The sequence below is a fragment of the Prinia subflava genome, chromosome 4 (genome assembly GCF_021018805.1).
Source record: "Prinia subflava isolate CZ2003 ecotype Zambia chromosome 4, Cam_Psub_1.2, whole genome shotgun sequence".
Taxonomy (NCBI): Eukaryota; Metazoa; Chordata; class Aves; order Passeriformes; family Cisticolidae; genus Prinia; species Prinia subflava.
In genome coordinates this window covers 49,311,582-49,771,103 of record NC_086250.1, presented here as the reverse complement: position 1 = coordinate 49,771,103, position 459,522 = coordinate 49,311,582, and the positions used below count along the sequence as shown (strand labels likewise).

Sequence of the window (459,522 nt, the reverse complement as noted above, 5' to 3'; positions counted from 1 at the left end):
GCTTGGTCTTTCTTGATCTTTCTTGGTCTGGTCTTTCAGTACAAATTTGTTCTTAATATTTTCTCCACTTAAAAAGGTGTTTGTAATCCCACAGTGAAACATTTGTAACCAGTTTTGATCTGCTTACCAAACCAGCTATGTTGGGAAAAAAGGAAGTTGGTGTAAGTGAATTCAAACTAGTTATGTTTTTGCAGGTTTCAGTAAACATCTGTAAAATGTTGAATATTTTTTAAATGCTGAATGCTTTAAACAGCTTTCAGCTGTTTAAAATGCTGAATATTTTGGAAGGAACATTTTTCTTTCAAAACAAAACAAAAAGAGTCTAAAAAAAAATGTAAACCTGAATGGGTATGTAAAACTTTTGGTCTCTGAGTTTCAGAAATGTTGTGTGGAATCTTAACCTTTGGTATTCCTCTAGAGACTAGTAAGGAGAAGATAAAAACTTGGGTACTGTTCCAATGTTACTGCTGTTTTCTGCTTTTTTTAGAGAATAGCATGGGGTGATAATGTTTCCTTGTTACTGCAATTGTTTTATCCCCTTTTGTCCTTCAGTGCCAGGACATCCTACAGAGTGATGAGGCCAGAGGCAAAAACAACATAAGTTGGGGTGGCTTTTTTCTGTTGTTTTTTTTTCTGATCCCAAACTGGTGCATTTCAAGATCCTTTATTCACTTTCATATTGCTGCAGTGCCTCTTTCAGATTCTCTGACAAGGTGTCACAATATGGTAGTGATAGGGCAGGAAGCAAAGAAAAAGATTCTTTCAACATCTGGCCCTTGAGCTACACTGTCAGAATTCTTACCCCCACCAGCATCTCCTAAGGGAGCCTTCAGATGAAAACTCCCTGCTGAGAGGTCTCCTTCTGCAAGTCATCAAATTATAGTCATTATCCCAGAACAGTAACAATACAGTGATTTGCACATCCATGAGGGGATTGGAGGAGCATGCCTGAAGAGCTTTGCATGTATTAAGCAGGTAAACTGCACAGCCCTGCAGCTGTTGTTCTCCTCCTACAGTAGTGCAAATTGAGGTGCAGAGGACTGAGTGAGTTGGACCTCGGCCCAAATCCTTCGGGATACCTGCTTGCTTAAAGATGCAGCAAGGTTCCTACTTGCAATGGCATTGGATACCTAACTTGTCTTCATAGGGGTGACTATTCATGTGATGGCCTTTTCTGAATCTTAAGGCTGGTACGTAAAATTAGGGCCTTGGGTGATCCTTTGGAGATCTGAAGGAAGTTCAATATTTTTAAAAATTTTCCTGTCTAAGATAGGTGGTGGCTTGTGTGACCTGTGTCTCTCTTCTGTGCTTTGGGATTTGCCGTGCTCTTTAAAATTTATTTGTGCAGTACCTGGCCTTTCATAAGGCATTACCCTTAATTATTCCTGCTAGCCAATTACAAGTAATAAAGAGCAGTTTGGGGTATGTGTGTTCTTAAACCGAGAAAGTGTGAGCTTTTTTTTCCTATTATATTCTCCACTGACCTCAGCATGTGTGTGGGTTATTTTCTTTTATTTCATCCAAGTCCCTTGTTGAGGACAAGACTTAAAATGTGCAGTTTATTCTTCTTTCTTTTGTTGTCTTTGAACCCTTGCAGGTGTTTCCCAAAGCTATCACTTTGTGTGAGTAGGCGATCATTTGCATTTGCCTTCTCTATTTCACTGGTTCTGCAAAAGCTACAGGTTGTCTTTCTCAAATAAAACTCCTGTGTTACTACAAATGTAGTAATACCCAGTGTAAAGTATTACAAATGTTGCTTTGGATCTTTATGTACAGAGACTACAGTTCTGATACCTGTTAGTAGACAGCAAGGCTGCAAAGCCTTGAAGGTCTAATAGGTATCAAAACTGCAGATTTCTGCTTTTAAAGATGTGTGCTGTCATTTCTTTGTTCTGGAGGCAGGGGGGAAGTGTGTATTTGAAAATTTAAATTTCCCTATTCCAGAAGTAGAAATTTTCATGTAATGGGGATGTATTGAGATATGAACGAGATACAACAAGAGAGTATTACTGACATAAAATGAGTTATGTGATCTCAACCATTTTAATGTGTGATAAATTACTTCTAGTTTTTATCCTGATCCAAATGGTGTAGTTTCATATAATATAGAGCCATAGTTCCTGGGAGTGGGACTTACAGAGGTATGTCTGGAGAAGGATTTTCAGGTTTTTTGAGATATGCTACTGGCTATAATATATATAGGAACATGTGTTCTACTTAAGAGTTTCATGGGTTTTTCTTAAAAAAAATCAGATTAAACTTCCATGCCTTCAGCTTTCCTGAAAACAGTCTTTACTTGAATGTAGAAATACAGGTTTAACTACATTATTTCATTATTGTATTGAAAAACCTCAGCTTGATTTCAGAAAGCATACAGAAAATGGAACTTTCAGTGCTCTGGCTAACTCCACTGTCATCTGTATTGCACATGGCATGATTTCTTAACCTTATGAGAAACTGTGCACATAATACTTGTTCAGAACACGTACAAGATTTCTAGTTTCCGTCTGTTCTTGCAGCAAGGAGGCCAGCAGCCTCTCCAGGCTGCATCAGGAACCAGCACTCCCTTTCATGAGACAGTCCTCCACAAACTTCTTCAACGTGAGTGAGTCCTTTCCATAGCTGCACTTCTTCATGAACTACTCCAGTGTGGGTTGTCCCCACCGCAATGGGGTGCAGTCCTTTAGGAATACACTGCTGTGTTGTGGGTCCCCTGTAGGGTGCAAGTCCTGCTATGACCCTGCTCTAGCATGGGCTTCCCACAGGGTCATAGCCTCCTTCAGCCCAGCATGGGCTTCTCCATGAACTGCAGATGGATCTCTGCTCCAGCATGGACCTCGTCACCTGCGGGAGGGCAGCCTGACTCACTATGGTCTGCTTGGGAATCTCTGCCCTGGCAGCTGGAACACCTTCTCCCCCTTGTCCTTCACTGGCCTGGGTATCCCCACAGCTGTTCCTCTCACATTGTCTAACGCTCTTTGGCACAATTGCTGCTGCAGAGGGATTTTTCCACATTATCCAGCAGTGATCCCGTAGGTGCAACTACTGTTGTTTGGGCTCGACCTTAGCCAATGGCAGGTTTGTCTTGGAGCTGGCTGACATTGTCTGTGTCAGACATGTGGGAAGCTTCTGGACCTTCTCACAGAAACTGACCCAGTGGCCCCCCTGCAACCTAAACCTGGCCATGCAAAACCAGTGTGGTCCCCCAGGTTCCTTTCCAAACCTGCCTGTTTTGTCATTCTCTGTAATGAGTGTTGGTTGTCAGTAGAAATAATGGATCCAAGGTGAACTTCTGTAGGGCCGGAAGGAAGTGGAGGGGTTGGAGAAAAAAATCTGAATCGCAATAAAGCTGGAATGCAGGTGAGGTAAATGACTTAGGGAGCAGAAAAGGATATCATTGATAAGCCACTCATGCAGTAGCTGCAGGTAAAGGAGCACCTGTTAGTACAGAAGGGTGTGAGAAATTCTAAGTCAGCTTTTTACTGCAAGCCTGAGAAAACTGGTAGCAGGGAGGATTGTAGCCTCTCTTCGCATGGGTCTGAAAATACTGCTGGAATTTGCTGTGCTCTCACTGGTGTTTCTCTGCCCTGGTAATTGATCCAAAGTGTATTGGAAATGTAAGAAATAAATTGGCCAGAAGCTAAAAATTGGAATGTTTTTACACTGATTACATTTTATCAAATAGATGCTGAATGCTCATCTGTTGCCTTTAAGACCTGCAGGAGTTGTAAGAGGAGCTGTAGTTGCCTCTGGGCAAGTAGTACTGTTGGTAGAAGCTTTCATGTGTCCCAAGCTTCAATTATTCTTACTCGGAAGTCTTTGCAGTCAAAAGATTCTGACATTGCAGCTGTGGGTGGGTGTTTGGTGTTCATTTCTGCGGATTGTTTGGGGTGTTTCAAGTTAAGCTGGTAAATGGGTGAATGTTGTTACCACCTCAAGCTTCACATAATTCTATACTTTGCATTTTCTTTCTGAAACGGTGCTTACATCTAGTTCTATGTCTGTAATCTTGCTAAGTTGTACCGAGGAACAGGAGAATGGCTGTAATACGCAGCCTGAAGAACAGCTCTTAACAGGTGCTCCCAAGCTTGCCCTTCCACGATTTTCACCTGGAGTTGACAACTGCAGGCTTCTTTTAGTAACAAGAGCTGTGTAGTCCCTAACTCACTTAGCAGCCTTGGGCATTTGTCTTATTTTCAGCCAACGAATGCTGTCTGGGAAGTGGGGCATCTGCTTGGTAATGAGGGTTCGTTGTTTGGAATATATGTTACCCTGTATTTGCTTTGCAGAGGTGATACGAAGTGAAAAAGTTGCAAAATCTCTTATTCTTGAGTTTGCTTGCAGCCGCGGCCGCATCGCCCCTCTCTCGGGCGGGGCCGACAGTCGCCTCTGGGGCCGGGGAGCGGTGCGGCGGCTGCAGCTTCCCCCATCCCGGGATTCAGGCGCGATGGGGCGTGTGCCCGTCCCCCTGCCGGAGCCCATGGGCCGGGGCTGCGCGGAGGCGCGCCGGTGCCCGCGGAGAAGCCAGCCCGGCATTGCGGGGCCCGGGTCGAGGGGAGGCGGCCGGGCAGTGTCCACCCCATACCGGGACTGCTCTGCTTCTCTTCTCCTCTGTCACAGTTCCGTGCTCGGTATTCGGGGATGCGCGTACCGAGCCGTGAATTGCCGTCGTGCCAAACTCCAAGAGGTGCCAAGTGCTGCCGGGCTGTACCAGACTGCCGGGGCTGCCGCCGGCTCCGCAGCGGGTCGTGTAGCATCTGCTGGCGGGTGTGAACTCACTGAGTGCTTGTAGGGTTGTTGGAAAGCAACTGGCTCCTCGGGATTCCTTGCCTAATCAGAGGTGTTACCTCCTCCTCTTCCCCCAGTGTCTCTTGACATCATTTCATCCATCAGAGTTTCAGAGGAAAAAAAACACCAACCAAAGCAGAACCCACCCAGTCTGAGAGCAGCCCACACCAGCCCCTCAGTTTTGCCGTGACTGCAGGGAAGAGCTGGATCGGGGCAAAGATGAAGGATGGGAGCGGGGCTGAACTCCATGTCCTGAGGGATTTGGTGCGGGGCGAGCCGAGAGGAATCCAGAGCGACGCACCAGCCGGCATCCCCCGCATCCCGGCAGAGGATCAGTAAGCCCCGCGGTCGCGCGTGGGGACGCGAAGGTGCTCGGCCCACGGGAAAGAAGTAGCCCTCAAGGTGCGTTTGCCCTTGCCTGTCCTTGTTGCTCCATGGGATTTCTTCTGCCCTCTGCAACTGACCTGATGTGGACCGAAGCGTTTCTAACATGAACTTTCTCCCTGGGATCTGGTGGTCTCTTCCCTTGGTCTTGGTCTGGGCGACCCCACCAGTCACCTCCTCATGGTGGTAAGCTGTGCAATTCCAGAAATTTTTATTTGCTCTTGGGGAAGGTGGGGTCGGATTAACTGTGAATTAGGGAAGGTGGAGGAAGCCAATCCCTCTTAGTCTCGCAGAAGCGGAGCTCGCTGCTGCCAGCTGCTCCGGTCCAGAAAGACCTTAGAGCGAGCGGATTTAGACGGCCCCGGCACCTCCTTCCACACCCCGTCCCCGCTCTCCGACCCCCTCCTCCTCCGCTGCGGGGCTACCCGCGGCTCTCGGCAGCGGTGCGGGGGACCCGGCCCGGCCGGCGCTGCCTGGGGCCGCGGAGGGAGCGGGAGGAGGGCTGGGAGAAGGGAGGGGAATACGCCCGAGGGGCGCGGGCGAAGCGCTGCTGCTGGCAGCCGCCCCTCCGCGCCCCCGAGGCGCTGAAAATTGGCTACAGCGACGCTACTTTTTTATTATTAATTTATTTTTTCCTTCCTCGCCCTCCCCTGCCCCTCCCTCCTTCCCAGTTTCTCCTCGCTGAACTGCAAACTGCCAGGGCAGAGGGTTGAGAGCCCGGCGAGAAGCGCAGGGCCCGGCGTGGGGCGTCTCAGACAGCTGGCTGCAAAACGCCTTAGAATGGAAACAAACCTGCTCCTCAAACTGGGGACCCCAACCCAGCCCAGCCTGGAAAGTCTTGGTGCAGGAGAGGAGTTAAACCCCTTCTTGTAATCCTGGAGAACACATTTAACCTTGACTCTGGCTGATGCGCGATCAAAGCCCGATTTATCAGACCAAACATGTTTAAATAAAATTACTATCTCTGTCCTTAGTCATATAAACTTAGTCATATAAAGTTATTTATTGCGATGGCATTTTGTCATGGTGTCTTCTAAATGCCACTTAACTATAAATTTTTTTGTAAGTCACGGCTTTAACGATTTTATGATCGTATAAAATAACGAAAATCCAAGAAAAGGACAATTTCTTCTGTTTGATCCCTTCAAAAGACACCTATAGAAGTTTGGATTTTATGAAAGGTACCTTTCGAAACGTTTCACGACTAATAGAGACCATCTGGATACAGATGATGTAATTTAATTTTTTCAATTTTTTTTTGGTTTTTTTTTTTTAAGTACTGCACGGAGCTGCAATAGTGGGGCTTGGGGTTCTCCTCAGTGCATCACGTTATTAAAAAAACACAGGGTCGATGACTAATTGTAAAGGATTTCCACCAAAAAGGCAGATGTAGCTGCAGCTCGGGACCCGCCAGAGGAAGGCTCCGGCCGCTGAGGACCCTCCTTCCCTGGCAGAGGTGCGCGGGGCTCGGCGCGGGCCCCCGGTGCTGCCCTGCCCTGCCCTGCCCTGCCCTTCCCTCCCGCAGGTACATGGGCGCCGTGGGCTCGTCGCGGGTGATGTGCGACAACGTGCCGGGCCTGGTGAGCCGGCAGCGGCAGCTGTGCCGGCGGCACCCCGAGGCCATGCTCTCCATCGGCCGCGGCGTGGCCGCCTGGACGGCCGAGTGCCAGCACCAGTTCCGCCGGCACCGCTGGGACTGCAACGCCCTGGAGCGGGGGCAGCGCCTCCTCGGCCGCGTCCTGCTGCGCAGTGAGTGCCGCGGGCCGCGCCCGCCTCGGGGAGGGGCTGCCGGGCTGGGGCGGGGCCTGCAGCCTGCGAGCCCGCGGGGGAAAGGGTTTGGGGAGTCGGCGTGAGGGTACGAGTGTTCCTCGTAAGGGTAACAGGGGCTCTTTTAGGGCTGGCACCCCCTGGGCAGTGTGCGGGAACCGTGAGAAGCGGTGGCCATCCTCCTGTATCCTTGGTCTTAGCAAGGGTGAAGCTTGGTTTTACATTTCAGGAGGAAAGGAAGAGGACATGCAAAGTTATTTTAGGGTCTCACGGACAGCAGAACAGCATATATGATAACGTGAAGGTCTGTATTGCTCGAAAACCTGTATCAAATCAGGGAGACAATGTGGGGTTTTGACATATTAGGGGCTGGCTCTGCAGTTCCCGACTTGACTTTTTTTTTGTGCATAGTGGATATCAAACCCACCTATTACGGCCTACAGGGAAGTTAAGGCATCAGAATGTGGCAGCAGGACAGAAGACTTTCCATCACAGCCGAGCCTCAGGATACCAATATTTGGGATGGGGCCTGCTGAAAGGGGCAGCTCAGTGCAAACAGGAGCCCGGTGTGTTGGGATGGCAGAGGACAATCCCTCCTGCAGGCTGATTCCCGCTGGAGCATTTAGCCGGGAAAGAGCAGCAGCAGGTGCGGTCCCTCCAGGGCTGCGCTCTCTGCGGGCTGAGGGGTCTGTGCCCATGCTGGGCAGCACTTCCCTTCAGGCATGCGACATTTCAGGCTCCGGGGGAGAGAGGTAGGGCACACACCTCTGATGGAGCTGAGCCAGGCTTGTGCGAGGAACTGAGGACTACATTGTGCTTTGCATCCTGAGGGAGGATGGCTAAGCAGGGTGGTGTTGTCATCTAAAGGTCGGAGTAAGGCATCTGATGAGTCTTCAAATCTCAAATGTGGCTCTTTTGACTCAAAGAAGTGTCAGGCATTTGTTACTGTGTCAGAATGTACTTACCCGAGGGATAACCATGCTGAGACTCCAGTAACTGCAGCTCTTTTCACCAAGTGCCTCACCCTGCACACATGGCCTGCCCTGGTGTGCAGCCAGTGCAGCTGAACCTCCCTGGCACTTGTGTCCCTGGAGCGTCCCCAGCACCATTCTAAGCTGTGAGCAGCGTGGCACCTGCAAGGAGGGGAGTAGGAAAATTCCCTGAGACCATTGCCCCACTGGTGGGGGTGGAGAGGAGGATGGCAGACACTGGGCAAGCTGACCCAAGCAGGGGGCTTTTCATTCCATGCTAGGTTCTGCTGCTGGTAAGACATTGGTTCCTGTAACCAGCTTCATGTTCCCTTAGCAATTATTTGTGAGTAACCAGTAACGTCACCCATAGGCTCATTTTCAGTGAGGTTTGTCTGATATTCAGGAAAACATGTCTGGCAGAACATGGCCTAAAAATGATGAGGCAATTTAATAAAAAAAAGTAAAAATGCAGTTTTTCCAAAAGTGAAGTTTTCACTGTTGGCTCATGTGAGAGAATGACAGCATCAGGCCTCTGAGCTCTGAGCCTGGTTAGGCTGTGATTGCAAAGGAAATGTAGCTTGATGGTGCTCTAATAAAATTGATTGGTTAAGTAAACTCAAAAAACCTTTTCTATTCCAACAATATTGAGTGTTTATTTTTAATTAACACTTCACAATTTTTTGCTATTTCTGAATAAGTTTTGTCAGAAATAAGTCTTCAAAAGAGTGTGGTTTGTAACAAGCCATGGTACCTTCTGCCTGATTTTGAGGGCAGTGTAGGGAGGGCATGGTTTGCCCAGTCCTTTTGTAAGCTTTTAGCTGCCATTTGCAAAAAGCTTTCACGGCATGTGAAAGCAAGTTCAGGGCCCATTTGTTAGTTAAACATATTGGTGCTACTGCAATTGAAATAATGAATAATAAGTTCTGTGGTGTAATTCTGCCTCTACCAAAAAATCACAGTTAGCATTTGTCTTTGGGGTCCTCTTTTACTGTGCTAACATTATTTAAGGCTTACAAGCCCTGCAAAGAGGTGTCTCTCACTGCAAGTTTCTTAGAGATTGCACAAAAATCTACTTGTCATCCTTCCTATGCTAAAAACTTTAAAAGTAGGAAAATATTCCATTACCACAAATAGATCTGAGGCACTGTAATGTAGCTCTGTATTGTAAACTACTACATCTTAAAAGAAAAGCAATTATTACATCAAAATATGTACCTCATAGGCAAAATATGCCTATGAGGAGGCATAGTCTAGTAACTCAGATAATCTTTGGTAAAGTACCTTGATTAGGAGATGGGAAAGCTGCCAGAGCAGCTGGCATGCAGAAGTCACAGCTGCCAGACCAAATCCTGCCTCAAGCATGACACAAGCTGAGCCATTGATTTAATGGAACTTATTTGTGAGAATTATGGTTACAGGATACATTCTAGGCAGAAAACCTAATATTAACTTATTTTTCAGAAAATAACTCCCAAGTTTTCTCCCTAGCATATTTTAAGGACAAAAGTCCATTCCAAGAGCTCCAGGAGAGGAAAATCTAGTTTCAAGAGTTACTTGCGGTGTTTTGCAATGTATGTGCTGTTTTAGTGTCCCTATTTAATAATTTCTTAAACTTATCTCTCAAATAGCACTTCATATATTCTTCTAAATTCATGAAACATGATAGGAATACCAGCTGTTCTATTCACATATCTGTACAAAGCAACTGATCCATGGAAGTATATTAATCAATATCAGAAGCAAATGTTTAATGTTTTCCAACTCTTAACACTATATTGATGAGCTTTTACCAGGGAGGGGTCCAAGTTTAAGCCATGACTAATTCTGGCTCCAGGGAATGTGTATTTGTGTGATTTCAGCCTAGTTTATCTCTAGCTCTGTAAAGAAGTTCAGGCTACCTGTCTGGATATAGGACAACCACTCAAAGTAGCTACCCCAATGATATTTAAAGCAACTTTTTTTGTTTCAGGTAGTCGAGAATCTGCTTTTGTACATGCCATCTCCTCTGCTGGAGTTGTTTTTGCCATCACCAGGGCATGTAGCCAAGGGGAGCTGAAATCCTGCTCCTGTGATCCTAAGAAGAAAGGCTCTGCCAAGGACAGCAAGGGCCATTTTGACTGGGGTGGCTGCAGTGACAACATTGACTATGGCATTAAATTTGCCAGGGCCTTTGTGGATGCCAAAGAACGGAAAGGAAAAGATGCCAGGGCACTGATGAACCTCCACAACAACAGAGCTGGAAGGAAGGTGGGTGTCCATCCAATAGATGCCCAGAGATGTTCTTGGACAACTCTCTTGTGTCCAGGGCAGTTAATGCTGGGCCCTTGCTGTCTGGTCTCAGCAGTTATGAAGAAATATGGGAAGGGCAGGAGCCTGAGCTGCTGTCTCTGTCTCCCTTGGAGGTTCAGTGTGACAGAGATCTACAAACACGTGAATTTAAGTGCCTGACAGTATTCCTGCTGGAGTCACTTCAGTCACTCCTTGTGTGGGAAGTCAAGCAGGAGTCTAAGCTGCAGGATCAGTTCGGATGGAGGTTTTGTTTTTAGCCTGATTCTTATATAAGCAGGAGTTTTATTGTTGGTTAATACAGAATACAAATTCCTAAGAGAGGCTGAAAATTACACTGAAGAACAGGCTTGACAAAGACCAAATTCAAAATCACTCTTGAGAAAAAAACCCATTCTGTCCATTTCTGTGTGTATATGGTAAACTTAATCACAAAGTGAGCAGAGATAAAAGGTAATTACTTCACATTTTAAGACAATAAATTCAAAATACATGTCCCTCCAAAAGGCAACGGCCTTGGAGCATGACCTGCAACCCCTTTTCTAAACATTGTATGAAAATACCATTCCTGAATTTCAGCTAGAAGTGTCTTTACTTTCACATCGTAGGTGAGTAGAAGGAGTAGTTGCCAGGTGTATCGCCCACCTCTGGTGAAGGGCTGAGGAATATCTGCACTAACATTTTGTGGTGATAGCTATAAAAATTAAGAATAGTGCATGAAACTGGAATGTGCTGGTTCATTATTTAAGACGTTAAAAATTTGCTGCTCCCATGACATCTGAGATAATACAGAAAAAGAAATTTTACTGTGCTAGATCGAACACTTCTGGAACTATTTCTAGAGACTTTTTGTGTCTGGTTTTCCTTAATGTGTATTTAGTAGGAATTAAGTTGTTTGTATTCTCATCTTTTTTTGTACAGCAAGTAGATGATTTTCCTGAATTTTTTTTTTCTTCAGCATCTTTCCTTCAGTTTATTGCCAGCAGGTGTAATGGATATGTAATGTGCGCAGACGAGGCTGGTCAGGTCAGTGATAGGCCCATGCAGGACTATGGTCGTGTTTTTGTTACTGTCCAAAAGGGGCTGAAGTCTACAACACAGATTTTTTTTTTTTTAGGAGCGAATAAGTTCCATGATGGGAAGTATTTTCTGTAGTGTTTGAGCATCTCACTACTTTTAAGTTTTAAAAACCACCTCTGCCAAATACTAAGGTAGTACTGGTAAGGTAGATTTTTAGAAAAAGATGAAGAAATTTTAATAATTATATTCAATTAAAAATAATAAATATGTTCTCATGTGCTCTAGGACCTGCTTTATGGACAGAGACACTCTTTTGTGTTCACAGTGCAGTAGTACAGGTTTAGCTTTAGTGATCTCACAACCCCAGCTGCCCACAAGCCTGGCATTTTGACCTGGGTAAGACCATCTGTGCCCTTGGTTTCTTCTTGCCCCGGAAGAGGTGTTGATAGATTTCTTTTAAACTAGACTATTGCAACTGTGTTAATTAAAAAATAAATAGAACAAATATTTATAAGATTCCCATATGAGTCATAGAACATAATATGCTGTATATCAGTATAGGAACATCACTGACAAAAGAAGGCTTGCTTTCCACTATATATTTGCACTATGTGCTTCTTCCACTATTCCAGGAAGTTGTTTTAAACATACAAGTTGTTAAATTGATTTCTGTTCAATTAAAACCATGCATCTGCTTAAATCCTAGATTTGTGATATGTCAATGAAGTAGGGTTGTGGGAATGCCAGTGACTTCTTTGAAGTAGTGATATCATTTACAAGTTGGAAAGAAACGTTAAAGTCCTTTGGTGTTATAATAAATTCTCACTTTATAATGAAGTTCTTGAGTGAAAAAGGCTGCCCCACTATGCATCATTCTCACTTCTAATCATGGAGCTTTCCTCTCTTACCTTCTTCCCATGAAGACAGTCCTCTTGTACAAACTCTAAAAGGTTCATATTTCATAAACCCTTAAGGCATAATATTTATAGATCAAATATCCATATTTACATAATTAGGAATGAATTATTTACTGTCTATGAACCCATCTGTTGTTCTCCAGCATCATAAAGATAGCCTAAATATCTGAGATTAAGCTGAAATGGCTTTAATGCTATCCAGATGTTAAATTAATGATAAGGGTGATCTCTCCAATGCAAACTAATGAAGGTCTTATTCTAAAATGTTTTTCAAAAGCTGTATAAACATTTAAAGTATACTGTATTTTAAAATTCTGCACAGATCTGATGCCTAGCACAGGTACAATGCTTTATGTATCTTTTAAAAATCATCTAAATATGAAATGCCTATGAGTTTCTGGGCAATATTTGAAACACCGTACAGGGTAAAGGGTGATTTCATGAAGATGAGCTGCAGAGGGTCAGCACGGCGATCCTGCAGCTGGGACAATGGGGAGAGGGGGCGCCTTTGCCTCCCAAGGGGCTGGGTGAGTCTGGCTGTTTCTGGTGGTTTCCTCCTGCCCAGTGGGTGTCCTGGCACTGCAGACCACACGGATCCAGGGGTGCCTGGCAGGAGCAGGACGGTGAGCCCACCAGCCGGGGACTGTGTGTACGGTGAGTGGAGCAGCCAGGGCACACCAACCACAGGGGGATGACTTGATGCTACCAGTGGGTGTCACTACAGACCGTCATTTGGAGACCCATCGCAGGCCTGGCACTACAGGATGGATGGAAAAGGGTTGAGAAGTAATTAATTACACTTTGTTTTACCTGGGTACACTTATATTTACCTGTGCTTTTCTAAACAGGCCGTGAAGAGGTTTTTGAAACAGGAGTGCAAATGTCATGGTGTGAGTGGATCATGCACTCTAAGGACCTGCTGGCTGGCCATGGCAGACTTTAGAAAAACAGGAGATTATCTGTGGAAGAAATACAATGGAGCAATTCAGGTGGTCATGAATCAAGATGGCACGGGTTTCACTGTGGCTAATAAGAAATTTAAGAAGCCAACTAAGAATGACCTGGTATACTTTGAGAGCTCTCCAGACTACTGTATCAGAGACAGGGATGTAGGTAAGCCTCTATCATTATATGTGAATGCTTTTATTTATGACATTTTTACTTCAAAGGTCAAAAAACATAATTTAAATGAGAATGTGTGTGTATATATATATATATATATATATATATATATATATATATGTGTGTATATATATATATATATATATCTCTCAATATAAATCCATGCATGTAACCAGCAGGAAAAGGAGAGGTGTTTTGGAAGGACTCAGTACAAGACCAATAGTTCCTTGATGTCTCTAGGTGTACGACAGGCAGTTGTTCTAATATAATTCAGCCATTTCTGCCAGATGCTATGGAGCCCTGGAGATGCTGTAAGGCAAAGCTGTTTTCAGCACAGGTTTGAGTTGTGCTCTGGAGGCAGGCCCATAGTGGGCACAGCCACGGTTGCTCTTGTGCCACACAGTTCACTCCAGGGCTGCCCCAAGTCCTGTGATGTCCCTGTGATGTCACCTCCTGCTGTTACATTGCTTCCTCTCCACGTTGTTATGCCACCCCTGCAGTGCCCTCTTCTATCTGCACTCTCCCACAGCTCACTGTGACTGCAGCCCGGGTGCACACACGCCTGTCCCCATCTAGTGTGGGAGGCACAGCTTGTGACAGTGCAGCCTGCTTGCACCAGTCGAGGCAGCTGTGGGTAACGTGGGGTGGGGCAGCTGGGGGACGTGCAGGGGGATGGAAGAGCAGAGGTTGGTGGCCTCAGCACACTGTGGCTGAGGGACACAGCTGTTCATTCCTCTGTTCGAGGCACTGCTGGCTCTGTCCATGACAACCGTCACATTCTCTGAAGAGTTGTGCCAGCCCCCGTGGGAAGAGATAAAGTATTGGTGCTGCTATGAACACTGCATTTTCCTGCTTCAGAGATTCAATAGAGACACACTTAGCAGTGTTACAGAATTCAAGGCATTGCCAAGCACCAGGAATCCTGCTAATGGCTCTTGACCCATGTATAGTATTTCCTGATGTGGCAATTAAAAACTGGCAACTAGAAAACCAGAAATCTGGAAAAGAGAGGCAGACTGAGTAACGTATGAGAGAAGTTGTGGAACTAATTAATAGGTTGTATAACAGACCAGATTGCACCCCATATGACAAATCTGTAAGCATCTGGAGAGCAATGCAGCTCAACTCCTTTTGGCACTGCTGCATGTTTACAATCCAAGTTTGCTTGGAATAAACATTGCAAAACAGCTGTACTTAAATAAGAACAGTATGTGAATTCCTGGTCATGTACTGTTGACTTCAATGAACCCAGAATTTCATCCAGTACAATTACATTGTACAGTGTTTCTAGTTAGTTGAGTTGTCGACATAATTTTAAATGTTTTTTATTATTTTGGCAGGTGATGTTTATTACCTGCACGAGCACATACCATTCCTAGAATAGTGGCTGATACTGTAAAGTCTAATCCAAGTGAATAAATGGGCATATTGTAGCATCATGAAGAGATTCTCTGCAGACTAGCATTATTTCAAAACATGAATCTCTTGATGTTGCCTCATTCATTGCAAAAAACCCCATTAATTCTTTTCCCCTGGAAGAATAACTTGTACACTACTCAATTCTGTGTTAAAATGCTGTTTAATAATCTCTTTCTACTAAGCCTAATCTCATCTGTCGGTCTTGCTGTTGTGGAGGAGAGTGGGCTTTTTTTACCACAGTGTGTTATGTGCATTTGCCAGACACTGACAAGCCTGGCCAGGGGTGGCAAAGTCTGACATGTTCTTTGGCTCAGATCAATATATGGCTGCAGCTGAGGTGGTGTTTCTTTGCTGCCCAGAATTCAGAGAATGTGGCTGTTTGGAAGAGCATATTTTTAGAGAACTGCAGTAAACCTTTGATGGGATGTGGGATGCTCTGCTGCTTGCATGGAGCAAAGAAAGAACCACACAAACAAAACATGGTCTGGCTTTGAGGGAGATGATTTTGGCAGCTGCACAACATTTTTTTTCATTTTTTGGTTTGAGCATTGCAGAGTGTGAGCCCTGCTAAATGACTGCAAGTGAAATGAGCTTATGGAAGTCTGAATTTGGAAATAGGTGGGGAGCATTTCAGTGTCAGCTGAATCTAATACCACAATGTATGTCCTTGAATATAGTTCTGCCTTTCATTCTCCAGGGAATTCAAGTGATTTAGTGCTTCAGGAAGAATAAAAATTATCTGGAGATTGGTTAGTGTTGGAGCTGAATGAAAGATTCACAGAGCAAACCTTATGAAGCATCATGGCTTGACCAGGAGACAATTTCACAAACTGTAAAATGTCCAAGCCAGTGTCCCCCATGGCTTGATTGTGTTAACACATAGGAACCAGTGAGTTAAAAGGGCTCAAGGATTCTGCCATCAGCAGCCTTCCCAGGAAAAATGTAAATACGTCCTCTTCCCCCACTGGAGCTTCCACCCTGGGTCTGGCATTCTGTCTGAGAGGACAGCTGGACATACTTACATGAAACACCCCAAAATGTGGTTTGTTTGTTTGGGTTTTTTTTTCTCTAGAAAGGAAAAGAGGAGTAATTGATTTCAGGAGGGGTATAATATGGGAAATCACTAATAGTTACTCAATAGCAAGATAATGTAATTACCTGACCACCTTTTTTCTTGCCTTAAGATTTCATAAAGGACCAAATGAAGATTTTTCAGAAGTGTTCAGAATTTATTTAACCCTGCACACATAACTCTGCTGAAATAATTTTTGCTCACAATTTCATACTCAAAATTTGATAGAAACAGAGACAGAACATCCCAGAGACCTTTTAAAAATCATCCTAGGTAAAGTGCTGTTTTTATCAACACACAGCCATCTCCTCAGTGTTGGCCTGGAAAGTTCCAGCCCCTCCAGACAAAGTTGCCTCCAATGTGTGCTGCTTGTTCTCTCCAGCCCTTCTGTACTGGCTGTTGTCCATAAGATCCAGTAGCTTCAGAGCTACTTTTCTGTGAACATTTCCTTTAATTATTTTTTCTCCAAGAACACTTGTGAGGAAACTATTGTTGAGGATTTCACTGGTTTTGCACTTTTTTTTTTCTTTTGTTTGTGTATGTGTGAAAATCTAGTATTAGATGTTATTGCTTGACACCAGATTTTAATCAATAGAAGAAGAAGGAAAAAGCTCTCATTATATACTAATAAGTACATTTTAGGTCTTTAAGAATGGAAAGAAAAATTTTTCAACATAACATATGTTGACTTCAAAAAGCAAACTGAGCAAATCGAGAAGAAAGGACTTGATGTACAGGCTGTGAAGTTGGTAGTACGAAAATCTGTGGATGTTTTGGCAGGTAAAGTGTGTGTGGGCATGGCAGTTCCAACATTTGAAATGAAAACAAAGAGGTTGTACGAAGAACTTTTTACAAGTTGGAACCTACTCGTTCCTTGTAAGTGCTGAGGAGGTGCATTGCAGGGAGCAGGCAGAGAGCTCTGCCTTACTTTGTTCAGTATCTTCTGCTGCTTTCAACGCTTGGGCCTGCCAAGGAGCACAGTAACTTGTCTGGCTCCTCACTGCTGGTTATTGTTCCATTTCTTTCTCACTAGAGAAGCTGCATAGATTCTGAAGATGCTGTTTAAACTTTAAAAAAAGGTTGGTTTTGCTCAAAACTAACCTTTTATATGAGCTTGTTTTCACTTTTGTCACACTCTGTGGATAATTAAGTCCCCTATCCTAGCTGTGTAGTAAATGTTGATGTTTTGTGGTCAGCATCAGATGATACCAGTTTCTGACTGTCTGTTAGTGGCTGAAATAATCTTGTTTTTGAAGCTGGTGTCAGAACTCCTGTTGAAAGCAGTGGGTGCATCCTGCTTAGGTTGTCCTTTAGTGCTGTGTGATTTCCCCTTACATCTGGAAATAAGAACATTTGACTTGGAAACTAACTTGTGCCTCAGCTGAGGAATGGGGTCAGACCTTTCTGGGCAGCTCCTGATGGATGTGGAGGAGCACAGGGTTTTCCTTCACCCCCAGGAGCCAAATGACACGGCCCCACTTTGCTCCCGGTTGGGAGTTGTGCTGAGGTGGAGGGCAGCTTTGCTTTTCCTCCACTCGTGTGAATTCCTGATACAGAATGTTAATCACGTCGGTCACAAGCTTGGCCTTTGTACTGTTTTTTGGTCTGAACAGAGAGAGCAGGATAAGTGTCTTTAAAAGTTCTTCAGAGAATCAATTAGGTTGGAAAAGACCTTTGAGATGATCAAATCCAACCTTTGACTGAACAGCACCATGTCAGCTAGATCATGCGCTGAGTTCCAAACCAAGTCTTGCCTTGAACATCTCCGGGACCACTGACTCCATCCCCTCCCTGGGAAATCCATTCCAATGTCTAATAACCCTTTCTGTGACTTTGGTTGTATTTTGCACAGTCTGGGATGTGGTGCATATTGCTGTGGGCTGACACAAACAGCAGAACTTACATTCAGGTATCCCAGCTGTTTGCTCAGCATCGTGGATGGAGGACAGTGTGATGGCTGGGATGCAGGATCTGGCTTTCTCTCTGCCACAGGCTTCCTGTGGGACCACAGCTGCATCATGTAGTTCTGCATCCCCCTGACTCCTCAGCCTTGCCAAGACTGGGGGCACTGGGGGCCACTGGAAGTCTCTCTTCCCCCATCATGGAGTAATTCTTGAAGAAAAGATCTGGGAAAGGCCTCTTGGCATCACTGCTGTGCCCATTATGCCAGTTGCCTTGGTGCAGCTGGCTCTGCAGGGAGAGCTGCACAGCTGAGGCCTTGCTGGCAGCAGTGTGTGCCCATGTGGGTCACTGCTGGGGTACTTCTCCTCCCCAAGCCTTCAGGGGATCCAGGTGCTGGCCCTGGCTGTAGGGACAGTAGGCCAGGAGCAGGAGTTACTGCTGGTCTCCTGGTGCAGGGTGTGCCTGATGCACCACATCACTGAGATGCTCCCCCAAATATCAGAGGCTTACTTTAAAGTGCTGTTCAGCCATCTCCCCAAAGGATGTTATGCAGAGCAGCAGCATGAACGTGCTCAGACCCCAAGGAGGTTTGGGATTTATCAGGCTGCAGGTTTCCGCCTCCATTCAGTGTTTTCTCTTCCCTCTGCCAGTTCTCTCTGCCTGGCTGGTGCAGCAGCACCTTTGCAGCTCAGGAGCCCTGAGCCAGGGCCACAGGCACGTGTGCTGAGCTGGGGGCCACGGGCACCAGCGCCCTCCTGCTCTGCCTGCAGCAGAATGAACCGGCCATTCCACAGTGAAGATCTCCAGGTGTATACCTCTACCCAATGAATATTTAAATACTTAAATAAATACAGGAATCTAGGCCACGGGAGGGAAGCTGAGATGTGTTCTAGGGGCTGAAGCACTTCTCCAGGACAGCAGTTGAAGACTGTCCTAAATTTGATGCTAAAAGAAGAAAATTTGCACCCCTGAGTGTGGCTGAGAGGCTGGATCATGTGTTGGTCCATGAAAAAAACACAGTTTGAGAAGGTGGCTTTGGTACAGTTCCTGAACCCCTCATTACATTAGTGGATGGGGTCAGCCCCCATATAATATGAAGTCTTCCTGATGCTGGGGAGGCAGCAAGGGATGGAGAGACAGTCAACACTTGTATGTTATATACTGCTTTGAGACAGCAGCATCAGTGCATACAACCATAAATTCATCATAGGGGAAAAAAAAAGAAAACTGGAATTTATTCAGCTTAAATTATTAATAATTACATTTTAACTGCAGTTTACATTTTTTATTAATTAAGATTGGTTTGCTATCCTAGCTCGCACAAATTTTAATTAATGTTTGCATGTATTTGTTTTCCTTAAGAAGGTAAATTATTCATGTTCAGTGTGCACCTGCAAATACACATTGTAAAATATTTCCAGTTAATTTACTGACCACAGCTGTTACTTAGGGAACATCACCTTGCCCAAGAAGAGAATGGAGTTGTAATCAGGTCTATGGAAAATGTCAGAAGAATGTTAATTTTTTGGATATATTTGCATTTGATTCATAATAGCAGTACATAGGAAATCAGGTGAGGCAATTAATTTTTTTATGAAGTTTTCAGATTGGTGGTAATAACCTGTCAGCAGCAGTGGTATTGATCCTAAAATGCACCCTAAAACCAGTTTGTGTTAGATGAACAGTGGCTCCTATGTGGTACAGTCACTGTTCAGACTAAGACATGCCTTACAGAGCCATTTTGTGCCACGTGGCACAGGCATTTCAGCCACTCCTCCTGAGTGTTTCAAGAACATGACAAGGTGTGATATGGTTCCTCTTCCTCTTTCTGTCCACAGCATGCTATAATTTAGTTTCTTCTAATCTCATCATGAAAGGGCAGAAGAACTCTTGGTGTTACCCCACAGAGATGAGAGACACACAGAGCAGCAGCTCTTCAGCTGCCACCTGAACTGGTGGAATGGGCCTGTGGGTGGACACAGCAGCGATGCCAAATGCCTGAGGTGCTTCTGCACTCACTTCTGCAAGACTTTAATCACCAGCAGCGCAGTTACTTTACCCATTTTGTCCCCTGCACACCCAGAGCTCCTCAGCGAAGCCCATGCAATCCTGAGCACCATGAAGATGCTCCACCTGGGCATCCCATTTCAGACAGTCCTGGGGGACTGCATGCAGGGAGCAGGACTGCCTTGGGAAGGGTGTCTGCCCTCTCAAGGGGAAGAAAGTGCCAGGGAATGATGAAGAAAAACATGATGATATTAACAGAATCAGGCAGACCCTTGAAGTATTCTGTCCATTTTATTCCTCCTCATCTCCAGGCCTGATTCCTAGGGAAAATATGGGAGCAGTTTTACCTTTATAGGTATTTCTCTGGCTCGATATTGAATCCTGCGTGGGTGATGTGATGTTAAAGGATCAAATACATTGCAAATTTTGTCTCCTATACCTATTTTCATATGCTTTGCTGTCTTTCCTTAAAATCTGCCGCCTGACCTTTGCTGTGTTCCCTTTGCAGGGTCCCTTGGGACAGCTGGCCGGGTGTGCAACCAGACGTCCCGTGGCATGGACAGCTGTGAAGTGATGTGCTGTGGGAGAGGCTACGACACCTCCCGCGTCAGCAGGATGACAAAATGCGAGTGCAAGTTCCACTGGTGCTGCGCTGTGCGCTGCCAGGACTGCCTGGAGGTAGTGGACATCCACACGTGCAAGGCGCCAAAGAGCGCTGCCTGGATCTCCCGGACATGACCCGCACGCCACGGATGCTGAGGAGCACAGCCTTTGCCCTTCCTGGCCCGTGCAGGGAATGCATCAGAGGACTGTTTTACTTTTATGCCTGTTCTGCCTTTGTTGTTCATTGCACAGGAGCTGCTGAAAAATTGATACAAACCCTGCAGCATTTACTTTGCATTTCTGCATGATAGTGTTGCTGCAGAGTTGTCTCCGCGTAAACTGATGCAGCTCTGGAAGGATATACTTATGCCAAGACTCTTCCAACACCATGTATCTCCTCCAGAATCCTTGTGGCAATTCATTCCTGCCATCAGGAACACAAGGAGATACAAAATATGGCACTTTTACAAGATCACCACCACCAACCCCAGGGGCTGGGCTTGCTCAAGCATCTTCTGAAGGATCTTGGGCAGGTCACAGTTGAGCCCTGGACACCAAATGGCTCAGGAGTTTGAGCACTGGTTGATTTCCCCATGAAAGAAAATTTGTGGCCAGATTGGTGAAGAACTTTAGTGGAAGGGTGTTCATCCCTGGTGGACTGGAGTTTCCAGTAAGGTGGCCACCTGAGGCCACCCTGGCCACCATTAGCACACTGTGGTTTCCTGTGGGGCAGGAATTGGCCCGTGGCCTAAACCAAAGGAAATTGCAGGAAATTTCAGCGACAACACTTTGATGAACTATTAGAGTCAAAGCAAATATCTTAGTTATATGTTTGTGAAAACTTGCCTTAAAAGCTTTTAAAAAGTAATATTAACTGCTGAGGATTTTTTTCCTGACCTGATGAAGGATTGAAGAGAATGGTTTTTCACCCTAGTGGAAGCTGGGTACAGGACACTCAACTACCTAAGGATAAGGTTTTCTCATAGTGGAAAAATGTTTATGAACAATGATGGGTAAGAAAATACCATGCCTCAGCAATGATGTGGATTCTAAAGAAGTTATCAGCTTTGATGTTCTTTTAAAGTTAATAAATCTATTAAATGTGCTCAAAATTATACTTCCCATTCAGATGGGGACATACAGATTAGATATTTTCTGCATATTTTCTGCAAAAGCACGTGCCTGTGATTCAGTGTGTATTGGCTTGTGACAGAGGCAGTTAAGGTTGTGCCAGGTCCGTATGCTGGGCTGGGATCAGCACAAAACTACAAGCTGCTGTAAAGATGTGCAGGCTTGTGAGGCCCAGAAATTGCAGCCTTGGGGGAGAGGAACTGGGTGAGAGAGGGATCAGCTGCCTCTCCTCAGGGCAGAGATCAGCAACAGGAACCAAGAGAAGAATGGGTTCTGTGCCAGTAAGTATAATAAGGCTCTGAAAAAGCACCCATGAAGAGTAGAGACAGGCAAGGTAATGAAAAAATAACGCAAGAAAAAGAGGCTGAATGAGTGATAAAACACATTGTAGAGGAAGGTAAAATTTCCATATGAAAATGAAATAGACTGGAAGAAACCTAGCAGGTACAAACGGTGCAGGAAAAAGTAATATCGAAGTAGCTGACCAAGGCAATAAAGTGAATACTCTGGGTGTATTTTGGTTTTGGAACTTTCTTAGAAGACTGTTTAAAAAGAAGGGGGACTGGCATTAAGTGGTGTTGAGGGAGTCATTTACATCTGCAAGGCTTTCAAAAAATTTTGTATCATTAATATGGGTAATTCATCTCCAGAAGGCACAGCTGGTGTTAAAAGATTAGGAGGCTCCAGAAAGTTCTTTATTTGGACAATAAGATAATGTTTCAGTTACTGTATATGAAATGATCATGGCCAGAGGTAACAATAATCCCAATCCTGTCTATAAACCAACTGCTGGTGGGACCAGCCCTGCCCACATGTCTATGCAAGTGCAGTGTGTGTATAACGTGTATGTAAGTACCCATGGGCAGCTCAAGGGTTATACTGCTGGCCTCTTCCTTGCTGCCAATTCTGGCTCTGGGCTGGATAAGGAAAATTTCATACTTAATTGTATTTAAAGGTGAGCTCCAAGGAGAATTTTTATTGGGATTTCACTGTGAAATTAAATCCACATGTAGTTCATAGCCCCAGCAATATCATACTTTAAGCCTTAAAGAATTTAAAAGCAGTATAATAAATTTTAACCTTTTAGAGCTATTTTTTTTTTTAAGATTTAAGGAGTCTGAGTAGTCTAAAAGATTACTGATTTAATACAGCAGAAAATATTTCAATGTTCTGGAAAAAAGAAAAAAGGCTCATTCTTACAAGAGAACTTGTTCTAGGTAGTTGAATGAAGGGTAATGAAATTAGATCTCTTCTTAAATCTGTTACTTGTTTAATATTTCAGAAAATCAACTCACCTGAATTCCACAGTCCCAGATAAAGTGTTTTGGAGTCACTGTATTAAAAGCATATTAACTTTTATTCCCCAACCTGGTCCTCCTCCACTAAGGCACACCGTCCTGTTCCAAACCCTCCTCTGGGTCAGAGGCCTGTGGTTCCTGAAGGCTGGTCTGACCAGTAAGAGGGGGACACTGAGTCCCTTCTCAGTGTCCTTTGTCACCCTGGCCAGCAGCAAGCCCACCCAGGAGTGCACAGCTGGCGGATGTTCCCATTTCAGGCATGTGCCAGATCAATAAGCTGTGCTGGTCAAAACCACTTCACCAGAGGAAACCCAGAATATTTCACAGCCTAACAACTGGGTAAGTGCTGAGCTGGCTGCTTACTTGGTACTTTTTTCTGTATTTATGTTTTTGGGTTTTTTTTTTTAAGAGCTCAAGGTAGACTTACAGTTTTAAGATTTCTGCTGCCTCTTCCACAAAGAAATGCACTCCCAGAAACGTTTGCTATTTCTTAGTGGCAAAAGACACTCAGAGACATCAATGCTGCTAGGAAAGGCCCCTCTGTGATCTTCAGCAAATCCAACAAAGAATATGAGGGGAAAAAAAAGAGGAAACAAAAAAAGAAGAAACAGAAATAGGCATGGTAAATGAAATAATACTGCAGTTTTGTTCAATGGAATAAATTCACTAATGTATTTAGTCATGAAGAGGAAACAGCTGTCTCTAGGTAGACATTTTAGTGTCAGAATGATGTTAGCTGAGGCTAAAGGTTATAGGCTTATTTTTTAAAATACACAGTCCAATTTTCTTGAGGGAGTTCCCTTTAATTTGCTGCATGAACTCAGGCTCTAGCAGTGCCCTGAAACGCCGTTAGCCTGCCAAGCTTTTTGGGATTGCTTCCTCCTCAGTATTTTCAGCAAACTTTACCCTAAAAATTGTGTTGCACTGTTATAGGTGAAATCTCGTAAAAAATAGTTTAATTATTTTTACCACATGGAAAATGAGGAATGACTTAGGAATGGCGGTATATATTAGGGCATGTGGGCATTGAAGCTTGAGAGATTGCTGCTTTTTCTTTTCCTGGAAAAGTATCTAAAACCAATCTGTGCATCCCATCCTGGCCTCCCACCCCTGTGTTAACTTGGTTGCAGATGTGAATTAGAAATAAAATGCTGCATTTTTGGTACTGTGCTGCACAGCGGCTTAAGGGCAGCCAGCCTGACTGTCCGAACCACAGCTGCTGGTCACTGCCTGCAGGTGACATGTCCAGCTTCTTGTGGGGCTCAGTGTATGGTGGGAAGGCAAACAGGAATGTTTGGGGACTAGTGAAGAGCTGGATCAGGGGAGGGTGAAGAGCTGGATCAGGGGAGGGTGCTTTTGCTGAGAAGAACCAGCTCTTACTCCAGCGTGGCAGCACGAAGCGTACCAAGGCTCGCTCTTCCCCACGGCGTCTGCCCCGCGCTCTTTGGAAATGCTTCATGGAGGGCAGAAGTGGTTTTGTGGTCACATGTCACAGCCTGCAGGTTTCATCTGCCACTTCAAATGATAGAAATGAACTTATGTTATCAGAAAGACACAGGCAGCTCATGGGCTGTAACCACAAACGTGATTTTGGGTTGTTTCTTTTGTGTAACAGCTCATTTACCTGGGGAAATGGATGCAACTTCATGAAGAAAGAACCGTGTATGAATCAATACACTGACAGCTCCCTCTGCGGTGGGAGCTGCGCGGGAGCCCCGCTGGAGCTGGGTGGAGCCAGAGCTACCTTTTACAATCTGCTGTAACTAGAGCCACTGAGGTTTGCAGGGCCACCAAAGGGTGACAGCTACACCGGGTGTGAAGGGATGTGCGTGGTGTGTGCAAGAGGTGCCGCTTCCTTTGGATGTATAGCTTCTCTTCTGCAGGTTTCTTCAACATGGCAAAACTCCTCATCATTTTCCTCCTTTCTGCTCGGGTAAGGACTTCCATGCTCTGAAAAAAGAGTCTGTGTGTTCAGCATACACACCAAATGGTGAAACCCCTTGGTGTAGCACTCGGCTCTCCGAGTGCAGATCCTGCCAGGGAGCAGCTGCACATCCATCCAGCGGGAGGAAGGGACAGAAGGGGGCCAGCTTGACTTGACACTCCTGGGGGGGTGGTCCTCTCCTTTTTTGTTCTATGCAGGTTATAGTGTAAGGGATAATGTGCATATAAATTCATTAAGTTGTCTTTAAAGAAAAAAAAAAAAAACCAACCCAGGAACTGCTAACATTTGGAGTTAAAAAGCTTCCTCCACCCCTAAATCTGAAGATGAGTTATTGTCTGAACAAGATTTCCACAAGGCTCATCTCTGCACTAAGCCAGAGGCTTTCCATCATTATAATCATGGGCTGTGTTTGCTTTTTGATCTAAGCCATTCTGAACTTCACAGGAAACATGTCAGAGGCAGCAAAGCCTAAGGCAATAAACTCTGCCCAATGAAAAAGAAAATCCTTTTGTCTGATTCACCTAGTCTTCCAGATGCCTAGAATTATAACTAAAGAGAGATTTTCTAGATAAAAAAATCCATGGCCCATTAGGGAGAAAGATACTAGAAATAGTAGAAATAAAATTGCATAAAGGTATTTCTGAATTTGTAAATATTCTCCATAGTTCAAGGAAGGGATGTGATTCTTCCAGGAGTTAAGCATTCCTTTTTATCAGAGTATTACAGATAGTAATTCCCACACAGGTAATAATATCTTCAAACAGGCCAAACTACTACCTCAGCTGCTGACAAACATGGAGATTTGTATATAGCTAGAAATACACTGATGTGCAAATGCAAGTGCATTTGCATTTAGGACTGTGAATCACAGCAATTTATACTTTTGAAATGCAGGGTATAGGTGGCTGGGAGTAAGTGATACAAAGCAGCACAGGACAAGAGCTGACTATGCCTGATCCTTCTGATTTTCAGCAGCCGTAAATAATTCTGTTTGTTTCAGTTTGTAAATAATTCAGTGCTGTTTTGAGGCAAACAGATCAATATGGTTATCCCTAGTTTTTCAGCTGGAGATACATAGCAGCACCTGCTGTGAGGGTGTTTGCTGTGGCTGCCGTAGCAATTCAGATGAAAACAGGAGAACTCAAAGGTCCATTTCATACTTCCACATGCTGATCCACTAGCAATCCATTACCTCTAATCTTGTGCCACATCCTACATTAACTGCAAGCCAGACTAATTTCAACATTACAGTGAATTGTTTTGCAGGAGTAATAGAGATGATAAATCCTTATGGAAACCATCAACCATTAAGCCTCACCAGGTCTAACTCTTGTCTGTGGGGCTCTCTTGTCTTCTAAACCTTGGGGCCTCCCCAGGTCTCACTCTTACAGCTGATTTCTCCAGGCATGGGGCTGCCTTTTTTCAATCTCACAGCACAGCAGTGTTTACATGGTACTTTTGCACACTTGAACATACATCTGTCTTCTACTAGACTAAAATGTCTGTGATCAAGCAAACAAAAAAAAATGTCATGCATCTTCTATTGTTAAGCAACCTTGTTTCCTTTTAATACCGGTTCTAGTACTGGGAGTTCTGTCTCTGCTCACTCATGTCCTCACTGGGAAGCAAACTTCCTGCTAGTGCTCACAGTCCCTTGAACTGCTCAGCGTTTTAAGAGCAACAGCAAAGTGGAATTAGTAAAGTGGCATTTTTGATTCTCTGCATCAAGGTTATCCTTCCTTATCTGGAAGGTGAGCTAGAAAAAATATCCTTGAGGCAGCTGTGAGGATGCACTTTTAATTCTTGACAGAGAGGACTACTTGCTTCAACTTGCAGATCAGAATCTTCATTTTAGAGCTGGCCTTGGAAGTTTCCATCGATAGTGACTAAGTCATAAATGAATACTTAGTCTAAACAGTCACAGCACAAGGATAAGATTTCCTGAGGTGAGCACTAATAGTGAAACACCAACCTCTCTATTAATTGTGCATGAACTAACACCCATTTTGCTAATGAGCCTTCAGAAGGTATTGTAACACCAGGGGTATGAAGAAAATCTGTCCAGTATGTGGGCTTCTTGAAAATTTAACTGAGGACACGGTGACCTCTGTGCAGAGAAGGGAATCAGAAGCCCAGTGTGCCATCCAAAGTGCCTGGAGAGGAGCTTTAACTGTCTGGAAGCCTCATCTGGACTGCAGAAGTGAGGGCCTCACCCTAACTGAACGCCACAAGAAAAGGTAGTGACAGAGTTGCTTAATTGTACCATTACCAGTATGTGTCATTACCTGAATGTGTAGCTACACCCCAGCTGTGGTGAAACAGATACCACATGTTTAAAAATAAAATGTAGAATCTGTGTTCTGAAAAAGTCAAAAGACAGCAATGCTACAATACACAAAAGTTTATTTTTTTCTTTTTTGAAGGCAAAATATAATAGAACCTAACATCAATGTATTTTGTACAACAAAACAGTTTTTATATGAGAACAGACAATCCATGAAGAGTTTTTAAGTCTTATAACTGCTTCCCTTTTTTATCATGCTTTCTTGTGGTCAACAAAAAGTTGGCACAGAAGATGTCATGGCAGTCAGGCAGCAGGCATGCTCCCTCAGATCCTTGTCAGCTGGTGCCACAGGCTGGAGGGCAGGATACTTTCTACTTTTTCCATCACAAAATTTAAAGGGGCAAAGAGGGTGCTGAGAAACTGCAAAGAAATCAGATACACATTCAGATCAAAATCCAGGAGACAATAAATCTCACAAGAAACCTGTCCAATAGATTAGATATTCTTGCTGTGTTGCTCTGTAAAATCCTCCAGCATGATAAAAATGACATAATTCACACATAAAGACTTTCAAATCCTTGGACCTAACATATGCAGAGATTTCTGGATTTTGCAGTAAAGCAAGCAAGAGCCCCATTTTTACAAAGATCAAAGTGATGGACTACAGAAGTTTTCACTTCTCACATCCTAAATTGCAGCTCAACCCAAAACCTACTGAAGACAAAGAGAGGCTCTGTCCTAACAGGGGCCTGTCAGACCACCCCACAGAGACAAAAAGCGTGTCTTGAGATTCAGGTTTAAAATGGCTCAGGGTTATCTATAGATCTGTTCTATACACTGAGGCATCACTAACATAATTTATCCCAACATACTCTGCATCACTGACTAAAATTTATCTCAGCATCCTCTCTATTACAGAACAGAACATTCAAAGAGGCTTCAATATGTTAGTGTTCAGACAGGTATATGAAAAAAATCAAGAGGAGATCAGAAAAACCACTGGCAGCTACATGTCCCAGAACTCAGGTATTCAAAGCACTCCTGAAATACATTTTGAAATACATATTAATTTTACTTAATTATTAATACATTTGAGAAATACATATTAAGTGTGATTTACACTGCCTGCAATTCAGCTCTACACATTACATACACCTATGCTGGGGCCCTACATGTGTATGAGAGAGTGCAGCACTTATGATGCTTATGCATTTTAAAGGCAACAGTAAGCACTCTAATCCTTTATTTCCCTCTTGGATGTGTTTGTATACAATGCAGACACTACATCATGGACAACTTGGGCATCACAGGAAAACCAGGTAACACCACCACAGGTAATGTCATTTTGTCATAAGCACAGGTCAAAGGAAAAACTAACTGAAGCAGAGCAGATATTTCAGTTCTGGCGCTGAAGGTCAAGCTGTGTAACATGAGCCACAGCTGAATCAATGAAACACCGACTTACCCAATCTTAGAGACTGCTCTTTCTGTGTCAAGTGGCTTAGCCCAAGGAGAAACAGTCCCTCTGGTTAAGCTCTGAAGTGCTTAAATAAATATGTTCCTTTAATTCTGGAAAATGCAAAAGGCTCTTCAGGGGCTATCTTCTGCTATTTGAGCAGCACTTGATTTATGTGGTAAGCTTGTACCATCACATCTACTGGAATAAAACTCAGCTTTATAACCAGTGCAATTTATATACTTGTTAAATCAATGAAATAAGAATTATGTGCCTGACAGTGACTTTTATTGCAATTCATAGGAATTTTATTGCTCAGGTAGTTGACTGTATTCTATAAAAACTCAGCAAATTATCTGCAGCTTAAAACAAGCCAAGTTTTTCTCCACCTGGAACATCAATTGGTCTACAAAGTACATTTAAACTCATGGATATCAAAACCTGACTTCCATGAAGTCCAACCAAAACCTTTGCTGATAACAGGAAGCTGAGGATGCTGCTACTCTCTTGTGTGAGGTGATGTACACAGTGTCTGTGCTGGGGCTGTCTGGCCCTTGGAATGCTCCTGGTGCTCCTCTCCTCGGAAGCAGATGCCTATCCACCTCCTTGGCAGCACCCAAGAGAGCTTAGTCAGCATGATGCACACTGAGGTTTCTTCTCAGGGTTTGGTTCTGGGATTTTTTTAACTGCTTTGCGTTTCCTTTTGACTCTGTCTTCTTCCACAGTGATAAAAAAAAACCAAAACAGCACCAGCAGTAGAATAAGAATTCAGGGAGGCAGAAGGGGTGATAGGAGACCTGTTTTCTATTATTATTTTGTGTTTGAAAAGAGAACCATCCACCTGGCTATTTCAAAGCTGACAGAAAACAGCTTTCTGGTAGCACCTTCTGAACAGCACCATTTGATTCAAATATCTATGTAGAAGTCTCTTTTCAAGCTTTTGCACAGTGTTGGTGTTTTCATGGAGAAATTGACTATTCAGTGCTCGGTCCTGGTACTCGGATCCATGTGTTCCCTGCCTCAGCAGCTGTGGAGGTCCAAGCAGATGAAATACCTCCCAGGGCAAACTCACCTGCTGAACTGAGATCATCCACACACAGGAAATACTGAGACACATCATGTGAGTGATCTCAGGAAATCTCAGGATTCAAAGGAATGGAAACAGAAAATTTAGTCTTTCTGAAGTTTGTCTCATTTTAAAAATTTGACTAGGCAGTACACTTTTAGATATGTCTGTTGACTCGAGTTACATAGTGACCTCTGTGTTAATACATCTCTCAATTTTATTTAAGATATACTGTTATTGTTACAAAAGACCCTGCACTTACATATTTTTAATTATTTCCCAAGTATTGTTAAATTTCTGCATGCTAAAGAAAGAAATTTGATACTAGCAACAGTGGCCTGGCAATCTTATCCAAGCCATGCAATCAGAAATTTGTTCCGCCTATATTTATTTCTTAATTGACTTCCATAAGCCTTTTGTTAGAAAAACCAGCAAAAACTAAAAGCACAAGCTGTTGAAAATGCTTCTTCCTAGCCAAGAGAAAATGCTAAGATCCACTGTTAATTTAAGGCTACTTAGAGTCTGACAAAATATCAAGGTAGAACTGGATTGTTTCAATTTTATTATGGAAGAGTCAAATTTACTTCCAGGTACAACATAATGTGCATGCATGCACATTTTCACCATGTAATATGGCACCATCACAATGACTACCAAGCAGACAGGAATATGTGATTCCCTGAACATAGCCACAGAAACAGCACATTCACCTTTGAGCTACTTAGGGAACGAATTACTTATGAAATGATTTTCTCTAAAACTGAAAGGGAAGAATCAGGGCCCAGCCTCTTCTCTTCTGTCCTGATACAGCTACATTTCAGAGATGTCTGCCATGATTTTCTTCAGTCTCGTGCACCTGGGACACGATTCCCAGAGAAGACAACAAAAAGGCATTCTGAATTGAAGCCTTTCTATGAGCTACTAAATCCATCTCATGGATTCTCAAATTCTGTCCTTCCCGTGAAAAAACCCCTCAGTTGCTGCATGGTTTATGAAGCCCAAGATATACCTGAACCAAGCCATAATACATGTTAACCGACACAGTAACTTCCTCCATAAAGGATTGAAGATCTTGAGTAATTTTGCCATTGTTATGTACAAAATGTAGCTCATGCTTCAGTTCTATTTGTCTGTGCTTATTAACTAGAAGCTTTACTTGCTCTGATATGCAGAACTGAATAACCCCATACAGAGCCTTGGGTTATCTATCTTAGTATGAACACCAGTGGCAGCTGCACTTACACATCAGGGAAATAGATCCTTCTGGTCTGATTCTACTCTGCAAGCTCCAAACCACAGACAAACAATTACCAACATGCCACCAGTGCAACTTCCATTATTTCTCTGCAATCCAGTCAGCAACCAAAGCCAGGTGATTTAAGCCCACAAAAACAGTCTACCAATTTTCTCCAATTCCAGCAGGTCACTGCCTGTGGCAGGAGAACTAAGTACAAAATCTCATTATGCTGCCAGCATCTAGTCTTTGTTCAGGATACAAGGCTGATAAACACAGGATAAGGCTAACAGGGACAGATTTGGGATCTGCAACTGTGACAGCATCAGAAAACTGAAGATTTGATTGAAAGAGCCAAACAAGGGTCATACATTTCAGTAACTTCAGTAACTAAGGAACAGGAAAAAACCCAACCACTGAATACAAGAAAAGCTTTACAGAGAAGTTTATGATCATATGCCCAAGTTAAACACTTACTGTCTACCTAACACCTATGTACACACTCAAGAAACAAGAATGAGTAATAATATTTCAGGTACGTTTCAGCACCCTTTGCTGAGAGAAGAGGAATCTTCTGCTACAACTGATCTTATTTTCTGTCTTCTAGAGCTAATGAAAGAAAATTCTTGTTGCATGAACTGTTGCTGTACCAGACCTCTATCACAGGCCTGGGTTAACAAAGACCAAGGCCTGGGTTAAAAAAGACCCAGCTCCCCTGCAAAAGGAGACTCTTGCCCTTTGCAAAAGGGTTTGAAAGAGTACTGACAGCCTGGAATTTGCCAAAACCTTTCATTCTGGCCTTCTCCAACCCATTCCCTGTATCCCCAGATCAAAAGTACCAAAGACATGAAAAACAAAGCCAGGAGGCCAGTTTGGAAACATGAGACCTAGAACAAAAATATTTCAGAAAATATACTATAATGGAAGATATTCAGTATTTACTGGAAAAGGAATTATTTACTATCCTAGAGTTTTTCTGTTAGTGGATTTTTCCTCGTCTAGCATGCTGGAGCAGTGATGTCCTTGGTTTTGCAAAGAAAAAAGTTTAGTTTAGAATAATTCATGGCTCTTCCCCCTCGTTCTCCAAAATTTATTAATCCTTGGTGGATTAAAAAAGCAGAATTAGGAGAAACTTCTCTGGATGTAGTTCAGAAAAGTTATGAGGGAAATATTGAGACTACTTCCACCTTGGCAGTTCAGGGAAAAAACACAGAAATTTGTCCTGTGAAATACACTATTTCTGCTCATACTAAGTGTTTCTATTGCATCAGAAATCACAGCAGCCATTATGACCCTACACAAAAATAGAGGGGTTCTGCAAACTGTTATTAGTTTATTTTAGTGGATGATATATGAAAATGCAGATATTCACTTCTTCCACCAAGCCCTTTTTTGACAAAATCACAAGACATCAAACCTAACAAGAGAGCCATATAAACCAGAGAAGACAAACAGTTGTGCAGATTGCTCAGAGATGGACTGGTGCTTCTGAACATGCAGATATTTAATACCTGGCAGTATTTAGCTCAGCTTTTCCTGCACTGCTGTCTTTATTTAGCAGAAGGGAGCAGCAGCAGAGAATACTCACAGCTTTTGCGAAGACCCCCATGAGCTCTGGGAACTGATGTGTCAGGAGGGCGAGCATGGCTGTGAAAGAACAGAGTCCAGCAGTGAAGAGGATGAAGAAGGGAAGCTCTTTCTTGGGGTAAACTGAAACCTCATGAAATGCTGCAGAAAAAGATACAAGAAGGGGAAGGCATTATACATTGAAAAAAAATCGAAACACCAACCAAAACCAAACCAACATTCTTACATAGTTTAAATAACCAGAGACACACAGAGATGCTTTTGAAGGATGCAGAGGATGGAAGGTCTGATACACCTAAGGACATTACTGTTGTGTCCATTGTCTCTGCCAAATAATTCTCTCTGAAGATTTTATTTCTGGTTTACTCTGGCATTACTTTTGCCTACCTTGTGTCAGCAATAACTATAATGCAGGTCTGCAACAGCTAATCCTAGAAAACAGACTTAGATATAAAACATCTCTTTTTTTAATGTCCATCATTAACCAACCCCATGGCTGCATGTCTGCTAATGCTGATACTCAGAGAGTGCAGAAATGTGCCCGGGAGCAGCAGTGAGCCCAACCATATGGAAGCATTGCTGCAGACCAGTTTAAGCAGGCTGTAAAACTACAACCTTTGTAAATTCTGAGTGTTTTATCTGCAGAGCAAGAAAAATCATCCTAAAAGCAGGACATAAAAGCATGTATTTTCAAACTTGGAAATTAAACGAACAGTGAATTTTTAAGATGTTTGTTGAGATATGCTGATAGGAATACAGAAATTTCCTTGAATCTGGTATAAAAAATCCTTCACTGGACTTTGGAAAAAGCAGCACTGGGATGACTAAAAGGGTTAGAAGAGGATAATGAATATTTTACCAGAAGAACATAGCCCTTAAATTTTTATGGTAGCTCAGATTCAAGGTGAAAATAATTCTGAGTTGGCAAAAGGTCAGGTGGACTCTTAACCTGTCTGTTTCACTCCTTCAGTCTATCCTTTAGAGCTACAGTCAAGCTAAATGTAAACTTTGAAACATTTTTTTCTCATATAGGACCAACCTCAAGGCTTCCCATATACTCAAATCCCATGGCTATTCATATATAGGAAACACTACTCTTCCATTTTGCCTACTTTCTTTGCTTCAGTGATCAGCTCTCATCTCTTTGTACTTGCAGACAACATAAACACAGGGTAATCCAGCAGCACGGCAGGATAACACTCATGACTGCATTCATCCAGAGTGCAGTGGTTCTCAAAAACAAAAGCAGGAATTCGTAAGAGGTTAAATTAAAATATTAAAACCTAAAAATACCTATGACTCTTAAGTCTGCTAGTTTGATCAGTTAAAAAAACAAAAATAGGGATAGATTTCAACTTCTCTTTGATTTAAAATAAATGTAGAGATCAGTAATACCAAAACATGGACTTTGTAAGTCCAGGATCTCTTGCACTTTTCTTGCACTGCCTTTTCACACAGACTCAAACCTTCTGCTTCAGTCTTTTATCCAGTCAGGGCAAAAGTTTTGTGATTGATATTTTTAATTTGGAGAGCCTATCAGATTGCTGTGTCCTGATATAATTCCACTGACTCTCCCATAAAACAGGCACAGTTAAAGGGTGTGGACAGGTATGTGAAACGCCTCTAACCCACCTGTGTCTGTCACGGTATGCTAAACCCTTCCCTCCTCTAAGCCAGGAGATTTTGCAGTGAAAGGGATTTCCCAGAAGTGCCAGAGCAGAACACACTGCCTGCACAGGCTGTTAAAAAGAGTCCCACTGTTAGCTTGTAACATTTGACAAGAACGATTCGTTTTGCATCTAAAAAGAGAATGCTGAGCTATTCTGCATGGCTTTGTCATTCCTAAATCTCCTGACACTCCACCCTCCCCAGCTCAGCATCCCTCTGAGTAAAGCAAGCAGAGCGCTCTGAGAGGTGTTGTTATAATTAGGATGATTATAATGGGGTGGGGAGATACTGCCAGTTGCCAAGGATTTCTGCGTAATATCAGCAAGAATGTGCTGTGAAGGAGAGACTTGCAATGAGTGGATTTTCGCTGTATTATTCTCACCTAATGTTTACTCATGTAGGCTTATAAAAAGAGCAACACTTTTCCAGCGCAAACCAGAGAGGTTCTGAATGAAATACTACAAAGGGTGCAAGTTCCCTCAAAACCAGCCTTCCCAGCGAAGCAGGCTTCATTTTACTTGTTCCAGAACCATTTTTTCTTTATTCTTTCATTGAGAGAAAGGTGAGAGAAGAATCTTCTTCCTTGGATCAACTTATTTTCCTCCTCTGCTCTGACCCTGCAAACCTGTGTGTGTTCCACTTGTGCTCACACAAAGTCCCACAGAGAGAACACATGTGGGAATGAAGTGTAACTGCACGATTGGCTGCTTTGGCTCTCCCCCTGCATTCTTGTGCCTCACTGCATGCACTGCAATGAGTCTCACTAGCTTGGACTGTAACACTTCTTGAGGGCTGGCTCTCTCTGTATCCGTATCTGGGAACACTGCTGGCACTTCCCTAACACACGCCATAAACCACACAAAACTGAGGGAGGTGACTTCACATCCATCTCTTCATAACACTACACACGCTGTAACATGAAGAAAACCCTTCCTGCTGTTCAAGACTGCTTTCCTGAAGATGTAAGCACAGCCTGTCATGAGTACTAGCTGCAGCAATGATCCAGCTGTCTTCAAGCAGGTTGGATCCTGCCTCGGAATTTCAGTAGCTAGTGTGTCTACCAAAGATTAACAAAGCTGTGACACTGTGCTTTTGGCTTGATGGGATGTTAACCCAGATGAAAGATCAGTGTCTGGCAAGAGAAAACAGCAAGATCCAACTGCTTTGGATCTCTTTGGTAACCTCCCTCCCTGTCCATAAGCTGTCAAAAACAATAAGTACAGCTAATTGTTATGAACTGTGCTGAGGAGCTGCCTCTTGAACCATCACAGCAGCTCCAGAGGCTCACTGTCAATCTGGTTACTCTAATCCAGTGTACTCAATTTAAAAGGCATCAAAGGAGACCGGTGCTGCAAGACTCAGGTAAACAATTCTTCAGTGTCAACCATAAGAAAAACATTGAACATACATGGTAGCAGTTCTCTATCTGCAGTTTCTGTACAAATAGGGTAAGGGTAGAAAAGATGTCCTTTTTCCAGTGGATAGGGGATCATTCTGAAAGCTGAAAAGAAAACACAGTGTGTAAGTTACTGTAAATGTGGCAGTCATACTTAAAAATACTTGCAATTCTGAAAAACAAACATAGACAAAACATTTATATTTGATTGCAAACAGCATATAAATTGCTTAATGAAATGCCAAAATAAAAATTTACATCGAGCTTTTAGTCACAGAAACTATGTTTATTTTTATTTTTGAGACAATGTTCATGAATGTCAGGTGAGACCACATTACAAGCACATACAAAAATGTTTGCATAATCAAAGCCCATTATACTTCCAATTCCATAGCCAAATTTACATGATTTATCACAGGCTTTTAGGCTGCAGAATTTTTAAATTTCAGGGCAAAGAAGTGTATCTGATAAAACAGGTATAGCCTACAAAAATGACCAGCCAAACCTGTAAATTCAGACCAATACTCACAGTCTCTGTGCATCAAGAATAATAGAAGTTTTTCTTGGAAAAAATACACTACTCTTTTTTCTATCACACTCCATCAAGCCAGGTAACACTGATGATACGACCTCTGAGGACCAGTTTTCCAACACAGTCATGTTTTCATTTTCTATTTGGCAACCAAAGATTAATACTAAATTATTAAACTCAGGTTCCTCTCATGCATTCTTTCTAAATGCAGCAGTTCAAGTCAGGTTTCCAATACAAATCTTCAGGTCATGGATTAAATAATACTTAATCTTATGAATTTTTAAAATTGGAAATAGTAACAGAGAGGGAGGGAAATGGATTACTAAATCCTGATGATGCTGATGTCATAGGCCATCTGAGTGTGGTTTATGGAAATGTCAGAACACTTGACTGAAATACAGCTTTGCAATCAAGACATCCTTTTCCATTATCCTATATATTATTTTCACTGTTATAATGTCATCAACATGTTATTCTCACTACTCCTATGAACATCAGTCACTGAAGCAATATTTTCCCCAACAGATGTCCCAGAAGCGCTGTACACTTGAGTTGTTAGGTACAGCCCACTGCCACACAGTAACACTCCATTATCTCTCACTCACAAGGCAACTGAAGAATTTGTTTAAATACACACTGCCCCAATATTTTCAGCTGTGCACATTGTATTTGAGATTATGTTAGTTGTATATTTTGTGAAATTATATTATTGTATTTTTTCTTGATTGCTGCATATAAAGCAATAATAAAGAAGGCAAGAGATCCTGAGAGACTGTAAACCAACCTGGGCTGTAACGCTCTTCCAGCATTAACCACCCCTCTCCATAGCAACCCAAAAAGCCAAGTACAAGCACAATAATGCAAACTGTGTATGATCTTAACCCACAACAAACTTGAGTGTCTGTACAAAAACATATGTGGAATGATGTTCAATGCTCATTCCTTCTAAACGCAAGTTTTTCCTTCCAATTTGACTTTATTTTGAAACAGACAATCAAGCCTCCTCTGCCTTACCCTAAGTCACAGTAATATTAAGATTTTAATCAAAATAAAATGGGAGGTAAAGATGTTGTTTCTACAAAGCAAGTGAGAAATGTCTGGATAGATTTTGCTCAGTTTAAGCAGTCATGGTTATCCACGAGACCATGGGATATTTACAGCAAAACAGCTTTATCAGCCATGGAAGAAGTGCTCTGGTTCACCTGGATCAGTCTGTGTCTATGTAGGTGCTTCTCTGCCTTACTCCTGCGGTTCTACCCGATCCCATTTTACATTCATTGACTCAGGCAGCACACAGGCAGTTTGCCACTCACCCATGTACTTGCTGCAAGAGCTACTGAAGCATTTGGGAATCCCTAGGTTTCTCTTCTTCATTCAAACAGTAGGAATTTTGACACAAGTTTAGAAACCAATAGTGACAAACCATCACCCCAGACACTTTTGAAACTTGGCTACACTTTGAAACTACAGACCTTTTGTACAGAGAACCTGGCCCAAATACAATGGTGGCCCTTGGGCTTTTATGGTTGCACTACGAATAAAATACCTACAAACACATAGAAAGAAAGGGAGGGCAACTGACCATGTATTATATGTAGACTGTTGGTTAAAACTAGTATGTAATTACATTTAATTTCTCTGTCATGTCTTCACTGGTTTTCACTTAGTTATGCAGAAATGCCAAGATATGGATGAAATGTAACGATTATTGGACTCGACGTTAAAACCCTTGGTTGTCTTCATGTGTGAGCAAAATTTGAACAAAAATTTTGAGGACTCATGCACTGTTCATATTTTTCTGAAATCACTGTACAAAATGAATTATGGATTTTTCTGCAGAAGTTATGCAATGATACTCATTTACATCTTTACAGGCTGTTATACAGCTATTAGAAAATGAATTACATGTTCAGATTGCTGAATGTGGAGATAACAAGAAGGGGAATGTAGTCAGATGAGAATTCCCTATGTTGCCCTCAGGCACAGATGACTCATTTCCTGTGTGGCAGGAGGGCTGCAGGGCAGCCAGACTCCTGTGCCAAAACCAGGTCCTGGTACAAAGCCCTGTAGGGGTTCCCAGCCTGACAAAGCAAAAAAACATCTGTTCAGGATTCCCTGCAAAATACTGCTTTTACTGATGGAATAATGAACCCTGGGCTAAAGGACTTCTGCAATGATCCAGAAGAGAAGGAACATGGCGTAAAAGCACATCACTGAAAATAAGCCATGGGGAAAGAACCTATGACAGAGAAAATAACAGATTGGGAGAAATAACAGGAGAAGAACTAGCAGATAGGACAGAGAGCCACGTAGCAGAGCAAACCCCAGGCAGCACGGGTATGGATTACTGAGCAAGGTGTTCTAGACACCTAGAAATAAAACCAGTGCATCTTCAGGGAGCCTACACTGCAAATTAGGCAAGTTCAGGTAATTTCATACCGTAACTGAGATTGTAAATCACTTTTACACTGGAGGTATTAAGTACATTTCTATAGGAAACTATAGTTCTATACAGTTCTTCTATAGGAACTACCATGGTAACAAAATATCTTTTCTATCAAAGCTAAATGAGGACAATAAATGGTGAAACACACAGAAAAAAGTTGCTATAATAACATACAGAAAGGATGAATAAGAGCAGAATAAAGCAGAGCAGAAACAGGGAACTAGATTACATAAAGGAAAAAACTGCATCAGAAAAAAGGCCAACAAAGGTTGATTACAAGTTGTACTTTTAAACTCCGAAACCTGGTAAAAAATACATCTCAAGGATAAGATAAGATATATTAGAAGGCTAGTATATGATCTTTGGAAGTCATATACTCCAATCTCCCACTCAAAGCAAGATCATTTCCAAGTTAGGCTGGTTTGCTCAGAACTATGTCAAGCTGAGCTCTGAGTATCTCTGGGGCTGGAGATCCCACAGATTCCTCTCACTGTGAAAAAATGTTTCTTAGGTCTGGATTAAATTTATCTTGTTGGAATTTGTGTGTATTGCTTCTTGTGTTTTTGGTGGGCCATTCTGTGAAGACTGTGACTCTCTGTTCCATATCATCTCTCTGTTGGGTGGTGGAAGACAGCAACTGGATCATCTCTTCACCCACAATACAACTTCTCCAAGTTGAACAAAAGCAGCTTCCTCAGCATTTTATCCTATATCACATATTCCAGTCCCCTATGCATCCCAGTAATCCGTCACTGCATTCACTCCAGTTTGCCAGTTTAAAAAAAGTCATAAAATACAGTAATGCTTTATATTGCACATTAATATATCCCTGTCTATAAGGCACACACATAATCTCCAAATATCAAAGCATTCAGGGAATCACAAAATGGTGTGAGTTGGAAGAGACCTTTAAAGATAATCTGGTTCCAACTCCACTGCCATGAACAGGGACACCTTTCACAAGACCGAATTGCTTGAAGCGCCATCTAACCTGGTCTTGAACATTTGAAGGGATGGCACATCCACAACTTCTCTGGGCAACCTGTTCCAGTGCCTCACCACCCTTATTGCAAAATATTTTTTGTTTATGTCCAATCTGAACATACTGTCAGTTTGAAACTATTCATTTAAATAATGACAAACGAATCTCTATAACCCTGGAATGAAATAAGTTAAATTATTCTCTCCTTATCCAGAAACAAGACAATATGTCTCAAAGAAGCTGGGAAGTTTTGCTCAGTATTACACAGCAAACACAATACAAGACTTCAAACCCCTTTTACTCATTAGATGAAGTTTGTGTTTTCAGTTCAAATTTCAACTATTTCAATGCTGGGGAGGATGTAACTGGTGTCCAAAATTCTCACATACTATACTTGACAAAAACTACTACTTTTTTCATGACATTCAATAAAAATATTTGATTAGCTTCTTGGTAAGAAAGAGGATTACTTACTGCCTTCCCATGTACAGTGTAAGAGGTTCAATGCCCCCTCTACTCTTTTCCAGTGTTGAAGATGAAAGAAAGCATATGCTATTGCTTCACTGTCCCCTCTCTTCAGAATATGTTCAGGGGGCAGAATTAGGCTTTTCATTTCTAGTAGATACTGAAATAAAAAAGCAGAGCACAATTATTGCAGAGGTAATACAAAACACAGAAAGCTGACTGCAATTCTATAATGCACACTGAAAGGTCTATTTCCCTAAAGTACTTTTTCTCATAGGGCTTCATCAAATGTGTAACATCACCAACTGCACTCGAAGACATCTACTGAATTATTCCCAAAGACCAAGACATGCTGTCAGATGGTTCTGCTCTACAGCAGTAGTATGGGGACTACAGAGAAATTCAAAATGAAACATCTCTCTTATTGAAGGACATAAAAAAGGGCTCAAGGCAGAAAATGGAATTTAATTACAAGAGCTTTTTAATTAAAAATGTTTATAATAAAATGAAGATGACTTTAGGCATTTTGTGCACAAAGTCTTTCCACCAGGAAACATACAGCACTCATAGTTTGCACACAGGTTGCTGCATTGCCCCTCATTGGTTGTGAGGTCTATGAATATGCAAGCGTGGCAGCCACCTAAGTAGCTAAGAACAAGTTACAAAGTAAAAATGTTACAAAATGTAACAGGTGCCTGATTTCCCAGGGTGGGGGTAAAAGTACAAGACCTTTAAGCTTGCTACTTGAAATAGCTGTTGAAGATGTTCTTGAAGTTAAAAGTACCACTGACTAAACCCACAAGCAATTTTCACAGAAAATCTGCCCATAACTGGCTCCCCGCCACCCAGCAGAAGCAGATGAAACACACAGAGGGTTCACGACATAGGAAAAGATAGAGGTGTCAGATTCAAGCAGGTGATTTTTCCTCCCTCCTCAATCCATGAACTAGAGTAAGAGTTAACCAGACAGATAACACCAGTTCAGCAGACATCACTGGTGTTACTACATTCCAGTTAGTGGAGGGGAAAGAAACAGCAGAGGGTGAAGATATACTCCTTGTTGGCATCCTTTCCAGGAAAAGCAGTAAGAGGCAGAAAACAAGCTGCTGAATCAGCTGGTGTTTGTCAGTGCTCCTGAGGAAGGTGACATCTCCCAGCTGTGTGCTGGCTGCTCTTCCACAGCACAGGGCAGCTGTCGCTCTCTTCCAGGATGCCCAAGATCCAACGCTCTCCCCACCAGACTGTTCAAGTTAACACTAAAGGCAGCGAGTCAGGCCCCAGGACAAGGCAGGGAAAGGAAAGGTATGGCTGATCACTGGCAATGAAGCAGGGAGTGTGCGGCCCCTCCATTTTCTGTGCTACAGCCTGGTCTGGAAGGAGGAGAACTGCAGGACCCAGGGACTGAGCACTTCCCAGTGCAGGCACCCATGAGGAGGCAACCTGGCACAGGAGGGAAAGGGAGGCATGGGTGGTGTCAGCCTTGCTCAACCCCTGGTAAATGCTGACTTTGAGAACAGGATGTGCTGGTGCAGAACAGAAGGCAAAAGAAAGGAATGAGGACTAAAAGTCAGCCTAGGGGAAAGGAAAAGGGCAGAGGGAAATAGCACCAATAGCATGATTTCGTGGAGGATGTCCTAGAGCGTGTCACCCCTTTGTCTAAAGGAGCTGTCAAACAGGTAAAAGATTCAGAGAGCTCATGATCAAAACACAGAACTGTCAATCCTGTGGAATAAATAAATACCTCAAAGAGAAATCATGTGTTTCTGATGTGGATAACTATTTAAGGAAGAGAAACTGAATTAGCAGTGGGAGTAGTTGAGTGTGATACCTGGATTTTCCTGAAAAATCTGAGAGAGCTGCAGATCAGGTGGGTTAATGGAAGAAGTTGCAATTTAGTAGGCAGTCCAGGGGATTAAGGGTGATAGAGAGAACAGAATAGAGTTGACAAGAGGGAGGGAGCTGCCAGGCTTACATAGATACAGCAAACATTCACTGCCCTAATGAATGCCTCACCCTTTTAAAAACACATGTTATATCTGTTGAGCAGAATGGAATACAGCTGAAGAGCTGCAGGTTTCTACCTGTTTTATTAATTTAGAACATTAACTCCTAGTTCTGTATTTTCTGCAAAACTCTGCAAAACTGCAAAACTAAATGAAACATGTTGATTCTTATGTATTGCTTGTTATCAGCAATTAAAAAGAAATCAAGTGGAAATACCAGATGGAAGGAGATATATCTATATATATATATATATATATCTTGACAGTTGCAATCAAGCTTAGTCCTCACTCAGTTGACTTTTCATCTGCTTTTTTCTCAGTTTCAGAAAGAAATTATTTTTAGAACTGCCCCAGATCAAAAATGTGAAACCCTCCTCGCTCGTTACTGTATCACAGCTACCTTCCCAAACAAAAAGTCCATAACCTGGTTTAATGATACTCAGTAAGACCCCCACACAAAGTTGATAGGTGGCTCAAGACTCATTAGTGACTCATGAATGTTTTTACTTTACGCATAAATGTCAGTCACACCTCTTGGGCATACAAACTGTCAATTAATTTATTTTGGAGGTATTTCCAGCAGGAACACTGACTGTACACAGCCCCAGAGAGACCCTGTCTGGAACACTCTGTACAGTTCTCATCAGGCACTTCCCAAAACAAAAAAGACCAAATCTCTCAAGTACACAAAGAAATGGTTTTGAGAGACGGCACGTGAAGGCCTCCATGTACTTCAGTTCTCTGAACATTAGTAAAGGGTACCAAAAGCTGCCTAGCTATAAGAAGAGCTTGATTATTGTGGAAGGAGAGATACAGCTGTCCATGAAAATTGGGATGGTCCTAATGTCCTAGAATATCACATCCATTGGTGCACTGCTGTATTTTCAAGGGGAGTTCAAGAGCCCAGAGGGCATCTGGGTTCCTGCAGGTTTTGCTGGCAGGGCCCCCTTTTTGGTAACTGCAGGCTGCTGGTCCCAGATCTTTCAGAGGCAGGACTGAGCCCCAGCCATCTGCTGGGTTTCTAGCAGGTTGTCTGTGAAACCAACACAGTCCCCCTGAAACATTTTATATTGGACAAGCAGACAAATCAAATATACTGAGTAATAAAAAATATTAAAATCTTTCTTTAAAAGCCATCCAATGAGCTGCAGTCCTCTTGCTGCCCATGCAATGTGGGAACTACAGTCCTGATGGACTACTGCATGCAACAAACATCTCTAGCTCTTGGAAAAAATCAGCCAAAGACATCTGATTGTAGTTTACAAGAGGCTTCTATTGCACTTCATCAAAGGTACTATACTAGACAGGTGCAGTCTTCTTTTGAGCCACCACAGACTTCAGGGTGGGAATCTGACTATTCTGATCTCAAAACTTCCAAAGGCCTTATTCCAGAACACAGCCCTTGCTGCCACAGGACTAACAGGGACACAAAGTCCAGTCATACTACTAAAATTCATACTAGTAACTTACATCTCTTAACAGACTCCCTATGACCTCTAACTCCTGATGCATTGGCATCCACCCAGATTGAAGCACAACCTTCACGATTTAAGTAATACAATTCAATACCTTATCAATCCTTTGAACACACAGGGAAGAGGGGAGCCCTTGGTCATCCTGACAGAACTCTGAACCCAAGCATGGTTCCAATTCAGAGAGAGAATCAAACAACAGGCTAAATAAGAAATTTAGCTAAGAGCTAGGCATTCATGGAGGAAATCTAGATGGTAAGATTAACATATCTCCAACTGCATTTGTTTTTCAGAAAGAAATGAAGAAGTTTACTTAGAACAAGAAATAAAATGCCATCACCATCTGAGCTTATCATGTTCCTTTACAAAATGAACCAGCTCAGAAACAAACAGCCTAGAAAATTTCAGCCAGAATGATCTCTTCACTCTTGTGGCCAGTGACAGGACTTGCTGAACACTGGAACAGGCTCTCCAAGGAAGTGGTCACAGCACCAAGACTGACAGAATGAGCTTTTGGACAATGCTCTTGGGCACATGGTGTGACTCCTGGGGACAGTGCTGTGCAGGGCCACGAGTTGGACTTGATGATCCTTGTGGGTCCCTTCCAACCCTGGGATTTTCTTTGATTTGATGATTCTATGACCCTCAGTGAAGTTAGAAGCAAATACTGGAGTTGCACAATGATTTCTGCCATCATGAGATAGCTCAATTAGCTCAATAACCCCACTGCATGCATTGTTCTGGCTTGGATTATTTTTGGGGGTTGCCTTTTTTTTTTTTCTTTTTCTGATCTCTCTCTTCTCTCCCTCTAATCTAACCTTTTTTTGTCAAAGACCTATCTTTAGAGTTACAAGTGTAACAGTAGTTTTCATGTACTTCTACAGAAGGCTTCTGGGCCAGTTACACAACACTGTGATAGTCAGAGCTCAGTACAGCCATTCTGTGCACATACAGGAATGTGTTTTAATGGGCATTTCGAGAATGACAATGGACCTTGTATACATGAAGTGCAACAGGGTGGAATTTATACCTCTCTCGCTTGAACTGATCGAGTATACATTATCTATTTCACAATATTGACAGCTCTCTGGCTCCTAATGCTCTCCTGCTGGGAGTGCTTTTAGCGTTCCACATTACTTCAGTGACCTTCCATAAAATAAATCAACCTAACTCAGGCAGGTTTCCTTCTTTTCCTCAGCTGTGCAATTTGACTCTGAAATTACAGCTCAGGTTGCAAACAGGCAACAGTCATTCTTGCACCTGTGACAGCATCCTTCCAGGCCAGAATGTGAGAATTTAACATTGTTTGAACAGGAACTCCCCTCCTCCCAGTGGGATGAACAGCATAAGCTTCAGAAAGTTCCAAAATACTGGTTTCTACATGCCCAGTGAAGCCACATTTAGGTCACCTTTCAAATTCTCATTGAATGGATGGTAATTAAGAAGTTTGGATTTTCTGCTGGAAATACAACAACAAATAACTGTCTCACTGAAGAGTTAAAAACTTTCTCAAACATATCTCAAATAGTTTCTCTGTCATATCATGGGGTGTGTGGAACAGATTAATTTCCCATATGGCCTATGAATTTGTTTGCATTATTTGTTTCTATTAGCAACTACAACTTACTAGAAACCACACAAGCATACAGACAGACAGTTCTTACAAAGAAAATCAAAATAAATAAGAGAAAAATGACAAGGGATGCAAGAGAGAACAGATGAATCTTTAAAAGTGTTTAAGTCAATGGTTTGTTACTCTCACATCCTTTTAAGAGACTGTTTATAGACAAATTGGCATTTCTTAAAGTAGTATCAATATTTAAGTTGTCTGATTGAAATGTAGCATACTTCAAAGGCTCTCTTCAGCTTCTGGCTTACATACAAACCCATAGACTGCGTGCAGGACATACTTCTGACTCACTTTTAACAATCAGATATATGGACCACGATGTTTTCTCTGTAATGAATACCCCTAGCCTCATACATCACAGAAAGGACAGGGCTACTTTTCAGGAGGAGTTTGAATGAAAGGGAAGAGCTCTGCAAATCAGTTCAGGAAGGGTGTTCCACAACTGAGAAATGTCCAAGAGACAGCTGTGGTAGCTTATAAGCCTTAGCTTTTTATAGTCCTGTTACACACAAGCAGGGAAACCCCAAACACATATAAATAATATTGATGAAATCATGTGTCTGTGTATACATATACCTTTTTCCCCAGTCACTCCACAAATTATGTGCTCTTCATGATATAGTATGTACATACAAATCCTCTGGAATTACAGCTTCAGTGGCAATACAACTCTCTCTAACTCTTAAATTTTTGTGTAGTATGTTAAATGATTTGTCGCATTTGCAGTTTATTTCCTCCTCACTCTGAACAAAAGACTCATTAATGTTTAAATCCTAGAGAAGCTCTGAACACGTATTAGTTTTATGGCCCTGTTAGATTTCTTGTGATGCTGCTTGCTAAAACTTATCCCCATTTCAGTAAAAACAAATAGGATATGACTTCAATTACAATTGAGTGGAAACTGAGGTGTAATATCCACATAGTGCATAAAATTATAACCAAAAATGAACTTTCACACCTTAATATCCTTTAGCAACAGGAATGAGCGTGAAATCAGCACTGCTGTATATTAATCTGTATTACGCTATTCTGTTTTAATGTTAAAATATGAACTAAACCTCTGGAGTCTGCTCCTATTACTACCTGGTAATTTATGTTTCACAAAGGTTTTCAATTTCAGAGTGTCAGACTTTGAAAAATAGAGGGAATCAATTAACAACATGAACTTAAGGAGGAAGAGGACTGGAATTCCCTTAAATCAAAAGTAGAGAAAATAATATAGACTCTGCATTTCACACATAGGCATATTTGTGAGAGAGGAAATTCAGAATCTTATTGAACAGCCACCTAACTAGAAGCTGCCTAGAAAGAAGGAGGTCATAAAGGATGAATGGAAGTTCTGATCTACGAGAAAAGCAGGATCTTGGAGGTCTGGAAGTGCAGAGGTTATGAAGCAAATGCCACAACTTACAGTAAAGTGGATTTTGAAAAGGAGGTCATACCAAAGAACATCAAGGTCTTAAGGAGAAACAGAAACAGAAAAAGCAAAAAGGTAGTAATTGTAGACTTGCCCTCAGTTTCATGGCAGTGCAGAGCCTGGAGCCACCAGCAGGACATTAGGAGCACGCACAGAAGTGGAGACCTGTGCACCAACTATCTCTGTCCCTGAACAGGGAATAAACCAGTCCCAGAAACAGCCAGACTACACAAACTGACCTAAAGCAAAAAGCTCCCCATTCAGAGTAACTGAGGAGAGACATAAATGCAAAGCCACTCATTTAAAGAGGATGGAACACTGTGTGTTAATATGGGAATGTTAGTATGCAAAGTGTTACAAGAGATTGTGATGATAGCATTTATCAACAGCATGGAGATAAGTGAGGAAAATGGAACAGGCTCCCAAAGATTGCTCATGACAGGCTAAATTGGTATTTTCTGTTGGCAAGAACTCTAACTGGGCTTCAGTAAAACATTTAGAAAGGTTCATCCAGAACAGGACTGTGCTAGAGAGTTAAACTGGCAACTGGGCAGAAGAGAAATACCAATGGTTGTGTTGTTGCAAGAACCACTGGGATGGAAGAAAGTAAACAGAGAAGGTCTGGAATCAAGCTATTTAATATTTTCCATTTATAGAATGGCACAAAAATAGAAGCTTACCTAATATTACAAAAGGACTCATTCTCACCTAAACTTTGTAGTCTAAAAATGAGGCTTTTCCTGGAAAAGAGTTGCTCCTTTAATAGTCAGTATAGAAACATGGAGGAGGAAAAGTCTGTCTAAAGATGTCGAAGACAGTTCATGCTTTTCACTGCCTGTAGAGGAAATCTAGATGATTTTATTAAGCAAACAGCCTAACTTTCAGACAGCTACACTGTACTATTTAGTGGTTGGCATAACAGACAAAGCTCACAGAGAAAACATTTAATTCCGGCAATGCATGAGAATCAACTTTCTTCAATCCATGTGTATACAGGGAAGAGGGTTTGGGTTTATCTTGACCAGACTTGGTGTTCAACTGTGCCAAATCAATAGGCTCCCTACATTAACACATCTCAGTTTTCTGCTGCTTACACTGAAAGGGCAGTACTAGCCCAAAGGTTTGTAGAGTGAAGTTCAGAGGTCAAAAAGGTCTAATTGCCAAAAAAATCCACCTTTAGCTTCAGCAACCTCTCAGCAACATTCTTACTGCCGAGATACAAACCCCAGAGAGCAGAGAGCAACTCTTCATCTCTGAGCTTTGCATTCTCAGAACTTAATGACAAGTCGCTATGTAAGAAATTACTAATGCAACTTATATGAAACACACCACGAACTCCAAAGATAGGTTCTTTTGTACAGCCTGCCAAAAACATTTTCTTACATATAATCATCAAAACAAATAAAATATGCTACCTTGATCTAGATCTTTAATGACTATTTTTCAAATAATAATCTATGCATGATCTGCCTGCAGCACAGCCTTTGGTGAAATCCACATCAGCTAAAATCTCAAGTTGCACCAAGCTGAATATGACATCACAAATGGAAAAACTGTGCATACTATCAGCTTTTTTCCCTTTCCATGGTTTGCTCTCTTTTCCACAACATCACTCATTATTCTAACAGAAAAATCAGGAGTTATATCCTCAGCAGTGTTAGAGCTACAACATTTTCTCAATACTCACTTTTGGCACATGTGGATTAAATTCTACTGCTCTGTGAATAGCTTCTACTGCATTCATCTCTGCAGTACTCAGCCCTCGCCTTGAGGCAGCCTCTGGAGAAAATCTACAAAAGCAAGGAAACAAACACATTAGGTCAGAAATGCTAGTAAGAAAAAGTCAGAAAAGAAATCTAGAACATGGGCCCATGTAACCAAACTGAGTAATTTTCCTGTGCTCTCCAAACTTCCATAGCAAGTGGAAACTCTGAGTGATCTATTACATCAAGGCCAGTAAAAATCCTAGCAGAAGCGGAAAGCATGTTTGTATCTAATCATGGCAAGAAAGTCAGTTCAAACAGTCCCTTCTCTGTCACTAATCTAAATTTGCTCTAGGTACCTTGCTAGAGACATATGCAAGGCTGCAATTGCAGAAAAAAAAAAAGAAAATAAAAGAAAAAGTAACAAACCAAAAAAACCCTAAAAACCAATGCCAAATTATTGTTGGAGGGTTTCTATTAAAAACAGGTTTGGGGAAGTTTTGAGAAGGTTCCCAACCCAATGCCCCTGGGTCAGGCTGAGATGGAAGCACGATGCAGCAGCAGTAGCAGGTGGTCTACTGGCTGCAGCACCATTGAGGGTAGCATGCCCAAACTGTGGGCAAATCATCTGCCCCAATGAATAAAAAACCAGACCATGCAATCTCTTTCTCACCTCACACCCCACGGCTAACTCCAGAGCTGTACTTGGCAGGCAGACACCACAGGGAAAGCTGTGACAACCTTAGCCCTGCCCTCCCAAGCTGGAGTCGCTGTGTAGGGAGGAAAGATGTTGCAGTAGGTACTGGCGATCTACAGGATAAAAAGAATGAAAGAAAATTACTTAGATCTTGATGTGTACATACACTTTAAAAACAAAAACTGTCAGGATGTCAGTCAAGAAAATGGCTTTCCACTCCACTTGCTTTTCAATTTTAGGGGGCATTCGACCCTCAGGTGCACAGACACAACTCTGCCTGAGATTTGTGTGAAGGCATCTGAAAGCAGAATGGGGATTTTTGAGCTCCATCTCACAAGGAGCTGAGCATCCTTTCAGAGTGGGCCAGTGCTCTCAAGTCCACAGGCATTAAATAGATGTGCTCAGCACCTTGGAAGGTTAAGACCCAAGAGAAAAACATAAAAGGAATGAACAGATATTTGTGTCTCTAAAAACGTGAATGTCATCTACCTCTCAGAATCCCTGACATAATAATGCTAAATCCACCTGCCGCTATTTAATTAGATGAGCAGTCTGCTGACAGCACTTGTAAAATGACATCATTACCAGTGCATCCACATTTAATTATTACCTTTTTGTGGTCAGGTTCACACAAAGTTGAAAAGGTTCAGCCACACAACCCTTTTCAGTTGCATCTTCACTATACTATCCAGGAAGCCAAAGCTCAACCAGACAGTATATATAAAACTCAAACAAGAAATGAATTTGTGCTATTTCTCTTCTTTTCCTCTTTCTTAGCATCTCAAGTGCAATGTTTCATCACTACAAATCTTTTAGATAGAAAGTAATTTTATCAATTTACTGCAGGTCTTAATTTTCCTGCTAAATCAGCAGACTGTTAGGGTGTGGGCTCAGCTAAGAAAAATCTTACATTAAATCAGAAATTTTGCTGGACAGTGGTTCTTAAGCACTTACTTGTCAGAGACAGCTCTGGCTTTGAGCAATGCAGCTGTGTAACATATTGTTGCTGATTTTGGTAAACTTATATCTGTTGAAAAGAAAGGAAAAAAGTAAACATTTGAAAACTTAAAAACATGGAGAAAGAAAAGTGATTGTCACTTAAGAGTAACTGTGACACACAAAACAATTAGTACGTGAACTCAGAATACTTTCTCACCTTGGGACTTTTGCTGCCATGTCACATGGATTTTTAGATTTCCACCTGATATACAGGCTTTAAAATGTGTGTTAAGGACCTCTGGAACTGCTGTTTAAACAGCGACTGGTTTCCTTAGAGAACTCGTTCAAAGAGTGGCATGATAGAGACAAAATTAATTCATTACTCCATACATAAATGTATAGATAACTTGGAATACCTGAATTTTCCATAGTTCACAAAATATCTAAGTAATAGCTGAGGGCTATCTTACTCACTCTTCATGTTTTCACAGAGAAGCAGTTGTCTAATATGAGTATGTGGCAGTTAAGACAGCTGTTCAAGTAATAATGAATTTGACTTGCAAGCAACCAACCAGTAGATTGATTGAAGTTAAAAGATCAACAGTAAAATAAGGTGTTTTGCCTCTTAGGAAAGTATTGCACCAAACACACATTCACCAGACACTCTCTGGCCATTTTACCCTGTTCCAGAGACACACAGGAACAATAAACCTGACTTAACCCATTAGTTAATTTATACGTGTTTTCTACCAGCAAATTGGCAATATGCATTCAAAAGGTAGACGGACATGCTTCTTAACTGACTTAACTGATAGATTTGTTCTCACTGTTACACAGAATTGACTTCCACACTTTTATTCTCTTGGTGTGACCCATGGAGATGTCCTGTGCAGGGCTAGGAGTTGGACTTGATGATCCTTGTGGGTACCTTCCAACTCGTTTATTTTGTGATTCTGTAATCTACCCAGCAGTCACATATTGAGACTGAAATATTCCAGCATTAAAAATTTAAAATTACAGATATGTGGAAAAAACCCAAGTCACAACAGACCAAACCCACTAAAGGCTGAATTCTGCAAACCCTTCTGTACATGCTGATAACTTCCCACAGCAAACAGAAAACACAGCACAGCAAATACAAGGCACTGAAGTAGGTCCACTGCAGCAGTGAGGAGCAGCTAATTCGACTGTTGCTCTAAGAAACTATCTGTCCCTTGATTTGTCATTAAACTTGATTAGAAAGACAAAATTACCATGATAACTTGGTTACTTTAGGATTAACAGACACTTGTTATTCACTGAACTTGTGTGCCTTGCAAGATAGGGCTCCAGAAGGGAGTTAAATAGGACAAGCAAGTCATACCTCAGCAGTCACCATCCTTCACTTATTAATAACCAAGCAACCAGGCACAATGTTATTCTGTGAGACAGAAAAGATTGCCAGAATGACTGAAGCACTTTGAAAAGGCTACCTTTTAAATCCTATTATCTTTTCATGCACTTGCACTTCGAGATGTACATATCCCACTGGAGGCTTCCCTACAATATATTGCAACTATAATTTGTATGTTGTATTTTGAGTATGTAATTGTAGTGACTAAAGTAATTAAAATCAACAGGATGCAGAGCAGTTTGGATGACAGATATGTTAATTACTCCACTAACAGAAGATAGCTACAGACACAGGCATGAGCAGATCTTCAGTGACAGGAAGAGAAAATATTTCTGAACACATCCAATAACTCCCTTTATACCAAGTTTTCCTTAACATCAGGAGTTAAAAGTTATTTCCAGTAAACATTTTAAATATATTAAAACAAAACACTATCTTCTAGAAGACAGTAAGTGTTCCTGAGCTGGAAACATCTGTGCATATAGATTGCAAGACAATTCACAATGAACAGCTGGCATTTGCAAGGAAGAGAAACGTGGAAGAGAAAGAAAGATGAGCTAAGGCTCACCTTAGTGAGATACAATATGTGAATCCTTTCTGCAGAAGAAAAGGGATTTCTCAAAGACTGTTCAAATCTGATCACCCATGGTCAAGAACAACAAAAGCAAACAGAAGGATTATTTTGTTATCAAATCAAATGAAATAAATACTGAGAGAAGATCCAGCTGTTTCCTATGCAGACCCACATGGAACACCAGAAAAAAAGAAGAGTTGCTTAGGTAAAAGACAACATTGGCACAACAATAAAAGTTCAGAATCAAATTTAGGCTGCAGATTAAAAGAAAGTTTCCGTGAAATGAACAACTGAGGGAGATTTCAAGGTAGAACAGTGGGGCAAAAACCCCAACCAATTCTAGGATGGAGCTTGCCCAGCTCACAGAGGGGCAGTATCATGCAGGGAATGCAACACCAGGGGCCCTGATTCAGCCAGGAGGTCTCTTCCAGTACTATGCTCCTAGAGAGCAAGCAGCACTTGTTTGAGGATAATACTTATAGACCCCTAGCAATAGAAGAACTGGATACAAATGTCCATGCTTATCACAGAATCACGGAGTGGTTGGAGTTGGAACTGAGCTCTGGACATCATCCAGTCCAACTGAGACAGCCCTTACAGGTCCATGCCTGCTTGCTTTCAAAAGCATTTTTCTTTTTGTTTGCTACATATTAGACCATAAGTATCTGGTCTTGCTATATGCTGGTCTATGACTACAATACTTTAAAATCCTCATATAATTTTGGCTTCAACTCCAAAACTGCACCCTCATATTTGAGAGAGAGGCATAAACAATTATATCTGGTAACAACTTGAGTTTAGCAAGGGAATTGTGTCCAAACTAGTCCTAGGAGATATGTACTCTGTCAGGAACCAAAGCAAAGTTTTAATAAATGACTGTGTCCAGCTCTGTGAGCCATCTGGCAAAATATCTTCGCATACACTGCTTCCCACCCTCCTGTGATTACTTCTGGAGCTCCCACAATGTGGTGAAAAATACGACTGTTATTCTGATGTCAAATCCATCAGGACATTTTTGCCTAATATAAAATAATGTGTCAATCTAGCAAAGGCTCTCCTTCTTATTGCTTGTATTGTTAAATAGAATACAAAAATCTAGATTTAAAGCATAAGCATTTTCTTTCAGTAAGCCCCCATCCTGTACAGGGAGAGCTGGGAAAGTGATTTGCTTCTTAAGCAGTTGCTTATGAGATTGAATTGATGGAAAGATGTAGAGTGTGCCATATATCATCTAAAATGGTCATGGGATGTACTGTTCTTATCAATAGCAACTAAGCCCAAAAATGATGAATCTGGATATGGAATGATGCAACATTCCATACCAAGTCAGCAGAAGGCTCTAAACATGGAGAGATAGGCAAGTTGCAATTGTGTTAGTCATTAATAAATGCAAAAATGTAAGTCACTGATTACAAATGATTCCCTGTTTTGCACAGGTGGTAGGAAGAATTGCTTATAGATTGAAAGCACTCTAGCAAATAAATATGTAGAGGCTGGATCAGTGATTGACAGAAGAGAGATACAGTCATCTATAAAGACACAAACATTAAGAAAGAAAGTGAATTATGCTGATACAAATGGTTAAAAAAACAAGAGTAGTATGATGGAAATCATTAAAGAAAAGTACAAGCTGAGCATCAGGGGAAAAACACTATCAGAAAGATTTCATATCCCATTAGAACAATGATCACATTTTCCAAAAAAACGTAGTAGAAAACATGCTGGAGGGAGCCTAACTATGAACTTGGTGCTTACAAAAACCAGTTCTGATTTTCTGTACTTTTGGTATTCTTTCTCAGTAGTGGGAAACACTCCAGTCAAACATGTTAGCTAGCCACTATGTTAGAATGGGAAAACCATTTCAGCACATACAAGAAGTCTTTCTTTTGCCATGACCCCAACTAAAATTTATGCTATTCAGATATGGAAAGACTTACAACTGCTGATTTTAAACATTTCGTATGCCACTCTTGCTGTGCTGTATCAGTGACCAAGTAAGTGTCAGCCACTTTAACCTGACCGAGTTCAATCCTTAATGCCTGTAGAGGGGAAGGAATAATTTCTGCTAAAGAAAGTTAAAGGGAACAAGACTAGTACAATTACTTTAGACTTCTTGTGCTTTTGCACAAATAGGAAAAACAAAAAATTGCTACAGAATCATAGGTTAAAAAACCAGAAACCAGATGGTATGAACAGATACAGAATTGATGCTGAAACCTAGCTGAAGTGACAAGTGATTTTGATATGGAGGAAAGAAATCAGTTCTTGCAAGCAGAAGCTGGAAAGTTGTGACAGGAACAAAAACTATTCTCTCAGATATTACTGTTCCACAGACTGGAGGTCTTGATTTGCATCTCTTGGAGAACTAGATTAGGGTTTGGTATAACCATAATTAAAAGTAACTTTCTCTTACGGTATCTCTTTCAAAGAAGCAAAGGGTTATTAAATACTGTGTATGAGGGAATGGCTGCTTTCCTACTGCCACCTGCTACATCTTTAACTTTGAAGAAAACTCTTCATTGCATTTAGAACATCTACCCAGTTAGCTCCACCAGGTAGAATATCTCCAAAATGTCAAATATAAACATGGCAAGTAATGAAACTATCTACAACACCCCTGGAGACCATAGCTAATGTAACTGAAGGCTGCATGCAATTGCTTCATCAATTTGCAAATCTCTACAAAAGAACTGCCTTCAATATAAATAGAATTTACATGCATAATCTGTAAGGACAACAAGAAATTGGACAGAAGGGGGCAGAGAAAAAAGAGCAGCCCTGAACAGGCTACATTTTAGAAAAGTCACTTCTCTGTGTTCACTGCTTGGATTTCACTAAGTTAGAAGTATTCCAAGAAAAAGAAGTCTCTGCTTCTAAAGTGTTTCTTCAAAGGCCTGCATTTTGATTTAACACTAGTAGGATTCTGCTTCAGTAAGCTGATACCAAATAAAAAAGTGCTAAAGCATAGAGCAGAATGAGATCTTTTGTATTCAAAGCCCATTTCGTTTCTGTGCATCCTGTGCTCTAAAATATTGTCTCAAGTGAACTCTGCATTTGGGACTCTGGCAGGGTAGCATGGTCTTTCTCCTTCTCTGCAAAGGGGTATGTGAGAGAAAAATCTGTGTAAGGTGTTCATCCTGCAAACCAGAAGGTTTATAGTCTCACAGGAAAACACTGTACTATTAAAAAATGAAAGCAAGGACAGATTTAGAGAGGAATCATTGCAACACTAAGATTAAATACAGAGGCATCCATTCTTTCTAAACCTGATTTTAAATTGCCAGAAAAGTCTGAGTTTTCACACAGTGCCCAGGTTATCACTTAATATCTATCAAAGCAACTGGCTGCCCAGGGAAATTAATAAATCAGTTGCTCTAAGCATCACTACAAGCAGACCAACTCCCCCAGCCATAACTATTTCTGCTGTAAATAACATGGATATGTGTTAGATCAGAGCCAAAAATATTTTCAGAATGCAACAGTATTTAGGTCATCCTCACTCTATTGACAGACACTGAACTCTGAAACCATAATGATGTAGCTCAGCAACAGTGCATGCTGTTCCACTAATGAGACCCTTTTTCCATGAATAATGAGTATGGACATCAGCTCTGTTGCCAGGTACATAATATAAACACAATTTAACACATGGCTTTTGGTAAAGCAGTGCATCTGCTTGCAGAGGCTGAGGTTTCACATGATGTGGTCCAACATTTCAGCCCAGGGTGGGGGCAGACTGCTCAAGGAAATAATTTGTTCATATGTTATCAAAATACAATAAATCAGGTTTGGCCTTAGTCAAAAAAAAAGTGGAGTGGGACCAACAGAAACTGCAGATAGGAAAGCATAAATGAGTTCAGTGTTTTATATTCCAATAAATCTTACAACACATGAAGCTGATGAGTTCTAAAATGAGCTGAGACTCCCTGAGACAGGCCTTCTGAGACTCATGAGCTGTAAGGGTTGTACTGGTTAAGCCTGTGTTTGCTGAGTCCTTTTGCAAACCTAGTGCATACACACACCATACCAAAGTGTGAGTTGAAACTGCCTGTGTTCAATCAGCCAAGGTAAGAGCTTTATTTTTAAAAGTCTTATTTGTTCTGACTCTATCAGATGTTTTTGAGAAAATGAAACACACTTTCAAGTTTTATCAACTTCCATGACATAAAGTGCTGCTATGGTATTGTTTAAAATCAGGGATCAGTGCTTTTAGTGTGCCAAAGTAGAGCTCGCACTGGAGTTTAGTCTTGAGATTTGAGAATACAGGCTTAATATCCTGTTCTGTCACAGTTCTGCTATTTCCCAGGACTATTACCTCATAACTACATTGCAGACTAGAAGGTGCCAACATACTGTCATGCCCAGGGAATAAAAATCAGCATTTCTACTTGCTTTTTACATGGCAAAATAAAGAGCATAGGAATCTCTTCCAGTGTCACAGGAATTACTGAAATACAAGCAGCTACTGGAGACACTCTGATGTTTTCACTTTAACTGCCAATTTCTTCAATCAGACTAAGTAAACCAAAATCTCTACCAGAGTCATTACTGCTACTGAATGGCAGTACTTAAGGGCCTGGGTGACATTTTGATCTTTGCCTAGAATGAATTGATTCCAAAAAGAGCTGAAAACATTCTGAACTGGACTGGTAGGAGTGATTATCATTAAAGTTCCTTGTAATCAGCTCCTTATTTATTTTTTTTTTAATAGCCTCACCTCTGCCACAGTCTACTGCAGAAATCTGAAATCTGGCAGGATGATCATGTTAGTACCCAGCCAACGGTCTATTATGAGCCTCATTTAAATTTGTCTTAACTTCCTAAGTTACAAGATGTTAGAAGAAAGCAGTTAGCACACATTCAGTGGGAACTTTTGCATATTTTTTGGCTATACCATCCAAAGATTCATTGCTCAACAAGTACAGGTGTCAGTGCTCCAGTGAACATGCACCATCCCTTTGCCAAGGTTCTATGTGATGATTTGGGCCCAAGTGCTGGGGCTGATAGGCAGAAGCCTCTGTCTGCAGGAGCTCTTACTGTTCTGCCTTTGGCACCCAGGCAATGCAACAGAGAATGACAAATGAAGAGGAGGCAGAAGGCACAGAGAAAAGGGTAGGTGGAAAAGACTTTAAGACAGAAGTTGTAAAGTGGAAGGCAATGTATATTGACCATTGCTGTTCTGATTTGGATAGGGAGTTAGGAAAGGCAGAAGAATGGAACTGAGAATGAGCTGTTACTTGGCTTATTCAAGGAGCCTCTGGTAGGAAGTGGGAGCAATTAAAAGCTAAAACTGAGCATGCAGATGAGAAGACAATTTAGTAAGCAAACGAGACAGAAGAGCAGCTAATTCCTTAAAAGAATCCATGAGAAAGAGAAACGAGCACTGTGGATATAGGCTCCAATGTCCATATTGGTAGGCATTTATACAACAGCAGCTCAAATAATGTCCATCTATCTTTTCCAAAACTGTGGATGTTTCAAGCCTTAAAATGTTTGTTCAACGAATATCAGAGATAATAAAAGCTAGCAGTTGAAAATATCTTAAAGGCTACAAGATCAACCTGGCAAAAGAGTTAAGAAACATCAAAATTAAAGCTACATAGTTTTCACCTAAGTCAGCTATTTGATCCATGCAGGTTATGATCTCATTTCTAGTTGTATCCTTATGTCATATTCCTTCCATAAACTGCCATAACCCAGTGCACAGAATGACACTTTTCTGAGGATGAATGAGGACTGTGTAGTAACACAATAGGAAATTGAGAGCTGCAGGTTCCCTGATTCACTGTTGTAGTTTAGATTTATCCACAATTCATTTGATGCAGAACTTGGAAAGTGGCTACTGAGTAAGCCAAGGACTGCACTAAGAGGAAGAATAGTGGCACTGTGCAGGCTGATAAATGGTGCTCTAGAGAAATGGATTGTATTCCTGTTTTTGTCACCCAGTTTTTACCCAATACAAGGAAAACTCAGTTAATTTGAACTAAACAAAGTAAGCCAGTTGGTGCTTCTGCCTCTGCATCTCTGAAACCCTGGTTTCTTCAAGTGTAAAGAGCCAGAGCTCCAGCAGCTGTGATTTGAACATGAAAAGCTGCAATACTGCATAAACCAATGTTTACTGAAAAACAACAAGAATAAAAATTGAAACGTCCACCTAGTCTTCTGAGCTTTCCAAGGTTTCCCTGTAAGACATGAAGTCTGCTACTCACTAGACTGCTATCAAATTAAATCAGTGTTTTCTTCTACGCTACTAAGTCAACATTCCCAGGTAATTCCATGGGGGAACTGACAATCTTTTCTTTAAAAAAGGTTTGAATAGCATGCAGTAAAAATTCTGCAGAACCTAAACAGTCATTCCTTTAACATCAACAGAAAACAAAGAAAGCACAAGGAGAGCTGCTAGTGAGTGCCATCACCCTGTACAATGATTTCAGCATGGGTTGGCAGAAAAAATTAACAGTATTTAATCTTTGGATAAAGGATTGTGTAAGGGCATGCCTATCAATTTAATTACAGTGTTTCCCAAATTTTAGGAGTTTGACTTAAATATATTTCTTTTGTGTGTGTCACCCAGAGAAAGTACAAATACATTTTTGAACTTACCATCATACTTTGCTAAGACTGCCTGGACATCTGCATACGCTTGCAGTTCCAACAAAGCCTCCAGCAGGTTTTCATGGATATTGAACATGCTGAGCAGGGGAAACTCCTTCATCAACTACAACCAATAACATATAAAAGGGTTAGATTATTAAAATGGAGAAGAGTTTGTTGTTCAAAGTGCACTGAAATAGACAACACCAAGTGAAAACTCCTCAGCTCCCCTTGCTCTTAGTTCTTTCCCAGAGTTCACTATTATCTCAGAAATTTCTGAGCCCATAATGGATACTAGGTCAGGTTCTTGTCAAGACATGCTTGTATGGATTGTAATCAGTCAAATCCAATAACCCAGCTATCTGAATATATAACTCTCCTTCAAGGAACAGGCTTTTTCAAAGTAGTTCTTGTTCTGGGAAAGAATCTTCACCAGTGTAGCTCCAGTGTATCAGTAGTACATAATCCAGCACCTCCCTGATATATTAGTGGAAAAACCAGAAAATACATTGAAAAAACACAATATAAAATGAGAGAAGCTTACATATATGCAGCTGCATTACTGATACTCAATTGCACCTCTTTTTTTTAAGTCACACATGTAAGAAGCGTTTTTACTGCAGAATTGATTAAACAATATTTTTTATTGTCAGAGTGATTCTCTAAAGAACTGAAGTGTTAAAAGATCTTTGGTTCCTTGTGTTCCCTTCATGGTTGTTTAACTGCTCTTGTGATGTAGATTCAGCACAAAAAGGTCCCTGACAGTGAAGAACTGGGGTAGCTGATATTACCACTGCTTCTCAGGAACTTGCAGGGAAATACTAAAATTTACAACCTCTCTGATAGGGTTTATGAGAACAGAAATACTGTAACATGCCAAGTAAAGAATATGATTCAAGGTCAGCCTTGCTCTACTTGAAAATAATAAGCCAGATCTGAAAACTCTGACACTTAATACACCTACCTTTCAAGATGTAAACAGCAAAACTGATGGGAACCAGCAAATCTTAATCTCACAAACAGGTAAGATAAAAGTAAAAAGGATTTAAACAAGAGGGATGGATTTTCACCAAGAACTTCAAAAAATTAGAGACAGGTAATGCACTGGGACTTCTTCACTCTATTAAGAAAGAGACCTTAACAGGTAAACAGCGAAGAAAAGCAGAGAATTTCTTTCTTTTGGAATGGTCTGGTAAAAGCTAACGCAAGAACTATTCTGAGCTTAAGAATCTAAATTTGTCTGTCTGGAATAGCATTGACTTTGCTGCAGTTTGAGGATTCTCAGAAGATGAAAGCAAGAACATCAGTGTTTTGTTTAACTGATTATATAAATTTCTGGTGAGAGTCAGGATCATTGAGAGAGCAGCTGAAAGAGGTCACTGAACTTTTCATGTTAATGCATGGGGAAAGCCATAAGCTCCCAGTTTCATTGGTAGGAGCTGAACCTGTGAAAAAGCAAAACAAAACTGCAGAAAGTTTGCTTTTCTCCTCCATTAAAAAAAAAAAAAAAAAAAGTCCACAGATTCTGAGATCTTGATGCTCATGTAGGTTAAGTGGAAAGGTTTGAGAATAAAACAAAAAATTTAAGTCATTGTTTGTGAAGAGAAGTAAGCGCAGGTGAAAATTCACATACTTGGATTCCTTACTTAAAGATCCATCATTAAGTCTACCTCTCTTCATTCTTGTTCTTACTCACTATTGGATTTTTAAGAGAGGAAGCTACTATTTGGCAGGAAAGAGCATGACAGAATTTGGCTCTACATAAATGTGATTTAAAGTTCAGAATGAACATCTTGCAAAGAAACCCCTCTAAGGGATTAAGAAAGATTATCCCTGCTCATTGAGAATGAATAACGGCTGGCAAAATAACATTCCCTCCATCAGTGAAGAAAAGGGAAGAGCTGCAGCTAGTTACAGATGTACTCTGGCCAGTACAAGCTCTTGCTCTGGTTCTCCACCTCTCACTGACATCACTCACTGATTATTTTTTTTGCTGTTTAAATTAGGTTCTGTCAGAGTGATAAAGCCTGTCTCAGACAGCAGAGGAATAAAGGTCACTGTCTGGACTGCCAGGCCTCCAAACTGAAAAGTGTTAATAAAGGTTTCATCTGGGAAAGGTCGAGCGTTAAGAAGTCCAACCCAGTAATATTGAACTCAGTTAATACTGTAGCCTCAAAAATAAAACACCTCAAGTGACCACTCAGCTATTTGAACACTGACTGTGCATAATTGACAGCATGTTTGCTATTAAAAAAAAAAAAAAAAAGAAGACGAACTCATTTCTCTGTCATATCTGGATGTAGAGTTTCTAGTTCTCACTGCAAATAATTTCCAGTCACAGCAAAAATTTGTTTACTGAGAAACATGCCAGAAAGTAAAGCCACTTGGATGGAAGAATATTATGACAGGTCATCTTTCAGGTCTCATAGTGAAAACAAACACTGGGGAAGAAAAAAACTGCCCCATAGGTCTGGTGACTGGTCAGGGCAGGCCACATACTGGGTCATGCTGAGGAGCAATGGGGAGCAGACCGAGCTTGCTCCCCTCCCTAGCAGATGGAGGGGGAGCTGGCTCATGCTCCACACAGAGATGTAAAGATGGGCACATTATTCCCCAACACAAGATGAAAAACACACCCTGGAGTTCCCCAGATCTGTACATCATTAGCTCTAATCTGGCCTCCAGTTTAAGAGGCACAGACATCCTTTTGCACCCAAAGATTTGTTCTCTGCAAAGCTACAGACCAGTATTTGCCAAATCATTTGGTTTATAAATTTTAATTATTTTTACTTGTTTACTGTAACCTGAGAAATACTTTTAAATGGCAAGCACTGCAGTGGAAGACAAGATGAAGGCTCTGCTATCATCTTTCTCCACACCTTCAGACCTCAAGAGACAGCCATCAAATTCAGCACTCAAGATTTCCTGAGCCAGAGAGTCACTACAGCATTTCACATATACACTGCTTAGACTAAAAATGCCATTGTAAAATTCCTGTTAGTTGGTTTCTTGGCTGCTATTAAAGAGAAGTGTTCCATTGAGCTAAACTCATTTTCACACTGTGTGAAAACAAACACCACATGACTATAAATGTATTCCCCCCTTACAACATGAGGATATTCAAATAGCTGTTGGACATATCATGCTAAATCTATGTTCACACAGATTTTACCCTGAACTTGTATTGGTCAAAATACTCCCTAGCTATCAAAGTCAGACCTGGAGCTGGGTTAGTACATATTCTGTTCCAACCCCTCTGCACGTCTGGGGGAAAATAAGTACAGGTGTAGAAAGTGGAGCTGCTTTTCTTTGAAAGAGTCATCAGGTATACTGCAAATATACAGAAAAGGTAGCTTTTGCAGATAATGCAGTTTTAATTTTTTAGATAAATAATACTTTGGGAATAGAAATTTGCAGAAAAACTCTGGAAGTAAGTCTGACACAATCCAACCATATCTGGACACCAGTCCCAGAAGCACTCTACTCCCAGACTCACTTCAATTCAAATTACAGGGTGTAGGTTCACTGATTTTGTGACTGATATGAAAAAATAATGATTGGAAAAAATGCTTAATGGTACAAAGAAATCCACATCTGATTTGTTGGATGAGGAACAAGTTTTATCTCCCAAAGGACATTTATTGAAGGAGATTCCCTAACTGACAGTTATTGGCATTTTCATTTAGATCTAATTTTTTAAACATTTTCAAGGAATGTAGCTTTTATGTCTGCATCCATTATTCTCCCTGTGACAAAGTGAACATCATGAATCAATTAACCAAGAAACATTATTTGTGTAGAAACCCACTATGACCTGCACTTTATGTCTACAACTAGACCCCAGGACTGAAGGGAATACAAAGGTGGACAAATGAATAATGTTTTATATATAACCTGCTGTTGACACATTTATTCTCCATTTGCATTATTGTTGTATGCATGGTCATAAATGTTATGGGCAGGGCATGCAATCGTTCATGGCTGCTTGTACTCCTATCTTCTCCACAAACAGTAACATTTGTCAGATCAATGTATTCAACTGAATGTGTTCATAAAAAGGAAGTGTGAATTTATCTCAAAATAAAGACACAACAAGAAAACAAGGGAAATTAAATGCAAACAATGAAACTGTCACAATCTTAATTCCTAATGCATATATGTTCCTGCAGTGGGTATCTGAAATGGAAAACTCTGTCTCCTAAAAAAAGAATGACTGAGGCTGCCACCTTTCAGGTGCAAGCGTCCACCAAAACTGAAGGACCGAGCACACAGTATGGATAGCACCAGCATTTTCACAAGGGCTTTGCATAAACTGCTTTATGGTATATGACCCATAATCTGTTAACTGAACAAGGTAGGGAAGATAAAACTCCAAGCCATTTCTGAGTAGAAAACCAGAAGTCTCCATTCCTGTGAACTTCACTGTCTGCAGATGACCTTTCAGATTCTCAGCTCTGACTGAAGCTCACCCTGGGCTTGAGGCTTTCGCAATGTCACTCCATGTTGACCTTCTGATGTCTAATTAGATACACTAACTCCTAAGTTGTTCTCACCTGGCAAGGACAGAAGGGCAGAAACACTGTCAGCAGACTAAAGTAAGCACACAAAAAGGCTCTCCTAACAAAGTCAGATGCTTAAAAATTAGTCTAACTCCTGGTCCTAAAAGTGCAACTCATTTCACCATTGTCTCATTCTGAGTGGGATTCATGTGATGTAAACACATCATAGGTCTTGGAATTGGAGAATTATCTAAAATACCCTGGACCTAACTGAATTAAAGTTCTGCTTAATTATAGCAAAAGTAGGATTCTGCCAATCCTTCAAGTTCTTTCATTCCTTCAAGTGCTGCATTCCATCTGGTAAATAATCACTGTTTTGTTTGGGAGCAGCTCTACAGTTACACTTTTACAGCTCAGAGAGGATAGCAGCTAAGAAACCAAATCCATCAGATCCTGTTCTTTTGAAGCTTGAAAATGATTAGCAGTAGGATCCTTCTATTTTCCTCATATGCGGAATTCAGGAAAATTGCAGCTTTAGAGTGTTAGAAAAGAGACCCAGATCCAGTTTACACTAACTCTGGGATGGCATGGGTTTATAATTTCCCAACATTCCATTTTAAATTTGAATTTTGACCAAGTGCTGCCTAACAGTCAAAGATAATATGACTTCTCTTCAGTGTAGAATTAACAATGAGTAAATGAAGTGAAAAATATCTTCCTGAATATGCAAACTCTAAGGAAATATATTAGAACATGCAACCTTTTCGTTCTCTCTTAACTGGAGGATTAAAGTCTTTGGAGTATGACAAGTTCTTTAAGGAATACAATTATGAAAATGCTGTTATTTTGACTATGCTGTAAAAATGCATGTATTTCAGGAATAAAGGGAATTTTAAAGACAGATGTGGCATGAACCTTGAAGAGCACAAGTTGTTCCAAATTATATACTTACTACTAAACAATCACGTTATATAAAACTAGTAACAGTGCTGAAATATAATAATGTTTGTTACATCAAATATTAGTAACTTTAGAGAGCATGAAAATAAAGTCATTACTCCTAGTCCTGCTCAAAAAGAATTACTTTATTTGCATCACAGATCATAGAATGTTTTGGGTTAGAAAGGACCTTGCAGATCATCTAGTTCCAACCCCCCTGCTGAGGGCAGGGATACCTTCTACTATAAACAACCTGCTTATGAAAATTCAAAATAAATATATTTAATTCTCCCTGAAAGTAAAAGTGGTAATAAGAGATGGCAAAAGCAGGAGACAGAAGCAGAATTAATCCTTGAAAGAACATACCAAATTACTTTTTCAGAAACTGATGTATTTTTAGAAGTGGATTTTTAAGTGAAATAAAGTGAGGAAATTATCTAGGAGCTCAAAAATGAGCCAGGAGATTCCAGAGAGACTGAAGACCATAATTAAAGTATTAGACAAGTCTCTGAATATGGAGTGATGCAAGATGGTGGACAAAAAGGAGTCCAGTTACTAGGGCTCCCACCAAGACTATGTGACTGACTAAAACTCTACCTTAACAAAGTGACAATGCTGGAAAGCTGTAATTTATATGAGAAATATAATTGTCAGTTTAGGTAGTAGTCACTAAATTTCTAGCTTTCGAGAGTTCTGGGCAGAATCACACTCACGACTGGAAGTGAGTGGTCTGAGTCATAGAAGATAAAGGAAGGGATAAACATCATCAGGGGAATCACAGAAGTCTGCCTTTAAGAGCCCACTGAAATGAGGGATATTCCAACTCACTCTACTCACTTACCATACCATGTGAATCTGTGACCAAACAAACTGTCATTGAATATGCAGAGATATGAAAATGTCAAAATCAGCATTTATTACTTGCCATTACTGCAGTGCTTGTGTCTCAGAAAAAGAATTAACTGAAGATATCACTTTGTGGTGGAGACTAGCAAATGTCACCATTCACAAGAGTAGCAAATTATATGTAGAAGTATAGTAGTAAAGCATAGTAAAATCTATGACATAACACTTGGTCTCACTGAACTAAGTAATTTCCCTTCAAATTTTAAAAAATGGTACTTTAAACAACTGCTACAGATGTTAATAAAACTAGAATCCCACTCAAGGCAGAGCAGCCTGCCTAACCTGGCGTGTGTAACATAAGCCAAAGAGTCTGACTCACTAATCCTTGCCTCAAGCACAGAAGCATTTGGGAGAGACAGACAGTAGCTGTCCATGCAAGTAGCTGCAGAAATTGTGCTGTTAAGCTGCTAGGGATCACAACATCTTTATTAGGAATAAGTACTCTCTTTGTTTCACACAACTTCATAATTTGAGGTGCAGAACACTATTCTGGCTATGTATTTGTCTCACTCAAGAAGTAGTCAGCAACGCACACAAGAACACAGAATTCAACAGAATATTGAATAGAAACCCTTATTCAAAGCTAACAAAAGAAGTTGCCAAGAAAGTATGCTAGATTTGCAGAACTATCATACCAGCAACTGATCAGAAGATAAAAATCCAACTTACCTATATCATTAAAATTGATTTAGTGTGGTTGAGTACCCTCTCAAACCCTGAAGGTGACATAACCTCCTAAACTATATCAGATGCTTAGGACAGCCTAACTGTTTACAGAACTTTTCATGCAGCCAGTGGATAAGCATGCAGCACTCTTGACAATGTAAGGTCTTAGGTGAACTCTGTGGCATAAAATACACATTTAGTGACTACCTGTAAGCACCAAGAGGAACACACAAATACATTCAACTGAAATATCCTCAGCAAGGTTCTCAGACTTAAATATATAGAAGCAGACTTCCAGGTCCTTAATCATAATCTGAAGAGTAATTTCTCAGCAGATACAACTGATACTAGAAAATATACTTTTCTGACCCTGAAAAAGTGTTTTTCTTTCTATCCTCAAGATTTAAGGAAGACGTGGAGACCTTCTTCTCTCCCTAAACCTCACGCAATTCTGAAAGAAGTTGCTGAGCATAGAGTTGCAATTCCACTGTGTCTCAGAAATATATACTTAATAAGTTCTTATTAAGAACACAAAGCAATCTTCAAGGGAGTGCATGCCCATGGGGCAGGAGATAAATACACTCTAAAATGAATTTCTTTCATCTTCTCTCTGAAAGAGGAAGCAATTAAGAACTTCCACTAGCACACCTCTTGCCTGCCACCCTTCTCTTTCTTAAACATACATCTCCCTTCAGTTAAAGCTTGTTCCACCGAATGTTCTCCAGAACAATCCCAAGAAGCTCAAATTTATTTGAAAATTCATTTTCTTGCACATACATTTTCATCTGGATACTCCAGTGACCCAGTTAATAAAAATGACTGTGTTGGCCTGCTTCTGAATTCAGTGATGCAGTCACTGATTCAGCTGCCCACAAAACAGAGGGAAGTGCCTTTGCTTACCCTCCACATCCTCTCTGTTTTCAATCAATGAAAAACACAAAATGCAAACCTAGCACATTCCTGTTTCCTTCCATTGTAATGGTGAGGGAATCTGAAAAGAGCAGATGGAAAGCAGGTGGCACAAAAAGCTACCCTTGCTCATCACCACTACTGGCTTGCAACATTGTCTGTAAGGAAGATCAGGGATGAAGGGACTCCTGATGAAGATGAAGGGATACCAAAGATTACTCACAGACACCATCATGGCCTTTCGCCTCTGCACATACTAAATTCTCCAAAATCATTTAGAACAAACTACTTAAAATCCTCCTAACATAATCAGTACAACAAATAAAACAACAAGCACTGTAGACTTTCTCCTCAGGGACAGTAAAACAATCCAGTTCCCTCACACACCATATCATGCTCTGTATAAACAATAATAAAACTGGAATAATTCTGTTGACTATGTTGGAGTTATTCCAAAAGTACACTAATCAAAATGAGATCACAAGTTAACTCAATATATACAAATAGTGACAGCTGCTGGTTTCTATAGCAAAATATAGTAAATAATTATCAGCAGAAATACAAGCAAAAGCAACACCTATGTATGACTCCATTACATGCTTCCATGGAAACTCCAGGTTTGCACTTCTCATTAATTCAACTCAACTGAAAGAATTACATTCAAGCAGCAAAGCCAGCAAATAAATACTGTCTCAAAATCAATCACAGAAGCAAATGAAATTCCTACCCAGTTTTTTAAAATTAAAGCACTTTTGATTTTAAACAGTTTTTAAAATCAGTTTTTAAAAAACACCTTGATTTTAAATACCTTCAATATAATATTAAGAAATATAATTTTCCTATCAGCAGTGTATATAACCATAAAATCAAACTGTTATTTAAGTCACCAACAGCTCATTTTCCTTCCATTAAGGTGCTTTAAGTAGAATCTCAGTCTTTTCTTACACAAAATTCAAGCAAGACAATCTGATCCATCAGTAATGTCCTCAAGATGGCCTCATACATGCAATAAATTAAACACTCTCAATATTTTATTTTTTAGAAGTGGCAAAGACTCACTACATCCCAATCATACTTCCCAGATGGTGTCATGAACCTCTTAACACTTCATTTCCATCATGTTCCATGTCTTGAGAAACCTGTTTTCAATCTTTCAAACACAAACACGGCCTCCGCCCTCTGTTCCCTGATGTTAGATTCAGCAGCCCCTAGCCAACATATTCTTCGTAATAATTTATTCTTCAAATAAATTCATCTCCTGCCTCATCAGTCACAAAGAAACCTTCAATGACAGATTCATGTTCTTCAAACCTCTCCATAAGTGTACTATTTATGCCTTCTATGAAGAAATGGAGGATATGCATTCATCAGAAATAAGTAGCTCCAAGCCAGTCTAAGAGAAGCAGCTGCAAAGCTGACTTGACCCTAATCTTGCTCCCAGTGTACTGGAGCTGTGACCTGGAGTTACTGCTGCTTTAATATTTCATCTAGAGACTCACTAATTCTCAGCACTGCTTGCTTAAAATGAAGAGCTCTGGAGGCATCTAAATTCAGTTCTGAGGATTTGGCTCAGTGTCTGTATGTGGAAAAACACAGAATGCATTGATCTGAGTTGAAACTCTCTAAGATGAAATTCTGTCTTTATACCTCCTTTGTCTTGCATCCAGTCCTTTCAATTTAACAAAACATTCCTCGTGAAGAATGTTTTCTGTTCTTTAAGTGTCTAATAACTGATGACTTTGGGTCTCCCTGTTATTGCTGCCTCTCGAGATCCATGTTGTACTTAATTTCAACAATTTTCTGGTTTGCTTATAAATTTCAGACAATTTTATCTCTAGCGAAAAAATAAGTCATTCACTAATCAAAGCTCTGTTTCTCACTTTGCTTAAGAAATCTAGGACTAGACAGACCACCCAAGTCCCCAAACCAAGTGTTCTGCATACACAACTATCCATACACATTGACATCAGCAGAAGAATGCTTCACAGAGTATCAGTTCCCCATAGTCCTATCTACAAATCACAAAACACATTCAGCAGCCCATAGTAAGCTCCAGAATTTGCCATAATTACGATGTGTGATATTTGAATGGGAAATTCAAAATTTTATCTTTCTTGTGTAATAATGCCAGAACTTAGAATTCCAGGATCTGTCCCAAAAACATTTCAGTATTTGTCCCACAGTGCTTGTGTAACAAAATTCATGAAGAATCAGCGGAGCTGGCTGGACTGAAAACAATGTTTCTGAAATCAACATTCTCCCAGTTGACCAGAAGACTGCTAAACCAGGTCCTTCCTCCTCATCCCTCTTTCTCACACTCCTAGCTGTACAATGGCTGTTTTTTTGACAAGCTCTTTTTCAACACCTCTGTCTGGGAGTCTAGTGATTCTGGAGATTGAGAGCTGTGTGACTGAAGAGCCTCAGCAAAAGTCAGAAAACAAAGTTACTCACCATTTGCCATCTGTATATATTTAGGATGAGAACCTGCATTACTATGCTGAAATCTGCTCAGTGTTTTCAAAAAATACTCGTAACTGGTCCAGTTCTAGGAGAAGATGGATTAGAGTCCTGGATTCCAAGCTGGCAAACACACTTGCCCTACTGCCCCTCATGCAAGTGCCTCAGCTCCAGAGAGTCACTTTCCTTTTTACATAAAAATTCCCACTGACATGTAACAAGAATTTCCCTTTTCACTAGGCAAGTTCCTGGACCATTCATCTGAGCTGCCTAAAGCGCTCTCTACAGGTGCTTCATTACTGTCTGGGATTTCATTTCGTGCATTTAAAATTTAACACCTTAATTTGCAGAACTGTGTATCTTTCTGGATTCTTCTCTTCCGTTTTTTTTGTGGGAGCTAGAATATGAAGTGTAAGAAACAAAGCAAACTGGGAGGTAGTTTTACCATCATCTGCCCAGAGCTGTAGGGCTCCATTTCGCCTTCTGTCACAGACATGCTACCTCAGGTGATATAAGTCACCTCATGCAGATTAAGAACTGTGTTCCTAATGTGCATCCTGGGAATATCACTGAAAGAAATGCTGGGCATTCACTGTTCCATCCAAACTTGAGCATTTTACATATTTGAAACATGTACATTGCCTAATGTGAACAGCTGCCCCTTCTGCCTCTCCAAAATAGCTACTGTTCAGTATTTCAAGTCTGTAGGTTTGTGGCTTACTGACTTGTAGCTACTATTGGTAGCTCCCCTGCCTACAAAGACAAAATACAGTCAGCCCCCACCTCAGAGGGGGCACAGTTAATTACAGATTCACTACGTGGGGTTTCACTTTTCAGTGACAGGTTTTACATGATTAAATAATACTGTCCTCAGAGCTGCATAGCGTGACACAAACAATGCACAGAGCCAAACTGCAGCTCTGAAGGAGAAAACAACACTTAAGACTTGCTTATGAAGTTAGCAGCATTCACCACATGGCTTAGAAAAAAATAATTACTAACTTCATGATCAAATAATTAAAGACTGCACTTCACTGCACATGTACCAGGACGGGAAATTCAGTTTACATGGGTAACCATCCCTTTGGTATTAGATGTTGCTTTCATAACCTTATAAATAAAGGATCACTTAAGTTAGAGTTTATGTACATTACACATACAAAAGAACTACAGCAGTACTGAATGAAACAGGAATGGCTGCTAACTTGCAAGAAAATGTATCATTTCTGTACTACTATTATGTAAATATCACATGTGAAAGAAATCCAAACTCACATCTCTCATCATTTTCACTGCTTCCCTGGTCCTTCCCAGCTTCCTCGCACACATTGCCAGTCTTCTTTTAATATATACTAACACGTTGGTGTCCCTTCCTGTATAAGAGGAAAAAGAAACAGCATTAAGATAAAACAAAGGTTCATTTAGTATTCCAACACAAAAAGAAACACAGTTTACTTTCAATTTTTTTCTTAATCACTACCATCAAGCCTTTCACAAGAATTTTAATAAAATGTTAACAAATTCTAAAGATTTAGATGTGGCATAATAGCACTGAAATCAGTGGAAATAATCCAGATATACAGTGGTATAAATAAGTACTCTTGGGTTGGCCTTGTGCTGGTGAAATATAAGCAGATCTGAAAGTACAGTTATGTACATGCTGGTCAGCAAGAAGTATTAGAGCAAGTCTCCATCCTCCGAACAATCTTTTTCTTAATGATTAGAAGAAAAGATACTCTGAACTTTCTGTTTACAACTTTTACTCATTACCCAATTATCATCTTCAAATTCTTCACACCACTAATTAGAGATGGCACATTAACATATTTTTGATATGATTGTCCTGTGTGCCAGAAGATTCCCTAACAGCAAAAGTGACAGAAACTAAACAGCAGCTTTAATTATTCTCTTGGAGAATTCTTACTCCTTTCACTTCTCATTCGCTTCGAATGCGAACTCTTAAAATACTTCTGGACCAACAGGAAATGAGTGGGCAGATAATCATCTATAAAATTACTGAATCATGAAAATGCAAGACACCTGCTACAAATTATCTTTGTGTATAGCATGTGGTCTGTGAAGATTTTTAGCCTATTCCTAACATTTTCAAGCCTTTCATAACAAGAACAACATGTGTGCTGAAAACATTCCAAGTACCTACAAATGGTTTTAAAACTGTGATTAAAATTTTCAAATAGATTAAGCAGCAGGTCAAAAGGATTTACTTTAGAGGAAGAAATAAAAAAGGAGAGAAGAATTTCTTTAGCTGTATTCTATAATATCTAATTCCTTATCTCTTTATTGATTCCTATATATTTAATACAGAATTTATTAGTTACATCTGTTTCAACATATTTATGTAGTGTGCTGTGCTATGTGGTATACATTTCAGTTTAAGCTTCTTTTCAGGATTTTGAGCAGGAATGGTCAAAAGGCATCTACTTACTATGAAAGCAAGATAATTTTCTGTGCCAAAATTCTGAGGTTGTTAATGACTTGGGATGCCTAACATGAGTAACCTAAAAAATAAAATTGACCTTGCTTTCTATAAGCTACCACCTTTTGAAAGAGAACAAGTTGGGTACTCAAAGTCTTAATGTCATTATTTACTCTTTCTGGTCTAACAAAATATTATGCGAAGGAAGTGGAACACCTGAATAAACAGTAACATAGAACAATATTTTGTTGTGCAAGAGATTACAGTGTATTTCACTTTTAAAAGATGAAATGCCTACTCTTCATCCCAGAATTAACTCTGAAGACCAGAAATGGAATGCAAGACTTCTCAGAACCATGATACTGCAACACATGTCCTTCCTCCACTGTCCCTCCTCTCCACCTTTGCAAACCATGCAGAAGTCAAGCACATAATCAAAAGAATTCTACACGAAGCCCCTGTGTCCAAGGCAACACCAGAGGCTGAAGATTCTCTAATTTCTGTGGGTGCACACTGACATTTCAAAGGGGAGACCGAGCAGTACAGAACAGTGGGATCACGTAGCTGCTCCTGAAGCCACTCCTGATGACCTGGTCAGAGCTGGCAGTCACTTTTCAGCCTCCCTGCTCTGTGACAATGCACTGAGTTCTGTCATTCAATGGGTTACTCCTCTGCTGCAGTACTGAAGGTTCAGGGTGTCAAATCTGAGGATGACAGTAGCCACCTAGCACACACAGGTTACAGAAATACCATACTTGTATCTGCCTGCACAAACTTTCCGAGGTTACCTTGGACAAAAATGTGACATTGCTTACTAACTACTTATCATGTACTTTTCATAGCATTGTTGCACTCAGGATGGAGTGTTCAAATTAAGGTTTCACAGACATCCAAAAGCCTGCCAGAGCCCAAGAATTGCTTCAAGGACTCAGCTGCTCTATGTTTTTACTTTCATCAAAAATGAACAAATCATCGTAAATATGATTTTACAATGAACAAGTGTTTAAAATACTACCCCCAAGCTTTATGAAACCTTGGGTTTTCAGGTATGGACTTGCAAACACTTTTGAAACCAGGGATCACAGACAATTTTACTATGTACAATTTTTATCAGTGATCTTGAAATTATGTAAGATAGCCAGAAGCCGTGAAATCAGGTCCTGAAAAACCTGAAGATGCCAAAAGTATGCTAGTGCTTGTATTTATGTAATTAATTTGTGTTATTTTTGCCTCAAGTATCCACTGTAGTCTAGAAACAACCTTGACTGTTTGCTTTATTATCTTTTTGGTCATTTACTTTCAGTCAATGTATTTTCTTAGATTTAAGGAGTATCTAATAAATAGCACTGTAGATAAATCTGCTTATTAAAAAATTTTTAAAAAGTAATAAAAATCTAGACTTTCATTTAAAGCACTTTATTATTCCAGTTGTTAAATTTGATGTTTCTGTGACCTTTCTTAATAAATGCAACTAACTTCAATGTCCCACTGGTTAATTGTCTCATTAACTTTTACACAGAACAACACAGTGTAAGCATTTACCCCCAGAGCTGATAAAAGCAGGCCAAGCATCACTTCACTCCTGTTTCCACCATTCTATACTGCCTTTTCACATCATGAGCCCAGGTTTGCAAAATGGCTAAAGGCAACTTTCTTAAACAGTGTTCAGTTTTTTCTGAATGTCACATCTCTTTGGCTCTGATACCTTCCCTTTCTATTAAGTAAATGCTTAAGTATTTTCTGCCATGAAAAAATAAAGGCACATCTGTAATCTGAGCATTGACAGCTCAGCAACAGAATCAAGCAAAAACACTAAAACAGAACAGTCTGGCTCTAGGGCCATATTCCAGCCAATGTCAAACTCTGAGTGCATAATTCTTACAGGGAAAACAAAATAAAACCCAAACCCCTTTGGAAGTTTTCTCCCTCCTAAAAAACGTACTGTGTTGGGCTTCATACTGGGCACCATGGTGCTGTAGCTGCTGACTGCGCCTGTAACAGCCCTCTCCAGCTTTCAGAGCCTGCTTGAACAGCTTCTCTGCTTCTACAATTGTTGTAGCTTCCTCTTCAGCTAAGAGAATATAAGCAGTAGCACACCTGCAAAAATACCAGAGGAAAAAACATAAGAAAGGTATGTGAAGTAAAAACTATATGAAGACATGCAGACTGGCAATGATGTACTAAATACAGAGGCAAGGAAATTCTGTCCATTCTGATGAATAAATATTCTGTCGACAACAGCAAGACTCATTTTTAGCTACTGTATCACTCAGCCCTTAAGTACCCCTACAGACAACTGTCCCAGAAAGTAAAGCACTGTCTCGCTAAGCCCACATCTCTAGAACTCCTGGAAATCAAGACTAGTTGTATGCACTATTATTTTAACATAAACCACATCCCTTACTGTAATGAGATGAAAAGAATCAACAGAACTGTAACACTTGCCATATAAAAAGAGCAGATTATAAATGTAATTGTAAAGATAAAACAACAACAACAAAGCAAGCCCAAGCCAGACCATGGAAAAACCAAAACAGCAATGTGCCCTTGCAGCACAGCTGCACTGAAGTGTTTCCAGCAGGTTAGGGAGGTGATCCTTCCCCTCTAGTCTGCCCTGATGAGGCCACATGTGGGTGTGCTGTGTCCACTTCTGGGCTCCCCAGTACAAAGGGGACATGGACAAACTGCAGAGAGTCCAATGAAGGGCCATGAAGGTGTTTAGGGACTGGGGCATCTCATGTAGGAGAAAAGGTTGAGACACCTAGGACTGTTTAGTCTGGCGAAGAAAAGGCTTTGGGGGAATTTGTCAAAGTTTGTAAATACCTGCAGTGAGGGGGCAAAGAGGAAAGTGCTAGGCTCTTTTTAATGGTTCACAGTGACAGAGGCGATGGGCACAAAATGAGACACAGAAAGTTCCCCCTGAACCTCAGAAACACTTTTTTTTACTGTAAAGGTCACTGAGCACAGGCACAAGCTGTCCAAGGAAGTGGTCAAGTCTTTCTGCTTGGAGTCATTCCAAAGCTTGCTGGACATGATCCTGCATTGTAGGTGGCCCTGTTTGAAAGGAGGGGTTGGATCTGACCTCCAGAGATCCCTGCTAACCTCAACCATTCTGTAATTCTGTGAAATGTGAGTAGAACGGGCTTATCTCATTTTCCCTCTTATGCTGCATGTTAAATCACAATACAAGAAGAAACAATTCTTTCTCTTCTTCTGATGAAACACATGAAGGACAATCTGTAAAGCACCAGTCTATGGAATTCTAGAATGCAGCTATCGCAGTTCAGCAACCTAAAGGATTCCCTTTATGCATGTTAGCAACATTTATACAGTTTTCCATACCAGTAAACCATCACAGCACTGAGTTTATAGTGGGATCTCAAAATACTACACTTCTCATTGAAAAAAGTAAGTAGGACTGAAGACCTCAGTAAGACTCAAGGACCAAAAGTCACAGCAAATTACATCATGTTTTCTCATACTATGAAATGAGTATTTCAGAATGTGTTTATGAGTCTCTTCCTTCTTGCTTCTGTTCTTGACGACTGAGAAATCCAAAAGGGAATTCTCCATCCTGTAAATGCGTATTTCATATGCTCATCAGGAGGTAACTTAATTACCATTTTTCTATGCTGTTCCAAAGCCTGCTGACATCAATGGGAAGACTCCCATTGTCATCACTACCCTAAGGATCCTATGGGTAGCTAGCACAACATGTAGCTCTGCTGTTTTCCTTCTGTTGTAGGTTTTCGTTAGACAGGCCTGTAATCACGGTTAAAAACTACTATAGCAAACCCCCGACCTTAAAATATCATCAAATACATTTTTAAAAGACAGGAAATAATTGTTAATGTTGTTGTCACTCACTCATTTAATTCCAAAGCTTCATGTGCTGCAGAAATTCGGGCTTGAGGGTTTCTCTCTCTCCAAGCTTTTTGCATTACTATTCAATAAACAAAGGAGAAGAGAGAAATATCAATTACAGGATTAACAAGAAGAATCTACTGCACTGTAACAACAGAATTTATTGATCTCAGCCTAACTCACTACAGAGCATTTCCTATGGCTCAGCAATCATTCAAAATGATACATAACAAATAGGAGCATTTGTACTAAATACTCAGTGCTTTTTCTTCTTTCATTTAATTAAACTTTTTTCCAGGAGAAAGTCTGCCTGAGATTAGGCTGCCTGCACTGCCAAGTATAGAGGTGACAAGCAGCTACTTCCTCTTGGTGTAGTAGATTCCACCAGGAACAAAAAAATAAAGTGATAGCTGGGATTCTTATTCTAGCTCCTTATTGTGCTGTTGCCTTGTGTGAATGCTAAATGTAAACACCTTCCAGGCTAATATTACCACCTCATAATTACACCACTGAGTTCAGAGAATAGGATTCGTGTTTATCATGTGTCAAAAACCACAGTATGCTCTTCTACATAACTATGCCTGCAGAATGGAGCATCCAATTCATAGTATCTCTCACTTCCTAAGAGAAGGATTTATCTCTTCAGAGGCAAATTCTCATGGCTGAAATCACTGTTGTACATTTTCAATAGAATCAAAGTCTGCATGTGGGCTTCACAGTACAGGCTTAACACAACTAAAGCTGCTTATACAAATTCAGTTTCAAATGTGCTGTTCCAAATTTCTAAAGACCTTCTAACTATATCAGGGAATGAAACACAGGTCTCAAATTTTACATCAGCTCTGTCTCTTCTGTCATTACCTTCATAATGTAACTCAACCCACTACACTGCAACTGGAGGCAAATTAAGGTATATATGTTTGAAGCAACTGCAAGAAAGAGGAGGAAAAGAACAAGCCTTTACACTTTTAAATGGTACTTTGAATGACTACAGCAACACAGCAATATAAATTAGATCATCTACATATATAGACACTTGTTCAGACCTAGAATTTTATAAATTCAACAACAATGGTTTCTCAGCACGAACAAACTTTTGCCTTTTCTTATCTACACAAAAAACTAATGTCTCACTGCATTTTTCTTGCATCAGTTTAAATCAGCCATTATTCTCCTGGCAAAAGCATTTGTTCACAAGGTCCCTTACTAGCATCTGCAGGCCGTAGATGATCCGTGTCACACGTGAAGAATGTCTGATGGTCCTGTGCCGAAAGATTCATATCGTAGTAAGTCAGAGGTTCTCTTCCTGTGACCCACGTATACCTGCAAACACGCCAACAGGGAGACACTTTGGTTAAGGAGGTCACGCCTAGCAAAACTAACCCAGAGAAGAATCCTAGACCCTTGAGATGGGCCTGGCCAAGTAAGGCCAACCTTCTAACCAATACACACTGCATTTCACTGTACTGTGATGGAGCAATGGTAGCTAACGAGGATGGTGAAAAGGACACACTGAGACTTGGTAACACATATATTCAAACATTAGCACTCCATGAAACCTATATGCAATGCATTAGGGTTTTTGCTATAATGGATTTGAAGGGAATTACTGCATTGACACCAGGTACAACACACTTAGGTTACTCCATCTTTTTTATAAGGTTGACATACCCGGAGAAATAATGAATATTAGAGAAATAATAAAGTGCATCAGCATGAATTTAAATTCCTTTTAATTCAGAAATGTTCTATGAATTACAGAAAAACCCGATATGAGTGCATGTATCAACAGTTGATTTTGATTTTTCATCTCTTAAGTTAGATTAATGGAAAAGTACAGTGAAGCTCCTTAAGCCAGTACTGTGCCTGAAAACTGTAATTTTGCAGCACCTACCGATTATATTCAGCTCCTCTGAAGAGATTTAAAGGATTTCGCCAGACTTTGCATTCTGTAAGAAGCAGACACACACATAAGGCATCTCTCCCAAATTACAACAGTACTTGAGGTTTATAAAAAACATCAGTTACCACACAATGAGCCTTACCAAATAGCTTATTGTTTTATAGGTGCAAATGCAAAACCCCATCAAGAGCACTGAGATGAAGGTAATCAGACAGTTCTTTCTTAAATAATAATTTAATTATAAATTAGTGTCAACAAATGCAATCATTCCAGACAAATAATCACTAACAAAGCCCCAAATACCACATCAAAAGATAATACTGATTAGTTCCAGGACTCACATTTACCATAATGCAGAACTGAAGAGGGATCACACTGGGTTATTGCACTGAAAAACAGCAATTAACTCGGTCCCTATGGACTTGTTATTTTTCCAGAAAAACATCACTGTCCAGTTAATGCTGCAAATCACTGCGAATCTCAGCTACAGTTGCCAAACTTAATTCCTCCTTATTTTGTGAAGTAAAAATCCATGGAAACATCTGCTGACCTTACTTAAGATAAAAGCAGATGCTGAAATTGACTGGCAGAGAAAAGTTGATTGCATTGCATAGGTTTTAGAATATTGAAATCATTTAATAAATTTCTCTCTGGGGAAAATTGTGAGTTTTTCACACTACAAGACGTAAGAGATATGGAAATCAACAATGTAATTTCAAGCAAAAATTAAAAAATATATCATCAAATTGTGCAGCCTTTGAAACAGTGAGGTCTTGATTCTGGCTTTTCCTTTAATTTAACACCTGATTTATTCTCTTAATTTCAACAAAGACAATTCACTCCAGTGAAGGAGAGACCAGAATAAACCTCACTATTTGCACAAAGACTCACTGAGAGGCAGCATGTCACTCCATCTCAGATCTGCTACTGGATGACCCCTGACATGGTGCTCTGCAAAAACTCAGCTGCAGTACTGGCCCTCCAGATTTCACAGGGTGCTTTCCACTAAAAATGTTAACCAGCACATTTGTTCCTACGAATTTTTGTGACATCATTTCTAAAGAGATCAAACCAACAGTTTTCTGGTAGAATATTGAGTCAGAAGGGCATCTTTATGGTAACAACAAGCCTGTTCCCTTTGTGCCTGCTCCATTAGAAAAAGAAGTACTGAACAGCAAGTCCTCCACTTTTCTCATGGACATAGCTCCCACATCTGAGCATGGGGCTACAGTGGCATGGACAGAAAGCATTTTACATAAATTATTTGCAGTAACAGAAGGACACCCTCAGCAACACAGAAACTAGTCCAATGGAACAGGAGGTGGGCCCTCAGTTTGCTGCGTTCCCCCAGCAAGTGCATGGAACAGGCACAGGAACAGGCAGACTTTAGGGAAGAGTGTATGTAGTCGTGCATTTCTGTACCCGAGCAGGTGTTTCTATATAAGGAAGTGAAGCTAGAATTTTCTATGGCCTGCTCGCTGTAATTGGCTTGGTCCCAACACAGACACAGTGATAGGACTGTAGAAGTGCACCTCAAAGTCTAGTGTCCCTCTCATTGGGCCAAGAGCCAAAAAAGCCCACCTAGACCATCGAGTACTAAAGGGCCTGCATAAGAGTACACGAGGCTTTTTGGGAGTGCCTTAGCCTGTGTAACTGTGCTTGGTACACTGTGCTCGGCTTATCTCTTTTCATTTTGTAACGTTTATTATTTTGCTGTTATTAAAACTTTATTTTACAAAGCATATCCTGGGAAGCCGTCTCGCTATTTTATTAAGCCATTTCTCCGCTGGCTGGACCCTCGGAGTTATCGGGAGAAATCTCGATAAATGGCGCCCGAACAGGGACCCTACATTAGGGTAACTGAATCGAAGTTTGCTGACAAAGCCCTCACGTTCAGCTACGCCATTTTGCTCTTGGTTTCGTTTTTTTAAAAGCGAGCTCGTGGTGGTTTTTTTGGTCGTGAAAATAAAACCACATTTTTGGGTCAAAAAGGCTGAGAGGGAGCCTTTTGACTGAACCCCTATACCGGTGAGAGGGGGTCTTTGCCGGACACCGATTCTGGTACAAGGTGGATTACTCTTTAGAAGAGAGAAGCTGCAGTCTAGCAGAGCTGGAGACAGAGAACAGCTAATCACCGAGTGACCTGAGAGAGTCGGAGACAACCAAGAGCTGTCGGGAGATCACAAGAGCCATTCTGGTGAGTGACAATGGGGACCCGGCAATCCGTAGAACAGCGAGACACCTTTTGTTATTTTAATTATAAACTGACTATTCAAGACTATAAGTTTGAGAAGAAAGAACTTAAAAAACTTGTGAAATGGGTCTATAAGAAGTATCCAGACACTAATACAGCTGAAACAGTAACAGTAGAATTTTAGGACAAAATAAGATTGAAGTTGTATAATTCAAAGAAAAAATCTGTGTTAAAATTAAGACCCATCTTTAAAACTGTGTTAGACTTTGTAACAGAAGAAAGCGAAAGGCTCAGCAGTGAAAAAACACTTGAAACTGCAGAAAGAGAAACCTTGAGAAAAGCCTCTAAAAGCAACCATAAAAAAGGAGCCCAGAAAGTAAAATGCAAAAAGGCTCCTGCTCACCTTAGACATGAAGATAAAAATCCAAGTTCTGATGCCCCAAGTCCCAGAAAAAACCGGTTTGATTTACTCCCGAGGAGAAGGCACGGGGCAGCTCAAAGCCCTCCCCCGAGCCGTCCTCAGACCCCCGGAGTGGGACCTGTGCCAGCCGTGGCCAAGCAGGCAAAGGTTCCATTCCAACCGCCCTCCCCACCCCCTCAGTCACCCAGTACGAGATTCGGGCGATCCCGGTCCGTTAATTTTGAGCGCGCGAGTTTTGAACAAAGCCCTGAAAGCGCGGGCTCACAGAACAATGAAAAACGTGGAATTCTCCCCATCTCTGAGGCAGAAACTTTAGCTCCACGTGGGCGGGCTCAGTACAGCCCGACGCTGCGGCACGCCCCATCTGATGTGTCGCTCAGCTCCTCCCACTCCAGCACGGGAGGCTCCCCCTCCATGGGCGGTCCCAAGCCTCGGGCACCGCCCCGGGTTGCCACCCACAGCCTGGACAGACACGCCCTGGCTGTGACGAGCGTGGGAACCGGATGTGACATCCCGGAACTTGCCCTCCCCAAGATGGCGGCGCCCATGCCGGAGAAATGTAAACAAACTCCGATGAAAAATCAGAAAGTTTCCCACACGTCCTGCAGTTTCTCTGATGATTCAGAGGATTCATCAGCCAGCATAGATCCCTGGCACAAGATAAGGAAAGAAACCAGCACCCCAGAGCCAGCCCGGCTCTGGCGACAAGAGACCAAAACAAAACAAAAACAAGGACAGAGCAAGACTGAAGCAGTGAAAGTTTATCATCGTCTAAAACCCTCCAAGAAAACAGAACAGAGACAGCTAACAGTTCAATTCCAGCAGCCAAGATACAAAGTAGACTTCGTCCAAAAGAAGACTGTCATGAAAACCACCACAAGAATCCACCAAAGCAGCAGGCTCAAAATACCTTAAAACCCTGACCTATTCTTTTATTTTGCAGTTTTAACAAGAAACCCAGAACTTTGTAAGTTAATTTTTTCATTAAGATCTGAAAAAGACTACCAAGTAATTCCAAAACAAAAGGTTTTTCTTTTCTGTTTTGTCAATTAAGCAAGAAGATTGTAATAACTTGCCCAAAAAATTCATATTCCAAACTAATTATAAAAGCGAATTCCTAAATAATTTTTCCTTTACAGGAAAAGATTCTGCAAAAATATTTTGCTTGCTCGTATCTTTAATTGAAATAGTTAATTCAAAATTCAAAAGTTTTTAAAAAATAGCCCTTATAAATGTTACAAAAAAAATTATTAAATTCATCTCTATAATTAAATTGAAAACCTTTCAAAATTCATACTCCTCTAAAAACAATTCGTTTTATAAATAAGTCAAGAAAATCTAAAATCTCATAACCATGTAGTAAAATCCTAACACCAAAAAATAAAAATAAGATTTTAAGAAAGTCTAAAAACTATATCTCAAAACCAAAAAAGAACAACTGTCTACATGTTTTTCAAAGTTCATATTTTATGTTTACAAATTTTTATGTTGCAAGTTTGGTAGAGGGAACAGAGACCTCTCAAGAAAAAGTTCTAATCAATTGTAAAATTCACATTAAAATACTAATCTTTTTCCTTTTTTCTCAACAGCAACTGTATTGTGTCACATGTTAAAGCAAACACTAAACTCCTAAGTTTTATAGCAAATAGCAAGGTAACAGCAAACTTTTAACCATACATCAAAATACATCAGCTCTTGTAAAAAGTGTCGCATATATCTCAAAGTCAAATTAAGACAATTGTGCAACCATGCCCAAACTACCAAACACTAACTACACCATCAATAGCAGCAAAAGTTAACCCTCAAAATTAAAAACAAGTATCATGCAATATCAACCATTTAAACAATTCAAACAAATTCACTTGTCAAACCACACACTTTTTAAAGTATGTTCTACCTCAACACATAAAGGAGAAAAAGACCAAAAAAAAAAAAAAAAAACCAATTAAAACATCTCTTGTAAACATTTCTCATTCCTAAATGTCCAGTTCTTAAAATTACAGAAGTTTTTCAACATATCAAATTTACCACATATTATAACTAATTCATTCAAAAGCCAATCTATTGTTAAAAAGTACACAAATAGCTAAAAATGCTCTTTAAAAGATAAAAATGGGAAAGGGCGTAGTGCTTTCTATTATAGAAAGGTTGAACAAAGTTATATATATGTTTTTTAATCTCTCATATTCATAAAATTTCTGAAAACAAGACAAATTTTAGAGCCTGTCCTTTATGGCAGGGAGAGAGGTTTTGTTTGTCTCCACAAGTACAGACTCTAAGAAAGATCCCTGCAAAGAATGTGAAGCCGCAATTACAGCAGATAAAAGAGCAGCAGAGCACACCTGAAGAAGAACACACCAAAGACACTAGATGACCCCGGATGGTAGCTTCAAGAGGACTTCTGCATTTTGACACAGCCCAGCACTATAGACACTGAAATACGTTTGAAGCAGAAACTTAAGTTTTATAAAAGTTGCACTGTTAAAATTTTTGAAGTTATTATTGTCATGTCAAAATTGTTCGTTGTTGTATGTTAAAAGTTATTATCAAATCTTTATGCAAAAGAAAAAGAAAATATAGTTCACTAGAAAAAATCTCCCCAAACAAAAAGTAAAATAAAATTCATATGTAATTTGAGACTAAATATTAAATTTAAAAGATTGGCTAATAAAAAGAAAGTACCAAATTTAAAATTTTGTAATCCATAAAACTACAGCTTAACTATAAACCAAATTGTTAAATAACAATAAGTTATTGACACAATCACAATTATGAACAAAAGTGAGAATTTTTTCAAAGTAACTATTTCTCTTTTTTTTTTCTTTTTTTAATATGATTTTACAGGGTGAGATGTAGTCGTGCATTTCTGTACCCGAGCAGGTGTTTCCATATAAGGAAGTGAAGCTAGAATTTTCTATGGCCTGCTCGCTGTAATTGGCTTGGTCCCAACACAGACACAGTGATAGGACTGTAGAAGTGCACCTCAAAGTCTAGTGTCCCTCTCATTGGGCCAAGAGCCAAAAAAGCCCACCTAGACCATCGAGTACTAAAGGGCCTGCATAAGAGTACACGAGGCTTTTTGGGAGTGCCTTAGCCTGTGTAACTGTGCTTGGTACACTGTGCTCGGCTTATCTCTTTTCATTTTGTAACGTTTATTATTTTGCTGTTATTAAAACTTTATTTTACAAAGCATATCCTGGGAAGCCGTCTCGCTATTTTATTAAGCCATTTCTCCGCTGGCTGGACCCTCGGAGTTATCAGGAGAAATCTCGATAAGTGTATCTTTCAAATACCTATTTCAGCAGGCAGCTAATATTAGAAAGTTCCACTGGTTTACTCAGCAGAAGTGCTTGACTGACATTCAGCTGTGCTCTGTTTTGCAGCCAGAAGGTATGGCTGTTTGACAAGCTTCACTCTGACAGCTTTTACATAATATGACTTTCAAACCATTGTAAATATTGAATCAACAACAGACTCCTCAGTTCCAGAGGTGTAATTCAATGTGTTGACCTACTCTGTTTGCAACCAATGAGACTGGGTAACAACTATGTGATTTCAGTGACACTTTTGTTCATCTTATTTGAATTCAAGTGGTTACGTTTTATCCAAAGTATGCAAAATTTTGGCACTGTAGCAGGGAAAGGTTGACCTGAGGAACAAAAAAGGGGAGGTAAAGAAGGCCTTTTATTACCACCTTCACATCCTGGGGTTATTTTAGTCAAACATGGTTATTCCTTTTGTCTTTGCATCTGCTAACACCATGGCCTCAGTACATCATTTTCCTTACCTTTCGAAAGACAAAGGTATCAGCTGCAGCATTCTACATCAAACATCTACACAGGAACACATGGTGAGGCAAGAGAAAAAGCCATCTCCATCTTGTTGGAGAGCAAAAAAACTATTCCAATGTAAATGCACGGTAAACCAAAAAGGTTGCCTTTTCTGTTACATTACAAACCAGTAACATAACTATGTCTTTATTTTAATCTTCTAGAGACTGTTTCAATGATCACATTTGGAGCACTGATACCTTTCTGAAGACACAAATACCAGGCTGTCCATACAGACACACTGTCCAGAGACACCCAGAGTCCCAGCCCAGTGTCAATGCACGGAAAGCACACACACTCCTTGACTGTTTCTTTACATCAGAAAAGTCAAGGTGTTTGTGTGAACCTCAATAGTCAAAATGCTGTGCCTTCTGTTTTAAAATGACAGGAGTTATTTCAGAGGTGCTGAAGTGTGACTGAGCACACTGATGAGTGCACACAGGTGCTTCCAAGCCATCCCATGCCTTCTGCCAGTTCAATCTAATACCAAATCTAATACCCTGGACCACGCAGTGCTGCTATTCACAGCCTCTCTTCAGATGAGGATGACAACAGCTGAATTTGCTGTGCTATATGGAGGCTTCCTTACATAGACTTACTCAGTAAATAAAAAGGTTTAGTGAGGCCACCTTTATCATTTAAGCTCAGAGCTAATTTTCGTTTGCCTGTTTTCATGCACACTGAGGAGTAGGGATAAAAATTTGCCTGGTACAGACATAGGCAGCTCAGCTGCAGAACAATGTCTTTTCCGTAAATCAGTTTTTTTTCTTTTCACTCACTTTTCTTCACTTGTAAATTCTGATATATTCTAAAAACCTGCAGATGAAATAAATTTAATAAAACTCTAGTTGATTCTAGGGGCACATCCCTAATTAATTTCCAATATTAAGATTATGGCTTGTAAGCCAAGCTAGGACAGAGACAGATAAGCTTCTTACAGATGAGGAACACAAATCCAGATGCTTCTGCCCTAACTTTATTAGTATCTCCCACTCAAGCCAGAAGCAATAGCATATCAGCATTTTCATCACTCATGGGCTAAGTTTTCAATTCATTCTCCCCAGGCAGCTGAGTCACCCAAGTAGGGAGACAAATTCCGCTGCAGTTCCTTCAGTCCTTTCAGTGCTTGGGGGACTGATTCATTTCAGGCAGGCTGGCCTGTCTCTCAGAGGAACCATGGCCCAGGCAACCAGGCACCTGACTCAGAGTGCCTCAGGCTTGAATGACTTAGGGTCAGACACTTCACTCCTTGCACTCAAGCTTGTAGGAGCTGTGAATGCCTAGAAGCTTATAAAAATCAGGCCACAAACGCCTGAAATCATGCTTCCTAAAACTGGGGGACTTTTAAAAAAGCCTGACCATGTTAGGACTTGCCCAAAGTCACAGATAAATCTGTGGCAGTCAGAAACATAACAAGTCCTTAAAGCTGTTAGAAGTCACCATCCTTTCACTTACTAAGGTGAAATCCAAATGTTGTTTACTACTTACATTACTTACACTACTACATACTACTTACATTACCTAACAAAAAGTAATGCAAAACCAGATGAACATTTCTGACTTCTTTGTCTGATTGTTTTTTTTAACAACTTTGGTATTACTTACAACCTGCCTGTAGAGTCACAGAATCAGACAACTGGTTGAGTTGGAAGGGATTACAGTGGGTCACTTCACCCACTTTCCCTGCTCAAACAGGGTCATCCCAGAGCATTCAGCACAGGACTGCATTCCGATGGTGCTAGAAGACCTCCAGGGAGGGAGACTCCGCAGCCTCTCTGGGCAGCCTGTTCCAGTGCATGGTCACCTGCACAGTAAAGTTCTTCCTCATATTCAGGCGGAATATGAGGAATATTCCTGTGCAGCAGTTTCTGCCCCCTGCTTTTTGTCCTATTGCTCGGCATCACCGAGCTCCATCCCTTTGACAGCCTCTCTCCACACAGACATTGGTGAGGTCCCTTTCAGTTGTCTCTTCTCGAGGCTGAACGGGCCCAGCTCCCTCAGCCTTTCCTCCTAAGAGATGCTCCAGCCCCTTAATCACCTTTGCAGCCCCTCCGCTGGACAAAGGATACTGCAGGAAGGGCACATGCAATTTGGTAGGGTTTCCAGAACGAAAGCAGAAAACAAATGCATTAATAGTTTTTCAGCTTAAAGAAAACAGGCCGCGTGAATTGGGAAGGATGCAATCAGCAATTAAAGCGGTGGCTCTGCCCTTCCCCAGGCGGAGCAGGACGCCGGCGGCGGGCGCGGTGCCCTCACCTGAGACGCTCTGGCGGTTCGAGTCCGCGTCCCCGCCGGCGGCGCTGGCGGCGCTGGGCGCGCTGTTGTCCACCCCGCCCAGCAGGGGGCGCAGGTGGCTCACCGAGACCTGCTCGATGAAGGAGGTGCCGTACTTGCGGAAGTACCACCACTCGAAGATCTGCAAGGCACACACACGTCGTCAGCCCCCTCACGGCCCTCAGGGCCGCCCGCGCCCCGCCCTGCCCGCAGCCCGCTCCCCGCCCGCTCCCCGCCCCTCAGCGCCGCAGCCCCGGCGGGCCGCGGCCTCCTCCCCGCGCCGCCCGGGGGAGGCACCTGTCCGCGTCAGGCCCGCCCGAGCACACGGACATGTTAAATGTCACCCCAGTTTAGGTGGAAAAGGTCCAATCTTGTCAACGTAATTTTTAATTTGTTAAAAAACCCAAATAACCTCAAATTATTTCAGCTGCTAGGCCTCTCTCTTTAAATGGACTTTAGACCACCCTCGGCCCCGCAATCCCCCACGCGGCCCGGTATCAGCCAGGCCGATAGGACTCTGCAGTCAGGGGTGAACCCGCCTGGCCTTGCCTCAGCTCCCTCTGCAGTCCGGGGAATGGGACGAAAAGCAGATCTGCTTGTTTCCCTAGCAAATGCTTCCAAAGACACTCACTGAATTTAATTTTTAAGAAAATGTTAAAAATGCCAAACAAACTCCAGGGAGATGAATCCTGTTCCTTTTAGGATTTTTCCCCCTGGCTGAACTGTGTTTTATTTTGTTTGGCTGACTTGGGCTGACTCTGAATTAATTTTATTTTCAGGCATTTGGTTGAGCTAGCAAATCAGAAAAAATAATATTATTTACAGAGCTCTACTTGTAAAATAACTTCACAGCCTAAGAGAACACCTTGAAATTGAAATTATACCCATCAACATTTATCTGTGGTATTTTCACCAAAAAATGTATTAGTAAGAATACACATATTCCAGAAAACCACATAAACCTGGAAATGAAGACTATTTCATATAAATATGGAAAAGGTTTAGACGGTAAAAACTGTAAAGAAACACATGCTTATAATGAATGGATAAGTTGCACTTGAATTGTCACCCAAACATCTACATACCAAAAGCAAATTGAAGAAGTTTTGAGAAATTTGGCAGGACTTTTGTAATACTGATTGCACTAAAAATTTGGAACGAACAGCCTCTGCCCTTCGCATTTTCCTCAGTATCTCCATGTGTTACACCACTGCTGAAAGCTTTGATAAAATCTCTTCCTACCAGGCACAATCAACAGTAAGGGAAAGGATTGTGTTCCCATCTCAGTCACCTTCAGTGTGCTGTTGGGCAGGTTTTGGTGGGTCAGTCAATAGACAGCAGGCTCTGCAAGGCCTCTCCAGGGTCTGCCTGCACCAGAAAAGTTCAGGCCAGGCTTCATACACTTCCTCCTTCAATAGTTTTTAAGTTCTCTTAACCTCTTTATATAGTTGAAATTACTTCTGTCTCCATGAGACTGGATTGTCTGTAGACAAGACATACTTTTTACCCCACCCCGTTTAAGAATGAGGGAAATAAATTTTCTGACATAGAAGGAAAATATTCCTCTCCAAAAGATGCTCCCATGTAGAGAATCCATATGGAAGGAGTCTATCTGCACAGGAGTGAAAGGGAAATGAGGCTGGTGCCTGCTTAAGACAAGTTCATACAAGATTGTGTGGCAGCTCTGGAGATCACTCCCCAAAAGAATCTAATGGCATTTCTGAGAGACATCAACAAGAAAGAATGGAGCAGTCTGATGGGGAGAAGACAGAAGGACTATGTGAACACATAGCATTTGGGAAGATAAACAGATGGTCACAGGGAAGCCAGAGCATTGATATATTCAGATCTTTGTGAACTCTTTCCCACCCAAGTCACTAAAAACCCACACAACCTGGACAGTTCCTCCTTACACAGACTCTGAGGTGCATCTGCCACTGTTCTGGTTCCACTGGTATGTGCCTGCAGCAGCACCCAGGTGGGAATGCCAAGTGCCAAGGACAGAATGCTGATGCAGTGTCACTGAATACTTGTTTCACATAGGCTTCCCCTGGCATGCATCACTGCCTCTGCATGCTGGAGATGGTGGACAGGGAGCTGGCACAGTTTGGTTTTAGCTGTTCTCATGCTCTTAGGCACGCCACACTTTTTAAAGGGGTTAAGTTCATGATTTAAGAGAGCATCATGAGCATGTGGCTGACCATAAGAGAAAGGCTATGCCATAAGATACAGTCACAGATCTGCTGTGAACATCTGTTTCTGTTCTGTCTTTGAAAACCTTGGAACAAATCAGGGCACAAAAGCCACAGTTCTACCTGTCCAAAGTCTCAGAGGGAGAGGGCATTAGGAATGAAAGATTTTAGTCTTGCACGGAGGCAAGGGACACTCAGTAAGAATTTCACTGTAGTGTAAGTCAGGGACTCGAGTACAGCTGCCAGACTGGCCGTGCAAAACTCAGACCGTATCTAACAAGCTTTGTACTTTCTCTAAGAGAGGAAAAAAAAAAGGTTGTGCAAAATCTGCTAATAAATTCTTGCTCATTATTTCAATCATGATCAGCTTTTAGATGAGGTCAGTAAAACCCAGAGAGAGAGGGAGCAGCACAAAAGCCCACTTGAGCCCACTTGTCCTGCACAAATGTATACCAGCTGGAAAGCCGTCACACTGAATTTCAATGAAACTGAGGGGACAATTATAAAGAATGTACATATATATATAAATGTTTTCTCTGCTACAGTTCAGCTGAGTGACAGAAACTTGCTCAAACGTGACACAGCTGTATGTCTGCCTCCTTAGACTTACAGATACATTAATTATTTTAAAAAATGGCATTAAAGCTCATAAATTGTTTAGGGCACCTTTGAAAAATACTTGATATGTTGAACGAATCCAGTGCCAGAGAACATCAGCCAGACCTTAATCCACAGAGTCTCTTAGAAATTAAAGCCATAAATCATTGTCATCATCATCATGAGCCTTTGCTTGGAGTGATTTGTTCAGCATGTATAAGGAGATAATCTGTAATTTGGTGCTTAAATCAGACCAATAAATTCTCTTTAGAGAATTTTTGTATCTTTCTCAGTGTCATCTGGTTTGAAACCTGATTTCTATAAATCAAATGTGACTTCTAACTGCATCATCCAGTTTGAAAGCCATGTGAAGTCAACAATCTTGACAGTTCAGCAGATGAGAGATCATCTGATAGAATAAATTACTATAAAGATTAATTACCCATTGACAGAGATCTGAAATAGAGAGGAAGTTAATCAGAAAGGTAATTTCTGCACCACTTCTGAAAGAAAAAGCCACCTCATTTCTTCCCTCAGTGGGAGGGGAGCTCATTTCCAAAGATCTCTCCTTCACAGCAGTGGCAAACTTGAGGGTTTTTCTAGTTGGTGCCTGTGCTTTCTAATTGGAAAAGAGTCAAACATCTCCAAACCCTTGAGGGATTTTTGGGACCATAATGTCCACAAGGGCCAAGTTAAAACCCTGTTCTGGAAACTTCCAGCTTTAAGAAATAAGAATTTTTATTTTTTAATCTGGTGTAGGTATTGCTTAATGTAAGAGTATTTGATTTGGAATTGTTGTCTTCTTAATATACTTCCCTTCCCTTGTGCAATAAAAATGTTATAGTCATCCTCTTTCTTATCTCTGCTCTCACATACAAACAATCCCAGATAATTTTATTTATCTCTGTAGCAACTAATCTATTCTGCATCATTTGGCTATCAGATCTGATCTTCCTGCAGTTTTTCAGAACAGATATTCCATTACATATGCATCAGTTCACAAGGGATGGTTTTGGTGGTGGTTCTCACCGGACCAAGGAGCAGTATCTATCAATGATTTGAACTGTGCTTTTCTGTTTCTCATATGTGAGACAGGCATCCTGTCTTAGAGCAAACACTCCTTCATTCCCTCCTAGTGTATGTGTATGGAGTCTTCAACAGAAGCAGTAAAGGATTTCATTTGCCAGGAACTTCCTTCCACAGCTCAGATTTCTCTTTCAGCCTTGTAATGAGACTTTCAGGTCTCAGAGGGGTAGATCTGGAGTACTCTTCAACCAATCTAATGGATTTAAAGGAAGCTTAGTCTCTGGAGGAACAGCATAGTGATAGGAAGACTTCATTCATGATTAGGCCTATTTTATAAATAAAAGGGACCACAGCTCAGGTATGGCTCAAGTAATCCATGCTGTTTGTTTGCTAGAGTGTCAACTCTCCCAGGCAATGACTGCAAATGTTCAACGTGTATTACAGCCCAGTGGCTGCTTTCAGTAGACAGTATGGAAAAGCTCATCCATGTTTTGGAAGGCAAGAGTGTTTATCCATATGAGTGTGACTATACAGTGCTACTTGCCTTCCAACAAAGCAAGCTGCTGGTCTGTTTTATTTAGCTGTTAGGGGTGGCCAGTGACTCCAGGAGATCCTCCAGGCCTGCCCATCTTGGATCCAGGAAACAGCCTGCCTCTGACTATGCTGAGTGTCCTTAATGACAGCTTTGAAGGATAAGCACCCCCATTCCTTCTGGATTGAATACGCCCCTCAGCATCCTCTTAGACTCTGCTCCTGGTTACTGAACCCCCGTTTCTCTTATCTCAAAGAGTCAGCAGGAGAACATATATGAAGTGCTAGTGGACAGCATATTCAAAATAAATAGCCATTTACTTCATCCACCTCTGGAAATACAAAAATGCAAAAGAAAATAATATATTGTCTGGATTAAGTGTATTATTTCTCTCAACACTGTGTAGACCCCACCTAGTTACAATACTATTTTCTTGTCTCTGGACTGGGTTACAGCCTGCCTCCCAATAGATCCTTCTTCTCTCATCTGCTCCTTGGCAAGGGTTCCCAGCTTCTTAGGAACTCCCTACAATGATTCTGCCCTTCCTGACCTATGAGCCTTCTCTGAGCAGAGCAGACACTTTGAAAGGTTACCGTGCATTGCTTTTCAGCCCTTGAAGATTGTTTCTGCACAGCTGTCAGACTTTCAGAGAATCTGTGACCTAGAACTCAGTCACCCTTCTGCCCCTCCACAGCAGACTACACAAAGGTAGTGAAACAAGCAGAAGATCAGTTAGCATCTACAGAAAATAAGACAAGTCTCTCTGTGTCACTCAGGTCCTCTCAGACTTCCTATACTGGTACGACTGGCTACCAAAGGCTGTGACTCTGGCAGTACGCTGCATGCTTGGGTAGCAGCAAACAGCCTAGCTGCTCAGTGCTAGGCAGTGTGCAGACTCATGCTCTGCCCCTGGAGGCTGGCTTTCTAATTCTTACATCTGAAAGGCCTGGTATTTGTTCATTGCAGAATGTTTTTCGTTGTGTAGGAGAAGACACTTAGTACTGTCCCAAGCTCGGAAGTAGAGTAACAAGGATTTCTTGGTGGAGATTTAAGTCTGAGGTTCATTTTCTATCTGTGCTTTGTTAGAACTATCAGTTAGCAGTGCAAGTGCCTCACATGCTTGCTGAGCAACTTTGGTGATAACTCTATGTTAAATATGTGGCTTTATTTAGAAATCTCAGTGGCATTTACATAGTTCTAGTTCACAGCACTTACTGGATGTCAGGTGTGTTTTGTGACAGTTTTATTACCCTACCTGTGGAAAACCTTGGCCTCCCAGACATGGAATACAATGCAGCTCATTGTGTTCTGTGAGACAGCACACTGTATTTTACTGGATTAAAAGTAACTGTGGTGGAACCAAGTTTCCAATACAGTATTTCTAGTGGAACTGTGGACTAAATCTTGTTCTTATTTTTAATGCCTACAACAGTGCATAGATGAAGAGAATATATGCTAAATTGTTAATTTTTAACTATGTGCTGTAGTCAAGTAATTGTTAAGGAAAATGCTTGAGATAGGAAAGTGTTTTCTGTACAGTTCTGACCTATAAGAAAAAAGGTCTGAAATCCGTCTTTCAATTCAGTCACAGTGCCTTTAGCAAGGTCAGAATTTTACCAAAGAATTAGAACAAATAAGAAACAAAATAATCCAGGAATGTAGTGTTTTGCGAAGGAGTAATGTATTCAACTGACCAAAGCTGAACTTTGCAGTCATTGTTTCATGACTCAAACATGGGTTAGGAAAAGCAATCACTTTCTCATCAGTTACCACACTTATGAAATGGTGGAATTTTCCATTATTTCATAACCTGTGGTGCTGTGATTTCTCCTTCTGATTAAGAACTGCAGCCAACTGATAATGGAAAGAAATCTGCCAGCCCATATGGTGGAAAATTTCAAGCAATAATAGTACATCTAGTCTAAAAAGTACCCCAGTGATGCAGATTTGACAAGAGAATGTTTATTTTGTAACAGAACTTCACTTTATACTAGTAACAGGACTAGGAATCCTTTAGAACTGATGATGCTGTGTAGTCTGATGTGTGTGGCAATGTGGGCAATTCATCATGTTACTGGTCGTGGTAAACAGCACGTAAAACTGGGTCACTAGTAAACAGCAAGATTAAGAAATAATTAATCTGAAGAATACTTGGGCTAATGACAGGCTAGCACTACCCCACTAAAACTTAATCAGCTGTCTTTTCTGATGCATGATCTGTTCAACTTGCACTTTCTTCTTTCCATGACCACATCTGCTTAGTTCTTTTTCCATTATCAAATTTACAGAAAACATGTTCCTCTCAGCATAGACACTGGTCCTTACAATCTAGGGTTCCTGGCTGTTACCTGTCTGGCCTATATACCTTTTTCACATTTAGGAAGATGCCATATAAACAGCAAACAAAAACTGATAGAAGTAGTGAAGATTTAAAAAAAAAAAAAAAGAAAAAAAAAAAAAAAAAGAAAAAGAAGGCTTTCAGTCTGATTTCTGTGTCTACACTTCCATCACCTCACTGTTTCTTCAACTTGTTCATAATGGACTTTCTCATACAGTACTAAGGGATTTCTTTTGATTAAGGGTCAATCTGATTTCTTCATGAAAGGTTTCTCTTGGTGTCTTTTTGCCCCTTCTCCATATCATAGTCTTGAGTACGTCTTGCCACTTCATTCTTATCCTTACCATCACAGTAGATCCCTAAGAAATTTTTTGCTCACAAGTCACCTGCTGAGCTCATTCTTCAGAAATTGCCTTCATGACTACAGTATAAAATGTACCTGCATTCGTAGTGATGAATTTAGTTCCACATAAATTAGTCACTCTTCAAAGTTTTTATTCCTGTTTGATTCTGTAATGTAATTCAATAGGGCAAAAAATAAAATGTGTTTTTCTTGCCACCTCTCCCTGCTGTCTTCGCCCTCTAGCAACAAATATGGATCTGTTTCTGTGAAACCCATGTTATTTCTCTCAATCCTTCTCATCTTGGTGGTGGGGCCCAGTATTTCCTTCTTCCTGAGTGACAGTGCTGAATGCAACATTATTTTCCTGCTGTGCATTTGAGCGAGTTGTGCTGAACTGAGTCTTACAGGTCTGGCTCCTGCTCATATTCTGAAAGTTCTGTTGATCTCTCCAGAGCTCTGTCGTGTGCTTTGGGGCTCAATCCCTACAAGACTGATGAATGCCCATGGTGCAGACATTAGTTAATTGCCTTCTGCTATGAGGAAACTCAGAGCAAGGCACAGCAGCAGTGCACCTGCTGCTGTATACTTGAAATCATCTAAGTGATGAGAGTCTCACAGGAATTAGGTAGTCAAGGATGCCATCTGTTTATCTACATCAGCTACAGGCAATGTGGAAGTGAGTGGTGCAGATTTCACAAGCCAAACTGATAGTGTTCAGTTAGGATCCTAGCTTCTTTCAGGCTTCTCTGAGATTCATAGATCTAAGGTGATGTGAACCAGCCTCTAGCCATGTTTCTCTTTCTCTCCTCTTTTCACTCATCACTACAATAGCTTACACTTGGTCTCGTCCCAGTTACATGCCCAGTTTGGTGTGATGAGGGAGAGTCTACAGCTTGTATCCAGCAGATTTTAAAAGCGTACAACTCGAATGAACAAGACTAAAACAAAGGCAACCATTCCCTGAGGAGAGGAAGTGCAGAGGGAGGGGCTGATCTCTTCTTCTGGCTATCTCGAGACAGATCACATGGGAATGGTTCAAAGCTGTGACAGGGGAGGATCAGACTGGACATCAGGAAGAATATAATTACTGAGGAAATGGTCAAACACTGGAACAGGATTCCTTGAGAGGTGGTGGATGCCCTAACCCTGTCAGTGCTTAAGAGGCATTTGCAGAATGCCCTCAATAACATGTTTTAACTTTTGGTCAGCCCTGCAGTCATCGGGCAGCTGCACTAGATGATCATTCTGTTCTGTTCTGTGTAATGCTCTACTACTCATCTGTGTAAGCAATAAGCCAACTCTCAGCACTGAGGAAACAGGAACAGAACACATACAATAATATATATGTACACCCTGTTAATCCTTAGATTTTTAATCTCCATTTGTTTCTATGAAGATATTTAATAAAATTCAGAGCAAATACTCTGCTTTAGACTCCTGCATTGTGATAGGATTATGATTCACTCTACTGCATCAATTTGCATAAAGAAGGCCTTAAGAATTACATATGGAAGGAGGATTTTTAAAATGGTTTAAAAATACAGACATTTAAGCAAAAAGGCAGATATGTACTGGAAAGATTCTAGTAGTGAAGATCTGAAATAATTATCCCTTGGAATCCTGGCACCGGAACTGGTGTTTCTCTAGTAAGTCCTGCTGTATCTTTCTGAAAGGACCACGCTAAGCTGAGATAGTTGGTACCCTTCCTCCTCTTCCTTTTATTGGCCTTTTTCATTTCTGTAGGATTGGTCAAGGAAAGCACTTAATGTATAAATATTCATTAAGAACTACTGTAGGATTGTTAGTGAGTCACACTGTTCTTCAAGACTTTTTTCTTCTAAGATACAGCACTGAAATATCTTTTTTTTTCTTTTTCACTCCCACAGAAGAGACATACAAATAAAGACCAATTTTATGTGCTGCAGAACTGTAAGTTTACAGAAGAAAAAAAGATACCTATTTATCTGCATTAAGCCCAAAATGCAATTCTGGATATCAAAATCAAATTCTAAAATGATCTTAATAGATGTAATACTTACCAAAATAAGTCCCGAGATTAATGAGGATGTGCCCGTCAGGGCAACATAGAACTTGGGGGTTAATGTGTTCAAAAACATACTCACTGAAAAAGAAAAGAGAGGACACCATGAGTACAAGAGCAGGACATGCTCTCCACATGTCCCTTCCTCCTCCCAACTGCAAGTTATTACCTGTTAGTTATTGTTATTACTACCAACTGTAAGTTATTACCTTAGCTTTGATAAAAAAGACAGTTAAAATAACATCCTGTTCCATCTGCCTAACATGCAATAAAGCAGAGCATTAGACTACCACATGCAGAATTTTGTTTTCACAACAAAATCAATCACTTGGCATTGGAAAACGGTTGCACACATATCTGGGACTTTCCTATTTCAGTCAGTGTTCCGCTGACATAGAATTTAGGATTCCCCATGATATAGGGAGAACATTTTATTATATGCCTTTGCTACTCCATTGCAGTTAGAAATCTTGGAAGTCTATCTCAATGTCCTGCATTCAAAATTGGCTCAACATTCTGTAGGTCTTTCTTGATGAAGTTTTTTTAAGCTTTTTACTTCTCACCACCTTGATTCTTCACAAAGTAGAAGATAATGGCATTTTCCTAACTCATTCTACCGCTCCAAAGTTGGTGAACCACTCAGTATAACAACAGTGAATAAGTGATTAGAAAAAGATCTAACTAGCTTTCTGTTAGTAAGGAGTGAAAATCATGATAGTTATCCAGGTTATCTGAAACCTAGGGCAAAAGTGAAGTCGGATGAGCAATTCTATCTGTTTGGATATGGAAATCCAAAGGGCTTTTCTAGTCATATCCCATCTTGAAAGCTGCTAAGAAAATCACCAGGTAGTCATGCTCATCCCCCACAGAAAATCCCAATGGCCTTAAGAGAATAAAATATCCTAGGTTTTTGATGACTCTACAGAAGCTACCAAAGAGAACTGGACTTCTACTAAATTCTAGATGTTTAAAGAAAATGCAACTTTCTATCATTTCCCTCTTCCACAAATGAAAACATTCCCTGTTAAAGCACAAAAAGGGTTAGAATATCCTCTGTAAACAACCCTACTGGTCTCAACCAGTGCCAAAGAATTTCTCATACACATATACATTTATGTATATACACATATATATATATTTGTACAAATACATGTATCCAGGACTGGGAGGGAACTGACAATAGTTTAGCAGGTAAATCTAAAAGGCTTGTAGCAGAGTACTAGTCATTAAAAAACACTGATAAAAGACCTGGATATGTAGGTGTGAGGCCCTCAGCTCATTCTGTTCTCTTTAGAAATAACATCCAGCAAAAATTAAATAATATGAACTCGAAAAATGAAGAGGAGACAACAACAGCAGAATGCAAACCATCAAACATATGATTCACTTTCCATGACCAGTAAAAAAAAAAAAATTGTTTTCCAGAAATGCATCAGTAAAAGAGATTAAAACCCTGCAGTTCAGCTCCTTTGTTCAGGTTTTGGCTGCTTATTTCTTTGTTGGTTTTTTTCATGAAGAAGTCATAAAGTGATAAAATGGAACTGTCCTTTCCTAGTCCACTGGAGTGGAATTAAGCTGATATAGTAAAGAATAAATCTGGTGGTTTTAAATGCCATTTTACATTTTCCTTCCCAAATGCCTTGGATGCCAGATTCTCAGCAAGCGTAAATCAACATCGCATCCTCAGAACTGCTGTGTGCAAGACAGCTACACTGTCTCAATCCTTCCTCCTTTTTCCTTCCTTTCCTGTCCTTTCCTTTCCTGTCCAATAAAAGCAGACTTTGAAATAGCAGTCCCTGCTTTCTTCAGCCACAGCACCTACTAAGTAGAAAGAGGAATGGAGAGACTGAAATAGCTTTGTCTTCACCAACTACCCCAAGTCTTTTAGAAGAAACATTCCTGATTTTGGAATGCAGATGTAAGCCAGAGACATACTCAAAGTATGTCACTGAGGAAATTTCAGACTGCCAGTGAAACTACTTCCTTTGCTCAGGTCAGGATATGCCTGAGAGAGAATATGCTATGATGGGATATAGAAGCCTTGTAACGTAGTGCTACTGTGGTGCCAACATTAACATAAAAAGCCAGGCAGCAAGAGACTACAGATATGCTTTCTCTTCCACTCTCCCACCACAGCTTATGGAATACTGGAATTTTTTCTATTAAAATTTCCCGTTACCCTGGAGGTAACTTGATTTCTGAAGCTGTGAGCCATCTAAGTCTACTGTGAAGATTCCACATGAGCATATCCACTGAATAAGGATATAGTATATTTGCTTCAAATATTATTACTGACTTCCATCCATAAAAATTGTTTTGGGAAATACATCCCCACTTGGAGAGCCCTCTCAATAAATTAGCTCTATGGAGCTCATCAGTGGTGTAGATCAAATAATGCTCATAGGAAATGCTATTAGTTTTCCTCTGTCATCACTCTTTTACAAGCAATATATGCTGGTTTATAGATAAACTCTAAGATGTAAATGGAGATTGGATTTTATTTATCTATAATTTTGACAAGTATTACTGCTTTCTTCTTTGCCTGCACATATACTGGTGCTCCTTTATCCTCCTTACTACAGGCTGCTGCAATTCTTCACATTTACAGCTTAGTCACAGGAACTCACAAGGTGAACAGATATCATGCTGGATGCTTTTGGATTTTATGGGCCAGACTCCCAGATAACTGAAATAACTCAGCAGATTTGATACATGTGCACTCAACGACCAGAGCTGTGTATCTGGACTGTAGCTCTCTAAACCTCTGGCCATTCTCTTCCCCTCTCATTAAAAGTAAGAATGTTCTACTTCATTATGAAAAGTATCATGTTTAGCCAATTATTAGCTACTCTCCCAGTTCCTTTGTCTCCATAAATATTATTAACAAAAGGAAATACTTTCTAATAAGAAACATATCTCCAAAACAGTAAAACAAAGCGCGTGTGGTCTGACTATTTTTATTCTCAAGTCAATGAGAATTCAATCATTGTTTCAGTGGAAACTACATTAAGGCCTAGTTCTCATAATATTTAACCTCAAGAGTAAAAATCAATCCACTTTTGCATTGTGATTTATATATATCATTATCTAAAAGGGAGTATTTCTTTACAGTCAGCATTCTGACACTGAAGAAATCACTATCATATCCAACACCTCTATCCCCTAGTGGAATCAGGGTTCCTGAATGTGTTGCAGTAAACTAGAGCCATTAGATAATGCTACCTATCCATCTGCCTAAATTTGGATAGCACTATTTCCATCTGCATTTCCATTTGATGATGTAGCAGGATTGAGGAGCAGAGAGAGATGTAGGAGAAATGTGAGCAGAAGACAATAGCGGATGACTGCAGAATAAAGAAGCCAGGCAGAATCACCAGCAAAAGGTAGTACTTTATGTAATTTCTTCTCAACTCAAGTGTATGCCTAATTATTTCTGTTCACAAAGGGAAGATGCTGCAGCTATTCAGTTCAGAACGTCATCTCTCGTCTGTAACTTGGTAGTACATAAAAAGGGCAAGTAACGAATATCTAGACAAAAAACTTGCCTGATCTTCCTACAGTGGCAACTTGTTTGAAATTACTGTCAAATCCCAATTATTTGCACAGGCTTTTGACAACGAATGCTCTATTTTATGTGTGTTAGTACAGCTTGTTTTGTATTTTTTAAGGGAAACCAGCATGACCTATAAATTCTGTCTAAAAAAAGCCAAACATGTCTACTTATGAGAGACTCCTGGCCTTACAAATATCCATCCCATCTTTCTTCCCTTTTCTTTATTGCTTTCATTTTAATAACACTTGAGACATCCAGAATAAGCCATATTTACATTTTCAGAAGTGCCTAAGTTCCACTGGTAATTCATTTCATCCTTCTGTATACTATCTAGGGAAGGACTGTTATTTCATTGTTAACTGTGCATGCTCACAGAGATGAATTCACATCCTATCAATTCACAGCAGACAAGTTATAAAAGTCATATGTAACATTCCCAGTTGAGACTAATCAAAAGAGGTGACTGAAATGTTTTTGAAAGCAGATGCCATTTCATTCCTGTTATATATATTATTCATTTCCAATACTTATGATTCATTCTGAACCTGGAAATAAACACAGGAGGATAACCCAGGTATTTTTCAAGTAACAAAATCCTCAAAACATGCAAAATGCTTCGCTCAAGATGATAAAAAACACTGTTGCTTTACATATTTCTTCAAGGTCTTGAGGCATTGGGAATTCAAGCATTGGGAATTCAACAGTAGAAAATACGGGGGTTGAACTGCTAAAAGTACCATATTAACTCCTCCACCAGTTAATTACATTAGAAGGTCACTAGGGGAGGGAGCACTGCAAACTACGAACTATTCCCACGTGCAGATCTACTATAATGACAACTCCATTACCTACTTCTGAATGTGAGGCGATATAAGTGTACAGTAAGGTGCAAATAAAAACTTAATAGCAATTTAGCATAAATCATATACACAAACAGATCAAGCAGAGACAGGACACCATCATTTACTACACTTCTTTGTTACCTCAAAATGCAAGTAAAATGATAAATATCTCAATAACCTTGTTAAATAAAAAGATACATAAATAAATAATATCTAACTTAAATAAATAAATAAATAACTGTGTACAGTAGTTAATTTTGTAAGAGCAAGTTGCCAGAAAACATATAAAACTTTATAGTCACAGAGCCCTTCTAGTGCATCATCAGTCCTTAAGTCATCGTGGCAATAACATTTGTGTGACTAAGAAATTCTCCTGCACTTTCTTGCCTCTGCCCTCCATAATATTTGCTTGGTATGCACACTGATGAAAACTCCTTTAATACCAGTGCCAAGAGCCCTAAATCCTTTAGACAGGCAACAAGCTAAGAAACCTATCGTTAGAGACCTTTGACACAGCAATTTAATTTCTTTTCACTGCAACCATCCATTCAGGCTGCTGTTCCAAGAGGGTACAGAATAGGACAGTGATTGGCTTGTTTCAAAGGGACCTCTGCTTGGATTAATGAAGCTCCCCAATTCAAAGTTTTAGCAGCAATGAAGAACTCTTTTACCAAAGTGTCAGCAAAGAGGGCCAAATTAAGTTCAATAAACTTGTTTTGCTAAATGTATAAACTTTCCCTCTCTGAGTATGAAATGCTGAATTGTCTTGACTCTAATTGAACTGTTTGTACATAAACTTTCTGAACTCTGAAACCCTCCCTCATAAGAATGTTGCCTGTAATATACTTTTGGGAAAACACACTAGGGTCAGGCTGAATTATGCATTATTGCTATGATAGTCTCCAGCTAAATATAATAATACAAAATACAAACCCCATCAGATTTAAAGCTAGCACAGAGTATTGTCTCAGAAAAACAAAACCACTTTTACCAATTACCAGGATTTTCCCTGGGAAGCTACAAAGGTTTTTTTAACTTCTTCAAACTTCTTAAAGAAATTACCAAAGAAAAGTAAGCATTCAAAAGTTTCAGAGTGCTGCAGAGAGATTTTCCATTTATTTGTTGCAGATGCTGTGCAGCTTCCTTCTGTAAGGCCTTTTGTCCAGGTCTGTTTTCAAAACTTGAAAAAATTTCTCACCCATAAACAAACATGTGGCCATTCCAGGCAGAAACAGCTGGTGTCTTATTTGTGCACAAGGAAATCCCAGGTGCCCACTCACTGTGTCCAACCACCCAGTCCCGTCCTAAAGGCATGAGGCTGAATGAGAATCACACTCAGAAGCCTGGAGCCTGTGCTGAGAGGCCAGGTGAGAGAAGAAGCTGATGTACCACAAGGCTCCTGTTACTTCAACTCTGATTAACTACACTGTTGTGCATCATCAAAGTTCTGCCCACACAGATATTTTAAATTAGTGAAACAAAACTTTCTGGGCTGAAGATCACCACACTCTCTCTTCGATGTTTCCACATCTCAAATTCAGGTTTTCCCTTTCAATAGAATAATAAAATAAAAGGGGAAAGTGAGTAGGGACAGTCTTCTAGAGAAAAATTGTGTGTGATGGGAGAGGCTTTGGCCACAAAGCACAGCCCAAAGAGAAGAAAGAGCACATGGTAGTAAACATGGGACTAGTTACGTGTCAAAAACTTTCAGGTTCATTTACTCATAACTGAAAAATAGAGTTTTGAAAATGGTAACTAACGTTCTTTCCACTTTGTGGCCCAATTGCCCACTGAGTAAACTATATCCAGCACAAAAAATTGAAACAAACCTTATTAAACTCAGTCCATCTTTTCTCAAAAAAATGATGCCTCAGGATTACAAACAAATTCAGTTTAGTCATTCTTCCCAATATACTAATGTGTTAAATATCTGACATCCAAAGTGACACAATGATCTGTGCTGGCTTGCTTTTCAACACCAGGTCTATATTCATATTACAATGTCCAGAAGTCATTGGATTGATCAAAACTCTTGTCTTGTCTCACTCCTAGCAGGAATTAGTCTGTGCTGGCTGTGGAGCTTTTGGGACTTAGACAAATACACTGCATCCTTCAGAGTGCATCAGCCATTCAGCCTGTTACAGTAAGTTTGCTCATCCTCACTGTGAATAGTATACAGGGAAATGCAACTGATAAGAGATAAGAACCAACACAGAGTTGAGGGCAGAAGAGCATACAGGTGCATCAAGGAAACCAGATCGGTGAGACAAAAAAAAGCACTTAAGACCCTATTGTGACTTGGGAAAGGAAAAAGTAAAGAAAACCAGGTTAGAGGCAGACTAGTAAAATACAGAGATGAGTTAAAAGAAAAATAAAAAATGGAATGGCAATAAAAATTATCATTCATTGAATGAAGATGATAGAGGCAAGAAGGGCAAAAGTAAAAACAGACACAAGAAATGACACAGGCAACATGAATGTAAACAAAGGCTATTTTTACTTCAGCAAGAGATGCTTTGCATGTCAGAAGTACCTTTTCACTGGGAGAATAGGACTGTCAACAATAACAGCTTTGGTCATTTGGGAAGAGATGGTGTCTAGAAGTTATTCCTTGCTATCAAATACACTCCAAAGCCTTTTCTCACAAACTATTAAACCCTTAACAAAAGGTGCTACTAAAGGTTCCCATTCCCACCTATATTTTCCCAGAATATCCTGCTATGGTCAACAGCCACACTATGCCTCAGGAACAGGGAGGTCAGACATACAGGCAGAAGATGCACTATAACTATACCCACCCCAAGGAAAACATTCTGTCTTGGGAGTTTAAATACTAAAGCAAACTTAGTATGTCTAGACTCAAGCACAGTGTTTTGCTATCCCATTTGTCTGAGATCATGAACTCCCTATCTTGTGGATTTGGGGAGAGAAAAAATATGAAAAAAAGAAGATCGACTTTCCCAAATGCAAGCTACTATTATAATGCAAATTTTCTGTCTCATAGTTGCCCCTGCCAAGGGACAGGGACATTTGCTCTTGCTTTCACAATGCAGTGGTGACACGAGCTTCTGTTAATTGCAGAGCATGCTGCATGAACACCAAGATTTGCTAATAGTTGGCAGCAGAAACCCTTCTAAAAAAACTCACCCGTCCCTCCCCTCCTCCCAAAGCAGCAAAACCCCCATAGCATTTCCATTTAAAGAAAACAAGGGAGAAACCACTTCCCTTGCAGCCCTTAGCTATCAGGGATTGAACTACTGTGCATTTCTTTATGACCATCACGGTGTCCTAATGCTAAAAGCAGACTAGTGATATTAATAATGTGCAAGTGGAAAGGAAAGACTGGGTCAAATAAGAACGAGGCATCAAGGATGAGCAATGATGTGTTGAGATATTAATACTTGGATTTTTAGATATATGGATGTATAAAGTCATGTTGTTGATTGGTTGTCAGTCAAATTCTCTTGCAACACTTTCAGCTTTAATTCTTCGAAAATCAGGTTGCCTGCAAATTGATTTGAAACACTGTCATTGTACCCATCTCCCCTGCAGATTTAGTTTCAAGAATCATTGTCCTTGTCGTAATTTTTACTTCAGCGTTGCACTGCATGAGAAAGTGCTCTCTCAGATTTGTGATGGATGTCTCTGTAAGCTGAACCAGTCCAAATACTGGAGGGAGCACCTTCACAGTTAGGTTGTGGTTTCCTTTTCTGATCACAAACATACCAGCATGGTTATCACCGAATTCCCCAACACAAAAGCAAAGGAAATCCTGATGTGATACAGCAACCAAATGAGGACGGATTCCACAGAGGTCTCTCAGGTGACTTCAGAGTATCAGCATGCAGAGACATCTTCTGCCTTCTCTTGGATACACGCTTGTAAGAGAAAGCAGGAGTGTGGCAAGAGTATGGCTGTTGCACAGCTTTAAGATGTTTTAAAGTCTTTTAGGTCTTCAATTTAGGGTGCACAGCAAGTGGGCTCTACTGAAAATCAATAGTAATATATTTCATTGAAAAATGTACTTAAACACTGCAACCAAATATGTTACTTTCCACTCTGCATCCCAAAGTGTTCAAAGAAATCCCCATTTCAAGATTACTCTTAACATCAGCTAACCATTTATCTAACTGAACTGACAGTTTGGACAGGCACGCCTTGCAAAGTTAAACATACCTGTATCTTAACTGCTGATTATTCTGAGGCATTACACAGATTTGTGAGGTTTAGCCTTTCAAAGCTGTATTAAAACAAAAGCCAATTACTAAACCTAATTATCTAGAGTCATTTAAGAAAATTAAAGGCTTTTGTTCCAAGTACCAGATCAGTATAGCTCTCTCAATGGATTTGGTATGGAATGCTCTTCTTTCATGCAACACTCAGGGAGGTAACTGCACCATTAAATCTTTTTGATGTTGGTTCATTAGCCGTGTAAAGAATACCCTAAACTCAAAGTTTGCCACAGTGATTAATTCCAGTGCCACATATAACAAAGGCTGATCTACTCAAGAGAGACAAATCATGCAAAGAGTTTTCACCAGCAGTGCACAAAAGACAAAATATCCCATGGGTTCCCCCCATTATCCAGGAACCTCTCTCAGAAGAGCTATTCCCATGCTAAGACAAAAGAGACACATGAACAAAGCACCTTCAGCTGCCCTGCAGCCTCCTTTCGAGCCTCCTTTTGTTCCAGGCAGGATTTGATAACCAGCACTAAACCAACAGATATGAGCCACTGCTACACTTTCCATCCTTGCTTGTGTGTTGCATTCCTAGGCATACAAAGACAGGAGCACCATGATTTGTGAAAGAAATGAAATGGTCTCAGCAATGAAAAAGAGATCAGAAAATTGGGCTGAAATTTGCATATTGACTAAACCTTATTTTATTTTATTTTTTAATTCTGAAGAAATACTCTATTCCAGACATTTCTGTCCTGACCTTGACTCTATACAGTAAATCTATTTTGAGAGTCTCTAAGATGCTCATCTCTTTGCATACAATAAACTGCAAGGTGCTTCTTGGAAGGGAGGTGACTAGAAATGCTTTCATAATTAGAGCTAGTAACATCAAGAAAATTCCCTTGAGATCTACAATAGCTGATATCATTATACTGCCATTGAAAATTCATCTACTTACAAAATCAATAAGGTGTTTATGCCAATTTTCTTTCTATGATAAATTTCTATATGAGGCAGGGATTTATTTTTTTCCAGTAATTGATGGCCTGGGTAATGTGGCACAAAAATATGGGGAAAATGACTTTCCATCAAGTGTGATTCATTACTGCTATGTTTCTAATAATCAGCTTTCCCCTTCAAAATATCCGTAACACTGTGTGACTCACATAGTAATTGTACCAAAAGAAAAAAAAGATAAGGAAAGTAGAAAACTTTTACCTCTTTGTCTCCATTTTGGGGTATTTCAAAGAAAGCACAGCAGCAGGTTTGACAAGTACTGTATAATCTCCATTGTCTACCAGTCTCTTGGGATATCCAACACTTATTAAAATGGAAAAGGCTCTACAGTAACTCTGCAGACAGAACTGCAATCTGCATTCAGGACCTGACTGATGAGGAGACAAACGTCAGCGGGGAATTTTGCATAATAAAGATTTTCAGTAGAATGAGCTCCAGAGAAAGAATTTCCAGCCAAATGCAAAGCAAATGACGCAGTGGAGTTTGAGGGAGCACCTCTCTCAGAAACTTATGGACATATAACATGAACTTAGACTTTTAAAAAATTGTCACCTTGTGGCTGGAGTGGTCCTCCTGTCCCCCATAGGCAGTGAGTCTCTCTGCAGTGCCATTTCCTCTACAGGTCCTGTGTGTTCACTAGACAAAACCTGACTGTCCATAGTTTTAAAGTTTGCTTTGTTTCATGAGAAGACAAATTAAATGCCACTTACTCGACCTCATTAAGAATAATGATATTATTTGGTTTAGCCTTTGATGAAATCCCATGAGAAAAGGCAGTGCAAGACACCCACTATTTCTCTTATTGAATATTTGATGGTTTTAATTCCAAACATAACCATGGCTGACCTGGCTGAAAATAACTGAAACAGCATTCTGTCCAAAAGTGCCTTCTTTAATTTTCCTTTCTTCTGTTTAAAATGTTGCATCTTTTGACTGTTTTCAGAGGTGATTCTCCTCCTGCAGGTAGGAGGGAGCACAGGAGGGGTGGGGCAGGACCCAAACTGGTACTCTCCCTGCGGGAACAGTCAGGCTGTTCAGAAACACCACCCCCACCCCATCACACATCAACCCCAGCACTGGGAGTTACCGGCCAGCTACTGTCAGCTTTCTTTTCCTCTAAAGCCAGCCACCATGGAGAGACAAGTGAAAAATGCAGGACTAAACTGGCCAGATTTAGCCACCCTTGGCAGATGTGAAACTCGCACGAGAAGCAACACCTGCACAGTGCTTAGTGTGCCCTGTGTTCTCATCCCTGTTCTTGCCCCACTCACATACGGTATCACCTCTAACTTGAAAAGTCAAAGGTGTATTTGGAAGCTCCCACATTTAGATCCAGCTGGGAATGTGTGAAAGTAAACACTCATTTACCTCTCTGATTCTCCAGGCAGACATCAAAGAGCTGAAAAGCACACCTCCACATTTTAGCAAAGAACTCAAGGGAAATACTCTGCATGTCATACCATATCAAACTGTAGCTGGATTCTAGAAATAATGATACAAAAAGGAGCTTTAAAAACCCCCCAAAATATTCCCCTTTGTGATTATGTCTATGCCTTGGGTTTTGCACAGTTTTTTGCACACTGGCTTGTGAGAAAGATGCTGAGCTAAAGGGAGGGTGTGCCAGAAGCATGGCTTGTCAGCAACTCTGCCCTTCCATTCCATTCCATCATACAGGTCTGGGTCTGAAAACAGGCAGGTAATGGCTGAAGATCCTCTTGCAAGTTCCGCCCTTGACACTGCCTGGAGCAAGTTCCTCAAAAATCAGGCCAAGATGGCTCAAACTGAACATCTACAATTAGGAAGTGGTTTTCCAAGTCTGGTCAGGCAGGCAGTGTCACCGAGGTGAGACAAACCTCAGAAGCTCAGCTTTCCATTCTCTAGGGCCGACAGGACCTGAGCACATGTGGTGGTCATTGCTTCTGCTGATTTCCAAACATGGCTGAGTGCTACTTCATCTCCCAGTGACCAGAGAAGGCCATGCTGCAAAAACAGCCCACCAGAATGCTGTGGTTTTCTTGCATCTGCTTGCTCCTCTTCTGGTCACGTTAGTGTATCTAGTGACCATGGCTGTGCTAATCCTCAGATGCTGCTGGCTAATTATGATAATCACTGCACTGGAATTTTTTGCTGCCGTCCATTAATTCGACCTATTTAGATCACCCTGGAAAAATTGTTCTATAAAGTTAAAACTTGCCATGTTTTCTCTAAATGAAGTACCAAAGTTTCTAGGGTTTTTTTGGGTAGGGAAATGCCAATGCCAATGGATTTTGCATGCAAACAGCTGTAGGATCTCCCATCCACTCCCAGTTGCTCCTAAACATGTGGTGAGGAACCAACTTTCTATCTGGCCTTTGAGGGACAGTAGGAGGAAAGTAACCTCCAAGTGTGTGGCACATGGAGCCAATTCCTCTCTGAACACACATCTGAATGAGCAACTGCTCCAACAGAAAAATCCAGAACAAAACTTGGAGAGTGGCAGAATACCAAAATCAATACAGCAATACATTCAAAGTGGGCTCTGGTACGGAAAGCTCAAAGAGGGAATGCAGAATTATTGTTGGAGCCTACTTAACTTAATGCTTTTCAAAATGCCACTTGGCTCAGAAACAGAGAGATTCAGAACCTGCTAAGTGTGTTTAAGCACTTGGAACTGTAGCATTTAAATGACCAACAAACCCCCTATTGCTCATTATTCAAAGCACAAAATACCACCGAGAGGGCAGCTGACTTTCTGGCTAGGAGTGCCCATTAGAGAGATGTGCTCAGGGATATATAATTCTGGAGCAACATGGAACTTGCTCCAGAATTATAGATCTTGGCTTCTGCTCCCAGCTTCATGGCTGGCTTGCCTGCAGGTCTTTCAGTCAAATACAGAGCTTTGGGGCTTTGGATCCCTGACTGTGCTTTGGGAAGAGACCTAAGTAACCTTTTGTGCAGCAGAGAAAGCAGCAGAGATCTTTGCACTGATTTCTGGCCCCCCTACTGGACTCTTCACTTGCATGTAGCACCTTCCTAAACCCCAGCAAAGCAAACTGCTCTGGCCTTCTCCAAGGATTGATTCTGGTAGTGTCACACTCTGAAAAAGCTGACTATATCTAAAGGAAGGCATTACATCCAGTACTTTCCAGCAGACCTGATCTAGGTCCAGTCTGTTCCAGACAGCACGGCAGCTTACACCATGGTGCTCAGTGAAGTGAGACTTGCTCACTTTTCACTATATATAAAGGGGTTGGGAGATACAATAGAGCATGAGAGGCTATGTAAAGGTGATTAGAATGAAAAAACTAATACAGTCTTGCCGACAAAAGTCCTAATTTTTGGCAGAAAAAGTGAAGACTACAGATAACCTACTGTGTTGGGTTTGGGTCTCCCCGTGTTTGGCTATGATCTCCCTCTTTTTTTTGTTACTTTATAAAAAGAAAAACAACTCCCCAAAGGAGGTTCCTCTGAACTCCAGCAACATTGGCACTATAAAAGAACAGGTCCCTTGAAAGAGCTCTTTTTCATGTTATGCAATTCATCCTTCCCATCACGAAGAGCTGCCACTGAGCAAAAAGATCCCAAACTTTGAAAGCAGGAAACATCATCATTTCGGGGAATTAGGAAAAACCATATGGGCTTGTTAAGGCTTTGCTGCCCAAAGGAAACAGCACACCACAGCTTGCCAGCAAAGCCAAACTCAGAGTCCACACTGGTAGCAGAAGCCAAAGGCAGGAAATACCATAGGTATGTGAGCTTGAAATGGTATCAAGAGATGTTACCATCCTGTAGCTGTATTAAAAAGTGTACTTGTCTGACATGTAGTGGGGCAAGATTTGTTTACTGTTGTATGAATACTTCAAGAAAGAAATATATACCCTTTCCCAAAAACATTCACAATTTTTTTCTGTGAAGCATAACACTAAAAAAAAAAATACTTAACTGTTTTTCAAAACCTACACTTTTTTACCATTAACAAGTTCTTTGCCTTGAGGACACTTAATTTTTAGATTAAATAAATAAATCCAGTCATTTTTACCTTATGAGTTATGAACATGGCTTTGTGGGAAAAATGCACCTCTTGAAATCGAAATATTCTAACAGGTTTCCACATTCTCCAAAATGGTGGCTGCCCTTTTCTGTAAAGTAAAACTCCTGAGGAAACTACTCCAGGACTGTTTCTCATAAAATACACTCAATTTTTTTGATAATTAACTAAGTAGCACAGAATCATTATCTTTTCCCTAAAGCTGTTTTTTTGTTTTCCTGTAGGAGTTTTCACAATTTAATTTAATATTGCCAGCTTTCCCAAGATAAATTAATACCACCAAATAAGTAAATCCTTCAGAGATTAGTTAGTGTCAAACCAGAACTGGGCAGACAAATTGCAGCTGTTTTTGCTGCGATTTTAAGTATATTGCTCTTCCTGCTTTTCAAAAACAAGGGAACATTTTTAATTCTATGCATGATTGTTCCTTTGAAGTAAACCAAGAAAAAAAAAGGCAAGAGAACATTGTTTAGAAAACTAAAGCTCTCTTTGCCCCATGTGCCAGTTGCACTGCCATCAATGCTGCTTGGCTGTGAGAGAATGCTGACTACATGGATATGTATGATGAGAACTGAAGTGCCACAGAAGGCCACTGACATTGTTCTGATTCTCAGATTGTGGGAAATTCTGGCAAATTAGGCAAACTGAGCATCACTGAGGTAAAATTACAGGTAAATACATAGCACAGATATTCAAATGAATAATTAAAGCAAATCCTCCTGGGTTACAGCCTGCTGCCCAGGTGTTTGAAAACAAGCTCCTGAAGAGTGGTTACAAAAAGACCTCTTCACTGGACAAGGACTCAGGGGCTGGAGAACCTCCTTCCATGAAGACACCCTGAACTGGTACCAAGCAGCACAGCTTGCCTTGAGCTTAGCTGCAAACTGAAAACAGAGCTTTTATCCTGCAGTTTCACACTTATTTCATATGGAGCCAAGTAATTTCTGCCAAATCCTCACTGATAATATTGAATAAGCAGACAAAAGGAAAGCAAAATTGATAAATAAAATGAAACATCTGGATTCTCTACTGACAGTCTTGAAATGTATCATTTTATTTCTGCATAGATCACTACTATCTGTTTTGCTCTGAGCAGACAGAATATTTTTGCTGTTATAGTCCCTTTCTTTAGAATTGTTTATCACCAGGAGCTCTGCACAGAGCTGCCAGGGAAGCAGAGCCTCTGCTAGCAGATGGGCCCATTAAGATCTTTTGCTTGAGGCCAGCATGAGTGGAACCAAAGTGCTGTCTGTACATCAGATTACCTGAAGTGGTCACATGGGTTAAAAGGACTGAGTTATTTGTTTCTCCATCTCTTCAGGGCACACCTGCAGTTTGTAAATTAATTTCCCCAGCACACCAGTGTCCAATTCACAAAGCCATTTTTACTTTCTTCCATACTGCAGTGGTTTAAAAGCTTCTTCTTACCTCCACTTACGTGATGTGCATCCACTTCCTTACCTCTACTGCAGTTCCTTCCTCTTTGACTTGTGAATTATTCATTCTGTCATTTAGCTCAATTTAGTTTCAACTTGCAAGGTCATTCAAACATAGCACAGGAGACTTATCATCTCCTTTTTCCCCTCTCATCCCAATGCACTGGTCTCAAAAGGAGAAGGAGCCAGAGTGCGAAAGTTCTGTTTGTGTCTTTTCTGACAGGAATAGATAACAGCACCCATTTCTGAAGAGTTCAGCAGCAGTTGCCACTTCTAAAATCTAATCGTATTTTAAACAATGGTGGGCCAAATGTATAATGAAGGCTGATGGCCAAAACTCTAGTCAAAGTTCCCACTGACACAGAATTCCCAAGTAAATTATTTTGCAAAGCTTTCCCTGAAATCAGATATCCCTGTAGTTCAGCTAAAAAGGCTGGGAAGAAACTACAAAGAATTGGTTGATGAACAGAACTGAAGGACAAAGGGATATAATCAGGAAATACAGATGTTTCTTTTACTCAAAGGAAAAAGTTCCTTTAACTTGAAGGAAAATAACCCTGTTAAAGAAAAGGAAACCATCATTGCCAAGGCTCTATTGCAAGAATAAAGTCCATAACTGATTTTTGTGTTTCCTGGTGGGGTGAAGGCAGTGGGATTCCTGGAAGGGTGCTAATTCATGGGGATAACCTGGGGACACAGCAGCAGCTGCTGCTTCTTTTGATTTGAGGCAGGGCAGCCTCTGTACTACTGAACCTCGCTTTGAAAGGGATGCTAAAAACCTGATGGATGCTGAAATCAGAGTTTGCTTTCTGTTTGCCGTCACTTCTGTCTATCTGTTAGAAAATTCACATGCCTTATTTTTGCCTACTCTTCCTAGAGTTTGTGTTAAAATCCTCCAGGTACTGCCATTTCCTACACCATTCCAACAGAGTCAGCTAATCAGCTGCACTACCAGGGAATCAGAGAGTCACATCATTCCTTCCTTTAGAAAGAACTTAGAAAGAGGTTAAAACCAGTTCAGTGCCAAAGGCCTGAGGTCTGACTCTGCTCCTCTATCCCAGACCACAGACAATCTTGCCTGGGCACAGCACCTTTCGTGGGAAGGCTGCCTGGACCAGAGATGTAGCTGCAGGTGTCAGCATCCACCACGCAGGGCAAACACAACTGCACATCAAGAGTTCATCTCATCAATCACATGTGCTGCACCTTATGTAACTTCATTTCTGACTCACAATTCAAAGAGTGAAACAGCAGGCTTTATTACAACCCACCTTCTAATGCCAAAAGAGTACTTGTTAAAATATGTCTTAGAAAAGCCAAAAATCACTTCTTGTATTTTTTTTTCTTCAGCTTTCCTTCCTCCTCCTCCACTTTCACGTGATGTTAAACCACAGATTCTCCAGGCAGTTTCCCAAATAATCTATGCTTAAGATGGGCTCCAAGGAGCAGATAGATTTCCAGCCCATGGTTTTAGCTTTCCACCTCTAACTAGGAGTACCAGCAGCTCAACCTTTGTGAGCAGCACCAGGCATTTTCCTGTATTATTATTTAAACTGAGGGGTTTCATTTTGGTTGTTTGATTTACGTCAGGAACTGCTCCAAAGCTGTTTGCTCCAATAGCAAAAGCTTCAGAACAGCTCTGTACCCAGTAATACATACAAGTCATTAAGTGCAGTCAGTCAGTGGTTTTTTAGGTTCACGGCCTTGGAGCAGTATTTTCACATCTCTTTTTCTGAACCACAAAAAATGGGATAATTTACTGTCTTGTTCCACAGTAAAAGGACATTGTCAGCCTAAAATAAGGCCCTAACAGGCACGTTTTTCTTCCCAGTGAAGAGAAAAAGACTGTGTTGAGATATCCTCACATTAAATGGAAAAGATAATCTATCTCACTGATGGGATTTTATTTCCCAATCTGTTTGTCTGTTATCTCTTCTGGAGGAAAGTTTTCAGTAATGTACTTGCTATATTTTGGCCTTTCACACAACAATAAATGAGAAAATCTTCCAACAAACTAGACTTGTGTTATCTATTTTGATACAGATATTACTTTCAATTATAAGTTACAGCATTGTAAAAGCCTCTAACAAATCAGGATAGCCATAATTTTGATGAGGACTTTTAAAAAAGTTAATAAACACCATCTTCTGCACTTGCATCTTTTTCCTCAATGCTCAGAGCACCTAACAAAAGTTAAAAATTCTTTCTAATCCTGCACAAATAGCCTAATATTATGTCAATTTTCATACTGAAACAATCAGAATTGAACAGAGGTGCACCCCAAAACTCTGGTTCTCCTTTTCTGTATGTTCATCCTGATGCTTTACTTTTAGATTTCTAGTCTGGTCTGAAACTTCTTTCTAAAGTGGGATTAAAGTGCAGCTGCTAGACTGCAGCATAATAATGGTGTTTTCTAATATAAAACTAATAGGCCAAAAGAGTAACTTCTGGATACCTAATAAAGGAGGCTTTATTAATGAAGTCACATATGCACATTGCAAGGAGAACTGGGACTCCAGAGAATGGCCAGAACATCCCAATTGCTGATTTGTTGGCTTTGGTTTTTTTTTTAGTCACATTACCATAGAACATGAAATACTGATGAAAAGACAGCATGCAGAGCATGTTGCCTCTATCTGCAGTACATGGATTGTACTACATGGATTGCAGTACATGACACAGGCCAAAAAGCAGATACACACAGAAAGTAATAGAACTCTGCACCTCTTGCCAACCAAAATCGCCCAGTCTTTGCCTAAATACTAATTTTGCTCATTTTAAACATGTATACAAACCTTTGCAATTTGCCATTGTATTTCAATTTCTGGTTTGTTATTTTACCCAAATAAAAAGGACAGATCCAGGAAAATCTAAACAAATCCCAGTATCTGAACAGATGAAATGACATCTGGTAAAGAATTAGTGAAGTGACTGTAATCTCTTTCTCAATCTCATTTCTGTCTTCTGGCCATCACAATCATAAAAGCTCTGCAGCCACAACATGAAAGAGACCAAAATTTGATGTCCAAAAGGAAGGCTCCATGACTCAGAGGAAACAGGAGCCAGGAACATGACTGCTGGTTCAGAAAGGCTTGCAGGTTGGAAACATACTTGGTTTTTTCCAACTGTAACAAGTGATCTGAGATTACCTTGTTTAATCAGCTTTGCTTAACACTTCAGCATCCTTTCCATTGTAGATCTCAAAATACATTGCTAAACAGCAGGCAATAAATCCATATTTTGGAAGGGAAAACTTACATAGAGAGAATTACTGATGAACACTGACTCTGTGTTTGATCCCACACAGGAATCACAGGGGAAACCCCCTGCTCATCTTGAAGCCAGGGAAGTTTTGCAATTTACATTTAACAGGACTAGGATTTCACCCTAGCCTCTGCCATTTCCCTGGTAGGGTCAACAATTCCAAAAAAGTCACATCCAGGTAAAGCTATGTTGCTGATTTTGCCTCCAGAAGGAGGTCACCATCACAGTGGTAAGCAATGCAGGGGGATCATTAAGTGTTTGCAGCAGAAGGAGGAGTTCTTGGATACCTTTTCCCTTGCATGCTGGCTATGGTTAACAGCCATATACATTAAACAGAAGAAAGCATCATCTAGGCCCTATTTCCAGGCAGAGAGACCTGATAGGCAAACCCCATCTGTTTCAGAGCCAATTTCTTCACTTTGCATATCTACTCAGTTCATTCCCTTTGGTGTTAATATATTTCACAAGAACCTTTACTAATGAAATAGCTGTTAAAGAACAATAATTTGCTTGACTGACTACTGTTCTCTGTACTTCTGCTTTTTTTGGATCTCTCTTGCAGTGTAGATGCTGGGAATAAGCCAGTCCCTCTGATGCCTACAGATTTTTAGCTTTTTATACATACTGTAGATTTTTAATACATAGCTGTATAGTTTCTAACATTTTCTTACACTTTAGAATAATATATTACCCTTTCTCACACATTATGCCACCTTCTTGAAATTCTGTTTAATATTATTTTCAAGAAAAGAATTTCTAACAACAACACCCTGTTTTGCACCAGCACCCTGGAGACATAACAAAATAAGAGGCTAAGAACCTTTGGAGAGAAATAAATTTAAATTCATCCTATAAAAATATATTCTGATATGGAAATAGATGTATTTTCTGACAGCAGCTAGGTCAAATTTTCCCCACCAAGGAAGGACTTAGAATTACTATTTAGTCAATACAGGGTTGAGAAAGAGTAATTTTTTCTGGTCCAAGAGAAATCGATGAAGGTATCTAAATGTACCATTATATTAACACATGGCAATCATTAATACATGAAAATCTACAGGGAGGGCACAGGCTGCTGCTTCACTCAGTGTCTCACCTTCTCCCAGTGCCAAGTGTAATTATAGATAGCAGCAACATGTTGACAATAAGCTTAAAAGAAGAAAGGGAATAGAAATGCAGTGTCATATACAGAAAAAAACAACAGGAGAAACACCTGAAAATGCAGTGGGCTTCTGTTCCCTAAGACAGACCTGTGGCAGCAGTACATTATCCCTACTGCAGTTAAACAGATGGCTGCAAAGGCTGTAATGACACAAAGATCACAGAATATCCTGCAAAACCATAGAAGGAAGGAAACCAGTAGCATTGCTTAATAGTCTGCTTATTTTACAGTCAAGTGGATTGCCAAGCAACTAAGCTGTAACAAGCTCCATATTTAGGGGAAGAAATGTTTGTCTTCTGTCTGTCTCTGCTTGCAAATGGCAAGTGGAGGGCATTTCCAAGCCAGATAATTTGAGTACAGCATGTTCCACAAGCCCTGAGCCTGTGCTGCTGAGCAGCCAGTGTTAATCACGGCAGCAGTTGACACACACGCCTTGCCAGAGTCCAAGTTTGTCACCATCACTGTGACTTTCTCTCTGCTCTTCAAAAAAAAACACAAACAAATGACTCCTCAAAACCTGCACTTACTCGGGAATCTGAAATTCCCATGTTACTTAACATTACTGGATCTCTTCAGATTACAAAAATGACAACTCTTGATGACAAAAAGAACTTGATTTGGTTGTCTAAGCAGGTGCATCCAAAGCTGCTTGAGATGCACAGGGCAGCTGACACACTGACACAAAGCACACACAGAATAACCCAGGGACTAAGAGCTAGTGGCCAGGTGAAATATGTTCCAGGGCATCTGAAATGGCTCTGGTTGCCTCATTTTTAGGCAACTGATCTGAGCCACAAATATCCCTTTTGTATCTTGCATTCTTCAACTGTGTCACCACCCACAAATAAAAATGAGTTAGCATTGCTATTTAAAAGCACCTGTATAAAAGTGCAAATACACAAAGTATGTACATTTGGGAGCACATCTGAAATCTTTTGCAAAGACTAAAATTGTAGTATTCCTTCTGACACGCACATACTGAAGACACTCACCCAAGGGAATCATCTTGTAAACACAATTCTCAAGCCTGAAGAAAGATTTGATTAGGACAAATGACAGATGACTCAAAAGAGTAACACTTCAAGAGCCAGGTAGTCCAGTCCCTGTCCCAAGGTATCCTGCTGCTGGAGGACAGTGCAGGAGAGAACAAGCCTGTGTCATTCATGTAGGTGGGACAAAATGACCCCAACCGAGGTGACTGACACCCATGACATTATTTCAAGGATAAATGTAGTTGGTTAAACTCAGCAGTCCCAGCCCACAGGAGAAGGCAATTATCTGAATGATTATCTGTTCGGTGGCTTTTCAGGAAGCACCTGACTACCTTTATTCAGAAGACACATCTTTTTCCCTGACTCAGCTCTCTATGCCATCCAGGATCCTGCCTAATGGTGACAGAATAACATTTAAGATATGATTGGAATCTATAAACTAAGTGTACAAGTAGCACTTCGACTGAGGTACCTCATACGGTATTTTACCACGGTACATTACGTTAATGCCCAGCTAAAATACTGATGGATGAAAAAGAATTGCTAAAAAGTAATGATCTAAAACAATCAGCCAATTTTGAAACCGACTCTTTTTGTAATTCACGGTTTTACTTCAAGTAATAGGGTCAAACTAATGACAAAATCACTGTTCTCCTGCAATCTGAAATTATACTAAGAATCAAAGTAGGATTCATCAATGAAAATATCCACCGGCTGATAAGAACTAAATTTGATTGGAATATGACTAAAATGTCTCTGCTTGGGAAATTATTGCATTTAAAGTCGCTGTTTTCAGTTCCAAATTTATGTTTCACAACCTTGACTCAGTTCCTCTCATTATATACCAACAACGAAAACTGACAATAGAAACCCACAAACCCACAACTGAGAACAAGCCTTTTCCCAGAAAGAGGATGTAATGTAAAAGCTTCTTTAGTACATACTAGCTATGAAAAACCTCATTGTATGCATGTGTAGAATGGTAACAACCTACAGTATTAGCACATATATGTGCTCCTTTTATCCAGTAACTACCACAATAACAAGTAGAGAACACAAAACTAGGGGTATAATTAACAACAGCATAAAGTTCTGCCATTGCTTTAAACAAGTGCTGCTTTGCAGGCATGGCAGGTACCTTCCACTCACCACAGTTGCTGCTAAGCAACTTTCAAATCTTGTTCGAGGCAGATGAAATTAGTGACTGGAATTGGAAGCAACTTTGTGTTGTACAGAGATTTATTGAGGTGAAAGTGCTTCCAGCTGTGAAGATGTAGCTGAAGAGCCAAATTCTCTTCCTTATTCATTAAAGATGGCTGTGGTCACTCCACTCGGACATCAGAAAATCTCACCTAGCAGAAAACTCAATTACCTAACAGGACTTGATGGAAAGTCAAAATGAGGTGCTTAACAAAATAACTCACCAATTTCCTAGAACATGTCATGAACTCTAAGGGCACACCAGTGGCCATAGCATGGAGCTTGAAGAGCAGTCAGATGTGTTTGCAGCAGGCAAAATGAGTAACTCTGGTGTCTAAGATATGCTCTGCATCAGATTGAGCCTGATCAGCCAAATCACGTGCAGTCCTGGGAGTCAGTCATGAGCAACAAATAAATGACAGGTACGGGACAAAAATATGATAGACTGCTCCATGCCAAATAACTGAAGGCCATGTCATAGGTAACAGTCACTATTCTCTGGACATGTCTGTTTGCTTGCCATTATCGAGAGGGTAGGCTTGTTTTGGTCTTACTTATTTTTCTTATCATTTCAGGGATCATATGAAAAAATATTTAAGCCTTTTAGAATCACAGAGATTTATATCTGCTTTCAAAATACTCAATGCCTGTCTGTTACTTGAAAATACATACTGTCTTCTAGCTACCTATAGCTCAGACACTTTGACTCATTCATGCCAGACTCCTAGCTAAGCCCTCTCTGTAGCAAATTATGCTCTTTAAACCAGATCTGTCCACCAGAAACTGATAAATATATTTTTACAGATTTACTGAATTAATTTAGTGCACCCTTTTATGATCAGGCAATCTGTCTGGCATGCCATATGGGCTGTAATAGAAAGGAGCATTGTGGTTTGTACAGCTGAGGACTGTAAAGACTAAATGCCCAGGAAGAACCTGAAACCCTAAATGTTGGAAGGGATCATACAGCACATGAAACATGGCATGCTTGGTCATCTTCTCCACTGCCATCTTTAGAGTTCTGAAAAATAGGGAGGAAAATTGAGGTAGCTCTTCAGCAAGTTCATAATAAGCATTCTGAAAATAAGAGATTTTGCAGAGTAAAATTTTTCTATGCAGTAGGAAAATCTCTGTGGGGCCATACTAGTGATGCTGAATGGGTGAGTGAGCCTATGCTCAGAGTCCAAGTTCTGCATAAAAATGCCAGTGCTGCAGCTGAAAGCTGCAGGAGATCTTGCCAATAAGCAGAGACTTCCAGTAATTTTCCCTGAACTACAAGGTGCTAGACCCTAAAGGAAACAATGAAAGGGATCTTGAAAGGGATCTTACCATAGATGGAGCTAAAAGGAGGGGAGGCATCACTACGTAGGGCATAAATGCATCTCATTTGTTCATTAGAGAAAGGAAAAAATGGAAATAACTCATTTTCACAGTAGCTGAAAGTAGCATGGCAGCCCATGGGAAGGCACAGCTGGTACTCAGGCTTATTGCTACCATCAAGACCGAACAGTCAGCAGGATTCGGAACAAGCCAGGCTCACACAAAACAGCATCAGGTGGTTCCTCTTGTCCCCAGCTCCCACCTGGCCCCAGTTCTGCTCTTTCCTGCTCACTGCGCTGTTAATGCACATCCCACTGCTAAGGCAGGTTCAAACACAGGCTGAGTGACATGGGAGCAAGATCACAGCCCGGGCTCCTGCCTGATTTCCTGCAGCACAGATTGCTTCCCGTGTTGAAGAGGGAACCAGCTGGGAAGAAGAGCAAATGCTCAGCCACTTAATTGATACTTTCAGTAAAAAAGACCACAGCCAGGATTAACAGACCTAGAGAAAATCACAGAAGAAACCATCAGCCATCATCAAGGAAGGAAAACAGAGCCTGCTTCCACTCCAAACTCCAGAAGATTTGAAAATAAAGTAGGAGCAGTGTCAACTTCTCCAGCCCTGGATCATCTCAGTCACTGCAGCTTCTAGCACCACCCCAGTCTTAGAGACCTTGCCCCATCTTCCTTGCCCGAAGCAGGGGCAAGGCTCTACGGACATGATGAATTCTTGGTTTTAAGTCAAGAACAGTATGATATCATTTAGTAAGCAAATTATCTGCCACCCACCTTTTTATCTAGATACTGGAATAAAGGGAGACTGATGTCTTGTTTTTAATTTCTAAAATGGCCAGATTTACTGAAACCATTTAAACAGCATTTCCAACCATTTCTAGTTTACATTTTAAGGATGTCTCTTGGTTTCTTCATGGGAATGGTAGCACTCTTTAAAGAAGGATGGGCGGGATAAAGAAATCCACCATCAAACCTGTTCATATCTGCTCCTCTCACCCCCACCCCCCCTTTCTCCCATCCATCCCCCTCTCTTACACATACACAGTACATGTATCTATTTGGCATATGAGATTTTAGCTCCCACACTTGCCAGATCATCCACAATTCAAGAATTTATTATTCCAGATCTTCTACGTTGCAGACTTCCTTCTCTTTTCTAGCTCATCACACATCAATTTTCTTGTTGTTCAAGAAAATTGATGATCTGACCTCTTCCTTCAGGTTTCCAACCACTCTGTTCAGTTTATTTGTCTCCCCAGATCAGCCAACTGTGATTGATTTTGCAACAGCTTGCAAAATATATTCTGTGCTCAGTTCCTGGTTTTTTGCCAGAATCCTCTAAGTTTTAAAACCAGCTCAAGTATTTGTATTTCTGTATTTAGCTTCTGAAGAGTACATAAACAAGAGGTTGTTCCATATAAAGAGTAACTTTTATATTACCTTGGACAATGGCTTAAGTGCTGACTATTACAGATAACATCCTCAAAAATTTAAGGCGCCCTTTTCATCTCATGCTCTCAGAATTGTTGCAAGCATCTAAGGGAAGGATGCCCTATCCATGGGATGGGCAATTAGCACTTCCTAGTACCCGTTTTCTTAGCATCCTCCAAATATGTATGATTAGATTTGCAAAAAATATCACCTAAGGGCTGACTGCAAAGCAGCAAGATGAAAGAAAGCAAAGGTATTCATTTATTATGCTTAGAAACTGCAGTTCATCTTTGGCAGATGAACTTCAAATCCTTTATCAGAGGTCATTCCTGCTTATCAAGAAACCTGAGAGCACAGGAAACAAGGTGATATTTCATCTTGAATTTCTGAAAACTACAAGGAGTCTCATGAAAAGCATTTTAAAGAAAAACAGTAAAACACATTGACTTTTTACTCTAATGTTACTTCAAGTAAGTTGACCTGCCTGCCTGCATGTTTTGATGCATATATGTATATGCATATGTATATTCTTGTATAGTAGTTCATGTACATTCTTATTTTAGCTAAGAAAGTTTACTTCAATTAACCTTAAACCCACACCTTGTTAACTCTAGGACTAATTGAGAATCTGTAGGGGTTTTATACCATCTTAATTAAACTTCTTTTTAAAAGTCACACTTTTATTTAAACCTAAGTAAGAACACATCCAGACAAACCTGTAAGAGATAATGTACTATTTCTGAGAATAGCAGTCGCAGAAAAGATTTATCTCATGAATCAGCCTAAGCTCTTAAGAACCCAGCACAAAGATTTTCAACACCTGTTCAGTACAATTTTCTCATTGCCCAAACCCTGGGGGACATATCAAACCTTGATATGCTGTCCCCAACAAAAAGGTGACCAGCTGCAAATGATGGACACGCAAAACTCAATTGTTCTTGACTTCTTTTGCACATTAGCATCCTACTAGCTAGTGTGAAATCACTTGCAAAGATAAGACTTGAGTCCATGAAGGCTGTTTTTTACCTTGGACTCATTTATAAGGCTCTAGAAAAAGCAACTTTATGAAGAACAAAGAAGTTACCTCTACTTTTGCTCATAGCCAGCTCTCTATTATTTTTGCAAAGAATGAAAGCAAATGAAATGTTGGAAAATACAGTGATTTTTACAATGTTTAAAATATTTCTCCACAGAATCACAGGGTTATTTAGGTTGAAAAAGACCTCCAAGATCATCAAGTCCAACCTTTGATCGATCTCCACCTTGTCAACTAAGCCATGGCACTAAGTGCCATGTCCAGCCATTTCTTGAATCCCTCCAGGCATGGTGACTCCACCATCTCCATGGGCAGCTCATTCCAGTGCTTTCCATGAAGAAATTCTCCCTAATGTCCAGTTTGAACCTCCCTTGGCCCAGCTTGAGACCATTTCCTCTTATCCTGTCACTGGTTGCCTGGGAGAAGAAGCTGACCCCATCTGGTTACATCTCTCTTTCAGGGAGTTGTAGAGAGCGATAATGTCTCCCCTAAGCCTCCTTTTCTCCAGGCTAAATAACTCCAGCTCCCTCAGTTGTTCCTTAGAGGACTTTTGCTCTCAACTTTCCACCAGTTTCATTGCCCTTCTCTGGACAAGCTCCAGCACCTCAATGTCTTTTTTGGAGTGGACCAGAACTGGACAGAGGACACAAGGTGTGGCCTCACCAGTGCTGAGTACAGAGGGACAAAGAGTGCACCTGTCACATTCTTGTCCTATCACGATTATTTCATTCATCTATCTTTTATAGATTAATATTAGTCTTAGATTACTGTTTAAAAGTGTATTTGGATTAGATTTCATTCTGGCTATAACCATTAATAATTTTTGCTATTATTTGACTGGCTGTTCTCATTTTCTTCTTCAAAATTATTTAATCAGACCAATTTCATGAGTTTGGATGCTAGAAAGCAAAAGAACAGCCAGAAAACTGTGATTTGATTTTAGAATTTAACAGTTGAAATAGCCGTGCATCTTTTCCTTTGAAAGGTATTTTCAGACTGAACTTCAGAAATAAATACAGGACTAATGGCCAGATTTTAGCCAATTAAAAAAACCCCAACCAACCAACCAACAATCCCTAGAAAGCAATTGGCTACATCCAGCAGATGATTTTCAGAGATGAAATTCCAGTTTCTGAAAGCCAGCTTGGCAGTATGATCTTCCCTGACCTGTACATAAGGCAGCAATCACCTAAGTCAGCTGCAATGCAGGCTTCCCTGTGGTGTCTCTGATACACCTCCACCCCTGTTGTGTAGTGTCTGAAATGCTTCTGGAGATGAAAGGATAGTCCACTTCTATGTTTATGTAAACTTTTGGCATACCTATATACAAGAATAACAAGACTTACTGCCTGCCAGGGTGCTGAACTCCCTGGTAAGAATCAGGAAGAGCACAGCTTCTCATCAGCAATGATATGTTATATAGTGAGACAGCTTCAGGCTTTCCTTCACTGAGAAAAGAATGCTTTAATTTTGCTAAACTAGTCTGTTCAAAACAAGGCAGTTGTAGTTTTAACTAACAACAGCTGTCAAAGCAAAATAAATAAATAAATAAATAGATGTACATACATATTACATACATAAACAAGAACTGGCAGATTTTTTTTTTAACTCCTTTGTCCATAGTGAGATTGTTCAATGACTTAAAGACATTTCTGTCTCCTTTGTAAACCAAACCCAATCAGGAGCACATACAAAGCCGTGGCCGAGGGGAGGATAACTGGAAAGGCAGACGCCCATATTTGCTGCCAGGCTGCAGACAGCAGCTGCTGCCTGCAGCGCCTCATTCGACAGCGACAGCGTCTGCACTGACGTTCCACATTAGAGAGTCATGCTGCTTTGTTCCCTCAGGGGAGCCTCTCTGTTTAAGGGGATCCTATTAAGGATGGCAAGTCCAAACGTGAGCCCTTGTTTTTGTCTTTTTGTATAATTCTGTGTGAATATTTATCTGTATTTTATGGAAGAATTAATTGAATGTCACTACAGACGCACAAACAAGACATAACCTAACTAAATGCCAGGCACATAGTTCACCAAACTGCTGCAGTACAGAGCACTGGTTTGAAATCTACAGCTTCATTAAATCTACAGCTTCATTCCTCTCTGACAGGCAGCCAAGCCCCACAGAGACTCTAAGTTATTAGCATACATGCAACGCCCCAGAGCAACCAGACGAATGTCCCTCTGCATCCAGAGGGTCACTGTGGTGCACAATGCCCACAGCAGTGCCACCTCCCTGGCACTGTGTTGCTGCCTAACACAGCAAGAACCCCAGCTGGGAAAATATTCATACCTATAAAGGTAAGTCTAGAAAGGGTCCTGTGTAAAGGACTTTAAAATGCCCATTCTCTATGGGACCTCCCCTGGTGTGACAGACCATTAGTGCTTTATTCTGAGCAGGCAACTTAATCTCTTTGTTATCCTAGCTGTTGTATCCCTATGGGCTGGGGCAACGCCCCCTAGTCCCACTATGATGTGGTAACTGCAAATGATACTAAAGATGATGTAGTATGTCATATTTAACACACTTGAGAGAGAAAGTCTTCATCCCACTGCTATCTCCTTGTGCTATCAGAACATTCCAGTCTCAGAAAGACATCTCTAGCAGGTTAGCAGTGGCAGAGGAATATGCTCTGTTTGTGTTGGCACTGAACTGCTCTTCTGACCTGTGACCAAGGACACTGTATCCTCCTGTGCCATGTTTGTGCGTCAGGCCTCTCACACTTGGGTGGATTCCTGGAGGAACTTCCACTCTTGATTGTGACATTTACAGTTCAGATCTTGCTGCTTTGTATCTGGCTGCTGCTCACTTCCATCATTTGGAGCTTTTCTCCATCCAGTGACACAGGCAGCCTCATTATCACCCTCTGCTCTGTATAGCTTATCTGGAGCTATCACTGCAGACCATGCAGACAGCAGAGGATGCAGAGAATAGCCAGGCTGCTACATGTTCCAAAGTCAGAGGAATGCTTTCTGCAGCTCATTTAACCCTTAGCAGACCTTTGCCTCCACCCACAGCCTGTAAAACAGATGGACTGCCTGCCCTCACTTCCTTGTGGATGACAAAGCACATGGGATCTTCACACAAAATTTGCTGTGTTTCTTTGCCAGCTAATTTGACATTTCTCAGCTACTGTATTCTCTTTGATAACCTAAACAGTCTAAGTGTATCTTATTAGCAGATGGTTTGAATGACTCATCATTACCTATCCCGATGAAAATATACCAGCACAATTTACTGTTGCCAATGCAACAGTCCTAAATACCTTACTAATGACACTAATGAATGCAGCTGACAGGAAAAAATGGTTAGTGGTCCCAGTATTTTCCACATTCAGCTCTTTCAGTAAATGTTAAATGTATCTTTTTAGCATCTTTAAGTATTCCTAATCAGAATTTTTTTTCTTGTCTTTTGTGACCAGCACTATTTTCATTGTGCTAAGTCAGTTCAGAATCAGTGAGACTCTTGCTAGGTATCTGTAAGCCAGTGATTTATGCAATTGAGGTTCTGCCTGGGATGGTATCTTCTTACAGCAGTTTTTCCTTCTCTTGTAGCAGAGGTCTTACAAGTGGAGTCTGCTTCCATTTTCTGACCTTCCTGAAGTTGTAATAGATGATCTTCCTCTCAGAACTTGCTTTCTAGTGGTGTCCTCATCATAGAATCCCTTACTTAATTGTCAAAAAAATGCAGCTAACACATGAAGTAAAAAAAATATCTGGTCTCCTTTTTCTACTCCCATCCAGGAACTTTTAAAATATGTAACTGAGTACATTTTCCTTTGGTTGCACTTGCACAACCACAACTGATCAACATCAAGACTATATCCTCTTAAAACTTCTTCATGTACTATCATATGGGTACTTCCACACTCGAGAGAGTGCAGCAGAAAATCCAAATACACGACAGCTTTCCAATACTAGTTCTTAGTGGTAATGTGAAAGTTGGCATTTGCTGGAGTGATGACATACATGAAATCATCTCATCACCGCAAATTGCAAAATCACTGGGCTGATGAATGGGAGAATAAACAGGACAGGTTAAGGGAGAGGGATAATCTTTCCCCATCTTCAAAACCTCCTCAAGGCTTTTTAGGCTACAGACCTTTTGAGTACAAGGCACTTTCTTGAGAGCTCATTCTTACCCTCTCTCATCCTTCTTCCCTGCTCAGTCAAACCTTTAAAAGAGCTATCTAAGGGCTATACAAATGTGGAAAGCCCCCAGTCTAGCTGTGTATTTTCTCTGACAAGTTCATGGACTTTGTGTCATTTTCACCTTAGGCGCCTGCTCTAGGCTGAAACATGATGTAGCACATTTTAATGGTCTGCTCACCACCTCTCAAAGTATGCACAGAGGAAGACCTTCCCAGCCACTCTATTTCTCAAAGGAGGTCAGAAATATCATACTTTCTTTTTGCCCATCACTGCCCAGTAGTTTCACAAGTATTTCCCTTCTCCTGTACTGATCGAAACACCTCAAGATACCATTTCCAAATGAAATATTTGAGACCCCTAAGAAGTTCTAAAATACTTTCCATCTAATTCTGGAAAGCCACAGCACATTTCTTGGTCTAGGCAGAATACGGGTTCTCTTCCTGTTTCTAGGCATCTTAAATTGATCTCACAGTTTAAGTTTCACCTTGACCAAACACATCAAAGTCAGCCAATTTTCACCATGCTCCACCAGATTGTGGGTAGCAAGTGTTTCTGTAGCTGTTCAGCTTAATTGCTTAATATCACATCTTACTCTTTTCAGTAGGGAACATATAGTCATTTTTAGGATCCTTTAATTTTGTATTATACACAGTGACCTTCATATGAAAGGGTATAAACAGTGATGTCACGTCAAAGTGATTTACACCAGAAGGGAAAGAAATCCATTCATCTTCAAAATCTGGAATACTCTGTCTCTCTGTATTCCACATGGTTTTCTCATAGCACTTCACAGACCTTTTCCTAGTGCTTCAGGGATCAAGCAGGGCATTTCAGCTCAGATGAAAAAAGATGGCTAAGATTCTTCTGTGAATAATTTTTTTTTGCTAGGCATACCCATTAATTATCCCCAAATTATATGAAACACTACTGCTTCTACCCCAGCTCAAATAATATGAGAGAGTCTTGACTGCATGTACTGCTCTTCCTATCTGGGTCACACAGCCCAGACTCTAATAATCTTTCAGGCATCCTTGGTCATAAAGATCTCTCCCTATTTCTCGTTCTGGAAATTACACTGGTCAAAGCTGAAGCTTGTTTTGATCTCACAGTATTTTGCAAACATGCAGATTGATTGAGCTCATATCTATCACTGGCTCTAACATGGTGATTGGTCCTGCTTTGAGGGAGGTGCTGGTACCTTCAAATCTAAACTGTTCTATGATTTTTGTCTTAAATCTGAAAGACCTTTTGTCATCATTGATCAGTCACAGACTACTCCTACTAATTATAGCTCATGGTTTTAGCTTTTAGCTAAGGCAAGGACCAAAAAATTTGACAAGCTGAAGAAAAGCTTGTCAAATTCCCTTCCTGTACCTTCAGATTTCTTCTCCATTCCAGAAGCTGTGTGGACACAGCTACCTGGGAGACTACCATTGTATTCAGTAACTTTACATCACATCCTTGCAACTTCTAAACCAATGAGATAGGAAAGGTGTTCCAGGGCTGCAAGAGACAAATTACCAAAGACTGTCAATTCATGAGTCATATCCAGCCTGTGAGATGTCTCGGTTCACTTTTTGTTTTTGGAGAAAGAAAGGGCAAGGAAACTCTCATGTTTCAAGGTGCACTAAACTCAAGCTGCCTGCTTGTGAACAGCTCAACACAGTGAGTTCAAAGTGCCATTGCTGCTGCTGAGTAGCAGGGCTGGCCCTCACGCCCCTGTCGTCCTGAGCATGCAGTCAAGCCTTTGGAGACCACATCTCAGGCTAAATAAGTGTTACACCCAAAGGAGTCTGAAGAACCTCTCTTATCTCAGGATTGTACTTTTAAAAAATACATAAATACATTCATTTAGAAAGTAACAATACTAGCACACAGTCAATCCTCAAAATCTGGCTGTAAGTGGGATATGAGACTACATTTTCTCTCCAAGTATCTTGAAGTTTCACTGACGAATTTGTCAAGTTATTACAGCTCCTGTAACTTCATCCCCTCTCATAACCCAGGTTTATTCTGACATTTGACAATGGTATAGCTAAGCATCTCTTTGACCTGGTTCTACAATATTTTCAATGGCCCTGACTCTACAGGGAATAACAGGAACTTCAGCAGCTATGTATATCCATATATTGGTTTAAAGTTACAACTTCTGGTACTTTCTGTAACCTCTCTTTGGCATACTGTTGCCTGAGAAACCAGGGTAACATCACTGAGGAACTGGGGCTTTACTTAACTGTTCTTGGCCTTTTAGGATGGTGTGTTATTTCAGCTTGAAAAAGGAGCATTTTGGTCATCTGCTGGTCAGTGGAGCCCAGTTCTCACCAAGCCTTCTAACCCACCCGAATTTCAAAGTCATGTCCCATCCTTCCTTGTGCTGCTGCTCATCTAACACTCCACAAACAAGCCTGGAGAGCCAATATGCTCAAAACCAACTACCTGCAGGAGTGGTCAGGTTTTGGTTGGTTCTCTCACAACTGGGATGAGCACCAGTGCTGGGAACAGAGAAGGCAGGCACATCAACCAGGACGGCGGCGTCCATGGCAATCAGACTGTCCTTCGTCTCCATGTCTGATGCCAAGATCTCCCACTTCTCTACTGCTGGCTGCTGCTGTTTCGCATAGGTTTATAAGACTGCTTATTTCTCTGATGTCATAAAATCACTTATCTTGGTGTAACCTTTGCCAGTTGTTGCATTTTGGCTGGAAGAAAGTTTGGGGGGAAAAGTGCCTAGGAACAAAAGCACTTCCTGAACAGACAGAGCAGAAGCCGTACAGTGAGCCTGGCAGAAGCACAAAAGCTTTTCCTGGCACGTTTAAGTGAGCAAGGCTTCCCATTCCCCACAGCAGTCCTCAGCCTCCTCACCGAGAGCAGCCTTCTAGCATTGACTTTGCAGCAGAGGAAAGCTCTACTTGCTCTTTGAGTTTGTACTTCTCTGGCCCTTTGGTCAGCTCTCCTTTGTTTCAGAGTCCTTCTGCTTTCCAGAGTGCAGCTGCTGATCTGCCAGACAGGGACCACAATGAACCTCCCAAAACAGCCCGGGCTGGAAGAGCAGTTCCCAGACAATGCCCACTATAGCCCTCACAGCTTAGTACTGCTGCTAGGTTAAAAAGCCCTGGCATGAAGAAATGCAGCAGTACTGAGAACATCACCTGGGACTTTCATAGCACACATCTGCAGCCTTGTGACAGCACTGGAGCAAGCACCTGGACATAGGTGTGTCATTCCCTTTCTCACAGCTTCCTACTGAGTTCCTCTGGGTAGCTGAAGCACACACGGTGCATATTCTCAGACATGCATGAAATGGCTGTCTGAGCCTTCTTAGTCGCTTTACAGGCTCTAAACTGCATCCTGTCCCATTCTCTACCAATATACAGTCAGATGGGATGGAGCTGCATTCCCCTGACCTCTCCCAGCACTGGTAAGCCCCACTGACTGTGGCTGCTCCCACAGTTCAGTTTAATTTGTGCCTCTGTTGTCTCTCCTAGAGGCCTGCAACTGCAGTATTCCTAGTTAGACAAGGGATGCTTGCTGGTTATTTCTGCTAGGCTCTTCTCCCTGAGATGAGGGTGTTCTATTTGTGGGGACCATCTTGTCACTTGTTCAGAGGTCCACCACTTCTCTGCTTTGGTGCAGCCCTACAGCACCATTTCACCTTAAAAAAGACTTAATTCTCAATTTTTATCAAACCAGATTACTTCCTACAGAATGTGAAACGATTATGGTGAGCAGAGAAATCTTTCAGGTCAGCAGGAGTGGTGGCATGGGATGGAAAGCTGCCCCCCATGCACACAGCCCCCCCCGACCACTTTGGCAGCGCATCTGACAGTGGATCAGCCCAAAAGCATTGAAAATAAAGTGTCTCTGGCACATATGTTTCCTGTGGGGATTACAGAAAGCACATGTGACCACTGGAAAATAGTGACCATGACCCTATGGCAACTACCCTAACCTCCCACAGTGCCCTTGCATGGGCACTTCTTGGGGTTTTTGCTTTGCTGCTCTGTCCTTGCTCATCATGCACTGCCAGTGTCAGCAGCTGTCTGTGCATCGCCTGCTGCCTTATCCCCCTTTATGGGCTATTGTCACTGGCTGTTTGTCTTTCCCCGTAGCCAGGAGGTGATAAGCAGATGCCAGTTCCTACAAAGACTCTCAGACTATCTTTTACTGCCTCTCTAACTGCTGCTAAAAATGCAAAAAGAAAAAAAAAACAAGATTGCCGAAGGATAGTTGTTTTGACATTTAAAATATTTTGATACTGAGTGAGACTAAAGGCTCTGAAACAGTATTTCCTTCTGAGCATTTTTTGTGGCATTTTAATCAGAGCAGAGAGAAATAAAATCCTAAATACTAAGTGTAAACAGCAGGATTAAAAAAACTGTAATCTGCTCATTTCATGCTTTTTGGACAGCAGCAGCAGCAATGGCTTCTGTCATATTTCCAACATCCAAATAATGCTGACTCTTTTTTATTTTGTCTTATTTGACATTCTAGCCAGACAGAAACATTGACAATTAGTAGCACTATTATCATTTGACAGCCTGGAAATATGAAGAAGAGAGGAGGAGAGGGAAGACAAAAAACCTCTTAGCATTTTGATTGAAGTGATTTTGATACTCCCTTCTTTCTTTGAAAGCCAAGCCACTGTTCGTCCAGCAGTGGTGTGGGCAGGGCTGGTTACCCAGCACTGACCTGCACCTGGCAGCAGCAGGCAATGGGACAGCCTGTCCAGCCTGACAGGAACTCCCGGGCAGGAGGTTCAGTCCGAAGCACAGGCACAGGGCAGCTGGCCACCACACTGCCCTCCTCTTCATCTGGCCAGAAATTCAGGGAGAGGCTGACCACAGCCTCTGCTCAAATCAATGGCAAAGAGCCATATTCTGTTTAATCTCATTTTTAAAAGCAAGAAACGTTTCAAGACCTATCTGGGAAACAGGTAGTGGCTGTTAGGGAAGCTCCCACTGCCCTTTTCTAAATTTTGGGAACCATGGAAACAAAAGCAGCCACAGCTGCTGGAGCACAACCTCTGTGACTTTAGCCAATGCACCTCATAAACCAAGAAAGGACCACAAAAATGAACAATACTGAACAATCTCAGTGCGTACTGTTTCTGCAAGAGGGCATTTAGGGTATAGATTTTATCTCAAAGCTTGTACATGTGCATCTGCAGAAGCAGAGCCCATGGACACAGACACTGGGGCTCACAGATCTGTCAGGGTGAAATAGATGCAGCTACAACATTTGCCATCTCTGTTCATGCTCTGATGACCCAGAGCTGCAGACATGTTTACAACTGTGCATGAGAAATGCGTCCCTAAACAAAAGAAATCTAAAGGCAAATTTTGTTTTTCTGCTGCCTGACCTTGACTGGGTGTTGTGGCAGAGCAGGGGGGAGCTGCCAGAGCCTGGCCACAGGACCAATTAACCCTTTGGGAGCAAGGGGTTTGACAGCCAGGGAGGCATACCATGAGATATCCCAGTGCTCTTATCACTTCCTAGGAAGAGACGAGCCGCAGAACAGATCCCAGCCTAGATGTGTGGAGACATTACACCATGCTGGATGTGACAATGCTCTACAAAAGCCATTGTTTCATATCCAAATGAGACATGTTTTCAACAAACAGTATTGTTTTGTGCACAAAATACAGCGTGAATTGTTTTGTATTTTTCGGTCACCCAATAATCACTGGATCAGACTGGTCTCCACACAGCCACACTGTCACCAGCAACATTATTTATACATAAACCCTACAGCCTTCCTCCACAGCCAGATTTGCCAGGTAGGTAATTATTGTTCCCACTGAAGCAAAACTGGCTTGCTTTCAATGACATGCATCTGCACTGCTATTATACAGCAGACTGCCTCAGTTAAGATTTCCCAGCACAAAGATGAGGAAGAAAAAAATAAATAATCTTTTTATTTTGCATTTTTCACCTCATATTTAGAATTCCACCTAATTTAATTGCAGATTCTGCGGTCACAGGGGAGGGGGGAGATTGCAGAGAAGCCTTTTTCCCGGAAACAAAAATGAAGTAAATGAGATAGACATGACATAGCAGTCTTCTCCTGCTGGTTTAATCACTTTCTCCCAGCTCTCGCCCATCTAATACTGCAGCATTCTCAGTCCCCAAATGCACCATCTGAGTAGTGCATTCATTAGAGTGTTTGCAGCTCCTGATCACTGACAAATGCAATCTTATCCACTGACACATTCAAGCAAAACTGCCTTTCCCCCCCGATCTTCCATGGCCTGAATTCAGCAGCGCTGACAGCCCTACGCTGCCGTGCTGCTTGCACCGAGGATGCACCCACAGGCAGGAGGTGGATGCTGCCCCTCCAGCATCCTCCATCCCTTCACACACAGGCAAGGACCGCAGCTCTCAGCCAGCGACCTACGGCTAAGAGAATGCGAGTGTGGCACGTACAGCAAGGATAAAACAAGCCCTGTTCTCAACAGAAAAAGCACGTAAATGGGATGCATTTACTTACATGACGATTCAGTGCCAAACATGGCTCGCCCCAGATGCTGCTACTTTAAAAAGGAAAGAAGAAAGGAGAGTGGAAGACGGAGGGAGTGTATGAGAGAAGGGATGAGACTGCTACACAGCAGGGGTCATGAAGCCAGACAATGCAGTCCAGGCTATCCAAGCTGCCAGATTCTTCTCTCTCCTCCTCTCCTCTGCTCTGCTCAACACCGCAGACAGCTTCTCCTGCGACCGCAGCGAAGGTCCTTCCTTCAGGAAGCAAAATGCAGGAGCTGCTGTTTAAAATCCGAGCGATAAGGGCGGGCCGGGTCCGTTCCGCGATAGCGGCAGGCAGCAGGAGGTATCAGGCAGCCGATACCGCAGTCCCAGCCCCTGCTCGGTCAGACAATAGCGGAGCTCATGCACACACGGGATGACGTCAGGACACCGCACAGACTGACTGCTGCTAGCCCAGAGGCTCGCACGGGCTCGGACAGAGCGCGGCCATTCTCATGGGAACTCCTTTGTCACAAAACGCAGAGGACAAAGAGCCAGACATCTATTTCCCTCCGTGATGCTAAAGCTCCCACCCAGGACTGTAATGCTAGAAGGGAAATATCTGCCTCGAATTCATGCTCCTTTGCTCAGCTGCACAAGATGCAAAGTGTCTCTCTGCAAGCAGGATAAATTTCAGGGACAAATATCCTAGTAAATGACACTTATAGCATTTTCAGTAAAGAATAACCCCGAATTTCTATCACTAACTCTCTTAATTATTATTTTTCACAAAGAAATACTTAACTCCTGGGCCAGTCTACACTCCAGACCTAATTTTCACATCAAAGTGTCAACCAACTGTCTCATTTACTTAAATTTATTATCAGAATACACTGTAACAATGCTCTAACCACAATAAATAAGTCACACGTCTAAATAAAAATAAAAACCCAAAGCACACTGAATTCAATGATAAAAAGGCAACCTAGCAACCAAAGAAATACTGACCTTAATTTTTCTTTATTCTTCAAAACCAACTATATCTAGTGTGCATCTGCAAGTGCATTTTTTTTAGAGCAGTGAGCTAATTTTTTTCCTGACATTTAGTAATTGAGAAACGTTCAAACACAGAAACAAAGCCCTAAGCTCACTCCTTCAATCCTCTCACAGACAAAAGGAACTGCCTTTTTCCAAAAAGAAAAAGAAATTCTTTTCTTTGAGGGAAAAAGAAGTAGGAAGCCGATGGCTGGAAGCTACCAGACATTGGGGGCCATCTGCAGAGCGGCTGTCCAGAGGGGGCAAACCCAAGAACGTTTCTGCAAAGTCTCACTGAACACGTACATGCAGTTCCCAAGATGTCAGACACTGAAAAGCAGTGGTGGTGGATGAGGAGAAAGGAGATAAATGCAGGTCCATTAAGGGAAGCACTTGAAGGCAAACAACCACTCGTACTCCCATTTCTCAGTTTTTGTGGGTGAACCATTCCCAAATGCTCCTGCTGCTCTGCATGTCAGGGGGGTTTGTGCTGTTTGCAGAACACCCAATGCCACCATGAGCAGCAGGCTGGAAAAACAAGTATTTCTCAAAGCTGGCAGCACCTGCCACCTGAGGAGCTCAGCATGCTGAAATCATGAGGGAACCGGGGAGTGTTGGCTGGGAACACTGCAGCCTGAAGGACAGACTGGAAAGCAACACACGGGGTTCAGAGCCACAGCAGTTCTCTGCAGGCCAGACCCTCTGGTCCTGGGGATGGGGACATGGTCCCAAGCTCACAGAGTGTGTATGCCCACAAACTTCCTTATGGACCACCAACAGCCCTGTGCTGGGAGACAGGAAAGAGTGCAAGAGGCTGTGCAGAGCCTGATCTTGTGCTTCCCACAGCAGCGAGGGGCACCTACAAGGCACGCCAAGCTACTTTCCTGGAAACATCTGTTGGCACAAGATGCTCTTCAGCTGTTTCCCTGCTTTCCATTCCACACATTGAACAGTCACTTTGTGTTCTGTGCACACCATAAGAACAGTCAGGGCCACCAAGCTCATGGTAACATTTACCTGTATTTCATTGCTGGAAGAAAGTCATGAGAGAGGCCATATCCTGTGTGAGACATCTCCCAACACACTTTCTAACAGGCAGACTTTAGTCTCCGTCAGCGGACAGGACATCAGTGCTCATAATCATAGTGACTCCAGTCAACCCACAGATGTCTTAAATTAACCAGTCCTTAAATCTGTACTTAAGCACCTGAATAAACAGCCTGGCTGTTCAGTTGTCCTTATTTTTGCAATCACATGCAGGAGTGCACAACACCAAGAAGCCACGTTCAAATTGGTTTTGACCATGACAGTGGCACAGATTCTCTGACAAGGACTGTAGCTTTGCTCTTCTCAGTATTGAATTAGTTATTTTGACTTTTTGGAGCAGTTTGCACCTCCTTCAGTCAAAACAGGTTGATAAGAAGCTTCATTGCATCATACAAACTAAGTTCTGGCTGGATTTTCCAGCAACTGCACTTTCCAGCAACTGAGGCAAGTTCACAAAAGAAATGTGTCTATTACATATCTGTAGGCCTCCAAGCATCTTTAAACACAGGTCTCTGGAACAAAATCCCAACTGCACTCATGCAAAGGCTGAAGAATAAGTTCTGCTCTGACGAGCAGATCTGACCTTCCCACAGAAGAAGAGACAAAACCTCAGGGCTTTTCCAACGACATCCTTGAAAGTGTCAGAGCCCAGGCGCTCTGCCAAGTTCTCATTACACTGACGCATATAGGTAGCTGAAAAGCCCAAACAACCCATGCGGTATCTCTGGAAGGATTTCATAATAATCTATTCCATTAGTCCTAGGCTTGGCAGGTCAGTATGTTGCCTTGTGGGAAAGGTGACCCACTACAGGCCACTGAAGGGCTTTCTCCAAAATTCTTTCAGATTTACCTAGAACACTTTGTCAAATGACTTTGAGAGTGTTAAAATCTGTTTCTGACCTACTGCTCATTTAAGACAATAAACTTTCCGTTTGCTAGCAGAATTACTGATTTCTGTTTCCAAGGCTGAATGCTGCTATTGGTTTATTCTGTAAAGAAGGGTCAACAAATGGTTTTTCTCTTATGCAGCAGTGAAGATAACATAATTAGTGTACAGAAAATGTCAAAGGAAATATCCAGCCAGCATTTCTGTGATTTGCTTACAATGTGCACAAGACATTGTTCAAGTATTAGATTAATTTACAATGTACTTATATACATCCCGCCACAAACCAGCATGAAATATTTAAATCAGCACCAATGTACGCTATGCAGAGTTGTCTCCTGTACATTCACATTTCCCAGAGAAAGGAATGTGCTTCTCAACCACTGACACTCTTCGAGCAGATATTCTTTATTCCTTACTTTATCACTGAAGAAAAATAATATTCATATTTTACTTTATTTTGTAAGGACACGTGTCTAAGCCCTAAAGCACAGTTTGAGTTTTAATAATGCAGTTGGATAATGAAACATTAATTTTTTTATACAGATGTAAATTTCTGCTTTGAAGTAATTTCTTTCTATAAAAGCAGTGCAAGCAGGAAATCTGAGCTACCAACAGAGGCAGCTTTGTACACGTGCCTTACGCTGATCCATTAAAGCATAGATCTTTATTCTCTCTTGTCACTAGAAAAACATTTCATTTTGCATTTAATCTCTTCACCTGCTTTATAGAAGCAGGAAATTAGTCCATCCCACCCGTGAGGTTCTCCTGTCCTACTGCCCTGAGTAGCTCACCTCGACAAAGGAATTCTCACCTGTGTCCTCCCTAGGGCAAGGGAACAGGTCCCACACCTTCAAGTCTCAAGAGGGGAAGTACAGGATAATCTCAATAAGCCTCAAAGGTAGGTAAGAATTTTTATTACATAAGTTAAACCTGCCTTTCCTTACAAAGGTCCCTTGTTCTGTAAGCTTTTTAATGCCTGAAAACTGATTTTTTTTAAGACATTGAAAAATTTATTCCATTTAACATGCTATTGGAAACCTTTGAGTGACTCTGCAATGAATCCACACCATTCAGCAACCTCCAAAAGGAATTTATTTTGCCTGTAGTAATATTAGTTAGCTCCCTCCTAAAAACGCAGTGAGATCCCCAGCAACCCACACTGTGACAGCCTCCAGCTTTTGTAGGTATTGTCAGTTCTGGCAACAGCTGCCACACTGATTATTCATTAACATGGTATCCACAAAATACTGCAAGGTAGTTCTTTATGCTCCAGAAAAAATTAAATCAAACAGCAGCACGCATTACAGAACTACAGCTCTTTGGCTTTATAATTTCCTCAACTTTGCTGACCCTAATTATCTTTAACAAACATTTCTGGTGAAAAAGTTGACATCATGATTACACCAGTGTAACTCAGTGTGGTGCAAAAAATTCAGCTTCTCATCTCACATGGGCACGTATTTAAGGTACAAACAATCCCTCAAGCAACCAAAACAAATACCTTGCACTGATGCTGTACCATCAAGTCCCCAGGGCAGAGGTGTTTTCCAATAGCTCCATCACTAAATGAAGCCAGTGTCCCAGAAATGGCAACTTTGGAGCTGTGGCAACAGGGAGAGGGACTGTGGCCAGCTGGGATGGAGAACAGCCTTGAGAAGCCCTTCCCAGCAGGAAGGTTGGCAGCAGGGCACAGGTCCAGTGGGGTGTGCCAGCTTGGACTAGAGAGCATTCAGAGCCAAGAAAGGTATGTCCCACTGGAATGAAATACCTCAAGTGCTCCATTGGTGCAAATGCCAGCAAGTTCCACACAGAGCTGTGCTGGACAAGCAGGAGCAGCTCAGGGAGTAAGGAAGGCTGACACAGGACCACACCAGGCACCGCGACAGGGAGACAAAGGGACTGGCTGGCCAGACACTGGGAAATATCTTTGAACATCTGAGCTGTCTGAAGTCCGCGGTGTTCTCCTCATAGCCTGGTCTTATCCCATCTTGTTTGAGGTTTTCCACCCGCATTCTCTCTTCGCAACATACCGTTCCTTGTTATGTAGGCACAGAAAGGAAGGAGACTGCTGGCAGAAAAGAAGTTAAGATCTTTGTCCTGTTCAACATAGACAAAGGATTTTATACCACTGATCCACAGACTGCAGAGATTTTTTTTTCTTTTTTTTATTATTTGTTCTTGTGCTGAGTTTTAAAATATTTCTGTGCAGTCCACATTGCATTTATGCAACCCCATTTCATGTAAAAATTCTTTTTCTTCACCAATTTTAGGTAATTAATGCCTAGAAAAATTAAGCTTTATGAGTAAACATATACATTATACACACACAAATAACAAGGCAGACTGAAGAACAAGTACTTTTTACCACCAAAAAATCCTTTTTATGTCTGCATTGGTCCTTACTTGAGAGATGAAGTTCAAAAGACAGACTGCTTTTCAGGAAAGAGATACAATGAACCCTAATAATCAATTATTACATTATTGTCATGCCTTTCATCATGTCTTTAGCAAAGATCTTAGCTTCACCAGAGCCCTGTAGTGAAGCTGTAAGCTATTCACCAGGGGCAGCAAGAGGCAGCTCCCAGCACGTGCTCAGCCATTAAAAGAGGAAGTTCTGTGTGTTTTGTCTCTCTCAGGCCATCCAGCCATCTGAGGCACATCTAATGGACATGAAGTTCCAGCAGATATGAAATGGTAGAGTATTACATGGAAAACGGTATGTAAAGGATATAAAATATTCATATACACATACATGCAATAAAAAAGAAAAAAGAAAATATATTAGCCCATTTTAAGCACTTAATTCTAGAGAACAACTGAGATTGTGGATCATGGGTAAGTGTCTAGCTAGATTTCTTTGCATATCTGGCACCTAGTATCAGGGAGTAACAGAGAATGGTATTCCCATTCCCTGCAGCAGAGGATGCAGAACAAATCATCAAATTTCAACAAGTTCCCTTACATCATTCAGTGTGATACTGGTAAAAAAGGCAAAAATTATTTTGTAAGTGGCAGAGTACAGCTCATCTTCTGTATAATACTGTCAAAAGATTAGGATGGTGATTCACCTCTTTCTTGTTTCAGTTTGATTGGTTTGGTTTTCAGTTTGGTTGGTTTCCCTTTAAACACAGAACTCTTTACCCACAAATATCTAAGACAGTTACCAACGCAGTGTGACAATCTACTCCCAGTGTGCAAATGACGTATCAAACCCAAATTAAATATGTTATTTTTCCAATAACATCAAACCCCATGGCTCGTCAGAGCATGTGTAATGTTAAATTCTGAAAGCAGTTTGGGTCCCAAATGCATGCAACTGTGTGATGAAATGGGGCCACTGCTGTATCTGCAACACCTTCCAACACACACTACCTTTCAGTATGATCCAAAGAGAACTTAGAAACAAAGGAAGCAAATAAATCTTCAGTGTCATTTGTTAAATTAATTTAAATCACCAGCTATTTAGACGGCTTTAAAAGAATAAAATATTAGAAGAAAAACAAGGTGTTTATTTTCTACACTGAGAAAGATACTTGAAATATTTTGAGGTGTTTTGATTTTTCATTTGTATCCCAATTTCCGGACATTTCCAAGGATCTATGCGACAGGCCTGCACATTAGGTAGATATGGAAGTTTCTAATGTCAGAGTGACCAGAGGTGGATAACAAATTAAAAAAGGGTATTATAAATGAACTGTCATGATTTTTATGTCACTCTGAGGGATCAAAAATTAAGATTAAGGCCAACTCATAATAAACCACTTGCAAACTGGAATAAGAGAGAACATGTGTGCCCAATATAAACACAAATATCCAATTTATATATATATATATAAATGAGTCAGAGAGACTTAGAGGAGTAGCAAGCATTTCCAACATTGCATTAAAATCTGCACTAACAATGTCTGACCTAATGTCAAATCTTCATGATTAGCAGAAAGTTTGATTGTTGAGACAGAAAGATCAAATTTAGATTACTTCTCAGCCTGAGAAAATACAGTATGGACATTCAAGCTGACATTACAAATAGCCATGATTTCACCACAAATACAGGAAAAAATGAAAGCCTACAAGGGAATACGCACAAAACAAGGTACTCACGTCCCTGTTGGATGGCTGAGTGCTCTGTTAAGCATACTCCCTAGCACACATAAAGGAATCCATAATACAGCCATGGGAAAAAATTCAATTGTGAGTTTTATTTCTGTTTTCCTATTTGGATACTCCTGTGCATCACAGTGAATGAGCTGATACTGCAGCCATACATATAACACAATTGCAGAGTCAGTGGGGAAACCAAGTCCACTGGAAGCTGTTTGACTAGATGCACTGCGCATTTAAGCATTTCAGTTTTCCAAGATACAGCATTTTGGTGGTGTCCCAGTCCCTCACTCTGGGGGTTCCACTCTTCTTCCATTCAGTGCCAGCCCCAGGCTGGAGATCTAGAATTCTTTTCTTGGAATAAAAAAGATTAATCACAAAACTAGTAAATGCTTGGATAGCTTGATTATCACAGCTTTTCTCAACAAAGACCTGCTTCTGTGAGTCAGTGAAACACCCAAAGCAAGAGGCCCTCCTGACCCTGCACTGTGATCGGTGTTGTGTTGCAGCAGCACTCACGTCCATCCATCAGGCTCCCACTGCAGGCTCCAGCCACAAAGCCTGGGCACAGCACCCTCATTTGCTGAACACTCAACACCAGAGGAATAAAACCCCTCCTGGGAAAGCAACATTCTACAAGTTATAAAAAAGAATTATGTGGATAAGTGCTAGCCTGAGGAACAAATGTATGGCAAAGAAAAAGCCCCAGCAATGCACTTAAGGATTGTATCACCAGCTTTTAGGAGAAAACTTGACAACTTGACAGGCACCCTGGGAAAGCTCTCCTGAACAAAGCACTGGAGAAACTGTTAGGCTTTTAGTCATGGTAATAGAAACCTTATGTAGACAATTAGAGGAAAACAGGATTGGAAAGGGTGGTGGTATCTGCCCTCCTCATTACAGTGAACTGTACCAGCAGCCTCTTCACCTGGCACCAGGCACACAGGAAAAATGTAGACTCCCAAGTCTAACTCCAAGTGGAAACTCATCTTAGGACACAGAGCAGACCTTTACTAGGAGCTCACAGCTGGCTCACAGGGTTCCTCTCACAGCACATCACGGTGCTGCCAAAGCACAACAAAGCATCAGTAACCACAGCCTATTCCTTCTGCCTGGGGATGGTCAGTGAATGAACACCATGGAGAAAAATGACTCAAGACAGGCAAGACAGTAAGTGGCATTGGCAACTTAATGACAACTACCTGATCAGACATTACAATAGTCAAGTTTCTCAGAATTCTGGTACTAATAGTGGGCCTGTCTCTGAGCAGACCACAGTACCAGGGTGCTGGTATCACCTTTTCTGGCCTCTCCCCTGGCGTGGTGGAACCCTCAGAGCTGCTGTATTTCACAGCATAACAGGAGAGAGGAGACATGGAGGTTACAGCTTCCAGTCTCCACAACATTCATCCCAAGAAAGTCCTGGTCAGCACCATTAGAGAGCACTCATTTTCTAAATTAGTTTTGTTCTCAGCTCAGCAGTTGTCAACTTCACCAGTGCCCATTTCTCTCCACCGACTACAGAGAGGGCACACACAGAGTAATGTTTGAGCAGCTCAGGCACAGACATCTAAACAGAAGCACCTCCTGTGTGTCTGGGAGTTTTAGGAGAATCACTAGAAAATTAGCTATGCTAATGTCAGGGGCCCCATAATTCAAGGAAAAAAATGTAGATCCCTGCACTCCAAACCTGCTTTAAGCTGTGGCCTCTTCTATGGGTGTTCCCTCTGAACAGGTCCCAGACTGATCAGGTCATCTAAAGAGCAGCTGTTCAGCTGAGAGAGAGACACCCTTTCACCCCTGCAGCTGCAGAGATCTCCATTACACCAGAGATCTCCTGACACTTCAAAGCACTGTGACACTTCCTTCAAGGCCATGAAAGATTCAAGGGCTTGTGTCCAGTACCAGGTGGCACACTGAGTTTATCACCTTGTCAGCCCAGGCAGGAAGGTCATGCTGAGCACAGTCTGCAGATACAAGAAGCTGATAAAATCAGCAGGCATCACTCCACCAGAGTGAGTCTTCCCTGCCCTCTGAGACATGCTACCTCCTAACAAATTTAAGCATGGGCACACATTCTTTCTTCAAGTAGGAGTGTCTGTGGCCCTTCCTACATACCTGATTTGTTTACTTAATGCCACCTAATCATTTACAAACCAGGCTGAAGAGCTTCACCTTGCAGCAAAGCAGGGGCATACGGCTCTGCTAAGCCTGCAGGGCAGGGAGATTGCCTCCAAACATCTGTCCTTGATGCTTCCTGAAACCCACCAGCCTTTAGATGGCCACTAGCTCTGCTTAGTGCTTGTTGTCAGTGTTATTTAGCCACTTGAGCCTCTGGCTCTGTTTACACTATAGCAAGTACTGTTTGATACCACTCATCCTTCGCAGAAGATGGTTTGGTGATTGGCCAAAGCACAAACTCAAGCACAAGGACTGGCTCGCCCCCTGTGTTCAGTGGGTTAAGGCTGCCCCTGTGGGCACCACAAGGGCAGAGGCCTGTGAGTCCCTTAAACTGCAGTCAAACAGCACGAGAATAACATATTGTGAAAATCTTTTTAAACAAAACTTCTCAAGAAAATGTACTCCAAAATAAAACACAGACTATTGTGTATTTACCTCACATAAAACAACACACTGGAAACAGTACACCGGATGAATGCAGTCCAGTGTGGCACCTTCTCTGACCTCAACCTTCATATCTCCTTATAAACTGATACAAACAAGATTAACAGGCTTCATTACTTTTGTTGCTAACGATGCTTTTGACTGAAGTTGATACAACACACAACAGAAAGGGAAAAGCAAAGGGTTAGTTACTTGAGTAAGAAAAGGCTGTGTATTATCAAGTGTCCAGCCAGACACACAGATTCCCCTAGCATGGGAATCAGGTCCCAGTGGGAAGTACCACTGTGTTTTAATCATGTGTTTAACATGTCCCTTATTCCAGCGATCTTCCTCATCCCTGTGCAGAGAGAATTAAGACTCTTCTGGAACACCGGGGTTTTTTTAATGAAATAATTAATTCTTATCACTGCAATTATTTTTATACAATATAGTCTATGAAAAGAAATAGTCCACTTGGTTCTACTTTATTCCTGCACTACAGATGGAACTGAAAGCAATACATGTATGAATTTGTATTTCACCAGGAAGCTAATCCTTTGCATACTTTCCATTGTCATTTACTATCTTGAATTAATATCAGTTTAAACACAGTTAGTTAGATAACTGTCACTCAAAGAAACGCCAAAGACTTTTATTTTCCTGTGACATAACATTAAATATTTTAAAAGCCTCCTTGCTGAAACGTCCCTTACGTGTCTTTTGGCAAGGGCCCACCCTGGCTCAGGCAGTGGGCAGACACAATGCTGCGTGTTCACTGTGGAAGCCAGAAAGGACCTGGAATGTCTTACTGCAATAGCCAGTCACAGTTCAGCTCTGCTGCAAAGTGCACCAGAATTACGTGCACTGCTACAGAGCCAGATGTCTCCAGGGCAGGAGCTCTCTAAAGGGGTAATTTCTGGCTAGGAAGTTAGCAAGCTGCAGTTAAAGCACTTTTTTAATCTTAAAATCTTTTAAATTTTTCCTGGGTTTTATTGCTACTAAAATTTAAACCAGAGTGCTTCACTAGTTTAGAACAGACAACTACTGTGTTTTCAGCAGCAAACAAAAAGCAAAACCAGACCAAGCAAAAGCCTACAGGATGAGATGACAACCCTCTTGCAAAACGCTATGGTGAAGCAACCCTCTGAAGATGGTTCAAATAAAGCAATACAGTCACATTCATGGAACTTTATTCAAGCTAAAATCCAAGTTGGATGAAATGGGTATAGCAAGGTAGCTAATTGTTGTACCTACCTGGCCACAGACACGTTCAAATCCCAGCCCTCCACCCAGACCTGCTCCTAACTTGCCCCATGCTTCCTAACCCAGAGCTCTGAGGCACCAGTGTTCACCCCTCCCCTTGGAGAGTACCCAGCCTTTCCCAACACACAGCCAATTCCTTCCTCAAGCCCACAGAAAAATCTCCCCTCTTGTCTGCTTTGCTCCATATCTGTGTTGAGCCTCTGCAAAGTCACCCTCCAGCAGCACAGACTGCAAGGGCGTCCAAGTCCCCGTCCCATCAGGAGCAGCTGGGCTGGGTTATGTATGGTCACATCCACCTGGGTTTTGAATGTCTCCAAGGATGGGGACTCCACAGCCTCCCTGGCAACCTGCTCTGGGGTCTGAACAGTCTAAGAGCAAAGAAATGCTGTATCAGGTTTGGACAAAATTTCTTGTGTGTGAGCACCTGCCTGCTGCCTCTTGTTCTACCACTGCCCCCCCCTGGAAATCCAATCTGTGTATCCAAGTCCATCTCAAAGACTGCAGCCCCTCCTGGCTCAGAATACACCATTCCTTTTGATCTCTCCATCAAAATACCCTTCTGTCTAAACCAGAGATTCCTTGGATCCCTTACTGAAATAAATTATGCACACTGTTGTATCCCTGGATGAAAACAAGGATACGAACAACAATGTGCATAATTTATTTCAATAACGGTACTTAAAACAGATGGATATATAACTGGATTCTTTTTGTCTTTCTTTTTCCTAAAATCTGAATATCAAATTTTCTAATTTTCTGCAGGTCTTTGGAATTAACCTCAAACTGAAACTCAGCCTTAAGAGCTGAATGTTTTTCAGGCTTCTATAATTTGTCCAAGACTATTCACGTCAGAAAAGTATTCTGTCCATCACCGCATTTGAGGCAAAAGGACATATAATAAAGTCAGCAAGTTTATATAATAATATTAACAATAATCATAATAAACATATAATATGTATGCTCTATATTAGATATATTATAACATATAATAATAAAAGGAGCAGGAAACCTCGATCTAAAAGCACAACATTGTGCCTTCTCCTAATGCAGAGCTACTGAAGCAAAAATACACATCTCTGTGAGGAACATTCTACAGTGAAAACTTTAACCAACAATTACTGACTTTTGCCAAATTAAGACTGAAATAATGCTTAGATTGAACTAGTTTTAAGAGTGCACAATAAATAGATTTTAATCCATTAATAAGCACTAGCTGTAAGCCATAGGAAGTGTCTTTCCTTTCCCCCTTTTAGCATCTTTTAAAAATATATGAATTGCATTAGTTACAGGACAGTTTTGCAGATCTAATAGTATAGAAGTAACACTTTCAACTGCAGTCTAAGGAAAAAAACCCACTCAGTGATGGCATGACTAAATATTTCCATGTCATCAAGCCCAATGAAACAGATTGTGTCAAGGAGTTCTGAAGTTTCTGAAGAAAAACGAAGATCATAAGAACCTATGATTTTCCAAACCAAGAACTTTTCCATAATGTACTTTGGGATATTGCACAGTAAATGCGATAGATAATAGTTCAGAAACAAATAATGGTTTATATGGTTTTTTTAAGCTACAGTACTTTTTACTGTTTCTTGAAAATAATCAGACAACGGTTTAAATTGGATATTTACCTTTGTTGTGAAACAACTTGAGTTTCTGAATTCCCTTGATTTAAGGCACTATTGACCACAGAGAAAATATGATCTTAATTACACTTTTGCTATTTTCTTCCAATTGACAGATGAAATAACATGCTGTTGGCAATGAACAAAACTTTTAATCCTCTTAAGATGCAGCATCTAGCTCAGGGTGAATACTAAAACCTCGCCTGTTTTAATTTTCTTTCACAATCAGACAGATCTAGACTTCTGACAATACTGTGGCATCATTTTGTTGCTTCTGCAGCAACAAAATGTATTTTTGTATATCTCCCCATCAAAATTTCACTACACCATGCCTTTAGAAGCTCTACAGAGCTGTTTTATGATCCCCCTCAGTTGCATGCACTGCTGTCTAGCCTTCAGCTGCCACGTGCTCATGAATGGAGCCCAGGCTCCCCAAACCCACCTCCTGGCACTCACTCTCCTGAGCAGCCTGTGGGCAATCAGGTCTGGAATGGACTTGGCTAAACAGAATATGGGGAAGAGTATACAGCAAGGCTGCCCCACACAGCAAACTGCTCAAACCTCTACTGACCCTCAGCCATCTCTGCCACCTTTACACACCTGCGGGGTCAGAGGGTTCCCACTACCCGGGATGTTCTTACTGCAGCAAATGTTGTGGTCATGAGCAAACACAGCCTTGGGTCAGCTTTGTATTCCTACATACCAGGCCACTATGTTGGAGCTAACAGAACTAACATACTGTTCTCCAACCAGGCAGATTCCAGCTTTTGGATAAAACAGTCTTGACACTAACAGAGTGTATGCATAAGCTATTTTTGAAAAGACAGTACAGTTCTTATGGTAAATATAAACCATCCTTTTTCCTTTCAATGATGGTTGAAGTAATTTCTCAATGAAGCTTGAAAAAAATTATCTGGATTTAAAGGTGCTGCTTAAATGTAAAACTGAATACTGCATCTTAAATGACAGCTGCTGGTCTCAAAGCACAAAGGTAGTTAAGGGAAATGAAGCACAGTCCCACAAAGGTGGATCTGGTGCAGCCTCTGAATTCCCACTGCTGACGGAGAATAGGCATCTCAACAGGCATCTTTCACACATTCTATTTTGTTCTTTTGTTTGTTTGCTTGTTTATTTGTTGGATAGAGTTTACTGTCTTCAAGATGCCAGCAGGACCTTAGGAAGGCTTCTGTCCCTTTGAAGTTTCACTACTTCCTCCTGTACTCAAACCATTTCTCTTTCCACTTCCATCCCACAGCTCTCAAGCTGCCTTTCTGTAACTTGCATAACTGATAAGGAAGTGCTGACAGCAGTGTGCAGTGAGCTTCCCAGTGCACCCCCCACCTCCAGACCCTTCCTCTAGGGAACAGTTTCCCAAGAGTTCCAGTACAGTTTCCATTTAAAAGTTTCAGACCCTGCCAGAAGGGTCTGTGCTCTCTACACAGTACTTAGATGTGTTTCTGCAGTAGTAAATGTTAGCTCTCCCTTGTGGCACGGCCCTACCTCTTACACAAGCATGACCAAAGCCTTACACAAGTCTCTTCCTCTCTGTACTCCTATTCCTCACTTCTTGTCCAGACACAGTCTCCTTCTAAGACAAGGAAACAGTGACCACTTGAGGAATGGAGGGACAAGCATCCACCCAGCTGGGGTCCAGAGATCCTCATCAGTCACCATCACTCATTCTACCTCCCAAAAATGCTCATCATGAGCCTCCTTGACGCCTTGGAGCCCACCGTCACCATCCCAGGATGAACCTGTCTATCTAGTTTTTTCAAATCTCTGATTTTGCCTTCACAGAGAGCTAAACCAAGTATCCATACCTTGTTCTTATCAAAACCCAGGGGGTCTTCACAGGACCCAATGGACAGCAAAGGTCTTGCCTGAGAAATAACAGGCTGATGAAAGTACTGTGCAAGTACTGTCTGTAAGACTGTCTAGTGCCATTACAGCAGTGCAATACAGGGCCCTTTCCAGCAAATACTGAAGAACCCAAAGTAACACTGCTGTATTGCTGTGTGGCAGCAATCCACACAGCAGACTGGGTTCATTTCCCAGGTCAGCAAAGGTTTTCCCTGCTATGGGGATGTACTTGGATTTGCAACACCATTTTGTCTAAAATCTTCATGAGACTGCAGTGGAGAGCTTCAGGGAGTAGGCTCTGCTGAAAAGCCAGAGACCTGGCAATCAAAGTGCACTGCAGAGAACAGACAGAGTCAGGGTGGACTGAGGTGTGGGCACAGAAGACTGTCAAGAGATGGCAGAAGGTTAACAGAGTAATATGGCAGGGAGCATCAGCCACCCCTCTGCCTGAGACACATCCTGTGACCAAGGAGAGCATCAACAACAAACCTCCTCTGAACCAGCATGGCTCTCAGAGGAATTTTCCCATAGTAAAGGTCACATTCATTGCTCTGTGTCAGGAACAATATTGCATTTGTAACGTCCCTGGGATTCCACCAGATGGAAGAACACATTCAACCTCAACACAAACAAAGCCTGAGAAGTGGCTAAAATGGTGAGGAGCAATGCTCCTTTGGCTGCACTACAGCACGGCACATTTTATACGTGTTAACCATGTGGCCAGCACAGTGACATGAACTCAAATGAAGAACCGACACGAAACCTTAATAAACCTGAAAAAGGACAGAAACTCCCAAGCATCAGATAAAAACAAGTGTCTGACACTCATGGATGTACATGACCAAAACAAAATTTAAAAAAGAGAAAATAAATAAACATAAGAAAAAGGAGAAAAAAGAAACACTGAAGAAGAACTTGAAGTGCTTTCTTTACCTCTACAATCTCACAGATCTGTCTTTGGGAAGGGAATATGGTGATGGCCATGCAGACAATACTGCAAATGTCACTGCTTAAAAAAAATAAACAAACATTTTCAAATATTTTTAAGGGGTTTTTTTTTTAAGTTTCCCAAACATGTGGCAAAGCTTGTGTCCTCTTAAGAACTAGACTATTTTTCTTATCTGTGATAGTCACTGTTACTTTTCTTCCTACATATTTTTCAAGTCATCTTTCTCAATATTCATATGAGTACAAGATTTTACAGACACTCTTGGGTTTTTTTCAGTCTGGGACCACTCACTGTCTTCTCACAATCTTTACAGCAGGAAAGCTGTAGCCTGCAGAGAGGAAAGCATAAATTACACTCCGACAGGTTTATAAGACTAATTCTAATAAATTCCTCTCAGTAGTGTCCTATTCACTGTCTCCCTAGAAGAGCAAGGAGGGATTCTTCTGCTGGCAGCATTTTCAACTGCATCAACATATTTCACAAAAGTGCATGAACTTCAGCAACACTTTGCCAAGGAAGCCCACACAGGCTCACAAACCAGGAGGCATCAGGAGGACCCCTCAGAGCCCCAGTAGGGCATTAGCCTGGGCTAAGACAGACCAGAGGCTGCACCCTATCTCATGACCAGGTGCACTCAATCCACCTTTTTTTATGTCAGATCACTGCAGGTCAGGCCTTGATCAATGCTTCTGCCCCTACAAGACACTGCTGTCGCCAGTTCAACTGACCAGGAGCCAGGCAAGGCACAGACCATGGATGTGAACCAGAGGTCCATGCCCCAGGATGCTGCCACCAGCACCCGCAAACCAGCCCAGCCTAACTCACTTCCCAAAGGCACCTTGTGTTTTCTTGCATCGTTTCATACTGTTTTGTTTGAGTATTCAGAAAATCCAAAGCACAGCTTAAAGATCTTTTCATTCTTTGTTTCACTCTATCTACTGCCACTAGATTTTTATTGAGGAAAAAAAATCTGCAGACAGAAATTACAGCCTTGAAAGCAGCAGTATCCAATGGTATCAAAACCAGCCACGCCATGTGCATACATTTTGCTTTCAGTCATCCTTTCACGATTGTTAATTGCCCCATTATTACTGTTAAAAAAAATTCACGTCTTACCTACATGTATTTATTTGAATATTGGTTCATCTCTGTCATTGAAATGCTTAGAAACTCAAGCACATTTTTCAAGTAATTTAGGAACTTCTTTATTTAAGTGCCATTGGCTTTTCTTAAAACATCACTTCTGAAAATAGGATTTAGAGGCATGATGATATAGAAGGAAATTGAGAACATTTTCATTTTGGAGACATCAACCAGTCCAACACTGACCCACATGCACATCGTTTGTCACCAGTCTTTTATTCAAGATAATTCAAGAGAATGCTGCAGAGAACAGAGAGGTCTTGTGTTCATGCCTGTTTAAATCACACAAACCATGAAAGTCTGGGATTAAAACCAGAGGCTGAAGGATGATGTCAAAACGCTAGAAGCTTTAAGTACTAAAGCATCTCCTGCAACACTCACAAGAGTTTCTTCCTGTGTTACATTTGACATGGAACATACCAATTACAGCCTTTTACCCTTAGACAAACTCAATTCTCTGTATCACAACTTGAATACACAAAATCAATAAGACTCAAATGAGCAACATTAAAAAAAAAAAGTTAAATGAAAATGAGAATTGATCTGGTGATGGAGTTCTTGCCATTCTATCTGTTGATTCTCCTTTTCTGACTATATTGAGAGTTGCATTGACTTTCAGAAATATGAATAAAGTCTTTTAAGCTTTTCCCTTACGCAAGGCATGCAGCTGGACTTCTTTGGTCTCCACAAAATGCCTGTACCCAATAGCTCTGCTCTTTTCCTTTTCAGCACAAGTAGAGAGTATCTAACCCCACCCCCAATGTTTGTTGTGAAATTGGAACATGCCCAACATTTTTTCCTCAGCAGACAATTTATTTTTAAATCCATGGATAAGAATGTAGCATAATATATTTTAAAACAGATGTTCTTAGTCATCATTTCCATAATATTTCAACCCCTTCACGGGAAGTATTATTCACAACACCAACAGAATAAAAACCAATGAGTTTCTATTAGCAAGTGTCCACAGGTCTTAATTTCAAATTTCAACAATAGTAAAAAACTGCCGTAATAGAAACTTAGATAAAGACTTATTCTTTGCATTAGCACTAGTCAACAGCTGGAGATCTGTCTGAAAGGTACACCCTATTTCAGTGGGACATAATTTATCAACTACTGAAATGAATGGTTAAATTATGTTGTCCATGTTAGGACCATGACAGACCTAGGTCTTCAAATAAGTAAAGTTTAATATTTATTAGGAGGTAATATAGGTCTAAAACTAAATTGCCTTCCTGAAACAAATTCTCATTCATGGCAACTGGCCTGTTATCATAAAGAAGGTTTTTTAATCTCAGATGAGGAGTGGTAGGTCTCCTATACCATCATTTTCTGTTCTTAAAAGCACATTAAACATGCACAGAAAATGACATTAAATGACTGGTGCTTCTAATTTGTTCTCTTTTTTCCACATACCACTGACAAATAAGATATATTTTGTATCAGTGGGAAGGGAGAATATATGTCAGCTCTGAAGTGTCTGGTTCAAATTGTAAGGTTTTGCAAATTAAGTTTTTATAAATGCCAAGGCCATTGACCTACACCATGAATCTGGGCAGGCAATTTCAGTCATCAACAGGAAATATTCCTTGGTTCTCTGACTATTGCATTACAATTTGGTACAAAAGGGGTCCTGCCATATAATATAAAAGCAGATTGAAATCTTCATTACACTTAAGGATTTTGTAGGAAATGAGATACTGTATTGACTAAATGTATCTTACTGTGCACAGTAGGATAAATAAGTGCAAGGAAACTGAGGAAAAAAAGTTCCAAATTACTGCAAATAAAGTTTCAATTAATTGCTGCATTTCTTTAGTTAAAGGATTAGTTTCTTTCATTTAGTTGAATTATTACTTTGACTTTGCTTAATGTCATGACTTTTTTTAATGTTCTTTCTACTAAACAAACTTGGAATAGGCTGTATGTGAAATGTTGCTATTTTTCCTAGAAAATTATTCCAAAAGACACACAGCTTAGGCAGAAACCACAAATTCATGACCAAACACCAACACATATTTTTAATTCAAGATGCTATTGACATCACTGTGAGCAGGTCAGACCATTCAGACAAAAATGTAACAGGATAATGCCCTATGGAATTTAGACTAAGTGGCAGTCAAAACATAAAACTGTCTGACCTGTAATAAGCATTCTCTCTATACCCCATTAAGAGGTTAAAGGCAGTTATAAGCACAGTGTTTTCTTAAATTTGCTTAACAGAGGCAACATAGGCCGAATCATGGAGCGTGTCTGCATCATGGCTTAGAAATGGTATTCTCCAATTTAGTACTCCAGCTAAAACCAAGCTGCCTCTTACTCCCCTCACCTTCAGTTGGAAGAACTAAAGGCACAGATCATGGTTTGAAATAAAAAAAAAAAAAACAATTACTGGGAACAGCAATGGGAGTATTAAACAACAGTAACAGCAACAATATTAGTAACAAAAAGTATAAGACAAAGAAAAATTTTACACCTCCACACCTTTTCTGGACAGAAAGTAACTCCTTCTCTCCTAAAGAACGACAGAGTTCCTTTCTCCTGCCCCTAGCACTCTCATAAGGTGGTGCTCAACAACATTTGGGCCTGGCCATGCCCCATTTCAACTACTGCAAAAAATTAATCCTGTTCCTGGCCAGAACCAGAAGAGTCTGATGTTCAAAAGTACCACTTTTGTTGTCCTGCTAACACCGTGGTTTACTGAGTGGAAAGAACAGGATTAGAAAACACAGCACACGTGACAGTATTTGCAACAAAGAGGATCCATGCCTTTGGGTAGACCTTACACATCCACAGACCAGAGCCTGTTTGAGTACCTGCTGAGAGAAGGACATTCATCTCCATGGCCACAGAGCTCCCAAGGACACCTACATTCCATGGCAGTATTAAATAGATATTAAATAAGAAAAACAAATCTACCTCCACAGTTACTTTTGCAATTAGATTCATTCAGAAAACCTATCTGTCAACACTGATGAACAAGCTCTCATCTCATATTCCTGCCAGAGTCCAGTGGTTTCAGACCCAGAGCTAAAAATCAAGTCTCCTGCAGCCCTGTGTATTTAAGGCAAATGTCTCCCAGAGGAGCATGGATGCACCACCAACCTACTTGTACTTACATGAGGTAATCTATCCAAAGGAACTGGCTAAACAGAACAATGTTCCTACTCACAAATATCCTACCTTGAAAAACAACATAAATCAAACACACCCTACAAGTTGGACCTCATCCCATCCTAGAGCCTTGGGTTCACCCAAAACCCCAAATCTCAGCAGTCCTCTTGCCTCTTGTCGTTTTTGTCTTTTAGGATGAAAGATCTAATTTGTATGGGATCTCCTATTTCTCTTATGGTTCATACAATTCATAGAGCAGAAATCCAGCTTGGCTCATAAGCGTGGCTGGTTTCCACCTAACTGCACAAGGAGACTAAGTTCTAAAGTCATGGGTCTCACTGGTAGAAAACAACTGCTGGCTTGACCTGCCAGAAAATCTCTGGCCCTGGCTGTCCACAAAGTATCACATCTGTGCTGAGACAGAAATGTTGTGAACCAGAACACCACTTACAACTATCAATTGTTTTCATAGGGCAGATGGAATTCATAACTTCATAGGGGGATATATCACACATGAACTTCATAGGGGGATATATCACACAGGAAGCTAAAACCTCCTGAGATCCTCACTTATTTGCAAACAACAAAAAAGTTACAGTGATTCCTTAGGTTTCTGTTTCTGTTTGATGCTGAAGATTAAAAACTGTAAGATCAAGCACAGAAAGAAAGAAAACAAATATCTGGTAAAAACCTGTTAATCTTAAATAAAGCCCTATGTATTAATTTGAGATAGAGAAGCAGGATTTTTCAAACACACCTATTGTTCAAAATCTCTTTCAAGAATATGGACTCTTCTGAGTCTATAAAAGAAGTAGCAAATATTGCATACTTCTTTTATGGCTTTAGAGAAAATGTGTAATGGTAAAATTCATCAAATGTTTGCATCATACAAATTAGTCAAACCACAACACACAGTCAAGACATTGCCATGGGTGAAACATTTCTGTGTATGACTTCACAACATTAAACCTTAAATATCCACAATTATTTGTCATTTCCCAAACTGTAAAACACTTTGGTACCTTGTTTGTAAGGATTTTTCAAGGAGTCCACCACTTTGCCCTGGGCAGAGACCCCTTCCACTAAACCATGTTGCTCTAAAGCCCATCCAACATTGCCTTGAACACTTACAGGGAGGGGGAATCCACAGCTTCTCTGGGCAGCCTTGGTCCAGTACCTCCCACACTCACAGTAAAAATGTCATCCTTACATTCAATCTAAACTTGCCATCTTTCAATTTAAAACCACAACCCCTTCTTCGGTCACTACAGGCCCTGGGAAAAAGTCTGTCCCCATCCTTCTTATAAGCCCTCTTCATGAGGTCCCCCTGGAGACTTCTCCAGATTGAACAACCTCAGCCCTTTCAGCCTTTCCTCACAGGACAGGTGTTTTGGCCCCAGAATGAGACATGAGAAGTGACACCCAAATCCATCATGTTTATCGGCCAGACACTGCCAGGAGTTTCATTTCCATCTCACAGATGTTAAAACTCATGTAACATGCACACAAGCACAGATGACACATGGTACACAGAGGAAAGCAAACAGGCTCTTGGAAGGCAAAGATACAGCCCAGAACATCAAACCACTGGTTTGCTTCTGTTTAGCTACATCAGTAACTTCAGCTCAATGACCTTCCTGTCTGCCACATGCTATCTCCTAATTTCATAAATCTTGACAAAACCACATGAAAAGAAGCAAGATTCTCAAGCAATTTAAGTAACCTGTACAGATACTTGAGTCCATGGAAGTAAATACATTCTGACAGATAAAAAAGCAATGACCAGATTTAGGTTTTTTGCCTGGAAATCTCTCCTTCATAGTTCAAATAACCACCTAGCTACTCATCAAACTCTGTAGCCTTTGCCTAAGAAGTCTGAGCAAGGAAGACATCCTCAGACGCTGCTTTCAATGATTTGAAATTACAGATTCATAGAATATCTTCAGTTGCCCATGGGAAGCCCAAGGATCATCGAAGTCCAGTTCCTGAACTCCTCAAACTGTCTTTGCAACAGCCCATTGTCATCCTCAAGTGTCTGCCAGCTTGGCCTTGGTCTCCTTGTGACAGTGATGTTGGGTTACCTCTTTTGCTTGTCCCAGAGGACACCAATACCTATTCATATCCAGCTTTTAGTGCTCCTAGGTTGCTGAATGAGCTTCAGACAGCAGGGCTTGCCACCTTCCACTACCTACAGACCTCCAAGAGAACCTCCAAAGCCTGACAAACTAAATCTGACAGGATTTTTAGTATATAATGTTTTACATTAGCTAGAGGAGCTATAGAATTAAAGCGTCTGGTCAGTCAAAGCCCTTCTGTTTCCATTTACGGTTAAGAATGCAAAAACTTGATGGTAATTTCTTTCCCAAACTCTCTTCAGCCTGTTCCAATTTTGGGACATAATTCAGTCTAGTCAAAAATATTTTAAACAATGTGGTTTATTTATAATCAGAAAAGGCATCTTAGTAATCATCAAAATTACTAGAAGTTACTAAATTTAAAACACAACGACTGCATTTTCTTCTCTCCTCATACAGAGTAACAGACAGAGCACAAAATCTAAGCACTGCTGTACACAATTCAACAGAATTCTCTCCCTCCATGAACAGCTGCAGCAGAGCCAGGAAAAGAAATCTCTTTAGGTTCGTTAACCAACCAAAATGTGATATTAGGAATGGCAAGGAATATGAAATAAGTAATCCATTTTATGCATCATAGTTCACTTATACCTTATGAGTACTATCACCTATCCAAAAACATGACTATGGAGGGAGATGTAGCCATGTTAATACAAATGTAAGATTAAAAAATCAGTATTGCCTATGCCACATAAGAGTTGAAAGAGAAAGGAAGTGTCTGCAGAATAAAGCAGCAGAACTGCAAAAAAGCAGCCATTCAACAAGATAAGGGACAAACTGAGAACTGTTCAAGAAGACAGATAATCACTAAACACATAATTTACTTGCAGCAGTCAGGATGGTAAGATGCTATTGAAGTCAAAAACTATGAAAACTCAAAACTGGAATTATGGTAAGACTATCCATAAGAGTATAAGAAGGCAAACCAAGTATCAAACTCACATGAGAAAATTAACTAGAATGAAGGAGGGGCAGATCACAACTGTCACCTGCTCACTGAAAGTTATTTTCCATTGTTTCCTGAATCTGCATCTGGTATTACCTATTCTGAAGAAAAAAATACACAACCCCCCTGAAAAACAGGAATCTGCCCACAACTTTCCTCAAGCAACACTAGAAAAGCTGAGTGACTTCACCACAGAGGTTTCTATGTTCTGTGTATTTTCTGGAGCACAGTCTGATTGCACTCACAAATCTTTCTACACTGCTCAGAAATATCAAGAACACAGAAAAACCCCTTGGTTTACAGCATGGTGGTTTGACCCTGGCTGATGCCAGGCACCCACCAAGCCTGCTGAATCACTCCCCTTCCCAGGACAGAGAAAATAAAGGGTTCAGGAGTTAAGGACTGGGAGAGATCACTCACCAAATACCATCACAGACAAAAAAGACTCAACTTGGGGATATTAACTGAATTTATTACAACCAAAATCAGAGCAGGATAATAAGAAGTAAAATAAATCTTAAAAACACCTTCCCCCCACCCCTCGCTCCTTCCCTGCTCTACCTCCTGCCCAGAGCAGCACAGGCAGACATGGAATGGAGGTTAAGGTCAATTCATTACCTGTTGTCTCTGCCACCATTTATGGAGGAGTCGTTCCCCTGCTCTAGTGTGGGGGCCCTGCCAAGGGCAACAGTCCTCCCCAAACTGCTCCACTGTGGTCCAGTCTTCCCCTGGGTGCAGTCCTTCAGGCACAGCCTGCTCCACAGGGTCACAAGTCCCACTAGGAAACCTCCTCCAGCGTGGGCTCCTCTCTCCATGGGTCTGCAGGTCCTGCTCAGAGCCTGGTCCAGCACAGATTTCCCACAGGTTCACATCCTCCTCTCAGGCTTCTACCTGCTCCATGGGGTTTCCTCCATGGGCTGCAGGTGGATCTTAATATCCCCGTGGATCTCCAAGGGCTGCAGGGGCACAGCTGCTTCACCATGGTCTCCACCATGGTCTGCAGAAAAATCTCAGCTTCAGTACCTGAGGCAGCTCCTCCCCCTTCTCCTCCACTGACCTTGGTGTCTGCAGAGTTGCTCCTCTCATGTTATCACCTCACTGTTCACAGGCTACAATTACTTCTGTGCAGTAACTTTTTTTTCCCCTTCTTAAATCTGTTACCACAGCAGTGTTACCTCCACTTCTGATTGATCAGCCTTGGCCAGTGGTGGGTCCACCCTGGAGCTGGCTGGCATTGGCTGCCAGACATACAGGAATCTTCTGGCAGCTTCTCAAAGAAGCCACTCCTGTACCCCTCCTGCTACCAAAACCTGGCCATGCAAACCTAATACATACAGAGAAATACTTGAGAAATTCATCCATGAATCAGGCATTTGCCTTTTCCTCTCATAAGAATTATTTTTAATTAAAAAAACACACAGTAAGCCCCGCTCATTATTTCATGTTCACTTACTGGTTCTCAGCTGCAGCAGTTACAATACAATCGGGCAAATTTAGCTATTGAAGTATTTCCACAGCAAACTATTTCACATTCTAATTCTTCTGACCTAGCCATTGTTGTTCAGCATTAGAAGATGTAGTAAGCTAAGGAAGGGCACAGGGCTTGTCTACCAAGGCAGCTATTCTTGAAAAGTCACTGCGCTCCTAAATATTGATATCATGTTTAGTGCAAGAGGGGACAAGGCTGAAAGATGTAGTATGAAAAGAGACATAGGAGATGACTCACCAGAACAGAATACCTACGCCTATGCCCTTGACATTCAATGTCACTTGCTGGTAATCATACAAATTTGTTTTCTTGTAGTCTGTCTTTCAAATCTCTCTAAAGTTAAGCTGCTGCCTTGACAGATGCAAGCAAATGTTTCCTTCCATTTATGAATATCTGTAGAAAAGCATGTCACAGCTAATACTACTCTCACTGGAACACTTTACAGAGAAAAAAATTAAGTACTTAAATTGCTTCTACCTAGTATGCCTCATTAGAAGTCTCTTTACCTTGTGGTTCATTTACAAGCACAAAAAATCAATCCAGTAAGTGCAGAACAGGTGGGGAGCTGGCACTACAAGCCCTTGAGACCTGTTCAGCACTTGGCAACCTACTCTGAACTCTACCTCCAATGATGCTTTTCATCTTTTATTCACTTAAATTTAACTTTGGACCGTCTGGATGTATGACATAAAGGTGGGAGCTAGCATTTAACACACAGTCATGTAAAGACCAAGAACTTGAGCACCAACCTAGTTGAAACTTCCCAGATAAGCTCATGGACAAAATCCCAATGAAGTAGAAATGCACTATTCCAGAGGCCCCTAATGTTGAAGAGTCTGTTTGAACTAACTGATCAGCTTCCAAAACTCACTTTTTTAACAATGCTGTTGTGCACCCACAAAATAACAATGGCCATCCAGAGAAAGAATATAAAGCAGCTCACGAATAAACTGAATGAGCAGAACTAGAATTTGGTTGATTTAATTTCTAGAAGAACAACCTGGTATACAATCTTTTTAGCAAAGCAGACATAAGCATCAAAGGAAGGCAGTCACTTCTTTCCTGAAAAATCCATGATAAAAGACATCAAATGCTAAAATAAGCAATATACATGTTCTTTTTTATAAGATTTATATTGAAACAAAAGGGACATTTTTTAAAACTTGTATCAGTGTCCATGGTTACAGACGCCTGAATAGATCAGCTGTACTGGGGCACAAGGATATGCAAAAAACAACAAACATCTTTAATTTGTTTCTACATATACAAAACCAACAACAAGTCATGTCTGCATGTATGCATGAATGCTCAGACAGATTAGACATGAGATCTATCTAATAACAGCTGGGGATGAGACAAACCTTCAGGAAACAAAGATAATTTTGCTTTGTACAGAATGTTTGTACAGAGTAAGTCAGCCAGAGTCAAACACACGTTAAACCACAACAATTCGCACAAATCTTCCAGAGCCTTAGAAACTACTTTATGTCTATAAAAACATTTTTTTGCCTTAACAGTTGAGGCAGTGGTGGAGTAAAGGCAGGCAGGCTGGTACGAGTCACCTCCTCAGCACCTCCATGTAAACTATTCTCATTGTCTTAAAGCCTGCAGTCTGCAGGAGCATGGGCACATAAATGCAGCATGTATCACCACAACTGATTTAACTCGCTGTTTAGCTTATTTTGTGGTGGTCACTTCAGGAAAACAAATATGAGATACCTTCAGTCAAAAACCAGTCCTGCATTTTCCATCTTTTGTCCTACTTAAAATAATCCAGCTTTATTATAGTCCCCACAGTTCCTTCAGCTTTCTGTATTCTGAGATCTACACGTCATGAACCTCATCTTCCATCTGACCTTTTAGAAGCCATCTGCAGGACCACCTCCCACGCACACTTACGAAACTCAAGGGTGGGACTTAACTTTGCCATACAACTGCATGGGTTGTGGGATGGCCCCACCACTTTCTCTGTTGCCTATCGTGTGGCTGTGTCCGGGCAGCACTTCCCCTCTGTGGATGACATGCTGCAATGTATGTGACATGCGGGTGACATGCTGCAATACGGTGACAGCTGAGGGTCCCCACTGGCAGGAGGGGCTCCCCACACTCGTTTAACGCGTGGGGCTGTGTCCGTGTCTGCGTGGGCCTGCCTGTGGAACTGGTGACCCCTCACTGGGTCTCTGACACGCAGGCAGACCTGGGTTTGTGTCCCTTCATTTCCCACAGGCCGCTGCTGCCTCTCCTTGTCCCGGCACGGCTCCCGTGGCTTTAGCAGGATGCCCTCTAGTGCGACAACTGCCCACGGCCTTTTCTGCTTCTGCCACATTACTGAGAACCAAATGCAAAATTTACTCACAACAGCTGAGGCAAGACACCGTGGAGGGCTGGCTCAAGGAAAGCACTGGAAGGCAACCACCAAAGACAAGGGAAAAGAAAACTGTACAAACCAACAGCACAGAACAAAAATCTGATCTCACTGCTCCCAGCTGAACAGCAATCACTAGGAAATGGAAATGACTCAAATGCGAGTGCACTGGCTTCTAATTAGTTTCTGCATGGTAAACATCTTGTACATCAAAACTACAACTTCAAATTCAATGAATCCTTTCTACTAAACTTAAAAACTGCAGTATGCCAAACATTAATGTAATTGTGTCTGGAAGTAAATATGCCATTTATTTTGTTCACTATAAATTAAGAACAGTATTCAAACCTCAGACATTTTCCCTCTACAGCCATCGCTTGGCGATCATCAGACCAGAGGGACCCGTATTTTAAGAACAACGTTGAGGACCCAAGTCAGTCGATGTTGCTCTTGCTGAACTACAGCATTCACAGAAAGCAAACACCATAACCAGATTTGTTTGAACTGGCACATATTTTAGGTTTACTATTATTTTACGGTATTCTCACATCTCTCATTAATATTAACTTTTATTCCAAACTGACAGCTTAATTTCCTGCAAAGGCAACGGCTATGATATACAGAATTACACTCACATATGGGTAAAAGAGTACTGTGCCATTACAGATGCAGCTAATACATTGTGTATTGGATATTACATGCTTTTTTTTCAGTTAGAAAATCATTGTTTGGTTTATTACTATGCTTAGTATAAAGAGTACATGAATAACTGCACGTTAATAAGTAAACTAATGGCTGACTGAGGCACAGGTAATTAAACAGGTACTTCTGAAAACATTGCCTTGCAGATATAATTCTAGTCTGTGTGTTTAAAACATATATCCCAAACAAACTAATGTTGCAAACTGGAACAGAAAAGCTTTTAATGAAAATTTGTCTTCACTTTAAAGACCAAAAGCAGATAAAACCTGCCTTCTGTATATAAATAAAACACATCCTGAGAACTGCAGAGCCCACCCTGAACCAGACATGTCTCTACCTACTGCATGAATGCCATGAGTTTTTGATGCTTATACAAGGACAGAGTTTCTGAGGGACTAAGGCCAGGAGCCCATGGCTGTACCCTTGCCCCTAAAACAAAAGCATTTGTGAGAAAAGGCTTTATAAAATTTCATCATTCCCAGCATCCTTTTCCCTTAAATGCTTCTCTGTCACATTAGATTAGAAAAGGAAAACAAACACGAAGGCAAACAACAGAGATTTTGGTTGGCAGGCTTCTCGTTATTCATTTACTGTTTATTATTGATTTTTGTGCCTGTGCAGAAGGATCACGTGTGCACTGGAAAGAGGACGATGGTAATGTACAGAGGGCTGTGTACGCCAGGGAGCTCGTGGCCAGAGCAGCTGTCTGTGGGCTCTCTGTGGCTGGTTTTTGGATTGTTAGTTGTTTATTTTAGACTAAGAAAGTCGCCAGTGTTCAGCCTGGACTAAACCACAAACTCCAGCTCTACTTGTAACTTTGCCAAGATGCAAAGGGGTCGTAATGCAGAGTGGAAGAGCTGAGCTCTTGGGTGATCCCCAGGGTGGGAGCTGCCCTCCCAGTGAACCAAGCTGGGTTGGCATTCACAGCCCCTGAGCCACAACAACCGAGGGGCGACTGCTCTCACTCTCACCAACAGACAGCATGGGCCACCACAGCCCTGCAGCACAGCAAAGAGCACGGCAGCACCCACACCCACACACTGCTGCCATCTGGAACAGGAACTCCACTGCATCCAGGGAAGAACGTACTTGTAAGGAAGATATTGCAGGATATTTATTTCAAGCCTGTATTACTAGCTCAACTAGGAAAAGTAGCAAACAGTGCCAATTAGTCCTGCATATCACTGTCTCTGCACCCTGAATGATAAAGGTGTAGCCTCAAACACAACGGGGACAGCACTGTATTTTATTACATATAAATTACTAACATAAATATTATATATAATGTAATATATATAAATGTATTTTGTATATATCATATAACACATTTTATATATTACTGTATTGTCTTGGGTTATATAACAAAAAAAAAAGTGTATTCTATTTCATCTGTTGAAACCAGTTGGGGAGATGTTTTTTTTCCCTTTAGCTGTTGTAACTCCAGGGGGGAGGGGGGCAGATGCCTTCTGATAATGGGCCAGCTGTTAAAACTGTGTGGGGCAGTGTTTGTTATCTCTTCCATCACTGTCCACCCCCCCAGGGGATATCTTCTGTTAATGGGCCATTAAGGCTCACCAGTGACATGACACATTACACCATCCCATTGTGAGATGCTCCACCCAGTAAGGAGGAGCCAGCCATTCCTACCAAGATAAAAACTGAGATGTAGGAACACCAGACATCCTCTTTTCCACTGGATTTTCAGAAGAAGACCGGACTCATCTCATTGCCACTATGAGATCATCTCTATTCCAACAGAACCCCATCTGTCACTCCAGGGACCAGAAGGCACTTTTATAACAACAGAGCACAACACAGCAGCCTATTCTGAGCAGGCAGATAAATCCAGCAAGTCAAGCACTATAGAGAAGGCACTTCAGGCTTCTCAGATCAGTAATTGTGCATCAGTGCAGCCCTGCACAAGACCTCCTCAGGTCCTTGTCTTCACATGGAGGACTCATCAGCTCAGCTGCAGCATCCTGCTGCTGCACAAAGTTGGCTTCTGCTCAAAAAGTATCTTGAGCCTCACCCCGGGACTCTGTGTCCCCTTGTCCCCTGCACAGGGTGCAGAAGGCCAGCTGCAAGCCTTCTCTGACAGGCTCTGGTTTAACCTTCTCTCTGAAAACTGAGGAAATCACTAGCCTGGGACTCTAAGCCGAGATTTGTGTAAAACATACCAGACGGGTACACTGCTATCAAGTTAACTTCAGTATTAAAAATAGAAAAAGAAATTTCACATGGAAGATTAAGTGCATTAGTGGATCATATAACCTTGCTTCAGACCAAGCCACGCTGTAAACAATTTTCAGCCCTCAGCATAAACATACAGGACATGTCATGAAAACATTTAGTTATGTTAAGTTCAACATCTATGACACTCTCAGGTTACAAGCATATTTTCTGGAGAAATAAATGGCCACCTTACGAAATAAGATGAAGATGATAACAACATTTCTTGTGCTTTAAATCTGATCTCTGAGCGTCTTGCCACTATGCACAAGACCCTGCACTTCAACCTAACAGCCCTGACATTTAATAAGCCAAGTTTATTTGTAGGAAGTGAGCTGGAAATTAGTTCTCATGGTTGCAGTTGGCACACTACACAGAATAGGAATCTTAAAGATGACGGCATTTCATTTTTGCTCTATAGCTTTCATCCTTCTAATTGGTATATTTAAGTGCACTTAATCGCTTAAGCAATGAGTCTACCACAGTGTCAAATCCCTAGTTTAGACTCCACAATAATAAATCTTTGTCTTCTCTCAGCAGCTGGTGAGATTTGATTTGGACTTTGAATTTAGGCCCTTTCCTCAGGCTTAACAGTTACAACTTGTTTGTTCAGTCTGCTGAAAGCGTGACTTCAACTCTTGTCTTTAAATGCGTTATCACTGCTTAAGCTTAGTGCTCTTGGTGTTAAAACTGGTTGCCCTTCTGCAGTGCCCGACTAAGACACATAAAAAAATTCCAATTAGCCTGTGCTGGGATTTCACAAAGCAACTTTTAACTCATTAGTATTTGCACAGCATCACTGATCCACATGACACTTCACAGACATGAGGACAAGCTGGAGTTTATAACACAGTCTTTCAATAGATGCCTTCAGTACCACAAAGAGCTAATTTAAAAACAGGTGGAAGGAGCCTTCAGCCACCCCCTTTAACAGCCAACAGAAGAGTAACATCCCCACAAGCACCTCATAGTCTGTCCACAGGACCAGGATAGGCATTATCCTAAATTCTATGACAGATGGCCTAAGAATGTTCCTGAAACAGCTCTGGTAAATAAAAGGCAAAACTTTGGTGCGATCAACAAACCACAAGAAGATAAACTACTTTCAGGCAGAAACGACTGGGGAGTCATACTGCTACAGGCTCCCTGCAGTACCTCAGTAAAATATTTAGGCCCAAGTCTTTGAGAATTCATGCATATTAATTACCTGTGCACTCAAGCCCTGGGCCTGTGCCCGCAGAACAAACTAAACCACTGAAGGTTTGCAGGATCAAGGTCTCATTTCCCTTTGCCTGAGTTCTCCCTGTACAGTTCAACAGAACTCTCAGTTGTATTCAACATTCTGACAGGTATTTAGAGCAGCACCTGATTTTACTAAATATAAAATACCTTCTTAAATAACTAATCTTGTATTAGAAAAGGTGAATCCTTACTTGTTGTGACAGCCACACAAAAGACTTCATTAGCTTCTGACAGCAATGTTCATTCCTTCAATCCAGAAGAAACTGCTTTGGCCCTCCAACCTAAGTCACCACTTAAGTGGTTTTATTTGCTTTACCACTTGCCAACAAGACAAATAACCCTTAAGCACAGGGCTTGCCAGCAGACTGAACAACGCACAGAAACCTTGGACTCGGTGGGGACTACTCTCTGGGATTGCACATAAGTCCTGGCACATCTGGGACTATCGGAGCCTCTGTGCACAACATACCTGCACACCATCAGCAAGTGTTTTTATCTGGGTGCAGGGCTTTTTAAACCTCAGCATGGCAGTGTTTGAACTAGTCAGCTCTCCTGTTTGCCATTAGATTTCACTCCCAGCTTCCCCACTGAAGAGCCTGGCAATCCTCATTACACCGAGGGTCTTAATACTATGAGAGCCAAAGATGAAGAGGTATAATATCCCTTGCCATATCAGCTGGGTCCAAAAACACATCTTCAAAAATCTCATAAAAAATACTTAGCACGTGCGTTCCTCTGGGTTGCAGCCACCCCTTTTTTAAGATCTATCTTCCCTATATTAAAAGCTACTTTAGTACCTACTGCTTTCGTCCCACCACAGAGTTTACAGCATAAGAAACCACCTCTCTGTTAATGTGAGGACACTGCACGCAGCATGTCTCACACTCAGGCTGCTTCTTCAGACCACTGATGATTTGGCCCAAATTCTGACAAGTTAACATGAATTTTACCTCCAAATATTAGGAAGCTCACTGTATGTTTGTCAACTAGATTAAAGCTCTTACACCTCCTTAGCTATTGACAAGTAGCTTCTCTGTGATCAGATAAATAGCTTGAGCTTCCTTAGGCTAACGGTGGGGTTTTGCTAGACTCTCCACAGCTCCTCTCAGAGAAACCATTTTAAAACACAAGCAGGTAATTTCCTTTAAAATCCCTGTTTTATCAAACATCATCTTCCTAATTCCTGCCAGGTGCTGCTCTCAGGCAGGCATCATGACCTTCTATTTTTCATTTAATGTACAGCCTTGGCACAGAATGATATCCTTTTCTCTCTTTTTCAGTCCATTAGTCACTAACACCAGCTAGCACTTCTTCTGTCTTTCACAAATGCAAATTTATGATCTGGATTTTTCCATTTGCTTTGCAAGATAACCACAAAAAATATCTATTTTAAGTTCTTTCTTTAATTTAGAATGGTGCTATTTTCACAGCTGCTCAGATAATCAGGACCTATGACCCCTGTGATCAATGAGGGGCTTATGTTCTTTTGGGCTAAATTTGTCCAGGCACTCAGTGGATGCTTTGGGAAATCCCAGTACATACATGCAGTTTTAGGAGCATTTACACAGACTTACATCAGCACACAGAGGACATTACACTTCAGTTAGAAGCTGGCAGTACAGCTCCATGGTTGTGTATCAGTCAGTGTTACAGTAAGCTCACTCAAGATGCTATCAAATATTATTTTGAAGCCTCTGGCTTACACATTTCCCCTGAAATACTGACTGCAAATCTTCTAGAGCTTTTGCAGTAAGAAAGTGAATTTCTTAAAACAGTATTTTCCAAAAACCTTGCATCTCCTACAAACTTCACTCCGTTTCCAGCATCTGATGCTGACTGAAAAATTGAGCTCAACTAAGAAGTCAAACTGGTGAAGAAATGTCAAAATTCAAGAAAACAAGTATCATTGTATACCACATCCATTGGGCATTGGTCCAGCAAGTTTTGATATGGCTTTCCCCACAGGAATCCCCAGTTTAATTTACCAACATTTGTCTACTTTTTGTCAAAAGTAACATACTACTTTCATGCACATCCCAATCTCTTCCGTAAATTACAGGAAGTTTCCAAGTGTACCATGATGAAAATACACATGCTTGAAACACTTAAAATCTGTTTTATAATGACCTCCTGAATATTAGCCCACAGCAGCAAAAGCTTATTTTTGCAAAACCCAAAAAGGCAGACCAAAAAAACCTCTAACATCCAAACCCTGTCTGGAGGCTCAGCAGCAATTACAAATGCTTTGTGCTGCTGCAAGTGATATAACTGAAGAGAGGGGTTAACAGTTAAAAAACCACTGTTTACTTTAATTCCACTAAGTAGAAAATAAGATCAGTATTTAGTAAATATTTAATTTACATTCTACGAAATGCAAAAATGAATGCAAGTGATTTTGGGTCAGTGAGCAAACTATCTATCTGTAACTGATTCTGTGAATTTCATACACAGGATTGATGCTGAGCTTGACAGAAGTAGTCATGCATTTGAAATTCTACCTTCAACAGTCAAGTTCTTAAAAATACCCCAAACAAATCTACATGGCCCTTGCAGGGAGTTAAGAATTCTTCCATCTCCTTTAGTGGAGAGTTTTGCTCCAGGTTTTCTGTTGTCTCGCCCACCACCACGCTCACTTCTGCAGCTCACACAGCAGATGCTCACAGGGAAACCCATCACAAGGACAGCAGGTTGCTTTGAAGAAAGACCAAACAACTACTACCACGTCTGCAGAACTAAAACTAACTGTACTTCAGTTCTTCTGAAAAGAAAGTATCTGTTCACTGGTTTTCAAACTATTTGAAACTCCCTGGCCTTTGTCAGGTTAATGTTTTCCAACCCTCATGATTAACTGCACTCGCTTAAATTTATGAAGGGGAACAATACCTCCTGACCGGCTGTCAAGATGCTATCACAGCAAACAAACCTCAAAACGCTCAGAGGCCGAGCAGGCACTGACAGCCCCCTCCCAGCCCAGGGAAGACAAAACTCCCAGGCGTGCAGTCCCCAAAAAACCCCTCTGTCCTAAGGGTGGTTTATTACCCCAGCTTGCACACATGCAGCTCCACACGGCCAAATTAGCAGCAACAGGAAAAAAGTGAAATTAGTTAAAATTTTAATAACAGGAAATGTTTGCTGCTGCTACTTGAATTTGAGACCATGAGAATGAAAAGTTACTTTTTTCTCACACTGCAGCTTATTGGAGCACATTGCACAAAAAGTGCAGTATAGATTTGCAGAGTCAGGAAGCCCAAAAGGGAAGATCTCAAAGATGAGATGAGCTTCACTGACAGCAGCCACCACCCCAGAACAGGCTCCATCTCTCCATCTCCCACAGTATTTCTGCTAATGAAATCACCTTCAGCTTTCTTGCCTGGTTGAACACGAGATAGTTTCATAAGATGGGCCTTTTCCAAATGCTTTGCTTCCTGAAGTCAGTGCAATGCACACACTGACACATCTGAACACATCTGAGACAGGCCACACTGACTAAAAAAACCTCTCCATTTTATGTCTTCTGAGAGATTCTTGGACAAAGAAAAAGTGTTGTTATCCTAGATTTACAGGACTTTGAACATGTTCACTTCACCCCCTGGCCACACAAAGCACAGGGGTGAGTGGGGACCTGGTGATGGCCAGTGCTGCCAGTCCTGCTCCACACCAGCCTCTTCCCTCTCCAAAGGGCCAGCACCATGTGCAGTGTTTCAGGTACTGGGCTTTAAGTAGTCTACTATCTGATCACAAATCCCACACTAATTAAAATTTTAGCTATTTATTTCAGTAGGAATGTCATAATAATAGTTTTTAAAAATTTCTAGTGAAGAAACATACCATGTTCCTCAGATAACTCTGTCCTAGCCACCACAAGGTGATGCAGTCTTGCTCTTCCAGCCATGGTTACCCCGGGCCTCCTGACCTCAGGGGCCTGGCAGGATAACTTTACTTGCTTTCTTCTATTCTGCCGGCTTCTAACACTAACCTCTCTGGTAGCTCAGCTGGTAACACCACAGGCTTGCTCCAGCACAGCAGGATAATAATGCTCCAAAGACACCAATGAAGCCAGACTCAGCCCAGAGCTCATACCCGTGTGTTTAGTTTTCACACTTTTAGGAAATCAGTTTATCTGATTTTTCTACTCTCAGCAAGCCAGAGGTTTCCTCCTGTCTGTCTTGTCACAACCAAGTCACACTTACTGTTCTGGTCATTAAATTTGTCTTACTGTTGCACTTTGAAAGGATAAATAAAACCATCAGAAACTGTAATAACTTCAGTGCCTTTTTCCTTCTTAGGATTTAACTAGAAATCCAAATTCTTATGTCAGGAAAAACAAGCACATTTTTAGAAGAGGTGTGTCTCAGTTCGGATTAGTGTGGCATTCAGAAGTGGTGCAAGTGCCAACATGGGAAGAAAATACAGCATGTTATATAGAATAGGTATGTTTAATTATTTTGGAATAAGATGATAACATCCCCTTCCTCTGCTGCTTATTCTGTACTTAATTTTCTAACCCGGCATATTAAGCGTCCTTTCTCGCTTCCTGGCTAATGATATGGCACAATAGTTCAAACTCTCCTATTCATGATTTTATTATTTGATCTGGACATCAAACTTTAAAACAATGGAAAAAAACCGCAAAAACAAAAACATGAAACATCACAATCAGACTTAACATTAATATTTTTATATGACAGACTAGATTTCCCTTTGATATATCACAGTAATGTACTCCACTGAGGACGCAAATCATGCTTGGCCAAACTGAGGTCATTCAAGCCCGGGAGCTCACTGAAACACATGGGATGGCCAACATGCACTAATGCTTGGGTGTGCACATGTGTACAACACTGAAAGAGGGAAACACGACCCCACACCACTTCTTCCTCAGACTCTCAGATATAAGTGATCAACCACCCATCTATTTGGTGCAACCATCTGCAATGACTCTGACTGCCAGTGGAGCACAGCTTGCTGCCCTGTCCTTGTCAAAAAGCAATCTAAGGCTGCATGAACACTAGTGATTCCTATTTCACCACTGGATCTGAAGACTTGCAGATATGCAAATCCCAAAGGTTCCTTTATCAGCTATTCCAAGTTTGCTAAAAATTAATTCCTGATTATGAAAAAATTGAGTATGCCCTCTCCTTCTGGTCATCAATTCTTGTAATTCTTTTCATTATTAAAAGACCATTTCTTTATGGTCTTTACTCCATGACAGTACCACCTTACTGTAATCTATACTGTAATCGCCTCTCCAGCCCTGGAATCATTTTCCCACTATCTTCTCCAGCTTTTCCACTTCCTTTTAAAAATTCCGACACTAGGCGTGGAAAAACAGAATCATACAGCAGTAGCAAGCAGAAGGTCCTTGTCACAGGTGCCCTCCCATACATGCCACACTAGTCCTTCGTACCACAGCAGCCCACTGTGGACTCTGCTTAAGGTGTTTAAAATCTCTAGAACCTTTCTAAAGCACTATTTCATGAAGAACCAATCATACCTGTGGAACTGCAGGTTTTTAACTGGCTGCCTAAGCCTGCCTCTGCTGGTACTGCAAACCAGTTTGTTTGACCTCAACTCACCAGCAGATCCAGCTTGTTCTGGAAAAATACCCAGCCATTGTTTTTAATCACCCTACTGTTTCTTTATGTCACATGAAGTTTCAGTTGCATCATTTACACATTTATTGCCAAATCACTGAAATAGATGTGGTTGGTATCACATCATCAGTTGCTGTGGTACTTCACGATCAACCTTAAACTCATGGCAGTAGAATCCAACTGTAATCAGCTGGATAGGCTAGGGGAGGAAGACGATCCACAATAAATTAAATCTGTTTTAATTAAGTCTCAAAAACTTTGAAAAACTAATTAAACAAAAAATGATCATATTATTACCAGTACTAATTTTTTAATAAATTCCATTTAGGAACAGATGATGCATTAAGACCATACTGTGCCTATTGTTCTCCCAGGTAACTCATTTTCATCAGGCATTTTGGGACTTATTTCAGCCTTTTTAAACTCCTCGAAGATTTCACACTGTCATTTTACTTGCATTTTGAGACATTTCAGAAAAACCCCAAGATGACTCAGCTGGAGTAACATTTTAAATGAGAAAGTGCATCAAGAATTAGTTTGTTCCAACTCAGGAAGAAATCACAGGGGGTTGATTAGGTCTCAGATGGATGCCTGTGATTTTTTGCAATAGTGAAAATTATAATATAAAGCACTCTGACATTTCTGCTTGACAAGCATGGCCTGTAATGTTTACCTGGGACATACGCATTACATAAATTATTAAGAGTCAAGCAACAAGAATTACTTCCTGTTCTAATCGGTGTGCAGCAATGGCAAAAGAAATAGGATATTGTCCAAAGACATACTGTGATAATTTACCCAAAACTGCATTTAAAGTTATAATTTATAAACTCAATTTATAATTGCATTTCTGCTTGAAGTGAAAGCTGCTGTATGCTGAATCTTCCTTTTTTTTTTTAAATGCCTCTTTGATGCTGGAATTGCCAGAGGCTTATCAAATGACAACAGGCCAGAGGGATGGGTGAAAAACGCTCAGATAACGTTTGACTTCCCAGCAGCAGGGATGTTACATGGGTTACACATCATCTGCTCCGAAAGTAATTTGTCTTCTCCAGCATGGGGTTGAGAGAAAGGAGGGGCCAGAAAATAAACTATCAAAGTAGATGGGTAGGAAAAATAAGGAATTTCAAGATAAAGACATAACTGCCCAATTCAGACCAGCTAACTACGTAAGTTACTGCTGGTTCAGTACAGCACTGGCACACCACCTTAGCGAGTGCAGCACCCAAAGCAAAGTCCACCCAACAGTGACAATCTCCCAGCGAACTTGCACTCTTATTATTTATTACCGTTCAGAAAAAGTAGCTGAGATCTAAATCTCACCAGAAACACAATGCTGGTTAACATAAATGCGTGAGTACAATACGAGCAGTGCAAGCAGCTGCAGACAGTGCTCGAAGCCCCGAGGGGCGGCGCTGGGCGCTCCCCGCGGGCGCCCCCGGCCGAGCCGCCCCCGGGGCAGGGCGAGGGGGCAGACGGCCACAGCCTACCTGTGGTTAAATTGTCATTGATCTTCAGCGGCACCCGCAAGATGTACACCAGGAAGAGCATGATGAAGAACCACAGCGTCCAGAGGTAAGTCCAGGACCAGACGATACAAGACTTGAGCTGTTCCAAAAAGCCCGTCCCAGCTTCAGCCATGTTTTTTGGAGAAAAGAAAAAAAAAAGGGGGGGAGGACGGACGGACGGACGGCGGAGTGTGGGGGGAAAGCAACCCAAACGCTGCTGCTCTCCGCTGCCACGAGCTCCCAGCGTGTGTCTGTGGGAGGGTTCACCCCATCCGCCCGGCCGGGCCGCCTGTCCCCGCCCGCCGCACGCACCGCCCGCCCGCCGGCCGCTGCGGGTGCCCCGGGGCGCTGCCGCCTCTGCCGCCTCTGCCCCCGCCCGCCGCCGCGCCCGCCGCGCCTCGGCGAGGGCTGGCCCGCTAAAATGGACTCCTGCGAGCTCCCCTCGGCCCAGCGGGTGGGGACGTGCTGCGGTGGCAGCGCCGGACCTGCCCCCAGCCGCGCTCGGCCGCGCCCCGCGGCTCGGCCCCTGCGCTCGGCGCCCGGCCCTGCCCGCGCCGCCCCGCCGCGGGCACGGCGGAGCTGCGGGGCTCGGCGGCGGGGCGGCAGCAGAACCGGGCACGGGGGCAGAAAGGCCGAGCAGCTTCCCCCCTGCCCTCCCCCCGTCTGTATGATCTTGAACAATGATTCCTGGCGGCGATTTCACCGCGCAACAGGACTTTAAGCCTAAAAAAGGGCTCGCGCAAGATGTTTTTTTGGTGTTGGCTCGTCTGAGCTTCTTGCTGGGATAACAAAACAGGCATGGAAGTCCCTGCGTGCGTGTGTCGCTGTGCCCAGCGGTCCTGAACTGCAGAACTCCTCCTTGGAAGATAACTTGTGTGGCGCTATGATAAATGGGTGGGAAGGGACCCATATCTAGCTCCAAACCCCTGCCAAGGGCAGGGGAGGCACCCGCTAGGTATGTGTCTCATTCAAGTAGTGTCAGTAAAGCATCAGCTTCAAGTCATTGAATTGTGCTCTTGAGAAATACATTTTGCCTCTTCCATGAATGAGGTATTATTCATGAAACAACGTTTGACAGTAGAATGTGATGAAAATTCAGGTCGGTAAACACGGCTGATCCCTGTTTTTTTTTTTGCTGTCACATAGCTTACGATCATTTAGTAAATACGCACCACATACTGCAGTTTGTTTGGATCTCTCTCCTGTGTTTCCACAGTCTGTATCCAGTGGGATAACACTCTCTAGCATCTTGAAGAGGTGCAATTTATAAAGTATTACCAAAAGAACAAAAACTCCTTGAAATTTTTTCCAACTGGTAATAACCACTCCAACCTGAGATTTGCTAGTCTGCCAGAGAAATAGTCATCACAGAGAAAAGCATAGTAGCTTTCCCAGAATGTTTACAATACCCAAAGGCATTAAACCAAAATAAATCTGGAGCTGTACAAATTGGTACCCTCTCATGGTAGCAGAGGCACAAAATTTGCTCTTCCAGACTGCTGCAGGAGTTGAAGCTGGCTGTGTCTTCTGCATTTGATGGGGATAGAATCTTCTGATTAAGGGACCACGGTCTCCATATAAGAATATTGGTGCTGGACTGACAGACGTTTTTCTTGCCAATAAATCACAAAACTTCTAAAATTAGAATATACAGATTAACTGCGTAAAAGGTCATTTGTAGTTTAATTACATACCAAAGAAAACCACATTTCAAAATATTCAGCTTCCTCTTCCAGTTATAATAGGAAAAAATTCTTAAAACATTAGGTCACATCTGAAAAACGTCAACTTTATTCAGTCATATTTCAATCATGCAGTTATTTATAAATAAAAATATTTCTCTCACATTTTCTCATGTATTAGCAAAAAGACCAAGGCAGTAAGCAACTCTTCACTTTTATAAGTTTTCTTCTACATATTCTAATTTTCAGTATATTAGTTCTTATCTTAAAAAACTATGACCAATTTCTTTCATGTATGAAAGATAGAAAGAGTGTATAGAGCTTTTCCAAAGTTTCTTATTATAAACAACTTTTCATTCTATTGTCTTTTATTGAAAGACAGGAGTGAATTGTGTTGGTTCCTCCAGCTCTGCTCTCTTTTTATTTCTTGTATTACTAGAAGATCAAAACACTATGAACTGTGCCCACTTAAAGCACAGTTGTTAATTTTATGCCTTCCTTCCTCTAAGCACCACTGCTTCTTCTTCCCCTGAAATTACAGAAGTTATTACTGCTTTGCAGTAATGTTAAGCATTTCACTTCCAGATCTTCAGTTTTTTTACAGTGAGCATAAAGTGTTTAAAAAACCAAGGATTTCTCACTGGGTGCTATACAAAGAAAAAACCAACAAAAAACCCAAACAAGCAAACACAATAGCAAAAAACAAACCACAATAGTGGCACAAACCAAACCAGAAAAACAACCAAAAAAATCCAAACAAAACCACCAACATCCCCCTCAAAAAACCCCCAAAACAACCCAACAGAAAACCCAAATAACCCCCCCCCCAAAACAAAGGAAATAAAAAGCATGTGTCCAAATCCAAATGTTTGTGTGAGGTGACAAGCAATCATGTGGATTACATACCTTGACTCATGACTAGCTTTGTGATTCATACGACAAATTACATTTCTGCTGTTCGTATTAAAGGAGCACCTAAGCTGACATTCAAGGCAAGTTCACTGTTCAGGCTCTATTTAACACAAATTATCTCTTGTCTCTCAGTTCTGTTTGAATGAAATTCCGAGTAAATACAAAGCCTTGAAATAAGCATTTCACAAGCCAGAAGCAAACTGTTTGGTACTATGAAGACACCATTTTGAGTTTCATCTGGCTTGAGGCACTCATTTGCTAAGTCAAGAGATGACAGAATACAGCTGAAGTGAATCACTGGACAAAAATAATTTTGAAAATATATTTTACCTTTCTGCTAAGATTTTCCACTCAATTATCTCACTTGTTTGGGGTTTTCTCACAAAAGGTCTCAGTTCCTACCTCAAAATAATACCTGTAAGTGCAAACATGGCTAATTTGTTTGCCATAAACCCAGTTCAGAGTTTATAATTTCTCATATGACTGTTGATGACTTTGCTAAATGAAATCAGGAAGCAGAAGCGATAACAGTTACTAAACATGAGGTACAGTGAAGTTTTGTTTCTTTTCAAAAGAAAGACATTTTCTTGAGCTTAGGCCCTGGCAAATAAGAAAGAATAGATGGGGCCACTGTGCAGCAAGAGTCCAGTTTGAAAATTTTGCCCACCCAATCTTTGTATGGCTCCAAAGTAGTCCAAGTTCCAAAGTAGTGAGGTTTTTAATGTTTGGGTGTTTTAGTAAACCTTTAAATATATTCTGTCTGATAATTTCAGAGATCAGAATGAGAGTCCCATAATGTGCAACCTTCTTGGAACCTGGCTATAAAATAAGATTGCATTGGGGTCTTGGCAGCCAAAATATGGCCAGGCACACTAGTCAAGGACATTCAGCAAGGGCAGAAATGAGACCTACATGAGCGCCACATATATATATATGAGCACTGGGAAACACTGTCAGCTTTGTTCAAAGGAGCCAGTCCATCCCCCTGACCTTCAGCTGTTGTCTCATTAGCAACTGAATCCCATTAAGCAGCATTATGCCCAACACTTTTAAATCTAGTTATATGTTAAACAACAGCGTACGTACCTATGCATGCCTATGTCCAGATGTGAATTTACATCCACATAAATACATATGCATGTAGTGCTCCTATTGAGTGTATCAGGTGCATATTAAATGATATCAGGGTTGAACTGGAGATGGCAGTATAAGCTGGATCCGCAGTGGCTGAGAAGCAGTGTGCCAATGAGAGTGAAAGCACTGGAGGAGAGTTCATGGGATCCCGTACACAGCACTTTTCAGACATACCAAAGTCTGCATAAAATGCCTTAATCACATACCAAAAATTTGTTTTCAATTAAAGTACACACAATCCTTAGTCACAATCCAGAGAACTGAAAATACGCCAAGAAACACTGAAATAAAAATTTGTGCTTAATTTACAATTTAATCTATGTATTTTTATTAAAACAAAGATGTTGCAAAAATATGCAACTACAAACTTCTGAACAGTGTGCTCAGGCTGAAGTTTCTGTTCCCCATTCTAAAAGTGGGATATTACAGTATTACAGGAATAATCTTCAGCTTAAGGACAGTAGTATTTAAAAACATGCCATCAATACTAATGAGGAAAAGTCAAAAATGCCTTGAGCACCACTTGTCAAAAAGCTTAAAAAGATTGTCTCCCTTATTAACAAAATGTTGTCCATGGCTATGGGTACTCTTCCAGAAAACAGAGTGCTGTATAACGTGTCAGGGTAGTTGCATGGGAAGGAGGAAAGCATGCCTGAAAGTTGTTTTAATATCTTTACTGGCAAAATATTCAACCAACCCGCTGCCCTAATTGCAAGACAAGTAAAAAAACGCAGGTTAGAACTGGCTCAGTTAAGAATCAGATGTCAGTGCAAAGAGAGGGCAAAGGAAGGTGTTGGTAAATAGCTAGTGCAACTCAGAGCAGTGTTTCAGTATTTTTGGGTAGTGTTCAAAATAATTCATAACCAGAAAGAAAGCCCCAATCAAATTTGAAAAAAAAAAAACCACCAAAAAAAAACCCAACCAAAAAAACCCAAAAAAACCCAAATCTGTTTTCTTCTGCTGCTTTTTTGCCTAATTTTTTTCCTCTAAAAATGAGATGGGAATTTCACCGACTGTCAGCACACTTAGGCATCAAGGTGGGCAAGTGCCCCACCCCAAATACACACATTTGATAAAACGAATTGTTTGGGGTTATTTTAAATCCATGGAAATATCCCCCAGGAGCACTTAGGATTTTTTTGTGGACATACACATTCATTGAGGCATTTTATTAAGCTCTGTAAAAGGTGGTGGAGCAAGACACGTCAGTATTTGTACAAGATGATACGTGCTCAGGATTCCTAAGGGAATCATGCGAGCTGCGAGGTTGGCCCCTGGTCAGAAGAGCTCCACAAGTCAGGATCTGGCATCTGCATCCACACGTGTTCTGTACGTCACAGGAGGCTGTGGGAGAAGCAGGGAGGCAGAGACAGATGGCCAAAAGCCCGGAGGGAACCAGCACTGATTTCTCTGTCCCTTACTGAGGTCGAGGAAAAGGACAAAAGCTCTGCTCCCCACATCCATGCCTTGGACTGAAGCCAACCTGTACTTTTTTTTAAGGAGATGCATTTGTGGGACATGTAGAAGACATGGCCTCTTTTCACTGATTGGTATCTTGACCTTTTTCTTTTAAGGAAAAATATGTTCAGCATGATCTTCAGTTTAGTGAGTGTTGATATTATATTTAATGAAAAGACATTTTAAAGTGAGAAAAAGGTCTCAGCTCCTCCCATCTGAAATCTGCAATTAGCAAAGTGTAGCTTATTTTTCCTCTAGCATTTGCAACATGACATCTTTACCTGCTATGCATTGGTAGAAGCACAGAAATCCACTGGCAGTTACATTTTAATTAATCTCCAGAAATTCAGAGGAAGGAAACCGAGCAGTCACAGTGCTGGATCATGTATAGGTAATTATTGCTGCTTGAGGCTGGCAATGATTACAGAGGACAAGAACAGCTCTGCCTGTAGGCAGGAAGGCATTGAGCAAGCCATGGAAGTAGGTAGCATTTAAATGGCATGTCATTTACTCATAGCTAGATTTGGCTGCCAAGCCAAATCTTATTAAACCTTTGCAAAATCAAGAACCAAAAGATCGTTTTGCCTTGTCTGATGCAATTCTTTTATCTTTGCTTGCTTGTCTTCTGTCTTCACCCCCATTCAGTATACCACTGCTGAGAAAACCATCCTCATAGAGCCTCTTCTGCTTGCCCTCTCCACAGATGAAGGTCCCTATGAGCTTGTCTGTAAATTTAGGCTACAGAACAGTTGTCTGTCTTACATATTGGCTTCATCATAGCCTACTTTCTTCCCTCCTTTGCTCTTCAGTTTTGCTTGTTCTGTTGTTGCTGGGTCACAGCCTTCTTTCTCCTGCATTCAGCAGTCATTCTTCAGATCCGAATACCTTTCTCACATCCTTAATTCAGTCCATCCTGCCTCCCCTTTTAGTAGTGATGCAATCACTGTACCACATGACATTTAAGAAACCCTTGTCAATGACCCTGATGTTAAGGAGAAAGAGAGTACTGGAAAGGAAAAATCATGATGGCCATTTCTCAAGTAAGAGCCTCCTGGCTGCAAAAGTGACATTTCAGAGCAAGCCCTTGTCTTTAAAATATTCTTGTTCAGTTAGAAGGATGTGACAGACCCTGCAGCTTGTCTCAGGCCCTGTGTGGGCAGGTGATGGGTCCAGAAAAGAGAAAATGAAGCTTGCTACTAGTCCAGAGCCCAGGGTTGTCCAACAACATAAAACAAAGCTTAGTGTTAATTGTTGTTGCCAGTGGCATGTCTTGTATTGAAGTGAGATGCTCATATTCATTACCTGAAAGAATTTCAAGAAGCAATTTCATGGAATATCATATCATAGAATTTGGGTTGGAAGGGTCCTTAAACATAACCTAGTTCCAACCCATTCTACCTTCCACTAGATCAGGATGCTGACAGCACTCTTCAACTTGGCCTTGAACACTGCCAGGAAGGGGGGCATCCACACTTCTTTGGGCAACCTCTTCCAGTGCCTCACCACCCTCACAGTAAAGAATTTCTTCCTAATATCTAATCTAATCACTAATTTTACTGATTTCACAGTAGGCTTTCCTGCCCCTCTTAATCTCAATAGTTTGTATGTCTTTTCTCCTACATTTTTCAAGTAAAATGTGTTTTCTTTGGCCAAACTCAGGCCTAGGTGAAATCTATGCTTTTATGTAACAATTTTGTAGTTCAGCCTCCTTCTGATTGTGAAGAGCACAGAAGGGTAAGGTGATGAAGGCATCTGGTTGAGATGATTTTCTTCCTTCTCACACCTGCTCCTGTTGGTAAGCACAATATAAAAATTACTTTCTCTGTTATAAATTACTGCTGGCTGGTTGCCTACTTATCTCACCATACAGCTCTGAATTTACTGCACAGCCAAGTGTGATTGGACAGCCTCAGCCAAGACTATCACAGATGTAGGAGTGAGGGGGTGCCTGCAGCCCTGGCATTTCTCACATAATCCCACCCCACTTGCTGAGAACAAGATACTCCAAGCAGCAGTGGATACCTGCAGTGCCATTATTCAGTACATATCCCTGGCTCCATTTACTACTTACATTTATTACTGAAATCTGCTATAGATACAGTATTACTCATTCCCTGATAGTTGCTTTCATGACACTTGCCACTACAGTACCATAGACTGTGTATGGACTTTGTCCATATTCTCTTTTGCAATCAGAAGGCTGTGATGGAGAAGGAGGAAGACTAAATATGATCACTAACATGGGATCTTAGGTATCATGGATACTCATAACATCATATTTGTTGAACTCCAGTTTGACATCGGTTTGAAAGAGCAAGTGCTTCTATAAATCTGGGCTTCTCTGGGCTTGCATACAGGTAGTTCTCAGAGTAGCCTTCAATTCCTTCCTTTCTCCATGTACCCGGTCCTTCCCAGACATCATCCCTTAGAAACAAGACTTATTTCATTCCTGCTTCTGCTATTCAGCCGTTTTCAGAAAGGAAGACAATGCTTTCTTTGGCTTCCTCCATTGCTTTTAGTAGAGATACTTTTGTATTTTTCCTGCCCGCTTACCCCCCAGAAAATCAGCTGTTAGGTCTTTTCTATCATGAGATACAGACTATTCCCCAAGTCTTTATCTTTTCTATTTTACACTTTTATCTTCTGCACTTGAGATTGAAAATCCTTAGGAATGCCTCTCCTAAAGGCTATCCCAAGTCTGCTCTGGCTAATTGGTTTTAATGGCATACCTTCCTCTTGGTTGTTCCAACAGAAATGTTTCTGTTCCCATCTTGGTTCCCGACAAACGCCTGATGGATGCTAATTTACATTTGACTCCAGTCTTGGCTCACTTCACTTTCCGTTTAGACACCATTAGTGCAGGTAAAGAAACCAGTTTGTCTTCTTCATGCTGCTGACTGAATCAGTTGCTCTGCATGGCAGCAGGGAAGATGAACAGGATGAAAACCTTGGGCAAGCAGGGAGCTTGACCCATACAGTTCTGTTCTGTTCTGCTCAGCATTTCCTAACCTTGCTGGCAAGGCTCAAATAGCTGTATTGAAGGGGCTTTTCCTTACCACCCTCTGTCAGCAGCTACAACCTGGGTAGCAACTGCACTATGTCCGAATGGACCTTACCAGCTGGGTAAGGTGGCTGGATTTATTCCTTGGGAAATGACAACTGGCACACTCCCCTCACTTCTTCATTTACATTCAGGTGGAGTAACTCTGGCCATGTGAACTGCTGCTAGGACTGCAAGGCACACTGTTTCCAGCTGAAAGAGCTAAGGAGAGGTAGACAAGTTCTTAAAGGGAAGATGATGGCTCACCAAGTTTAGTAATGAACTGGGAAAAGACACATACGAATTACTGATTAACAATTCTGTTGCACCCAGAGAATCAGCCATGTAGAAACCTCTTCCTTGCAGCAAAGCCTTGGAACAGGAGCAGCATTTCAATTCTTCATGAGCATATGGCAATTATTTTCTTAGCAGCATCTCTAAGGTCTAGCTTTTTGCAGTTGAACTGGCTTCTGGCACCAAGGACAGCTAAAGAACCTTTCATACTCACTGCATACCTACAGGAACTTTAAACAGGCTCTTGAATGACTCACACTTTTCTGATACTCTAGAAGTAATTCCGGCTAGCTTGGTGCAGGAGATCTGCCCCTACACACATTGAGACATATGGAAAGTGCTTGCATGGATGTTACACCAGCTATCATCCCGTTTTCAGCAGGTGAGATGCACCTCAGAGCTTCTCAGCTGACTGATCACTAATTCCTTTTCCTTTCCATAGAAAAAAAGGTAGGAAAGCAGTATATCAAGTCTTTCCTAGCACAAAGCAGGGGGGTGAATTTCACCTCCTCAGTTTTAACTGAAATCAGTACCTACTAGAAAAGAAATTGCCTGTTGTTGGCACAATATTCTGCATAACAAGGATTCAGCTCATTGCTCTGGAAAAGTTCACAGCAGCCCATCTTTTCATGCCAAGATGCTCTCAGTTCAGAACCATGTGCTGGCTGGTCCACATTATTAAGATACAGATGGTCTCATTTTTATACACTCCCAGTACCTACTTTGTCAGTAGAGAAGGATAATATCAGGCATGCATACCTAGCAGTGCCTGGTTGGTTTTATCTCCTTAGTTTAGTATGGGTTTTAAAATTCCTATTAGCTGACAAAAATAATACTAGAGAATATTATTCCAATCAAGATCAGATTCCAGCAAAAGGAAATCCAAGTACCAGCTTAACATCATTCTAGCCTGCAGTATGACCAGGGCTGAAATGAACAATACCCAGAGAAAAACTAGCATCTCAAAATGAGCAGAAACCAAAAAGCAGGATGTAAGGAAATTAAAAGTATTGGATTTCATGTAGAAATTGGAGTTGTAGTAGTCAATCTTTAATTAAACAGCTACAGTCTAGAGACAATCTTCAAATACATAAAGTATGTTGCAAAGAGAATGGGAAAAAGCCTTTCTTTGTGCCCACAGCTAAGATAAAAAACGTCAAGATCTGGCAAATGGTAGATTTATCTTTTCCTACTGTCTACCTTAATACTAGTAATACCAAAACCTACAAGAACTTGGGAGAGGAAGGATAATCTTTAGCAATTTATTTCAGAGCAGACAAGTCTGACCTGCCACATACAGTTGAGATGCAGCTGATGGTGTCACAGTCTGGAAAAAAAAAACCCAAGATAAGCTTTTGCATTTCATTCAAGGATTTCTAACACCACTGTTTTTCAGAAACCTTCCAACTGAATATTCAGCTGTGGAATCCATAATCAAAACTGCGTTTAAGCTAATCGTTTTTGCCACCTATTGTTCCTGTTGTTACAGTGAAGTTAAAGGCTTGCAAAGCTTACCAGTTTTACAGCATCTGAAAGCTGGTTTGACAATCACATGTCATGTAAAAGGAAAGAATAAAGCAGATTTTTCTTCCTGCTACTGAGTTTAAAACTGCTAATGGCTCCTGAAAGCTCCAATTTCTACTGCAGTATGCATGCAGATATTAACCTTGTGTCACAGCAAAGTTGAAAATGTATATATTTTTAACTCTGTTCCTATTTTGAATATTGATTTATTTAGTAATTACATTGCTTCATTTCCAAGTCTGTTTCCCTAATTTCCAAATTATGTGGAAGTTATTCCTGCATGGTTAGACCCAGGTCACTGTCCGAATAGCAGGTTACTGACAGAAGGGCCACCAGGGGATTTGGGGCAGCAGCCTTAGCTGTGCCTGGTTAAGACAGACTGTGCCACGACAGGGAGAACAGCTCAGTCAACACTTGCAGCGTGTGCCCAGCCAGGTGCGCAGCAGAGGCTGCAGCTCACAGGCACTGTTCAGTGCAGCCTTGGGCTCTGAGTGCTGTGCCAGCCTCCATCAACCCCGTGGTCCTGGAGTGCAGCTTTAGCTGAAGTGACCCTTTCCTCAGAGCTGCAGCATCAGGCTCTTTGTCACAGGCTGAGCAGGAACTGTGCCTGAATGGAAACACATGGCACTTTTCTTCCTAAAGAAAAATCATAACTGATTGCAGTATTGTACCTTTTATCCTCCTACTGACACGTCTTGTGTTACAACTGGATGTGCTGCCTCACCTGGGAAAGGCAGCATGAGAGCATTCCATGCTAGCAATTCCAAATTCCGGGGCTAATCTGTGGGCCCCTTGCTGTACAGTTTAATCTTCTGGCACCTTCACAGCACAGCATCAATTTAAATGATTTCGCCTTCGGGCCTCTAACTTTTAGTATCCAGGCTCTGCAACAGATGCAACACCACCACCCACCACCCAAGAAAGCTGGTACACTGGCAGGAAGGCTGCTGGAGCAGCCACAAAGAAACACTTTCCATCCACAGCAGCCCAAGAGAATAAAAGGTAAGTATTTTTCCTGCACTCAGGGGCTTGTGGCTGTAATTTTCAATTAGGTTCATAAACACCTGATCTGTAAAAGAGGAGATAGTCTTGTTTTCTTTTAGCCAGTTATAAGAACATTGGCTCCAGGGAAGGTGAATTCCTTCTTTACCTCAGGGGACTTAAAACTCAGTTCTCTGTTAGAAGAAAGTGCCTTAGGTTCCAGCTACACCACGAGCACACTGCTGTACTGTAATAGCCAAGGCCTCTGGGGGACTTCTACTTCCTAAGAAAGAGATGGTGAGCATGTTTTTCTGAATCCCTCTTCCCAATGCTGCTTGTCTTGTATTCACAGCAAAGCTGCAGCTCAGCCTTCTATATTATTAAGTACATTCTGAAATAATCTTGAAGGGTAACTCAAACTGAGATGCATACTGGTAAGCTACTTATTAAAGGAAGTACTTTAATTTCTTTCACTGATGCCTAAAACAATTGTAGTCAGTGTACACTTGACATTGAAAATTATTAAGGACATTCAAAGGCAAAACTGAAATTACTACAAATCATTATAGGCATACGGTGGTATCCTCCCAAACCATCCAATCAACTACAATATACCTACTTTAGCAGGTATATTTACAACCCATAAGCTGGAAGTTGTTTCTGATCTGACATTATGTCAGACTACAGCTAGCCAGGCAAAAAAGTCCCGACCGTGCTCCTCTTGACTGAAGAGGAACAAACCTGACAGATATGCTCCTGCACAACTTTATCGATTTGAAAAGATGCACAGTAAAGTCTAAATGTATCCTTTAAGACAATGATTATCACTCTGACCCTTTTTTCTCATGAGCACGTGGCTAACATGCTAAGGAATACCTGTTACAGATAAGCAAGTCACAGTAACAGAAGAAAATACTGCTAATAAGAGATTCTACCAAGTACTAAACATTCATTTTCACAGAAGGAGTAAAGTGCATATTCACAGTTCCTTTCTTTTAGCTGTAAAAGAAAAAAAATACTTTTTTAGTTAAAATCTGATGCAAATTTTCCCCTTAAAATAAAAGAGTCCAGAGTTGACACTGTCACACAAAAATTGACACTTCAAGGTTATGAACAAACTAAGTTTAATCTAAACCTAGTTTACAATTGCATCAGATGAAGAACAGTTTCAGTCTTTCCAGTCAACAAATGCAGTAGAAGCTATGTCTGTGCCAGCAAGTAATTCAATACGATAAGAGTGAATCCACAGAATCGAACAGTTGATGAAATTTCTATACCTACAGTATTTACAGTCTGGAAATGTAAAGGTCCAGGTTTGTCTGAAGCTCCAGACATGCTCAACACATAGGTATGCATGTAGGTACGTACATAGGTACGTGGCTGCCTGAAAGAAACCACTGCTATGGACTCAGGTCAGCATTCAGAGCTGGAGGGCACCTGGTGCACACCCAGAGCCCAGATCCCACTTCTGAGTTCTCCAAAAGGAAGTGAACTCAAGAGCACCAAAACAGCTTTGACAGCCAAACCATTCTGTGGGACGTGGGCATGAGAGAGGGATTTCCAAACTGCACAAACTAAACTGCTGCCACAGATGTGGCTGGAGACATCCTCTAAAGAGAACATACCTCTTAGGATGTTCAGCCTCACACAATGCTTTTAACCCTGGCTGAATCACCATTTCCTAATGAACTGTGTTGCAGTGTTCCCAGTGGAGCCAGATGGCCAGGGTTGTCATCAGCACGCAGAGCAGTAAGCAGCAGTAGCAATGTAATCAAAATTACAATGATTTTAAAGTTTCATTCTACCCACGGCATGAGTTTTAAGACAGACATACAAAAAGGGGCTGCTCAGGAGAACCTGAAAGCAGAACTGCCACTCCCATTGCAGCTGTTCACAAAGAACAGCTGCGTACTTGCAGAAGTTAAAAATTCCTTCGTATAAAGGGGGCACTAAGATAACTTAGATGTAATACATTTCAAAACCACAAGCATTTTACAAGTCCATTTTACAAGCCATAATGTCTATTACATCAAGATTCAACAATACAAAGCTTGTCTTTATATTTAAAAATAGGATATAAACAAATAGTAGTTCACATTAAGACAAATGCCACAGCAAAATTTCTCAGAGAAAGTGCTTTACCTACAGGAAATACCCTAAAGCCTACCAAGCAAGCTCAAAAATTCTCCAATTTAGAAGTGGTAGGGATAGAAGCAAAAAAACCTTGCTAGAAATCAAGAACTCCAAATGTGCCATGTACCTCAGCTGATAGTCTGGTTAGCTTCATCTGGGGTGTCATTACCCCTAAATATGGTAGAGCACACCATTTTGAAAAAGTAACAGAATAGCTGATTTACTTAAAAATGGCTTTATTGAAGCTATAACTTAAGAAATTTTATATTCAAGGTGTAAAGTTGTCTCTCAGACTAAATATTAACACAAGAAAAAACATAAGTAATATAGATGTACTTATGTTATCCAACTGGTAGAATTAAATCTGAAGGAAGCAATTCTTTCAAGATAAGGAATTAAGACTATCACAGGACTGAATAAACAGAGGGAAATACAGTAATAGAGTACTTCACAGTAAAATACCTCTTTATTAGGAATATATTTAAAACTAGCTCTTTATTTCAGGTAAGAAAAATAGCATTCTGACTTTTAGTCAGTGCTGATTCTGGTATGTGCAACATTCTAAACAGCTAGAAAAAATTATTTGCACCGTTGTTGCCCATTGACAATTCCCCTAACTGTACATTCACTGCCTTTTTTAACCTTGTTCTTAAATATGTTGGAAGAAATTCTTCAGTAGGGTTTGTATTTAGATCTTGTTCAAGACTGACAGACTGACTTGACAGTGACTCAGCATTTGTTATTAGCTCACATGCAGCTTTTATGAGCTAATCTGAAAAGAACAACATGGTTCAGGAGCTGAACTACAAAGAATTGAGAGGGCAACTATCCAGGAAGACTGCGGTAGAACAAATCCCACTCTTCTACTATACAGTTTAATACTGTAAAGTAGCAGCAGTTTCAAGAACTTCTACACCTCTGTATAAGAGAGCACTGAAGAACAGAATATTGGGGTATTGCTATTAAAATTCAAACATCAAACGAACTCATATATAGATTTTAATATTCAGTACAAGTCTATACTCTCTTGCTAAGCTGTAACTTGAAAGTTTAAGGTAATTAGATCATGCTGTAAACAAAGACATAAAACATTTGTGTAAGCTTTACTGCTTTAGGAGTATGTATAAACACCTGCCTTCTAAAAAATAAAAAAGCTGTTTCATTTTCCATCACGAGCGTATAGGTAGGTTATATATTGTAAAACAAGTTTTTATCCAATTAAAAATGAAATCTATGCATTTCATGGAAGTGTTATACAGCATTTATAATGAAGTCTGTTTTTAGATACTTGATATCCATTTTCAAAATTAGATATATCAGACAGGGAAAGAATTCTCTAGACAAATGTATTAATTTTTTGTCTTGGAATTTCTTCTATCCTAGCCAATATGAAGCTAAAAGACACCTGTTTTAAGTAGACTTCCATATGCAATGTTTTTTGAATGCAGATGAAAACAATGATACTACAATCCCTAAATACACAAGTTTGTGGCTGTTTTAAGCAGAATTTTAAAAACATTTAGAAACACCAAAAACAGGCTATAACAGGAAGCAATCTGATACTCAAATAAATAGAAAATTTGCGTTTTAATGTTACACTGAATTTTAGTACATTTCAATCCAAGAAAAAATAAACAGACGTAGTAATGAGTACAGGATGATATATATTACAATATGCCTTATTATAATACATTTACGATAAAAAAACTGGAGGGCAGATGGAGTTTGAGATCATAATTGTCAGAACAAACCATTAAATGCATTTCTGGAGTAAGTAATTTTATTTAATTTCAAAACCTTAAAACAGCATTAGACCTTGGCCTTTTCTTTAAAAAAAATAATTAGCTATCATGGGGCTAGCAAGTACGTGTTCTAGGTTTAAATGATACAGAAAATACTTTTCCCAATTTTACATACAATGAAAGGACAGATGATTTCAAAAACAGTACCTATGGCTAACTCCATGTTGACCTTGATCTAGAAATGCATGTTACTGATCTCCACAAGGAATCCAGCAAATTTTGCAATTTGTCCATTTCACATGAAAGTAAGAGGAAGGGTTATCTTATGCAAAAATATTTTTTCCGACTGTTCTTAATGTGTAATTGAAAACTAAAGGCATGGTCTCTTCATTATAAAAAAATAAAGGTACAACGGAAACTCTAAAGGAAGATATTCAGCTATAGTGAAGTTGCAACCCTCTGAAAGGAAGGAAAAAGAAAAGAAGTCAATTAGCTAAGCTTTGTGCTCTAACCAAACTACTTACAGTGATTTCAATGGCGAAAGCCCATGCTGACTGGGTGATTTGACAGTTCCAAATATTTTTTCGTAATAATTTTTATTAGCATACAAGGACACTAAAACGATCCAGTCATGCAATGTTCACTTTAAGCATTCTGCATCTCTTTTCCAATCTTATAGCTAAGGATCTTGTTCCAGTCAATCTTGGTGCGGGTAACTGGCAGCTGTCGACGTAAGGCCTTGAAGGTAGTGTCCGACATAGTCTGATAGTTCTCACTGATAGCAGTCTGTCAAACACAAAGTCAGACAAACAGACACCTCAAGGACAGAACTAGGATGCCACATAAACATTCAATGGCTCAGCGGCCTGCTATCTCCTCACAGGCTTCACTGAAACATGTTGCATTGAAATAGTATTTAATGAAGGAAAGCTGCTAGATACAGATTGAGACTATGTGAAGAAAATGAGTGAGATATGTAATAAACCTGGCCATAGCCAAGGTGTTCCTGCAAACCACAGTGTAGTTAATTAGCAGCATGAATAAAATGTTTGATCAGAGTTAGCTCATACATCATTAATTCTAGACAGAAAAGCATTCCACTGTTTTGCCAGTGAGGATGCTAAAGTCAGTCCACATCAGTTTGAACTTCAATATAATGCATACTATGGATACTTCAAAGTTTTTATTAAAGAGTATTTCTTCCACACTGACAGAACACAGCGTATGACATTTACCTTATGCTCAAGGTTCTGCAGAGGATATCTAGAACAGTTAGACTTTTCTAACTTTGAAGTGGCTTATTGAAAGAGGTAATGCCTATAGTCATACTTAGCTTTCAGAGTAGCCTCTGAACAGAATCTGTACAACAATTACACTTAGGGAATGCACTAATGCTTTCTGACATCAGAACTGCTGGCATTTAATCATGCAAGGAACTTTCCCGCTCTCAAAAAATTACTTTTGTGGTAATGTTAGGCAGGTGAGCACAATGACCAGGAGGTATGAAAAGGCAAGACAGAGTTAGCAGCATGTGATCTATTTCTATGGAGCTGCATTATCTTGCTAGTTATAGCATATTAGCTTTGGTTACGTATATGGCAATGCTGTAAATATGAGTAAGAATACAGTATTTGTTTCAACATACCTGATACTCGTTTTCTGCAGCCTCTACAATTTTTATAAATTCTTTTGCTGTCTGGGCTTCATTCTAGGAAAAAAAGCACTGGAATCAGGTCTGACATACAGCATAATTCTAGGACCAGTTGGATTATGTTTTTCCTGTAGTTGTGAGTGATGTCAAGTTGACTCGATGAGAACATCTGACCGTTCAGTGGCTAAACCAAAACTGAAATTCATCAAAAAGGCATATCCCATATGATGATGATGATGTTAGAAAAATAAAATCAAATTGTAACAAGCATAAAGAGTAAAGCTCATTAACATATTTTATGATAAGATATGATAAGAAGACATATGGAACAGATCAGCATTTGGAAAAATGACAGTGCCCACCCATGTCTCTAAAAACATGCAAAGTACAGATAACAACATTATCAATGCTATATTTCCAGTACAAATTTGAGAAAACTTCAAGAACTTCAGCTAACCCAGAAGTTATACTAGAATATAACCAAGAAACCAAACCAGATTTTTTTACCACTAAACATTCTGAAACTGGAGACTAAGCTAACGAAAACACTAGACTTTATGTATCTGGTATTCCAAAATTATCCCTAAATACATTTTGCAAAAATGAGGGTGCAAATTTCATCCTGATTGATAAGGATGAGGTCAGAAAAGACACTGTTCAAGGATGCAAGTGGGTGGGGTTTTTTTTAAATAAAATACACCCCATCACTCAATCTGGAGGCATATTTGCTGAAGTGCTTAAAAGAAGTCTCCAGCAGGAAGTCGGAGTTCATGAATTTCCAAACTTCCAATTAGCATTGGAGACATTCAGAGTGCTTTTGCAGAAGCTTCTGAAAGTCAGGAGTGTTCTTGTCCCACGTAATCTCTCATTCCTGTAAAGGCAAAGACTTGGAGAAAAGTCTGACAGCTTCAACTGTAACTGGTTCGAAGTTTCAGTGAAACTGCACCCTAACAGCTGTGAAAGTGCTCTTGGACACTGCAGGAGACTTGAAGGAGGAGGCAGAGAGCAAACAAATGAACAAATGAAAAGGTTTTGACTTTCCAGTGAACTGAGGAGATTCTTTCAAAGGATCTGCTAATGAAAGGAAAAAATCAGAGGTATGACATCTTACTTGTCTCAGAGGAAAACAAGGGATAAGAAAATAACCTTCAGCAAAATTATTCACAGCTCTAGCAACAAGAGAACTCTTCAGTCATTTATTTCTGCTGTGCCTGTTAATGGTTTTAAAATGGGTTCTCCGACAAACAATAAAAAAGAGGAGTCATTGAGGCTCCTTTTCATCTACCTACCATTTCTTCTGTGTGAAATAAGAACTTGTACAGCTTCTGCCCTCTATGAAGCTCACAGCCAAGGTTAAAAACCAGCAGCATACTTGCTTTTGTTTTACCTAAGTTATGTAAAAGATGTTTTCCTACTCATCAGTCTGCTGCTGCTGCTTTACTGAATTGCAAAACAGGATTAAGTTTCTTCCCAACAGTAAGTGAAGCAAAAGCTATTGACAGGAGAACTGCATGCTCATAACCTTCCCTGAAGCAACTCTTATTTGCATGAACGACTAAATAGATCCCTTTGCTCTGGAGAGTCAGAAGTAATTTTACGTCTACAGCTCCAAAGGTGTTATCAGTTGGCACCACATTCCTCCATTTTTTATGGTGCTATTGCAACTAAAAAGCCAACAAGCCTTGCTTTATATTAACAAACAATGTTCCTTATTGATGAATTCAGCTATTGAGCCAAATTGGCCACTGCTAGTCATTATCACTAAAATACTCTGACTGTTCACTTTCACAATTTCTCTTTGCCAGCTTAATCTCACTGTCTTAAATTTTATTAAAAAACACTCCAACAGAAAATCTTGCCATTTATAAATGCTGTTATAGACATTTCAGAAGTAGTAGCTGTTTCTGGTGGAACATTATCAATCCTTAAAAGATACATCTGGTACTATTTCCAACCAATTTTTATTTCTATTCTTTGCTCCTCACTACTATAATAATCCATTCAGCAAGAAGTTGAAGAAAATGATGATTTAAATAAGAAGTGTGTTATGATTCTCAAGTTGAAGCATCTCTGAAAGGGCTTTTTGTACAGAACAAGATACTAAGCACCAGTTAGAGACAGAGAAAATGAAAGAATACCCACTGCTGCTTCTCAGTTGGTACCATTTGTTTACTGTTTCAGCATACTGGTCTTCGTCCAGTTGGCAAAGGAGGCAATCTCCTAGAGACTGTACTACTAAAGTCAGTTGTTTTAACTCAAACCTCCTTTGAAATCAAAAATTAATTATAGGAGTCATTCTGCAGACTGAAGTTTAAATACAACGGAAGTGCAGGAAGACTGACAACAAGCTAATTAAAGCTTTAAAATCAATGTTAATGGTGCTTATATAAGCCACATGCAAGCACACATTAATTTTGGTTTTTATTTTTTTTTAAAAAACTCTAGCTCCATGTTAGGTAGAAGTAGTAAATATTACATATAAAATATCTGTAAATATCTGAACATTAATTCCCATACATGTAGAAGAACAAACTTCTCAAAACTTCTGAGCTTTTTTTAAGCTTGCTTCTATTTTTAAATTAAAAAGTCACTTCAATGTACCCACTAAGGTCTTTAAAGGTCACTTACAGACACTATTAGAGAATCTTGAATGTCTTTATGGCTCACAAGCTGAACGTTACCATCTTCATAATAGTGAACCTACAGAAAATTAAACAAATAACCTTATATTAAGTTTCAGAGATCAACAACATGCAGGAAAATCAAAGTGTTATTTATCATAGTAAGAAACTTATAAAAATCAGTCAAAACCACATACACAATGCTACAGAACAAAAGCAAATAGGAAAACCAAAATAATGCAGGATTCACTATTTTTGAGCAGAAATACTGAAGAGTCTACTCTGGAAACATCATTTGTGTTGATGTGCCTCAAGCAGTATTTCAAGCAAAGAAGTTTAGGTTTTGGTTAACATCATGAAGATGACACCACCTTATTTATGTGACCTCACTAGAAACTCTTGAAATGACTAGACTATACCGTTCTAAGTGGTGAATATATATTTAAAATCAGAATAGTTTTGGGAAGGTTTCAGGATACTGTGAAGCTTTTCTTCAGCAAGTTGTCCCAGTTTTCTAGGGACAGTGCAATGTTAAGCTTCCCTTTCTAGCTCTGTCTGGGTTTGGTATTTTCCTCTATTAGATATGTCTCATAACAAAAGCAGGTATTTCTCTAAACAAAGCAGGTTTGGATAAGGTTAGATAGCAAAGCAGAGTGAAATTATTTATTCTTGAAATGTTGTATCTACAAAACAGCTTCCCTGACTATTTTGCAGGAGAACACTAAAACTCTACCCAAGCTAACTTTAGTACTTTTAAATACACCTGGGACAGACATGAAAATGTTTAGTTTCTAATAAAACTGTTGGAAAACTTAAAAATCAGGAAGCATATATAAAACTACATGTGATCATTAACAGTAATTGATAAAGAAGCTATGCAGGTCATTGACATTAAATAAGCATCTTTGAAGATTTTTTTACAAGTTTTATATAGTCAAGATAGTCAACATAGCTGATGTTATGAGAAAACGAAACATTTGTGTCTCACCCAATTAGACATCATAATTTTGAGATTAATGCAAAATAGTATAATTTCCTATAAATTATGATGAAATGTGCAAAAGACCCTCAACTTTATAAATAACAGAAAAAACATGACGCACAGTAAGACAGACGTAATACCACACAAAGGAAAGGTTTCCTAGATGAGTAAAACATTATTTCCTATGATTCATCTTAAATGATTATTTTGCTTATTGTCAAATTCTTGTTTTGGAATTCATTTCCTAAAAGATGAGAAGTATTTACTCAGTGCACAATTCTAAGAACTCCCAATGAAGCAGCAGAACCCAAAGAAATGAAGTGTTCCCCCTTGTCCATCACGATTCACTGCAGAGAGCCCAAACCTCCCCTGTGCTCTGAGGCCAATACCAGCACAAACATCTGTGTAACTGAGTCACATTCTTGGCAAACACTCAACCTAAAAGCTTAGCACAGATGGAGTCAAATCTAATTCTGGGATGGGTTATATCTAGAACAAAATATGAGAAGTAACTGTTCTGTACTATACCTCACTGCTGACATCCTTCTAGAATGCTAGGTCTGGGTTCAGAAGACTACAAGAAGGAGGATGTTTATGAACAGAACCTCTTGGAAAGGTTAACTAAGGAGGGATGAGAATAACAAATTATCTAAGAGATAAAATTAGTAAGCAGTACACTTATCATTGTTTTCCATGCACAGTTGGAGCATGTTAAATACCACAGGGACTTGGTTTTAGTAAAAGGCTCTGCTGTTGCTTTTCCCCTTACATATAATTAAAAAAAATTAAACAGAAGAGATTGTGACAATTGAAAATCTCCTACATCAGAATCAACAGAATTTAGGAAAAAAGGAAGAAATTGTGCAAATGATCTCAAAAATACTGAAGATACCTGAAGATAGCAGGTGAGGTGATGCTGCAATTTCCCCCATCTTAATAATAAAAGGTCTTATCAGAAACAGAGCAATAGTGTATTGCTGTCAAAGATTTTGCAAACAACACTGAAATTTCAGTACTCTATACTAATGCTGTAGAGACACCGTTTTCTAGAAAAATATTTTGCTCCTTAAAAAAAATTTAAAGTGCTTTTTTGTTTGTTCATTTTGTGAAGAGGGAGCATTCCCACAAACACTGAATAAATTGTACACAATTTCTAAAAATTTAAAACTGAGTTCAAAATTCTTTGGTGAAACAAGTAGTTTCTACACAAGCAAAAAAGTAGAACTTTTCATCACTCTCCAGAACACACACTTCAATGAATAATGACTTCATTAGTTATGTAAAATAGTACTAAATGACAAAATCATCTGGTGCCAAAATGGAAAAGCTGATTAGAATAGTTCAGAGTATTTTTTTGGCTGCTGCCATAACCTTTCCAAGAATTAGGTGGACACCTGCTTCTTTGTCCTGGAAAACCTCTTGAAGACATTTAACCAAAAGCACATGCTGTGGAGAAAATGCCTGCTTTGCTGCAAGTTGGATTTAAGTGACAAAGTCTTGAGTAACTTCTCTAGAAGTTACTTAAGGTGCTGCTTACCATGACTGTTGTGATCTGACAACTCAGTAATGGCTGTTCACATTTTGACTATCATTCCAAATTTTGGCACCAGCATGGGAAAGCAGACTCAGGGTCCCCTTGCTTGGGTGAATCTGAACACAGCTACCACCCAAAATAACATCCTAGCCTCAGGCTAGAAAAACATTGCTTTGCATCTTCCTTCTGCAGTCATCACTGAGCAGTAAGGACAAGCAAAACTCATGGGGGCACAAAAACAGGAAGAAAAAGAAAATTGACACTGTCTTGTAAAAAAACAAACAAACAAACAAAAAGGTACACAGAAAGTCAGACTGCACTAAATTTCTAGTCCCCGATCCCAGAACTGTTTCAATAAACTGCTGCAATGTATGTGTACACATTCCAGGGAACTAATCCAGGAAGTTGAGTCTCCAAGCCTTTTATTCCCTTCCTTTGGTCTCAAGACTTCTGCCTGCTTGGAATTCGTCCTTTCTGAATGCCCTAAAGCCAACAGGAAAGCCAAATTCTGAATGAAGAAGAAACAGATTCAAAAATTTCTGATGGTGGAATTGGTGAAACCAAAGGTTTCTCCCTTTCTGAACAATACAATAACATTTAAAAAAAACCCTATTATCAGTTAAAATGAAAAAAAAAATCTATTTCAGAACAGGCCTACCCTCAGGAAAGGCTTGCCTCGCTGTGAATTCAACAGGAAATCAAAGAGGTATATACCTAGCTGAGGTGAATACACCTTCTCAAGTCCTCTGAATCATACATTAAACACACATTTTATGTTTTAAAGGATTAGATAAATATGCAAATTAAGTCACTAACACTTAAGTCAATGAGCATTGCTGCCTTGCTTATTGAGTCCCCCATTATCCCTTTACATATTTGATACTGGCCTGAGTCTCCCTTGATAATGACTGGAGGATTTATGGACAGGACACAGTTTGAGATAAACATACCTGAATTTTCAAGATGCCAGCCACTTGAGTGGTTGAAGGGGTGATTGTAAACTTCCATTCTGACCTCCAACGGCCATTCCTTAAAAAAACCAGTAAAACAGAAATTGGATATCACCCCACTGGTTATGAAAAAGAATCCCAACATACAACTGATAGTCAAAGGAAACCAGAGAATGAAATTTGCAATGCAACTACATATGCAGAAAATCTTCCCCTAAAGAACCTCATGATCAGTCAAAACCAGAACACAACAGTTTCTGAAATATTTAACCTCAGTTTCCAATGTGGACCAAGGAGATTTGTTATTATGGACCTTTTAATAGGAGAACTTAGCTTCTGACAATACCTAAAGCCTCCAATGTTCTTTCTCTCTTGTAGTATTAGTTAGGCACACACCGTCAATATTTTGTTTGTAGGACCTGGATGACTAGATCAGCCAAAGTCCCACTTCACCTCAGGCTATCTTTCTGCTCTGTTTAACTGTATCTAGGCCTTTCAGCTCTTCTAGCATTTCCTTCCACAAATTCAGAATCCTAGGCAAAATGCCTATAGGGTGTTTAAAACACCGGGAAAACAGCACAGAGGGAGCATGGTGTTGTTTCACCTGATTTCTTTCCTGTGAACTAGACATTTTCTTATTTAGCTATGAGATTAGTGAATTAGAAGGTTAGTATTATAGAGCTGAATAAAGAACACACTGCAGCAGTCCATGATTTGTTTTGTGTTTGCACTTAAAAAAGGACAGAAAGTTGATATATGTTTCAATCCTGCTAATGTTAGGTGTAGATTCTAGTGCATCCAACAAAGGGAGAGAAAGACATAAAATGTTAAACTTAAGAGCTACTAATGAATCTATAAAGTGACACATCTTGGATAGTAGCGATGGTAACTCAGCTATAAAGCCATTGGTTATTATTTCAGACAATATCCAAATTATCAGTGAAAATATAGACTAAGACAATTCAGAAGCTTGTTGGCATTGCTAAGAAAACTGAAGGGGTTGCCCAGCTCAGTGACACTAATACTACTAGTAGCCATATATACTGACCCTCTCTTTATGAGAAAGCTTACGTGCTGGATTATACCTCAGGTACAATTCTAGTTTTTGAATGCCAGGGATTCAGTGGCTAGCTAACAGATTTGTTTGCTTCTCAGCCACTCTCTGGTCCCTTGAAGTTAAGATGACCACAGTGTTCCCAGTCTGGGATATCTTTTTGGTCCTTAAGTTGCTATTAAAAAAATATTGAAGTTCAGAAGGATTTTTCTATGGGAAATGCTCTAAGGTAAAAACACCATCATTTGTTTATTTAGCTTGGCTGACACTAGAATGTTTTGTAAGAGATTAACTTTTCTTTCTTTGATAAGCCATCTATCCTACTATGTTGATAGTATTTCAAATAATCACGAAGTATTTTTCTTTGGTATATATTGGTTTTCTATCACCCAACAAACTTACTCTCATAGTAGGCTGCCAGACTTCCAAACGCCCAAAAAGCTGGAACACCTTGAGAGTAAGTACTGGCTGTGGCTTGGGCTGGATACCCAGCCACACAACTGGATAACTGAGGAATCTGGTTGACTGGGAATCCATTCCTCCATCTCAAAGTCTCCCAAACCAATATGCATTTATTACAACTCGCTAAGAAGAAGAATTAGAGTCTGACTACCCCTGGAAAAACTCTAAAAAACATGGTCAATATTTACCCATAGATGCCCAACCATAACTTTAATAAAGAAAACTTTCAAGAAAGATTTTCTCCATTTATAAAAAGGTAGCTGCATATCTGTTCCTCTTCTTTAAAGACTACAAAATTAATTATTTAGAATATCATAATTCATTCATAGTTCCAAACTAAAAAGAAAACAAGTATTATTTTAAGTTACTTCTAGTATTGATGTAAAACATGCAGACTTAACTAGTCAAGTCTAAGTCAAAAAGAAAAAAATACTTACTAGCTATGCAAATTCAATAAAAATCAGTGTACTGGGCAAGTAATTTAACTGATACACACACATACTAAAATTACTCTGGCTATGTAATATCCACCTTCAGAATCAAAACCTGAAGATTTCCATACTTCCATCCATTACCTGTGGGATTACTAATACAAATTGCAAGCAGATGCAAAATAGCAAACCAAGTAATGAAATACCTTCCTTCTGACAACTGCATATATAAGCTATCTTTAGGATATAACCTCCTTAACCCATTCCTGATACTGTGGTATTTTATGTCAACTCTGGCCAGTTTCCTGTATAGAGCTACCTAAGTTCACTCCAGACTGTAGGAAACATCATTCAACCAAGTTCAGGAAAAAAAGCTGCAGAGTAAGAGTTTATTTCATCCAAAATCACTTTTATCTGTCTAACCCCCAAACTGATCACTTACGTCCCACTGTAAAGTGTTTTTGGTCACCTTCTTTCTCTGAGAAATTCAAACTAGAAGGAGCTGGTTTTATTCTGTCAGTCACAAAGGAAGCAAAACAAGCCAAAGCAACTGTATTAGGGAAGACAGGCACAAGTATTGGTGTCAGTGTGATAAACAGGAAAATTAATCATGTATGTCATATGTATGACAAGGAATTTTACAAAGTTCAGCAAAGGAGATGCAGATACACTGTCAGCCATATTATTTATCACAAAGGAAGAGATTTCTACAGTTTTGGCAGAAAAAGTTGGAGGCAGAAGAAGGGTCCCATACAAGATATGCATCCACCTTCTTCTCTGAACTAAGGATTATCAGTGTAATGGAACTTACTCAGCTTGCTGTGTTTTACTGTCTGTGGATCCATACAGAAACTTACCAAAAATTTTTTGCTTGAAACTGATGGCTCTCTATGCATGCAATAATGGTTTGCTGTCCATCAATTGTTTTACCATACACCTTAATTAGGAAAAAAGAAAAAAAAAAGAAGCAAAAAAAGAACAGAGTCAAAGTTTGAGTGGGCCTTGCTCAAACTGCTTCGATATCCTGTTCTACTGTTGTTACATAAACTATAAAATTTCATTTTATAACCATTATGGTTATACATAACATTCTGTACATGAAACAATAAAGTATTTATTATAATGCAGAAAAAAGTCTTAAGATTAAAAAACCTGAAGGTCAATCATCTTAACTAAATTTTCATATGTTGTGAACTCTTTTTTCTACCACTACAGGAATTCTAAGCTAACAGTGAGACAATATATATTTATTAATAACTTCAAACACCAGTTATTCTACCAACTATATGACAATTGAAACTTGTACAGAGTAACAAAAAGGGTGGATTTGGCCCTCTGTTCTGCTTTATCCCCCCAAATCAAATACTACTAAAAATTTTCTCAGTGAACATCCAATCTGGTTTCTTTTACAGGAACTGAAACTCATCTGACTGCTTGGGAATCCAATTCAACTTGTTAACTCAGCAGCTGATTTACTTTCCCCCCCTTAGTTAATTTTTCTGTCACATCAACATAAATCACAGAACAGCTATCAATAGATCAGTTTGCTGAGATTTAGACAGTCATAGGGCTTGTAACAGCAAACAAAGACTATTTTAGTCTAGACTAAGACTTTTAAGAAGCTATCAGAACCACCAATTCTGGTAATAAGAACAAGCACTTGGATAGATTGGAGATATGATGGGGCAAAACCAGTTTGCTTTACTAAGACAGTTTTGTCAGTAAACCAAGCCAAGGCGGACATTTCTATCTTACAGAATTTTTCTGCCCTTCTAAGGAACCAGCCAGATAGCCAGGATCAGCAGGATCAACCTGCAGTAGTCCAGAAAATGTCTAAATGCATTAAGAAATTAAATAAGAATGCTTACATACAGAGGTAAATCTTCACTATGACCTGCAGTACCACCCACTAATAATCCAATGGCAAAAATATTAAATTTCTGAATCTTCCCTGCATTTCTCATGAACCCCCAACAGGAATAAATTCTTTATAGTCAAAACTACCTGTCTTTCTGGTATACAAATAGCTCCCTTTTAAAATTTATATCTATCTATAGTGGTACAGTGGTTATGTAATTTAGCACTTACTGTGCAGACACCATTTGGATAGTGTTCCTTCACATATGCTTTCATTGCCGTTTCAACTGAATTTCTCCAGGACTCTATGGCATTTTCAACTTCATGGGGTCTAGGATCAGTAGCCTCCTTTCTTAGGTGATCAAATTTAAAAGAAATCTTGTTCTTGGGATCCAGAAATTTTCCATTTCCCAAATCACCATGTTCTGTTATTAAAACCTGTATTATAGAATTTAAGTTAAAAATTATTTCATTTATATATTTATATATTCATATTAAACACAATTTATTAAATCATAAAACCAGTTAATAACATTTGCTGTTCAGTAAAAAAATTAAAAAATGCCACACCAAAACTTACTATATCCTGCATTTAATGGGAGCTTAATCACACCCAGACATACATTTTAAACAAAATATGCAAGCAGCAAGAGAGGAGAATGCGAATATGATACACTGCCTCACAAAAACAGATCTTGAATCTTACCCTCTCACTGCAACAAACAATGCAAGGTGGAAATTCATGTTTTCTGTTACTAAAGATGGAGCAAATTGTTTTTACAGCTACAAAACCTTGAATTCAGCCAACACTGCGGACTAAAATGTCAAGCTCTTTAGATACCCCTGAGTGATTAACTTATGGGACTGGTACTGGTGCTACTGAAGGGGCACAGTCTCTATGTTTTGGTAGGGAAGATGCATTTCTTTTAATTTTCTTGCCAAGAACTGTTCCAATACCAGAACATCTTTAACAGTTTAAGGAAGATTGCAAGTATTTCATTGTATTCATACCTGTTCGTCGTAACCGTCAATTTTTACAGGAGTAAACTGGTCCAAGTTGTACTGTGCAAATGCACTACAAGAGAAAAAAAACAACAAAAGCCTGCATCAAGCACAATCTTTTTCCTTAGTAGCTGTTAAGAGATTTAAATAGTAGCTAATAATCTGGGCAATGATGCATTAAAAATTGTATCAATGCTTTACCTAGCAGGCCAAAATTCTTGGAATCACTTTGGTTCACTCAGTGCTTGTAATACAGATTCCAACCACCATTACACCAAAATTTACATCCAGAAGTAACCTGATATAGACAAACACCTAAGCTTTACAGTAACCCCTAGGAACTGGAGGAACAGATAAAGTTTAAATTCCTTGTTGGATCCCTAGGTTGGATCCCTACTAAGCCACATACCTCCAGTCTTACAGACGAAACTAATTTTGGCAGGAAAGTACAGTAGGCATAATGTTCTGACACAGAAGTAGGGTCTAAGGATGCAGTATCTTACAGATGTTCAAGTAACATCTACCATGAAACAGAAAATAAAGTTGCTCTAGTCATTAGGATACATTACAGATCTCTCCTCTGCCAAGAATTTAATCTTGATCAAAGATGCCCAAAACACACAATAGGGTTTTTCTTGCCAAGCACACATCTTTAAACAAACTGTTTACTGATTATGCAAGTCCTACTGAAAAAACATCTTGCTTTTATGCAACTGAGTATGTGACAGCTGGTACTTACTGGGCTGCTCCTTCCCTGAGAAGATTGTCATTATTAAGCAGCAACCGAACATCTGAAAGGAGGTATTTACAACATATAAGAACAGTTAATGCAGAAACTTGTTTCAGTCACATAACAAATGTCAACAGATTGCACAAAACAAAAAAACAAACTACTCCATACCCACAGAGATCACTAAGTAGGAAATCTATTGCTTCATGGTTTATAATTTTAACTGAATAAAATGAAAATAATAGTATAGAAACGGATCTCTTCCAAAACAATCTCCCAAATAGATATAAGCTGTATTCTGCAGGCTCTAGGAATCTGTCCATCCAGTTTTTAGAGAAGCTCTGAATGAGAACAGCACAGAATTCTACCAAGTTTCCCTTAAAATGTGTACTACCAACTCCCTCACACAGTATTATTGTTACTGTATTCTGATGACACTGATATGGTATACATTGAACTTACTGGTTTTTAAGCTTTACCATTTTTAGTCTCTTTCCTAAATGACACTTACTAGGCAGAGGATTACACACCACAATAGCATTTTTTTCTACCATGATACAAGAAACGGTCAAAAAATATAAAGTCAATACTGTCCTCAAAATTACTTAATATTTATTGTGCAGCAAATTTCTCATTTATGTACTTGACTTTACTAGGCACTGTTTTAATAACAGTTTAATTCACTGCTATTAATTAACCAATCATTAGTCTTGCCACAACATACTAAATGTCTTCTAAATATTTCCAAGGTATCATTCAAGTGAAAAGAAAAAAAAATCTGGAACATATTTAAGGTATTTTTTTCTTTAAAAAACAAACAAGCAAACCCTCCTGATATAATCAAACTCCCCCACCCAAACCAAAACACAAAATACCCCAAAGGAAAAACCACCTCACATCCTCAAACAATGAAACCACATGAAACCAACCAACCCCACAATTTATAGAATTGCAATGAAAAGCTTTCTCTGTCTTTTTAAGAAGGCAGCCTGAATCTCACTGAACACTGGTCAGATATTTGTGATCAAATGTTCGTTATGTTTTTTCAAGCACATTGTACTCTGTTACTGAGCAAGTAGTGCAACTATGAATTAGCATAATAATGAAGTTTATAAGAAGAAATTTTAATAATCTTCACAAAGCTGAGTTAGTAAGCTGCTCATTTCAAAAATGAAGTATTGATTTTAAATAATAACCAGCTGGCCACAGTTTAACTAAGAACACGGTACTTGTAAAAGCATTGCATTCTTTAATAAACTTAAGCTCTCTCCAGTCTGACACTGACTAAATTTACTTTTTTCCTTAAATAGCTTCAGAAACATTTATAAGCCACAAGTACAAAGCCTGCCTTTTTATACTATATGTATGCCCAAATATCTTGATGAACGACAAGCAAAATTTTTTTTAAAAAATAACATCTTAGGTAAATTTCAAACAATAGTTAAAAGAAGCTTATTTTAAGTTTCCTTTCAGTTTACCAATACACTCAGTAAAATGGAGTGTGCCCAGAATTCAAAGGTTAGAAATGTTTGGAGAAGATTAATATTCTTTCCACAACTGGCATTAGGCAGTAGCCTTTTGTGTATTCAAGGTTAAGTATTTGTAATGATATTCCTTCTTAAAAAAGACCATTTTAATTTCAGCTAGTTTAATTTTTGTTGAAAAATATAGTTGTCTATCAAAGATGAAAAATAAGAGTATGTGTCTTCTAAACAGAGACTCTTGTAACTGTTAATTCATGACTCATTGAAAACAGAGACAAAGCTTGTTCTCACATCACAAAGAAAAGTAGTACTTCCCTTGTTTTGCATTTCAACTTCAAGTTGTCTTGTGACTGCAATGCTTATCATGCCCAGCTACAAAACCAGCCCTTACAGCAAGGGAGATGCTACAACATAAGCTACATGAAATTCAGGACAATAATCAGCAATGCAATTTTGGATATAAATGCCTTAAATGAAAAAGGAGAGCAGACAGATACTCACCATTGAAGACCTCATTGAATTCCCCAGGAGGAGCATGAATTATGAATTTTGCTGCTATACGCACCTTAAATACAAAAACAAACGTGATTGTATATACTTGTATTCATTCTTATTCAAAGCAGTTACACATTACATAGTTTTAACAGCCAGACATGAAATTGTATGACTCCCACTGTTTTACATATTTGTTCAAATTATTTTAACTCCTTGGTCTGTATTAAAAACACAGACTATAAAGTTCCACCTCTTCAAACAGAATAGAGATTGTATGTGATGGAAGCAGACAGTGAAATTGAGTCCTTCATGTTTTCTATTACTGGCAAACAGGAAAAGAGGAATATAACAAATAAGATCAATCATATATTCACAATCTATGTCAACCTTCAGCCCATGGATGCCTGGGAATCAATCCAAGAGAGCCAAAAATCACGATGAAGGTGGATTTGATCTTTAAAGCTTCTCTTCCAATTTTACTACCTATAATTTGGTTCTATACTTTCCAAAAGGTCCACACCGACAGATTCAGCTGAAAAACACTGCATAGACACTAAACCTTGTAATTTCACCTGCATCTACTACTAAGACCTCCTACTATCACACTACCAGCAGATAAAGCCTAAAGAAACACTGAGATCTTAATTAGCAATTAATGGCCTTCAGCCACAACTTCCTGCAGAGAAAACAGACCATAAGCTAGTATTTCCACTAAAAGTATGCACATCTGCTCTGGCTTTCTCTCTCCTTCTGCTTACACAAGCCCTTGTACAACAGCACAGTGAGCAAAATCAGGAAAATTACTGCTCTTGTTTTTCAGACCAGGTCCCTGAGCTGGTTCTCTACACAGCTATAGACACATGTGCTTGCAAAAAACCCACAAAAATACTTTCTAACTGTGAAACAACTTTTAAACTTCTCAACTATTACCTTACTTGCAGAATGTCACTTCACAGACATGCTTTCATTCATTCTTTTTCCCCCTTACACTGTTCAAGGTACCCATTATAAAAACTAACTAAATATTGGTTCCCTAATTTAACCTGGCAAAAGTTCCTATCCTTTACAGTTATCCAAGTTCACCAGACACTTAAAGCTCTCTTGCATCCTTGATATGGTGTTGCTATTCAAATACAGGATACTACCTGAATGAGAGCTTTCCTTTCCGATACCTTCTATCATGTATCTATGGAATGAAGAGCTGGAAAATGTGTCAGGGAGCACTTTTTGAAATGAAGGTGTTTGAGAAGCACACATTTCATTAACAATATCTAAAAATAACCAAAGAATGCATTACATCTACATATTTCTTTGTATTTGAAACAACAAAAGAACTGTCTGAGCATGCTAGAGCTCTTGAACTTCTACCTGACAAGAAAACAGCTTTTACAATTAAGAGTAGCAATACAGCCAGTGTTTGGGCCCCTGCTTCTTGACAGGGCCCAAATTTCAGAGAAGGCTCTCCAGGAGAGGTGGTTCAAGTTGAAGTGTCCTGGGAGAGCACTTAGCTGCCTCATTAGCAATGTTCAACCCTCATGAGATCCCGTGTGACCAGCCCAGGCAGCTCTCAGATCACTAAGAGCACATGATCATTCAGAGCTGGATAATGGAAATAGAAAAGTTGTCAGTTCCCAACTTTCTAATCTAAATGCTGCATTTTGGATTGCAGACAGCCTTTGTCTGCTACCTTAAATACCTACCAGCAGAACTCCTCTTTCCATGTAAACATGAATTTGCATTATACTGAGATAAATGCCACAGAGTTCACTCTTCTCAGAAGAGATGCAGAGAGCCAAGAGCATCTTCTTCCTATGGCTACGTATTAAAGCAGTTTGGATTGTCTCCTTTGAATTAAAAGAATGTAAACTTATCTGTTACCAGCATTATCGGAATCACGAATCCGCATGCTCCTCTACCTCTTGCTGAAGTCAAGGCACCCTACTCAGCTCAGTGCTCAAGCCAAAGTAACATAAAGAATGTGAAATAAAGCTAACCTCTGCTATTAGTAAAGCACTTACGAAGGAGAAGAGCAAGGCAGGCTCCAAGGTTCTATCACCAGCACATTTTATCAAATGACCAATTGTGCTGGTTTTGGCTGGGGCAGAACTAATTTTCTTAACAGTTGCTTTTAGGAGACTTTGTTTTGGATTTGTGCTGAGCACAGTGTTGATAATAACTTTTGTTGTTGCTGAGCAGGGTTTACACAGCCAAGGCCTTTCTGCTTTTCCTACTGACACACTGACAAGGACGTTGGGGGTGCCTGGGAGGAGACACAGCCATGATAGGTGACCCCAGTTGACCAAGGGATATTCCACACCATACCAAATCATGCTTAGTGTATAAAGCGGGGGGAAGGAGGAGGAAGGGCTGGAGATTTTGGAGTGATGGCATTTGACTCCCTAAGTCACCATTACAGTATGTGATGGGGCTCTGCTCTCCTGGAGACGGCTGAACAGCTGCTTGCCCACAGGAAGCAGTGAATTAATTCCCTGTTTAGCTTTGCTTGCATGCACACCTTTTGCTTTCCTTATCAAACTGTCTTTATCTCAACCCACGAGTTTTCCCACTTTTACCCTTCTGATTCTCTCCCCAGTCCCACTGGTGGGACAGTGACTGAGTGGCTGTGTGGGGCTTGATGGCTGCCTGGGGTTAAACCATGGCACCAATTAGTAGGATCAGGGATCAGCCCTGAAAAGAAAGTATTTAGTTGTGTGATTTCAGCATGACTATCACCAGGCTGACTTCCAGCTCAAGATGAAGGAACATCATTTCTTGTTTCCTTGACTTCAGGTGAACAGGACTGCTTACCCCTGCCAAGGCCAGGTTAGTGCTGGGCAAGCATAGAAACAAGACTTAGAGACATTTGGAGTTGTGAAATAACAGATTCATCAGTTCTGGGCAGGCAGCAGCTATAGAAGCAAAAATAAGCAAAACGTGGGTGCCCCACTGCACCCTGAATGACCACATGCTTTCAACTGGTAGCATCTGTAAGGTGATACATTAGGTCAATACTAAAACTGGACCACTACTTCATTTTCAGCGGTTTTGGTAATATAAATCTTGTTTTGCTTATTTTTTTCACTATCAGTAAAAACTGTTCTTATCAGTCAGATTAGCTACACTATAAGTAATATTCATTCAAAAGCATTCAGTAGTAACAGATGTCCTGAGGACAGACATCTAGGACAACCTAAACATTACCTTTTACAAACATTTTACAAGTAAATTCAATTTCTCACTGATAGATTTTTCAGTGTGAAAATTCATCACAGATGACACTTTTAATAGAACAGATAAATACAATGATGTAAATTTGCAGTGAATACGTCAACAAGTATAAAGTATATTCGTGTTTACAAAAGCAAAAAATTTAAAGTGTTTTCAGAAATTAAGAGTGTGTCAGCTAAGACACTCTCTGTATTTTGCTAACCTGCCTTTGTGAAGCCAATTTAAAAGTAATCCACTTTCCATCAGCAGTTAAACTGAATTAACTTCTCTGTGATGAGTATCTGATAAAACCATTATTTCCCCAATTCATACATACAGGAAGCCCATATAAAAGAATTAAATCCAGCAGTCTCACTTAACACAATAGAACTGAAAAGCACTTACAGATTTATTGCCTCTGAATTTTTCCAGAAATAAATGCTCTGAAGGGGGCTTCTGTTTTTCAAACCCAGACTGATACTGATGGATAAATGAATATACTTCCATAAGGCTCTACAAGATTAATATCCCTTTTGACAGCAAAAAGCCTCCGGCTCAGCTAACACTTGGGGAAACACAAAACAATGGGACAGTCCATATAAAATATGATGTTCATGGGCAACTAAAAAAAAATAAATTCAAAATGCACATAACTTGTAATACAAAGTGACAGGCAAAAAGTTAAACTGCTCTTTAGTCAAACTGAGATAGGAAGTTGTATCTGCTGAAAACAGTTTTAAGAAAACCAATCAGGTGCATTACAGTTGCAAACAATACTGATTATTAAATGCATTGAGACTTCTATAAACTGATTTGAGCAAGCCAAAACAGCAACATCACAGTATCTTAAGAATCCAAATGACAAAACCTTTTTCTATTCAAGAGAAATGCACCTTCACAAACAAGAAATTTACCCATGTATCAGCAAGTAACAAAAAAATTGTTACAGTTGAGTCTTCCTTTAGAAAACTTAAAAACATAAAGTACCTGAAGTTTCTCCACTTATTACTGTAGTTGCTCCCAAAACACTACCTAAAGTTTAAGACAGTGTTTTATTGATGTAGATTTGATTTACAGACAGTTTTCAGCTTCAAGTCTTCAGAGTGGCAAGAAACTGTAAACTTCAGACTTCACTAATCCAGAACATCTGATCACCAGTGGTTTACAAAAAACCAGCTTTTACCACAAACCTATTTAAGGAACCATGCGTTTTCTATATTAAATTTCTATATACGTTTTTATGAATCATGTCTTTGTGCAGGTTTAACCATTAATTTGGAAAATCATACAGAAGCTGAGAACAAGTTTAAAAAAAGTATAAAAATGACTTCTGAAACACTGAAAAGGGAAGCATTCCCCACTGCAGCCACTCTCTTTATCCAGTTTTCACATTTACACCACTCTCAGTCTTGCTTAAATTGAAGTCTGCTCTCAGTAGGTTAGAGCCAGCAAGATTCACTTTCACAATTCAGGTGAAGCCAAATGCTACCCATCACATCAGTTAAAAGTTTACCAAACCTACGTGCTTATCGATTTTATAAAGTAAACTATTTCAATTAAGGTAAAAATTCATACAGAGAAGCCTAGCAAAAGAGAAGACGACAGGATTATTGTACGTGGTGAACACAATTATTAGGCATTATGCCTAATTCTTTATTCTGCTAGAGATTAAAACAGTTGGTCTATCAACAAATGCTTTTACAATATTTGGAGTTTTCAGACTACACAAGCAAAGAGCAATGTAGTAATGTACAGAGTGGTGGCAGTTATACTAAATCTATATTTTTCCCATACTTCTGCCTTTATTTCACAATTTCATTTTTCTCAGTGCATGATACCCATCACACACATACAGAAACTGTACTTCTCTGTCGTTTCCAGCCTAGGAGATTCTGAAGTTTATTTTATTTTTACGAAGTTGCACACAGCAGCTTCAAACGGCCCGAGCTCAGTGTCTCTTCCTGTTGCTGGCCCCGAGCAGTGACACTGGTTGGAGCAGCCCGCCCTGAGTGCTGTGTGTGCCTATATATGGTCAAGGAGCGCTCGCACTGCGGGCTGCGCAGTGCCACGGCAGCTCCGCCAAGGCAGCTCGCTCCGCGGACTCTGCTAAGGTGCATCTAACAGTAACACAGACTGTAAAATTCTCCCTCTTTAATTTTTATTTCCCCCCTTTTAACTCGACTGAAACACAGTTTCAGTTATTTCACAGTTCTGTTTGCTAGGCACCCGGACAACTCACTCCCTTCATCAACATCTGTGCTGCACAGAAAAAACATACTAATAGGCAGGATGCAGTGAAACCACATCCTCACCTTACTCTTTTCTACACATCCCTTATTTCAAATTCAGAAATTCAGCTGTGAATTCTTTGCAGCAGGGAGACCCACCCCCTCCTCTACACGCAGGTTAAAGTTCACTGCTACACAGCAATAAAAATGAAATAGTGAAATAGATACTAGAAGCCCTTTTTGCCTAAGAAATTGCATGAAAATTTGGGAGAGGGGGGGGAAAGGAGGAAGAGGGAGGGCGTGCAAAAGATTCCCACAATAATTTCCATTCAAAGACAACTTTGTTGCTAATTACAGGGAAAAAAAGAGATTCCCAAAGTTACTTTTATCAGTGTTAGAGCAGGCTCAAAGCATTGTACATCATGGATTTACATTCTGGATTCCTGAGGGTACCCTTGCTATCTTACAACACACAATAAATCTCCCACTCACAGAAACCTGGGTTTGGCAAAAAAGAGATTATGAGGTATCACATCCAGAAAAGAGCCCCAGGAACAGTAGAGTCTGGAGAGCTGTTCTCAGTCATGCCTTCTGTGTAGTTCTTGTTGAAAACCTGTCTGCAGGCAACTAAACAAATGGGTTTGTCTTGACCCACTTAACTCTATTTACAGGTAGCTACAGGGTTTTCTCACAATTAGCTTATAGTCACATAAATATTAACACAGATTCATGTAAATGAGGCAGATTTGAATTCTCTCAGGATCTGTAAATCACACTCAAAATAAGGGATGCTTCTTGTACTCACTGGAGTGATACTGGACTAGTTTTACTTAGTTCCGAGTTTGATTCAAACTTGTGATTTGAGTTCAGCTTGAGCTGTACTGTTATTTTTCGGTATGCAGCTTTGTTGTTCCTTATAAAGCAAAACTGCGCTGACATCTACCACTCAAAATGAATTTTGCATTGACATATATAACACATCAAGGAGCCCGGTTTAAGGTTCAAAAACATGCAAGATACAATGCTTGCTGCTCTATCCAAACACCAGCATTGTTTTTGACTTTGTAAACCCTTCAGTGTTTAAAGAAAATGTAACTGGCTTTCCCTTTGGATAGTTAGGTATTTGGTAGTACTGGCTCCAAATGCTCATTAAATCTTTAGGTTAGATACTTCCCAGGATGTTACACCAGTATCTCTACAAACTCCTATGATCAGTGCTCACGTATTTCTGTGAGTATTCCGACAAGCAAACTGATCTAGCTGAAGAACAGTTTTAGAAGGTGGCAAGAAGATAGCAATCAATTTAGCTAAAAAAGAGCTATTACCCCATGTCAGCAGGAAACTGCCTTCACAGCATCTCATCAAACCTCACCATACCCATGGTATAACCTCAAAGAGTGAAACAGCATCCCAAAACATGCATCATCTCACACAACCATGGAACAAAGGCAGCAACTCTGGTAGAGGGAATGAATATAAAAGTAATGTTGCGACTGCCTTCCTACCAAGCTCAACTGAAAATTCACTGTAGTATCCAATTCACTTCTGCTTCTAGAAGAGCTAAGGAAACAAACCCTGTAAAAATGTGGTTCTGTGGCACAGGAAAGGAGGGGCACATTCCATACCTATGGTTTTGACTGAACAGACATTTCCTTAATTGTAATGCCTAAAGCTGCATTGCATATGGAGAACATGTGTTTTCCTCTATTAATACACAAATATTTAAGAGTATGTAACAATATCAGCACTTACCAGTGGTGCTAAAAGAAAATCTTACACAATGTGTGGTAATTTAGCTGCATTCTTTCTACCTGATGACCTGACTTGAATAATGAGATTTATTTTCACAAAAATAACCACTTTGAAAGGTGGTAGATGCTTCACTGTAGGGCCTTTCAGCAGAAGTGTATCTAAATATCATAAAAGTCTCCATCTTAAAATCACTTTACACATCACATTAAGAAGGATTAAAAAACCCAAATTCAAAACAGGACTCCTGAAAGCCATTGTAGCAGGCACAGATAGCAAAAATGAACATGAAAGCAATGGATGTTACTTGGGTAATACACAAGACTAACCATAAAAAAATTACAGAAGAGAAATGCCCCCCATGTTTTTCTGCAATTACAGTTGTTACTCCTGAGTATATAAAATTGGAAACCTTTTATATCATATATATATTTATATACAGCTATTTATGTGTATAATGTATATATTTATATAAAACTATTTATAATTATATAAAAATATATACAATAGCAGCCGAGCAGCTGCATACTTAGCTTATGGGTTCGATAGACAACATAGAAGCAGCATAAAAAAATTATTTCCTTGCAAAAGTCATTCACTGAAATGAAAACTGGAAAAATAGTAAAATTTTACATGTAATGAAAAGCAAAAGCATTAACTTTTATTTAACTTTTATTTGAGAAGTAAATGGTATAAGAAATAGCTAACTGAGACTTCACAAAGAAAGAAACCAACAGTGTCATCACCCATGTAAAAACCCAAGACGTCCTGTTACAGGGACGTCAATACGCCTGATCCTCACTTGCATCGAGGCCTCTCTTCCTCAGCAGTCTTTACAACCAGGTATCCTCTGTAAGCTAAAAGCACTTAGTTCATATTTGCAAAGTATTCCACTACAAAACCCAAGTTTTTAAAGTGATTTTTCCTCCCACCCCAAGATTATTTGTTATAATGAGATATTCCAAGGACATTAAGCCCGGATTCAACCGCAGTGAGGAGAGAAAAGGAACAACAGAGCTTGCTCTGTGAAAATTGATAGAATAAGGTACCACTCTAACTCTTACGTCTCCCCCTCCCAATTCCAGTGTCTTACGATTCTCTCTCAAAGTTACCTATTCAAGGTTTTAACACCTTCTGTCAAGCTAAGAAAGTATTTGAAGTATTTTACATTTCAGAAGCTTTTTTACTCAAGGATTAAAAAAGTAATTGCCACATGCACAAAAACCTGCCTTCATTCCTCAATGAGCATTTACTTTACATCCCACTTCAGAACCTGAAAGTGAATAGTATACAGGGCTGCCTGCAAAAAATACATGGGTTTGCTAAATAATGCAGCTAAAACCCTTTTCCTACTATTTTTTGACTGCCAAAATTGAAACCAACTGAAAATAGAATTTCACAGCAGAACTGTAGGTTGAAGACTGTATTGCTAGGCAATAGAACTCTATCTATTGTATCATAAATTAATGTCTCCATTTTCATCACTGTATTTGCCAAGAACTTGTTCTATTACTCTATTTTGGCTTCAATTTGTTTCTCTTATGTATTTGAACTATGAGGTTTCCTAGGTAGCAAGCTTCTGCAAGAAGCTTTGAGAGTACAAACACAGCAAGAAGGGGGCTTCTGGTGGTCCTGAGGTGCCACTGCATTGTGAGTACTCATACACAGCAGAAGTCGGAATCCCCAAAGGGTACCTGATTTCTTCAAAATAGTACTAAGGAAACAATGACCCGAAGTTTTAGAAATCACTGATCTTTTATTTATAGATCAGTTTCATTTGTATTCATCTTCAAGCTTCAAGTAATTACTTTTAACTTGTCAAAAAGGCAAACAATTTTGCTTTGCACAGTCACTTACTATGGAGGTACACAGTGAAAGACAAGCAGCACTGTACACAAGCTGCCACAATTATAAATCAGAAAAAGTTTCTGACTGTGGGTTTAGGCAAACATTGCAACATGTCACCCAGAGAGCCAGTACAGTCTCTGTCCCTGGAGATACCCAAAACTCAAAGGGTAAGTCCCTAAGCAAACTTATCTAAGCTGGCCCATTTTGACTAAGCAGCATTTGAGTTACCTTCAGAAATTTCTTCCAGCCAGTATGACTGTAGATGTAAACCAAGTTATTATTTGCAGTTACACATACAGTATATGATCGCTTCTTCAGTGTTTAGCACTTTTCCAAGAAAGTGATTCAAATACCTATTTTGTCTTTCAATCTCAACAGTATTGATGCATTTTTAGTTTAAAAAAAAATAGTAATACCTAACTCAAGACAACATACTATCTGCACACACATTTTCATATATATCCTGAGAAGGACACGGAAATATTAAATCTTGGAAGGCCTCCAATATTTAAAATTACATGTCAGTCTGAAAAGCACTCCTAACTTCCTCATTCTTACTAAAGAATTTCATCAAAATGCTATCAAGGACACTTGCAAGACTTCAAGTTTACTTTATAGATTACAGTGCAATTATACCCAGAAAAGGTTATTCAAATGCAGCTCCTACTCATCTAGTCTCCAAGTCTCATTTGACACAATTGTGAAAGTCAGAATTCTAAGTCCTTTCCAAATGAATGATGTAGAACACAGGAACGGCTTTAACACATGTAAATTAGAAAAGTAACATTTTTTCTGTCAAAAAATCTGCTAATGCTTTCAAAGCAGTTCTAGGAAAAGGTTTATTATTTGCATTGAGAAAAGTAGCTGAGCCTCCCACATAGGTGGGCTTGTACATGTAAGTGCAATCTGCTGCCAATGCATTACTCTTTAAAGACAACATTACAGGTGAGACAGTAATTTTATTGGCCTAGGCTTTTCATTCCAAAGCACTGACATAAGAAATGGGTTTTCCTTAATCTGACAAAACTACACTGCAGTTTAATTTAACTTTATTAGATAAATTAGGTGTCAAACTTTACAAATCTAAGAAGTTACAAAGTTACCCAATGCACCAGGAAATACCTGGAAACCATCCAAGCTCACTCTCACAGACAGGACTACTTCCTCATTATAACACAAGTTTTCTTCTAATCACACTGTTAAACCCCATCTTTTTGAAAAAGTGAAACTATTGAGATATAAGCTTACTGAACAAGATGCAGTTCCCTTTAAAAAAAAAAAGTTTAACAATTCCCATGTTTATTATGTTCAACATTTTAAGAAATGCAAGAGTTAATTTAGTATTTAAAGACTTCATGTGTTATCCTTTCCTCCATGAAGGCATCCTGATTTTCTGAGGCTTTATCTCAAGTCATACACAGCCATTTAGTTCCTGTGCTTTGTAGCTACACGTTAAAAACCAAACCCTCAACCAAACCTACAGAAAACACATCCCTTCCAGTCACCAAAAACGCACTAGAGAACGCTAGTTTTATGATTTAAATAGTTTTTGTGCTGTTTTTCATTTGTGCCATTGTTTGTAAATGAGTATTTGCATTTTTGCAACTTTTACAGTAAAATCAGTACCTTTCATCCTACATTCATGTGGATAAATTGAACTTTTAATATTCCCACTAATATGCTAATTAAAATAATTTTATATATGTTTATTAGTTTGTTAGGTAAGAAAACAAATTTTAGATAAACTGGAATAAAACTGAACTGTAAAAAAATTGTTACTAGACTTCAACAAAACTACTTCAAATATCCTGCATACATAAACAGGTTTTGCATTCAAAACTTGTTAAGTGATGATGCATTATCTATAGGGAGGGTGCAGAAGTGATGACTTTGTTGCTTGGAGTTCAGGGCTTCAAGATTTCCACCTATCACACCCCATTTTTAAATAAATAAACTGAATGAATAAACAAACTTATTCAACATACCTAAAAGCTTCTGAACTTTCAGTGACCTATGTGAATAACACAACTACAAAACACTGTGGTTCACGAAAGCTGTCTCTGGCACTATAAAATTGCTGCTCCTGGATGCTAAAACCAGTAACTTTCACAGGCAATGGTCCAACTTCAGATCTTTGCATCTACACAAATCTTACACACCTTATTTACTACAAATAGTCCTTGTATTGTTTTTTAAAAGCCTGTTCAAATTTATTGTCACACTCACTGCATCATTGAAAGAAAAACAAGGCTTCAAAAATGTGAATCTAAAGAACAAGATTGAGTTCAAAACTATTTATGCAATCTTGAATATTGAAATGCTCTTTCTGGTTCTTCTCCTTCCTTAGTTTAAAAGATTCTTTGCCTTAACTGTAACAATCTGGTTTGCCATTATTCCAATTATGCCCCTTTCTATATTCTCAATTATGCTGAACACTGCAAGTTTTAAACTTGAATTATGCTACAGATAAACACAGTATCTCAAATCTAGCAATAGTAAGGCATATGGAACTGCTTACTGCCTTTGCAACACTCAAATCTTTTGATTAAATATGAAGTAAGATATGAATCAAAGACCTTTCTGAACTTGTCCTATCATTACATCACTCGATCTCCTACTTATTTGTGCTCATACATCATTATTACAAAAAATTGAGAAAAAAAAAAGTTCTGTTACTTGGTTCACCTTCTCTCCTCCTTGAATTTCGGGAGTTTCAGGGTTCTAGTTATGTTTCTGCTGAAATTATCTACAAAACTACATCACCACCATCATCTGCATCAGCCTTCAATACCATCAGTTCTGTATCATGGGAGCGAAGTATTATAAGGAGCAATGTAATTTATTTCTCATGAAAATCAATGTTTGCTTCTTCGCATCTACTCCTGCATTTATTTATAGTCCCAACTGGATGAGTGAGAAGGGTGTGTTTATGAAATGCCGTTCAGCTGATTTTTTGTAAGCTCAGTAAAACTCAATACTTGAAATAACATTTTTATTGGATAACAACGGCACAACTTAACACAACAGAAATAAAATCTTAAGGTATCACATGTATATTACTACATGTATACTTTCCATGAGTTTGCAGTGTTGCCCATCTTTGGTTTCTTAGCCAATAAAATATACTATGGGGCTTGGAAAATTCCACTCATACAGGACAATCAATTTTGCATGGGACTGATAGAGAAATCAATTTAAATTTACAGTGGATGAGTGCTCGTTCTATTCACTTACATCAAGGCAGGAAGAGTCTCTATGAGTCTCTGCACTCATTTTTGGAGAAAAGAAAAAATGAAATTAGTGAGTGGAATAAAGTTCAGAACTTAACTCCATCAGCCACAAAGGCACTGGCAGCGCTTCCAAGATCACACAGGGACAAGATCAAACTGTCATTCTGTCTTGTCTTATTTGACAGGCCAAGAAGCAATGGGCACAAAATGAAACACGGGAGGTGCCGTCTGAACACAAGGAAACATTTTTTCACTGCAAGGGTGACCAAGCACTGCCACAGGTTGCCCAAGGAGGCTGGAGAGTCTGCATCCCTAGAGATCTTCAAAAGTCATCTGCACCTAGTACTGGCAGCTTGCTCTAGATGACTCTACAAAATGATGTCAAGAATCCTTCCAATCTTAACCACTCAGTGATGGCAAGATAACCTGTAGTCAAAGTATTTTCAGCATACCTTCTGGAACAACATACTTGATTAGTGTTACTTGTATTTTCTATAAGGGACTAGAAAAAATGCAATTACCACTTATACCTCTGGGTCACATTACTACTCTGTATCAACAGAGAGATGGCATTGGAATGTGAATTAAGTAAAGGCAGGCAGAGTCTTCAAACTTCTTGGGAAGAGGATAGAAAGATCTTGGTACTATGCACTTCTAGGCATATCAGTGCATCTCTACTTATAAAACAAGGTCAAACAGCAAATCTGCCTTACTGTAACCACTTAGATATTTTAGACATCCTTCTAACTTCGAATAAGTTTGAAACATCATTTATTGATGCCTTCCATGTTTGAGTCATCTCACAGCTTCCACAGACATGAAAATATTCGTGTTTAAAGCGGAAAGTGAACAAGAGCATGCATTACATAAAGGCAGGAGCAGTGCACCAGCACAGTGTGCACGAAACACCACACCCTAGCTAGGAAACAGGCAGCTACCGTGAAGCTGGTTCCCACAGAAGATGACAAGGAGCAGTGATAACTGAGATCGGACAAAACATTCTACTCTTTTTCAGACTTTTCTGGGAAAATCTGCCTTAAATTTGAGTTTCCAACTGCCACAAAAAGGTACATGGTACATCTCGCTCACACAAGTCCCCCTGCTCCTTGACCTCACACTTCCCCAATTACTGCCTCCTAACAGGAAGCAAAACAGCCTTCCTCATCCCCACAGCTCCTTCCTCCCGTAAATCACATGTGTCCCATCTCCTCCCGGAGCCGGCGGGGGTGCCTGGGGACGGCAGGCCGGGTGCTTCGGAGCAGCCGGCTGGCACGGGCACGGTGCCTCGGGAACGGGAAGTGGAGGTGGGGGAAGGGAAAGCCCTTCCGCGTCTCTTCTGCCTCTCCCTGCCGGCCCCGCGCCCCGCACGGCGGGCGGGGGCGGCCGCGGGGACCGGCAGAGCGGCCGCCGGCCCCGCCGGGCCCCGGGCGCCGCCCCCGCCGGGCCCGCACCGTACAAGGCGCGGCGGGAGATGCGGCCGGGCCGGGCCGGCCCTGCCCCGGCCTCCTCCCGACCCTCGGCCCGCCCCTCCTGCGGCCGGGCCGGGCCGCGCGGCCGCGCTGGAAACAGGAGCCCCGCCGGCTCGGAGGGACGGAGAACAAGAGGGCGGCGCGGCTCGGCGCAGCGTATCCACCCATCCCTACCTTCTCCTCGTCGGACAGCTGCTCCTCCAGGTCCGCCATCTTCCCGTCCGCTGCGCCCGCCCCCTCCCGCTCCGCCTTCCCGGCAGGAAGGGCGGGACCCGCGCGCGCCCCGCGCGGGGGCGGTGCCGTGTGCGCGCGCGCGGCGACCCCGGAGCGGAGGGGATGTGGGGAATGGGGAATGGGGAATGGGGGATCCCGGAGCGGAGGGGATGTGGGGAATGGGGAATGGGGAATGGGGGATCCCGGAGCGGAGGGGATGTGGGGAATGGGGAATGGGGAATGGGGGATCCCGGAGCGGAGGGGATGTGGGGAATGGGGGATCCCGGAGCGGAGGGGATGTGGGGAATGGGGAATGGGGAATGGGGGATCCCGGAGCGGAGGGGATGTGGGGAATGGGGAATGGGGGATCCCAGAGCGGAGGGGATATGGGGAATGGGGAATGGGGGATCCCGGAGCGGAGGGGATGTGGGGAATGGGGAATGGGGAATGGGGGATCCCGGAGCGGAGGGGATGTGGGGAATGGGGAATGGGGAATGGGGGATCCCGGAGCGGAGGGGATGTGGGGAATGGGGGATCCCGGAGCGGAGGGGATGTGGGGAATGGGGAATGGGGAATGGGGAATGGGGGATCCCGGAGCGGAGGGGATGTGGGGAATGGGGAATGGGGGATCCCGGAGCGGAGGGGATGTGGGGAATGGGGAAGGGGGATCCCGGAGCGGAGGGGATGTGGGGAATGGGGAATGGGGGATCCCGGAGCGGAGGGGATATGGGGAATGGGGGATCCCGGAGCGGAGGGGATGTGGGGAATGGGGAATGGGGGATCCCGGAGCGGAGGGGATGGGGAATGGGGGATCCCGGAGTGGGGGACGTGTGGGGAACGGAGAATGGGGGATCCCGGAGCGGGGGGCGTGTGGGGAATGGAGAATGGGGGATCCCGGAGCGGAGGGGGATGTGGGGAATGGGGATATGGGGAATGAGGAATGGAGGATCCCAGAGCGGAGGGGTTGTGGGGAATGGAGAATGAGGGGTCCCCGAGCGGAGAGGCGTGTGGGGAGTGGAGAATGGGAGATCCTGGAAGGGTTTGAACAGCAACTGGAATTGTGGGCAGCCAGAAGTAAAACTCACAAGATCAGTTAGGTTGGAAAAAGACCTCTGAGATCATCGAGTCCCACCTATGAGGAGCACCACCTGTTCAAATAGACCATGGCATCAGTGCCACATCCACTTTCTTCTTAAAGAGCTCCAGGGACGGTAACCCCCCCAGCTTCCCTGGGCAGCCCGTTTCCATATCTAATCGCCCTCTCAGTGAAGAAATTCCTCCTAACATCCAAAATAAACCTCGCCTTGCACAGCTTAGGGCTGTGTCCTCGTGTCCTGTCCCTGGTTGCCTGGGAGAAGAGGCTGACCCCAGCTGGCTGCAGCCTGTGTTCAGACAGGAGGGAATGCCCAGGTTTCAGCCCCCGCCACGGCAGGTGCTCGGTGCGGGTCGGTGGATGCTGGGGCTGGGGCTGAGGCCCGGGCACCCCACAGGTGCTTGTGGGAAGCTCAGTCTAATACCAGCGACAGAGAAATGAGTGAAGCGATTTGTATTGTAGAAAATTGGACACGGGATGGGGTCAGTGGGAAAAAAACAAGTAGATATGAAGTTTTTTACCTCCAGAGTGAGAAATTGTGAAGAATGTCATCCAGCAATGTGACATTGCAGGTACACAGGGGTTGGGGATGATGACATGGAAGGATTGCCTCTGGACTAGTGGTTACTCTTTGGTAAGATTTAAAAATTCAATTTCTTAATGTTCAACACAGTGTACTTCACCTCAGTTATGATGAACAAGGAAAAGCTGATCACTGATGGGAAAATCACAAGTGTTGAGCTACACCTATGTCAGTCATGGTTAGTGCTGTGAATGTAGCCAGCTTCAAGCCCAAGGATCTTGTTATGCTATGGAGTTCATCCACATATTTCTTGGAAGAGTATTTCTGCACAAAAGTTGCCAATGTGCAGTAGAGCAAAATATGCCTATATATGTTGAATTTTTCAGGGCTGTTACTCTAGATGCTGTAAGAGGACTGTCACATGAAAATGAAGGAAGGTGAAATTGGACAAAAAGATGTTTAAGCTAGATGTGGGTATTATAATGGCACAAAAAATATATCAGTATATAATGAAAACATGCAAATGAAAATAAGTAAAAATTATTAATGTATAGGTTGGACAACATAGCTGGTTCAGAACAGCTGAAGAAAGATTTAGAATACCTGAAGCCATGGAGGATGAAGATAATGGACAGTAGTGTAGTTATGTCAGGAACAAGATAAATGACAACCAAAGGTAATGTTTGAAAAGACTATTGCTAGATTTAGAGTGAAGTATAAAACAGAAAATGTGCATCTAAGGGATATTTGGATTTTGAACAGTTTACATATATTATTTGTACTCAATAATAAAAGGTAATGGTCTGTAGCAGGGAATAGCATTGTGCAGCATTCAGTGTCATGCAACAGTACTTAATAACTTCCACCCAGGAGTCTTAAGAGTAACTACCTGCGGTCTGTGAAATGCTCCTGTTAATTTTTAACACACCTTGGGATTTGCCAGCTGGGAGATATTGCCATGGGTGTTGCTTTATTTAATATGTATAAGGAAGATAGTTCAAAAAGGTAGATTTTCTCTGATAAATGTGAATAGTTTTCTTATAAGTTAATAAATCTTTCTGTTGGATGTACCATGTTTACACCAGATTTTTCTTGGAAGTTTGCTGAACTAACGTGATGAAGTAAATCATTCAGAGGAGGGGGTGTAGTCATCATAAAAACTGACATGAATTTTCTTAATAGTACCCTCACAGGTACTTAACTGTGACCTTAGGACTTAATGGGAAATGAATAATCATGCAGAAATAAAGTGACTGGGTGACTCTGTGTTTTGTGACTAAAGTATTTTGGAGTGGTTGTGTGTCTTCTCAGGAAGAATATGGAAATTTTAAAGGAGGACTGAGAATTACCCTGGAGATACAGAAAAAAAATCAAGATATGAGGCTTAAGGATGTCAAGATTGAGAAGTGATTTTGGATATAGCAGTGATACACGAGTTAATTTGGAATTTAAACACATCTTCTAGGAAGTCATATATCTCTGCTTGCTGTTTTAAATAGAATACAGCCAGTAAATCTCATATATAAAATTCATATTTTTTCATGTGTCAGTGTCTCTACACATTGATCAAAGGCTAACTTGCACTACAATCACATGCAAAAGAGCAAAATATCCTGTTGCTTACTATCCAGCTCATGTCTTAGTAACTGTCTAGTCCCACTATGTGAAGCTCACTGTGGGCTAGCAGATCTGTCTGATGGGCAGCATGGGGTTTAGTGATGTAGAGAGAGAATAATTAATTAATTAATTATAAAAAGAGCCCACCCATCTCCTAAACAACAGCTATTGAGTTTTATCTGATCAGACATAGCAGTCAAGTACCTTGCTATTTTGCTGTACTGCCTCTGTAATTTTTTTCTGTATTAACTCTGTAGAGCCAGACCGTGGCCCTTGAGTAGCACTGGGAGGGAGAGCACAGAGCTCCTTACTGCAAGGTCTCCCTGCAGGGCTACCAATATGGCTTGAGAGAAGTGCACATTCTGTGCTAAAGCCATCCTGAAGATAGGCAATGAGGTGATAGGGTGTAGTGGTTAGCACAGCACACCTCTGTCCTTCTGCTCTGGCCTCGAACATTTAGATAAACAATGCAGAAAAAAATAAATTACTTTTTCGTTCTTCTTCATCAAGGCAGGTGATTTGACATTTTATCTATTGCATCTGCCCAAAAGACAAAGTCATGAGAGGTGTATTTGGGGCCTACTTGTTTAACCTGGAGGATGTGCTACGTTCTGTTTTCTAGGACAAATGTGGACTCTGGCCAAGCTCTGAGCCTGGCTCAGGTGGTGCTCCTGGCAGTAGGAAAGGAGGAGTGCCCAGAAAGGCATGGCAGCCTGTGTCCCTGATGCCTGCTCCTTTCCATGGGAGGCTCCTTCTTGCATCCTGATACCTGTTGGAATAAATCCCGATGTTCTTGTGAGTTGGTAGGAGACATACTCCATTTCCTGAGATTCCCAAGTATGTATTGGATCTTAGGGCCTTGGGAATATTCTACCAAATTTTGTCTGTATGTTTGGGGGCTTAATATTTGCAAACCTCTCAATTTGTACCTTAGAGATCCTTAGCAGTGAAAGCAAATAGGCTTGTTCTAGAGGAGCTGAATGATAAATCCTTACAACAGTGTTGGAAAGAAAGCTGTGACAGGAAGAAAAACATTAACAAGTGTAACTGTAGAGCAAGCCTGATGAGAGTGAGCTTGCTTCTTAGATAGCACTTGGGATATTTTAGGGCCTAATAGATATTCCAGGGAATGACTCAGAGCCCTTCGTCCACTGTGGAGGTGCTTCTTAGAATCATGGAACAGCCCAGCTTAGAAGGGACCTTGAAAGATCAACTGGTCTAAACTTTTGTGGGAGAGGGAGCATAAATGAGGTTTGTCTAGTGCTCTTTCCAGCTGGACTTTCCAATTGCCCCATTTTGGAGATTGTTGCAGTTAATGTTTGTTCTCACTGTAAAAAATGTCTTTCCTATAGCAAGATTTTTTTGATACCTTAGAATTTACTGTCGTTTGGATTTTTGCTTATCAATTTCATAGTCCTGCTTGCTGTGGCGTTTTTAAAATTGTTACCCTATTCTTTATGCTTTACAAACATAGTACTTTTACAAATTTTGTTAATTTTGCACCATATTTTATGTTTTTCATGGAGACTGTGGATGCAATGACAAACTGGATGGTTAGAGTGTACTGCTTTTATCAGTTGGAGGGGTCTTTGCTAATCTATTTACTTTAAAAGCTCTTTTAAAGTTCCTCACAGGCTTGCATTCAGATCTTATACATGCTTGCTTTGTGACTTCCTATTCTGTTTCTATTCTTGGAAATTTTCAGTTTCTTTATCCACCCCATCCCTGCATGAATAGTCAGTTATATAGCTTGCCTTACATAATTCAAATTTAAAGTCTAGTATTTGCCTTTCTTTTGGCATGTACCCATGTTTTAGGAAGTAGATACTGATGTTCTTACTTAGATTTATCTTGAAATGCAGGCCAGTAGTATACTTTAGTGGTTAAAACAAGATTTAGTTCTCCCATAAATTGAGATGCTTTGAAGCAGAGTAGAATTATTTATTTGTGATACAGAATTTTTATCCAGGGATGGGAAAATACAAAAGGAGGGTGAAAAAAAACAAGTGTTGAGCATTTTAGAGAAGGCCAACCAAAGAAAGGAGATACTCCTAGGTCTTATGGGTGCTACTCTCATTCTAGCAGAGACAAGGAAGTATGAGGGCAATGGTCAATAGCGCAGCAAAATCTGCAAAGAGCTGAAGTCAACAAGAAGATAAGGATGAAGTACTGCATACTGAACCATCTACTTTTGATTCTAGTCAGTCTCAAGCTAGCTTTCTAAGGGAGCAATACTTACATATTTTCACATTTTACAGGTTCTGTACTCTGCATTCTTCAGATATAGGGGAACTGATTGTACCTTTCTCCAAATGTGTTAGTTATCTTTGTTGTCTTAGTATGTTAGCTTTTTAAAAGCCACAGTGTTAGCTACTAAAATGTTGTCTCTAGTGGCCAACTTCTTTTCTTTACCTGTCCTCTGACTCCTTGAATGTATTGTTTGATAAAATTGTCAGACTTGCAAAAGGGCTTAATCCAAAATTCCCTGAAGAAAGAATCCTGATTTCCTGCTGAAATGTAAAAAAGAAGTACTGTCAAGCAAAGAAAATTATTTTCTTATAAAACATCTTTTATTACAGAAAATCTCTCAGTTCAGATGCAGTGTGATAAACAACTAAATAACAAAAGTGTGTTCTAAAAGTGTTCTTGCAGTTAGCAGTGCATTATGGATTGCTAGAACTGAGCAATTTTAGGGGCTTAAATCAAAACACCAAAGTTTGCAGGGAAAACTGCAGAGAAGTTTTCTGTAAGATTGTTTACACTGTCTATGGAGAAGTTGCTAACTAACAATCTGTACTAAAGTGCTAAATATTTTGTTAATAAATTATACCATAGCCATATGCTGTGATAGTGCCTTGGAAAGAAGAGTATTAGCATGTCTATTTTATACCCTGTTTTTAAATGATAAATATATTTGTTATAGACAGGTACAGCTAGAGGCCTTCAAGGAGAACATTTATGCATTACAAAGAATTCAAAGAATAATCAGGGACTAGAAAATGCAAGCAATCCAATCTCTGATTAATTTTGTGAACAAAAAAAACCTTAAATATTTGTAGGTACTTTCTTTGATATCAGAAAGTTGCTAACAGGAAGTTTTTGTGTATTGGAATACAGGATTCATGGCTAGTAGTTAAAACAGGACAAATTCAGGCTAAAAATAAACTTAAGATTGATTGTCAGAACAGTTAACTACTGGAATGGTTTAAGAAAGGCAACATTGGCACTAGCAATTTTAGAGTAAAGACTGACCATTTTTCTAGAAGATGTCTTCTCCAATTCAGCAAGGACTTAGGGAGTCTTGTGGCCTGTGTTGCAGGAGAAGGTAGCAAGGAATATCCTGAAGCAATCCTTCCTGACACTGTATGGCCTGATTCTCTGAACCCTTTTCCTTTTCAGCATCTGATGGAGAGAAACTGAAGTAAGAATGGAAGTGGCTCCATGGAAGAGATGAATTAGAGAGAGGATAGTTTGAATGTAATGAATTGAATCCAGTGAAGATGGAATACAAAAAGGAGTGAAAAAATGTACCAGGGAAATTACTGAGGATAGAGTGGATATTAATGAAATGAGGAATATCATGGTCAGATGAATCACCTGTGAAAAGGCTTAGTTGAATATTTAAAATTGGATTATTGAGGAGTATTTTTGATACTTATCTAATAAACACCTGAATCTCTTTTCATGACCCTCAGTTTCTATCAACAGGGAGAAATAAGCACTCCAAAGGTGAGATTCATCTGACCTAGTTAAGACACCTGTCTTAGGAGAAGATTATTGTCTATATGTGCTCAGACCCAGCTGTCTAAGTACTAGATACCTGTATGATGACAGCCAAATCCCCTTTCACTGTTAGAAGATCAAAAGGAAAGAAGGTGATGGACCAGTGAAGAGGCACAAGGGCTAAGGGAGGAACACAAGGGGCAGCTGAAGTTAAAAAGCTAAGGGAAAGGAGAGAGGACTACACTTGTAGTTGAGCACTGCTCTGTGCTCCCTAGGAAGCTGTACTCAAAGAGCTAAATCACATATTTATGCAGAAAGGACTTTGTTCCAAGAGGGCTGTACTTCAGTGCTGCCTTTATTGCAGCTCCTACTCAGACATCAGGAATGCTGTATCAGTAGCTATTGATCATATGGAGATAGAGCAGGATTAAGATTAACAAAGGGACAGGCTGGGGATTAGGAGACAGACCAGAATCAAAGTGTAAGGGTTCTGCACCCCATAAAGGCTAAAGAGGGCCTTTAAGATAACAGTGTGCCTTACAGCAAGTCCAAAACTTCTCCTGCCTGAGCCAGTCTTGCTCTCTTTTGGTGTACCTATTTGTTTGCCTTTGCACTGTACAGGGATAGATTGAGAAAGCAGGAGAATGTGAAACTGAGGGCAAAGGAGCTGGAGCACTTATTGCCCCAGTCATCAAATTGTTAAAGAAATAGAACAGTAGTTCACAGGTTTCAAGCAGCCACCTGATTTTGAAAGCTCCATGAGAAAACATAAAAATTCCTTTCCTTCCCTCTCACGGAGCTTGGTTTTTGATTGTAGTTTTAGCTATTCCATTCCCCCCCCCCAAAAAAAAAGAAAAAAAAAAAGAAAAAAAAAAGAAAAAAAGGAAGTGGTGTAGTCTTCTAGCTGGATTTATTTTCTTTTGTTCTAAAGGAGACATTGTTTGGCAATTTTATTTTTCAACAGGAAGTGGTAAATGGGCTGATGTGTTTAATGAAGTTGAGATTCACTGTAGGAGTCCAAATTCCTTTTTTGTTTTACTCTCTGTAGAATTGAATATCTTATGTAGATAAAATCTCAATAAAGATAAACCATTCAAGCAGATGTGAGCAAAGAGCTGAGAATTTCTGGGCTAGTGTAGAGAAAAATGCCTCATAGATTCAGTGGTACTTCATGCAACTAAACAGTGGTGTGGGGCCTTAATTTTTGATCTTGTGCACATATTGGAAGAAATAGTAGAAAGAGAAGCTTGGATTTTGAAGTAAAATAATTTAATTTTATTTTTGAATGTTGGGCCTCTGGATGATACTCAGCATAAGCACTTGAGCACACTTAATAAAAGTCCTGAATACTAAATACTTGTGAAAATTAAGACAGTGACCGAATGTTCATGTAGGAAGTTTACTTCTGTTATCTACTTTTGAAGCAGTTGCCCTGTTGTGTATTGATAAAATCACACTGATCTATTGAAACATGCTTGTTTTGTTTGTGGGGTTTTTGGTTTGGGGTTTTGTTTGGTTTTGTTGTTGGTGTTTTGATTTTCTTTTTGTAGTTGTTTTGCAGTGTTCTGTTTAATCAAAGACTGCTTAAAACAGGGTGCAATTTGCCTGTAGCAGTCAGGACTCACCTGTGGCCTTAGAGCCCAAGATCTGCTTCCTTGGGAGATCTGTCATTTCTTAACACTGCACTGGAACACAGTGAAACCCCATTAGATGTAAAAGATACTGAAGAATTTATCTTGCCATTTGACTTTAGCAAAAGTAGTCCTATATATGACTGTAGTAATTGCATTGTTCTCAATTTTCTGTTGTCATAGAAATTTGAGAGTACCAGAGAGCCAAGATTTTACCCACTTGGATTCTGAAGTTGATGATGATTGTGGATCAGGTCAGGTAAATTAAGTGAGCAAGAATCAAGGAAGGTTACAGATATTTGGCAGTGTGTCTGAGGGAATGCTAAGTTTTATATGACTACACATAGATAGCATTCAACTTGTTTAACTTAAACCCCCTACATTTTCTTATTCTGAGGCCTCAATTTTACACTTAATTTGGTTTATAGTGATACAGAGGTCTGTTGCAAAGAGCAAGATTAATATCAGAGGTGTAACAACATTAGTGCAGGAATTATCCATTGTATTATTAATTTAATAAGTTCAAAACAAGCATTATTAGCTTGTTGAAGTGACCAACTTCATAGGCTTCATATTGACAAACCCTTGTTAAGTTGTTTAAAAGGAAGAATTTTCACTCCCTTCCCCAAGTATCTCCACTGTTGATTATTTTGATGGGAATGAGTTTTTTATTAGATTAACAATTCTGTTTCTTCCTGAGAAGTTTGTAAAAAGGGAAGGTACTTTTTGTTGTTGCAATAAATTGGGTTATAGGGATCGTTCTTCCTTAAGTGTCATGAAGACAATTGACAAATGTCTAATGCAAACCCAGAGAAAATACATCCCACCATAACGTTCGCATAACAACCCCCCAAGAAGTCATTTTTTGGTTAAGAAGAGCAACTCAGAAAGAAAGTAACACAAAGATTAAAGGTCTTATTTTACTAATTTCATTTCTCCAAGGTCAAGAAATGCACAGAGGAGTAAATCATTATACTTGCTCCAAAAAAATATTGTCATTTTCCTCTTTGTGGCACTTTAGAAAGCATATTGTATGGACTAACTGGGAATGGAAAACCTTAGAACTGTAACTGTATTTTGGTAGTAATTAATATCTCACTAAGATTTTTTAATACCTAGATGAACTATTTTGAACCAAAGAAAATGCTTTTGATCCTGAAATGGAACAAAGTTTTATTCCACATGTGCTTTAACCAATTTTCCAATTTTTAGAGAATTGCATTTGCTATATACCTGTGCCTGTTTTAACTCCTGTTGCTGTGCTATAATGATATCCCTGACTGATATGGATGAGTATGAGTCTGACAGAAAGCCTTGTGTACATTCTTTCCCAGTGTTAAGCTCAGGCTTTTGCAATCTGTGGAAAGTTAGTGCAAATACTGTGCTCCACTTCCTTCCTCACAGTAAGATTTTGAAGTTCTGGTTTTAGTCTCTCATGTCAGATCAGGATATGCAGCAAAAAAAGAAGTCTCAAATCTCTGTTGTGATGTGTAGGATGAAGTGATGAAGAGCTCCAAGAAGAAGTGGGATATCTAGATATGTAAAGTAACACCATCTAGTGTGATGAAGAGAGTTCTCTAGTCTATTATTTGTTTTTTAAATTTTTGTGGCCCTCAAACGTAATTTTTAGGGAAAGGGGGAAAGAAGAGCAACAAGGTGTCTTTATAGATGTTTCAGGTGCAACACAGGACAGGAGTTTTCTTGGACTTTATTGGTAGCAGAAGATGAGAGTTTGATAACCTATGAAAGACATGGAAGGAAAGATGGTGGAGGTGGTAAGAGGCAGGTGGACCACTGCCCTCCTGTGCTGCTTGCTTGAATGATGACATGAAGAGCTGTTTCTAAACCTGCTTGAGCTTACTTACAGACCTGCTGTACCTTAGTCCAGCTTCCTCATACAACTTTTGTCATCACACATTGTTTTCTGGCCACCCCCTTGTGTAGTACATCACGGTTGGACCTGTATGTGTTGATTTCTGGTAGTTTTAGCTCTTCATTGCCACTTGTTTCTGGGTTTGGCTTTACATTCCTTTTAGTCTTTGCTCTGAGACGCGTCAGACTACTGATTCCACCATTGCTCGCTGCCTTGTCTGCTGGGAATTCTCCTGGGAGCCAGGGAAGAAAAGACCTAGGAAAGGAGTGGGGAAATGGCAACGTGGGGACAAAAGAGAAGCAGATCTCATGACATTTTTTTCCTTACAGCACATGGCCCTTCACGGTTTCCATGCAATATAGCCTGTCTTTTGTTGGCTGTATGCCAGGGGAGGATTTTCAAATGGTCTGTTAATAAACCCTGATTGAGTCACGAAAGGCTGTTCCAGCTCTCTAAACCTGGCAAAATTGGGGTTTTGTTGTGTGGTGGACAGCCTGGTGGGGTCACATGCTGGTGACCAGCCCTGCTCATGGCAGAGGCTAGGAAGGACAGTGGTGAGGGCCTGATCCTGCCCATGGCACAAGGTGGAGAGGAATAGACTCAAATGGGCCAGGGCTATGTCAGACGAAGGGTTTTATGTTTTAATATTTACAGGGATTTCTCTTAGCCAAAACAACACAAAAGGGAAAGCAAAACAAATAGTGAATTGTTTTCAGTGGATATCAATGGCCTAATTCTCCTGATGTCAGGGAGAAGCTGATGAATAAAGCTGCAAAGTCTGAAGGATGTGTCCTTGACTTCTGTGCATGCTGCACGCATCTGTGTGCCCAATGTCAACTGAGACGTGCCTGACACTGTATTTTCTGGATTAAAGATTAGTGATACCAAGCTATAGGTACAAAAAACCCCCAGTGAAATATGAGTCCTTAGGGTAGAAGGGAACCTGAGGCAATTGGCATAGAGATTGTAATCTTTCTTGTCCTGCTGCAGGATATACAGCCTTAATTTTAGGGTCTCTTTTGTAGTTTGAGGCAATCTATATAAAAAGCTGACAATGAATGTACTTTAATCTAGTGCAGAGGCCCAAGTATGATGCTTGATACAGTGGGAGGGCTGTACAGGATTTTGGGAAAAAGGAGCCGAATCTGTATTCTGTTTATCTGAAAGGAAGCCCTGGACATAGGTTCAGACTGAGGAATGAGATGCTGGAAAGCAGTGCTGCAGAAAGAGACCTGGGGGTCCTGGTTGATGGCAAGTTGAATTTGAGTCAGTGCCCTGGCAGCCAGGAGGACAACCTGTGTCCTGGGGGGCACAGCTCGGGGAGGGAGGTGATTGTCCCACTCTGCTCTGCACTGAAGCAGCCTCACCTTGAATATTCTGGGCAGTTTTGGGTGCCACAGTAGAAGAAAGTTATAAAGCTATATCATTCTTTTTCTTTTCACTCTCTAAAGAGAGTGTCCCAAGGAGGGCCACAAAGAAGGTGAAGAGCCTTGAGGTGAAGCTGTGTGAGGAGTGGCTGAGGTCACTTGGTCTGTTCAGCCTGGAGGAGACTGAGGGGAGACCTCACTGCAGTTACAGCTTCCTCATGAGGGGAAGAGGAGGGGCAGGCACTGATCTCTTCTCTCTGGTGACCAGTGACAGGACTTGAGGAAACAGCATGAAGCTGAGTCAGGGAAGGTTTAGGTTGGATATTAGGAAAAGATTTTTCACCCAGAAGGTGTTTGGGCATTGGAACAGGCTCTCCAGGGAAGTGGTCACAGCACCAGCCTGACAGAGTTCGAGAAGCATTTGGACAGCACTCTCAGGCACATGGTGTGACTCTTGGGGTTGTCCTATGCAGAGCCAGGAGTTTGACTTTGATGATCCTTGTGAGTCCCTTCCAACTCAGAATATTCTGTGATTCTAATGAAAGGATTTGATACATGTGCAGAATTTTAATTTTTATTTTAGTGTGTATTATGAAGATTATAACTTGGGTTGGAAAAGACCTTAAATATCACCTAGTTGCACTCCTCCCCCCACTGCTTTGCCTACCCCTGCAGTGGTCAGGGATACTTTCCACTGGAGCAGGTTGTTCAAAGTGCCATCCAGCCTGGCCTTTGGCACTTGTAGGGGTGGGCTATCCACAGCTTCTCTGGATAATCTGTTCCATTGTCTCACGGCTCTCACAGTAAAGAATTTCTTCCTGGTATCTAACCTAAACCTACCCTCTTTGAGTTTAAAGCCATTCTCTCTTTTACTGTCACTCCATACCCTTGTAAGAAGTCCCTCTCCAGCTTTCTTGTAGGCCCATTCAGATACTGGAAGGATGCTGTAAACTCTGCTCGGAGTCTTCAGGCTAAACAACTCCTCTCTCAGCCTAGATAACTATTTAAAAAACCAGAAATGTTTCAGTGCAGCTGTTTTGAAAAAAAATATTTAGAAACTGAGGAATAATGTCAATCTACAGCTTTATTTATTTCAGTTAATTCACAGTCAGTAGTTAAATCTACTAAGTAGATTTGGTAATTGTAGTAATTTAGTAATTTTATTAATAAAACTGTGAGGTTTTATTAATAATAGAAATGTAAATATTATGTAACACTATCTTTGCCTGAAAGTTATATATTCCCCCCGGTAAGCCTCGGGACCTCAGGCATGTAGAGTGTAGCATTTATTTATCAGTCCTTTTCCATTAGCATTAGGAAATAGTGAAATAAAGCATAATGGGATTCTGTGCGAGGCTGTGACCACAGCAATGCACTAGATGGCACTGTTGGTTTTAGTTTAATGCTGCCTCTTCTCGGGAACTTGTCTTAATTAGCTCCTTTTGAAAACAAACATGCTGTTTCAACAGAGGGTCAGTGTACATTGTTCTGGGCTGCTGCTTTTATATTTATAGTCATGTAATCAATATGTTGGAAGGGTAATTAATTTTTAACTTCAAGCCAATTGTAGATCAAATGCCACAAGAGTTACTGGGTGGAGACAGTTTAATTTCCTTTGAAGCAATGATACTGATTAGCTGTAAGGGGTTTGCAGTGAGTTGCTAGAGATCCAGAAGACCTTTTGCTTTGAAATACTGGTGTTAACTTTAAAGTAACACCATTACTGTGATACAGATTAATGAGTTGTGGCGTAATTCTGATAAAGTTCTACTCATTTACTATATTTTGTCATGTCAATTCCTATTTCAAAGCAGCTTTATTTGCTTTGACTATTCTGTTCCTATCAAAGGAATGGTACAAAGTAAGCATTAGGTTGATCAAACTGACTTTCTGCTTTTTATCCCTGTTCTCTCATTATCTGTCTTTGGGGACTCTAGAGGCCTATGGTAAGGATGAGATGTGATCATCTGTACTACAGCGTACAGGAAGGATGGCATGAGAAGCTGGGGTACCTTTTGAAATCTCTCCAGCCCATGCTTGTCAGACAGGCTGGTGTCCTGGCCTCCTGTCCCTTTCTCCTATTGTCTAGGGCAGCTCTGTTTGTCTCTCAGGTTCCTTACTTGGAGATACTTGCTAGCTTTCAGTGCTCCTCCAGTGCTTTCAGCCCATCCCCTTGATGCATCCTTGTCCTCTGAGCTAACCTTCCTTGATCATATTTTCATCTGTTCACTCATTCATCTTCTTCTTTGTTCTTCAACATTCAAGCAAACTGGAATCACAGTGCTCAGCTTTCTATCCCTGTCTTACAACTTTAACACCTTCCTTCTCCTTTTTGTGATCAATATATGAGCCATTTTCATGGATAGGCTATTGATCACTTCTCTGGCTGTTTGGATTCTTTCTGATCTTGTGTCTTTGCTTTCCATTACATAAAAATTTCACTACAGGCTCTAACTATCCACTCTTGAGCAAGTCTCAGAGCCTCTCTCTTCTGTCCTCATCTTTGTTGATCTCTTGGCTGACTTTTGATACTTTCTTCGTTTAATTGGATTTCACGCTGAGTAAAACCATGGGCACTGGTTTAATCTGAAATTAAATTTTTGTTTAGTCTAACATGTAAAAAATAAGGTCAATTTCAAAATAAAAAAATATTTCCGTTTTTCTTAAAAAAGCCAGCCTCTTGTATTTTTATGTTTAAACTATTAATTTAATTCAGTCTGCCCTGAGCAAATATTTCTGTCCTTTCAGGTCATACTTTTGAGTAAATCTTCTCAATTAATGGAACTATGTTACTGAGCTGTGCTGCAAATGTCTCTGATTTCTGCTGGAACCAAGAACAGCTCTCAGTACAGATGGACACAGCCATCAGATATTGAGACTTGTCAGAATTTTAACCTTTTCAGGAAGACAAAACATCATAATTGGGAAAAAGATCAGCAGAGGTTAGGGTCCATGCCATTACATTTTCTGTCAGAAATTAATATTTTGACTAATAAAAGCAGGACTGCAGTTACTGCAGCAGACTGTTCTGTAGACTGTAGCCTACAGTTGTTTGTAAGATATTAGATTAAGATCATGAAATTTATTCTAGTTTTGAGACAAACTAGAGATGGATATATGCAGCATACAAGAAGACTGAAAACTCAATTATCATAACCACAAGAACTGAAAAGAAAAATCTGGGCTGTCTTCCTGTCTGCCAGTTCTACTGGATCCATTTTTCCAGTGATCTTAGTCACAGTGCTCCAGAGCAGTACTTTTGTCAAATCTGACCATTTTAGGGGGTGGTGGGGTGGCAGAAGAACATATCCCAATGTATTTATACAATAGAGAGAGCTGACGTTCAGTGTATGTGCCTGTGAGTTTTAACTGCTGTGCCTGTCTTTGTACAGAACATGCCATTAACAGTGTGCATGTAAGCACTGCTGAAGAAACACCTTCTCTCAGGAGTTTGAGACAACTTCATCCCTTGCCCACTGGCTGCAGTATCACAGAGCTCTCTGTCAGGGTCAGTGGCCTCAGAGAGCGTTTGTTAGAGGGAGACACCTCCCAAGGCTTTGGGCATTTTTTCCATGCACTAGGTTTGACATGAGGGAGTGAGTGGCAGGAGTTGTTGGTACAATATTGCAAACGTGGAGCATCAGTGCGTCTCCTCCCTCACCTACCCAAGTCTAATGTTTCCATCTTTCCAAATATCATAACTTCCTATTATACCGGGAACAATATCTCTATTGTGCTCTTAGCTTTGCTCTGCTTCCTGAATCTGGCCTGTTTTCTGCCTGACCCATCCATGAATAAGTGCTCAAGGAATTCCTTTTAGTACAGCTCCATTTTTAGAAGCCAGAGAACTCTCATTCTTTGCTATTGCCTGGCTGCATTATGCAAGTTATTCAAAGTTAATGGATCAAAGTTAGTTAAAATAGAGACAAAGGAAGTGTGAAACCACTAAATACATAAGTATTCAAAAATATGTATTATGTGAAATGAATGTAATATTCTTTTAATGCAGGCTAAAGGATGAAGGATTAGGGTTCCAACTAACTTGAGTTCCTGCTCCTGGCTTTGCTGTAGCTCCTTGGTTAAAAGTTGTCCTCTGGAGGCAGCTTTCCTGACTGCAGTGGTTCAACTAAGGGAATCACAACAGAATGAGTTAGGGGAGGGACACCATCTCAAGACAAAAGTAGGATACAGACTTATAAAAAAGAGTACTGAGTGTATTGCAGACCCATCTAACTTGTATGATCAGAAAGATCCTCAAGCAAGATTTTATTTGCCTCGTTCACACCTAGAGCCACATTTCTCAATGTGTTTGTGGAAAAAACCTCTAAGCATGTAATGTGCTGTAGTAGGTTGTTTGTCCAGGAAACTTGAGTTATATTATTGGTGACTTAATTTAGCCATGAGCAACACAACCACTGACCTAATCACTCTATGAAGTGGTACATTTCAAGAGTACCAAGTCTATCTTTGGGACCGCACTTTAGAAGTAAAGAAATAAAGATAGACTGGGAAGAACTAGCAAGAAGAAACTTAATATGTTAAGAAAATAAAGGCTATGACTAAGGGATGAAAAGAAGTTTTTAATCTGAGAAGAAAAGAGATTAAGATGGGGCATCTTTGCTTAAATATTTTCTATAGATAACCTGACAGTTGTTTGTTGGCTATGTAGCCAGTGTTGGGGCAAAAAGAAGGATATGGGTTTCATACTGAGTGCGAAAGATTTAGAAAAGAAATCCAGGAACACTTTTTACAGTATACAGATAATGAAACCTTGAAATCCTTGTATCTTGTACAAGTGGATTTATATATAAAAAAAAAAAAATAGACAAATGTTTGCCAGGGCAGCTTAAGTGTGTTCACCCTATCTTAGTGACATGGGTTGAACTAAATAATCTCTGGACACATCTTCCAGCCCTGTATTTCTGTGCAGGTGCTTTGAAATATATTTATGAAAAGCACTCTCTTCAAATAGGAAGTAGTATTCATTATAATAAAGGAAAACTCATATCTCCAAAGTTGTTTCTTTCTGCTAATTCTCTGGTCAGCTTTCCTCCTCAGGCCTTGGCACTAGGCATTATCATAGCAGGCTGAAATTTTCATTAGCTGTTTAATAAGAGGGGTATTTGATTAGAAACATCATGAAAAGAAACAAGGAGGCTTTTATGATGACATTTCTACAATTTTCAGTATTTCCTAATCACAAATAATTTTGCTTATAATTTCCTTAACAAGCCTTCCTAAGGGTGATTGATTTTTGAGCTGCATGCCGTGATCTGTATTACTGGTTAATATCTTCATGTTGAACAGTGTACTGATGTTAGCTGATCATAGAGGTAGGATGGATTTGATGCTTTTTAACAGCTTTTTATCAGTTTTCCCTTCTCCTGAGTTAAAAATGATTGTAGGCTGAGGAACATCTCTCATTCTCTGAGCGTAGCTTGGCTCTGTGGAAGATGTGATATATATGCAGTCTGTACCTAACGAAAACCCACTGCACAATCTAAGTGTCTGCATTTGTGGATACCTTTCACATGCACGAAAAACACAACACTGGCATTGCAAAATATAGATAAGCCAAAGCAGCAGCCCTCTATTCAGATCCCCTGTATCTGACAGCTTACTGCTCAGTTCTGCTTTGCTACTGAACAGAAGTTCCCTTGCAACTGTGCAAATCTGTCACTTTATGCTCAAATATTTGGAACTTGCAGTACATCTGGAAAGTGAAAAGATGCTGGGAAGTGTTTCAGATTTTGCAGTTGAGCACTTCAAACAGATGGCTTTTTTCCAGAGAGCTCTTCCAGCTTTTAAAATTACTCCTCATAAAATTTGACCTAACTATTTAGGGGTATTAGTAAGAGTGGTGGGGAGGAGTGGCATTAAACTTGTAGAAAATAGTGTTGGGTACCTTGAGCAGTAAAATCCTTTGATCTTCTTGCAGTCTCTAACTTCCTGATTGTGGCCAAATGTAGGAATGATGGACAAAGTTTCTATATTCTCATTCAGGTGATAAAGGAAGTTTGATGGGTTGGTTTTTGCTGGGGTTTTTTCCACTGAAATGAGACCTTGTTGATTTGAATTCAGGTTGAAAATACCAGAGTGTTGATCCTGTATGTTGTACTTTATGAATGAGTCACGAGTCTGTTTTAGACTGTCTGCTTGGCAGACTAGTGCAGAAGCACAATATGACAAAATATGATCTAAACCAAGCATTTCATTAAGCAAAGACATTTGTTATTGGCTTTTCAATAAGGGCCATTAACCTTAATGGACAATACTTTCCCTGCAATGAAGTTACTATTTTAACACCATTCACTATTTTATGCAGTAAAATATATAACTACAAAAATTTTATGGTAAGTACTATAAGGACTTTGGAAGGGGAGTCTTGGGAGAAGTGCTGTGTCAATAATGATTTTTTCATCACAGTAGTAATAATATAAACATATTGTTCATCGCCATCCAGACTTATCTTCCTATTTAGAATTATCTACAGAGAATAATATTGGGTAATTATTTGTACACAGAACCTCCATGTGATTATACCTTCTTGGTGGTGTGAAGATACTAGGGGCAGGAACCAGAACAAAGTATTTGGTAAAACAGTTTTGGCAGACTGATGAACCCTCAAGTACTGCAGAGAAATGTAGTTTCTGCCAAATAACCCAAAAATCAATTTCCCTTGAATCAAACTCAGCTTTCAGAAGACACAAAACCTATTTCAAGGTGCCCAGAATGGCTAATAGAAACTAATTCTCTTCATTTATCCAAATGAATTGGCAGATACATTTTGAAGCTCTTAGATATATGGAATAGATTTAAACATATTTTAAAAGAATTAACTTTTTATTTTTGTGATGGTCTTAAGAACACCCTGCTGATACAAATTAATAATAATATATTCCTAGCAAATGTATTTTATTACTGTTATTGCAGACGTACTGGCATTTTTCAGAATATTTTGGAGTAAACTTAATATTCATAAAAAGGAGTAGAAATAGTTCTTACATAGACAGCCTTTGTTTACCTGCATTTCATACAGCAGCCCAGGTCACACCTTTCAATGAGGTGAGTTTGTTTTCATCACTTCAGTGACATGATTCATGGGAACTGCGTGGCCCTGACAATTTTTTACCCTCTGCCCATCTGATTGAGAGCTACTGTTCAAAAATTCTGACTGTAGCTGCAACAATCTGGTGCTCAAAGTATGTGGAGGACACAGCAGGGCTGGAGCATTTTCACAATTATTGAGCTATTGACCTTAGAGGGAAATGTTTCAATGCTGTTGCAGTTCTTGTGGCCAGGTGGCAGATACATCACACAGACACAGCTAATGATTTAATAGACCAGGCAATTTCAAGAGATACATTTCCAGTAACTGACAATGTATGAAGAAGCTATTAATTTAATTACATTTCTCTGCAAAATGCAAAAGTCACATGGTGAAAGTGTTTTTAACTTCTGATGATGGTTGTCGTTCCTGTAGCAGTCTTTTCTTCTAAGGTTTGCTTAAAGGAATGTGCAATTGGAGTTGGATGTGACTCACTCCTTGTTATGTTCCACGTGCTGACGAGGCTGTATGTATTGTCACATCTTCCCATGTGTTTGCCATCAATTCCCTGCCATGAGCTCCAACAGGCTGCAGCCCCGCTGTCTTTCTTAAATTGCCTTTATTTTATATTGAGCAACACAAGATAGAGAATATACTAATGTCTTCTGGAGGCTTTTTTTCCTTCCTAATTGAATTTCAAACTCTATTTTTAGCAGTTGCGTTCAGTTTTGTCACACTTGCAAAGCATGCCAACTGCCCCAGTGAGCCACAGCCTCCTGGCAGCTGAGGTGTCCATGTTTGGTCATGCACCCTAAAGTTTTTGGCAATAACATTTTTCACATCCTAAGGGAAGATATTCAACTAATTTGTGCCACACAGGGTCTCAATGTGTGCTTGACAGTTAGAATCTGGCAAGTGTTAATGCATGGTGTTTGTAGAAATGCACAGAGCCTCAGAGGCCTGAGCAAGGCTGACTTCCCTGCTAAATTTTAATGAATGTAACAAAACGCTTGGCAGATAGTGATGAACCTCCAAACAGTACCGGGCTGCATCAAAGTACTTACTACGGAAACAGAAAAGAACACAGAAACCAGAGGGTCTCCCTGGGCTGAATGTGGCAAGGATAGGGCTGAATATGGCAAAGATGTACCTTCTGCTGAGGGTCTCTCCCCAGGCATTGTGTGTAGGGAGGAGGCTGCTGGCTCTTGGAAGAAAAGCATCAAAATTATTAGTAACAGCAGCCAGGGAAGCAGATTTTCTTACAAAACAGAAATCTTTTCTCTTCTGTCCCTCAGGAGGTCATGGAGTGGCTACAAGTGCTTAACCTTAATCAGAAAGACTCTTTTGGTATCCTCATGGGAAGTGCACCCGTAGTGTTAGCAGGTGGATGGGGATTGCAAAAGGAAAATTCAGGTTTAGTGTCAGAGCACAGCTCTGGGATGAGAAACTGATTTCCACTGGGCTGGTGTCTGTTGAGTCAATAAAGTTGTTCTGAGTTCTCCCTGCTGCCTGTGAGATCACAATTTCTTGTAAATGTTTTTACTAATCAGTTTGGCACAATCCTAAGATTTCCTGTGTCTTTCTTTCATGCTCGGAATACTCAGTTCATGACCTGTTTGTTAAAAAGAATGAAAATTGGAATTTTCAGGAATAGATGTTTTGCTTAGTGAGTAAAAAACCCATTATGATTTCTATTTCATTTATCTGCTCTGACCTTTTCCTCTGATATAGTATTATGGGTATAATATTATGATATAGTATTATGGCCGAATCCCAGAAATGAAATTTCTGAAGGAAGAGTTTCATCTTTAGGTATAAAATTATTTTGAGGCCCTTTTGCAGTTTCTCACCTGTGCTGGTTTTGCCACTGCAACCTCATAATTTATTTACCTAAAGCATGTAGGTCTCTTCTTCATGACTGATTCTAAGACCAGAGACAGAAAATTAGCAATATGCTAAGCCTTAGCAACCCAGTGGTACTGTGTACCATTTTCCTTTGTTTTGGAAACCTTTAATATTGTTGGATGTATTAAAAATCTTCCTTAATAGAGGCAAGTTAGTCTCGATGGATTAAAAGTCTTCCTAAATACAGGCAAATGACTCTCAGTGGTTGAGTTAATAGTGCATTCAAAAAGCTGGTGTGAAATCAACAGGAAAATTTCTGTGGGGTGAGGATATCCCTCCCTATTTTTCAACCTCTTGGCTTTTGTGTAGGGTATCTGTTATGCAATGTTTTGACCATGAGACCCATCCACTGTTAATATTCCTGCGGTGGGAAGCCTGCCAGTGTAAGTCAGCTGCAGATCTGCTGCAGTGTGTACCTGGTATAATCAAAATTACTAGGATGAAAAACGGAGCATGGGAAGCTTGTGATTCTGTTGACCCTTTCAAAAATGCAATATATAGCATCCCAGAGAAGTCATGAGGAGTAATCAGAGGAATGTGTTACAAATCTGGTATTTAAGTTCAGATCATCATTTGACTGTGTGTTACACTGGTTTAGATTGAAGAGTCTGGTATTAACAGCAGATTGTGTTAAAACCTTGGAGGTTTTTTACCAACTTTTCAGGGAAATCCTGAAAATGTATTGGAAAGTAAATGAAATATAAATAATTAGAATAAAAATATTGATCGGTCTTGTGACCTAGCAGAATATTTTCATTCTTAGTTACTATTTTCAATGCCTTTTTCACAGAATAAAAGAATATCTAGGGTTGGAAGGGACCCCTAGCAATCATTAAGTCTGAACTTCTCCCTGAAATGTACTTTGAGGTGAAACTGAGATACATATTTTTTGTTAAGAAGTAAACGCATCTGGAGAAAATGTGTTTTGGTGTTTGGTTTTCCTGCTATTTTGAAATGGCAAGAGCATATAAATGCTATTTTTAATCAGTTGAGATCACAGAATTAACTAGGTTTGAGATCTTTGAGATCATCAAGTCTAACCTATGACCTACCACCACTTTGCCAACTAGACCATGGCACTGAGTGTCACATCCAGTCTTTTCTAAAAACACCTCCAGGGACAGTGACTCCACCACTTTCCTGGGCAGCCCATTCCGATTCTCAGTCACTCTTTCTGTGAAGAACTTCTTGCAGCCTAAACCTGCTGTGGCCTAGCTTAAGACTGTGTCCTCTTGTCCTGTCTCTGGTTCCCTGGGAGAAGAGGCCAACCCGCACCTGGCTAAAGCCTCCTTTCAGGTGGCTGTGGAGAGCAATAAGGTCTCCCCTGAGCCTTCTCTTCTCCAGGCTAAACAACCCCAGCTCCCACAGCTGCTCCTCACAGGACTTGTGTTCCAGACCCTTCACCAGCCTTGTTGCCCTTTTCTGAACATGTTCCAGCATCTCAACATCCTTCCTAAATTGGGGGGTCCAGAGCTGGACACAGCACTCAAGGTGTGGCCTCACCAGTGCCAAGTGCAGGAAAGGAATCACTTTCCTAGTCCTGCTAGCCACACCATTCCTGATCCAACACAAGATGCCACTGGGCTTCTTGGCCACCTGGGCACATACTGCCTCATGTTCAGTCTGCTATCAATGAGATGATGTGCACTGAAATATTTTTGAGTTAGGTAAGTACAAAATGAGATAAGACACTGGATAAGTAAGCTTGTAGGGTCCGACTTAAGAGTGGCACGGGACAGTGTGTACTGCAGTGTTTGTGGGGTACCCACTTAAAATACTCTTCACAGAAGGAAACCTGTGAATTCAGTGGGAGACATCTCATGTAACTGGGAGGACATGTGTGGAAGAAGGGTGGGGCTGGCTCATCTTGCTTCAGAAGAACCAAGAGCCCTGCAGATTTTTCCCTTCAGATGTCACAGATACAAAACACCTTGCAGACATTAAACGTAGGGTGGATGACCCTGAGGGACACAGATTCAGGTATTTGAAATTTCTTGTGGATCACGACTGATTAGGGACTTGGATACCAAACACAAGTGCTGGCATCTTTGTTGGGTCACGCAGGTGCTCCTTATGATAATTAAATTCCAAGCTTCAAATGCCACCCCAACTTTAAGTGCATCAAGAATTGTATAGGTACAGCCTGTGGTTAGGCAAGAGGCTTCCTAGTCAAACAAACTATGCCACAGTTGTTGATGACAAATATTCAGGATCTTTCTCTGACGTATTAATGGCCAGGAGGCTGATGAACTGTGTTAGATTTATTGGTGCGCTCTGTATTTTCAGGTTTCTGAGTTTTTTCCCCTCTCTCCTACAGCTCCACAGGTTGTTCTTCCCATGTTACTCAGAAAAAATATGGACAGATTGTCAGTTTAAAAGTCAATGTGAACAGTAATAATAGCAATTGGAGCTTGAAGTATTACAATAATTCATTTTAATAACATGTTTATTTGGTCATAACGACAACTATAAACGTAAGTACCATCCAGCTCTTTGAAGATATATGAACTTACTAACATCAAATCTTTACCAGAATCACATATTCTTACAGGTGTCCCAGACACAACATTAACTTTATTAATCAAAAGTTCATAAATAGTAAAAAATGTCCTCTGTTTCACATTGCAGCGTTCCTCAAGCATGTACGTACAAGTTTGGAGTAACTTCTCCAAATCTATGTGTCATAAACTTCCTTAGCTGTTTTAACAACCATAGAGATGATTATTTTTGCCTGCAGCAAAGCCTTTTGTCCTTGAGCAATCTACAATTAGTATCACTCTCAGCAGACATGAAAGTTCATTTCTGAAATGAAAGTGGTGATGAAACACAATACAATATTATCTGCTCATAGCTTGCCTACACACTCTGCCCTCATTATAAATCTTTCAGTTATAACAGTCTCCTGTGAACAATATATCTCCCCTATATCAGTTCTTTATCTGTATTACCTCCCTTTGAAGATCTTAAAATGGTTTGCCTGCAGCAATGGAGATATTAGACTTACAGTGGAGTGTGTTTACAGTCAGTTCTTTTCCTTTTTAATATTTACACAGTATTCCTTAAGGTTGCTACAGTTTATGAATCATGTACATTGACATACGTTTTCTGAAATGTTCACAGTGCAGTATTTTGTGGCCTAACCAAACTTCGTAAATGTCATTAAAAATAAACTTTTTTTAATATAAAAATAGAATACTTTATGTGTTTACACCAGCAAACCCAGTTCTATCCTATTCTAAACAAACTATACAGTAGTATGCACAGAATTCCACAGGAACAGAAATGACATATGATGTTTGCCCTAAAGTTATAGTACTCTTCCCTAATGAACAGAAGTTTTATTTACTATCTCTTTTCAAAATTGTTTCTCTGGTCATAACTGCGCATTAAAAGTAGATAATTCACTGGGTTGTGTGATCCAAAAAGAGAGTAAATAGGGCCTAAAGCCATTCCTTCTTTTGATCAGTCTCCTCTGCTCCTCAGGGCTGGTATGAAGAAGTTACTGATATGCCTGCTACGGTGGTGTCTTTTTAGGTCAGGGCTGCCTGAACCACCTCTGCTCCTTACATCACTAGTTCCGCCCAAGGGTAGGTGGCAGAGCTTCAGCTGCTCCAAGTGACTCACCAGATAGCAGCCTTCAAGTTTTAATTCTGAGTGATTAATTGCTTATTGAAAGAAATGGAGGCTTTTCATTTTTCAGCAAGAGATCTGTTGCTATAGACTGTTGGACTCAAAGAAATGGTTGCACGTTGGAATAATGTTAACACTAGGAATGGTTTAAGCTAGTTGATTTTCCTTTTAATTTTTGTACCGTCTGACTATACCAGAGAACTAGTAAGACATAAAATCATAGAATGGCCCAGATAGGAAGGGACCTTGAAGATCATAAAGTTCCAGCCACTCTGCTGTGGGTACATTGATAAATGTTGAAAATTCCAGGGATGGGGCATCCATGGCTTCCCTGGACAACCTGTTCCAGTGTCACCACCCTCACACTAAAGAATTTTTCCCCAATATCTAATTTAAACCTACTTTAAATCTAATTTAAACCTTTCAGTTTAAACTCATTCCCCCTTGTTCTGTCACTTCATGCCTTTATAAATAGTCCTATTCCATCTTTCCTGCAAGTTCCCTTCAGGTACTGGAAAGCTGCAATTAGATCACCCCAAAGCCTTCTCTCTTCCAGGCTGAACAATCCAAATTCTCCCAGCCTTTCCCCACTGGAGAGGTGCTCCAACTCTCTAATCATCATGGTTGATGTCCTTCCTGTGACGGGGCCCCAGAGCTGGATGCAGCACTCCAGGTGGGGTCTCACCAGAGTGGAGCAGTGGGGCAGAATCCCCTCCCTTGAGCAGCTGCCACACTGCTCTTGATGCAGCCCAGGATACAATTGGCTTTCTGGGCTGGGAGGGCACGTTGCCTGCTCATGTCCAGCCTCTCATGCACCCCAGGTCCTTCTTGGCAGGGCTGCTCTGGATCTGTTCCTCCTCCAGCCTTCTGTTGATGCAGGGATTGCCCTGACCCAGTTGCAGCACCTTGCACTTGGCATGAGTTAAAACTCGTGGCATTTCCACCAGCCCACTTCCTGAGCTTGTCCAGTTCCTCTGGGTGGCATCCCATCCTGCAGGTGTGTCACTGCACCTCTCAGCTTGGTGTCATCTGCAAATCTGCTGAGGGTGCACTTGCACCCTTTGTCTATGTCATTAATGAGGATATTCAGTAACACTGGTCCCAGTGCTGACCCTTGAGGGACACCACTCATCACAGATGGCCATTGGGACTCTGTGCCACTGGCCACTCTCCTATGGATGTGACTGTCCAAAGAACTTCTTATCCATCTAAAACTCCACCCATCAAATCCATCTCTCTCCAGTTTAGAGAGGATGTTGTGGGGGGCCATGGCAAAAGCTTTAGGGAAGCCCAAATAAATGATAGCTGGTAGCCCTTCCCTTGTTCACTGGCGTAGTCACTCCATCACAGAAGGCCACTAGGCTAGTCAGGCAGGGCTTGCCCTTGGAGAAGCTGTGCTGGTGTCTTGAATTCTGGTGAAGGGCCACCTTGTCCTTCATGTGCCTTCTAGGAGGATCTATTCCATGACCTTCCCTGGCACAGAGCTGAGGATGGCAGGTTGGTGGTTCCCAGGGTTGATCTTTGTTCTCTTCTTAAAGATAGGTACACGGTTCCCGTTTTTCCAGTCACCTGGGACTTTCCCTGACTGGCATGACTTTTTGAATATCATGGAGAGCAGCTTGGCAACTGCATCAGCCAGTTCCTTCAGAACTCTGGGATACATTTCATCAGGTCTCATAGACTTGTGCACATTCAGGTTCCATGGGTGGTCATGAACCTGGTGTTCGCTTACAGTGGGAGAGGCTTTGCTCTCCCAGTCGTTATCCTGTTGTCCATCCATTCAAGAGGTGTGGGAAGAGATATTGCCATTGAAGACTGAGGAAAGAAAGTTAAGTACCTCAGACTTCTCCTCGTCCATCAGCATTGTTTAACAGAGAGGGAACACCTTCTTTGGCCTTACTTTTCCAATTAATGTACCTCTAGAAGCCCTTTCTGTTATTCTTTGCATCCTTTGCCAGGTTCAGTTCCAGTTTTCTCTTGGCCTTCTTCACCCACTCCTTACTCAATCATACTTTTCTATACTTATTTTACTGCATGCCGTTTCTTGATTTTGATTTCTGTTAAGACACCATGAGGCCAGATATCTTGGCTGCCCACGTTCTTAGAAGCCTTGTTGATGTAGTTCAAAAATCCAGAGTTTGCCCCATGTGGAATGAAAATACATTTTAAACTCGTGTAATTCGCATTGCATTTCTTGGCCTTTTGTGTGAAAATAATTTCTGCACTGCTCATTATCCTAAAGTACATGCACAGTACCAGTCCTTCCAGCTGTACTGATTGATATTCTGCTTTCATGGCATTAATGAGGAATCTTTGTTCTTGGGTCTGAGCACACATGAATGACAGTTTGTGGGAACTAGCTCTGGATGGTAGAACACCATATTTCCATTTGGTAAATCGATGACGTTCTCCAAATACTTGGAAATTACTGTGATGGTTTATGGAATCCTGTATCCTTAAACAATATAATATTGTGTCCTTTTACTAGTGCAACTTGGGCAACAACATAAACATGTGCAACAGTGTTCTCACAAAGACCGGGTAGTAAAAACTAGTGGACAAAATGTTTTGCTTTTTGTTCATACAACTAAGAATGGATTTTCCTTAATTTCAGACAAACCCGTCATGTGTCAACATCCATGTCTGTGTTGTCTTGTGATGATAGAAGAGAAGGATAGGGAGCAATGCACTTCACATTGACATAAGTAGCATTGACATGAACATAGTGTTCCCCAATAAAAGTGGAGAAGATTGTTGATATTTTTGAAACAAGTTCAGAAAATGCTGGACGCATCTCAGGTTTTGGATGCCAGCACTTCAGCATGACTTCATACCTGCCATTAAAATAAAAGAAGTGTTCAGTCATGAAACCACATAAAAAGAAAAAAAACCCAACTTTCTCTTTCCTCCCACAGTTTCAATTACTATAGTGCCAGAATCATCAGCATTTGCAGAAGCCTTTGCGAACTATTTACTTACAGTGGATCAGGGCAGTATTCAGGTTGCAGCAGCCTTCTTCCTTGTAGTAAGTAAACAGTTATATCAAAAGAATTTACATCAGGATAAGGTGGTGCCCCTCGTGTCATAAGTTCCCATAACAATACACCAAAGGACCACTAAGAAAACAAAGAAATAAATAAAAAGTTAAAGGGTTGGAGGGCTTTACATTCCTGTTTTAGAAGACAGTTTAACAGATTTAAGCATTCAACTGCATGGATTTTCCCTTTCAAAAGTTGTTTTACTGCATTCAGCTTTCTTTTAAGTGGGCTAATAAGTGCTGTAGGGACTTGAGGCGGCACTTAAATAAGAGCCAGAGAATCTCGTCTAAGTAAATGAAAGAAAATAAAAGCCTATATGTCTGCTACTTTGCTGGTATAAATTGGCAAACCTCTTTTGAGGTTAATGGAGCTCTGCCAGTTTACATGAACTGATGATCTGACTAACTCTGTGTAAATACGTGCTGGAGACAATATATATGGTGAAAGTTCTATGCATAACAGGTCACTCTGAATCTGGATTGAATGGAGAGATAAAATACAAAGCAATCCAGCCTTCACACTTCATTGTAACAATTTTTTCTTCATAAATGGCCAGGTAATACTTGAGATTGCTGTAGGCAGCCAGTAAGTATTTATGAAGCAAATAAAGTATTTTGGAGAACTTTTACAAGTCTCCAAGTTAACCTGTTCTGTCAAGTTTTCCAGAGCCGCTCCTATAGCAGGGTTCAGCTCCAACCTGACTTCTTGGAATGTCCTTAATTTCCCTTGGAACACGGTTAATTCCTAATTCCTTCCTGAGCAGCAAGATATAATCAGGTCAACAACTTCTTGCTTTGTGATTGAGACAAACACACTTTCTGGATTTAGAAAGACTTTTTTATTCTTATGTGTTCCAGACCCTTCACCAGCCTTACTGCCCTTCTCTGGGCAGAATTCAACATCTCACCATCCTTCCTAAATTGAGGGGCCCAGAACTGGACACAGCACTCAAGGTGTGTGAACAAAAGCTGGATTGAAATAGAAGTATTGATTTGGAATTGTTCCATTAATTAAATAGAAAGATGCCTCAGGCAATGTAAAAGAAATATATATGTGATACAAATATGCTTGTACATTACCACATCTGACTTTGTTGTGAACTTCTGAGTTTGTAAACTTTCTAAAGCCATCCATTTCACTGGCAGTTTAGCTCCTGTTTTGTTGTGCACACTGTAGTATTCTTTATCATAGACATCTCTAGCAAGACCAAAATCAGCAACCTTGACCGTGAATTTTTCATCCAACCTAGAGAAATGACAAAAGGTATATTTGCAACTGAGCAGGCAAGATTTACCATGTTGGTGAATTATAATGACTGACTTGCATTTTTGAGACTGTGACTTTGGATGGCAGTACTTTATTTGGGATCTATGAACTAATGTAATACTGAAACAAAAGTGCAGCAAAGTATATTTGACACCCATTTAACACAGTGAATGAACTCAGGAAATGACTGATATTGTTTTGATAATACAATTTGAATTACAGTTATTTTAAAACAATTGCTATGTATAAAAAGATTTTTGCTAATAGCCTGCATATCCTGATTGAGTTCTACATCATTTCTTCCACAGCTGTTCTTTCTTCTGTACCCTTAAAACCTGCTCATTTTTATTTCCAAGTCAATGCATCACCTTTCCTATGTAGTCTCAGTTTTGATAAGGAGGGTTCCGTCATTATCTCAGTGACTGCCTTTATGTAATAATGTAGTCCTGTAATGAAGCATGAGTTTGGTGTCTGCTGCGGGGGAAAATGATGGCATAACAGAAGTTCTGATGGGGTTACAGCTCAGCCATACCAGAAGGCCTTAGCTTTGCTTCTCCTAAGTTTGGTATTTGTCCTGGTAAGTGTATCATTGTCATGAACAGACAGAGTGTGGGTGTTGCCATTTTCAAGCCTATCCTTCTTTACATGTGCAGACCTAGTCACAGCAAGCACTTCCCTTTGGGCTTCTTTACAGCATCACAGTCACAGAATGGGTGTGGCTGGAAGGGGCCCCTGAAGATCATTTAGTTCACCACGATCTCCCCTGCTCAAAGCAGGTTCCACTACTACAGGTTGCACAGAACCATGACCAGGTGGGTTTTGAATATCTGCAAGGATAAGGACTCCACTACCTCTCTGGCAGCCTGGGCCAGTGTTCAGACATCCGTACAATAAAAGCATTAGTATGTTTAAATGCATTTTTCTCTATTTCAGTTTGTGCCTGCTGCCTCTTGGCCTGTCCTTGGGCACCACTTAGAAGAATCTGGCTTCCTCTTCTTTAATCCACCATATCAGGTATTTATACATATGGATAAGATCCCCTTGAACCTTCTCTAGGCTAAATGATCTTGTCTCTCTCAGTGTCTACACATGGCATTTCCCTTGAATTTATGAGGTTTCTGTCTGTACAACTCTGGTCTGTTGAAGTCCCAGTGCATGGGACAGAACCATCTGCTGTATTTACTGATGTTGTAACTTAATCTGATGAAGGGAGTAGGAGGGAACTTTGATGGGTCAACAGGAAACAGTTTATGCCATTGCAGGTTCCTGCACCTCTTCCAGGGTAGTGGAATAGAGTTAAGAGTCCCTGAGGAATACATTTGCATGCTGGCTTCCTTTCTGATAGACATCACTACTGTAGCAGGGCCTGTACTGAGTGTTGGATTGCACATGGCCACTGGGGAAAGTGGTGTTGTGGCAGAAGCTCTCCAGGCTCTGAAGTGCTGATCCCTATAGAAGTACAAAAGCAGTCATTCAGTGGTTATGTGAGACACCCTGAGAGCTGCTCCTTCCTCACCCAAGGAACAGACAGTAGGGCAAGAATGTCCTGTTGCCACTATTTGGACTTTGATTAGATAAACTAGGTCTTTCATTCAGTAACCCAATACATTTCTTCTTAAGGAATCTGAAAATCTGCTTGTGCTTTTTTCATCCCTTAAAAAACCAATACTTGTAAGAAAATGTTCTTTTTCAGAGGCTGTTCAGCTGCACAGGTGTGAGAAAAGAATAAGACAACTGATGTCACAGGTAAATGACCTTTTTGCAGCCAGAGTTCCAGTCTATGATGTGCTAAAAATAAACTTTAATGTTTAAGGCTGTGCCTCATTAATTCACGACATCCGTGATAAATCAGCATAATCATATTGGCAACTCCTGTATCAGTTCGTCTTTGTGGGAACTGAACTGTCTGGCTTCCCAGACACTAGTAAGATTCTTTGAATGTTAATTTGTGTGCCTAGCTGAGCCAAAGTAAAGTGCTCATACTCATGTAATGAAAGACTACTGTCAAGAGGTCTCACTGGTGTTTCTTTGTGTTCCTGTTTTTCTCACAAAGTTCCCCTGTTCTCCTCCCTCCTGGTTAGGTGTGGCAGCAGAGACATTCTGCTTCTGAAGAGGCTGGGTGGAAGCACAGCAAGTTGAGGCAACAGCAGTTTAACTTCCCTTAGGAGATGCCTTTTAAACTCTAACCAATGATTTTGAGAGGCTACACTTTCACCTCACCTTTCTTATTTCTCACACTCGAAAAAAACTTGTGTAAGAAATGAGCCCTTAGCAAGATGAGTAGCTCATCAGTATTCAAGACAAACATCAGTATAATTGCAGAGCAATGAAAAAACACCATTTTTTGACTAAAAAACTGCAGAATCCTGGACACTTCAGTTTATTTTATCTCACTGTTATACACAGAAGAGTGTGGCAATGTAGCTGAAAGTAGATGTTTGTACTTACATACAGTTTCTTGCTGCTAAATCTCTATGGACAAACTTTTTACTTGCAAGGTATTTCATTCCTTTTGCGACCTGAAGGCCAAATCCAATTAAATCTTTTACTGTTGGATTCTGTAAAATACAAACATTTATCATAAAATGAATGCAGAAACTTTCATAAAGCAAGCATCAGACTAGTTTATGCTGTGACTCTTTAGGTTTTACACAGCTTTCCTGCCACCAGAATGATCAAGAAAGGTTGGTGCTTGTAGTGAAACTGGTTTAAGTTTAGGTCAATGTCTTAAAGAGCTGACAGTCTCCAGAAGAGTAGAGTTTGCAGCATAAGCAGTGTAACCTGGCCTGGGAAGTGGAAGAATATGCTGAAACCTCAGCATCACAGATGATACACAAAATTCACTTATGTGGACTTAAGAGTGATAGCATGTAACTCAGTAGAAGGTACTAACTATGAACTTGGAGCTCAAAAATGGAGATGACCAAGAAAAGAGAAATTCCTATTTAGGACAAAATTTGTGCAACAGTATGTTGTCATGAAAAAGGCAAATGAGACCTTAGCAGTTAACAGAGGAAGATTTTTGGCAATGATTGTTAACTTTCTGCTTGCCTACATGGTGAGATGATACTCAAAATGTTAAATATCAAAATAAGTATGAACATAAACATGTAAATCTTTTATGACTAATCATATGACTTGTAATAGTAAGGATACTACAGATTTTTGTGGTTTTGATATTGCTCGTTATAATTTTCTTCTGTGGAACAATCTGATTCAACTGTGGTCATTATTCTATTTATTTCAGCAAGGACTGTGGCACTATTTACAGACAAGGGCTCTGCTGCTTGTAGAATGAAAGAAGCTCAAATGGGAGCAGGTCCCAGCCCCCTCCAAAAATTTGTCGAAATGCACTTTTTTTAAATTGTACTGGCTATTGCTGATTGCCTTAAAAGCACGGACGAAATCATATTGGTTCTACCACTGTGAAATAGGTGAAATACTACAGTGTAAAGTGGGCTTACACTGCCTGAGGTAAGATCTGTGACCTCCTACTTGAGAGAAAGGAGTGAGCCACCTTTGAGGAATCTACAGTCTTTCAACAGAAATGGGGAAGACTGCTGACAGTTTCTGTTTTTCTTTCTTAAGAAGAAAACATATTGATAATAAATGGACTGTGAGACTTGCTGGACATGGGGTTCCCTTACCTGGGAGTTGGAAGAGCAGATGTTGATGACTGGCACAGCTGTGCTAAAGTCAACAGAGATGTGTCATTTTAATCAGCAGATTATTGGGCCCCTGGATGTAGATCTCATAAACACTTTGTTTATAAAGAGGCTTATGGATGGGAAATGAGAAATACTTATTGCTGATAATTTCTGGGAAACATTCTAGAGAGGAATCTGAGGGGGAGGGGAAGGAGTGGCAGTGCTGTGGCTGGGCTCAATGCCAGACTAAGCAAGTGTTAAAGGTCAAGTTGTAGTAACAGCAGTAAGTTGCAGACATAATGTAATTATGAGAGCTGGTAAGGTGTGGTGTTGGAGCAGGGCGTGGCCAGACTTGCATTACCATTTACACCTCACCAGGTACTTACGTGAGTCTCATTCCTAATGAAGTTTCGAAGATCTCCATGTTTCATGTATGGAAGAACGACCAATGGGGATCCTTCATTGGGCAAACAGATTCCCAGGAGCGACAGAACATTGGGATGAGTGAAATCTTTCATGATTATTCCTTCTTTCAGAAACTGAGCTACTTCTTCAAGGTCTGTAATCCCTGAGAAATCCAGTAATAAAAGGAGTTAATGAAAAGAAACAGAAAACAAACCAGGGTTCATTTCTCTATAGCATGTCATTGCACAACAAAGTGATAATGAGAGACTACAAACATGCTCTTCACCTCCCACATGACAACCAGGTCGTATACATGGGTTTTCCTACAATAACCACATACAGGCTGTTGGTGATTTTAATTCTGTTTATCCATTTCTTATTTTGAATGATTTAAAATTGAATAACAACACTTGAGTAAAGTCCCTAATAAACGCTGTTATAGTATCTTCCTGTTTTTCCAGCAGCTTTGCCCGCTCTTCAGCAATTTAACTTCCAAACCCAAATCTTCAGTACTCAGTAGTATAAAAAAATGATGCTACCTTTCCCTTATTTTCCAGTATTCTTTTCTTTGTAGAGTAAATATATGGACATTTCATTTGATGTAAAAATATATGCCAATGTTTTGTGGTAATGTGAAGTACTTGGAATTGTTCCAAAGATAAATCTGATTCTGCTGATAAAGCTGCAACTAAGAATCTTTGTTTGTGAACACATACTTCACTGGAATTTATTGGTTCACCTCAGTTATCTTTGGAATAAATAGTAGTACCTCACTATGAAACATATAACTCACTATTCAGTGACTTCACAGCACAATGAATTTTCCGGCTATCGTTATCCAGCAATGTCCCATGGTACACACAGCCAAAATGTCCTGTGTAAAAAAAGTGAGCAATATTAGCTTTAAGAAGAAAATTTGCCTTCTGGTATTTTCCGTAACTGGGTAGCAATTATACTGTAAGAAAGTGATCACACTCCATTTCTGTCCAATTCCCAACACTTTTAATATGTACTTCCTAACTAACATATTAAAATAAATGGAATAGGACCATTATATAAAACCACCATTCATAAAACCACCATTATATAAAACCACCATTACATAAAATGAAAACTCTCTTTGCAGCATAATTGGTATTTCTTGACTAAATGAAGAGTATAAATAATGACAAAGCTGGTGCCACAAATATTTCATGTTCTTGTAATGACTATGCACACAAGACCCATGTCAGCCCACTCCCATCATCTTCTCCTGTGACCTAGGTGTGAAAGGAGGACACCTGGAAGGCACAGGGAGCAGTTAGGAGCCAGCAGTGGACTGGTGGTTCCCACTGATCTGCAAGCCCATGCTAAGTGATCCACTGGACTGTACAAACTCGATGTGCCTACTGGAAAGGACAGCCACTCTGGGGTTACAGTCGCTCAGGTCTTGCTATTCCATGGAAAATGCTGAATGTTAAAAGTGATGTGTTGGCCATGGATGGTGTGGGAGTTGCTCTACTGATCACAGACTGATGACACCACTTGGCAATTTTTTCTGTGGCTTAGTTCCAAGTATAAAATATCACTAAAGGATGATGAACAAAATTTGCTTTCTTTCTCATGGTCTAAGCAGTGAAATGAACTGCCAGGGACACACTGTGCTTTCCTGCCAAGCAAATGATGTTGTCTACCAAAATTTACTATGAGAAGTCAGGTTTACCAGTCTGGGGAACAGTGAAGTGTGAGCTACAGGCTCACGCATTAATTTCTCCAAATCAAATTATGTATGTACAGTTGTGGCTTTCTTTCACAGATGATCTACTTATTGGACACTTTTAAAATACTAATATTTGCAGTTAGAAAGCAATTTTTTTTTCTTAAGTGTGAGTTCTACAGAGAACAAGACTATCTGATTAATTTTACTATGTTTCAGTCATAAGCTCTGGTCAGAGCTCAGCTGGCTTTGCTTTTGGCTTGAGGTAAAATTAATCCAAAGTTTGTTTTACAAAAGCAACTAAAATCCCATCAGACCACAGATTACTTGTAGCCTGGGCACAAATCCTAAAGTTTGGATTGGGTGTGTCTAAAATATTTTGGGGTTTGGCCCATTTGTGGTTAGAAAGGAGAAAATTTAAAACGGTTAATTATCTTGGTGTCATTCCAGAATTTTTTCAACATTTAAAAAATGGGAAATTGCTTGGAGTTTTCCAAAACAAAAAAGAAAAGAAAAAGGCCCACCCTTGCTTTGGGGATGATGAAGTGTAATACAGAGAAGTGAAACACATTGACTGTTTGTTTGATTTGTGGCTCTTATCCTGCAGAAGAGGCATTAAAAATATAATTTATAGCAAATTTTTTATCAGTATTCTGATACTCAAAAAGAGACCTCTCATGCATGATCTGCAAAAATACTAAAAATCCGGTTTGTACTTGGGTTCCTAAGAGGTACTCAATCATACAGGGTTTAAAAATGTCCCTCACAGAAATACTGACTTGGGCTATGAAAGGTGAAGGGAACTTGCTTATGAAGATGTAGAGGAAAAGGAGTGATGAGAGAAATTTAGAAGAATAGGAGACTTGCTAAACCAAGGACAGAACTAAGGGGAAGTGAATCAGGAGCTACATACTTCTGCAGCTGGCATGAGAGGAATGAGGTGATATGAAGAGCATTTGCTGGGAGGGAACAAGCAGCAAATTCCTCAGAGCTTGTGGAAACTTGAGGAGGGAAAAGGGGTGTGGGCATTTCACCTGGGCCATGGGGCTCTTACGGTGTACACTGACTGCAGGAGTGTCCCGTGTCATGTGGCTATCCTGACAGATAATAGGCTCCGAGTTTAAGGTAACTTGTGTTCCTCCTGCCTTGGCATCCCCTGCCATTTAGGTGTGTGCCTTAGGTTTCACATAATGTCCTGCAACAGGTTCACTCCCATACCACAGCCTCATGGATCAGAAGCCCTGGCTGAGTTTTCTGTAGCCTGGAAAAGGGTGAGAGTGAGGCAGTTGGAGGGGGACCAGCAAGTCCATGAGTTCAAAAGAGCCTCATTAGTTGAGAGATTACTTCCTCCTGATGGTGTCTTCTCCAACTGATCAAATGCACTAACTTCAAAGGAAAGCCCCTTCATTTCCCCTTGATTCACTGCAAGGCATGCAATGCTACAAGAGCTAAAAAGCTTGAAAAAAAATCTCAGTATAGACACCTTATTCAGAATGGTTTATAATGAATGGGTGTGCAAACAGAGAAGCAGTTTGCAACATAAGAGTTGCAGTACCTACCTCTTCCTATTACTTCGCTGAAGTGCACGATCAGACTGTCTGCACCGATAACCACATGCTGCACTTCTTTGACCAGGTCGGGATTTAAGGCACTGATGTCAATGTGGACATTAGTTTGGAGCAGTGGACTGGCTAAATCTGAGTCTCCACTAGACAGAATCGGGGAGAGGTCAGAGTGAGGATACTGGGTGGGTCTGCACGATCCATTCTGAGACATGCTTGGAAACTGATCTGTAAAATGAACAGATACTGTCATAATCCTTTCAAACATCTCCTTGAAAAATGAAGAGTTTTATTGCATTGGTAAGCAAGGTTTGATTTTATCAGTTTGGAAGCGGCTTGGCTTTACAGAAGTTTTGGTCACAAAGGGAAAATGAAAATATGCATTGGTAATCTGCCAACCTTCAGAAAAACCATGTCACTAAAAACTTATGCTTGTCTCAGCTCTACTTTTATGAAGTAAATGGCAAAAATTCCACTTTTCTGAGGGGATGGGATGAAGCCTTGTCACTTCTTGCCAAATAGTGGTTATAGCATTTCTAGCAATTGGGAGTAACAATAAAAGAAAAATTATAGCAATATCTGAGGAGGAGGTAGCAGACAATTAAAAACATGAAGCTTTTTATTATTGTCATGTTCTAATTTGGTAGGGAACTTTACACTTCATGAAGGTTTCCAAAGTGCTGGTGACTAGGAATATTTATCCAATGGTAAATATTCAACCAGGGAAAGGCCTAGAGGTGATTCATTTCCTGTAACTGCTGAAGATAATACAGTTGGTGCTACTCATGAAAATAACATGAGCTATCTGATATAGCAGAAACTAAAATATTTCAGTAAATCCAGGAGTATCTATCTGAGATTCTTTTTTTTACCAACAGCAAGTTGTTCAGGTATTTCAAATTTGTTTTGTTTAAAACCTTTTTCCTAGCACTTTGTGTGACTGAATGAAAGAACTATGTTTAGTTTATACCAATTTCAGTCTGGAATGTTTTCAGTGAGTCTATGAGCTGAATTTAGTGCAGGGTCAAAAACAAAAAAAAGGGAGTAAATTTACCAACAGAAATTATTAGGTATTACAAAAAGTAAAAAACATTGTACAGACATGCTCTATTTATTTCTGCATAAAACTTGTGAAATTTTTATAAAGTGCTTTTGTCCCTCTGGGTGCTGAGAAATACTCTGTTATTTTATCTAGGAGCAATAATACCAACTCCTACAATTTACAAATGAGTTTATTTGTAACTAAGGGCAAATATCTATTTAATAAATACAGTAAAATAATCTAGCCATGGCTGCAAAATTTTTGCAGCTGCTAAATGTAAACCTGCATGTTTTCTAATATTTGTTTTATTTTATTCTTTCATAATATTGACATTGACGTTGTTACAGGAACATCAGATGAACACATGCCCTTCTTGGATGCACTCTCCACAGTGCTTTGCCAGTACACACTGGCTGCAGGACCACTGTGGACTGACCTTCCACCAAGGATCTTTGTCTAGTTTTGTCTCCTGTACCACTTTCCCTCTGAACCTGTGGCACGGGCTTTCCTTTCCCTTTGGAAATTTTTCAATCAAGAAACTTCCTGTACGAGCTGGTGGCATCAATTAAAGAACAATAGGGGAAGCTGGGAAGAGGTTTCAGATATCTCTGTGACTGGGGCTTGCAAAGGTGGAATAAAGATTTGGAGTTCTTTCTGTTGTGTTGTCTACAGCAGCACCTGAAATAGTACAATAGTACTCTATCTATATCAAGAGTAATCAGTATCTGTGATATCTCACACACCACAATGTAGTAACTCCTAATAGATAAAGGCTCTTTAATGCTAATCACAGAACAAGGTCTCTGCACGTGTTAAAGGAGCCTAGCATGGTATGATAAGTGTAGCAGACTCCTCCTCTGAAGAATACCTACTTTAAAATCAGATTGTACAGCACAAAAATGTATTTGGCATAGGATTATTTTCCCCTGAGATTGGCATGACAGTGCACATGGACCTCCATTCAATTTGTCACAGTTTTCATATCCTTTTAGCTTAATGTTTAAAATTAACATTTCTGCATTATACAATGTCCCATTTTACAGGAGGGGCACTAACAGACAAAAGAGTGTCAGTTTACAAAACGCCCTGTCCCATGTTGGGCCAACAGAACTGTAATAATGACTGTAGGAGGTCACTGAGACACACTAAACCTCTGTCCACTTGACGTTATCGTTAAGATCAGTATTTTCAGAGTGGATTTGCACATGGTGTGATGGATCTTATGACAACACAGAATCACTATATACACTAGCTCCTAAAAAGTTGTGGAGCATACTTATAGAGTTTTTTACTAATTATATTTTATTTATTCCTTCAGCCAGAATAAAAGTAAAAATCCTTTGCACCTTACTCTTGGGAAGCACCTGAGAAGCTCAGTTAAAATAGCGAGCCTGTAAACACATGAAAGTCCCAAAAATGCAGACACAGACAAATCAGATGAGAAACTGAAATTAGGATACTGATCAAAATAGCTATCATCTGAAGACACACGAAAATCAAGATGTGTAAAATATCCTCCATACCAATTCCTAATAGCGGCGTACCTTCTAGAAAAGTTGATCTGTAGTCTACAGATTCGCTTGAAACCATTTCTGTTGTTGGACTTACACTCCTTGCACTCACCAGCCTGTCCAGGTGAGGAGTGTGCACTCTGCCATCATAACGAACCAGGTCGCTTCCCAGATCTGAAGGGGGAGGAGAACGCAGTATTAGAAAACCCTCATGTTTACAGTATGCCAATATTGATTTATCTATTTATTTAAATTTAGATGTTCTGCTCTGCTGGGAAGAGGGTCAGGTTGTTGCTGTGGGAGATAGGCAGGACCTGAACTTGAGCTATTTTTACAGTGCAAGATTTTCTGCATAAAAATCTTGTGTTGAAGACCCATTCTTAGCTATACTGGAACATAAAGACAGCTTCAAAGACTCTAAGGCCAGCTTCATGATCTGACTGTGACAGTGCATCAGGACAAGACTTGGTTATACACTAGCTTCCCTCCTCCTCTCACCTTACACAGTGTGGCAGCTCCCACTGGAAGGGAACACAGACACAGGGGTCAGAGAAGAACCAGAGTCTAACCAAATCAGTTCCTGATTTGGGGTAAGAAGAGACCAGGAGACCGCAGCGCTCTGTGTCTTGCACAACTCAGGCATAGCCTGGAGGAATGAATGCAAGGCAACTGGATGCAGCTGAAGTACTCATGGTTCCATGCATGTCATTTACTTATCCTCTCTTCCAAAGCTGATCAGGGAAAAGAAGTTACTCAGTTTTCCTAATAGCTCAGAGTTCCTCAGAAATCCTTCTGCTTAAGGCATAATATGGCCCTTCACCCAGCTCAGGCTCTTGCCAAGCCCTGAAATGCAACTAAACATTGGGATGTGATTGTGAAACCTCTGCTGACAGGTTACAACAGGGCAATGCATGGCAGTTAAGCAAAGCATAAAATTATGTCTAAACTAAAATTTAGTTTTAAAAATCTAAGATAATAATGGAATTATTGGATCGGATCGACTACGATGAACCTTTTATTTGTTTCTTCTTCCTTCTCCAGAAGAAAACCACCAAAAAGATAAAAATTAAGATTGATGTTGAAAGAATTCCAGCAATTAGTCCCGTGAAGTTCTGATCTCGCCGGATCAGCACTTTTCCAATAACTGTTGACAAAACTTCTTGCTTCCACTGAAATAACAAAGAAAAAAAAATAGTGTAATGATTTCCAAAGACAAGTAAGAACTAGATTATTAGTACTAAAGTATGAGCTGATATGTCCCATATGTATGATTTTGTGACGCTGTACTAAGACACTGTGAGTGGAGAAATTGTTATATTGCTGTACATAAAAACAGATCTACATGTTTATGGCTCATTTCTCACCTTCAAGAGCTCTGCTGGTGACGCAGCTCTGTAACTAATATACCACACACAAAGCATGCACTCAGATGCACTCTGGACAACAGGGTTCCACTGTTACCAGATGCTAATTCAAAATGTTGAATTCACACTTTTAACTCATATGGTGTACAGAATGGGCCTATGGCTATACAGGCTGAGATGTACATTAAAAAAAATAGCCCAACTGTCTTTAATGTGTGTCCTTCTGGCATAAATATGCTGTAACATCAAACTCACTCTCTTGTTGACAATGTGCTTGTATTTTAGTTCCCAAGGTCACGTGAGCCTGTCCCTTGCCAGCTTCGAGCTTGCTGACAGTTTAAAGAAACAAAACAAAACAAAAAAACAACCCCCAAAACCAATAACCAAACAAACATCAAGCCAACTAACAGGGAAAAACTGTTTTAGGTCACATAGCACTAGCTCAGTTAGTTGGAATGCATTTGGCCATCTTTTCCTCCTGTGGAATTCATCCCTCTGGGTACTGTAATGATGGATTTGCCCGTCAAAAGAGCAAATTTTCTTCTTCGCTGGGCAGACTACAATTTCTGAGTCTCCTTGCCAGTAAACAAGTAGAAACCTCATTTAACCCCTTCATATTTTGTTCTTTTCTGTGCATGAAGCGTGTCACACATATCTGTTTCTTAGAGGTTAAGAAAACTTCACATAGTAGAACCTATTGAATACTTTAGTCCTAGTTGCATGTGTAAAAATACAACATATTAACTGAATGCAACCTGTGCACAAGTATTGTATGAAACTAGGGGCTTAGAAGTCTGGGAGACCTGCACCAAGAGGAGAGCTGCATCTAATTTTATAGTTTGCCTGATGTATCCAAGAAAATGAATACTTAATTAAAAAAAGAAATTAATATTAAAATAAATTACTAGTTACCATATTAATAAATCTTATTAGTTATTACTGTTTACTTAGATTGCAGTAGCACACAGGAATATCATTCACAGCCCAGGATCCTGAGAGATGAATGCCATAAAGACATAGAAAAAATAGATGTCCCTGCTTCAAAGAGCTTACATAGACTTTGATCCCAACCACACTTACATGACCAGCAGTCTTCACTGTTTTCAATGAATCAGAGTGCAGTTTCATAATTTAAAGGTAATCCCATTCCAATGTCCTTTTTTTATATATTTAAAAAAATACAAATGTATTGAAAGATTTATGTCTTATTCTATAAATCAGTATGTTTACAATTTAAATTTGTAGTAGCACACTGAATGACTCTAATGAGACCCCCTTTAAAGCAATGACTCAATCATTTGTCCTAAGTGTCTTCTTCTTACAAAAAGAACTGAAATGAAATTATAAAGTGCAGACAAAAAAAAATCTTTCAGGAAAGATTTGATCATCTTGACTGCAGCAGAATGTTTTGTTAAAAAACGGGCTTCTGAGTTCCAAACTAAAACTACTCCATTATAGTTTCTCATTCTTCCCAACGTTTCCTCTTGTGTTTGGATTAATAACTGTAAAATTTATTTCTGTGCTTAGATCGGGTCCTACTTTGTGCCTAAGGCTCCAGAAAGTCTTTGCATAAACAGGTAATAACAACAATGACGATCATATTTATTTTTAAATAGCAGATATTATTTGAATTTCCATCCCAAACAAACAGAGATAGAGATATCTCTGTAAACACAGGCTTAGGCTTAAATTTTATTTAGGCTTAAAGCTTATTGGTTCAACAGTGACACTGTGAATAATAATAAAAATGGCATTAATATCTCATGTGTGGTGTAGTTGCCTCACCTCTATATTTAGCTCACTGTTGGATTTCAGGAGATCGCTGGGAACCGTGCACAGAATTGATTCTGACTGCAGCAGAAGGTTTTCGCAGCTTTTATTTCCAACTTTTAGCACCTCGCCTTTAACAGCTTCTGAATCAATATAATTTCCCTTGGGAAAAAAAAAAATCAATTTCATATTACATAACCATCTCATAAAAGTTAAGTAGCTACAAGCTTGGAAAATATTTTTAATGAAAAATAAATTGTGAAATTAAAGACTAATGAGAATTTACACTGTCCTGTCAATATGCATGTATAGGCTTATTTCATATAAATGTGAATTTGACAGACAAGTCACTGTAGGATGGTAAAGTGTATAGATAAAATCAGCTGTTACTAACACTCATACAGCTCATACAGACTTTTGAAATTGTAAATGTCTGAGGGATTAATCCTGTTGGTCCTGTTTAGATTTTGGCATAATTTGTACATGAAAGGACACATTATGTAACACTGTTGTTTACACAAAACTGGCATTATATTATCCACAAGCTAAAGGCATCTCAAACATTTTGTTTTGCAAGTGGTTCTGGTAGCAGAAGTGAAGCTTTCAAAAAGAAATAATTAATTATAATAATACACAAGTCTGTTAAAATCAAGTTCCACAGACCAAAAAGGAAAAAACCTGGGGAAAGACGAGGCATGAAAAGTACACTTCTTACCCAGAAAACCTGCTCTCACATCCCAGGCTTAGACGAAAAATTATTCTTTCTGATATTGTGACAGTAGAATCCAAAGGCCAAGTTTAGCATCTTTTGTGCTCAGGAGTGCATCTCTGTTTAAGAAGATGCCCCAGCCCATGTACTGCCCAGCTCAAGATGAAAGAAGAGGCATGTTAAGTGGGATTTGAAGGGGAGAAGGGAGTATGGGACTAATACAGGCTATTTATATGGGCTGGATCTGGGAGTTTTCCATGAGAAGGGAGCTGACACCACTGCAAAGGCTTGTATATTGGAAAGGAAACAAGAATCCCATTCTGAGGGGCAAAAAATCATCTTACTTTGGCATATGTTTTAGATCTGCTTCAGAATGAGACTGAACCCTGAGAAAATTGTAATAAACATATAGGAGAGCTATTTTAATGTCCTATTTTGATGGCAAAGCCATACCCCAGGTAAATGCTTTTTAACTGCTGACCATAAAAGTCCATTTTTCAATCTATCTTCTGTCTAGTCGAAGACATTCTGTTTGGTGTTAAGTAAGAAAATATTCTTGGGCCAGGGAGCATATGAATGCTTATTGCTTATTAGTATGGAGACTTGTGGGAGATTGTGAGCCATTCATGTTCAAATCTTTCCTCTGAATGATGTACCTCAAAAGACTTGAATTTAATTCTTCCATCTTCAGAATAAATATATGATCCTGGAGAGTGTGGTTGAGTGGTCTATTCTTCTACACCACAGCCTAGAATTTATTCTCCACCAAAAGTGATGGAAAAAAAAATCATACTGATATTTCCTAAGGTGGTCTTTAGCCAGTTGTAAAGATGGTAGCTTTTACTTATAGTATGACCATTATGTTACCATTAATATATTATTGTTTCAAATATATTCACTATCATATCTAAATACATTAAGAGTTTCAAATGGCTTTCAGCAGTGATTTTGCTCTTCTCGGGACAACAGAATTTACCTACAATTTTAAGAAAAGGAGGAAACTAGTTCCTGTAAGAACTGGAAAAAAAATTTCCTCTTTTCAAATGTGTATTATCCCCTTCTTGCTGAGCAATGCCTTTGAATGCAAGCTGAAGAAATTATTCTTCAAGCTGTACTGGGTAGCTGTTGCAGCCCAATCTGATAACACAACCATCTCACAGCTTTAGAGATGGGAGTAACTTGGATAGAAGTCTAAAAACAGCAGAAGAATAAACCAGCTAAGGTGTGGAAATTCTGACACTGGTGTCAGAAGCACTTTTGAGGCTCCTAAATAGAGTGAGCCTGCTTGGGTCACTGAGGTTGACTTGGGAAGAATGAGGAATTACTTCAGCTGCAGAGGTTCCTATTCCGCTTGCTCAAAAATACAACAGTTTCCATATTGCTCTCTTTTGGACCAGATTTTACGACTAACAATTTCCTATGCAATGTGAAAGAAGGTTGACCATAGAGTGACCTATAAAGAGGTGAGAAGATTTTCTTAAAACAGTCTCATAAAGAATGTGTTGCACTGGCTTAAGAATAGAGTAGGCAATTTCGTAAATCTTGTCCTACGCTGAGTTTTAAGACATAAGTGCCAGAACACAGCCAAGATCTCAGGTGTGCTGTGTAGCATGCCAGTTGTTACACATTGAATTACAACTGTGCTATGTATCTCGCTAGTGGAAGATTTATATTTGTAAATATTCTTTAGTTTCTGGTAGCCCATACCTAGGCCTCCTCTAGAATAATGCACAGTGTTCCCGCACCAGCTTAGTGAACAATCACAGCCCCAGCACAGACCAAGCCTCTGGGCTAACTGAAGAAAGATGCTTTTCTTTTTTATATGTTGCTTCGGTATTGTTTGTTTGTTTGTCTGTTTCGTTTGTTTTTGTGGATTTGCTTTTTTTTTTCCCCCCACAGCTAAATGCTCTGGGCTGTCAGCAGCCCAGTTTGCAAGTCTGGATCAACGACTTCTGGTGGAGGCAGCAAGTGGACTTTTCAGCAGACTCAGGAGTGAAACACCAGAATTTCTCCTGCCCTGACAGCTTTCCATGTTGGCAGGAGATGGGAGCCCTTCTGAAGTAGTGTCTTCATGGTGTTGAAGCAGAGAGTTGTCTGGTACCACTCTATCATGACCCCTCTGACTGGGGCACCAAGAGCCTTGAAAGAGCCACGTACTCGTCAGAGGAAGACAGTGATGATGTGGGATGTTGAGAGGCTGGCACTGAAGCAAGGACTGGCATTTGTGGCACACAGCGCCCTGTGTTTTAAATAGAAAACCTAATGTTTTCTTGTGTATAACATTTTCTTACAAAAACATCTTGTGGTCATCAGGGGAAACCAAATAGAACATTTCAATCGGTACCCACTGTCATTTGATGGAAGCCAAATATGTCACACTAGATTAGTCAGATTGAAAAACTTGTGATAAAAGCTCCCTCCACCCCTCTGAAACTAATTAAGAAAGAGATAAAAGAACTTTGGTTTGGTAGAACAGACTGTTCACTGAAGCAAGCTGCCATTTAATTTCATGCTGAGCTTGCTTAATTACTGCACAAAATATGATCATGAGGCATGTAAACTTGTGTGTGTGTATTTTTGAATGTGGGTATGGGGTGAGGGAAAAGTGTTGCCAATATAGCTTGTAATGCTCTTTTGGCTCCTGACTATAATTTATGAAAGTTGTCTCACTGTTTTGATAGAAGCACCCCACTATAACTAATTCCATTTAGAAGAAGATGTTAAATTGGTGCCTTCATTCTAGGAGACCAGCTTTGACTAATGCTGTTCTCCAGCTGGTTGTCAGGAAATAACCAGGACATTAGCCTTAGGGACCAAGGCATTAGGCCTTGGGTGCCATCACTACAGGTCAATACTACAAAATTGTGACTTTGGTCACCTGCCACTATGACAATCCTCAGCCAGCCTTTCTTATCTAAATGTTTTTTTTCCCAGCAATAAACAGCACCAGAGAGTTCTTCAGGGGGAATAAAAGAGTAAACAAATGAGACAGTTAAAAAACCAACTAATTTCTGACCCTCAGTGTCTGTGAAGGTTATAGAGCAAGTCCTTGTGGATGCACTTCCAGGCAGAGGGAGGACAAGAACACCACTGGGAACAGCCAGCACAGGTTTCCCAAGAGTGCATTTTGCCTGGCCAACCTTCTATGCAGACAGGACTGGCTCTCTAGATAAAAGGGGAGCATTGGACAAGTGGACCTCAGTTTTAGCAAGTTTTGTAACACAATCTCTCCTAACAATGAGAAAAACTTAGGATGGTATGGACTGGGTGGATAGTATATAAAATGAGTGAAAAACATATTGGACAGAGATAAAATCTTCATTTGTCAATGGCTGATACTGGGACCAATACAGCTCAAAATCTTTTTTGATAACTTGTACAAAGGGATAGGATGCACTGTCTTTGAGCTTTCAAATGATATCAGACTTAGGAAAATGACTGATATGCTGGACCATAATGTGAAATTAGGCAGCAGTATGTCACTTTAGTGATGAAGTCTCAGCATTTTATACTGCATTTTAGTAGCAGCAAAGCTAGTAGACTGAAGGTGATTGTTCTCCTCTGGTCAGCACCTGTGGAGCCATACTTTGAGAATTGTGTCAAGTTTTGAACTCCACAGAAAACGAGAGGTACTGACAAACTGGACAAAGTACAGAAGAGGGTCACTGAGCTAGGAGGGGAGCTTAAGCATAAGTACAAGCCTAAGTACAAGGTCAAGACTCACACAATGCAGGGCTAGTGGAGCTAAGTGTTTTAAAGCTAGAATCTCCATTCTTGGAGATTTTCAAAACTCATTTGCACAAAGCCATAGGCAGCCTGACCTAATTTTTAATTTAGCCCTGTTTTGAGCAATGAGGTTAGACTATGAAGACCTCCAGAGGTTCCTTCCAATCTACATTATTCTGAATTTTTTCCCAAATTAGTCCTCTTTCCAACTGGTTGATATGCATGACCTGGAAAATACTGGAAAACACTGCTGTCATTGCACAGAGGCACTGAGCCATGCAGCAGCTATATATTCCCAGCTCTCTGTTGACCCACACTCTTTCTAGCATTTCTCCATAACTGAACAAGAGATTTGCTCTGCATTGAGGAAGAAGTGATTGTATGGCTAAGAGCTCCAAGCAGAAAAAACAGTGTAGAAAGTAAAAATCAGACCATTTATCCTTTGGTATTTGCCCAAAACACTTTGCAGAGAGGGATTGATATTCAGAGTTTGACTGGAACCCAGCATGGCTGACAGGAACTCTGAAATAATCCTTCTGATGTCTTGCAACCCACAGGTTGGGCCACTGGACCATCTTGGAGTCAAAGACCTTAGGCTTCAAGATTTCCTCATTGTGGTGAGGGAGATATTTTTGGCTTACAGAGTTTTGCAGGAGTGACACAAAGAGATGACCCAAGCATTAAGACTGATTGTCTTCCATAAAACATTTTTATCAATTATATTTTATGTAAATTATAGGTATCTATCTAAATAACATATAAATACCAATAAATTTTCATAAGCTTTCACTGTAAACTAGGAATACCCATATTTATACCTTTTCTATTTAATACTCAGAAAAAGCTATACCTCAAGAAATTGGACTCTTGCAAAATGGATAAACTTTCTCCACAGCACTGTAGTAGAGTGACCTGTGCTATCGAGGGCCCCAAATTCCTAAGAGATGCTTCTCAGTGCTATGTAGGCTACTCTCAGTGCACTTTGAGGAGGCATTCAGCATCAACTTTGCATTTTTCATGGATCCATAAATATTTAGGCTACAGCAGTGACTGATCCTCATGAGTGGCTTTGTGCACAGGCCAGAGTTTCCCTCAGCTCAAGAGAATCAAAGAAGCCAGACCACATTTTGTGAGGAAGAACACACAACCATGTGACAGTAAGAGCCAGGGCTTGTGCTCCGACCACATACTTCAGGTTCTGGGCTGCTGGCCATGTTTAATCCTGAGCTGGTGGCACAGCTTATTGCAATCAGAAGCTGATGCAGCGTGGTCCTCCCATGAGGACAAGGAAAGCCCCTCTCCCACGTCACCTGATGGCAACAACCACCCTGAATATCTTTGTTCTCAGCTCGGTGTCTTTTAAATTGTGACAACTGGGCTCGGGTGAATGCAGTACTGAACACAGTGATCCCTCTGCCCTTGCTTCCTTGGGGCTTCCTTTATTTCATCAAAACGTCTCTTCCACGCTGTGCTGCTGATGTGCACTTGCGAATAATTGAAAAACTTATTTCAGCATTTCTTACCTTAATTTCCAGAACATTTTGGTTGCCTCTTGAGATGAACACTGTCTTTTCAAAATGCTTAAATACAGGATTATTTACGTAATCAAAGTCAAAGTACATGGAGCTGACACCATCAAAAATAAAGAACACTTTGGTTACAAAGGGTGGTTGGAGATTGAAAGCTTTCAGGGAAGGTGTTGTGCAGCAGATTATCTCTGAGCTAGAGCGATGCCTACATGCCTGTAAGAAAAAAAAGAGGTAATTGCAGTATGTACACGCATAGGAAGTCACTGATTAATGCAACTTTCTTTAACAATACACATATATTGAAAAAATAAACAGCAAGGGTCTTGTTCTTCTTTAGCCAAAGCAAAATCCTGATCAGTGCTACACAACGTTTATGTAGAGCTGGGAGAAAAGCATAAAAACTTTATGTCAATGGTGTTTGTACTCTTGTTGAGGAAATGTTCAAGTAAACAAGCTTCCTGGCCTGATTGTTCACAGCACTTTTAAAGTAAATATTTTGCAGATAATTAATGGAAAATGATTTTCAAAGCCAAGGATCATCAGGAAGCTAGCCTAGTGTACTGAGCAGTCATAGTTCAGCTTACCCAGCCTATCACAGTGACTGCAGCACTTTTCACTACCAAAGCAATAGTAATGGACCAGAGGACAAGGTAAAAGCCAACAATGCTAACTGGAACAGTGGTAAACAGAAGTAAAGCACTTTTACCCACAGTGCAGCTAAGGTGCTATGTTTCCAGAAAGGCACTGTGGACCGGTGAGAAAGGGCTTTAGAGCCAAAGCCACTGTGGATTCTGGGCCACAAAAGCTCAGCACAAGTGTATCTAATTTCTAAAAATGTATATTTAAGGCCCCAGAAGTGTGGCACTTGGTGCCTGGGTACACATTCGTGCAAGCTCCTGCTGAGAGTGCTGACTGTGGGACACGCTTTGCACTGTATTTCAGACCAGGAGGGATAAGGTGTTTGCCCCTCACTGCAGTGCAGGAGCTGCCTGACAACAGGCATGAAGCCACACTTGCCCCTCACTCTGCCACTATTCCTCGTGACAGCCTGCACTGGGGGGAAGCTGCTGGTGCACCCCATGATCAGAAGACCTCCCAGAGGATGCTGTGTGCAATGGGGGTGTGCAGTACAAAATGCAGGACTTGTCTGAAGTGCCTTTGCAGCTTACAGTGGGACAACAGCTCATCTGGCATGGGTTTCACCTGATCCACTTTAGACAACAATCTAATCTTTAGTTAGAGAAATGGTGCTCTAGAAGAGTCAACTTTGTCTGGACTATGAAGGTTTCTACAGGAGTACTTTGCATACAGTGCCAGCAGCACATCTACAATCAGCAGTGGGAGGCACAGTGCGTGCTGGGCTGCAGCACACAAACTGCACAGGGGTTGTCTGTCACTGTTTCGTGTACTCCCTGCCCTGTGCCTGCCTTTCCTGCTCCTACCAACGATACGGTTGAAGGACTTCTGGCACAAACAGAGTTGCTTCAGCTCCACAGAAATCCTTCTCTTCCTACTCTACAAACCTTCTGTAAGTAGTCCCTTGTGCACTGTGCCCTGAAAGCAGATCAGACCTTTTCTTTTTTTAAAAAATATAAAAAAGCGTATCTGATATGTGTCCCAGAAAGAATGGGGCTAAGCTCCTCATCATCGTAAATCTTACATTTGTTCTACAAGAGATTTCCTTGGAAGATCAACAATGCTCTTGAATAACTTTGTGCATTTAGATAAGGCCAAAATATATATTTTTCTGTTTTGTTTTTCAAAATTAATTTGTTCTCATTATCAAATGCTGCCTGAAGGAGCTTTGAAATTAGTTTAAATTAATGCAGTGTAATTTTGCTGTTTCAAATCAGTGACATAACCACTCAGGCTGTATCAGCCATACACTCACATTAGTTTGAAAAGTTGCATTAAATTAGCTATCTGCAAATCAGGGCTTTTTGTTATCACCACAGCAATTCATGTTTCTGTGAATAATATTGTGAAATCTAGAATCTGCCAAGGGAAACATTTGCAACATTCTGAACATTACAGTTTTAGAGCTCCTACATGTCTGTGAGTTCAGCACTCAGCCAGATAACTTGGTGGAGCTCTCTGTGATGCTAATGGGACTTGCACCTGTGTATCTAACAGCCCATTTATATTCCTAGCAGAAATTCAGAAATAGTTTTGTAAACCCCATGTCAACAAGGTAAACTGTGGGACACAAAACAAGGCAGATTTTTGCTCCATTTTCTTACAGTATCAGACTGTTCTTTTGAATACCTTGTTATACACCAGTGACCATATCTCAGGCTTTGTTCTATCACATAGATCTAGAAATTAGTTTGAATTAGTATGGAAATAATAAGATGCATCATTAGTATAATGGATGATCAAGCCATACTTTTCCATGATATGACTATTCGTTAAGATATCTATCATATTGTGTCAATTCTTAAAAAGGGTTACTAAAATATATATAATTATAAACCCAAGTATGTCCCAATTAATCAGTATATTTATTTGATTAATGTAAATTCATTAGACTCTTTATCTACTGTAGAGTAGTGATGTCCATTAAATGAATAGCAGTGGTATTCATAACTTTGTTTGTGGCTATCTATTAGAATCAGATACTTTACTTTATCAGGCTGGTCTCTGAAGCAGAAGCTTTCAGAAAATGATAAAAATCTAATAATACTCTTTGGAGGGGATGCAATGTGACTGATTGGTAAGGTCAAGAAAAATCTTATTTGCAATGCCCTTATTGGTACATGATTTGACATGACATTTTTACCTTGAAATTGGTTTTAGCAATTGAAGAATATGATGGTTTAGTTTTCAAGAAATATTGGATTGAGGATCTCCAAGAAAACCCCCCTAATTCAATCTATTGCCTTCTCAATTAAGATACTGCCTATCACCCAGCACCTTTAACTTTTATTTAATTAAACTTTAAAGTACATTCACTTAAAAAGCTAAGCCTACATTTTTCTTGTGACTACAATCTACATCTGAAGACAAAGAGGAAGAAAAAAATATAAAAATTATGGAGCATTTCACAAGCATAAGTAAATGCTGTACCCCAAAGGGAATAATAATCCATTGCACAATGCATATGACTCATCACTTAAGGTATGTATTCTTGTTCCATTTGTAAAATATGACCCTTGAGGCAATTAATTCAAACCTGACCTACAGAACCTGAACTTCAGTGCCCAATTCAATTTTTTTTCATCTGCTAGAACAACAGGAAAAGTATGAGGGAGGATCTCCGAGTTCCAGAGGTCTCCCAGCAGCTGACACACATTAGAGAGGGGCAGTTGGATGTGTATTACAGGATCTGCAGCTGTCAGAAAGGAGAAAAGGGCCAATTTGTTCTTTCATAAAAAGTAAACTTTTGGAGTTCCAGTGAAGAATGAAAAATGAATGAAGTTAAAGACAGACCTGGAGACTCTCCAACTGTCTTTGCCAAAGGATGATTTCTTAATAGACAGAGAAGAAAATACAGGTCCAACATGAAGAGAAGCCCATTCAGAAGACTTTTCTGTGTGAAGCAGTGACACTCAAGCAGCATATCCTGAGGGTTTTTCAGAGAATTCATTGCATTTTTCTGCCATTTCAGGTGGTACAATGAATGATCTTGATGGATTAGTAGGCTTTTTATTTTAGTTTTCCTCTTGGATGAAGGCATGGGAGATGATACTTCTAGTCTATCAGATCATCAGACCAGAAGGTAGAGTAAAACCTCTCTTGTTCTTGGGTCTGAGAGCCAGCCCTTTGCACAACATGATCAATACTGACTGGGAGTCCAAATTCCTCCCTGGCCTTGGGATGGTCAATGGACCTTGCAGCACTGCATTCCCAGCACCCTGGTGATTTCACACAGTGGCTTTTCCCTGACAACCCCTGCTGTACCCTTCCCTTGGCAGGAGATGTGCGTGAGACACAGATCTGGCACAGACAGAAAGATGAACTTTCCCCTTTGTAGGGGAACTTTTCACTGGGCTTCTGTGGCAGTTTTGTGCCATGGAGTCAAGACAGATAGAGGATCCAAGCTTAGGTGTCTTTGGATAGGGAATCATGAATATCTTCAATAAGCACACTCACTACCCACACTTTACAGGGAATTTTAAAAATCATTATTTAATACATCTAAGGTAGACACTGTTGAATTCTAGGCATCTTAATGAATATGAGTATGGATTGCTGACAGACTCGAAAACATTGAACATACTTTAGAGTATTTTAAAATTCTCCTGTAAAACAGCAGGAAATGGCACCTGGCAGGGAGAAATTATGAAATGCTGAAGAACATTCAAAGGTCTACTTACTGAAGAGATAATTAAAAATCTGTGGAAAAAGAAGATCTTGCATATCTACAGGGTCAGCTGTTGAAGGTAATGTATTAAAATTGCTTCTCCTTAGTTTTGCAGCCTTGCATATCTTGGGACATTCATTGTTAGAAGAGATTAGGCAGTGGGAATATATATCCAAATGAGTTAATAGATGGAATATTAAAAATGTTTCAAGAGAGGATCCCCAAATGACCACTTCTTCACTTTAGAGGAATCAATGCAAACTACAGGCTTTCAAAGAAAAAAAACATTATTCCCAAGTGCTTCAGAAGCAGAAGAATCATCTACCATAATTTACAGCACAGGTTCGTGATCAAACACCATTCCAAACTGTGCCTAGGGTTTTTTTACAGGCACAATGAAAGGAGTGAATGAGCTGCTTCCCTCCTTGTGTACCTCACACAGGAACTGGATACGTGAACAGAAGTGAGAAGGTTTCTGTATTCCTATGCATTCTCTAGATCTCTCTGGAATTTATGCAGCATTGCCTAAATTCCTACTCTTTCTCCAGTCAGAACAAATGATAAAAAGAATTCATGAAATAAAAATTAAGAAGAAACACATTGCAATTATTGAAACATATGGTTCAATACATTTTTTTCACTCATTGAAATAAATTCAAAGAAGGCAAAATGTATTATTTTGACAGTGTTAACATAGAATGTAATATAAACACAACTAGTGTGAACATAGTACTGAACAATTTTAAGGAAATTTAAATAAACATGAAAAGAATACTGTAAAATGGAAACAAGGCATTTTTTGCTCTATAGAGGAAAAATTTTCAGAGATGCCAAACTCCAAACATGAAAGCTGAAAAGCTCAATCTAAATGTTTCTTCTACAGGGGTTGGCATATTGCACCCCAAACTTTTCAGTCTCAGTGAAACTGCACTTCTTATAGGAAGCTCTCCCAGAAAAACCTTTCTATCAGTTGTACAACTCACCTCTACCACCGGGGTGGAAAGAGGCAGAGAAAAGCAACTGCCCCAGGGCGCCTGCTGGCTCTGCTCCCTGAGATTTTGGGATGCAGAGCATCCCCAGCAGCTCCTGCTGTTTACAGAAATGACCCTCCACTTACATTGTGACTCCATCAGGACTGCAGGCCACAATTAAACCTGAGGACAGAGAGCTGACAGGGGAAGGTGAGACCTGTTTTAAATCGGGCACTGCCAGTTTTAGGAAAATGGAGAAGGGTCCGGGAGGCGGGGGAAAGAATGAGAAGAGTTCTAGGAACCAACATTTATCAGGAGAGCTTGGAGTAGTTTTGTTGTTTTAACTGGAAAAGAGAAAGGTTTAATCATAATTTAGTACAAATATGTAAAATTAGCAGGAGAGACTGATAATCTGTTGCTTGTATACCCAAAGGGTTAAACAAGAAGATAGGTAATTAGCTACAGGATTTGGGTCAATTATTAGAAAGAAGTCTTTCCAAACCACTAGGTAAGCAGGTAGAGCAGCTCTCTCTAAAGCTTGTTTAAGCAAGATTGTGAAATTTCTTTCACAAGGAGCTTTAATAACAGCCTAAACAAGTATCTGTTAGGCAGTGGTCTGGGTACATTTGCTCCTGGCACAGGGCAGTGGGCCATGCTAGGCCGCTGTGGTCCCTCCCAGCTGTACTTTACTTTGATGCTTTGGGATGTGTTTCAGGCTGGCTTTGGTTTTCCCAAGAGCCAGAGTTTCTGAATGCTGACAAAAGCAGCTTCTTGAGGAGGCTAGTGAGAGAAAACTGAAAAGAAAAAGGACTTGAATAACAATTAAAAGAAATGACTTGTTTAGCTATCCTCTCTCAAACTAAGGAAGCAAAAAGACATATAACCTCAGCTATTGCACTTCTTGAGCACTTCTTTGGTCTGTTCAGAACAACAACCTGTTTTCTCCCTTCTAAATGGGATAGTTAGTCTGAATTTCTGCTAGAAATAGTTCTTCATTGTTGTTTATTTTTGTAATGAATGAAATGTTGGGGTTTTTTGGTACATCCCTCATGCAGAGGGCCCAGAACTTCCAATGCAGGATGGGTAAGACTACAGCCATGGGCATCCTCCACCAGCAATTTCCTCAATTACTCATCACAGTCTTGTTTTGACACTTATAAATCTTCCCTTTTTACCTGAGAATTAATACTCTTCCTTTAGAAACATGCTTGAGGTAGAGAATAGTGGCAGAATAAATGGCTGCCATAGAGGCAAGGAAGGTGACTGAGTGCCAGAAGCCTTTAATTTCCATAGAGCAAAAATATATTGCTTGGGCAATGTCAAAGTATTACACACTCTGGATTATAATCCACTTGAGGTTATATTCCACCTTTTGTGCAGGGAGAATGAACTAGTGTACAGTTACTCACACATTGGGACAATTTCTTAGAGATCTGCAGTGGCAGGAGATTTGTTTGTTGGCAAATGTGAAACACACTGCAAGGTATGTAAAGAAAAAGAATAAAGGAGATAATTCTGACTGACTAAGTCTTTTTTCAACAGGAAGTTAGATGCAGGATGAAAGCAAAACATTGCTCAAAGGCAAGGTTGCTCCCCAATATTTGGGAGAGAGAGTAAATTCTGTGGTGTTTATTGCCTGGAGTTGCCAGTCATTTTTGGACAGTGGATTTTCTTTAAAACTTCGGATCTTTCAAATCTGATCAGATTCTGAGAAGTCCTAAATATTTGACAAGGTATGCAGTATCAGGGCCTGAAGAGAAGCAATACTGCATATTCCCACAGGGGAACAGAAAAAGCAAACGAATGATTTTTACATAAAGCAAAATCTCAAGACCTAATTTCAGCAATGATCTTTCTCCTTCAAAATCCTTTGTGCTTAGAAATAATTATGCTCACATGACTCAAAATCTAATAAATTTTGAGTTTAGTAGATTTCACTGAAAGGTTTTATTTTCTGACTGATGGGTAAAGTGACTTTTTGATAACACTTAACACTGTGTTTCATTGGAAAGGAACTGATCTTTAGATTAAAATCTGAACCCATTAAATTACAAGCCACGACTACATGCTGCAGAAATTCAGGTCCTGACACTCATAATATTATACAAATTAGGATCATGAAGAATATGATGACCTTGAAGCTATAAAAGATTGCAGACATATCATTTAAAATGCATTGAGCAAACCTAAGTCTAATAGTTAGAATTCAATTCAGGAAACAGTGTATGATGATCATTAGAAATAAGCAGAGACTATGAGCAGTAAGTAGCATGTCATAAAGAGTGTAGATCAATTTAGCTTCAGACTAAACAAACCTTACAGGATAAGAAAATGTTGGAGGTACAGCACAAATGTGTAGACAAAAGCTTACTGAAGGCAGTTTCAGTAAAACTAGATGACAAATGTCATCTTTGCCTGATGAGAATTAAAGCAGATCACAGGGTCATATCTGTGTTTAGATTTGGACACTGTGTAGTGTCAACTCAGGAACAAAAAAAAGAAGATTTACATCTCTGACTGACTTAACTGACCAATTGCAGGAGCTCAAACCCATTTTAAAACTTAGTTGCTGAACTTATCAAAGTTAGGACAGATTTCCCCAACAGGGATTTTGGCAATCAGAAATTCTTAAAAACAATACTTACTTTTGATTTTATATATTTACTCTTCCTCTTCCTTTGATATATGTCCACCATCACCACTTGAGTATCACAGTTGTGCTTGAACTTGTCATATAATCTGACATATCAATATTGCATTGCTCTGTGTTTAGTCATTGAATTTGCATTGTTAAATTGAAATATAAAAATCTTCCTATCAGATACTGTACTAGCCTTATTTCTTTGGAAAAGGTTTCTTGGAAACAGTTGTTTTATCCTCAACCTAATTTCAAATTTGTTTTGAATTTTGCCTATACAGTGATAACAGTCTTTGCAGAAAACATCACAATATCTGTAGAAGCCTCAAAATTTCAAGGCAAAAGTCAAAGTATCTTGACTGAAAATTCACAACCATTCACCACACCAAGATGAAAAGATAAGAGATTGTCTTCTCTAAGACTGACTCACCACAGAGAAGTTCATTCCTAGTTTAGGTACAGTAATCACCATCTGAGGAAAGCACACTGAGTTCAAGTTGATTCCCTGAGCTGTGATTGTACTTCCACCACTAGGAAAATTTACCAAAAGAGGAAAAAAAAAAAAGGAAGGAAAAGGAAAAGAGATGATAAGTAGGATAAATAACTGCTGTGATAATGTAATGTTATTTACAAATTATATTTTAGAGTAAATGAAAAGATAAAACCAGAATTAGGGATATATTGGGTAAATGCAAATATATAGCTTTGAGCATCAAGATAATTTTTCTGGGAAACAGATTTTACATTTACGATAACAACTAATCAAAAGAAGGAAAGAAAAATATTTTTAAAACTGTGATAAGCCAGGCTATAAAACAAATGTGTACATTTTAAAAGAGGTTGATTTTTTTATACTCAGCATTTGCTAACTAACTTACTTCACCTACATCTTTCAGTGGTGCTGAAAAAGGGGTCTGTTTTATTGCTGATATTTTTTTGGCAAAGGCAGATATCTTGGATTAGAGCTACTGATACCATGAATACATCACTCGAAAACACACACATACCACCATACACATATATCCATAATATTTATATAGCACTGGATTTAGACTATTTAAAAATCCATTTGCTCTCCTGAGTCGGCTGACTTGTCACATTAAATGATTTTCCTCAGCAATCAGTGTAATGTCCAGACACAGCACAGGAGACACACTGAGCTGTGCAGTGGGTATCTCAGCAGGACATCACAGGTAGCCTCAGCAGCAGCTAGGAGTGAAATCACAAAGAGAGGCACCCTTCCCCCCTCTCCTTCACCTCTGAAAGGAAATGATTTGCCCTCTGCAACTGCACCATAATAGAAACAATTGCCACGGAAGATAGAGATAAAAATGCAATTTCTTTTGATAGATTGCTGAGCAGCATAGCCATTCTTTGTTCATTTGTTGCTTTTTTATTTCTATAAGAAAATTTTACTCACCTAAGAAAAGATTTGGCTGGATGAATTTTAAAAACAACTGGATCCTCTCTGTATGTGAAATGTCTGCTTGTGTCTCGAATGGCTTCATCGATTTCCATTCTCACACGATATTCCTGGGGAATTTGCTGTGCTGGAGTGTAGCACTCCACGGCACTCGCCGATATGCTGGGAGGACTGAAAACAGATTGCTTGTCACCATTACAAAACATGTACTTGGCTTAAAACACTGTCCTTTACTGAGCCCCAACATTGCCTAAAGATCTTTTTGTAAAAAACTCATTGATTTTCTTGCAGGATAATCAAATTGCAGGTATGTATGACATAAGGTAGAAATTGGAACAGCATGGCTTAGGCTCAAGATTCATCTTAGTTCAGTTGACTTGCACCTTGCCTGATGGAAGGTGTACTGGTGACAACCCCATGAGCCCTTGAACCCTGCAAAGTCAGCTTCCAGCCTGGAAAACAAGAACACACTCCAGGTTTAAGGAGAATGACTTGATCTGCTATAACCAAACGACAACGCCTCTTTCAAATCCACAGGACTTTGTGTTAAAAGCCTCAAGTAAAGGTGCTCGTGTGGGATGTACCAGATGCTGAGGGGCAGGCAGAGACCAAGGAGAAAGAAGACAGAGAAAATTCAAGAAGAGCTGGCTGAATTCAGCACATCAGCAGAGTCTCTGGGATAGTCACCTTTCCCTTGCTATCATGCTTGGCCATGGAAGTCTTCCTCCTACACTGAGCTCAGTGGGTGGGTGGGCAGCAGGAGGATCCTGAAGTTTGAAGCACATGAAATGTGGCCACAGGGAGCATGGCATATCAGAGACAAGGGTGGCAACTGACTGGAGAAGTAAACTTCTCTCTACCAGCTGGTTTCAGTGATTTGGGCCCAAGCACAGCTATGGGCCATCTGAGTGACGTTGTTCTCATAGAATGTAAGAGATGGTCTCCAAATTAGACAAAAAGGGACATTTCCTACAACTTACGAAGCTGTCCAGGAAAGCGAGGTTCACCATAAGGGATAGTGATTCATTCAGCTGTATCTGGAAGCTTTTTAACATCTCTTAAAGGAATAAAAACAAATCTTGCTCTAGCTGCCCTCAGAACTGGGGAAAGCTGCCTGTTTAGCCTAGAGAAACATCTGCCAAGAGAGATTGGTTAAGACTTGCATAGAAGTCTGCAGATTCTGTCCTTGTCTGCAGAGGTGACAATTCTGGAATCACCCTGCTGTACCTAAGCAAAAAATCAAGTGGGATTTGTGCCATGGCAGTATGGTTACCAAATTCAGAACTCTTGTCTGCCCATAGCAGAGAATCTGTGCTTGCTGTTTAAAATTTATATACAGCTGTGGTTGAAGGCATTTCCACACACAACACATCAAAGATTTGTGACTGAGCTCCTGCTGGATCCACTACAGAGCCACCAGAAATTCTGCCTTAAACCTCCAAAACAATTATCTAGATACCAGGAAAAGTCCCAAACTGATGCTGCCTCTGTTCTGTAGGCTGTTCACTGATAGCAGTGCAGAAATAGCTGTCCTCTGCATGGGATAGATATTGTCACACTGGTCAGGCTTCCACCCAACAAGGCACTAGGAAATGGTAACTTGGGCCCACTGGTTGTTCACTGGCAGCTGCTGCATGAAGAGCAGCTCTTGCTAACTCAGGAGAGAGGGCTGAGTGTGTGGGAATCAGGGTGACAAAATGATGGGAAATAAGCAGTTTCCTGTCCATTAGAAGCTAATTTGACACTTCTCTATGCAACCTTTTAATGAGGTTAATGAAGACATTACAGAAGAAACAAGACTTCCAGAGAACTGTAGTCCCTTCTAGAAAACATTTAGGTATCCTAAACTCAGGATAGATACTGCTGACTGTATAAATTCCCCAATAAGTGACACAAGGAGAGAAAAGCAAATGTTTGAGTTTGGTTTTTTAACTCCAAGGCTTTTAATGAAGACAGTTCAGTATTAAAGGCATTGTGTTTTAGTTAGTACATTACCTTTTCAAAGTGCATGGTTGCTCACCAACAAAAATCCTCATGGATTTCCCACTGTCTAGGTATTTTCCAGCTACAGTCAGCAACGTTCCTCCAGACTTGGGGCCATACGTGGGAGATATACTTGTTATTACAGGATTCTGAGGAGAGGTAAAAATAAAACCAGTGGATTATGAAATTATTTCCAAAATGTAAAGAGGAGGACTTAAAACATTTATTAGCATTTCCATGAAGTAGCAATAAAGCCAACATGAATACAGAATTTACCATGCTGCATTGGACTCATGAGGAGTCCCTATCAGTTAATAGTGAAGCTAATTTTGACAATAAAGGTTTAATCATAGTGCTTACCACATACGAAAATGTGTTGAACAGTGTTTTGCCGTGTCCAGCAGAAACACTACAGGATATATTAAAACCTGGACTTTTTGCAGCAGGAACTGTGCATTCCAGCCTTCAGAAAACAAGGGAAAAAATGGAATTACTTTTTTTCCTGATTGATTTTTTTTGTATTAATATAGAACCACTTCAAACTCATAATAATGGGGAATCCATACTAAACAGATCATCAATCTATGTGCATCACAGACATTTCAGAAATAACAGCTAAAAGAACTGTGGCCCTCTTCCTTAAAAAGAAACACAAATGCTGTGGTCTTTATAATACTTGGCCACAGAAAATAATTTTAGTATATCATACATATTTCAGAAAAAAAGAAGTATGATAGAAAAAAAAACCCCTCTACTCAATGGCTATGGATTTTTTTTGAATTTTCCTTCAGTGTCAAATTTTGGCAGACAATAGCATTACAAAAAAATGAATTGTATACACACGTTTGTTGTAAAAAATTAAATATTACCAAAAATTAAATTTGAACTTCTACAGCAGCATGTGTCAAGGTATCCTGTTACATTCACATAGTCTCATATATAATCTAGTCTCCTTAAATTGTCTTGTTTCCATTAAGGCTGTTCAGAAAAGCAGTTAGGAGAGTGCTCTACACTTCTGGAGCACCTGCTGGGGTCTCCTCACTGCTGTGTATGTGAATAGGAAAGCTGTGCCACGATTTGCACAATGCTCTGGTGGCAGAGAGGGGATATTCACTGAACTTGCACTTCTGCAAGATAACAACCACAGTAACCACTGTTTTAAACTTAAACCATTATCCCAGTGTCTCAAATACATATTTCTGAGGAGGAGAGGTGCAGTTGAGGGTCATAAGCTTCTGGATGACGAAATACCTGCATCTTCTCACAGTTCTCTCCAGCAGCTTTACAGATCAGGAAAAGGTGACATAACTGAGCCCAGCAGGATCCTGGCAAAAGGAACCCGCCCCCTTTTCAAACCTTTGAATAGATTCATTCTTGCCAGCTTCCACAGATGATGAATAGCATTTCACAGACAATTCAGAAAAACTGCTGCAGGAGCTATTGCCATAAACTAGATTTATTTCATCTCCATTTTGAGCATTGTTTTTCTTGGGGTGTTTATTAAACCATGGGATTTTTTCAAATTTGAAATTTCAGAATCAGAGGTAATACTTATAGGCTGAATGTTTGTATTTGCAAAAAAAAAAAAAAAAAAAAAAATCCATACCGCATAAAGAACATCTGTATAAATGGAAATTAAAATTTTAGGTTTCTTACCTATTTTTGTTGCTAGATTTTGCTTCCAGAGGACAGATTTGTCCGCCAATATGGACTACTGTATTTTTTAATTCAAATCTATTATTTTTGCTGAATCCAAAGTCCCATCCACACAGTGTTAATTTTGTCCCGCCTTCTATGGGAGCGCTGCTTGGGAGAATCTGTTAAAAAATACTGTGTCAGTTGAATCAGGTTTTCTTGAACTTCACTTGGAGCTAAAGAATGGGCAAAGGAATAATTTTAGAAAAGCATTTCTTTTGGTGGACTATGTCCTAGCATTCATCTTAATTGTTCTTCACCTTTCATTTGTCACATTATGAGCTTTCTATGACAGTAGCAATAAATAACAAAACCTGTACTAGAAGGCTTTGAAAGATAATGTTTAGGGGCACTGAACAAGCTGTGCATTGTAATGGTCTTTTAAATCCTGCCGTTCTTGTCTTTCACATCTTATTTCTGGTGTGTTAAACATACAATATACTTATTTTGTTAGAAGCTGAATGCTGAACACAAAAGAGCCCCCAAATGACCGTTTTTTGTCAGCTTGATGAAAGTTTGGTTCAGAGTGAAGTAGCTTCAAAGACACCATAATCCAATATCGTGTTGACTGTGATAAAGTTAACACGACTTCTGCTATTCTTTCCTTAAACATTTTACATTTGGTCACTTCTAATTCCAAGTTAAAAATAAACTGCCCCTCAGAAACACAGAGACAATCTACAGAGGAAATACTTTTTTTTTTTGTGTGTGTGTGTATATTGTAAATTGTCCTGTAAAATATAACAATGGTGGGAAAAACGTAGGAACACTATAGAAGTCTTACAAAGCTCAGTAAAAGTACTGGTTAGTACTGTCAGTAAAAAAGCCCACCAAAAAATCAACCAAAAAGAAAATACATTAGATCAGGAATTATGAGGACTTTCAACAATACTGCACAATTTTGCAAACATATCAGTACCACTAGACAAACAAAAAAGAATGAAAGGAATGAGAGACTGAATTTATACTTGTGATTATAGTGCCCAGGTATCTTAAACTTAATTCTTTAGTGATAATAATTTTGCCCCTAAAATGCAATACAGCTGTGTCCTTCAAAGGACTCAGCTTAATTTTCAAGCTGAAAGGAAAGTGTTTGAGTGATGCTTGGCTATTATTTCATCTGGAAATCCAGTAAGACAGCACATTTCTTTTCAACTCTCTTGTAGCTATACTTCAAGACTCTCACAAATGAACTATTGTAGATAGAAAGGCAGCTGAAGAATACTTCAAAAGAATTATACCATATATTATATAGGGGGAAATTTACTACCCTCATTAGAAACCAGACAAAGAGTCTGATATAAAATGCACTGAAGACAGGAGGAACCTTTCCTGTTTTAAAGAGCTTTGAATCAGCTCTCAATGAGCAAAGAGAAAACCTATGCAGGAACAGCACTTTTGTACAAATCCATAAAAAAGGAGTGATACTCACACAGCCCCCTGACACACAACTGCAGCTATGAGCTTGGAGCCATACTGTGCCCACAAAATCTGTGCTATTCCCAAGTTTAACTTTTCCTTATTTCTTTGGAGTTTTCTTCCTCAAAATCTGGATTTGACTTTAGATTCTAGTTTTCCACTCTGCTCAGTATCTCAGCGCATTATCTATTTTTGAAGTAACAAAACTCTAGCAGAAACTAAAATTGCTCTGTGGGAGTAGAGGATGTCCTGATGTTCTGTACAATACACTGATATGTGGCATTTGAAGAGTTTGAAATGTAATCCACAAGTTAGCAAAATAAGGGCTTCACAATAAAAACTGAAGGTACCAAACACATTTTTAGTGATCTTACGTGGCAAAAGAGATCTGTGAGAGCAACCTGTGCACCTTAATTGAGTGAGGGGCAGCAAGTATTTACTACATTCTGTCAACAAATTTAGGAGGCAAGACCTCTAGGTAGATAGCAAAAAATAAATAAACAAAATCTTAAAGTTTTGTTTTTAAGTTCTGCAGAACTCCCCCATTTTTATTCAAGATTTATTTTTGTTCCATTTGTTCTGTATGATGAAAAGGCTGAAAATCAAATGTGGTTTTCCAGATTTTTTCTTGGGAGAGTTGACAAGAATGGATAGGGAACCTCCTGGTCTTTGAAGTGAGGTATATGTAGGCCTTGTCTGTGTACTTACATTGCACTGGTAGTAACAGAAAACAATCAAAATGCAAACCAGTTATAACTGTTATGAAATGCAGGATTAAGAAGAATACTGTCTTATCTCCACTGATAACATGGAGCAAGTCCACTGCAAGGCCTGTCATTCTGCTGTTCTCTGCACATTTGGTTCAAGAAGAAAGTTAACTTTCTGTTTTAGGAAAAATTTAAAGTATTGTGTTTTCCTTTTATTTATGTTGACAGCTAATATCCACTTATATACTTCCTACATTTTTGGAAGAAAATACCTATTTATTGAAGTTTCATTAGCCCATTCATTTTGATTCAAATACAAGAACACATACAACCACATGTGAAATTTCCAGCAAAGCCTCCAACCTAAACAAACAGCAGAAGGCCTGATGTTCTTGATACGCCTGATACAAAAGCCAGCTAAAATGACTCACTTTAAAAACAACAACAAACCATGTCAGATTTTCAACCACAACAAAGAATCAGAAGGGAGACTAATTTATGTCTTCTTTTACACCCTTCACCTTTCAGCGTGACCTGAACGCCACGCGCAGATGCCGGCAATTTGTTCCAGCACCAAGTGATCCCCGAGGAGACTCCTGCCCTGGCTTCCCTCTGGAACTGCTCATCCAGGCTGAGGAAACTCTTCATTGTTGGCAGAGGCAGGGGACGGAGCAGACTGGGAGCTAGGCTGTGGAGGGGATGTATCCCAGAGTCTGCCCTACTATGCTGTCTATGTTTCAGCAGACTTGACTGCTCCTCTCCAACCCACAGCTCCAAGGGAAAGTGCTTAAACGAGGGAAAAGAGACCAAGGATCTGCAATACTCCATGGGAAAATACTGGGCTTCTTCTCTACCATCCCTCCTGAGAGGAAAAAATGTATTTTTTTTCCCATTGTACACCACTTTGTGTAATAACCTGGGAAAATGTCATTAAAGACTTAGTTAGCTAACATCCACAGGACCAGACCCGCACAGAGCAATCTGTTCCCTCAGGTTAAAGTGATCATATGACATATCTCAAGCAATCTGCCCCTGTGAAAGCTGCAAAATATTAGGGAGAGGTTTGGACTGAATTTCAGATACTATGCAAAGCAGGTCATCCTCTGTTTGTTAGGAACAAAACTAGCTTGTTTCTTACATTTTATGCTTGTGAGTTTAAAGACAGATCAGAAGATGATGAATAATCTGTTTTATATTTTTTTCAGTAATCATGTTAAATGTCATGGTCCAGTAGAGCATGAAATTTGTCTTTACAGCTAGCAATCCAATGGATTTAAGTAGCCAGCTGCATTTTTTTACCTTATAAACCTTCTGGAAGCAACTTCTACCAACACTGGCATGCAGTAATGTGAGATTCACTTTAAGATCCATCAGTGTCACAGATCCATATTCTTTACAGGGGTGGACTGGGCTTGGCTGGGCAGGCTGGGCTGAGCCACATGGGGAAGGGGAGCACCTCGCCAGCCTCAACCTGTTCCCACTGCCCCAGACCCAAGGTGTGCTCCCCTCCCAGCAACTTCACAGGGACTGCAGAGCTGCCTGTGGGGGATACACCTCTTGGTCTAAGCGCCTGTGCATGGGCTCCAGGCTCTTGGTTCTTAAAACTGCTGAGTGAACACATTCAACATTGAAATTAAAGAGGGATACATGTGTTCAGCCCCTCTGAGAATCAGAAACTAAGCAGTTCAGAGCCTGAGAAATATTTTTTGTGTTATGGAAATATACAGCACTGCTGGAAAGTTTGTAAATTAAAAAACATTAAGAGTGCTTGAGCTCTACAAAAGATGAAACAAACTGTGCAGGATAGGAGAGTACCTTGGGCCTGCAGACATACAGAAAAATGTGAAAGAGCTAATTCTCACTGTATACCTTTGAATTGGTGATTTGGTTTCATATACACTAAGGCTGGAAAGGATTAGTTCATTATTTAATATAACCCTTTTGAAATAAATGTGATTTTTGGATAAAGGGAAAGTAAACTATTCACATTCTGCATTAGCAAGTTTGTGCATCTCTTTTGCCCTAAGTAAATGGCCACAGAAGGTGAGGCAAACCACCCCTCCCCCTTCCATTTTCCATCCATTTTGGATTTGATTCCTATAACTCTTCATTGTTTTTTCACTGAATTTTGCCTGTGTTATTCCTAAATGTTGTGTCTGAAAGATGAACATGGAAGAAACCAAACCTGTAAACATGTGTTTCTATATTTTCTAGATTAATTGTAGTTTTGCCTAAAACTTTAAAACTTAAAAATATTGTACATGAAATCATATGCCTGGATGAAAGAAATAAATTATTTTTTTAAAACCCATTTTTTTTCTCCCTTTCTCTCCAAGCATATCAAACTTACATCTCTGTTTATAAGTTGTATTCTAATAATGGAAAATGTATTTTTAATTACACAATGTAGTTTAAAGGCACTAACCCAAGTGAACGGGTATAAATGCTACCAGAAAGTTTTATGCTTGTCCCTCCCTTAGGTTTCCAGTCCATCAAGTGCCCTGCAAACCTCTGCCTCCACAGTTATGTCACACTCGACAGGGGAAGATTTGGTCCCACGTACAGTACAAATCCTGCATTAACCACAGCTAAATCCAAACTGCACCGTGCCAGTGCAGCTCTCTGCTCCTCTGTGCCTCTTTGTTCTCGCATGCCCTGGACGAGCTTTTGGCCGGCTGGCAGCAGCCCCTGGCTGCCCCTGGCCTGGGGGGCAGCTACAGGCCTGCTCCTCTTCAGTGCCAAGCAGACCCATGGGAACAAGGAGCCAGGGAGGGACATTATGGAAAAACAACTTCCCCAGGAGCTTGGGCAGGGAGAGAAGGAGAGAGGGGTTTTTTCTCACAAAGAAACACCATGCTTTCCTCCAACGCTGGAGCCAGCACAGGGATGGATAAGGAGTGGGAGCCAGAGACCTCCTGTGCTGGGTCAGGCTATGGTGGCCCTGGGCAGGAAATGCTTTCCTCCACTTTGGTCTCTGAGAGAGGTCTAAGAAGGGGGATGCTCCTTTCTGTGACTTTCCTGTCAGACCCCTGCCAGGCTGGCTCAGACCCATCTTGTTTCCCCATCAGAAGTGCTTTCTAGGGCCAGGGATCTCCCAAGGATAAGTAATCTCCCATCTTGGTACGGATGATCAGACAAACCTGTCCCTCCATGAGCATCTCAGCCCACAGTTCTCAGGGAGACCATCTGCATCCAGTCAGAGGATTTATGGCCATCAGGGCTGAGAGGAAGTTGAGGAAAGCTGACAATTTATCATAATTCCTGAATAGAAAATGTCTACAGAGTGCAGACTGTTCGCCCTTCAAGAGATAAACTTGAGAAATCCACCACTTTACCTCATAAACCCTAGGCAGGCAGGTGTCCTGGGTCCAGGTGTTGCTGGGGCACTCAGAAGACCTGAGGCACTGCTGGCTGCACCAGCCACACTGCATGAAGGCTGGTGCCAGCAGGCACTGGCTGCAGGACCTGAAGTGACGGCAGCCTGGCCCCTTCAGCGGGATCCTGGTTATCTGTCGATGGAGAGACATGATGCACACATCCTTTTAATACATGCACGCAGTGCCAAGGAGAATCTCTATTTATGCATAGCATGCTGGTGCTACTCAGATTTCAGATGTGCAAGCCACAGTTCGACTTCTCTTTAGCTCAGTAATTATAGGATCTTATAAGTAATTTAACTGACATGATTTTAAATTCGCTTGGGAGAAACCCTAAAGGCATCTTAATGTTATATACAGTTACTACCAGCATCTGGTGTTTACAGCAAGACAGCATTTTTTGCTGATGGAGAAAGAAAACAGCAGCGTGCTCCTCCCAGTTCTGTATCTCAGTATGCCTTAGTTTATACATTTGTAAAAATAGGCATGATGGCTATTTCATCTTTGGTGAGGCTGTATTAATATCTGTGGCACACTTACAGCATGTGAGTGCCCATGTACTTGTTTTTTAACACCTATCATCAAAAAACCTATACCTAAAATACAAGTTAAAATTTATATTACTTAAAATATCAGGATAGTTATTAAACAGTCACTCTAAACATGTAAGAATTATTTTTGGTCAAAATATTAAAATCAACGTATAATTGCATTACTATATAAGTGCTTCATATTTCTTTTTACTTCAGGACGTTCCTTAAATTTATTTTGTACATTTTCAGAAGATCACTCTTATAAATATCTCATACATTTCTAGTAAATGATTAATAACAATCTTTACGGCTGATGTATTTCTGTAAGTCCTTATAGAACTCAGGGGGTCAAATTATTGCTTACGATTATGGTTTAGGATTATCTGTAATATTATCTGCTGATGTTTTAAGCCTATTCTTCAATGCATATCTACTTATGACAATAGCATATTTATGATAGCTCTTCATCTTTTATTAACTCTTTGTAGACTACATGCGAAAGTCATTTTCAAGCCTTACTGACTTACAGTTTTAAAGACACCCATGTAGTTCTTGCATACACCACCCTCCTTAAAAAGTTACAATGCTATGACACAAACCAACAAAAGCCAGGAAACTGAGCACCATTCTTTCCTTAAGCCATTGTGTGTTTTGTCTTTGCAAGCACTTGAATTAGGGACAGGTTATTAAAATTTGCATTTCCTGGCTTTTGTTGGTTAGTATCACCAGTTCTTACATTATTTAAAAATTTCTCAATGATAGGCTGCCAGTTTGTTTAGTAGGGGAAAAAATATATCTTGGAGGAAACTTTCACCCCTGGCATTCTGAGGGAATGGCAGGGCTATGAGGATGCAGTGCACAAAGCAGCAGTGTGAACAGCTGCTCTTACTGATAGCTGCTGCTCTGAGGGCAGGTTTACACAGTGCAAGGAGGATTAGATTATGAACCACTCACCTTTTTCCCAGTCACTACCAGGGTATAGCCATCATCTGCTAATGAATTCTTGACAACAACCTGGGGAGAGATGGGGTGGGAGTCTAGCTGAAAGCTGACATGTGGAGCTGTGGGTTCTGAACGGGAAACCACTATCTAAGAAAGAAAGAAATTTTGAAAATCAGCAGGCAGTATGTAACACAAATGCATGCTGCTCAGCTGTCTCATGTTCTCTGCTTGCATTAATTACTTTGCATTACATTGCATAATATTTTGCATAATGTTCCATCATGATCTGATTGAAGCACTATGAAATCTACTTTATTTAATACAGCAAAATCATGGCTGTTGGAGGATCCTCAAAATACATCATATTTATTAAAATACGCAGGAGCCACTGCATGTTTCCTAGTCCTTCAATTTCAGGTATTTATAAATCACCATAAAAAATGAAGATAGGTCATTTAGTCAGTCCTACATATCTAAGAATGAAGAATTTTATCTACAATGTCTATTTAAAAGAATCTTAAAACTCCAGGTCTTCAGAAACGAAAAACATCTTTTATTTTCACTTTGGTCCTCCAGCCTGAAAAGCACACTTTACCCTGTGTCAAGTGTCTCTGGTCCCTGCTGCACGTGGGGCAATCAGACTGCAAAGCCATGTCAGGCACTGCGCGTGGCTGCCGTGGGACCCCTCGGAGCCAGGGGCACGGAGCTCAACACCCAGGGCTTCCCAGGGGCTGCTGCTCTGACAAAGCTCCTTGCAAGGTTTGGCTGGGCACCCTGAGCCCTGGCTTCTGTTGATTTCTGTGTGAGCTGGGTGTCCAGGACCGAGCACTCAAAGCACTTCTAAAATTACAGGTAGAGGTGAAGGCTCCTTTAGGAGATGCTCCAAAACAGGAGCCTAATTTAGTCGCCCCGAAGCCCCTTTGCAAAAACCTTCTCCCTCTCCCTCTCTCTCTCGATTTTAGGAGATCTTAGGGAGATTAGTCACACCAGTATGAAATTCCCCCACTACTCATCTCTCTGCATCTTGAGTTACCTAAATCCTTCTGAGAATCTGGGCCTATTCCTGCAAACACACGCCTAACTTTACTACGGTAACTTTGTTGACTTTAACGGGATGAGTCATGGCTGTTAAGCAGAGGCATAAAGCATCTGCAGATCGGGGTGGATATTTGATAGCAAGATTTTATAGGCTTGGGCCTGCAATCCAGAAGGATGTGCACCCAAATGCGATAGCATCAGGCAACAAAGGCAGAGCATTGTTTACATGAGGGAAGATCATGTTCATGTTTCAAAAGCTGTATCACGTGTAGTTTACTTAAGGAATTTAGATAATCAACATTTGCTGAGAAGTTAGGATTCAATGGGGTTCATTATTTAAAAAGATTGAAGCCATTCTGGAAATAACTTGTATGTCAAATGCTTCATTTTTTACTATAATGAAGCTTTTCTTCTGACTTCGAAGGCAGAATCAGAACAGCCAGGACATTGACTTACACAATTTCGCTGGCTTTCCACACTGCCAAGGTCTTTCAACAAGATGGCTGACTCCAAAACTAGACTAGAGATGCTGTAATTATAGCTGATGTTTTGATGTAATTCAAGACTTTAGTAAAATATATGAGCAGTTAATTCATGCCGATAACTGCTTCACATCCCAGAGGTATTTCTAGTTTGGGGTTGCAAGAGGCTTTTTTTTTCTTTAAAAATGAAACTGGCTTTGTTACAGACTTTGCTATGGATTTATTTCTCAGCACAGAAAGTACGGATTTTAGAAATCAATAAGGTATGATCGTTTTTGGTGACACAGAAGTATGGTCTCTGACTCAGTGTAATAGGGCATGAGCTCTGTTTTTCTATTCAGGACAATGAAAAATAGAATGGACTGGAAAGCTGCATGAAAAAGCTTGATTAATGTTGGCATTATGGGGAGAGGTAGCACCACAGCTGCAAATACCTTTTTAGTTGATCATTAGCCGTGTCTCATCTCGAATACCCACTGCTATAAAATGCTAAGAATTCTTTTCCATCATTAATCCAGGCTTCCTCTTATTGCCAAGCATTCTTTCTGATTGAGCCACAGTGTTAACTCTTTAAACACATCTGCATTCCACCCTCAGAGCAATACGTGAAAATTTGGATTCCATCTCTACAATCTTGGAAAAATTATTTGGTACTTTAAACACTGACTGACCTTTATGTTACTGAGGTTGATAGTCAAATCACCTGCTCAAAGCCCAAGTGACTAGACTTTGACCTCCTGACATACAGGGAGCTCGGATTACACTTCCTAGCTCATGGAATAAAAGTTTGGATTTTGCTTAGAACTAATGTACTAGCCTACAGTGCTGCTATAATAGATACTAGATGCAAAAATGTTCTTTTTGGTCTCTACAACTCTGTGATTTTTGCACACATCAGCCCAGTCCTTGAAATTCTATCTTACTCTTATCCGACATAATCCTGGAAAAAAATGCAATTTGAAGACAGCTTCTACAGCAGGAGGAAGAGGCTACTTAGGACTCCAGTGTCGTTCTCATAAAGCTCTGATTTTTATGGCTTGGGACTGAGCTAGTATGTGTGCAGCATAAATTTCATCTGCCATGGACACACCAACATACAGGGACCACTACCATGAAAATGGTACAGAGTATTACAGGAGGATTTCCCTCTGCAAAGACTATAAAATCCTGGGGGTCTTGGGGGTGTGTTTTTCAGCAGGGGGTGAATGAGTGTTGGATATTTTTTTTTTGTTTTATTTACATTTTAGTAATTAATTTATTAACCAAACATTTCTCCAGAGCATAAGAGAAATGAAAGCTTATTTTCATGCCTGCACTCAAGCAATTAGGAGTGAGAGAGGGTCTAGCACAGATAATTAACCAAAGGAGAACAAACAGACATTAGTAGTAAATGGTCAGTAGCTGCAATAGTAAGAAGTCACCAGAGGTGTTCTATAAGCTGTATGTGCTGTTCAGTACACCCATAAACGAGTAAGAAAAGTGGCTGAACAGTCCAGTGATAAAATTTTGTGATGATCTGAAGATGTTCAAGATGGTTAGGATGAGGACAGGCTATGAAGGATGGCAGAAGGACTTGACAAGACACTCTATCAAGGCAATAACATGCAACGTGAACTACAACAAAGAAAATTATTTTAAAACAGTGTATGATATATAGTTATCTAACTGCTTAGCAGCAGCCAAAACCAACCTAATAAAAACTTAGAAATTATTAAAAAAGGATTCAAGAACAAACTAGAAAAAACCCTGATATCATATAAATTCATGGCTTGCCTGAAACTTAAAATCTCAGTGTAGTTCTACTTGCCCCCTGGCAAAAAGAGCATGTTAAAAAGGGGAAAAACTCAGAGAAGGGGAACAAAGATGATCAAAATGCTGTAACAATGATTGAGGATGGTACATGTGGAATGTCTATGAAAGAGGAACAGAGAAGCATGAGTGGGTAGAGACCAACCACATACTCTCTTCTTCAGTACCTGAAAGGGGGTTGTAGCCAGCTTGGGGTTGGTCTCTTCTTCCAAGTAACCAAGTGACAGGAAAAAAAGAAATGGCTTCAAGTTGCACCAGAGGAGGTTTAGATTATATTTTAGGGAACATTTCTTCACCAAAAGGGCTGTCAAGCAGTGGAACAGGCTGCCCAGGGAAGTGGCTGAGTCACCACCCCTGGAGGTATCTAAAAGACGTGTAGAAGTGGCACTTAAGGGCATTGTTTAGTCCTGGACTTGGCAGTGTTACATTAATGGCTGGAGTCAACGATACTACACATGTTTTCAGTCCTAAATTATTCTATTATTCCATGATTTAATGCTAACAAAAATTCCAAACACCACCAAAAGACAAAAACAAGACTTGAGTTCAAGGCAAACAAAAGAATATGACATCCTAGTCATATGAGATGACCTATGGTACTCCCTGCCAAAGGATGTGAAAGTGAGAGAAATGTACATTCAAAGGGAATCTCCAGAGGTACATGGAAAGAGCTAAACAGACAAAAATCAATAGCTTAGGAAATCTCCAGAAAGGAAAATAGTTGGAGACTTGAAGCAGAAGGTAGTACCTATGTGTGTCTGAGTCACTAGGCATCCCCTTGTCAATACCACTGGAGACAGAGCACTGAACTAGATGGACCCTTCATTTAAATCTGTGTGGCTCTTCTAGTATCTTTTGAGAATAATGGTCAATATCAGCAACTATGACAAAGACAATATTTATGTCTCTCTATTTAGAGAGAAACAAACAATTTTCTTCCAGCATAGCTCAGACTAATTCCGTGAAGTACTTCCATGGAGATAACAGCCAACAGTTAATTAATTAAAGAATATATTAATGTAGTCTTTATATTGGAAGTCAGCAATCACTTAGGTACATGAACAGCAAAAATATTAATTTAAATATTATTTATTAATATTAATATTTTAATACTAGCCATCAGCTAGTATTAATGTTAAATATGAAGACTTGAGTCTAGGTTTGTCTGTGTTATATGGCAAATTAAGACTGTAATAACTTAAGTTGAAAACCAGCATGCAACAGCTTATTTTAAAAATCATTCTGATGCTCAGTTCTGCTAGTCAGCAGGATTGAATTACAAATGTTACTGTCTACATGTTGAAATATCTTCTGCAAAAATGAGAGGCCTTCTAAAAGGAATCCAATCTAAGTATCATATTGTTATTTTTTCCCAAGTTGTCTGGCAGGTGTATGCCATTATCCAGCAGAGATAGGCTCAGGGTTAACTTTATTGTGCAATGCCTCAAATGCCCTGGGATATGCAGCATAGCCTTGCAAAGGGCACACATGTAGCTCTCTAAATGCTGTATATCACTCTAATCCATGAAGAATATAATGGATCTCTTCTGAAGGGTGTAAGCTTTTCTACTCAAACTGAATATTAAAACATATGTGCTCTCAAGCCAGTTACTCAGCACCAGGTGTTAATTTTAATTTGGCTATATGGATTTTGCATTATGCAGTGTTTGATACCTTTTTTTCCCTGGGAGAATCAAGATACATTCTTTACCACAGAAAGAACTGCTATCATAAAAGTCAAAAGTTGGGCTACCGATATGAAAATGCTACTTATCAAGAGTTTGCCACAGTTTTCTGTTGGTCTAAAACCAAAAGATCGAAAGATTGCATCTATTCACATTCCTAGAAAGTCTTGTGTGCACAGTTTGCATTTAACCTTAAATAGGTCAGACTTCCAGTTTGAAAAGCCAGATGAATTGCTGGGCCACTGAGACAGGACAGCAGTGGGCACTGAGGACAACCTCTGCAATGGCTCCAGGGGCATCCCATAACTCTTTCCTCCTCCAGGCTCTGTAGGGTTTAAACTCCATGCTCATATATTGCTTGACCTTCTTGACTTGCTTCATATATGGCTTGCCACTTGCATGGTGGTTTTTATCACAACTACATTTGTCTAGAGGGACAGAAAGTGGATCAAGAGAAGTTTGATAAATTCAAATGGATGCGTATGGCTTCTAATACACTACAGTATAAACTGGATTTGACTGAGCACAGTGAAAGATTCAATGCTCTGTATTTCTTTGTTCTGTGTCAACTCATTTTGCTGACAGGCACCATGGCTCTGAGTCTTGATTCCTGGAGTGGTGAGGTCTTGATGCTTTGCTGTTTGCAAGAGGAGAGCAATGTTGAAGACTTGGCTCTCTTGCTGAATTCTTGGACAAATTTTCCCAAACCTTGAATGCAGTTACAAATAAAAAGCAGATGTGATGGTTTTTTCACTGATTTCTGCAGCATGCATTATGTTCCCTGGCATGTAGTCTATGAAAGCAGCTACAACACATGCTAAGTTCTCTCTTTTTGGGGAAATGAGATGTGTGTTAAAGTTTGGTTGTGGTGTTTGTTTTCAATCATAAGCATTGCTGGGAAATGAGTGTGATAATCAAGTATTCTGTCTACTTGGATGTGAAAGACAACAGATTTGTGCTCAGTGTATGGGAATTTCCCAAACCATTGATTTGTGCGTGTCCCATTCCTATTCCTGATCAGACAGAATGGCAACAAAAGAAATTATATGGCAGCAGGTTAAGGAAACCCCAAGAAACTCTTTATCATTCAGAGCAGAATGAAATTATGAAAGTCATTGTCAGAGCATACCACAGAGGAGAAAACAAAAATAAATTTAAAAACAGTAAGCAAAACTGAGGAGAAAGGAGTCCATAAATGATTATTAAGAGCCAAATATGGGTGCAATTTACAGCTCAGAGTATCCCTGGGTCAGTAAATTGAAGGCCAGAAGCTGGAGGACACTGAGAAAGATATGACTGTGTGCTTTTACTTGCCTCATACCTCTCCCTTATCCATCTTAGTCTCTGCCAGAACTTTGCGCCTTGAACCTGTATCATAACCCCATGCAACCTTTCTTAGGAAAAAGTATGGTTAAAAATACTGGGATATAATGGTTGTCTAGAATAAGACTTTCATTAATCACTACTGCTGCACATCTAAGAAGTGCAGAGAGCCCCCTGGGAGGATGAGTGGCCTGTTGCCTGACGGGCAGTACTCCAGCAAGGCCTATCTGCACCATCACGCTTTGGTTTTTGTGCCCAAAGCCATTCTCTGTCCAGAATCTGTTCAGACATGACAGTGCATTACCATGTTTTGCTAATACTTGGCTTTTCAGCAAGAGCTGGCTCGCATTCAGCCAGATGGGACAGGACTGCAGCCAGCATGTGGCTGATGGCACCTCAGAGTCTACGTATGCCCCTGGGAAGACCCTTTCCTCACGTCCAGAGGCAGCAGGATGGATGTCCCACTGAACCATGAAGATGAGAGGGCCCACGGTGGGGTCCCTCACTCCGCACTGCTGCTGCCCTGCTGTGCACTGAGTTTCACTGGCACAGTCACAAGGATGAGGTGGCCCTGCTGCCAAAATTGCATCTATAGAGAACGGTTGCCCATTGTAGCTGTAAAACATACACTGAAAACTTCTCTAGTCCCTCTTCCTCAACAAGGTCACCAACAAGCAGTTGTGGTGCTTTTGCTGGGATGCTAAGTCACTAAGGCCAGCTTCAAGTGTAGGGGCACACGCACTATTCTGCATCCAAACACAATCTTAGGCTGAAATCCAGCCTCTGCTATATCACAGGCATTGATCTCTTGTTCATTGTTATGGCCAGACCAAATGTGAGCTTTTAAGAATAAATCTTGTTAGACGTTCCCATATCCCACGCGTCCCAGAGCTACCGAAAAGATTTCCCTTTCCTGAAGACTCATTTCATCATCACTCTAAAACACTCTCTGAAAGAATGCCAGCTTCAGGAGGAAAAAAACCCAAAACGCCTTGACACAAATTAAAAAAAAAGATATTTTATCTCAATATATCATGGAGTGGGGTTTTCTTGACAAACTGTAATTTCCCCAAATTGTGGCTGGTAATACAAGTGCCTTTTCCAGTTGTGAGTTGTATTCTCAGTGTAGCTTGGTTTGAGCAGAATAAGGCTGTTTTACACCAGCTGAAAATCTGATTCCTCAGCTGTAGCAGTGTGACTGGGTGCTGTTTTCTAATCAAATAACCACTGTGAAATACCTGATTCACTTTGCACCCAACAGCTGTAGTTACAGTCTCTGTTCCCACTCACAGCCTGAAAACAAGCACAATAAAAAAGGCTGAAACAGCTGCAACTTCTCAGCAGAAAAAAAAAAAGAAGGGGAAAAAAAAGTTTGTTGTCAGGCTCTAGCTTAGGAAGGAAGTAAAACCATTTTTCTTTTCTGTCTCATGCATGTCAGCTGTCTTAGAAAAATTATTACTGCTCTGTTTTGTAACAGAAACTCCACAATATTCAGTAAACTACAAACTCCAATCTATTAATGGCCAAATACAGATTTGACATTTCTGAGGGAGCCAAAACATGCTCAGTATGTGAATGGGCTGCAGTACTTTTCAGGAGAGGTCTGGAATTCACCTCATGGCCCTAATTATCCTCCTTAGAAGAACACATGCATCTTCTGTATTTGGACCATCCAGATTGATTTCATTTTAGTTCCAGATTTTGGCTGAAAAAAATTAAACATGTAGTGAAGGAGGCTATATTTACTTTCTAGTATTAGTGCTTTCCAAAGCTGTTCAAGTGAATAAGTCTATCACACTAAAAGCAGAAAACAACAGGTAATTATTCCTTGGTTAGATAAAACATACCTGCTTTTGCATTCTAATTATTACTGGTTCTTTGGAAAGCTTTTTTAAAATAAGTAAAATGTGGGCTATGTTTTGAGTTGGGTCATTCACAATACTGATGGGTAATGCTATAAGCTTTGGGGGAATCACTTGTAAAATGATACATCCCTAAATATATCAAAACCCCAGAACCTGGTAGCTATCACCTACAGAAGGAAGAAGGTACATGTTAAATCTGTTGAATTTTGCAGCAGTGCTGTGTTATAGCCATGAGATAAAGAGAGAAAAATGGAGACAGAAATAGAGTTGGAGACAAGAGGAATGTAAGAAGGTAGAAGTGATGAGCGGAAGAAAAGCAAATGGAGATGGAAAGATGACAAGAAAGAGGAAAGAAAAAAAGACAGAAACAAATGGTTTGCTGCTGATCAAGTATAAGCAAGCATAATGGAGGTATATGAGAAACATTTTCAAGTAAATTTCTCTCAGGTTCAATAGCTTGCTGCTGCCACAGCACAGGCTTCGAGCTTCAACTCAGTTTAGATGACAAGATCATGAAGTTTTAAAGAGGTGCCCCCCCAAATGTCTCATAACAACTAAAAGAAACTCTAAATTACTACAGCAAAAAAATGATTCAAATGTTCATTGCTTTCACCCAGCTGCTGCATATCTGGACACTTCAGGGTGCTGTTGTCCAAGACAGATACTGTACTACTACTTTTAATCTCAGGGACAGCTGAAATTTATGTCAGAAATTGAATTGTCTAAACATAGTAAGGTTTGGTATTTCAAAGAAGACACAAGATGAACTGGATGCATTTGAAGGGCTGAGCTGATTTTCTAAATATAGAAAGCTATACATGAATATTCTTTTTCTTTTGAATAGTTGGCATGATAATATGTTCTTAAAATATTAACACAATGCAACCAGTTTTAAAACAGGTTTCCCAATAGGTAGAATTTTGTAACTAATTTTCTCTGAAAGCATGCCTGTGTCTGAAGTCAGCTTTGAACAGCTACAAGTTACATGGAGACTGCACATGAAAATTCAGTATTTGCTTGTACAAAGACCTAAAAATATCTGTGCAAATGACTGTGCAAAAGTGAGATGCGTAAGTGAAGAGCTGAGGATTCTTTGTGGTACGTTCCAACAGATTTGTGAATGAAACAAAAAAAACCCCATTATATTTCTTTGCTAAAAATGTGTGGAACTCTTTGGGGATATTTTTTTGATGAATTAAGCCATTGTTAGATTATCCTGATTTTTTTAAACTATTTTACTTCAGTAATGGTCATATAATAGCTTAATTTTTAATGATCTAAATCTTATTGCAGTTAATAGCTGTATTTCCATAGAAACACTAAAAATCTGCTTTAGTTGGGCATTTCCTAATGAACATGTTTGACAGCACTTCCTAGATTACTATTAGAGAAAAAAAAAAGTAAGAGAACATTAAATTCTTCAAAAATCTGTGTCTGCTGTATCCTACAGATCTGTATCCCTTCCAAAATAATTTAAAGACAAAGCAAATACTAACCTTTTATTTGGAGGTACTATCATTAAAGGTATGTAAGTATGCTTATTCTCCTGCTAGTTGCACCCAGCCCTCAAAGAAAGAGCTCCCATTTAATACAATATGAGCCCAATGCTGACTTCCCCCTGTAGCTGAAGCCAGCCTGATTCAATGATGAGAATATTTCTGCTAATGGCCATGTGCAGTTTACACAATAGCCTTTTCTTTTGATCTGTAACTGAACCTGGAATGGGAAATGTATTCTGGAAATATTTAATTGTTCCTTGAATTGGGCAAACATCTGAATGAAGCGTGTACTGCAGGATTTGAATGAATAATTTAAAGAACATTATAAATAAAAATAATGCTCCCTTGTGCTTTCTACCAAACCTTCCTAAAAGCTTTGTGACAGCCCAGAAGTAATGCTGGGAGTAAGAGTAGCTGTTATTAATTGTATTTTGCAGATAGGAAATTACTTCAGAAAGGTTAAACAAATTGCTCATTTCGCTGTGTGAATCAGTATCTGCTTTCAAGAACAGAGTGCAGTTTGGGCCCATGCTCAGTGTGCAGCTCTTAGCATTTGCCTTTCCTGCACAGCTAAGGGAAGCTAAGGCAAAACTGGCAGTGTTGTCATTGAAAGTTTTGTTAAATTTGTTTGGGGGAGGAAAAGAGAAACGCGGTTTTCCCTACTTTTTCATCTGTCCTTTGTGGCTAATCACTTTCAACTCCTTGCCTGTAGAAGCATTACAGAATTTTCACTATGCAGCTGGTTCTGTGTCCAGTCTGTGCTGAAGAGTGGAGGTATAGGATTCCCTTTATCCACACAGGATGCATATACTGAGGACAGTATATACCCCTATGCACTGCACGCAGCAAGAAAATGCAGGGAAGGGACAGAAGAAAGGAAAGGCTTATTTCCAATAAAGGCTACATGTGCCCAAGTATCTTCTGATGGAAGGTTATGGGAAATGGGAAAACTGTAATGGCAAAGCAACTGATGATATTCTCATTAACTTCGATGACTCTCTATAGCCTACAGAACAAGAAGGCTAGAAGACTGTCAATATTTCAGGAAGTTTTGACAAATAGTATGGGCAAATTGAAGTAACACAGGTCCTTGGGTGCAAGATGGATCCAGGCTGAGATGCACATCCAGGCTGGACTCTGTGGCAGCTGGAGAAGCCAAGCTCTCCAAGGAAGTTACTACAGGATGATAGTGTTTGAAATAAGATGGGTGAACTCAAGGTATTTTGTCTTTGTCTTCTCGTGTTTGATTTTGACTGCCAAGATTTTAAAAGACTGCTGTTTGTATGTGTTATATTTATTTCATTAGTCACCTACAAAGGAGTCATGTAGTATGATCTACCTGTCTAGATTAGTTATGTACTTCGTGGAGGGAAACAGACTACTCAGGAGGGTGATTTATCACTTTTTAATGAAAAACTTGTTTTAGGACAGGAAGAACTGTAATCCAAAAGAACACAGTGAGATAGGAGTGAGCAAGAGCCTGAAAATCTAATACACATTTAGAGAAACTTGAAAGTAGGTGGAGAAGGAGCTAATCTCAATTCTACAGCTGTGAGTCATAGGCTATGGGTACACTAGCAAGGAATTTGGTGCCAGAGGAGCAGATCAGTATATAGAAACAACTAATGCTAAGGCTTTTGCTTCTACATTATAAACTGTCTTGGCATTTTACATTGAATAGATTTAATTTGATCCTCTAGAGTAAATGGCCATACAAAGTGTATTTTTGAAGCTATTTGAATAATCAGTCACTGTTTTAGATCTTTCTGCCCCAGCTGGGGTTGAGGCATATTTGATGTCTAACCAAGACAGTGCTTTCAGTTTAGTCTTTGAAAGAACTCTTGTTTGTATGGACCAAAATTGTTCTGTGAACTAAGACAGCTGGAGATCATGGTAGAATTTGCTCCCCAACCACTGTTTCAAACTACAGACTCCAGGTAAACATTTAAAATACTGAATGCTCTATTAGACACTTTATTTATATTCCAGAAGCTGTATTTTATTTGGTAATTTCAATTTTCTAATGCCCTTTTAAACTGGGGTAATAATGCACCTCCCTTTTCACCACCCTGCTAAACACAAGTATGCTTTTTTATTGTGAAGTTCTTGTAGCAATATGGTAACATTTACCTGCATGAAGCGGCCCTCTGAAGTTCCCAGATTAGCAATGGTAAGGTTCCCTTTGGTGAAGATGGATATTGAAGTTAACAGGACACTGTTGAACTGGCCCATGAACAAGTCAACCCTCTGCAGAGGAGTCGTAACTTCTAAGCGATATTCATCATCTTGTGCTCTGCAGTACGAAGCGTTTCTTGAAAAAGCCTGTTTGAAAATGAAGTACAGATGAGTACTTTCTTTATGAATAGCACTAGATCTTTGTCAGAATGAAGTCATTTAGCACAAATGCATTCGACCAAAAGTATTTTAAGATGTTTCAAACTTAATTGCTTCATCAGTTATGATGTTCCATGAGGAAGGCAAAAACTTCTTAATGTTATGGGAACGTTTCTATTAACTTTTAAAATCCCATCTGCAGGAATAAGACATAGGGTCTTTATTTATCTAGATGATAGGTGTATGAGCACATATATCAAGGTATCCTTTCTCATAGTGACTTCCTTAATGCTGCTTCTCCAATAGTCTGAGAATTCTTGTACTGCAGAGCCTGCCCAGTGACACACTTCTAAAACAATTTCCTAGAAAACTATTCTCTAACAACATGATTTTTCACATTAAAATAACAATTTCTAATATTCTTATCCCTCTGTTTTCACCACCTTTTTCAGAGATAAGACACTGAAGTGGAGAAGAAGCCAGAGGAAGAAAAGGGAGGTAAGTTAGGAAAAACAGATTTCTAATTGTATGTTTAAATGAAACCATGGGTAAGACAGACTTTTAATTACTCAGATTATTGTATTGATCATCTATGGTTCATGCACTATTTCATCTGATTTCTATTGTCTTGAATGTACTAAAAAAAATAGCAAAATTTGCAGGATTTTCTCTTTCATTTTGGGAACAGAGATTGCATGTTTTTAATTTTCATTGGAAAAAGTCTTGAACAATACACTTTAAGTTATCTCTGAAGAAGAATATAACCTCCTAAGAATTCAATAGCAATACATTAGCTGATAATTTAATTATTATTGATATTACATAATCTGTTCTGGGGATACTGTATAAAGATAATAACCAGGAATCCCTTAAAGGATCTTTAACCAGTTTAAATTTGGAAGACTTGTAGCATGTTCCCACTGTGACATACTTTATGAATAAACATTTAAGAAGATTGTAAAGGATCTTATGGTGGTTTCCTCTGTTGAAATCAACAGTGAGCCTAATTTCCTCTATTTTTTAATTGATTCATTTTTTGTCACAAACATGTTTTAAAAAATCTTTTAAGAAGCTTGAACGAAACCTTTTCAAGACAGTTGAGTCTTTTTACCAAGTCAAACAGATCTGCATCATACCCTTAAAGAACATGTAGAACTAAAATTTTATTGTCTTCTTTTCTAGATTCAGGCGTTTTTCCTCAAAGTATGAAAAACAAAGCAATGAATGAAGAATTTCTTGTTGGCCTGACTCTGGTGAATTCTGCACTGAAACCCAAGGCATTGAAAATACCATCAACAAAATGTTCAGCCTAGTAGCTCAGCCCTTTGCTATTGCATTGTGATATTTCTAAGCTGAGTCCAGCAACAGCACTGGCAGATGAGGTTTTCTGTTGTCCCTTGGAGCTGCAGTCGGCACTGGTGACAGTTTTTCTGAAGGTGCACTGTCAATTTACTGTATTATCTAGATGAAAGCCTACATCAGACCAAACGAGCTGTTGAACTCTCCGTGCAGTGTCTTAATGATACAGAAGAAGGGCTTCTAAATTAAATCTGGTACAGCAGTGACTTAACAGTTTGGTTATCCACATATTAAAGGTTTTACTGTATTAGTTTTCTTATTAACTGTTAATATACAATGTATTTGGTTCAGCAGGAACTGAACTAATACTTCGAACTAGGAACACTGAACACACTTAAAGTATGTTTTAACCCAATGTTTGACTGGGTTAAATCATCAATGGGCAAGTTTAGCTTTTCTTTGTTTTGGCCACCAAACAAGCTAAAAGCTGTATTATTTTGCACTCATATCCTACCCAGTCTAAAAGTATTTCTGAAACATCTGTGCAGATTAGTCATACAATGAGTATGAAAAGTTCAAGTGCAGAAAGATGTACAGTTTTCATGCTTTTTGAAACAAGGCAGATTTCTGATTTTACCCTCCCCCAACATGGGATCTTTGCTCTTTCCTGTAACTGCTTTTTTCCATACGCAAAGACTTTGGAGAGAGATGTTTCTGTGCTGAGCTTGAAGTACTTCCTCCTACATAGTCATTTCAGCACAATTCAAACATCCTGACATGCTGCCTCATGAAACCCTGTTCAAGCTCTTTGGAAAAAGTGGCTAGATTTTCCTGCTTGCCCTGACACCTTTCTCAGCTTCTCCAAAGTCAGCTCAGCCGCAAAGTCAGCTCAGCCTTCCTCAGGAATGCCATCATTTTGGTTTCTCTGCTGAAGAACCTGCAGATTGTTACACATATGGTTCTTACAAAACCTGGTGCTTCATGGATTAACCATAATGTAGGGTTGGCTGTTCAAGAAATAGGAAGTCTTTGATCTTTGAGTAGAAATGCAGAGATTAAAAGGCTACTCAGAAAACTAAAGGAAGATTGATAACAGGGAAAACTTTGTCAAAGATGCTGCTTTAAATCAACACTTTTAAGCCTGGTTCTCTCTCTCTCTCTCTCCCTCCCTCCTTCCCTCCCAGTATACACATAACTATCCATTTGGCTGTCAATGTGGAAAATAACTGATGTCAGATGATGCACTCTGGATACGATGCCAAGTTCCACTGAGAAATCACACAGCCATTGAAACGGACGATTAGAGCACGGGTAGGTGCTTGGGCTCAGCTATATTGCTTCTCTTGTAGGACAAGAGGTGCCAATGGTGTGTGTGATTCAGAGAGAGGGCTTTGTTCCTGCTAAGCTGGCACAGGTGTGCTGCTGGAATGCACTGAGGTGTGAGCAAGCCCTGCCTTACAGCTGTGTCCAGAAGGCTAGAAGATAATTAATTGTTATCTTATTTGTTCATACGGGAAGCTGTGGTGTTCTGGAATTTAGCCTTGATTTGGTCCACAGAAGACAAACATACCAAAAAAGTCTCTGGACATTGCTGAGCTGAGCTATCACGAGCTGTCACTGTTTTGCAGCTAACTGATGGATTATGTGTCATATTCAGTGAGCATAAAGATAAAATATTTCAGATGGAGTTACACATTTGAAGCCAAAAGTGCAAAGCGGGGAAGGAATTCTTACAGAAACTAATGAAAATCTCAGAAAAATACCCAGTTAGGTCGGTGTCAGAAAAATGATCCTAAAGTCTGGTCTCTAGTCTGAATACTATACCCATGAAAAAAAATCCAAATATATCTTTGTGAGCTTTTCTCTAATATGCAGTAACTCCAAATTGGAGAAATACTCCTCAGGCTCATTCTTCTAGAGCTGGTCAAAACATGCTCTTAGTTAAGTGCAGTGCTCATATAGAAAGTGATATTATGTATAATATCTTGATATTATGTTTAATGTCTTGAATAAAGTGGAAATCAATGACTTAATCACTGCAGAACATTTCATACTGTCTTGTGAGCCACTTGAAGGACATCATTAAAATTAAAATTTAATTTGACAAATTGGAGAAATGGTCTGAAAGTAACTAGGTGATATTTCCTAGTGTCACCCATAAAATACTAAAAATACATAAAATACAGCTATGATATAAAGCTCAAATGAAAGTAGGAATATGCATGAGTTTTATTTCCTGCTGGTTTGTTTATATGACTTTTAACTTCTTGGCTGTCAAAAATCAAAATTCTAAGTATCAGCTTTTTTTTCTGCTATGAACTCTGGGATTCTCTCAAGAGAAGTGGTCACCTGCAAGAGCCAACAGCATTTCTGCTTTCATAGAATCAAAGAATCCCTTAGGTTGGGAAAGACCCTTAAGATCCATGGCATAACATGGAGTAGGGAGAAATAACCTATTGTTAAATGACCTAGATCCAGATGTCAACAAATGGCAAAAGTCTTTTTCCAAAGAAACTGCTGTAGAGTTTCTGAATGAATTGGTGATTCTGCATAATGAATTGGTCACCAAGACCATTAAAACCTAAGAGAGTGTATAAGTTCCTTATCTCTTCTTTTGTGGAAGTCAGTGAATTAAGATGAATAATCAAATTACAATTTTCAGAGTGGGTCCTATTGGAATCAAACACATAAGGGGGAAGAATTTACATGTACAGCAGCCTCTGAGCAGGTACAAACCATGAGGATCACAGAACTTTATCATATTTTCCTCTCAAAATATTTCCATGTATTTTCAGCCAGTATAGCTTTCCTGCTCGATACACCTTAATTTTCTGGGTAGTCTGCATTATTTCTCTTCAGGTGAGAAGTGCATTTGATCACTGCTCCTCTCCACTGAAAATACAAGAATGTAATTCTGGCACAAATTCAGTGAAGCCAGGTAGTTCCCTGAGGATGAGAGTGACTTGATCATCATCACGATAATGATGATTCTTGTAATCCTAAGGAAGGGAAAAATGAATCATATTGAAGGGCTCAATTTTGTCAGTGGAAGCCAATTAATGTGCTAAACAGTTCCCATAGAAGCAGAGCCACAGTGCTTCTGGTTTCTTCTTGACTGGTGAACAACACCTTGAGGGTGTGTGGGTGCTGTGAACTCAGTCCAGTGCTCATGCAGGACAGAACATGTCTGCGACAGGGGACTGTGTTCTTTTTCTAAGAACTTCTGCTGAGGCCATCAAGCTTTACTCTAAAAGGTAGAAGAGTTTATTCCTCTTTTTGTTTTAAACAAAGAATTGTTACCCTCTTCTTCCTTCCTCCTCCTTCCAATACTCCTCATGTGTTTGAAAGCAATTCAAAGATTTTTATATGGAATACAGAGAAAGCATGTTCCTTTCTGAGAATAAAATTTTTACAAGAACTCCATCAGTGCACAATTTTACACACTATCATCTCAGTAATACTTGTTGCTTTGATCTGCTCCTAAAATGAGATGCGGGAAGGAAGTCACTGTACTGATGCTCCACTTAAAGTAATAGGCAAAACCCCATCCATGTTAAATGTAATTAGTTAATACAAATTAAGATGATTTCATGTTCTTTTGTCAAGATCATTCAAAGAATTATTTGCTTTTGTCATTGAACAGTACTGCATTAGTTCTCATAATCTGGTTAGTGCATTAGCACTAAGTAAATCCTATTGATTTGGCAGACAAAATGCACCTAAGTAATCTTTGTATTTTGCTGATTTCCTTTATATTAATTTAGCATTTAACTCAGTATACAGATTATCAAAGAAGAGGTGTTGACTAATTACACATTTTTAAGAAATACAGTAATGTATTGGAGATACTGTGCTGATGAAAGCAGTTTTGCTCTACATTTGTAGTGTCTATTAGGTGCATTTTTCTTAGAAGTCCTTATTAACATGGAAGCTGTGGTAAAATAGAAAAGCTGAAAATTCCATCTAGACTGGTTATCCAAAGATAATGCTGAGTGTGGAGACCCTTATTCCAACAAAACATTGCACAACAACTGCATGTCTAGCCAAAACAGTGGTGCAAGACGTGTGTGGGACAGAAAGAAGTCAAGAAACCAGAAGAAAATGATGCAATCTGCCCTAATTTCCACTGGATGTGTATAGAAGCAGGTGACATCTGCTTTAAGAAAATTAAGCTGCCATTATCACTTCCTGTAAGATCACTTCTCTAGCATTTCTTTGTTTTCACACACCCTGTAGACAGTGCAAATAATAATTTCATATGACTTACACTTGCTTTCTGAACCATTTATGCCATAGATCTTTTTCCTCAGCATTATTATTCTTTTTTTAATTTACTGTGGGATTTGATTCTGGTTTTACTTGTATGTTTGGAAATGAGGAGTAATTCCACTCTGATGCAAAAGCTGTCTGAGATCAGAAACCCACATGCCACCTAGAAAGTTTGAGTAACACGGCTCTCTCCTGGATAGTAATTACCTACTGTTGCTTTAGTGAGCAATAATGATGGCCAGATGTGGTCCTGAGTCAGAATAAGTAGAGTAAGTGGAAAACTGCTGAGGTAAGGTGGGTGCTGAGTGAGCTGAAAGGCAGATGTCTGCTTTGTCAGGACTTATGTGTCTCTCCATTGTTTGGCAGCAGAACACGAGGAAAATTCATTGCTTGCTTAGATGTGTCAACCACCTACCAAGGCCAGGTGGGATGAATCCAGGACTTAGATCTGCACACAGCACACTGTATAATAAACTTCTCTTTCTCTAGAACTTGGAATTGTGCTTAAAGAAATCCAGGCAGATCTTTCAGAAGGGGCTGAGATGGTCCCATTGCAGAACAGTCATCAGCAGACTTCATGTGAACTTAATCTGGGATTAGGGAGTCTTAGAACTTGGTCTGAACCCAGGAAAAGAGGCTCAGATCTGAATATTATGCATCTTCAGGGAGTGTCCTTAGTATTATATAACTACTAGTATACATTTTGGACTGTAAAACTTTTCTACTTTGCAAGACTACACAGGAAAAGAAAATTATACCTTGTCCAGTTCTAGTCTTTAGATTTAAGGGCCTTCAGAAACTGAGGCATAAAACCCACACAAGTAGATACCCATTTTAACAAAATAAAAATTACTTTCTGCCTGAAATGATTTCTGTGCAATTCCAGAGAAAGGCAGCAAAGTCACTTTTTCACAGTAATAACCAATAGGGAACCCTGCCTTCAGTGGAAGAATTTGATTTAAAAGTCTGGAAATGGAACATTATTAGTAACTCTGGCTGATAAAGCTGTGTCCTTTGCAGAAAATGGTAGTTTAAAGGATACTACTTTTTCACAGATAGATCCAGCTTTCATCAAGAAGATGATAAAATGCCAAGCAGCAGCACTGGGAAGCAAGGAAAGATAAGTCCCCAGCTGGACACCAAGAGAAGGAAAACTGCAGGTTTTGCAGCCGTCGGTGTCTAAGAGGTTAGCCCCCAAACTCCATAGGTCCTGGGGCTTGGAAGAGTCAGCAAAGATATCTACCACTAGGAGTTGCGTGGTACTTTCCACAAAAACTCCCTGACCTGCCTTTTTCCTTGTCCTTTTCTCAGGAACTCCCTCATGAAGGTGTCCATGTGGCCAGTCCTAGAGATGGAACAGCCCTTATCCCTGTAGCCAAGTGTTTGCTAGATCTGGTTCAGCCTAGATAACCTTACCCAGACCCACACCATGCTCATACCTCACCCTGTCACACTCACACCTGTGTCCCTCCCCTGCAGTTTAGCCGGAGCCCAGACTCTCCCTGCAATCCCTTGTGCCAGGCTCTTTGCCCCAGTCAGGTCTTCCCCGGCCAGGTGGGTGGGTGGGTGCCCATGTGGTGGGGGGAGCTGGCTGGGGAGCACACCCTGCCTGCATCCTCTGGTACAGGCACAGCAGAGACCCTCGGGCTGCCAGGACCTAGGGCAGAGAGGGCAGAGAGGAACGTGGATGCAGCCCATCTCATTATTATTAGGGTTTAAGCATGTCTTAAAGGGTGCCAGTGCGCTCTGCCCATCATTCTGCCATCCTCATTTATTGTTCTGAGACATCAGAACCCCAGAGAGGAGCTCCCATACGACTGGGAACAGATTTTGTGCCCAGGCAGAGTGCTGTATGCCATCTGATATAGCATTTCCAGAGGAATAAATGACTGAACCCATCTAATGGATTCTGGTGCCTGACTTTCAGGGAAAATACTCAGTCACATTCTACTCAAAATATAAAAACCTCTCCATGCTGTGAGATTATCTAAGTAATTTACAACAACCCATTTTAATCAGAGATATGTGGTGTTATTTTTAAACCTGCCAAAATTTAATGCCAAATGATGTGGGATATTACAGTTACAGGGCCTAAAAGAGTTATTTGTCTCTGTTTATTTTATTAAATATTCTTAGACACAGCCTTAAGATGACAGATCAATAAGTGCCTTTGTGGTTTCCTGACAGAAGGCAGCAATTATTTTCTTCCATTACAATATAAGCATAACCTAATTTTACTAATCTATCATGTGTCTAATGGTAATAAAGAAGCATCGCCATGTGTATATTTTACACTCACTTTATATTTTGTTTTGGTGATCTTCTGTTTTCCTTTCATGTTTTCCAACTGTTTATGGCTTTCATTTAACAGGAACTGTGACCAGTTCATCTTGCTTTATAACACTTCCTGGGAGCATTGAGGCAAAAGCCTGTCTGTGGTTTCTCTTTTCCTGTAAGGTCTAAGTATTTTAGGCCTTCACCTGAACTTATGTGTAGAAAAAATGAAGACATAAGATCTTTACAGAGCTGAATTTGGATTTCATTTTTAGAGGTGTTTTATCATCTAAGTCCACAATTATTAAAGTCAGGTAATTTGGCTTACAATTGTTTACCACATGAGAGATGCAGAAAGGATAAAACAAGCCTGTAAGATCTTGATCTATCTAATGACAACTGAAATGTATAGTTGAGATTGTCAAGGCTAAATCTACTCATCTTCCTCACTTGAAAAATCCCATTTAATCCATGCTAAAATGCACGCTACTGGACTATGTCTGCAAATGAAGTAAGCAGCATTTTTCTCCTCATCTAAGCACACCTCTGCTTTGAGAATACCACACTAGGGTTGATAATGACTAACTGACCAAATAAACTCTGCGTAAAGACTACATCCAGTTTTCTCTTTGTGGGAGAGATTGTGTTGTGGGAGATTCCTGAACAGTGATTCAAAACCCCCACAGCAGCTACCTCTCAGATATCTTTGTCCTGACTCAAGCAATAAAATCTCCTTATTACTACTCCAGATTTTTCTTTTAATTCAAAGCCAGTTCTGTTTCCATCTTGCTGTCATTTAAGTGTCAGCCTGAAGTAAATTATTATGCAGTACTAACTGGTCACAGCTCTGCTGAAGTGCATCTGACATCAATCAGATGCTCCATCAGATTCACTTTTCCTAACTTCAGTGAGCCCAGGTTTTGGCTTAATGTGTATTACACTTAAACACAACTGGAAATGTTTTATTTTGATTTTATGAAGTTTTCCATGAGCACTGGAGTAAGTGAAGCACAGTTGTTTCTGGATTTATATCTTGTGGTTGGTTGACTTTGCTCTTCAACTAAGCTCTAAGGGAGACTTTTCCCGTGGGTGAGCAATACCTTCTTCAGTCCTTGTGAGTCCTTCTCAGGTTTAGAAAGGTACTCCTAAAATTTCATCAGTTTCCATAGTCTGAGCCTTTGGATTCACACTTGAATTCACATCTTTAAGATTTCTTATTGCTAAGGCTGTAAGGATAACTAACAGAAAGACCAAAATAGCACAACCACATAAACTTCATTCCTTTAGAAAACAAGGCCAAAACAAAACAAATTTTGCCAATTGCATAAAAATGAGTGGAAGTTTTTCTTATTTTTGCTTTATATATGAGAAGAACAAGTTGAGGAAGTGTTTTGGATGTATCACTCAGGTTTATTTTGGTCTAATTCTACCCTTAGAAGCCTCAGATTAAACAGTCCTGAGGGGCAGCCACTTAAAAAGATGGACTACCCCGAGTCGAACAAAATTATGTACAATTGTCTTATGGGACTTTTTTTGATAACATTAAATGGCTTTCATCAATCAGACTCTAACTGTACATTATCAGAGAGCATTTCCTTGCAAAGAGTGCTAGAGGCTCATTTTTCTTTTTAATGTTGAAGTTAGTGGTATACCATATTCACTGCTGGAGTGTTTTCACTGTCCTAGGACTTAATTTTGCAGTGGTCAGTGCCTTTCACTTGCATGAGTGGTCTGTGGTTTTATTCTCTCGACATCAGAGAGAAAGATCATCTTGTCTACCTTACAAAAACAAGTTTTGAACTTTGCAAAAATATACTGTGACAAAATCTCAGATTTTATAAAAGCTTTCTTTTATGTTGATGGCGACTTACAAAAAGGGGAAAAATGTTTTATGCCCTCATGTACACTTTTACAATGTACAAAGAAGGGCCTAAGAAGAGTTGAGGTATTTGAGACTTTTAAAATTAATTATTATTTAATCTCCAGTAAAATCAGGAAAGACCAGATTTGACATTTTTGGGACAAGCATAAAAAATAATGTGCTTTCCTTCTTCTGCTTGCTCCTTCTCTTCCTTCACATTCCAGCCCTTCAGGTCTACTTTACACACCAGAGAAAAACAGGTGTATAAAAGATGGCTGGCAAATTCTTGCCAATCTTTTTGGCTAGCTGAAACCTAAAAAACCTCAAAGGACACTTTTTACTGCAGCTTTAATGAGTCCTCCAGAATAAGGCAAAGGATGTAATGGCAAAGCTTGACAGCCTTGATATTTCAGTGTTAAGCAAACAATCAGGACAAAAATTTCTGACTGCCTTTATGCCATTTAAAAAAACCACAAGAAATCATAGAAACATTCTTCCCTTTATCAATTTAATGTAGCAAAAATCAGAGCTCTGATGACATTTCTTGAAAATAGGCAACTATAATAAACATGTTGGCAGTACAAGACATTCATTCTGATATGCAAAGCAGCAGCAGACTCTGGAAAAGCTTTTGAAACACGAAAGTACTTCCCAGCATGTGAAAAGCAGCAAATTATTCTGTCAATATTTTAATGGTATACTTTGCTTTGAAGAGATCACCTTATGAAATGGGTGTATAGGCAAGTGCAGAATGAGATAAGTTAAAGGCCACGAGCTTTAAAGAGAGTCATTCACAAATCATATACCCCAGGAATACAGAATAAAGTACTTTCAGAGTAGGACAATGGTTCTTGTTAAAAATGAACTGAAAAAAAAAAAAAAAGAAAGAAAAGAGGATATTACTACCTGAAATGAAAAATTAGGACAGCAATAACACAGTGAAGAGAGATAAGCTACTGTGCTGAATGTTTGCTAACTTGTTTTTAGTTCCTGAAAATTGCCTGTCCTCCTCCCACAAAAAAGGGAATGAAATGCTATGTCTGTTGGGGCTGCTGTATCAGCATCCACTGGCAATGCCAACATCTGTGTTGAACACCTGGAGCCTGCTACAAGCAGTCATCCCTCAAATGCCAAGGCTGCTGTGGTTATGCTCAGACATCTTCAGACCCCCTCTGAGCACATTCCTGCTACTGGGGAGAAGCTGCAGGGTCTCTGTAATGGATTCTTCTGCCCAGACTGCCCTGTCTCACCTCTGGCAGTGGGGAGCAGCCCTTCTCTTTAACAAGACAGACCCCCACCTCCAACCAGGGCATTGTGTCAACATCCTAACCTGATGCCCTGTGCTGAGCAGCTGTGCTCAAGAGGACACTGGTGATACTTGGGGTGAAGGAGGCCTGTGGCTCCCACTTTCACTTTGAGCTGCTCCAAATGGGATATGACAGACACCATCCACTTCTAAATGCAGGTTGAGCTGTTGATCTGTCCTGACACAGGCCTCACACTGGCTGAGCAGAGCCTCACCACAGAGTTCTGGCCCTTTTCTAGAAGACAGCATGCCACCTCTAAGCTCTAAATTTCTGGTATTGCAGAAAAGAAAGTTGCCCAGATAGGATATTTAAGGGCCTGCCTCATAAGCAGGTGATTGAAAGTTCTAATGTTTCATGTTCCAAAGTAACTGTTCCAAGTACCCGATTTCCAGATTTTGTATTTCTTTTACAAAACCTGAAACCAGCCCAGACACTGTCCAGAAGGGAAGGGAAAAATTTCTGTGCTTCCTCTGCTCACAGAATTTCATATGGTTGGATAGCAGCAACCTACTGAAGTGATGGTGTACAGAAAGGCAACCCTCCCACCTGAGACCACCTGAACCCTCATTCAGATTCAGATTTCTCTGACACTTCTTTCATGCAGAAAACTGGTGTCAGCCGGACTGTTTCTGTACCAAGCATGAGTAACTACATTACAATCTGGCTCTTCATGGCATATTCCAAACCAGCTCTTTCATTTTGTTCTGAGAAGGGCAGTGATTCAGCATTAACATACTTTTAAGTATGTGATCTTTCTCAGGGACTCTTCAGTGCACGTGAATAGGAATGTTTATGAATACTTTTTTTAAATATTAAAATAAATAACTGCTAAAATGTTCAATTTATCTGCATCATAGTTTCTAAGAAAAAACTACATTTTTTAGCCCCATAAAGACCCCAGCAATTTTTATACTCAGTTTACAGGAACTAATCATTTTAGAGATAATCAACAGCAATGCTAAGCAATCTGCAATGATCAGGGACTTACATGTTGTAACTGAAACTTGAAGGGATGGATACCTGGCAATGGAATAGGCAAAGACGGAACAAAAGTCCCCAAATGTAACAAATCAATTACCACTTACCCTGTTCAAGCAGTATTTGCTCTCTTTCCCGTAGAAGTGTTGGAGACATTTCATGTTCTGCTTGTCAACAATCTTGTTGAAGAACTCGTTGATGGTTCGCACAGAGACGGCGCAGACAGCAGAGCGGTTGGTTGGCTCAGAAGAGTCTGGTTTGCTTTGTGCAAAAACACCATAGAGGATATCATCGTTGAGCCCAAGGCCCATTTCGTGTGCTAGAGCTGCACCAGGCTTGCTCACGTAGGCAGCTTGCAGAATGTTGAACACCTCCTTTCGGATGGACCTCTTTCTTCGCTTTTCAGTAAAAATGCACTCAAGAGGCATTTCCATGTAGGAACGCATCTCTGAGTCTAAAGTGCAGAAGCGGATAATTCTAGTGTGAAAAGACTGTGAGTCAAGGGTTTCTCTCTGTACAGTCAAAAAATAGACAAAGTGATCATTTTCAAAGGCATGGACATACTTAATGGGATACGAGTCACGGAACTGAGGGAGGATATCTATGTAAGATTGATCTGTGAGAAACTCAAAACCGTCCTGTGTTTCTTTTAATCTTCTAACTGATATTGAATGCACCACACGGGGAGGTTTAAATGCAGATGTCACAGTATTCCCAACAAAGAAGTTGACAAACCTGTCCTTTTCGGTCACCAAAACTTTGGTTCCTAAAGTGCTAACAACACAGTCAGGACAGTTATCTGGTTCTCCATCCACCTGGGGTGAGTACATGCAGTGCACCTCGCTTTCAATGTCAGCAGGGTTGTCAGGGTGAATGATGTGACGGTGGCAGATGCCTCCGGACACGCTACCACAGCTAATGAGCTGATCATCATAGTAAGTTTCTAAAAGCAGTGCCATGTTGATGTTATCCTTCCATACGCTGTTAGATAAATTGGCTTTATCTCGGCAGTCTTCACATGGTGCACAGTCAGGGTTCTCCAAAACAGGCCCAGTCTTGTACACAGAAATGTTCTGGAGAGTTTCATTTAGTACGTAAATCTTATTGACTGCTCCAATATAAACATGATGATTGTATAAAACCACATTCTGAATTGGCGTGTCTGCAATGAAGTTGGGAAGATCATATTTTACACCAAGATTCATCTCTGATTTTTTAGCTGCTTCTTTGCATTGTCCATGGCTCCTCTGCAGCAAGGCAAACAGGAATACGATAAACCCAGAAGGATATGCAGTAAAAGGCTTCATTGTCAGAGATCTAATCTGTCAAAATATATTTAATGGAAAAATTGGTTATATTTCATACACTATACTGTCAGTTTATCAGACAACAGCAATCCGTTTCTAGGCTGCATGTTGCAGCTGAACTATTACAGTTTAAGAACTGTTGCAATCTTGCTTAATGTCATAACAGTTGTGCTAGAAATGGCTACAATCCCTGTTCTTTGCAGGTACCCATTTCACTGCCTTTAGAAGAATTCACAGAAGGATTCTCTTATAATTAATTTCTCAAGATGCCTCAGCACGTTGTAGGGCAGCAGAAGAGAGCGGACTACTTCCACAATGGCATTAACCCAGCTGACTGATATGTTTTGGAACAGGATGCTGTACACATAGCTGAAAGCAAAACTGCCCAGGACACTTAGGACACAACAGCACACAAAGCAGTTGGAGCACTTCAATGTGTGGATAATAAGATATTTGTCAAGTTCTCAAGGGGCTAAACGGGTTCCTAGCACAGCTGATCAAAAGTAAGAACTAGAAAAGACATTAAATAATGTGAAGATTTGAGCTGGAGTGGACTTATATTCTGTTGATATTTTTGATTAACCAAGGTAGAGACACTTCACCAGACCAAAGGAAGAAACCCCTCTCTGTCTCTCTCCCTCCAGCTCCCCAAATCACTGTCTTTCATAAAGGCCTAGTTTGGAAAAAAAAAAAGTCTTTTTTCAGCCAGCCCTACTTCTTGGAATAGTCATTCTCCCTAGTGTTGACAAGGCTTTGTAATGTATTATTAGAATATTTTATGCATCATGTGGTGCTTGGCATGTGCAAGCTTTATTTTAGGCCCTGTACCACAGCAGTAAGTCACTCTGGTGAGCCTTACAAAATACAGGCGTATCGCTGTATTGTAAACAAAGGGCTATCAAGTGACCTACAGCCATTAACTGATGAAATCAAACCACCTAGCACTTCTCTCTTTTTTTTACATCTCCACACAGTTGTTTGATGTGGCTTGAAAAACCAAAGGCAGATGACTTGTGTGATATTTCACTCCCTTGAAAGATCAATGGAATGAACTGTGGTTATGAGCGTTTCAGTGCAGTATCCACACTGTGCCCTGTCACACCAGATATTTTCTATCAACATCATGACACGGTTCCTAAGCCAAATTTAGCTTCTTCATGGAGAAAACAATTATGCATTCTAACAGCAATATGATCACATACTTTGGGAAAATCTCTCTAGTTTGACTATAGCTAGGCAATTGTTTCTAATCAAGAAATGCTTGTGACCACTGAGAGAATTTAAAATAGAAAATTAAAAATTGAATAATAGGAATCTGTATCAATTTTTTATTTCATTAGGACTTTATGCAAAATGAAAATATAACTATAGACCAGAGCTGTTTCAGCTGTGTATAAATCTAGTGTTTTCACTAGATTGGTTAAAACAGTCCACCAATAATTTTTGTGGTGCTTTATTTCCACTGAATTCCTTCTGTGGTTTACCTCTTTAATTACAGAAAATAATGGGTTTTGGAAACTAATTGTTCTTCCTCCCTGTTATCTGATAAGAATCATGATTGAGAGTTGGAGATAAAAATCAAACACGGGCTATTTGCAAGTATTAGCTGGTAAAAGTCACAAGTCACACTTCTAGTATTAAGACACAAAGATCTTCCTTCAAATCAGTAACATTTTTTTGATATTAATTAGTGATAACAGATTCCTGGAAACAAATCTAGCCTGGATTTACATTTGAAAGAAAAAGAAAAAGAAAAAAGAACAAGGATATTGCTGTAATTAAAAAATAGTCCCAGTACACAGACTGCTGACCTCCATATTGTATGGGGCAGGAAATGGACTTCTCATCCTCTGTAAAATACTGCTATCATGAATTTTTTTCTGCTCTGTGCTGAGATGAAACCAAGAGCTTTCAAAGTTTGTGTAAAACACTCAGAAGTCCCACATGATGCAAGAACAATCGTGTTTACATCCCGCCTGGCCAGTGCCAAGTGACAGTCCCAGCACCTGGAGAAGTGGGAGCCTGGTCTCTGCCTCTTTTCAACCAGCACTTCCACCCAAGAAAGTGCTGAAACTGATGCATTCCTGCAGATTCACTTCTGATGAGTGAACATGTTCTGACTAATATGAGATTAAGCAGAAAATTCCACAAGTGCTCTATTTGTGACACCAGGCAGAGGTAGGTGTATTGTTTACTGCAATAAGTTTAAACCCGCTTAATAGAGGCGACCCTGCAGTGGAGAGAGAAAGCCATGGCCAGGACAAGAGTTGTGTGAGGATGAGGCTGATTAACCACCAACACAGGAAATAAGGATGGAAGGAAGGTTACTTAACAGGCATCTTATTTTTTGCAGTATACTCTGTGCTATGTTCTTGTAATATTCCCAAATAGATTTCCCATCCAATATGTCCCTCAGTCTTCAGTTTGCAATCCTCTCAATTCTTCCAGTGTCTGAAAAAGAGGATCTCTACTTGTCCAAGAACCAATACCAGTGTGCACTGCAGGGGTATTTAGAGCCATAAATACTATCTGACATATTCTTTCACTCCAACCATATTTTGGGATGTGAGGCCAGTATGCTCAGATAGTCTGCTCTGCCTACACTCTGTAAAATACCACTGATTTCAATCTGTGCTCTTGGAGACCAAAAATGCCACCTTTGACTCCTTTAGCAAGTGAGTCTGGAATGGGAAATTTAACAGTAGGAACAAACGTGGGATTCAGTGTGATGTAAAGGATGCTAGGAATAATAGGTACTTTATTTTATCACTACAGGAAGGAAAATACGAGCAATAGATGAAAACCAAGTCATCTTTTCTCTTCTATTTGAGTTTCCTCATAGTGCTTTCCTTAGTAGACTTTTGAGGTGTTTCATGCATCCTCACAGACAGAAATCTGCTGATTCCAACTATGGGAAGCTCCAGCTCAGATTTATGGGCAGCTCTCTAGGAAACATGGTTCTCCACAGTCCATGTCTACAGCATACTGTGAATCTTCCCTTAAGCTGCCTGATGTCAGAAGGAACATGCCCTACAGTGAGACATTTATAGCTTAGGGAGAACACAGGGATCATGTGAAGAATACTATGTACTTCACACTCCTCACATCTTATAAACTCTGCTGCTTCTTACTCAGAGTCCCATGACATTTGGTGCCTCTTTTCATCTGCATCTGATCCAGATTCTTTCTCTATTCCAACACTGCAACCTCCAGCACAGAGCTGCTCCTCTGTAACCTCCAGACCAGGTCATTGCAAATACAATTCACCTCACTACATCCTGAAAAAACAGATAAATTTTGGTGAATTAAAAATTCAGTCTTTACTCTCTTCAAAGGTCCAACAGCTCTCCTTAGCATACACTCAAATGTAATTTGTTAAACTTTAAAAGTTTTGATGAACTAAAAGCAAGTAGTACTACAGATACAGGTCAAAGAACTAGCTGTTGTTTACCTGATGCAGAAGGAAAATAAGGAAACCTTTTGTTTCACTACTTGGTTTGAATGATGGATGCTGTTCAATCTTTTGTGACCTTCCTGTGACATGTGTGTGAGTCCTTCATTTGTCTACAGATGACTTGTAAGCTTTGGCCTGTGATAGCTATCAGTGAGCAATAGCTATGCATGGATTATTCCTTTTGTAAGAGATATTTTCAAAGCCAGTGTCATGATGGGCTCATTTTTCCATCCCTCATCAGATAGTAGCCAGTAAAACTGATGAGAAAATAGATTTTGGTTAACCATTGCAAGTGGTTGGTAGTGATGTGTCATATTAGTGTGATTGGCAACCTCAAGTGCTATGGCTGGTGCTTTGAGTGTTTTTGTACCATTAATGGTTTCCCAATGGCAATCTTCTTCCTGCAAGTTTCATTCCCTCTAATTAAGATTTGGGTGATAAGTTGTAAATATTGAACATTACGTCTCTCTCGCACTGTTTGCGACTGTACTGACAAGTCAGGCCTGGCCTGACTGTGGAATAATGTTCAAGCCGGCATATGCAAGGAAGCCAGAAAACACAGCCATGCTTGTTCTCCTTTCCCTCATTTCAGAAACTTGGGTCCCATTTAGGTCTAATCACAAGCACTCCATGGATCTGCACAAGCTCAGACAACATGCTGACATGAAAGCATTTTGTAGGTTGTTTGGTGCATTTCATTTTTCCTTGCTTTATTACAGAAAAGGAAATGACAGGGTCCTCTATCCCACAGAGAGCGTGTTTGTACAAGAACATATTTAGTCCTCAGATAGGTCATTTCAGGTTAGGTAACAGCAGAGCCATGTTAATTCATGTTTCAAGAACTCTACTCTCGGCAAATGGCAGCCTTTCCCCCTCTTTAAGGTTGATAGTATGGTTTTACACTTTTTCCAGTGGGATAGTACATCTTGTTACTTTGGTCTCTGACAGAGTTGAGGTGGCAAATTTATATAGAATAACTGTAGTGACTACTCCTCCTGAGACTTCTGTTTGCTTTGCTATTTTGGACTAAAACCTGTGCCAGTGCAGGACTTGATTCCCTGTGGTTCAGAGGCTGTGCCATGGAGAAAGCATCATCACTCAAGAGGACAGGGAAAACGAGAGGGGGTGATGATAACAGCTCCATCCATGCAACTTTAATCGGTGCAAATCTGTCACAGCACGGGCATCAGCTTCAACAGATTAAGCTCACAATGGATGTGCCTTCATCAGACTTTTCAATTAACCAATTGCATCTGTACACAAGGTTGATTATATGTAAAACATTTCGTAAGGATAACCCGTTTTCTAAGTTCAGAGGAAAAAAAAAAGTTTTTCAATCTGAACTTAGTTACCTTAAGACAACAGAGAGAACAAGGAAATTGAGTAAATCAGCAGCAAACATACAAAATATCCCTGAGTTGAATTCAAACGGCTAATCTGAGTTAAAATTCATGTTCCCTTGTCTTCAGCACTATATCAGCTCTAGGTTAGGTCACTCATCCTGACTAGGGTGGCAACATAATTTTTCCTACAGCACAGTACGCACTCTAGCACAATGCAGTTTTCTAGTGTACAAGGAACTTATTAGCAGTGATTTAGGTCATAAATTCATTCATAGCAGAGCTGGGAGGTTTCTATGCTATTCCAAGAGGTGTGTGTGCATGTAGATGGCTGATGGGGAAGAACTGTTGGGTAGGGCACAGTCCAGGCAATTGCTGGAGGATCTATCATTAACTAAATCTGCTACATGCACAGTGCAGTCGTGTGTCAGAAGAAATTGCTTTCATTAGCAGGTTCAACTGATATGTAAGCCTTTCCTTACAATATTCAAACACATAAAAAAAGAATTAAAATTATCCCTGTGTAAAACACACTCTTTAATATACATAGCCCATTACCGGGTCCAATATACCATTATAATTCACAGCAGCTATCGAAAGAAGTATTTTTATTGTCTAGCACATTTATTTTTAACAGGCTTTAAACCACAAGAACACTAATCTAGCCTTTGCAGTGGAGAAAATGCTATTCTTACACTCATTTGGCTTTTTTTTTGGAGGTGTCCTGCAGTGCAGTAGACTATTTTATTTGAAACTTGCTTCAGAACTTAATGTCCTAAAGCCAACTCATATCATGGGTCTTTAGCACAACTGGATTTATTTAATCATTTTTTGTTGTGATGGGCTACAATGACACTACTGGTTCTTTTGTAATGAACCTCAGCAAACACTCACTGATATATTACAAATGAGTGGAACAGATCAAGAGCTATACATTGCTCAAAAAGATTAATTTAATAGATGGAATACAGCACTTCTTGCAATTGAGAGAAATTTCTCATGTGAGGAAGTAGTACTCATTTTAAGTGCTGAGGAATCAATTCCACAAAGAACATGGACTAGAAGTTCAAAATATACATAGAATAACGGAAAACCAGGGAGGAAATACCCAAAATAAGATAGAACCTTCTCTGTTTCTTCATGCTTATATTTGCAGATGGATTTGGATCTTTAAATAGAAGAGGACAGCTTTCCACATCTGGATGATAAGGATGGAATGATTTTTTTAAAAAAACTATTTATTGTTTGGCAATAATAGAATATAAAAAGCAAACTTTAAACAACACAATTGTTCCATCCTGTTCTTCTGAAACGCAAGTCAGCCTTTATGGAACTTCAGTGAGAAAATAACTGTGATGTTATTGTGGCTCTTTACCACTACAACTGAAGTAAAATAAAACCAGTGCTAGCACAGACTTGGGCTTGCAGCAAATAATTCAGCCTGACGACTGACATACGAACATCTTACTCAGTCCAAGGGTTCAGTACAAGTAGAAAAAGAGCTATGTGTGTGTAAGGAGAATAACATGCTATGCTTGATATAGTACACGTCATGACTAATAACACAAGGCAATGTTGGTCTTCTGGTTCAGGTTAGTGCATATGGAGATATATGGGGGTGACTTCAAACTTTTCATAGTTGAAAGACTAATTCATCTCTTATCTATTTTCACCATATATGCAAAGCAAAGGTCTTTATCAACTTCTAGTGAGCTGAGATAAATGCAGACATGGTCTAGTGGACTGAGGAAATCACACAAGCTTGGGTGATCCAAACCTTTGTTTCTGGTGTGATAAAAACACCTTAGTAGGAGAAAGCTATTTAATTGCATTTCTGAGTTGATCCTGTTGATCAACTTTTCTGCATGAGTCTGAGCATTTTGTGGTTGTCTGTACTGAATGGGGACAGTGTAATTTCCTTGGAATGTAGTTCCTCCTTTTGTAAAGAGCCAAGTTGGCAAACCTGGCTGCAAGCACAGTTTTAGCTCAATTCCCTCACCTAGTCTCAGCACTTAGATTTGATACTTTATGTTTTATGGCTATAACATCTATCTACCTGAATTCTTGTATTGAAATGCAAAGCATATTTTGGAAGCCTTTCTTGTCTTGTAAAGTTAACAGCCTTCCATACTGTGATAATTAAAGGAACGGCATGGGTCATAAAAATGAAAAAGATTAAAAGGCAGATAGTCATGAGTAACCAAGGCAGCATACAGATTTGATCTAAATGTTTTAACAGCAATTATGAATGATCTTGATGCAGGACATTTCCTGCAGTTTAATTGTCATTTGCTGCTAATGGTTCTCAGGAGTCCCTGAGATAATAACTCTTCACAGCCAAATATTAATCTCTTAAAAAAAAAGAAGTTCTATATGTCAATAGATACAGATGATAAAGTATATTGTATGATATGTGACAATTGTACCAAAATAGTGATGATAAGATATATTTTACTAGAATGGTACCAATGGATCTACGAGCCCACCAAATTACCAAGTTTCCTTTTAACGTCATAGTAAATATAATATTATCAGCAACTAAAACCCAAGAAGTCTCTGAATTCTTCCAAGGTGTGGTACAAATACCTAGGATACTAAGCTAAAGAAATTGTTCTAGTTCCGTTCTTTCCTCTGAAAGAGCTGCCAGGACCGTGTCAGGCAGCAGCTTTCTGCTTGGTGGGCACACATAAAGCATGCCACTGTGTGCCATGACTTCATCCTTCTTAGTTAATGTGTCTCCAAGAGCCACAAGGCAAACTTGCAACAAAACTCAGGGTCAAGGATTTCCAAAAGGTTGCTGATGCCTTGCTTGATACACAGCTTGTCAAGCTGGGATGTCATGGTCAAACTGTGCAGGGTCCCAGCAAGATCAGCACATCTGTATGAGTGAGCAGGGCTCATAGATTTGGAGAACTGGTCCAAAGGCTGGAATGAGACCCTCAGATTTCCTTTACTCAGCCTGCTGGTGGTGGCTCATCCAGGGAAAGGAAAAACCAAGAAAAAGTTCTGCTTGTGGACCTGTGTCAGCACTGTACAGAGGACTTTAAGTTGCCTCCAAGTAATCTCCTTGCATCAAGGAACTTTTGTGGGGCTGCTGAACTAGTCTGGCCTGGCACAGTCCATTGGGCTGATATTGTGCTTTGTCTGCATGTATACTTAGTGCAGGAAAGCAGACTGCACTCCTTCCATGCTAAAGCTGGCTCCACCACATATAACCTTGATTGTGTAATGCTGTGTTTGAATAATCAGCCCCGCCAAACACAAACCACCTCTATGCAAAGCTTTGGTGGTCTTTGCCCCAAGCAAAAATGTGGTGCAAATACTCAAAACAGCTACAAACAAAACTGAATTGGCTGTGTTTGTAAATTTGCTAGTGAAAGCAATGGGGTCTTTATTTATGCTTCAGCTTCATACATTATCTGATACCAAAGTTAATAACCTGATGGTCTATTTAGCTTCATACCAGCTTTTTGATAATCAAACAGGAACGATGTCAAGGATAGTGTTCATTTCCCATCTGTTTGGTTAGGGGGTTATGACCTTTTCTTTTTAATGCTGACCTCGGTTTTGTCACTGTAAGTTTATGTTATTGCAGTGCACTTTAACTGATGCCCTACTTTCACTCAGTTTAGAGACGGAGTTAATGACGACTCATTGCCATGACTGCTGCCTTGCTGCGAACCTGTGATTCATGATTGCCTCCCAAGGACTTTACAGTATTGGTGTTCATAAATCCCCAAATGGCCTGGGACCAGCCCATCTGACATCCTGGCTCTCACCAGAGGCAACAGTGTCACAGCTGCAATCAGGAGAGTGGCTGAGCTGTAGCAGCCTCAGCTCTCCTTTTTTTGGCAGATGTCCCTCAGCAAGGGTCCGTCAGCCACAGTTTTTATTTTGAAATATTGTGTTGACCTTCAGAAGATGCTGAAAAGCTCAATAGTTTTAAGGAGTTCAGGGATGGCTGAGCAGTCTGAGTTTTTTCATGCTAATGGGATCTTTTTTGTGTGTTTGTTTCTGAAAGGATTTTTCAGCTGGTTCATTTACTTTCTTTCAGCCTGTCCTCTCCCCTCATTTGGAGAGACCTGGGAAGTTTAAATGCGCAACTGTTGCTCTTCAGAGGTTCTCATTTATACTCGGCCCAGAACCAGGTTTTGGACTTGTTCAGACCCTGGAATGCTTCCTTTGGAAATCTGGAGCCAGATTCAAGGAGTCTGTGAGATAAGCAAAGAGGCTGTTTCCAAACTTCAGAGGGTATTTACCTTTCTCGTAGGGGTGAAATGAGGATAATGAATCCACTCTTACAAAACACCTCCAAAACACAAAAGGCTTAGTGCTGGTGTTTACTAACAGGCATAACACAGAGGCTGAGCTCTAGGATGATGCCTGCATAAAGGGGCTGATTTAAAACCATGGTCCTCATCCCTGCGTGAACAGGCTGGCCAAAGGTCTAAATCTGGGACTAAGGCTTGGCTCTGCTGCTTTTGCCCCCTGCCCTCTGTCTGCAGCCCCTGCCTGCACTTTCCTGCCCTTTTGCCATGAGATCTAGAAATCCACCACCCCATGGCCATTCCTCACTCTCCTCCTCCTCCTCCTGTCCTGGTGGGAAGATGCAGACAGTGGAATGTGAGTCCTCCCAGGCAAAGCTGTCCTGATGCTTTGGAGCCAAGCCAGCAGGGAGGAAGAGTGGGGATGGAGTGTGGTGCTGGAGGCTGCCTGTCAGCAGCAGGACCCGTGCCTGGCTCCGTCCTGTCTGGGCACTGCAAAGGAGTTTGGCTGGCAGCTGTAACCCAGCCAGGACGGAGAGCCTGTTACTGCTCTGTCTTCTGTTCCAGAACTCCAGCTCAGGTGAGATCCAGGGAATACTCAGCACAAAGTGCGGACACTGGTTAATCTAAGCACCCGAGCTTTGTAGCCAGTGAGGGTTAGCTTTTTAGATCCCTTTGTTGACTTGTGCCCTCAACTCACTCTAAACCCCATTTTAGATGCCAAAGCAGCATCTCTGGATCTTCCCCATAATATTAAGTATGGTCTGTTTATCCAAAAGGAAAATAAAAAGGCAGTGGTAAAATTGGAAATTAGTCAGTTAATGTATGTTTTAAATTTAGGACTTAATAGTGAAAAATTGCTCCTGAGCATGACGTTTTACTAAACAGTTGATGTTTAATTCAATATTTTGGGCACTGAACAACAGTCACTGTCATTTAGAAGGAACATTTTCTTTTACATCTCTGTTCCTACTACAAATATTCAAATTATATTGTATTACTTATTAGCACCATGTATGTTGTGTTCAGACAAAAATTATGGACTACTGGTGATTCATAGAACTCACTTAAGCATTTTACATTTGAACAAGATACAGATGTTTGGGGTGAGGATGGACAGATCTCAGCTCTTACACACCTGGCTTTCACACAAAAGCCTGGTTTTGGACCTAAGCTAGGTCAAGATAAGCTCCATTCCTTCACTGTGAAGCTATCCTCTTTTCCAAGACTTGACTCCACAGTCTCTATGCAAACATTACTCTCATTGATTCCTGTGATAGCTGAGCTGACTAAGGACTAGAGAACAGGGTGCTTAAAACAGGCTGAAAGACAGAAGATCTGTGGCAATGACAGAATCTCAATACTACTTCATTTAAAATGAGCAATAGATGATACATCATAAATACTGAGATGCAGAAGACCTAACAGGAATGATAGGTGCAGAAGTGCAAATCTTTAAAATCTTATATATTGTTAATGAAGATAATAATTACTCTTTACAGAAAGGCTGAATTAACCAATGCTGCATTTCTAAGTAACTAGCTAATGGACACAGGCATTATCTTTCCATAAGTCTTTGAAATCCCTATAAACCATGAGTAGTCAAATATTTGACTGATGGGCTTTTACCCCTGTTAATAGCATGTGATGGTGGTCTCGGTAAATAACAACTTGAGAGTTCCCTCTTCCAGCTGGGGAAGGGGTATGTTTTTATTTTTATGCCACCTCTTATTGCTCCTTGCTGCTTCCTGAAAGGCTTTTTGTACTGTGAAAACAATTCACTGGTTGTTACCTTATTTTTGTGCCCTGCAGGGGATTTTGGGCACACATACTCTGCTCAGATAAGCAGAAACCTCTCTCACTGCAGCCAGGGGAACTTTTAAGTCATTCCTGCTTACCTGCAGACAGAGGTTGGCCCAGCTTGTGTTTCACTTACATGAGAATTGTGGCACTATTTGCATAAAAGAAGTTCTTTCAAAGCATGTTATATGAAAACTTCTCATTTTGAAAACAAACAAACAAAAACACAACTCAGCCATCTTCAGGAAGCAGCAAAGTTGTCTCTGAGCTCTACCCTAGATAATTTTATCATGGCAGCTTACATCTGAAGGAGAACAAATACATACTTATTTTTGTAAACGTGTTTTCAGAAGGAAGGAAAGAAAACTCCACAGAACTGGAAAACAGGCCTTCTAACTGACAGTGACCACACGAGGTGTTTTCTCTATTTTTAGCCCTGCATGAAAATCATGAGCTTCAGTTTTGCAATTAGAAGGTCATTAATGATTTTTGTGATTTCATGTATGCTTGTGCTGGCTTTACTTACTTTCTGGCTGGCTCTCATCTCACCACTTCTGTTAGCATGTCCTGCATTCAGAACACCTCCTCCCATGTAGCCTTCCATAGTCAACCAGGAAAAAAAAAAAAAGTGATTGCTGTGGGCTAGGTCTTTTTGAATATAACCAGGAGAAGGAGGGAATCATCCCTTTCTCACAAATGGACATGCCTTGCAATCCCTCTCTTACGTATACATGAGTTCAGGATAAAAAGGACAAAAATCAAAAGGAATCTGATAGAAATAATAAATGAATTCTATGGGTTTTAATGGAAGATAAAATGTAATGAGATTTTAACATGCAGTTCTGAAGCACAAACTGATTGAATATGAAATTTCATAGGATAATTCAGAAAGTTATAGTAAGGTTCCTATGCTAGATTCAATAGGATTTTCCCATTCTGGAAATTTATGGTGGAGAGCTGACAAGATCTTGAAAATGTCACAGGAAAGAACATTCCCAGAAAAGCAGCTATTTAATCCTCTCAGAAGGGAAAAGGACACAGTGAAATGTTGCCACCATGTCATGTACTCTGGTAATTTGTTTGTAAGGCCAGTATTTGTAATACCAGGAAAAACAGACGTTTGGGAATTTCAGATTCTGACTACAATAGGCTTAATAAACACTAAATACTAGGAAATGAAGAAATCAAAGTAAAGCATAAAGACACAGTTCACATCTGGGTCCTCTCTTTTCAACTCTTGCACAGTTTCCACGGAAGGTGATAGAACTGAGTTTAATTAAAGGCACCTTCATCCTGGCTGGGGAAACACTCCCCTTTATTATTTGGAAGTGCTGCAAACACACACAGTGATAAAACTCGTTATCAAGCAACACTCCATCCTTCAGCATGTATAGGAAGGCAAAAGCAAAGTGTTCAAAGTTTTCCTTCATCAAAGTTTTCTTTTCCTTCATCAGAAGAGTTAACTAACAGTTAAGACAGTTTTCAATCATCTGTGGCAACCTAAATTGCATCTTCAAACATGAACAACATTTCCCACTCATCTAAATGGATGGTAAATACATTTTTTAGGGTGAAATTTGGATTATTTTCTCTGATGCAGAAGTGCTTTATCACAGAGGGAGTTCCACATTGGCTCACTGCTTACTGGAGCCCATTACTGTTTGCATTCTACCTACTTTTTAAAAGATTATTAATATTGCAATTGTATTTTTTTTTTACTTCAGCTTTGGGCATTTGTAAGAATGATATGGAATACTGAGTATTAACAAGAAACATTTTCCCTCAGTAAAAATATTGGCCTTTAATCCAAAGAGCAAAAGCAATAAACCTAAAGAGTTTAAGGAAAGGTTTTACAGGACAGTAATATATAACATGTAAAATTAATACCCCCTCTCTAAAAGTAGACAGGAAAACTGAATATAACTAAAGTAATTTATTTAACATTTTCAATTACATCAGGAGACGGTAATTAATCAACTTTTAAGATTAATTCAACTACTAACACCTTTCTTTGTCTTCAGTAAAGCTGCCTTGCTCTCTTTTATCCTTTCTCAGACCTAACAGAATCTGATAAATTTGGATGAGAACACCCATGAAAGCATACATAATAATACCGATATAATAACACCCATTACTGATATCCAGATATATAATAGCAACAGATAAAAGGATATGTAATTCCCATAACAGAAATCCTAATATAATTTTGAATGTAGAACAGTCCCAAAGATAGAGAGTAATCCAAACCAGAGTTATCCCAGCATATATCTCAGACAAATGAAGTTTGTGGAGCTATTTCAGTTTGTTCTTTTCTAGTTATGCTTTGGGACAATCCACAGATTTGGGACTTTTCTCTGGGCCTACTTGGAACCTTGTTATGTTTATCCTCACAGATCATCCACGACGCAGGCGTGTAGGGGGGGAGAAGCAAACCCCAACATCTTAATAAATATCTCTGATGGTCCTAAAATTCTGATGATTAAGTTTGGGTCAACCAATCCAAAATGCACTCTTATTTATGATACAGCTAAAGACAAAACAATAAAAAGTCATGTATGTCTCTAGGAATTCACATGGCACAACAGACCTCTATCAGGCTTGAAATCTCTCTAGCAACATTAGTTTCAAAAAAAAGTAAAAGAAAGGTAAGGTTCAGCATCCTGCTCAAACAAACCAAAAAATAAACAAAGAAACAAAAGAAACATTAACTTGAGAAATATTAAATGGATATGCTTGGAATCTGTAGATGATAATTATTTTCATCTAACTCATTAAACATGCTCAGAAAGGATTTGTTTCCACAAAATTTAGGTGAAAATAGATAGTTGCTGCAGGACTTAACAATTTGCACAACTATTAATGAGCAAAAATTTATGTCAAAGAAGATACATAAACCTTCTATTAAAGTCAAAGAAGAGGAAACTCCTTTTTCAAATATGGTGCAGACACACACGAAAGCAGAGCTAAATCCAGTGTCCATGAAGAGTCAGTGGCAAAGCTCCCAGGGACAACCACGAGGCCAGTCTTGCTCAGGGTTCTTATCAGAGAAGTAGCACAACCACAAAAACAGGTACAAAAAGCCAGTTTCCTAAGACCCACGTGTGTTGTTGTAGGTTGGAGTGTTTGGGTGGGTGATAAAGGGACTGGAATTCGGCTGAGGGCATGTTCTGCCAGATGTGGGCAGCCAGCAAAGCTGGGGCTGGGTGTGCACATCTCACACCAGGGCCATGTGGCTCTCAGCCCTAACAAATGCTCAGTGTAATCAGTCCATTAGTCCAGGTTTCTCCCAGCCCCAGACAGTTGTTTAAAATGAGCATTATTTGAAGCAAACCAGAAGCCTTAACACTGTATTTCATAAATAACTGTAATTTTACTGCCTAAATTCATGGTGGTCCAGCCTTGTTACTATAGTAGGCAAAATACCTTTCTGAGTCTCATTACCTCTCCCCTCTGAAGGAGGTTCAGCTATGGCAGGTAGGGTGTGAGGGCACACCACAAGGTCACAAATCTACACACCCCAGATACCAAGAGGAAAGAGTATTATATATATGCCATATTTTTTAGTCACCTGCCTATATCTAAACAGCTGAAAACCCTTCAGGTACTACATGCCATCCTCCTGCAGTAGGGCTACCACCTGGAGGCCACCTGCTGGCCTGCTCTCTCTTAAGACAAGCAGAAAATTTTACATGACTTCAGCCACAACCAAAGCTACAATTTTAGCTATTTCATAAAGTAAGTTATACATTCAGGAAATTTCATATCCTTATGCTGAAAGAAAATCTGGCTGCAGTAAACTCTTCCTGTGTGGGAAGTGAACAACTTACATTGTATAAAATTGTCAATAAAAATAATTACTAATTGCTCAAATCTAGGTGTCTCTATAAGTGTGCCTCCTCAATTAACTGAGTCTGCCTGTAGTAGTGTAACTGAGAGGTCTCTGTGCTTCATCATCAACTGCAGAGGCATGCTATTTTGAAAAGAAAAGACCTGTATCCTGTCCAAAAAATAAACTCTGGAGGTGACTTGCCATATTGCCATTTTGGATTATAAAAAAATACTCAGCCAACACACAGGGGAAGGCTTAATTCCAGCAAACACACACATAAACAGGAAACCTCTCTCCAGTCAGAAGGTATTTTTCCTTTGTACAATGGGGTTCAAAGATGTGTCATCATATAGTTTAAAACAATTACTAAGGAACCTTACCATTTCCAATAGCTTAGGAATAGAGTTGGCTTCCACAGTTGAAAGCCTGTCTGAACTTGCATGGGAAGCACACAAACAGTAACAAATTTATGCTGGCTTAGGCCAGTGCAGAATTTTTAATCAATAAGCATGTCAAGCTGGGGGACAGGGAGGGGAGGGAATCAATTTTCAGAAGGCAAATGGTAACAACTGTAGATTTAATCAAATTGCAGATGCAATTTCTTACTATTCTCAATATTTTTGAAAGAAAGTAGCTCCATGGAAAAGAATGAATTTCAATAAATGTCACATATTTAGGTTTATGGCTGAACTTTTAAATTTATCAAGCTAGGTCACTGATCCTTTACAGAAATGATAACCATACATGTCAAAAAGATTCTGCTACTGTTTAGGTGCATAAACATCAAAATCGAGGAACTGCAGTAAAGGAAAGCAACTTACATTAAAAAATTCTTATTTCTTTATGACTACAGGAAAAGAAGATATGCCAGTGTGACCCTTCAATGTGAGGCTGCAAGGTACACAACAAAGTGGATAGCTATCAAATACCATGGTGATGGCCATGGTGTGAACACTTGAGCAAAATGAAAATCTTCTGAAAGCATTTGGCAATTTTCATTCCACATGCATTTGCAACCAAATTTATCATGAATTCAAACAAGAACCTTTTGCTGCCTTCCATACAAAAGGACAATTCCATGTTCATTTTCTTGGGACAAGCAGAAGAAACTATCAGAGCTGTAGGACACACACACACACAAAAAAGCATTTTGTTTAAGATTTTTGAGCTTATTAAACTCCTCAGCATTGCAGAAACTCTTCTGTTATTGACAACTACTTGAAGAATTAAATGTTCTGGAGCACTTGCGTCCCTGGAGACTGGCATGCTGGGAGGAGAGGCAGAGGAGAGGTTTCAGACCATTTACTGCTTCTGTTGCACCACACACACCCTTGTGCCTGGCTTATGTACACAGCCTCTCCTTAAAATACAAGCATTATAAAATTCTTAAAATTTGAAGGTTACAAGCCTCTCAAATTATTTATCTCCGCTTCTATTTTTCACTCTCATATTCGGTATACTCAAATGCAACTAATTTAATGAAAGTCCATCTGAGCTAAGGGGACTCAGTCACCATCCAGACACATCAACTGACTGAAAAAGATCACAGCGTGACTAAAAGGTCCCAGAACAGATCAAAACCCGTGGCAATCTACTTGGGAACACTGTTCGCTTCAAAGGAGTTATATCCTGGATTAATGTGGTCTGATAACTTTACCTCTCTTTTCTTTTTCTAGTGTTTAAAATTGGAAGAAAAAATACTTTATCTTCTTGTACAACATCATAGTTTTCCTGAAGGCAAATAGCTTGGCAATTTGCTAGATTTGTTAATGCTAGAGGAAACAAGTTAGCACACATACCATGTGTTTGAATGCCTTTGGAAATTAGATTGAAACACTGATTTGATTTCCTAAAAGGTATCTTAAACAAGGCAAGGTTAGAGATTTGGAGAGTAATGAGAATTTGTGTGACTTCAAACAGCTCTACATAAAACAGACCTGATATTATAGGGGGAAAAAGGTCACCTAATTATTCGTTTCCTGAAGGCCCTGTCTATACTACATTTCCCCTGGGTAAGGAAACTGATTTAAAAATGGCTTCTGCTAACATGTTTGCATCAGTCGCTATGTATGAGACAGATTTTTAAAGCCACTGCTGAGAAAAACACAACATTTTTGTAAGAGAACAACAGAAACCCCCTCATCTTGGCTATGGCAAAAAGATGCCATCCTCAGAGTCCTGCATGGAGCTGTGGCCCTGCCTCCTTGGTGATGGCACGCTGCTTGGGGCAATGTGGCGTGACCAGCAGCGGTGCGCTGCACAGGTTTAATTACCAAATACAACCTCTGCATAGAAAACAAAATCACCAACTGTGGCCATAGCAGACAAGATGCACAGGTCGATGGCTCATCTTAGGCTAAGAGCCTAATGAAACACGAAGTTGTGCCACTGGCTCAAAGGACAGCCAGCAAGGTAGCAACAGGGAGGTAGAAAGCCTGGACGTAAGGGCTTCACAGGAACCCACCACAAAGGTGGTGTTGCCACCCAAACTCTTGGGAAGGTGTGTTTGGAGTTTCACACAATGCACACATTCCTTCTGCTTTGCACCAAACAGAGCCTTGTAACCCCCCAGTGAATTTTGTGTTTCTGTAGTTTTAGAGAATGCTGTCCAGCTACCCTATCCCTTTCTTGTTCAAGAAATGATGTGTAGTGCTAGGGGAGCCCAAGCAGGATTTCCCTTACACTAGATATTTCACAAACACAGATGGAGATGCAGGACCTCTCCTTGCTTTCTGCCTGAAGCAAATAAAGTCTAGACACATCCCCACCACGAAGCAATCGTGGCACAAAGCAGCTCACCCAGAGCTCTGAGACTCCCACTGCTGCAGCTCTGGCTCTCTGGCTACCCCAGCCCAGCATGCTGCCGGCATCAGGTTCCCTTTGTGGCTGCAAAGGCAAGACTGCTGCTCTTGCACTGCAGCCAGCTGTGCCAGTTAGTCTCTGGAGTTCTGGAAGCCAGATTTGGGAGGCAGCAGGCTTTGAATTTCTCATCTGAGTTGAAAAATACAGAGCAGGCATTTGCAGATCATAGAAGAATAAGAGTAGGGGGGTTGCCCCCTTTGATTGCATTAGACAAGCAAGAAGAGGTTACAGGTCATCAGCTAAGGTACCGAAAACCATAAATGCAGGAGAACCAGGGTGGGAAAGGCAGTCCTGGGAAGACAACACTTGCTACTTAGTTTTGCATTCATGAGCTTTTCATTGAACCTCTGCTGAATTTTGGCTTTCTGGCCACCTTGCCCTGACTCAGTGAGCTCCCATCCATCTATGGCTGCACTGTCATCTACACTTCAGCAAATAACACGTCCATGAATCCCTCTCCAGCCACAACATGTGCACTTTAGCTTACCAATAAAGAACTGCTATGCAGTGGTTAACCTCTAAAGAGAAGGGGGGAAAAAAGGAAAAAAGAAAAAATAGAAGGAGTGAATAAATAAGAAAATCCTTTCAGGATAATAAACACAATTCATTCCCTCCCCACCAAAAAGGCACAGAAGTTGACTCTCTCTTCTGTAAATAGCGAGATGAATGTTTTACAAAATATCCCAGTTTCCAAATGATTCAGTTTGTATTAGAAGATATAAAAAGAATCATACAGTGCTGAAGAAGGATCAGGACACAAAGAACAAGCAATACAGTCATTCTCCAAGTTACTTTGTTTTCAACATGCAGCTCCTGCCAAAGGCTAGCTTTTTGCTCTTGCAGTGTATGATCTGTAAACATTTAACCAGCTCTCTGAGAAACATGTGAGACACTTTATCTTGCCTGATTATGAATCCAAACCTCTTAGATCTAAAATAAAAAGACAAGAAAAAAGAGGCACCGTCCTCTTTTTGCAGCTGGACAATGAAAAAAGCACCTGTGGGATGAAAGCAAATGAACTACCACACAGGGCATAGGTTCTTCGGGAAAACCATGCACTGCAGCTTGAATAAACCTCCTACAGGTTACAAACGCACAGTTTGTTAAACAACACCGGTACTTGATTATTAATCCCTATTGATGTATGTGCTAAACTTCCAATTTCTAAGGAGTGCATTCAGTATTTATAAAGCCCAAGACGACATAATTTAATGCTGACATGGAAACAGTAGTGGAATGTCATTATATGAGCCCTTTGCGATTTGTTTACCGTTCGAAGTAAATTCTGCTTTTAAAAATGGAAAAAACCCCAAATCCCAACAACAAAAAAAGAGCCATACCGCAAGGAAAACTGTGAACGCCGCGCAACCATAAAGTACACATCCCCAACTTGGGGAATCCCGCAGGCTCACCCTGCGCCGCACGAAGGGCGGTCGGACCGGCCACCACGAACGCGGAGCCCCCGTCTCCGAGTTGGAACTTCCAGGCTGCACTGCCGGGCACTGCCCCGCGGCCGCTCCTGCCGCGCCCGCAGAGCGGGAAGGGGCGGGCGGGGCAGCGGCTCGGGCTGCGGCCAGGGGGCCGCTGCCCACAGCATCCCGGCCAGCGCTGCCCGCCCTGCGCTGCCCCGCCCGCGGCGGCGGCGGGGCCGCCCGCGGGTCCCGGCGCCCCGCCGAGCCGGGCCGGGGCAGCGGCGAGCCGGCAGCCCCGCACCGCTATCACCTGCCCGCGGCGCCCGGCCCGCCCCGCCCCGGGAGAGCGGCGGCGGCCGCGGGCGCTGCCGCGCTCCCACGAAGTTCCCGGGCGGGGCACGGCGCGGCACCGTGCCGCTGGCCGTCCTCCCCGCTCCCGGCTCACCTCGCTCCCCGCGTCCCCCCGGGGTGCCGGTCCTTACCGGAGCGGAGCGGGCTGCGCGCCGGCACCACCGCCGGAGGGGCGAGCGCTGCGCGCCGGCGGGCTGGGCTGGCTCCGCGGTCCCGGCCCGGCGGCCGGCCCAGCCCGGGCGGGCGGGGCGGAGCGGGGCGCAGCCCCACGCACCTCCGCGGCCCCGCGCCGCTCCGCCGCTCCCCTCCGCCCCGCGGCTCCGGCTGCCCCCGGCCCCGCGGTGCTGTCCCTACCTGGGGGCGGCAGGGGCTGCGCGCCCCGCGGGCAGGGGCGTCCCTCCCGCACGGCACCTGGGCTGCGGGGCGGCTCTCCGCGCCCTTCCCTCAGGCGCCTCCGCCGCGCTGGTGGCGGCTCCCAGCGGTAAATCAGCCGGTCCCCGCGCTCCCTCCGCCCCTCCGGCGCGGTCCTGACCTGCCTGTGACTCACCACATCGCAGGAGCTCGGGTGCGCGGTGGGGGGAAGGAGGGAGGGGAGCCCTCCTTCTCTCGCTCGCCCTCTCCTCCTTTCTTCCCCTCGTCCCTCCCGGCCAGGTGCCCCCAGCCCGGGGGTAGGAGGGATGGCTGGCCCTCCCCACATGGGGAAAACCAAGAGGGGGACCCTTGGTGGACCTTATCCTGCACCTCGGCGTTTTGAGGCCAAGTGAGTACCGGTGGTGTGCAGGCACAGCCCTCCTCCTCACTCCCAACAGCTGGGCACCCACCATCAGCCTGACTGATGCTAAAGCCTAACCCTGAGAGGTCAAGATATGGGCACCCCTGGGCTTGTCCCGAGACCCCCCCAGGTTGTGCAGCAGTGAAAAAATGTAGCACATATTGCTCGATCACGGTGTCAGTGCTGACTGTGCTTTAAATGTCTATCCACATGTAATTCAAGTAAATGACCTCAGTTTATATAGACTGTCAAGTAACTCTCTCCCCATATGTGCTTCCTGCAGGGTACTAAACGGCACAGGTTGGGGTTTCTCCCTCGCAGAGTTCGCAAAGGAGATTATGACCTCATCTTTCAGAGGTGCTGAGAAACTGAGTCACTCAGCAATACTGCCTGTGCAGTGTACACTTGTGGAGCTGCTGGGAGACTGTGAGTCTCAACACTGGGGCATGCAGCAAAGGATCCATCTTTTTCTCTGGTAACAAGTTTCAGCAGCTACTGATTTAAACCAGATTTTAAGTGAAAGGCTCCGTATTCCAATAAAAGTTACTGGAGACATCTATTTTCCCTTTGCTTGCTTCCTTTTTTGGCCCCAATTCTGCTCCCCTTAATCATACCATTTAAACCAATGAATGTTTTTCATGAGTGAAGTACAAGGAATTGTAAGAAACACTGCCCGGTTTCATGATTAACCATGGGAAAAATGTCAGACCTTACATCAAAACATTCTGTAAGGAAAATTCAATATTGTGTGTATTTGTTATAGGTCTTGGATGTCACCATGATGTGTACAAAGACAAAGCTGTACATCAGAACAAAATGTTTTTAAAAAGCAGTTAGCCAGCCTTCTGCTAGTCTTCACCACTTTCACAATTTATCTGTCTTCTCTTTCCTATGGACTTGGTGACACTAGTGATAAAGACATCCAACTTAGCTATATGCTGATTCTGTGTAAAGAACAGATGTGGGATTGAGGGCAGCCTGCCCCCCAGCTTCCCCTCATGAGGAAGCTGTAACTGCAGTGAGGTCTCCCCTCAGTCTCCTCCAGGCTGAACAGACCAACTGACCTCAGTCACTCCTCTTACGGCTTCCCCTCATAAGGCCCTTCATAAGAGCTTCTCATAAGGCCCTTCACCATCTTCAATGCCCTTCTTTAGATGATCTCTAGCAGCTTTATATTTTCCTTACATTATGGCATTCAAAATTGCCTCCGGCACTCAAAGTGAGGCTGTCCCAGTGCAGAGCAGAGTGGGACAATCCCCTCCCTGCCCAGGTGACCATGCTGTCCCGGATGTCCCCCAGAACAGGGGGGATCCTCCTGGCTACAGGGGCATTGCTGACTGGAATTCAGTTTGCCATCAATCAGGACCCCCAGGTCTCTTTCCACAGTACTGGTCTCCAATTTCTTGCTCTCCATACATCCAGTGTTGTCCCATCCCAGGTGCAGAATTCAGCACTTGTGATTGATGTGATCTCACTTCTTTGAAGTCTCTGGAAATCTGTCCATTTACTTCAATAACCTTTATTTCAATTAATACTCAGCAATAGTTAGGAAAGAAAGACACAGCCAGCTCCCCCTCCCCCCTCCCCCCCAGGGAAAAGCGTGGCTGCAATTAGACTGTACTTCTCACTGGGCTCCAGTTAGTGATCAGTCAGTCACTGCGCACCCATACAGCCACACCAGATTTGGAAGAATCTGTCTGAAGTGTTTTGAAAGAAAGTGATAAAGAAAAAGATTTAAATCTGGAGTTCATCCTAAGGACAGCCCCTCATGTTATCTGTTTTTAGTCTGCTCCTGAGTTTGCTGTGCACCTGCCTGGGCTGCACAGCCATCGCCCAGGCTGTTATCAGTGGGACAGCCTGTGCCATTCCAAAGCTAACAAATGGATTGTCACTAACATAAAAAGGAGAAACAGATGTTTCCTTTCCATTTTGACCATGCTGATGCCATGTTATTTTAAGTTAGTTTCATGAGACAGTGACACTGCACTGAGACTTTGATAATGGTCTGATACTCCTTTCATCATGTCTGCAATGATATGTGTGCACCATGAACAACTTTTCAGAGGCTTGAAGCACCTTTAAGGTGCAGTTATGGGTGAAAAAGAAACTGTGACCTTCTTACTCATCATCCTGGTGTCTTTATAGGCTTTCCTAACTTCTCTCTCCTGAGTCCAAATGGAGCTGGTCCTCTTCAGTCTGGCATAAGATGGTGTGACACATTTTAGAAAGCTGACGGCACTGGAAAAAACAATTCAAACTGGTGAAGGAGAGTCTGTGAGGGTGATCTGTTCAGTAAGAGAACTGGAACGCACTGGGGAGTGTATTGGCACATGCTTTCCAGCCCTGACGTGTTTTGAGATAGGAAGCTGATGAGAAAACCCTATCACATTTCCAAGAATACAAACAGAGAGTTAGAAAAATGAATGACAAGGCTATGTTGAAGTTAAACTTTCAAGTGTAAACATGAGGAATGAAAACACAGGATGATTTATATTTCTGTGCATTGGCAGTAGTGCATCTCAACACACTAAGGTGTCCAGTTTTATGGGTTTCATTGTGACTTCTGTTCAGAACCCAAAAAGTTATTTATCATAACTACAGGTAGCAAAATGAAGTCCATAGACTTAGGTATCCAATTTATACCTAATTTCAATAAGAAAAACATATATTTAAATACCTCTGCAAATATGGATCTAACCACATTTTCTAAAAGTGCAGAATCAAACACGAATCTGCTGTGCATTGCTGCAGAACCAAACTCTACTATACAGCACCACAGCTATATGGTACCACCAGAGAATTTACTCTTTGTCTGCTGCAGTCGTTCACACCTCTGGGAGCAGATATAAAATGCAAATATCATTGTGAGACTCCAGAGACTTTTGACTTAGCAGAGCTTACTCATGAGTAAATGATTTCAGAAGGAGCAAGACAGCGGAAAGGAATTAATTTAATGCTTAAGAACACACAAGACAAAGATCTCTAGAGCTGAGCGCCATAGTGGTGGGTATCAGGTACCCTCCCTACAACAGGGGCTCAGAATAGCTGGGTCTGAGTTTGATAAACAAGAGTCTTAGGTGAACCCACCCAGCTGCCTCATAAACCAGTGATCCAAGGGGAAAATTATAGTGCAATTATAGCCTGTTGGGGTAATGTGTAGCTGTATTTCCTGCAGACCCTTATTCACTGGAAGGCAGCCTGGCTGCAAATGCCGGGGGCAGCTCAGGGAAGGGGTTGTGCCTGAGGCATATTTTCCTGTGACTACTTTGTCCCTTCAAGTCACTCTGACACAATCTGTCTTTCCTGGGCTCAAAAAGCACACAGTGGGCAGGGAGACAGTGTTGACTGGAGATTGGGCTTTGGAGGAAAAATGTCCATGGTGTTGTATGCCTCTCTGGAAGCCAGGCTTAATATCAGAATTGCTACTTAGATCTCTAGATTCCAAAGATTTGATCATCACTGCATTTTACTATCTAGCCATTTACTAACCAAGCCGATAGATTCTGATAACTAAATAAATACTTTCTGTTTGTTTGTAAGAGGGTCAACAATGTCACTGGAAGAAATTTCAGCCTGTGACTGGTGGTTGCAAAAGTCCCTTGCAAAGCCAGGAATAGAAGTCTGCAGTTGGAAGTCCTAATCTCTACCCACTAAGCTGCCCTGGGCAGTTCTCCATTTGTATGGAAACACAGATCATAACCAAAGGTGTTTCTACCTATTGCACTGTGGATGATAGGTGACTTCTGAGCAAAGGGAAGTCTTTTGTTTAACTTGATGATGTTTTCCTCCTTGTTTGTCTTTGTGCTTGTAAATGAACACCACAACTGGGCCATTCTAAAAGCCAAATGGTGAATACATGAAGTGTAATTCTTGAACACTGAGGAAAATGTTTATGGGGTTAGTGCATCTAAAGTCTGGATTGCCATGGCTGTGTCCTTTTTGTACCCATCCCAGAGCCTTGGTGATCACATGGGAAACTGGTACATGAAGTTTAGGAATCCAGCAAAAATAAATCACTCAAAAGAACAAAGATTAGTTTACAGATAGATTAGCCCTTCAAATCCATCTGCTATGCAGTAATGTGAGTGCTAGTGCTGCAAAAGGACGAGGTCAGAAACCAAGGAGGAGGGTGGGCTCATAGCAGCCAAGATTTACATCAGCTTAACTGGAGGGGGCACCTCACCCTCCAGAAGGCAGGGGAGGAGATGGTATGGATCTCACTGCTCCCCACCTGAACCTTGCCTCCTTTCCTAGTGGTGTTGAAATACATTCAGTCTCTGAATGAGTACTTCTGAACATACAAACCCAAGAAATTATTTAAGGGATAGAAAGCTGAATAGTCTTTGTGTTCACGTCCCTGAAAACGACAGAAGTGCAGTAGTCCCTGGTGCATTCACTGAGCTCATGCTGCAGCAGCAAAGGCTTTCCAGCACATGCTGTAGAGAACTTTTCTAGCATAGCTCAGCATGAACTGCTTCAGGCAAAGCACAGTGACAAAATCCAAACCCACTATCATATATATATATGCTAATTTGGAACAGTAGGTTTGTTTGCATAACTGAAAAAAAACCTGATGATACTCAAAATTAAAATATTTACAAAGTGAAGAAATCACTATGTATAATATTCGTATGTTCACTGTTGTTGCACACTTAGTTAAAATGCATAACTGTTTCTTGACATTGTTTTTAGTACATTTTAAATGAATTCCAAGACCATCACCCCTTCATTTCAACTGCAGACATGTTGCTTTTGTTTAGTAGCGAAATCACTAAGATTTTTATATTTCCAGGATTATTTTTGGCCTAGCTGCTAGAAAGTTTCTTAAAGTCGCTTTTAAGTTTGATTTCTGACATGCAGGTGCAGTGTTATTTTTTACCCCGCAGTTTGCTGTTTGTATTTACAAAGGGCATTGCATCCAGATCATTGAAAACATAAAATCTGTCTATTTAAAAGCACAGGAACAAATCCTGCCTCCAGCTATGTGTGCACCTGGTGAGCAGGGGAAGGGTGTGACTGTGCTAACACGCGTGTGAGCATGCATGAGCAAACACAGTTCTCATTCAGCCTACTTTTGGAGGACATAAGCTTCACTAGAGATAATCAGATGCCTAAAATTAAACAATTGCCTAAGTTAGGTGATGCTGAGGGCCATTTGCAGCCTGGCTTTTGCAGTTGTGCTCATCCTAGCAGGTCGAGACACAGCTCTGCAGGTGCCACTTGCACAAGTAATACTGTTGGTGAACTCTTGTGCACTGAAAGAGAGCCATCACCTTCAGATTTCTCCTTTGTCTGAAAGCATCTCAGAATGCTACTGCTTAAGGTAATGCTGCTGTAAGGACTACCTCCAGGGAGTGGAACAGCAGTTTTGAGGAGAAAAAGGCCCTTTCTTTTCTGCTTACTTACTTCTTGCATTTATAGCACTTTGTCTGTTTTCAAATTAACTCAAAGATTTTTCCTCAATTAATTCTTTTTCAACATGTGTGAGAGAGGAAAGCACTTTAAAACCATAAACCATCTTCGTAAAACTTCCATAAAATGCCAGAGAATACAGAAAAATATGAGATCCTGTATCAATCCATATTTTCTTGGCATAACATTAACCATGTGTCAAGAGAAAGAAAGGAGAGGCGTTTCAGAATGGTTTACTAATGAAATCAGTTGCATACACAAGTGTTTGCAGATTTGGGAGCTTGTGTCCTAGCTCTCTGTAACTACCAAAGTGGAGGTCTTTGGCAAAACCTCTGACTGATGTCGTTTATAGTGGCAATTTGCCTGACATGCTTAGTCTTGAAGAGCTGTGTCTAGATGTCATCATCATATTTTCCCCACATCTAGGGGTTTAAACACAGAAATATTTGTCAGTTTGGAAAACCTGCTCACTTTACCTTGAGTGTGTAAAATCTGTCTTCTACATCTCCTTGAAGAATTAGTGCACAGTTCTAAAACCTCACTGTGGCTTTCCAATTAATGTCATTAAATATGAGATGTTTCTCAGATGTGGTTTAGATTGTGTTGCATTTTTATGTACAATACCTATTCTGATATATTTTTAAAGATAAAGAAATGTATTCTGTTACCCAGCCAGATTATTGTAAGTCAGGCTTGGATTTGGTTCATTATCATTAAAGAATCTGCATTTTAAAGTTAGCTTTAGAATAACATAGTCAATTTTGTAATGATGTAAGCATATGGTATTTGCCAAAAGCTCTATTTCATAAGGCTGGTTTAGGATACAGCCCAGCTCATGAGGATCTTGATAGGAGATTATTCCTTTCAATAACTTTCATTATTTAATTAGACACATGTGCTGATTATGAATGGAGAATGAAGTCAATGTTAAAATCCCATAATTTTAAATTAGGCAGGAGCACACCCATAATGTGTAGCCAGGAAATATTTGTGCCCTTAACAACATCTATACTGATAGCAGTACATTTCTTACAAAAAAAAAAATCAGTACTATTATTACATTTTTATTGTTTGTACTCCTTTGGGAGCTAATAGCACTGTTGTGTAATATACAGAGAAAGCATGTTTAAACATACCAGCAAGTACTCAGGTGAGCTTAAAGTTTAACTTTGAGTTTGGGAACATTTTCAAATCAAATGAAACAAGGAATTTAGAGGAAATACTGAGCCAAACCAAAAGGGATTACTTCAGCTTGGTAATTTTATGTTTCACTTCCCTCTATCTGCTGAGAGATTTTTAACAAAGGTAAAATTCAAAGTTAAAATGTGGGTTTTGTAAGAACACCTTACTGATTTTGGTCACTTTCATAGATTTAATTTTATCTCTGAGAAGGAACAAAAGCACCCCACCAAGAAGTGGGCAGCAGGAAAGAGGGGACCAGTAGGACAAAACCTATCCAGTTCAGGAAATTTAGCTGTATAATGAGTACATCAGAAGTGAGAGAGTGGAAGTTGATTCTTTTTTTCAAATTAAATCACGGCACTCACTCTGAATACCTGCCCAGCCTGCTGTGCAGGGCTGCGGAAGGCTCAGGCATTGTGCTCTGGTGTTCACCGGGCCCAGTGGTAGCTGTGAATCTGTGCCAGTCCCTCATAGATATGGTGACAGTGTCTGCCCTCACTTTGGCAGGGGTGTTTTTAATAGCATGTTCATTATACAGAAATATTTTCATTTGACAGACAATTTAAATGATCGTATAAAAGCTGCAATTACCATCAGGACAAATCCAGCTCTGATTGACTCCCACGTTTGCTCCCAAAGTTTGACTCTGAACTAAGAAAGTAGAAAGATTTTTACCCTTCTTTTCTTCATTTTTGCATGGGCTCTTCCCTTTTATTGCTGTCTCCCATGCTAACACACTGAAGAACATCTCAAACTCCTGCTGTCTTAGTCTTCCCCAAAAGTCACTATTGGGAAGTACCATTTGCTTCATTTTATTGATGGAAGGTTGAGGAACAGAGAAAACCACTGCCTTGACTAAGTTAAGACAGGAAGGAATCCTCTAGAGAAGCTGAGAGATGAAAGTAGGTATAATGTAGAATTATCTTTTGGAATGTCCAAAAATCCCAAAGGAATTTTTTTTTTTTAATGCCTAAATATGTCAGAGAGGTAAGCCTCATGTGAAAATAAAATTAAAATCGCAGCTTTGAAATTGGGACCCTGAGCTGTGATACTAATTCTGAAAATATTCCTTTTGCCAATGTAGTGTTGTTAATATATACATTAGTAACTTACTTGTTTATCTGTCTGTGCACATAGCTGCTTGTTTGTGAAATCCAGTGATTTTTGTCTGCAACCATTTCATGAGGAACAGGGCAGAAGATCATCTGCCTTGAGCATCCTGGTCACCATGGGAAGGTCACCCGGGTCACCTTGGTCAAGCTAGCTTGTGAGGTCAGCGGGCTGCTTCGAAGCATCCAGGTCACTTCAGCCTGTCCTCTCAGTCCCCAGAGAAACAGAGGGACAGAACTCTCAGAGCCTGCACTGAGGGCAGGGAGGGAATGGTTGTTTCTTGGGGGTTTTCCATTTCCTCTGAATGTTCAAGCTAGACAGAGCTTTTACATCTTAAAGTAGCTTTTAATGCTTTTGTAAGAGCTAAAATGTATTGCAAACATTTTGCTGGTATGTGTTAGTGCTCTTTAATGGCAATTATGATGTAATAACTGTTAACATTATCTTAGAAGGCTGCGATGTGTCTCATTGCACACATCCTATTGGCATTAATCAGGAGACAAGCTTAATCTCAACCCAAACATGTCAGGGGAGTGGCTGGGGTGGAGGTGTGACTGGAGATAAAAAGGAAAGGCTGTTGCTTTCTAGGAAGGAAAGGAAGATCTCCAGCCCCATCACCCCACTGTGGGGTGGCCTCTGTGTCAGAGGTGGGCTCTCAGCCATCCTCTCACCCAGGCAAGACCCAGATCACTTCACGTGCCTTGTGAGATGCCCAAGGATCTTGGGTCTGATCTCCTTTTATAGTAAACAGCAACAGAGAGAAAAACCTCTGAGAATTTAAATCAATGCATTTAAAATATGAATCACTTTTTTTTTTTTCTTCATACACTTGATTCAAAATGTAGGACATCTTTCTATCTGGTCTCAGTTATAGACAGGTAGTCAGAAAAGGAGAACCTAAATTTTTTTGCCTTAGGTGCTATGAGGGAAGTACCTAGAAAAATGCAAAACATGGAATTTTCAAAACCAATTAATTTAGATCAACTCTCAACAGAAATATCTTTGCTGAGTTATATCCAGTGTTGTCCAAGAGATTTTGGAGCAGGCCATTTTGCTTTGGAGAAAGAAGGGAAACAAAGTCCACAGATAAAAACATAAAACCCAACACTTACACAGCCCCTAAATTTATCCTCAATTTCTTGACTTTAGACTTCTGGGTTTTTTTCTCATTATGAAAGGAAGTGTTAGACCACACACACAGTTGAATTCTGTCTTTTTGTTAAGTTTAAAAGTGCAGCAAAATACACAGGGAAAATTTCACTAGTTGTCATAATTAACAGTTTCATTAAAATTTCATTTAATATATGGCTAGTGAGATACCAGATCTAACTGACTGGATCTACTTCTGTCACAGTAGTTTTGAAGATAGTTCTTAAATGGACACAAAGAGATTGCAGACATTTTGGATCATTGAACACTGTTTCTCTTCTACTGTTCATAGTCATATCATGGTAATTCCAATAGCCTATAAACTTCTACTTTGTGAAGAGAAAGAAGGGTGCTATTTAAATCTGAAAGTTTCCAGTAAGGAGGTTCCTAATCAAACCTTGATGTATTTTTCACCAGTTGAGTGTAAACCTTGCATGCCTCTGTTGTGGATGGGAAGCTGCCTCCATGCCTTTTGAAGGGATTCAGAGCTGTTCTGCCTGATCCCCCTGCCCAGTATCAGAGCTGAGTGCCACTGCTGTGGATGGCTACAGATGGGTTTGAAAGGCTGCAGAGATCTCCCTCAGACAGAATCTGTGATTTAGAGACTGGCCAGGTGTGGGCATCTGCAGGTAAGTCTGAGGTGGCAGTGTGGCTTGGGCTTGCAGCAGGACACAGGTGACAAAGTTTTGAGGAAGGCTGAAAGCTCTGACTTGGCCAGGTTTAGCCTGAGCTGGTGGAGATAGATGAAAGACTGACTCAGGTAGAAGGGCAAGGTGTGTCTCATGTATACTGGGACTCACCATAGATATCTGCCTATTTCCTGAGCTGGCTGCTGGTATAAATTACACCTCCACACAGAGTGACCTGAGTAGCCAGCTCACACGTGGACACCTATAAGTGGGCACCTCCAGGTAGTTGTCTTCATCATGCAACTTGATATGGAATGACAAAAGAGCTGGGACCATAGCTGAGATGTTATGCGTGGGCAAGATTAAAGCAGGAGGGAGAACAATGAGAGGGAGAAAGAGTCAGAGCCATGTGGAGAGTTGGAGAAGAAGAGGTGAAGATCCCTCAGAGGAGTGGTCAGGAGGGACGAAGTACAGTCACAGACATAAATTTTTAAGAAGAGCACTATAGTTGCCACAGAGCCACCAGTTGTTTTGAAAGGTGGTGACAGGTTGAGTTAGCCAACTGTGCAGCTCTTGCTCTGTGAGGCAGCTAGGAAATCCCAGCAGCTAGGATATCCCAGCAGCTAGGAAATCCCAGCAGCTAGGAAATGCCAGCACCAGCTCTGCTGATAACAGCTCTGTGTATTCACGGCCCCACACGGCCTGGTGTTTATTGAAGGGCTCACCAGAATAAGGGAGGAAAGCTCATGCTGGATGTAGAAAAGATTGAAATTGACATACTGAGTTTAAATAAGATTACACTAATTAATCCTCCTCCTGGGAACCTGGCGGATCCTGACGGATGTGATCTGTCCCACCACATTAATCTTCTCACAGTGACGGCCACCCCGCGCGGGCCACGGGCTCCCCTGGGCGCAGAGCCAGCACTGGGAGATGGCCACAGCCCCTGGGACCGGGCAAACCAGCCTGCACACAGCCCCACAGCGCCTGGCAGCCAGGGAACTCAAAGGAAACAACTTGCTAAATTCTTCAGGACCTTTTCCTTCTTTTACAATAGGGATGTGGTGTTTCCTGGGGAAGAGTAGAACAGGACAAGGGTATTTCTCCCTTTAGATATTCTTTGTAGTTCTGCAGTCTTATTATTTTAAAAGACATAGTGCAGATATATTTACATGTACATAGGGACATATTTTGTGTTTTCCAGATAAGGAGCTTTTTGTTAAAGACATCTGACATGAGCAAAAATAGGCCTAACATATACTATTTTTGCTAAATAACAAAATCAGTGTTTTTGAAATAAAAATGAAACAGGGAGAAATTGCCCTTTTTTTTCCACTATACTTATACCACTGTAAATGAAAGTTGATTTGGAGCACTGGCTGATTTTTTAATGTGATGTTCTGGTTGCAGGATATGATCACGTCTGAATTCAGAATTCACAAACTTCTGTAGACACCTCAGCACTCAAGCACTCAACACCCAAGACCATGACAGATGCCTCACAGGAAGCCAGCTCCATATCTTTATACAACAGTTTCTGCCTTTTCTTAGGAAAATAACTTTTCCTTGACAGGTTTTAGAAATGAAGGAAATGTGTCAATTCTCCAAATTTTTCAATCAGAGGTGATAAATATTATAATGATATGTGATATCATGAAATATAATTTTTAAAAGATTTTTTTAGCATGCAATACTAAGAAAACTATGACACTGCCACCTCGTGGATTCTGAGATAATATCTAGATCATATTTTATCATCCTTATTTACATAGTGGCATAAGTGTGTGTTGCACTTCATGGCCAAAAAATAGCTCATTTCTTACCACAGAATTTATGTTAACATTTAAACTTCTGTTGATATAGACATGATCTTACTATGATTTATATAAGCCACTCCATAAGTTCCTAAGACTTCCTTTCTGTTTAAAAGTTAGGAGACATTCTCTCATAAGCCATGTAGTAGTTTAACTTGACAATTCTTCCCTCTATAGCATCCACAAAAGCCAATGCTGAACTGAGATGTAGTGATACTTGCAAATTATGCCTGGAATTCAGTTCTTCTTAAATTGTTGGAGGCTGCTATTACAAGGAATGAAAAACTTCTCCATATGTAATTGTTAATTGTGATATGAACTGAATTTCATAATTCACCTCTGAGAAAGTCTAGGTATGTGCATCAAGGGAATCTTTTAATTTGTGTCTTTCTGAATGTGGGCTCTGAAGTGCTTTATTCTACTGGACCCAATGAATCAAGAAGTGAAAAAAAAACAAAGACTTTCTTTTTTCCTGAAGGATCTGAATCATTCCTTCAGCACATAATCAGTGACTCCCTAATGAGTCAAGGCATGAGAAAAAACCCCAAACATATTACGGCAACTTCAGAGATGTCTTTGCTTTTTGAGTTACCAAGAACAGCACCAAAATGCCAAATCCCACATGTGGGAACCAATATTTGAAGCAGAATTCCAGTAAAACACTGCTGCAGCTTGATGTGCAGCATGGATCCATTTTGAGACCAAACTGTTGGCAGCTGTATTGATCAGTGATATCAATATTTGTGTCAAGGCAGCTCTTCCCCTTATGAGAATGAAAATAGCACTTCTGCCTATTTAAACTCAGGTATGAACACATTTGTGAAAGACAAGTTATTGTGCTGTACAGAAGCTAGAGAAAGGGCCTTAAACCCCCAAAATAACAATGCCTGAGGACTTTTGTAATAGAAAAATCAGAAGAAAGACCCCATTACTGAAATAAACTCCATTATGGTTCATATTTAAGGCTAGACAGTGATTCATACTGTTTCACTAAACTCAGCATGCTGCAAAAGGCACTTGAAATAATTAACACTTAGAATTAAACTACTTAGATTTCACATCATCAAACATTTAACTTTCTGTAATTCCCTCTGCAGCTGTGATTTATTTGCATTTATTATTTTCTCCATTTACCAGTTCTCAGTTTCTTCTTAAGTTGCTCATACATCCTTCATCTGTAAGTCTGAACATTGACTTATTGTTCTGGCTTTAGCTCTTGCATCTTTCTCATTCTCACACTTCTGGCTAGTTAAAAAAACACATTCCATCAAATATGGTTTTAAAATTGCTAAAATGAGTTTTCTGATTAATTTTAATAATTGCTTTCACCGTGCGTGATATTCACAAAATGCATGCTCATTACTGGAGTTTGATTGTTTGATATTGGAAGAATGTCACTAGAAACATATTTGTATTTGTTAAAAAAATATTTTGTTTTGATAGGTTTAAGAAAAAGGCATATGAAGGGGAAGTCTCCTTATATTCAAAGCTTGTATCAAGAAATATAGATCAGACTTGTCAATATGACCAAGTTGGAGAATTTGTGGAGACAAAGACATGATAGATAACTTGAGAAGAATGGACCTGGGACATATTATAAAATTCACCAGCTCTGACAAAATGCACTGGGAAGCTATGGTTTCACTGGGAAATTTCAGAAGGTGTTTGTAGTCATAGGAATGAAGGAGATCCAGGGAGAGACACTGACTATATAAGTGTGTAAAAATTGCTACACTGGACCAGGAGAGAATCAACTCCATCAAACTTCTGAGTCACCCACAACATATGTTTGGGGGGAAAGCACAAGAACGAGGCAAACATACAAAGACATTTTTCCCTGTTTTCCTAATCAATTTGCAACAGTCTGTACTTAGAAGTCTTCCTGAGCCAGTTCCTGATTCCTCAGAGTTTTGTTTCATTGCTCTTGATAGACATTTCTTCCATCTGCCTCTCCTGTCATCTTTTGTACTTGCATGTACATTCGGCCTTCAGTGTCCTCTGCCAATGAGTTCCACTATTTAACTAAAATCTGAGTGGAAAAAAACTCTTCAGCACTTCCTCGTGTACATTTTAAACTCTCTGCTTTGTCATTGCGTTTCTTTTCTTCTCCTGTATTTTAAGAAATATTGAAAAGTCTTTTCCCTATATTTTTTTTCTCTGTAATAGTTTGATTTCTTTGCAAGCCTTTCTTTGTAAGCCTTGTTTTCCCCTGGCTGTCAATTTTCAAGCTGGCAAATCCTAATCAGTTTAGTCTCTTGTGAACACCATCCTTGCTAGTGTATTCAAAACATCTGTGTAGTTCCACCATGTCTTAATGTCAGTCCCAGAAGCCCATAACAACAAATGTTTTCAAAACAAATTGATTTTTCTTTGATATAATATTTCAGATTTTGAGAATGTACAAATTTCTTTTGGTGTTTGTTTTTGTTCAAAGCTAGCCTGAGAGTTGGTCATTCAGGTCTTAGAAGCCAAATTAATTCAAGCTGGTTGTGAACTGCACACCCACATGCACACAGCGGTTTCTTCATTGTTTTTAAAATTTATTGCATGTATTTGACTGTGAAGGTCCTAACTCTTGTGTTTTCCCAGTCAATTTGGGAAAAAAATCTGTTTATCCCTCAAGGGAAATTATGGGAAAATAGTAGCAGACCATCAGATTTTGACCGAGTTAGTCAGCATCCTCACTGTAAATACCAGGTTAAGAAAAACAAAACAGGTCTAACTGCAGCCCTCAGTTGGATAATTTACTTGCTCTCAAGGTACTTCCAAGGGAGGGTAATTTTTTTTGTTGGTTTGTGTAGGTGGACTTGAGGGTTAAAATTTGAATAAGAGCTTTGCTTTATACCACAGTGGTTTCACAGGATAATCTGGTAAGCATTTTTACTAACCTTCTGAAAATTCTGCTATTATTACCCCTTATATGCTTAGTATTTGTTGAAATAGTTATTAGTGAGAAGATTGCCCACTTAGATTAAAACCTGGAATAATGACAGAAGCTGCTGGTCAACGCCTCTGAAAAGAACAGGGGGCTCAGAAGAAACTAAGAACTTGGATCTGCCTCCTGTTGGTACCCACCAAAGTTTTTAAGCTGACATAAGCCCCCAAATTTTATTGATAAGCTGCTTTTCATAGAGCTCATCGCCTCAGAATGCAAAACATATAGCTCAAGCTCCTGTAATTGATGAAAATGAAATTTACCTCACCTAATTCCAAGAGTGCAAAAGCCTGGTGTGTAATATAAACTAGCCCAATCCTCTCTGTAGTCAATGAAGAGAGATGGGGCTTTTTGGAGAGCAACCATTCTGCCTTCTTCAGACTCTACTTTTTAGCATGTTCTCAGCAGAAATTTAGCATTCTTGCTAGGTGAATCCCATCCTGAGAGCCACATGGACTGATACTCAAACGGAAAACAAACTTGCATATAAAAGGAACAGCAAATAAGGAACCCAAGGGGAAACCTGCCAGATAACTTGACTGGTCCCATTATTTTCCTCAAGGCAGCTGGAATCAGCTTGTGGCTGCACTTCTTGCTCAGAGCACAAGGTCTAGGAGTGGAAGGATGGTCATTACTCAAAGTCCTAAAAAAGGTACCTCCCACAAAGGTGTTCATTGAAGAGATTAAGCCAGCAATAATCCTCTGAGAGCAGATATCAAACATTGCTCATATCACTGTTGTCTTGCAGCTTCAGCTTTCCCCTGGCATTTTTCAGAACTGGCATGTATTTACTTCCCAGCAGCTCTGTGGGTGGATGCATGGTGCTCTGGAGTGGATGATTTCATAGGCAGGGTGAGGTGAGGTGCCAGTAACAGCACCCTCAGAGGGTTCCACTGTTTTCATTACCCTCCCCTGGAGCACACCTTACCTGTCAAGGAGCAGGTTTGGTCCAAGGCACTCAGAGGCTGTGTGGCAGTGCTGCAAGGCGAGGTGTCACACATGGGAAATGGTCTGTGTGGGGCCGGCTTCTCTTTTGGCCCTGCATGCCAAGGCGGGCTGCTCCCAGCACTGTAAAACATAAACACAGTGGTTAATGCAATGCTCAAATAAGCTGAAGAAACTACCACAATACTTTGTTTGACAGAGAGTGTTATAAACCACAGTGTGGGACTAGGGGATTGTCATCAGCCCATTAACAAGACAGTATTTTGTTTGAAATTACCTTTATGCTTAGTTCTCCAAACACTCACATGCACATATATACATACACAATTTTCCCTGATGAAGGGAAGGGATTCTGCTAGATGCCTGCTTAACTAGTCTTACTTTGAATGTGAAGACTAGAGAACCTCTTATGTTATGTAGGTACATAATCTACCCCTGCCACCATTATTTCTTGGCTTTTCGTACAGCTAAAATTCTGATTAAGTTTCAGCTGCAACGATGCATTTAAGTTCATGGATGAGACTCTTTCTGGTTATTCTATCTTGCTTTTTACAGAAGCATTTTTCTTTTTACTTCAAGAAAGATGGGATGTGAAACATGAATTATTTCAGACAGTCATAGCAAAAGAAGTTTAGAAATTTTAGTTATTTGTAATCTTCATTTAGGGAGGGGTTGTTTTAAATTTTTCTCCCTGAAGCAGCATCACTTTAAGTATGAACTTATCTTAATGAGGAATTACGTTCTCCCTAACACTGTTGCACCAATAAACTGAGGTGCTCTGACAGAGAAATTTATCCTAGCAAAAGGATGACCTTTCTGGAACTGGCCAAGGGAGATATGAGAAGGTACAAGGTGTGATAGTGTTCCTGTGGTCTGAACACGTTCAATGGAAACTGGGCTAAGACTCTTGAAATGGTTTCAGAAGACAGCAGTTGATGAATTGTTCCAGTACTGAACATCTTCATGTTTTCCATCAAAACAGTTAATTATCAGTGTTCTTGGCAATAAGGAACTGCCCTTCTTGTAATAAAGTTCATTATGAATTTAAGATTGCCAGGAACATTAAGTATTTTGACCTGTTACAGTCCACGCCTCCTTAGCTCTGTTGTCAGTACTCAGCATAACTAAGCTAAATCTAGCTGGAAACACCTCTCAGGACTGGAAACACTCACAGGATTATAGCATTCCCAAGACATTCAGAATTCAAATAGTCTTCTTTCTCAGGATGTTTTTTTTTAGCTTGATCAAATGCATATACAAAGAGTTTTAGGAGGACAATAAAATTTTGTCCTGTATTGTGACAGTTAAAACATTCATTTCTGTGCCATAGAATCAGAGAATCATTGATGTTGGAAAAGACCTTCAAGATCATTGAGTCCAATGCTGGATCAGCAACCCAGCAGCACCAAGTACACCACTAAGCCACATCACTTTCCTAGGATCATATCCATCATAATGGAATCCTGGTTTTTTTTTTTTTCCTGGTTACAGCTCTGCTTTATATAATTCTCAAGAAAAAGGGTAAGGAAACAATCAATTGTATCATCAAGAGGAGACAGTCTGCAGAGAATCCTCCAGACCCATGGCACAGTATTTGACAAAGACCTAGCCAGTACTCTGCGGACATTCGCAGATTGTCCCATCCCTGGCTGCCAGGCATCTCACTTTCTCCTTTGAACCCCTACAATGCACTCAAGACTGAGTTACAAACCATGTACACTCACTGCTTCCCTTTCTGGGAGCAGGGAATGGTGTGTGGACGTGGCAGGACCATCACACTCCCTTTTCAGAAGTGGCCAGAACGCTTTGCTAGGGGTGTTGCACACTGCTGGTGCAGCCCTGCGTAGAGGAGAGGCAAAGAGTCAGTTGATTACATACATTGAGATGTTGTGCCTTATTCTACTATAATTTTTACCTACAATATATATATAAATGGCTGCATTTTTTAAAAAGGATGAGCATCATATCCAAGAGGTAGTAGTTTGATTTCCAACTGAATATAACTGCAAATTGTACTGCTGTGGATCTTACTGTTTATGTGATTATAGCAGTGCCACAAGTGCTGAAATGAAGGAAAAGTATAGATGTTCAACAGTGTGAAGAAAAATTATAGAGTACTTGGAGTTTATATTCTAAAGCTGGGAGTCAACCTGAAGATGAATAAAACAATACCAGGGCATATTCCTGTTATTTCCAGTCAAGATGATTTGCTCTGCTTATCCGTGGCCTACTTTAAAAGTTGCCTTTAATTTCTTTCTCTACTACTGGCTTTATTCAAATGTAAATCTATTGACTTTAGCAGAGCTGTGATATTTATCTCATTTCCTCAGTGTATTTTCCAGTCTTAGCATGACTTTTCTCCTCTAAAAAGCCCAAGGAAAAAGACCTGCCAAAGTTTATTTATTATATGCAAACTGAAGCTCAGCATCTGCAAAATGTTGGAGGCTGAAGGGGTATTACTAGGTGCTGACCCTGTTCCAACATCCTTTCACATGCCTCTGAAGTTAGCTTGTTATCAGATACAGTACTGGGCTGAGAGGACATATCTATCTGACATGCTAGAGCCTCTACTGTGTGCTTGTGATTGCAACTCTGTTGTTAAATTATTCGAAATCTCCCTTAGGAAGCTTAATCCAATTAAGCTAACTTTTAAAGTTTGTAAATACCAGCATGAATAACAAAACCCAGCACAATTAACAATTTTTCACAGGTTTTTTTCACATAAAAGATCAGTGATCAGAATTAAAAAAACCCCACCAAACTCCCTTTCTCCTTACTCTGAAATGAGGTATAGCTAAACACAAGAAAGGGAAATGGTTAGTCTTTTTACACATGACAAGCAAGTTCCTACTGGATTTATCACAGCAATACTTACGTGATGAGCCAGAAATCATGGAGGCATCCTATGGAAGAATTTTTGTTTCTAGAGAGAATGGTTAAGGTCACTGGGCAAGCAAAGAAGAAGGCTTGTATTCATGGTGCTCCAACTAGAGCCTCAGATTAACATTTGGAGCTTTAATCTGAACAATGCCAAATACCATAGTGAGCAGAAGCAGAAGTACAAATATTTGCTCTTAGAATTAACACTTGTATTCTTTTACCAAAGCTTATGTGCTGCTACATTTTAAAATATAGAATCACATATGAGATCAACATGGCAGCATAGGATGCTAGAAGGTAGGAAGATACCATGTCCAGGATACTTCCAGCCCTGTGGGCTGGAAGTCTGGAACCCTTGACTGTGCTAAGGGCTGGGGTCCCAACATGTCGTTTCTTGTAACCAGTCTGGAGATCTTTCCTTCTTTTTTTTTTAGTTTGTCATCTTAGCAATCCAGGGGCTCACCTGAGGGTGTGGGTCAACACTTGATCCTTCCACTTGCCTGGTGGGATGGGATTAAGATCTCCCATTTCCAAGGTGTTTCTGACCATTTTCTTATTGTGCTTCTGCTTCTGTTTGGCATCAAATAGATATTTATCACTGTAGGAGCAGAATTTTGAGCTGTCATGCAGGCTGTAGGAGAGGCAATTTCTCCTCTGAACGGCTTCTGCATGTGATCAGAAGCATCCCCAGACGGGAAGAACTGAGAGTGCCTCTGTGTAGATGACCCAGCAGTCTGGTTGATAAAGTTGGAAGGTCAGAGGCTGCTGCTGCTGGGGAAAATACTGATGGAGCTGGACCATTGATCTGGCTGGATATGGCTTCCTTGCAGTTTTAGGACACGAAAGCACCCCTGCCATCCCAAATAGGAAAAAAATAGGTACTTAATTAGAACACTAATTAGAATAGCAACGTCTTCATCACAGCGTGGGTTTTAGGATTAAATGCATTTTGATTACCAGGTTAGCTCTCAAAGGATGGGCAAAGACCACATCATTGTGGTGCTAGGTATGGAACAGTGCTACTAAGATTTAAATGAAAGATGTGTGCTCAAACAGTTCAGTGGTGCTGAGATGCAGGTGGTTCTGGGATACTCATATGCAGAAATGTAGAAAGCAGGAAGATTTTTTGTGTCTATCTCTAGTGTTAAATGGACATTTTAAGGATGTTAATTTGCAACTTCAGGAGTCAGCTGGGAAACTTAGTTCCTGTTGTGAAGGTGGTAATTACAGGCAAAGAGCTTTTTAACATGTATTGAGTGTTCAGTTTCTTGGATTGTGTGTGTATTTCACATAACGAAAAGTGCCTCACAATTGTACCCATGCAGTTGTGGGCATCAAATTGTAAAGATTAGCTGTCTGACAGCCTGCTTGGCCCTTAGCTGTTTTTCTAAGCCTACAAGGCAAATTTGGCCAGCACGGTGGGAGAGTAGCTACACCCAAGTAACAGTTAATTCAGTTTCTTTCCTTTGTCTAAATTAAACATGCAGAGAGGGAACAGCAACCCCCAGTTTGCAGAACACAGTATTCACAAACAGCAGCTTAGTGCAGAAATACACTGTGTTGTTGAGGAAGGCAATTTATCTTCTTTTTTCATCCAAGATATGGTGATCTTTCCCAAAGCATGATGCTTGTTCACCCTTTCCAGGCTGGCAATGCTGTAACCCCTAGTTTCCAAAGGTGTTCCAAGGAATAGCTCTCTCATTGCCCTGATGGCTGTGATTTGTCCCAAACCCCTCAGATTATCCAGGGAATGAAGCACTGCAGAGTCTCCCAGGGAACACAGGGCAACATCCTGCAAACTTCCCCGGGCTGAGGGTGCTTCTGCAGAACAATAGGCTGGGCTGTATTTCACTGTCAGCACGGTGACAAATGGTGGCCCACGGAGCCCCTGAGCCGTGTGTAACTTGGCTGGCAATCAATGGCAAAGGTCATGAATTGTCGTCTTACATTTTAAAGCTCAGTGAGACGGGTTTGTGCCGTATTAGTCTCTGTGTATTAAGTTTCAGCAAAGAGGGGGCAGGGGAGGAGGAAAGAGATTTTATCGGGAGTTAGGTGATGTTAAATATTCTCAATAATTAGATAAGATTGTGTGTATCAAAGTCTGTAAAGAACAGGCTATGTTAATAAAATATCTTTGTCTGCCTCCTTGCCCCCACAGTACATACATGTATACACACACACACACACATATTTTTAAAGTGTTTTCAGGGCTTTTTAAAGGAGCCAGGCCCATATTCTTTCCCACCCCCTTATTCTTTCTCAATGGAGGCAATGAATCCATATTCTGCACATTTTTTGAAGTCTCGAAAAGTAGCCAAAATAGGTGAAAATTCATTTCCCATCACTGATCATTTTATGCTCAGCATGGAGCTTTTAAAGCCTGACTAAACCTCCTTTGCCAGGGCAGTGTCCCAGAGCTTGCACTACAATGACTGCTGATGTTTCAGGTCCTATTGCATTTCAGAAAAAGGTATACAAACCTTACCAGAAACAGGTGTATGAGGATAGCCACAATGTAATCCTGACTCCATTTAAAAAGAACCTCAGCCATATTGAGGCATTCAAAAACCTGATGTCATGATGCGATTATACAGATGTGTCCCTATCAGCTGCAGCTGCTTCTGACAAGTGAAGTGAAGCCAAGAGGAGGACCTGCCTTACTTCTGTCCGAAACCAAGCCCACCTTCACCCCAAGCCTTCCCCTAATGGAAAGAAATAATTTTCCTGAGTAAAGTGGTATTTTGAACATTTCTGTTATTCATCTCCTCTCATGTCCCTAGCTGCTGTCACATCAATGTTATTGAATTGGGATCTATGATAGTTCATCAGGCAGAATACCTGAAGGCTCTGGTAAGCAAAGGTATTATAGAGGTAGAAACACCAGGGAAATCACAAGAAAATCATTAAGATGAAGAATGATTTAAAGACAATGCCATGACTCCAGAGGTCTGCTGGTCAGGAGGACCATCACTTAACTATTTTAGTTCATTACAACCCCGTAAATCCAGTGTCAGTGGAAGGTGTATCTAGGGATGGAATTGCAGTCATTCTTTACAGACAGATGTCTTCTACATCTGGATAAATTTGTCTTCTGCACCCCCTTTCCTGCAGAGGGAAAGATGGGGTGTGCCCAGAGGAGCTGTCATGTGGAGTGATAACCTGAGCATCCTTCTTCCACTGCATGGGTGGTAGGACCACTTAGGGGGGCTGTGTGCTCCTTTCCTGCAGAGGTGTTGGCTGATGGCTCGCTTGTGCAATGGAGTTACAGTCTCTCCTGTGGTTTCATTGCATTTTGTTCCTCACATATCTGCTTAGCAATAGTTTTCCTTGCTCTGGGACCTGATTACTCTGCAAAAAGGTGAAGTGTGGAACTTTGGCTCAGCTGCGTGCTGCAGTTGACTGTGCCTGGAATCCCCAGGCACAGATGAATGAGTACTCCCCACAGTCAGTGCTCTCTCATGACCTGTGGGTTCAGGGCACCACAGGGAAGCTTCCCTACAGGTGGTCATTGCACATGAGAACTGAGACCACCATACTCTACCAAAAACTGACAAACAAGGTCATAAGTGGAAGCAGCCATCACTATTGCCTTCCACATTTGTTTTTCCAGTGCAAATATTTTATGAGTAGAAATTCAGGAATGTTAGGCATGACGTTATTATTGATTCCTTCAAGCTCATACTTGTTTCTGAATCACCAAACTATTAGATGAAGAGCGATGTATGCTGAACAAATCCAGCACCTGATTGATATGGATGGGTGTGCAAGGCCCCAGGTCAGGGCAGGACTCTCCAGGGTGTGTGGAATGGACTGGGAGATGGCACTCACACGTAAGCAGTCCTTGTAGGAGATGTTGAACAAGAATAACATCAAACGCTGCTCTTCCTGACGGGAATTTTGCACTTTGTATTGATGTACCCCTGAGGAATTAAACAGCGTTTGAAAATATCCATACAAACACACTTAGTGCTGCTCAGGGAGCAGAGGCAGAGGACTCAGAGTGGGCATTCTTCCCCTGGCTGCTGTGCAAGGAGATAATGCAAGCGAACAAAGCCAGTGATCACAGCTGTACCCAATGATACTTTAAAACAAAGAGAAAGATAATACTTTTGAAACCAGGGCCATAATTACTATTTATTTCAACAGCAATTTGCCTTATTATGGTGCACAGCATTTGTTACCTAGGCAACAGATTTCTGTAGAGACCTGGATCAAATGAAAGTAAATCAGGCAAGATCTAACACCAACATCAATAATATATTTTAAAAACAAAAGACTAGAGAGTCAGCAATTTCACCTGAGAGTTGTATTTTTTAATGTTGTTATAGGCAGATACAAGCAACAGTTTGCATCTAAGTAATACCTTTCTCTACTATGCCTGACTGAGCTTTTCCATATACATTTACAAATGAAGAGAATTTTACAGAGTTCTGCTCCTGGAATTGTAGGCATGGATGAGTGACATGCAATACACTTCCGCAGCCATGTGTAGAAGAAGCACTGTTGACATGTCTAACCTGGGTTTTTAATGTCAAGTCCTTGGTCAAGCCCAGCCTCCAAGCTGTTGATGAGCTGGTATGTGCTTTGCTGTGGGCTCAGACAGGTATTTGGTGTACACCTGGGGAGGAAAGTCTGGGTCTGCTCACAGTCATGGCACCTGCTCTCTACTGGGTTACTTGAATAGATGAACGTGGGGGAGGTTGGGCTCCAGCCACAGCTTATTTATGGATTGCCCTAAGCTCAGGTGCTTTGGGTGAAACTGTTAGGCAGGGATATGTATGGAAAGCTCTATCCATGGATGGAGAGCATGACAGGATGTTTAATGTCCTTGTGCTTGTCCACAAGCCTGTCTTAATCTCACAGCATAAGCAGAGGCCAAATAGCATTTTGTGAATTCATACATGGCATGCAGTTTGATGATTTTCCTATCCATTGGCAAATAATGAAATTAAAGGACTGAAAATTTACAAAACAGATTTAGGGAAAAGTGTGCAGATATACTTTCAAATGTAGCTTCTGGGAGATAAACTGTTGTATTTCACAACTTGCTTTTATTTGAAGAAACACTGGAAATGTAAGCCAGTGAAGATTAAAGTTTTTAGGAAAGTAGTCTGACTCCAACAGATATTTTAGAGTTCAAGGCAGAATGGATATAGAAAGACAGGGCTAAGCACTAAAAACTATAAATACATTAATCTCTTTCTAAATTCTGCTTTAAAAATGCTAGTCAGGAAACACTAGACAGCTTGTAATGAACCATTGATCATTCTAATGGGTTTTTTGCACCTTTTCTCACTTGATATTTTCTATTTTCTTTTTTGTAACAACAGAACAAAAATCAAAAAAACTGAACAAAAAAATGCAGTCTTGAGAGTTAATAAGAGCTTAGAAAAAGTAATGTGAAGTTTGTAGCAAAGAACAACGTAGGAAGGCTCAAATATTCCCATTTTTTAGGCAGCTCTTCCACTGCAATCTTAATGGGGGATTTTCCCTGCAGATTTTTGACCTATTATGTAGATTTGACTAGCTATTGTAGACTTTTCAGATTGTGCTCTTCTACTCTTAGCAAGCCACTGTCTTTATTGTCTAACCTTTCCTTAATCCACCTCAATCAAGCTTCCTTCATCCCAGGGCTGCTGAAGCACTAGGGCAGTTGTAGGAATTACGGATGAACTCTGCAGCTGCTTTGTGGCTGCCTGTCCTTCGCCTCTCTCTGCAAAGGCAGCACTGGGGTAGGGTGCCAGCCCGCAGGGCTGGAGCTCGCTGCTGAGAGTCACACACCTTCTGGTGATGCTCTTCACAGCTGTGCCATTGCTTTCATCCTGCCTCTCACATAGTCTCTGAGAGCGCCCAAAAATCACTGAGAAAGGAAACGGTCCTGACCGTTAGAGCCATTGGGCAGAAAATGTTTTGCCTGGAAAACTTCTTAAGATGTTGCAATATGACCCTAAGGTAGTGCCCACTTTCTGAGAGCCTTTACAAGTTCACAGCTGCCAATAAATCCCACAGTGGTAAACAAGGCCAGCTGCCTGACATTGAGAGAACAAGAGCTATTTAGTAATCTGAAAGAACCTGGAGTTGCTGTGCCACGCTTGGGTTATCGAACATGCACTTGGGGGATTTGCATTGGTTTGTGCTGCAAATGTTGGAGGCTTTTCTTGGTAATATGCACCCTGTCTGTAGATTAGGTATTTCTAATAATACCAGCAATCAGAAACAGGAAAGACCATTCCATTTTAATGCAGATGGAGAAAGAGTTGAATCATTCAGTTGTTGGGAAAAGAAAGGAGTTTTACTAAATTTTGGTTAAAGTAGGCATTTATTAGTTGCTAAATTTTCCCAAATCCTTCCTGATTACTTCTTTCACAGAGTCTTAGGGAGGTGCAGGACTTTGGAGGTAACAGGTTTTGGATAATGTGTTTTCACTGGCATCTGTGACAGTTAATAATTTGCAAAGGTCTCCTGGTTCTTTTTTTTCCAAGAATATCCTGGCTGTGCCTCAATTTTATAACATGCAAATTCCCCACTTTGGTTTTAATAAGCCATTGAACTGTGTATGCCACTGCACTGTTGTTTTTGGAGCTGCTCAGAAATTATTTTTCTTAATGAAAATTATGGTTTATGATGAAAAATGAAGCTCATGTTTTCAACTGAAAATGGTTTTGTTTTGATACCTCAAGCGTCTCAAGGGAGCAGTAGTCTGCATGCTTCATATTCCAAAGCCTTCAGCTGTGGGGGCTTCTTAAACAAACTGCTCCTCCCTTGACCTGCCGTGTGAGTTCCCGGCTGTAGCACTTGTCATAGGATATCTAATCCAGCTAGAAAACCTGGGCAACAGAGGGGAATGGAGACAGCTGCAGCCTTTATGAACTACCACAGGGACAATCCTGAAATGTTTTGGGTTTTTAAAGGAAAAAAGCCAACACAAGGACAACAAAAACAGCAAATAAATAAATAAATAACCCCACAACACGAAAAAGCCAGAAAAAAAATTAGATTATTTAGATTTCTGGCAATCTGTTGTGAAGGTTTGGCCTTGGCTGGATGCCAGATTTTCACTAAAGCCTCTTTATCACTCCCTTCCTCAGCTGGACAGGGGAGAGAAAGTACAATGAAAAGCTCATAGGTTGAGGCAAGGACAGGGAGAGATCACTCAGCAATTACTGTCATGGGCAAAACAGACTTGACTTTGGGAAATTAATTGAATTTTTCACCAAGCAAGTCAGAGCAGGGTAATGACAAATAAATCCAAATCTTATAAAAAACCTTCCCCCCACCCCTTTTTTCCTGGACTCAATTTCAGTTCTGCTTTTCTATCTGTCCCCACCCCAGTGGTGCAGGGGGACAGGGAAAGGGGGCGTGCTGAGTTCATCACACATCTCAATTGCTCTTTCCTCCTCAGGAAGAGGATCCTCATGCACTTCCCCTGCTCCCATTTGTGCCACTCCCATGGGAAAAAATGCTCCATGAACTTTGCCAGTGTGAGCCATTCCCACATAAAGCTGTAGCTCTTAATGAGCTGCTCCAGTGTGGGTCTCTACCATGAGGTGCAGCCCTGCAGGAACAAGCTGCTCCAGTGTGAGTCCCCCACATGGCCATAAGGCCCGCCAGGAGCCTGCTCTAGCATGGTCTCCTCTTTACACATGGCCATAGGTCCTGCCAGGAACCTGCTCTAGCATGGTCTCCTCTGCACATGGCCACAGGTCCTGCCAGGAGCCTGCTCTAGCATGGTCTCCTCTGCACATGGCCACAGGTCCTGCCAGGAGCTGCTCTAGTATGGTCTCCTCTTTACACATGGCCACAGGTCCTGCCAGGAGCCTGCTCTAGTATGGTCTCCTCTCTGCACATGGCCACAGATCCTGCCAGGAGCCTGCTCTAGCATGGTCTCCTCTGCACATGGCCACAGGTCCTGCCAGGAGCCTGCTCCTACATGAGCTTCCCACAGGATCACAGCTTCCTGCAGGCATCCCCCTGCCCAGGGTGAGGTCCTCCATGGGCTGCAGGTGGATCTCTGCCCCAGGGCCTAGAGCACCTCATCCCCCCTGTTCTTCACTGACCTGAGTGTCTGCAGAGCTGCTGCTCTCACTTATTCTCACTCCTCTCTCTGGCTGCTCAATTTCTTTTTCCCCTTCTTAAACACACGATCCTGGAGGTGGTGCCACCATCACTGATGAACTTAGCCTTGACCAGTGGAGGGTCCATCTTAGAGCTGGCTGGTGTTGGCTTCATCAGATGTAGGGGAAGCTTCTGGCAGCTTCTCAAAAAAGCCACTCCTGTAGCCCCCTGGCTACCAAAACCTGGTCAAACCTAATACACCTGCTTTTTAAAAATGATGAAACTGTCTGGTAAATGGCTGGTTCTCATCAAGAATTTAATTTAGCTGAAAACTTATCAGAAAACAATGTGATAAAAAGAATTTGCATATCATTAACTGGTTTCCCTTTTTGAAGAATGATGCTGTTTCTGCCAGAGGCCAGATCTGTGCTGCACCAGAGGAAGGTTTATAAGACATATGTCTGATGAAATTGCAAATGGCTGCACTTGAAATATACTATCAGAAAGCACTGAACACTAGGAAACATAACTGACCACCTGTGCTTGAGTGTTAAATTCTCCTGCTGCATAACAAACCTGTACCACCTTAAAATACTGAGCTTTCTACATTACCTACATCTGCTTTCAAACTATTTCAGGCTGATTTTCAAGGTGTGTGGACCAGAAGGTCTTGCAAGGGAGGTTTTTTCAATTTCTTGGGTACTGGGTTCTTAAGGTTTGGCATGACTGGCTCTTGAATATCATCTGTTTTCCTGTCTGTGTTCTCATTTTTACTATATGGGCTTAGATCTTTTGTAAAGTAAATATATTGTCTTTTTAAGCCAGAACCTGGCTTTTTGTTTTGGCTGTCCTATGGCAGCAGCAGTCTTGTTGTTATGTTCTCAGACACTCTCCTCTCCCTGTTTCAGCCACCTCTTCAGTTCCCTCACATTGCTGTTTGCACAACTGGGCCTTTCTCATGCTTTTGTGCTCTTTGCCGTGGGTCTCTGAGTTGCCTGAGTACATCTACAGAAAGAAGATTTTCTTTCTCTGTTTATTGCAATGGCGTGCCTCAGGTTTTGCAGCACTAAATGAAGTTGGGGAGAAGTTTCCTTCTATCCAAACCATGGATATAAATCCACTAGTTTATGGTATATTCAGTGTCAAGTTTGCTTTCTTTGTGAGAATTGACGATTTTCCACCTACAATAGAATTATTTGCTGGTCCTTGTGGCTTTGTCTCAAATGCTTTTGGCGTTTATGATTTGTATTAAACTTGTGTTTTTCATGTCACTGAACTGCTTGGTGAGATGTTCTCATTTTCTAGCTTCCCTGTGTTCAATTCTTTCTGTGTCCACTCTCCTGACACCTTTTAAACCACACAGCAGCTAAACAATTGTTCTTTAGGTACTGGGAGTCAAGCAAAAAATGTCACTCTTTAGGGCCAATTAAAGACATTTTGTGTTCTTTCAAAAGTACCAAGCACTGAAGGACAGTGGAGTCACAGAAAATTGGTGTTATTTAGGCACATTAGTTGATTATCATCCTAAAATCAAACTACTGTGTCTATCAAGATCCTTATGCATTTTCTGTCTGTCTCTCTCCTGCTCCTGTGAGACTGATGGAGCAGACACGATTCATTGACTGACTCCTTTGATGTCAATGGGATGAAAGCAACAGTTGAAAGGGCTATGATTTTTCAAGATTACTTGGTGTATTATTTTTGACTGCTTTAATAAAGCTGCTGTAGCAAATCTACAGCTACCCAGATAATTTTAATACAACAGTATTTCTCATAATGGTATTCTGTAATTATATTGTACCTAGGAAAAACTATGTCTTCAGGATATTTCTGGAGGCTGCTCTTCTACAATATTAATTTTGATTGATAATCTGATAGGCAAACATGTTTACCTATCAGGCAGTCAGTTTGCTTCCTTTGTTAAGGACGACTATATCATGTAAGAGCTACCTTTCACTCAAAGAGCTTGACTTGGCTGAGAGGAAGTAACCAAACTGGCAGTTTTACTCCAAAATGTCAGCACCTGGACTGCAGCATTAGCTCCCATGTTGGCAAGCTCTTTGGGATGTGGCCAAATCTCAGATTCAGAGATGCTATTTTTAAGGCCTAGAGGTGTTTCATCTGCATGGGCAGGTCCAGTTTGCCTCTCCCTCACTCATATCAGCTGAGTGGATTCTACCTTGTAACCCGTCTGACAGTGCCGTGGCAGTGGGTGCCCCTGGAAGTGCCTACAAAGGTTCTGCAGAACCACATGCAGTAAAGAGCAGTAAATGCATATTGGAACCAGGAAATAAACAGGTATCCATCTACTAAAGGACCACAGCACCCTCTGCATAAAAAGCCTTGGTTGCTGTGCAGTCACAGTTTGGAGAGCAAATGAACCCTTCAGATGGTTTTCATTTATTAGCTTGTTCTGTCCAACATAGATATGAATGTTGATTTTTGCTTCCCAGAAAAGACAACTGCCGTGATTGTAAATGTCTAGATATTTTACATGTTTATTTAATCTTTTCCAAACAACTACCTAAAGCTTCATGGACATCAAAATTAATCAATTTAGGTTTAATTGAGCTGTGTTTCAAAATCATAACATATATCTTCTAAGTAAATTTAAAAATAACCAGAAAACATAACAGCTGAGAATATAACCGAACAGTATTTATCTCTTTAATCACTTGTTGGTTATGTTCCAGACTTAACATCCACAACTGAATATTCAACAAAATATCAGCAAGATTTTCTTTCTAGACTACTACTTCAGTGCTTAAAGCATACATTAACTCTTACTTTCAGTTGTTAGTAATCTAACTAATACTCAGTGTTTAGTATGCTGGATCAGTTACAGAAACTGTTCCCCACACAGGCAAGTGTCTTTGACTTCAGTACAGTATTAAAAAACTAACGTTGTGACAATCTTTCAGAAATGTCATCAGTCCTGCTTGTCAAATGTCTCTTCGGCAGGTTTACAAACCAGCTGATAGCAACATGGCTTGTTAGGTCAGCTTCAATAGTGGCTTCAAAGTATGACTTCATTTACAGAGCAGAAGAGACTTTAAATTTCTGTCAGGGTGATTTTACAAGCCATTAAACAAACACAGGGATGCTCTCAGAAAAACAAGGAGGAGCAGTGGATCCCATGTGATTCCCCCCCTGCAGCCCCTGCCATGAGTGACAGTACTCTGCTGAGCTCCTTCTCAGAGAGGGCTTCTTCCAGTGAGGGAAATACACAGGCATCCACACACTCTGCCTCTTCCTATTTATTAAAAAATAATAATCTGAAAAGCTTTTCCTATCTGTAATGTTGTACAACAGCAAAATGCCTGATGTGGCTCTGCTGTATAGATGCAATAGATTGGGCAGTAGATTACCACTAACTCACTGCCATTTAAGTTCAGATCACTATTCTTTTCCATGAATATGTTGATCTTTTTTTTTTATACAAACAACAGAAGATGGAATATGGGAAGAAATAAGGATGTGGATGTGGAACTGAATTTTCTTTTTATCACCGGCTTCTTCACCTTTTAAAACCTATATACAATCTACAGTGGCTCTGAATGTGGACTTACAGCATCCTGATGCCTGCCACATCTTTTGTCTGTTTGAATGTATTTATATTTAATCAGGGTATTGTGTATTTTTCCAGATACTACCTTGCCTGGAGCTATGGCAGCAGCCTTTTAGAAGAGTCTTTTAAATTGTAATTAAATAAAATAAATAGAAAGAGAAAAAATGCAGAAACTGTTAATGGAGGATAAGAGCATTCAGGATGCAAGAGGTGCTATTTTTCTCTGTTGACCTCCAATAATTTGCATAAACCACCTGCCTTAGTTTATCCAACTGTTAAATTGTTACAAGAGCCCATATTCCCCCCAAGGGTTGTGGACAGAACTCATTAATGTTTCATAAACACTTTCAAATACTTGTCTAAGATCATCCTATTCATAGTGGGTCACACTAATGAGATCTAGTAATGAAAGGTAAAAAACAAGTATCATCATAATATTATTTATTCACTTACAAACACAAATATTTTGACAGAGTATAACCATCATGGAATCTTTACAATAAGAAATATATAATAATTTTTGTGTAATTAAATTCTTTACAACTAATGCACAGAGATGCACAGGACCTGGAGTTTGTCCACTTCAGAATCATAGAGATTTTAAAGATTCGCTACCTTAGTTCAGTTTCCCAAAGACCTATCTGCATATTCAAAGGTGAGGTCTCTTCCAGACAGATTCAAAGATTTTTTGTAGGATGCTTTCAACTTTTCTTGAAAATGATCACTGAAGGTAGTGCTAGTGCCTTGTGGAGGAAAGATTAGTCCTCCAAATCTGGGCATGAGGTGCATGCTGAATATGTTCAGATAAAGTTTAAGGCTGTTCTGGTCAAGATTGGTGGAATTATGGCAACCAGAACTTCATAAATACACGAAAAATACTATATACTGTTTACCAGGGTTTTTTTGTTTGTTTGTTTGCAGTCCTAGGGCTGCCTAACAGATGTTAGCGTTGTTTACACAAGATTCCCCAAAGAAGTGCCTTACAGACACAGGGGTCTGTGCAAAGATTTCCTTACTATTCTACACATATTTAAAACCAGTTCTAAAGCAGGCTAGAAAAGGGAAGTCCTGCCCTGTCCTGTAGGAATTCATATATTCTTAGTTGACTGATCCTAGTGAAACATTCGAGAACGTGTGTTACACGAGACAGAAAAGCTGAAATGATAACAGTGAATTGTTTTAACATTGTAGAAACTCATTTGCAACAAGATTTTTAATTTACAATTCAGTGAAATTAACAAGTTGCTGAATATTTTGATTTATCTGAAACTCTGCTTCCAACTGGAAAAATAAAATAGCAATTGAAATACTGAATCCTGCTGTTGATTTTTGAGGTTATTTGATTTTGAACTGCTCTTCTTAAAATACCTTTTTAAGGAGGTTTTTTTGGGTGTAGATGATACACAGAGCAGTGCAGAAGGGCAGTTCAGCTTGGGTGCATAGCACTGTCTTCCAGTTGAGCCCTTCTTCCCCTGGCAGGGGGCCTAGGAAAGACAGCCTGTAAGTGCCAGCACCCGATTTAGAGGCTGTAAGGCTCCTCTTTACACGTAAATAAAACACTTCACCATGGATTTTTCTCAACTTCACATAATCAGTTTTTGCAAAAGGAAGGAGATGATAAGCAAAGTAGCAGAGGAGATCGTGTGGCAGAAAGAATGCTGTGATTACCCAGTAATGTTTCCTTCATTAATTGCTTGAAAAAAAAATCTCGTGTTTACAAAGGTAAACAGGATTTACTGGGCTACCATGTAGCCATGGGGTATAAATACTTGAAAGACAAAAAATAATTTTTAATTGTGGATGGCTGATGTGCTCTGGAAGCAAGCAAATAAAGTCCAGAATGAACAACTTTATTTGTCAGGAATCTATATGTGAAGCACTGCTGAAAAGCTATAGTTTATCCAAATTTATTTACAAATCTATTACCTGTTAACCCGAAATAGCTTTTGAGTGTTCTGAAAGTAATAAGTAACATGGATTTTGCTGCTTTATGAAAATTATTTAGGTCCTAAGGGTCTACATGCTTCGCTACTGACGTAGCAAATTCTAGAAAATTTTAAAATGTGGATCAGAACTGGCCCTTTTTGTTGTCGTTTGTTTGTTTGTTTGTTTGTTTGTTTGTTTGTTTTGTTGTTTGGAGAGACTGAAGGCTGTGAATTTCTAGTATGATGACCAGAAGAAAGTAGCTGAACATCTACAGACTTACAGATTGTGGAATATTAAAGATCAAACAATCCACTTCTTCCTAGTCAACTATGATGATACAGGAGATAAGTACTTTACAGAGTGGGCCTTCCTTTCAAAACTTCTCCTTCTCTTATCTCTAAAGTATATATGGTTTTTCCCGTCTATGTGGGTGACTTTCTGAATGCTTATCTTCTAATGAAACACAGAAACAAAATGTTCCTTTGCAAGTCTCATGGAAAGAAGCATTCTTGCAAGTTTTCCATTCTGCCCAACATGTTTTGAAGGTCTGCCAGTTGTATCAACAGCAAAACAACATTGGACTGTGTTTAACAGAAGTTAAAAATGTGATGTGCCTGTCCCAGAAACTATGATCACATTGTTGATCTTCGTAACACAGCCATGGCACAATTACAGTGAAACATATTTCCTTTGGATACAGGGGGTCCACAGCTCCCACTGACACCAGGAAATGGAAGTACCCTTAAGAGTATGCAGAAATTGATCCAGGTGCAGGAAAATATCCACCAGAGCGACTGAACCCTGCTCTAATGAAGAGATGGGATGAGACAGTGAAGGGCCTTGACTTTGCCTACGGCACCCACAGAGCCTGAGCTCCCCAGTGAGCTGGAAGCTGCTGACCTGCCAAAGCACTGTCAACCAAAAGTGACAGCCGCTCCTGTCACATCTCATCTTTGCAGCTCAAGGACCAAAAGTAAAAAGCTCACTGGAGAGAAGATCTAGAGAGGATGCCTTCTGAGTGTTTGACAGAGCCTGGCCATTTTGTTGCTATTCTACCAATACACTACAGAGAATACTAATAATGCCTTTATATCATTGAAACAAGAATTTGGAACTTAGTTCTTAAAAAAATTGGAGCCATACAGGCAAGATTTTGGTTTTACTTGACACACTGTACTCTCATTGTACCAGAATAGTCCCAATGGATTCAGCTGTGTGTGGGAATATGGGACTGTGCAGCTTCCAGCTCTGCTCACTGCTATTGTACACTGCTGGCCACACTGGTGAGCAGCCACCTGAACTGCAAGCTCTGAGCCAGCAGGCACACCTGGATGTGCTGGAGGAAGTTTGCCCCACGTCTATGCCCACTCCTTCCCTCTTCAACATCCACATACTGGGTTAAGTTCTTCTGAGATGATTATATCTTATTACCCTAAGCCCTCCTTTTTTACTTAGTTGAAAAGAGTCATTACACATCTGATGATTTGGAAGCTTCACAGTAACGTTTCCAAATCCCACTCTCAATTAATAAAGGAAACCCAGCACAGAACTACTTACTATGCCACTTTTTGCTGCCAGCGAGTCCAAAATGATTCTTATCTGAAGCTTACAGACATAGGTTTGGACTTAAGACTGGCTTTAAAATTAATCTGAAAAAATATATAAGAAGACATTAAAACCGATATCTAGCTTCATGTGAGAATAGTGATGCTGATTCACACACCTAGAAATGTGTTGGCTGAGTGTACAATGTTTGCACTGAACACACGGATGTGTACTGAGTTAAATAAATAAAACAGAAAATGTTTTCTCTCTGTGGCACCCATTTTGCAAATCTTTTTAGAATAACCAAGCTCTTAAAGCACCTGCAGAGTCTTCAGGGCCCCAGACTGCTGTTGTTTCAAGCAGACCTCTTAAAGATAACATCACTGAAAAGCCTCTAAGCATGACCCCATCGTGAAAACCACAATTTGCGTTGAACTGTTTCAGTTCTGATATTGCAGAACATCTTATACCTTGGGAAGGTGAGGACACTATGAGCAGAAGGGCTGGTCATAAGCTGCAGGCTGCATCATGAATCAGTGCTGATGACAACTATTTGTCAAATGTGTTTTACACTTAACAACAAACATAGCATCCAAAACTGTCTGTTCATAGCTCACTGGTCTGAATTTATTTAGCTAAATGTTTCCTATGATTTCTTTCAACATGAAAATCATGGCCTTTAGTGCGGCTCTTATCAAAGGAATCAGGCTCTTTTTTCTCCCTGAGTTTTCTGCTGTGTTGACTAGCAGATCCCTCCATTACCTTGTATTAATACCTCCAAACTCCTGTCAATGTGGTAACCTAAATCCAGTAAATGTGTACTAAATAGCAATGCTAACAATTTAACAATCCAGTTACAAGCAGTAAGTTACAAAAGAAATCGTCTCTGCCTTTCAATAATTTTCCCCTTAATGGTCTCATTAGTTGTTGTAGTTGGGCACAGCAGTTAATGGCTTCAACAATAAATCCTGCAAACTGAGATTTTAAAACTTCAAGGTAGATCTGTGCTACTGGTTTGTCTTGTTATTTTCTATGTTGACCTCTGCTACCTTTATTTAGGTCATTCTCCCTTAACTTTTAACTGTTTCAGAGTCTAACCAGTGATATCTAATTCTGAGATATTAAATCTGGACCACACATATGCCAAATGAGTGCTACAGGCTCTACAAAATGATGTAGCAAGACCTTCCAGGATTACAGTAGCTTAAAATCAGAAGTATTTGAAAACAGTGACAGTAAAACATAGTTCCTTTTTATTTGTGTCTTGAACTTCTGAACTTTATTATTCAGGTCCTTCCAGCAGCCTTGTGAAGGCCAGGAAGCCCCTTTTGAAAAATAACAACACAAAGCCAACAGCTTTTATTTAATCATATGACTTGAGCACCTGGGAGCTTAAGGAAGAGCAACAAGGGAAACAAAAGTCACAATCAGAGCTCAAGACTGGTAGCAACGTGCCTGACACAAGGACCCTTCTCGCGACTTTGGGATCAGTGCACCACGATAATAACCAGATTAGTGATAAAGATCATTGCATTCTGTGTTTCCTTTCTCTTGACAGCTTTCATATCTGATTCACTAGGGTGCTTATTGAGGCCAGGGGTGTTCAGCCAGTATACAACTGGAGTAAAACAGCCATGAATCATGCCCTCAAAGTGCTCTTTACCGCAGCCACTAACACTTTATAATGTTGTCTAGAAATCTAGAAGAATGATTTAGTCAAACCACGGCTTCTATTTCATTTTTATTAAACCTGGCTCTCTGCCTAAACTCTTGGCATTTTGAAAGTGAATATATTGCTTTATCCATAACATTTGTAACCTTCATTGATCGGCTCAGGTAAAAGCACCAAGTGAAAGTCCTTTATTATTGATGTGGAAAATATTACTTCTCCATTGCTTTTTGTCCACAAACATCTGTCACTTTTCCCTGAAAAATCTCCTTAAGTCTTCTTTGTTCTGGGCCTAGAAATCCCTTCCATGGTTATTTTGTGGGTTGCAGTTGTTTTTCCATATAAGTCATAGCATACTTTGGTTTGAAAGGGACTGTCCAAGGTCATCTGGTCTAACCCTGAGCAGAGACATCTCCAGGTTCAACCTGACCTTGAATGTTTCCCAGGATGGGACACCTATCACCTCTCTGGGCAACCTGTCCCAGTGTTAACTGACCTTCAAATGGTTGCATTAACCCTGGTTCACAGCGCTTTCTCCGCACCTCAGCTTTGAGTACAATAATTTTGCACAAACACAGCTTACTGTGATCACTCATCTTCTAAGAACAAAGTGGTCTTTTCCCACAGCTTTGGGGACCCCTTGCCAGGGACCCCATTGCATTCACAGCAGCAGCCCTACCCCAGGGTGAGCATCCTTATTGAGAGCACAGCAGGTCTGCAGCCTGCTCCTCCCAGTGTGTGCATATTTTCCAGAGGAAAGTAAATAGCTTGCTGAGCACAGCTTTGTTTTCTGATTTTATCACCCCTGTTTATATTTTCCCCTGCCCCTCCTCTCCTGGCCACAGGAGCCACGCTGCCCCCAGCAGTGGGGAGCCTTACACCTGCACCTGCCCCAGAAGCTTGGGTGTAATATCTTGCCTAATGATTTTTTGATATTTTTTCCCACATGATGTCTCTAATCCCTGTATCTGAGAGTTCCAGCAGTGTAAGCAATAATTTTCTACCTGTCACAAGACCCATGACCCAGCTGCAGCCTGGGGAAGGTTGCTCTGTGCCTCTGCCCTGCCAGGGCTGCTATTCCAGTGCCCTTTTTGCTCTTATGGCTTCTGAGGCAGAAGAAGCCTTCCAAGGTTTTCGGTCAGTGCATGGCTGTCATATTTCATTTTGCCTAATACACATCAAAGTGATACCTTTGACAAGTGCATTTTCCTATGCCATTTGTTGATTCCTCTTTCGTAATTCCACCTGCTGGGACCCAAAGTGTCACCACATCAGTCACCATGGCACACAAAATTTCACTGGCTATTTTCTGTGTCTGTGTACAGTTGGGGGTTTTTACTTATTAGCATTTAAGATTATTGTAGCTTATTATTTGTGTATGTGTCTTTGGTGTGTATGAGTGTGCAGTGGCGATTTTTATTTGTTCATTCCCATCTGGGCTGCATGTTAACTTTGTGTATATTGGTTTGCCTATCAAGGGTGATCTCATTCACCCCTGTACAAGCACGCTGTGTGGGTCTGTGCGCATGCAAGCAGCTCACTGTATTCATCTCTTCATGCATGTGCAGCGTGCTCCTGTCTGTGATACACAAGGATGAGCCAGTGTTGTGGTTTGTTCTTCTGCACGCAGCACATCTCTGTCTGCATGTTAATGTTTCTCTGCACCCTGATGATTTAATCATGTATTAGGCAAGGAAGTCAGCACTGCTTCCCAGTGGAGGTTTTATTTTAGGTTTCCATTTTCAGAAATTACTTCAGGATGATGCTCCACCATTATGAAAGGGAAATAAAAATGGTTCACTTGACTAAGCGATTTACTCATATTGGGAGCTCATGTTATGCTCCTGCTGTACTAAAGAACATCTCTGGATCCAGTGAGGGTGGATCCACCTCACCTGTTCATGGCCACTGCAAAGTCTGGCTATGCCAAGCTCATCACCATGGCTCCTTCTGTAGCCAGTGAAAAAAACAGAGAGATGTGTAGACTCCCTCTGTAGACAACCCATCCTATAAAAGATGTCTAAGGCAGTGAGAGGGCCCCTGCCCAGGAACAGAGGTTTATAGTTGCCCAGCAAAACTTGCTGGAGTTTGTAGTGTTTATGTAGGAGAACTTTACTTGCATTTTTATCTGATGAGGTGAATCCTGGGACTCCAGAAAACCAAAACTAGCTGAACTGAATGTGTCAGTTTTTCTCCTTACGTGTTTCATGAGCACAGTTTTTCTTGCAAGCAGGTTTTTCAAGTCTAGACATGACCCACACTGGATGAAAGGCATTAAAGGGAGTGGACTAGAATATGTAACCTATAAACAGCAAAAACATTTAGTAGCATAGATCCTGGAGGGAAGTTTCAGCAGAGGAACTGTAGATGCAAGATTAACCCCAAAGCCAATGAAAACCAAACCCCTCGAATTTATGAGCTGGAGTATCATCCCACATGTGAATGATGATTATCTTGCAAATGTAGAAATCATCTGAATTTTAGCAAAGGGCAAGACCAACAGGTAATGTTTGTATTACACTGTAACTGCTGGTCAGACAGGTCATCAGTACTACAAGCACTGGGGAGACTGACATGGAATCTGTAGTAACTATCCCAAAAAAAGCTTGAAGATGCTGAGTAAAAACAGTATGATCCAAGCAATGATGAACCAATACCCAGTTTTGGATGACTTCTCCCAAAAGACTGGGGAAAGATAAAAAATCCAAGGTGAAACCTGCTGCATTTTGTAGCTATTAGAACATAAAACAGACACAGATTTGAACTTAACTGTGAGATGTCTCTTATGCAGTGGAACTGGAACATCAAAAGGGTCTTGGAAGTCTAATAACAATCAAATTTGAACAAAAGGGAGCTTTCTCTTTTTGGGCTTTGATACTCTTGAGACAATCAGTAATTTGATGGATCTAGGGAAGCACATTTATTTATAGAACAGAAAGGTTTTTTATGAGTATCAGGTTGCTGGTATACATAAAAATTTACAGAATTGGGCTTCTATGTTCCAGACCTCTCCTTTTAAGTGGGTTTTTTTAATGTGTGATCCGTTTACAGCTTATCTCTGTGCAGGGTCCCAGAATGATACAATTTGAGGAAAAATAACTGCCAACACCTGATTTAAAAGGCTGAGAATTTATTAATTTTTTTTCTTTTAGAATGTCACTGGACTTGGGTGGAGCTGAATCCAACTGTTTTATTAAGACTCTATTGGATTTCACTAGTTTTACTATCATAAATGTAGAAATGCTTCAGCTTATTACTTTTTTCCAGGGCAGTAATGGTTGATTGGTGTTAGGCATGCCTTATAGCTGTAGCTTTTTATTGTGTTCTTTGTTCGTCCCCTCCTCCAACATCCCATGACCCATGATTCCTCGGTGTCCCTGTCCTCAGAGATCTATAGCACTATATTTCCTTCCTACCAAGCATGTTCTTTTGCTCTTAGATTTGGACCTGAGAGTGTAAAACGAAGTGAAGAAACATAACCTAACAATTCTCTCTCTTCTGTTCTTCCGTGTCAGCAGTATCTCTGCTCTCTCTTCTATATCTTATCTGTAATGCTGTCATGCCTCACTAAGAGGGCTTGACTCACGGGTTGGACACTACTGCTTTTGGTGATGACTTGTTACTTTTTTTTCTTCTGTTTATCATGTCTGAGTGAACTCAACAGCATTCAGTCAGTGCCAGATTGTCAACACTGGACCCAGACATTCTCTGTGTTCAGAACAACTGTGGTCATATCTTTCCAAGTACAGCATCTAAAAGCCTACTTCTCTCTGCTTCTGTCCTCTCCACACCAAATATCCCTCAGTTTTTTCCTGGAGAGATGACACTGGCACTGGGGAAGGGGGATTTGGCTTCTTTACTCACTTGCCGTGCTGCCTTTCTGTTGAGATGCCAGCCTGGGAGCCTGCAGTGATGCTGGTGTTGGGATATGGCTTACAGCAGAACTGGAGTGGCTGTTTCCCATCTGGTTCAGAGCAGCTGTCAGAGATGAGTGCCAGTATCCAACAGCAGGAGCCTGTTTTTGTTGTGTGTATGTGTAACTTCTGAACTGCCGCTGTGCTGGGGAGCAGCTCTTCTCTTTGCTAATGGATGCTCTTGTAAAGGTACATATAACCCTGTGCTGTGGTCTGCAAACCACAGTTTGCATTGCTCTGGCTCACTAGCTAGAAGACCAAGTTAATGTGTAAGTCTCAAAGTAATTTAATGAACTATTAACTGGAAATACACATTATTTATATTTTGCAAAGGGATCTGGGAGAGACGGCAACTTGATCCTTGACTAAGAACCAAAAAGGACTGTGGTAAGTCCTTGGTTTAACATATAACATGACCCAATGGCTAAAACATCAGCTATTATGTGTACAGGTGGTGTTTACATAGGAAGCATGCAAGGCAAGCAGACTATCTACAGGGTAGTCTTTCTGCAAGGATACCATGTTTTCAAGCATTGTAGAAACATTCTAAAGCCTGTAGCAAGCCCACAAAATAGAAACAGGTTTAAAACTTTCTCTAACAGAATATTTTCAAATAAAAAGTCTTCTGCGCAGCAGATCAGTTTGGACCACTGCCCAAGGAAAAGTGAGGACTATTTCAAAACTGATCACAGGGGAGCAAAACCCCTAATAGGTGAGTCATGTTAAAAACTAGCGCTGCTTGTCTGGAATTCTGGACAAGTCTTCTGTGAGGTTATAGTTACCTCAGGTACTGACTGGTTAGCAGGACCAGCCTTCCAGCAGTTGCTCTTGCCCATCTGGCTTTGGAGCTCTGTGTGCTTGGCCAGGACCTGAAAGCTTTCAGGGCTGCTGGTGTGTGGCATTTAACCAAGGGGAGCAGCTGTTCCTTGTTGGAGAGCCAAGTTCTTGCCCAGTCCCCAACTGAGAGCTTGTCATGTAACATAGCCCCATAATGGAGATAATAATGCTTGCCCTTCTTTTGAAATTACTTTGAGATCTGCCAAAGAAAAGGGCCTATTCAAATGCAAAGCCTCATGCTTTTATTTATTAATAGATATTGTGCCAGAGTCACCAATCTGCTCCTGGTGCCTCGTGTGGCTTTAAAAACAGAGGATCTGCCTGCTTGACTGAACCTAGCCAGCGAGTTGAGGCCTGGGGCTGGTTTGTGATATTGGAAGGAGAAGGAAGCAGCCAGATGTTGCAGAACAGCAACTACTCAAACTTAGTGTTTTCCTGCCTATTATTCCTCTAAAACCAGAGCAAACATGGGATTGCCTAAGCTGACCACGGGCAGCACCACTGCTGCTGGTGCAGAGGACCAGGCTTTTCAGAACACTGTTGTTCCCCTAAAGGATCTCCTATGCTTGCAAAAAAAAAGTGGTTACAGGTACAACTATTATCTCCCTTGGGAAATGCACTTTACCTACAGCACAGGATCCCAGGGGATTCCTGTGCTGTAGCAGGCTCGTGGCAGGACCTGTGGAGAGAGGAGCCCACGCTGGAGAAGGGGAAGAGTGTGAGGAGTCCTCTCAGCAGAGGAGGAAGGAGTTGCAGGGACAACATGTGATGACCTGACCACAGCTCTCATTCTGCATTTGCCTATGCTATTTGGGAATAGAAGGTGGAGAATTCAGGAATTAAGCTGTGTCCAAGAATAGGAAAGGAGTGAGAGGAATGTGTTTTAAAAATTAGTTTTATTTCTTATATTCCTGCTCTGATTTGACTGGTAAGAAACTCAGGTAATTTCTCCAAGCTGAGTTTGTTTGCCCATGACAGTAATGGGTGATCTCTGCCTGTCCTTATCCTGACCCATGAGCCTTTTGTTGTATTTTCTCTCTCTGGTCTAGCAGAGGAGGGGAGTGGTAGAGAGGCTTTGGAGGGCACCTGGCATTCAGCCAGGGTTAACCCTGTGTAGACTCAAAAGCACAGCACAGTATTAAAGGGTTCATCTGATGCATTACCTTTACTACAGCACTACCTGGCATCTCTGAAGCCTCTAGCTCAGTTCAATTCCAAAAAGGAAAGAGGCAGAAAAAGAAAAAAAAAAAAAACAAAAACCACAACTTTTTTCAGTCTTGGTCTAGCTTTATCTCTGCTGTGAATGATTAACAGGTGGGAGGTCTGCTTGTCTAAATTTGTGCCTTTCCTATTTTGTTTTTGGCTGCACTTTCCTGCTGTGGGAAGCTTGGTACTGATTCCAGTCAATCCATGGTTCACACTGCTCAATTAGTTTTTGCTGTCCTCAAGGGAGTCTTCCCATAGAATCACAGAATGTCTAGAGTCAGAAGAGACCTTAAAGATAGTATAGTTCCAACTCTCCTGCCATGGGTAGGGACAACTTCCATCAGACAAGGTTGTTCAAACCCTCATCCAATGAAGAATGCCAGGGATGATACATCCACAACCTCTCTGGGCAACCTGTTTTGGTGTCTCACCACCCTCACAGTAAAGTATTTCTTCCTAATATCTAATCTAAACCTCCCCTCTTTCACTTTAAAGTATTCCCCCTTATAATGACCTTGCATGGCCTTGTAAAAAGTCTCCTTCTGGTTCTCTTGGAGGCCCCTTCATGGACAGGAAGGCTGCTCTAAGGTCTCCATAGAGCCTTCTCTTCTCAGGACAGAAGATCTCTGAGTCTCTTAGCCTGTCCTTATAGGAGAGGTGCTCCAGCCCCCTGATTATCTTCATGGCACTCCTCAGGACTTGCATCAAAAGGTCCACGTGTTTCTTCTGTTCGGTTTTTTTCAAATACTTTCCCCTCTACACTTGCAGTAATAGCTGACTTTTTGAAACAGTCCTATGAAAATGAAAGCAGAGGGTATGTATCTACCCACAAAGCGGTTGACAAACTTTATCAGATGAAATGTAAATTGAAGTAACTTTAGTTAATGTGCTTTTACCAAGCTGTCTCCTTAAGCTGATACGTTATAGTCCATATTTTGATTTCTCATATTTAGAATTGATTTCTGACATTAGGATTTTTCCTATAGCCACTGAAGCGTTTTTATCCCAGCCATACTCTAAAGCGATGGATCATTTTAAACGCTTCCTTACCACCTCGTAAATTCGAGAGAGCACAGCAGAGCGCTGCTGCTAGATGATGTACACGGGGATGTTTTGCTAAATAAAGGCAGGGCTCCAGCAGGACGGAATGCTCTCGTCCGGGAGCTCCCCGGGCGCGCTCCGGCCGCTGCGGGCCGGGGAGAGCCGGGAGGTGGCAGCCTCGGCCCGGCAGAGCCGCCGCGGCTCCGGGGCGCTCCGGGCGGGGCGGAAAGTCCCCTCCTTGGACACAAAAATAAAACACTGCGTTGCCATGGATTCAAAGGAAAACCGAAGGGGTATTGTGAGGGACAGGCTTTGCCTTGCTGCCCGGGCGGTTCCTGCGGCCGCTCTCAGGGAGAGCTGCGGGCCTGAGGAAAGCGGGCTGAGAGCGCGGGGGCCGCGGTGGGGAAGCGCCAGGCTCGGGGAGCTCAGGGACGGACGAGGGGCTGATGTGTCATCTGGGGTAGGTCAGTGCCGTCCAAAAACGTAAGAAGAGGCTCACCGGAGCAAATCAGGAGAGAAAAAGAGCAAGCGTTAAAATCAGTCCTGTTTGCTCTGCTCTCTGATTGCTAACACCTTTTCATGATGTTCTCTCTCACTGTGGGGTGGATTTTCGTTGGCTTATTTCACTTTCCATTGAAGTAACTCGGAAAATTCCAACAGCTTTGGTGGAAACAAATTCCCATAATCTGTGATTCTCTGAAGTGTCCTTCCTTTCCAAGAAACATAATCCTTGTGCGATAGAGTTCTATCACTTGCAGAACCTTATTGCATTGCTTTTAACGCTGAAAATGTACCGCATCAGAAATAATGCCCAGTGCAAATGCAATTATACACCGAGCTCCCTACTCAGATTAAATGGCACACCGTTTTAAATATCTTGCATTATTATTATTTGGTCCTTAATTAATTTCTTTGTCTGACATTTGAAATTTCTTGAACAGTCCAAGTCACACTAAATTTAATTCACTGTCTTCAGTGAGTTGACTTATATAGTGATTTTGGTTGGCTGTCTTTAAACAGAGATTTCCACTTCTTATTAGCAAAGTCCTGGAGCTGTAAATGGTTTTTTTTTTTAGATTTTCATACCTCCACGGTGCTGCTGTGAATTGACAGAATCACTCAGAAAGCAAAGCTATTTTCGGGTGTCTCCCTGGTCAATAAGGAAAAATGTTCCTCTTGCAAAAGAAACTGTTTCTCTTCTGCATGAGTCATGACTCTGCTTGTATGCACAGAGCAAAAGATTTCCAGCTTTTCAGGCCTCACTGGCATTCGGGGTAGGATTCAGCCAGCCAAGATTCACATGTGGAAACTAAATATGGTCATAGGGTTACACTCCCATTTTTTGCCCATTACTCAGGCTTCTGCATGGTGTATTTCAGTGCCTACTCCCTTTCTGCCTCCGTGTATTTCCCTCTGCAGTGATAGTTTACTCTGTGAATACTGCTAGTAAGATCTTAGCACCAGTTACGAATAAGTAGCATATTTCATCTGCTTGGAGTACTACATAAAGAGAACCTGTAGTAATCCTGGGAGGAAAGCTGAAAGCTCAATACCTTTATAAAACTTCAGGCTGGAGGGTGTAATCTTAAGTCTTACTTGAGCTTTCAGCTGCAATAATCACCACAGTTTTCATGGTAGAACCTGCCAAAAATAGACAAACGAGGGAAAGAACATGTTTTTTTGAAAACAAAACAGCCCATGTATTTTCAGCAACAAGAAGTCACAGAGACATTTTTATAATTATATACAACATCAGAAGGGTTCTGATGTCATGGAAGTCAGAAAAATATATCCTAAATTATACCACATTTGATGATGGGGGTTAATCAGCATGACAGTACCATTTTTAGGTTCCAGTAGGGATGTTCAGCCCCTGCTTGGGGCTGGTCAACAAGTGTGGCTGTGGAGGCACAGTGAGCCCAAGGCACTGGGCTCTCCAGCTGTGCCTGCTCTGACCTGGAGACAGAGCTCTCGGCAGAGCACTGGCTCCCTTCCCTTCAGCTCTCCCAGGGCCCTCATGCCCACCCCCCAGGTGCTTTACAGATTCGTGTCGGAGTAGCAAGGGGTTTGATCCCAGACTCTGGGCTCAGTTTTGACTTCCTTAGGAGCTCTGTGTTCCCCTTTCATCTTCTAAGCCATTCTGTGCTGCCTGGAGACACCAACTACAATGCACCCACAGTGGAGAGCTGATGTCTGTGTGGGTCCCACTTTCCACCTTCAACATCGCTTCAGAATTCAGCACAGAATAGCAACAGCACCATGACCAGAGATTTCTGTGAATTAGGCCTGTTTTCCTCAAAGCTTTTACATCGTGTCAAATTTATAAATTCTCCCAGGAAATTGCATGAGACCAGACTTGATTAAAACAGAATTATGCTCAGGCTGGATAACCATTTGGTCAGGAGATATTTTGTTACCTGATGAATTACATTTACCCTATATAACCTCTATGGGACTTCGTGACTTGCTGCAATATTTCTGCTAGAAACTATACCCAGTAATGTTTTACAGTAGCTGTGATGACTGCATGGATTAGAACTATTGAACTAGGGGTATCTTATACAATTTTTTTCAGCCAAACATTTTAAATTACACTTATGCTTTTCTGCATTTTGTTGTGTTTAAATATAAAATAGTTACCAGTAGAAGAAATGAAAAATACATTTTTCTAACTTTAATTAGATGAATAGAACTCATTTCCACAAGAAATATCACACACTAGAGGACTACAAAGTTTAATTTCACATCTGGCTATGCAAAAAAAAAAATTCCTGCATCTTATTTCTTTACCATGAGAACCAGCCTTTTGAAGAGACACAGGCTAGGCAATGCTGCAGGGCAATATGAAAGTGTTTCTACTTCTGTCATGTGTACCAATATTTGTTCTGGAAACACACAACTTCTTTTGAGAGAACTATTCCATTTCATGGCACTTTCCAAGGTTATTGAACTGGCTTTAGAAATATTCAGACATGCCTTATGCCAAGTATTTGCACCTGTTACATTCTTTATGCAAAATTAAGTCACTGACTATAAAGGTCCTAAGGGACTTATGTTCTGCCTCAGAAAATCATTTGGTGTTTATGCATATGAAATTTGATAGTGTGTGCCATGAAAATCAGTCAGCATGACTGCTCATCTGGTCCTCAACTACTCACCTACCCTTGGTTGATGGATAAGCTGGTGTTTGTATATTCATACAGAATAAAAGTGTTATTTTTATAAAACATTTTCATAAATAGCAGTGTTTGTTAACCCAGAAGGACAGCTTAGGTTTGAGAAGAAATTTAAAATTTGCATTTGGTGTGACTCTTTAAGCCATGGCAAGTAGCACCATATACTGAATAAACTGGATCTAATACATCGTTATCTGATCACATAGCAATTACCTGATTGGAATTTAGATAAATAGTCCCAGAACTCAACACAGAGCAATAGAATGGTTATCTGTTACTTTTTTAGTCACATTTTATCTGGTTTCCTTAAAGAAATAAAGGCCTTTTGCTTCTAGTTGGTGTTTGTAAACGGAGACAAGAATGCAAGCTCCACCTATGAGAAGCTTATGAAGTATTATTGAACAGAGAGAAGAACAGAGTGTTTTTATTACCCCTGTACTTGGCACTGGTGAGGCAGCACCTCGAGTGAGCCTTCAGCTCTGGGTGTCTCATCACAAGAAAGATATTGAGGTGCTGGAAAAGAAGGGCAACAGAGCTGCTGAAGGGTCTAGAGAGTTATATGAGGAATGGCTGAAGGAGCTGGGGTTCGTAGCCTGGAGAAATGAAGGCTCAAGAGAGACTTTATTGCTCTCTACAATCACTTGAAAGGAGATTGTAGCCAGCTGGGATCAGCCTCTTCCCCCGGGCAACCAGAGATGGAATAAGAGGAAATGGCCTCAAGCTGGGCCAGGGGAGGTTCAGGTTTGACATCAGGAGGACTTTCTTCCCTAAAAGGGGGGTCAAGCATTGGAACAGACTGCCCAAGCAGATGGATTCACCCTCCCTAGAAGAATTCAAGAAATGATTGAACATGGCACTTAGAGCTATGGTTTGGTTGATATGATGATGTGTGGTCAAATGTTGGACTCGGTGATTCTTGAGGTTGTTTCCAGCCTAATTGATTCTATGATTCTATTTGCACGAGCTTTCTATACAGAATTACACATATAACTGCTGGAAGCTCATGCTGAAATGGAGGCAGACTAGAACAGAGATTAGAACAGAAATGGAGCAAGGACTTTTTAAAGGCTCCTGAAAATTGCAGACCTCCTTCAAGATTGTGGTGAGCAAATACAGAGGTGACTTTGGAGGGAAAGAAATTCCTTGAGCTGAAGCTGCTGAACAGAGCTGCATGGCTCTGTGAATTCTCTCTAAGTCATGAAAGAAGTGGGGTAAGGCTGAGCATTTTTATCAGCCAGAAACATGTCTGTGTGAATGAAGGAATTCCCAGATGTTGGGGTGGTGTAGCACTGATGGTGAAACAGGAGAGGGGCTAGCTGGAATGACAGTAATGACCACAAAATGGCAATAGGTGAAGGAAGTACCATCATGAATACTGTGAAACTAAGTAAAATGTTTAGTGCAAAGAAATAAAGATAGAGCCTTTAATTGTTGTTGATTCAAATATATGACTAATTAATCTTTGTTAATTCTTCTCAAATTTGTTTTACTTTTCCTTGTGTCTGCATAGTGTTCTAAATGAGAAATTTTTCTTATGAAGAGTTCAGCATCCCTACAATTCAAGCTGAGGATTCAGACTGAGGCCTTTTGCTATCACTAAGAGGAATCCCTCTACATTTTAGCCTAGTTGTTTTTGCCATCAGCAACAGGATTTCTTTGAGTTTAAGTTATCAATAATCCATAATGCAACAGGTCATTGACAATGAAGTTTGGTGTTTCTGGTTTTTTAAAATTAATTTTGGATGAGTATCCACCAGCATAGTTTCAACTGTAAATTTTTTAGTCTCTCAGCCAGGAAGGAGTAAACTGATACATGGAGAAGTCCAAGTTTTTTCAGAACTCTGCAACAGAAAGGCTTTCCTCACTATACTGAATGGCTGGGCAGTGCTGTCTTTAACCTCTCTCTGCTGAATACTGATATTTGCTAAGACAACTCTGCAACCTAGAGGAGTAAACCTGTATTTTCAGTGGCCTTATTCAAAGAATATTTGTTAGACACATACAAAGGAATTTTTATAACTAGAGATGATGCTCTAAAGGCACCCAGGTTCAGACCAAAATCCTGCTAAAATAACAAAAACTGACAAGAACTGTTCCAGTTCTTCTTCTCTAAGCATCTTTATTTCATGGGTTTCTTTGGACTGTTTCAGAACAAATGAAATGAAACTGGCAGAATTCTAGCTGCTTCCAGATCTAGTTGAATCATTAATCAATGTCTAGCAGAGACGAAGAACACCTGCTTTGGTTAAGACAGCTGAATTGACAAATGTCTGTACCATTTGAACGGGACTAGTATACAAATCATGAAATAAGGAGATGAAATATTGTACAAGCCAGAATATTAAAAGTCAGGCGTTGGCAAAGTATGAAAAAATGTCAAAGGCACTTGTCTAAACCTTCAAGAACTTATATGCTCTATTCAGTTACCAGTTCCTAATTTTGGGATATTTACTGTCCTGCAAAGAATCTAGACTACAACAGAAGATTTCTGTCTCAGTGAGTAGTCTGGAAAAGCAGCAAGTGCTTATCACAGGAAACACACAGTAGGCATCACCCATCAACACATCTGGATTGGGCTTTGAGATTGCATGCAGAGGGTTTTCACACATGAGTCTGACTGCTGCTGGCAGCTCAGGATCCCCAGCTTGCTTCCCAGTTGATGCCTTCTCAAGGATGGAAGGCAGCTACCAGGCCTGCCCAGCCAGGCTCCTGTTGTGAGAATCTGATCATATATACTGCATGCAAGCTAAGTTCTGATCTTACTTATCAGTGCATTAAACATACTTGGCCACAGGTGATCCACCTGGCTTATTGTGATTCCCTCTCAAGGCAACTCACACTTAAGTGTGAGTTTGCACATCCTAATAATACATTAATGCCTTAGTTATTGCTGCCTCTTGGTGCCTGCTACTGCACTGTTCACATTTGCTCTTCTGTATGGTTCTATTTTGGTTTAGAATTTATCTGCAAAAAGTTAGAGGTAGAAACTGAAAAAAGGTATGAAAAGTCATCTGATTCCCTTTTTTCCCTTCAGAAATCTCCATCCATCCCTTTCAGATGGAAGTGTGTCTGCTGTGCACAGCTTTGTGTCATTCCTTGAATATGAAAGGCAGCTCTGAGATCTCTCATCCACTTGTTCTTTGTATAGAATATACCTGCTCCTTTTGATGAGATTTTTTTTTCATTGCACCAACTAGTTCATTTCCATGTCAGTTTTTTCACTTGGGATTTTCTGCCAGTAGGGTTTCTGGCAACATGTACATCTGGAGCTTTGGTTGCTGGAGATCAGCAGGCTGAATGTTTTGATGACTAATAGTCACAGATGAATGCCTATATTCTGATAGTTGCCAAAAAGTTATACAACTCTAGAGTCTTTCATCCTTTAAGGTTACTCTGAGTGAATCCTCTGGTGTAAAGCATTTTCTAGCTCAGAATAATTAGCCAAGAAAAGACTGTCATTGCCCAGATGAACTGCAGGGGTACTCCACATCCTGGATAAAGGTTCAGAGATGATCAACTAAGGAGGTCACAGTTATGACAGGCTTATAGCTAAGTTACTCTCTGAGTGCCAACAAAATTCTTGAGAGCTTCTGTCAATCTGCAGAACAGCCTTCAGCCTAGATTGCTAGTGTTTCAAGCTGGAAAACAGAATTAGTGCTAAAACTGGAGACCATAATGCCTTTATTCCCCTCTGATAACCACAGATAACCACTTGATAGAAGGGAAAATCTGAAGACTTTAGATCAACAACGGTGTCACACAGCTCAGGCAGTGCCTTTAAGGTGACCTGGCTCCTGCTGGAAGCCATCATGCCACATCAGGTGTCTATGGTTAGCTCCTGCAGAGCACACCATTGATGTTATAAAAATTGGATTCATAGCAGTCAGCAAACTGAGTGGTGAGCAGCTGAAGTTTACACCTGGGAGTGCAAAGGAGTTTAAATCTCCTATCTCAAGGAGTGAGACGTTAGACTACAAGCCTCAGAGAGACATCATTTCCCAGCACTTGTTAGGGATCTCTGAGAGCATTTATCATCTCCAGCTCCTACAGGAGAAGGTCAGATAGAGTAACACCACATTAATACCTCCCTGCAGTATGTATGTGTAACATGAGCACCCTTTCAGTGAGTTTTAATGTCAGTAATGGGCCAAGAAAATTCAGGTTCTCAGAACAAAAGCAAACCACTTACTAGAATTGAGCCTAGGCACTGTGGATTGTGTCATGAATCAACACTAAACTGTGCTTTGACTATGAGAGAAGGCACAGGCTTGTGATTCTCATCACTGCCTTCCCACTTGTGCTGTCCTTAGAATCACAGAATCATTAAAGCTGGAGAAGACATCAAGAATCATTGAGTCCAGCCATTGACCAAACACCACCACATCAACCAAACCATAGCACTAAGTGCCACAACATAATTTCCTGAACACTTCCAAGGATTGTGACTCTACCATCTACTTGGGAAGCCTGTTCCAATGCTTGACCACCCTTTCAGTGGAGAAATGCTTCCTAATGTCCAACCTGAACCTCCCCTAGTGCAGCTTCAGACGATTTCCTCTTTTCCTGTCTGGTCGCCTGGGAGAAGAGGCTGACTACACCTCCTTTCAGGTAATTGCAGAGAGAGGTAAGGACTCCCCTGAGCCTCCTTTTCTCCAGGATGAACAAACCCAGGTCCCTGAGCTGTTTCTCATAGGACTCAGTCTCTAGGTGCTTCACCAGTTCACTGCCCTCCTCTGGACTCGCTCCAGCACCTCCATGTCTTTCCTGCAATGAGAGACCCAGAACTGGGCACAGCACTGGAGGTGTGGCCTCACCAGTGTTGAGTACAGAGGTACAATCACTTCTCTAGCCCTGCTGGCCATGCTGTTTTTTATATATAGACTGCTTAATAATAGCAGTTACAAACTACTGAGAATACTGTGCATTTATATTTTCACAGTTATCAAATGCACATTTTACCACTGTGCCTTTAGAAGCCCCTAACAGAGAAAAGCAGCTTGGAGACAGGATGTCCTAGTTGTACTATACGATTGAAATTTTAATTAAAAGTTCTATAGAAGGGAGCAACACAGAAATAAAAAAAAAAAAGTGTCACACGGTGTCCCAGTGTCAGACATAACGTGAAATGAAAAAGTCAAGGTTTGTAAGACACAAATGAGGATAACAAAGGTGTTCTATCTTAGCAAAGACTTTTATTCTGTGCTTCTTTCCTCCTCCTCAGGACATGAGGAAACAAAAGGATGCAGCAGACATAAGGCAATGAAAGCAAACAAGTGAACATAGAATAGCTCCAGTTAGTCCTGAGTGAGGGTTAAAAGGTAGCTTGGGTGCAGATATGGAAATTTTCCATCATTATTAAAAGCCTGCGGTTTGTCTTTATATTTTGTTGCAACTTCATATCAATAAGTATATTTAAAAAACATATTCTGTATTTAGTTCTCAGTCAAATTCAGATGGATCAAGCAAACAGCTAAACAGTTTACACGCTCTCAGTACTTGGGTACTACACCTTGTTTGAAGTGCCCAGCTCTCCCACACTTTGTCTCAGGAACACAGTTCAAACTACATGGCAAAATCTAAGAACTGGTGACTCAGTGGATGAGAAGTGTGACCAATGACAGCCACAAACGTTTTCTGGTAAGAGGAAAAACCATACTGAGCCCACCTGAATGCACAGGTCTTGAGGCAGTTTATGACACTGACTTGTATCTAATAGGGTGAGGCTGTCTACACCACATCTACAGCCAAGCCAAGAAATTGCCTGGTGCCACTGTCCAACACCTATTGTCTAATCCTCTACTTGACAAACCTGGCTCTTGCTACGGGGCGTATCTTGGCTATCATCCTAAGTGTTAGAGCAGGAGCATGGCTATGGGATCCAGCCACAGCACAGCCCTGTGGCCACGGCTCAGTGAAGCGCCAGGGACAGTGCAATCAGAGTGCGAATCTGCACGTCTCTTCCATGAAGAGGCTTGGAGTCATGATATTATAAATAGTTAAGCCTGAATAGATCAGGCTTTTTGAAAAAACAAGATATTTTTGGAAACTGAAGGTATATTTGCTCTTCCTTCAGATTACATCCCTTTTACTTTTACAATATTTTGCATTTTCTCAGATAGTCCAATTCAACACACTATTCGCTACCACTGGCCTATTAAGTGCTGCTAAATACACCATTCTGCTATTGGAAAACACAGGATGGACTACATTTATTTGGTATCTGCCAGCTGAACATTAAAATACAGTTAACAGATTTTTAGAACATTCATAACAGCATGTTCTGTTGGGCTTTTGTGTAACGGTGTGACAGGTATTGTGCAACAAACCCATAGAAATGAACTGTCCTGTCACAAGTTACGTCTATACACGGCTAAATAAAAGCTGTCATTCCCCTATTTCCATACATTAAATACTAAGGCTAATGAGCTTTTATTAGGAAAAATCCTGTTTCGACTGGAATGACAAAGAAAGCTGTACACATTTTTTTGTGTATTTTTTACCCATGACTTTCAAGGAAAAAGAAGTCAGACAGGATCTACCATTAAGCATCTTTTTATTGTAGTCTTTAATGTACATGCAGAATTTTTAAAAAAGGTGTCAGTTATATCTGTAAGCTTATACCAGTAATGTAAATGTTTTGATAAGCAATGTATTTGGATTAGGGACTAAGAACTCTAAGTGAACAGACATCTTTCAGGATATACAATTTATATGGCAAATCAAGAAGGTTTTCTTCAGAGTGATTTTCCTCACAAAAAGATAAAATATTTCTTGTTTACAACTTGGTTGTTTTTAATACTGAAAAAATCTATAATAGTACACTCTTCATTATGTACATAGAAAAACATAAAACTATATCCATACCAGTGTCTGTTTTAAATGCAAATAGTAGTTAATAGCTTTGTAAATTTTTGTGCACCCTTTCCCCTTTTCCCTCCCCCACCCCCATTTAAAAATGCAGCATTTCCTAAAGTTTTCAATGCTTTGGCAGAAACAGAATGGAAGGCACTTCCAAGTTAGGTAAAGCAATATGTGAAATATCAGCGCTAAATAAAAAAGCTGAAGGTGTACCAGACAGCTCCATGTTCATCCCAAGGGACAAATTTTGCACTCCTGCAGGGCAAGAACTGGTTTGCTAGAGATTCCAGCTGGAGCAGGCTCAGACCCCAGCCTGGTTTACAATAAAGCTGATTAGCCTTGCAACCATTTTTACAAATGCTTCACACAAACCAGTGAGGATGCAGAGAGCATCTCTGAACACAGTACTATCATGAGGGCAGAAAGCTCTTGCAGGTCACAGCATTAGAACATGTTGCAAAGGCCCCACTGCTGAGGCCTTCCACTTTGCAACATGGTAATTTCACACAACACCCTCTGTTTAAGACTTCCTGATGTGGCAGCTCAGCTAAAAATGAACAAAGCAACACACAAACGTGAAGATTCTAAAGCATCTCTTGTGATGGATACATTTAGACTCAGCAAAGCATCCTGAAAACAATCTATGTGCTAGTCATAGATTAGTCAGTCAGGCAGGCCGACCTCTGCTGATAGGGAAGTTTTGAAAAATGTAGGAAAGTTTCTCCCAGGGGCAGCTCCACCCCGGCCTCCTGTGGCTTTTGTTTGGCACTCCCTCCTTCTTCCTTTAACACAGGATTATCTCTGGCATACCTGTGATGAACATTTATATTAATACTTTGCAAAAATACCCCAGATGCCAATGAGATAGGCACCTAAATGCTTGCTAAGGGATGTGTCATAAGTCACAGTCAGGAAAACATTTCTGTAATGACCAGTTTTAGCTCCCAAATGCAGCTTGTTTCTGCAATCCTAGCAAAGGTTGAGAAATTGCTGGATGCAAACTTCCAAGACAGAATGAGACAGAAAGGCACCGACCAAAGCTTTTACATGTCAATGTCTCCAGCCTGACAAAATGTTAAATTTTCAGGACATATGCTAGTTCAGTAATATGTTTACTTAACTAATTTATTCATACTGCACAGTATCTGACCATGACTGTAAATAGCTGCAGTCAACTGACAATCCAATTGAAAAAGAACATTCTGCTAAAACCTGCCAGCTGGTCACGTTCATTCTGCTGTGATAGCTCTGCACTCTTTAGCCACAATAAAATGAATGGCTTTATAGTGTTGGAAAGCATTTTTGTCATTCTTCAGTATCGCTGTAGATTTACCTCACAAGGAATGAAGGGTAGATAAAAAGGCATCCAACAACACTTCAATCTCTGAACTGAACAGCCAGCAAAATAATATGCAGCTGGCATGGAAGAATAGCCCTTTAACGTTAGTTTAAAATGAAGACCAAGGGCGGGAGGGAGAAAGGCAAAAGAAAGGAAAAAAAAGAAAAAAAAGGCAAGTAGTCCAGTAAGAATGAACAGTAGAAAAAGAAACTGAGCAAGTGACTCTTTGTTTTGGGCCAGTCTACCACCAGTTGCTGTATGTTGCTTTGGGAAACACAAAACTGGCACCAAAACACTCCAAAAAACCACAAAACCTTCACCCCTTCTTAGGCTGCTGGCTCTCCTCGGATTGTCCCTCAGATCTCTTTCCGCACTGTGGCTCGGATGCTGCTGAGCACCTTGCCCATGGCCTCGAAGAGCGGGTCACAGAACGTGTGGATGCAGATGGAATAGACACGGCTGATACACTGGATCTCTATCAGGTAGCTCCTGATGCACGGCACCACCGCCCAGATGTGCAGGAACGACAAAATGGCAAAGTAGATGCCCCAGATGAGAGCCATGGGAATACCAAAGATTGCTGACAGTAAACGGTAAAACCAGTATTTCGTTACAGTGAAGGTGGTAAAACTGGCCTTCCAAATCCCATCAAAGCTGTGTGTCCCCTCTGGCTCAGCAATCACATCTTCAAAATCAATCTGCAGCAAAGAACACAAAGTCAGGTCAGTCAGTCAAAGTCAGACATTTGCATCGAGGGTGTGTTCCACAAACACCTTTCCTGGAGAGCCACAGTCTGCTGCAAACACGAAGCACAGACTTCCCACATCCCCACATAGTTAACCTGGTATAACCCATGATTTAAGTCATGAATATTCAGTGACCTTTACCCAGTGACCAGCAGGGAGCCTCAATGATAGCTCAAAATTAGACATCTAGATGGAGTTCTCCACAAAACAGAATATATTTTCCTCATCTCCTACAGCCCTAAGGTATGCAGTGCCCTTATGGCCTACTTAAGGCACAAAACAGGTGAATAAAATTGTATTTCATAGTTTTGACTATTCATAAATCATTCAAAAGGTCACCTCAGGAAGCAGTGCATTCCAACAGGCATATTTTAGCACTCTCTGTTGAAATACTGAGCTGTCCAGGAAGCTTAATTGTCATAACATTTCTATAAGAAAATTAACAGAATTGCAATGATGGTTCAGCTCCATGTCACACAGTCATGTTTGATATAACCCACAATGCAGGATATTTAATGTAGTCAGCACAACCAATTGTATAGGCACTGCAAACAACAGGAAAGAACATAACAAGACTATTCCTCCGCAAGGAAATAAATGGCTGTTTAAGTCAGATGAAAGAAAAAGAAATTGCATTCCTGGGACTGGATCCCAAACTGAGATAATAATGCTGCCAAAAGTGAAGATTTACAAGAGCAAGGTAAGTATGACATGGGCCAGCAGCCCCAGAAACTCAGACAATTGCACCTTATCATGCTGGAAGAAGGTGAATATACATATACTCAGGATAAATACTCCTTATACTGTAAGAAAAGGCTCAAAATAACTTCTTTTAACCTAAAATTTACCTAACAATTCTTCACTCATTCCTCTCTCCTGCTGAAACTTTTATCACCTCCAGATGCAAGTAACTGACAAAGAGGAAGATATTATAAAACCACTGGATTTTCCAGCTTCCTTAACAAAAAGAGATAATTACAAGCAAAATGTACAGGTGCAATCTATGTGAATAGCTGGAAAGTCCTTGAGAAGAAATTTCTGAATTATCTGTGATATCCAACACCTTGAATGCCTAACACCAGGTTGGCTTAATTGAACATATTCACATTACTCTCTCTGCCAGTGCTTCTCTCTAGACATCCTGTCATGCAGATTACAAACCTCCTCTTTTTCTGCTACTCTGAACTAGGTTCTAGTGATCTGAAAGTCATTCTTTGAGATGGATATTCATCATCTTCATCATTACCATCACACTTGAAGGTAGCATTTGAGTTGTAACTTAATCTGCACAGAAACCCACAGCAGACTCTGCACTGCCAGAGTAGATTTTCCTTTTAGAATACATAAGCAAGCATACTTATACAATCTGTTTCTGCAGCTATTCAAAAGCAAACTCATCTCATGTTACCTCATTTTCAAAGTGAATGGATGTTCCTGGCTTATTATCAACATTTTCCATGAAATCAGATAATAAAAATATCCATATGATGGCAAAACCCAGGATGATGAAAGCAAAAGAAAGCTGCTTCTTAAAAAATATTACTACTTAAGAAGTACATTGTTCAGCATAGCCCTCTTATTCTAAAACTTCTGTCAATTTATTCCCACCAGCTGATGCTGTAATCCTTGGCAAAGGTAACACAGCCATCATAGAGGTTCAAAGCATTGAGTGCTAGCCAGTGTCATATCTGAAGTCTTTTTATTCAGTTCAGTTGTAGTGGAGTCCACCTTGTATTATTTCAACTGGCTGATAAGGGAAATATTAGATCTCATAAGGCAAACAAATTTGCATTGAGCTCCATCAGCCTTTTTATGGTTGCATTTTTATTTTAGCCACGTGAGACCTACTTTTATGCATTTTTGACATGCAAAATGAAGCCATAGTTTAATGTGAATTTTCTAGAATTTCAAAAATATATAGTAAGATTAGCCCATAATTTGATTACTTTCAAAATAATTCATTGTAATGAAATGGAAAATGGAAACCAATAAACTCACTGGTTTTCAAATCAAATAGCGATCTTTCTGTAATTGTGATTATCAGTAACTAATATTTTTAGCCTGTTTTGTTCAACAAAATGTCCATGAAGAGCTGGGGAGCTGACAGAAGAATCATGCCATATAACATTTCCAGATGGACAGCCCTGTCCTCATTCCAGGAGATGATGCTAATATTAGAACATTTATGATAAATCTTTGGTCAGGATTTCCCAGCTCAAGTCATACACAGTTGTCCTAAAAGTACTCAGGAATAAATCTGTCTGTGAGATAATAGCGAGGTATTCATGACACCAGTAATTATCAAGAGGTTAGTTTCTTGGAGCAGTTTCAAAAACTCTCAGAATGTTTCTAGCAATGCACAGAAGTAGAAGACATGGCCCTGTAGCAATGATAGCTGATGTCACACTACTGTGTCTTTGCCCATTTCATTGTTCCTCAAATTCCCTTTCACATTACTGCAGTTTGAATAAGGGAACTCGAGAGTGAAAAGACAGAAAAATGGCCTGACAACTCAAACTTTTTGCTGAATATAGTGTTAAAACAAAGCTGTTATCTTCCCAAAAGCTGTAAGAACATTATGAAACATAAGAACATTATGTACCTGCCAAGAAAGTCCAGCTATGCCTGGCACGTGAACCTCTGTGGTGCTGTCCAAAACCAGACACTCACCTGCAGCAGTGTCTAAATAACAACAGGCAAGGAGTTGAGGTAGTCTGGGCTCTGCTACTCATGTGCTAACAGACCACAGCCTGGGAAACACTATTTATTTCACTCTTCACGCAGTACAGGTAAGTCCTTATGCTGCAGGACCTGAGCTATCACTCAGAGTCTTCCTGCACTAAACCACTCCCATGAAGGATCCTGATTTTAACTTGTTCTATCAGTTCTCCACAGGCCACAGGAGGAACAGGTGACGGGATGCATTTTGCCTTGTTATGGATTACACTTACATACTTGGATTACTCACTCCCTCCTCAGTCCCTCCTACTACTCTCCTCTGGTTTTTAGTTCAGTAGCACTCACTGACAGTGAGTGTCATCAGACTGATAAAAGGTGTCCAACTGAAATAAGTACAGTAAAAATAGAACTGACAGGAGAAAGAGAAGTGCCCAGAATTATGAGCCTATGAAGAAAGATACTGTCATTTCTGGTAATTAATCTAACTGTCTTGCAAGTATAAGACCGCATTTTTAGGGTATTTTTCTCAAGGTCACTTTCGTCAAAGCATGATGTGCATGTAGATCTGTGAATTCTCATTTTATCTACCTAAAGGCTTTCTCAGGTTGTGCATAGGTCTTGGTTAGTAGATTGCATGTTCCTCGTGTAGTTTGTTCCTCCAGAGTTGTCAGGATGTGCTGTGAAATCACACTGAGGCAGTTGCCAAGCTACTGAAACTACATGCATGTTCATTTGCAACAGGAGAGAAGTACAGGAAATTTGGTTTGACCCTCTAAAGGATGCTAATAACTTGCTCTAGCCTTCTGTTTCAAACTAAACTATTAAACACTATCAACTCCTGCTCCATGCCTACAATGCACTTCCTGACTTCAGCTATTCCTTGTTTCCTACTATTCAGTTTGGTAAAGCCAGTTTTTACTTTGCTTGAAGCCTTTGATTCTGCTATGAGAATTAATGCAGCTTCTTTTGCTCTGCACATGTTTATTAAACTTCTATCAGGAAACTGAGGAACCTGCTTTGATTCTAAAATAGATTTATTTACAAGAAAGGGAAATGGTATGGGATTTATTTACAAGATTTATTTATAAGAGAAGGAAAATGTCTATTTAAAGATCAGAACAATTAATTAATAAAGCTCAACAGTGTGAAGTTTTCATCTGACTCAATAATGTATGCCACATGTATGAAATTAGTTCACCTGCTGACTTTGTCACTTCAAGTCCCTCTGTATCAGAAGCTGGCCAGCTGAAAAGGTGTATTAAATGCCAGGCTCTAATCACCTACTTACCAGGTGTGCTTCTCTTTGAGGTTTGTAATATTCATTACATAGAAAAAGTTACAACGCTTGATCTGTCAGAAAAAAATTATAAAGACTACGAGCATTAGGCTTTGACCTACATTTCTGTGACTGTAACTATCATGGTTCATATCTTTGTGTGTGGCAGCTGCATGTGGCCACTGTGCTCACAGCACACAGTTCACTGACAGGCACCACCCCAACTCCACTCCAGAGGAACCCATCAAGTGCTGGGAATGGCTATATTTCTGTGTGCTTTCAATATCTCTTGGGAGTTAGTAAAAGGAGCCTTAGATCATTACTGTATCTTTATCAATTGATCACTAATATGTCCAATCAGGCAGAACACTTAAACAGGCACACAACATGAAAAATGTGAAGTCCCACTGATGTGAATATGCTTATATGCTCTGCCAGACCAGGGCTAAAATCTAGGCTGAATGTATACAGGAAAGAGTCATAATCTAGTTTTCTTTTTATTTTTATGCCCAGAGTGTGGAAATTGTTTATACTGCTTACCCTGGGCTGTTTTTAAACAGCTTTTCCCTGATTGCAAGACAGTAAGTATAATATTGTTTCACTGTACTAAATCATGTCCTTGCAAGTCATGAGGCAGATATGGTATTTTTTCTGTTGTAAAAAATGCAATTTGTAAAATTCCCAAATATATTCAATGTCCTTTAAAGAAGCATTTAACATAAGAATATGTATAAAGTATCACAAAATGACAAGCCTTTCTACGGCATGGGTCATGTTTGGGAGGTGATGTTAAGGACAGATGAACACTGTTCTTATGTTAGAGAAGGCTGTGGTGTGCATTACTAAAAATAAGAAAATGTGTGGGCATATGAGATTATTACTACCTTAGCACTTCCACATACTCTTTGGAACTTAAAAATTCCCAGTTACAGTGCCTGGAGAAGAAAGGCATCACAGCAGCTGAAAGAAAAGAAATAACCTCACACCCTTTCTGTTAAATCACTGATGCCAGTTAAGCATTTATGTATTTCAATGATCCTTTGGAATACCACATTATCACATATGCTGATGCTGCTCCTGACTGCTGCCACGGTTTAACGGAACACGATGAAAAAGTTTATATTCTTTCTACTGAATCTGCAGGAAAGGGGATGGGGAGTTATTGGGACTTACAGGAGGAACGTTGCTGTTCTCTCTTCCCTCCCTAGGAGCACTGCATTATCTCCATCTGGCAAATGTTTACTTGTAGTTATGTAGGAAAGCTGGTATTTTGTTCCTGAACACATAAGAGCTTCGTGATTCCTAGACGGTCTTCTTCTTCACTAATCAGGTTTCAACAGCAAACATTAGGTAATCTCAGGTGTTCACTAAAGCAAAAACTCAGTCTGTTCCACAGTATTTATACAGACCTCGAGCTAAGGCACAGGTGACTACAAAACATGAACATCTAGCAATGTTGTGTTCCCTCACAAGACAAGAAATCACCTCGAATCTTGGTCTTGGTGGAAAGCACCTAACAAGGGAACCCCAGGAGTTCCTCTAGGCTGGGCTGCAGCATGATTAGCCTTTGCCTGTCAACCTCGAACCCTGTCTTTAGAGCACACTGTTCTTCTGGGGACTGGCCAGATCACAGGGCACAACAGTTGCTCCTTTGCAAAAAAAAAAAAAAAAAAAAAAAAAAATCTCCATGGCTGCAGATGGCTAGGACCAGAGCTGTTGTGTAAGGCTTGCTGAGTGCAGAAAAATTACAAACAAATATTTCCAAAGTGAACGAAAGCCTAAACAAGCAAGCAGAACTGTTGCACCCCAGTTACTTGCACAAACTGACCAATGAATTTGCTTTACCTTTCCTGTCTCCCTGTGCCTGCTTTCCACAATATGCCAAGAAAAGTGCTCTGCTGGCAGATCTCTTAATGGAAACAGTGAATCTTTCCTGAGTGCTCCAGAGAATGCCAGAAAAGCAAACAATGCTTTAACAAACAAGGATATTCATGGTGGAAAGTAGAACTGAAGGACTGCACTCTTGTAGCCAAAGAAGAAAACCAGTCTGGTCAGGAATGACTCTTACTGCACACACACAAATACTCAAATGCATTATGAAAACGTAAACGATGCCATGACTTAGAAAGGGGATGACTGCAGATCACCATTTCACAAACTGAAAGTCACAGAAAAAAAAGAAAAAAAGATTGCTCCTAATTACTGAGAGAACGACCTCTTGCTCCGGGCCCGTGCTGATGACACACCAGAAAAGCCCTGCTGATGGTCTTTGTTTCATCAGACGGGCAGGCTCACCGAAATCTGCGGAAGTACTTGTGAGAAAAACGTGATTGATGCCAATGGGCCAGCACTGCAGCGACCAGCTGCTCTCCAGAGAGCTCTTCCTGAAGCACTTGCCTGTCCTGTTCCAACACAGGCTGGCAGAAGGAAAGACAAGCAGTTTCAAGGAAAAATCTGCACTCTGCAACACAGCAAAACTTCCTGTGCAGGTGGGGATGCCATGTCAGCTAGTTCCTTGACAAATATCTTGATGTTGTTGGAGTAAGCAGTCAGAAAATAAAATTGCTGTTTTCCTCCATGGAAACTGGGCTGCTGGGAGGTTATTGCAGTTTTCCCAAAGAAAAACCCTTACGAAGCTTTCTTTGTTTTTATTATTTGGTTCATGTTCCACAGTTCTTTGTCTGACACAGATATTTTAGCAAAGAACCCTAATACATTTATGTATATCCACATTTGCCTGTCCGTATGTTTAAAGAGGTATATTTATGAACATGAACACCAGTGTGAAGTTTTGACTACCCTAAACATAACAGGAATTTCTTCTTTCATTTCTTTTATTTCAGTAGTGTCTGGAGTTAAGCTGAATCCAAAAACCTTAATAAAAGTAAAGACATCATGTAAAGGGATTTATATTTTAAATTATATCTAGTAAATATGAATATGATAGATCTATATTTTGTTATTGTGTGCTTATATGCTATTAAGGTAATAAACTGCTATTAAGTGTAACTTTTTAGAACTTGGTCTAGCTTTATCTCTCCTAAATTTAGGCACTAATGTGAAGTGGAAATGTAGTGACCTCAGACTCTTTAGTGCATGGAGAGACAGGGACCTTTGGACGTTGTTTTAGATCTGGAAACTACTTTTTTCTCTTTATAGTTTGTAAAGGAAGTCTAAAGAGAAGAGACTCTTGACTATGTATACTACTGATAAGCACTCCTGTTAGCTGCTGCAATCCTTTTTTGCCAATCTGCATAACTTGTTTTCACCTTTCCCCCTCACTTCTACCTGAACCATGCTTATTGCTGACAGTGAGTGTGCAGTGATGCCCAGCTGCCTCTCTTTTCCTTTTAAAAAAACCCTTGCCCCTGCATTTGTACTGTTAGAAAGCTGTCTTGCTTATGGAAGAGCTTAAGTTACTGAGCCTTAAATATAGGGTATTTCTTTAGTATTTCATAAAAATCAAGCTATTATACAGTTCTGCTCTTGTCATGAACTTCATGAGAACAGCAATGGGATTGAGTGCAAGTCTGCTGATGACACCAGGCTGTGTGGTGGGGATGACAGGCTGGAGAAAAGGGATGCCTTGACAGGCTGGAGAGCTGGGCACCTCTGAACCTCATGAAGCTCACCAAGGCCAATGAAAGGTCCTACACCTGGGTCAGGGCAGTCCCAAGCACAAATACAGGCGGGTGGTAACCAGATTGAGAGCAGCCTTGCAGAGAGAGAACGGCTTGGGGATGTTGGCTGATGGGCAGCTCAACACGATCTGGCTTGCAGCCCAGAAAGCTGACAGCACCCTGGGCTGCATCACAAGAAACAGGCTGAGGAAGGTGATTCTGCTCTCACGAGACCCCGCCTGCAGTGCTGTGTCCAGCTCCGAGGCCTCCAAGATAAGAGCGTGGGCCTGCTGGAGCAAGTCCAGAGGAGAGCCAAAAAGATGATTAGAGGGCTGGAGCACACGCTCTGTGAAGACAGGCTGAGAGCCCTGAGGTTGTTCAGTGTGGAGAAGAGAAGGCTTTTAGAACAGTAAAACTGGGCTACAGAGGGACTTTTTACAAGGGCATGTAGCGACAGGACAAGGGAGAATGGCTTTAAACTGAAAGAGAGTAGGTTTAGACTAGGTATTAGGAAGAAATTCCTAAGAGAGTGTTCCAAGCCAGGCTGAGGAGGTTTTGAGCAACCTGATCTAGGGGGTGGCATCCTAGCCCAAGGCAGGGGGCTGGAACTGGATGATCTTTAAGACCCCTTCCAACCCAAACCTTTCTATGATGAACTTGAACTTCATAAAACAGCTGATGATTTTATGGCTGAGCTCTACAGGAGATAGATCCCTGATCCTGAGGGAAAACTGATTATTTTTTTGTAGCATCTGTTTGAATTCCAAGAAGGGATTTCAAAGTTGAAAGAGGACATGCTGCAATCTATCTATGAGACTCCCTTAGTTTTTTTGGAACTCAGAATATAAATTCAGCACAGCAGGAATTTGGACAGAGAATGTGATGCTTTCACCTTTAGCTGTGAGAATGTCTTCTCACTTCTTATCTATGAAGTTGGATTTATCAGTTCCTATTTGTTTAACTGCAAACAAACTCCACCCTTGTACAGCCCCACTAACATCTAGAACACAGCTCGTACAACTTGAATAAAATCATATTTTATCAATTCATGAGCTCATTAAAATGGGGACAGTGGCACTGAAATTATTTTTTCTTTTGACTGCTAATCTGATAATAATTTCTGACAAGAATGATACTACATAAAGTTCAATTTTTTAAAAAACTATCAAAAGACATTTTCCTAAGATATCTGTCAAGAAAATATTGAGAGACTAATGGGGTAAAACCTGCCTCTCCAATAAGTCAAACAGAATTAGATGGCATAATTTCTCTTTCATGTTCAAAATAACCAACTCTCTTAAAGTCCAAGATGGGTTTCATTACTGTCATTTGTCTAGGAAAGAAATATGGTAGTTCTGGATCAAAAAATCAGAAAATCAATTACTTATTTAGATTTCATCCTGCTGTCTATGAGAAGGGTATTTGAGAGCTGTGGGAAATACAAACTTAGCTTAGCTTAGAACTATATGTCTTCAGTTTTCCAGAGACTGAAAGCGTTAGCAGAATCACCAAAGTTCATTTGTATTTTCTTCTTTCTGTTGCCTAAAATACAACCAGGATCAAATTTCCTCACTGGGGACCTCACTGGCAGATCATTCTACTGTACACAATCATCCCTTTTTCCTCCTGAGGATTCTGCATTTCAATTTTGTTTGTTTGTTTGTTTCAGATATTCATACTCTACGCAACAGAAGACAGTGTTTCTATCCACACAGTCTAAAAATTGTACAATCATTTCAAATTATTCTTAACATTTTCTAACATATGATCTAAATTCTGTTGAAGTTATGAGAATTGAAAAGTATTTGCCTCTTTTGAATCTGAGATGTGTCCAATAAATTCTAACAAAAGAAACAGCCATGCTGAATCATTTGCTCTGTCTCCATGACCATCAAATGAACATTTTTCCATGGAGATATGAGTCATGTTCATCATGCCAAGCAAGAAGGCTGTGCATGAGGCTTTAATTATACCATGACTTTAAATGCAAACACATCTTTTTGAGAAAGAAGCTTTCATTAGAACAGATGCCATTATTAGGTGTAATCTTACGAATATTCGGAAATCCCATGTCTGAGAACTCCTAATTAATGTGCAATAAAACTATTTTTCAGAATGCTTAAAACCTTGCTCAGATCTTGTATAAACTGGCATTAACAAGGACTCAGGTTTTTAATCTCGTACTCCTAGACTAGCCTTGGAAGAAATATCTGAACCAGAACTGGATCATGTGGGTAGCCGAAGTCAAACATTTGAATTTTCTTGCATTTTAAATCTAAATGCCATAGCTTAATAGGACACAGCATTACAGAACCACTTCATTTATGTAGTTGCTATGCACAGGTAAGGTGTCATGATTAGGCTACAAGTACCAGCAACTGGGACAAACATGCCCTCTGAGAGCTCTGCTTCTCCTGTCCTGTGGTTCGGGATAAACACTGTGATGTTGAACCTGCCTCCAGAGGCATCTCACTTTGGTCACTGCCAATAGCAAGAGCCCAGGTGACATGCCTGGATTAGAACACATACACACACACATATATTCATGTATCTATATATTTATATGGATATTTTTAACATAGACATTTATCTATGTTCTCATGGCTTTTAACAATTTCTAAAAACAAAGAAAAAGGGTCTGCATTAAATTTCACTTAATTCCTTATTTCAGAAATAGCACCTGATTGAGCTCTGTTTTTTCTCTCCTTTTACTGTGCTGAAGAATAGATCTGCATTCCTCTCAGGCTTGTCACATCTGAGTGACAGCCCACCTTAGGTCTCCCATTCAGAAAGAGCATGCAGTGACACCTGCTCTCCTTCCAGGAGGTTCTCAGGTGTGGGGATGGGAAGTGCTCTGGCCAGTCATCTCTCTGTGCATCTTACACTACGCTCAGTACAACAGGGAGGGACCTTAATCATGAAAGATTACAAAAATGTAAACTGCTTTTGAAAAACCCTCTCTTTTTATTCAGAGGCAGAAATTGCTAATAGCTTTAAAAACATGCCTGAGTAATACTTTCCTCCCTAATGAGTACATAAGAGTATTACAGTATTTGTCAACATCTGACTAAAAATTCCAGACTTTTCCTTGCAGTAAGCTGAATTGCCCTCAACTGCATTAGTTTTAAGTGGAAGGCATGAATATGTAACTTTTTGAAACTTGGTACAAAAGCTCTGCATCCTCATATCTTTAGCCAAGCACTGGAATTTTTTTTTCCAGAACAAAATGGACTCCTGTACAACAAACAGCAGATAGACACCACTTGTTTAAAACAAAATAATAATTACATTCTGGATGGTAGACCAGGCCTTTCTTCCTAGTACATCACTGTAGGAAAAAACTGTAAGCTGGCTGCAGGTGTGACTGCACAGTTGGTCCTCAGTGGTCCGAAAGGATTAGACTTTGCAGGGTTGGCTGCAAGGTCTGTCTCCACTCCCAGCAAGGAGCAAAGAAGTTAGTGAGAAGGGCAATCTGCAGGAGAACTGGCTCCCTCCTCTGTGTTTTCCAAATTCAGTAAACTCTGTGCAGGCTTGACCACAGATATGATGAGAAAGTTTGAATTCCAGAACTCGAAGGCTGCAATTTAGCCATACTCTCAAAAACACAAATAATGTGTTGGGAAACAAGAAGAGCAAAGCCTGAACTTCAGGCATCTTCATGTGAGTCCTGGCTCATTGAGGAATGAATGACAGAAAAAAGTAATTATCTTTTCACTCTGTTGTGTCTCATCACAAAAAAAACCCAAAAACAACAAACCCTGTGGAACACAAGTCCAAGAGCAGAACTGTCCAGGGAAGGACATATGAAACAGATAAAACTATGGCAAACCCCTAGCAATCACCACCATGACTCCTGAGAGCTCCCACATGCACAGAGGCTGTTTCTCCCTTGGTAGATTCCCTCCTCACCTCCTGCCTGACTACCTTCAGAAAGGCAGTGCCTGAAAGAATGGAACCACTAGTGCACATTCTCCCACTGTCTAGGTGATGTATGAGGACAGCTGTGTGAGGAAGAAAATGCTTCCTTCCTGGCCTCCACTGAAAAAACTGGGGAAAAATAAAAGGAAATTCTGGTGATTTTTAGTAGATTGTGCTTTCTCCAGTTCGGACCTGTCACTTCCATCTCTGCATACCTCAGGTTCCATAAGGCCTTGTGTTCACATCCCTCTCCAAACAGAAATCCTGTCATTTGCCCCATTTTTCTGGAATCCTCCCAGCACTAAGCTTCCCCTTGGTAGTTAATTCAAAGAAAAACCATAAGCAAAGTCACCTCCAGCTTTGATGCAAAGCTGCTCCATGTGTCTGGTTTTCATAAAAGGATCCTGACCGGCTTCCTGCCCCTTGCCTGGATCCCAACCCTAATGCTGCCTGCACTACATATCTGCTGCAGGAGAAGCTGGGCAGATGCTCTGGGCTGCAAATCAAGGGAACACAGCTCTTGCTTCTCACAAGAGAAGGTTATTTTTAAAATGTGCTATGGGAAGTATTTGAATACAGACAACACTGAGGCCTTTTAGAGAGCTGCTTACAGAGCAGATTCCTCATTCTCTGTCTAATCATTTCTATTTCATGGCTGACTGATTTGTCCCCTGTTTCCATGCTGTTGTGCCTCATAGTCAAGTGGCAAGAAAGGCATAAAATAGCATTTTAAAAAGCAGAAAGTTCTGAATCTAGAAAAATGCAATGGCTCTAAACAAAACTGAGCTCAGACTGAGCCATACTTCTGGCATTACAGGAGTCCTACACACTTTTTTTTTCTCTGACTTTCAGTGCCTAAGACCAGGGCCTCCTTCAGTCAGTTTTACATTCTGCCTGGATGTTTTGCAGCCAAAGTACAAATGGCAGATGCATGTCAGAAGGGGACTACAGACCGATGGCTAAGGCCGGAACTGAATCTGTATAATTTCACCTCAATCCAAGCCTGTCCCCTAGGTACTGGGTGTGAACTTCATTGCTATGTCTAATAGACTGAATCTGAACACAGGGTCCATATAAATGCAAATTGTGGCAAAATGCCTCTCCCTTCTCTGCAGGTTTGACTATCTATGAAATACTTAAAATAAAAGTTATTTTTATTTATCCTTGTGACAAAACAGAAAATATTAATTTACAATGCCATTTGGTGTAAATACTGCTGTTTTTATGATGTAAAATGGATCCTGTCTCGTTAACATCAAATTCATTTTGGTATATTCCTATGTCTTGATGTGACTATTCACTGCCAGGAGCTCACTTGCTGACATTAAGGCAGTACTGGTACTCTGGCTGTTTGCTGTTTTTCAGTGAATGTGTTGGTCCACAATTATTTCAAAAGGACAAACTGAAAAGCTTGTTTTTTCCATTCCTATACTTATTATTCTCCAGGTTTACTTTAGAAGACGGAATGTTACAAACTTCCTTAATCCTTGCCTCTGTGGGAGGCAGTGAGAGAGCAGGACAGGCTTTGTAGGTCTCAGCTTCTTTTAAGTCCATTATGTATTTTTTCTGTCAGTGGTCTCACTCTCTTCCCATCAGGGTCTTTCTTTCATTAGGTTAGGTTTGTGGACACCAGGATTCCGACTTGCTTGGGGCTATGACTCATCCTCAGAAGGTTTGGTTGCTCTGGGGACTTCTCCTGTTGACATACGCAATAAACTGTGATGCAGTGCTGTTCAGGAGCTCTGGCATTCCCTGTCTACTCAGCTGCTCCTCCATGGCCAGAAGAAAAAAGGACTGCTCTCTCCTTCTTAAAATCATGTATTTAAAAGGCAGTTTTGTACCATTAGGTACACAGATGATTTTTTCTAAACAAATAAAAATCTTATGCCTTTTCATTTTTGTAGTTCCTCTTAAAGATGCAGGCTGCTGTGAGGGATAATTCTTACCATGGATCCAGCAATATGACCATGGCTTGTCATACTCAGCACTTTCAAATTTTGTTGAAGTCTGGAATTTGAATTTACTGTACATAGCATGAATTATTTTGCAAATACACATTCAGGAACCAGAGTTCACCCTCTTGATTCTGTGGAGACAATGCAGTATTTTTCTTTTTCATTAACGGATCTTCGTTACAACAGACACGGTGAGTTGCACACACTCTGACACTGCTGGCCACTGAAGAAGCCAGTAGTGGCTTAGTCACCCACTACGACTGGGCAGCTCCCATTTTTCCTAGGGTCTGACAAACCCAGATGACAACATCCTCAGCTTTCACACTGCGGTGGTGTATTCCTCTCCTTCTTTCCAGGCTGCAGTGTGATCTGAGAAATCCTTGGCTTTGAAAACACCACCTGAGCTCAGCTCTTTTGGAGCTTATCAGAAACACCGCTCCCAGGAATTGCTAACAAGCTGCTGTTGTCCATATGACCAGTCTTGGAAAATATTCCTCCTGCCTGAATGGTGTAACATTCCTGTTCTCACACTTTCAGAGAAAGTGCAGTCCCAAACTGTGGCCAGGATGAAACATTGTTATGGCTAAAGCCTCTTCTCTTGCAACCCTCTAAAGAGCAGTCCAGAATGGGACCCTCTGGGCTCTCCTGGACTGCGGCAGGCTACAACCAGCAACCTCCCTCTCAGTGGGATGCCTCTCAGAGCCTCACCTATGGAACAGCACCAAAATAAGCAGTATCCTGGGCAAATATGCACACTCCTCAAGGCCCAATCCTTTGCCCATTTGGAGGTGCAAAAGCATCCAAAATGAGTATTTCACTGACCTCTGGGGGAAATTTTTCACAGTTACCTTGCTTGTACTGATGGTTCCTGTCTATGTGCATCTCCTTGCACATATGCTACAGCAAATCTGAGAGAAATACTGATTTCTTAGATGTTTAAGTACCTTGGATATCTAAGTAAGTTAGGCTTAATTTATAGTTATAAACTTACTTAAATGCTGTTAAGTATTGCTCTTTCACTAAGTTGTTAAACGTAAGTTATAAGCTAAGTTGTTCTTCTGCTGAGTTGCTAACTATAACTTCAAAGTTATAAGTCAGGTTAAATGCTCTTCAGCGTTATTCTCTGTAAATTGTTAAGATTAAGTTATAAATTAAGTTTAAGCTATAAATTAGGTATAAGGTAAGTGTTTTTCCTATGTTAAATTGTTAGGCTTAAGGTGTAAGTTAAGCACTGTTAAGTTGGAGTGTTGTTAAGCTTTTAGGCCCTATTCCTTTTTATCCTTGCCTGCACTGTCTTAGGTCACACACACACACACACACACACTGGACAGTTCTCAGTTCATTTCTGTTTTGATTACCTGGATTTTGTTTGGTTTTGTTGCTGCTTTTTCTCCCTTGGTGTGCCTTGGCTGTCCTGTAAGTAGTAGAGTGAATCTTGCCAATGAACTTGTCTTGCTTTGCTGCTTAATATTAAATCTGACTTTTGCTCATACTCTTGCCGATGATTTTAAGTGATCTCAAACACTCTCATTTGTAACAAACATGGACTATATAAATTTGTCTGTATATAATCTTTGTCTACAAGAAAATCTATCTCTGTGATAGTTCTGACTGAAGTGACTTCAAGCAAAAATCTCCATCGACCCTGACTTGTCAAAACAGTCAAACTGGTCTATAAAACCAAACAAAAAATCTAGGCAAGGGCACAGTTAGATTTTGCTTAGCTTGCTTATCATCTCTTGAAGGAAGGAAAAACACCAAAGAGAAAAAAATAGAACAAGGACATAAATCCAACTGCCGTAAGAATCTCTGATTTTGCACCCACCAGGCTTAGGGAGGGTGATCTGGTTTGTGACATCTCCCCGCCCTGCCCCTGTGCGCGCCTCGGGGAAGAAAAATCCTTCCGACGGTGTTACACAAGGTCACGGAAGGCATCCCCCGCTCCCCCGGCCGGCTGCAGAGCTGCCTCCGGCACAGCGCGCCGGGACCCCCGCGGGACAGCGCGGCCAGCCCGGGACGGGGCCGGCCCCGCTCCGCACTGGGGCAAGGAGCCTCGCACGGCTGCGCTGGCCGCTGCCCGCCTCTCTCCTGCCCACTCCGCCTGTTCTTTAAAAAGACCAACCCAAAGCGATCAGCCCCTCGCCCGTCCCCTCCTGCAGCAGGTGGAGGGATGAGGTTCGCGGGCTCCAGCCGCCCCGACAGCGCCCGCGTATCCTGCAGGACTCGGTACTGCCCCCCGCGCCGTCCCGCCTCGGCCCCTCACCTTAACCACGTCGTCGTTGAGGTGCTTGGGGTCTCGGTTGACCAGGTCGATCTCTTTGGTGTGCACGTCGTGCACCGCCTTTTCGCTCAGCTCATCTGCCATCATCTTGTTGTTGGGCTTGTAGATGTTGCCCTGCTCCCGGACGGGCGCCGTGTACAGAAAGCCCTGCGGGGAGCAGAGGGAGCGCGGGCGGGAGGGGAGAGCCCAGATGAGGCACGGAGGGCAGGGCCGGTCCGCGCCGCGCAGAGGGCGGGCTGGGGAGGCGGCCCCGGGTCCCGCGGGCAGCGGGATCCAGGCTGCGGGGCGTCCCCGGCCCGGCTATTTAACCGCGGCCGCGGGGCGCACACCACACCCCCGCCGTGCCAGCGCCGGCTCCCGCTCCCGCCGCCAGGCGGCCCCGGCCCGCGGCGCTGCCCCAGGGCGGAGCGAGCGGCCCCTCGGCGGGGTGGGCGCGGGCCCGCGGGCACGGCGGGGAGCGTCCGGGGCCCCCGCGCAGCGCCCTCCCCTCGCCCTACCGCCCCGCTGCGCTGAGCTGAGCACGGCGCCCTCACCGCACTGTCCTCTCTACACCGGCCCCCTACACTGCCCCTCATGCAGAGCCATCATCGTACGCTCTCCATCCCGGTGCTCTCTCTGTAGTACTTTCCATATACCGCTCCTCCCGCACAGCCGCCCCCTCGCCCCGGCTGCCCCGGGCCCGCTGTCCCTGCCCGCAGGTGCCCTCTGTGCACCGAGCCGCCCCGCTCCTCCGACGGGCCACGGAGCCCGGGGCCCCGAGCCGCTGCAGGTACTCGGCCGCGGGGCAGCATCCCCGCCCCTTGCCCCGCACATGGCAGCCCTACCTCCGAGTCGACGTATTTGGTGCCGGACATGCTGCCGCGGGCTGCTGACGGCTCTGCCGCGAGTTACTGTGCCCTGTGGCTCGCAGGACCGGAGGCAGGAGGATTCCGCTCTGCGGAGCGGCCGGCCGGGGGAGGTAGCTGCGGAGAGGGCTGGCCGCGGGCCAGGGCGGCTCCCTGCCTCCGCCTGGGGTGGATGACAGCGGCGGCACGGCCCCGCACATGGCAGGGCGGCCGGGAGCGCCGGGGGTGGGAGGGGAAACAGCCCTGCCCCGGTAACCTGGGATATGGCGGGCAGGGACTCCGATGCTTGGGCCACGCCGTGCGGAGACATGGGCTCGACAGGGAGAGGGACAGCGTCCCCTCCGCCTCGGCCGCCCCGCCCCGGCCGCCCACGACCCCCGAAAGTGGGACCCCGCCGCTGGGTGCCGGGCGACTGTGGCTGCGTGCGGCAGAGCCACCTGGGCAAGACGTGGGGGGCGAGGGAGCCGTGATGAGATGGAAACTCTGGTTGTGTTTAGCGTCCAGGGCCAGCGAGGCGTTTGCGGGGCTCCCCCCTCCCGGCACTGACAAGAGTTTACACAGAAGCGTCGCCGCTCCAGGAACAATTGTGGAAACTTGGATATCCTTGGGATGAAGAAAAAGAGATTTTTCTCTACTGGTTCGTTTCAAAACTATGCAGATATTTAACAATTCTGCACTTTAACGCTGCTGTATTTTTCCCGAGAGGAGATTGATCCACGCATGTCGGCCATGCATATTAACCACTGGGATTAATTTTTAAAGGGGGAACGGTGCGACACTGTTTTGCCATGCTGTGTTCTCAAATTCTTTTGTAAGCTCAGCGGCATACGTAGTGTAAATGCTATAAATATAAACATTCATCACCATATTCAAGATGGATCAGGTTAGGATTGCAGCATCACTATACATCTAAAAAATTAATTTTATTTCACTTTTGTGTGTGTGTGTGTTTTTGCAGCCATTAGTTTTGTGTTAGGAAATCAGACTATGGTGAAAGATTTATAACATTAACAGAAAAATTGTGACCTTAGTGTTATGCCATTTAGCACAGAATTGCAGCAACAGAAGTGGAATTCCTAACTACAGTATATTTGGCTTTGGTACTTCAATAGAGAATGACCTCAAAGAAGCCTCTGGCTAAGATGGATGTAGGCACCACAAATGTAAATAACTGCACCTGTTGAAAATGCAGTCCACATGGACATGTGTTGCTGATACATCAGTTAGCAGTCAACTTTCTTTAGTTTATATTGCTCGTAAACTTTAGAACAAATGCCTTGGATGGAAGCCTTCCAACTTTCCAAGTTAGTTGTAATGTTTAAAAGTAACTTTTTTATTGATGCAATAATTCAATTAAGCCACCATTGGAATATTTTTGTCTGTCCAAGCTTTTGAGAGTGAATATGGAGTTAAGTGAGTGTATTGAAGGACACAGACTCTGCAAGTTTTCTGTCCATCTGAAAAACCTGCAAGACAGTTCTTTGTTTTCATATCTAGGAAAATTCTTCAATCAGTCACTGTCCTGCACATGAATCAGAACATTTTGATCCATCCTTCAGTATTACTGTGTATCTCAAGGATTACTGAAAAAAAAAAGAAAAAAAGAGAGATACTTGTTAACTTGAAATGCTGAATTGATCCTGGAATAGTTTTTTCAGAACCACAGTCCCCTTTAAAACATATTTCTGAATCACACAACATTGCTGCAGCTAGAAGAATATCATACATTAGTGGAATTTATAAGTTTTATGAGATGAATTCCAGAATAAGCTGCATACAAAGCAAAATGAACCATCACATTATGTTGTGGCATGCAACAACGAGGCCTGGAGAGCAACCTGCATCTTCTGGGCCAGGAGCACACTGCTGAAAAATGACCAACCACTTAGGCAAAGGAATGGGTCCTCATATGGAGATCCAGTACCTGTTTATTATAGAAAGAAACAAGGTACAGCATTGATAGAGCCCAGGGATAAGGAACCCCACGGAGGTGAGGGCACAGGGTTAAATACGGGGCACAAGGGGTGGCTCTGAGTGTCAAGGGCCAGTAGGGACAAGATAAAATGGTGCAGGGGCGTGGTTATGAACTGGGAGAACCAAAAGCATAACGGGTGGAGCAATGCAGTGAAACTGGGCCAATGGGGGTTAAGGGAAGGAAGAACATTCTAGGGAAGGCACCTAATGGCAAACGGGGGCTGAACGAGGGTGACATCAACTGACAAACTGATAGAATAATACAACCTAAAAGACATTAGCATGTTGTTACAAAGGCCTATGGGAGAAAGGCATTTCTGGCCCTAATATAGAGGGGCATTTCTTTTCTCTTACTTCAGCCCCTTCAAGGTTAAGGTGAAAGAACTTTGGTGGCAGATCCCTGGGCCTGTACAACATTAGCAGTGCTTTCTTGAGCTGGAATGCCAAGAAGACAGCCTACTCAGAAAAAGGCATGGGTACTACCATGCAGTAAGAGTGAGCAAGTTACCCCTGCTGAGATGGAGAGGGGTGGAGCCATGGCCCATTGCCTCAAGCACTGCTGTATGAGAAATGCACACAAACTCAACAGCTAGAGACCTGGCATGGATGCACACAGGAGTTCTGTAATTATTCTATTTATTTATTTATTCTATTATCCCTATTTCAATGAGAAAAGGCTGGGTAAAGGCCTGCAGAAATCTTCTGGAAGTGCAAAGGCTCCATTCCCCTTACTATGAATGGCTTATCCAGGGGTGGCCAGAATTTAGCAGAAATTGTAGACACTCAAGCTGGCCTTGGGAATGCCAGCCAGTCTTCTCATGGAGGTATCCTGTGTTTTTAGTAGTCCAGGTCAGTTTCTAAACAGGACTACATGCCACCTTGGTTGGCCCCTCCTTGCCTTTCTTCACCACACCAGCCTTAGGCATGTCATACCTAATTTTAAAAAGTTTTTATTGCTCCAAGATCTTGCTTTAACTGAAATGTCAAGCTTTGGGATTGCCTTAGTTGAAAACTTGCTCTATACCTGGAGCAAAGCATGTGCAATTTATGATTTATTTTTTCCATTTTGAGGAGAGGAAGTTTTGTTATGGGTAGGATTCCCAGAAGCCAGTGGGGGAAAAAAAAAAAGGGATTGGGCAAAATCCCTCAAAAACTGTCAGAAAATGAGTCATGAAGCTCAACTGAATGTGGATGACTACTCACTGTCTGCCATCAAATACTCCTTCTTTCTCCACTCCTCACCCCCTCTTTGTATTTTAAGCTTGTGTAGTTATTCCAGTTATGGTATTAGCAATACTCTTGATATATTCCAATGTCAGCAAGATCAAAATCAGCCCTGGCAAACTGTTTTCTTTATGTATAGTTTCAACAGCAACAAGGCTGTCAGGTAACAGAGGCTGTCCATGAACAGGCTGCCTTATGCAGAGCACTTAAAAACCTGAGGTTTAGGAGTGAAAGATCATAGCTTTTTTGTGTGTCTTGTGTTCAACTGCTTAACCACATCATTCATGTGCAGTTTTGTATGTTTTTCTGGATGGAAAGCTTAGCTGCCAGAGCTGTTGGTATCGAACTTTTAGCAATCATACTACTGTTCTCACTCTGTTGCATGATAAGAAGCCTTAGGATAGGTTTAACATGCAGGCCAATGTTTTCCTCATTCCATTATTTAAAGACTTATAGTCTTGGAGGATTCATGGTGCTCATCCTGTCCCAACTCTCTGGAGCGTTTCTGTATTTTAAAGTGTAAGTAATTGGATCATAACTTTTCCATTGAGATGGGTTCCACTCACCCCCAGTATACAGGGCTGCAGGTTTAGGTATGCATTTGGTATTTGGCCTGTTTGTGCCTGGAATCCAAGGATTAGTTATCCCAGAGAGATGGGTAGCTCTTCTCACATTCCTTCCTTCTCACGGCCTCTAGACAGGAGTGATTTCATTTTATGTGAAAGTGATCCTGCCATAAAACATTTCACAATAGCCTAAGGGCTAGAAGACTCAGACCAACACCTGAGAAACCTGAAATCAATTTTTGCCTGAGGTGTGCCACTACATTTGGACTCACTCCTGGGAAAGTGTATTTTGGGAAGTATCTTATTCTGCTGATGTGCAGTTAAGTGTATTTTAAGGAGTCTAAGGCCCCAGTTTCTTTTGGGGTTCTGACTGGTCTTACAGGTGAGTAAGATGCCAGGTTGCTCAAATAAGGGCAATTCTGGGCATGACAAAAGTAAAACTGTAGGTACTGTGGGGGGTTATGGGAAAGGGAGGTGCCTTCTGAGTTCAGACATGTTCCTGGTTGGGTGGCAGCTGGGCAGGGATTACAGTTCTGGATCAAAATGCATGACTTTTTCTCATCTCAGTCCTGTAGTAGGTGTGTACATCTTTTATAAGAGCTAGCCCCTGTAGGTCTTTAGCAAGATAGCTTGTAACTGCTTTGACTGGAGAGGCAAATAGATTGAAAACTTAATTCTGCAAGACCTTGTGCAAACCAAGTCCCTCATTTCTCAACCCTTTGCAGTATCAAATACCTTGAAAACTACTGAGCTGGACCATGAACAGTGGTCTATATCAACACTGTTCTGTACCATTCTTCCAGTTCTAATGGATTATTAAATGTTCCTGTGTTTTATAGAAAATGTCAGACTATGAGAACTAGTCTCATTAATGGGACCTAAATACCCACTCCTTAAGCCTTATGTAGGATGGGCTTTTTGTCACTCTGCTTCTCTACCTAAGCATTGCCTGGTAAACCCTAGCTGATAATTTAGATAGTTCTGATAGCCTAAAATAAAAAAGCAAGATCAGGTACATGGGATTAAAAGGCAGCTCTTACTGAGCTGAGGCAGTTGGAAAATAGACAAGCTTTCCTCAGTGTTTGAAATAAAAGTCTCTGTATTTTATCCCATCTGAGTGTCTTAAGCAGGATCTGATTCAGTGGTACGTGAAGGGGTGGTTCTTTCTGCCACTTGCAGTTGGAAGGGGAGGCTATACAGCAGCCAAAAGTGGACATCTAACACCGGTGACAATCACCCCTGGCATCCAGTTGTGAGAGAAGGGTGTAGAGAAGAACCTGCCTCACTACTTTTATGAAGCTCTAGTTGCTTCCATTGGCCTTCCCAATTTCTGCAGCAAATACAGTTTTTCATGTAGCAGAGCAAAGAAGCCAAGTGTCATGGGTTAGCACTGGCCAGATGTTAGTGCACCCATGAATATATGTTTTTTCTCTAACAACTCCTGTGGGATGTGATCAGGAACAGAGCAGAGCAGGCTTAAATCTTGAAAACAAAAAAAAACCCACCAAAACTTTATTAATCACATAAGAACAGGGACAGAAATACTCTTAAACACACACAGAGACAGAAATAAAAACTTCTTAGAACATTTCTTCCCCCAGTCTCTACCTCCCCACCCATCACTCTTCAAAGACCAACTCTTGGGTTTTAGATTAAACAATCACCACTCAAAAACAAACTAATCTTCAATTCAGCAAGGGAGAGAGGAGTCTCTCTCGCACCACAGACTGTTCCTCAGAAAACACGGGTCCACCCCTTATGTGTTTCCATGTCACCCATAGCACCGCCCGGAGAAGTCTGCTAAGGTGACACTCTCTTTTTGCTATGTCCAGCGCTCTCACCGCTGTCTCATAGGCCAAAAATACATACAGGGCTTTTTAAGGATGCTGCATGCCGAGCTCTCCCCTTTTTACCCAGGGGCCGGGGTTCCAGGAGCAGGTCTCCCCTAAGGGCAGAGGGCGCCACCTCACCCTCCCCCTCTTTTCTCTGCTCGCTCCAACTCTTCAAGTGCCAGTCTCTGTAGCAAAAGCAAGGGGCAGCTGCATCCACCCAAAAATGCAGTTTATGTTCAAAAGAGACTCAAGTTCAGTCCATGGCTGACATTATGCAAGAAACGTCCAGCTCCAAGGCTACTCCTCTCATTCTTCCATCGAGTTCCTTCCAATCATGCTTTATCATCTCGGTCCCAGGCCGCTGCCCTCTCTCCGAAAACCACCAGTCATGAGAATCAATGTCTAAGAAAAGTTTCTTTCTGCCAAGCAAGGGTTAACAGTTTCTTCTCAGCAGGGTGCTGCAGGCTCAGGCACTCCCAGGCTCCGCAAACCCCCCACGTGGCTCGGCACTTTCTCCTGGAGTTTGGGGGGGAAGGAGGGGGGTGAGCACACACAGAAGGCACTTCCACAGTTTTCCACCCCTCCATCCTGGACGGGGCAGCTCAGTTCCAGTCCTGTCCCTTCTCTTCTCCCCCCCCCGGGGGGCTCCGGCTTACCTGAGCCGACCACGTGTTTCCCCTCCCCCACCCAGCCTCGTGGCTGGGCAGGGGAAGGAGGCCTGAGACGTCTCTCTGCTGAAAACCAGGATCCGAAAAGAGGCCGACCCCCCCCAGACTCTTGCTTTTAACTCTTTGTGTCCTCAGAGGCGTGTCCAAACCTCCGAGTGACCAATCCAGGTGTTAGCAGAAAAGCTGATCACTGATTGGACTGCCCACATCTCCCTGGAAAAATTCACCTCCCCCCCCAACCACGACACCAAGCCAAGCCCAGCCCAATATTTTTGCATTAATCAGTACAGACTCTTTTCTCTGGAGGATGATTCAAAGCAGGAACCTATCTTAGCTCCTCTGAATTGCTTCTCAGAAGACATTTTTCTTTTGTTGCAATAAGCTTAGGAAGATTAGTGTCACCAAGCTACAATTAGCTTTTATTAATTAGACTAATTTGTAAATCCCTGCACGAAGAAAGAACCTCCAATTTTAATGCCCAGCTGCTGGTTCAGTATCTCTGGAGGCCTTCAACTCTAATTTTCATGAGCATAGACAGACAACACTGGTAAAGTGTCTGGTGTTTGACCTTGTTCCATTTGCATTTTTATTAAAAAAAAAAAACTCAAACAGATGTATTTTTCCATGTTTTTTTAGAAGAGTTAATAACAGCAATAGTTTTATCTCTGCAGGTGGGGGAATGATCACACCCTGTAAAAATAAAGGACTTACCATTCTTTGGCTTCCACTTCATACGAGTGTGTGGTCTGAGGTCCCAGAGCTGCAGGGATGTTCTGAACTTTTTAGTCAGTGAATGCTTAAGTGAACTTTTTGGATAGGTGGGAACAGGCTCTTCATTTGCTAATACATCAAAGCTTCTGATAAGAATTTAGTTCAATTTAAATGGTGAACTACAAGGGTGATGAAAGATAAGATACAAATATAAAAGTCCCAGAATCAGATTAGGAGCATTTTAGGAAACAGCTGTCATAAGGAGGCAGGTTAAACTTCTCTGTGAATTAAATTTGAGAAGTCCATAAACAGAAATCCAGGGTAAGTTCTGTATGTTAGTTGTGATCTTCATGAAAAACAAGATGCTGAAATATTTTACAAGTCAGAACTGAGTTTCCAGCTCATGGTTGTAGACCTAAGGTCTGCAGTAATAAGAGACAGGCTGGAATTGGAACATCTCACACTTATTATTTGTAATGCTCTACCATGATGATGGAAAGTCTACTCTTGTTATCAACAATAACATTTTCCCAATTCCACAGACACAGAGATGCATCAAAATAATCTGAATTGTAAATTTTCCTGCATTTGTTGCAGACAATGAGACTGTTTCTGGCCTCCCTTGCCTAAATTCTCATTTGTAAGTTGCTTTTAAGGGATCAGCTGGGACAGTTTGTCCACATTTTAAACAAACTGGAGACAGACCTGCTCCGCCATCGAAGAGCACAGTTCAGTGCCAGTTCCCATTCAGTCCCTGTTGTCCAACAGTGCTGGGAGGTATTCACAGTATACGCTGGGCCAGACCTTCAGGATGTATGTCAGAACCATAAAATCCTGAGAATACTTGCCAGCCAGAGTTGCCTGGGGCAGATTCACACCTGAGTATTGGAGAGCCTGTAAATATTTATACTTCCTTCCTCTCCTTTTATGGACAAAGTAAGAGTATTTGCCAAGCAGCTAATATTTTACCCAAAGTCTAAGAGTGCACTTTGTATTTTCTTACAGTGAAGGCACACTTGTTCCAGAGAAAGATATTGCTATAAATATCTAAGAAACTAAGAGCTTTAATTACAAGCTTGTTTGAGTCTTGTAGCAGATAGAGAAATGGTGAAAAGAACTAATCAATGACAAGCCTAAATCAAAATAAGAACAAACCAAATCATGCTATTTAATAGTCTTGGTAGCTAGAGCCAGTTGACTTTAGTAAACTATTTAAGAATGCATATATCCAGGAATTCATACCATAAAATGATACATCTTTCTCTGGGGAATGGCCTCATTCTCAAAACTTAAAATCCAGACTTGGGTTCCTTCAAAGCTTAGGCTTTTATAGGGCTCCTTTCAGACACAAGAACTAGTACTGATTGATTTATTTTCTTTTTCTCTTTTAAATGAATTCATCAAGGGGATATTTTTTCAGTGGAAAATACCTTTGTAAAAGTCCTTGGACACTGTAAAAGAAAATAACTCTCAAAAGAGTTCAAGCCTAGCTTGGCCAATTTTTATTTTCAAAAGAGTTATTTCCGTTTTTAACACAAGAAAGGTATTTGAAGAACACATCTGAAAAACAAGCTAACTTCTTGCAGAATAAAAAAGAACAAGAGAAGTTTCCATGGGCACTAATCATTAAGGTCCAGTTTTGCCATATGAAAGCCATATGAATCCCTCTCTAAATGGCACAAATGCTATAAATACTTTCAATATACAAAGATGTTCTTAATATACACAGAATATGCAGTGTCAGGTAGCTTTAATAGGCCAACAGACAAGAAAAGGAAAATTCTGCAGCTCATCTGTAAAGAAAGCATGCACCTGTGAAAAGAATTAAGTATTATTTTGAATGTTGCCAAAATTCTGCAGAGAAACATACTTCAGAGAAAGCAATCATTCTGTATGGGCTTAATTGCAGAGATGACAGAGATATGTCATTTTCTACTATAAATACGTTAAAGCAGTTGATAATAGTGGAACTGTATTGATACTTGTCCATTTCTTTATCTCTCATATATTTTGGAAGAACTGCATGGTACTCTATGCTGTTTGGCATTGTAAGAATTTGATTAGAAGTTGACAAATCTGAAAAGAAATTAACTTGAAAATGGGAAGCAGCTGACATTTTATTTTATTAGATACCTTGTTTGATAACAAATTCGAGACATCACTTTAGAAAGTAACATTCTAAATCATACAAACATTTTACAATTGCAACTTACCATCTGTATTTAAAAAAACAGCAGCACAAGCCCACCAGAAGGCTAATGTAATTTTAATGCACCCCTGCATACATTCTGTTATTCTGGTTTAAAAATTTATATTAAATGCAGAAGAAAGAAGGGTCTTTTTCAGGCGTTAGGCTTTGAAATAGTAAAGATGCCAACAGAGGGAGTCAAGTCAGTAGGTTAGAAGAATTAGACAAAGATACTGAGTACACTCACTTGGCTTCTATAAGAGCTTGCTACCTAGTTAAAGTGCTTGTATAGTGTCTGTTGCTTTAAATATCAGAATGTTCACACCAATAATATACAGAAATAGGCAGGGTAGCATTTATTACACTCAATTTTTAATAAACAGATATTTCTCATAAACAGATATTTCCAAGTCTTTTGCATAATTGTGTATGAAAACACTTATAATCTTTGCTTTTACACACAATCATGTATATTTAATATATTAGAATTGCACAGCAACACTCAAATCTACTTAATTTAGGAAAGGAAATTTTAGTTATCTAAAGTAATTTTTGCAGTGTCTCACTCTTGCTGCTTAATAACTTGGTTAGAATTCAAATACTAGAGAAACTATGCTTCATAAAAACCTGATCAACTGTCATTTACAAAGGTACAAAATATACAGCAAAGTTAATCTCTCATTAAATAAAATATACAGATTAGCTAATGTTACAGATCATTAGCTAACACCTTATTTTAAGGGATAAACTTCTAAGGAGCTCCCCCCACCCCCAATATAGGAGAATTACACAACAGTTCCTTTCCCTGTATGTTTATGCAATGAGTCACGTTCACTTTAACTGCTGATAACAGAGGACTGGGTTTATCATTGTCCATAGCGAGGCCAGAAACAATCCCTGGTGGAACTGCAGTAAAGTCAGTGTGAAACCCTAGAGATCAGTTTTGTCTAAGGTATCACAGCCTATTCATTAATTTATTTATAGTAATAACACCAATCATTATCACTATGGTGGCTCTTAATCCTCCATGAGAATTCTCCTGTAATCTACCAATCAACCTACCATTAAAATAAAGTGTTGCCAATATACTCCACGATCACTCTGTTGTTAAAATAGAGAGCTATGAAAACTGTCTAGTAATTCTTAAATGGATCTCCCTGATAATAAATGAGTTTTAATGAAAACAGCATGTTCCCACTTAAACCAGCCATTGTAATTTAACATTTTGGAATGAATGGTAAGTACTTGTATGTTAGGTTAGCAAAGAAGTATAACACCAGCTACACCTACAGCAGTGTCACATCTCTGATGTTCACTCTTGGTCCAGGCGTATATTAACCATGGCAAAGCACCGGCCTAGGCTCTGAAAGAACGGTACAACAAAAACATCTGTCAGGCTCTTCCACACAGTTTGCACCGAAGGCAGGACCATCAGACAGGTTTTCACAAAAGGCACCACAACCCTGGAAAACAGAAAATGAAAGATTTGAAGACTGGTGCTGTTACAGCACGGGGAAATCAGGATCATGAAACACAAGTGTAACATCTTATGAAAGAGAAGTCTTTAACTTTTATAACTTCATAATATAAATACAAATATTTAAGGAAGTTGACTCTACTCTCTTGCAGTCATTCTCTATCAATTTTGTTTGCTCAAGGCCTCACACCTGCATATGCATGTGGTCCTCTGGCCAGAATCATTTGTATGCAACATGAGAGTGTAGACACCAGCTTTCTTTTCATTGTGTCTCTGTTTACCAACTGGCAATTTCTTTACATGCCATTTAGAATGATGAACTTTTGCTACCATGACCCTGCTGCCACCCACTGTGGCTGAAGAGCAGTCATCTCCTAAGGACCCCCTTGTGCTGTGGTCATATCTGAATGTGGGTCTTTAGGGGTTGACAGAAACACCACATTCCCCAGTTTGATTTACTGGTAACAGCACCCTTTACAATCTGTTCTTGCAAGATGCTACAGAAAACGGAAGCAGGAAGACAATATCCAGTTACATCAGATTATTACAATACAGGTACATGCCACATCTCAGAAAAATGGGCTGATCCTGTAAAGGTTTTCATTTGTGGGTGAGAAATTAACGTTACAATATGGTCAGAACTCCTCATCAGGGGAAAAGATCTTTTTATTCACTCAGGGTGCATACTAGAAAGTACAGTGCTCATCTCCTGAGCATTGGCATCTGGGGATTGCTCTCCACGTGTACCAATTCCAAAACAATGTCATTACTGGTGGCTTGAGCCAAGCATGCTAAGAGTGGAGGAGAGCCAGAAGTGCACATTTGGGCAGCTCAGGAGGGCCAGTGCATACATGACGACTGACCACGCTATTTTAAGTTATTTTCCTTCCTTAATCATTTACTGGCCTAAACCTCTGGTCATTTCACTATGCTGTTCTTACTTGGGTACAGACAAACTAAATGTCTCCATAGATAATACTGAAGTTCTACTAGTGCAAGGTTTTAAAAAAATCTCTGCCATACTGGACATGTTTACTTTCTAAATTAGGTAAAAGAAGCTATAGACTCTTTTGATAAAGATATTAAACTCTGTTCTACTTTACTATTGCATTCAAAATTTAAGTTCCCAATCTTGCATTTGCATAATTCCACTGCAGAACTTTCACTGACTTTGACTGGAATGACAGAAAATACATAATTTAATATTTCATCATAAGTCTGGAAAAAAAAGATGCTGTGTATTTACAATGCATCAACAAAGTAGAAAAAAACCTACCACATTTTAAAAAGTTGAAGGTTAGAAATGTACAGAATCAAAATTAATTACTTTCAGTGTTTATCTAACAGCTTTTGTCAGACAATGCAGGCCATATACTAGTACGTCAATGCTCTACTCAAAGCTAGCCCAGATGGATTTAAACAAGAATAGTTTTTCTAAAACCTTCTCTTTTGTCTCTGCTGAAACACCCCATATAGGACTGTGAGCATTACTGGAATAATGTGACTCTAGTTTTAAACTGAACCCTGTAAACTATGTGTTTATAACCACCTATAATATCACTGCATATAGAATAGATGATTTATAGAGTAAAAAATTAGGTCTTAACCTGTTAGAATGCATCTGATAAACGTAAATAATGCAAAAGAAAAAAAAATTGCTATTTTTCCAAGCAACACCAGTAAAGCACCAGAAATGGCTATTCTGCTTCACCTCTTCCATTTCAGATAGTTTATAAGGACTGTGTAAATGCTGCTTTGCAACCATCTATAATTAATTTGGCCTTTTTTAAAAAATCTAACTGAACTGGAGAGAAGCAGAAAAGACAACATTTCTTTTGGACCCTGTGTTAACAGAATCACACAAAATACAAACTAAACAAATACCACAGTATGCAGAAGATTCACAGAAAGATGTAGAAGGCTGGAGAAGCAGTGATCATAATACTTGAAATTGCTGTACAGGTCATTTACACACTACTGGAACTCAACCTATTTTGATAATCTTCAGCAAATTAAACATTAAAATGTTTTGGTAATGTTTTACAATCTTTAGGCACTTGTTATTCAATTTTTTTTTATTTATGGTAAGTGCGTGCAAAACCCAATGTAGGCTAAATCCCTAGGAGGATACATGAGACATGGTTGTAACCAAAGCTAATGAATGTAAATAACTTCCAATTTAAAATAAAAGTCCATCTACTCATAGAACAATTACTTAAACATCTCTCCTCAAAGAAGAAAATCCTTTACACCAAGGCGAGTCATAAAAGGTATTTTCTAAGTTTTAAATTATGTGTGTGTGTATATACATGTGTATTTACATGTGTACAAGTCTTCATCCTGTTCTGCACAGGATATCTTATGCAGCAGTGTGATATTTCCAGGTTCCCAGAGGGTGCAATGTGCTTTCTGTGGAGTGACCAGTCACACTTAAAAATAAATAATGAAATGCTATGAGAAGCCACGTATTTGCTTTTGTGACCTGACAAATATAACATACCCATCCCTTGCTGTGGATTTATCCTGGTCTGCACTTCTGTTCACAGACATGGAACTACCTGCTTGAGTCATGTCTAACAGTAAAATTAAAGTAGCATATCCCAAGGATATCAACACTGATGCCATATTGGTACTACTAGTGTTAACATGTAGTACACAGCATTGGGAAGAAAATGAAAGGTCTGTTGAATTTGTCATCTAAGCTGAAGACAGCTACCTATATGACCCCTCATTGAATCTTGCTACGTATATATATTATAAGATATCCTTCCTTTGACCAAGTGGGATGAATCGTGTCTTTTGGGAACTGTTGAGCTGAAAAGTGCAAATTACCCCATTTTTTCCCCTCCTATCCTGTTTTCTCTTTATTCTGTTCAAGGCATTCTGTTCAAATTCATCTACAAAATTATACCTCTCAACGTTTCTCACTTTTGTTCACATTAGTTTTTTTTCTTGCTAAGACCTGAACAAACACTGTCAAGAACCAAACACCTCCTGGAAATGACAGAGCAGTTTAATTCCCACTGATAATGAGCACCAACTTTTCACAAACTTGGGCAATGTTGGAGTAGTCATGCACCATTAATTCAGACTCCGGCTTCAAAGTGAAGAATCACACCTTCTTCTGTAATGTTTTCCAAATGGAATTTCAGACATGTCTTAATACTATTTTTCAAATGCTCTGTGTTTCTGTGCTTAAATTACCTAATTCCATCATGATTGTGAATTTAAAGTCTTGTATAGCTCTACAATACAATACAAGCATTGTGAAAAGATGGCTAAAAATTACCTAGAAGTTGTACAGCTTCTTGTAGCATGCCATTAACCATCTGGACAAGTGAGGCAATGGATAACCACCAAAGCCTTTCACAACTCATACCCAGTATTTGAAGTGCATTAAAATCAAATAACATGTATTCCAGGACCTGGGTAGACTAGAAAAGATAAAACTACTACAAAAGAAGCAAGACAACATCCCCATACTTCCTTTTTCCTAAACCAAGGGGTATGTACTGGACATCAAAGAAGAGGCATCAAGGCAGCACCACCAGATTATAAGGTAGACCTTTCTAAGGTAGTGTGATTTATTTCAATTTCAAGCAGTCAGTAGGGACATGGTTTTAGGGTTGAGTATGACAGCAGCAGTCACGTAAATGGTTGTGTAATACAAAAAGGTAAGAAATAATGCATGTTCATAACTGCTTTTCATGTAGGTCCCTGGCTCCATCTTAGCACTGTGAATGGAAGCTCAAGTGGGGAAGTGCTGTGAATGCCTACTGCTTTAGCCAGTGATGACTACAGAGCTGAGTGAGCCCATCTCAGATCCAAGACTCAAGTTATGGTTGATTCTTGGAGTAAATATGCAATGTACCAGAACACTATTCTGATAAGACTACAAAAAAGCATATATGATATTCAAGTGTTAATTTCCAAGAGGTGGCAAACGTGGCTTGGAACAAGAATCAGTTGTTGATCTATAGGAAATATAATGATTTTGCACAAGCCACCTGAAAAACCAGAAGTGTTCTGTTCATGTTCAAAAATCAATAACCTTAAGAGCTACAATATGAGGACATATTTAAAAGCTTGCTAAATTCACAGAAAGATGTTACAATTCAGTGTGGCCTGCACACTCTGTGGTGAGAATGACAGTAATCAGTAAAGGAAAAACATGAAGTTGACTTCCTTGAACTGGTTTGTATGTATATCACCAGCCTGCTAGCTGGCCCAGTTTCAGCCCATCAGTATCCTTTACCAGGTAGTGTGAAACCAGATTCTGGCTCAAGCAGCCAGTTTGGGAACACAATATGCTCCATCTTTATGGTTAAAAATGAAAATTAAGTGTATTACTACATATTTCTTACTTAGCTTTCTTTTTGCGGGTGAAAGACAACATTTACTATCAGGTGTGATGGAGGCAATTCACAAGGTGCCCCTTGAGCGTGAGAAATGCTGTTAGACTTCTGTGGATTTTAACATGCTGACAAAACTGTAACAACATGTGTGACATCAACACAGCTTTCTGCTTGAGCATGTTGTTGAAATAGTTTTGAATTTAGCCCCAGAAAAGGCTCCCTTATGACATATCAACAGCATCACCTCACTGGTTTGGATGGTAAAAGTGCAGCACAGAGACTGTGAGTGGCAGACTTCTGGGAGGGTTTGCCCCAGGGGCTTCTCATGACATTTAAACAGTTGAAGACAGATTTATAATGGAATTCCCTTGCTTTCATGTACAAAACAAGGAGTTACTTTCTTTTTCAGACCCAATGGGCCTACAAGGGAACTAGTAGCCTATTTTTAGGGCCTCTAAAAATGCACTGCTTTTGCACTACCCTCTCAAATGCAGAAACGTTGAACTCCTCACTGTCATGATACCTGGAACACAAAGAGGTGCAGAGATGCCAACTTAGTCTCAGTATGTCCCACTTTTGTGTTTGAAGAAATCCAGTTTGAGTTTGTGGGAATATGAGGCAGTATTGCCTTTGGATGGTAGCGCTGGATGGAGTCCAAGGGGATGCACATAGCACTACTGAGTCACATGATTCTTTCACATCCATCCCAGGTGCAAGGAAGATCAAAACGAAAGAATTCTATGTAGACAACAACACTGGGCAAAGAAAATGATTTGTTGGGGAGGCAAGTGTGTTCACAGAAAGTCAAGAGAAACTTTTCAAATGAAGTGTTACATTCAGACAGTCCTACTTCACATGGACGGAGAACCCACAGTTCCTGAGATAGTCACTAGGGACTACTACTACTATAAATAGTAACTGACCTCTGAGTCCTGGATCAGTGAAACTCTGTATTCAGTCTGTGAAATCCAGAGAGAAGATCCTTCTCAAGTACAAAAAGAGTACTACAGTTTTAATAAATTTGGCATTGATGATTTTTCCACAGATATTTCACTACTGGAAACCTATATATACTCACCATGCCCTTTTGTAGTCACACTGCACATTATGGCACAGTGACAGCTGACATCTAAAAATCTGGGCAACACTACACCTATGCACTGTTTGTTTGTTTGTAACAATTTGGGAACAAGAGATGCAGCAAGTGGGCATCTCTAAACTGCACTGCAAACACTATGTTCCAAAATTCAAGTTAATCAATTTTCAAAGTGGCTTGACACTGTCATCAACACAAGCTTCCATTGTACTTTCAAAAACCGAAATCTGCACCCATGAGATTGCCACCACAGGTTCAGATAATCAGTGTATTCCTAGGGTTTTGAGTTCACTTCTAGTATTCTGTTTTCCTTGATAAAAGGTAAAGGATTCCAGTGTTACTTCAGTCAAATTCGACTGTGCCCAAAACTCACGTATACGGAAAATCCTGGTTTGCAGAAATAATGTCAATAATCTGCATCCATTCCTTCCTCTACAGCCTTTTGGACTGCCAGTTCGTTTCTCAACCTCATTATTAGCTCTGCCTTTCTTCCTTCTCCACCATCATCTTCCTCTCTGGTCTCAAAGTACTCTTCCTGGTATTCTGGGAGTATATTATGCTTAAACTACACAGGTTTGGATGTGACTTGGATGGCCAGTGTATTTGCCTGTGAACTCGTGTCATGGCCAGAAGCAGCTTTCCTGAGCTCAGCAGGGGTTTATTTTGCTTAGGTGGAAGGGCTTTGGAGCACTGCATCTGGAGATAGCTGTGTACCAGATGCGAGGAACTGGCACTACATTTTAAGGCAGTAACATAGAGCCAGCTGGGCCCTCAAAAGTTTTCTTCAGTCTGTGAGGAAAAAAATGAAAGAGGCAAAGGTACTAAGAAGTTAGTATTAACTTCAGGCGTTACTAATACTTCTGCCTGGATAATTCATCTAAAATACACGTTTGAACAAATTCTGCACTTCCGTTTAAAAACCAAATTCAGTCATTATAATCACTCCAGAAGCCAGCTAAGGTTGGAATGCATTGCTGTAGGTGCTGTCCAAGCGGGAATACAGGCTCTCTGCCCCCAGGAGCTTATACAGTCATGACAGACCCCAGGTAAAACCAAGGCAGGGTACTGAATCACAGAGAAAACACTGTTTCCTGTTCTGTCCCTTTAGAAATAAAGCAGTTAATACTAGCTGATCTGACTACCGGTGTGAAGAGGGCGATGGGTGGTTGGGCAGTGAGGAATGCCAGAGCAGAGGAGTTGTGCGGAGCTGTCGGCAGAGCCCAGGCACCGACGGACACTGCACAGACTTACCAGATGTGGAGGCAGCTGAGCGTCGCGAAGACGATCCCCACAACCAGGGCCATGGGTATGGCGAGGACCAGAGTCAGGACCTTGTAGATCACGTACTTGCTGAGCTCAAACAGAGCGTGGCTGCAAATCCACACCTTGTCGAAGGAGTGGGTGAGCTCGGGCTCCGCGATCACGTCCTCGAACCCCACCTGGAACGAGAGGAGGCTCTACCGTCACGGGGAGCCGGGGCGCCCGCACGGACCCCCCTCGCCGAGCCCCGGCCCCGGCCCCGCCCGCCCCCAGCCCGGCCCGGCCCGGCCCGCACCTGCAGGTGGGAGTTCAGCCCGTGGGGGTCGCGGTCCAGCTCGTCCTCCGGGCACTTCTCCGCCTGCGGCAGCGCGGGGCCGCCGCTCCGCGGGAAGTTGTCGTCGTCGTCCATGAAGATGCGGGTGTCCACCTTCTCCGTCTCCAGCCCCATGGCGCTGCCGCCGCTGCGCGGCTCCGGCCCGGCCCTGCCCCGTCCGCCGCCGCGGCCCCGCCGGGCCGGGCCGGGGCGGAGCGGGGCTGCCCGGGACACGCCCCGCGGGCCGCGCCGGGGCCGCCGGCGGGAGCCCCGCCGAGCCCGGGGCACCGCGGGCCGGGCCGGGCTGGGGCCGCCGCAGCCCCTCGCCGCTCGCCTGGCAGGCGCTCAGCCCTCCCGGCGGGCTGCCCCGGCCGCGCTCGGTTTCCCGGCATCTGCGGTGCCCGGCTGGCCTTTGTCAGCGTTGGTGGCATCGCAGCAGCAGGCAGCAGAAACAAAAAGCGGAGGGTGTTGTGCTCTGGGCCTGTCAGGCCGTGTGTGTGTCCCCTTTGTAGGGAAAACAGGGAAAGGAGGGAGGAGAGGTGAGTCGCCACGGCCCACCGAGGTTCTCCTGTCCGGCCCCACTGGCCTGTCACTCTCCAGAGGGATTTACTTGAATCGTGCTGCTCTAACTGCCTAATTTTTGATGCAATAAAATTCTGCATCTGCCGTTACAAATATTTTCATGGCTTCTTTGGGTTTTAGCTTCCGTCCGTACAAATTATTTCTTCTGTCTTATTTGAGAACATGTTTTAAACCTAAGAGTGATCTGTATAAAGTCACTAAATTATTATAATGACTGCTAGAAGTAGTTGATAATATTGATATGCAGAGTGATCTCATAAGCTGCCAGGAGTTCATTCTTGCTGTATTCAATAAGCACAGTCACCTGTCAGTCTCGGAGAGAAGTGATATTACTAATCAATAGTCTGGGCCTGTTAAAGAGGAAGTTGCTGATTTAACTTCCTTTAATTTTCACCACTACATTAAGGAGAGCTTTAATCTTTAAAAAGCTCACGAGAAAGTGATGTAAAAATAACTGTGCAAAACTTGGGTAGGAAATCACCTACTACAATGTTCTGGTTCATATTGCATTGTTCTTGTCAGAAACTTCTGCAGAAAAGCTTTGCATCTATGTGTAACTCATATTGGTGGGTATTTTTCTGCCATACTAGTGAGCTTAGTGATACTGATCTTACGGAGATATTTTGGACTACGTCTGAAAAGCCTGCAAATATGAGTTTAAAATAGGTTCGAAGGCAAGCAAAGAAACAGCATGGTGACTCAAGACATACTTTTGAGCTGCATTTCTACCCTGCTTCCCCTCACCCCTCCTGCCTTCCTCCCTTACTTTTTTCTCCATGAGTGAGAAGAATAAAAAACCAATTAGAGTTGAGGCTTAGCCCTACCCTTCAGGGTGCTTCTGTCCAGCAGCTGTTATTTTGTGGTCTACTGATATGGGGACCTAAGTGCAGCCCAAAGGCATTCATCAGGTTTCTGGTAGCTCCTTGGGCCAGCCACAAAAATTTGGATTTGGTGCTGCTGAAAAGCAAGGTAAGAGCCACTGACACAGGCTCCCAAACTTGCCCCTTAGTTACAGAAGTCAGACCATACTGGTTTGTACCAACTACATCCTACTTCTTCCCTCACCAGAGGCATGGATCAGGTGCATGTGCACAACCTGGGATCTGCTTTTGAGCAGCTCTGCGCATTTCCCAACCACTCCTGCTGCATCTCACTCAACCCAACCAGCTGGAGCAGTGAGTCTGCTGCTTTATTGCTCAGTTCTAGCTTTGCTAAAAGCTAGGGAATGGTTCTTGAAAGATCTCCCAAATCACAGTCTGCCACTGGAGAGTAGGCTTGCAGTATCAGCCCCCTTTATAAAAAGCAAACAGCACTGTCTTGTTCATGTCTATATACTTTTTGAAATCTGTTATTGTATTAATTGATAAACGTGGAGAAAGCACCATGGAAAAACCAAGAGTGTACCTTTGTAATCTCTGAGGATTTGAAATAAAATGGCGATGCAATTGCTCCTGAAAGAATAATATTTTTCATGGAAAACCTATTTAAAAGCAATAAAAACTGAAGTCTGCATATGACTGAGGATGTTGAGGGGTTATTAAAACCCCCTTAAATTATGCTGTTTTCAATAACTTTGGTAGTTATTTTGGAAATTATTTGTATATGACTTATCAAGGGAGGTGAGCAGCATCAAGCATCACCTTGAGCCAGAGCAGCCTGAAGTTATAATCCCTGGCAAATGCACGGAATAAAAGGAGGTATATACACTGTTCAGTAAGAAGGATTTTTCCAGTGTCCATGTTCAGGGACACCAGGCTCAGCTTTCTGCCAGCATGGCTGGACAGAACACTTTGAAGTACAAAAGTAAAGGTAGACAAAAATGACCATAAACAGGATGCAAAACTTCAGTTTTACATGATATTCTCTAATAACCTTTGGACTTTTTTTTTGTTTTAATCTCTGTGTTGGTAACAGCCAGGGAATTCTATCATGTGGCATGAAATGCATATGTATGTGTGTGTGCTTCCACGCTTTGGCCCAGGTGTAGTTCTTTATGTGCTAAACTTCTGCTTGAAGGTAACATCAGCTGTTGAAGAAATATATCTCCATTTCTAACCATTTAAATTTATGCCTGGATGTAAATCCATTTAAGGAAGCAGTTGTAGAGAACTGAGAAACTTGTGTGGCGTTCAGGGATATGTGAGATGTATTAAAATTAAACCAACCCTGAAGGGCCTTGCAGATTAAAAATATTGATTAGAAGCTACATTTTCTTATTTACACAGTGCACAGTTTAAATATTCACATTTGACACACAGAGAGGTTTAAACTGCAAATGGTAACACATTGCCTTGATATAACCATATCTGTATAAGCTAAAAAAATTCAAATAAATTGCATGTTTGAAGAGTTTGCATAGGAAAACCTGATGGGAGACTTTTGGAAAAAGTGTGTACATCATATGTATCCTAATTTGTCACCACTGAAGCAGTGACCTTTGACGCATTTCATTAAAAAGGATAATGAGATCCTTTCTTTGTGTATGGAAACTCTCTTGTGCTCCATTGCTTTTCTTGTCTTTTTTTATCCTGTGGAGTGTAAAATTCAGTGTTTTCAGTGGCCAGTCAATGCAAATAAATGTAAGCCATGGCTAAACATTTATATATAATTTGCTGAATTATGTCTATTGCTGCTAAATTTAGCCAAATGCTTCTATGAAGATTGGTTTTGTATGTGTTGAGGTGAAAGCTGCTTTGAGAGTCAGACTAGAGCTGACATGATAAATATGTTCAGGCCAAAAAGTGGTTGTGGAAATGATTTTAGGATTTTCTGGATCACTTTTAGCCAAGCTAAGTTAGTAGTAATAGAGATGTTTATAGTAGCTTTCAGCATAGCCGCTGATTTCTAATATGAGAAAGGAAGAAAGCAAGTACTCCCATGAGATCTCCTGAGTTGCTGCTTGGATGACTTAATAGTGCTCAAATAGTCTCCACTGAGGGATGAGAGAGTTTGCTGTTTAATACCAGCAGTGGGAATATGGTTCCTTGTGAGCAGATGGAGAGCATGGGGAAGAGCAAAGGGGCTGGGCTCAGACATTTTTAGATACTTCTTTTTTTTTCTCCCACCAATAGAAGTTTAGAACTGTTTTTAGTTTGTTTTCATAATTCATTCTTGTGAGCTTTTAGTTTTTAAAAAAATTTGCTTCTGCCAGCAGTTTATAGGATGTATCATCAGAGCTGTTATTAATATGTCAGTATATATTACAGGGTAAAACTTGCAATGATTCACTGAGGCTCGGATTGGAACGTTGAAATAAGTGGTGATCTAGTGAAAAGTTCCCAGGTTGAGATTTGGAGGCTGTCTGTATGTATGATATGTATTAAATCATAGATCATTAAGGTTGGAAAAGACCTCCAAGATCAAGTCCAGCCTTGACTGAACACCACTGTGACGTTAACTACACTGTAGCACTTGGTGCCATATCCAGTCATTTCTTGAGCACTTCCGGGGATGGTAATTCCACCACCTCCCTGGGTAGCCTGTTCCAGTGCTGGACCATATTTTCAGGGGAGAAATTCTTCCTGATGTCCAATGTGAACCTCCCTTGGTGCAGCTTGAGGCCATTTCCTCTTGTTCTGTCTCTGGCTGTCTGGGAGAAGAGGCCGACTCCCACCTGGCCACAACCTCCTTTCTGATGCTTGCAGACAGTGGTAAGGCTAAACCACCCAAAACCCTCAGCTGCTTTTCATAGAACTTACGCTCAAGACCTCTCAACAGCTTTGTTTTCCTTCTTTGGACATCTTCCAGCACCTCAATGTCCTTCTTGTAATGAGTGGCCCAGAACGGGACACAGAACTTGAGGTGTGGCCACACCAGTGTTAAGTACAGGACAATCGCTTCCCCAGTCCTGCTGGCCACTTCAATGTTTACAGCAGCACAGGGGCTGATATAATCAAGGTTTCCTGTGTGTTTAAGCATGTTAAAGATTATAAGACACCCTAATGGGGTTCCTGCTCAGTGGGCCAGCTGCACCTTATAAAAGGTTGAGAAAGGGATGTGGGGTATGGAAAGCTACTCAGCACTGCACGGCAGCCCCTGAGCCTGTTCATGCCCCAGCCCTGCCAGAGCTGGGGAGCAGAACTGTCTGCTCTGGCCTTGCAGCACGGTGGTCCAACAGCTGCTACTGTTCAGCTGACTGGTGGTAGCTTGTTAAAATGTGTAACCCCAGTGTTTATGGCTGTTTATAAGCATATAAGCATATGCTTATATAAGCAGAGGAAAGAAAGGCATTAAACCACTGTAGCATGAAATCAGAACCTGAACGTTCATCGGAGCTTGGTTTCTTGGCCCACTGAAATGAAAAAGGAAAAGGGATATTGTGGAGGAAATATAGAAATAGCTTGGGTGCTCATGGGATTTGCAGGAAAGACCAGGTGATTTCTCTAGGAGCATCTGAGTGAAACTAGGTTCCGATGAAAAATCATTATAAAGCAGTAACTCTTCTTGGATGCTTTTTGTTGCAAACATTCTATCATTAGTTGTCAGTGACGGAGGATCCTTTACCTTGCATGACACCATACCTTTTGGAGATTGCTGAATGTTGTTTTAATTAGGACTCTGCTAATGGTTATTTTGTTCTTTCAACTATTGATGAAGTGTTGCTTTGCAGGAAGCTCTGTCTGGTGGGAAGCAGGTGATGACTGAGGGTGTGAAGCAGTATGCTGTCATTGATTGATGGCTTTTTATAAAGATAAAAATCAAATTCTTCAACTCTTCAGTAGCTACTACAAGCTTAGGTGCTTTGGATATTGAAAAACCTCAAAACCTGATTTTTTTGTTTGTATTTTTATTTTTCTGAAGATGCAGATTTCTATCCATTCAGCAGCTGGATCAAATACTTCTCAGGTCTGTTTTTAAAAGCCATCCATCTGTAAAAATGTGATAGTTACTAGATTGAGACTAGAATTGTTTGGATTTCTAAACTACACTTCAGGGGTTTGCTGCCACTAAGGTTTCCAGATGTTTTCTGCAACTTCTGTTTAACAACTCTCTATGTGAAAATCTCTTTCATCTTTTTACCAGTTTCTGCTCTTTTTGTGCTTTGTGTATGGAAGAGGAATACTGAACATGCTATGCTTGAATGATGTCATTCTTTTCTGTAGTTCCTTTACAAAAATACTTAGGGTCTGATAAACTACTTTTGCTAAAAATGCATTTTTGGTCTGTTTGCAATATGTTAATGACCTAGAAAATCTCTCAGGTGTTTAGTATGTTCTTGTCCATAAAGTAACTCAATCTTAAACAACAAAACTTTTTATTTCTTGTTCCTAAAATATAGAAAAAATATTTTCCATTCTTATTCATCGTATAGTTTTTAAATGGCTTATTGGAAAGCCGAAATATGTATAAGTCAGCTGTACACAGAATGATGAATTTCTCTTTTCAAAGACTTTGGCCATTCCTATACTTGGGGCTTGTAAGGGTCTGATTTTTACTTGCCCAAGGAGTGCTTCACACACACTTTTCTTTGCAATTTTTTCTCTTAAACTTAACTTTATTATCTTTTTATAGTCTGATAGCTTAATTAAATCTTGACTTCTTCAGGTAAGTAAAGTAATTTCAAAGTTAAAACTCTTCCTTTACGAAAAAGGATGCTCCTTTGAGAAAAATAGAATTTGCAGAACAGTTTTTCAAAGGGCATACAATTTAAAAAATGCCTACTTTGAAAACTCCATTAAGTTTTCAAAAGAGATTATTCTGTCCAGGTTATTCAAAGAAAGGAGATTGGAGCATATAGAATGCAAAGTTACTTTCTAGAGAGAAGGTACATTATCAGTAGTCAAAGTCTAGCAAATTGGAATTGACCTTCAATTGGCTACTTCTGGGGTTTTTTCCTCCAGGCCACTCCCTCCCAAGGCTATGTGCTCTTCCTCTTTCTGTCTATCTTTTTATTAGGTCCAGGAGGAATAGAGAAACTCTTGTGTGAAGAGTTAGCAGCAGCCAGTGAGTTCAACATGTGCTGAAAGCAAGTATATGTATGCAATGCTTGCATCTTGAAATTCCCTTCAGTGTTTGTGCTTGGGGTAGCAGTGGTAGGAGACATAGCAGAGAACAGGGACTAGGTTGAAGGAGTATCTCCGTGACAGTAGAGTCAGCGACAAAGTATCTCTATAAGCAATGTGCAGGGTAACACGTGGTTTATTGTGAAGGCCTTGCTTGTAGCTGCTGGGCACAGCTAAAGCAGGCCAGGAGAGCAGGAACAGCGAACTGAGCCGAGAGAGCGAGACAGAGCCCCCGAATCCCGTACATTAAATATCTTTCTAAGTTGAAGAGTATGAGTTGGACCAACCAATCTAATACAAGATAACAACACATACAGCCAATAGAAATGTCCCACCACCCAAGGCAAGCAGAAGGGGATTGTTTAATCAAACGATCTGGCCCTCAGCTTAGCAGAAGTATATTGTTTAATCAAGGGGGCTGGCCCTCAGCTTAGCAGGTCGTTGTTCACAAGCTGATGGCCCTGCACCCCACACCCTAAATCTCAAAGCATGCTTTCATTTCTATCTCGCTTGTTGAACTCAGACTCCCAGAATCTAAACCACTGTATTTGTAAGGTCTTTCTACTTCATCTTTCCTAACATCTCCCCCGTTCTGATGAACAATTAAAATACTAGAAACTGCTTTACTCATAATTTTCTGTACACACTGAAGTATGCAGGGAACTACTACTAAAACTACAACTATTACTATTACTATTAAAATGAACAGGCTTATTTTGCAAAGTTTCTTTAGCCAAGGTGCAAAGCTCCAACCATCAAACAAACAATTTAGCTATTGTCTTTTAAAATTCATCTTTCCCAACACTAGGTTAAGGATTGGTTTGTTCTCAAAAACTTTTGACCAGAGCTAGATGATCCTTGAATAAAATGCTGACTACTACTACTAAGTAGCCTTAGTAGTAAAGAACACTGAACTATACAGAATAATTAATGAGAATGAGAATAAGAAATTTTTATGAGGCCTGCTGGAATAAGAAATTTTTAAGAGGCCTACTGTAGACAGGTCTGGGAGAAGTGAACATTGTTAGTCCTAGACTAGCAGATCTTTTACACATTCCACGCTTGGAAGACTAGTTCAGTCTGCTTTGGAAATCCAGAATGCTTTTTTTTTTTTTTTTTTTCTTATTCAGTTTCTCTTTCTATTTTCCCATAAAAGTCCCTCTCTTTTTGTATTCATGCCTTTCAGACGACAGATTGCTGTATCTCTTTAATTGTCATACAGCCAATGTCTTAAAAATTCAGTTCTATTTTAGTTACTCACTACGTATCTATCTCTCTGATCATTTTTGCTGTTTTCTGGACTCTCTGGACTCCTTCCATTTTCTCACTCTGTCTTTTTGATAGCTAGACAGCTATAGCTGCATGTAAAATTCCTGGCAGGCACAGAGGGAATAAAGTAGTCTACGGGTAGATTTTAGCCTTCTTTTTTTGTCTTGTGTTTGTGAAAACAGCTCAAAACTCTTATTTGTACTGCAAGTAATGCATTTGTTTTATTAGTGCATGCTCTCTCATTCATTATAGCTTTAAGATTAATTGGTGGTTCTGTTTATACCAACTGAAGGCCTACCCCTTTTATTTTCTGTAGTCTGCTTCAATTTATAGCTGTTTTTGTTATTTTGTGTGTGTGCCTGTGTGTTCATGTTTGTTGACTGATTCTATTTATAATTTTTCTGTGATCCTTTTTATGATTCTCTTCTTTTTCTTTTTGAGAAAGAATTCCATGTAAAGACCTCTATCCTTCAGATAGAAACCTGTAGATAATGCAGCTGAAATAAGTCAGAGCTCCACCTTTTCCAGTGGAACCTTTGAGAATAAGGGCAAAATCAGAGACTTGAATGTCAAAGTATTTAAAGACTCTATCCTGGCTATATATGGTAAAACAACCCAGGCAATCCTCTGAATTCTAGGCCACTCCTGAGACTTAGCCCACTCTTGCCCTTTGAAGTAATGTTCCCTCGACCTGAGCTCTGGTTCCTAGAAAATCCTGCTCATACTGGGCCAAGAAATGCTCTGAGAGTGTTCCTGGGGCCCTTCTAAGGATGCACAAACAACAAATGTCCCAGCAAAGCACAAGGACAACTAAGGTGCATATATATCTACATTTTTTTGTGTTAGTAACTGTCTAAAACATATGCTAGGCACTGTGAATGTTTGAATATCAGGTTTATTAGAGAATATTGGCATATACTGAGAGAATGGCCAGCCTGAGGCATTTATTGGATTGTGACTCATTCTGTTTTCCATTTCAGCAGCTCCAGGTTTATTTTGGTGCCTTAACCAAAGATTTTATATTTGTGTAACTCTTTTAATTATAAGTTTTCTAGTTTACTTCAAGTGTTGTAGTAAAAGAGAGTTAGAAGACTAGAGAACATTCTAGAAGACATGAGGACCGTCTGACATGAATACTAAAGTATCTCTATGATTGTCTGAACACTGAGACTTGGTAGACCAGAGTTGTTTTTCTCTATATATAATTTCTGGCAAGACAACTGGGCTTTTTGTGCTATATTATCTGTATCTGTCTAACTCATTACCATTTGTTTTTGTGTGGGAATGAAATGCAGTTTTGTCAAGCTCATGTTTATTAATCCTGTGAAGCATATCAGGGAACTCATTTGCCTTTGTAAGTGCCCAGTGTACCATTGAAAATCTGGTTAGCATGTGCTGCACAATACTGTATACATCACTTCCAGCTGTATCATGAAAATTCAAAACTTTTTCTCTCAAATTAATTTTATAGTCCACATCTTGGTGACATTGTATGAGTGTCCAAATTCTCAGGAACAGTAAATTAAATCTTTTCAGCCACTTAGTTTGCTTCATTGGTATACCCTGTGCTTCTCGAACTGATTTGTGATAAGGAAGAGCACAGTTCAGCATATTTGGTAGAGAAAGCTATGAGAAGGGTGAAAGCTGTTTTAAGCAGACTCTGCCTGTTGCATGTGATGAAATGGATACAACTTGCATTTTCACAGTGAGTTTGAAAATACAGACTCTGCTTTGGGGTCACCACGAAATCTCATGAAAAAGCAGTATATCAGGATGTTTACTGCTTCTTCTCTAGCTCCAGTAGAGATATATTTTGCCCAATCCTTGATTTGCAGTTGATCAGGTCAATGGTATGGGTAGGATCAAAAAACCCATCACTCTTTTCCTAGCTTGCTGCCTGCCCATCCCACTGGTAGGAAGCAGATGACTGATTTCAGTGCTGAGTTGTTTCCTATGATGACTGTTAATGCTGAAAGGAAAGCTAATGTGTGAAGGGACATGGAAGAGTCCATTACTACCCACAATGAGTGCACAGGATAAAGCACAAGCCTGCCGAGAACTGTTACAAGTAGAAATAGCCGGGCAACCTTTAGGAATTCTGCAGATTGACTGGGATGTATTCCATTAAAAATGCTCAGTCTGCATCAGAAGACCTCTTGTGATAGGCTGATAAGGGGAGATCTTTAAAAAATAAATAAGAATACAATTGCAGAGCAAGGACTGTGCAATCTGTCTCTCTAACAGGTGTCAGAAGGAACAGAAATTCACCTTGCCTGTTGTACAGAGGATTATTCTGATATTTTTAAAAATACCATTTTGAGACAGGCCTGTGAGAAAATGTCTTTTCTTTCCATTTTGTTCTACTCAGAGACATTATTTCCAGATCACTGTGACATGAAAGAGAATGTGTTTACACAGTAGTACAGAGTGCCTCAGACAGAACATAGCTGAGGGCAATGTAATATGGAGAAAGATGCTTCATAAATTCCATCCCATTTCATGACCCATCCAGAAAAGGTGGTTTTGTTCAGACACTGATCAAAAACCAGCTGTCATCATGTAGGCAAAAATGATTAACAATAGACAATGAGAGCATTTACCCAGAGCTCACCAAGGAGTGGGTGGTGGGAAACAAACTAAAGAAAATTCAAGAACAGAGCTGAAGCCTGACATGATTAACAAAAGCATGTTTTTGTAACAAGTATGCCCTTAATAGCCAAAATAATTTGCTGCTTAGTAAGTGCTCTGTACAAGGCAGTTGGGCAGTGGGTAACAGCGCCCAAACATTCCTGATTTGCAGAGAAGTGCCACGTGCCTTCTCTGTGTGCAATGTTTGAAGATGCTGCAAAGTTACTGTCTCTGTAACATTTGCAAACTGTGACTAACAAATAAAGAATGAGAAGAGTACAGTGCTGGCTATGCCATTCTATCCACTGACAGACTCACTCTCTCTTATCAGCCCTGGCAGCATCTGTGCTCTGGGCATCTAAGTCTTGATGGCTGCAAGAAAGCTGACAGTACAGCAAAAGAAGATAAGCAGCACAGCTCAAGATGGAGTGGTAAAGATGGTAAGAATGGAAAGATAGGGAAGGAAAAAAAGCCTCATACCATAGCAGTGTTTTTTTTTTTCCCTTTGAACACTATACAAATCTCCACTAAAAACCTCTGCAGTAGGAATTTATAGAACACAATCTCGATGGAGAGGCGTTTTGCCACTTGTGTACTCTCTCTCCAGTGGCTCTTATCCACAATGTCCAGAAGAAGTTGAGTGCTGCCCAAGTTTTATGTTTCCCAGGTACAGAAGTTACAGGAAATATGAATCTTATCTGAGTTTCTATCTCAGCGTGCTTGGCAGAGAGAAGGGGGCTTGGCCTTTGGACTCTGCACATAGCTAAGCCAAATACTTCATGTCAGCTCAAGTTCAGGGAAAGAAAAGAGAGACATTCAGCACAAAGAAATTGTTTGCATTCGGGGGCTGACCTTTTGCAGGTGGAAATCAGGGTGGCTCATTCTTTTGAAAACGAGAGGAATGGAGAGGTTGAAAGGCTGCTAGCACTTATCCCTATTCTTTGCTGTGTGAGACAGACTTATTTGGTCTGATTTCTCTGTGAGGAGGATTTTAAAGGTACTGAAGTAGAGATCCATATTGTAAAGGCTTTTTGTGAAAGAGGTTGTTTGTGGTTCATTAGTTGTATAATGCAGTAATTGAGATTTACTACTGAAACAATATTTATTCCTCTGTTAATGGTCAAAGAGTTTGGTAGTGAAAATAAGCTGTTAAAATCATTGTTTAAAGTTCCATATATTGACACTGATTTTCAAAGCAGGTTGTCAGCTCTGCCAGCACATCAGTTACAGCCACTGAATGCCTGTTCCTGTGCAGCACCTCTTTACAGTTTGAATGGAGAAGAACCAGGGGCACATGTGTGGTAACTAAAGCAGAAACTTGAGCACAGTTGGTTACTGGGCACAGGGCAGCAGTGAAGCCCTGCGTTACAAGAGAAACACCTATCACTGAATTTTGGCTGTGGACAGTGGGGGAAAGGAAAAAAACACTTAGCACTTTTTCCATCAAAATGTGCCTAAGTGTGCCCACCTAGGTTAATAGTGTAGTAGATGGACTTTGGAATTAGTGATCTATCAAAGTCCAGTTCCCTTGCTACTAACCATTCTCATTGCTAAGGGATACTGGTGTCTTTTAAAGAGTTTTGGCTGTAGAGCTCAGGTTAGATAACAATTATGCTAACTCTGCCTGTGTGGCTGGTTGGTTAAGCATTTCCATTTCATTCAGATCAGAATTCAAGACTGAGAACTCAATCCATTCATTCAGGAAAGGTAGTCTCTCTGTCTGCAGACCTCATCCACCAGCTCAACTTTGCGACCATTATAGAAGCTCTTTTATGACCTTAGCAATGCACTGCACACTTTTGGGACAGGCAGGCAATTGCTTTGGGTATGCCGATCGATAAATAATGATAATTTATGACCAGATAAAATATAAATTATGACCAGATAAGAGAGATGTAAATATTGTTTGGTGGAGCTGGCCAAGTTCTGACCTGCAGTGCGGTTATTAATTAGGATTAACTCCAAGGGCTTAACAGAAATGTTCAGCCACTGCCAGGAAATCAGAGTAGCAGATTCAGAGGTGGCTGTTGTGGTTTCTGGTTCCTCTTCACTGATTTAAGGGATCCCTTATTTTTAGTGGTGGGGTTAAAGTGTCATTTCGTGGAATGTAAAAATGTTATTCTTTTCATGTGGTTGTGTGACACCATTCACACCTAAAGTTTGTTTCCTGTGGGATTTGATAGATTGTATTCACAGGCTTCTTGGATATTGGTTTCTTGTTAACTCCAGTTGTTTTTATTTGGCTGAGCCATTTTGGGTGAAAATTCATCATCTTATATATTTTTGATAGAACTAGGTCTTTTTAAAATTTTCAGTGAGGTGGTAACAACAAGATTATTTGTCTTGTGTGTCAGTAAAAACCACAATATCCTGCTTCTTCCTGTGTGTTGGCTGGTTAGTGTATTTCCCTGTGACTTTCAGGCTTTAATTTTCAGCCTGAGGCTGAAAAGGCCAAGAACACAGAACCCACAGCTTATTTAGAGAGTGGTTCTGCTAACCACAGTGGCATTGTACAAAGGTAGGCAGCACTGCAGACTGTTCTAGTTCTCAGAACTATTAATATGTACTGACTGCAAGGATATCTACTCTGTAAATTATGGATATTTTAGTTGGATATGTACCAGCCCAGCTAAACCAGATAATAGTATTTTTGGGTGAGAACAAATGAACAGGAGAAGCTAGATACCAAAAGTATTCTAATAATATATTGCATTATTTTAACTTACAGAGGCAGCTTACTGTAGACGGTTTTTTAAAAAAAAATTAGCAGGATTTGCTTAGACTGGGAATTTGTCTTTCCCTGAAAAACAAGGGAGACAAACTATGCTCAGCTCCTACTTGAAACATCTTTAGAAACAATGATAATTTAAAAAACGAACTGAATAAAATATGTGTTCAAAATGCTGCCTTTCATAGTATCAGCAGAGTTATCAGTACTATGGTTTTTACACCTGCGTGCCAAGTTTTCCTCTTGGCCAGTTTCTTAGTATTTTGTTTTACAGCCTTTTGTCTTTGTCAACTTGCAAGGAAAAAGAGAAAGCTCATTGTTCCTAATTCCTTGTTAGAAGGAAGAAAATGTAATTGTCTTTACAAGGGCTTTCCCTCTGTTTCACTGCAGAACATCAATCTAGAGCTTTGTTGTTTCATAGCAAAAAAAGTATATTATATATGTTTAATTTTGTTTTCCAGTTTTATAAAGTGAGAAACATAAAGTGTGTTTTAGGACAGCTTTTTAAAGTGACTTTTTTTTTTTTAAAGTAAGTAGCTAAGCCATCGAATCATAACTGGAAATGGAAATGGATTTCTAGAGGTATGAAGCATGCCAAATAATAGTGCCTAGTCTGATTTTGTATTTCTGTTTACTTTATCACTGGCATGCCACTGTTTTTTTTAAATTACCTTGTGTCCTGCAGGATAAGATAGTAACATACTTCCCTTTGGCTTTCAAGCTGTAATTAAATTTGGCTTAGTTTACCATTTTAATGAGGAGAATTCCCTACACAGTTGTCAGTATCATGAATAAACACTGATTCCTGTTTATTCATACTGAGAGATCTGTTAGTCTTTTATTATACTAACATCTGTACCTTGAAACAAAGCGCAACCATTTTAAAAAATCTGTGAATGAAAAGATGTGTAGTTAGCTTTATGGAATATTAAGCCAATGAAAACCTCAAGGGTAAACAACCAGTGAAAGCCACCTGAGCTTATCTAATTGACACTGAAAAATGTGAACATGTCAGGAGAAGTATTCCTGTATGTTTTGACACATTTCTTTGTTCTTCTACCCATCAAGATACAAACCCTACACAATAGAAGTCCGGGTGTTGTTTAATGTCTGGGTAACTGAGAATAGAATAAGGGCTATACAGCCCTTATATTCTGTTTATATGTTTTATCTCTTGGATCTCTCAGGAATGTGCAGCAACCCCTATCTAGTCAGCTTAGGTAGGCTGCCTTTCCGTGGGAGCAGCATTGTGATGGGAGGGACAGGGCAGCCACAGCATCCTCCTGAGTGGAGCTGAGTGTGTGGATCCTGCAGCTTGGAAGCTCTTCTTGCTGCCATGGATGAAACAGAACCCTCGTGAGCTGGACACAACAGGACTCCATGTGGGAGGCTGTGCTGATGCAGACAGTGAAGGTGTTCCCATCCTGTATAGAAGACAGCAAGAAGAATGGTTTGAACTACAGTTCTTGCACTGAAATGAAGCCAGGGACTATTCCCTGTTAATTTAATGTAATATGCTGGGGTTAGTATTTGGAAGAAAAAGTGCATGGCTTCGTGAAATGTCCTGTGGTGGAACTATCTGGATTTACCATAAGAGCCATGACTGTGCTTAAGTGGTGCTATCCATTCTCAAGAACCTGCTTTCATCAGGCAAAGTTTTTGTTTAGAGTTTTGTTTAGAGACACCTAAATAATAGGAAAACATTTTCAAGTGGTGTATATATATATATCTATATATATATCTATCTATATATCTACACACACACACATATATATATATATATATATGTATATACATGTATATCATGTATATTCCCTAAGAATGCATGTAGTCACATCTGAGACTATTTTTATTGAGATGACAAATTAAAGTAAAATATTGAACTGGTGAATCCTAAACAGTGGCTTAAAAATTGTCTTCTAGTGAGAAAATGAAAGATAAGTTCCATTTACAGGAGAAAAGAGAAAGCTTTATTCAATGCCTTTATTGTAGAGTGTGTGTCTAATTCCATGAAATGACTTTTGGAGCAGCTGGAGAGCTATGACATGGATACCTCTCCAGACCCAACATTCCTTACAAGCACGTGTTTAATTTAACATTTTGCCTAGAACATGTTCACTGATTGAACACTGGTAATGTTATAGGATCTGTAATGCTAATTTTTATCTATGGAACATTTTTAATTGTTCTCTAGGAAACAGCCTTGGTGTTGTACAATGTGAGATGCCAGTGTAACTTTGCTAGGGTCCTGTAAAAATAGTAAATTAATATTTTTCATGAAATTTGGGTGTCTCTTGAGCAGACAATGCCTTGCTTCAAAGTAAATCAGCTCTAGTACCTTTGGCACACAAGAATTTACCAAGAGCATGTCTCAGAAAGGTCAGCAGATTGCTCAGTGAAAACCTGTTTCCAAGTTTTAGATTGCACAAGCTTCAGTCTTGAGAAAGGTTCCCTTGAGTGAGTCGCTTTTTTCTAATAATATTGTGTGATTTAACAGTGAAGTTTCAGTATGTTTCTTCTTCTTGAAACATGTTGCTAAGGCACAGTGTCCTGTTTTGTGTTCACCATTTGAACAACACTTTACTATGCACAAGGAAAACTACTTAGAGGAGCATGGGCTGCTGATTGATCCAGTACCAATGAGCTGCTTTCCATGAGCACCTATAGCACAAGTGTCCCCACCAAAAAGGTGGATGGCAACACCACTTCTAGATTTTGTTCAGTGATTGCAACAAACATTACATTTTTATCAATGTCTTGCATCTCAACAAAGAAATCCTGGGTCCCACTTCAATCAGTAGAAAACACATCTGGCAGTTCAGTGCTGACACTGTAATCATTATTTCCCAATGGGCTGTTGCAGTACTTTCCAAACTTTCATTGTTCATGACTTAATCACTTCCCATCTTAACTATTTCTGCTGCCACTTTTGTGCTCTTAAGTGTCCAAAGTTCAGGGGCTAAATCATGAATTTACTCAAGGAAATGGTTCCTCCCTTCTCATTCACTGTACACTGGTGCTCTACACAACTTAAAGGACAATTCAGACTTTGCCCTTTGTCTTTCAAACCTTTCCTCTAAAAGCTGAAACACTCTGATGTCTGTGCCTACTCTGATGGTGACTTTTAATGCATGATCATCAAAGGGGTTCTGTGCTACCATATTTCATATGTTGATTCTAAATAAAAGGTTCCAATGAACTACGTATTCCCCTACACTGGGCATCACTGTGAGGAGTTCCCAATGGGTCTGTGAACATTATCTTCTACACATGGTTTTCAGGATGGCAATGAACTCCAGATATCATCTGGAAAGCCCTAAAAAAATTTAGTTTTCAGTGGTCTTGTGAAACCCTGATATTCTCTTGGTGGCAGCAGCTACATATTTAAATATACACAGCCACTGCAAAAAGAAAAAAAAAAAAAGAAAAAAAAAAAGGGTAAAACTGTGGCCATCTCCAATTCAATAATAAAACATAGTATTTCAATATTTTTCTCTTCCAAATTTACTTATTGTAAAAGTGAAAATTCTATAATCTAGACATTTAACCTAAGTTAGTATTCTACAGTTAGCAGAAAGAGAGGCTTTTCAGAAGGAGATTTGGCTAGTTCTTTTAGATGTGTGTTTTATAGTTACGCTATAATACCCTTAGGAGCCAATTTATCTCTTCTTACTGTAGACAGTGTAAGGGACAGAGTCAGAATAAAACGTTGCTTTTGTATAGATGGTTTCAGGTTTGCACTGTCTTTCATGGTTTTGCCTGCACAGCCTTAGGCTCAGTTCTGCAGTGTGGGTGGTGTGATCCTGCCCAGACACACCCTGATTTCAATGGCAGAGCAGGCAGGGCGTTGGGTCACAATCCAGGTTGCATCAACCAAGTTTTCTTTTCTTCTGTATATTTTGCTTACTGCAAGTATAAAAGAATTTTAATGCTGTTTTATTAGGATATGCAGGAACATCCTGATTCATGGGAAATAACAGGAAACTTTGAAGTTTCGTGTTTACACTTTTAAACACATTTTAGATGATTTTCCACCAAATGGTAAATGTCATTCCTGTAGAGCCCTGCTCAAGGGACAAACCTTAAATGTTTCCTTAGTGTGAAAACCATTAACAAGTAAAGACTACACAGAAACTGGTACAGGTTACTTTAGTTAAGATGTAGTTTGCAGAACTCTTCCAATTTTATAAATATTTTTAAAACTTAGTATATTAGAAAAAAGATTTAACCTATTTGAATTAAAGCACCTTCTGTCAGTGTATTGTATTACATTTCTGCTGGCTTTCATTTTTCATCCTGTGTTTCATGGTGATTATTTCTCCCTTACCTCAACGTTTGTTTCTTATTTAGGCTATGGTTTTGTGAACTATTTTTTTTTTTTTTTTTTTTGTGAATTATTGCGAGTTGGTGTCGATTTACACTCAGGAGTTGTTTTTAGGTGGATGCCTGTGTGCACATATCAGCCACAAGTAAATGAGTGGTGTTTTATCAAATTTCTAGCAGTACCTAATAAATTAATTAGTGAAAGAAAATTTTAGAAATGATCAGTGAAAATGGAAAATACACACTTATCTATGAGAGATTCAGGAGCTATTGGATCATTAGGCTTTACAAAAGTGTTAAAAAGTGGCAGATTGTAGCAGAATGTAGAGGTTTCCACTTGTTTCTATCATCTTGTGTTCATAAAATTAGTCATCGTTTGCTTCCCCTAGTTTTGCCTTACACAATAGATATAGAGGAATCCACTGGGATAACCATGGAGTTCCAAACCATTGAACTATATTTATTTAGATTACAAAAACAAAAGCAGCAAACCTCACTGATGAACATCACAGACTGAAGAAACAATGCCTTTAGAAACATGCAAATAGATTTCCTTTAATTCTGGAAGGAGGTCTTTGAAATAAACAGGGTGGTAAATTATTTAGACTCTATTTTTTTGGAGATTGAGCTTACTAATGTTCCAGATGTGAAAGAGCAGGAAGTTCTATCATTTCCTCAGAATATGTTATGTGTAGACTATTATAAAACTACAGGTGGATAAAATAATAAGAAAAAATATCTTTCTTACAAAAATGTGTTATGGTATTAGTATTATTTATGACATCTTCTTTTAATATTTTTTTTTTACTTTTTTCTTGGTAATGTAATTGTTTTCTCATTTTAAAAATCAGTCCAGAAATAGAAAGCCATTTTTACTGCAAATTGGATGAGAAACCATTAGGATGATATTTTCAGAACATAATTACACTGATAAAAAACAACAGTAATAATAAAAATAAATAATATTATTAAAAATGAAATCTGTTTTGATTATTAATGATGATTATTAGTACATATATAGAAATATATTTTCCACAATACTTACCATAAAATCTTGTGTGTTGTCACTGATTAGACAGAGTTCTTAATTTGTGTGATTAGAAAATATGTGCTTGAAAGCAGATAAGAATATAATTCAAATTCATATAGGTAGCTGTAGAATTGTTTAGTCTGATGGCAGCTAAAGCAGAGTAGCTGTTCAATCAGTAATCTCATTAATTCATTTTAATGATGAATTTATTAAGTTTTTCTTGTCCAATACACTGAAGTCTTCAGCATTGTGCACTTTTCTTAAATACAGACATTGCTACAGTAAACTCTTTTCCTACCAATTTATATTTCTATGTTTATGCATGTAAACTTTATGTATTTTTCTCAAGAAAAGTAGTGAGAAATTCTGAACATCGTGTTTTGATCATCCTTTTTTTAAAGTCCCATTCTGCACTCTGATTCTGGATCTATCAATAGAAAGACAGCCTTTGTTCCCCCAGGGAAAAGAAGTGTGCTAAGCTTGCACAAGTTAGTAGAGAAATCAGGGCAAGTGAATCTGCAGGGACAGCACTGTCTCCAGATGTCTACAAAATGCTGGGTATTAAGAGAATGAAGCAACACAGTATGAAAAAGAGTTGAAAACACTGTCATTTGGTGAGTTTTTGCTCTGCAGTTTCTCGCAATCTGGTAATTTCACTAATTCCTTAAATGTTAAAAAATCCTTCAGGAATGGTAAAACTTGAATTATGAATGAATTCACACATCCTGAAGAGTAGAAGACGCAAGCCAAGATCTTTCAATAACATCTTTCATTGGATTGTATTTTCAAAAATACTACATCCTATTATCAGTCCCTATTTGGTCTTAAAATACATTCCAAATAAATGTTGACCCAGTGAATAAACACATTTCTGTGAATGGTTTCTAGATAAAGACATGAGAGAATGTCTCATCAGAGGAATCAAACTAATTCACTAAATCTTATAGAGCAGAGATTCCCTTGGGTCTAGCGAAATTTTAACCTGATCTTTATTCATCATAGTTTGTATAATTTAATCTACTGGACAATACTTCAATTTTGTTTACTCTAAGTGTCATTATGAATGATTAGACATACTACAGTTGAAGTTATGTGAATTTTGAGCAGTGCTGAATTCCTAAGAATTCAAAATCTAATTCAGGTACAAGTTACACAAAGGAAGATGGGCTATAGTCCAGCTGCAGTCCTGAGCCTGCGAGAATGTCATCCTGCAAGTGTGACAGCAGCTATGTGGTACCACAAATAAAGCAACTAGGTGGAAAAACATCAAGAATAGGCTCACTAATTCCCATCTGGAGCTATATTCAGCCCTAAATTGCATAGTACCAGAAAAGAATCTGAAGTGTGTAGTCCTGTAAATGTGCAGGCTGTTTTAGTATAGAAACAAAATTTTATTTTTCTCCACCAGCAGGAAACCTCAGCCCAGGGTACTTCTATAGGATAGAGTGACAAAATGCTCATGTAAGCACTGTGGAAAGAGCTGTAATAATTCTGTGTTACATTTAAAGAGATCAGACTATGAAGATAAATATCACTTAATGATTTGGATTCTTTCAAGCTGTATACCTGCCTGCAGAAAAAAAATTATCTAAAACACTGCAATGAGGCAACACATTCAAATTTGTCTTGAGTTAATTTCAAAGGGACCTGTGCATTGTAAGTTTTCAGAAATCCTTCAATTTACTGAGATGTATTTTGAGAAAGCTGCTTTGTATAAGCACTGAAAAGACTATCAATAAATTAGAAAGCTATCAGTGAAGAGTATATCATACATTTCTTGGCTGCCAAGAGCTTGCCAATAGTCTACTGAAAGCTGTGCTGCAGTAAGGCACCTGTCAAGAAAGCTGCTTTCTTGGCATGACAGAGAGCCATACAAAAGATGAAGACGTGTTTGGACACCTGCTTCTGTCTCAAGTGCCACCTGCAGTCACACCGATCACTCCAAAGGCTTCCCAAACCAAAGCTGTTCCCAGAATTGCATATCAGCAGAACTGGGTCCATACTTCAATATGCATTGAGTTACTTTGTGTTGTTTCATAAAATATAAAAGAAACTGGGCCACGGTGACATAAACCAGGCCTAATTTAGGGAAATCAACAAGATCACTTTTGATCACCTCTAGTACAACTTTTGTAATAAGCTGTTTCCCCAGTGGTCCACTTTTAAGAACAGTCTAAAAACAGGAAACTGTATTCCACAATCCTGAAAGCACCTTGGACTGTAGCAAGGAAATAAATAGCTCCTTTCCACTCCAAGTTGCTGGCTGTGCTTGTGCATTGTTGGTTTTTTTTTTTTTTTTGGCTGGATAACAGCTGTGAAGAGAGGAATACTTTCCAAATGCAAATATTAAAATGCCCTTAAGATGTAGGCATTTTTATTGCTTTTGAGAACAGTGCATTCTAGTTCAGACATTAAAAATTCAACAAAAAGTACATAGCTCATACCTATTAACTAGATTTGTAGTGTTGATTGGTCTAAACAGAACTTTACATGGCAAGGATATAAGGAAGAAAAGACTTGATGGAAATTAAATGACCTCTAAGTCTATGGTCTTCACAGAATTACATTTAAATATTCTCATTCTTTTTCCAGTCCTTCTCTAAGTGAATTCAAAAACTCGTGACTTCAAGGACACACAAGCAAAATCCTTTGCTTTTAGTACATTATCTTGGGAAAGTCTCCATGTCTAAGACATTAAAGCATGTTTTATTACCATGTAGAAGAGGATAAAACATTATGAGTCAGTCTTCTCTACACTGAATTTTCTTCTTATTAATGAAATACAATGTTCTGCAAACACTGAGTCATTAAAAATGAGAAAGACCCCTAGTAGAATATTTGTTAAACAATCAAAAAAGAAGAAACTATTTGATTTTTAATGGAATTCTAAATATATCATCTGTTAGATTTCCAGATCTTTTTAAAGAACAATTGAGAAATTACTCATTAACTATTTTGTTCTGACTAGGAATGGACTGAAATGAGCTGACGAATAATTTCCAAGATAAAATGTGATCTAATGAAATTAAAAAATATGTGAGAAGATTTTCTTCAATTGAAACTGCTAAAGGAAGCTAGACTGGCTTCCAGATTTTTATCCTTCTTGTTATCCCATTCACTTTATACTATTCACTATCTCTTCAGCAATTCTATTGAGCTGCAATTAAAAAAAAACCCAAACCAACCAAACCAAACAACTTTCTTGTTAAGAAAAAGTTGCCTTCCATAATTTAATATAATGCAGAGAAGAAAAAGGGGATATTTTTTTATTTAGCTTTAGAGAGTTAATTTTTATTTTACAAAAAGGAAAATGAAGATACCACATGAAATATTGCTAATTCAGAATGTTAAGAAGACTCAAATTAAGGACAGCCATGACATTCTGAACCTCCATCCAATCTTGGCTTTTAATCTCAGGTTAAAATTTGGAAGGTGGTATGAAAGGAATATTATTGTTAGTAACTAAAGCTCCGTAGTCTTAACTTCTTTGCCTCAGATTTGGTATCAATGAAATTACATACCCTACCTAGAAACTGGTGGAACTGTGTGGCTTCTTGATACAATTATTTTGTCAGAGAAACTGTTATAATGTGCCTTTAGAAATTAGGAAGGGATACAAGCACAGAAATCTGTATTAGCATTTGACCTGAGACAAGTGCTAAATTACAGATATTCTAGAAAATTATCACAGGATAGTTGACTTTGTGGCAGGTTTTAGCTGTCTGTGGAGGGGAACCAGCTCTTTTCATTAATGGAGACACTGCCTCTTCACTAACTCCCACAACAAGGCTGGAGCATGCCCAGACTCTCACCCTAGCAGTGATCCATGAAGAAAAAGCTCCTATGTTAAGATTCATATTGCAGATGCATTTTGCTCAGGGTTTCCAACCTTCTCTTCTAGCATTCCCCAAGTGTTACCTTAAAGCCATTTCCGGGTCTGGATTTCAGTGTATGCTCAGGCTCACACTTTTGCACAGCACATGGATGAAGCCAGAGAAATCAGTGGCAGACTTGGTGCCTTGGGAAGGCTGACCCGAAACAGAGACTGGACAGAGCTAGAGAATAAAGCATGTATTTATTGAAATGCTTCCAGGATCTACCTGGCAGGACAGGGCCTGACCAGGGTTATACCCAGGGTGGACTAAAAACGGTCACAAAATGGCTGACTGGTCACAAGGTCTTACATTTTTAAAAGTTTTGGTCCATTTACATATTGGGATTTAATTGTCCAATTACAGCCTCAGGTTGCGAGGTCTCATCCTTCTTGTTTTCTCTCTATAGTCCACCATGGTTTGTGCTGTTGGGTCTCAGGGTTATTGATCCCCTGAGATTCTCCTCGGGGTTGCTGTTCCCTGGGAGTTTCCTCTGGGTTGCTGTTCCCAGAGGTAATAAGGTTTTCAGTCTTCTCTTTGCCCTGGGTGTTTCACACCGAACCCAGAGACGACACGTTGAGTCCAGCAGTCTGTGTTATCAAGGCTGTTTATTCTTGATTATCTCTCAGTTCTTGTCCAGCTTTGCAAGGCATCCCCAGCAGAGCAGGACACGCGGCAGACTGGGCGGATCAGAGAGCCCCGCACCTTATGTACGGTACCCCTGACCCAACCACTGTCCAAGATGTATTTTTTATTTACAAAATTTTACCAATACCTACTACCTATACTAACATGTCAGTTCTACTCTAAGCCAATCTCTAAAACCCAACTCAGCACAAGATGGGGGACGAGAGCAAGAACAAGGAGCACAGGGGCCACTCCCCAATTCCTCCATCTTGCCTCTTCAGCTCCATATACTAAGAATCCTAATTTCTATATTTATATTCTATAATAAACCAGCTACTACTTATTTTAAATTCTTAGGGTTTGTGATTCTTCCTGCATGTGAGTGTTCACTCCCATGGACAGGAATCAGAGTCAGTGTCCTCCTGGGATCTGTGTGGGTCTAACTGACCCCCCTGTACAGATCCCAGACCCCCCCTGTCCAGTCTCCAAACCCTCCTGTACAGTCTTCAAACCCTCCAGGGTGGCCAGAGGGATATCCTGGGCTCCAACAGTTGGGCTGAAAGTTGTCCTTGGTCCTCAGCAGGAAAAGGATTTGTTTTGTCTGCCTATTCTGTGAGAAGAGCTCACTGTTACTTAATATGAGGCTCAGAACTACACCCCTAGGCAGCACAAAATCTGAAAATATGAAAGCTAAAGCTTAAGACACGAGACTCACAATTCAGGAACCAATGTTTCTTTATAAGCCCAGTTTAAGGAACAAGACTTCCCTAGACAGTTAATGTAAAGCATGCCTGGGCTGTGTAGGTGCTCCAACACTTATCTTAGACCCAAAAGTTATCTAGATACCTTTAATGGTATTACAACAGATGGCAGGGCCTCAGTTTGTGGTTAAATGAATCAGTTCAGGGCTTTTATCTGTAAGGGCTTGATTTGCTGGAAGTGGTTTGAGCACTCTCAGGTCTGCAAGGGAAGAGGGAAAGGAGGTGGCCATGTTTTTCTGAAGACCTGGGGGAAAGCACTTCCCTGGGAAGTGGAAGATCTGATTCAGTTTCCTCCACATCCTGAGGAAGTGACAGCCCCCTCCCATTTCCCAGTCTTTTCCCTGGACAGGTATGGGGTCACACTCCATCCTTCCTATTGCAGAAAGACTACTGATAGTCCAGATGAAGAAAGCATGAACCCAAAGAAAGGCAAGCAAGAGGATTCCCACATGACTTGTAATGTGTGAGCTGTGGGGAAACTTGGCTTCCCTCTTAGGAGTGAACATGTAAACAGCTTGGGAAAGCTCTGATTAGATGTGACTATTAAAACAGCTTGGGAAGTGGGTATCGGAGTCTAAGCTACCTCTGAATGAGTAATGTGTTTTCTGGGCAATGCCACCACCTGTGTGTGGTTGATATGAATGATTCAGTGTGGCATCTGCAGTGTGCACTCCTCTGCATACACTCCTGTGCACTCTGAATACATCATTGTTATCAGTGAGATGAATATGTGTGTCCATTTTGGCCCATTTAGCAAATTAATGAAGGCTTTGACTAATGGCCATGATACAAAAACATGAAATGACTAATCAGCTGAATTTTTTTTGGCAAGGATGTCAAGAAGCATTACACATTTTTCAGATATAAGAAATATAATAAGCCTCTGGACTGCCAGTAAAAGGCAGTGCTAAGGCAAGTGGAAAACAAAACACTTTGATGCATATTGCAGAACAGAGGGTGCTGAAAGGTTTGTACTAAGTTAGTGAGATGAGGGAAACTCATGTTGAAGAAGAGAGAAATAAAGTATGAAAAGGACATAATTTTTGGAGACAATTTATTTGTTGGGATCCCTATGATTTTCTTCATCCTTGTCCTTCCCTCCCATTCCATCTTCCTCATGGAGTGGAGGAGATGGTGTGATATTGTGATTACTCCAGAATACGGAGCAACTTGAATCTTAAATGCTTTATGTGTTTATGCATGTGTGCCTGTGCATATAGCCATGCACTTGTACAAAATTCCATCTCACGCTGACGAAATACCTCCAAAGGAAGGAGTGATGGTATTTCCTCCTTTTGTTCTTGAGGAGGGTAAGACACTGTTTTTCTGCACACAAATGCTCTCCTGTTCCTGATGCAATCACTTTCAAAATGTGCTGTCCCACCCAAATGAGAATCGCTTCCTACTTTTCTCCTCTGGGGACTGTGAGCTTTAACTTTTAGGGCTTGTCTCTACAAGCACAGTCTTTACCTCCCTCTGCTTCCATGCAGGCAAAGAGAGCAGACCATCTGGTCCTGCATCCATTGCATATAACCTGTGCATCACCCACAATCAACTGTTTATCTTGAAAAACCAGGGTGCCTCTTAAAATTGGATGGAACCTCAAGATGTTTTGGAGGAAAAGTCTGTAACTTTAAAATTATGGATAATAAACAATAAAAACTTAACTCTGAAATTCGGTGTTGTTTTGTAATGTCAGTCTGGACTATCTGTAATCTTTGAGTTTATATCTCCAGGGACCACAGTGGTAGGTGCTGAGCCCGGGGCTCTCTCTGACTCAGAGAGGCACAGGGCCAGGAAAACGGCAGTTCCCAGCCCTTATTAATGAGTGCATGGGGAGAGCTCTCTGTTTACAGGATCAAAGACCAGCTGACACTTGCTCTGGCACTGAGAAGATTATAAATAAGGATCCTGCTTTGGTGAGTTCCTGAGCACCTTTAAATCTCTTTGACCTTGATGAAGAGGAAGAAAATACTGTAAATATAACTCTCTGAAGATTCTCTGTGAAGTCCTTACATTCACAGGGGACAACAGTGAGAAATGCAGGAACCTGATCATCCCCAAAATACCACAACCTCAGGACTCTTACAATAAGAAACTTTTTTCTGATACCAGCATTTTTTTTTAAATACAAACTTGTGTTTTTTAAACTGACCATTGGAAGAAATGACCTTGTGATATGGGTGAAGTTGTATTGAATACCTTAGATGATTAATGATGATGTATTGCATCCTATTGCATAGTTCCTGAAGTGGCATGGTTTGTCTACAGGAAAGGTATTAGCTTGGATATTTGTTACCATTTCCTTTTCATATTATAAATGCAAAAATATGCAGACTGGATGTCCGTGGTTCACATTAAAAAATGTGCTTGGTTTTCTGTTACTCATTCATTAAATGCTATGGATATAATTTACAAAAACAAACAAACAAACAAACAAGCAAAAAACAAAACAAAACCAAACAAAAAAAAACCCCAAAAACCAAACCAAACCAAACCAAAAATTTCCTTGTCCATGGCTGAACATTATGCAGTTTTCTACTTTCCTGATTTGTGGCAGAAAACTAAACAAAAGCTTATCTGGGTTCTTACCAGTAGGTAATACTTTGGTAACTTGGTATTTTTGTCTTTAGTTTATTGAGTTTTCTAATTTTTTCAATTGTTTGCCACTGATAATTAACATTTTAATTATTAATAACCTAGTAATTTTTTTTTATTTCAAAAGCCCTAAAAACAGCAGGCAGAACAGATAAGTAAATCATGCCTGAACTGTCACTTCCCTCTTCTTTTGACATCTGCCTTCTGCAAATGAATGATTTGCATATAAATACCTTTAAACTGCAGCTGTAAGTTTTTTCATGATCTGTTCTGGAGAACTGTTGATATGAGCACTTGTTAGCATACCAAGAAATGCCAAAAATCTAATTGACTCTTTGTATTATTTTACAGGCCCCAAATCAGAGATAACTAAATTCTGGAGAACTACTATATTATTAGATAGTAACATCATCCACATAGAGTGATTTAATGTGTAGCTTTACTTTAGCAAAGTAAAGAGAAAGCGTATTGTAAGGACTAAGATTGAATGATTATGCATTTCTTTAAAATGCTGTTCAACTTCATCTTTTAAAGAAAGAATATTTTTTAAAAAATGAAGTGGGATTTTTGAAATTGTCAACTCTCTTTTTACCAGCAGCAGGTCAGCAGCATTTTTACTCGCCTGTCCTGTGATTCTTTTGCACTTTTCCCCCACTATGCTTACTTCCTCCCCACTTCCCCCTCCTTTGGAGTGTCTCCATTGCTTCTGCTCTGCACCTGAAGCCCCTGCATGCAAAGTGCTATTGCTGCATGGGAAAAATGCCCTTCCCTGGAGCAGCTTCCCTGGTTAGTGGGGAGCAGTAGCACCCTAATTCCAAAGAAGGGAAATGCAGGCACAGAGGTGGCATTTGGGAGCCCTACAAGAAGTCTAGAGCACTGTGTGGAATCAGACTGACATCTACACACACCAGCTGGATTTTGTGTCCCTTCATCTCTCCTCCCACCTTCTGAGAAAATGATCTAAGAAAAATCAGTCATTATATAGGCAAAGTCTCTGGCAAATCTTGGTTACATCAAGGTATTTTGAAAACTCTGTGGCAAATGTCTTTGTGGCTAAGAGCCTGTAAGTTTGCAGGATAAAAAGAACATTCTTTCAGGTTTAGCTCCTAAACAGGTCAAATTGTCTTAATATCTGCCTTATAAATGTTTATACTGACAAAAATCTGTAAAGTAAAGTTTAACTTGCAAATTCACCTGCATTAAATGTTGACCTCCTGGAAAGACACTTAAATACACTTTCAAAAGTGAACCTTGTTTATAGCTCTGGAATGTATAACTTGGAGGATATTCAAATGAAATTGTTTTGGAAGAGCTTTTTGCTTCTCCAGTCTTCTGAGCAGAACTTGCAGCAAAACTATGCAGTCAGATATAAACGCATATTTCAGAGGGAACAGTTTACAATAGCTTTGGTCTAATGCAAATTTAACCTGCTCACTTTAGATGGGCAACAAGGGAGGAGAGCACACAGTCAGTCCCTGGGGAGTCGAAATAGGGAGAAGAAAGTGTTCATGGCTGCCGGGCCCGGGCTTGGGAAGAATAAAGCAAATTTTCTGCCCTTGGAGATTTGGAGCCGAATCCATTCCAGCCAGTCTAAGGGAGCTGACTATGGCTGCTTTTCAAACATCTCTAATATTTTAACCTGTGCATAATAGTTCATGTTACTCCAAAATCAATCTTATTTCCCATTCTTTTCTCTCTTTTGGTCCCTGTAGGTTATTTTCCCTTTCTCACAGCACTCCCATTCTACTCCATGCTGAATTAATGTTCTGTTTACCTTCTAGTCCAGATTGTTAACAGCATGACCCTGGTCCGTGAGTTCAGTGGCTTTTATTAGGTTTAAATCAGTCCTTTAATAGGGATGCTATTAAAGCCTGGCAGATTGACTTCATTTTTTTCCTTATACCAATAGAAGAAAAATCAGAAACACCCATTACCTCTAGCACAGTTGCATATCAAGTCAATACACGTTGCTTTTGTTTCTGGGGTTTCCACTAGGTTTCTCTGTCATAACTTTTGGCTCAAGCAACAGTTCTTTTTTTTATTTTTTTTTTCTGAAAAGGGTAAACTACTTTTTCCCTGTCCAAGTCTTTCACATAATTCCTTACAAACCTGCTAAATGTGAATGTCAGAGGACCTGGATTGTTCCCACTTACTGGAATGAAGCTGCTAATCTTTTCCTGCATCTGATTTAGATGTAAATGGAAAGGAGGTGGCTTGTAGGGAGGCCAAATAGGAATCCCTTCTGTTTTAGGAAGTCACAGCTATGAGTCATTCTAAATGAAAAGCTTAGTAAAAACATCAACATCCCTAAAATACTTTTTGGGAAAAAAACCCATGCAAGAGAAAATTAACCTGCTGATTCTAAGCCCATATTGTGGAGGGGTTTCTATTTTTTTTTTCTTCTTGTTTTTTTTTTTTTTTCATTCCCTTTGCTTGAGGTAATAGCAGTGCTTTACTACAGAAAGTGATTTTAAATTGTACCCAGAGTCAATTCTTTGAAGTTGAATGGCAGAGCAGAGATGAGTGAAGCTTTCATGTGCTGCACACTCAGAGGATCACTGCCATGAGCAAACACTGCAGAATGAAGGTGATAAGAAGAACAAGAGCATTACAGAGCTGAAGTTTATAGCTTTATTAAGATGCCAACTCTTACACAAAAAAGCCCAACTGCAGTTCTTGCTGTCTTTTAACTATTTACACTTCTGAGCTCTCTCCATGGGTAATTCTATTTACAGTCTCAAGCTACTCTTCTCCAGGGTTTCTCACCTCTATTTATCATTATATTTTCCTTTTTTCTTTTTTTTTACTTTTTTTTTTCTACTTTTTAATGTGGCTTCTGAGAGGGCCTGGCTGTTGTGGTGTTCCCCTGCAAGGACAGCAGCAACTGTGGCTTTACCATTCTACCTCCCTCTGTTTTGTAGCTGGCTATTCCATATGTCTCCTCCCACAGGTTTCTGTTTACTGGGTTTATTTTTCTTGAGTTTCTGTTTGTTTGTCTCATTGGCCTGCTTTTCCATACACAAGGGGTTAGGGGACAGCATTTCATCTGTAGTAAAGTATAGCCATTATACAATTTTTATTATTTTAGCAGAGTGTGGCCTGACCTTGAGCAATGCACAGACTGCAAAGAAGCTTAAAACCAAAACTGAAAAATAGCAGGGGAATTCTCATCTACAAGGAAATAAGCAGCAGGCTCCATGAAGCTGGGCGGCTCGTGGCAGCAATCTGAACCAGCAGCAACTCCTTCCCCCCTAAGTGACAGAAAATGAAGTAAAGCCACCAAACCTCTGCCTGGGATTTTAGTGCTCATGTAGGTATTATGTACCTGTTTTCTCAATTTTTAAAAATTTCCTTCTACCATTTTGTTTCTTTTGTGTAGTTGCTTCTTATTCATCTTTCACGTTATATAAAATAGTCAACTTTTGTTTAATACAATATGTAACCAGGAAAATCTTAGCATCTTTATAATGAATAAATGGTTCCTATAAATGTATAAATGTGTAAATTTCACAGTTCCAGTTTTCCAGTTCCCTGCAGGGACTTTGCATGTTAGGCAGGAGGAGAGCAACACTTTTGCAGTCACTCAATGTCACCTGAGTTCCATAAATTTGTGTAAGTAATCCTCACTTGGAAGCAGTGTAGTATCAAAACCAAACAAAATCCTCAAGTATATAATCCTTATTTTTTGCATATTAATTATAGATCATTCATCTGACCATTTGTTTGGTTTATAATATCTTAATCATCAGATAACCTGAAGCAGTATCCCTCTGGCTGAGGAAAATAAGGGGTCAAAAAAATTTGAATATCTAACAAAAGTTTCCTACGTGTTACTGCCAATGCAATTGAAATTTATTCTAGGTACACTTACTGTTTAAACATCCTTCCTAATTTGGTTATCAGCAGGATAAAATGTGGAGTTATTTACCTGCTTTTGTGTGCTGTATACATTTGTTTTGGCAACACTTCACAGAAGGCATATCTTTAAAAACATTAGTAACTGTTGTCAAGTATCTTAATGAACAAAGACTAGATAAATCTATCAGGTTTTATCTACTTTCCATCTGAATCACAGCTGTAAGAGGAGGAAAACTCAGGACTTCAGCCAAAATTTACTTTAATTTGAAGTGGCCAGCAAGCAAACCCTGAAGGTGAGGAATCGTTAACATGCCCTTGCAAAACCCAGAGGTGTGCTTTGAAATTCTTGCAGTCTTATTGGAAACCTTCCTCTTTGCACGTCTGCTTCTTGAACAGCAGTATTGTTAGTCTGATCTCTGTTTATTTTTCAGAAGTCCAGTTTAGATGCAATCCTGTAAAATATTTGGGACTTCCACTACTTTCAACTGTTCAAAGAAGCCATGGAATGAAATTTAGGTCCTTGGAGTAGTTGTTAGCTCATGGTGATGTCAGTAGAATTGCTTCAGGAACCAAATAAGTTTCTGGCAGTTGACAATTTTGATGTAATGCTGACTTCTTGGTTAGTATGCTGCTTATGCCTGCTAATAATGAAAATTTTTTTTTTTCTGTGAGAATAAAGATTGCTTTAGGGTCTCAAGTAACAACAGTTTGCTAGATGTTCTGTCTGTTAAATGTTCTTACCTGGGTATTTGGACTATGTTCAGACTGTTCTTAAATCCTTTATTTATCCTATCATTTCTGCTTTGGTTTGGTACTCTCAGTAAGAAATCCAAAATGACATTTTGTCTCTTGTTCTGTGGCTGAGCAGTAGCTGTGCCCCAAACAAAAGGAAGGGATAGCTGGTCACTTGTGGGTCTTCTCCAGATCTGCAGAGTGAGCACTCAGTGTCACAGGCAAGACGACCTGCACAGAAATGTTGTGTGAGAAGGAAGAAATCTTCCCTGTCTTCAGATTGTCCTACCTGTATTCCTGCAGTGGCAGTTATTCTCACAGGACAGAAATTTTAATTAGATCTACTGTCTTGTTGAATGTATCAAATCAATGCAGTTATGTTACTGAATGCAGCTTTTTCTCATGCTGTATGATAGGTTATCTGGATCCAAATCCACCTGGAATGGCTGATCATTTGTCCTACTTGAAGGCCTGTAACTTTAGAGGTGGAAAGGCAACATGCACTAATTTAGAAAAACGAGGAGGGATGCAAAGATGATTTGAGGGCCGGAGCACCTCTCCTGTCTGTGAAGATAGACCAAAAGAGCTGGGGTTGCTCAGCCTGGGAAAGAGAAGGCTTCAAGGAGAGCTCACGTGGCTTTCCAGTACCTGAAGGGGCCTGATAAGAAGGAGGGAAAGAGACTTTTTATTTGGGCAGAAGGTGACAGGACAAGGGACAGTGGTTTTAAATGGAAGAAGGGCAGGTGTAAGGAAGAAATGTAAGGAAGATGTAAGGAAGAAATTCTTGACTCAGAGGGTGGTGAGACAGAAACAGCTTGACCAGAGGAGTTGTGGATGCTCCATCCCTGGAAGTGTTCAAGGCCAGTTTGGATGGGACGCTGAGCTATCTGATCTAGTAAATGGCATCCCTGCCCATGGCAGGTGGTTTGGAACCCAATTATCTTTCACGCCCTTCACAACCCAAACCGTTCTATAATTCCGTGATTCTTGCTTCTGCTTATTCTTTTAAATTTCAGGGAATCCATCTTTCAGCTAGTGTCCCCAAGAGAAAAGTGAAAAAGGATCTAAAAAATCAGTTTACATTGTTACCAAAAATTCTCAGGGTTGCTTTTCCCTGAGATTCTCCTTGGGGTTGCTGTTTCCCGAGGTAATAAGGTTTTTTGTCTTCTCTTTGCCCTAAGTGTTTCACACCAAAGGTAGAGACGACAAGCTGAGCCTGCCAGTGCATGTGTCCAAGGTTGTTTATTCTTCATTATCTCAGTTCTTTCTCAGCTCTGACAGGCCTCCCTGGCAGGGCACCTTATCTTAGTTCTTTCTCAGCTCTGCAAGGCATCCCCAGCAGAGCAGGACATGCGGTGGACTGGGCGGATCAGAGGGTCCTGGACCTTTTGTACCATTCCCCTGATCCAACCACCGTCCAAAACGTACTTTTTATTTACAGAATCACACCAATACTTACTACCTATGTTAACATGTCATTTCTACTCTAAAACAATCCTTGAGATCCAACTCAGCAGAAAATGGGGGATGAGAGCAAGAACAAGGAGCACAGGGGCCACTCCCCAATTCCTCCATCTTGCCTCTTCAGCCCCATATACTGAGAATCCTAGATTCTAGATTTACATTCTATGATAAACTAAATACTACTTATTTTGAATTCTCCCAGCTTGTGATTCTTCATACAATGTGGGCATTCACTCCCATGGCCAGGGATCAGAGGCAGTGTCCTCCTGGGCTCTGTGTGAGGCTGGCTGACCCCCTTGTACAGATCCCAGACCCCCCTGTCTGGTCTCCAAACCCTCCAGGGTGGCCAGAGGGATGTTCTAGACTCCAACTAAAAATTGTCAATATTTCCACTAATTTTCAGTTTCCACTGACATTTCAGGTCTCATAAAAGTGATTTTCTTTCTTTCCTTCTGTTGTTTAAGTCAAGAGAGTTTGCTAATTCCCAGCCTTCCAACTCAACTCCAAACATTTCTGCTTTTTCCTCTCTATCTGCAGTAAATGGTAGTTTAAACATCTCTTCATGAGATGCTGGTAAAAGTTCTGTTGAGCCTGGTAAGATTGCTAGAAAATTAGTGTGTAGGTAAAATCTGTGTTAGGACAAAAAGAGCTAGGAGCCTCCTCCTGGAGAGAAGACTTCCTACACTTGCCCAGCGAGCTCAGACACATGAATGAGGCCTTTCCCAGTTCTCTGGCTGGATTCCTCCTGGTGCCCCAGGCTGGGTGACACAGTTTGCAGAGGCTCATCTCCATTGCTCTCACATTTTAAATTGCATGCACTTCAGCCTGACCACAAGTGCCACAGAACTATTCTAACAGGAGTAAAGCAATGGTCCAGAAAATGCCACACGGAAGCAGCTGCAACAACACCAGTGGTGGCATCCCAGGAGGGAAGGACAAGTTTTTCAGCAGGAGGTGAGTCATTGGCTTTTTGCTTCAAAGTTCTTGTTTGACAATATTGCCCAGAGATTCTGTTGCTGAATTTACTTCCTTCCCGCTTCACAGTAAAATGTAATACTAAAATATTCCCTAAACTCTTTGTGATTTTAATTAATGGGTTTGCCTTATTACAGTAGAATAAATAAGCTGTTACAACTGGAACTGTTTGTTCCAGTAAGATATTACTTTCCAGATGGGAGGCTCTCTATTTAGTCCATAGCTTTAAAGTCTCTTTTCTGGTAGAGAGATGCTATTTGTTAAGTGTTGGCTTTTAACTTTCTTTCCTTAGCATCAGTGACTAACAAAATCATTTAAAAAAGAGACTTCAGAAAACTCTGTTGAAAAAATGGCAATAGCAGCTCACTCTTCCAGTGCCTCTGCAGAGCCCATGCAGCACACAAAGCTGCTGCACATCTCCAGCTGCTGCCTTTTGTGTACCACAGCAGAATTTTGGGTTTTCTCTTGACCAAAACCTTGGAAAGGTCATTTCAGATATTTTTGTCATCAGTGAACAATAATTTTAAAGCAATCAGCAGAAATATATCAGACAAATTATTTGCATCAGAGAATGGAGAAATTTCTTGGTTAAAGAATGGCTGTTAGCTGCCAGATTTCACAAGAAGGAGTAAACCTTTATCAGAAAGAGGTATATGATCATGCATACTAACTGCTGAAGAAGTAGGTAATATGATTTCATTATACAGCAGTGTAAATCAGAAGCTTTTCTGGTGGAGTCAGTGTCCCAGATTCAACAGCAGAACACTAGTGGTTAACATTACCATGAAGCAGAGTAAAGTAAAACACATAAACTCTGTGGAGACTCTTAATGTAATGAGTGCTGGTCGCATATTACATCTTAATATTTTGACTTACTGCCATTTTTAGCATTGATTGCTGTAAAACTACAATTTTCTCACAAAAGAAATTTAAAAACCCTATTATATGTGGCTACTGGCTCTCTACCAGCTCATTCAAAATGTCTGCCAAATGAGGAGGAGGAGATGTTGCAGTTCATTTTAAGTTGAATAAGTGAATTTTAAAAAGTTAAGATAATAGATGTGAATTTTCTAAATGTTGATCAATAACATATCAATGTTATTTAGCCCAGTAATGAGTAAGGGCAGAATTAACTGCATTTCCTAACCGGTGTGTGTATACCTGTGTCTATGTGTATCCGTGAACAGATCCTGTTGCCATTTTGAGAAATACATGGAATTCCTTCCAGGTTTAAAATTAGTGATGCCTGTGACACATTTCTTTTCAAAGTACAGTATTACTCCAGGGTAATGTTTTGCTTTTGCTAAATGTGTGTGCTCTTGCTTGCAACACAATCCCTGCCATTAGTAGTGGCTGGAGGCTCCATCTGTAGGAGCAGTGTGCCTGGACACCACTCTTCACTTTAATCACTTGCTTGTAAACACTCCAATCGCAGAAGAGGGGAATTTGATGATTTCTTCTCCCTTAAAGAGCTCAGAATTATTCACTTTGTTTTAGTTAGATAAAAAAATAGAGTTATTGAAAATTCCAAGCAGTATTACCAGAAATAGCAACATCTGTCTCTCTCAAAGCACAGGGGATTACATTCCTTGCTCAGAGAATCATAGAATCATACACACATGGAATCACACACAGGGAATCATGGAATCATAGACTCATAGAGTGGCTTGCTTTGAAAATGACCTCACAGATCATCTGGTTCCCCTCTGCCATGGGCAGGGACACCTTCTACTAGACGAGATTGCTCAGAGCCCCATCCAGCCTGGCTTTGAACATCGCAGGGATGGTCATCCACAACTTCTCTGGGCAAATTATTCCAGTGTCTCACCACACTCTAAATAAGAATTTATTCTCAATATCTAAGCTAAACCTCCCCTCTTTCAGCTTGAAGCCATTCTCTCCTGTTCAATCCCTACCTGCCCTTGCAGAAAGTCCCTCTCCAGGTCTCTTGCAGTGTCTATTTAGGGACTGACAGTCTACTCTGAGGTCTCACTGAAGCCTTCCCAAGGATGAACAGCACCAGCTCTCTCAATCTGACTTCACAGGAAGGAATTCCTATCCTAGAGATATTTGATCATCTTTTTGTCCCTCCTCTGAGCTTGTTCCAACAGGTCCATGTCCTTCTTGAGGGCCCCAGAGCTGGATGCAGTATTGCAGGTGAAATGTCTGTAGCACCAGAGCAGGTCTAACATATATTTTTGTATTTAAAGCTCAAAGAAAGTTTTCTGCATTATTTTGGTTTCCTTACAATCTTAATAATTCTGAAATGCTTCTCCTGAGACTGTCCTGAGCTGGCTGGTTGGCTGAGAGTGGTCCTGGCACAGGAAAGATGCAACTGAGATAAGCAGACTGAGGATTTGGAGGAAGCCTTCCCAAGATGACTGAGCTCTGGCAGCAGGCTGCCTCTCCAAGCTGCCTGCCCAGGGATTTTCCAGGGTGCTACCGGGGCAGCCAGGGACTGAAGGCACATTCAGGTTTTGCTTTAACTCCCTTTATCAGCATGGGCAAAAATACGGCACTGGTTCAGTGATAGCAGTAAGTAAAGGAATGTACTGCTCCAACTGAAGCTCTCATTTCTTTGGGGTGCTCTACAAGTCATGGGTAATCTTTAGGACTGTGAATTCCATGTGAATGAATAAAAAGCCTTCCTTTGCTATCCAAGCTTCCTGTCAGGCTGGGGCTTCAAAACTGTGCAAAATGAATTGCAAGTAAATTAAAGGTTTCATTGTTCTTCATTTCCTTGACAAAACCACAAGAAGCCTATCCAGTTTTATTAATGAATTGGAAGATAAAAGAAAAATTAGAAGGCTTTATCTTAGCTTTTATAACAAAAATCACTCCATCATCTGAGCCAGTTCTGATATGCTCTACAGGGATCGGCATGTGTCACCGTAAGGAGCAAAAAGATGGAGCAGATCAAAGATTTTCCAGTTTCCTTCTCAGTACTGAGGAAGCATGAAAAAAAAATTAGAGCCAGACTACAGATGGTGGAGAACCTTATGTGTTGGTTTCGTGTGCATTTACATAAAGCACGCTGCGTGTATCAAGCACAGCTGAGCAGCCAAGGGAATGCTATTATATATCTTAAATTGTACATCTTTAAACCTGCATTTCTGAAAATAATATACCACAAAGAGAGGCAGATCATACAGCAGATACTCTTGAATGCTGTATTATATTTTTCGTCTAGTCACCCAAATTGTGGATTACAGGCAAATGTGTTTACTAAATTAAGGAAATACTTCTAATCTGGCAAATACAATCTATATACTATTATCTACTCTAATTTGCTGGTTTGCCCTCCCTTTACTTCAATACTTCTTTCCTCTTAAACAGGAAACAGGAACTCATGTGGGCTACACCCAAGTGTTTTTAGCACAGCCTGGTGACTGTACAGTCCCACCTGAGCTGGGGGCACTGCTGTGACCATGCTGCCATGCACGGCTGACATGCCAGACACATGCCACCCCTCTATATTGCCCTACACTGTTCAGCATCAGTTTCCACAATCCTCTTTACAGGTCTTAAAGGTCTTTTCCAACCCAAATAATTCTTTTATTTTGCTACTATGAATGGCTGTTGGAATTCTGTCTCTGCTACTTAAGGGAAGAGGAAAGAGAATAAAGCAAGACTATGTCAGAGAACGTCTTACCAGCTTATAAAGGATGAGCTATCTGACAACTGGTTTATGGGCTGCCTAAACTCCTAGATTACTGTTCCTCAGTTTCAATCAGTTTGAAGTGTTTACGCAGTGCAGGTCACCAAATGGGATCAGATTGAGCCATTAGGCTTGGATCCCAGTCTGGAACATTTTGAGAAGAAGACACTGGTGAACTTTTAAAGTCCTAGCTCTCAGACAGCCTTCAACAACAAGATAAAGATTCTATTCCAAATTTTTTACATTTAGTTCATAGCTGGTGTTAGAAACAGCCAATTTTAAAGAACCACTTGGTTTTCACACATGATACTTCATCAGTCATGTCCCTTGCTCTCACAGCTTGCCTTCTAAAGGCTCTTGCCTTTGCATATGTATCTCCCATGGGTCTCTCACATAACCAAATACACCACTCACAAAGGGAAGGCACATCCAAGAACAAGCAATGCTAAAGGTCAGTGCTTTTCTAGGCCTTGATTCAGAAAATTGTACTTTTGAAATTTTTTGGATTCTGCAGCTTCCCATTTGAACTTTCAAAGGAAATTTTAGGGAGATAAGATTTGCCACTAATAGTAACAACAGGCTGGTGGGCTGACAAATAAACCTCCCATCCACTTTCTCATCAGTCTTTGCAGATGTCATGGGACCTGGTGGCAAGGGGGTCAGCAAAACAGCTGCTGTGGGGCTGAGCAGGGCTGCTAACAATTCTCTGCTTAGTGACAGAGGTGAGAATTTATGATTCCTTATTCTCAAGAGATATCATTTATATCTTGGGAAGATCTGAAAGAGTGGACCAGAAGTGATCTTTTGTGAAAAGTAATTTTTTTATATTGTGGTGCCCTCAGATGGCTGGCAACTGAGAATTTCCCTGTGACTGTCACCTCAAGGCCGATGGCAAGTCAGCTTAGGATTTTGGTCAAGGGAATGAGGATGACCCTGTCTTTTTCCAGGTCATCTTGGCTTTGTTTTCAGGCCACACTGCTACAGCAGCTCACAGATATTCTTCCTGCTGTGCTCTGAGAGCAACAGTAACTGTATGGAATAAATACGATTAGTCCATAGTCCAGTTTCTCTAACAACCACAAGACAAGACTTGTCTTATTCAATAACAATGTGTTACCTTGACTGCTGCAGCCTTTCTGAAAAAGGCACGATGTTCTTACAGATCTTTCACTGTGAATGAATATCATCAGGGACTTGGAGAGGGTAACTACTTTCCCCCACATGCAGTTACATTCACATGAAACAGTCTTGTCTATAGAATTATAAGCCCCTAGAATGAAAATGAAGAATATGGTACAATGAAGTTTGCAAAGCAACGTTTCAGTTGCTTTCTTCTTTGATTTGGTTGAATGCTATTTTTGTGGACACATTGCAGAATGTTCTCTGAATTCTGTACTTCCCTTGAGGCCTTTACTCTGGGAGCAGGTATGATGGTTTGGGATCTGAACCCAGCTGAAAGAACACATTTGTTTTGCTTCTCATGTAATCACTGATGGAGAGAAACTCATTTAGAACCTAGACCTGGAATCTCAAAACCTGCAGTTTTGGTTGGCCTTGGTACTTACTTCTGTTCAGACCTGTGGGGCTGTTGTGTTTAGAAGTCTACAAACACTCCAACATCAGCCTCTTCCTACTGTACAGGGTATGCTCCCAGTATCTTCCCAATTACTGGGTACTGAGGGTTTACTGTCACAGACATTTCCAACAAACATGACAAAGGACATGAATGCAGCAGCTCTGCCTCTGAGGCAAGGCAGAAGTGGGGCAAACAGATGCTGGGCTCCCCTTGGACCATGCTAGTGGGAGCCAGGCAGCTCCAGGTGTGTGGGGAAGGAGCCATTCCGGGGGGACACAGGAGGGACAGAGACACCTGAGCCCCTCCTGAGGATTATTAGAGATGAATATCAGGGCAAGTGGCACAGAAGCAGGATATTGGCATCAACTGAGAGTGCAGAACAGGACACTGCAGCCCAGGAGTGGGCAGGTGCCCGTTCCTTAAGCGAGGAGGAAGCTTCTCCCCGTGATGCTGCATCTGCTGCAGATTGATGGAAGACCTGTTGTTCTTCAGTGAGGAACTTCAAGGAAAGTGTGCAGAGTCTTGTTATAAAAGTGCACTGAAAGGGGTAGGATTTAGCCTGGTATAAAGCTGAGCAGTTGAATTGTTTATGGCTAAAATGTGACTGATGTGCAGCTGCAAGTTTTCCATGCAAAGTCAAATAATGTCCACCTTAGAAGTCCTGGAGTTGCAGTGTGTGGCAGGCTTTATGGCCTGTGAGATATGGAAATTAATTACAAACAGGATTGGCAATTCTTTTTGGGTGGAGAGACAGTCTCGTGTCAACATTTTGACTTGCAAATATTCTAAAATGTCTCACACCACAGAAGAACTAAATCTGATTTTTTCCAGGCACATAATGATTTGTACTAGTTAAAGAACACTGCTCATATCTGGGCCCAATAAAAGTAAGTGAACAAAGCAAATAGACATGCAAATAAAAAAGAGAACTGATATGGCATGGTGTAAAGTTTAATCCAAATAAGGCTATGAGTGGGTTCTTCATAGTGCTTCATTGACAATAAAAAATGTATTTAAGGCAGTAAATGTACAACAGCTGGCAAATATCATATGCCAAGTCTTATTTTAGATTAGTAAGAGAAAACTGAGTATTATTAAACTGCTGCAGTGATTCCCAGGGCAGCCAGTTGGATTTTTAGAACTTCTTTCTGGTGCCACTAAATTCATACAATACTTTAGGGAACCTGTGGCTTTGAAAATGAGAGAATGCACAGAAATTGTTGTATTGATGAAAACAAAGCAAAAAATAAACCTGAGAAAGGCAAATAGCCCATCCCAGCCTCAGTTCACTTAAAATGACTGAGAAGCAGCTAGGAAGGCAATTCATTATGTAGCTCAACATCCTTGCACAGACAGGAGAGTCTGACAGTCAATTTAATAGCCTCTGAAATGTTTTAATAAAATTTCTCCTTTTAAATGCTATTTACCATCTGATTGCAATGGCATACATTTTAGAAAAGTTAATTATATATTTTTAAAGCCATGTAAGTATTATAATACATATTTTTAATTTCGATTTTTTAAAAAAACAGCCAAATGAAAATAAACCCTGCAGAGAAAACAGAAAAATTCTTATTCCTAAGGACTTTAGTATTTTCTTTTTTTGTTTGTCTTTTTTACTAGTAGAAATATTAAAATAATTCAAGTTACAACTGCACCCTCAGTCACTACCAGTTAAATGGAAAAGATTAAAAAGAAAATTCAATTTTTGCTGAGATGAGCAATGTAACTCAGTCTGCAAAGTGACCACAGGATCACAGAATCACAGAATATTTTGAGTTGAGAGAGATCCACAAGGATATTGAGCCCACCTCTTAACCTTGCACAGGACAGTCCCAAGAGTCACACCATGAGCCTGATGGTAATATGATGACAATACCAATTGTGTCAAGCAGTGGAGAAGTCCCTGTGAGATTTGTAATCAGTTTTGGTTGCATACAACCCCATTGAAATACAAATGAAGGTGCTGTGTGTAGAAGTGAGGAAGTTCCTGATTTTTCCATGCAATAATTGTGATGTGTCCTGCAGCTCAGGGGAGCTCAAGAGGTGGAATCTGCAGCGTGCTGAATGTGCAGGTTTAGAGCAGTCAGGCTGTGTGGTCACCCAGGGCTGGTTTTGCTTGAGATGATAGAGAGGGGTGGCCGAGGAGCTCCCTTGGTCCCCTTGGAGCTGCTGCTGCCTGGGACACTTGCCTGGTCCATGCCTGCATTCTGGCCTGAGGTCTGACCTTCCTCTTGAGGGCTTTCTTGCCCTTGCCTGCTGGTTTTTGCACTTGTTCATCTCTCTAAACTTTATGGCTGTGCTCCACAATTGTGATTTAATTTTGCAATGAGTAAATAGCAGTGCTGGAGAATTTTCCCAGAGCAACACTGACCTTGAAATTCTCCATCTCTTGACCTGGCAGAGCTGGATTTTACCCACCTCCTTTCAGCATGAATATGCTTTGCAATTCAAAGAGTTTTTAGATAGCAATGTATGATTATAAAGTCTCGGTACGTTTGGGTTTCTTTCCAATCTGAATGCACAGATATGTGCACAATACTGAATTGGGACATATCCCTAAGATGTATTCAAAAGTGCTTGTAGCAAGGACTATGTGCTTTCAGATGTAATTACAAACACATGACATGAACATTATTTCATTTTATTTTTCTTATTTATTTCCTTTTTTTTTTTTTTTTTTTTTCAGCTTTACAAAGCAATAAACTCCTAAATCTAGAAATGTGGGCAGGAAATATAAAAATAAGATTCAATCTGAAGAAGAGCAGGCTGATACATCAGATGAAAAAATAATTCAAAACATATATATTCAAGAAGAAAAAGAAAAGATAATTGAAAAGCAGTAATATAGAAGAGACCTAAGGGTAGCATTAAACAGGAAATTACAAAGCCATTCCAAATGCAATATAATCATTACTTACATGAAATAATAATAATAATAATAATATTTTATCTATCTGACTGAAGATCTCAAAATGATTCATGGGCTTCATGCATTGCAATCATTTTTTCCCATCACTGTGAAACTTTCATCTTCAAGGTGCTTTTTCTTATATTTCATATTTTTGCTCCCCTTAAAATGCATGTGTTCATTTGTAATTATATTTTGCTGCTTGGGTTTCTGCTGCAGGATGGTGGGGCTCATGGCAGGACTGCCAGTGCTGTTGGAGAGGTGAGAGCAGTGACTGAATTTAGTTGAAGCCGTGTTTGTGTGTTCAGAGGAGCTGCTGGTGGGAATCACCCTTACAGGGACCTCCCAGTTTCCTTTTAAAGCTCCCTCAGTTTTGCAGCAAGCATTCAGCTGGAACTTTCCCTAGAAGCTCAGTGTCCTGTTCCTGCACACAGCTGTTCAGGGAGCCCTGAGCGAGAGGGGCTTTTCCTTGGTAGGGATTTTCAAGCAAATACTGGGCTGGTTTGGAGACAAAATGGCTTGTGCCAGAACATCATGGGTTTATACTTGACAAAGAGACAAGCTTTGGGCAATTTTATTGCACCTGGGTGATCCATGAATAGAGATCATTAATTAAAATCTTATCAAAGGACCCATTATTCTGTATTTAAGAAAAAAAAAAGCACTCCAATTTGTCATTTTTGGGGGCAATGGAATCTTGCTGGGTGTGCTTATTCTTAATTCAATAATCATAGAGCCGTGTTTGCTTATGTGGTATCTAAATCAACCATTCAGAAAACAGCACCAGGGTTAGAGGAATACAGCTATTCTCTGCTACTTCCTGAGACTTCAGTTAAGGTATAACAACACTTTTAAATGCCTTCATTTTTTACAGTCATTAATTTTATCCATAATATTAAAATAATATCCTGTTATCCTTCTTAGTAGCACACTGTGATTTTATCAATTGGCCTGATATAGCTTAAATGTATGAAAATGTATTGTAGAGCACACACAGAAAAAAAACCTGCTCACTTTCTCATGCGATTTTCCCAGGATTCTTTATAAGCAGAGATACTTGCTAAGAACAAGACAGAAAATGACTCTTGAGGAAACACCCAACGTTCAAAGACAACAGCTGCATGCACACCGCTGCAACACAGAGTAGAAGCCGTCAAATGGTTTATTCTGAGGGAATTGATTGTTCTGTGTATCCAGAAAAAATGTAAGGAGACAGATTTTCAAATACATTTATGAGTAACTCCTCATTCCCCTCCTGGTATGTGCCTCAGTGTGTACCTACGTACACTGTTTGTGTAATGGGGATTTTCCAGAGGGAGGTATTCACCACTGAAGAATTTGGATCCTGCAACTGCAGGCACAGCTTTGGCTTTAGGAGCTGCAGAGAGCCCAGATGCTTCCAGCTTTTGTCAGTTCCTGCTCTCTGAATTGCTTTGGATGCCTGCTGCAGCTCCTACAGTTAACACATTGCCCTTCTTGCAGTTCACTAAAAGAAAAGGACACGATATTGACACTTTTCTGCAGGACATGCTTTGGAAAAAAAACAAAGAGTAGCAAAAGTGCTGTCTTGCATGTTGAAATAATAAGGCCTATAAGGCTTTTTGTGCCCCTATACAAGAAAAATGGTTTTCTGGAGTGCTTGAATTGCATAAAATAGCTGTGGGGACAGACTGGACTCTGAAATGGGCGGTCTTTTCTTCTGGAAGTCTTCCAGTGATCTGTCTAGCTCCTTTCTAAACCCCTATAAACTTGTAGCTGCAATGGCATTTTCATAGCTGAGGAAGGCATTTCCATGTTCATCCTCTCCTTCACTGGTGAATGCAGGACAATTATCAAATCTCCACCAATATTTTCTGTTCTCAAGCTGAATTGTGCTTGTCTGTTTAACTGACCTCAGTCCTGATACAGGAGATATTCCCCATGGCTTGGATCACATAGGTAGCATTTCTTTACTTGTTTCCCAGTTCTCCTATACCTTAAGACTGGGAAATCAGAAGTGTCCACACCACTCAAGAAGTGAGCACTAAGGTTTTATACCAGGGACACACAGAGCACTGTGATCACCTGAGTACCTGTGCCCTGTGCAGGGGGGACACCCTGTGCTGCTCAGGGAGCAATCTGTCACGTCCAGAAAGCTGTTTAATCCACCTTCTTCTCACAGTGCCCTTATATATCAGGGTCCCTGCTGCAGATCCTGCTCCATGTTAAGCTCCACACTACAATTATGAAAAAAAAAAAAAAAAGAAAAAAAAAAAGAATCATCCCTTGTATAAAGAAGCATCATGAGGGAAAACACTGTGTCTGAGAAAATTATTTGAAACCTGAGTTGGTGTGGTCAGAAAACTTCCAAATTTTCTAAACTACCCATCAAATCACTCACTTCTAACTTCCCTGTGGAAAATAAATACCAGAACAAAATGAATTAAGTAAGTGAACTTGACAGTGTCATATTTTATGTCTTTATGTTTTAATCTGTGCATTTTTCTGCTGACCACAAACTATTCAGCAATAAATCACACGTCTTGACCTTAGATGCCTTTTCTTGTAAGTTAACTTCTTTCAAGAAATACTGCACTTTGGGCCTGCCTTTGATTTTGTTGTTGATGGTGTTTTATTGTTGTTGTTGTTTTTTGTTTGTTTGTTTTAATCTGTAGTGCAACACTTTTGTGTGCACTTTTAACATCACGTCTGTCCATGTTAGGAGCTTACCTTCCCCCCAAATGGAGAAAATAGGGGCCTGTGGTGAAAGCTTTCCATATAAAAATCAAATGCAGTTAATCACAGAAGAGAAACAAAGGCTGTGTAGATGTTAATGTGCTTGAACTATTTTCCATCATCCAAGGCCACTATGTCCTTCCTGCTGTGGTTGCCCATGAAAACTGGATCCAGCTTACATGTGTTACCATCATTCCTGCAATGTAGATATATTTATTATATGTTTTATTGTCTCAACTTTTATGGCTAGCAGCAATTCAGACAAAATGATTCATTTAAACATCTGATCCTATGATGAAATGTTGGAGCCTATTGAAGATTGTGTCCCTCGAGGCTATAAGGTTTCCCAAGAAACAGGGAAACAAGGGCGCTGTCTCTTCTCCAGTTCCCTTGTGACTTTGGATGTACTCATCAGAATTGCCAACCCTTTGTTTTGCTCATTTTCCTATAGAGCAAAAAACCCAAGGATGATATATTTAACAGGGGCTGTAAGTGGCATTTTGATGGTAGAAAAGCTTTTCCCTTTTTAGCAGTCCAGCAAGCCTTGCCTCTTCTCTTATCGAAACTGTAAACAGAAGTATTTAGCTGCAATTTATTAAACAAAACTGCAAAATAATGCCAGTGTTAATAATACCTGTCTTTATTAAATTCAGCTTGACATGTCTCCTATTAATGTTGTATAAACACCCAAGTTAATTAAATACCAGCTAGAAATGCAAAGTGAAACATTTGGAAGTTTGGAGCAGTTTTGGTGAATTTTAACATGGACTCTAGATGTGGAAGCTGAAAAGCAGATTTTGAATTCTCCTGTTCAGCTGCCTAAACTCTGCCTAAACTCTGGGTACCCAAACACCACTGAATGCTGTTTTTTTTAAACTCCAAGGTTCCCCAGAGGCTTTCTGTGCAAATGCAAAACATCTTGGCATCTGTCTCAGGACTGAGTAATTAGTAATTATATATATAGAAATACCCAATGGTATCTTTCTGCTGAGTACTCCCAGGGGGCCAGCTTTAGTGCCAATCCATGTGTTATGTGAGATGGCAGAAGGCAGGAGTGCATTTTGCTTTTCTTCTTTAAACTGTTAAACTGTTATTGCACAGAGGGTGGAGGTGAGGAAGAACCAAGAATCTGTGCAACACAGTGTGCGAGAAGCCATAAGGACCAGAAATGAAGTTTTCCCTGTTTCCTGCACTCTAGATGAGTCATCTTGCTGACAGCTCATTTCCCTCTTTCCTCCTTCCTTTTCCCATGCCTGTCTCTGCCTCTGCCTGCTGCACTACAACTCTCCTTCTCACATAATTCTTTATTACTCCTCTTTCATGATCAGCTCTCTATCATCAGGTCACTGCTTCCATCCTGCCTTCAGATCCCAAGCATTCGAGCAGCGGGATCTTAACA

General features: G+C 40.6%; 6 protein-coding genes and 4 long non-coding RNA genes across 20 annotated transcripts; 5 read left to right on the top strand and 5 right to left on the bottom strand.

The window, feature by feature from the left end:
* Positions 1–4,964: 4,964 nt before the first annotated feature.
* WNT2 (Wnt family member 2) lies at positions 4,965–23,782 on the top strand. Its single transcript, XM_063396723.1, has 5 exons — positions 4,965–5,358; positions 6,698–6,921; positions 9,880–10,157; positions 12,982–13,246; positions 20,164–23,782. Exons 1-5 carry the CDS (start codon positions 5,279–5,281, stop codon positions 20,391–20,393), a joined length of 1,077 nt encoding a protein of 358 aa, XP_063252793.1. The 5' UTR covers positions 4,965–5,278; the 3' UTR covers positions 20,394–23,782.
* Positions 23,783–27,018: 3,236 nt separating this feature from the next.
* ST7 (suppression of tumorigenicity 7) lies at positions 27,019–169,021 on the bottom strand. 3 transcript variants are annotated; one of them, XM_063396720.1, is made up of 15 exons: positions 168,445–168,996; positions 94,537–94,619; positions 85,452–85,611; positions 76,742–76,796; positions 76,055–76,170; positions 74,851–74,926; positions 72,926–73,080; positions 69,822–69,919; positions 58,180–58,294; positions 49,625–49,697; positions 47,958–48,060; positions 39,758–39,908; positions 35,336–35,428; positions 32,261–32,400; positions 27,019–27,336 (listed from the first exon to the last, which is right to left on the bottom strand). In XM_063396720.1, exons 1-15 carry the CDS (start codon positions 168,593–168,595, stop codon positions 27,241–27,243), a joined length of 1,665 nt encoding a protein of 554 aa, XP_063252790.1. In that variant the 5' UTR covers positions 168,596–168,996; the 3' UTR covers positions 27,019–27,240. The 3 variants fall into 3 exon arrangements, 2 of the variants coding, with proteins under 2 accessions (XP_063252790.1, XP_063252791.1); XM_063396721.1 differs by lacking the exon at positions 168,445–168,996 and adding an exon at positions 130,651–131,027; XR_010080286.1 differs by lacking the exons at positions 27,019–27,336; positions 32,261–32,400; positions 35,336–35,428 and adding an exon at positions 48,647–48,783 and having other exon boundaries at positions 39,874–39,908; positions 168,445–169,021.
* Positions 168,377–211,878, top strand: LOC134550238 (uncharacterized). The gene is made up of 3 exons (XR_010080290.1): positions 168,377–168,529; positions 179,381–179,508; positions 211,063–211,878. It is a non-coding gene; the product is annotated as an uncharacterized LOC134550238 (long non-coding RNA).
* Positions 183,189–212,676, bottom strand: CAPZA2 (capping actin protein of muscle Z-line subunit alpha 2). Its single transcript, XM_063396722.1, has 10 exons — positions 212,521–212,676; positions 198,622–198,685; positions 196,646–196,697; positions 195,916–195,979; positions 195,136–195,342; positions 193,905–193,984; positions 191,101–191,179; positions 187,642–187,713; positions 185,008–185,070; positions 183,189–184,148 (listed from the first exon to the last, which is right to left on the bottom strand). The coding sequence occupies exons 1-10, from the start codon at positions 212,557–212,559 to the stop codon at positions 184,008–184,010; spliced, it is 861 nt and encodes a 286-aa protein (XP_063252792.1). The 5' UTR covers positions 212,560–212,676; the 3' UTR covers positions 183,189–184,007.
* Positions 212,677–213,484: 808 nt separating this feature from the next.
* On the top strand, positions 213,485–250,259 carry LOC134550236 (uncharacterized). 3 transcript variants are annotated; one of them, XR_010080288.1, is made up of 4 exons: positions 213,485–214,286; positions 242,207–242,287; positions 242,967–243,019; positions 249,973–250,259. It is a non-coding gene; the product is annotated as an uncharacterized LOC134550236 (long non-coding RNA). The 3 variants fall into 3 exon arrangements; XR_010080287.1 differs by lacking the exon at positions 249,973–250,259 and adding an exon at positions 244,521–245,300; XR_010080289.1 differs by lacking the exon at positions 249,973–250,259 and adding an exon at positions 243,355–243,708.
* Positions 235,768–325,364, bottom strand: MET (MET proto-oncogene, receptor tyrosine kinase). 7 transcript variants are annotated; one of them, XM_063396713.1, is made up of 22 exons: positions 324,446–324,638; positions 316,941–317,011; positions 304,356–305,570; positions 292,057–292,248; positions 280,238–280,372; positions 278,709–278,882; positions 273,209–273,369; positions 271,913–272,015; positions 271,565–271,701; positions 269,567–269,740; positions 268,577–268,676; positions 260,229–260,447; positions 254,286–254,432; positions 252,149–252,305; positions 251,170–251,310; positions 248,581–248,811; positions 246,119–246,199; positions 245,307–245,488; positions 243,722–243,831; positions 241,087–241,252; positions 239,949–240,085; positions 235,768–239,803 (listed from the first exon to the last, which is right to left on the bottom strand). In XM_063396713.1, the coding sequence occupies exons 1-22, from the start codon at positions 324,486–324,488 to the stop codon at positions 239,593–239,595; spliced, it is 4,287 nt and encodes a 1,428-aa protein (XP_063252783.1). In that variant the 5' UTR covers positions 324,489–324,638; the 3' UTR covers positions 235,768–239,592. The 7 variants fall into 7 exon arrangements, with proteins under 7 accessions (XP_063252783.1, XP_063252785.1, XP_063252787.1 ...); XM_063396715.1 differs by lacking the exons at positions 316,941–317,011; positions 324,446–324,638 and adding an exon at positions 325,223–325,364; XM_063396717.1 differs by lacking the exons at positions 316,941–317,011; positions 324,446–324,638 and adding an exon at positions 324,963–325,215.
* A 51,805-nt stretch (positions 325,365–377,169) lies between these two features.
* CAV1 (caveolin 1) lies at positions 377,170–396,291 on the bottom strand. The gene is made up of 3 exons (XM_063396712.1): positions 396,130–396,291; positions 395,288–395,452; positions 377,170–379,528 (listed from the first exon to the last, which is right to left on the bottom strand). The coding sequence occupies exons 1-3, from the start codon at positions 396,157–396,159 to the stop codon at positions 379,187–379,189; spliced, it is 537 nt and encodes a 178-aa protein (XP_063252782.1). The 5' UTR covers positions 396,160–396,291; the 3' UTR covers positions 377,170–379,186.
* Positions 394,375–397,081, top strand: LOC134550231 (uncharacterized). Its single transcript, XR_010080284.1, has 2 exons — positions 394,375–395,250; positions 396,648–397,081. It is a non-coding gene; the product is annotated as an uncharacterized LOC134550231 (long non-coding RNA).
* Positions 397,082–405,224: 8,143 nt separating this feature from the next.
* Positions 405,225–414,024, bottom strand: CAV2 (caveolin 2). Its single transcript, XM_063396711.1, has 3 exons — positions 413,797–414,024; positions 413,493–413,680; positions 405,225–406,776 (listed from the first exon to the last, which is right to left on the bottom strand). The coding sequence occupies exons 1-3, from the start codon at positions 413,947–413,949 to the stop codon at positions 406,626–406,628; spliced, it is 492 nt and encodes a 163-aa protein (XP_063252781.1). The 5' UTR covers positions 413,950–414,024; the 3' UTR covers positions 405,225–406,625.
* A 27,303-nt stretch (positions 414,025–441,327) lies between these two features.
* LOC134550228 (uncharacterized) lies at positions 441,328–456,435 on the top strand. The gene is made up of 4 exons (XR_010080283.1): positions 441,328–443,544; positions 447,113–447,242; positions 448,451–448,531; positions 455,628–456,435. It is a non-coding gene; the product is annotated as an uncharacterized LOC134550228 (long non-coding RNA).
* The last annotated feature ends 3,087 nt before the right edge of the window (positions 456,436–459,522 follow it).

What these genes read in the sequence shown, in the direction of transcription:
- WNT2 (XM_063396723.1), top strand. Translation starts at nt 5,279, where the DNA reads ATGAACTTTCTCCCTGGGATCTGGTGGTCTCTTCCCTTGGTCTTGGTC. An exon ending in CCAGTCACCTCCTCATGGTG is followed by an intron (nt 5,359 to 6,697) that starts GTAAGCTGTGCA and finishes TCCCTCCCGCAG; the next exon opens with GTACATGGGCGCCGTGGGCT. An exon ending in ACAACAGAGCTGGAAGGAAG is followed by an intron (nt 10,158 to 12,981) that starts GTGGGTGTCCAT and finishes TTTTCTAAACAG; the next exon opens with GCCGTGAAGAGGTTTTTGAA.
- ST7 (XM_063396720.1), bottom strand. Translation starts at nt 168,595, where the DNA reads ATGGCTGAAGCTGGGACGGGCTTTTTGGAACAGCTCAAGTCTTGTATC. An exon ending in TCTACGGCCTGCAGATGCTA is followed by an intron (nt 74,927 to 76,054) that starts GTAAGGGACCTT and finishes TTTATTGAATAG; the next exon opens with TAATGCAAAAAGCTTGGAGA. An exon ending in AGTCTTAGCAAAGTATGATG is followed by an intron (nt 49,698 to 58,179) that starts GTAAGTTCAAAA and finishes TCTTTTCAACAG; the next exon opens with ATATAAGTTTACCAAAATCA.
- CAPZA2 (XM_063396722.1), bottom strand. Translation starts at nt 212,559, where the DNA reads ATGGCGGACCTGGAGGAGCAGCTGTCCGACGAGGAGAAG. An exon ending in CTGGCATCTTGAAAATTCAG is followed by an intron (nt 187,714 to 191,100) that starts GTATGTTTATCT and finishes AATTTTCTGTAG; the next exon opens with GTTCACTATTATGAAGATGG. An exon ending in CTGCAGAAAACGAGTATCAG is followed by an intron (nt 184,149 to 185,007) that starts GTATGTTGAAAC and finishes TGTGTTTGACAG; the next exon opens with ACTGCTATCAGTGAGAACTA.
- MET (XM_063396713.1), bottom strand. Translation starts at nt 324,488, where the DNA reads ATGTGTACTTTATGGTTGCGCGGCGTTCACAGTTTTCCTTGCG. An exon ending in GCAAATACTGCTTGAACAGG is followed by an intron (nt 292,249 to 304,355) that starts GTAAGTGGTAAT and finishes ATTTTCAAACAG; the next exon opens with GCTTTTTCAAGAAACGCTTC. An exon ending in CAGCGAAGTAATAGGAAGAG is followed by an intron (nt 246,200 to 248,580) that starts GTAGGTACTGCA and finishes TTTTTTACACAG; the next exon opens with GACATTTTGGCTGTGTGTAC.
- CAV1 (XM_063396712.1), bottom strand. Translation starts at nt 396,159, where the DNA reads ATGTCCGGCACCAAATACGTCGACTCGGAG. An exon ending in CCAAATACGTCGACTCGGAG is followed by an intron (nt 395,453 to 396,129) that starts GTAGGGCTGCCA and finishes TGCTCCCCGCAG; the next exon opens with GGCTTTCTGTACACGGCGCC. An exon ending in TCAACGACGACGTGGTTAAG is followed by an intron (nt 379,529 to 395,287) that starts GTGAGGGGCCGA and finishes TCTTTGCTGCAG; the next exon opens with ATTGATTTTGAAGATGTGAT.
- CAV2 (XM_063396711.1), bottom strand. Translation starts at nt 413,949, where the DNA reads ATGGGGCTGGAGACGGAGAAGGTGGACACCCGCATCTTCATGGACGAC. An exon ending in GGCTGAACTCCCACCTGCAG is followed by an intron (nt 413,681 to 413,796) that starts GTGCGGGCCGGG and finishes CTCTCGTTCCAG; the next exon opens with GTGGGGTTCGAGGACGTGAT. An exon ending in CTCAGCTGCCTCCACATCTG is followed by an intron (nt 406,777 to 413,492) that starts GTAAGTCTGTGC and finishes TCTGTTTTCCAG; the next exon opens with GGTTGTGGTGCCTTTTGTGA.